The 576,716-nt window shown below is 43.0% G+C and overlaps 5 protein-coding genes, 1 long non-coding RNA gene and 2 other non-coding genes across 15 annotated transcripts; 3 read left to right on the top strand and 5 right to left on the bottom strand.

The window, feature by feature from the left end:
• Positions 1 to 6,253: 6,253 nt before the first annotated feature.
• BST1 (bone marrow stromal cell antigen 1) lies at positions 6,254 to 36,412 on the bottom strand. Its single transcript, XM_061145478.1, has 9 exons — positions 36,219 to 36,412; positions 34,895 to 35,021; positions 32,034 to 32,169; positions 26,516 to 26,598; positions 22,234 to 22,310; positions 21,609 to 21,701; positions 19,804 to 19,890; positions 15,665 to 15,724; positions 6,254 to 7,403 (listed from the first exon to the last, which is right to left on the bottom strand). The coding sequence occupies exons 1-9, from the start codon at positions 36,410 to 36,412 to the stop codon at positions 7,304 to 7,306; spliced, it is 957 nt and encodes a 318-aa protein (XP_061001461.1). The 3' UTR covers positions 6,254 to 7,303.
• Positions 36,413 to 48,823: 12,411 nt separating this feature from the next.
• FAM200B (family with sequence similarity 200 member B) lies at positions 48,824 to 56,440 on the bottom strand. The gene is given in 2 exon segments (XM_061145479.1): positions 48,824 to 51,614; positions 54,681 to 56,440. A coding segment is annotated over 1 exon segment (1,977 nt). The 5' UTR covers positions 50,882 to 51,614; positions 54,681 to 56,440; the 3' UTR covers positions 48,824 to 48,904.
• On the top strand, positions 56,220 to 64,466 carry LOC133058644 (uncharacterized). Of its 2 annotated transcripts, XR_009693363.1 has the most exons (4): positions 56,220 to 56,343; positions 62,701 to 63,119; positions 63,328 to 63,431; positions 63,990 to 64,466. It is a non-coding gene; the product is annotated as an uncharacterized LOC133058644 (long non-coding RNA). The 2 variants fall into 2 exon arrangements; XR_009693364.1 differs by having other exon boundaries at positions 62,701 to 63,431.
• A 3,206-nt stretch (positions 64,467 to 67,672) lies between these two features.
• LOC133058913 (small nucleolar RNA SNORD113/SNORD114 family) lies at positions 67,673 to 67,744 on the bottom strand. The gene has a single exon (XR_009693425.1). It is a non-coding gene; the product is annotated as a small nucleolar RNA SNORD113/SNORD114 family (small nucleolar RNA).
• A 16,010-nt stretch (positions 67,745 to 83,754) lies between these two features.
• Positions 83,755 to 145,736, top strand: FBXL5 (F-box and leucine rich repeat protein 5). Of its 3 annotated transcripts, none has more exons than XM_061145488.1 (11): positions 83,755 to 83,847; positions 102,810 to 103,025; positions 105,766 to 105,861; positions 107,162 to 107,348; positions 109,486 to 109,668; positions 112,378 to 112,503; positions 116,450 to 116,598; positions 117,305 to 117,387; positions 118,147 to 118,872; positions 137,945 to 138,093; positions 144,945 to 145,736. In XM_061145488.1, exons 2-11 carry the CDS (start codon positions 102,891 to 102,893, stop codon positions 145,019 to 145,021), a joined length of 1,911 nt encoding a protein of 636 aa, XP_061001471.1. In that variant the 5' UTR covers positions 83,755 to 83,847; positions 102,810 to 102,890; the 3' UTR covers positions 145,022 to 145,736. The 3 variants fall into 3 exon arrangements, with proteins under 3 accessions (XP_061001471.1, XP_061001469.1, XP_061001470.1); XM_061145486.1 differs by lacking the exon at positions 83,755 to 83,847 and adding an exon at positions 94,420 to 94,587; XM_061145487.1 differs by lacking the exon at positions 83,755 to 83,847 and adding an exon at positions 94,420 to 94,587 and having other exon boundaries at positions 116,453 to 116,598.
• A 3,774-nt stretch (positions 145,737 to 149,510) lies between these two features.
• On the bottom strand, positions 149,511 to 275,551 carry CC2D2A (coiled-coil and C2 domain containing 2A). 3 transcript variants are annotated; one of them, XM_061145480.1, is made up of 37 exons: positions 275,408 to 275,551; positions 267,937 to 267,996; positions 265,472 to 265,555; positions 262,706 to 262,829; positions 244,812 to 244,900; positions 244,380 to 244,481; positions 238,648 to 238,749; positions 237,765 to 237,929; positions 235,078 to 235,240; positions 233,293 to 233,429; positions 231,301 to 231,432; positions 223,037 to 223,246; positions 221,851 to 221,957; positions 218,781 to 218,921; positions 218,503 to 218,659; positions 217,100 to 217,341; positions 215,068 to 215,245; positions 203,669 to 203,825; positions 199,307 to 199,454; positions 196,104 to 196,242; positions 192,929 to 193,132; positions 189,583 to 189,675; positions 187,359 to 187,450; positions 183,734 to 183,901; positions 180,786 to 180,891; positions 180,324 to 180,433; positions 179,305 to 179,401; positions 177,738 to 177,836; positions 173,069 to 173,245; positions 168,366 to 168,569; positions 166,158 to 166,247; positions 164,475 to 164,588; positions 162,023 to 162,157; positions 157,169 to 157,291; positions 155,631 to 155,689; positions 154,649 to 154,823; positions 149,511 to 153,136 (listed from the first exon to the last, which is right to left on the bottom strand). In XM_061145480.1, the coding sequence occupies exons 2-37, from the start codon at positions 267,973 to 267,975 to the stop codon at positions 152,948 to 152,950; spliced, it is 4,851 nt and encodes a 1,616-aa protein (XP_061001463.1). In that variant the 5' UTR covers positions 267,976 to 267,996; positions 275,408 to 275,551; the 3' UTR covers positions 149,511 to 152,947. The 3 variants fall into 3 exon arrangements, with proteins under 3 accessions (XP_061001463.1, XP_061001467.1, XP_061001468.1); XM_061145484.1 differs by lacking the exon at positions 157,169 to 157,291; XM_061145485.1 differs by lacking the exons at positions 265,472 to 265,555; positions 267,937 to 267,996; positions 275,408 to 275,551 and adding an exon at positions 264,448 to 264,545.
• Positions 275,552 to 303,068: 27,517 nt separating this feature from the next.
• Positions 303,069 to 421,990, bottom strand: C1QTNF7 (C1q and TNF related 7). Of its 3 annotated transcripts, none has more exons than XM_061145489.1 (3): positions 421,606 to 421,990; positions 311,211 to 311,456; positions 303,069 to 304,509 (listed from the first exon to the last, which is right to left on the bottom strand). In XM_061145489.1, exons 1-3 carry the CDS (start codon positions 421,625 to 421,627, stop codon positions 303,878 to 303,880), a joined length of 900 nt encoding a protein of 299 aa, XP_061001472.1. In that variant the 5' UTR covers positions 421,628 to 421,990; the 3' UTR covers positions 303,069 to 303,877. The 3 variants fall into 3 exon arrangements, with proteins under 3 accessions (XP_061001472.1, XP_061001474.1, XP_061001473.1); XM_061145491.1 differs by lacking the exon at positions 421,606 to 421,990 and adding an exon at positions 376,685 to 376,940; XM_061145490.1 differs by lacking the exon at positions 421,606 to 421,990 and adding an exon at positions 319,377 to 319,705.
• Positions 421,991 to 526,528: 104,538 nt separating this feature from the next.
• TRNAC-ACA (transfer RNA cysteine (anticodon ACA)) lies at positions 526,529 to 526,600 on the top strand. Its single transcript has one exon. It is a non-coding gene; the product is annotated as a tRNA-Cys (tRNA).
• Positions 526,601 to 576,716: the final 50,116 nt, after the last annotated feature.

Raw genomic sequence — 576,716 nt, forward strand, 5'->3', positions numbered from 1 at the left:
AGGATGGGGGCGACTCTTCCCCGCAGTGCACAGGCTTCTCGTTGTGCTGGCTTCTTTGGTTGTGGAGCACAGGCTATAAGCTCCTGGGCTTCAGTAGTTGCAGTATTTGGGCTCAGTAGTTGAACACAGATTGAACTCATCATGTCCCTGCATTGGCAGGCTGTTCTTATCCACTGTTCAGTTCAGTTCAGTCACTCAGTCGTGTCCGACTCTTTGCGACCCCATGAACCGCAGCACGCCAGGCCTCCCTGTCCATCACCAACTCCCAGGGTTCACCCAAACCCATGTCCATCGAGTCGGTGATGCCATCCAACCATCTCATCTTCTGTTGTCCCCTTCTCCTCCTGCCCTCAATCTTCCCCAGCATCAGGGTCTTTTCAAGTGAGTCAGTTCTTCACATCAGGTGGCCAAAGTATTGGAGTTTCAGCTTCAGCTCAGTCCTTCCAATGAACACCCAGGACTGATCTCCTTTAGGATGGACTGGTTGGATCTCCTTGCAGTCCAAGGGACTCTCAAGAGTCTTCTCCAACACCACAGTTCAAAAGCATCAGTTTTTTGGCGCTCAGCATTCTTCACAGTCCAACTCTCACATCCATACATGACTACTGGAAAAACCATAGCCTTGACTAGAGGGACCTTTGTTGGCAAAGTAATGTCTCTGCTTTTTTATATGCTGTCTAGGTTGGTCATAACTTTCCTTCCAAGGAGTAAGCATCTTTTAATTTCATGGCTGCAATCCACTGTACCACCAGGGAAATCATTCTGAGCAACTTTTAGGTGTCAAGCACTGGGCCAGAGGCTGAAGATACAATGAGCAGAGTTAACCCCATCCCTGAATGGCTGCTGCTGCTAATGCTAGTGACTTTCCTGATTAGGACATCTGGTGTCTGTTCTGATTGGTCAGGCCGTGTGACACAGTGATGGTTAATTATTTTTCATGCCACCTCTAGTCCCTGTTGGCTCAGCTAGTAAAGAATCCGCCTGCAATGTGGGAGACCTGGATTCTATTTCTGGGCAGGGAAGATTCCCTGGAGGAGGGCATGGCAACCCACTCTAATAGTCTTGCCTGGAGAATCCCCATGGACAGAGGAAGCTGGTGAGCTACAGTCCACGGGGTCGCAAAGAGTCGGACACGACTCAGCGACTAAGCACAGCACAGGTCCCTGGGCTTTTGAGAGGACAGATACAGATGTTAATCAATATTGATATTGACAAATGTATAATTACAAAGTAAAATAAGGAAAAGAACTTGGAACTTGACCTAGACGGGGAACGGAGGTCAGGGAAAGCTTCGGGGAGGAAGCGAGCCTTGAGCTGAGATCCAAACGGTGGGCAGGAGATAAACGGCAAAGACGTAGGTGAGGAGCAGAGGGTCAGAGCATTGTGAGCACAGAGGGACAGCCAGACTGCTTTGTGGGTGGAGTTGACTCTTCTAAGGAGAAGGGGTAAAATGCAGGATTGGTGAGCTGTGACGTGTTCTGAGTGGACTTGGGCATTAGTGCCTGCTGTGTTCTAAATGTTTGTGTCCCCCCACCCCCAGACTCATTCCCAAAACATTAAAATCCTAACGCCTGAAGTGATGGTTTGGGGACATGTAAGCCTTGAAGGTGGAGCCCCAACACACGGGATTAGTGTCTTAGAGGCTCCAGAGAGAGCCCTAGCTCCCCCTTCCATGTGAGGAGACAGCAGGAATGCTCTGGCTTATCTACCAGGTTGAGGACCCTCACCAGAACACTTTTCTGCTACCTTGATCTTGGGCTGCTCAGCCTCCAGCACTATGAGAAATAAATTTCTGCAGTTTTTAAGTTACCTGGTGCGGTGCCTGTGGTAAAGAACCCACCTGCCAATGCAGGAGACCTAAGAGATGTAGCTTCAATCCCTGGGTCAGGAAGATCCACTGGAGGAGGAAATGGCAGCCCACTCCAGTATTCTTGCCTGGAGAATCCCACGGAGGGAGAATCCCTCCTCCCACGGAGGAGCCTGGCGGGCTACAGTCCATAGGGTCTCAAAGAGTTGGACACGACTGAAGCGACTTGGTGTGTACCCAGTCTATAATATTTAGCTATAGCAGCAGCCCAAATGGACTAAGGCAGTAATCTTTATTTTCGATGGGGGAAGGATGGGACAGTTAGTGAGATTCATTTAAGAAGAGATGGTGGTTCAAAGCACGAGCAGCTGAAGTGTAAAGTGATGGATTTACCACTGCGGTCCACCACCGCAGGTTAGAAAGAAAGCGTACAGCAAGAGGCAGCAGGAAGTTGCCTAGGCCAGACAATCCAGTCCATCTAACTCTGTCCATGTTGCCGAGAGCTGCCGTTTCACATAAGAACGCCCTCCTTCATCACTGAGATACCTCATCAGCAACGGGAGGGGATTCTAGAGGAGCAAGGATACAGGTATATGAATGGCTAAGTCCCTTCACTATTTACCTGAAACTGTCATAACGCTGTTAACCAGCTGTACCCCAATTCAAAATAAAAAGTTAAAAAATAACAACAATAACAACCTCATAAGCTTCCCAAATGTGCAGACGTGGTGAGCCAAGGCATCCCTCCCCTTCGCCTTTGGCTGGGGAGGGCTTCAGTTAGAGTTGGGAGCTTGTCAGTCAGGATTCTCAGCTGCAAACAACAGAATCCACTCCAGCTTAAGCAGAAAGCACTCATATTAATAGTCTCCAGGAAAGCCAGGGAATGGAGCTTCCAGACTATGCCACCCTGGTGGTGGTGTTGGTTTGGCTGCTAAGTAGTGTCCAACTCTTTGAGACTCCAAGGACTGTAGCCTGCCGGGCTCCTCTGTCCATGGGATTCTCCAGGCAAGAATACTGGAGTGGGTTGCCAATTCCTTCTCCAGGGGATCTTCCCGACCCAGGAATCAAATCCAGGTCTCCTGCATTGCAGGCAGATTCTTTCCCAACTGAACTACCATGGAAGCAACCTGGAGCCACATCCAAATTAGCAATGTCCATCCACCCAGCAGAGCCATTGAGCTCAGTCACAGCAACCTGCATCACCCGAGACACCAGTAGCGCCCCACCCTTGATGCCTTTCCCTTCTAATGAGGCTAAATCTCCAGCCACATCTCCACATCCACCTCTCTTTCCCCTGAAGAAAAGTCTCATGCATGAGTACCTGGCCAGTGAGTACAAGTCACGTGTCTGCACCCTGGCTTCAAGGGAGACTGGGAAACCCTGCTACTAGCTTCTTGCTTGGGGACGTGGGACTTAGAAGGTAAAAAATTTCCCAGGCACGTGAAATATGATCAGGAGGTGCCAACAGGGGTGTTTTCAGCTCCCATTAAACACTGGAATGTATATGTTCAGTCACTCAGTCGTGTCTGACTCTTTGCAACCTTATGGACTGTAGCCTGCCAGGCTCCTCTGTCTATGGATTCTCCAGGCAAGAATGCTGCAGTGGGTTGCCATTTTCTACTCCAAGCACTGGAAGCCTGTAGCCAAGTCTGCTTTGTTTTCCAAGACTGAATACAGTCAGAGCCTCTATCACCTGTTTCTTACATATTAACAGGGCCACCTTAGACAGACCAAGATGCACTCTGTCTCAGAATGCTTTCCTTCCACTCAGGACCAGCTACATAATCTGCAGGTCCCAGTGAAAAATTAAAGTGCTGAGTTCCTTATCCAAAAATTAAGGATTTAAAGACAGAGCCGTTAGACCAAGCATGGGCCTCTCTGAGCATGCGTCCTTGTGTAACTGCATGGATCGCAATGTCTGTCTTTCCTTCTGGTTGACTAGATTTATGTTGTTTGGACACTTGTCTAACCTACTGTTTCTGGACACAGTGAGAAGAGGTGGTAACTCAAGTGATAATCCTCAGTAATAAGATGCCTGGTAAGGTCTGGACCCATCTGGAAACCTACCAAAGTTCATTGGGTAGGGAAGGGAGGTATCATAAAATTCTGGGACCTACACAAAGAAGGACAAAGGGCGAATGCCGAAGCTGAACTAGGAACAAAAGTCGCTTTGGCAAGCTTGCTCTCTTCATAATGCTGTTACTTCTTGTCACGGGATGTGGGTTGTTATGGTGAGTGAACTGGGACAGAAGTGTGAAACACTACACAGAAGGTTTTCTTTCTTTCTTCTTTCTTTCTTTCCTTTTGTCTCTTTCTTCTATAAAACTTTGGTCAGATGTATTCTCCAGAGCTAAAGTAAGACATCCATAACCTGGTATTTCATGACAAAGGATACATGCATTCAACATTTCTATAAAAAGAAAAAAACACCTCAAGATTCAACCATCCATACCAGGCTTCTCCAAAACCCATGGGGCCTCAGCTATGGAAAGTAAAAAAACACCTTGACGCTGGTAATACCTCATGCTCATCTGCACACGTGGAAGGATTCGAGCTATAAGTCTAATTCCCACCTACAGGGCTCAGGTGGTCTGAATAGGAGTCCAATAATGTCCGCTCTGGGAAGGAGTGATAGAAGGCATGTTACCCTGACAAGTGTCCTTAAGTGTGCTGAGGTGAGGAGGAGAGATGCAAGTGGAGAAAAAAGGGGAGCCCAGTTTGAGACAAGAGAGATTATTTCTCGTGTCAAAGTATAAGCAAAAACATAAACAGTAGGTGGAGTGTAGGGCTGGAGATCTAAGAAGACTGAGAAAGTGGAAACAGGAAGCGGGAGTGAGTTCAGAGGTTTCTAGAACAGAATCCAAGCTTTTTGGTTTGTTTTGTTAACATTCCTGGGGACTCATTTAGTGCAGCAGATGGGAAGGCACGCCAACTCGAGTCAATCCACCCAGCTGTAACACTTCCCCTCCATGACTAACTGGGCGACCTTGAAAAAAGTGATTTAACCTTATCAAGCCTTGATTTTTTTCATCTGCAAAGATTAGATAGTAATGGGGATGAGATACTATGAGAGAGTAATGAGGAGAGTAATGAGAATTATATGAATTATTAAAGTAGATAACAATGACTGGTTTTTGGTAAGAATTCAAGAAATACTAGGTATGGTGATGGTGATGATATTGAAGCTTACGAAGACGGTGATGATGATGGTGATAAAGCTGACTGATATTGATGGTCAAGGAACCTGGCCTCTCCTGAACCCTGGAGTGAGCACGATGGGGAGGGGTGGATGAGGGTGTGGACCCCACGAGAGAGGGGTAGTGGTGGGCGATGAGGAGGAGCCAGGGAAGAAAGAGACGGGCAGCACAGGGAGCTGACTAGGAGACCTGTGATCACTGCCAGTGAGACAGGCCCGGGGCAGCATCTCAGCTGCTCTCTAGAGACGCACGACGTTGAACTGTAAACACATGTTATACACCATGACCGTCAGACTCTGGGCAAGGGTTTACAAAAAATGGAGTGGAGTCAGGAGGAAGACAGAGCCCTGCTCTCAGGTGAGCACATTCGAGGACCAGCTCTGCCTGCGATGGGCAGTTCTTTTTCTCTCCGCAGAAATGACAGAAAATGAAAGCTCCCATTACCACTTGTGGGCACCGGGGCATCAGATTACGCTGGTTCTCACATCTGAACCTCCCACACCCGATCTCTGCGAAAAAAATAAGGAGCAAGAATGGAGAAGTGTTCGTGACAACTTCTGGTTTTGTTTTCCTCTTCTAGAAATGTTGTGTTTTGCGTTAAATGACCAGACACAGAGGCAGGTTTATTTTTCTTTTCCTGATTAGAAAAGGGATGTGAGCTTATTAGAGAAAATTTGGAAAACACAAAAGGTCAAAGGTCAAGAATAGGAATCACTGAAAAGACCATTCTGCAGTGGTTACTGCTCTGCATTTGTGCTTCTTTTCGATCCTTGGGTCAGGAAGATCCTCTGGAGAAGGAAATGGCAACCCACTCCAGTGTTCTTGCCTGGAGAATTCCACAGACAGAGGAGCCTGACAGGCTATAATCCATGGGGTTGCAAAGAGTCAGACATGACTGAGTGACTAACATTTCCTTTCATTCATTTTGTTGTTCAGTTCCTAAGTCGTGCCTATTTGTGACCGTGGACTGCAGACACCAGGCTTCCCTGTCTTTCACCATCTCCCGGAGTTTGCTCAAATTCATGTCGAGGCGGTGACACCATCCAACCATCTCATCCTCTGTCGTCCCCTTCTCCTCCTGCCTTCAATCTTTCCCAGCATCAGTGTCTTTTCCAATGAGTCAACTCTTCGCGTCAGGTGGGCAAAGTATTGGAGCTTCAGCTTCTGCATCAGTCCTTCTAGTGAATATTCAGGATTGATTGGTCTGATTCATTCATTTAAGTATGTATAGGTAATACACACACACTGATGTGTTACATTTGTATTTTATTTGACAAATGGATCATATGAGAAACAATTTTATGCCCTACGTCTTATACTTATCATTGACATTTTTTATATGGCATGAAATGTTCTTTGAAAATAGTTTATATACAATGAAATGACTCCTTTGCAGGCAATTCTGAAAAAAACTGGAAGGAGAGTTGACAAACACATAGATTCCTGTTACCACCACCACAGGCAAGACCCAGAACCATCTGTCACGCCCATGAAAGCCCCTGCAGGGCTCCTTTTTAGTTACTGCCTTCTCCTGTCTTAACGCTGAGGCTGAAAAGTACTCCATTCCTATAATTTTGCTTTTTTCAGAATGTCCTGTAAATAGAATTATATAGTACGTAGCCTTTTGGTCTGGCTTCTTTCACTTGGCACAATGCAATTGAGACTGACTCACACAGCTTCATTTATCCATAGCTGGTCACTTTTTATTGCTGTGTAGTATTCCACTGTACAAGGTTAGCACCTCCATTCACTGGATGAAGGACAGCTGGACTGATAAGCATGACTTTTCCTATTTGAATGATATCCCATCCTACAGATATACTAAACCATATGCAAAGAGTTCCCTATTATTAGAATTTTTAGTTCCCCCTCATTATAAATAACCATTAAATGGACATCTTCATACATAGCTCTTTGCCTGCCAAACATCTTTGAATATGAAGATTCAACAAACAGGCAGTATGCCCTGCTGGTGGTATAAGAATATATGAAAATATATACACAGTTGTACTAAAATTTTCTTAAAATGTTTGCTTACGTAAAAGTCTGTGTCTCGGTGCGTTGTATTATGAAAACAAGAAAATAATAACTAACTTTGCTCTAATGCAGTTGCTTTTAACCAGCTAAATAGAACTAGATATTGCCGAAATCCTGTATATCACTCACAATCATTTCAGAACATTGCTCTCCCAGCAGGAAGCTTCTTTAGACAACGGAACCACTTGGTGTATACAGAACAAGGATGACTGGGCAAGGGCAGGTCTGCGGGCCACTTAGGGCAGCAAAACTGAGTTTCTAGTTACATCTGAGCAACTGAAGTGAAAGCTGCTAAGAGAGGAAAGATGAAGTAGGCACCTTGTTCTGCAAAAAAGGCTTCCCTTTGAGTAGATGCTGCTGCCCTGCAAATTAAAAAGAAAACAGAAAAAAAAAAAAGTCAGTATTGATGGGTGACACCTACTTTTGAAAATACACATGCACCCTGCAGGAAACTCTAAATAGTACAGAAAGGGACTTCCCCAGTGGTCCAGTGGTTAAGAATCCGCCTGCCAACGCAGGGGACACAGGTTGGATCCCTGCTCCGGGAAGATCCCACATGCCGTGGGGCAGCTATGACCGTGAGCCACAACCACTGAAGCCTAAGAGCCACAACTGGAGAGTGATCCCCCTTCTCCACAACTAGGGAAAGCCCACGCACAGCAGGAAGACCCAGCAGAGCCAAAAATAAGAAACAAATTCAAGATAAATAAATAGCACAGAAATTCACAAAGTGAAAAGTAAAAGCTCCTTTGTTGTTCAGTCCCTAAGTCATGTCCGACTCTTTGCGACCCCATGGACTGGGGCCCGCCAGGCGGATTCTCCAGGCAAGAATCCTGGAGTGGTTTGCCATGCCCTCCTCCAGGGGATCTTCCCCACCCAGGCCTCCCTATTCCCACTTTGCATAGAGATAATTCTTGATAGTTTGAGCTGTCCTCTCAGGACACTCCCACATGCATGCACATATATTAACACATCCTTTCATCTAAGCACAAATGGAATCTACAGTTTGCTTCTTCACCCAACATGACATCTTGGACATGCTTCTATACTGGTACCTATGGAAGTACTCATCCTTCCTCCTGGGTGAATTCTGATTGTAAGGATGCACCATAAAGTTACCCAAGTTCAGTAATATCTACTGATGGGTATTACACCATTAGAGTTTAACTGGTGATGAAAAACCAGTTATGACATAAAGACATTGAGAGAGGCTCTGGCCAAAATCGGGATTGTGGCCATAGTGATTAGGATCTGACCTCCAGATTTTTAAAAACAGAACTAATGAATTCCTTGAAAGCAATCAAAGGTAATGTTTTTAAAATCATGAGACAATCTGACGTCTTTATTCCCTGGCTCTACTACTAGTGGCTTACTGTTGCTTACTCCACGTGAGGGCTGACCACCCCTTTTTCCGCTGAAGGAATCTCCAGCAGTCCACAAAAGTGTACTATGGCTCTGCCTGCTGGACATTTTCTATAACTGCAACCTGATTCAGATCCTCTTCTAGACTTCGTTCATTCAAAACTGATTAGTTTTTGCTTTTAAATAATTAACCTATTAAGACAGAGATAAACTTATTCTTACTTTTTAAGAAAGTAAAATAATACAGAACTAAGCACAGTAGTAATGGGTCTCCCGTCACCTTTTCCCAGTTCTCACTCCCTCCCCTAGAAGGAATAATCACTGTTAGTTTATCGTCTCAGATCCATTTCTACCATTTACATTCAATATCATGCACAAACAGAAATATGGTTTTGTTTTCTTTCACTTTACATGTTTGGGTCCACTTTCTCCGCACTGACTTGTCACACGTTTAGCTTAAGCTTTTCAGGCCAATGTGGGGTTGTGCTTGAGGACAGCATTTATGCAGAGGGAAAAACACATTACTTGCAGTTACTTTGGTTTTAAAAATTAATTCTAGCTATTAAGTTAATAAATTCAAAATCTTGACTTTCCCATACACTTTTTCTATTTAATTTATGAATAGTCTTGTTCTAATTTAAAAGCCAAATGAACTCTGATAATAACTTCTAAGGGGACTTCAAAATTATTCTAATTCCCAGGACATTTTAAGCTCAAGTTATTTTAGGTTAGATTATTTTAAACTTACATTTTAAAATATTACATTTTCTTTATAAAATATTGTTAAGTGACTTCGAGTGAGCATAATCTTCTCAAATACTTGATGCTAGTAAATTTAACAAATGTATAAACTTTAATCTTAATTCTCTTAAACATTCCAGTACTGATTTAAAGAACGGGGGAGCCTGGCATGCTGCAGTCCATGGGGCCACAAAGAGTCAGAGACAACTTAGCAAATGAAAAGAAACAACGACTGATTTAAAAAAGTAAAAGTCTCTTATAACTTTCAACTAAAAATCCTAAGTCTACAGCCCAGGTTGGATGCATGAGACAAGTGCTCAGGGCTGGTGCACTGGGAAGACCCAGAGGGATGGGATGGAGAGGGAGGTGGGAGGGGGGATCGGGATGGGGAACACATGTAAATCCATGGCTGATTCATGTCAGTGTATGGCAAAAACCACTACAATATTGTAAAGTAATTAGCCTCCAACTAATCAAAATAAATGAAAAAAAAAGGAAAAAAAATCAGTTATTTAAAAGTTAAATTTATATTGATATCGCAGGGCTATTCCAAGAGTTATTCTTACATGCCAAATCCTCTAAAATGTTATAAATAAGTTAAATATCAGAAAAATACAGATTGTTACTAAACTTACCACAAAAGTAATATAAGTTGGCTTTATATCAACAACTGCTCGTTTGATTCTGAATTTCTTCAGATGAAAAGTCCTTTTCTCCACTATTCCTAAGCAAGTGAAATTTGCTCTCCTACCTCTGTGACCTAGGGCCAGGCTGGAGTAGGGGAATACATTTTGAACATTAAACTGGGGCCAAGATGAGAAATCTGATTTTCTCCTTTGAACCCTGCCTGACACAGCACGCCCTTATGTCAGTAACACGAATATGTCTGCTTCCTCGTAGCCTCACCAATCCTGCAGATTATCCATTATCCACTGAATTTTTGGCCATTAACTTATAAGTCAATAAGATTGTTTACTCCACATTTCTTACTTTAGTTGTTTGTGAGAATTTTTCCGCATTGTTACACGGTTTTGCACCACCCCCAGCTTTATGGAGGTATAACCGACATACACCGTCTACTCTTTCCCTAACTTGTTTTTTAAACAGATGCCCGTGTGTGTTACAGACTTTGCTGCAGCACATCTACCGCGCCCATGCGCCCAGGGCGCGTGCTCCTCAGCAAGAAGAGGCCCCCACAGCAAGTCCTGCTCGCCGCAACCAGAGCAGCCCAGGTGCAGTGACAAAGACCCAGTGCAGCAAAGAAGCTGGTTAATTAATTTAAAATATATTTTTAAAGTGCACCACTGGGAAGATCCCCTGGAGAAGGAAATGGTAACCCACTCCAGCACTCTTGCCTGGGAAATCCCAAGGACAGAGAAGCCTGGTGGGCTACAGTCCATGGGGCTGAGGACAGCTGGACACGGCTCAGCACACATGCTGGGCTGTCTGTCTGCTAGGCTTCCAGTCTCTGCTTCCGTGACCACAGGGCCTTCTGCTCCTCTTGAACCAAGCCTCCTCTGACTCCCTCTTGTCAGGACACTTACATTACACACAAGGCCCACCGGGACAGTCCAGAACTACCTCCCCATCTCAAGATCCTTACGTTCTTACATCTGCAAAGCCTTTTTTGTAACATAAAGTAAAATCCACTCATTCCAGGGATTAGGACCCGCACATCTTTAGATGCATGACTCGGCCCAACACAGAGCGTAGATTCAGGAGTCCCGTTTGGGATGTGCTGCCTTTGAGATATCTATTCAGCAGAGAAAGGAGGCTGGATTTCATTCTCAGGAGAGGAAAGTGAAGACCCAGGCCCTCGTTTATGCTTTCCCTTCCTGTGAGAGGCCTCAAAAACACGCATGCCTAATTCACAGGGAGTAACGAGCAGAGCACTGCAGGGAGGGCCTTAACCTCGCCAGCCACTCCACGGACACATGCAGGTACTGGTCATGTGAAACTCTTTGTTTCCTTCATTGCCATTCCATTAACGGTAGTGTGTATACAAGCCAATCCCAATTTCCCAATTCATTACCCCCGCCTTCCCCCACCATGTCCACACACGTCCATTCTCTGCATCTGTGTCTCTATTCCTGCCCTGCAAACGGGTTCATCTGTACTGTTTTTCTAGATTCCACAATATATGCATCAAAATACGATATTTGTTTTTCTCTTTTTGACTTATGGTCAAGAAGTACATGAAAACATGCTCAACATCACTGATTGTTAGAGAAATGCAGATCAAAACTACAATGAGGTATCACTTCACACCAGTCAGAAGGGCCATCCTCAAAAACTCTACAAGCAATAAATGCTGGAGAGGGTGTGGAGAAAAGGGAACCCTCTTGCACTGTTGGTGGGAATGCAAACGAGTACAGCCACTATGGAAGACGGTATGAAGATTCCTTTAAAAACTAGGAATAAAACTACCAGACGATCCAGCACTCCCACTACTGGGCACATACCACAATTCTAAAAGACACATGCAACCCAGTGGTCACCACAGCACTATTTACAATAGCTAGGCCATGGAAGCAACCTAGACGTCCATTGACAGATGAATGGATAAAGAAGTTGTGTTACATATATACAATAGAATATTACTCAGCCATGAAAAAGAAGGCATTTGAGTCAGTTCTAATGAGGTGGATGAACCTAGAGCCTGTTACACAGAGTGAAGTAAGTCAGAAAGAGAAAAACGACTATCATATATTAACACATATGTATGAAATTTAGAAAGATGGTACCGAGGAACCTATTTTCAGGACAGCATGGATATGCAGACACAGTGAAGAGACTTGTGGACACGGCAGGGAAGGGGAGGGGGGACGAACCGGGAGAGTGGCACGGAAACAGATGCATCAGCAGAGGTAAAACAGACAGCCAGCAGGAACTTACTATGTGAGGAGCTCACATCCGGGGCTCTGTGACCACCTGGAGGTGTGCGAGGGGGTGGGAGGTGGGACGGAGGCTCAAGAGGGCGGGGACATACGTATATCTATGGCTGATTCACACTGACGTACGGCAGGAATCAACGCAATATTGTAAAGCAATTATCTTCCAATTAAAAATAAGTAACTTTTCTGAAAAGGCAAGTAAATAAATGAAAATAAGACCGAATAAAAAACAAACAGATGAACAAACTCACATCTGTGTCTGGTAACATAGGTGTGTACTGAGATGTTTGGGCAAAAATGGACCAAAATGCTGACAGAAATTACTTAGAGGAAATGGGAGTAGAGGAAAAGAAATCATCTTGTCCATTAGCAGACGAATGGATAAGGAAGTTGTGGTACATATACACAATGGAATATTACTCAGCTATAAAAAAAGAATGCATTTGAGTCAGTTCCAGTGAGGTGGATGAAACTGGAGCCTATTATACAGAGTGAAGTAAGTCAGAAAGAGAAACACCAATACAATATATTAATGCATATATATGGAATTTAGAAAGACGGCAACGACAACCCTGTATTCAAGACAGCAAGAGACACAGATGTAAAGAACAGACTTTTGGACTCTGGGAGAAGGCGAGGGTGGGACAATATGGGAGAAGAGCATTGAAACATGTGTATTACCATATGTAAAACAGATGCCCAGTGCAAGTTCATGGCATGAAGGAGGGCACTCAAAGCTGGTGCTCTGGGACAACCCAGAGGGATGGGGTGCGGAGGGAGGGGGAAGGGGGGTCAGGACACCTGTACACCCACGGCTGATTCATGTTGATGTATGGCAAAATGACCACAATATTGTAATTAGCCTCCAATTAAAATAAATTGTGAGAGCTGGACTGTGAAGAAAGCTGAGCGCTGAAGAATTGATGCTTTTGAACTGTGGTGTTGAAGAAGACTCTTGGGAGTCCCTTGGACTGCAAGGAGATCCAACCAGTCCATCCTAAAGGAGATCAGTCCTGGGTGTTCATTGGAAGGACTGATGCTGAAGCTGAAACTCCAATACTTTGGCCACCTCATGTGAAGAGTTGAGTCATTGGAAAAGACCCTCATGCTGGGAGGGATTGGGGGCAGGAGGAGAAGGGGATGACAGAGGATGAGATGGCTGGATGGCATCACCGACTCGATGGACATGAGTTTGAGTAAACTCTGGGAGTTGGTGATGGACAGGGAGGCCCTGTCCCTGGCAATCATGAGGTTGCCAAGAGTCAGACATGACTGAGCAACTGAACTGAACTGAAAATAAATTAATTTAAAAAAAAGAAATCATCATATTCACTGTTAATAATAGACTTCCCTGGTGGCTCAGACGGTAAAGTGGGAGACCTGGGTTCGATCCCTGGGTCGGGAAGATCTCCTGGAGGAGGAAATAGCAACCCTCTCCAGTATTCTTGCCTGGGAAATCCCATGGACAGAGGAGCCTCTCAGACTGCAATCCATGGGGTCGCAGAGTCAGACACAACTGAGCAACTTCACTTTCACGTTTGGAAGCAGTCTACATGGCCACCCATGGGTAATGGGCTAAATCATGATATGTGCCACTGCTATATTTAAAGTGGAACCAAAAAAATAAACAAATAAAATAAAAAATAATAATAAAGTGGAACTAACAAGGACCTACCGAACAGCACATGGAACTCTGCTGGTGCTATGTGGCAGCTGGGATGGGAGGGGGGCTTGGGGGAGAAAGGATACATTCATCTGTGAGGCCGAGTCCCTTTGGTGTCCCCCCGAAAATATCACAACATTGTTAACAGGCTATACTCCAAACAAAAAGAGAGTATCTCCCATGTTAAAAAGAGAAAAAAGAATCATGACATACATACAATAGAATACTACAGGAAGGGGATGACATTAAGATACCAATATGTGAAAACAGCAAGCTGCAGAGTCCTGTGTCTGCTATCATTTGTATGAAATGAAAAAGAGAAACGTGTCTGTATCTGTGTGGTTGTGTGTTCTAACAAAGAATAGTCTAGAAGGGCACAAAAGAAACTAGAAACAGTAGTTGCCTCTGGGTAAGGGAATCGGGCTTCCCGGGTGGTGCAGTGGTAAAGAATCCGGCTGCCAATGCAAGAGACGCAAACAATGCGGGTTCCATGCCTAGGTCAGGAAGATCCCCTGGAGAAGGAAACAGCAACCCACTCCAGTATTCTTGCCTGGGAAATCCCATGGACAGAGGAGCCTGGCGGGCTACATGGGGTCGTGGAGTCGGACCCAACTGAACACACCCACACACAGAAACTGAGTAACTAGAAACAGAGGAAGAAAGAGTTTTCACTTTTTCTGCCCTTTTGTAATTTTGAATTTCATTCTATGCACATGCAATATCATTTCAAAAAGTCTAATATGATTTTTTGTGTGTGTGTATTTTTTTTAATTTTTTCATTATTTTTATTAGCTGAAGGCTAATTACTTTACAATATTGTAGTGGTTTTTGCCATACATTGACATGAATCAATATGATTGTAAAATATATCAGGATTAAGAAACGTGAAACTTCGTCAAGGGAAACCTCACCCCTAAAATGGAGTCAGGAGGCCAGAAGGGGGCGCTCTCAGGCAGGGCCAGGCACAACAATTACAGAAGATTTGTCAACTACAGACCTCAAAAGAACCATGGACAGGAACAAAACAGTTAGAGGCCACAGCAGGAAACACGTGCACACCGTCTTCTGTAAGGAACTGACTACCCCAGCAACTCAGCCAAAGAGAAACTGTCATCACCTTTTCTCTGACGGACTTACATTCAAAACACCCCTTCCCAACTTCCTCCTTCTCTATAAAATAACACCCCTCTCCTTCATTTGCTGGGCCTCCCTTGCGGCTCAGCTGGTAAAGAATCCACCTGCAATGTGGGAGACCTGGGTTCGATCCCTGGGTTGGGAAGATCCCCTGGAGAAGGGAAAGGCTACCGCTCTAGTATTGCCTGTAGTTTTTGCTATAGCTTGCTTGTCCCAAACTGCAATTCTTCTACTAGTCCCAAATAAATGAACTTTCTTTAAAAAAAAAAAAAAAAAAAAAAGGCTTTTTTGGTGTGGACCATTTTTCAAGTCTTTATTGAATTTGTTATAATATTGCTTCGGTTGCACGTTTTGGTTTTTAAGCCACGAAGCAAGGGGGGACTCTTAACCCCCCAGCCAAGGATCAAACCCACACCTTTTGCATCGGAAGCCAAGGTCTTAACCACTGGACCACCAGGGAGGTCCCCCCAAATAAACCCACTTTTGCTGGTAAAATAGCTTTCATTTCTGAGGTCCACAGAAGTAAATTTTAAAAGGTGATCCTGCCACCCCAGGCCCAGCCTTTGTGCTGCAGCTGGTGCAGCCGGACTGGACTTGCTCCCATGGGACACGTGGGGGTCAGCTGAGCTGCACGGATGCTCAGCAAACCTTCACTGACCCAGCAGCGCAGAGATGGAGAGCAGGGCAGTGCACAAGTTCCAACCTTACTCTGCAGCCGGGCATTTCATGGAGTGGGCATAAAATGACACTGTGATCCACCAGCGTCCTTTAAATAGTAAGGGCTGGCTGTCTTCAGGAAGCAAGGAAGTTAGGTTAAACATTTACTTACGAACTTAAGGCACAGTCAGGATGAGTGCTGTGTTCCAGACACTGTAGGAGCTTCACTGGTCTGCAAAATGAAAAGAAGTAATATTTAAGGGATGAGGCAAGTGACTTTCCCTCATCATACGTTTATGGGGAACCTGCAACATCCTGGAGACACAAAGTCTCTGACCTTGAAGGACACAGTTTCTTTTCAAAAATATTAGTTGGCATTTGTTGAGCACTTACTATGTACCAGAAAATCTGATTATGTATTAAATATCTCACATAGATGATGTCATTCCCTCCTTACAACAACTGACCAAAGCAGGTACTAAGGAGATCAAACCAATCAATCCTAAAGCAAATTAATCCTGAATATTCACTGGAAGGACTGATGCTAAAGCTGAAGCTCCAATGCTTTGACCACCTGATGCGAAGAGCCAACTCATTGGAAAAGACCCTGATGCTGGGAAAGACTGCAGGCAGGAGGAGAAGAGGGTGGCAGAGGATGAGATAGTTAGACAGCATCACAGACTCAGGGGATATGAATTTGTGCAAACTTTGGGAGATGGTGATGGACAGGGAAGCCTGGCATGGTGCAGTCCATAGGGTTGCAAAGAGTCCAACACACCTGAGCAGCTGAACTGCAACAAATTATCATCTGCTATCTACAGCCGAGAAGGCCGTCCAGAGGAACTTGCCTAAGTTCTTCTCACAGTGTGAGTTGAGGAGCTGAACTTGAACCTCCCCTCCAAAGCCTGGGCATGGAACCACTTCTGTAAAGACGTACAACTTTGCTTGGAAAATCTGTAGACAAGAACTTTGGGCAGAAGGCTGAACTTGAAGCATGTGGGTGATGGCTCGTGCCTCGGCTTCAGGGAAGAAAGCCAACTGCTTGCGCTTGAAAGCAGGACTCCATCCCGGGCCGGGCAGCGGACTTTGAGCTCTATGCTCTGAATCTATGGAAACTACAGACCAACTGGAAAACCAGGCCCCCAGAAGGAAGAGCCCCAGGGCTCTCCATCACCTAGAAGAATACCCTGATTGTCTGCCTAACGGAATAGAACCATACATTCTATTATGCTTATTGGGTATGACCACAGGCCTATAGATAATTGTCCACTGCTAACTAACTAGACTTAAGGCATATGAATCAGGGTTAACTTTGATTGTATCTTTCTTTTCCTTTGTTCAGACTAGTTTCAGGGAATTTGGGGAGGTGGGTCTGTGCATGTACTCTTAGGGTGTATAAGGTTTTCACAGAACTGGTCGGGGTCCCTGGCTGAGAGGAGACCCTGCCTGGGGCCCGCGGTGTAATAACTGCACTCCACTGTCTGCACCGTCCTCCTGAGTGAGTTTGTTTCCGGGAACGCGCGGCTACCACCAGGCGGGAGGATGTGGGTTCCAGGAGAGCCAGGAGGAAGGGAAGAGTAGCGGTGAAGACGGGAGCCTGGTGGCGGTGAGAGGCGGCGCGGAGAGGCTGTCAGCCATCACAGGGCGCCTGGACGGCACTTGGGAAGAACAGGAACGCATTCTGTCTATGGCATGCTACGTGACCCACCCCAGGACTCTCTAGGCCTCAGTGGACACCGTTCAGATACATTTTTTTTTTTTTTTTAAACAAGAGTAGTCTGTTATTGGATTTCCCTGGCAGGCCACTGGTTGCAAATCTGCCTGCCAACGCAGGGGGCACAGATTCGATCCCTGGTCTCGGAAGATTCCACACGGTGCAGGGCTACTAAGCCCGAGCACCCCAACTGCTGAGCCTGCGCTCTGGAGCCCGTGTTTGACAAAGGAAGCCCCAACACTGCAACTAGAGAGCAATGCCCTGCTGGCTGCAATGAGAGAAAGCCGCCTCACAGCAGCAAAGATCCAGCACTGCCAAAAAATAATTAATAATTTTTAAAAAGTAGCTTGGTATTGCTGTCATGCCTCCCCGCTTCTCCCACCAGAATGCACTGAGTTTCACGGAGTGTGGGTCAATACAGTGCAAAGCAGAAAACAGGACACGAGAGGCTTTGAACAAAGACCTTGCCGAAATCTGCAAGACTTGGGGAGAAAGTTCGACCACCGTGGCACAGAGGTCAGTGTCCCCTGAAATTTGATGGGCAGGGGATTCTCACTTACATCTGGGCTTGAGTCTGATCTGTTAACCCTGGTTGTTCACCCTGTGTTAAGCCTGTTGTTATCTCCTCTGATCTCCCAGGAGCAATAAAACCCCAAAACACAGACAGCCCACGGGTGGTACAGAAATGCTAAGCCAGGCATGCAAGGGCGGAGCCTGGGGCCAGCTTAGGTGGGGCAACGTGACTCAGGAAAAGCAGGTTGAGACCTTGAGGCTCACAGCTGTGAGTAGGAAGGCAACCCTGGGCCCCCACTTGACCTGATGACTTGTAAAAAGACAGCCTCCTCGGGGAAGTCCCTGGGCCAAAGCAAAGTGGTCATAACTGTGGGATTTTTAGCCATGCTTTTTATTTCCCCCTATCCCTGAGCTATTTTAGAATCAGAATTGCCTTTTATTTAATTTACAAAAAGCTGATGCTGTAAGAAAGGAGGAATCTTAGAGTAGAAAGAAAAAGGGGAAGCTTCAGGGTCACACAGTGATGGGTTCAAAACTCAGCTGTGTCAGCGAGTGGTGACCTTGGGAAACTTGCTTAACCTCTCTGATCTTTCATTTACCCATTCATGAAAAGGGGATATTTATAGAAAGCAGATATGTATTTATATAAAACAGACAAAACGAATCTATGCTCTTACAAGTCCAGAGAGGGGGATGGGGAGCCTGAAAGGGAGACCAAGGAGAGACCGGAGATGCTGGTTACGCTCTGCCTCTTAATCCCGGTACCCGTATACAGTGACCTGGGGAAAATTCATCCAACTGGATCCTTACAGTTTCTGCTTTTTTCTGAACACAGATTATATTTCCAAAACAAGAGTATGTGCTTTGCATTGTGTTTAAAACAGGGTGATGACAACACCTAATTAACTTCAGAGTCTTCTGAGAGCGTTAGCAATAATAGACGAGGAAAACAGTCCAGCTTCAAGCTGTGGGAAAAGAATAGGCCTATTCTCCTGGGGGGAGGCCTGAGGAGGGGGAGACCCACACTTCTGGGGGCTTTGCTCAGGTGGGAAGGTCACCAGGTCCCTTTTGAGAAGGCCAGAGGGCGGCAGGGCCAGCTGGACAGTCACCGGAGCTGGTAAAGGCTGCAGATGTAACGTGCACCCTGCCGCACTCACAAACCTTCGGAAAAGCCCCTGAGTCACTGAAGTGTTGGACTCCAACCCCTGGGGAAACAAACAGGACTGCAAACACAGGTGCCAATACATAGGAGAAGCAGGAAGCGATAGGTAAGGAATTCCCAGGCCGGGTGAGGGCTTTCAATCGTCCCAGAATTTGAGCCAAACTTACTTACATTTCCAAGAATCAGGAGTACCTTGAAATGATCTCTGACTACATGTATATGAAGTACCTGGCCCATAAAGTCCGTGATAAATGGTAGCTATGATGACTTTTCAGTTGGTCCACAGCCACCAAGTAAGTATCTCAAACTCCCCTTAACACAAATCACGGGTAGTGTGGCATCCAGAGAAGCAAGGGTCACAGTCCCGGGGGGAGGTGACTCCCCATGCAGGGAAGCAAGTGAGGAGGAAACCAGACACTCACAAATGATAAAGGGCTGCAGTCCATCCTGTAAGCTTCCTTAAAAAGGGCTGTGGACAGTGGGTGGGGGCGGGGGGTCCGGGGGAGCTCTAGCCGGAAAGCACCACCAGCGCCCAGATCCAGCGACAACAGGAAGGCACAGTTCCGTGGCCTCTGGGGCTGACCTCTGAAACACTTTTCCAACAGCCCCCTGCTCCTTCTTTGAATCTACGCACTGATAACTGTTGCCGAAGCTGAAGCTCCAATACTTTGGCCACCTGATGTGAAGAGCCGACTCTTTGGAAAAGACCCTGATGCTGGGAAAGATGGAAGGCAAACAGAGAAGGGTGCAGCAGAGGATGAGAGGGCTAGACAGTGCCACAGACTCGAGGGGCATGCATCTGAACAAGCTCCAGGAGACAGTGAAGGACACGGAAGCCTGGCCTGCTGCAGTCAGTCCATGGGGCTGCAAAGCGTCGGACACGACTGAGCGACCGAACAACGGATTACAATCTGCCACCTACAGGTAGTCATTGATACAGCTGTACTGGAAACCCATCTTGTCCAGCCTGTCTTCCAGGAGCTTCACGCTGCCTTCTCCACAGGATTCCCTGAAACGCAAACAGACACACACACATAAAAGAAGCTGTTTCCGTGTTAATGAAAAGTTATCCTGGCCACGCGCTACTGAGATCTACTCCTCCCTGGAGAAATACGTGGCAGATTCTCTGAACCCAGCAGTGTTGCGAGCACTCGAGCCACCGCTCCCACGTGGAGATGCTCTGAAACTTAAGTTCAGTTCAGTTCAGTTCAGTCGCTCAGTCGTGTCCGATTCTTTGCGATCCCATGAATCACAGCACGCCAGACCTCCCTGTCCATCACAAACTCCCGGCGTTTACTCAAACTCATGCCCATCGAGTTGGTGATGCCATCCAGCCATCTCATCCTCTGTCATCCCCTTCTCCTCCTGCCCCCAATCCCTCCTAGCATAAGGGTATTTTCCAGTGTGTCAACTCTTCGCATGAGGTGGCCAAAGTATTGGAGTTCCAGCTTCAGCATCAGCCCTTCCAATGGACACCAGGTCCTTCAGGATGGACTGGTTGGATCTCCTTGCAGTCCAAGGGACTCTCAAGAGTCTTCTCCAACACCACAGTTCAAAAGCATCAATTTTTCGGTGCTCAGCTTTCTTCCAAAGCCTGCGACTCACGCATATCCATCCCCAGGCCCGCGCCAGCTCATGCAGCAGTGGACCGCAGGGCGCAGCCCAGCCGCAGCGCACACGCCGCGCTGGGCTCGGGCTCCGAGCAAGCTGACTGCCCCCTTATCCAACCCACAGTTAATTAAGTCAATTTTCAGATGGAAATAGAAAATACATACAAAGTCAAAAAATATTAGAAAACTCAAATAAACAAAAGGGGGGCCTAAATCTCACATCACTGGCGATAACTGCTGCTAACATGATGATGTACATCACTTTAGACTTTTTAAACCTATTTATTCCGATGAGACTGAAAACGGAACAACCCATTTCTGCTGCTCAATGCGTGTTTAATCTGCGTTTGCCCAGGTCTGTGTGTCCACGTATGTACCTCTTTGCCATTATTTTTTAAAATTCCTGCTTGGGCTCCTTTTTACAGTCGGACCATAATTCATAAAAAGCAGTCCCCTGTTGTTAAAGGTTCAGCCCTACATTTCAGTGTCATTGACACTACATGGATACATATACATGTATGGCTGAGCCCCTTCGCTGTTCAGCTGAAATTATCACAACACGTAATCGGCTACGTACCCCAATACAAAATAAAAAGTTTAAAAAAAAAAGGATGACTTCAAGCTTGCATTGATATCTGAGCTGATGCAACCATTGAGCTAGTGGTTTCCCAGAAAAGTATGGATCTTAAAAGCTTTCTCAGCCAGTTATCTGAGACCCAGTTATGAAATTGGTTGTTCTGTGAAAAGAATGTCTTCATTACATAGTCCATGAGTCCATTCTGAGAACTCCTGGTGAAGTTTTCGGACTTCCAATGACAGAGAGAAAAAACTGGCTTTGCCTCACACCAATGCATGAGGCCCTCTCCTATCCGACGCTGCCCTGGTCACTCAGAAAGCCTAAGAGAAGTCTTTGGATACAGGAGGCTTTCTCTCTGGGCTCGGGACTGACTCGTGGCATTTCCAGAAAGTCAAGCCTTTGCCTTTCTCTGCCCACCACACTATAAACAGAGAAGACAGTGGCTTCCCCAGAAACATACATGTAACTCAGACCAGATCATATCACATCCAAGAAAAGCATGTTTGTACCATGACCATCACCAGTAGCACTATAACTTACACCTTGGGTCCTCTGATTTCATGCATCACCCAGATCTCAATTCGTGTGATTTTATCCTTCTGTAGGTAGGGAATTTCAAAATCTGCAAAAAAACTGAGAAACATGTTTTGTCAAGTCCTAAAGCAATATGACACTGTTCCTATATCATTGTTAGTTGATTTACACATTACTTTTAACACTCTTGGGGGTTGTTGCTGGTGGTGATTTTGTTGCTAAGTCTTGCGACCTCATGCACTGTAGCCCACCAGGCTCCTGTGTCCATGGGATTCTCCAGGCAAGAATACTGGAGTGGATTGCCATTTCCTTCTCCAGGGGATCTTCCTGACTCAAGGATCAAACCTGCATCTCCTTCATTGGCAGGTGGATTTTTTACCACAGAGCCACTAAGGAAGCCCTTTGGTGGTTACTTTTTAGCTTTAATTTTTGGGTTACTTATTGCATTCATGCATTCAGCTGTTAGTGGTATAAAGGTATGGACATGGCTCTGACGTCCAGGTCATTCAATGGTTGTGCTCCAGCTGAACTTACAAAAGCACTAGGTTGGAATATGGGGATGATCGTCTTAAGCCTCAATTAAAAGACATCTTGGCATCTTTGTCATATATGCTAGGGCTCGAATTCTTACCCTTTTACAGGATAGGCTCCTGCTGGCTCTGAGCCATTTAGCATGATGTTGATCACCCCAGAACTATCTCTTGCATACTGCAAAAAAGAAACACATTTTGAGTTAGCCAAGACACCATTTTTCACCTATGAAATAGTCAACCGTTTTTTTTTCAATTGACAGTCCTCAATACTGACAAGGGTGTGATAAATATGGTATTCCACAGAGCTAGAAGGGATGTAAATGGGCATATCTCGGGAAGCAAATTGCTTTGAAATGTGCAAACCTCATGCCTGTCATCTACCATCATAAAACAATACAGGACTTCCCTGCTGGTCCAGTGGTTAAGAATCTGCCTGCAGATACAGGGGACATGGGTTTGATCCCTGGTCTGGGAAGATCCCACAGGCCACTGAGCAACTAAGTCTGTGAGCCCCAACTACTGAACCCGCGCTTTAGAGCCTGGGCTCTGCAGTAAGAGAAACCACTGCAAAGAGAACTCCCACACCGCCACTAGAGAAAAGCCCCTTCAAGCAGCAACAAAGACCCAGCAGAGTCAAAATAAATAAAGAACTATTTTTAAAAAAATAAAATAATGCAAAAACACTATCAGATTCCAACCCTGGATCAACCAGTGTACACTGTCTTATGCTGCTGCCATTACAAACAGCCTCAAAAATCCCAGTGGCTTTAAACAAGAAAGGTTTATTTCATGCATATGCTACATGTGTATCACTGGTTTTCAGATTTGGGGTTTGGGTTTTCCTACATATGCTCCTGCTCTGGGACCCAACTTGAAGTCTCCACATCTGCAGATGTGGATAGTTTATCAGTGAAGGGAGAGAAAAAGTGGCAAGCCACAGACCAGTTCTTCAAGCCTTGCCCAGCAGCTCAGTGATAAAGAACCTGCCTGCAATGGGGGAGCCACAGAAGATTCATGTTTGATCCTGGAGGCGGGAAGATCCCCTGGAGGAGGAAATGGCAACCCATTCCAGTATCCTTGCCTGGAGAATCCCATGGACAGAGGAGCCTGGAGGGCTACAGTCCATGGGGTTGCAAAGAGTCGGACACGACTGAAGAGACTTGGCACGCACCCAGGCACCCAGAAGTCACGCAGTCACTCCTACTCACATCCTATTAGCCAGTGCAAGTCTCACAGAAGTAACTTCAAGAGACAGAATGAATGCAAAACACATGCCCGGAAGATGAGCCAGAAATACTCGGGAAACATCACGAAGGATCCCCTGGTGCACAGAGAGTTATTCCACAGCACAGTTTGTAACCAATCTAAAACAGTCAGCCACAGGGAAGGGTAAGTTCATCATGGCGCTCACACGTCTGAAATACGACCCAGCCACCAGTAAAAGCCTACAGAAGGTTGGCCATAGCCCCAGAAGCGCTTACACCCGGAGCAAAGTGTGAGACGAGATGGACAGGGCATGGCTTGCGCTCAACTCTGTTCAAAATGAATGGGCAGGGATTTCCCTGGTGGTCCAGCGGCTAAGCCTCTTGTGCCGTCAGTGCAGGGGGCCAGGGTTCGATCCCGGGTCAGGGACCTGGCTCCCGTGTGCTGCAACTTGAAAATATCCTGCCTGTCACAACTGAGACTCGGAGGAGTCAAATAAATAAAGAAAAACACAAAGATGAATGGGCAGAAGTGTGGGAATTAGTCAACCCCCGAAATTCCGAAGGCAGAGACAGGGCCAGAGAAATTCCCCAATCTGCTGCTCAGCACACTACTGGAGCATATGATTTTCCTGATAACATGCTTCTTCCAGATGAAGGTGGAGCAGGGCGGGGCTGTCGCGCAGATCTGAGACACGCAAGGCTGGGCTTGTTCTCTGGCAGTGTTAAGTTTTAAGCGCTGGTTTTGCTCAGCCGTGTCAACTCTGTGATTCCATGGACTGTAGCCTGCCCGGCTGCTCTGTCCATGGAACTCTCCAGGCAAGAACACTGGAGTGGGTTGCCATTTCCTTCTCCAGGGGATCTTCCTGACTCGGGGATCGAACCCTGGTCTCCTGCATCACAGGTGGATTCTTTACCATCTGTGCCACCAGGAGAGCCTGGCCGCCCAATACCGGCCGCAACACTGCTCCATGCCACCACGCCTGTCTCAGACTGCTTCCAAATATGGGAACATTCGAGGTTAAACCTGCAAATGCCAAGGTCTGACGACCAATGATTTGCTCTTAGGTAGCAGGAATGTAAATGATTAGTTTTTTTCTTTATATCTTTTATAATTTGTCATTCTTTATCATGAGCAGCTATTAAACTAGTGATAATTTTTTTTTTCATTAAAACAAAGCATGCCAGGACTTCCTTGGTGGTCCAGGGGTTAAGACAGCATTCTTCCATTGCAGGGGGCACAGGTTCAATACCTGGTCAGGGAACTAGGGTCCTGAATGCCGCATGACACAGTCAAAAAAAAAGAAAAAGGCAGATACAGTGAGGCTGTATGAAGTCATGGTCTCCGGTTGCTGCACTTATTAGCTCAGTAATTAGTCTGATTAAGTTTCTTGGCCTCGTTTCCCTATCTGTAAAACAAGGGTAGTAAGAGTCTCTACTCATAGGAGTGCTGTGATGATCAAATTATTTAAAATGATATTACTATTTATGGCATATTTCTCTGCCACGGTTCAGACCCTCTCCTCATCAGTATATCAATGCTATACTATCTCTCTTCACGTTCAGACTCCCCAGCATATTCTGAGCGTTGGTGTGCGTTAGTCACTCAGTCGTGTCCCACTCTTTGCAACCCCATGGATGGCAGCCCACCAGGCTCCTCTGTCCATGGGATTCTCCACGCAAGAACACTGGAGTGGGTTGCCAATTCCTTCTCCAGTCGTAAAGGGTGAGCATGGTTATGAGACTCCCATTTTAAATCAGAAGTGGCTTGGAGCACACTTTGAAATGGGGAAGGTCCACTGGGTAGCACGTGGGTTTCTCTGCATACGATGCTGACGTCACCCCTGCGTGGTCATTAGGACCCCACGTTCAGGTGATGATGTGGCCACACGCAGTCCCCCACTCCTCAACGGGGGGCTCGGGCAGCCACCCCTGCGTGGTCATTAGGACCCCACGTTCAGGTGATGATGTGGCCACACGCAGTCCCCCACTCCTCAACGAGGGGCTTGGGCAGCCCACCCCTTGGAGTCTGCACTCCAGGCAGAAACTGTGGGGAGCGGGCACAGACCAAGGGCTCCCCGGAGCTGGCAGGGGAGAGAGGAAGAACACCTTTGTCGGGAGCCACCCTCCGCTTAGTTCCAAACTGCCCCTGTAGCGGAAGATTTGATCGAAGTGCCTCTTGCCCTGATTAACAGTGGCCCTGGTGGACACCTGGTGATCCAGGGCAGGAAATGAGACCAAAAGGGACATAGATAACCCTGAAAGGGGCTCGGTGGCAGGACCGGACATCACCAGACCCCTAGCCAATGCAGCTAACAGTTGACTGATCTTTGTCGGGCATTGATCTAAAAATGTCACCCTCTTATTTGGAATCTTTGGTCTAATGCTGGTGACAGCAAATGTAAGCTGCAGTCACTGGTGTTTTCTAGCTATTGATCACTATCGAATCTGCTTATGATATTCTCCAAGAAACAGACTGGCCTTTAGGGGACCATGGGACTTCCCTGGTGATTCAGACGGTAAAGTGTCTGCCTACAATGTGGGAGACCTGGGTTCGATCCCTGGGTCGGGAAGATCTGCTGCAGAAGGAAATGGCAACCCACTCCAGTACTCTTGCCTGGAAAATCCCATGGATGGAGGAGCCCATGGGGTTCCTGTAGCCATAGGCTACAGTCCATGGGGTCGCAAAGAGTCGGACATGACTGAGCGACTTCACTTTCACTTTCTGCGCCTCGAGTTTATCTCTGGTCTCCTATCATCTCCTTCCCCAAGAATATCAGCCTTCTGGATGCTTCTGACCCCACATATAAATCTCAGGCATCCCAGGTTCTCCCATAAAGCGGGGGTTACACCACTTCACATCACAACCAACATCACATTGGTTTGAAATACTAACAACAACCGTGACACAACAGTAATAATAACGACTGTTTAAGATCCCCATCTGAAGCTGCCACTCAGAATAGTTTCTCTGCCCCAGGCACTGCAATAAGCATTTCAGCTTCTTAAATCCTTACGCCTTTATGGAGCAGGGAGGCTGAATCAGAACGTGGCAGAAAGTGAGACTCGTGGAAATTAAGGAATGAGGCGATGGCCCAGTGATGCCTGTGAACACTCCGGCCCCCTCTTCCCAGGTTCCACACCTGCTCTGCCACCCAGCCGCGCATCCTAGGATTACCTGGATGGATGCGCTTCTCCAGAAAGAATCCACAGGGTTGTTTTCACAATCTTCTGATGTTGGACAGGATTGGTAGTCGAGTCCTACAGGGAAAACAGACAGACACATTTCATTTCAAGGATTATAACAGGAAGGGGAAAAAAAAAAAAAAAGGGATTTATTGAAAATATTTGCTGGGTCCACTATAGGTACACATATAAAGATTTTTTTTAATGTGGATTTTTTTTTTAATCTTTATTGAATTTGTTACAATATTGCTTCTGGTTTACATTTTGGCTTTATGGCCAAAAGGCACGTGGGATCTTGAGCCTTCCCCAGCCAGGGCTCAAGCCCACATCCCCTGCACTGGAAGGTAAAATCTTAACCACTGGGCCACCAAGGAAGTCCCTCCACAAAATATATTGAACTGCTTTCTATAGAATGTGTATGGGCTTACAATTCATAGCTCTGTCTACCTAGACCACAAGAAGCCTGGTGAGGAACATCCAACCCCTGATAAGAAGATATTTGTCATTCTGCTCCACACAAATGTGAAGAAGGTGGAGAATTGAACAGATGGGGTATTTCTCTGCTGGAGCTCTAGTCAGTGGTGCATATACTGATGTGGGTGTGTGTGCTCAGTCACTCAGTGGTGTCTGACTCTTTGAGACCCCATGGATTGTAGCCTGCCAGGCTCCTTTGTCCATGGAATTTTCCAGGCAAGAATACTAGAGTGTGTTACCATTTCCTACTCCAACATATATATATATATCCAAAAGTTATATAATATTATATTATAAATTATACACATATTAAAATTATAAATATTTTAAATGTATATGCATAACATGTATATATATATATATATATATATATATATTTTTTTTTTTTTTGCTTTATTGGGAGAAATGTCTTCTGCAAGTAGCACAAGTCTTGAAAGTAAATACAAGAAAAACAGACCAAGAAAATAACAGTCCTTAGCCAGAAAGCAGAAATTTTATAACATTTAAAATATTCAAAATGTTAAAATGTACCACATTTAAAAATTTTAAGGGTGAAATTCAGCAGCTATAAAATGGGATTTGTCCCCCATTTACTCTATTAAAAAAAAAAAAAAGGAGAAAGTGCTCACTGACAATTCATTCCAGGGAGAACCAAGCAGGGCACCGTGTGAACGTCTTGAAGGGAAAGGCACGGCGCTTCCTCATCCCCTCTGGGTGCACCAGCATCTTAAGGTGCTCACCAATTTGGAGGCTTCCCGAACCCCATCAGACAGGGGTCTTTATGGAGATTTCATGATGTAGGTGTCACTGAGTCAATTGTGGGTGATTAGCCCAATCTCCAGTCCTGCTCCCCTTCCCAGAGGACAGAGGATGGGGTTGAAAGTTCCAGCTTTCTAATGATGCCTCTGTGTTTTTGGCAAGCAGCCCCCATCAAAAGTTACTTAGCAGCTCCCAACCACTGTCATCGCATTACCATACAAGACACTCATCACTCCTGAAGCCAAGCTTTTCAAGAGCCTTGCCAGAAACCAGGGGACCAAGACCAAATATTCATTTCTATTATACCACAGTCTTCCTCTCTTCCATCTAGTCAAAGCTATAGCTTTTCCAGTCGTCATGTACGGATAAGAGAGTTAGACCATAAAGAAGGCTGAGTGCCGAAGAATTGATGCTTTCAAACTGTGGTGCTGGAGAAGACTCTTGAGAGTCCCTTGGACTGCAAGGAGATCACACCAGTCAATCCTAAAGAAAATTAACCCCAAATATTCATTGGAAGGACCGATGCTGAAGCTGAAGCTCCAATACCTTAGCCACCTGATGCAAAGAGCCAACTCATTAGAAAAGAACCTGATGCTGGGAAAGATGGAAGGCAGAAGGAGAAGAGAGCAGCAGAGGATGAGATGGCTGGATGGCATCACTGACTCAATGGACATGAACTTGAGCAAACTCCGGGAGATGGTGAAGGACAGGGAAGCCTGACGTGCTGCAGTCCATGGGGTCGAAAAGAATAGTACACGACTGAGTGACTCAGTAACACCTCCCTCTCTTCAGTGTTTCCATCACGATTCCCCTTCAGCCTCCCCCACCCTCTGCAGGATAATCAAACTGCAGCCTCCTGATCACAGTCCACTGGAAGAATGGCCACAGCCATTTGATCTGTACCCTGCCGTGCTTCCCATTTCACTCAAAGTGAAAGCCAGCGTCCTGAGCCATCATGCCCTTTATTCCCCTAGCCTCGTAGCCGAGGACTTGCCTCTTCACTCACTGCCTGCCTTTTTGTTCCTTGAATCTGCCAGACAGACTCCCATCTCAGGGCCTTTGCACTTGCAGTTCCCTGCATCAGGAAATGTTCTTCATCTCCTTCAGTCCTCTACTCAAATACCAGCCTCTCAGTGAGGCCTTTTCTGGGCCCAAGTAAAACTGCATGGCCCTTTCCCTACCAGCCAGCACTCCCTACCCACTCCTCCCTGTTTCATTTCTCTCCATAACCTTCAATCGTATGGCAGGCTATAAATGATCACTTGCCTATTTATGATCTTATCTTCACCCCTGTAAGGATGAGGTGTTATTTTGCTGGTTTTATTCTCTCTTGTTTTCCTAGTGCCTAGAAGAGCAAACGTTGGTGTGGAGCAAGTACTCTACGAACTTTATGGATGGATGAATGAATAGAGGACAAACAGAACTGGGCTTAGGTAAACATTTCTTTTAAACTTTCTTGAGAAATTTTATTGGCGTATAGTTTCCTTAACAATGTTGTGTTAGTTTCTGCAGCAAAGTGAACCAGCTATGTGTGTGTGAGTGGCTCAGTCGCGTCTGACTCTTTGTGACCCCAAGGACTGTAGGAAGTCAGGCTCCTCTGTCCATGGGATTTCCCAGGCAAGAATACTGGAGTGGGTTGCTGTTTCCTTCTCTAGGGAATGTTCCCAACCCAGGAATTGAACCTGGGCCTCCTACATTGCAGGTGAATTCTTTACTAAATCAGCTATATGTATACATATGTCTACACTCTTGGATTTCGTTCCCATTTAGGTCACCAGAGAGCACTGAGCAGAGGTCCCTGAGCTATACAGTATGTTCCCATTAGTTGTCTATTTTATACACAGTAAGCTAACGCTTATATATAGTAAGTTAACCCATAAGTTATACACAGTAAGTTAACCCATCAGTAAGGACTGATGCTGAAGCTGAAACTCCAATACTTTGGCCACCTGATGTGAAGAACTGACTCCTTGGAAAAGACCCTGATGCTGGGAAAGACTAAAGGCAAGAGGAGAAGGGGACGACAGAGGATGAGATGGTTGGATGGCATCCCCAACTCGATGGACATGAGTTTGAGCAAGCTCCGGGAGCTGGTGACAGACAGGGAGGCCTGGGGTGATGCAGTCCATGGGGTCGTGAAGAGTCACGCATGACTAAGCAACTGAACTGAACTGAAGTTAACTTTTAAAGTGACTCCAATACCCAAGGAGGAAGAATCTCCAGTCTTCACGAAGGGACCACCTCCCTGCACCCACTTCCTTGCTGGCCTTGGTCCTGCTCAGTGTATAAGATTCACAGAGAGCTAAGAGCCTCTGGGAAGCTTCTAGAGTCTCTGATCCATGCTGGTGTCTCTCTCTGCTTACTCCTGAGTGGCCAGTCCTTCCTGCCTCAGAGCACATCTCTCTGGACTAAATGCCCCGCCCCTGCATACCACCAAGGCTACAAGCTCCCTGAGGGCAGAGACCACTGTATTGCCAGCAGGAGTCAATGAATAAGAAGTATCTGCATTACCATCAGGTCGGCTTCTGTGACTTTAACTTTCATTGTGATTTCTCCAACAAGTTGGCACTTGCCATCCACCTCTACAAGGATAAATCATGAACCACTGCAGTTGCTGCCCTTCAACACCTCTTGAAAAGAGTTTAGGGTGGAGATCAAAAATGAGGCACTCTGTGCTCTGGGAAAAACTGGCAGAACAGGTCTTCAGGTAGATATTTTCAAGAGATTTTACGAACCCAATTCTTGCATCTCCTCGTACCTAGAAAAGCACTAAAATCCTTCGTGGTGATGTCTGCTCCTTGTGACTAGCAGCCAGTCTTTGCCAAAGTGAGTGCCTGACTGTACACACCCCCTTCACTAAAGTCATACGTAACACTGACCTTCCCCACTGCCTCTTTAGAGCAGTTTCTCAGAGCTATTTGAAATGCTGTCTCCCAGACTATAGTCTTCATGCTGCCCTAAAGGAAACTGACTCGCAGCTCTAACATCGTGCATTTTCTTTTTCAGTTGACAATTTGAATCTCAAAATATCTGCTAGTGGTCTGGAGTGGTTTCAGAACCAGTGGGAAGAGGGTGAATCTTGGCCCCAGTTCCTCAAGTCATTTAACTGCCTTCAGCCTCAGTTTACCTCTCTGAGGATAGTGAGATAGAGTCACGCAGGACTGAAATCAGACGGTCTAACTTTGCTGCTAATATTGCTGCACACTCCTAAGCTAGTGTCTCAGCCTTGCTGTGCCTCAGTTTCCTTGTTTGTCAGAACAGTAATCAGGAGAGGACTATCCCATGGGGCCATTGCAGGGATTCAATGAGTTAATATAGTAACTCCCCTACTACAAAGCTTCAAGTTGCGAACTTTCAAAGATGTGAGTATGCATCTGGTTCCAGCAAGGAACCAGAACCTGTACCATCAACAACGGGCGTGAGTGAATCACAGCTTGCCCTCTGTCTCCAATTGTTGACAATCTTTCAGCTCTACCATCTCCCACTTCCTCCCCCTCCTCTGGTCAATAACTCTTCTTGCCTGTTCACTGGATGCCAGCCCTTGTATGCCAGCTGTTGTCCTGTACTTTTCAAGGTACTGTAGTATAAGGTTAAAAATGTTTTCTTTATTCTTGTGTTTGTTTTTTATGTATTGTTTGTGTGAAAAGTACAGTGCTATGTAGCTGATTGTGTTAGTCGGTTACCTAGCTTACCTTATTGGACTTAACGAACACACTCTTGAAATGCAACTCGTTCATATGTAGGGAACATACTGCATATGTAAAGTGCTTAGAACAGCACCTAGCAAAGATGGATGCTCTCTATTACTGTTATTAATTATTATTATGATGACGACCACTTTACCTGGGAGGGAGGATTTGAGGGCAATCAGATGAGATAAATGCATATGAAAGCATTTAACAAAAATGGCAAATGCACTGAAAGTGACTCAGTCATGTCCGACTCTTTGCAATCCCATGGATTATACAGTCCATGGAATTCTCCAGGCCAGAATACTGGAGTGGGTAGCCTTTCTCTTCTCCAGGGGATCTTCCCAACCCAGGGATCAAACCCAGGTCTCCCGCACGAAAGGTGCATTCTTTACCAGCTGAGCCACCAGGGAAGCCCAAGAATACTGGAGTGGGCAGCCTGTCCCTTCTCCAGCGGATCTTCCCAACCCAGGAATAGAACTGGGGTCCCCTGCATTACAGGCAGTTTCTTTACCAGCTGAGCCACCAGGGAAGCCCCATAGTATATAGGAACACTGACTTTTCCTGTGATACATGCAGAAGTCTTACCTGAGGCGTTTGTCTGTCGACACCAGGTCAAGAAATCTCCGAGCCTGCCGTACAGAACGTTGCAGAGCGGCACAACGCGGTGGCCGTTCTCTGCATAGCTGGTGACGAGGAGGTGGTTGTTTTCCCAGAACAGGGACTGAGGAAAAATCAACACAAAATGAAAACATTTAAAAAATCGCAACAGATTCCTTCAGGCACAGCATCATGAAGACAACTCAGGACAATCAGTTCTCATTCAACTGAGACTTGCCTTGTGACAGGCAAATATTGTCTTTGTCTTTACTGACCCCCTGGGGAGGGCTGCCCACTCTCTTCTGTTTGTTGCAGGTGCGTGTTAGTTGCTTGGTCATGTCTGACTCTTTGCCACCCCATGGGCTGGAGCCCGCCAGGCTCCTCTGTCCATGGGACTCTCCAGGCAAGAATGCTGGAGTGGGTTGCCATTTCCTTCTCCAGGGGAACTTCCCAATCCAGGAATTGAACCCAGGTCTCCCACACTGCAGGCAGATACTTTACTCTATGAGTTACATGGGAACCCCAACCCAGGGATCAAAGCTGGGTCTTCCGCATGGCAGGCAGATTCTTTACCATCTGAGCCACCAGCAAACCTCTTTATTGCAAGGGTATCATGCAAATGCTAATGAAATATTTTCCAAGCAGTGAAAAAAAGTAGATAGGTATTCCCTGATGGCTTAGATGGTGGCTTAGATGGTGGCTCAGACGGTGGTAACGCAGGAGATCTGGGTTCAATCCCTAGGTCGGGAAGATCCCCTGGAGAAGGGATTGGCTACCTACTCTAGTATTCTTGGCTGGAGAACCCGTGGGCAGAGGAGCCTGGTGGGCTATAGTCCATGGGGTCGCAAAGAGTTGGACATGGCTGAGTGATTAATGCACACCAGCTCTCTTCCCTTTATTGCAAGGGTAACATGTAAATGTTAATGAAGTATTTTCCCAGCAGTAAAAACAAAGTAGATATATACATATATATAGGCTTCCCTGGGGGGCCAGTGGTAAAGAATCTGCCAATGCAAAAGACCCAGTTCAATCCCTGGGTCGGGAAGATTCCCCTGGAGGAGAAAATGGTAACCCACTCCAATATTCTTGCCTGGGAAATCCCATGGACAGAAGAGCCTGGTGGGCTACAGTCCATGGGGTCACAAAGATTTGGACATGACTTAGTGACTAAGCACACACACACATATACTTACATTTTCTAGTACTTAAAAAATGATAGATTTTTTTTTTTAATCAAGGGACCTGGTTTCGAATCTTGGGTCTGTCACACCCTAAATGTGTGATCATGAACACAGCAAGTCATCTCCCTGTGTCTCAGTTTCCACACATGGAAAATGGGGAGTATGAACCCTTTCTCTTTTCTCACAGCTGTGACTAAGATGGCGTATAATCACAGGTGGATTCCTAAAGGGTAAGGTGCCTCAAAAACACATTGCTTTTAGATTATACTTTATAGTTTTCTCCTATAAAGTTACAGTGTTTTCAGACACTAATAACACAAATGACAATATTCCCCTCATCACACCATCATATTCTCAGTATCCCAACCAGGGTCTCAGTCTAGACTGGATGGGACCCAAGGGCAGACTGTGTTCCCTATTGCATCTGAAACCTTGAGAACAATGCCTGGTACATAAGAGTAGCTCAGTGTTCATGAGTCTATCAATCAAAGTCTATGAGAAAGGAGAACAAATATAGCTGCTCCCAGGCACTCCCCTGAGCCTTCCCAGGTGATGCTAGTGGTAAAGAACCCAGCTGCCAATGCACCTAAGAGATGCAGATTCCATCCCTGGCTCAGGAAGATCCCCTAGAGGAGGGCATGACAACCCACTCCAGTGTTCTTGCCTGGAGAATCCCACGGACAGAGGAAGCTGGCGGGCTACAGTCCATGGGGTCACAAAGAGTCAGCCATGACCGAAGGGACTTAGCACGCATGCATGCAGGCACTTTTCTGGCCGTCCCATGGCTACGACGCTGCACTTCCATTGCAGGGGTTGCAGGTTTGATTCCTAGTCTGGGAACTGAGACCCTTCATGCTGCACAGTGCAGCCAAAAAGAAAGAAAAAACAGTAACAGCTCCTCTTTTCACTGACAGAATGACTGCAAGATTCAAATGGCAGCATATATTCAAAAAGCATGTTTTCAGCCTATTATACATTTGAACCTCCCAGTTCCATTCACCTGACTCTACCTAAAAAAAAAAAAAAAAAACAGTCAGATGTTTTCATTTGTAAACACCAGTGCTACATGACTTTACAATGAAAAAAATCAAGTTTTTATGTCAAAAATAAATATGCCCTTCATTAAGAAAAAAAGAATTTATGTCAGAGAAATAAAAATGGTATCTAGCATTCTCTAAATTCAAGGAGTTGTTCTAAACAAGCAGTTTACAAGGATGTTTTCATTTACTTCCACTATATTAGGGATTCAAGTGCAGACAGGATACACACATGTAAACCACTTGTGTACATGTTAACCAGTTTCTTAAAGAAACTGGTCCTGAATGGACATCATCTTAAGGCCTGATGAGAGGAGGGACTGGTCTCCTGGAAGAATATTGAGAGGGGGTGTTTCTGAAGTCTTCAAGGTTCAAGCCTCTGGGGTAGATTAGGATGGAGACTATTCAGAACTGGCCAGGTGCAGCGGTCCCACAGGAAATGTGTGGTGACACCCTGATGTTCTAGTGGTTCCTACACTGAATTCTTGACTTAAGAAAGCTCCTTCTGCCCACGACAGGGAGGGGACGCAGGGGCACGAGTGAAGACAGAGTCACCTTCCCACCAGCCGACTGGCACTCCTTGGGAGTTGGCTGCTTGATGAAGCAGAGCAGAGTCCGAAGGCAGGGTTACCTTGTCTCTGGGAATGGAGTGTCTGGAGAGGTTAATAAAAAGGTCATAATCCGAGGGGCGCACAGAACAGGGATCCTTATCCAGCACCACTTTAAAGGCTTCCCAGATGGCTGTGCAGTTCTTGTCCCTGCAGAAAAGCACATGTTTGTTTGGGGTTTTTTTGGTTTTTGTTTTTTTTTTTTAAAGACTACATTCCAGTGTGATACATTTCCTCTTCTCTCTCCAAGTTTTTTTATGAGCGATTTTGTCAAATATCAGCACTGCAGAAGTGGGCATACAAAAAAGACAGGAAATTGCCATGACTCATGCGTTGACCCAGTTCAGAAGAGGAAGAAAAGTAACTTTGGTGATGGATTTAGAAATCTGACAGTGGAAGCGTCTTTCAGAGGTGCCACATACATCTCGTGGAACTTAGAACAGGCTCACAGAGATGGCAGAAAATGCAGGGAGCTAGAAGGAGACAATTCTGATAAATCACATGGGCTCCTGGCTTCAGGTGCCCCTTCACTTAGACACAGGTCCATCTTGCGCTTGGAGGCCAGGTGAGATCAGGCGGACAGGCAGGACCTCGTGTTAATAAAATCAGGAGTGAGGACCAAGTGTGGAAAAATTCCACCTCCCACTAAGGCAGGAAGCATGACCTACAGAGCCTGCAGCAACTCCTAAGTCCCGCCTGGCTTTCCAAAAACACTTTCCACCCTTTTCCTACCTTGGTATTTCTCACGCTGGGCAGTGAATAACATGGGTGTTCCCTGTGTTACTCTCTGTTCTTTTTTATTTGCCTAAAATGCGTCTCAATAAAAACAAATGGCACAAGAAAGGGGCCTTGTGAAAACTGAAAAGGTGTCTTCCAAGAAGGAACAAATATTACTAAGAACCACAGTGCTGGCAAGAGAGACTCAGACTTTTAAAAGGCCTGTAAATGAGGAGATGTGAAATGTGAACTCCCAAAGGAGTTGGGCTCCGGGAATTCCGGCTGGAGACCACGTTCCTGGGTCTGAGCATTCTGCTTAAATTTTAAGCTGGTTGTGATCCAAACACACCGCTGCCGCATCCTCATCCACCAGCCCCCAAACACACCCTCCTCTTCATCTTTACACACACACACACACACACACACACACACACACGACTCACCTCCAGACCCCAACAGCGCACTCAGGCACCCAGTAGATTCCCCACCTCCTCCCTCTTTACCCCACACCCCTCCCCATTTGTCTCACCCCTCTCCCCCTTTATCCCACCCCTCCCCACTTTGTCCCACCCCCTCCCCCTTTCCCCTACTCCCCTCCCCCTCCGGCTCCCTAGCCCCTGCCGCGCTCACCGCAGCTCCGGGTTCTGCAGCACGATCTGCTCGGCGCAGCGGCCCAGGAAGATGCTCTGCAGGTGCGGGGTGGTGCCCGGCCCGCTCCAGCGCGCGCCCGCAGCGCCGGCGACCGGGGGCCACCACAGATGCAGCAGCAGCAGCAGCAGCGCCGGCCGCGGGCGGCCCCCGCGTGCGCGCCCCGGGCCAGCCATCACTGGCTCTTCGGGCGACTCTGCTCCGGGACCCGCCCCTCCCCTCCCAGCCCGGGTGAGCGGCCCCCGCGCCGCGCTCTTAGCCCAATCGGCACCCGCGCTCACTTCCTGTCCCCCCCTTTCTGCTTCAGCTCCGGGACCGAGTTGGGACATCACCCCGGGCAGGACTACTGCCCTCAGCTAACCGTGGCCGGAGTCCACCGGGAGGGAGCTCCCAGGAAGCAAGCAGGTTGGAGAAGGGGTGGGACGAGTTCAGTCCCCCAAAGGAAGATTTTTCCAAGTTTCACACCGACAGCTTTCAAAGACGTCCTCTTTCTCAACGGCCCAATAATAAGTGAATGATGTTTGCTTTCAGGAAATAATAACCACAAAAGTTATTATTTATTACAAAGTTCTGAGTGCATATTTTTCATTGCCTTATCACAATGCCTTTCTGGGCTATATTTATCACTCCCGTTTACAGGTGAGTAGCTTCAGGGAAATTAAGTAACTTGTCCAATGTTACAGACTCCTTTCCAGATAGATGCAGAATTCCTGAGATATCGGTGCAGGGAGCTAAGATTAGCAGAACTCCACGTGGAGGGCCAAGTCCTCAGTCCCTCGGTGATGATAGCTTTGAACTGAGTGTCTGGCAGACATGTGATAAATGTGGGAGGTCTGTGAGAGGTAGGGTGGGAGGATTCTATAATTTACATTATTAAATTTAGACTTAATAAATTTAACTTTTAATGTAAATAATTTACATTATTAAATTTACATTTAATAATTTACAGCATTTACATTATTAAAGTTTTATTTTAATCTCTTTTTTTTTTTGTTTTTGAAGTTTTAATCAAAACCCTCATTCTCCTGTCCAGTCCCTTCCTAACTGAACTCCACTTTCCAGAAATAAGCATTTAAAATTTTTTCAGCAGGTTTTTTTTTATTCCCCTGGTATTGACTTCCACATTTCCAAATAATAAACCTATATGTTGTTCTTGATGTTTCCGTCTTGGATAGTATCTTTGACTTCCCACTGTGGAAAAGGAAATTTGAACTTTAACTCCACATATCCTCAAAAGGCAGCCTTAGGACTTCCCTGGAGGTTCAGCAGCTAAGACTTCATGCTCCCAATGCAGGGAACCTGAGTTTGATCCCTGGTCAGGGAACTAGATCCCACAAGCTGCAACTAAAAGTTTGCATGCCACAGCTAAAGATCTCCCACGCTGCAACTAAAGATCTCTCATGATGCAATAAAGACCTACTGCAGCCAAATACACTGGGGGGGAAAAATAAAGCCTTCTGTATCTTTCTTTAGGCAAGTCTTTTTTTTTTTTTTTTTTTTTTAAGATTTATTTATTTTTATTATGGCTTCCCTTGTAGCTCAGTCGGTAAAGAATCTGCCTGCAGTGCAGGAGACCCAGGTTCAATCCTTGGAGAAGGAAATGGCAACCCACTCCAGCATCCTTGCCTAGAAAATCTCATGGACACAGGAGCCTGGTGGGCTGTAGTCCATGGGGTCGCAAAGAGTCGGGCACGACTGAGCGACTAACATGTACTTACTGTTACGGCTGCACTGGGTCTTGGTTGCTGCCTGCAGTCTTTCTCCCACCATTCCCCACCACTGGCATATTTGTTTACTTGGTGTAATATGTACACTTATGATTATGGTCAAATTCTCTACCAGACTTTTAAATCCCTCAATGCATTTTAAAGCATCAGTCAATATTTCAGGTGTCTCATGCTCTCTTTCTTTTTGCTTCTTGGAAACATCCTTTCTTGTCCAGTTTACTGTCCCAATCTGAGCTCACTGCTCTCAAGTTGCTGCGTAGTTGTCTTGCAGTGGTCCAGGAAGATGCTGGTTCTCCTCTGTCTTGAGTTGATGTCCTGTTTCCTAGATCTCCTGTCTTCTTTCTTGTTTTTTAGATCACATCTTCCAATAGCATCTTCAGAAGATGCCATAGGGGCTAAATTTTTTGACTTTTGCATAATAATGTAAAATGGCATTATTCTACCCTCACACTTCACTGAGAGTTTGGTTGGAGAGAATTTTAAGTTGAAAATCATTTTCCCTCAAAATTTTGAAGGTAGTGCGCCATTGTTTTCTAATGTCTATATTATTGTTGAAAGAGCCAAGGCCATTTTCCTAATCCTGTTTATTTGACTTTCTCTCTGGAAGTCTTTAGGATAAATCTCAAGAGTATGAAATTTCAGAGATGAACTTGAGAGCAAGCCATTTCCATTCATTGTGCTGACAGCTCTAGGAAGGATGTTTCCAAGAAAAAAAAAAAAAAACAAAAACAAAAACAGAGAAAACGACAGACAGAGGGAAAGAAATCACCTGAAGTATTGACTAATGCTTCTGAATGCATTGAGAGATTTATACATCTTGCAGATAATTTAACCATGATTACAAATGTATGTGTTAACAGAATACGAACCAAATAAACTTGGGAGAAGGGAGACAATTATCTCTCAGTTAAGTAAGTTTACAAGAAAAAAACATAATCACAGAATACTCTAAGCTCAGCTATGAATAATATTCATGAGACACAATAATGTAAATGCTGACTACTGCTTTAACACTTACATCCAAAAATTAGAAAGAATTCAACAACTCAAAAATAAGAAAAACCACCCAAATTTTTAAATGGTATCTGCTTTTAAAATATGAGCAGACAGATCACCAAGGAAGATATTCTACTACTAGGTATTTGCCAAAGAAAAAAATGAAAATATGTCTGGAGTAACAGGCAAATCTGGCCGTGGATTACAAAGTGAAGCAGGGCAAAGGCTAACAGGGTTTTACCAAGAGAAGGCACTGGTCACAGCAAACACCCTCTTCCAACAACACAAGAGAAGACTCTGCACATGGACACCACCAGATGTCAAAATCAGATTGATTGTATTCTTTGCAGCCAAAGATGGAGAAACTCTATAAAGTCAGGAAAAACAAGACCAGGAGCTGACTGTGGCTCAGATTATGAGCTCCTTATTCCAAAATTCAGACTTAAGTTGAAGAAAGCAGGGAAAACCACTAGACCATTCAGGTATGACCTAAATCAAATCCCTTATGATTATACAGTGGAAGTGACAAAGAGATTCAAAGGATTAGATCTGATAGGCAGAGTGCCCGATGAACTATGGATGGAAGTTCCTGACATGATACATGAGGCAGTGATCAAGACCAGCCCCAAGAAAAAGAAATGTAAAAAGGAAAAATAGTTGCCTGAGGAGGCCTTACAAATAGTTGAGAAAAGAAGAGAAGCTAAAGGCAAGGGAGATAAGGAAATATATACCCGTTTGAATGCAGAGTTCCAAAGAATAGCAAGGAGAGATAAGAAAGCCTTACTCAGTGATCAATGCAAAGAAATAAAAGAAAACACTAGAATGAGAAAAACTAGAGATCTCATCAAGAAAATTAGAGATACCAAGGGAACATTTCATGCAAAGATGGGCTCAATAAAGGACAGAAATGGTATGGACATAAAAGAAGCAGAAGATATAAAGAAGAGGTGGCAAGAATACACAGAAGAACTATGCAAAAAAGATCTTCATGAGCCAGAAAACCACAATGGTGTGATCACTCACCTAGAACCAGACATCCTGGAATGTGAAGTCAAGTGGGCCTAAGGAAGAATCACTATGAACAAAGCTAATGGAGGTGATAGAATTCCAGCTGAGCTATTTCAAATCCTAAAAGATGATAATGTGCAAGTGCTGCACTCAATATGTCAGCAAATTTGGAAAAGACAGCAGTGGCCACAGGACTGGAAAAGGTCAGTGTTCATTCCAATCCCAAAGAAAGGCAATGCCAAAGAATGTTCAAACTAACACACAATTGCACTCATCTCACATGCTAGCAAAGTAACGCTCAAAACTCTCCAAGCCAGGTTTCAACAGTACGTGAACCATGAACTTCCAGATGTTCAAGCTGGTTTCAGAAAAGGCAGAGGAACCAGAGATCAAATTGCCAACATGCACTAGATCATCAAAAAAGCAAGAGGGTTCCAGAAAAACATTTATTTCTGCTTTATTGACTACGCCAAAGCCTTTGACTGTGTGGATCACAATAAACTGTGGAAAATTCTTCAAGACATGGGAATACCAGACCACGTGATCTGCCGCCTGAGAAATCTGTATGCAGGTTAAGAAGCAACAGTTAGAACTGGACATGTAACAAGAGACTGGTTCCAAATCGGGAAAGGAGTATATCAAGGCTGTATATTGTCACCCTGCTTATTTAACTTATATGTAGAGTACATCAGAAGCATAAGCTGGAATCAAGATTGCCAGGAGAAATATCAATAACCTCAGATATGCAGACGACACCACCCTTATGGCAGAAAGTGAAGAGGAACTAAAAAACCTCTTGATGAAAGTGAAGGAGGAGAGTGAAAAAGTTGGCTTAAAGCTCAACATTCAGAAAACTAAGAGCATGGCATCTGGTCCCATCACTTCATGGCAAATAGATGGGGAAAGAGTGGAAACAGTGTCAGACTTTGGGCTCCAAAATCACTGCAGATGGTGATTGCAGCCATGAAAATAAAAGATGTTTGCTCCTTGGAAGGAAAGTTATGACCAACCTAGACAGCATATTAAAAAGCAGAGACATTATTTTGGCAACAAAAGTCCATCTAGTCAAAGCTATGGTTTTTCCAATAGTCATGTATGGATGTGAGAGTTGGACTATAAAGAAAGTTGAGCACCGAAGAACTGATGCTTTTGAACTGTGGTGTTAGAGAAGACACTTGTGAGTACCTTGGACAACAAGGAGATCCAACCAGTCCATCCTAAAGGAGATCAGTCCTGGCTGTTCATTGGAAAGACTGATGTTGAAGCTGAAACTTCAATACTTTGGCCACCTGATGCGAAGAGCTAAATCATTGGAAAAGACCCTGATGCTGGGAGGGATTGAGGGCAGGAAGAGAAGGGGATGACAGAGGATGAGATGGTTGGATGGCATCACCGACTCAATGAACATGAGTTTGAGTAGGTTCCAGGAGTTGGTGATGGATAGGGAAGACTGGTTTGCCACAGCCATGGGGTCGCAGAGTCAGACACGACTGAGCAACTGAACTGAACTGAAAGATTTATACATGAAATATGCATAGCAGCTTAATTCATAGTAGTCCCTAAACAACACAGATACCCAACGAGAAAAGAACAAGCAATTGTGATGTAGTCTACAATAAAATACAACTAAATGACACAAAGGAGCAAACAATGAAGAATCTAAAAATATACATATGCTTAATGAAAGAAGCTAAACATAACAGAATACATACTTTATCATTCTCCTTATATGAAGTTCTAGAAGAAAGAAGAGAATGCTGATATACAGAATTGGGAGAAAAGAGATTTCAGATGGAACCAATTGCCTGAGCAAAGGCAGAACAATGGGAAAGCATGGGGCTTCTCTAGAAAAAGGTGTGATTTTATTTTCACTGATAAGTAGTGTGCAGGTTGAGATCTGACTAAAAAAGTTAGGGTCATATCTTTTTTTTTTTTTGCCCTACCTCGAGGTTTGCAGAATCTATTTCCCTGACCAGGAATTGGACCCATGCCCTTAGAAGTGAAAGCATGGAGTCCTAACCACTGGACCACCAGGGACTTTCCAGGGTCACATTTCACATCTTAAAGACCTTGGACACAGTACTAATTTGAACTTTGTCCTCTTGAACAACAAATGCTTTCAATAATTCCTGAACTTCCCTATTGAAAATTTTGTCTTCTTTGCTGGTTGGAATTTTTGGTTGCTGGAGGATGAATCAAGAGAGAGAATGAATTTGAAGGTTTGAATGTTTCATAATGTCCTCTCAATGAATTTTTTTTTCAATGAATGTTTTAAATACTTGTCCTCAATCATTCAGTCACATCCAGCTCTTTTGTGACCCCATAAACTGTAGCCTGCCAGGCCCCTCTGTCCATGGAATTTCCCAGGCAAGAATACTGAAGCTGGTTGCCATTTCCTACTCCAGGGGATCTTCCTGATCCAAGAGTTGGGATGGAAGTCATGTCTCTTCTGTCTCCTCCATTGGCCAGCAGATTCTCTACCACCAGTGCCACCTGGGAAGCTCCTTTAAATGCTTATCATTGTCTTATTTGTTCCTTGTGTTTATTTTCAGTTGTGGTCAACTGAGTAATGGTCCCACAGAGATGTCCCTGTCTTAGTCCTGTGGAACCTATGACTACATCAGCTTACATGGTAAAAGGGACTTTGCAGATGTGGTTAAATTAGGGATCCTGAGATGGAGGGATTATAATGGATCATCTGGATGGGTCCAATAGATTCATAAGTGAAGACAATCGTAGAGAGAAGGCAATGTGGTGATGGAAGCAGAGAGATATTTGAAGGTGCTTTGCTGCTGGCTTTGAAGATGCAGGAAGGTGCTGTGAGACGGCAAATGAAGGAAGACCCTAAAAGCTTGAAAACTCAAGGAAACAGATTCTTCCCTGGGGTCTCCAGAAGGAACAAACTCTGCTGACACCTTGACTTTAGTCCAATGAGATGATCATTGGACTTCTGTCTCCAAAAGATAATAAATCCATGTCGTTTTAAGCCATTCAGATGGTGGTCATTTGTTACCGCAGCAAGAGGAAGTGAGTAGAGGTTTTGGTCTCTGAAAGTGTCTGTCTTTCTGCCTCCCTTTGTCTTCAGATCCAAGACTAAGCTTGGGAGGGACATCATGAGCATTTACCTCTGGCTAATCTTGGCCAGAGTCTGCCAGGAGCATTCCCCAAAGAAGAAGTGGAATTGGAGAAGGAGTATGGTGAGTTCAATCATTGGAAGAAAGATTTTTTTTCTGGCTCCAAACTCTGCCAACTCTACTGTAACAAATGCTAGAAATATGAAAGTGGTTCGGAAGTGGGTAACGGGTAGAAGGTGGAAGAAGTTTGAGGAACATGATAGAAAATCCTAGATTGCCGTTAACACACAGTTAGTAGGAATGTGGGTTTGGGGAACTTCCCTGGTGGTCCAGTGGTTAAGACCTCAAGCTGCCACTGCAGAGGCATGAGTTTGAACCTTGCTCAGGGAACTAAGATCCCGTATGCCATGTGGCACAGCCAAAAAAAAAAGAAATATCAGTGTCTGCTGATAAAGTCTCAGGAGGAAAAGAGGAATATGTTTTTGGAAATTGGAAGCAAGGGGGTTCTGTTATATAATAGTAATACTGTGTCCTATAAATTATACAGAAAACAGAACTTGTAAGCAACAAATTTGGGTATTTGGTTGAGATTTCCCAGAGAAGTTTTGAAGGTGTGACCTGGTTTCTCCTTGTTGCTTTTGGTAAAATGTGAAAGAAAAAGGTGGATAGAACTGTTACAAAAAGTTAGCAGAATTTTATTTGGAAAAGTCTTAGACTACGCAGACTGCAAATAATGCTGGAGTTAAGAGATTCACTGTTAGGAAAGGATGCTCTGGAGAGTTAGCCAATGATGTGGTTGGTGAGGTATTGTTGTCTTTTTTTTTTTTTTTTTTAATTCAAAATTTAACTGTGGTAAAATACACATTAAAGTTATCATCTTAACCATTTTAAGTGTGGATAGACTTTTGCTAGTGCTTGGGAAGTACATTGTACAGGAGACAGGGATCAAGACCATCCCCATGGAAAAGAAATGCAAAAAGGCAAAATGGTTGTCTGAGGAGGCCTTACAAATACCTGTGAAAAGAAGAGAAGGGAAAAGCAAAGGAGAAAAGGAAAGATTTTCCCATTTGAATGCAGAGTTCTAAAGAATAGCCAGGAGAGATAAGAAAGCCTTCCTCAGAGATCAATGCAAAGAAACAGAGGAAAACAACAGAATGGGAAAGACTAGAGATCTCTTCAAGAAAATTAGAGATACCAAGGGAATATTTCATGCAAAGATGGGCTCAATAAAGGACAGAAATGGTATGGACCTAACAGAAGCAGAAGATATTAAGAAGAGGTGGCAAGAATACACAGAAGAACTGTAAAAAAATATCTTCACGACCCAGATAATCACGATGGTGTGATCACTCACCTAGAAGCCAGACATCCTGGAATGTGAAGTCAAGTGGGCCTTAGAAAGCATCACTATGAACAAAGCTAGTAGAGGTGATGGAATTCCAGTTGAGCTATTTCAAATCCTGAAAGATGATGCTGTGAAAGTGCTGCACTCAATATGCCAGCAAATTTGGAAAAGTCAGCAGTGGCCACAGGACTGGAAAATGTCAGTGTTCATTCCAATTCCAAAGAAAGGCAATGCCAAAGAATACTCAAACTAACACACAATTGCACTCATCTCACATGCTAGTAAAGTAATGCTCAAAATTCTCCAAGCCAGGCCTCAGCAATACATGAACCGTGAACTTCCAGATATTCAAGCTGGTTTTAGAAAAGGCAGAGGAACCAGAGATCAAATTGCCAACATCTGCTGGATCATTGAAAAAGCAAGAGGGTTCCAGAAAAACATCTATTTCTGCTTTATTAACTATGCCAAAGCCTTTGACTGTGTGGATCACAATAAACTGTGGAAAATTCTGAAAGAGATGGGAATACCAGACCACCTTACCTGCCTCTTGAGAAACCTATATGCAGGTCAGGAAGCAACAGTTAGAACTTGACATGGACCAACAGACTAGTTCCAATAGAAAAGGAGTATATCAAGGCTGTATATTGTCACCCTGCTTATTTAACTTATATGCAGAGTACACCATGAGAAATGCTGGGCTGGAAGAAGCACAAGCTGGAATCAAGATTGCCAGGAGAAATATCAATAACCTCAGATATGCGGATGACACCACCCTTATAGCAGAGAGTGAAGAGGAACTAAAAAGCCTCTTGCTGAAAGTGAAAGAGGAGAGTGAAAAAGTTGGCTTTAAGCTCAACATTCAGAAAACTAAGATCATGGCATCTGGTCCCATCACTTCATGGGAAATAGGTGGGGAAACGTGGAAACAGTGACAGACTTTATTTTTTTGGGCTCCAAAATCACTGCAGATGGTGATTGCAGCCATGAAATTAAAAGACGCTTACTCCTTAGAAGGAAAGTTATGACCAACCTAGATAGCATATTAAAAAGCTGAGACATTACTTTGGCAACAAAAGTCCATCTAGTCAAGGCTATGGTTTTTCCAGTGGTCATGTATGGATGTGAAAGTTGGAATGTGAAGAAAGTTGAGTGCTGAAAAATTGATGCTTTTGAACTGTGGTGTTGGAAAAGACTCTTGAGAGTCCCTTGGACTGCAAGGAGATCCAACCAGTCCATCCTAAAGGAGATCAGTCCTGGGTGTTCATTGGAAGGACTGATGTTGAAGCTGAAACTCCAGTACTTTGGTCACCTCATGCGAAGAGTTGACTCATTGGAAAAGCCCCTCATGCTGGGAGGGGTTGGGGGCAGGAGAAGATGGGGACGACAGAGGATGAGATGGCTGGATGGCATCACCGACTCGATGGACATGAGTTTGAGTAAACTCCGGGAGTTGGTGATGGACAGGGAGGCCTGGTGTGCTGCGATTCATGGGGTCGCAAAGAGTCGGACACGACTGAGCGACTGAACTGAACTGAACTGGGAAGTACAGAAGGTTAGCAGATTCAAGTCCATAGAGGGTTCTTTGAAGGGTTCTATGACTCAGATGCCAGAAACAAAAATGAAGTGGTTCAGGAAATATCTGTGGAGTAGCCTCTTCTGACAGAGTGAGTTTATCACCCACAACGTTTATGAGACTGCTGTACCAACAGAAATATAGTCAGGTTGGATGAAAAGGGCCAAGGGACAAAGTTGTAAATGCTGCCAGAGTCCCAAAATTCTACAGACAGAAAACAGGCAGTGGACAACAGAGCTGTATTACTCTTCATAAGATGATTTCAAGGGTGGAGAGCTCCAGAGAGTGGAATTAGGAGTCCAGGGGGCAGAGGCGTGAGCCATGAAGTGATTTCTATGCGTCTAATGGAGTTTGCCTAGGTGGACTTTACAGGTGATCAACTGACTCTTTTCTTTCATTCTCTCCCTTATTGAATGAGGAAGCATCTGTTACCCTATGCCTGTCCCAACATTCTATTTTTGGAACACAAACTTACTTTCTAATTTCACACGTCCACAGATTTTGCTCCAGGATAGGTTATACCCAGAAGTGCACCCATACATAATTTAGATGATGAGATATGAGATGTGAGTTGATGCTGTAATGGGCTGAGATTTTGGGAAGCCCCTGTAATAGGTGAATGTATTTTTCATGTGGGACGTATAAGAGTCTGTGAGGACTGGGGGTGGACTGTGATAGGCTGAATAATGGTTCCCACTAAAGATGGCCAAGTCTTAATCCTTGAAACCTGTGAGTATGTTGTCACACACGGTAAAAGGGATTTTGTAGAAGTGACATTGTTGTTCCATCACTAAGTTGTGTCTGGCTCTTTGTGACCCCGTGAACTACAGAAGTGACATAATGTTGGCCATAAAGATAAAAGACCTTTGGGTCAGAGATACAACTTATTACTTATAGCAAGAAAAAAAGGGGGGGGGGGTAGCCAGATCAGCGCTGTGGGGTCGCTGCCTATGCTCCAGTTCCCGCAGGTGTTAGCTTTTCATGCAGTGCGTGCACCACAGGAAACAGGTTTGAAGGGGCTACTGGTACATCTTCCTACCCTTCTCCACAAAGAGATTACTCATTATTACTCTTGGAAGGCAAGCAAATGTCTCCAGGGAAGTAAGAAGACTTGACCTTTACTTTCCAGGGATGTTCCTTGGGAAGAAGGATGTTTCTAGTCTCACCATCCTGAAATATTCTCTTACACGCATATTCTTAATTTAAATCCAAAAACTTTCATTCAGAGGATTCAGATTGTGCAGAAATGTGAACTATTCATGGAGAATTGTCTTCCAACTTAAAGCACCCAAAAGGGAGATAAGTCTATTACTTTTAACAGAATAGAAAAATCTAAAAAAATCCCCAAAGATTACAATAATGCTAGGAGAGGCTGCAAAGAAACATGTGGGGAGGGGAGTCAGGAAATACGAGAGGCAGAAGTTGAAAGCAGTTTGAGGAAGACCTGTTAAGCAATTAAGTTGCTTTATTTTCAGCAATAATGTGAGGAAGCAACATCTAATCAGTGCTGCTTGGGAAAACCTCTAATCTGACAAAGATCAGATTTTACAAAAAATTTTGGTCACACCTTGCGGCATTTGGGACCTTAGTCCCCTGAAGTGAAGTGAAAGTCACTCAGTTGTGTCTGACTCTTTGTGACCCCATGGAATATACAGTCCATGGAATTCTCCAGGCCAGAATACTAGAGTGGGTAGCCTTCCCCTTCTCCAGGGGATCTTCCCAACCCAGGGATTGAACCCAGGTCTCCCACATTGCAGGAGGATTCTTTACCAGCTGAACCACAAGATTAGTCCCTTGACCAGGGGTTGAACCTGAACCCCCTGCACTGGAAGGTGAAGTCTTAACCACTGGATCACCAGGTAAGTCTCCCCAAATCAGATATTTAAATGTAAAAAAGGGCAAAGAAATTTGCCATACATTAGTTATTCCAGGGAATATGACCTCAGGTTACAAGTGATAGGTATCACGGATTCATTTGTGCCTCAGCAAATGTTAATGGAATATCCACTTACTATGTATCATGTAAGATGGGACATAATTTCTGCTCCTATGGAGCATGCATTCCAAGGTGGCAGACTGACAGAACCAGTAATCAAATAAATACAAATATTAGAAATTACCTACCACCAAGAAAGCAAAGAAATAGAAGGAAGAATAATAAAAAATGTTCCAAACTAAGGTGATTAGGAAGGACTTCTTTAAAGAGGCAACCTTTAAATTCAATCTATTCTCAAAACAGAAGTCAGAGGGAGTTTTTGAAAACCTAATTCACACCACATCTCTCCTGCACAGAACCCTTCAATTGCTCTCCATGTCACTGACAAAACCCAGAGGCCTATAATGGTCCAGTCCTTCATGATTTGCTTCTCAAATACTTCCCTGACCTTTCTTATTACTTTCTATAGCACTTGTTGCATTGCATGTGTGCTCAGTCATGTCCCAACTCTTTGTGACCCCAGGGACTGTAGCCCATCAGTTTCTCTGTCCATGTAATTCTCTAGGCAAGAATACTGGAGTGGATTGCCATGCCCTCCTCCAGGGCATCTTCCCACCCCAGGGATCAAACCCATGTCTCTTGTCTCCTGCATTGCAGCAGGATTTTTTTTTACCATTGAGCCACTGGGGAAGTCCATTCCTATAGCACTTATTATCTTCTAAATATTATAAAAGTTGTATTTATTACATTTATCGTCTTTCCTTGCCAGAACTAAAGCTCCACTAGAGAATGATCTTTTGTTTTCTTCATTTCATATCCCAAATGCCTCTACAAGAGTGCATGTCCGCTAATCAAAATTCATTAGATTTCTGTTCAATGGACATAAAATTATGATTAGTATTTAAATACAACAAAAATAAAACATAGGTTACCACATACACTGCTATATTAACATTTAAATACAACACAGGAAAGGATCACAATATATGAAACGCAAACAAATACCGGGTCAAAACGATTTAACGTGGGGAGTGTCCTGCCTGCTCATGAGCTCGTTCCAGTCTGGAACACAGGAGGAAAGTGCTACCCGCATTTCTGCTGCACCACTGAATCCATTCCTTTCCTTTGTTTTTAACTGGGTTAAGACCAAAAACCCCAGTTCACACAAACTAGTTGTCGTGAATGCTAACAGTAGCAGGATGCTCTTCCGACTTAGCAAAGGAAAGTCTTCCTTTATCTTAATCCAAAATGCTGATAAACTTAATGCTTCATAATCATTCTTCATTGTGAATGAAGAACTGAGCTGCAATAATTCATTCTCTTCTTCAGGCACCAGGTCTAACTCAGTTATTGATTCTGGGTTTCGAAAAGCAAATGGATCTTTTACCCAACAATTTTGTCTTAGTGTTTCGAATTTCTCTTCTGGGAAGAAATGGTTAAAAGTTTGAGAGAGAGACGTGAGATGCAACAGTATCTCTAGTTTTATTTCCTCCAAAATGTTCTCATTAATAACATTCTCTTCGATGTGCTGCAAAAATCTTGGAAACATGTAATAGCTAGGATGGTTGCTTTTCAGTCTCGCTTGCCACAACAATAATGTCTTTCGGAATCCTTGAATCCGTTCCATCTGTTGGAATACATCATTGTTTTTCCCCTGTAGTTTTAAACTGAGTTCATTAAGGATGCCAAAAATATCTGTTAAATATGCCAGTTTCATTACCCAAATATCATCCTCAAAAATAGTTGCCAAATGAGATTTCTTTTCGGTAAGAAAAATGTGGATCTCATTCCTGAGTTCATAAACCCTGCTTAGTACTTTCCCTTGAGACAACCAGCGGACTTTGGTGTGATACAGTAAGTGGGTATAGTTAGCTCCAATCTCTGAACAGAAGGTTTCAAGCAGTCGGCTGTTTAGTGAGCTTCCTTTAATAAAATTAACAACTTTCACCGCATTTTTCAATACTTCCATGAGATTTTGTAGGATCTCTCTGGACACTAATGCTTCACGATGTATAAAATAGTGATTCCACGTGGCACTAGTCACCTCGAGCAACTTTTTAATTACTCTGCTCTATTTCCCAGTTATGTTTGCTGTTCCGTCACTTGTGATTCCTTTGCAGTTTTTCCAGTTTAAGTTATAGTGACCAACAATGCACTTTTCCAATTCTGTGAAAATATCTAATTCACTTAGGCATCAGGTTAAGTTTAAACACCACAAAAAATCCTCCATGAAATCACCTTGCCACGTGTATCTCACATAGACTAAAAGTGCTGTGCGGCTTCCAATATCAGTGCTTTCATCAAAATGAACTGCAAAGTCTATTCCTGACTGTACTCGAGTAGTAAGCGTGGCCTCTAAATGCTCGGCAATTGTACAAATGCGAAGAGCTATCGTGCTATGGTTAGGAATAGTTTTTAATTTATCTGCAGATTTATCATCAAAAATTGTACACACCATATCCAAGCATGCTGGAAGAATAATTTTTTCCGCAGCTGTGTAAGCCATTTTCTCTTTTGCTACACGATATGCAACCAAATACAATGATAATAAGGCTTTCTCACTGACAGCAGAATAGCTACGAAATGGTGTTGGTGACTTTACATCTTTTTTCTTCTTTTGAAAATATTCAAGAGGCTTATCAATAAGTTCAGCATGCTGTGTTTCTAAGTGCCTTTTTAATTTTGAAGGTTTTAAGCTTTCGTTTGCAAGAATATTATTGCAAATAACACACTGAGGTCTGTCACTTTCAAAGGGTTTTTCACATTTGATAAAACCATATTTTAAATAATCTTCATTATAACATCTTACACTGACTTTTTTCTTTTTGAAATGTGGTTCAAATGCAGTTGATATTTGCAGATTAGAGTCAATATTTTTCTCATAATTGTCACTAGTCACACTTCCAGATCCAGAGGTAGAACTTGAACATGCTTTTGCATATTTTGCTTCATTATTCCTCTTTCTTTTAAAAAAGAAATGATCCATTTTAAAAGCAATTTTGAATGTTACAATTGCCACTAACTCAAATATGTATGTGTGTATACATATTTATAGCCTAGATAACATCTTTCCAAAACATTTAATTCACAACTGAATCTCAGTTGAACATCTCAGATTTTATATCCAGTTGCAAGTTATAATATACAACTACACTGCACATCGGCCGTTTTGTTATGAAAACCAAACATCAGTGGACAAATTATTGAAAAACGGTTTCTTAAGCAATCAATGGACACTATATTCATCATATCCCCTCCAACAAATATCTTTTCACATATTGAAACTGACCTTAGTATTCCCTGCAAGGTGCACAATTCTGGCAAAAGGATTTATGCAAAGCACTCTGATATTTCATTTTTTTTAAAAATGTTCATCATGACTCACAAAATTGATTTCCTTGGGTCCCACACATAACATGAAAAATACTGATACAGAGACATTTTCTTCTGTTGTGTTGGCAGCCTGACTACGTCTGCTTGATGATCAAAGAAACTAGCTGATCTGCTAAACTGTTGGCTGACACTGGAACTTCCTTGAAGTGGTGGGTATATATCTCAGATTTTTATTCCTGATACTTTCTGATGGGAAGCATATTTTTTAGGATGGCAAATTATGTTTTAATCTAGTAAGGTTCCAACAAGGTTTTCCATGGCTAGGTCAACTATATGGCTGGAGCTGGTGATATATCTTTAGAGCTTTCTTGGAATGCATCCTTGACCTGAGAATAAGACCAGAAATATGACATTAAACATTGCAAGACAGAGGAGTACTGTTCTCAGCTACAGTGACTTTTACAGGATCGAAGGTCATGAATGTTGAAGCAAAAAGCTATAGTTCTCCTCACCACCATGCTATACAGGTTTAGGCCCATTTCTAAAAGGCAGAACACTTCAACCAAGACTGGGAGAGAGAAAAAATGATGTAAGACCTGGGGGTCAGTACCAGCAGATGCAGAGTACACTGCCAAAGCCGAACACAGCAGACCATGGAGAAGCACAGCTCATTCACTAACTGTTATTTCCTCTTGGCTCACTTTGACTGTGCCCATCTAGAAAGTACTTACTGCATTGCTTTCTTGAACTTGGGATATTTGGGTCTTATCAGCATAATACAGCACTTCCTTACAAACCTCTCCATTAAGTGATGCCACTTTGTGTGTGTGTTTAGGGTGGGGGTAAGAATGGAATGGAAGAAGGGTAAAGTCTTCTATTTGTGCTCAGTCACATCTGACTCTTTGCAATCCCAGGACTGTAGCCCATCAATTCCTCTGTCAATGGCATTTTCCAGGCAAGAACACTGGAGTGGGTTGCCATTTCCTCCTCCAGGGGATCTTCCGAACCCAGGGTTTGAACCGAGGTCTTCTGAATTGGCAGGTGGATTCTTTACTGCTGAGCCATCAGGGAAGCCCACGAATGATCTGCATGCCATCAGTTTTCATCAGCCTGTCACCACTGCATTTATTCCGGTCTAATCTTTTAAAAATCATGCCATATTTGAAAGAGGCATCATGTTTTGACCTTGAAACAAGAAAGATGCTGCCAGAGGGAGGCGGCCTTGGCGACAGTCTTCTGTAAGACTTCATTAAATTGTATTTAACAGTAAACTTGAAGGGGACTTATAGTATATCATGTATAATACATTTTTTTAAATGTAATAAACTTAGCAACTTTAGGTTCACAGCAAAACTGAGCAAAAGGTAGAGATTTTTTCCCACATAGCCCTGCCCCCACATCCACAGTCTTCCCCATTATCAACATCCCTCACCAGAGTAGTGGTACATGTTATAGGTGATAAAGCCACACCAACACATCGCCATCACCCAAAGTCCATCACTTACATTAAGGCTCACTCTTGGGGTTGTACATCCTATGAGTTATGACAAATGAATAATGGCATGTATTCACCACATGGCATCACACAGAGTATTTTCACTGCCCTAAAAACCCTGTGTCTCTGTCTATTTATCCTTCCCTTCCTTCCTACCCCCACTGATCTCTAGTAGTCACTGATTTTTTTAACCAGCTCAGCTTCACAGTTTTGCTTTTTCCAGGATGCCATAACTGTTGGAATTACACGTATACAGACTTCTCAGGTTGGCTTCTTTCACTTGGCAATATTCATTTAAAGGTCCTCCAGGTAGTTTCATGACTTAATAGCTCATGTCTTCTTAGCACTGAAAAATATTTGGTTATAAGTTTATTTATACATTCACCTACTGAGAGACAGCTTAGTTGCTCCCAATTTTTGGCAATTTGTGAATAAAGCTGCTATAAACATGGGCTGCCAGTTTTTTTGTGTACAACAGTTTTCCACTCCTTTGGGTAAACACTAAGGAACCTGACTGCTGCACTGTTTGTAAACATGCATTTTTAACAAGGATGCTCATTTTTAAAAAGTCAGCCATTGGAAAAGGCCCTGATGTTGGAAAAGACTGAGGGCAGGAGAAGAGGGCAGGAGAGGATGAGATGGTTGGATGGCACTACTGACTCAATGGACATGAGTTTGAGCAAACTCAGGGAGATAGTGAAGGACAGGGAAGACTGGTGTGCTGCAGTCCATGGGGTTGCAGTGTCCGACACGACTTAGCAACCTACGGGAGAGAGAATTCAGGGTCTGGTAGATGCTTCTGACTTAGTCTTCCTTAGATGTTTCCCCAAAGATGACATGTTCAAAATATCTTACCCTCCTCTGAGAAAGAGGCAAAGCTTTTCTTTGGAGGTCTCTGTCCTGTCTGCCAAGGTAGTTAGCAGGAGGAATGAGTTTCTGGCAGATGCTTCCCAGATGGAGGCAAAGTATGGGGGACAGCATCACCATATTAAACCAGAACTAAACTGCTGGAAAAGCAACTGCATCTGGATCTCTTTGATGAATAAGAAGAGCAAAAATGCTCTTTAATCGGCTGTGCATTTAGCTTAGCCATTCTTTAGGAGAGGCTTTCAAGAGTTAAGGTGACCAAATACTTGTAGCTGAAAGTATCTTATATACCACAGTGTACTAATAGAGGCATGGGATACAGTTTCAGGTTAGTGACTTTCCACTAATGAATCTTTTTATCTACCTGTTCCTAGAACAGTGTTTGTCACATGGTAGGTTCTCAATAAATGCATTTGAAAGATTAAATCAGAGAATGAATGACACCTGTAGTAAACTGTACCATGGACATTCTATTTTTATTAGTCAGTGAAAAATAAGTTACCAAACCATATTTGAAAAATTTGGTGATATGTAAGACAAAGATTAGTGAGACCTTTAAAACTGGATTGACAATATTCTATTTCAAAATAAATTGCTTATAAAAACATAAATGTAAACTATATTTAGATTCATCTTAAAAAGTCAAACACGTCACTCTACCTGAAAATAAGAAACAGATTTTTAAAAAACGAATCTCTCATTTATATTATTATGGGTATGAGTAATTCTTTCAGACAAAAACTACTGTCTTAAAATCTGATTTAAAATCATTCTGTTCTTTTATATTTTTACTATTCTCATTTCAACCCAATCCTCTTTGAAAATCAAAGTGTTAGTTGCTTGGTTGTGTACAACTCTTTGTGACTCTCATGGATTGTAGCCCACCAGGCTCCTCTGTTCATGGAATTCTCCAGGCAAGATTTCTGGAGTGAGCTGTCATTCCCTCCTCCAGAGGATCTTCCCGACCCAGAGATTGAACCTGGGTCTCCTGCCTTGCAGGCGGATTCTTTACTGTCTGAACCACCAGGGAAGACCCAAAGAGATTACAGAATGATATGAGCTTCAGTCGACCCCATGGACAGTAGCCCACCTGCTAGGCTCCTCCGTCCATGGGATTCTCCAGACATGAATACTGCAGTGAAGTGCCATACCCTCCTCCAGAGGATCTTCCCTACACAGTGGTCAAACCCACTTCTCTTGCATCGGCAGGAGGGTTCTTTACCACTAGTGCCACCTGGAAAGCCTCTTTAGGAGTCCATTCGGCTGTGCTTCAGAGCAACAGTGTATACTGCTGTATTCAAAAAGTATTCTTAGAGGGCTTACCCACTCTCTTCAGACAATTCACCTACAGTAACAGTAGACATAGTATATTAGTATACAGACCTGATAAATGTGAGGAAGAAAGCATGTGGAAGTCCTTTGTTAACCGAAAGAGGATACAAGGTAACAACTAAATGGGAGTCTGAAGTAGAAAATGTTGCAAGCTTGACAGAAGGTATGAAATAACCCTCTACAAAGTGCTGTGAATGGACCAGGAGAATGTTCTAAGGTTTTAAGCAGGTCTGCATGATTGCCTTACACGCTTAACGCAATGATCATTATGATGATGCCTGACAGGTGTGGTCTTTAATGACCTGCCATGAATTTTTACCTATTAGACATATGTCCATAGTGCTCTGAGTACTATCTTCTAAAAATACAGCTCTGATCAGATTGCTCCTAATTCAAAAACCTCTACTGGCTATGAACCAGTGCAATCTCTTCAGGATAACGTCATTTAAACAGGTATCTCCATACAATCCTACAGGGCCTGCCGTGAGTTCCTGAAATACCTCGGGCACTTTCACACTTCTGCTTTCATACTGACTGGTATTCCCTGTGCCTGGAATACTTCTCTTGCCTTAAGTCATTTAAAGTCCTATTTGTTCTTTTTTTTTTTTCTTTCTATTTGTTCTTTATGATTTAGCTCAAATGCCACAGCATTTATCCACTCAACTAACATGTAAGGATTTACAATGTGCCAGGCGCTGGGAATACAAAGCAAGAAAATGGATAGTGTATATATTCATACAAGGGAACACACCTGTTCAGATGTTAACAATGAATAAGCTAGAGTTACACAACACTGTCAAATCTTACATTAAGTTAAAGAAACCTGCCAAAGGATATACACATTTCTGACTGTGAAAACTATGCAAAACAACACTATACATGTAATTAAAAAATAAAACATAAAGGTGCTTTAAAGGGGAGGGACCTTGGTCAAGAGACAACAGAATGGAATTGGATGGAGCAGACCAAGGGCTTCAAATATATAATAATAATTTTTCCACTTGGGTGTTGAGTACACACGTATTGGTTATAGTTTTACTTCTACTCTGTGTCAGTCAAAAAACATCCTATTTTTAAAAAGGATGGTTAAGGCGTGATTCTTTCCTGAAGGCACTGCCTGCTTGTCTCATAACCAGTAACTTAAAATTACCCTCTGTCTCTGTCTGATAGTCTCCTTTTGTTTCCTGTATTGTTGTCGTGCACTCATTAGCAATTTCACCTTAAGAGGAGGACTTTGCAGGTACGAGCTTTAAGTAGATTAGAATGTAATCCTCTTCCCAGGACACTCCCGTTTCCTCCAGATCTCAAGGGAGCTAACTAGGTCTACGAACCCCAGTCTGACCCCTTCAGCCGACAGGAGAGCAACTGCCCCCGGATCCCGGATCGCAGCTCCCTACCTCCGGTGGACGTCCATCCGTCCTGTGAGTAAAACCGAAACGTGCCCCCCGCCAACGAACCCCGCAATATCTCCCTTCAGCCGAATCCGGATCACTCCCACCAGAGTTCGCCTTTCTTCCTTCTCACCTCCAACCCAGCGCCGCGAGCCTCCCGCCGAACCTGCCGACCGCCAGTGTACCTCGCCCCCCATTCCCTACTAAACACCACTTCCGGCCTCGCCTCTGCATCCAGAGAAACCCAACCCGCAACCAGCAGAGGACCGGCTCGGCCCTCTGCGCACGCGCGAAGCCAAGAGGCGGCCCTGTTCTCGCGGTTGTCTCGCGGTGGTCCTTTTCTCGCGGGAGATATTTGAAGGCTCCGGCGGTAACCGAACGGTCGGCTGTCTGCCGCTGACTGACCAGAGTCGGGAGCGTCTAATGAGACGCCGATGGTGGTCAGTCTCTGGCTGTTGTCAAGCGCGGACGGGCTTCGCCTCGACCCGGTCCGGCGCCATGGGAGCGGAGAAGAGGCTGGTACCAATCAAGCAGACCTTCCAGCTGGCCCAGCAGCCGCTCCGGAACCGAGATTGATGTTGATGATGCTGGTGATTGATGATGTTGGTGACTGGTGATGCTGAACCGCCGCCTCCTGCCGGGTCGCCCCACTCGGCCACACGCGAGCATGCTAATTTTGTCAGTCTCTGTAAGAGAATTATAGAGATTTTCTAAATTGCCGAGTCATTGGGAAAGACCCTGATGCTGGGAAAGATTGAAGGCAGGAGAAGGGGACGACAGAGGATGAGATGGCTGAATGGCATCACCGACTCGATGGACATGAGTTTGAGCAAACTCTGGGAGTTGGTGATGGACAGGGAAGCCTGGCGTGCTGCAGTCCATGGGGTCGCAAAGAGTCAGACAGGTCTGAGCGACCGAACAGCAACAGCTATCATTTACTTTGTTTACTTATTTCAGTTCAGTTCAGTCGCTCAGTCGTGTCCGAGTCTTTGCAACCCCATGAATCGCAGCACGCCAGGCCTCCCTGTCTACCACCAACGCCCGGAGTCTACCCAAACTCATGTCCATTGAGTCGGTGATGCTATCCAGCCATCTCATCCTCTGTCATCCACTTCTCCTCCTGCCCCCAATCCCTCCCAGCATCAGGGTCTTTTCCAATGAGTCACTCTTTGCATGAAGTGGCCAAAGTATTGGTTTCAGCTTCAACATCAGTCCTTCCAATGAACACCCAGGACTGATCTCCTTTAGGATGGACTGGTTGGATCTCCTTGCAGTCCAAGGGACTCTCAAGAGTCTTCTCCAACGCCACAGTTCAAAAGCATCAATTCTTTGGGGCTCAGCTTTCTTCACAGTCCAACTCTCACATCAATACATGACCACTGGAAAAACCATAGCCTTGACTAGACGGCCCTTTGTTGGCAAAGTAATGTCTCTGCTTTTTAATATGCTATCTAGGTTGGTCCTTTCCTTCCAAGGAGTTTACTTATTTAGGAAGACTTATTTTAATAATCATTTTAGGTTTGTGTCTCTAGGTTAGCAGTTCACTGATTTTTAAGATAAATCTGCATTTCATCAAATAGATATAAAATGTATACAAATAAATATATATATTTTTCATTTCTGTCCTGTGAATAGTTTAACAGAACACATTTTTAGGCACAAAAAAAGTCAGTGCAAAGAAAAGTTCATTTTGTTACCAGACAACTATTTTTCAGGTTGATAATACAGGTCTCCCCCACTTTTAAAAGTTTGCTTTAGGCCACTTCGCTTTTAGGAAAGACCTGTATTGTATTAGTACCTGTTTGTTTGTTGTTTTTTTTTTTTTTATTGGAGGATAATTGTTTTTATAATATAGTGTGGTTTCTGCCATACATCAACATGAATCAGTGGTAGGTGTTCCCTCCCTCTTGAACCTCCTTCCCATACCCCACACCATCTTGCCCCTCTAGGTTGCCACAGAGCACCAGGGTTGATAGTTGAAGGACATCTAGAAGGGTTTTCACCTTTACCAAAAAAAAAAAAAAAAAAGCAAAGAGCAACAATAGTTGGTATGCTTAGCCTTCAGAGTCTGTTTCATGTGGAGCCTTTACAGGGGCAGTGGCCCTGCCAAGCTCCTCTCCCTGCAACTACACTGGGCACCTCAGGTTCAGGGCCCCATAGCTTGGGACTATGTGAGCATCTAGGCTGCATCTCCGTTTATTTCATGAATCAGCAAGTGTGTTCTAAAGTATCCCAAAAGCTTAGTGTGAAACCAGATGCAATTTTAAGTGTTTTGATCAGGGTGAATGAAATGCCCAGTGTGCGAGTTGAATTTGCTTGGGTCCAGTATTTCCATGTGGAGAGAAAGAATCTTGAAAGCTGCCAAAGTTAGTATCGCTTCTGTTGGTAACATAGTGGTCTCAGTTGGCCTCCAATGATCAGTGAACATCTAACTAATAAATAGAATACCAAGGTAATCTTGGGCTTCCCTGGTGGCTCAGCAGTAAAAAATCCACCTGCATTGCAGGCAACGTGGGTTCAGTCCCTGAGTCGGGAAGATCCCCTGGACAAGGGAATGGCTACCCACTCCAGTATTGCCTGCAGAATTCCATGGACAGCAGAGCCTGGTGGACTACAGTCCATGGAGTTGCAAAGAGTCAGGCATGACTGAGCGACTAACACACACACACATCTCTTTCTTAATGTGCTCCCCCTCCTTCCTTCCCAGAGGAAACCACTATCCTGAATTTTCTGTTATTACTTTGCTTTTCTTTAGAGTTTATTATAAGGTTACCTACTGTATCCCCCAGATATGCAATGTGTCTTTGCTTTTTTTAACCTTATTATAAATGTAGCTATTTTGCACGTATTCTTTTGTGATGAATTTTTTTTCCATTTAACACTGTTTCTAAGAATGATCCAGATTTATGCATGTTGCTATGTGTGCTCAGTCACTCAGTTGTGTCTGACTCTTCGTGCCCCCATGGACTGTAGCCCGCCAGGCTTCTCTCTGTCCATGGAATTTTCCAGGCAAGAATACGGGAGTGGGTTGCTATTTCCTCTCTCAGGGGATCTTCCTGACTCAAGGGTCTAACCTGCATCTCCTGCTGCTCCTGCATTGATAGGGAGATTCTTTACCACTGAACCACCTGGGAAGCCCCTTAATTATTATGGCTTTATAACAAATCTTAATATCTTGTAGTAATTGGATTTCTTGTTTCAAATTATATATATATATATATATATTTGGGATTCTCTGGTGGCTCCGTTGGTAAAGAATCTGGCTGCAGTGTGGGAGACCCAGGTTCAATCCCTGGGTAGGGAAGATCCCCCAGAGAAGGAAATGGCAATCCACTCCAGTATTCTTGCCTGAGAATCCCATGGACAGAGGAAACTGGTGGGCCATAGCCCATGGGGTTGCAGAGTCTAACAGAACTGAGCAACTAACACACACACACATAAGTGGATTTTTTGTTTTAAATTATGTATATATATAAGATAGTAAATATATATATATATATATTTTATATATATTATATATATTATATATATATAAAATAAAATTGGCTTTCCTGGTGGCTCAGATGGTAGAGAATCTGCCTGTAATGCAGGAGACCTGGATTCAATCCCTGGGTTGGGAAGATCCCCTGGAATAAGTGAGTGGTTACCCATTCCAGTGTTCTTGCCTGGAGAATTCCATGGACGGGGGAGACTGGCAAGCTATAGTCCATGGGGCCGCAAAGAGTCAGACACGACTGAGTGACTTTCACTCTCCCACTCACCCATAATTAAATTGTTTAACAACTGATATGTGTATGTTCTTAAAGTTGTCAAATGTGGAGAATTGAGCTAGGTGTGTTTAAGCATAGGAAATGGTTTTTGCCCCAAAGACTTAAAAAAATTCTTTTGAAAGCAACTCAAACTAATGAACCTTTTAAAAAGCCATTTCTAATATGAGACCAGGGATTTGGGGGTATTATGGATGGAGTTTAGGTGAAAAAAGATGGTCCATGGGTTGATCATTCTTGAGGCTAATTAGGTGTATTAATTTTGTAGGTATCAGTGCCTTATTTTCTTAACATTTATAGAATTATCACTTGTTAGCTAGTTCAATTGGGTTTTTAAAAAGATTTATTTGACTGTTCCAGGTCTTAGCTGTGGCATGCAGGATCTTTATTCAAGACATGTGAACTTTTAGTGGCAGCATGTGGGATCTAATTCCCTGACCAGGGATCGAACCCAGGCACCCTGCACTGGAAGTGAGGCGTCTCTGTCACTGAACCACCAGGGAAGTCCCTCAGTTGGGTTTTTAATGACTACTTTTTTTGGTCTTTTTGTGTTCTTAGGATTTTTCACTTAGTTCAGAGCATTCCATACCTTCAATAAGGCCTAGTGATGTATTAGGTAAATAAACATAAAGTTGATAGATGTGAAAATCATATGTATTTTTACTATTATGAAAATTTTCAAAGAGAATAGTGAAATGAGCCTAACAACCCAACACCTAGCTTTAACCACTGTTAGTATGAGACCAGTTTTGTTTCTCTTCCTTCTCTCTTCCCACAACCCAGGCCACATGAACACATTTCACATATCCCGCCCCACTCAGATTTAGTTTAAAGCAAATCTTAGCTCTCATTTCATCTATGCTCCAGTGTTCAGATTTTTCTAATTTTCTAAAATAAAATTATCTTTCACACCAGTTTCTTTGAATTATGATCTAAACTATCTGTATATTTCATTTGCTACTTCTTATGTCTCTTTTAATACATAACAGGCTCTCTTCCCCTCTCTTTCATTGACATTTATTTGTGGTAGAGATTGGGTCATTTGTCTAGGTGAATTTCCCATATTCTGGATTTGGCTGATTGCCGGGAGCCGTCTCACGAAATCCCACCCATGACAAGGTCATGAGGGAGAAAACCTGACGGGTAAGGCGGATCAGGTTTTCAGGGATTCCGAAAAGCTGCCCCCGGTGCTCACCTTAAAGATGATATCTGTCTTTCTGATGCTTGCTTCAATAGACTACTCCCTAATTTCTGTGACACAGGCAGAAGGCCTTCCCCAATCTCTTTCCAAATAAGAATCAATTTAGAACTTTAATCAATAAGTTTCCCAGGTGGTGGTATTTTATGAGATTATCCAGGGTGAAAGGAGTGTTTTAATTTAAACTCCTTTGCTGGTATTTTAGTTTGTTTGGCAAATGCGTTTATGCCCTTGGTACTAATATGCATGATTGCTTATAATACCCTAATCATAAAACAGCATAAAGAACCTGATTACATAAAGGCCCTAATAAGGCACAGAGCCCTTTGGGGGTGAGGAAGCCCTATTAGAGAACATAAAAATATTATTCTAAAAGTGGTTATAGTTAAAGATTTAGAAAAATAAGAGTTTAGAATTGTTCATCTTAACCAGGAATGCTAAACAGGGGCTGCCTCACAGGAGCTGCAGAGTCTTTCTGTGGTAAACCTTTTAGATAAATTTAACTGATAACTTCTGCAAAAGGACTGACCTTTGTGTTCATTAAAGAATAGATTACAGAAAACAGCTTTGCTTTCACCTAGGTCACAAAATGTCAATAGGCCCCAAGGCCAGAAGATAATGTATAAGACTCTCACAAAGAAGTATGCAGAAAACACCCTGGTTTTGTGAAGAACAAGCTGATGTAATGTTAAACTATCTTCCCCTTAGAAATGTACTAATTTAGGGTATAAAAGCCACGGTAAAAAATAGAGCATTGCCAGACTCTGCCAGACCCTGCAAACACCCCCGTCTGGTCATTTCTCTCTCTCTCTCTCTCTCCCTCCCTCCCTCCCTCTCGCAGACTTGGCCCTATCAAGGCTAGTCTCATGTGTCTTCTCTCTCTCGCCGACGCGCCGTTCATCCTGAGGGTATCCCCTGGATCCTGCCGAGGCTGGACCCTGGCAGCTGATTTCATCCTCATAGTATCACGCAGCCTGTATATTTCAAGTATATTTCCCATGAACTGCTATTTAAGGGTAGATGATTGACTAGAATAAAGTTGTTTTTTTTTTTTTCAGGAATCGGGGTAAAATACTTATGTGGTGTTTTATAAACATTTTATTGGGGTTTCTTAGGTGGTGCTAGTGGTAAAGAATCTGTCTGCCAATGCAAGAGTCATAAGAGATGTGAGTTTGATCCCTGGATTGCGAAGATCTCCTGGAGAAGGGAATGGCACCCCCCACTCCATTATTCTTGCCTGGGAAATTCTATGGGCTGAGGAGCCTGGCGGGCTACAAGTGGTCAGACATGACTGAGCACAACACATAAACATTCTATTGCATTCATATCAGGAGGTGAAAATAGTGTCCTAATGTATATGATTAAGGATTATAAATGTGTTCCTCTGTAGTCTTTTCATTTCTAATATTCCTGTTTTTACAGGTGGGGAAACTAAGGCCAACCTAGACAGGATATTAAAAAGCAGAGACATTACTTTGCCAACAAAGGTCCATCTAGTCAAAGCTATGGTTTTTCCAGTAGTCACGTATGGATGTGAGAGTTGGACTATAAAGAAAGCTGAGCCCCGAAGAATTGATGTTTCTGAACTGTGGTGTTGGAGAAGACTCTTTTGAGAGTCCCTTGGACTGCAAGGAGATCCAACCAGTCCATCCTAAAGGAAATCAGTCCTGAATATTCATTGGAAGGACTGATGCTGAAGCTGAAACTCCAATACTTTGGCCACCTGATGCGAAGAGCTGACTCATTGGAAAAGACCCTGATGCTGGGAAAGATTGAAGGCGGCAGGAGAAGGGGACGACAGAGAATGATGGCATCACCAACTCAATGGACATGAGTTTTGAGTAAGCTCCGGGAGTTGGTGATGGACAGGGGAGCCTGGCTTGCTGCAGTCCATGCGGTCACAAAGAGTTGGACACGACTGAGTGACTGAACTGAACCGAACTGAAACTAAATCCTAGAGAGTTAAATATTTGCTAAAGGCCAAACAACTAACTTAATAGAAGTCCAGTTTTTTTCCACTTAATACTCCCTTTCACATGTTCGCCTCAGGTATGCAGACCTTCATCTGAAGATTTTCATGCATCAGAAAAAAGTCAGAAGTGGTCAGGATGGCGTTTCTGCCTGTTCCAAATAGAGATTTTGTGACTAAGAAGGTAAGTCACAGTACATGTCTAACTGTATAAAGTATACACAGTAGTAAACTTTCAACTCTTGTGAGTGGTTCTGTTTTTTTTCGCTGCCAGTGTGATAGCTAAGACTTGAGAGTGAAAGCAATAGTCAGAGGGGCCTTAAACAGGAACCTAAGCCTGAAAACCTGGTAAACCCAAGATAGGAAGAACGCAAGAAAATCTTTATAGCCTAAAATGTGTGCCTGTGTGTTTGTGTGCGTACACAGTCACTCAGTCACATCCAACTCTTTGCGACCCTATGGACTATAGCCTGCCAGGCTGCTCTTTCCATGGGATTCTCCAGGCAAGATTACTGGAACAGGTTGCCATTTCCTACCAGGGGATCTTCCCAGCCCAGAGATCAAACTCCTGTCTCTTACCTTTCCTGCATTGGCAGGTAGAGTCTTTACCATTGCACCACCTGGGAAGCCCATAGCCTAAAATAGTCACTGGTTATTTAGTCCTAAATAATTTGTGTGTGTTCACTTTATTTCTTTTTGTACTGATATACTTTGTTTTCCATTTTTGTTTTTACTTGTCTAGTAAATATCTGCAAGTTCACCCCAATTTGAAGAAAATGAGTTACGTAACAAAATACAGGAAGTGAAAACTAGAGGGAAGTTACATTCCTCTAAAGCTTACATAACCGAACAGATGCTGTGAAGTTAGTGATGTGAAAAATCTTCTACAAGCCTGGTTACACTTCACTGAAATATCTTGAGTTGCTTCATCTTTCTGATGAGTAGAAGTGGATGATAGTGGCAAGCTCACTGCTTTCTTTTTCAATAACTCTCAGTGAACTGACGGGAATTTGCAAAAACAATGACTTTAGGTACATGACAAATTTATCATTTAAAGCCATTACTTTGATCATTTTCTAATATAGTAGAAATGAGCTGATAAAGAGGAAGGAAGATTTATGAGTAAAAGTTTCATGAAATGATGCCTTTACTTTGTAGGGGAGAAATGTTATGATTAAATATAATTTCACTAATATTTAAATGCAGCATAGAAAAATAATCCCAAATAAACACAATACAGATAAAAATCAGGAATATTTTATTTAATGTGATTAGTACACTGTCTGTTCTTATGTTCATTCCAGTCTGAGATGCAGAAGAACAATTCCACATATCTGGTTAACTCTGCCTGCTTTGTTTTGATTGAATTAAATATTGAAAGTGAATAGTATTACAGTAATTCTGCTTTTCAATGAACAGTCATTTTTTAAAATTTATTTGTTTTTTGGTTGTGCTGGGTCTTTGTTGCTGCTCACGGACTTTCTCCACTTGCAGTGAGCAGGGTTTTCTCTCGTGGGGCACCGGCTCGGTTGCAGCACAAGGCCTCGGTAGGTACGGCTCCTGGGCTCTGGAGCACAGGCTCAGCAGTTACTGGGCACAGGTTACTTGCTCCGAGGCATCTGAATCTTCCCAGACTAGGGATTGAACCTGCATCCCCTGCATTGGCAGGTGGATTCTTCACCACTGTACCACCAGGGAAGTCTGTGGACAGTCTTATTTCATCAAAAAGAATCATACATTTAATGTCTCCTAATCTTTTGTGTCTGTGAAAAGTAAGCTGTAACATTTCATGTTCTTTAATTACCAAGTATATACAACTCAATTTCTGATCCAGAGTTTTAGAAGGCAAATGAATCTAACCGGATAGTTTTCTTGAATGCATCAAATTTTTTTTTTTTTCTGGGATACAATGGTTAAAAGTTTCAACCATGCCAGAAACAGTAAAAAAGAAAAAAAATAGGCAACATATATCAAAAAATGTTGTTAAACACACTGGACATCAGGCAATGAAGAACAGGCAATAAAGGATGTGAACCCTGAGTGAGAGGAAATGAACAAGGTGAGTTCTATGGTTGCTCCCTCTTACTGCCTTGAGAGAATCTCCAGGCTCAGCACGGCTGTGGGGAACAGAGGAAGAGTTTGGTGGGACCCTAGGTTGCATGAGAGAGAGCTGAGAGTCTGGTGAAACCACAGTGGCTAGAGTTTGCAGCACAGACAAATAGGAGTCAGCAGCACAGAAACATAACTCTAGAAATCTGGAAAGATGCTTGCTCCCTTGAGTTTTCAGATGAGTACTGATCAGTGCACAAAGGTGAGGAACTTACCTGAGGCTAAGAAAAGGGCCACCTGAAGGTATTACAAGCAATAGACCCCAGCTCAAAGAGGGCTGGGAATAATGGCTGTTCCCACAAGACACAATGGAAAAACCTCACTCACAGAGCAATGGATGGAGTACATAGAAGGGTCTTGCCAAGTTATAGGGAATTATTAGCCCTAGGCTGAGCACTGTTCAGCCTTGTATTTAAAACAAGACCTGAAAATACCAAATGGTTTCCAAGTTAATGTGCCAGAGCAAAAGGAATGCAAAAATATCTAGCATCTAGAAAGGTAAATCTTTCATTGCTTGGCATCCACTCAAAAATTACCAAAGATGCAAATAAGTGGGAAAATAGGACCCACAGTAAGGAGACAAATCGATTGAAACTGATATAGATGTTAAAATTTGCAGACATTATACTGTAACCTCTCAAGTGGTGCAGAGGTAAAGAATCTGCCTGCCCAAGTAGGAGACTCAGAGACACGTTCCATCCCTCGGTCGGGAAGATCCCCTGGAGAAGGAAATGGCAACCCACTCCAGGATTTGTGCCTGGAAATTCCTATGGACAGGACAGAGGACCCTGGCAGGCTACAGTCCATGGGGTCACAAAGAGTCAGACACGACTGAGCAACTGAGTACACACTTTGCCTCTATTTTGGGGGGGCTTTCCTGGTGGCTCAGATGGTAAACAATCTACCTGCAGTGCAGGAGACCTCGCTTCGATCCCTGGGTTGGCAAGATCCCCTGGAGAAGGAAATGGCAACCCAATCCAGTATTCTTGCCTGTAGAAGCTTGGTAGGGTACAGTCCATGGGGTCGCAAAGGAAATGGCAACCCACTCTGGTATTCTTGCCTGGAGAATCCCCATGGACAGAAGAGCCTGGAGGGCTACAGTCAATGGGTCAAAAAGAGTCAGACACAACGAATGACTAAGCACAGCATACTGTAACTATTCCCTATGTTAAAAAAGTTAAGTAGAGACATGTGAGATAGACCAAACGTCTCGAAATGAAAACTATAGTGTGTGGGATATAAAACACTGGGTGGATTAATGGCAGGTTTGACACTATAGAAAAGATTTATGAGTCTGAAGATGCTACAATAAAAACTATCCAAAATAAAGCCCAGAAGCAGAAGACCAACAAGTGAGCTGTGAACCACTGCCTAATATGCCTGTAATAGGAGACGAAGAGATGCGGAAGAAACCTGAAGGATTTATTTACAGAAATAACTAAACATTTTTTTTTAATGACAGAAATTATAAAACCACAGATCTAAGGCGATTGATGAATCCCAAGTATGTGAAGCAGGAAAACAACTACCCCAAGGCACATCATAATCAAATTGCCTAAAACCAATGATTAAGATAAAATCTTTAAAAAAAGAGAAAAAAAATGGGAAAAAGGGCACTGTTTCCAATATGAGAGTGAGATCAGATTTCTTTTAGAAAATAATTCAGTTGAGAAGTCAGTAGACAAACTTGTTTAATGCACTAGAAAGAAACCTGTCAATCTAAAATTCTATGCCCAGAGAAAATACTTCAGAAACAAGCAAAATAGTTTTTTCCAGCAAAAGCTGAAAGAAGTCATCACTAGCAGATCTGTGAGTAATGCAAGAAACGTCAAAGCAAATCCAGTCTTTCAGGCAAAAGAAAACACACTAGACTGGCAAACTGATCTGCAGCCTTGTTAGTTTACCGCCTGAAATCTAATAACGGCGTTTACATTTTTTTTTTTTTTACACTGAAGCATTTTTATTTTTTTTAATAATGTCAAAATTGTAACTGACTCAGCCAGTAACTAATATGTCATTGTCTATATCACCCTAAGCCAAAGAGGTAATACCCTCATAACATATCTTTCCTATTGATTATCAATGTCTTTTCAATATATACATAATAGTAATTTTTGCCTAACCACATATTTTATAATTGAAAAGGCTACATATTCATCATTTTTTATTTTATACATTTGCATATTGATTATTTCATTGATCCACTTATAAAAAAAAATGCATGGTGATAATAACCAAAACAAAGATCTTTGTATATTCCTAACCACTGCCTAAAAGGTCACTTCACACAGGTCACTGGACTTGATTTCATTTGCATCAAACCTCAGAGTTCCAGACTCATATTCATTGCACACAACTCATACGCCTCAGGGAGTCACCATCAAGCTAATACTGTCCATCTTATTCAAATACATTTCTGTTTAATTTATGAATCACAAATTCACTAATAATTTTATCAGCACAATTTTAAAAAAGATGATATATACAGAATTATTCTTACTTTAACACTTTAATACAAGAATATGATCTCTTTATATTCCTGAAGTCTCACAAAATAATAAACAGTTTCTCATCAGAGGGAAAATAGTATCATGGCGTTTACATTTTAAAAATGTTATTTATTATTTTTTTCACAAGTCATCAATTAGCTTTATTTCCAAATAGTTCATATTTTCCTTTCACAGCAGATAACTGTTTTAGTTCATAGTCACTAAGCTGCTTTACTGTTTCACTCCCCATTGTGGAGTACATAGATCATCCAGCAACAGTAATGAGATACGAAAGAATTTCCCATTGTTGGGTGGAGTTAGAAGGTTTAGTTTTATTTTTTATTTTTATTTATTTTTTTATTTACTTTTTTTACTTTACAACATTGTATTGGTTCTGCCATACATTGACTTGAATCCGCCATGGGTGTACATGTGTTCCCCATCCTGAACTCCCCCTCCCACTTTCCTCCTCATCCCATCCCTCTGGGTCATCCCAGTGCACCAGCCCTGAGCACCCTGTCTTATGCATCGAACCTGGACTGGTGATTCGTTTCACATATGATAATTTCCATGTTTCAATGCCATTCTCCCATATCATCCTGCCCTCGCCCTCTCCCACAGAGTCCAAAAGACTGTTCTATACATCCGTGTCTCTTTTGCTGTCTCACATACAGGGTTATCGTTACCGTCTTTCTAAATTCCATATATATGTGTTAGTGTACTATATTAAAAAAATATTTCCAGAGATCGTCAAATTCTTCTGGGGCTGCAAAACTGCCTCCGGCTGGCAACCACTGGCTCTATACCTTTGTTGTAATGCAGAGATTGTTGGATTGGATAAAAGAGCAAGACCTAATTATATGCTGCTTATATGACACATGTAGGTTAAAAAGGAGGCAAAAAGAGATGTGATAGTGTTTGCATGCATGCTAAGTCGCTTCAGTCATGTCTGACTCTTTGCAACTCTTTGGACTGTAACCTGCCAGTTTCCTCTGTCCATGGGATTTTCCAGCAAGAATGCTGGACTTGGTTGCAATGCCCTTCTGCAGAAGATATGATGGTAACACTAATTAAAAGAAATTTAAAATATCTATTGTTACTAGACAAAGTAGATTTCAGAACAAAGAATATTGCCAGGAGTAAAGCATGTAAAAGCAGTGACAGATTTTCTTTTATGGGGGCTCCAAAATCACTGCAGATGGTGACTGCAGCTATGAAATTCCAACATGCTCTGCCTTGGAAGAAAAGCTATGACAAACCTAGACAGCATATTAAAAAGTAGAGACATCACTTTGCCGACAAATGTCCGTATAGTCAAAGCTATGGTTTTTCCAGTTGTCATTCAGATGTGAGAGTTGGACCACAAAGAAGGCTGAGCATGGAAGAATTGATGTTTTCAAACTGTGGTGCTGGAGAAGACTCTTGGGAGTCCCTTGGACAGCAAGAAGATCAAACAAGTCAATCCTAAAGGAACTCAACCCCGAATATTCATTGGAAGGACTGTTGCTGAAACTGAAGTTCCAATCCTTTGGCCATCTGATGTGAGGAAAATACCGATGCTGGGAAAGACTGAAGACAAAAGGAGAAGGGGCCAGCAGAGGATTAGATTGTTAAATAGCATCACTGACTCAATAGACGAAATAAGCAAATTCCAGGAGATAGTGGAGGACAGAAGAATCTGGCATGCTACAGTCTACGGGATCGCAAAGAGTCAGACACGACTTAGTGACTGAACAACACAACAACAAGAAAGAATGTAAAATGGTACAACCGCTTTGGAAAAATACTTTGGCAGTTTCTTGTCAAGTGAAGCATCTCCCAAATGATCTAGCCATTCTGCTCTTAGATATTTACCCAAAAGAAAATATTTGTCCATGCAAAAACTTGTATAGAAATGTTCACAGTAGCTTCATCATTTTATAATAACAAAACTTGGAAATAACCAAAGTGTCCATAACAGGTGAATAAACTGGTATCCAATAGAAAACATACAATGGAATACTAGCCAGCAATAAAAAGGAATCACCTGTTGAAGCAAATCACGACACAGATGGGTTTAAAAAATAATTATGCTGAGTGAAAGAAGTCAGACAAGTGATTCCATTTATATAAAATTCTCAGAAATGCAAACTAAAGAGATAGAGACAAAAAGAGCATTAATTGCCTGGGGTGAGGGGACAGGAGTGGAGGGGCAGGGGAAAGAGCAGGAAGGAGGGCTTACCCAAGATACCATGAGACTTGGGGATGGGGAAGATTTTCATTATTTTTATTCAGGTGACAGTTTCTTGTGTTTATACTTCTGCCAAGACCTCAAACTGTACATTTTAAATATGTGTGGTTTACTGAATGTCAGTGATACCTCCATAAACCTGTTACAAAAGCTTGTGCCAGAAACATTAGCTATACAATATCTTTCCTTCATGTATTTGCCTGGTTGTCCAGTGGCTAAGACTCCACACTCCCAATTCTGGCAGTGATGTTTCAGTCTCTAGATGGGGAAGTAGATTCCCACATGCCAACTAAAGACTCCACATGCTGCAACTAAGACCCAGCACAGTCAAATACACAAATATTTTTTTTAAATATCTTTTTTTTTCAATTTCAGCAGCTGAGAAGCTGGGCAGATGGCCTGGAGAAGGATATTGGATCTCATCTTCCCAGCCTTTTGACCGTTCCCCTAAAGTCCCACAATAAAATAGTTTGATTCCCCCCAGCAAATATATCTTTCTTTCAACATATCTTATTGTTTTCCATATGTTGTGAAAAACTGGGGTGTACTAATAGCTTGTGTGATTACTGCCATGACAGAAATGCCTTTTGGAACCTTTAAATACATTTATGTGTTGAAATAAATCCCTGTAGTTGTAAAGAAAGTTCATTGAGAATGCTGAAAATATCATTTATGTGTGTCATGTTATTACTTAGTCTTCAGAAATGTTTGCAAAATCACAATTATTTTTCAACTAGAAAAAAATAGTCAACCAAATAGTACTAAATATTTAATCAAAATAACTATCCCTGTGTTCTTTAACACCTCAATGAAATTACCAGAATCATATTCAGATAATAGAATTTTGTTATATTGTATGTTAGCCGATAATTATTGAAGCTAATAATTATTGGTGCCTGACAATGTTCATTATACCACTGTTTCTATTCTTGTTTTCATTTGAAATTTTCCATCAAAAATATTTTTTTAAACTTATATTACCAGTAATATATTATCTAAAATAAATATATCTAATTCAATTTTGTGTGATGTTATAGTTTAACAACATAACATATCCTGTTTGAACTGATCTTGCTGCATATATCCAACAAACTAAAAATGTTATGCAGCTTATTTTCATCAAATTGGATTTTGAAATTTCTATGGACTTGTGGTAAGTATTGCTTCTAAGTGTTTCACAGTAGTAAAACAAATGAGCTACTGTGTTAGCACTCTGCATTTTTTATTACATTTTAATTTATACACACCATATCCAAACATTCTGTAAGAAAACATGTGAATTAGTTTCTGTCTCTCAATGTGCCTTAATGACAGTCGTAAGGCTTAATCACTGACAATGCTTAGACTGGGATCTTGATGTATTTTTCCCTTTCCTTATCAATAAATTCAGCAGGTTGCATCCAAGGAGATTTTTAGTTTTGAAGATTTTAAGCTTCTATTTTAAAAATATCTTTGACAATTTAATAAACCTACATATTAAATTATCTTCATTATGGGAGTTCCCTAGTGGTTCAATGGTTAGGACCCCATACTTTCACTGCCAAGGGCCAAGTTCAATTCCTGGTTAAGGAACTAAGACCCCACAAGCCACATGGAGTAGCCAAAAAGAGAAAAAAAACTTTATTATAATCTTTTGTATTATGCTTTTTTTCTGCTTTAGAAAGTGTCGTGAATGAGGTCAAAATTTGCTGTTTAAAATAACTAGTTTTTTCCTTATTGTTTTTACACCCCAGATCCAGTAGTTGAACAGTTTTCACTTTATCATTCTTTATTCTTATTGCTTAAAAAAATATGACGTAAGTTCAATTTGTATTCATTTGATTAAAATATTGCAAGTTACAAATTCAAAAATACCATACTATATATTTTCTGACAAATGTGTATTTAAGTTGACCATCTTATACCAGGAATTAATGAGAAGACAGCAATCAAAATATCCTGACCAATTCATGTTTTATTTATCACATCCTCTTCATTAATTTTTTTTCTCATAACAGTGGCACTGTTGGGTATGGTACTTGTGGCAATAGGTATATTCCTTGCTCAGACTTTGAGTAAATTTCTCTGGCATCTTCTATGAAAAAGATTTGCTGGTTTCAGTCCACAATTAGCTTGTGACCTGTTGTTTTTTAAAGCACTATATTATGACTTTTGACTTGTATTTAGAGGCAATATGAGACTTTGCTTAGTCTCATATGAATGTAATGATGAGTCTTTCCACATCTACATGTCAAATGTGCTTAGTCGCTTAGTCATGTCTGACTCTTTGCGATCCCATGGACTGTAGCCTGCCAGGCTCCTCTGTCCAGGTGGATTCTCCAGGCAAGAATACTGGAGTGGGTTGCCATTTCCTTCTCCAGGAGATCTTCCCAACCCAGGGATCAAACCCAGGTCTCCCACGTTGCAGGTGGATTCTTTACCATCTGAGCCACCAGGGAAGTCCAAGAATACTGGAGTGGGTAGACTATCCCTTCTCCAGGGGATCTTCCCAACCCAGGAGTCGAACCAGGGTCTTCTGCATTCCAGGTGAATTCTTTACCAGCTGAGCTACCAGGGAAAGCTCTACATGTCAAATAGGAGGGTCAAATATATACTTAGTGCGTAATTTATGAAGACTAAGTTGTTTAGTGTCTGTTAAACCTTTCACTTTAATAGATATTGAATGCCTATGCAATATGCCAAGTGTTATGCTAGGCACTTTTACATTGTTTTCTCATAGATTGTCATAAAAGTTATTGAGTTTGTCCATGATCATTGTAGTTGTTTAGTGAAAGAGACAAAGAACTATGAAATGTAGTCAAGTGCCCTTTGCATAACATCATGATTCTAACCACTAAGGCTAAGATGAGATTTTCACGATCAGTAGTTGCAATTTGTAACGGTACTAATATTGTTGAAATGTTCACATTAAAATGTTCAGCTTTAATAAGCTGAAAACACTACCAATGTTTAAAATCCTAATCTAGTTATGAACTGGGTGAATTTTCTCCATTAATACCACGTTGCCTAACAGTGTCATCAGAGCAACAACAACAAATCTCATACATTTAAAATCTGAAAAGTCAAATCAACCAAAGCGATTTGCAATACAGAAACAAGATAGTTAAATGGTTTCTTTCTTTTTTTTTTTTTTTTTTTGAAGAAAAGAGTGTGTCAACAGGAAATTGATGCAATTCTGACTGCAATTGGCCATAAGGAAAGTGAGTCAACTTCTTTCTTCAGACCAAAGGGTGTGGCATGTGGTTGTGAACAATTAATTCACTTGTGACCCAGATTTCTTCAGAAGATTCCTCTGGAGAACATAGATGCATGTATACTGATGACTATAGTCTTAGCAACAGCTAAATTCATCTCAGCTGAGAGCCCGTGGTTTTTGTTTTCGTTTTTGTTTTGTCTTTTCCCCCTTAAATATCAGGATTTCTGTGTCATTTTGAGTGAAGTTCAGATAGTTTTTCATTCTAGTTTTTGTTCCTTTCCTCAGATAAACTTGAGTTCTCCTTAAGTGGCATAAAATTTCAAATATTATTCCATGTCTTAAAATACTGACTGAGGCTCTGGTATGAACAAAGCTCCATTCTAGGCAGTGGAGTTGGTGAGGGGCATGGGAAGGGGTGAGACAAATATACCTTGGAGTGCATACCTTGGGCATCGCCTATGGGTATTCTGGGATTCAGATCACTTTAGGTACCTCTGGCATACTGGTAGGAAGTTTTACCTAATTTACGGAGGTAACTTATGCAAGACAGATCACCTTAAGGGAAAAATAATTGAGCTGGACCAAGACTGATACCATGCCGGGCCCCATGAGGCTCCTGGGCACAAGGACTTTCTGTGTCCCCCACTTCTTTGATTGCAGGAGACAGCCTTCACTCAGCCTCCAGGACCTTCCCTGACTTCCAACAGGTAGATTCAAGCAGTTGTCAATTAGGGAAAGGAGGGGATTCAAGACCAGGGAGAAATAAACCATCAAAAGCAGCCTTGGGGCAAAGTCCTATTTCCCCATCAGTGGATACACACAACAATATATTTGAGCTAGTTGGCAGATACCCAACCCTCTTCCCCCATGATTAATGATGCTTTGCTGCCGACAAGCTTGTAGACCCCAGAACAGTTAGACCTGAAGGCTGATGATGTTGAATCCTACTTCAGTTCAGTTCAGTTCAGTCGCTCTGTTGTGTCCGACTCTTTGTGACCCCATGGACCGCAGCATGCCAGGCTTCCCTGTGCATCACCAACTCCCGGAGCTTGCTCAAACTCATGTCTGTCAAGTGGGTGATGCCATCCAACCATCTTATCCTCTGTCATCCCGCTCTCCTGCCTTCAATCTTTCCCAGCATCAGATTCCTACTTACCTCACCACCAACCTATTAGAAGAATGACCACAGGCTGACCATGTTGATAGCTTAACAGTGAACGATGTCAGATTCGTGATCTCCGAAGATTTAGCTTCGGAACCAGGGACCAGGCTTGATCACTCAAGAGCTTTTGTGTAGCAGAGCTTTATTAAAGTAAGAAAAGAGACAGAGAAAGCTTCTGACACAGACATCAGAAGGGGGATGGAGAAAAAAAAAAAAAGAAGGGGATTGGAGAATCCCCCCTTAGCTAGTCTTATCAAGGACTTACAGACCCAGTCCCATAACTTACATCTTAAATTAACAAGATTAAAATGAACAATAGAAAGACCTTACCAGACCTACTCCCATAATACATATTTTAAGATGACAGGATTAGTCAGAAGATTCTTGTTAAGGAGAAACATGTCCTCTAGCAAGATACATTCATATGTTGACTAAGACAAAGCAATGTAGAAACGAACCTCTGTCCTTTACTCCTAGAGAGCCCTAGACCCCTTTCTCCTTCTTGAGGGCTCCAGACCCCTTTCTCCTCCTTGGGGACCCTGGACTTCTTATCAACCTACCTAGAAATTGGCTCTCTCAATGTCCAACCTATACAGTATATTAAAAAGCAGAGGCATTACTTTGCCAACAAAGGTCCATCTAGTCAAAGCTATGGTTTTTCCAGTAGTCATGTATGGATATGAGAGTTGGACTATAAAGAAAGCTGAGCACCGAAGAACTGATGCTTTATGAACTGTGGTGTTAGAGAAGACTCTTGAGAGTCCCTTGGACTGCAAGGAGATCCAACCAGTCCATCCTAAAGGAGATCAGTCCTGGGCGTTCATTGGAAGGACTGATGTGGAAGCTGAAACTCCAATACTTTGGCCACCTGATGAGAAGAACTGACTCATTGGAAAAGACCCTGGTGCTGGGAAAGAGAGAAGGCTAGAGGAGAAGGGGACGACAGAGATGAGATGGTTGGATGGCATCACCGACTCAGTGGACATGAGTTTGAGTAAACTCCAGGAGTTGGTGATGGGCAGGGAGGCCTGGCGTGCTGCAGGGTCGCAAAGAGTCGGACACGACTGAGCGACTGAACTGAACGGAACTGAACTGAGTGTCCTCTTTGAACAATTACTATAAAACTTCTCACTATGTTCCCCAAGTTGGGACCCACAGTTTTGAGGGCAGTAGCCCGCTTTGTCCCCCTTTGGCTGGCAAAGCAATCAGCTACTCTTTTCTACTTCACCCAGCACTCTGTCTCTGAGATTCCATTTGGCACCTGTGTACAGAGAAGCTGAGCTCTGAACATCAACACTAAAGCCACTGTGGGAGTGAAGTGGGGATTCTGAATATGACAGTGTGTCTGAACCTCAAATTTTCCCTGATTCAGACCCCTGAGAGCAAATATGGTGCCCAGGCAGCTGGAGGGCTGTAACTGGATACAGTTGAAAGCTATTTCACTAAAGACACAGTGCTGAAATAAGCCTCCTTTGGGATCACTTTAACAATATGTCACAAAGAAGAAAGCTATTCTTTACAACCTGGCACCTAAGCTCATGATATGAGAATACAGGACTCAGGGGAAGAAAGGCAGAGACACAATGGCTCTCTTGTTATCTGAGGTAGTGGCATACTATAAAGAGAGTGAATTTGTTACAGAGTCTGTGAGAAGTCACGTATGGATGTGAGAGTTGGAATATAAAGAAAGCTGAGTGCCGAAGAATTGATGCTTTTGAACTGTGGTGTTGGAGAAGACTCTTGAGAGTCCCTTGGACTGCAAGGAGATCCAACCAGTCCATCCTAAAGGAAATCAGTCCTGAATATTCATTGGAAGGACTGATGCTGAAGCTGAAACTCCGATACTTTGGCCACCTGATGCAAAGAACTGACTCATTGGAAAAGACCCTGATCCTGGGAAACAATGAAGGCAGGAGGAGAAGGGGACGACAGAGATGAGATGGTTGGATGGCATCACCAACTCGATGGCCATGAGTTTGAGCAAGCTCCGGGAGTTGGTGATGGACACGGAAGCCTGGGGTGCTGCAGTCCATGGGGTTGCAAAGAGTAGGAAATGACTGAGCGACTGAACTGAACTGTGAGAAACACACCTAGGGGCTCAAAAGCACTTCTTAGTAATGGTGACAGGTTCTCCTGAAGCTACAGATTCTGCACTTACTGGTTGTTGTTCAGTCAGTAAGTCGTTCAGTCACTGACTCTTTGCAACCCCGTGGACAGTAGCACTCCTGGCTTCCCTGTCCTTGATTATCTATCTCACTTAGTTTTCTCAAACTCATGTCCATGAGTCAGTGACACCAGCTATCCATCTCATCCTCTGCTGCCCACTTCTCCTCTTGCCTCCTATCTTTCCCAGCAACAGGGTCTTTTCCAATGAGCTGGTTCCTTAGCATCATGTGGCCAAACTATTGGGGCTTCAGCTTCAGCATCAGTCCTTCCAATCATTATTCAGGGTTGATTTCCTTTAGGATTGACTAGTTTGATCTCCTTGCTGTCAAAGGGACTCGCAAGAGTCTTCTCCAGTACCACAATCAGAAAGCATCAATTCTTTTGCACTCAGCCTTCTTGATGGTCCAACTCTCACATGCTGGTGGGGCAATGAATCATTGGGATTCACATATTAGCAGTATTGTGACTTCATCCATATCTATGGTTCTGCTGGGACCTGGGGATTTATGGGTTAAATAAAGATGAACAAAACAGTGTCCTTACCTTCAAAAAGGGCCCACTTTAGTGGGGAAAAAGACATGGTCATATGGATAAAAGTAAAATGTAACACACTCAATATTGTTTGTGAGGTCCTACACCAGGTACCTCATTGAATGACACGTGTATTTGCATCCTATTTGGCAAAAACTGGGGTGGCAGTCAAAGTTTTTAATCAAGGGAGAGTTATTTATCAGATTTACCTTAGAAGCCTTTTGACTGGTTGGTTTAGCAGGATCGAATGAGAGGAAGCTAAAACCAGAGAGACTGGTCATTCAAGCAGAAGGTACTAGAACCTAAACTAGGTCTATGTCAGTGTGTGTAGAGAAGGGGATGGATTGGGGGTGTTTAGGAAGGCTGTGTAATTTATTAGATATTCAAGTGATGCAGAGTTAAACCTTTAAAAATAACTCAAAAATCTCTAGAGGCCGTATCATGTATGTTAAAACAACAGGTTTAGGAGGTTTCCTTGAAATACGCATGATTAAGACTCTGTATTTTCCCTGTAGAGGGCCCAGTGGGAGAACTTAGATCCCGCAAGCCTTGAGGTGTGGCAAAAAAAAATAAAAATAAGTAAAAAATAAAATAACCGTTTTGGGGGCTAGACTGGCTATGTTAAAATCTTGATTCTGTGTTAGTGGGATAACCCTGGACAAATTTTGCATCTCTTCCATTTCAGTTTTTGTATCTGTAAAGTTGTTGTTTTTGTTTAGTCACTAAGTCTTATGACCTCATGGACTGCAGCGTGCCAGGCTTCCCTGTCCTTCACTATTTCCCAGAGTTTGCTCAAACTCCTGTCCATTGAGTCGGTGATGCTATCCAACCATCTCATCCTCTGTTGCCTCCTTCTCTTCTTGCCCTCAATCTTTCCCAGCATCAGTGTCTTTTCCAATGAGTCGTTTCTTTGCAGCAGTAATATAGGGATGATAATAGTGCCTACACTCCAGTCATTCTGAGAAAAGATAAAATTTTATACTGAAAGTCCTTAGAATAGGGTCTTGTACTCAAGTTTGTTTGCTGTCATTGTTCTAGCTGGGGTGACTAGATGAACAGTGACAAAAGCCAGGGTGATAAGAATGCAGAGACTTGGCGCCCTCACAGGACAGAGAAAACGGTGAGTCTGAAACAATGCACCTCAGGTTGGGACTTGAACCCAGCCAAAACCCTGACTGGGCTTTGAATCTGGAATAACCTGAGGTCTTTTAACTGAGGTCACACATCTGGTCTCAGGACTCAATGAAGTTCAGGCTCTTGGTGTCTCATCTTAGAAAAAATTCAGAGGGAGACAAAGTGATAGGTAATAAGTGGATTTATTTAGAAAGAAACACACTCTGCAGACAGAATGTGGGCCATCTCATAAGGTGAGTTTGGGTAACCCCAGGGTATGGGGTTATCTGATCTTATAGGAGTGGGTAATTTCATAGAATAATGAGTGGGAGACATACTTCAGCTATTTTGGGGAGTATTAGTTTCTCAGTCATATCCAACTCTTTGTGACCCCAATGGACTGTAGCTGGCCAAGCTCCTCTGTCCATGGAGCTTGTCTTGCATGGAATTCTCCAGGCAAGAATACTGGAGAGGGTAGCCATTCTCTTCTTCAGGGGATTTTTCCAACCTGGGGATCAAACCTGGGTCTCCTGCATTGCAGGCAGATTCTTTACCATCTGAGCCACCAGGAAAGCCCTTTATGAGGAAGGGGTGAATATTTCTAGAAATTGGGCCACAAGGCACTTTTGATCTTTGATGGTCGGCCTCAGAAGTGTCATGGAACTGGTAAGTGTATCACTTAGCTTGTTTCTGTGTTACAATGAGCATCTACTGAGGTTCAAGGTCTAGTGGAAGTTGAATTTCTGCCATCCTGGGCCTATTTGATTCTAATCAGTTTGTGTGTGTCCTCGGGCTATGTCATTCTTTTAAAATTTATGCCCTACCCCCTGCCCCTGTCTTTCAAGTTTACTTTTGGCTATGTTGAATCTGGAGTTTCTGACGCACAGTGTTTGTTGGATAACAACAGAAATGAACAAGGTCTTCCTTTTTAAGCTCTTTGGTTATATTCCAGGCATTGTTATAAAGTCCTTGCCTATATAATCCCACTTAATTCTCACATTTAATTTAATTCTCTGGTTCCAAATCGGGAAAGGAGTACATCAGGGCTATATATTGTCACCCTGCTTATTTAATTTATATGCAGAGTACATCATGAGAAATGCTGGGCTGGATGAAACACAGGCTGGAATCAAGATTGCTGGGAGAAATATCAATAACCTCGGGTATGCAGATGACAGCACCCTTATGGCAGAAAGCGGAGAAGAACTAAAGAGCCTCTTGATGAAAGTGAAAGAGGAGAGTGAAAAAGTTGGCTTAAAACTCAACATTCAGGAAACTAAGATCATGGCATATGGTCCCATCACTTCATGGCAAATAGGTGAGGAAACAGTGGAAACAGTGACAGACTTAATTTGTGGGGGCTCCAAAATCACTGCAGATGGTGACTGCAGCCATGAAATTAAAAGACGCTTGCTCCTTGGAAGAAAAGTTATGACCAACCTACACAGCATATTAAAAAGCAGAGGCATTACTTTGCCAACAAAGGTCCATCTAGTCAAAGCTATGGTTTTTTCCAGTAATCATGTGTGGATGTGAGAGTTGGACTATAAAGAAAGCTGAGCCCCGAAGAATTGATGCTTTTGAACTGTGGTGTTGGAGAAGACTCTTGAGTGTCCAAGGGACTCTCTGCAAGGAGATCCAACCAGTCCATCCTAAAGGAAATCAGTCCTGAATGTTCACTGGAAGGACTGATGTTGAAGCTGAAACTCTAATACTTTGGCCACCTGATGCGGAGAACTGACTCATTGGAAAAGACCCTGATGCTGGGAAAGAGAAGGCTGGAGGAGAAGGGGATGACAGAGATGAGATGCTTGGATGGCATCACTGACTCAATGGACATGAGTTTGAGTAAACTCCGGGAGCTGGTGATGGACAGGGAGGCCTGGCATGTTGCAGTCCATGAGGTCGCAAAGAGTCGGACACTATTGAGCAACTTTTACTCACACTCACTGGTATATGTCAAGCATTATATGTTCATTATCTTCAGTCTCCACAATAACCCATCAAGACATTATAATCAATATTTTACAGAAGTGACAACCTAGACTCAGAAGTGTTCAGGAACTTGCCATAGTTACATAACTATGAAGAGATTTGAGCTCAGCTCTGTTTACTCATGAATAAACAGTCTGTATCATTTCTCTAGTAATCGATCATGCAAATTTAGCTATATTACATTTTGGGTATCATGTCAATGTGTTTTGCAAATGATACCATGAGTTACATGAATTCTACAATCACCTTATCAAGTCTGAGAACAGTTTTAACTACAGACACAGTTTTAATTATGGACACATAGTAAGTGAAAGTTGCTCAGTCGTGTCCAACTCTTTGCGACCCCTTGGACTATACAGCTTGTGGGATTCTCCAGGCCGGAATACTGGAGTGGGTAGCCTTTCCCTTCTCCAGGGGATCTTCCCAACCTAGGGATAGAACCCAGGTCTCCCACATTGCAGGTGGATTCTTTACCATCTAAGTCACAAGGGAAGCCCAGGAACACTGGAGTGGGTAGCCTATCCCTTCTCCAGCGGATCTTCCCACCCCAGGAATCGAACCGGGGTCTTCTAATAACTGGAATAGTATTTTTGAAACTTTAGTTACATAGGAATCATATGTAACTAAATCATATGGTCTGAGACCTTGACCCAAATATGCTAACTCAACATTTCAAAGGTGAGTCTCAGAAATCAGATCTTCAAAAGAATGGGGTATGATATTAATTGAGTTCCAAAAGGACCATATTTTGAGAAACATCATCAGGAATAGGGCTAGTTAGGGACTCTTGGCACCACAGCCCTCTGGTTGAAGTGTTACTGTACTTGCATTGTCAGCACCATACCATTAACTCTTAATTATTATTTCAGATCTTCTCTCATTAATTTAGCTAACAGTAAGCTGACACTTAGCTTAAGAATCTCAAGGCAGTATGCACTCTGTCTCTTGTTCTGTCATATATTATTCCCCACTGTCTGCACTTCTTCTAATTAAGCTCTCAGCAGACTACATGGTAGGACTTGTGTTTAACAGGAAATAAAGTACAGGGGGAAAGAGTCTCATGGTGCCCTGAAAATGAGAGATATGACTTCAAATCCTACTTGCACCTCTGAGCTTTGGTTCCCTCCTGTGTAAAATTGGGTTGGTAGAGCCTACTTCACAATGTTGTCAGATAAGGTGGTGGCTAGTATATAGTCAGTCTTTCCCTGATTGATGGCTGTCATCAGTACATGATTTACCCCTACATTTGAAGAGGAAGATCATAGAAATAGTAAAACTGTGTGTAAAAAAGGGGGGAAATCTCATTTTCCGGGAATGTTCAGTTAGAGACATGCAAGATTAAACATGTTTAAATCTGTGATTCTTCATGAATGATAGCATTCCTTTTATTTCGACCCATCCTAAAGGTGACTCAACTTGGGCATTTATATTTGGTAAGTATTTCACAACCTTCTCTTCCTTATTCATTATTTCCTGGCAGACTCGGTCAGTATGCCTTACTGTTTTATTTTATGTGACTAGATTGTCAGTTTAATTGTATTCTCATGAGAGAACCTGAGCTAGATTGACCTAGCTAAGCCACTATGGAACTCTTAATCCCCTGAAACTGTGAAACAAAGGTTTTATTTTATTTTATTTTGAAACAAAAGTTTTAAACCACTAAGTTTTGGGTAATGTGTCATACAGCAATAGATAGCTAATACCATGAGACAAAGAGAATACCTCTATCTTGTTTCAACCACTGACTGACATTTTGTGCTTTATGTCACTGAACATCGGAATCTAACTCTGAGTCCCTTTCTTCTATTAAATTAATCTGTAGAATTAACCTGAAGAAATATCTTTCAAGATACTATTTTTGGGTCCCAGAAACTGAGAACTGCAGGAGACCAAAGAGAGCATCTTATCCAATCCCTTCATTTTATAGGCAAAAGTGACAGCTAATATTTAGTGTTTCTATGCTGGGCTCTCTGTTCCACACAACATGTAATTCTCAGGATATCCTGGGAGGTATAGACTCTCACCGCATTTTACAGGTGAGGAAACTGGCTCCACATTACTACCCACTTTGCCTTTACACTTTCTCTATTGTTAAAGAATACTTTCAGTTCAGTTATAAGCATATGTCAGTGTTTTATTACAGTCTTGCACATACGGGGAAAATTCTGTAGTCATCCAAAGAATCATCCTAGCAGAGACGTTTTAGAAAAGTGGATGGAACAAATCACAGGTAAACTAGTTATAAAGAAAATAGTGATTGATTAAAGGTCAGTTAACTATTTTTTAAAACATTTATCTATTTGGCTGCATCTGCGCTTAGTGGCAGCACGTGGAATCTTTGTTGCATCCTGTGAGATTTTTGTTTCAGCATACAGGACTCTGTATTATGTTGTGGCACACAGGCTCTGGAGTTTATGGGTTCAGTAGTGTGGCACAAGAGATGGAATTAGATCTCAGGACAATGTTTTATGAATTAACCAAGTTGTTCCCTCTAAACCCAATCAATTAATGAGAATCAGGCTTGTATGTTTTGTTAAGTCACTCAGTTGCATTCAACTCTTTGCGACCCCATGGACTGCAACATGCCAGGTTTCCCTGTCCTTTTAACTCCAGAGTTTGCTCAAATTCATGTCCATTGAGTTGATGATGCCATCCAACCATCTCATCCTCTGTCTCTGTCACTCCTTCTCCTGCCTTCAATCTTTCCCAGCATCAGAGTCTTCCAATGAGTCAGATCTTCACATTGGGTGGCCAGCATACTAGAGCTTCAGCATCAATCCTTCCAGTGGCTATTCAGGGTTGATTTCCTTTAGGATTGACTGGTTTGATCTCCTTGCTGTCCAAGGGATTCTCAAGAGTCTTCTCCAGCCCCACAGTTTGAAAGCACCAATTCTTCAGTGTTCAGCCTTCTTTATGGTCCAAGTCTCACATCCGTCCATGACTACTGGAAAGGACGTATATATGACAGGCCTGTTTCCTTCTGCTGATATAACTCTTGCCATCCATATGGGCTTCCCTGGTGGATCAGATGGTAAAGAATCTGCCTGCAACACAGGAGACCCAGGTTCAATCCCTGGGTCAAGAAGTTCCCTGGAGAAGGGAATGGCTACCCATTCCAGTTTTCTTGCCTGGAGAATTCCATGTACAGAAGAGCCTGGCAGGCTACCATCCATGGGGGTCACAAAGAGTCGGACACGACTGAGTGGCTAACACTTTCAGGACTTTCATGTACCTCTTAGCATTTAAATTTCTGAGAGTTGTCTTATACACCTGGTAATATTTTTTGTACTGTGTTTTAGGTTATGAGGAAGGAAACCGAACTGATACTTCTCTAAACACTCACCTCCGCCTGCTTAGGCAGAGATTAAGCAATCACCTGCCAGATGTCATCATTACAATGAATGCAAACCTGACAATTTACAAGAAGCTTATCATTCCTTTCCATTCCAGAAACTGGTTATACTTTCCCTCATTACATGTTGAAAACAGCTGAAGCAAGTTGCCCATGATACTAGTCACCACCTTTCCCTCGGGCCATACACACTGCACCATCCTGCAAGTCAGCTCATAATAGAGGAGTTGGTGTTGACTTGGCAATATTAAGAATGGGTAAGTGACACACAGGTATGTCTAGGAAATGGAAGGCTCTTATTTCTCTGGAAATTTTGCAAAGAAACTTTATGGACCACTGTGCACATCTTATCTCCATACTCCTACTGATGCCAAAAGCTCGGCTTCTCTGTGCACTGGCGCTGAATTGAATCTTGGAGACAGAGTTCTGAGTGAAGTAGAAAAGTAGCTTTATTGCTTTGCCAGGTAAAGGGGGACACAGTAGGCTAATGCCCTCAAAACTGTGTGGCCCAACTTGGGGAACATAGTGAGAAGTTTTATAGTAATTGTTCAAAGTGGGCATGATCAGCTTGTGCACATCTTTCTAATGAGTTGGTAGCGAGGTTAGTAGGAGTCAACATCATCAACCTTCAGGTCCAACTGGGGTCTACATGCTCATGGCAGCATTCCATTGTCAATTGTTACCTTCTCCCACCTGGAAGGGGTTATAGTATTTGCAAAATAGCTCAAAGGTATTCTTGTGCATGAGGCTTCTCTAGTGGCTCAGTGATAAAGAACACTCCTGCCAATGCAGGAGACATACGTCCCATCCCTGGGTTGGGAAGATTCCCTGGAGAGGGAAATGACAACCCACTCCAATAATCTTGCCTGGGAAATCCCATGGACAGAGGAGCCTATCAGACTACAGGCCATGGAGTCGCAAAAGAGTCGGCTGTGACTTAGCACCTAAACAAAAACAACATTTCATCCCTTGGTGGGGAAATAGGACCTTGCCCCAAGGCTGCTCCTGATTGTTAGTTTCTCCTGGTCTCACATCCTCTCCCTTCCCCAATTAACAACTGTTTGAATCTGCTCTTTGGAACTCAGGGAAGGTCATGGTGGCTGAATGAAGGCTATTTCCTATCAATGAAGAAATAGAAGACATGAAAGGCCTTGTGCCCAGAAGCCCCTTGGGGCCCAGCAGTATCCCTACTGGAGCAAACTATAGTCTTAGCGTTATCTAAACTGTGTCTTTTCCAAAGATAATCTAAGGAACTGAATTACTCTGTATTTAGACACTTACGTAGTTTGTGGTGTGGCCTATATTCTTCCTTGTCACCTTTGGCTCCTGTTCAAAGGTTAATAGCACATGTTAGGTGTTTAGTGTGTTGATGTAAACTGATGACAGAGAACTGTTTTTCAGTGTAAGGTTAAGTACAGGTTCTAGGGTGCGGAAGACAGAGATTAAATTCCTGATTTCCCACTCACTACCTCTATGACCTTGGACAAATAATAACTCTAAACGGTATTTTCTTTTTCCCATCAAGTGGGAAAAATGGTAGAACCTTCCACATGTAGTAGTTGTGAGGATTACACATGACAATTCTCATGTGAAGCACTTAAGTACCTGGGACATGTTAAGACCTCAATGCATTTTAAAAAAATTTATTTATTTATTTGTCTCTACCAGTTCTTAGTTCCGGCACTCAGGATTTAGTTGCAGTGCAGGAACTCAGAGTAGTGGCTTGTGGGATCTAGTTCCCTGACTAGGGATCGAACCTGGGCCCCCTGCATTGGGAGCACAGAGTCTTAGCCAGTGGACCACCAGGGAAGTCCTGACCACAGTGCATCTTTTGTTTTTTGGTTTTTTTTTTAATTGAAGGATAATTGCTTTACAGAATTTTGTTGTTTTCTGTCAAACCTCAACACGAATCAGCCATAGGGATACATATATCCGCTCCCTTTTGAAACTCCTTCCCGTCTCCGTCCCCATCCCACCCCTCTAGGTTGATACAGAGCCCCCGTTTGAGTTTTCTGAGCCAGACAGCAAATTCCCATCAATGCATCTTGATTATTGTTTCCTTCTGTTTACATCCACCTATATCTTTTACCTTTCTTTAATCCTTCCCCCACTCTGAGCTTCCTCATCTTTTAATGTCTGTCCTATCTTTTATGCCTCTTCTCCTCAGCTCTTCTGTTCTCCTGTGCCTTTGTATATGTCCCAGCATTTCTTTTTCTCACTTGTGAGTAAACCTCCTCTAGGGGAGAGAGCTCCACAACTTGAAAAAAAGGCTAAAGAAAGTAGCACCAGCATTCCGATCTGTTGCCTCCTTCTTTGAGTCAAGAATGTGCTCCAGAAATGCAAACTTCAAGTTCCTGAAATGGACACAGACTCACTGTGAGCACAGAGGGCCACCAGACAGGAAAATGCCCAATGTGGGGGCTAACCCCCAACTTTGTAGCAACTAGCTGCACTTTATTACTTGCTTTTTTATTGATTTGTGGCTGCGCTGGGTCTTGGTTGAGGGGCAGGGGCTTTCTCTAGTTGCGGCGAGTGGGGGCTACACTCCAGTTGCGGTGCGGGGGCTTCTCATTGTGGTGGCTGCTCTTCTTGCAGAGCATGGGCTTCAGTGGTTGGGGCTCGAGAGCTTGGTTATGCCATGGTATGTGGGATCTTCCCCTACCAGGATCAAACCCTTGTTCCCTGTACTGGCAGGTAAATTGTTAACCACTCGGGCTTCAGTAGTTGGGGCTCGAGGACTTACTTGCGCCATGGTATGTGGGATCTTCCCCTACCAGGGATCAAACCCTTGTCCCCTGTATTGGCTGGTAGATTCCTAACTAGTGTACCACCAGGGAAGTCCAGGGCAGCCTAGCCTTGGTGAAGAGGGTCCTAAGTCTATGTCCTGTAGGAAGTGCCACAATGGCTTGGTGGTCTAAGGATGAGAACTCAGCTAGAACTCACTGGAATGGTTCCCTAGTGACAGACTGGGAGAGACCCACTCCAGAAGATGGGACCGTGTGGCAGGAGATGCACTCACAGGCCTCCAGCAGAGGTACAGGAAGCATCTATATGTCTGGGTGGTAGAGCAGGACTTCCAAGAAATTGATATACAGCTCTACAATGGTGGATCTAAAGATGATCGATATTAATTAAACTGAAATCTTAAAAAATACCAAACCTTAATTTTGTTTTTCAAATACAAAATTTGGAAACAAATTGGTTGCTAAAATTTCGAGGAAAAAAAGTAGCTCTCCTCTCCTCCAATCAGTCATAGTCCCACCAGCAAAAGCCAGTGCCAACATTTTGATACACAGCATTTCCTTTTATCACCTTTCAAAGTGTAGTGAAGTCGCTCAGTTGTGTCCGACTCTTTGCAACCCCATGGACTTAGCCTCCCAGGTTTCTCCATCCATGGGATTTTTCAGGCAAGAATACTGGAGTGGGTTGCCGTTTCCTTCTCCAATCCCCTTTCAAAAGTATTTTAAAATATAGTTGCTGTAAGATTGTTTGTAATATTGTCATTTCTGTACTCTGACATCAAAAGTAAACATTCTCATTCAAAACACTGGAAAGAACAGAAACATATAGAGGAGGGAGGGAATCATCTGTAACTGTGTCTCTCAGAGGAGACTTAATAAGACTCTGTGCCACTTATTTGCAATCGTTTCTATGCATTTTTAAAAGCCTGGTGTGGATCACGTGCAATTTTGATCATGTTGCTTTCAGTTAACCTTTTATCATACCTATTTCTACAAGGTCATAAAAAACCCGTCCCTTCCCTCAAGGAGGCTTCCATTCTTATTGGAAAAATAGATGTGGACCCAAGGGCAGTGTAATCAGAGTAGTCAGAGGCAGGGCAGATTAGAATATAGTTTTGGGGTAAGCATAAATAGAAGGCGAAAAAGTGGAAGCAGTGATGGGTTTTATTTTCTTGGGCTCCAAAATCACTTTGGTGATGCAGCCATGAAATTAAAAGTCACTTGCTCCTTGGAAGGAAAGCTATGACAAACCTAGACCACATATTAAAAAATAGAGATATCACTTTGCCGACAAAGGTCCATATAGTCAGACCTATGATTTTTCCAATAGTCATGTATGAATGTGAGAGTTGGACCATAAAGGAGGCTGAGTGCCAAAGAATTAATGCCTTCAAACTGTGGTGCTAAAGAAGGCTCTTGAGAGTCCCTTGGACAGTAAGGAGATCAAACCAGTTGACTCTAAAGGATATCAACCCTGAATATTCACTAGAAGCACTGATGCTGAGGTTGAAACTCTTAATACTTTGGTGACCTGACATGAAGAACTGATTCATTGGAAAAGACCTTGATGCTGGGAAAGGATGAGGGCAGGAGAAGAGGGAGATAGAGGATGAGACAGTTAGATAGCATCACCAACTCAATGGACAAGAATCTGAGAATACTCTGGGAGATAGAGGAGAGAGGAGTCTAGCATGACACAGTCCATGGGGGTGCAAAGAGCTGGACACAACTTGGCAACTGACACAACATGAAATGGCTCTACCTGAAACTAGAACTGTTGCTACTGATTATATACAACCAAACATGTTAGTATTTTTATTCATTTAAAATTCTCTTAAAATGCATTATTATTGACAGATTTTTATAACTATAAGGAAAATAGGTGAACATAGCAAAATATTAAAACTGTACCAAAGGGTATGGATATATTTAAAAAACATTTAACTGTTTCTCATCCTAGGAGCCCTGCTTACAACTTTTTCCTGTTTTATTCTAGAAATACATACTATATTAAAAAAAAAACAAAGGAGAACATACTTAACAAAATGTTCTCTCCGTTGTTTTTTCCCTCTTAACTTGGAACACCTTGGTTTCATTCCATAGCAGCAAATATAGATCTATCTTGTACTTTTTAGCAGGTGCATATTTATTTATCTATTGAATCAATGTACCATAATTTATCAACTATCCAGTATTCTATTGAGAGACATCCAGTTGTTTCCCATTATTTTTCTTATTGTGAAAAAGCCTTTACTGTACCTTTTATGACAAGCTTTTCTTTCTGTAGAGTTAGAGGCTGAATTGTGCTCCCTTCAAATTCATATATTGAAGTCCTAACCCTCAGTATCTTGGTGACTGTATTCTGAGATAGGGGCTTTAAAGGGGTGATTAAGTTAAAATGCGGTGGTTAGGGTGGACCTTGGTGCAATCTTACTGGTGTCCTTATTTGAGAAGGAGATTAGGACACAGACGCCAGACACGCACAGGCACAGAGCAAAAGCCACATGAGGACACCACGAGAAAGTGGCCATTTGCAAGCCAAGGAGAGAGGCCTCAGATCAAAGCTGCTGACACCTCCATGTTGGACTTCCAGAACTGTGAGAAAGTTTCTGGTGTTAAGTCTGTGATATTTACTTTTGACCACCCCAGCAAAAGAATACACACAACCACTCATCTCTGTTTAGTGAAAACCAATGGGAAAATAACAATAGCACTTGCTATTTAAGTTAAAAGACAGAAAGTAAAAGCATGCAGCAAAGTGCAGACCTATGTATATTTCATATTCTGGGCTTCATGCGCAAATACAGCATTTGAAAGGAAAATAAAAAGAAAAAAGAAAAAACATAGCATTGGGCCTCACATTTCAACTCAGTGTCTATCTTTTCTTTTAAAAATGCCATCATCCCTGCTAAGAGCTTTACTCCTAAATCAATGAACCTAGCCTGCCATGTGTGTGCGTGTGTGTGTATGTGTGTGTGCACACGCGTGCTTAGTTGCTTATTTTGACTGACAGTAAGGATCAGCTCTGGTACTGAGTTAGGTCTGGGATTCCAACTGTTGGGGGTTGCTGCTGCTGCTGCTAAGTCGCTTCAGTCGTGTCCAACTCTGTGCGACCCCATAGACTCCCCCGTCCCTGGGATTCTCCAGGCAAGAACACTGGAGTGGGTTGCCATTTCCTTCTTTTTTTTTTTTTTGCCATTTCCTTCTCCAATGCATTCACGCACACTAAGTCGCTTTAGTCGTGTTCGACTCTGTGCGACCCCATGGACAGCAGCCCACCAGGCTCCTCTGTCCACAGGATTCTCTAGGCAAGAATACTGGAGTAGGTTGCCATTTCCTTCTCCGTTGGGGTTAGCAAAGGCCTTTCATTGCTTACTTTCACAACGCACGCGCTGCTTGGCGGGAAAAGTGCTGTCATAAACTCAGTTAAACACAGTTAAATATAAATGCCTTTGTATGGACTTTCCCTGACTCGTAATCCTCTCCAGGGCCCTCAAAACCAGGGCTGGAAAACAGTGTTGCTGCCAAACTTGGCTTTCTCTGCCCACCAAATATGAATTTAAAAAAAAATGGAGACAGAGTTTGGAGGAAATAGAAAGGTGGCTTTCTATTTCTAATCTTCAGCTGGTGGAGTGGTTGGGGGCAGGATGGGGTGAGGGGGACACCCTGTGGGCTCCTGCCTAAAGAACTGTGTGTGCCCATGGCCCTTCCACAAGGAGTCCAGAGGCTTATATAAGATTAGGGGGGAGGAACAAAGGTGTCAGGATCTTGTCTTCTTCTTCCTCTTGCATTGTTTCAACAACAGTCACAGGCTGGTGTCAGGTAACCCAGTAATTGAGTCTGGCAGCCTGGTAACCCTGTGGCCCTTTCTATAATGCAAAAAGAGAAAAAATAGGAGAGGTAGTTTGTAAAGGTGAGCCTCAGAAACAGGATGTAATTAGCATAGAATCAAATGGTAACAGGTGTGAAATGTAGCTTCTGCAGACTTAGGGGGCAGAAAAGCAAATTTAGTCACAGATTCCAGATTGTTGTTCAGTCACTAAGTCCTGTCCGATTCTTTACAGCATGCCAGGCTTCCCTGTCCATCACCAACTGTCATTTAACCAACTCATCATCTACCGCCCTCTTCTCCTTGGCCTTCAGTCTTTTCCTAGCATCAGGGTCTTTTCCAGTATGTCGGCTCTCCGAATCAGATGGTCAACGTAACAAAGTAAAAACTAGGAGTGATCAGCCCTGCTTGCTATCTTCTTTGTTCTTAGGAAAGAGGAAAAAAAAAAAAAAAAAAAAACAACCAAAACCAACTCATTCCTCTTTTTTCCTTTTCACTGCAACAATACCAGTAAAGAGGCCTCATGTCATCAGACATTTAGGTCACCGGGGAATGATTTGGCATTTTTTTCCCCCATAGCATGCTGTTCTCAGAGAGAATGAGAAAAGGAAAGGCGTTCCCAGTCCACTGGGCACTTTGCACCGCGCATTTTTGCTGCTCTGTTTTTATGCCTTATCTAGTCCCTTGTTACCTGTGACTTCTCTCTGCCTGTTTCCTCATGTGTAAAATGGAGTTAATACAGCCATAAACTCACTGCTTGAGCCCTCATCAAATTCAGATGTTGAAATCTCCTCACGTGATGTTATGAGGAGATGGTTGTTAGAATTCCTTCACTTTCATATGTCAGAAGAAATCATAAAGGCATGATTAAGCCAATAACCTTGACCTTCATAGCAGTTCCTGATCTGCTGTAGTTGCAGGAACCCATAAAAATGATTCTAGGCTGATCAATGTCTTCTTTCTAGGGCTAAAGTTTAATGTAAATCAATCATGTATTCTGGATATATCTGGTGATTAATTATTACCTTACTCAGCACACGGTGCAAAAGTTAATAGCTTCTTCTGAAAGGAAGAATGACCCACGGGACTTATTACTTTTTTTTTTTTTTATTACTTTCTTTCATTTTATCATCTTAAATTCCCTGAAATGATCAGTCCAATATGGCTGTTACTACTGTTCAGCTAACCACACTGCTTCAGGGTCTAGGTTACAGTGAAACTGTGTGGAATGCCTTTTTTTGTTTGTTTGTTAAACACCTATTCAATGTGCCTGGTTCTAGGCGTATACTGGTGAACAACAGACACAAATTGGTATTTTGAAACAAAATATGGTGAGAATCTGCCTGCAATGCAGGAGACCAGAGTCCGATCTCTGGGTTGGGAAGAGCTGGAGAAGGAAATGTCAATCTACTCCAGTATTCTTTTCTGGAGCATCCCATGGACAGAGGAACCTGGTGGGCTACAGTCCATGGGGTTGCAAAGAGCTGGACACAACTGAGTGACTAACACACAAAATGGGGAAATTACAGAATGCCATGAATTTCCTTCATTCCTTCTTTCTTTATTCAACAAAGATTGAGTACTCAGTGTATGTATGACAGGCATTGTTCTAAGTGCTGAGGATAAAACCATTTGCCTAGTATCATGGAGCTCATTGCTCTGTGTAACTGGTTGACCTGAGGTCTGCGTCCACATTTCGAAACAACTTGAGTGACAGATCAGAATAGGGTAAAGAAACAGAAGGAAAATAAGAAAATGTCTTCTGGGGGATATCAGAAAATATAGACGCAAAGCTGTAGTGAAATAGTAGAGTTTAAAAAAAATGAAGACAGGGGAGAGGATGAGAGAAAGTGAAATAGCTATCAAGGACCTTCTCTATATTCTATTATACAAGAATTGTTCTCATTTCTAAGACAGACTATGTATAAGCCATCATCTCATGTCTTCACATGCAAATGAGGACAGAAGGGTGGTGAGCTCCTTAGGGACTCAGTATTAGGGTTTTACTTTCATGACTTCATCTAATCCTATTACCTCCCAACTGCCCACCTCATAACATCACATGAGGAGTAGGGTTTCAACATTTGAATTTGAGGGGGGCACAAGCATAGAGTTCATGGCTGTGTTAACCCCATTACATATATGAGGAACCTGAGGCACAGAGAAGGTAGGGATGCTTGCTCAAGGTCACACATGCAGTATCCCTCAAACCAGGAATCCAGCTTCAGCGCCAATCTGTGCTCTCAAACACTGCTCATACTGCCTTTCAGTAAGTGGCACATAGTAAGATTAGAAATAAACGAAAGCGTTCTTATGCAAAGTTCTTATATTCTTCTACTCCATCATTTATTGAATATTCATCAAACCCCTATATTGTCTTGGAACTCTGATAGTATGGATGTAAGGGTTGAACAGAACACACCTGGTTCTTGCTCTCCTGGATTTTATAGTCATTAAGCAAATTACAGAACAGGGCTTCCGAGATGGCTCAATGGTAAAGAATCTACCTGCCAATTCAGGAGATGCAGGAGACATGGGTTCAATCCCTGGGTCAGAAAGATCCCTTGTAGGAGGAAATGCTGCCAACCCATTCCAATAATTGCGCCTGAGAAATCCCATGGACAAAGAAGCCCGATGGGCTACAGTCCATGGGGGTCACCAAGAGTTGGAGGTGACTGAACACACACCCCCACACCCCATAACCCCAGGTTTTCAACCTTTCCTGTTTTCACTCCCATTTCTCTGTATGTTCATGAACCCTCCAACCAACCAGCTGTCGACTAAAAAATACAGTCACAACCTGAAAGTAGAGAGTTATTTTATTTGATGGGAGCAGTTAGGACCCAAGCCCAGGAGACAGCATCTCAGTAGCTCAGACAAAACCGCTCCAAGGAGGCAGGAGGGGGGGAGTCAGCCTATATACAAGTTTGCAACAAAGGGAGCAGGCAGTCTGAACATGAAAGATTATTGTGAGATAAGAAAACTCAACTATCAAGTTAGGGAATTTAGCATGCTATGTACGGAAGATGCCAGCCTTTGGGCTCACTGAATTCACCCCTCAGCTATCTGGGGCCAATTCTATTTCCTAGATCATCTTAATGAGTGGCAGCTGCTTCTTGCATCCACCACCCTATTCCATTTTGAGCGCCCTCATTCACGTTGGGATGCCAGAAATCGCTGATGGCCATAAAACATTTCTTATTTATTGACATGGCAGGCAGTATTTTAATTTCACACAGTCCAGGTCTGATCTGGACCCATACCTGGGTCTTCCTAGGTCTCCTGGAGGACTGAGGCCAGGTTGAGTCGACCTGTCCGGAAAAGACTGACCTTTTTCTTGCCAGTGACCTGGTTGCAGTCTCCTTTCTCTCTGAGTCTCAGCTTAAAATAGAGGGATGTGTCCTGCGGTTCTTTCCCCGCAACCGACTTTCTGGGATTATTTACCCTCGAGACTCCCCAGCACCCAGGACCCTTACTGACAACCCTGACCGGGTATCTCTGAGCTTCAAGCGTCTTCCCGCCTTTGATTCCCAGGAGACATTTTCCCTCCCAGGAGTCTTCCTCCACGATTCTGCTCGGCCTTCCGCTCCTGCCTGTCCCTGAGGCGAAGCGTGGTCCCCGCCCAGCCCCCAGCCCCGGGGTTCCCCGCCCGCCCGCCCTCAAGCCCAGGGGCTGCCATTGTCTGGCCTCGGCCTGCTCTCGGTTTTCCCTGAGAGGCGCAAGTTCTGGAACCCCCCAGGCCCGGTTCCCCTCATCGCTGGGGACCCCTGACCGGCGGGCAGGGAGGTCAGCGCTCCGGCCGGGGGGCCGAGCAGGCACCGGGAAAGGCGGGAGGCGAAGAGCGGTTCGTTGGGGGCCGGGGCGCGCCCAGCGCAGGCGCTCAGGCGAACTGGGCGGCCGGGCCGACCGACCGCGGCCCTTTGTACTCGGCGCCTCGGCCTCAAGGCCTGGTGGGCGCAGCGGCCAAGAGGAGCGCCGACAACGCCTCTAAGACGACACTCTCTCCCCTCAGATCGTGTCTTTTCTGTTGCGAAACGTTAACAGGGAAACAAACAGGGGGAAAGACACGGTTTCTTTCTCGGGCAGACGAGGAACGAAAGTGGAGCTCGGAGGTGGAAGCGCGAGCCTCCGCCGCGCGTCGGGTCACGTGGTGCAGCAGGGACCGCATGGCGGCGGCAGCCCGCGCGCGCCCCCGCGCCTCCGCCGGCTGGGCAGCTCGGGCGCGCGCGCCGACGGGGCGGGCGCATGCGCAGGGGGGCGCGCCGCCTCTACCCCGCGGCGAGGGTGTCTATGGAGAGGCGGCGGCCGCGGCTGCTGAGGCGGCGGCGGCTGAGGTGGTGGCGATGGCGCCCTTCCCCGAAGAAGTGGACGTCTTCACCGCCCCGCACTGGCGGATGAAGCAGCTGGTGGGGCTCTACTGCGACAAGGTACCGCGCTGCGGGGCCTCGGGCTCCGGGCAGCGCGCGGGCGGAGGGGAGGCGCGGGCCGGGTCTCCGGGCGGGCCGGGCCTGCGCGGCGCCCTGAGCGTCCAGGGGCCGCGCGCCGCGCGAACCGCCGCCTGCGCAGCTGTCAGCACGGCGCTTTCCCCGGGAGCCCGCGCCCCGCCGGGCTGGCCGCCTCGGACGTGGTCCCGGGAGCTCGCGGCGCGGCCCCCTCCGGGCCGAGGGCCTGGCCACCCGCCGCCCTCGGGGGCGCGCTCCCGCGGCCGCGTCGGGCCTCCCGCCGGGTCCCCCGGGGGAGCGGGGCCCTTTCGCCCCCTGCCGACTCCTGGGGACCCAGGCCGGCCACCTGCGGGCCTCCCCCGCCCGGCGCAGGCCGTCCTCGCAGCTGCACCCCCTCCCCTTTCAGCCTTGTCCCCTCCGCCCTGCCCCGACCGGCTTTGGGGGGGGTCTCCCCGTGCCTCCTTAACTATCACCCATCCATCCTTCTTCTGAACCCCTGACCTGCGTCCTGGCCCCGCAGGCATCTTCTTCCCAACTCGGTCTGCCCATTTTTTTTTTTCCCCCTCTCAGCTTTGCAGGGGCTTGATTTGGGAGAAAGGTTTCTTGGCTTACGAAGCAGAGAACATTCACTCTTTTATTTGCGGTCATTTTTTTTTTCCCCCTTGCAACTTTGATTGTCCAGAGCGTTTACTGGAGGTCGGTTTTGTTATGAGACAGCTATTCTCTGCTGGAATTCTTTACGTGGGCTCAAATAAAAGGGCCTGGGAACAAGTTGGTGGAACTGCGAGAGCCGTTTTGTACTCTCAATAGGTGCAGCCTAAAGCTCAAAAATCATATTTGTGGAGCTATCCCAGGGCTTTTTGCCTATAATTTTCAAACGGTGTTAGGAGTCCGCATTTTTGTCAAACATTTGTGTTGGGGAGAGTCCACCTACGGGTATTCTGAGACGACCTGGCAATCATGCTTTGTGTAGCAGTGAATCAAACAAAAAAGCACTTAAAGACCTCTAATGCTTCAGCGTAGAAGTCAACTTTGATGAACTTTCAGAAATTACAGCACGGTTGAGAGAAGAGAGGTGTTCTTACAGCCCAGTGAGTTGGTTGGAGGATGCCTTCAGTGTTCAGTGCCAGGCCACACTTAAAAAAAGCATCCACAACCATCTTTTTCCTCCCTCCATTTTGAAAATTAAAAATAAACGATTCAGATATAGGTTTAAATACCAGGGTAGTCTAGGATAGTGGTTCTCAACCTTCTTTGCTCGTTAGAATCACCCTGAAGGCTGTTAGAAGTCCCGATGCCCTAACCGCTACAATCAGCATCTCTGAGGGTGGGACCTGGCATCAGGTATTATTTAAAGTCCAGCGTGCAGCCAAGGGTAAGAGTCACTTATCCAGGAGAAACATAATAAGTGGGTAAGTAGTCAGTTAAGTCTATAACTTCGGATTTTTGAGTTAGCCTACTGTAGTGTTTTTACCTGTTTACCTGCTCTGACCTTTGAACTTAGTTATTCTGACAGTATCCTTCAGTTGCAGGAAAGAAAAAAATTGGGGAGGATTTTTAACTTTCTCAAAATTGAAAAGATAAAGTTAATGAGGAAGTAATAAAATTTGAAGTCTTCTATTATAGATTGGGGAGAGGTAGTTCAGGACCACCTGGAATTGTTTTGAAAATTTTGGTGCATTTTTCTGAGGGCTTAATGGCTTTCATCAGATTTCCAAATGATGGTGACCCTCCCTAAATAGTTAAGGATCACAACTTTATTTAGTTACGTGCTAGACTGACCAGCCCTGTGTAAAAAATTTGAAGCAGTCAGTCACTAATATTGTGTGTCATTACCTGGTGATTTGAGAACGTTAGAACAAATTTTGAAAATACAGTGCCCTTTTTAAAAGCACTATTTTAGTCAAATAAGATTCTTGGTAGTTCGATGTCCCTTCTTGAAAGCAGTTTCAATTTGATATAGCAGAAATTAAAATTATCACTAATTTTGAATTGATTAGATTGTTGTATATATTCATCAGGAAGATTAAAAATTCCAATTTTTATGAGCTATGGATCAGAGAACAAGGTGATTTAGGGGGAAAAATGCATAAGAATTCTACATCTGGATTTCTTTTTGATGCAAATAGTTAATTGAAATTTCTCCTAGTATGCCCTTGGGAGCTAGAGGGGAAAAAAGTATTTTACGATGGCTGAATTGTCTCAAAGGACTATACGTTTTTATTCATTTATCACCTGAACTTTTGCCTTTACCATGTTTTGGTTGGATAGACCAGGGGTATCCAACCCAAACAGCATATAGTAAAACCTCACAAAATGAGAACTAGTTTTTGTACTTAATACAAGATATGTTAATTCATGGTATTCTTTATGTTGTCTCTGAATGCTCAGTAATTATAAAGAAGTCAGTTTTATTTTGAATATTGACTTTTCAAGTGTGGTGTATTTTAGAAGCATTCGTTTGTTTATTAGTAACACCCATTATTTATATGTTTAAGCTAGTTGACTTAGAATAATTTATTCTGAAGTTATGAGCCATTTTAAATAGTGCTGCATAGTACCTAATTTAATACTTTGCTCATGAGTTTTCTTTTACATTTATAGAAGGTTTTATGGAAAAGTTTTTCACTCTTGTTATCCAGATAGCAGTCTTTTTAGTTAGGTAAAAGCAGAAATATTTTTGTTCTATAGCTGGGGATGTGTAGGCTTAGATTAGTTAGACCAAGTTTGCATAAGTAGTCAGTGATGGATCCAAATGGAAGCCAAGTCAGGATACTGAGTCCTAGTTTAATTTTCTTTGTATGAAACCAGAATAGTTTCTGAAAAATTTTTTTGTGACAATCTATTATGAAATCTTGCTAATTCGCTCACCTTCCAAATCGGGATGATTTTAGGCAATATTTATATTGGGTCACATCCTTTTTCCAGTTTATTCTAATGCCTCAGGTTTTCCTTAATCCTCAAAACTTAACAGCATTAATTCTGCCAGTGAGCGTGGAGTTTTTCCTGTCAGTTGGGCCTGTAGTAGCTTGTATTGGCCGTTTGAGAAGTTGTTCCTTTTCTTCAGATGGTAGTCTATGGTTTGTGCTTTGTGGAAACCCAGATGACCTATGGTGGGAGCAAAGGGGGCAATATTTGGTCAGCTTTACATTAAAGGGTCAGAAGTGGGCTAACAGCCTGTTTGAATTGATTTCTGAGAGCAAAGTAGGTGGTGGTTGTAAGGATGTGCATGGTACAGAGATTTCCAGACTTATACATTGACCAGCTATAAAAAGTTCAGTTGGCGGAGGCTCTAAGGAGTGCCCAGGTTTTTCAGATAAGAATCTTATGCCATCTATTTTATCATTTTATAAAGATAGGACATCTTAAGACCAAAACCTTAGGGAGAAAACAAGCTCAGAATAATTTGAATAGATTATTTTTTTAAAAAATTGAATGAGTATAGCTTTATGAAGAATATATTTAGTTTTCCTTGTTTTTCTATTTCTCTGCATACCTGTAAAAACTGTTATTGACTGACATTGGGAAGATTGATTTATTGGAGAGAATATTGAATTGAGAGCTAAGGAGGGGAAATAAAAGGGAATTCAACACATTCTTATTATGTGCTTCCTTACTTTTAATCCTCACAAGAGCCCTGTGAGACAAGTATTGACCTTATTTAAAGATGAGGAAACAGACTTAGTGGTTAAGTATTAATAACTTACCAAACTAACTCACTCAGCTGGTAATTAGGGGAGGCTGAATTTTCGTCTTTAGGACTTTTTTTTCCTTTCTGAAGCCCATGGTTTTTTTTTTTTGCGTTAACCCTACTCGTTCTGCTCCTTATTACTAACTACATGATTTTATGCAGAACATTTCATCGGTGGATCATAGGTTTTTCTGTCATTTTGAGCAGATAATTACTAAGGTTTCTTCATTCAGTGTAAATCTGTCTTGATCAAATGAAAGGATTATCTGGCTGAGGAACGAAAAAGTAAAAACTTATTTGGGGTAATGTTATTTGAGTTTTTGTTATTCTGTTTTTCATATCTGTTTTTGAACTTATTACATAGTTTTTTTTAAGTGACACACAACTTCAAATCAGTTTAAAGCCAGTCTGTAAGTATGATTTTACATTGTAGAGTGTCTGAGACAGAAAGTCAGTTATAAATTCTTTGAAAATATAGGAGATACTATGTGCCTGAATGTTGTTATTTTTTCATTTTGTGTATCCTGGTCCTGTGTTAAGTTTGCCATGCATCAGAGGATACAAGCTTACAGGTCACTTTGGAACTTTTATAATCCTACAGTGTTTTTCAGAGTGAGTTCTGTGACCCATTTGTAGGTCCTGGAATCAGTTTTGTGGATGAGAAATAGCATTAAAAACATGAAAGAGAAAAGTAAATGATGAGAGTACATCACAGGTTAGGGAGGGAAGTATTGATTCCTGAAATTTGGTAGAAGTGTATGTGTCTAGATTGGACTGTATTTCGTACTAAGCTCAGTTCAGTCGCTCAGTCGTGTCCGACTCTTTGTGACCCCATGAACTGCAGCATGCCAGGCCTCCTTGTCCATCACCAACTCCCGGAGTCCACCCAAACCCATGTCCATCGAGTCGATGATGCCATCCAACCATCTCATCCTCTGTGGTCCCCTTCTCCTCCTGCCCTCTGGTTAAACATGGTGAAAAAACACTTACTTGGAGCCGTACTTCTCAGCTGCAGCACTGTCACGTTTTGGCCAGATGATGCTTTGTTGTGGAGGCTGTCCTGTGCGTGGTAGGCTGTTTAGTCCTTTCCTGCCATACCCACTAAGATGCAGTAGAGACCTTGTCCATCAGTTCCTTGGGGGCAAAATCAACCCCTTAGTGAGAAGGAGTCCTTTAGACCAAGCATTCTGACAGTTTAATCTGTTGGATCTGAAAAGATGGCTGTATGATGGAGACTAAAATGGTATCTTGTGGGAAGTAAGCAGGTCTCACAAACCCAGAGACTTGGTCTCTGTTTTGTGTCTGCGAGTTGTATGGTTTGGGATAAGTTATTTTCTCTGAGCTTCAGGTTTTTAACCTATAAAATGGTAAATGTAACATCAATTTACTAGGATTGTTCTTAAGAATTAAGTAATACATGAAATTATTTAGTATAGTACCTACCACGTTGTAGGCCTCAGTATGTCCCAGATGTTGTTAGTGTCTGTGTTTATTGTTTTGTTTCAATCAAGTCTCTATGACTGAATAACTTTGCAGAGGCAAGCAATTTTAAAAAATGATTCATATAAATAAATTTTTAAAAAGTTAATTTGTATATGCTCAGGTTATTCTTTTCACTGCACTGACTTTAGATACCTGGTTAAAGACAGTTGCTCTTTTCAAGTGGAGAAAAACTGTTCGGTAGGATAAGGACTTCTAACTTTATTTGGGCTAAATAGCTCAGTTGGTAAAGAATCTCTCTGCAATGCAGGAGACCCGGGTTCAGTTCCTGGGTTGGGAAGATCCCCCTGGAGAAAGAAATGGCAACCCACTACAGTATTCTTTGCCTGGAGAACTCATGGGCAGAGGATCCTGGTGGGCTACAGTCCATGGAGTCACAAGAGTTGGACACAGCTGAGTGACTAACACTTTCACTTTCATTTTTTCATAGGAATAAGGAATAAGAGAAAAACCTAAGTAGGATTATGTATGTTATATTCCTTGTTCTTTAAATATATTAACTTACCTAATTGTCACAAGAGCCTTATTAGGTAGTTAATGTCATCAGGCCTATTTTACTGAGGAAGAAATCGAGTGAGGTACAAAGCTGGCAGAGACGAGTTCACACCTGAGCAGTCTAGCTGCAGTCAGCATCTTTAACCACTCTGCAGGACTGACTCTGTACCACGTAGAGTCCTTTCCTCTAATTTGGCTTCTCAGTCTGTAGCATGACATGGTCTTTACCTGAGCTTGTTACTAAATATGAAAGACTTTCTCAGAGTTCATTGAGGATATATGCGAAGTTTCCTGCATGTCTTTTTTTAAGATGTTATTTTCCATAACTCACATGAGATCATTATTTAGTTTTCTGCTATCCTTTTGTTTTTTAAAAAATTTTTAGTTATCATTAATGCTTTCATTTGTTATACCTCTTATCAATATCTCTACTCACTCATTTTTAATTTCTTTTAATATAATGACACATGATAGTATTTGCTGAGGTTAGCCACTAGTGAATTTTCTTGTAATTTTGTGTGACATTTCTTAGGAGAAAATTTACAACCTTGGATTAACCAACTCTATCCCATTATTTTTGTGTGGCTAAGAAGCTAAGAATGGTTTTTACATTTTTAAGTCGTTGGAAAAAATAAGAATAATATTTTATGACATGCAAAAATTATGTGAAATTTAAATTTTAGTGCCCATAAATATCAATAAAACTTCATTGGAATATGGCTACGGATTCATGTGACTACTTGTGAGCTACAAAAACTGAATTAAATAGTTGCGCTACAAAAACTGAATTAAATAGTTGCTCAGATGGTATGCCCCACAAAACTTAAAATATCTGGCCCTTTACAGAAAAAGTTGCCAGCACCTGTTATAAGTAATTTATTTATTGTGGTTAGTTTGTTATTTTATTTCCCATCACTAGAATGTAAACTTCATAAAGGCAGAGATGTCTGTTTTGTTCACTGAGCTATCCCGACTACCAGAAACAGTGACTGGCTTATAATAGCTACTCATTAAATATTTGAATAAGGTTAAAAAAACGCACATGAATTTTTATAAAAATGAATAATTTTCAAAGTAATGATAGCTAATTATTAAGCACCAATTTAATCTCACAGCAGCTATGTGAAGTACAGGTAGTTTTATTATTCCCATTTAACACCGAGAAGAAACTAAGACATTGGCGAAAAATAGCTTGCCCAGAGTTACTGAGCTTAATAGACAAGTAGAAGGGAACCACCCCTAGAGAATCTGATGCTAACATCTGTTTTTTTGTAAATGACCCTTATGCCTCATTCCTCTGCCTTTCACAGAAAATCCTTGGTTAAATTATATAGTGGAATAGTCTTACTTTAGGAGTCTTGTCATCTTTCTGATGCTGCGTCATGAGCCTGGTCTTCTTGCCCAAAACAGGCAATTAAGACACCATGGATTCTTCTCTATTTTCAGAATACTAGATCAGACTTGGCAGAACAAGTCTAGGAAGTATGGTGTTTGTAGCTTCTTCTTCATTTACTCTGTGTTGTTTTTAAGCTAATCAGATTTTCACTTTTAAAATGGGTTTTGAAATTGGAATTGACATCATAGAAGATGCATTGAATGTGACAGTGGAGATAACAGAAGGTTTGAATATTACTTTGAACTTCAGCTTGAATCAAGTTTCTTGATAATATGTATGCTTTCAACATGAGAATTTAACTTGACATTAAATGCAGAAAAATAAAATTATATCAGGATCGTCATTTTCTCTTGTTGAATAGAATTAGAGAAAATGACAGTGTATATATTTATGTATATTTTCATTGATTTTAGCCTTTCCTTCAAGAGCATGTACTTTCTTTTGCCCTGATGTACAAGGTTTTCACACTGTACTGCTCAAGTGCTTCCACTCTAGAAAAGTACATGGTTCCTTATATAAACTGCTAAGTGTTGACCGTGGTTTTCTTTAAAAAAAAAAAAAAAAATTAGTTCTCCTAAAATTACCTAATAATGTTCTAATAGCTCAGTACTTTATTTTCTGAACAAATCAGACTCATCGTGATATTAAAGTTAAAACAATTTATAATAGAAAGTTTTTGAATTTCTTATATTGTAAAAGTAGTATAATAGCATATAGGGCATTTGAACAAAGAAAAAAGTGTGTCACTTTATCCTAACACAGCTCCTTTAATGTTTACATATAACTCTGTGAAGTATCTGTGTTTACTATATGGAATTTAGTATATGGAATATAGAGTAATGGAATTTTAGGTTTTGAGGAAGTGTGGTTTAATCTCATATTTAAAGAAACTGTGTGATTTGTTGGTGTATATATGCTTTCCTTCAGAAATCAACATCTTCCCTACCTGGGGCACTTTTTATTATACCATTAAAACTTATAATTTAGGAATTTCCTTTTCTACTTTAACAAAGTGTAAGGGAGGTGTTTTGCTCTGTACAAAACTAAATAGGAATGCATTTGAATATTTCCTTTTGATGCATATTTGTATGTACTTATTATGCCTTCTTTTTAAATTTTTTCCAGCTTTCTAAAACCAACTTTTCCAACAACAATGATTTCCGTGCTCTTCTGCAGTCTCTGTATGCTACTTTTAAGGAGTTCAAAATGCACGAGCAGATTGAAAATGAATACATTATTGGTTTGCTTCAACAACGCAGCCAGACCATTTATAATGTACATTCTGACAATAAACTCTCTGAGATGCTTAGCCTCTTTGAAAAGGGTCTGAAGAATGTTAAGGTGAGTTGTACAAATGGATATTTATCACAGCTTGTGCCATCTTCTGATATATCATTGGCAAAACTTGTTAGTGTTTCATAGCAAATAATGTTGTGTTAAAAAAACATGACACTTGTTAAAGACAGTAAGGAAGACTCTTTTCAGGGGATTACTGCAGTGGAGTTTTGCAGTCAGGGAGAGAGATTGGACTGAACTCAGAATATGACAAGGACCAGTGGGGAAAGCCAGAGAACCGGCTAAGGGTCAGGAAAATTACTAAGAGGAAGCATCAAGGTTGGGAGATTCCTGCTAGACTGACCTTTGTTGCCTTTTGCTGAGAATAGACCAAAGTGGCAAGATATTGAGGATGCATAGATACTTGAGGGTTATCAAATGCTGAAGGTGGTGGGAGTAGGGTGGATAAACTGATTCTGGATGATTTTTGCTAAAACTGAAATAACTGGGCCAAGGACAGACCTCAAGGTCAGAGCCTAGTTGAGAAGACTCGGTGGAGCCTGAGAAGACTCTGGTTTAGTGAGCATCTTTGTCACACTTCTTTGTTGTTGGTTAGTCGCTGTTTTGCTACCCTATGGCCAGTAGCCTGCCAGGCTCAGTCCATGGAATTCTCCAGACAAGAGTACTGGAGTGGGTTGCCATACCCTCCTCCAGGGGCTCTTTCTGACCCAGAGATCAAACCTGGGCCTCCTGCTTTACAGGCAGAGTCTTTATCACTGAGCCACTAGGAAAGCCCGGATAGATGCAGTTACTGGTGACAAAAGGTGAGATGGGCTTCTCTTAGAGCTCAGCTGGTAAAGAGTCCACCTGCAGTGCAGGAGACCTGGGTTCCATTCCTGGGTCCTAAAGATCCCCTGGAGGAGGAAATGGCAACCCACTCCAGTATTCTTGCCTGGGAAATCCCATGGACAGAGGAATCTGACAGGCCATGGGGTTGTACACCACTTAGTGACTAAACCGCCACCAAAGGTAAGATTCTTACTTAGAATGAACAGGGCCATGGGGCTGATTACAAAGAATAATTTTTAATTGTGTAACATAAGATTAAAGATATATTTGGGTATCGTTTAGGATAATTGTGTAGAGAAATTTCTCTATTAATTATATTTATTTATTATAGGGTATTTGAAATTTGATCTTCCTCTGTCCCTCTTTTGGCTTGGTGAAATATGGACTTCAGTTGCAGCTCTGTCAGACCACCACGCACCTTTCATTGATAAGTTTGTATTCTAGGAAGAGTGTTGTGCATCAGGGAAGAGGACGGATTGAAGGGAAAGAAAAGGCTCAAGCAGGATGGTTGTTATAAAAAGAGGATCATAATAGTCTGTAGGAGATTACATAGTAGCCACTTGTAGGGAGGTGGGAGATTGCCTGGGGAGAGGTACTGGGAAGGAAGGTGGTATTTATTAAATGCTTCATTATACTCTGCATTCATATTATGTTCATGTATTGCCTATGCAATGAAATGATTAAGATCAGAACTAAAGTAGTGACTCGCAAAGAGAGAGGGGAGGGAACAGACTTGAGAACAATGTAGGACATGAGGTTGATAAAGGTAGTGCTTGCAAACAGCTTCCCTGCTGGCTCAGTGGTAGAGAATCTGCCTACCTGTACAGGAGGAGCAGGTTCGATCCCTGGGTCAGGAAAACATCCTGGAGGAGGAAATGGCAACCCACTCGAGTATTCTTGCCTGGGAGATCCCATGGACAGAGGGGCCTGGCGGGCTATGTCCACGGCGTCCCGAGAGTTGTTCCCGACTTAGCGACTACTACCATCAGTGCTTGCACATAAAGGGAGGAAAGGAGAGAGAAACAAAATGAAACTGAGAACTGAGCTTGGCTTTCTAGGGAATGTAGATGAGACTTGGGGAATGAAGAGATCCATTATGGACAAGTCGAGTGTGACTTGTTTGTGCAGTCCAGGTGGATGTTGATTAGCAGGAGGAAGCGTTAGTTGGGCTTCATGCTTGGAAGAGTAATTTGGTTTGGAAAAGCAAATTTGAGTATGCTTAGGGAAAATGTGTAAAATCCTGAGAGAATAGGACATTGGGTAGACTGTTAGGAAGCAGTTGACTGTAAATTAGTTCAGAAAGGAGGAGACTAGAGAGGACTCAGCAGGGAATAAAATGTTCCCACATTTTATCAGTTTCACTATTTTGTAAATTCTCCACAGGTAGTGATGGATAAGTTACAGGGAAATGCGATCTTAGTTCATATGGGGAGGAACAGTTTAGCTGTTGTGCAGGATTACAGTGCTTTACTTCAGGCTGGAGCGAGAGCCTTGCCTTCAGAAGTGTTTATGGTGTTCTGCAGGGTCATGGAACAGCTATTCTGGATTGTTTAGTGAAGGATACACTAGGCGACCTTAAAGGGATTTTGTAGTGAATATAGTCCAGTAGACTCTTGTGGACTGCTTAGAGGTATATTAGGAAAATGAGCATATTGAAATGGTATAAATCTATGCATTAGAAATCAGTAGAAGTTTTGAGCAAGTGCTTGCTATTTCTAGACTTTCTATGACTTTTTAAAAAGAAGTAGGAGATCACATTAGTAAAAGATTTCAAGATTCTTTAAAGAGATGTTTTGAGGCCATCTTTTGTACTTAGAAAAGTACAGAGCTCACTTTGGTATTTGTTAGTCTAATTTTTTTTCTGAAGTTTCAAGTAACATTTTAAACTGACTATAGGATCAGATATAATATAAATTAGGAGGCAAAATTTTTATAGAATACAATTTTTTATTTCTAGAATGAGTATGAGCAGTTAAATTATGCAAAACAACTGAAAGAGAGACTGGAGGCTTTTACAAGAGACTTTCTTCCTCACATGAAAGAGGAAGAGGAGGTAAGTATAATTTTTCCTCCCTGTGATTTTGGTCTATAAAATTAAAAAGTGTTATTTTGATTCTTCAAAATAATACATAGGAAGATGAACCTCTAGAACATTTTAGAAAACAAAGAAAAACCCAAGGGAAAAAAGCGTTAATTTTGTCTCCTTAGAGAGCTCATTGCTTTTCATTGAATGAAGGATGAATTCATTTACTCAAAACATATTTATTGTCTTACTGTGTGGATGAACCTACCATGTTGAATGTTAACTTTTTATGCCTCTAATGTCTTTTCTGAACCGTTAGAAGATTTTCATATTTTTTTTTAATGTTTTCTGTGTTCATCCCAAGTTTAAACATTTTTAGTGTCTTATTTTTAGTAATGGATTTTAGTAATTAAATGGTGGTGTTGAACTTAGCAGCCTTATGCCTAGTTCATTCCTGTTAGGATGTCACTGAATGGATGAGCAAAACACTTCCTCATTCTCTCTTTTCTCTAAAGTGGGGTGAGTATCAGGAAAGGAATAGAGCGAATATTTTGTGAGGTACTGGATTTTTATTTAGCTGTAAATCAGGTATTATAGTGGTTCTCACTGTAATAAGGCTTTACTTTATAATCAGATGGCTATTAAAAAAAATCTACTTTTAAGCCCTTTCTAGATCAGTTAAATCATATGGAAAGTAGATATTAACATGGGTATATTTTAAAGGCTCCCCAAATCACTGTAAAATGCAAATATGCAACCAGTTCTAAAACCACCGAGTTACTAAAGCAGTGTTTATTAACCTGTGACGCACACCAAAATTATCTACGGAACAAAGGGAAAAAAATCTCGCTTTACTCCACCTCTGAAGATTCTGATTCTTTCAGTTGGAGGTTGGGGCCCAGCATCTGTTTTGAAGAGAGAATCTCCTATGATACTGAATGGGTGAAGGTGTCATCGAGCTCTGGTTTTTCTGGTTCCAGCCCACCGGGTACCATTCTCATATGATTCAGAGGCCCCTGCTTGGGTAGAGGTCAGTTGCTGTAGAGGCAGGAGACAGTTAACTGACTTAAATGTCTCACCAGAAGAGGATGATTAAGAATGTATGATACAGTGTATGCAGGGAGACCTTCTGGGTCGAATACTTTTAAATCGACTGAAAAAGCCATAGAAAGAAGGATCTTGATGGTGGTATTCTAGTGTTAACAGCAACTTTTATGCCTTCCAAATATGTGGTCATACTACTACACTTGAACTATTAATACTTGAAAAGAGGTAGGTTAAAACAAAACTAATTAAACATATTTCCTTATGAGTACTGTATTTCCTTTAGGTTTTTCAGCCCATGTTAATGGAATATTTTACCTATGAAGAGCTTAAGGATATTAAAAAGAAAGTGATTGCACAGCACTGCTCTCAGAAGGATACTGCAGAACTCCTTAGAGGTCTTAGCCTCTGGAATCAAGCTGAGGAACGGCAGAAGTTTTTTAAATACTCTGTGGATGAAAAGTCAGATAAAGGTGAGACATATGTTTAGATAGCTGGTGATTTATTCATCCCAAGGCCATTTACTTCTTGTTGTTATGAACTTAATATTTTGTTTGACAAATAATTGAAGCCATTTCTTTTCAAGTATAGTAAATTTAATTGAGGACAATAGTTTCTTAGGATTTATTGTTGTCTGTGATAATTTATGGGCTTCCTTGGTGGCTCAGTGGTAAAGAATCCGCCTGCCAATACAGGAGACATGAGTTTGATCACTGGGTGGGGAAGATCCCGTGGAGAAGGAAATGGCAACCCATTCCTGTATTCTTGCCTCGGAAATCCCATGGACAGAGGAGCCTGGTGAGCTACAGTCCATGGAGCTGCAGAATTGGACAAGACTTAGCGAGTATACACCAGTGATAATTTATACAGCTCATTTATTTGGGCCACGTGCAATATAGTGTTTCTTAAAGTAGTTTATATATAATAATAATAATAATATTGATTAGCAATAATAACTATCATTACTACTTATATATAATATTTTAATAATACTTCAATAATACTAGGTATTATTATTATTGCCAATCAAAATTATTGGAAACTACCATATATAGAGCACTTTTGCAGGGTCATCCAATTTTCTGAGCTCCACTGACCACAGTGGCTGTTTATATCTGTCCCTGTTTTTTTTAAATCAGTTTTCAAAACCATTTGATGCTTATAGTTTCTTCTTTACCCTTTCTCATAGCTTATATGCAGAAATACACAGGGGAGTGAGTATGAGAGGCATAGTTTTTCTGTGTATAGTCACTTTGAGAAAATAAATGACAAATGGAAATAAAATATGCCTGCTTTCTTAACAGACTGTTTCCTCATTTTTATTCTTTCTTTTCTTCAATAACTGTTTTAAAAAATCATTAAATAAAATTATTGGTATCCTTAGGCTAGTAAAGATTCCTTTGCTTTTGCTAGATGAGCATAGCAATGACATTCCTTAAATTGCTTCAAAGTCTTTGAAATTGGTCCTTTTCTCTTATTTTTGGCACAAAGTAGGTGAGATGCATGTTGAACATGTTGAAACTAAATTGTTTTTATAGCTTAAGCTGTAATTAAACCCATAAAGCTTATGTGCTTCACTCTGAAGTACAGCTTCTGCCTTACACACCAAGCCAAGACCTGTTGTGTCTGGTTTAGTTGTAATTATAACATAGGATTTAAAAACACCATACTTGTTACATTGAATTTTCCCATTCCTTCAAAGTAAATTATAGTTGTGCTGTGTTTGAAATATTTGCCATTTAAAAAGGGTTAGTTTAAAGTAATTTGATGATAGCATTTCTTTATTTAAGTTGCTCTGTGAAAGACAAGTGTGTAAGATATTCAAATTCTTCTCACTACTTTAATGATGAAACTTTTTATTTTTTGTTGAAACTTTTTAATTTTATATTCTTTATTGTATATCTCATTTTCAGTTTCCTTTGATATATTGCTACTGAAATAATACGTTATAGGTGATTGGATATCCAGTGACTGTTTTTTGTAATAGTTGCTGACAAAAGATCCTTGGTAAAATGTATACCAGCATTAGAAATATTTACATTATATTGTCTCAACTGGCTCTTAAATAGGATAAGTAGATTAGGGCACCTAAAGGTTAAAGAGGTCAGGTTTCACGAGCTCTTAGAAGAAATGTGAAAATCAAAGAGGAAACACAAGGGAGATACTTGTCATGCATGAACGGAAAACATGGTGAGGTTGGTATGTCATTATAAATGCCTTGGAGATGTCATAATCTGGCTGACTCTATACTTGCTGACTTAAAGCTGTGTAACCTGTTGGATTCCTTTTTCAAATGATGCTTCTTACACTATAAAGTGAGCATTGTTTTTTTTTGGTGACGCCTTTGTAAAAGGAAGTCAATTCTGTGTTCATTACTGTAGCTCCCACTGATGCAGTATGATTTGGGCCATGATAGTTTAACCCTGCAGATCCTTAGCAAGTTTAACATCTCCATGTTACCTCTAATCCATGTTATTTCCTTTTCACATCTTGCAAGCAGGAAGGAGTGGACTTTAGGCACTGGATTTTACTTATAGAAATGTGATTGTAATTTCTTATTGCATTTGCTCTTGTAGCCTTTAATGTTAAACTTTTCCTTTTTTATTTCAGAAGCAGAGGTGTCAGAACAATCCACAGGTATAACTCATCTTCCTCCTGAGGTAATGGTGTCAATTTTCAGTTATCTTAATCCTCAAGAATTATGTCGCTGCAGTCAAGTGAGCACTAAATGGTCTCAGCTGGCAAAGACTGGATCACTCTGGAAGCATCTTTACCCTGTTCATTGGGCCAGAGGTAGGTAAAGAGATGCTTAGTTTGTTTTAAAAATATTTTAGTCTTTTTTTTTTTTTTTTTTTTTAGGTGAATACATATAGGCATTAATAAGCAAGGCCAGAGAGGGAAACTCTGAAAGGTTGACTAAAAGCTAGGTTTTATAGTTGGATTACAGGTCTTTCTTTGTGTACGGTTTGTAAAAGCTAACAATGCTTAAGTATTCATGGGTGAATTGTGTGATGTGTGCAATTTCCTTTAAAATAATTAGGAAAAAATAATTGGGGATGGAATGAAAAATAATTGGCAAAACATTGATAATTGTTGAAGATAGGTGATAGGTACATAGGTGTTTGTTATCCTACTTGTTTAATGCTACTTATTCCTACTTTTGACTACGTTTGGAATTTTCCGTAACAGAAAGTTAAAACTAAAATTAATAGGTTGTCAGAGCAGTTTTAAATAGTTAGATGAGTATTTTAATAAATTAATCTGATAAAATTTAAAAATGAGGCAGTATTGTTTCCATTTTGAAAGTGGCTCAAGATAACTGAATCTGTTTTTGTCTATAGCATATTTTTTTGTGATTAGTAATGCCTCATGCTATAACTTAACCATTTTGAATTAGTTAATTTCATTGTGCTAAGGTAGTTTTATATAAAGAAAGAAAATTTTGTTTACATGAGTATATGATGCAGTCATGGTATAAATGTAACTAATATGGCATTTATTCTTCTGTCACTGAATTAAAACAATTTTTCTAGGTGAGTATTTACCTCAAATTTACATTGATTTTTAAAAAAAAATTTTTCTGTAATTTGTCCCTTTGACATGGAAATATATATTATTTTATATAAGCTATAAACCTAATTTTAAAAGTTTTATTTTTTATATTAATATGTAGCACTTTTAAAATAGGCTTTTGCTGGGTATTTAATTTTTTTCATTAAGCTATTTGGAATATTGGGTAGACTTATATAATCCAAATGATTAGAATTATTATTTTAATGTGGAATAACTTTTCCTATTGAGGATAATAATAAGTGAAAAGTCAAATAAAGCAACTTTGGATATATCAAATATTCTTTTTTAAATTGTATCTTTGATTATGAAAAATTACTTATTAATACATAATTAGGTACTGTTTGATATAAAGATCAAATATAAACAATGATAGGCTAGATTTCTGTGATGTTAACTATATCTTGTATATGCTGTATGTTGCTTTTTTCTGTTTTTAATATACTTAAAAAGTTCGATCCAATAAAAATGATGTTAATTTAATTTATTTACGGTATTTGTTTCCTGTTGTTCTTGATCACAATTGATTTTACGCCTTCCAAGGGATGTTTTGAAATGTCCCCTGTTTTGAAATGGAGGCGTTCTTGTTTGTCCCAGCTTGGAGTATTATACTACATCCATTGAGTGGAGGCCAGAATTGCTGCTCAACACTGCCCAGTGCATGGGAGGGCCCTCTGCAAGGAAGAATTAGCCAGTCCAGAATATCATTTCAGTCCACTTCGGTCGCTCAGTTGTGTCTGACTCTTTGCGACCCCATGGCTCATCCTCTATTGTCCCATTCAGAATATCATTGGTGCTAAGGTTGAGATCCTTAACCTTAGAATCCAGTCAGTCCTAAAGGAAATTAGTCCTGAAAATTCATTGGAAGGACTGATGCTGAAGCTGGAAACTCTAGTACTTTGACCACCTTATGCAAAGAATGGACTTATTGGAAAAGACCCTGATGCTGGGAAAGATTGAGGGCGGGAGGAGAAGGGGACAACAGAGGATGAGATGGTTGGATGGCATCACCAACTTGATGGACCTGAGTTTGAGCAAGCTCTGGGAGTTGGTGATGGACAGGGAGGCCTGGTGTGCTGCAGTCCATGGGGTTGCAAAGAGTTGGACATGACTGAGTGACTGAACTGAACTGAAGATTGAGGAGCACTAAGTTACTGATAGGTGTACTAATGTTAGGAGCTCAGAAATTTAATTGTGCATAGTCTCTTCACAGTCAAATAATTTCAGTGCATTCTGCGGGATCTTTAAATGTATGGTTTACCTTACTCTTTTCCTTTGACTTCTGTTCCCACCTACTTCTGAGTTGCTGACTAATTCACTGCTGAATAGAAAGTCTTGCGTCCTTTTGTTTATTAGCTGTTGTAATGGAGGTATTGCTGGAGCCAGTGTTGAAGCCACAGCAAGGGAAAAAGGTTTGGTTGTTTTCAGTGATTTCTGAAATTGCATGTTAAGACTATTGATAATTATTTGAAATAGTTCTTTTGGTGTGTCTGAAATTGAATTTTGTGCTTATTTAAGTGTACTTTTTAAAATCGCAATTGAGTATTTCTAACAATAGCTAGCTCATTGCCTAGAGCTCATGTATTTTTTTGTGCAGAGGTTTTTATTATAAATAAGTTACTTTAGGAGAAGAAGAAAAAAAAAGTTTGTTTTTTTTTTTTTCTTTTTTAATGATAGCCAGTCTAATCTTGGGCTTCCCTGCTGTCTTAGACAGTAAAGAATGCGCCTGCAATGCCGGAGACCTGGGTTTGATCCCTGGGTTGGGAAGATCCCCTGGAGGAGGGCATGGTAACCCACTCTTCTTGCCTGAAGAATCCCCATGGACCAAGGAACCTGGTGGGCTACAGTCCATGGGGTTGCAAAGAGTCGGACACAGTTGAGAGACTAAGCACACAGTCTGATCTTACTTTGTTCCTTTTGTTTGTTGAGTAGGTGACTGGTACAGTGGTCCTGCAGCTGAACTTGATACTGAACCTGATGAGGAGTGGGTGAAGAATAGACAAGATGAAAGTCGTGCTTTTCAGGAGTGGGATGAAGATGCCGATATAGATGAATCTGGTAAGCTATGTTTAGAATTAAAACTGTTACATAGTGCTTTAATAATTAATGTTACATTTAACAAGTATTTAGGTGCTAGGATTTATGTAGTTTGTGTTTTCTAAAGAAACTGGTGTTTTTAATCCTATTGCTTTTAAAACTTTGACAGAATAGTAAGTGTACTTAAAATTCTGTTTAATTTTTAATTGTGTATAGGCTTGATTCCCACATGCTTTTATATTTATGCAAACACCTAAAAAATCAGAAAATGATGGCTTTTTTCCTTATTGAAATAATATACATTCATTATAGTGCTCTGCAGTTTACTGTGTGTTTTTAGGGCCACTTCATTTGATCAGTTCAGTAGTATTTATGAGTTGTCTGTGGCCCACAGGAAGCACCATGAAGCTGTTGAACCTGTTTATCCATTTGTAAACAGTCATGCCACTTGCCTCATGCGGTGGCTGTAGAATTAAGAGATAATACATATGGGAACTCATTGTAAATGGTAGAGGATTTTATAAACTAGTGTAGGCATTCATTAAGCACCGTGGGAGAATTCAGAGGTGACTAAGACTTGACCTTGCACTCAGAGAACTCACAGACCGGAGAATTGAGAATATAAATTTCTTAATCATGGTGCATATTGGAGAGTGCTGTGGTAGAGGTGCAGAAAGATGCTCTTTGGGAATATGGAGGAGAAAGACGCAAATTCTGTCTTGATATTATCTTAGCTAATGATCATTAAAAGATGATGAAGTAGTAAAAAGAAAGAATTGATGAATAAGATATTCTTATACGTCATAAAATTGAACCTGTAGGAATTTTTTATTTGTAAGCTGCCCACTTATAGTCAGCTGGTCTGGCAAAAGAACTAAACTTGTGGAAAGTAAGGACTATAAATACAGAGAAGACTCTTTCAGTATCAGGTTTATTTTTATGAAATAAACAATATGGCATAGTTTTAAATGTTTTGAAGGTGTCATATAAGGAAGAGGTCTATTCTAGTGGTATTTGGTGATTTGCTTACCCTGTGGCAGCCACTTTTTTGGCATGAGGTTAATAGGTAACAAAATGGAAAAAAATCATTGGCTTTGTTTAGCTTAAAATTTAGAGGAGGCTGCTGACAGTAAACACAGGCAAAATATGTATTTTATTAGATAGTATCAAGTGCTGTGGAGAAAAAGAATGGAGATGTGTGCCAGGAAGAGAGGAAAGAAGTTATCATTTCCCATAGAGTGGGTAGTAAGGTCTCTTGTGAAATTTGAGCGAAGACCTCAAGGAGTTACAGTCTTTAGTCTTAAGTCACCTTAGGGAAGTGAAAGTCGTTCAGTCGTGTCCGAGTGTTTGTGACCACATGTACTGTACAGTCCTTGGAATTCTCCAGGCCGGAATACTGGAGTGGATAGCCGTTCCCTTCTCCAGGGGATCTTCCCAACCCAGGGATGGAACCCAGGGCTCCCGCGTAGCACACGGGTTCTTTATCAGGTGAGCCCCACGGGAAGCCCAAGAATGCTGGAGGGTATCCAGTCCCTTCTCCAGGGGATCTTCCCGACTCAGGAGTTGAACCGGGATATCTTGCATTGCAGGCGGATTCTTTACCAACTGAACTATTAGGAAGACTTGATTTACCCATTCTAAAAAAATCAATTTATAATATCCGTGTTGAGTTTTAAAGATCTTATCAAACTTAATGTGTTTATCTCAGCTCTTAAAGATAGACAAAGAGACAACTGTTGTTTTCTTTCACGGTGAAAGGGAAGGGTTAAGGTTATAATGGTGGAGCCTTTCTAAGGTAATATATCTGTTTAGCTGTGTAGTACATCTAAGACTAAACTTGGATCTGCCATCTATGTTAGTACTTTTTCAGCTTAGCTGTCTTTACTAGTCTTGATTACTCTTCATAGGATGTTTTGTTTTCTTTTTCTTAGGATTTCATAGTAAACAGTACATATTTAGAGACAACCACAGAAACAAAAGAATCATTTGGAAATAAAATTATAGTAGAATAAATAGGGTTCACTAAAAGTTATTTTTGTCCCTATATTTCACATTTATGTTTGGCTAAAGGAAGAATTTAGAATAATATCTGTAATATGGAAACATTAGTCACAAATTCAGAGTTACTCTTTCTACTTAAGTTCCTTTTGTCTGCTGCACTCAGTTTTGTGTTAAAAGAGACTTCCTCGGTTTCTCTGAACTGTTTTATGTTTAGAGACATTCCAGTTAGATTGCAAGAAAGCAATAGGATAAGATTATTAATTCATTGTTTTTAGTATAGTGTGTTTTTTTTCCGTATATCAAATTGGGTTTTTTGTTTGTTGTTTGGTTTTGGTACTTGTTGTTACAGTATTGCATCCTTTTTTAAACATCTAAGCCTTACAGAAGTTATTAAGTGAAAAGCAAAAGCTTTGCTCAGTTTTAAATTCTTAAAAATTCTAAGATATTTTTCCTTCCTTGATTCATTATGCCCAGCCTAACTTAACTTGTTTCAAATCTCTTCTAGGTCCATGTCCCTTTTATTTATGTAAGATAATGAATGATAGTTTTTATTATTTTTACTGTGGTTCATTTTCTTCTTCATATCCTGTATTCTTTTGAAGAACTTGCACTGTTCTTTAGGTAGTCAAAATGTTTTTTCCAAAATTTTTTTGGTACCTGAAACTGGGGTTATTTATTTATTTATTTTTTCCATTTATTTTTATTAGTTGGAAGCTAATTACTTTACAGTGTTGTAGTGGTTTTTGTCATACATTGACATGAGTCAGCCATGGATTTACATGTATTCCCCATCCCGATTCCCCCCTTCCACCTCCCTCTCCACCTGATTCCTCTGGGTCTTCCCAGTGCACCAGGCCCGAGCACTTGTCTTATGCATCCAGCCTGGGCTGGTGATCTGTTTCACCCTAGATAATATACATTTCGATGCTGTTCTCTCGAAACATCCCACCCTCACCTTCTCCCACAGAGTCCAAAAGTCTGTTCTGTACATCTGTGTCTCTTTTTCTGTTTTGCATATAGGGTTATCGTTGACCATCTTTCTAAATTCCATATATATGCGTTAGTATACTGTATTGGTATTTATCTTTCTGGCTTACTTCACTCTGTATAATGGGCTCCAGTTTCATCCATCTCACTAGAACTGATTCAAATGAATTCTTTTTAACGGCTGAGTAATATTCCATGGTGTATATGTACCACAGCTTCCTTATCCATTCATCTGCTGATGGGCATCTAGGTTGCTTCCATGTCCTGGCTATTATAAACAGTGCTGCGATGAACATTGGGGTGCACGTGTCTCTTTCAGATCTGGTTTCCTCAGTGTGTATGCCCAGGAGTGGGATTGCTGGGTCATATGGCAGTTCTATTTCCAGTTTTTTACGGAAACTCCACACTGTTCTCCATAGCGGCTGTACTAGTTTGCATTGCCACCAACAGTGTAAGAGGGTTCCCTTTTCTCCACACCCTCTCCAGCATTTATTGCTTGTAGACTTTTGGATAGCAGCCATCCTGACTGGCATGTAATGGTACCTCATTGTGGTTTTGATTTGCATTTCTCTGATAATGAGTGATGTTGAGCATCTTTTCATGTGTTTGTTAGCCATCTGTATGTCTTCTTTGGAGAAATGTCTGTTTAGTTGTTTGACCCATTTTTTGGTTATTTTTAACCTTCCCTCCGTTAATTAGCTTGAGAAGAAAATTACCTTCAACCTTGAATCATGTAAAAAATTTCTGCCTTCCCTCCCATTTAAACTTTTTTTCCCCCTTTGTCTCTTTTCAGTTGATATCAGAACTGTTAAATGTTAAGTGCTGGCTAATGAGAACTTGTCCATTAAATTTGCTTTGCATATATAAGGGAGTTTAAGGAGAGCAAAAAGTATTTCATATTTAATAATATAGTGATTCCTTGAGTAGCCTGATTATAAGTGGTGTATCATCTTCTTAGACTTTTGAATTCATTTTCTAGAAGAGTCTGGAGAGGAATCGATTGCTATCAGCATTGCACAAATGGAGAAACGTTTACTCCACGGCTTAATTCATAATGTTCTACCATATGTTGGCACTTCTGTAAAAACTTTAGTATTAGCCTACAGCTCTGCAGTTTCCAGCAAAATGGTAGGTATAACTTTGCACTAGCTTGGGTGTTAAGAAAAAGTAGCAATGATCTCCATTTGATTTGCTTATTGCTAAGCTTGAGAAAAATAACTTTACCCACGAGTGTGCCTTCCTATAGGTAGGCATACACTGCCCATTTTCTTCTTTTTTCATTTCAGTTCTCATAGTAATCTTTGTACGTAGATATCATTGCTACACATTATAGAAAAGGAAACAGAGACCAAGAGAGGTTAAATAATTTACTTAGTTTCACAGATGTTAAATGACGAAGCCCAGGTTTTTTGTTTTAAAATTTTTTTTTTGCCGCGGCATGTGGAATCTTAGTTCCCTGACCAGGGATTGAACCCAGGCCTCTTGGCTTGGAGGCATGGATTCTTAACCCCTGGACTATCAGGGGAAGTCGTACATGACTCTATAATATATAAGGCATGGTAAGATGGGCAGATGAGATTAAATCACGGTTTTACAAAAGATGATCTTGTGACATCCTACATCAGAATCTTGTTGGGTATTCCTTAAAAATGTAAATTAATAAAACAGATTTTCTGGGGTTTCATCACAATATATATTTGTAATGCAGAATTGAAGTGATTTTTACATGCAGAAAAGTTTGAGAACTCCTGGATATATTGTTCACTAAAAGTTACATCTCTAACCCTAACTAAACTTCTGCAGATCTTTACAGTGATTTTTTTCCCCCTTTTAGGTTAGGCAGATTTTAGAGCTTTGTCCTAATTTGGAGCATTTGGATCTCACCCAAACTGACATTTCAGATTCTGCGTTTGACAGGTTGGTTATTTTTGAGTATTTAAATTTGATGATTTCTAACTATGAATTGATAGAATTGTTCTGTAGTTTTTCATTTGCATCATTGCCACTGAATCATACTATCATTTTTTGCTATCAGATTTTGGTCATGTTATGGCAATAACTTGATGGCACCCTGCAATTCTTCATTCTTGTCTTTAGGTCCCGAAACTTACTTTTGTATCGTCCTGTCATCGTTGTAACCTCCTCCCGTGTCTAGGCTCTTGAGCTGTGCTGCAGTGGTGTAGACTGGGGCTGTTCTAAAGATGCTTTCGTTTTCAGTGTGGCTCGCAGTGCCCTTTGGCAGAGCTCGCTCTTACTCTTCGTACTTATTCTGAAGTTCTGACACTTATTTTCAAGCTGTATTCAGACTTTATTTCCTTGGATGCTGCTACTTTCCTCCTCCTCCTGCCTCACCCTGCACTTTCCCACCCTAGTATTTCTGTCAGTACCTGTCTTCCTGTTGCAGAGAGGGCAGTGTATGCTTCCCTGGCTAAGGCTAATTCTCTACTAGTTCCTGGAGCTTGTTCTTCTGAAACAATTAGTTCCCAGTTACTCCTGTTATCTTTGCATGTTTCCGGCATCTAAAAAAATTCTTGACAATAGATATTCAGTAAATATTTGATTGATTATATAAGATTTAAACTCTTTCCTGTAGTTTCTATTTATTTACGTATAAATAAATGCTTTTGAAGAATTTAATGATATTCACGGATAGTCTTGTTACCTCTTAATTAACAGTTGGTCTTGGCTTGGTTGCTGCCAGAGTCTTCGGCATCTTGATCTATCTGGATGTGAAAAAATCACAGATGTGGCTCTAGAGAAGATCTCTAGAGCTCTTGGAATTTTGACAACTCATGAGAGTGGCCTTTTAAAAACTTCTACAAGCAAAGTTACTTCGACTACATGGAAAAATAAAGACATTACCATGCAGTCCTCCAAGCAGTCTGCCTGTTTGCATGATGTAACTAACAAGGATATTGGAGAAGAAGTAGATAATGAACACCCCTGGACTAAGCCTATTTCTTCTGACGATTTCACTTCACCTTATGTGTGGATGTTAGATGCTGAAGATTTGGCTGATATTGAAGATGCTGTAGAATGGAGACATAGAAATGTTGAAAGTCTTTGTGTAATGGAAACAGCATCCAACTTCAGTTGTTCCTCCTCTGCTTGTTACAGTAAGGACATTGTTGGACTAAGGACTAGTGTCTGCTGGCAACAGCAGTGTGCTTCTCCGGCCTTTGCGTTTTGTGGTCATTCATACTGTTGTACAGGAACAGTTTTAAGAACTATGTCAGCTCTCCCAGAGTCTTCCACTCTGTGTAGAAAAGCACCAAGGACTAGACTGCTTCGGGAAAAAGACTTAATTTACTCTGGGAGTGAAAAATCCGACCAAGAGACTGGGCGTGTGCTTCTGTTTCTCAGTCTGTCTGGGTGTTACCAGATCACAGACCATGGGCTCAGGTGAGTAATCAGTTGCAGAGTGTTAGGAAACGGACGTGTTCTCCTCAGTGGAGTGTAAAATTTTGAATTTAAGTCATTCCTTTCAGCTGGTTTGTTTAACTGAAAGAGTTAACTGCTTCTGCTGTATCGCACTGTTGGAATGGTATAACTTCAGCATGACGTTTCAGTCAGTTCAGTTCGTTTGTGATGAGGAAGAACTTAAAAGTTTAATACTTAGCAAATACCTCCAACACATTTGCTCAGGTGCTTTAGTGGATGTGAAGCTGAATAAGATAGTTTTTACCCTCCAAGACTTGTAACAGAGAGGGAATACACATCTTCTGTGTATTATGTGTGTACATTCTCTAAGGGATGTTGGATTACAGATTCTCTGAGGCTGAGAGAGAGAGGCCTCTCATCCAGTTGCAGCAAATGATCAGAAAATGTAATGAAAAGAGGACCCTGACTTGAGCTTTGAAGAAAGACGAGGGATATTGATGGATGACAGAAGGAGAAGAGACCATTCCAAGCAGTAGCGGTCATTTGAGCCCACAGTAAAGTGCCTGCCAAGCAGGAGACGCGGGTTTGATCCATGGGTCAGGACGATCCCCTGGAGAAAGGCATGGCAACGCACTCCGGTATTCTTGCCTGGAGAATCCCATGGACAGAGGAGCCTGATGGGCTGCAGTCCATGGGGTCACAAAGAGTCAGACACGTCTTATTGACTAAACAGCAACAAAAACGCTGTGTATCTGTTGTTAGGTTATTTTGTTGTTACAGTTGTTCTCAGCATTAATAGTGTGCAGTATTTGTTTGATTATCTGACATGAGCCTTCAGAAATTGATTTCATGTTTTCTCTTTTACCCTATCATAAACTTGAATTTTACTCAGGCTCTTTAATAATGGGTGTCAGGCATGTTAAACAGCAAAAATTCATCCAGGATAAAGCCTAATAATCCCTCTTGTCTTTTAAGTGTGGTCTTTAGCAGATTAAGTTGGACTCCGGGGAATATTCAAAGGAGATTTGGTTTTCTGGTTTGGTTGTAGTGAAGGATATATATTGGGGAATAGTGGGCAATAAGGCTATGACAGAGTTTAAATTCAGGGAAGAATTCATTGGGGGAAGGGGAAAACAGGAACTACCTTAGGAACTGCGGTTTGAGTGCAGCTCAGATTTTAAAAAAGTGCAGCTGTTTTGATTAGATTATCTTGGTAATGATTATCTACTATGTGACTTGCCCTCTTCCAACTGATAGGGGTCCAGAGTAAATGAGACAAAGTCCTTGCTTTCATAGAGTTTACAATTTAATGGTAGAAGTAGGATAAGAAAAGTAGACTATCAGACAGAATAGTCAATCTTTTAAAATTTAGTAAACCTTTTAAAATCTTTTTTGTGGCCAAACATGGTCTAAGTATTCCTTGTGCACTTGAGAAGAATGAGTGTTCTGCTGTTGACTGGAATGTTCTCTATATGTTTGTTAGGGCTATCAGTTTATTGTGTAGTTCAAGTTCTCTATTTCACTCTTGGTCTTCTTCCATTGTTCTATCCATTATTGAAAATGGAGTATTGAAATCTCTTTTTGGAGGACTGTTTGTTTTTCCCCTTAGTTCTCTCACTTTTGTATATTTTGGAGCTCTGTTAAATGTGTGTTTGTTCATAATTTTTTTAATCTTCTGAGTGGAGTTGTGAGCCTTTTGCTAATATATCATATCCTTTGCTTTTTAAAGGTTACCTTTTTAAAATTTAAAATGTCTTTCATTTCACAGTGTTATAGCTCTCCTGGCTCTCTTTGGTTACTTTGTTTTGGCCATGCTTTGCGGCAGGTTGGACCTAATTCCCCAACCAGAGATTCAGCCAGTGTACCCTGCAGTGCAGCCGTGGCATCTTAACCACAGGACTGCCAGGGAAGTCCTCTCTTTCGGTTGCTTTTTGCGTGGAAGTTTCTTCTCATGCTTTCCTTTTTAACCTCTTTGTGTTTTTGCATCAAAAGTGAGGTCTGTAATACAGAGTGTATAGATGGATCGATGTTTTTATTTTTATTTATTTATTTATTTAATTTTTATTTTTTGATTAAAATTTTAAAAAATCTGTTTTCTGCTAATTACTACCTTTTGGTAGGAGAATCTGATGGATTCGTATTTAAAGTGATTACTGATGAGGGGGACTTTATGCCATATAGCTATTTCTTTTCCTTATGACTTTCATGCTTTTGTTCCTTATTTTCTCAGTGATGTCCTCTTTTTATGTTTCGTTTGTTGTAGTATACCATTTGATTCCCTTTCCCCCCATTTTCTTTATTTTTCAAAGTTTTTTTTTTTTTTTAGTTATCTTAACGGATAAAATTAACACCTTGAAACTTAAAAACAATGTAGTTTGATAATCAGCTTAGTTTCAATCATGTACAAATACCCTACTCTTGACATCTCTGTCTCATCTCCCTTTATATAGTTATAGGTACAGGTTACATCTTTTTTTTTTAAAGCTCACCATGAATTAGCCATAGCATACAAATATCCCCTCCCTTCTGAACCTCCCTCCCGTCTCCCTCCCCACCCCACCCCTTGGGTTGGTACAGAGCCCCCGTTTGAGTTTCCTGAGCCACACAGCAAATTCCCGTTGGCTCTCTATTTTACATACGGTAATGTAAGTTTCCATGTTACTCTTTCCATACATCTCACCCTCTCCTGCCTTCTCCCCATGTCTGTAAGTCTATTCTCTATGTCTGTTTCTCCATTGTTGCCCTGTTTATACACAGTACAAAATGAAAGTCTCTCAGTCATGTCCAACTCTTTGCGACCCCATGGACTATATACAGTCCATGGAATTCTCGAGGCCAGAATACTGGAGTGGGCACCCCTTCCCTTCTCCAGGGGATCTTCCCAACCCAGGGATCAAACCTAGGTCTCTTGTATTGCAGGCAGATTCTTTTACCAGCTGAACTACAAAGGGAAGCCCAAGAATACTGGAGTGGGTAGCCTATCCCTTCTCCAGCAGATCTCCCTGACCCAGGAATTGAACCAGGGTCTCCTGCATTGCAGGAGGATTCTTTACCAACTATCAAGGAAGCTCTTTATACTTTGTGTACCCTTTAACATAGATTTATAATGAACGTTTTATGCTTTTATATGTGCATTTTTAACTAATCACTTTCTGCTTTCAAACGGTATTATACGACTTCACAAAGAATGTAAGAATCTTCAAAGAGTAAGCTCTTGTTTCCCTCCCCATTCTTTGTGCTGTTTTTGTTATATATTTTATTTCTATATAAGTTTTAAACTCTTTAATAACATTGTTAATATTTTTTCTTTGAACAATTGTATTTTAGAAAAAAAAATTAACAAATCTTGTTTCACCTTTTTTGGCATTCTTCTTTTGTAAAGTTTCATGTTTCCATTTGGTATTATTTTTCTTTTCCCTGCCAAGTCCTCTGTAGTTTTTCGCACTGTAAATCCTTTGACAGTAAAAACTCTATCAACTCTTGTCTGGAGAGCTCTTTATTTCACTTTGATTTTATAAAGATTTTCACTGTGTATAGAAATCTAGGTTGGTAGTTTTGTTTTAGCGCTTTTAAGATGTTCCATTGTCTTTGAGTTTGCATAATTTATGAGAATTGTATTCAGTTTTTATCTTCATTCTTCTGTATGTAATGCATGTTTTTTCCTTAAACTGCCTTAAAAACTTCATTTCTGTTTTGAAAGCAGTTAGCACATGGTATGCCTTGGTGTAGATATGTATAGCTTCATCATTATCTTGCTTGGGATATCTTATTGAGATTCTTGGATCTGTTGTTTCTAGCTTTCATGAAATTGAAAAACAAGATTCAGCCATGATTTTCTCTCATTATTCTGTAACCCTTGCTTCCTGCTGGGAATTCATATATGTCAGATTTCTTGATGCTGTCCATAGGTCACTTGATTGTAATAGTTCCCTGACTGTCATAACAAAGTACCACAAACTGGGTGGTTAAAATGACAGGAATTTATTCCCTCACAGTTCTGGAGACTAGAGTTCTATAATCAAGGTGTTGGCCAAACCATGCTCCCTTTGAAAACTTTTAAGGGAGCGTCTTTTCTTAAGTTTTCCTACCTCTTATGTAACTAGGTGTTGCTTGGGCTGTGGCACAGTAGCCCCGGTCTCTGCCTCGGTGTTCTTCACACGGCCGTCCCATTTTTGCGTCTGTGTATTTATGCATCTTCACATGGCATTATCTGTGTGTGTGTGTGTGTGTGTGTGTGTGGACATCAGTCTTGCTGGATTAAGGCCCACCCTAATGACCTAATCTTAACTTGATTAATTCTGCAGAGATCATATTTCCCACTGGAGTCACCCTTATGATACTGAGGGTTAAGGCTTCAACATACTTTTTGAAGACAGAGGGGAAGGGGCACAGTTCAACTCATAACACTTTGCTTTTTCCTTATTTTTCTTCCTTACTGTTTTTGTTTTTCTCTTGGTGCTTCATTTTGGTTCATCTGGTTGTTCTTCAAGTCCACGAATTGGATTTACAGTGTTTAGTCACTGCTGATGTCGTTCGGCGTACTTTTTGTTTCAGATACTGTATTTTTTGTGTCTTGAAGTTTCATTTGGTGTACTTGTGTTCGCCCCCATATACCTACACACGTACACCTAAATACACAATGTATGTAAATGTATTAAAACATACCAAAATAGTAAAAATACATAAGATATTTTTCTGTTTCATTATGTTTGTATTTTCTTTTAAATCCTTGAGCATATTTAACATAAAATCTATTTTAAAGTCATTATGTATTAATTTCATCATCTTTATCATTTATTGGTCTGTTTATTGTTTGATTTGTTTTTTTATTCTTTGTATGTTTAATAGGTTTTGATTGGATACCAGATAATGTGAATTGTACAAAATCAATGAATTGTGGATTTTGTTCTGTTCTTTTAAAGATTACTGCTCTGAATCACTCCCTGATCTTCTTTTTTTTTTTTCTTTTTTTTTTATTAGTTGGAGGCCAATCACTTCACAACATTTCAGTGGGTTTTGTCATACATTGATATGAATCAGCCATGGATTTACATGTATTCCCCATCCCAATTCCCGCTCCCACCTCCCTCTCCACCCGATTCCTCTGGGTCTTCCCAGTGCACCAGGCCGGAGCACTTGTCTCATGCATCCCGCCTGGGCTGGTGATCTGTTTCACCATAGATAGTATACATGCTGTTCTTTTGAAATATCCCACCCTCACATTCTCCCACAGAGTTCAAAAGTCTGTTCTGTATTTCTCTGTCTCTTTTTCTGTTTTGCATATAGGGTTATCGTTACCATCTTTCTAAATTCCATATATATGTGTTAGTATGCTGTAATGTTCTTTATCTTTCTGGCTTACTTCACTCTGTATAAGGGGCTCCAGTTTCATCCATCTCATTAGGACTGGTTCAAATGAATTCTTTTTAATGGCTGAGTAATATTCCATGGTGTATATGTACCACAGCTTCCTTATCCATTCATCTGCTGATGGGCATCTAGGTTGCTTCCATGTCCTGGCTATTATAAACAGTGCTGCGATGAACATTGGGGTGCACGTGTCTCTTTCAGATCTGGTTTCCTCAGTGTGTATGCCCAGGAGTGGGATTGCTGGGTCATATGGCAGTTCTATTTCCAGTTTTTTAAGAAATCTCCACACTGTTCTCCATAGCGGCTGTACTAGTTTGCATTGCCACCAACAGTGTAAGAGGGTTCCCTTTTCTCCACACCCTCTCCAGCATTTATTGCTTGTAGACTTTTGGATAGCAGCCATCCTGACTGGCATGTAATGGTACCTCATTGTGGTTTTGATTTGCATTTCTCTGATAATGAGTGATGTTGAGCATCTTTTCATGTGTTTGTTAGCCATCTGTATGTCTTCTTTGGAGAAATGTCTGTTTAGTTCTTTGGCCCATTTTTTGATTGGGTCATTTATTTTTCTGGAATTGAGCTGCAGGAGTTGCTTGTATATTTTTGAGATTAATCCTTTGTCTGTTTCTTCATTTGCTATTATTTTCTCCCAATCTGAGGGCTGTCTTTTCACCTTACTTATAGTTTCCTTTGTAGTGCAAAAGCTTTTAAGTTTCATTAGGTCCCATTTGTTTAGTTTTGCTTTTATTTCCAATATTCTGGGAGGTGGGTCATAGAGGATCTTGCTGTGATTTATGTCGGAGAGTGTTTTGCCTATGTTCTCCTCTAGGAGTTTTATAGTTTCTGGTCTTACATTTAGATCTTTAATCCATTTTGAGTTTATTTTTGTGTATGGTGTTAGAAAGTGTTCTAGTTTCATTCTTTTACAAGTGGTTGACCAGTTTTCCCAGCACCACTTGTTAAAGAGGTTGTCTTTTTTCCATTGTATATCCTTGCCTCCTTTGTCAAAGATAAGGTGTACATAGGTTCGTGGATTTATCTCTGGGCTTTCTATTCTGTTCCATTGATCTATATTTCTGTCTTTGTGCCAGTACCATACTGTCTTGATGACTGTGGCTTTGTAGTATAGTCTGAAGTCAGGCAGGTTGATTCCTCCAGTTCCATTCTTCTTTCTCAAGATTACTTTGGCTATTCGAGGTTTTTTGTATTTCCATACAAATTGTGAAATTATTTGTTCTAGTTCTGTGAAAAATACCGTTGGTAGCTTGATAGGGATTGCATTGAATCTATAGACTGCTTTGGGTAGAATAGCCATTTTGACAATATTGATTCTTCCAATCCATGAACACGATATGTTTCTCCATCTGTTTGTGTCCTCTTTGATTTCTTTCATCAGTGTTTTATAGTTTTCTATGTATAGGTCTTTTGTTTCTTTAGGTAGATATACTCCTAAGTATTTTATTCTTTTTCTTGCAATGGTGAATGGTATTGTTTCCTTAATTTCTCTTTCTGTTTTTTCATTGCTAGTATATAGGAATGCAAGGGATTTCTGTGTGTTAATTTTATATCCTGCAACTTTACTATATTCATTGATTAGCTCCAGTAATTTTCTGGAAGAGTCTTTAGGGTTTTCTATGTAGAGGATCATGTCATCTGCAAACAGCGAGAGTTTCACTTCTTCTTTTCCTATCTGGATTCCTTTTACTTCTTTTTCTGCTCTGATTGCTGTGGCCAGAACTTCCAACACTATGTTGAATAGTAGTGGTGAGAGTGGGCACCCTTGTCTTGTTCCTGATTTCAGGGGAAATGCTTTCAATTTTTCACCATTGAGGGTGATGCTTGCTGTGGGTTTGTCATATATAGCTTTTATTATGTTGAGGTATGTTCCTTCTATTCCTGCTTTCTGGAGAGTTTTAATCATAAATGAGTGTTGAATTTTGTCAAAGGCTTTCTCTGCATCTATTGAGATAATCATATGGTTTTTATCTTTCAATTTGTTAATGTGGTGTATTACATTGATTGATTTGCGGATATTAAAGAATCCTTGCATTCCTGGGATAAAGCCCACTTGGTCATGGTGTATGACTTTTTTAATATGTTGTTGGATTCTGTTTGCTAGAATTTTGTTAAGGATTTTTGCATCTATGTTCATCAGTGATATTGGCCTGTAGTTTTCTTTTTTTGTGGCATCTTTGTCTGGTTTTGGAATTAGGGTGATGGTGGCCTCATAGAATGAGATTGGAAGCTTACCTACATCTGCAATTTTCTGGAAGAGTTTGAGTAAGATAGGTGTTAGCTCTTCTCTAAATTTTTGGTAGAATTCAGCTGTGAAGCCATCTGGTCCTGGGCTTTTGTTTGCTGGAAGATTTTTGATTACAGTTTCGATTTCCTTGCTTGTGATGGGTCTGTTAAGATCTTCTAATTCTTCCTGGTTCAGTTTTGGAAAGTTGTACTTTTCTAAGAATTTGTCCATTTCATCCAAGTTGTCCATTTTATTGGCATAGAGCTGCTGGTAGTAGTCTCTTATGATCCTTTGTATTTCAGTGTTGTCTGTTGTGATCTCTCCATTTTCATTTCTAATTTTGTTAATTTGGTTCTTCTCTCTTTGTTTCTTAATGAGTCTTGCTAATGGTTTGTCAATTTTGTTTATTTTTTCAAAAAACCAGCTTTTAGCTTTGTTGATTTTTGCTATGGTCTCTTTAGTTTCTTTTGCATTTATTTCTGCCCTGATTTTTAAGATTTCTTTCCTTCTGCTGACCCTGGGGTTCTTCATTTCTTCCTTCTCTAATTGCTTTAGGTGTAGAGTTAGGTTATTTATTTGGTTTTTTTCTTGTTTCTTGATGTAAGCCTGTAATGCTATGAACCTTCCCCTTAGCACTGCTTTTACAGTGTCCCATAGGTTTTGGGTTGTTGTGTTTTCATTTTCATTCATTTCTATACATATTTTGATTTCTTTTTTGATTTCTTCTATGATTTGTTGGTTATTCAGAAGCGTGTTATTTAGCCTCCATATGTTTGAAGTTTTAACAATTTTTTTCCTGTAATTGAGATCTAATCTTACTGCACTGTGGTCAGAAAAGATGACTGGAATGATTTCAATTTTTTTGAATTTTCCAAGACCAGATTTATGGCCCAGGATGTGATCTATTCTGGAGAAGGTTCCGTGTGCACTTGAGAAAAAGGTGAAGTTGATTGTTTTGGGGTGAAATGTCCTATAGATATCAATTAGGTCTAGCTGGTCCATTGTGTCATTTAAGGTTTGTGTTTCCTTGTTAATTTTCTGTTTAGTTGATCTATCCATAGTTGTGAGTAGGGTATTAAAGTCTCCCACTATTATTGTGTTACTATTAATTTCCTCTTTCATACTCGTTAGTGTTTGCCGCACATATTGCGGTGCTCCTATGTTGGGTGCATATATATTTATAATTGTTATATCTTCTTCTTTGATTGATCCTTTGATCATTATGTAGTGTCCATCTTTGTCTCTTTTCACATCCTTTATTTGAAAGTCTATTTTATCTGATATGAGTATTGCGACTCCTGCTTTCTTTTGGTCTCCGTTTGCATGAAATATTTTTTTCCAGCCCTTCACTTTTAGTCTGTATGTGTCTCTTGTTTTGAGGTGGGTCTCTTGTAGACAGCATATATAGGGGTCTTGTTTTTGTATCCATTCAGCCAATCTTTGTCTTTTGGTTGGGGCATTCAACCCATTTACATTTAGGGTAATTATTGATAGGTGTGGTCCCGTTGCCATTTACTTTGTTGTTTTGGGTTCACATTTATAAACCTTTCTGCATTTCCTGTCTAGAGAAGATCCTTTAGCATTTGTTGAACAGCTGGTTTGGTGGTGCTGAATTCTCTCAGCTTTTGCTTATCTGTAAAGCTTTTGAATTCTCCTTCATATCTGAATGAGATCCTTGCTGGATACAGTAATCTAGGTTGTAGGTTATTCTCTTTCATTACTTTCAGTACGTCCTGCCATTCCCTTCTGGCCTGGAGGGTTTCTATTGATAGATCAGCTGTTATCCTTATGGGAATCCCTTTGTGTGTTATTTGTTGTTTTTCCCTTGCTGCTTTTAATATTTGTTCTTTGTGTTTGATCTTTGTTAATTTGATTAATATGTGTCTTGGGGTGTTTCGCCTTGGGTTTATCCTGTTTGGGACTCTCTGGGTTTCTTGGACTTGGGTGGCTATTTCCTTCCCCATTTTAGGGAAGTTTTCAGCTATTATCTCCTCGAGTATTTTCTCATGGCCTTTCTTTTTGTCGTCTTCTTCTGGAACTCCTATGATTCGAATGTTGGGGCGTTTCACAGTGTCCCAGAGGTCCCTGAGGTTGTCCTCATTTCTTTTGATCCTTTTTTCTTTTTTCCTCTCTGCTTCATTTATTTCCACCATTTTATCCTCTACCTCACTTATCCTATGTTCTGCCTCCGTTATTCTACTCTTGGTTCCCTCCAAAGTGTTTTTGATCTCATTCATTGCATTATTCATTTTTAATTGACTCTTTTTTATTTCTTCTAGGTCTTTATTAAACATTTCTTGTATCTTTTCAATCTTTGTTTCCAGGCTATTTATCTGTAACTCCATTTTGTTTTCAAGATTTTGGATCATTTTTATTATCATTATTCTAAATTCTTTTTCAGGTAGATTCCCTATCTGCTCCTCTTTTGTTTGACTTGGTGGGCATTTTTCATGTTCCTTTATCTGTTGGGTATTTCTTTGCCTTTTCATCTTGTTTAGATTGCTGTATCTGGAGTGGGCTTTCTGTATTCTGGAGGTCTGTGGTTCCTTTTTATTGTGGAGGATTTACCCAGTGGGTGGGGTTAGACGATTGGCTTGTCAAGGTTTCCTGGTTAGGGAAGCTTGCGTCAGTGTTCTGGTGCGTGGAACTTGATTTCTTCTCTTTGGAGAGCAATGGAATGCCCAGTAATGAGTTTTGAGATGGGTCTATGTGTTAGGTGTGACCTTGGGCAGCCTGTATGTTGATGTTCAGGGCTATGTTCCTGCGTTGCTGGAGAATTTGCGTGGTATGTCTTGCTCTAAAACTTATTGGCTCTTGGGAGGTGGTTGGTTTCAGTGTAGGTATGAAGGCTTTTGGACAGTCACTTATTACTTCAAGTTGCATGTAGTCAGGAGTTTTCTGGTGTTCTCAGGTTTTGGGCTTAAGTCTCCTGCCTCTGGATTTCAGTTTTATTCTTCCTGTAGTCTCAGGACTTCTCCAACTATACAGCCGTGATAAGAAAACTTCTAGGTTAATGGCTAAAAGATTCTCCCCCGTTAGGGACACCCAGAGAGGTTCACAGAGTTACATGAAGAAGAGGAGAGGGAGGAGGGAGATAGAGATGAGCAGGAGGAGAAAAAGGGGGACTCGAGAGGAGAGAGACAGATCTACGCAGCTGTCTGTTCCCAGAGTGTTCTCCGTAGCCCAGACACCTACAAAGATTCACAGAATCGGATTGGGAAGAGAAGGGGAAAGGAGGAAATAGAGGTGTTCTGAGGTAGAAAACAGAGAGTCAAGATTGGGAGGGAATAATCTTCGGTTTAAAAATAGGGCTTCTCTTCTTTTTTTTTTTTTTTTTTTGTAAGGTTATAGTGTATTGAAAATAAAGAAATAAGAGAAAAAGAAAAATAGAAAATAGAAAAGAAAAAGGAAAGAAAAAAAAGAAGAAAAAAGGAAAAAAAAAAATTTTTTTTCCCCTAATTAAAAAAATCGTAAAAATCTATGGAAATGAAAGTTAAGGAGTAATGGAGGAGTAATAGGGGATTTTAAAGGAAAATAAAAGAGAAAAAATAAAAAAGAAAAAAAAAAAGAGAAAAAAAGTAAAATTATATCTAGGAGTTTCTCTGGAGCTGTTGCGGTCAGTGTGGGTTCGGCTCAGTTTCAGATAGCTCCTCGTTCCAGCTTACACTTCTCGATATCTACAGGCCCCTTCTGGTGTAGTCGGTGTTTTCTACAGGGATTTTAATCTGTTGCACCAGTCCCTTCTGAAGCGGTTCCCTTTGTTTATTTGGCTTCTGTTTGCCGGTCTCTTCAGGGCCTCATTTCCGCCCTGACACAGGCGGGCGGAGGTGGACTCTTATTCAGGTAGCTAGTTCCGTCGCTCTGCGGGGACGGGCTGGCGCCGCGGGGAGGGGCCGGCGCCGCCGGGAGGGGCCGACCCTGCCCTCTCCGTCTGCGCTGCTCAGGCTCCTGGCCGCTCCATATGGAGCGTGCCCCGCAGTGCGCGAGGTTCCAGCCCTCGGGTGTTCCACAAAAGCGCGGAACGAAAAGCTGCGCCTGCTCTTTGTGCTTTCCCCGACAGAGCGGTCCAGGCAGCCAGGGGCTTGCCCACTCCCTTCCACGGACCCAGTCTCAGTTTCCGCTGGCGCCAGTCGGGTGCGCGCGCCTTCTGCCCTCCGCGTCCCCAGCCCCAGTCCCCGCCCGCGCCGGTCGGGTGCCTGCGCCCTGTGTCTCGCCGCGACCTTCCCCTCCCCCCTGCCTCCTGCCTCCGGCGGGGCTGGGCCGGTCCGCAGCCTGCGAGCTCTTCTCTGGACTTTCTCGGTCTCTTTGTTCTGCGAACGGCCGGCAGTGTGTTCGGCCGGTTAATTTTCTCTCTCTCTTTTGCTCTCCCACAGTTCAAGTTGGCAACTCACAGAAGCTCCCTCCGATTGTCCTCAGGACACTCAGGCCCGGACCCTACCCCGAGCAATGCCGCCTAAGACTTCCCGGGACGGATCTCTGTCCTTAGCTCTTTGGTCTCACTTTTTATCTTTTATATTTTGTCCTACCTCCTTTCGAAGACAAAGGGCTGCTTTTCTGGGCGCCTGATGACCTCAGCTAGCGATCAGAAGTTGTTTTGCGAAGTTTGCTCTGCATTCAGTTATTCTTTTGATGAATTTGTAGGAGAGAAAGTGGTCTCCCCGTCCTACTCCTCCGCCATCTTGGCTCCTCCCCTCACTCCCTGATCTGTATTATCTCCTTAACTTGATATATTTCTAAAATTTTTTTTTCTAATCATATGTATTATTAATACTTTGTTTAAATGTTTCTGTCTTTGGTTTAGGGCAGAGATTGTATTTTGTATTTTACTGTATAGGCCTGTGCCTGGCATACTTGGACATTGGTGATAAAAAGTAGGCTAGAGTTGTCTTTGTAGAATGCATTTCTTATTACTTGTTTGTACTCCTTTATCTAAGTCTTTCAGTGAGTCTAACTGCCCTTTGATTAAAGTTCACATTCTTGGCCCTTGATTGCCCCTGTAGTTTATCTCTTGTTACCTTCTTTAAGTATCTTTTACTTCCTCCCATCTTCACCTTTCACAAATAAAAGACATCAAATAGGTAAATATAAACATGACACACACACGAGAACCTTCCTTTCTTTAACTATACTTATCTATTTCCTTTTCCTCCAGTATATAGGCATATCTTGTTTTATTGTACTTTGCTTCATCATGCTTTGCAGATAATTGCATTTCACACAAATTGGAGGTGTGTGGCAACCCTGCATTGAGCAGGTCTATCAGTGCCATTTTTCTAACAGTATTTGCTCACGTCACATCTCTGTGTTACACTTTAATTCTTCCAACTTTCATTATTATTATATTTGTTATGATGGTCTGTGACCAGTGATCTTTCATGGTACTATTGTTTTGGGGTGCCACAAACCATATAAGATGGAAGACTTAATTGATTAATGTTGTCTGTGTGTGTTCTGACTGCTTCACCAACTGACTGTTTCCCTGTCTCTCTCTATCCCGAGACACAAAAGTATTGAAATTAGGCCAGTAAATAGCCCTATAAGTGACCTCTAATTGTTCAAGCAAAGGGAAGAGTCGCACATCTCTCACCTTAAATCAAAAGCTAGAAATGATTAAGCCTAGTTAAGAAGGCATGCCAGAAGTCAAGGCAGGCTGAAAACTAGGTCCTTTGCACCAGTTAGCCAAGTTGTAAAAGCAAAGGAAAATTTCTTGAAGGAATTAAAAATGCAGCTTCATTGAACCAGTGAATGATAAGAAAGCAAAACAACCTTGTTGGTAAGGAGAAAGGTACAGAGGTCTGGATAGAAGGTACTATACTAGCCACTGTATTCTTTGAAGCCAAAGTCTTAACTCAGAATAAAACCCTAATCTCCAACTCTGTGACGGCTGAGAGAGGTGAGGAAGCTGCAGATGGAAAGTTGGAAGCCAGCAGAGGTTGGATCATGAGGTTTAAGGAAAGAAGCCATAATGTGTTAAAGTGCAAGGTGTTAGAAATTGCAGCAAATTACTCAGAAGATCTAGCTAAGGTAAATAATGAAAGTAGCTACACTAAACAACAGATGAAACCACCTCATATTGAAAGAAGATGCCATCTAGGACTTGCACAGCTACAGAGGCGAAATCGGTGCCTGGCTTCAAAGGACAGCTGACTCTCTTGTTAGGAGTTAATGCAGCTGATGATTTCAAGTTGAAGCTAGTGCTTATTTACCATTCTGAAAATCTTAGGGCCCTTAAGAAAGATGCTAAATCTACTCTGCTTGTGCTCTGTAAATTGAGTGACAAAGCCTGGAAGACAGTGCATCTGTTTACAACGTGAATTATTTAAGCCCACTGTTGAGCTCTACTGCTCAGGAAAAAAAAAGGTTTCTTTCAAAATATTGCTCAGAGACAATGTACCTGGTCACCCAAGAGTGATGGAAGTTTACAGTGAGATTAATGTTGTTTTCATGCCTGCTAACACCGCATCCATTCTGTAGCCTGTGGATCAAGGCAAAACTTCTAGCCCTATTCAACTTTTTGAAGTTGTTGGTTATGCGATGCGCAGTCGGTCACTGTCATGGAAGAGAATTGGGCCCTCTTTCTGTTGGCCAATGCCGGCTGTAGGCACTGCAGTTTTCGTTGCATCTCATCGATTTGCTGAGCATACTTTAAAGATGTAATGGTTTTGCTGGGATTCCGAAAGCTGTAGTGGATCAGACAGGCAGCAGACCACCAAACAATGACCATGATCTTTTTTCTGTGCAAGTTTGCCTTTGGGAAGTGCTTTGGGGCTTCTCAGTCCAACCACTGAGTTGGTCATCGCTGGTTGTTGTATAAAGTCCACTTTTCATTGCGCATCACAATCTGATGAAGAAAAGGTTTGTTATTGTATAGATTAAGAGAAAAAGACACTTCAGAAGGACAGTTCTTTAGATTTGTGGTCAGCTCATGCTGCTGCTGCTAAGTTGCTTCAGTTGTGTCCAACTCTGCGGACCCCATAGACAGCAGCCCACCAGGCTCCGCCATCCCTGGGATTCTCCAGGCAAGAACACTGGAGTGGGTTGCCATTACCTTCTCCAATGCATGAAAGTGAAAAGTGAAAGTGAAGTCGCTCAGTCGCATCTGACTGTTTGAGACCCCATGGACTGCTGCCTACCAGGCTCTTCTGTCCATGAGATTTTCCAGGCAAGAGTACTGGAGTGGGTTGCCATTGCCTTCTCCAGGTCAGCTCATGAGGGACCCATTTATCAAGCTTTTTCACTTTTCCAATTTGCTGCAAATGCTGAGTGACCGCAGAACAGTTGAGCACCTTCAGCAGCGTCACGTGTAGTTGTAAGAGGATCAGCATTGGTGATTGCTCTCCGTTGGTTGTCAACTTCCCAGGGCCGTCCTCCGTGCTCCTTATCAGGGCTCTTGTCTCCTTTGCAAAACTTCTTGAACCACCACTATTGTACGTTAATTAGCATTTCCTGGGCCAAATGTGTTGCTGATGTTGCGAGTTGTCTCCACTGCTTTATGATATTTTGAACTCAAATAAGAAAATCACTCGAATTTACTTTTTGTCTAACATCATTTCCCTAGTCAAAAATAAAATACGGTAAAGAACCCACCTGCCAATGCTGAAGGCTCAAGAGTTGCGGGTTCAGCCCGTGGGTTGGGAACATCCACTGGAGAAAGAAATGGTAACCCGCTTCAGTATTCTTGCCTGCAGAATCCTCCAGACAGAGGAGCCTGACAGGTTGTGGTCCCTATGGTTGCAAAGAATCGGATTCGACTGAAGTGACTTAACATGCACACAATAAGTGATTAGCAAAAAGACAAAGCAAGATATGTGCATTGAAATGATGTATAAGTTAACCACCTTTATTTAAGAAAGTATTCCAGTGTCAAATGGCAGATTTCAACAATGCAAAATCTGCAGGTACTTTTACAGCAGCCTGTTGCTGTTCCTTCACCCAGTCACAGCCAGCTCTTTGCGACCCCATGGACTGCCAGCACCCCAGGCTCCCCTGTCCCTCACCATCTCCCAAAGTTTGCCCAAGTTCATGTCCATTGCATCGGTGATGCCATTTCATCATCCTCTGATGCCTCTTCTCCTTCTGCCCTCAGTCTTTCCCAGCATCAGGGACTTTTCCAGTGAATTGGCTGTTCACATCAGATGACCAGAATACTGGAGTTCATCTTCAGCATCAGTCCTTCCAACAAGTATTCAGGGTTGATTTCCCTTAAGATTGACTGATTTGATCTCCTTGCTGTCTGAGGGACTTTCAGGAGTCTTCTCCAGCACCACAGTTGGAAGGCATCAGTTCTTTGGTGTTCTGCCTTCTTTACGGTCCAGCTCTCACAACTGTACGTGACTGCTGGGAAGACCATAGCTCTGATGATACAGACCTTTGTTGACAGAGTAATGTCTCTGGTTTCCACCACACTGTCTAGATTTGTCATAGCTTTCCTTCTAAGAAGCAGTCGTCTTCTGATTTCATGACTAAAGTCACCATCCGCAGTGATTTTAGAGCCAAGAAGAGGAAATCTGTCATTATTTCCACCTTTTCCACTTCTATTTGCCATGAAATAATAGGGCCAGATGCCATGGTCTTTTTTTTTTTTTTAATCTGGCTCTTTAACTCTTCTCCTTCACCCTCATCAAGAGGCTCTTTAGTTTCTCTTTGCTTTCTGCCATTAGAGTGGTATCATCTGCATGTCTAAGGTTGTTGATACTTCTCCATCCTATCTTGACTCCAGCTTGTAGCTCATCCACCCGGGCGTTTCTCATGATGTGCTCAGCGTGTAGGTTAAACAGACAGGGTGACGGCAGACAGCCCTGTCTACTCCTTTCTCAGTCTTGAACCAGTCAGTTGTTCCATACAGGGTTCTACCAGTTGCTTCTTGACCTGCATACAGGTTTCTCAGGAGACAGGTAAGATGGTCTGGTACTCCCATCTCCGTAAGAGCTTTCCACAGTTTATGATGATCCACACAGTCAAAGGCTTTGGTGTAGTCAGTGAAACAGAGGTGGATGTTTTTCTGGAATTAACCTAGCTTTCTCTGTGATCCAGCGAATGTTGGCAATTTGATCTCTGGTTCCTCTTCCTTCTCTAAACCCAACTTGGACATCTGGAAGTTCTTGGTTTGCATAATGCTGAAGCTTAGCATGCAAGATTTTAAGCATGACCTTACTAATGTGGGAGGTGGATGCAGTTGTCTGACAGTTAGCACATTCTTTAGTACTACCGTTCTTGGGAATTGGGATGAAGATTGACCTTTTCCATTCCCATGGCCATTGGAATCTGCAGTTACTTTTGCAACAACCTAAATAAAATGTTTTTTATTAAGGTATGCATATAATTATTTAGACATTGCTGTTGTAAACTTAATAGACTCTAAGTATGATGTGAACGTAACTTTTTTGCATGCACTAGAAAAACAAATTTGTATGACTTGCTTTATTGTGATAGCTGCTTTGTTGCAGTGGTCTGGAACTTGACCTGCAATCGTCTCTGAGGTCTGCCTGTACTGTATTTCTCTTGTCTTTATCCTTTTGCTGTCTCTGTAACATGCGTGTGTTGGCTGACTTCTGCTTGTTTCTATTTCCATTCCAGTTAAAATGTCACTTTGTGTGCGACCCCCTCTCCCTCAGGCCACCACCACCCTTAACTATATTCCCGGAAGAGCATTCATCATATAATTGTTTACTTTTGTCTCTTTGTTATCCCACTAGAATCGGTGAGGCGAGTGAATGCAAATGTAGCTCACTCAAGTGTGTTTGTGATACGAAGTTTTATATTCCATGCAGTCTGCCTCAATGTCCTGAAAGTTTTTAAGTTTTAGAACATGAGGTAGTCTGTGCATTGAGGTACCTTCTGAGATCTTTTAGGTCACTTTTTAGAAGCTGTTTTATTTTTTAATTATGAGCTATTCAACTTTACAGGAAAAAAAGATTCAATAAACTGTAAATCTTACATTGTCTTCCTTTAAAGATGTCTGTCTGTAATTACTTGGCCCAGTGAAGACACAGAGGTTCTGACCTGCTGCTGTTGTTAAACTCCGGTAGGGATCAGGGAATCTGTGATTTAAGAAAAAGAATCAGTCTTTTTCAGTTAAAATATCAGGAGAAGTGTGCATTTAAATCTCTTATGTATATTGGGGTCTTGATAAACCCTTTTTGATTGACCAGTTTTTTCTTTTAAACATGCGGTGACAAAACATTAAAATGTATATACTGACATTTGTCCATTAGTGTTTCTCACTGAGTTTATAAATATTTCCCTCGTTTATTCTGACTTCAATAGTTTACATACTTTTACTTACCTTTATTTCCTAATTTCCATGTGCCTGTGTAATGATGCTAATTGTCTTTTTTTTTTTTTTTTTACTGAATTTATTGTATTATAGGCTTTTTGATATCTCTGTCCAGATGGATTGTTGGCTAGTTTTCCCAGTTTTTGCTGTTGCATACTGAAAATTGATGTTCTCAATTTTGCTCTTGATATTTTTCAGCTCTGCCATTGTCATTTTAGTCAATTTCTCATTTTACCGTTGTTGTATAAATAGTGTTTTAAAAACTTCTTTTAAGGTATGCCATGAAACCTGATGTTTTGATTTTTAGTGAAATGGAATTCATATTAAATCTATTTTTAAAGGGTACAAATCGGTGGTTTTAATATATTTACAAGGTTGGCAGCCACTGCCACCATCAAATTAGAAACATCTTCATTAAACCAAAAAGAAGCCATATACTCATTAGGAGTCATTCCTCATTCCTCTTTGTCCCCAGCCCCTGGCAACCAGTAATCCACTTTATCTGTCTTTTCTGCCTATTTTGGACATTTTGTATAAATGAAATTACCTAATATATGGTCTTTTGTGTCTGACTTTTTCATTTAGCACTGTGTTTTCAAGGTTCATCCCTGCTGTAGCGTTTATCAGTACTTTGTAGCTGCGTCCTATTTATACTAAATTTTGTTTATCCAGTCATTCATTGGTGAACATTTGGATTGTTTCCACTTTGGGGGTATTATGAGTAATGCTGCTGTGAACATTTGTTTGCAAGTTTTTCTATGAGCATGTGTTTTCACTTCCCTTGGATATGCACCTAGGAGAGTAATTTTGGGTTATAAGCTGACTCTAACTCTTCGAGGAACTACCAAACTGTTCAGTAATTTTCTTGATAATTTTTACTTAGACAATTTGGTAGGATAATGAAGGTTACAGTTCTAATATTCAGTATTTCCTTCCTGTAAGAATTGACTTACTATTATGTTCTTATAAAGAAAATTTTAAAGACTTGTTTATTGAATGTCCTTGTAAGTGTCTCTGTTAAGTGAACAGTGTCCTACCTAAGGATTAAGTTAGTTGTCATGTTTTATAGAAATTCTTTAGTTTTCCTCATTTTCAGACTGAAGGATCTGTTCATATTCCAGTGGACCATACACATGCGTAAGTTTTCATAGAGTCTGTCTTTTAATTATTAATCTGCTCTCTTTGTTGGATTGCTTCTCTTGCAGGGTTTTGACTCTGGGAGGAGGGCTGCCTTATTTGGAGCACCTTAATCTCTCTGGTTGTCTTACTGTAACTGGTGCAGGCCTGCAGGACTTGGTTTCAGCATGTCCTTCTCTAAATGATGAATACTTTTACTACTGTGACAACATTAACGGTAATGCCTTTTTTAACAATGAGATAATTTTGGAGGAGTTGATTTAACACTTTCTAACAGTTCTTATAATACTTAGGATTTCTGTTGTGTTTTCTTTTTTTGTTGTTGTTGTGTTTTCTAGATTTCAAATTACCACACATTTTTGTAATTTGAGATTTAGTCCTTTTCTAAACGTGAGCTTTTCTTATGGAGAGAGATTTCAGCTATCCATTCTACCAGATTTTAGAAATATGTAATAGTTTAATCAATCCAGAGGGGCAAGTTTTTGTAGAATTACTAAAGTTCTTATAAAATTTTGGGAGTTTCTTCTAGTGAAAGAGCACTCATTAACGGTAGAGAGGTACTGATGTTCTAGATAACACCCAGTTCTTAGGAATGATAGTCAGTTTTCTTGTAGGGCAAGAAAGCTTCATAGTATAGTAGAAAAAGGAGGACTTGGGTGATGTGAGCTTCTCAGGGACCCTGAGTCTGGTTCCAGATAAACCTCTTGGAAGATGGAGGAGGATGGTGAGTGTGGTAATGGGAAGAGACTGAGGTGCTTTAAATGTGACTAAAATCCCTATAGTATTTTGGAGATTGAGTCCTGCACTTTCTTTAACAGCATCAGGTAAATATTTCTTGATGTTTTGTTTTGTTTTGTTTTTTTAAGCCTATTCCTACCCTGCAGAGGGACTGTTTAATGTGCTTTTTCAAAGTACATTCACTGCCCTGTTGGTCATCTGGTAATCGCTGGTGGACACTGCAATTCAGAAGTCCTGAAGCATAAGCAAATCAACCTCCTATATTTCTAACTGGGAAAAGTTTACATGGTTCAGATTCTGCTGTGTCTTTTTACATCATATATTGTTATTTTTGAGAGTCCAGTTTCATCTTAAGATCATGGGAAGGTCAACTTAGTTTCTCTCAGGCAGAGAACTGGACAGAGGCCAGGAAGACTTAGAGGAATGGTATCTTCTTGAATGGCAGCCTAGTAGGCAGAGAAGTTAGCAAATCTACTGTTTCTCAGATGAGGTTTTTCTTAAAATATATAGGAAGAGATGAGATGGCAGCTCTTTTGTTTCTGGAATCACATTGGTGATGCAGGAGATGACCTCCTGTGTTCTGGAAATAGCAGCTCTAAGTTGGAGCATTTCTTTGCTCTTCATTGCCTGTGGTATATGAGAAGAATGGTGAAAGTGAATGTCACATTGGCTGCAGCCTGCTAAGTGTATGAAAGAAAGTGTGAGTGCTGTGGTGGCGCGTTTGGGTCTTCGGGAGTTTGGGAAGAGTTTTACTTATTCATTTTTTTGTATAGTTATGTCATTGTAGTTTCACCGTTGTATTTACTAAGGCTTATATATTATGAGAAGTAATCAATAAGCAATTATTTTTTGTAGGAAAAATATCTTAATTGGTAGTGTAATACATTTGATTTGTCTACGTTGATTTCACCATAGGTTATACTTATGGGAATAAATCTTCGAACCTAATTTGTTATATTTATTTTGGGGTATGTAGATATTATTGGCTTGGTGGGGGGATTGGGTTTCACTTCATTTTTATGACCTGCCTGCTTCTTTTGCATGTATATTTTAAAAAACTTGTTAGTATGTTAGAAATTCTTTCATTTTGACCTATTTTGAATATATAAATATTAAAGTGTTCCAGAGGAGGTGCTATATTCCTTTTGTTGAATGTTTGTTGAATTCTTTTGTTAAGATTTTTTTTTTTTAATAAAATGAGTGGTAATTTTCAATAAGCCAATTTTAATGAACATATCTGTCTTTAAAGGGTTTGAAACAAAATAGACAGTGCTTGTATAATCGAATACCAAGTCTCCTTTTACAGCTTCTTAAAGCATGATTTGGGGGAAATGGAAATCCTTTAAAATTTACAGGGTGACTTGTCATATGAATTTATAATATGTTCCAGAGTTCCAGCCAGTTGCTCTTAAAGCAGTACTCCGGTAACAGTCTTTTCCTTAAAGGATATTTTGACAACCTAGAAAGTGTTAAATAAAGTTGCCTTGTTTCCAGTTTTGCAAGATGACATGGGATTGATCCAGTATCTTTCATTACAGTTCAGCTTGTATAGTAAATATTTAGTGACTGTGTAATGGCTCCCTTTTTATTATTATTGTTATTAGTTTTGAAAGTAGCCAATATTTTTATACATGTTCTTAGACTAATAGGGGGCATATTCAGGTGACACAATTTATTTTAATATTTGAGAATAACACAGTGAAAATTCATTTTGTCAAGAGTTTATTTCCATAGTTAACTACCAGGTTACTACTAAAAGAAGTAAATACTGATAAATAATGTTCATTAAATAAATGATAAATGAAGCAAAATTTTCTGTTTCCTAAGCCTTAGCAGAGATTTTGGAGAAGATTAATTATCAAGCATTGTCTCCTGTGAGCAAGACACTATACTAAGCATTGACATAAAATGACATTTTTGTTCTTCTGAATGATTCTTCATGACATTTAAATTTGTTTTTTGATTGACAAAAAAGTTAAGATTTAAGTGTAAAGAAGACTTCTTAGCCTTGACATTTAAAAAATTCTTTGTCGTTTAAGAAGCAGTAGATGGAATTGCATAATTTTAGAGCTCTGAAGAACATCTGAACAATGATGGCACATAAGCTTTTTGTACTGATTTGCATTTCAGTGTATGTTTATGAATTAAGAGAGGTTAGCTCATAGTAGGTGACACAGTCTCAGATGATTTGCTCTCTTATGTTTCTAATTTAAGTTAAAAGGAACTTTAAAGGTAAGTGAAGGTAAGTGCAGATACACAGCATAAATAATGTGCTTAAAATCTAAGAAAAACAAATAATTCAGTAATAAAAATTTGGGAAGATAATGATAGCTAACATTATAGCTCTTCTTTTCTAATATTTTAAAGAACGTTTTCTTATGAAATTTATTTTTACCATGCATTTAAAGATTTTATTTGATGATTATGCAGATGTTATTTTTCTGTTTATTATCCTCTACTGTAACTTAGCCCTCATATATTATAACCATTGGGTTGTTTTTTAAATCTCACATCAAGATCGGTATTTACTGGTGATAAGTCCAGTGTTTACCTTTTGAACTCCATGTCTGTGTAAGTGCATCTAGAGATCCTTGGCAACCCAGCATATCTTAGTCCTATTTCTTTCTAATTCTACCTCACTTTTTCTGTGGCCTGTTTATTCTCCTGTCCATTTATTCCCTTTTCTGAACAGCCCTCTGATACTGAAGCATCTTAAGTGTTTACATTGCTTATGACTTATATGCTTTGGAAATTGCTGTTCACCCCTGTTTCCAATAGTATGAAACTAACTTAAAAACAGTGGTTGTCTTTACCTTTGCTTTGCTGTAGGCTTTCAACAAAATAAAATCCATTCATGGATGAATCGACTTTTATGGATTATTAGGATCAGTCACCTGGAATTATCATTGACCTTTCAATGGAGTTGTAGTTTTGAGGTAGTGTTATAGTTATTGGCTAAGTACAGTTATGCCCTTAGACTTCCACTGAAACTCAGACAGATATCCTAGTGCGTGTTTGAGAAAGGGAGCCCATTTTATATCAGAATGAGCAATAACTTTGTGACAAATAAGGAGAGACTGACAGGTATCAGGACAGGGTTATTTTCTACCTAATAATGTAGGGGACGTATTTTAATTTCTGCATTTTCCTTCCTCTATTAGCCCTACTGCCATCCCTGAGACTTTGAGAGCAAAGCGACTCAGGTCTCCAGGGTGAACACTGAGGATACTGGGCCTCTGTGTTTTGGCGAGAACAATGAAAAACTGTGTGGTATAGGCTTTCCTCGAAGATATTGGAAGTTTGGTTCCAGAACACCATAATAAAGGAACATTGCAATAAAGTGAGCCACATGAATATTTTGGTTTCCCAGTGTATGTAAAAGTTATGTTTGCACTATACTGTAGTCTATTAAGTGCAATAGCTTTATGTCTAAAAAAAGCAATGTACATAATTTAAAAAATGCTAGCCATCATCTCAGCCTTCAGAAGAATAGTCATGGTAGTACATCAAAGATCACTGACTATAACAAATGTCATGATAATGAAAAAGCTTGAAATATTGTGAGAGTTACCAAAATGTGACACAGAGACAGTTCAGTTCAGTTCAGTTGCTCAGTCGTGTCCGACTCTTTGCGACCCCATGAACTGCAGCACGCCAGGCCTCCCTGTCCATCACCAACTTCCGGAGTCCACCCAAACCCATGTCCATCGAATTGGTGATGCCATGCAACCATCTCATCCTCTGTCGTCCCTTTCTCCTCCTGCCTTTAATCTTTCCCAGCATCAGGGTCTTTTCCAATGAGTCAGCTGTTGCTTCAACATGAGACAAGGAGGGAGCAAATGCTGTTGGAAATAGTGTCAGTAGACGAGCTCAGTGCAGGGTGGCCACAGACTTTTAGTTTGTGAAAAATGCAGTATCTGCTAAGTACAGTAAAGCAGATCACAGTTAGATGGAATATACCTGTGTTTGGAAAAGAACAGATCTTTTGAGTGGCATCCTTGATCCACTTGGCTCCTACGAGGCTCCCTTTTATTGTCTCTCTTACAAACCAGTAGGTACTTTATTTCATTGCTTTCAGCCATTGCTTAGGACTTTTTCCTAGGCCACTTTTGATTTCAGTATAAAATTTCTTCTTTAGCTTTCTGTCCTTTTAAAGAAAATAGGAGTATAGGCATTTTAAAGTATTATAGGGAGTTTAATTTTGGAGTACTGCACCGAAGTCTCCATGTCTTTCCTCATATTTCTCCCTTTCAGAAAAGTTAGAATTACACACTGAGAAAATGATAGTTAGATGTGTTTTTGTAAAAGCTGCCAGTATAAGCATTCCGTCACAGGGACTGTGTCAGGGCGGGGCAGCGGTAGTGAGGCAGGGCCTTGGGTCTCTGAGAAAGGTGCCCCTCAGCGACTGGCGGGCTGAGCAGTGACCAGAGTAGGGGGGAAGGGAAGCGGACTCAGAAAGGAAGGTGGGGAGTATCAGTTAAAGCTGAAAAGTGTTCAAAGGGAATACCTGGTCAAATGTTGTCAGTGTGAGAAGATTTTCAAGCCAGAGGATTCCTTCCTAGGGCGTTTCAAATATCTGATAACACGCACTAAGAGATTTCATTTTGACTCTGTGATTAAGATTGCTAGATTGTGTCTTACTTTAAGAGAAAATAATGTTAACAAAAGTGCTGCTTTGTGAATTTTAAATTTTGGCACATTCATCTTTTTATTTTAAAAGAACACATTTTAATTTTGATTAAGTAAAAAATAGGCTTTGTGGTAATTCAGTTTTATATTTAAAATGATTTGAGACTTAAAGTTACGGAAAATTTTAAACATATAAACATAATACAGTGAAGCCTATGTATCATTGGCTTCAGTAATTATACACCTGAGGCCAGTCCTCTTTGATAGACCATTGTGCATTCCCTTATTTGCTCCCCATATCCAGACATAATATTACTTTCAAAATTAAATATAAGTATTTGGAGATAAATGAAATCATAAGCTATTGTAGTTCCACTGTGGTTGGAAAGCCCATTTGTTTCTTTTCCTAAAGATACATTATTATTTTCATAGTGAGCTATATGAATGCTGTACTTTTTTGTATATCCTAAGAAATTAATCTTTCTTATTTTGTATATTGCCATTTCAAGAATACAAAGAATAGTTAAATTCTGGGAAATAGGTGTGTTCTGGGTGTTGATTTACAAATTGTTACTTTCTTATGTTACTATTAGCATAATCACTTTCTTTTGCAATTGGTTTGGTACTTCAAAAAACAAAATGAAACTAATTTAGCCTGTTTTTCTGAGTTAAAGTCTTGGTATCATCCCAGAGTACTATGATTTTTCAGGTTTAATCCTTTTTATAAAATGTTATTTTCTACAATAAAATTATATTTCTTGTATTATGTATTTTTATGGTCCTTAGTACTACAAATGCAAGTATTTTGGTTCTAATTGATGAGTAAAGAACTAATTAACTTTGTTCATGGGGCAGACATACTGAAAAGCTTCAATATAGTTAAAATGTCTTTTTCCACATTTGCTTGCCTTTATAAAAACTATGATTCATTCAGAGTACTTAACATTTGAATATATGCCATGCTCTCTCTTTGACACTTTCTAATTCTCAGCTGCGTTCCCTAATGCATCTTTTAGTCTAGTGTCTTGAATTGCATAATGTGATTGGAATAAAATATCAGTTATTCCACAGATGTTTTATTGCTTTCTTTGTAATTGAATCACAATCTTTATTATGTTTTAGATGTGTTTTTAATTATTTATTCATTGCATACTTAATTCTGGAAAGTAATTTAACCATAGCACATGATTTATTTTGGGGAACAGATGTTAAATAACAATATGGCAAACATGTTAAGGCTAGGTCTACATAGTTTATTTTTAACATAAATTTTGAATGTAGTATTTATTGTAATTCCTGAATAGTGGATTCTTTAGCTTATCTGTTACAGATGAGGTTGTTTTTGCCTTAATACTATTTCTGGGAAGGATGTTCATGGTGTAAGAGGTCCATTGTTCACTTAGCCTGGCAGTCTTGCTTCTGTGAGTTATCTCGTCTTGGATTTTTTTGTTTGTAGGATTGTTGCCAACAAAATTATTTCTTTTCCTTCTTCTTTTTCATTTACCTGTATTACTTAAAGTTAAACTGCTTTTGGTGACTTTTGTGCTGAAAAAATTTTTATACACTCATGGTGGGATTTCATTTCTATGCTATAAATGTATTACCAGTAAAAATAATCAGTGTTTTACAGTTCTTTCACTAGCAGGCTTACTTTTATGTGACGAGAATTTCCTCCTTTCACACTTCTCTGTTTTCACGCAGGTCCACATGCTGACACCGCCAGCGGATGCCAGAACCTGCAGTGTGGTTTTCGAGCCTGCTGCCGCTCTGGCGAATGACCCTTGACTTCTGACCCTTGTCTACTTCATTTAGCTGAGCAGGCTTCCTTTCATGCACTTTACTTATAGCACATTTCTTGTGTTAACCATCCCTTTTTTGAGTGTGACTTGTTTTGGCCCCATTTCTTACAGCCTCAGAAATCTTAATTTACCAGTGAATTGTACAGTGTTGTTTCTCTTTGCAAATCGTATTTTTGTTTTAGAGAGGGATTAGATCTTTTCATAGGGTGAGAACAGTTTTATCAGATTTCTTTTAAATTGAATACTTTGAAAAAAATTGTCACTAATACCATGCCATTTAAAGTCTTTTTTACATTATTTTGAGTTTTGAAGTCAATGGGTAATTGGTTCTCTTTATAGATAAACACTGTACCAAGCTTTGCAGATCTTTTCAGACATACATTTCTGAAGTTTTACTTTCAGAGACTGCACGTTTTGAAAACTGGTCTCTTTTCCATATGTTTCCTTTAATTTGAACAGTTCCCAGAGGGCCAATTCAAACATACCCACATGTAAGATTCTCTTAAGATGGTGAAATAAATTGGCTTCCTGGTGTTGGCTCCTTGAGCCGGCACAGCACCAGTGTCTTTGTACTTCCTTTCTTCAGAGACCCCAGTCCCCACCACTGTCCGAAAACGTGTCATGTTTGGGAGGGGTTTTTAAAAGTCCCACAGTCATTTGAAGAAATACATAAATAAAATCTTTGAGGACTTTACCAAGTAATCTCTTTTGTGTTTTGATTGTGTTACAAATCTTGGTCCAGAGTTACTTTACTGTGAAATGGGTCTTTTGAACCCCCGTGAAATCAGTGACCCTGACAAATAAGTAGTTTTAGACAGATACCTGATTTTGTTGAGCTGAACTGTCTCTTTGAAATTAATCATGCAGTAGTCAAAATTCAGATTCGTAGGCTTATCTTCTTTGCTGCGTGAAATGACAGTTGGCATGGAGACCTGTTACTCAGAAAGGCACATACTGACTAAAGTTTACGTAATGCTATGTATAGTATTCTATCAGCAGCATACCGTCCTATTTTTATAAATACCTAAAGGCTATAGAAGAGGAGGTAATCTTGCAGTCATGTTTCTTGTGGTCCCAAGTATTTTTTTTGTTTGTTTGTTTCATTGAGGAAGAGAAGGAGTAGGAAAGATACCAACTAGAGGTGGGCAGCTTCCAGTTCAGGCTAAGGGGAAACTACTTTACACAGAGTTGTCTAAATGAAGGAAGAATCAACTGATGAGAATATAAATCAGGAGACGTCACTCTGCTTTTCAGTTTAACTAACGTTTGAACTAAACACTCTTGAGAGAAGATCCCCTGTAAGGATGTCTAATGACTCTGAAGTTTCACTTTCCTCTAAGGATTCTGTCATTTTGATTCCATTGCTGCTAACATTTGTGAAACGTTAACATGGAACCCCTGTAGTTTCTTGTATGTAGGGTGGGGTAGCTGAATGATCAGACCATCTTATCCTTTGAGTGTGTGTCTCTTAGCTTATTAAGTCCTCACGCCTCTTGTGGCAACACTGCACCTAGCTGCCTCCTTTAAAAGTCTGATTCTCTTAGAGAACTTGAGAGGACATCTGAGTTTTAGTGAGCAGTTACAGGGTCAGAAGTTTTATTTTGTAGGTTGACTGTTGTGTGGTTACTGTATTTTTATTTCCTTAAGTGTTTAATAAAGTTTGTTTGAAAAGTTGACATTAGGGACTATTTTAAGAAAAGAAACTGAAATAAGTCTTCTGGGGTGAGTCCCATCAAACTGCATGGTAAAATTAGTCATCTATAACTATAGTCGTGAGTCATCACAGGAGGACTTAAGGATATACCCCATGTAATCGGAAACCTGTCCTATTCGGGGAGTAAAAGTTTTGATAATACTTAGGGGAAAAATCATGATTAAATGGTATTTGGGGACTTGGCTTAAATGTTATTCTTTATAAAGTAACTAATTTGAGCAGCTGGTTTTCCAGGAGTTTGAGGTAATTGAGGAGTTTCCCCTTTTGCTTTGTCCTGTGCTACGTGATGTTTAGAAAACCATTGAACAGGACTTGGCAGTCTTGAGCCAGACTGACTTCAGTATATGAACACATTGTCATATGGAAACTCACTGTTTCTCTGTCATCACCTGACCTGTTTCATGGGAAGATAGCATAACTTGCATTTAGTTTTTAAATAGCACTGCTGTTTCATTATTGAGGATAATTGATGCTTTAAAATTTCTTCTTAAGTTTTTTTAATCAAAATACAGTTGTCGTACAGTCTTGTTTCAAGTGTACTGCATGATGACTTGACACCTGTTTATTACATAACAGGGTTTGTACCTCTTAATCCGCTTTCCCTATTACCCCCCACTCCCTTCCCATAGCCACTGGTTTGTTTGCTGTATTTATGGGAGACTGCTTTTGTTTTGTTTTTTAGATTGCACATTTAAATGAAATGATGTCATGTTTGTCTTTCTCTCTCTGACATATTTTACTTAATATCCTCTAGATCCATCCATGTTGTTTCAAGTGGCAAGATTTTTTTATGGCTAAGGAGTATTCCATACACACAAACACACACACGTATGCACGCACATCATATCTTCTTTATCCATAGATCTTTCCATCGACTCAGGTGGTTTTGATACCATGGCTATTATAAATAATGTAGCCGTGAACACTGAGTGCATTTAACTTTTCAAATTAGTGTTTTTCTTTTCTCTGGGTAAATACTCAGAAGTGAAATGGCTATTTTTTTTTTTTTTTTAATTTGAGAATCCTCTATACTGTTTTCCATAGGGGCTACATTAATGTACAGTCCCACTGACAGTGCATGAGGGTTCTCTTCCCTCCACCTTTTCACCAACACTTGTTATTTATTGTCTTTTTGTTAGTACTATTCTGGCTAGTTTGAAGTAGTATCTGATTGTGGTTTCGATTTGCATTTTCCTAGTCATGATGTTGAGCATGTTTTCATGTATCTGTTGGCTGGCTGTATGTCTCTGAAAAAATATCTATTCAGGTCCATTGACCATTTTTATTTAAATATTTTTTTTCTTGACGTGGACCATTTTTAAAGTTTTTATTGAATTTGTTATAGTATTACTTCAGTTTTATGTTTCATTTTTTTTTGGCCACAAGGTATGTGAGATCACCTCCCTGACCAGGGATCAAACAAGCACGATCAAACAAGCACTCTGCGTTAGAAGGCAAGATCTTAACCACTGGACTGTCAGGGAAGTCATCTACTGACCATTTTTTAATTTGGTGGTTTGTTTTTTTGATGCGGAGTTGTGTGAGCGCTTTTTATGTTTTGGATATTAACCCTTTGTCAAGTACATTATTTTGCAAATATCTTCTCCCATTCAGTAGGCTGCCTTTTTGTTTTGTTGAGAGTTTTTTTTCTCCATGTAAAAGCTCATTAGTTTGATGCAGCCCCATTTGCTTGTTTTTGCTTTTATTGCCCTTGCCTGAGGAGACATATCCAAGCTATTGGTAAGACCAGTATCAAAGAGCATACTGCCTATCTTTTCTTCTGAGAGTTTTATGGTTTTGGGTCTTAGGTTTAAGTCTTTAATCCATTTTGAGTTTATTTTGTATTTGTTGTGAGAAACTAGTCCAGTTTGATTATTTTTATAATATAGCTGTCCAGTTTTCAAAATATTGTTTATTGAAGAGGCTGTCCTTTCCCCATTTGTATTCTTGCCACCTTGGTCATAGATTGATTAATCATCTTAGTGTGAATTTACTTCTGGACTCTACTCTGTTCCATTGATCTGTGTGTCTGTTTATTATTAGGAAGCTGATGCCCCCAGTTCTTTTGTTCTTTCTCAAGATTGTTTTGGCTGCTCAGGGTCTTTTGTGTTTACATTCAATTTTAGAATTATTTGTTCTAGTTTTGTGACGGTTCTTTTGGTATTTTGATAGAGATAGTGTTGAATCTGTAGATTGCCTTTAGTAGTACGGCCACTTTAACAATGTTAATTCCTCCAATTCACAGGTAAGTGTGTCTTTTCATCTGTGTTGTCTGCAGTTTCTTTCATCAGTGTCTTATAGCTTGTACTTGGAAAAGTACAAGCTTTTTACCTCTTTGGCTAGGTTTATTCGTAGGTTTTGTATTCTTTTTGATCAGTTATAAATGGGATTGTTTTCTTAATTTCTCTTTCTGATAGTTTTTTATTACCATATAGAAGTGCAACGGATTTATGTCCAGTTGGCCCTCCACATCTGTGGTTTCTGCACCTGCGGATACAACCAAACACGGTTGGAGAAGAGTTCACAATCTGCGGTTGATTGGATCCGTGGGTATAGAACCTGCAAATGCATATAACCAACTGTAAAGAACTTGAACATCTGAAAATTTTGGTGTCCAAAAGAGGGTCCTGGAACCAATCTCCTGTGGATACTAAGGAGTGACATATATTAATTTTGAATCCTGCAACTGTGTGGAATTAATTTATTTGAATAGTATTTTAGTGATGCCTTAAGGACTTTCTATATACAGTATCATGTCATCTACAAGCACACTTTTGCCTTTTCCTTTCCAATTCGGATGCTTGCTTTTTTTGTTTTTTTGTCTTAATATTGTGACCAGGAGTTCCAATAGTATGTTGAATAAAAGTGGCAAGAGTGGGCATCCTTGTCTTGTTTTTTCTTTTTTTTTTTTCATTTTTAAATTATGGAAGAATGATAACATTACTTTGCCAACAAAGGTCCGTCTAGTCAAGGCTATGGTTTTTTCCAGTGGTCATGTATGGATGTGAGAGTTGGACTATAAAGAAAGCTGAGCACCCAAGAATTGAACTGTGGTGTTGGAGGAGACTCTTGAGAGTCCCTTGGACTGCAAGGAGATGTAACCAGTCCATCCTAAAGATCAGTCCTGGGTGTTCATGGGAAGGACTAATGCTGAAGCTGCAACTCCAACACTTTGGCCACTTGATGTGAAGAGCTGACTCATTTGAAAAGACCCTGATGCTGGGAAAGATTGAGGGCAGGAGGAGAAGGGGATGACAGAGGATGAGATGGTTGGATGGCATCACCGACTCAATGGACATGAGTTTGAGTAAACTCTTGAGAGTTGGTGATGGACAGGGAGGCCTGGTGTGTTGCAGTCCATGGGGCTGGAAAGAGTCGGACAAAACTGAGCGACTGAACTGAACTGGACTGAACTGGAAAGTATGGGACAAAATTGCATATAGGTCTGCTGTAACAATTATTTTTAAAGTAGATAAATTAAGATTTTTAGTTGGATTTTCAGTATCAAACTCCCCAAAATGAATACAATGATTAGATAGAAAAGTAGAACAATATGGTAGACCTGAAAAGCACTATGAACCAACTCAACATAGTTAAGATTTAAACAGTTTTCACACAACAGCAGGATACAAATTCTATTCAAGTTCCCATAGGCTATGAACCAGGAGACCATGGAACATACCTAGGGATGAAAACAAGGAGCAAAAATTTCATGGTCTAAAGGTTTTGAAGTCTTCTCACTTTAGAAATCAGTATCAAAAGATATTTGAAAATAACCCACATATTTTCAAGTGCAATGTGTCATTTGCCAAGAGAGAGATTTGACTTAGCTGTTGAAAGCCTCAGGAAGGTTAAAAGACTGAAAAAACAGGGTGATTGCAGAGAAGAAAGCATAGAAGAAAAATTGCATAGAAGAAAGCAAAGTCAATAGTGCTGCTGTTGAGAAATCCTGTTTTACATGTTTCTATTTTGTGTACCACTTTCCATGTCAGTACATACATTTAGTTTCTTTTAATATTACCCAGCTGGCTTAGTTGATTTGGGCTGTTAAAACAGAATGCCATAATCTGGGTGGCTTAAATAATGTGTATTCCTGACACTTCTAGAGGCTGGGAAGTCCAGAGTCAAGATTTTGGCAGATCTGGTGTCTCATGGAGACTCTTTCTGGTTTGTTATGACAGACATCTCATTGTATCCATGCATGGTGTAGAGGTGAAGTAAAGTCTCCTGTCTGTTCTTAGAGCACTAAATCCCAATTTGAGGGCTCTATCCTGAGTGCTGTATGACATAATTACCCTCCCTGGATACCTCTTTTTCTTAAATTGAAGTATAATTGATTTACAGTATTAATTTCAGATGAATAGTATATTTTAGGTTTTTACAAGATAACATAGTTCTTTGTGCTGTACAGTAGGTCTTTGTTCTTCATCTGTTTTATATATAGTAGGGTGTATCTGTTAATCTTGTATTCCTAATTTATCCCTCTCTCCCTTCCCCTCTCGTAACCATAAGTTTGGTTTCTGTATCTGTCAGTCTGTTCTGTAAATAAGTTCATTTGTTTTATTTTTTAGATTCTACATATAAGTGATATTTGTTTGACTGACTTAATATGGTAATCTCAAGGTGTATCCATGTTGCCACAAATGGCAGCATTTCATCCTTTTTCATGACTGAGTAATAGTCCGTTGTATGTATGGACCACGTCTTTTTATCCATTCATATGTTGGTGGGTGTTTAGGCTGTTGCCATGTCATGACTATTGTGAATACTGCTGCTGTGAACATAAGTGGGCATGTGTCTTTTCAAATTAGAGTTTTCATCTCTTCTGGGGATTGCTGGATTATATGATAACTTTACTTTTATTTTTTTTTTAAGACCCTCTATAGTAGCTTCACCAATTTGTATCTCACAGTGTAGGAGGGTTCCATTTTCTCCACACCCTCTCCAGCATTAATTTATTGGCTTTTTGATGATGGCCATTCTGACCTGTGTGAGGTAATCCCTCATTGTTATTTTGATTTACCTTTTTCTTACCACTAGTGATATTGAGCATCTCATCATGTGCTTATTTGTCATCTGTATGTCTTCTTTGAAGACATGCCTTATTTTAGGTCTTTGGCCCAGTTTTTTAGTAGATTGGTTTTTTGATATTGAGTTGTATGAGCTATTTTGTAGATTTTAGAAATTAAGCCCTTGTCGTTTACGCCATTTGCAAGTGTTTTCTTCCAGTCCATAGTCCAAAAATGTCTTTGTGTTGTTAATGGTTTCCTTTGTTGTGCTTTGATTAGGTCCCATTTGTTTATTTTTTTATTTCTTTTGTCTTGGGCAACTGATCTAAGAGAAAATTGCTATGATTTAAATCAGAGACTGTTTTACCTTGTTTTCTTATAGGAGTTTTATGGTGTCATGTCTTAGATTGAGTCTTTAAGCCATTTTGAGTTTATTTTTGTTTATGGTGTGGGTATGTGTGCAAAATTCATTGACTTCCATGCTGCTAACCAGCTTTCCCACCACCACTGTCTTTGTCCATTGTACATCCTGGCCTTCTTTGTTGAAGATCAGCTGTCCATAGGTCTGTGGGTTTATTTCTGGGCTCTATTCTGTTCTATTGATCTGTTTGTGTGGTTTTGTGCCAGTACCATGCTGTTTTGATTACTGTAGTTTTCCAGTGTTGTCTGAAGTCTGGGAGGGCTGCTAATCCTGCTTTGTTTTTGTCCTCAGGATTACTTTGGCAGTCCTGGATCTTTTGAGGTTTCATATTAATTTTAGGATTATTTGTTCCAGTTCTGTGAAAACTGTCAAGGGTAATTTGATAGTGAACACCTTAAATATATAGATTGTTTTGGGTAGTATGGCTATTGTAACAGTATTAATTCTTTCTATCTAAAAGCACAGGATATCTTACTGGCAAAGAAGATCATTCTCAGTAGAAGGTGAGCAGGTGTAAAAGCATAGAGCAATAAAGGTCATAGGAACTCTGAGCTGTCACAGTTGAATTTAGGGTCAGAGTGGCAGAGACAAGGCAGAAAAACTAAATAAAATTTGCACATTTTGAAAATCATGATAATTTTATTTCATTATTTGCAAGTATTTTCTTTCCTCTGACAGATCAAGAGCACTTAAAAAAATATTCTCTTAATTATAAATTTTACATGATATAAAACATACAGGGGAAAAAAAACAGGGAAGTATTATCTGTTGCGTATAAGGGAGGCAACATAGATCCAGACAGACAAAACATTTTTGGGGTATGGGTGGACATACACAGCTAAAGCAAATTCAACATTAGGAGCGTCAATATTATGTACTCCAGTGCTGTAGACAGCTTCAATCAAAGGCTTCACCTCGGAGTATGGCATGTGAAGGGGGAATCCAGAGAACTGCAGGAAAACAAAACAACCAACATTTTAATCATTGCTGAATGTGAAGTTTTCACTGTATTTTCCCCCTAATTAAATACGCGCAGTTCTAAATAGGAAGTCTTCCTTTTGGGTCTTAAAGTCATTTATTTAGCTTTGTTTTTCTATTCAGCTGTATATTAGCATTACAAAAAATGGATAGAGGCTAAGTGTTTTAATTGCTAACATACTGACTTTATGTTTAAGATACCTGTTAGTCACCCAGCCACCCTCCACCATTCCCTTCCTTCTTCCTCATAGCCCCGAGTTTGCACAGAAAGAAACCCATGCAATACCAGGAACCTAGGGTAGATTAATGCATTCCACCCTGGCCTCAGTGTTGATCTATAGGAAAGAGGGTATGTAATCTAGGAATAATGGCATATGGATGCCCGCTGCTGCTCAGAGCAATGTGTGTCCATGTGTGAGTGCTCCCATGAGGAAAACCACTCTGTGGGTGATGCCATCACACGGAGGAGGGCAGAGTGGGAAGATGTGCAGACATGTGGTGTAGCCCCAATAGCTACTCGCCCCTAATTTTTACCCTAATAAGCCCATAGGTTGTTAATGCTCATGCTTGTTTGAAATAAGTTTTCTGTTACTTGAAAGCATCCCAGCTGAAACCTAGCCTTAGAAGTTTAAAGGGTGAGTTTTAGTCACTGAGTAGAATTAAATGTCTGACTTGGGACCTTCCTGGTGGTCCAGTGGTTAAGAATCCGCCAGCCAATGCAGAGGATGTGAGTTTGGTCCCCGGTCCGGGAGGATTCCACATGCTGTGGGGAACTATGCCCGTGTGCCACAGCGACTGAGCCTGCGTGCCCACAGCCTGCGCTCTACAGCCAGAGAGACCACTGCGATGAGAAGTCCGTGCGTCGCAGCGAGAGTAGCCCTTGTTTGCTGCAGCTAGAGAAGGCTTGTGTGCAGCAACAGAGACCCAGTGCAGCCAGAAATGAAATGAAATGAATTTTTAAAATGTCCAGCTTGATTTCATACTGTTTGACCAACGAGGCTTACTGTTTCAGTTTGCCACTGCGTTCTAGGTTTTAGTATCTGGCTATAGGGTATGAACACACGGCACTACTGACAGTAGAGAACATATATTGCCTAGTAAGGAGAATTTTTTTTTTTTTTTTTAGCAACAAAAAGCAACCACAATAAAATCATATCCTTAAAGTCTGCTCGAGAATGGTTGGCTTCACCTTGATGTTCAGTTGAGTCTAACATGATTTAGCCAAATATTTTCACTTTATGTAATACTCTTGCGATTTTATAAAAGATATTTTTCACAGGATCCTCCTACCAAAAAATGGTGATATTTCCATTTTATAGAGACATTTTGCTGTTTAGTGGTGGGTTCATTCTTGAGCTTTGAACTTTTAATCCCATTTTTTTAGTCTCTGCTGCTTCATCTATATAGTGTGGGAAGTAACGTAGGCGTTTTGATTTCAAAGCCCATTGTACTGAGCAGTTTCCAATTGGAAATGTTCTGCTTACCCTGTAGTCTCCTAACTGTTTGAGCAGTTCTGCTCTGTGGTCTTCCTCCACGTCTTCTTGGTTCCTTTCTAACAGAGGCAAGAGGTGACGCAGCGTGGAGGTGCAGTATCTGTTCCACCGAGTCAGATGGCGCGGCCGCCAGTCCATGATTTTTTCTTTTAGTATCTTTTCAATCCTGTTTATAAAAAAAATATGCTCCATTTTTTTGGGTGACTTAACTTTTTCCTTGTAAACAAAAGTACAAAGCATAGCATTTTGAAACTTTTAGAAGAAACAAGATTCTTTTTTTTTTTCTTCCAGGAATTAGTTGTTCTCAGGATCTCACAGCTTTATTTTAAATTTGGAGTTGAGAGTAAATTGGTGTTTTTTGGTAATAATACCATAAAAAGGCTCACTGTGATCTTGTACACTTTGACATGCACGTCTTCCCGTGGCCTGAGACAGCAGAAAGGACACATAGGCTTTGAAACTAGAGAGGTCTGGCTGGGCTCAGAAGCCCCTTAAGCCCCCAACAAGTACGTGGACCTCTCTGAGCCTTGTGAAACTGGGGAAATAAAAGTTCTGTTTTTCAGGGTTCATGATAAGGATTATGGGGCTCAAACAGGCTCTTACCAGCCTTCTATTAATCCCATGTGCTAGATTCAGAAAGTAGTTGAAGTTCACTGAACCACTGATTGGACAAAATGGGCCTGTTTAAGCCAAGGATTGTGAGATTACCAAATGGGACCCACGCGTAGCATGCCGTGAACTCTAGTCTGGGGGGAGGTTTCTGGAGAACTAGCTATCGGTGCCGGACTTCACTGCTCTGTGGCTCACACCATGCTGATGCCAGAGCCTCGGGATTTACAGATCACATCTGAACTTTGTAAACACGAATTAAAGTTTAATTGCTGTTCACATTGATCCAGGCTGAGAACTGTATAGTTTGATATTAACACTCCTAGTGACAGATTGCATGTGGATTTATGGGTTATCATGTCACCTGTCTTGTAGTTCAGCTGTAGCCACCTTGTCTGTGTGCTGGTAAATAAGCTCTTCTGGCTATAAAAGAAAAAAAAAAACAGCTGACAAATTTTTAGGAATCAGTTAACAGTTTATTTTAATAGCTGTACATCCTTCTCTAAATCTTTTTTTAATTCTGACTCTTCATTGAGTTAGGATAATATCACAGATGCTAATGTAGCCAAGATCTACTTTTAAGCAAAGCTTCACAAATAAATTACAGTGCCGTGTAGTTCTTTCTCAGTTTTATTACCCTTTCTCTCTCAGATCTGAATTTGTTTTTTCAGCACTCTTTCATTCAACATATTTTGAAGACCTACTGTGTGTCAGGCACTTATACAGGTGAAGAGGATGTAGCCCGTATGAGCAGAATCCCTGCCCTTGAGGCGTTTACGTTGTAGTCAGTGGAGACAGGCAAAGTAGTGAAATGTGTTCATGACTTAACTACAGATATACACATCCCTAAACAATATGTTGTGTTGCTTTTCATTTTTCTAAACTTTAGTGATTTTATCCTGTGAACATATTTTCCCCTTTAACATTACATTTAGAGAAGATAGCAAATACATACTTTCACTGTGCTTACTAAGATTCATGAATATTGATTCATTTGTGTAACTACTATAAAATATTCCAGTGTATACCATAATTTACCCCTTCTGTCCTTCTAATCCTTAGGCTTCTGCAAACAGTTTTTCCTATGAAGACTCATGTTACCTTGTATCCATGAAGAATTTCTCTTAAAGTGATTTTTCTTAAAACATCTTTTGGAAAGATTTGATCCACAGCAAAAAAAATACATTTTATATTACACACACAGTTTGTATGTATCTATAGCTATCAAATTTAAAGTTTTAGTAAGTAAGTCTCAGGCTTGCTATTTATAATCTACTAATGTCCAGTACCCTCTAAATTAATGAGTCCCTCCTGGACCATGCCGTGAACTTTGATTTCATATTTCAACATGAAACATGTGATGAAATTAATTTAGTGAATTGAGACCATTGTAGCATCTGAAAAATATATTTTGTGGGTTTTTTTTTTTAGATCATAGGACTCTATCAAATTTATTCTTTTATGTATGTGTATAGTGGTTCATCATATGATGGTCTGTTTCTTATTGGGAATTGGGCTTAACTAAGTTTGAAAATGAAGTATTATCCTAGACTAAATACCTAGGAGTGGAATTAAGGATCAAAAAATATCTGGCTACCCAGTATAACAATGGCAAATTCCTCCCTTTCTTTGCATTTGAAAGTGAAAGTATTAGTTGCTCAGTCGTGTCTGACTCTTTTGCAACCCCATGGACTGTAGCCCACCAGCCTTCTCTGTCCGTGGGATTCCCCAGGCAAGAACACTGGATTGGATTGCTATTTCCTTCTCCAGGGGATCTTCCCAAACCAGGGATCAAACCCGCATCTCCTCCATTGCCAGCAGATTCTTAACCATCTGAACCACCAGGGAAGACCTGTCTGTCTACATTTAATTGTTATATAAAAAATATATATATATATATACCTGAACACTGGAAAGGCCAGGATATGGAAGACTTCTTGAAAAGAAAGATTTCCATAGCTTGGGCTTGCTGACATCAAAATTTATCCGTAGTGGGGAATCATATTGTTGAATATTAAACCAAATCTAAAAAAGACAAGACTACATTAGTGTATATGGTGGCAGATGTATGTGTGTACATGTGTGAGTGTTTAGAGAGAGGCAGCAGAGAGCAAGACGACGTACAGCTTGCCCACTTTTTGTCATATTTTGATTCTCTTGTTTTTTTCATATTTTAATTCTTAACACTGACAAGCGTTTTACAGTCAGTGGCATCATGTAGTAGCCATGGGCCAGTTTTTTACATTTTTGTATATCCGCAGTCGAGGTGCACCTTACTATTGAATGTAGATTGCTGAAATAAGGTAGTTCCTGGTGATTAGAAACGTACCTCCTCTATAAAAGTGGGATAATAGTACTTACCTCATAAGATTAAGTGAGTTAATTTATTTATACCTCTTTAGAACAATGCCTGGTACATACTGAGTACTCAGTAGCTGTTAGCTATTTTATTACTGCTGTTCGTATTGATCGTTGTTTGTCTCACTAGACTGAGATGTTTCCCTGAGGACTTCTGTCACATGCCTTACTCACCACTGTGTCATTAGCGTCTGGCACAGCTCCTGGTTGGCATATGATAGGCCTAACTACCTACCTGTAACTGTGCATGAGTGGTGAATTTGTCCCATTCACCATAATCGTCAAGTGTCTTACATTTAGTTGTAATGCAGTCGTGGATAAAGTTGTAAATGAAACAGAGTTTCTACCGGCACGTAGCAGCTAATGAGAAGACAGTGCAGACAAACAAGTACATGGGCTATCAGACGATACGTGACGTGGGAGAGGGTATCACTGGCCCCAGTTCTGCACCCCTGCCTGTACCCGCAGCCTTCGCCCTGTTACTTGGCAGTTGTTTAGTTGCTAAGTTGTGCCTGACTCTTTTGTGACCCCATGAACTGTAGCCCTCAAGGTACCTCTGTCCGTGGGATTTTCCAGGCAAGAATACTGGAATGGGTTGCCATTTCCTTCTCCAGGGGATCTTTCCGACCCAGGGACTGAACCTGCATATCCTGCATTAGCAGGTGGATTCTTTACCACTGAGCCACCCAGGAAGCCCTCCACTAAAAGGGTAGAAATGTATTTCCTTGGCTCTTGACTTCTGGTGAGTAGAGAGGGATAGCAGTGTCACTGTTGTGTGTCCCAGCCTCCAAAGAAGCTCTGCATGTTCCTGCTCAGCCTCTCATGCCCCTGCTCACTGTCACTGCCCCAAGTCCCAGAATTAAAACTCATTCTGAAGCAGGGCGCTCCCAGCCTTGTCAGCAGAACCATCCCAGCTGACTCACAGGTCCATGAGACTGACTGTCTGAAGCCGTTTAGTTTGCAGATGAGTTTTTAGTATGTTGTGCCAAGTTAAACTTACACAGGTTGTAGAGAAAGCTATGCAGTAAGAGGTGAGATTGGAGGCGAGACAGGAATGGCAACCTACTCCAATATTCTTGCCTGGAGAATCCCTGGACGGGGTCGCAGAGTCGGATGGACATAACTGACTACACACACACACACACACACACGGATGTTTTCATTGGAAAGAACATGAAGTAAGGGAAGAATTAGTGAAGCTGTCTGGTAAGGGTAAGGGTCATCTATGCAGAGGAAATAGCAAATGCAAAGAGCGTTTGAGGGACAGCAAAGAGAACAAAGTGACTTCAGAGGAATGAGCACATAGAAGCAAGAAAGATCAGTGAAGATGGTGGGGCCAGGCAGCTGTCAGATCGTAGAAGCCTCGTGGGCCATTTTAAAGGTTGAGGCTTTGACTTTGGAGTGAGCCAAGAAGTCACTGGAGTATTTTAAGCAGAGGAATGAAAATCTATCTTCTATTTTAACAGGAATATTATTTGCTCTTTGGAGATTAGACAGGGATAGGAGCAAGTAGTTTTAGGAGGGCAAGGTTTTTAAGAATTACAGTCTGGCTGTAGGGTAGGGGAAGTGCAGAAAAGTTGTCGGAAATAGCACTGGGAAGAGAGTTGAAGGCAGATTAGAATCCAAGGTGAGATGTTTATTCTTAAATTTACATACAGTGAGGTGTCTTCAGTACTTTCTAAGCATGAGGAAAGCTGAACATTCGGAAAGAACCAGGCATCAATGGACTAAATCATGGGCTGAACTGGAGACAGATTATTTAGTTGGTTATTTATAGTCATGCAGGGTGAAATAATAATGACATGACCTGGAAAACAGAAGGAGTGGTATCTATATCACTTGGTACTAATATCTGTTAATAGGATTGAAGTAGGAGGAAGTAGGGGAGGGACAATTATGGGGTTTGAATCTGAGTGACTGACCTCCTTAGAAGTGAGAGGGCCAGGTGGAGGGGCTGTTTTCAGAGATAAAGGAAAAATGAGTTATGGGTGTCCTGAGTTTGAGACTTTGATCAGCACCTCGAAGTCTAGCAAACAGTTGAAAATTCAGGTTTTCTGGGCTAGTGATTTATTGGGCTAGGAAAGATTCCTGGGCTAGTGAATTATAACTAGATAGAGTTATAATTAATAATAAGTGTGTTCTGCAAGAAGTCTTGAGTATAGAATTTTCAGGAAAATCTACTTCAAAGTGTGGAAAGAAGAGTTAGTGGCAGAAACATGAGAAGGTATTGCAGAGAAATAAAAACCAATAGCCCTTTACTAGTAAACCAAGCCTGGGCAAGTTCCCCCCCCCCCCCCCCCCACCCCATGAAGAGGTGAGTGAGGAGAGTAAACCATTGGACTTATTTATCCATTAGCAAGACAGTGGTACTTCTCAGAGTTTATTTCTGTAGACTGATCAGGGAAGAGGACTAGATTATAAAGGATTAAAGTCTGAGAAGGAGAAAAGGGCTCAGGATGAAATGGCTGGATGGCATCACTAATGCAGTGGACATGAACTTGGGCAAACTCTGGGAGATGGTGATGGACAGTGAGGCCTGGTGTGCTGCGGTCCATGGGGTCTCAAAGAGTCAGACACGACCGGACGACTTAACAACAGCAATGAAGTCTGAGAAAGTGGAAGCAGGGCATATAAATAGAATTTAAAGAATTTTGGAAGGAAGACAAGGAGGGGCAGTGGTAGTTTAGGGTATAGCATATTTTAGGACTGTTGGACTTCCGAGCCTATCGACAGAGAACGATACGAGAAAACGTAACAGAAGCAAGTGTTGGAGCAGGAGTGGAAACACAAACATGGATGGACAGGACTGACTTCTTGGCAAAGGCGGGAGGAGGAGAAAGGCTGGCAGTCTGTAACGAGGTAGTGGAGCAGAGGCAGCTGAGGGTTCAGAGGGCCGGACCCAGAGAGTGAAGTGCGGGCGGGTCCTCTCTGGAGGGCGACCGAGGCTTTGAGCAGGTTTCCTCCCAGCTGCTGCCGGCACTGTGGGCCACTGCTGTTTGTCTTGACAGAAGAGGAGGGAAGGCTTCTTTCTTGCTCACAGCACTTGGGCTTTATGTGAATTGGTCAGCCATACGGTAATTGTTTTGAGAACTAATAATTCTGACAGAGAATGGGATTCTTCGAAGGCTTTTCAGTACCCACTGACTCTGCCTGACTACTAATATGACCTTAGAGTGCTTCTCTGCATGTAGATGGAGCTTAGCAGATCATCTGTGATTATCTTAATGCTTTTAATTAAAAATAGTAACATGCACACGGGATGCTGCACTTGGCTTTTCACACCTGTAGTTAATAATAGTTACCATTTGCTGAATTATCTATGGCAGACAGGTACTTGGCTGGGTGCTCCGTGTATCTTATCTCTAATTTTTATAGTAACCCATAGACCAGAGGTCTTCAAAGTAGGGTGCATATCACAGTGACACAGGAAGAAATATTAGATCCTCTAATTATTTCTCTTTAAGAAAGATATAATTCTTCTGTGTGTAATGTAAATAATTTATCAATACATAAGTAAGTACATAATTCTCAAATAAGAATACATATATTGGGGATATGTGTTCAAATGATTCTTCTGACATTAAGTTCAGAGATTACTAAGGTAGATGATGATTATAAAAACAGTCACAGGAGCCAACATGGGGTTGCTACTGTGTGTTAGCTGCTTTGTATTGATTATCTTATTTACTTCTCACAATTACTTTGTATTTACTAGCAAATACCTTCATTTAACCAGGGAAGAAACTGATGCTGTCTAAGATTAAGAAACTTTCCTAAGCATACACAACTGGTAAACATTGATATTGGAGTTTAAACTCAGGCAGTGAGATCTAATAACTTATGTTTTTAACCAGTGCCTTATAGAGTACCTTTGCTTGACACTGTTTCTTTAATTACCAATACCAACTCAATAATTAATTGAGTGTGAAAGGTGAAAGTGATAGTTGCTCAGTCATGTCTGACTCTTTGCGACCCCATGGACTGTAGCTCGCCAGACTCCTCACGCCATGGAATTCTCCAGGCACGAATACTGGAGTGGTTTGCTGTGCCTTTCTCCAGGGGATCTGCCCAACCCAGAAATCGAAACTGGGTCTCCTACATTGCAAGCAGATTCTTTACTGTCTGAGCCACCAGGTCCAGTACAACTCAATGGACATGAATTTGAGCAAAGTCCAGGAGATAGTGGAGGACAGAGGCGCCTGACATGCTGCAGTACATGGGGTCGCAGAGTCAGACGTGACTTAGTGACTCAACAGCAACAATTTTATATATATATATATACAAATACATATACATATATATGCAAATTTTCTGGTACATAAATATTATTAAAATTAATACATCTGTTAAAAAAAAATAGTCAACCAACCATATTTCAGAGGAAATGGTAATACTTACATTTTCAGGACCTATTAAACAGCCCACACTTTTTAAGGGGCAGAAGGTATCAAACTGTCCATAAAAATGTCCACTGCAGGGGTTCCATATTAAATAGTAACTTTGTTCCCGAGTTAGCACATAGGCAGTTGGACCCTGAAAGAAAACAGCCATTAAACCAGTTTCCAATTAATTATGCAAGTAGGGCCAAGAGGAGTTTGCACAGACAGTTCATTATTTTAGTTGGACACCTAATTTCTAAACCCCACGGCTAATGGTGAAAATTAGTTTGAAGTTCTAGATTATGTTGCATAAGTAAAATCAAAAGTTTACTCTTGCAAAATTCTTGCACCTGCAACTACTTCAGTATGGTGACCAAATAGGAATAGGGGTCATGTTACTGAACTAACATATCTTTTTTTAAAAGTTAAATGGGATACATATGTTTTCAATTTTATTGATAATAAGTGGCATACAGCATTGTGTAAGTCTAAGGAGTACAACATAACTTGATTTACATACATCATGAAATGATGACCACAATACATTTAGTGAACATCCATCATCTCATATAGATATAACTTTAAATAAACAAATTTTTTTTTCTTGTGATGAGAACCCTTAACATTTACTGTATTAACAGTTTTCATTTATAATGTACAGCAGTGTGAATTATCTTTAGCATATTGTACATTACATCCTGAGAACTTCTCTTATAACTGGAGGTTTGTATCTTTTGATTACCTTATCTAATTCCAACCCACTCCCCAATCCCCTGCCTCTGGTAGCCACAAATCTGATCTCTTTCCTATGAGTTTCTTTGTTTTGGAGTATAATTGACCTACGACACTATGTTAGTTCCTGGTAGACAATATAGTGATTTGCTATTTCTGTACATTTCAAAATGATCATCGTGATGTCTGGTCATCATCTGTTACCATATGAAGACATTACATAATTGTTAACTATATTTCCCACACTATACATTTCATAATGAGTAGCTGTGACTCATTTATTTTGTAACTAGAAGTTTGTACTTAACCCTCCTCACATATTTCTCTCCTCGCCACTGTCCCCCCACCCGACCCCCCCCCCGCCACTGGCAATCACCTGCGTTTTTTGCTGTATCTATGTCTCTGTTTCTGTTTCATTATTTTGTTAATTTACTTTGGCTTTTAGATTCCACATTACAGTGTTTGTTTTTCTCTGACTTATTCCACTTAGCATAGTGCCCTTGAGGTCCATCCATGGTGTTGAAAATGGCAAGATATCTTAAGATTGGCTGAAGCATGATTATTGATGGAAATAAATAGTAACTGGGTGTTCTTTTCAGAGTCAGCAAGTTTGCCTTTTAAGTATTCAGAAGGCTGATTATATCTGAATAGTACTTCTAATTCCTGTTTAGAAGGAAAATTCTAAACAGAATTAGAAAATTCCTGTTTCAAAAAAAAAAAAGAAAATTCCTGTTTCTAATACAGGAAATTATATTTGATACACTTTTATAATTACATAAATGAATAGAAAGTACTGTGAAAGGATACTTATGAACTCTTGACGGTTGAGTATACCCAAGGAGGGGTGGGCTTGGGAGTGAAAACCTGAAGAGGGATGTTATCACCCCTACTTTCTTTATGAGGCTTAGAGTCACATAGCTCGTGAGGAGTGGGCAGAGCCTTGAACCCGGGCCTTGGGACTTCCTAGTCCTGTCCTCTTTTCCTGGTACCAGGCTCTCTGGAAGACAGTGACTGAGAATGACTTAGGATTCAGCTGTGACATTGCCTGTCTAGCAGCAGCCTGTGCTGTCTAGTCACCAAGGATTCCCAGAGCCTGGGAGCCCGTTTTCTGAAACACTTTTTAGATAAGCTGCTTCAATCCATGTGACTTTTTAAGATTTGTACCCCCAAATTACCCCCAACCTGCCCCCAATTTAGGGATATTTGCAGTGGGCTGGGGAAACAGATTTTTCGTAGTTTCTATTTCTGGTCTAATAAAGATAACCAGTGATACCAGTATATGGCGTAAACGTTCTTTCCTTTGCCCCTGTGGTTATCTGCCTTGTTCTGCTTCGCCTGCCAGCTTAACAGTGGCTGCTTGTGGACGAAGCAGGGGTGAAAGGGTCTCTACCTCTGCCACACTTCTTCAGATCCCATTATTCCTTGGCATGAATAACACTCGATCACGGAGGGAGTTAGAGCTCTTCGTAAGATGGGCGGGAGGACAGAGCCAGGTGGGGGTGATGGGTGGAAAAGGGCTCAGATTTGCCCAGAACATCCTCAAACGTATAGGGCTCAAGTACCCCGAAAACCCTGGCATGTCTCATCACTGGTTGTCACACCCTACTGTGGCATCTCTGGGCTACTTTCTTTGCAGCTGCAGGAACTGTTATGAAAATAAGTCCTGCCCATGACCTGGAACATGACAGCACCATGTTAAACAATGACCTTCTTGGTGAGCACCAGCCTAATGGTTTTACCTCGGGAATAGCATTGCCCACCACCAGCCAGGCCTTCTTTCCCATGGAGAGGAAGTAATTGCATAGTAAAACTGCGTGTTCTTCTTCGTCTCCTGCCAGGAGATCGAGAAATTGCTGAACAAAAGGAAAGAAAAATCATGTTCATTGGCTGCTTCACTCTAGACGGGCTGTATAACTCTTAAAATGAGTGGTTTAAAGGATAAGAGATATTGGTAAAAAAAAAACACCCAATTTTAGTTGGACATGTTATTTTCTCTGACATTTCAATGACATGAATGTCTAGAATCGATTATGGGGTGGGGTCAGGGAGATAAATTTCAAAGTTTCAGTTTTCATGTTGAACTTATATATGATAGCTCCCTCTGTGCTAACACTTTCTTTTTAAAGACTTTATTTTCTAGAGCAGTTTTAGCTTCACAGCAATGCTGGAAAGAAGCTACAGATATTTCCCATGTTTTCTTGTTCCCACACATGCACACCATCAACGTCCTCCCCCACCATCAACATCCCCAACCAGAGCGGGACACGTGTTGTGGCTTATAAACCTACACGGACACGCCATAGTCACCTAAAGTCCATAGTTTACATACAGGGCTCCCTCTTGGTGGTGTGCATTCTGTGGGTTTGACAATCGGTCATTGTAGTATCATGTGCTATATTTTCGTTGCCCTGGAAATCCTCTGTGCTCTGCCTGCTCATATCCTGTCCTCCCATCCCAGCCGCCACACTGTTTTTTAAGCACACTGCATGAGTCAGTCCATTGGATCCTGGAATAAACCTTTGATGGTCATACTCTCATCTTCCCATTTTACAGATGAGGAAGTGGAGGCACAGAGAGATGAAGCAATGCCTAGGAAGTGGAAAGCCAGTCTGGCTCTAGAGCACATAGCTCTTCTATTCATTGTATGTCTTCTTTTAAGTATCTTAAGGTTGTGAAATTTTATCTCTAAAATTGTCAACAGTGGGCTTCCAAAACATATTGGAGAACAAAGAATTTAAAGTGTGCTTCAGTTTCTTCCTTTTAGAGCCATCCTTCAAAGGGAGTTGTATATCACAGTTCAACTTTATGCCAACACAGTACCTGAGATCCAGAAGCCAAATGAATACCAGTGATAATGCATGTTTATACCGTTGAAGACTCATTTGGAAGTTTATGTAGCTAGCATCCATTGATTGTAAGTTCCAAGATGTCAGAGGCCATGTTTATTTTGCTCATAGCCTGAACTCTGTACAGTGTCTGACATGTGACAGGGGGTCAAGAAATACTTAATGAACAATGACATGCCTTAAGAAGCCCCTGTAAATTAAGGAATATGCAATTTCCAAATGTAATATAAAATGTGATTTTGATTATTTTATGAATAAAAGTGGGGTGTTGTTAAGATAACTTTGGGGGGACAAATCAGCATTAAGACATTTGAAGTAGGTGGGTGTGTGTGTGTGTGTGTGTGTGTGTGTGTATGCACAAATAATTAGTTAATTTGCTTAACTAATTTGTTTGGGTAGATTGAACCAGGAAGAAAAAAAGTACTTCAGAATGAATTTAGTTCATTCTGTTAAACAGATGGCCGTGTAGACTTTTATAATGACTAACGGGTGTTGCAATTTAAAATTAAGCAAGCCATTTACTGATATTCCATGAAGTCAGCTTAAGCCAGCACGTCTATGAGGAAGAATACTTACATCAGAAGTGCTCCACAGGTCACAGACACCAGCAAAGGAGACGGTGTCGGGCAAGAAAGGAATCAGAGACACGTATCGGGCCACCAGTTCCTGTTTAAACAAAATTAGCTGTAACTGATTTTCCAATAAAATAGAAAGCTGGATCCTCTACCTCATTTCTTGCAAGAAAATTTCATGTATCACAGACATTTATATGAACAAAATGAATCCTCACAAGTGCTAACTAAGTGTTGTGTTAATATTATCTCGTTTAATCCTCTCCAAACAACCCAAGGAAGACTATCATTATTATCCATCTTTTACAGACGAAGAAAGCCTTTTACAGAAGGCTCTTGTGAGTCTTTGAAATGTCCTCATCTTCTTTTTCCTTTCCCCTTACTGTTAGAACTCTCCAGGATCGTCTTTTATTTTCCTGAGCACCCATTTCTCTATAAGTTCTGGTTCCCTTTAGATAGCTGTTGTCCAGTTGCTAAGTCGTATCCAACTCTTTGCGTTTAAATAGAGGACAGTGGTATTTAGAAGCCAAGACTGGTGCATTGCTGTGGTCGTCGTTCCTATTTCTGTAATTACTAAGGAGGACGATCGTCTTTTTATATGCTTATTGGCCCTTCATGTTTCCACTTCTGTGACTTTGTATTTAAGTATGTTGTACACTTTAAAGTTGATTTGTAGTTTTTCATGTATATTATCTAGGGTGAAACAGATCACCAGCCCACGCTGGATGCATGAGACAAGTGCTCGGGCCTGGTGGTACACTGGGAAGACCCAGAGGGATCGGGTGGAGAGGGAGGTGGGAGGGGGGATGGGGATGGGGAACACATGTGGATCCATGGCTGATTCATGTCAATGTATGACAAAAACCACTACAATATTGTAAAGTAATTAGCCTCCAACTAATAAAAATAAATGGAAAAAAATAAAGTTGATTTGTAGTTTTTAAAAAATATATTTTAGTTACTATTCCTTTGTCTGTTACATAAGCTGTAAATATCCTCTCCCAATTGTGGCTTGTCTTTTCATTTCCTTTGTGCTGTTGTTTTTTTTTGTTGTTGTTAAAGTCAGGTTCTCAGTTTTAATGTGGTCAAATTTATTCTTTCTCTTTGTAGTCAGTGTTTTTTTCTGGCTTGTTAAAGGCAGTGGGTTGCCATTTCCTTCTCCAGGGGATCTTCCCGACCCGGGGATTGAACCTGGGTCTCCCACATTGCAGGCAGATGCTTTAACCTCTGAGCCACCATGGAAGCTTTCCTCTATCAGGTCTTATGGATAAAAATGCCTTTCATATTTAAGTTCTCAGTCTATCTGAGTGGTGTGTCTATTGAGTGGTGTGAAGCAGGAATGGATTTTTATCTTTTTTTTCCATACGTAAAATCAGTGATCCCAGTACTATTTATGTAATAGTCAGTTTTTCCTTCACTGATTTCCAGTGCCAGCTTTGCCATACATCAGGTTTGAGTGGGTCATATTTGTGTAGCCCTATTCTGGATTTTTAAATTCTCTTCCATTTTTCTCTTCATTTGGGTGTCGGTGCGATTTTACCTTAGTGACTGTGTGACATGGTGGATCTTCCCACTGAGCTCTTCTGACTCTGCAGGATTATTTTGCTATTTTTGGCTCTTTGTGTTGCTGTATAAATGTTAGAATCTGTGTCAAATTCCACTACAAACTCTTTTAAAAATCTCGCTTTACAGTCTTTGTGTTTTAACTGGAAACTTTAATCCCTTCACTTTGATTGTGATTACTGGTAAATATTTAGACTATTTCTCCTACCTTATCCTGTGCTTTTTATTTTTCACACTTTTTCTGTGTTTTTATCCCCTCCTCACTCTCTTTACCCTGTTTTGTTATTTTATATTCTGCTAGTTTGGAAGTTATACCCAATGTTTAAGATTCTTTTAAGTTGTTAGTCTAGAAATTTCAATATAAATATTTAACTTAAACTCTGAAGTTGGGCTTTCCTGGTGGCTCAGACTATAAAGGGTCTGCAATGCGAGAGACCGGGGTTTGATCCCTGGCTTGGGAAGATCCCCTGGAGAAGAGAAGGGCTACCCACTCCAGTATTCTGGCCTGGAGAATTCCATGGACAGGGGAGCCTGGCAGGCTACATATAGTACATGGGGTCACAAAGCATCAGACACAACTGAGCGACTTTCACATACTGAATTTTAAAACCTTTTAAGCGCGGACACTGATTTGCAATGAAACGCTTACCGCTGTTGCCTGGGGGTTGTCGGGGTGAGCATTAAGGAGCTCCTGAGGAGGGTTTAAAGGCTTGAGATAACGAGTGACGAAGACGGTCTTTCCGCTAACATCGACCACTGTGGTAAGGCACTGCCGGTTGGGAAACCTCAAGGCACACTCAGCTCGAAACTTCTCTGTTGCTTGAAGCAGTTTCTCATCTTCCTGAGAATCAAACTTCAAAAGTAAAGACGTGTATGATTATAGGAGGTACGGTGGAACCTGTTGGGATCTCGTGGTCCACGTGGACTCAATGTGTGCTTCAGGGTGTGATTCGGTGACCCCCTTACAACACTGTCATGCCCTGGTGTTCCTAAAGCCTTATTTAATTATATTTATAACTTAAAAATCAGATGGGCTCATTAAATACTTAAAATATATTCAATGGCATTGAAAGGAGATCAAACCAGTCAATCCTAAAAGCAATCAACCCTGGATATTCATCGGAAGGACTGATGCTGAAGCTGAAGCTCCAATACTTTGGCCACCAGATGTGAAGAACTGACTCATTGGAAAAGACCCTGATGCTGAGAAAGATGGAAGGCAGGAGGAGGAGGAGGCAGCAGAGGATGAGATGGTCAGAGAGCATGACCGACTCAATGGACATGCGTTTGAGCAAACCCTGGGAGATAGTGAAGGACAGGGAAGCCTAGCATTCTGCAGTCCAGGGTGTTGCAAAGAGTCAAACACAACTTAGTGACTGAACAACAAGAAAGTAGTCACTAGGCATACAGCCATATGGAAAGTATTAGATTAATAAAGCAACACATAAAAATTAAGCTATGATGTACTAATTCTGATGGTACATCAGAATTGTACTAATTCTGACTCCAAGCAATAGTTTTATACGTATTTTGATGTTGGTATTAGAGGGACTCAGAAACCTTACATTTCAAGTGCAAAGCTAAAGCAGCTCGTGTTAAAAGGACAACAGATTTATAAGTATATAGACATGCATCTGTGCCCAATTGCGTCCAACTCTTTGTGACCCCATGGACAGTAGCCCACCAGGCTCCTCTGTCCATGCGATTTCCCAGGCAAGAATATTGGAATGGGTTGCCATTTCTTTCTCCAGGGGATCTTCCCGACCTGGGATCGAACCCGCATCTCCTGCATTGGCAGGCAGCTTCTTTACTGCTTAGCCGCTGGGAAGCAACAAGTATATATGGATGTGTTAAAAGGTTTTAATCCATAGCCAATGTAATGAATAACAGTAATGAGCCTGAAGTAAAAGGGAGCAGAACTAGAAATGTGAAATATATAATACTTAAACATTTATAAAATGCTTTTAAAAGTGGTTCTCTGATCCAAGATGAGCCAAATCTCAGACTTTTTAAAGTAACTCAAGCAGAAGAAACAGAAGATTTCACTTGTCTCTGGACATATGGTGTCATTTTTCCTTAAAGGCATTGCTAAAAAGTAGCATGAATAAAGCAGATATTTAAGTGTTCTTACAAGATTTTTGTTGTTTAGTAAAAAAATTTATGTATGGTTGATTACTTACTTTGACAAACACAAAATTTTACTAGAAAGTCAACTTCTAAGTAAGGTTTACATTCCAGGCAGTGCTTGAAAGTTGTTGTTGTTGTTTTTTTTTTTTTTTTGAGTAGGGAAATACCTCCAGACATGCCCTTCATACTCTTTATTTATTTTAGCATTTAAAGCTGCCGATATATTTGATTATGCTGTCTCCCTCACAGAATAGGACTCTTGAAGTCAGGGATTTTTGTTTTGATCTAGTTTTTTTTTTTTTTTTTTTTAATCTTCAGTATCGCGGATACTAGCCAGCCCATAGTAAAGTGTTCAATAAGTGTTACCGAATGAATGAATGAGAGCACAAAAAATATCCCATTACTATTTTATGACTTTTAATAGGACCTAGAATATAAAATTGTTCCTTTTTTATTCCATAAGTTATGGATTTTTAAAAAAACTTTTAATTGGAGGATAACTGCTTTACAATATTGTGTTGGCTTCTGCTCTACAGCATGAATCGGCCATAGGTATACATATATCCCCTCCCTCATGAGCTTGGACTGTTCTTGACTTCTCTCATATTGGAGCTGGACTGTGGTTCCCATTTCTAATTTGATGGCTGTACTCTAAGAAATTGGGGGGAGGTAGGATGGAGGCATCTCCAAAAACGTCCTGGGTATTCTCATGGGGCGTCCACTTCCACCTGAATCTTAACATTGTCATTACACCATCGTCATTATGACCATGTATTCAGCACAGTGCCAAGACTCGGCAGCTACCAAACAGGTGTCATGATGAGTTTATAAGTCAATGAAAAAAAGTGAGCTTATAAAACTTCAGTATGAGTGTGTCATAGACACTTAGGGTAGAAGTAATCATAACCTTAAAAAGAGCAAGAATTATGAAACAAGGGTGATGTGAAAAAAAGCACCCTTTTGAATTCATCCCTGCTTCCTTTATACTCATTAATTTATATATTTATCCATTTATCCAATTATTTGAAAATATTTGCTGAAAGTCTAAAAGGGTTTGAGGCCATCTGGGTAAATGTATATAAGGCAGACTCCTCAAGAGACTTCTGATCTAGAGGAGACCATTAATAAGGAATCAGGGGCTTAAAATATTAATACTTGACCAGAGATCCTATAGGGATAGACGCCGTGTGCCAGGGAGGCATTAGAGAGAGGCACCTATAGGCACTGTCCAGAGAGAACAGTGAAAATCTGGAGTCAGCACGGACTGCTGGCCTTCCAAGCTGAAACAAGTATGTACTGGGTTGGCCAAAAGGTTCATTTGGGTTTGCTGTAAGCTGTTACGGAAAAACATGAACGAATATTTTGGCCAACCCAATATAAAACTTCTTCTGCCACCTGGACCTGAATATCTGCTGTGCATTTTGACTCCATAGCCAGTGCTTCTTGGAAGCAGGGCCCATGTCTGAGTCGTTTTGCATTCTTCTCTGCACCAAGCATGCGTAAGGTGAACGTTTAACCGGTATCTCATAATGGTCGTTAATACCTGTTCAGATTACCAGGATTACCATTTAATGGGCTGAAGCAGTAATTTAAGGAGTAGTATGCTAAACTGGTGAGGCCTTCCCTGGTTTCTCAGTGGTAAAGAATCTGCTTGCTAGTGGAGTAGATACAGGTTCGATCCCTGGGTCAGAAAGATGCCCTGGAGAAGAAAAGGGCAACCCACCCCAGTATTCTTGCTGGAGAATTCCATGGACAGAGGAGTCTGGCTGGCTACAGTCCATGGAGTTGTGAAAGAGTCGGACATGACTGAGCAACTAAACAACAAGAAATGCTAAGTTGGTAATCTAAGAAGTGCCAAGCGAAAGCTAAATACTAAAAGGATTGGGGCTATTTATTATAAAACAAATAAAGGTAGAACCAACAAATTCACAATTGATTCAACATGAAATCTGGAAGATTCTTAACTGACTCAATTCCTTAACTTTTGGTTAATGTGAATATTTACAGAAAATTAAATGTTTTCTTTTTTTTTCCCCCCTCTCCTTGACTACCTATACTATGGCAGCTCCACTGGCCAGAAATAACGGTCACAGCCACACTGCTTCTGTAAGAAGCAGCTCATGGGTTCTATGGGCTTGGAAACGGTGGAAGTGGCTCCCCGTATGCAGGTGACATTCTGACACGTGACTTCCAGATTCAGAGCTAAGTAAGAACCTTTCTGACAAGATTAAATGGGCCCGGAGACACAACTAGGCATGAACTGCAGACGTCTGTAGTTCTTGGCCAAGGGATGACACATACATTAGGACCCAGCAGCTTCCATAACGAGGCAGAGGACAGAAGCAGGTGATTAAAGCCCAATAACCATTGACTGATGAACAGCAAAACAAAATACATGGTACCTTTTTAAGCATGTCACCCATCTATCAGAAGCAAGAAAGAAAAAAAAGGAAATAAGAGGAAGACTTCAGTAACAGAAATAATCTACTTTAAAACACTTTGGTTTTTACCAAGACAAAGTAGGGATGTTAAAATAAGAGTTTCAGGAGTTACTATTGATTTTTTTAGACAATTCCATGAGTAAATCCCTTTTAAAAAAATCATGTGGTATGGCTCAGCATGGGATAATGGTGGAGGGAAGACTAATCTGCTAATCCTGGCAGTTACTGTTGAGCAGAAAATCAATTCCAGGTTATGGTCCCTACTATTTAGGGCAAGAACCTCTCTCCTGAAAAACCTGCAGGGGGCTCCCTGAATGGTGGCTTCTGCTGCTGTGTGTTTAGGACGCCAGGGTCCTGTCAGTGCACAGAGAGGCTGAGTTTGCATTTCAGAGGGATTTTTAAGCCTGCATCTTGGAGGTCTAAGAGAAATGCCAGCTACAGCCACAGTGGGGCAGTGAAAAGCCACTGACGGCAGCCGCTGACAGCTTCGCCATCTCATTTCAAGGAAGGAAGGCCACAGGGCTCTTAAAACTCCTGCAGCAGGAGGTCAGTGCCCGGGAAGAATGCCCAGCGCAAAGGCCCCTCTGGTTTTCGGCCTGTCGGCCCCAGTCACGACCTGGTCTCTCACGGTTTGGAAGCTCCCCTCTGAATGTAATAATAGATGTTCAAGTAAGATGCTCAAGATGCTTATCTGTTCAGTCCAATTTTACGAAAGCATAGCCTAGCAGGCCTGTCTCACATTTTGTCCACGTCTCATATAGGATTCCAGAGAGTACACAGTTACCTTTTCTCGAACTGACTCCCCAGGAACCAGCTGAGGCTCCAAGGTGATGAATAGGGTGATATAAGAGCCTTCACTCAGGCTTCGGACAGAGTCAAAACCCCGCTCCATCATCACGCTTCGCTCCTTGCTGTAGCCCAGGAGCACTGGGGGAATACTGATCTTAAACGTTCCATCGATCTGTGAAGAAAATACAACTCAGTAAGCATCCTGGTAAGAGTGAGAGAGAGTAATCATGTATGGGTGTGAAAGCTGGACCATAAAGAAGGCTGAGTGCCGAAGAATTGATGCTTTTGAACTGTGGTGTTGGAGAAGACTCTTGACAGTCCCTTGGACTGCAAGGAGATCCAACCAGTCCATCCTAAAGGAAATCAGTCCTGAATATTCATTGGATGGACTGACGCTGAAGCTGAAACTCCAACACTTTGACCACCTGATGTGACGAGCTGACTCATTTGAAAAGACCCTGATGCTGGGAAAGATTGAAGGCAGGAGGAGAAGGGGACGACAGAGGATGAGATGGTTGGATGGCATCGACTCGATGGACTTGAATTTGAGCAAGCTCTGGAGGTTGGTGATGGACAGAGAGGCCTGGCGTGCTGCAGTCCATAAGGTCACAAAGAGCGGGGTCAGACACGTGCTACAGTCCATAGGGTCAGACACGACTGAGCAACTGAGCTGAACTGAAGCATCCTGGTGATTTTTCCAATAGAAGTTCAAGGCAAGCGTCAGCTCCCCATCATCTGATGAACTCAGTAGAAGCTGCTCAGACTGGTATTCCGGGCCCACCCGTCTCTCCAGGCTTGTCTCCTTACGCCCCTCAGCAAGGCTGTCTCTCCTTGCCTGCTTTGCTTGGCTCGGCAGAGCGTGTACTAGTTGTGCAAGTTGAAACCAGCACTAGGTGGTGGTGGTTCCTCAGTGGCTCGGTCGTTTCCGCCTCTTTGCGACCCCATGGACTGCAGCACGCCAGGCTTCCCTGTCCTTCGCCATCTCCCGGAGTTTGCTCAAACTCATGTCCATGGAGTCAGTGATGCCAGCCAACCATCCCATCCTCTGCCGTCCCCTTCTCCTCCTGCCTTCAGTCTTTCCCACACTAGGTTGCCTGGGTTCAAATACTGGATTAAACCCCAAGTGACTCAACTTGTGCATTTGTGAAAAGGAAACAATAATAGTACCTGCTTTGTAGGGTAATCATGTGTGGACTAGTAGATGTAAAACACTAAAATGACTGTCCCTTGACAAGCGTTAGCTGGCAGCCAGTCCCCTTTGCTAGGATGCCCAGCTCCCGGTCTCCACATTTTAGAATTTGAATCATTTTTCAGGCTCAGGTCAGATATCATCTCCTTTGTTGTTTGTTTTGTCATCTCCACCAGCCTCACATGTAGCTTGCTTCTTTCATTTATCGCATTGACACTTCTGCCAGACTTTGTTGTGTGCATATTGAGCATATACTTATAGATTATTGTTCTCTGCACATAGAACCTGTATTGTGTTACTGTTTGTATCACCCTTCTCCAATATATAGCAGTGTTTTGTGTATATACACAGGAGGTGCTCAATAAATGCAGGTTGAATGAATTATAAGCCACTTACATAAAATGACCTAACTTACATAGAGGTTCAAAAAGGCAGAATTTTTACACCTTTGTAGTCAAAACAATCAAGTTTATGAAAGACTGGTGCCACAGAACTACTCAGGGCTAGAATTTGAAACTCACAGATTTTCAAAGAATCCAATTTTTAATTTCAGTCTTTTGCGACATTTATTTCTTAGAAGAAAGAAAGAACCGAAACTTTCAGTGACTGTGCTCTCTAGAGAGGAATGAAATAAGCTCTTGTTTATTTTCCTCTTGCATTGGTGGGTCTTCTCTGGTGGTTCAGTTGGTAAAGAGTCTGCCTGCAGTGTGGGAGACCCAGGTTCAATCTCTGGGTGGGGAAGATCCCCTGGAGAAGGAAACAGCAACCCACTCCAGTATTCTTGCCTGGAGAATCCCACGGACAGAAGAGCCTGGTGGGCCACAGTCCATGAGGTCACAAGGAGTCGGATACAGCTGAGTGACTAATGTTTACATTGCTGGAGTGTCCATAAAGCCTGCACCAGGCGGATGAGAGGATGCAGGGGGAAGAAGAGTGTAAACACAGCACCGTACAAACTTCAGCTGAAATAACAGATGAGCCAGGAGGCAATGGGCACCGTCTCCAAATGGTTGAGGTGTAAGAACTTAAGACAGAGTTTCTCACCCTGGGTACTGTCGGTGTTGGGACCGGATAGCTCTGTTTTGGAGGCAGGCCTATGCGTTGTAGGGCATTTGCAGCTTTCCTGGCCTCAACACACTAGATACCAGTTGTGTCCGTACTAGTGCATGAGTGCATGCTCAGTAGCTCAGTCATGTCTGACTCTGCGACCCCATGGACTGTCGCCCACCAGGCTTCTTTGTCCGTGGAATTTTCCAGGCAAGAATACTGGAGTGGGTTGCCAGTTCCTACACCAGGGAATCTTCCGGACCCAGGGATGGAACCTGCATTTCCTGCATTGGCAGGTGTATTCTTTACCACTGAGCCACCCAGGAAGCCCAAGTTCCTCCCTGGAACCCATCATTCATCAGTCTTGGTTTGGAGCCACACAAAATGAACAGAATTCTGATTCAGTAATAATAATAGAAATAAGTGGGCCACCAGGGAAGCCCAATCATAATAGAAATAACTGTATTTTTCAGGCACATATCATATAGCATTTCCGACTAGTTTATTTGTCACCTTAATTAAACCTCACAACTCAATAGACAAAACAACTCTGTGGCAAAGAATCTGCCTGCCAATGCAGAAGGTGCGGGTTCGATCCCTGGGTCGGGAAGATCCCCTGGAGAAAGAAATGGCAACTCACTCCAGGATTCTTGCCTGGAGAATCCCACAGACAGAGAACCCTGGCAGCTACAGAACACAGGGTCGCCAAGAGTCAGACTTAGCGACTGGGCAGCAGCACCAACAACAGGGAGGAGCTTGGCTTATGGCGCAGTTTAAAGAAGAAATTGATGACAGAGCTACTGGAAAGGGAGCAAGCTAGGGGACTCAACCAGAGTGTGGCTGTTACCAAAATATAGTGAAGAAGTTACATGCAAAACAGAAAAAGAGACACAGATGTACAGAACAGACTTTTGGACTCTGTGGGAGAAGGCGAGGGTGGGGTGTTCTGAGAGAACAGCATCGAAACAAGTATACTATCAAGGGTGAAACAGATCACCGGCCCAGGCTGGATGCATGAGACAAGTGCTCAGGGCTGGTGCACTGGGAAGACCCAGAGGGATGGGATGGGGAGGGAGGCGGGAGGGGGGATCGGGATGGGGAACACATGTAAATCCATGGCTGATTCATGTCAATGTATGGCAAAAACCACTACAATATTGTAAAGTAATTAGCCTCCAACTAATAAAAATAAATGAAAAAAAATAAAGCGCACACACACACAAAAAGAAGTTTATTCCTTTATCGAGAAGGGATTTGGAGTAACTACTTCTGAGTACCCTTCCTAGGGTGATGCCAAGTAACATGGGCAGTAGGATTTGCAAAATGATGTGCTCTTTAAATTCTATTTTTCATTTCAAATTTAGTCCAAGAGGAACGTGTAGAGTTTCTGGCAAGCATATAGCTGCAGCATTACCTGTAGACGGTCCCTTTGGTTTAGGGAAGATTGCAATGCCAAATGATTCCTGATATTCCAACCAATTCAAGTCTCTCAGACTGGAGTTTTGCTCTGGGTCTTGCCTGAGGCTGTGACCGAGGCAGCATTTGTTCCATGTGGTCATCACGTATGGAATTAAACTCTCTCCTCTGTAGCTGTGTGAGATTAGCACGACTTGGCTTCAAAGCTTCCTGTTGCTATGGATTCAATACTGGGATGTTAAAGCCATTTCAAAACCTGTAACTGTCCCAGGTTAGAGCTACTCTGCCGTTCAAGAACTGTTAGCCTGATGCATCCTCTTACACAAAGTGGTTAAACTCTGAAGAACGGCACTTAGTGGAGCGAGTCAACTGTTGTTCATTTCTGAAATAGCGAGGACTCTGGAAGCATGAATGCACATGATTAAAGGGGCCATCAGCTGGCCTGATTGTTTTCTTCAAGTTATTCTGAGGCATCTATCCACTCCTGTCATTTTTGACAAGTTTCTACTTTGTCCTACCTTCTTCACATCTGTTTAAGTGTTAAAAAAACTATCACATTACAAAAGTAGTACCTGAACTACTAAATGGCAGGAAGATTGTTTTAGTAAGTCATGCAAATATGACAGAAGATAACTGGCTTTATATAGTGACTTTTATCTTTCCAATAATGACCTTGCACATCAGTTCTCTCAGGGTTAAGGGTGCTTCAGCTCATTTGCTAAGTTGTATCCAATTGACTCTTGCGGCCCCAAGGACTGTAGCCCACCAGGCTCCTCTGTCCATGGGATTTCCCAGGCAAGGGTACTGGAGTGGGTTGCCATTTCCTTCTCCAGGGGATCTTCCCGACTCAGGGATTGAGCCCCCATCTCCTGCATTGGCAGGTGGATTCTTTACTACTAAGCCACCAAGGAAGCCCCAGTGTTAAGGGTATACCTCTACAAAGTAAGCTGTAACAGGAAAACTGGATCGATCAGTTTCCCATTGCCATGGAAGTCTGACTTCAGACGCTTACCTTTGCTTGGAAATATATTGTGCTGAATGGAATTTTCACACACCCCAGCCAGTGTCTTTCAATACGAGTGTGGACTCCACTTCCTCTTTCACGGTCGTCCTAAAGGAGGGGTGGGAAGTCATAATTGTTTAACAACTGCAGACAGTCATTTAATAAGTAACTCGGCAGCAGAAAAGCAGCAGGACTTTAGCTGAAAGCACGGTAGGCTTAGGTTAAACAGATCTAAGTCACATTCTGGTTGAGACACTTAATAGTTATGTGAAAACTAGAAACGTCATTTAAACTCTCTGGACCTCAGTTTCCTCATCAATAAATTGGGAGTTTAACAGTCTACTTTGGGGATTTCCCTGGTGGTCCAGTGGCTGAGAATCTGCACTTCCAATACAGGGGGCCCAGGTTCAATCCCTGGTCAGGGGACCAACTCCCACATGGCACAACTAAGACCCAGTGCAGCCAAATGAATAAATAAATATTTTTAAAAAAAGAAAAAAACAATACAACAACAAAAACAATAATCTGTTTCATAGGGTTATTTTAGAATAAAGACAATGTGCTTATAAAGAACTAAGGCGATGTGCTAATAATTAGTACAATTCCTGGATCATAGCAGACACTCAAATTGGAAATAAAATGGCTGGTTCTCAGGCTTCCCTGGGGGTGCAGTGGTTAAGAATCCGCCTGCCAATGCAGGAGCCACGGGTTTGATCTCTGATCCTGGAAGATCCCACATGCCGTGGAGCAACTAAGTCCATGCGCCCTAGAGCCAGTGAACTGCAACAAGAGAAGCCACGGCAGTAAGACCTCGCAGAGTAGCTAGAGAAAGCCCTCAGAGAAATAAAGGCCCAGCAAAGCCAAAGATAAATAAATACAACTTTTTTTTTTTAAAAAAAAAGCTGTTCCTCTTCCTCGCTCCTCCCGTTCCTCATTCATACATGTCAGGTTTCAAACATCCTGAATTTGGGGACCAATGGTACTCAGGGCGGGCTGCCCCCAGGTCTGCCAAAGTGGCATATTGATTATTTTGAATTCAAGTTACTTGAAAAACAGCTGGTACAAGAACACCCGGACCCGTCTTTGTCTGCAGTCTCCAGAAAGCAGGAAATAACAGCCCCCCCCCTACCCTGGGGAAAGGTACCCTCCCTGCATCTTGTGTAGAGAGACACCTTTTCACCAGAGACAGGAACTCCAGGGCCGAGGAGGCTGCAGAAACACGCCTCGTTAGCCTTTACTAATTTACCACACTGAATCCAAACATCCTTGTCCTGTCAACTCTTCACATATGTATCATTTCTTTGTCCAAAAGGTATAAAAGCTGTCTGCCTTGGTCACTTCCTAGATCCTGTATCTATGAGACTTCTGTACGTGCAATTAAAGGTTGTACGTTAAATTAAATTAAAGGTTGGCTTCTTTCCCCCCTGTTAATCTGTCTTGTGTCAGCTTAATTATCAGGCCAGCCAACAGAGCCCATAACAATAAGGGGAAAATTTCTCCTCCCTGACAGGACCCGCATGGCAGGTAGAGGATATGAAAACAAGTCCAGACATCTTCCTCAAAAACGTGAGCTCACCTCTAAGACGTCGTAGAGCACTTCATCAAAGATGTTGATGAACACATCATCTTTCACTGACTGCAGGCTGGTGGTGCTGTAATCCCCGTTGGGGGCCCTGCAAATGCGTACCACGATCAGAGGACACGAAAGGAGCAAAAGAGAAATAATGAGCACTCAAATGTCCAAGCAGGACCAACACCTGAATATAAGCAAAGAAATGAGGGCTAAGGGCAGTGCTTTCAGTTAAAGGATTTCTCCAGCATGGGGACCCTGTTGTTGTTTAGTTGCTAAGTCGTGTCCAACTCTCTGTGACCTCATGGACTGTAGCCTGCCTGGCTCCTCTGTCCATGGGATTTCCCAGGCAAGAATACTGGAGTGGGTTGCCCATGCCTCCTCCAGGGGATCTTCCCCACCCAAGGATTGAACCCGTGTCTCCTGCATTGGTTGGCAAGTTCTTTACCACTGAGCCACCAGGGAAGCTCCCCTACTCACTTTCCCCACCGATAAACCAAGGCTGAGGGGAGGTTCATCTGCTACAACATCAACTGCTCTGAGTTCCGCCGGGCCTGGCCAGAGCAGGCCTCTCCACGGCATGGCTCCAGACCAGGCCACTGCACCTGCTTGGTTGAGCACTGGCCTTGAACTTGGCTCATTCTTTTTGCTTATACTATGTAGAAAAGTGGTATCTGTTTCTCTCTCTCTCTTTTTTTCCCCCCTGTTTGTCTTCTGACTTAACTAGTTCTGTTTCCCTGGTGGCTCAGTTGGTAAAGAAACAACCCAAAATGCAGGAGACCTGCAATGAAGGAGATCTGGGTTTGAAATTACTTAAGGCCCAGAGCTGGGGAGAGAGGGAAGAAAAGAAAATCAGTGTAGGGCCTGTGGGGTCAAGGGAGTGGAAAGCTTGGACTCTAAGGAACCAGAGCCTGGAGCGGAGTTGGGTATCCTAGCAATGAAACCACATTTCAAAAGCTGGACATTTTCCCATTTTTCCCCCCCCTTGATTGGAATCACTTGTGGTATGAGGAAAATATGCCTACCTAAATGGAAGTTCAAGTTCTTCATTCCAGCTGGGGTTTGGTCCTTCTGCAGTAGTTGTATGGCAGATTGTTCGCTGAAATGAAACTTCTACAAAAGGACGTACTAAAACCTTAAAAAAAAAAAAAGAACATGTACAGTTTTTGTGTAGCTGGATTTTTTTGTTATTGGTTTGTTTCAGTTTAGGATTGAAACACTTTTCAGCTCACTAAATCCTGAGCAGAAACTGGAAGTTTATGCATATACTTTTAATAAATTTCTATACTACTTTTTTTTTAGTCAAGAGAAAACAGTCTGTAACAGTTTAGTAGAATTATTTTGTTCTGAGCAGAGGAAAAACATGAGTCTAGATAATATATTTCCAAGGAAAATGAGACAGAAAATGGATTATGAACTTTCTAGGCAATTCTTAAAAACACAAGAGGCAAGATGCTAAGCAGAGATCCAGCACTTGGGTGTCTCACCTGCCCGAGGGGGTAGTCGGCGTTGTGGACTGGGCTGTGTGTTGTCGGAGAAGCCGCGTGCTTTTCACTGTAGGTCCTTGACGATCTTGATGTCTGGTGGAATTTACTGGGAGGGGAAAATGAACAGAAGAAATAAATGACGGGGAAAGTCTAATTATGTTACTGAGCAGATGGTTTCTCCAAAGATGTTTGGTGCTGAATAGTTATCCCGGCAGACATTCTTGCAAAGCTTGTTGATGCTTTAGAAGCCTTCTCATATGCTCTGGTCCTCCCTCCTCACCTGGTGACTACTAGAACCTTTCCAACGTCCGTCCTCAGGTTTGCATGCCTGGCTGGAATAGAAGAAAGGGACCTCTTCTCTCTACGCTCTCATAGGTGCCTTTCCCCCATGACTGAGAGCAGCAGTCCCTCTCAAGTAGCAGAATCCTGAGCCGCCTAACCAGCCTGCCCTGGCTCCATCCAATTCAGGTCCTCTCTCACTGTATCTTCTCTGAACCTTCATGCTCCAGGAAGCTTGGGCTACACGTCCCAGGTAAGACATCTCTCTCTGGGCCTGCCAAGCATCACTGGCAAAAGGTGGTCAGTGATTCCTGGCTCGAGTTAGGATCTACGAGTCTTGTCCTCTTTCCCTTTTGAACTGCCATTCGTGAAGGAAGAAGTGAAGGTCATGTCCAGAGATCCTCTCCCAGACCCCTTCCCCCTCATCCCAACAACCCACTTGCGTATTTGTTTTGAATTTTCTGGTGTATCTAGTATTTCACATTCATTGGCAAAGTACACCTTGTCTCTTTCCACCAGGCTGTCTTACCTGTTCACAGAAAGGGTTTCAGACAAACTATGAGACAAGGAAAGTGGAACATTCAACTCGACAGCTACCAGAGAAAACCTTTTCCTGTTTGGAACACTGTCAATTATAGTATTACACAAACATCTGTTAAGTACCTGCTATATTTTAGCAATCTGTTAGACTCTGGGGCTGCAAAGGCAAATGAGATACACTTGAGCTCAGACTAGATGAACAAATAGTCATAATATAGTGGGGTATGTGTTAGACTAGAGGGCATGGCATATAAGAGAGCAGAGGGAGTACTGAAAATCCTATTTAGTTTAGTTGTAAGGGGAGAGGGCTAAGATCTGGGTGGGTTTAGTGCAAGAGTTGGTATCTGAGCTGACTTGATGAGTCTACACTGAATGTAAAACAATAGGATCAATTATGCTTCTTTGTAATGATTTTTATGAAATTGTTTAAATCTTAAAAAACTTCATAGAAACAAAAAAATAATACCTATTGCCTATTCTTTAAAAAAAAAAAAAAACAGCTTTTCACCCCACATTTGAGCTTTAATGGGATCAAGATGAAAAGGCTGGGATGTGACTTAGGGAAGCAATGCTATGGCACAGATTCAAGAGCTTAGACAGACATTTACTAAACAAAATGTGACAAAACATTGGGAATAGTTGGTGATGATCAGGTGTTCTGTGATGGGTAGAAGAGTTAGCAGAAGAAAAAAATAGGGCAAAATAATAGGGGGGTGGGAGTGGATAGATCATTTAAAGGCAAGAACCTAGGGAGGAAAGAGGCCCAGGCTAGAACAGGGCAGTTCCGTAGTCAGACAGCTGGAGGCCCTTGGGCAAGCCATGACATGCTCTTCACTTCCATTCGCCCTTTTGTAGAATGGAGACAGTAATAGTAGTGAGAAATAAGTGAAATTATAGATATGAAAGTGACTAGCATAGTGCCTAGAACACGGTGAATGTACAATAAAGTATAGCCTCCCTCCTCACACTGGTAAGGGCACCAGCAAAGAGAAGTAATTCTTGGTCCTTCTGTGTCTGTTCTCCAAAGAGCTAAGAAATTTAGGCTCACCTTACTTATAGTTGGGTTTCCCTGGTGGCTCAGACAGTAAAAGAATCTGCCTGCAATGCAGGGGACCCGGGTTTGAGCCCTGGGTAGGGAAGATCCCCTGAAGAAGGGAATGGTAACCCACCCCAGTATTCTAGTCTGGAGAATCCCATGGACAGAGGAGCCTGGTGGGCTACAGTCCATGGGGTCGTAAGGAGTCGGATACAACTAATCGATTATACAACACTTCCCTATGGTTGAGGAGTCCCCATTGCCCCAGTGTATGAAATACAGTAGGTATAATTCCTTTCTCTGAGCAGATAACAAAGAAGTCGCAGTTTTGTGCTCACAGAATCTAGAATATGCACCTTTGGGGTATCTACCCAGCTCTCACCCACTTCTCTGAGGACTGTCCCCCGTCTTCAGGATGGTCCCTGAGAACCCACTCCTGACTGTAGGTAACTAGGTGTGGATCAACTCCTGACCTGGGTTAGGACCTTTTGGGGAACCGATGGCTGGGGGTGGAACTGGCGAGGATGAATCACTTCCATCACACAAAGAATGGAGCAAATTCACAGAAGGAAGAGAGCAAGAGAGACAAAGGGCCTTTGAAGACGCCAGCTTAACCTTTACAGTCTCCCATGTGGTTCCACCATATCTGATGTCCTCTTGTTCTGTGAGATATGGCCAACAAAACCCCTCTTTACCCTAAAGACTGATTTGGTTCTGCCGTGCTGTTCTGTGCTGAGTCATGTCTGACTCTCTGTAGCCCCATGGACTGCAGCCCTCCAGGCTCTAGTCCATGGGATTCTCCAGGCAAGAAGAAAGGGGTGGGTTGCCATGCCCTCCTCCAGGGCATCTTCCAGAGCCAGGGATCGAACCCACATCTCCTGCATCGGCAGGCGGGTTCTTTACCTCTAGTGCCATCTTGGTTCCATTGCTTGGAACCAACGGGGCCCTGACATCATCAAGAACGCCCTCCCTCACCCCCATCCCTTCCCTCTGCCCCCACAGAGCGACAACGGGGTTAATGATGAAAGTGAACACACTGTGAAGAGGCGGGATCCTGCCCCTCCCATCCCAGGCCGGCGCGCGGGGCGCTCACCTTGCCGTCGGCTTCCTCACCGGGATGTCGTAGGCCCGGATGATGTTCACCAGCAGCTTTATGTCTCCGTCCGACAGGTTCTGGGCTGTCACCTTCTTCCGGCCTTTTCTCCTTGGCCTCAGTGGTCGCTTTTGTTCTGCCAGCTTGAAAAGGCTCAGGCCCAAAATGCTAATGATTACAGAACAGAGTTAGGACTCCAGGGAAAAGAAAGATTGGGAAACTTCACAAGACACCTTCCCACACTCTGCCCCAAGGTCCCTCACGGGCCCCTGAAAAACTCTTCGTCTTCTTGAGGAGGGGTGGGAATTGTCAAGACATTCTCCCAAGATGGGGAAGACCTACTGCACAGATGATGAATATATTATTTTAGCAGCTCCTGATCCGAGGCAGATAACTGGGGTTCTGGGCCCCACCCTGCACCTCGTGCTTGGCCTCTGCCTTGCTCATCCCCCAGCCCCTCAGACGTGGCCTGAGCTTGCCAAGTGTCCGCTTTTGCTCCTGCCAGTCCTGCAACACCGAATGCCTCCTTCCACCTTCCTCACTGACCTACTTCATTGCAGTTCTACCACTTTTCGGGGCCCATATTTCCAGGCCAGTGTGTCCCGCTCACCTTGGGCAAATCATTTCACCTCTTGCCATCTCTGTTTCATCATCTGTAAAATGGAATATTAATACCTACCTCTCGGGGTTGTTGAGAGGACTAAGCCAGGAGTGTACACAAAGCCCCTGAGTACGGGTCTAGCATTAGCAGGTGCCCTAACACAGTGACTGTTGGGATGATGACAGTGGTCACGATGCCAGTGATTATGCTGGAGAAAGGAGGGGATGGACACAGGAGGAAGGTGGGGGGTGAGGGGCAGGGGGGTCTCTCGACCTCTCTATGTCTCTGCCTCTCACTGAGATGACACCCATGAACACTTCCTGGAAGGTGAAAGCAATGCAGTCTGTGAATCAGAAGGGCCAGAGAACAGAGTTTAATTCTGCCCCAGAGACTAAGGAGAGCACCGTGGCGACTTCGTATCGGGAAGCTGATGTGAATGGCTAAGCCCGACAGCCACCGAGCAAGGCCGGCTGCACAGAGCTGGCCTCAGGCTGGCAACGCTCAAGCCGCTCTTCTCTGTGAGTGCAGAAGAGCAGGCTGCCCTGGGGCCCTCCTTCCGAGAGGCGTGTGCCAGCCCAGGGAGACGACACCCCAAAGGACTCCCGGGGTGTGGTTCCGTGAGCCCCCAGGGCCTTCTAAGGGAGCACAGAGGAGCTACCGGTTACCAGCACCGCTACGGCTCAAGCAGAGTGCTAGGGGCCTTACGTATACTCTTTCTAAGCCTTACGAGGGTATTACCCCATTTTTCATATGAAGAAACTGGAGGCTCTGAGAGGTGATAGAATTTACTAGAGGCTCCTAAATAGGAGGAGAGGGAGCTGGGGTTCAAGCTCAGATCACCCTGACTTGACAGCCCAACTTCTTCTTTGAAAATCTGCGTATATCTTTCCATTAACTCATTTGGGACAAGAATAAGCACGTTATATAACAACGTGATGTAAAATTGTGAAAAATAACCATCTTTTCCAAAACCAAGAGTGTGAGGAGAGTGACACTGTTTTACATTTTTGCAAATGCCTTTTTTTGATTTGCTGCACATTTTAATTTTAGAATTTTAATGAGATGTAGTTGACATATAACACTGTTTAAGTTCAAGGTGTATGGTAGATTGGTTTGATACATTTATATATGGCAATATGGTTACCAGCATAGGTAGCATTAGCCAACACCTCTATCTATCACTTCAGGTAATTATTCTTCTTTTTTTTGTGGTGTGAACAATTAAGATCCAGTCTCTTAGCACCCTTGAAGTTTATATTGTTGATGATAATCACTACGCTGTGCATTAGATCTCCAGGACTTATTTATCTACTGGTTGCAGGCTTATATCCTTCTACCCTTAAATATCCCCCCAATCCCCCCCTGCCCCCAGCCTCTTGTGACCAACAGTCTCGTCTCCGTTTTTATTAGTTTGACTCTTTTAGATTCCACATATAAGTGAGAATCCCAGAGATCTTATCTTTCTCTGACTCATCCCATTTAACAGAATGCCCTCAAAAGTTCATCTATGCTGTCACAAATTATAGCCCATCTTTTTAATCACTCTGCCAGGACGCCTGCTAACCCAGACTTGGGAACCTCAGGGAAGAAACTTTGCCAGGAGGTTGTAACAAAGCACATCCCTTCTTTCCTCAGCACTTTCTTCCTCCCCAAGGGATGTCTCCTGTCACGAGACTTAGCCGGCCCCTTAGTCAGCATGAGAACGTCTTGGTGGCTGGGACCATTACATACAGAAATATCTTAATCTAAAGCCAAGAACAAACCAAAATGAAAAGAAGAAAGAACATACCCCGAGCCTTCAGAACTTAATGCAGAAAAGTAAAGCAGAAAAAAGAAAAAGAAAGAAAAGAAATGGAAAAACAGCATGAAAAGTCACCATCTATTCTAAAACGTAATTTTCATGATTGAAAAAGAAAACATTCAATGACTGGACTCTGGGCCTGGAATAGAGAGAGGGTTTACATGACTCTTCTGTGGGCACAGCCTCCCTTCTGTGTGAGGATGGAGGCAAAGCCAGCAAAAGGGGCGACCATGGATCGCACCAGCATTTTGTCTTCTTGCCAACTGGGTGGTAGAGAGGAGGTCCATGTGTAGGAAATAGCCTTTTCAGGAGACCATCAGTCATGTCCAACGACTTTGCAACATATGTCCAAAGACTTTTTGTGACTTTGCGCAAAAACTCTTTGCGACCCCATGGATTATACAGTCTACAGAATTCTTCAGGCCAGAACACTGGAGTGGGTAGCCTTTCCCTTCTCCAGGGGATCTTCCCAACCCAGATATTGAACCCAGGTCTCCCACATTGCAGGCGGATTCTTTACCAGCTGAGCCACCAGGGAAGCCCTTTCAGGAGACCAAGAGATTTAACCACAGGAAGGGTCACGAAGTTAACGGACTGCACAAGCCCACCAATATAGAAAGTTCTCTCATCTTTCATGCGTCTGCTTCGACTTGAGACCATTTGAGGATTATTCTAAATGATAGGGAGATGATCTAGCAAACAAATAGAGTCAATTCCCAACTTCTATGTAAATGTCCCTTTTCCCCGGCTGCCCACCCGCCACCAAACGCAGGGCAGCTCTGTGCCTCCTGGTGGTGGTGCTGGAACCTGGCCTCTCCCTGCCGCTCAGAATCTCAGCGGGATAATTCTGGCCACCCCACTGCCCTGTGTCGGAGGAGTGGGGGAGACCCTGGCCCCGGGAGGTGATGAAGGCAGGAGGACGACGTGCTGGAAAGGATGCCGTCACAATTCACGTGTGGAATGCAAAGTGGCCAAGGCTGGAGAAGTGCCCTTGGGGTGGTGGGAGGGGGGGTGGGGTCCACTGGAGTGTGATGGAGAGGGTCTCGTGAGACACGTGCTAATGGAAGCCCCCGAGAATCTGACATCAGGCATTCATCAGGCTTCACCAGTTTCTAGTACTGTTAGGGGGCCAAATGCATATCATTCACTGATAAAAATCTTACATTTACAGGGAATATTTAATATAACACAAGAAATAACAAAAATATATATATATTTTTTACCTGATATTGGGAACTTCTTCTTCTACTATCAAATCCGAAAGAAGAAAATGGTGTTTCGCAATGAGGAAACGATTTATCACTGATTCTCTAACCTGAGGGAGAGAAAGACGTTTTATTTAAATGTTCTTGTTTGCCGAACCGCACCATTCTCTGCTCGAATGTCACGGTGGTGCGGTGTCACTTTCACATTCCATCACAGCTCTGACCCCTTCCTACAGTAAATCAACCAGCTCTCCTTGCTAATGTAAGCTCCCTAAGGCAGGGGCATTCTATTTTGTTCACTGCTATATTCTCAGGATCTGGACACATTCCTGGCAGAAAATTTAGCTGAATGAATGAATGACTCTTTGGAAAAGACCCTGATGCTGGAAAAGACCCTGATGCTGGGAAAGACTGAAGGCAGAAGGAGAAGAGGGTGACAGAGGATGAGATAGTTGGATGGCATCACCGATTCAGTGGACAGGAACTTGGGCAAATTCCGGGAGATGGTGAGGGACAGGGAGGCCTGGCGTACTGCAGTCCATGGTATCGCAAAAAGTCAGACACAACTTGGCAACTGAACAACAACAAAAATGAATGAACAAATTAAAAAAATAGGACCTGTCTTGAAACACACAAGGGCTTCCCTGGTGGCTCAGATGGTAAAGAATCTGCCTGCAATGCAGGAGACCTGGGTTTAACCCCTGGGTCAGGAAGATCCCCCTGAAGAAAGGAATGGATAGTCACTCCAGTATTCTTGCCTTGAAAGTTCCATAGACAGAGGAGCCTGGTGGGCCACAGTTCATGGGGTCACAAAGAGTGGGACACGACTGAGGGACTGGAACTTCCACTTTTGGGCTTCCCTGGTGCGTCAGACAGTCAAGAATCTGCCTGCAATGCAGAAGACCTGGGTTTGACCCCTGGGTCAGGAAGATCCCCTGGAGAGTGGAATGGATACCCACTCCAATATTCTTGCCTGGAAAATTCCACGGACAGAGGAACTTGGCGGGCTAGAGTTCATGGGGTCACAATGAGTTGGACACAACTGAGTGACTAACAGACTTCGAAGCACACACATTCAGAACTGATTAAGTTCTTCCCCTATTTAGACTGATTAAGTTCTTAATTATTTTTTAAATGGAGGCTCTCTTAAATGTCATAAATTTTTTTTATATAAGAGCTACAGGGTAGATTAACTGGCTAGGGAAAATGTACTGTAGTCATTGCAGCATTTCTTACAAGTTAAATTAATTAAAAGGAAGGACAAAAGAATATTTTGATTTTCTAGTGCAGAAGGGCAGTGAGGATGTGGTTTATAACACTTTTTTATTACAAAGGTAATAAGATGCACACATTCATGTGGTAATTCTATATTTAGTTAGTCTTCCAAGGCAATAGAAATAAAAACAAAAATAAGCAAATGGGATCTAATCAAATTTGCAAGTTTTGCCACAGCAAACATTCAAATATTTTTTAAAAAATCTTGATTTAGAAAGTAAGTGCCTTGTAATCACACCCCTCTTAAGAGAACCACTGATAATGAACTGAGACATGCCCTAGTGTTTTCAGCATTTCATCAGTGAATACATTCCCTTCGGTGCCTGAGCTAGTTCAAATTGGACTTTTTATCACTTATAATCATGAATCCGAGCTAATACAAAGGAGAACCAAGTAACTCTGTTACAAAGATGAAGATAGTTGCTAATCAATTTTATATCTGTCATTATGAGAAGGGCTTCCCTGGTGGCTCAGTGGTAAGGAACCCACCTGCCAATGCAGATGTGGGTTTGATCCCTGGCCGGAAAGATCCCTTAGAGAAGGAAATGGCAACCCACTCCAGGATTCTTGCCTGAAAAATCCCATGGACAGAGGATCCTGGCAAGCCATAAAGGATTACCGACTACTATAGGATAAGTGACTTTATGTCTAGTCTTAAAAGGAAGAGAGAGGTTATTCATGTTGCCATTGTGACCCTAGAATTTTGCACTCTCGAATATTCTTTGAGGGACTCCCTAACAAGGAAATGGCAACCCACTCCAGTATTCTTGCCTGGGAAATCCCATGGACAGAGGAGCCTGGTGGGCTACAGTCTATAGGGTCGCAGTAGAGTCAAACACGACTGAGCAAGTAAACCACAATTATGAGAAAATAAGCCGACGAGGTTGAGGATAGAGATGTCCCTTCTCCAACATCAGGATGCTGCCTGTTTGCCCCTACAGGGACTGTTTAAAATGATTTTCCTTACCTGCTGGAGGTACTTGGCTACTGTGGCCCTGTGGGTATCCAGGTGGTCCTTGGTTTCGATTACATTTCTGTCTCGTAACCGTTTCTCATAGTCCTAAAATTAAAAGGAAGCAATACTTCTATGATTTTAAAATACTGGTACTCTCTCGTGCCTTGAGATTGGGCTTTCCTGGTGGCTCAGACAGTAGAGAATCCATCTACAATGCAGGAGACCAGGGTTCATTTCCCAGGTCGGGAAGATCCCCTGGAGAGAGGCATGGCAACCCACTCCAGTGTTCTTGCCTGGAAAATTCCATGGACAGAGGAGCCTGGCGGGCTACAGTCCAGACTAGAGAATTATTTGTCCTGTGTGGTTTAAGTCACAAATGATGGTTCTAAATCTTCCTTCTACTTCCCTCTGAACTTCAGGTTCAGAGTTGATCTCTGATGCAGCATCCAGGATTTGGAAACAGATGATTGAACTGCTTTACAAGTAGTTACAAGTTACAATGCTTTTTCAAAATTATTTTAAAAATTGGAGTACAATTGCTTTACCATTTGTGTTGGTTTCTGCTGTACAACAGTGTGAATCAGCTGTATGTATGCATACATCCCCTCCCGTTTGAGCATTCCCCTCACCCCGCATCTCACTCTTCCAGGTCGTCACAGAGCGTCACACTGAGTTTCCTGTTCTTTATAGCAGCTTCCCACTAGTTATCTACTCTCTCAATCTGCCCCACCGTCTCCTTCCCTCTCTGTGTCCAAAGTCCGTTCTCTAGGTCTGTGTCTCTATTCCTGCCCTGCAAGTAGGTTCGTCAGTACCATTTTTCTAAATTCCTTGTATAATATGCGTTATTTGTTTTTACACATTACAGAGTTCACGCAGAAAGAAAGAGAGGCCATAGAGATAATCAAGTCACTGTAGATCCAGATACTAAGCTCACCCAAATGACTTAGCCAAAGCCCCTGCTTAATTTTTGTCTTTCTATTTCAAGTAAAGCAATTACAAAAAGAGGAACTAAGATCTGGTTGCAGTCGACCTGGGTCACCAACTTGGAGAGCAGTGGGTGCCTTTGGCTTTCTCTTCTTAGGCAGCAGTACTTTCCTGTCTGTTTTCTATCAAGAAAATTCCCTGTGGGCCCCAGGGAGCTGCCACGTTCTCCTTTAGTCCTTCTCTGGTCATAGCTGATGCCCAGGGTGGCTCCTAACCCAGCCTGGGTGGCTCAAGAGCTGTCTTCAAGATGGTTGTTTTCTTTTTTAATTATTTCCTATTTGACTGCATAAAAAATATTTCTTTATTATCAGGTCTTAGTTGCAAAACATGGGGTCTTTGTTGTGGCATGTGAGATCTCAGTTCCCTGACCAGGGATCAAACCCTCATCCTCTGCCTTGCAAAGGAGATTCTTACCCACTGGACACCAGGGAAGACCCTGTCCCCAAGATTGTTAGACTCGGGACAAGAGGACCCACCTCTCTCTCCTGGCTGGGGCTCCTAGGTGTGAACTTGGGTGATACTGGTGACCAAGTGATCAAGCAGAGAAATCTGTCTGCAGTGGGGGAAAATGAAGCCACCATACCATGTGAAGCCTCCGCAGGAAGGAGAAGGAGCCTGGCACTCCTTCGGTGGCTCTGACGGGCAGATGAGCTCCTGTCATTCAGATGTCTCAGACGCTTAGCTCGATTTTGTGATTTCATCATCTAATAAACTCCCCCGGTACAGGAGCTGGTTCAAATTGGGTTTTTATCACTTATAATCACAAGTCCAAACTGATACAAAGAAGAACCAAGTAACCAAAGACATCTCTCCATAACTTCTGCATGAAAAATCATACTGCATTTGATCAAAGACTGAAATGTAAGGCCACGCGCTATAAAACTCTTAGAGGAAAATGTAAGGCAGGATACTCTTTGATATAAATTGCAGCAATATCTTTTCGGACCCACCTCCTAGACTAATGACAGTGAAAACAAACAAACAAAAGAAGTCATACTGATCGAATGGATAAGGAAGCTGTGGTACATATACACCATGGAATATTACTCAGCCGTTAAAAAGAATTCATTTGAATCAGTTCTAATGAGATGGATGAAACTGGAGCCCATTATACAGAGTGAGGTAAGCCAGAAAGATAAAGACCAATAAAGTATACTAACGCATATATATGGAATTTAGAAAGATGGTAATGATAACCCTATATGTAAAACAGAAAAAGAGACACTGATGTACAGAACAGAATTTTGGACTCTGTGGGAGAAAGCGAGTGTGGGATGTTTCGAGAGAACAGCATCGAAACATGTATATTATCTAGGGTGAAACAGATCACCAGCCCAGGTTGGATACATGGGACAAGTGCTTGGGCCTGGTGCACTGGGAAGACCCAGAGGAATCGGGTGGAGAGGGAGGTGGGAGGGGGGATCGGGATGGGGAACACATGTAAATCCATGGCTGATTCATGTCAATGTATGACAAAAAACCACTACAATATTGTAAAGTAATTAGCCTCCAACTAATAAAAATAAATGGAAAAAAAAAAAGTCATACTGATATTAAATTCTAGTGGCTATTTCTTTACCTCATCAAACATAAACTTGTCCAGCTTTCCCTGGCCCGCCCCCTACCCAGGCCTGCTCCCTGTAACTCCTCAAAGGCTCCCTGCCCCACCCCATCCTCCCCCAAGGCTTTCTGCTTCCAGCTGCCTGCCCCATCCTGACCAGACCTGTTCCCCACTTCCTACCCCCTCACCTAGGCTGTTCAAATCCTACCCATCTATCTTCCAAGTGGCACTTAGCACCATGTTTTGTGCTTAGTAAATACTTATTGAATTAAAATGACATTGAAAGACTTCCCTGGTGGTTCAGTAGTTAAGGATCTGCCTTGCAATGAAGGGGACATGGGTTTGAATCCTGATCAAGGGAACTAAGATCCCACATGTTTTGGAGCAACTAAGTCCTCAAGCCACAACTAGAGAGTTTGTGCAGTGCAATGAAAGGTATCTCATGATGCAATGAAGATCCTGTGAGCTGCAACGAAGACCCAAAGCAGCCATATAAGTAAATAAATTAATTTGAAAAAAATGGCATCGAATTCCTGACTAAGGCAGGACCGTTTGCCACTCTAACACTTAAGAGATTCTTCAGCCCTACAACCCCGATTTTTCCTAGTTTAGATGTAATTAGACTGAGACAAAGAGATTATTTAAACATTGGATTCAAGAAAAATAATGAAAAGACTATGTAAAGTGCGATAAAGAAGAAACCAATATTGCTACTGAGAACACTGTAAAGACAACTACATATATTTAATAGTATACAAAATGGCACAGTAAGTATTTGATTATTTTATTAACCCCTCTAAGGCAATCTCTTACCTGAAATACCTTTTCCATAATTTCTCGGTCATACAGTGGAATTTGCTTATAATGTCGGAACTCTGGCACCTCTTGGCTTCTAAGAAGAAGAAGCCTGAATCGTTTGGATCTATTTAATTCCTCATCCGAAACAAAGTTAAATTCCTGTTGGAGCTGCTCGAGTCGGAAGAAATCAGGGATGTAGGATTCACCACTGGTAGCAACCTATGAAAACCAGGAAATACAAAGCTCTAGGTGACAGGCAGATTTCACCCAAGGAAACTTGGCCCTGAGCTTTTGGGAATGATGTTGAATGCTGAACAGTTTTAGATGGAGAGACTTGAAACATCCACTATTTCATTTAAAGAGAAAACACAGTCAAATATAATGGCAATGAGGGAGATGCTATTATGTTCATTGAATAGTTATAAAAAGTACCATAAATCATTTTTCCAGAGAAATAAAAAGCAAATGGTTCATTTCTGGTACGCATGCTCCCCTAATAGGTGTTACGAAAATATAACAGACTGATAAATGAGTTAGTTATATCAGTGTGTTAACAAACGCCTACTGCAAAAAATACACAGGAGACTTGGGTTTGATTCCTGGGTCAGAAAGATTCCTCTGGTGAAGGAAATGGCAACCCACTCAGTATTCTTGCCTGGAGAATCCCAAGGACAGAGGAGCCTGGCAGGCTACAGTCCATTGGGTCTCAAGAGTCAGACATGACTTAGCAACTAAACTACTACTACTTAAAATATTTTATTACACTTCAACATTTTAAATATATTTCAAAACATTTTAAAAATATAATCTTTAGACTATATTTGTGCACATAAATGGACTTCTCTTGTGGCCCAGCTGGTAAAGAATCTGCCTGCAATGCGAGAGACCTGGGTTTGATCCCTGGGTTGGGAAGATCCCTGGAGAAGGGAAAGGCTGCCCACTCCAGTATTCTGGCCTGGAGAATCCCATGGATTCATGGGGTTGCAAAGAGTCGGACACGACTGAGTGACTTTCACTTTCACTTTCTTCCACTCTGCCCGTAAACAAGGGCCCCAGAGTCAGTCCGTCAGCTTCACTTGGCTCCACGGCCATGCTGCCTTGTTCTTGGACACCACTTGGTGGCCTTGGTCGTTAGGAAAAGTGAACCGGAGACGGACCCAGGCACCAGCATAAAAAAGCACAGCTTCAGCAAGCCAGAGGGGACGAGCAGATCTGGGCTGCCCTCTGCCCAGGCGTCCACTCCTCTGCTGGGAGCTGTGTCAGCTGCAGCCTTGACCTGCAGAGACAGAGACTCCGAGAGCAGAGATCCGCTGGGGCTTTGCAATGGGAAAGGTGATCCTGCGGTGACAATCCTGGTTCATAAAAGAGGCTAGTCAGGAAGGCAAGGATGAGGTGGTGGGATGGCCTCACCGACGCAATGGACATGAGCTTGAGCAAACTCCAGGAGATGGTGAAGGACAGAGAAGCCTGGCATGCTGCAGTCTGTGGGGTCGCAAAGAGCTGGACACGACTGAGCGACTGAACAGCAACAGGAAGGCAAACCCTGTGTTTTGTCCTTCTCTGGGAAGCAAATAGTTAAAAAGAAGAAACCTGAAGGGGAGCAAGCATTTAGTCACTCAGCTGTGTCCGACTTTTCGTGATCCCATGGACTGTAGCCCTCCATGGGATTCTCCAGGCAAGAATGCTGGAGTGGGTAGCCATTTCCTTCTCCAGGGCATCTTCCCAACCCAGGGTCTCCTGTATTGTAGGCAGGAGTCTGCCCTGAGTCTGCCCAAATTGGGTCCGAACTTGGGTCTCCTGTGTTGTAGGCAGATTCTTTACCATCTGAGTCATCAGGAAAGCTAATGAAGGGGACATATGCACTCTATTATTGTCAGTTTAGGGCAAGTCACTGAAACAAAATTTGAGACTTTTACATGGAATAGGCTACACTTCAGGTAATATGGCCTGTTCTTTCTAGTAATGCTCTGTCTGCACTAAGTATCATGTTGGAAGGAGATTTTATAAAGATAAAAATCAGAATAAGCTGAAGCTTGCTTTGGGACTTCTCTTAGAATCACTAGAGGAACATGAAAGTTTTCATCCTGGTTAGAGTTAACCCGATGAACTAAGAAATGTGATCACAGAATGTGCTGCTATGGACACTTTCTGGATCAAATACTTATTTATTAGGTTTCAGTGGAAACTATGAACTTGGGAGCAAAAGCAACTGTCTTTGATACCAAGAGAAATCATTTACTAACTAATGTGCCATTTTATGCATAAATTCACCAAAGAATGAATTTTGAGTGTTATGATAGATACAAGCTATTTATCTCAAAAATATTTAAGTGAAACCTAAATGGTAATCTAATTAATCACCCAACAAGAAAATGAACAAAACCACCATTTCTGAAGATGCCCCATCAGCCCTTCAAGGTGACGTGGAAAGAGCAAATGCCCTGAAATCGCATCTACTGGGAGCCGCGACCTTACCAGTTACGTGCCCTGGAGCAAGGAATCCCGAGAGTCTGATTTCAGTGTCTCTCCATGGAAGGGGCAAAGCGAAACTTTTCCTTAGGGATTTTATGGAGGTTAGAAGTAAGAGTAACCACAACGTGCGTGCATGCATGCTCAGTCACTTCAGTCGTGTCTGACTCTTCGGGACTCCATGGACTGTAGCCCACCAGGCTCCTCTGTCCATGAGATTCTTCGGGCAAGAATATTGGAGTGGGTTGCCATGCCCTCCTCCAGGGGATCTTCCCAACCCAGGGATCAAACCTGCATTGCTTATTTCTCCTGCAATGGGGTGTCTTCAGAAATGGTGGTTTTGCTATTGGATGATTATTTAGATTACCATTTAGGGTTCTTTACCACTAGCGCCACCTGGGAAGCCCCGTAACCTCAGCAGTACCTGGTGCTTCCTGCATGCTGCATGTGGACAGCTAGGGGCTGACACCCAGCAGCTCATTTCCTCCCGACAACACTGTGAGGGCATCACGGGCTTCGGGCCACGTTTGTCTTGCTCCCACAGTCAGTAGGTACACAGCTAGAATTTAAACCTGTCATTCAACCCAGCCCTCACGTTCTTACACACTCTGGCATAGGAGAATGTAGTGCGAAAGGGGACCTGTGTAAAAAGCCCTGCCCTTTCTGTGGTTACCACACCGAGTGGAGAAGTGGTGTGCGCCCATGTCTCCTGCCACGTTACCGAGATCAGCTGCATCAGGGGGCCATTGCTGGGGTCGTTGGGGTCGAGCTTGGACTCTGCCGCCCACTTGGCCAACTTCTTCATGTCTGTCAGTCCTGACGTGCCGATAGAGGAGATGGCATCTGCTCTCTTCAAAGCGCTGAAAACAGAAGTTGATTCCTTGAGACAGACTTCATCACAGAGCAGTCTGCATCAGGACCACAGACCGCAGGGTCAGCCCTGCTCTGTGAAGGAAAATCTGATGGTAGGAAGGACTTCTGCCATTTGTCCTTACCTGATGGTTGCTATTAAATATGTTATAAGGGTAATAAAAAAGCATGAATGGTGGCAGAAAATATTTTCAAAGCATGTATCTAATAAAGCATAAAAACATCCAAAAAATATGAGGAACTCATTCAACTCAATGGTGACAAAACAAACAATCTGATTAACAAATGGGTAAAGGATCTGAATGAACCTTTTCCCAAAGACATACAAATGGCCAATGGACACATGAAAAGATGCCCAGTCATCAGGGAAATGCAAATCAAAACCACAACGAAATGTCACCTCACACTTGTCAGAATGGCTGTCATAAAAGTCAAGTAATAACAAGTGCTGGCAAGGATGTGAAAGGGGAATTCCTTGTGCACTGTTGGTGGGAATGTAAGTTGGTGCAGCTACTGTGAAAAACAGCATGGAGGCTCAAGAAGTTAAAAGTAGAGCAATCACATGCTTCTGTGATCTGACTTCTGGGGATACATCCAAAGTAAACAAAGTCAATGTCCTGGAGAGGTCTCTGCACCCCCATGCTTACTGCAGTATCAGTTATAATAGCCAAGACATGGAAACCACTGAAGTGTCCATCAATGGACACATGGATAAGTAAAATGTGATATGTGTATATATATATATAAAATTCAGTCATAAAACAAGGAAATCCTGCCATTTGTAACATGGATGGATGTTGAGGCATTATGCTAAGTGAGATGATCTCACTTTTACGTGGAATCTAAAATAACCAAACATGTAGAAACAGAGAAAAGATTGGTGGAGCCAGAGGTCAGGGGGGTGGATAATGGATGAAGCCACTCCCGAGTACAAACTTCCAGTTGTAAGATGGATAAGTCCTGGGACTCTAATGTACAGTGTGGTGTCTATAGCTACTGCTGTTCAGTCGCTCAGTCGTGTCCGTCTCTTTGCAACCCCATGGACTGCAGCACCCCAGGCTTCCCTGTCCTTCACCACCTCCCGGAGTTTGCTCACATTCATGTCCAGTGAGTTTGGTGGTGCTATCTAACCATCTCATCCTCTGCCACCCTCTTCTCCTCCTGCCTTCAATCTGTGTATGACTATATGAGTGTAGCTACTAATACTCTATTGTACACTTGGGGATTGCTAAGAGAGTAGATCTTAAAATTTCTCAGCCCAAAGAGGGATAAAAAATCTCTAATCATGTGTGTCAATGGATGTTACCCAAACTTATTGTGAGAGTCATTTTGCAATATCTAGAAATATCAAATCATTTTGTTGTATACCTTAAACTTATACAATGTTACATGTCAATTAAATCTCAGTACAACTGGGGGAAAAAGATGCATAATTAGAAGGAATGCAAATGTGACCCTGCATCTCTGCAACAGTCTCCTGAGTCACTGGATCCAGACCAGGGTACCTGGTGTAGGATGCCCCAAAGGCCCCACCTCCCAGGTACCTGGGGACCACTTGGGCCTGAGGCTAAAATCAAAGAGAAGAAACATCTATGCAACTAACTTAAGCCCCAACTTTGGACACGACTGAATTCCAAAGGGGCTAGGTGGTCATCATGGTTGAGCTGGGCCTTTATTAACAGGGCTGTGTCTCCCGTCCCTCACACTGTTTTTCCTTCTGTCCTGAGGAGCTGGAGCTTTAACCTCGGCAGGAAACTCAATGAGACAAAGTACAGGAGGTTTGTACGTAAAGGCGTAAACAAGCCTCCCCTGGAAATGCTGCCAGGCTCCTGGCTGAGAAAGACCTCATTGTTATTATCACATGGATCCAGGTGTTTACATTGGAAGGAGAGGGCATAAAGGGAACAAAACCGGCCCTATTCCTCTGTTTTTCCATGTGTTGGAAATGACAGTGTGTGACTTGTAATGTATCTTCTTGACGATCAAGATAAGTCCTTTTGGGACTTCCCTGGTGGTCCAGTGGTTAAGACTCCCTGCTCCCAAGGCAAGAGGCCTGGGTTCGATCCCTGGTCAGGGGATTAGATCCCATCACAACTAAGATCTTGCACACTGCAACGAGGACTTGGTGCAGCCAAATAAATAAATTAAAAAAAAGAAAAGAAACATCCTTTCATTTTATGGAGGCTACTGAGGCCACGACAGTAAGATGATCCACTCAAGACACATCCATTGGGGAACGACAGAAGCAAGCCTGGAACCCAGGCACCTGGCTCCAGAGTCCAGGCTGCCTGGATGGACATCAACCACTAAGAGGGGTGGCCCGTCCGTCTGGAGTGAGTCCCTTCCTGCTGTTCTGAGGGAAACCGACAGCTAGCAATCAGGGAAGGGGACTGAGAATAGGGCCTTTCATACACCCAGAAGTTTTGACATCAGTCATATTTTACAGTGATCTCTGACTGAGGGCCAAATATATATAACTGTACGCCATGCCAACATTCACTGGAAGGACTGATGCTGAAGCTCCAATACTTTGGCCACCTGATGCGAAGAGCTGGCTCATTGGAAAAGACCCTGATGCTGGGAAATATTGAAGTCAGGAGGGCAGCAGAGGATGAGATGGTTGGATGGCATCACCGACTCAACGGACATGAACGTGAGCAAACTCCCGGAGATAGTGCAGGACAGGGAAGCCTGGTGAGCTGCCGTCCATGGGGTCACAGAGAGTGGGACACGACTGAGCGACTGAACAGCAGCAACAACACACACCGTGTACTCTGCCCGTCTGTAAAACTGCGAAAATACTTCACAGACGTACTGGCGAAGACTAGACACGGGAAAGTGCTTTTCAGTGTACCTGATGCTGACAAACATCCGGGATTTGTTAGGGTGTTAGCATTTTACTTTTTATCATAAGAACACACACACACAAAACCTTGAAAATACTGGCACATGATAATAAAAGGAAAGACTGTGAGACTGCAAAGCCTTCTCCCCACTGAATCGTGCTAACGCCAATGCTGTCCTTGTTCACCAGCTGTTCTAGCCACACGTTACCTTCTGAATCCAATATTCTGCTGCGACAACGGAGGAATTAAAGGAATCCCATTTTCTCCAATGGCCCACGCCACGCTGTTGGATACTTTCCCCGAGGTCATTAGAATCAGTTGATTACTACCGTCAGCTTCAAATGAGAAGGGCACTCCTGAGGAAGCAGCGGATGAAAAAGGATGCTGTTTAGAAAGAGGGAGTGAGCCCCATGCTAGTGAGAAGGCAAATCAGAGAGCAGACAAATGGGGGTGGGGGGATGGAACACATCATTCAAATCAACAACCTTGAACTTCAGGTGATGACACAGTAGGCCCCTCGGCTGTATCTCTGATAGCAGAGTGTAGCATTATGATAAGTGATGTGCTCCGCACTGGGACCAACTGCATATGTATTCTGCCACTTAACAGCTGTGTGACCATGGACAAATCGCTTAACTTCTCTGAACCTTAGTTTCGCTATGTATAAAATGGAGTTAATAATAATGAAAGTGAAAGTTGCTCAGTCGTGTCCTACTCTTTGTGACCCCCCCCATGGAGTATGCAGTCCATGGAATTCTCCAGGCCAGCATACTGGAGTGGATAGCCTTTCCTTTTTCCAGTGTATCTTTCCGACTCAGGAATCGAACTGGGGTCTCCTGCATTGCAGGTGGATTCTTTCCTGAGCTATCAGGGAAGCCCATACTATAATAATAATGATAGTACCCCCTTTTAAGGATTACTGTGAAGACACTCCTTCATTAGTTCAGGAGATATCTATTTGAGCCCCTACTTCATGCCAGGCACTATTCTAGTTACCAAGACAGCAGCAAAGAAAACTGATAGGAATCCCTGACCTCACGGAATTTACATTCAAGTAGGAAACACAGGTCAGGAAGCAGCAGTTAGAACTGGACATGGACCAACAGACTGGTTCCAAATAGGAAAAGGAGTACGTCACGGCTGTATCGTCACCCTGCTTACTTAACTTCTATGCAGAGTACATCATGAGAAACGCTGGGCTGGAGGAAGCACAAGCTGGAATCAAGATTGCCAGGATAAATATCAACAACCTCAGATATGCAGATGACACCACCCTTATGGCAGAAAGTGAAGAACTAAAGAGCCTCTTGATGAAAGTGAAAGAGGAGAGTGAAAAAGTTGGCTTAAAGCTCAACATTCAGAAAACTAAGATCATGGCATCTGGTCCCGTCACTTCATGGGAAATAGTTGGGGAGACAGTGGAAACAGCGTCAGACTTTATTTTTCTGGGCTCCAAAATCACTGCAGATGGTGATTGCAGCCATGAAATTAAAAGACGCTTACCCCTTGGAAGGAAAGTTATGACCAACCTAGATAGCATATTAAAAAGTGGAGACATTACTTTGCCAACAAAGGTCCGTCTAGTCAAGGGTCATGTATGGATGTGAGAGTTGGACTATAAAGAAAGCTGAGCACAGAAGAATTGATGCTTCTGAACTGTGGTGTTGGGGAAGACTCTTGAGAGTCCCTTGGACTACAAAGAGATCCAACCAGTCCATCCTAAAGGAGATCAGTCCTGAGTGTTCACTGGAAGGAATGATGTTGAAGCTGAAACTCCAATACTTTGGCCACCTGATGCAAAGAGCTGACTCATTGGAAAAGACCCTGATGCTGGGAAAGATTGAGGGCAGGAGGAGAAGGGGACAACAGAGGATGAGATGGTTGGATGGCATCACCGACTTGATGGACATGGGTTTGGGTGGACTCCGGGAGTTGGTGATGGACAGGGAGGCCTGCCGTGCTGTGGTTCATGGGGTCACAAAGAGTTGGACATGACTGAGCGACTGAACTGAACTGAACTGAACTGAAGAAAGACAGATTATAGATGTGATAAATAAGAGATGAGGCTGGCATGTTAGAGAGTGGTGGTGGTGATGATTTAGTTACTAAATTGTGTCCACCTCTTGTGACCCCATGGACTGTAGGCCACCAGGCTCCTTTGTCCATGGGATTCTCCAAGCAAGAATACTGGAGTGGGTTGCCATTTCCTTCTTCAGGGGATCTTCCCCACCCAGGGATCCAACCCGAGTCTCCTGCACTGCAGGCAGATTTTTAACCACTGAGCCACCAGGGAAACCCCATGTTGGAGAGTAGTAAGTGCAAAAGAGAAAAAAGTATGAAAAGTGTTAGAAAATATATGTTTTAGGAGGAGTCAGGGGTTGAACTTTCCAATGTTAAGTGGCAAAGGAAGGCTCCATGAGAAGTCCCTTCTGAATAACGAAAGGCCTGAAGAAAGCGGAAGGGAGGCATGTAGGTATCTTGGGAAAGAGCCTTCTTGGCAGAAGGAACGATGCAAAGGCCCTCAGGTGAGAGCGTGCCTGGAATGAGAAATAGCATGTCAAGTGAGGAAAAACCTGCAAAGCCTCAGACAGACCTGGCAGGCACTGACCACTCCTCACATGCTGTCGCTCAGCTATGCTAGAGACTTCAAAGCCTCACTGACTGGGCTCCCACTGATTCAACATTAATGACAAAAAGTCTCCAGACAGGACATTAATCATGTAAAAGAAGAAAAGATTTTTAAGCATGAAACATAGGCTTTCCTGGTGGCTCAGCTGGTAAAGAACCCGCCAGCAATGCAGGAGACCTGGGTTCAATCCCTGGGCTTGGACGGTCCCCTGGAGAAGGGAAAGGCTACTCACTCCATTATTCTGGCCTGGAGAATTCTATGGACTGTATAGTCCACGGGGTTGCAAAGAGTCGGACACGACTGAGCGACTTTCACTTTCATAGGAACTACTTGTTCTGGAGTCCCAGTTAATATTATTGATATTAACACAAAACAACACCACTGTTAACCCTATAATAGCATCTTTGTGTTTTCCAAACAGCTTTCCTCCAGGGGCTTCCCTGGTGGTCCAGTGGTTAAGAATCTGCCTTCCAATACAGGGGACATGGGTTTGACTCCCGGTCAGGGAATTAAGATCCCACATACCACAGGGTAAGTAGGCCTGTGTGTTGCAATGAAGAGCTGGAATGCTGCAATGAAGACCCAGTGCAGCCAAAACAAAAATAAATAAAGTGTACTTATTTTATTTTATGACTTAAAAAAAAATCTTTCCTTCATACTGAACACTGCATCTTGATCTTCAAAATAAGCCCACAAGACATTTAAGGGAGGTATTATTAGACCCTTCTTATGAATGAGGAAGATGATAGTCAAAGAGGTTCCATGATTACTAGGGTCACACAGTTTGTCAGTAACAGAGTTGGAACTAAAAGCTTAGATCTCCAGACTTTTAGACTGGTGATCAGATTTGGGACTCAAGGAATTCTTGCATCCAGATATGCACTCACAATAAAAAATCACCAGGCATGCGAGGAAACAGAATCAGACCAATAAGCAGAAAGGTGTTGGAATGCCAGATACAGAATACTGAAAAATCTTCTTGCCTGGGAAATGCCATGGACAGAGGAGCCTGGCCAGTTACAGTCCAAGGGGTCGCAAAGAGTTGGACACAACTGAGCGACTCACACACACAGAGAATGAAGGAATGAATGAATGAATAAAATAAGTGATTGAGAGTACCAGAAAATGACCCAAGGTTGTCAGAACTGATTGTAAAAAAAACTAAATAGGATTTCCAGAGGTGAAAAATACAGTCATTGAAATGAGGAACTCAGTGATGAGTTTCGATGACTGGACATAGCCAGAAAGTGAATTCATGATTTGGAAGACTGATTTAAAGAAATTACACAGAATATAGAAGTGGAAGAAAGAGATGTCAAGTATATTAAAGAGAGGTTAAAAAAAACATGGTTGACAGAGTGAAAAAGTCCATGAGAGAATGAGAGATGAGAGAATATTATTTAATAATATCCCCATTACCATTATTTTATTTCAAACTTTTCCACCTTACAGATAACACTATGATGTACTTTTTTTTTTTTTAATGCACAAAGCTTTATCTTCATTTTAAATTATTTTTTCAGGAAAGATTCCTAGAAGTTGAATTAAGGTGTCAAAGGCAATCTGCTGCTACTGCTGCTGCTAAGTCGCTTCAGTTGTGTCTGACTGTGCAACCCCATAGACGGCAGCCCACCAGGCTCCCCCGTCCCTGGGATTTTCCAGGCAAGCGTACTGGAGTGGGTTGCCATTTCCTTCTCCACAAAGGAAATCTAAAGGCCCTTAATTCACGTGGCCAAACTACTTTACACTTGTACAGTTACATGAATTTACTGGCCGCCCATGGTGTGTAAAAATTACTTTGCGAAAAATCATATGCGATTATTGCTTTCATTTGAACTTCTGATAGCAATGTTGGAATTATCTGGTTGTCTGATAAGGGAAGAAAAAAAAGAGATGTTCAAATCTGACAGTGATTCCGTGAGCCGCTGAGGCCTTTCGTACCACTTCCGACTCCCTCGTGGTCCAGGGTCACGTGCTGGTTACTGCTAAACTCCACTTCCTCAATGGGAGCCCTTCCGCTGACAACGGTGGTTTCGGGGATGGGCAGAAACACTTCCGCCAGCAAGGTGGTACCACTGTGTCCAGCGGTCTCATAGACCTGGAATCGGGGAAGAGAAAGCCAAGTAAAAACAGCAACACAGGGTGCTCACTCCCAGATAACCAGCCCCTTTGTCTCTGCTGATCACTGTTCCAGTCCAGAGCATCCACTGTCAGAGTGGAGGGTTGAGTCGTGCTGCTCTGGTCTCCACCAGATCATACCCTATTTGGCAAGTTATCGGCATCCTGTCTTCTTGCCTGACCTAATCGTCTGTGGGAGAGAGGCTGATGACAAAGCATCAGGGTACTGCAAGTGCTTCTATTTCAAACTAATACAGGTTAGTTTTGGAGAATAGGCTTCCTCTTCTTCCTGGTTCAAGTTATTTCAGAGAGCAACAGCATCAGGTAGAAAGGTGAGATAATTTGGACAAACCACCAGATGGCTTATTATCTGCATCAACTTCAAAGTCAGTAGGAAAAGCATTATACCCCGAAGTACTCTAGGGTATCGGGTCAAATCTATTACTTGGTGAATCGCTCAAAGGCTTTCTTTTAGGACCTTCATTTTTTTTTTTTTTTGTTAGTTGCTGAGCCCTATCTATCTCCTTCACAGACCTTCTCCCAAAATGGGGTCAACAGGACCACCTATAGTTCTGAAGCTGATTACTGTGGTGTGTCTCATTATCATGCCATCACCGTGAGATGAAGGCCCCGTTGCCAGGGCATCCATAGATTACGAATACACAATACGGTCTCAGTCAAACCCTCTGCTCCAAGTGATCGAGCTTCCCCTGTATTCCTGGGTCACTTCACTTTTGTGCTAAGATAAAATATTTCTCAGCTCTGCTGCCTTCCTTCCACGTTCCATTGTCTCTCTCCATGAAGCCTCTCCGGCTGGTACACATTTTTCTAAAATGCAGATCTCACTCTTTTATTTCTACTAATTAAACATTTCTATTTTTTAATTGGAGGATAACTGCTTTATAATGCTGTGTTAGTTTCTGCTGAACAACAGCGTGAATCAGCTCTAAGTATACATATATCTGCTCCCTCTTTTATGATTTTAAATTTATTTTTAATTGGAGGATGACTGGTTTCCAGTGTTGCGTTGGTTTCTGCCATATATCCATGTGAATCAGCCACAGGTGTACGTAAGTCCACACCCTCTTGAACCTCCCTTACCCCTACCCCCTGCCTACCCCCTAAGTCATCACAGCACCGAGCTGCGTCCCCCGTGTTGTAGAGCAGCTTTTCCCACTAGCTGTTTCACACATGATGGTGTATGTATCATGCTCTCTCAGTTCGTCCCACTCTCCCCTCCCCTGTACTGTGTCCACAAGTCCATTCTCTGCATCTCACCTCTATCCCTGCCATGCAGATAGGTTCACCAGTACCATTTTTCTAGATTCCATATGTGTACGCTAATACAGAACGTTTGTTTTTCTCTTTCTGACTTACGGCACTCTGTATAACGGGCTCTAGGTTCATCCGCCTCACTGGAGCTGGCTCAGTTTCGTTCCTTTTTATGGCGGAGTACTATTCCACTGTATGTATGTACCACAACTTCTTTATCCATTCATCTCTCAATGAAATGTTCCTGTTTTTCTTCTGATGTAATCGATCCCCCTCTGATTATCTGATTATTGTACCACCTCTGATTATTATACCACCTGAATGTGCAAAGATGACACTGTGGAGTCTCTCTGCCCGCCCTCCCTAACACAGCGTGTGTTGTGCTGTGGATTCTTTTCCAAGGATGAGAAGGAAGGATTCGTGTGGCCTGTGATCCTGGCCTCATCTACCTGGTATTCACCAGCTCACATTTGCAATGTGGCCGATTAAGTTTGGAAGGGCCACTGGGACAGAGACAAAGGCAGAGACTCCATAGGAAAGGAACTCAAGATCCCAGACTGAGGACCACTGTGAGCTACTCTAACGGGCTGGTGCACCAAGAGGCCTGTGAGTGCTCAGGGCACACCCCTGCTTGATTCAAGGGCTCAGTGGGCAGCCCATGAGTTGCACATTTAAGCCACGCTCTCCAACTTCATCTTTATCGGGAGATAGGTGGTATTTTTATCTATATTAAAAAGATATTTTAAGGAAAGTTTCAAATATGAGTAATATTAGAAGAATAATATACCATGAACCCATCACCCACCTAGCTTCAATTACCATTAAGTTATTGTCAATCTGGTTTTGTCTATGTTCTCAACTATTTGCCTCTTCATTAGTATTCTGAGCTTAGACATCATTTCATCTGTAAATATTTCAGTATGTATTTCTAAAAGAGGATATAAAAAGGCATAATTACCATACAATTATCACAGCAATTCCTGAATAATGCCAAATATCAGTAAATTTCAAATGTCCTTCAGAATCTCAAAAAATTAGTATAATATTTTGAATTAGATGACAGTTATTTCATACATTGCAATTGATTGGTATGTCCCTCAAGCCTCTATTAATTTATAAATGACCCCTCTCTCTTTGTATCTTTTTTACACATTTTCTCTATACTTTTATTGGTTTAGAACTCTAATGGAAAAAGAAAGGTCAATTTTTTTGGCTTATCCCAACTTCTCATAGGAGCCTGCGGTTTTATAATATCACAGACTATGAAGAACATGGAGCAAGCTGCTGCTCACTGCACAAGAGACCTTGGTTTGACCCATTGAGTTATGGACTCTCTGGCATAAAGTTTCAGCCTGAGAGAATAGCGCATTTTTCTTTCTTTAAAATTCTTTTTGTACTTCTCCTTGAATTTTTATTCATCCAGACAGGCCTTTCTGTGAAGCCATTAAGAGCTTTAGGTCTGATACCGTGCTTAATCTTAACCACAGTCCTATAAAGGATGGTTTCTGGTAAAGATTAAGCAAGATATCAGAACCCGCAATCCTAGATGATGGATGTGGGGCTCAGCGAAGAGGAGAAATTTCTCCTGGTCCCTCATCTCATGAGTCACAAAGCTGGGATGTGAATCTAACACTGTCTCATTTCAGGATGCATTCACTTTTTGTTATGTTTTCCTCTCCGGTCAAGGAAAATCAGAAAGGTGAATAAAAGTTAAGAAATCTTTTAAAGCCATAACCATAATCCATGACTTATAAAGTAAATATAATTACTTTAGACAGACCGGTGAGAAATAATGATTGAAAGAGAATTTAAAATCTAAATGAAAGAACCACAAAACGTGGATATGCTGTATAAACAATGGCTAAAACCAAAGGTTGGGCTTCCCGGGTGTCTCAGTGTTAAAGAAATGACCTGCTAATGCAGGAGACATGGGTTCAATTCCTGGGTTGGAAAGATGCCCTGGAGAAGGAAATGGCAACCCACTCCAGTGTTCCTGCCTGGGAAATCCCATGGACAGAGGAGCCTGGTGGGATATAGTCCATGGTGTTGCAAAACAGTCGGACACGACTTAGTGGCTAAACAACAACAACGACAGGAACAAAAGGTTAAAGGACAGCCTTTAGCATGGGCAGTTGTAATGAAAAGCCCTCCGAGATCCTCCTGTCTCTGACTCTCTGGTTGCTCAGGTTCTCAAGGGACTGGCTCTCCTGGCCAGGGGAGGGTGCACTGTCCACTTTGAGAGGGTGTTTGAACTCGCTGGAAGGTGCTCTGCTGTATCGGACCCTGGGTGAGGACTGCACGAAGTTGTCACGTGCCCACCCACACTTACTTCTATGCCCCCACCAATCCCTGGGCTTTCCCTGCAGGAATGCTTATCCCCTCTACTGAAATTCCTTGTTTATCATCTGTCTCACTGAAGGGTGAGCTTCCTGAGGGTAGGGACCTTGTTTGATTTCCCTTTGATCGCTCAGCACCTCTCCTCTGTGAACTGATATATTTACAAAGGAGCACATTAATTCTTACTGGAAGCGAGGTGTTAGATGATAAATCCATGGGATGGAATTGTTCTCTTCTCTGAACCGCTGGTAGACCTGGGAGTTGCCTGGCTCTCAGATTTGTTCACCTGATTTGTTTCACTCCCTACTGGACTGTCAGCTCCTTTCTCTGCCTGCAGAGGGCTGTGTGGTGGACAGGATGTGGCCTCCTTGTGGTCCGATTGGTCTGGATCTGAACCCTGACACTGCAACTTGATCTTGGGCGTGACATCCCCCGACTTTTGCTCTCATTGTAAAATGAGGATGTTACCCAAAGTTCATCAGGAAGGCAGTGGTGCAGCTTAGCTGAGATGGATGAAAAACCTCTTTCCTTCTGTATAAATGCCATTTCTTCTTCATCTGGGCATACAGTTGGCAACAAGCATGTGCATTTTTCTAATACCTTGCAGTTCACAAAAGTTTCTCATAAACATGATTACATTTCCCAAATATCTAATTAAATCCTGTTGGCCAATTGATTTTATCCAGTTTTATGAAATAGGCATTTCTTTTATTTAAATTAAATTTTAACTTGTAAGAATGTCTTTTTGAGACACCCTAGTTTTTTATCAAGGAAGACATTAAGCTTCTGAGAATCTATAGGAATGTTATGGCACAGTCCATATTTAGAGTTAAATCATCTATATTTCCGGGTACCCAAAAATAAGGAGGTAAAAAACAAACTACATTGTTTCAAATGCTTAAAAACATGAGGGACTAATACAAGTTTGCTATTATTTCAAGTTAAGGGGATAGAAACCATACCAACAGTCAGAAAATACCATTTATGCTGGTAAAATGCTTCAGAAGGTGACATAAATGCAGTATTAAGCATTTAGTTAAACCTTTCCTGACTTTCTATCTCTAACTACTCTTGGGCTTCCCTGCTTGCTCTGACAGTAACGAATCTACCTGCAATGCAGGAGATCCAGGTTGGGTCCTTGGGTCAGGAAGATCCCCTAGAAAATGGAATGGCTTCTCAAGCCAGTATTCTTGCCTGGAGAATTCCATGGACAGAGGATCTAGGCTACAGTCCATGGGGTCTCAAAAGAGTCAGACACAACTTACTGACTAAACAACAACAACAACAAAAGCTTTGTAAAATAAGACTTTCTTTTATTTACATTAAACTTTAATATGTAAGATCTGTCTTTTCAAGACTCCCTATATTTTTAAAATCGCAGTCTTTTTCTGCGCAGTCTATTTTCTATTTAATGCTAGAATAGAATGCTATTTTTAAAAATCAGAGAGTGGACACTTTGGGCTTCTTCAGTGCAGTTCAGTCGTTCAGTTGTGTCTGACTCTTTGCGACCCCATGGACACCAGCATGCCTGGCTTCCCTGTCCATCACTAACTCCCAGAGTTTGCTTAAACTCATGTCTATTGAGTCATTGGGCTTTATAAATATTTGTAAGTTGCTTTCTGTATAATTCAGTTGAAATTTTGTTTTCTTTCTACGTCAGGGGTTCTCAGCTTCAGCACGACTGACTTTGCGGCTGGACAGCTCTTTGCTGTGGTGTGTGTGCATTGTATGGTGTTCACCAGCATCGCTGGCTTCTGCTTATTGAGGTGCCAGCAGCTCCTCACCACCTGTAATAATTAAAATGTCACCAGGCATTGCCAGATGTCCCCCGGGGGCGCAATGTTATCTTCACTGAGAAGCACTGCTCTAAGCAAAATGAGTGTTTGTGTGTGTCTGCTTGAAGGTGAAATGTTAATGAAGAAACAAGACAGGAAATATAATTTGCTTTACATTCAATGGTTCAAAAATTCCTGTTGTATTAAAAAAAAAAAAAAAGGCAGCAGTGAATTCAGAATAGCAATTAGATCAACTGCTACCAAATTGGGACTCTGTGAGATTATTATTAAGTTCTGCTGCATTTGGAATGAGGTTGGCTTTAAGTCAACATTCTGGTGCAAATTTACCTGCTAACAACAGTGCTTAGGATAGTGTCAACAAGCCAAATCTTAGAAAAATGTAGGGGCATTAAGACAGATGAAAGAAGAGTCCATCGTGAAGTAGTTTATATTGCATGGTCTTAAGTCGTGATTCTCTGGTCTTAAAACCTAAGCAAAGCAAAACAAAACACGGCACGGCTTAGCTTTCACGTGGTAGGGGTGGATTTGGTACAGGGGGCCGCCCTGAGATCTCAGCCCCGGGGACGCCGTGGTTCAGTCTGTTAGGCTGATGTCCCCACTTCCCCTCAGTGTTGGATCAAACATTGTTTACTCCTGCGCCCAGAGACTCCCCTCCTTCCCTGAAAAGACTCTGGGCAACCGAGGCCTGCCCTCCTGTCTGTCATCACTCCCAACTCAAAGGAGCTTCCTATTCTGTATTATTTTTTAAAGAGTTTTTTTGATGTGGATCATTTTTGAATTTGTTACAATCTTGTTTCTGTTTTCTGGTTTTTTTTTTTTTTTTTTGGATGTAAGGCATGTGGGACCTTAGCTCCCCGACCAGGGTTCGAACCCCCAGCCCCTGCAGTGGAAGGCGAAATCTTAACCACTGAGCCACCAGGAACATCCCGTTATTCTGTCTTGATTCACCTCTCATGAACCTACAGGTTCATTAATATCCTAGTTTCTCTGGCTTTTCTGTTAGAACCGCACTCTTGGGGTGGGGACAACTGTCCATTTGGAGATGTGCCCTGGATGACCCTCCTCTGTCTCCCTGGGATGAGGGGGAGAGGGAATGGAGATACCCAGAGGAGGCTTCCTTCCAGAAGCTCAGCAGGGAAGGGAAGGAGGGGAACAGATCGGGGGTTGACAGGGGACCGTGGTTTACTTTAGGGTGTGGTTGATTGGCGCACTTGTGATTGATGGGATGGAGTATCCCATCCCATCATCTCTCAACACTCCCACTCTCTTTCCCTCCCCTCTCCCACCCGCTCCTTCCAGTTTTCCCTTTTATTTTCCAAGTCATCAATCTTTTCTGGGCTGGCCGCTTTTCTCACAGCTGACAAACGTGCTCCAATCAACCACACCCTAAAGTAAACCATGGTCCCCTGTCCACCCCCGATCCCTTCCCTGCTGAGCTTCTGGGAGGAAGCCTCCTCTGGGTATTTCACCCTCTCTCCCCCTTGTCCCAGGGAGATGAAGGAAGGTCATCCAGGACACATCTCCAAATAGGACTGGTGTCCCCACCCCGAGAGTGTGGTTCTAACAGAAAAGCCAGAGAAACCAGGAGAGACTCTGGAAGGGAGAGTCAAGTGACTGTCAGCTGAGTTAAAAGGAAAGTTCCCTATCTCAGTCCACGTGCCAGGAACATAAAAGCTCAACAGGACTGATTCATAAGGAAAAAAACAATAACGCTAAGATGCATAAAAGTCACCCAGCAATATTTCACAACTGTTGTTAGTTTTGGGGAGTCAGGTTGATGAATATGGGGTGGCATGACAGGTGTGCATGATAAAGGAGTGAAGGTCATTATCACAAAGCTTTATCTATTTCTAAGTCAAACTTCATTTTTGTGAAAGACCAGGAGAGTGGGATATGACTGAGCAGCTGAACAACAATAAGCAGCATTTATTTTGGAAAGACTTCAGAATCCAGAAGTTTCGAGACCTTTCTGGAAGGACTCTGGTCCCGCTTCAGCTTCCATCCTGTGAGGTCTCATCTCACTCTTCACTTGGGACCAACTCTGACGCTCTTTCTTTTTACTCTCTCTAGTCAAACCATCACAGGCTTCCCAGGTGGCTCAGTGGTACAGAATCCGCCTGTCAGTGAAGGAAAGGCGGGTTCAATCCCTGGTCTAGGAAGATATCCTGGAGAAGGAAATGGCAACCCACTCCAGTATTCTTGCCTGAAAAACCCCATGAACAAAGGACCCTGGTGGGTTACAGTCTATGGGGTTGCAAAGAGTCAGACTCAACTTAATGAATGAACAATGACAACAAATCAAGCCATCATCAAGTCCCGCCAATCCCTTCTTTCAAGACTTTGTGTGTGCCTGCTGAGCCACTTCAGTCATGTCTGACTCTGTTACCTGTGGACTGTAGCCCGCCAGACTCCTCGGTCCATGGGCTTCTCCAGGCAAGAATAACTGGAATAGGTTTCCACGCCTCTTCCAGGGGGTCGTTCCAATCCAGGGATTGAACCCGCATCTCTTACGTCTCCTGCATTGTCAGGAGTATTCTTTACCACTAGCGCCGCCTGGGAAACCCTCAAGCTGCAGTGCTGCTTTAATTAATTCCTTCCTCCCATTTCCTCTGTGGGTCCCCAGCCTCATCCCCTCCCTCCTGGGCTTTCCGGGTGGACTGATCTTCTGCTTTGTAGGGTTGCCCTGGCAGTCGATCTCAAGACTGGCTAGGAAACACTGAGTCCTGTGGTTCGAAACATGCACAAAAAAAAAAATCAAACATCACCGTGGACACAGTTCCCTTCCATACCCTGTGGATCCATACTCTGCTTGGTGTTATTTCTTTGAACTGGGTTGATCAAAAGTTTCGTTTGGGTTTTTTGTAACATCGTATGGAAAAACCTGAATGAACATGACCTGTTTGGCCACCCCAATAGTTGTCTCTCTCATCTCCCAGCTGGATTTAAAGCTCCCGCAGGCAGGGCCATACACACCACTCTTTATACACGGCTTCCAACGTTCCCCTAAACTCCTGGCTCAGCATCAGACCCTCAGCTGGCTCTCCACGATCAAGCAATTTGGTGTTGAGTCATCAAGGGATACATGATCATTCTGAAGAGTCTCGGAACATTTTCTGAAGCACGTTACCCTCTAAAGTTAAGCATTTGATAGCACTGGCATAAACAGATGCTTTTAAGGTGATTTTTTTTACCCTCCTGAAGTTGCTGGGAATTGTTGAACCTTCCCTTATATAAAACTTGCAATCATATGGAAAATTTCCGAATGGTACAATATTATTTCTAGGCAGTCAAAATACAATATTCTCTCAATTAATTATATCTGTAACCGGTACTCAATCATTAAGTAGAGAAATACAAAAATATTTTAATAACTGCACAGCTGTAATTGTATTTGTGGACTTAATGTCAATTACAATGATAAATATTGGCTGCCTGGAGTACCATGTTGAGGAGGAGTCTGAAGTTATATCCAGGCTCAGTGGGGGAAAATAAGCATGTTCAGCTGTCATTTCTGGCAAGGGTGGTGGACAAGAATGAGAAATTTCTGAGTCAGTTGTAGTGAGGTGGATGAACCTAGGTCTGTTGCAGAGAGTAGTAAGTCAGAAAGAGAAAAACTAATATTGTATATTAACACATGTATATAAAATTTAGAAAAATGGTATTGATGAACCTATTTACAGGGCAGAAAGAGAGACACAGGCGTAGACAACCGACTTGGGGACACAGTGGGGGAAGGAGAGGGTGGGATGAAGGGACAAATTCAGAGAGTTGTATCGACAGACACATATTACCATATGTAAAACAGATAGCTTGGGGGAATAGCTATGCTGCATAATCCAGGGGGCTCAGCCCAGTGCTACGTGATAACGAAGATGGGTGGGATGAGGGGCTGGGAGGAAGGCTCAAGAAGGAGGGGATATGTGTATACAAAGAGCTGATTCACGTTGATGTACAGCAGAAACTAACATAACATTGTAAATTACCCTCCAATTTAAAAAAAAAAAAAGAAATTTCTGAACAAGTGATGGATAAAGATTAGTGATTTCTGCATGGGTGGTAGATGGCAGACAACAGTACATGGGCCGTGTATTTGCAAGCCTAATTAACATGCTTATTAGTGTCATGAAACAGACTCTGTCAGCAACATGAGAGGCTTTGCCAGAAGACCAGCAAGCCTCAGACATTGAAGTGGGTTGAATTTGTCTTGTTTTTCATTGCTGTTGTTTCATCACTAAATTGTGTCCCACTCTTTGCAACCGCCTGGACTGTGGCTCATGAGGCTTCTCTGTCCATGGGATTCCTGAGGCAAGACTACTGGAGTGGGTTGCCATCTCCTCCTCCAGGGGATCTTCCTGACCCAGGGGTTGAACCTGCCTTTCGTGCACTGCAGGTAGATTCCACTGACCTACTAGGGAAGCCCAGTGGGTTGAATAGTGTCCTGTAAAAATTTATGTCTATCTGGGATCACAGAATGTGACGTTAGTTGGAAAACAATAGTCTTTCCGGGTATAATTAGTTAAAGATCCAGATAAACTCATACTGGATTAGGGTGAGTCCTAAATCCGACAGGAGTGTCCTTGTAAGAGACAAAAGAGGACACACAGACAGGAGGAGGCCGCGTGGAGATGGAGGCATCGTTTGGAGGGATGCTGCCACAAGCCAAGGAACACCTGGGGCCACCAGGAGCCGCAGAGGCAGGAAAGCTTCTTCTCTAGAGCTTCTGGAGAGAGCATGGACCCACGGACACCTGGATCTCAGACTTCAGGGCCTTCAGAACTGCGAGAGAGTAAACGTCTGTTGTCTTAAGTCACCAGATTTGTGGTGCTTAGTTATGGCAGCTTTAGAAAATGATAACAGACACAAATAAATATATTGCTAACGCTGGCCTTTAGGCTAGCTGGGAGTTTGATTTATTTTGGGGGGATCCTAGCATCTGTACCACCACCCCTATTAAAATGATCTGTGATGACAGAAATTGATTTCTCTGGTATATTATGCCAGAATCTTGGTACGGCATGAGGTTGAAGTTCTCTGGTGAATGAGCCAGAGACCTCTCTACTCTCCCCGCTCCCTTATCCCCGCATCTTGTCCTGAGACACACACTTGAGCACTGTGGTCAGTTACTCTGCCAACATTTTTGGGAGCCAAGCAGTGTAACAGATCTTTTCTGCCAAGACCTTAAGATGTGCCTCGACCTTCTATTGCCTTTGAGAATCTATCAGGACACTAGTGTAACCAATGGACAATTTAAAACCATCTTGCACCTGTGATGAGCAAAAGTTCTTGGGACAGCGACTATAATTAAAATATGGGGTGGGAAAAATTGGAGATTGGGACTGACATATTACACTTTTGAGGCATGCGTGCACAGTCACTTCAGTTGTCTGACTCTTTGCGACCCCGTGGACTGTAGCCCACCAGGCTCCTCTGTCCACGGGGCTTCCCAGGCAGGAATACTGGTGTGGGTTGCCACACCCTCCTCCAGCAGATCTTCTTGACCCAGGGATCGAACCTACATCTCTTATGTATCCTGCTTTGGCAAGTGGCTCTTTACCCACTGAGCCACCTGGGAAGCCCATATACTATTGCTACTATGTATAAGATAGACAGCTAATGAGAACCTACTGTGTAGCACAGGAAACTCTACTCAGTGTTCTGCGGTGACCTAAAGGGGAAGGAAATCCGAAAAAGGGGCTACATGTATACGTAGAGCTGATTCACTTTTCTATACAGTAGAAACTAACACGACATTGTAAAGCAACCAAAGTCTAATAAAAATTAATTTTAAAAACTGGAGAGAAAATTTTAAAAAGGTACCTGCAACGTTAAACTCTCCGGCCAGTTGAATATTTGCAAATTGAAAATCTGTCCAAAGTGAACTCGGAAGTCCGCCCCGAGTGGCCGGCTCTCTGTCCTGGACACCTCCTTGTTGTTGAAGGTCACCTTTAGGAACAGCGAGCGTCTCTTGACGTCTTCCCTTCGCAAGACCTCCACCCTGCAGAGTGAGACCATCCGCGGGCGGGTCAGTATTCGTGTACTAAGTGTAAGCAGAGTGGCTGACACAAGGGTGTGAGCAGAGGAGGATACCCTGGAGGTGATGCTCCAGTTGCTTCAGTCTTCACTGAGCCAAGGCAGCCACAGGTCTTGCAGGGCTTGATATAATAGTACATGTGATGTGAAATAAGAGGTACTGGAAAGCCTACAGGTGACTTAGAACTGTGGTCCAAGCATTGCTGTGCTACAGTCTTTTAAATTTTTTTCCAAGTAAGCCTTATGTTTGCATCCAGCAGTTTAAATAAAAAGAATCACATTATTTGTCAAATGGACTGAATTCAGACCATAAAAGCTACTAGTGGTTTATGTTTGGATGTGATGTTTTATCCTAAAAAAATATCAGAGCATATTGTAGCAGTTGGGTCAAGTCAGCTTTTCCAAAATCCAAAGTTTTTCTTAACAGTTTCCGACAGTGAGTCACTGCTCTTTGGCTGTAGGGAACTAAGAAAAGTTCCTTATTTTTAAAGGTCGTTTGAATCTCAGTAGAAGACAGGAGATATCCTAGCAAGCATATCATTCTTATAGCCAGGAAGTTAAAAAAATAAAAGTCAACACCTTCAAGAGTGTTCTTTAAGTCTACTTATTTATTTGTAGAGATGCTCACTCCAAATGCCACTTATTGCTTAAGTCAATAGTAACTCACTCTGTTAAGGATTCAAAAAGGTGAGAGCAGAAAAATCCAAAACATACTCAGGGTTTTTTGAGTGTTATTTTTTAATATTATGGCTATATATATACACACAGCATAATACTTACCATGTTAACATTATTTAAGCAAACCATTTGGGGACCTTAAGTACATTTGCAATGTGATGTGACCAATACCACTATCCTTCTCTAGAATGTTCTCATCATCCCAAATAGAAATTCTGTACTCATTAAACTGGGAGAGTAGGTTTAACTTTTTACATCTCTATAATGTAGGCCTCGATGGACATGAGTTTTGAGCAAGCTCTGGGAGTTGGTGATGGACAGGGAAGCCTGGTGCACTGCAGTCCATGGGGTCAAAAAGAGGCGGACACGACTGAATGACTGAACTGAACTGAATTTAGGCCCATTCCAGGTGTGAAACTGCTCAATTATTTTTCCTATAAAAAACATTTGACACCATCTCAAGAAGTATCCAAGACCCCCAAAGACTTCACTCTGAGTTTTTTAAAAAGCTTATTTCCAATAACCTCATGCCAGTGACAGACCTGAAACACCTCCTTCTTCTGCACGGCCCCCTCAGCTGATGGCCTGATGAAGGGGGTGGATTATAATCACTGACTCAAGGAAACCTGGTTTATAGTCCCCAAACCCAGTGAAAACTCAGAAACCAGATGGAGATATACATTTTTGGTCAAAATGGGACTCATCATCAAAAACTGTAAAATCAAACCTAAGTTTTCCCTTTAAAAGACATACCATGGGGACTTCCCTGGTGGTACAGTGGGTAGGAATCCACTTTGCCAGGGAGAGGACATGTGCTAGCAGTGATCAGAAAGGATGGATAAAGGCTCCAAAGCAGAAGCCGTGCGGGCAGGCACTGTGCAGATCATTCCTCACGGGCAGCTTCAGGTAGTGAGCTCCCGTGGGGCCAGTGGGGATGCACCGGGTGGGTGAATCATAGGGAATCGCCAAAATCTGGACAAACACCTGCAGTTGCTTATGGTCCAAGCTACTATATGGCTATAGAGAGTTTAGGATTCTCCTGGTCATTCCATGTTGGCCAGGTGACGCATACTCCACATGGTGCATATGTGTGTGTGCGCGTCACATGTCCGCCTCATTCATGGTTGGGGCATCTGCTCACCTGGGACACTGGTCGTTGGGCGTCACGCTCCCTGCCAGGCTCAACTCCGGGACCAGCGTGGGCTCCCCCGGCCTCCTCCGGCTCTGGGCTGCTCTCTCTCTCACCTGCTGCTCTATCACTGCCCTGTCCACGGGCTCTGGAGGGACGGGTTTCTCAGGCTCCTCCCCGGGACCTGGCTCCTCCCTCTCCTCATCGGCGGGATGTTCTTCGACTTCCTGTTTCTTTTTCTTCTTTCTGGCCCTCTGTTGGGTAAGAGGCAAAGTTATCTCAAGTAGAAATTTTGGAATTTCTTTGAAAAGCAGTCTTCAGGATCAGATAGGCCTGGGATGCAAACCCAGCTTCACCCCAATCAGTTGTGTGCACTTGGGCAGCTCACAAAGCCATCTGACCTCCCTGTGCCTCAGTTTTCTCATCTACAAAATGGGAACAATCATAGGAGATTTTTTTTTCCCCAGAGCTGTTGAAATCAGATCACGCCTGGAAAGCACTTATCACAGTGCTTGGTCCCTACAGAGAGCTTAAAGAAGTTGGTTATTCATGTGATCAGTTCTAAAGACCAAGGAAGCATCTTGAAATTAAAGTAAGGCTTGTGAGCAGAACTGGCCCTGCACGTCCTCCTGATCTTTTTTTAACTTTTATTTTTAATTGGAGGACAATTGTTTTACAATTTGGTTTTGGTTTCTGCCACATAACAATGCAAATCAATTGTAAGGATATATATATCTCCATATATCCCCTTCCTCTTGGGCCTCCTTCCTACCCCTCATGTACCCTAATGTTCACTGCATCACTATTTACAATAGCCAGGACATGAAAGCAACCTAAATGACCATCAACAGAGGAATAGATAAAGATGTTGTGGTACATGTATACAAAGGACTATTACTTAGCCACGAAAAGGAAGAAATGTGAGTCAGTTGAACTGAGGTGGATGAACTTATGCCTGTTACACACCGTGGTCTTTTACTTATTGTCTCTGGATTCAGTTTTGCAGGGACATGTGTACAAAGTTACACAATTTTCTGACAGAAACCCAGAAGCACCAATACCCTACATTCAATGGTATAATGTGTGTACAAGGCTTAGCACAGCGCTCGACACATTCATGAGCGATTACTATGTTTTACTCATTTGCTCACTCAGGTAGCCACAGCCTGATACAGAGACCTGTTTTTGGAAAAAGCTTGCTCTGGTATCCACTGGCTGGGTGACATTTTCAACAACTGCATCAACCAGTTCGCCCTCTCATCCTTTTTGCCCTAGTGAGAGGGCCAGGGGGAGGCAGAGAAGAGCGAGCAGGGGACCTCAGTCTGCCTGCCCAGTTTCCCTCCCCCTGTCCCAAGCTGCCTCCTCCCAGACGCCCCTGTCCTCCAGGGCAGTTCTGTTCAAGGCTGTTCACAGACCTGGGCTTTCTTCCAGGCTTTCCACTGCTGCTGTGTGGCTCTGTACGCTTCCATCTTCTGTTCATACTCTTCCATGTCCTCCTCCAGCAATTCACTTATCTCAGCCTGAATTTCTGCTTCATATGCTTCTTCATCGGCTTTCTGGTCCACTTTTTCCCTTAAAATAATTTACAACACCCTAGGTGTTTCTTGAAATTAAGTGACAGAGTAATAATAACAGCAAATACATTTTCTGTGCATGCTATAACCCAATAAAACAATGTTTGAAAAAAGCTTACTTTCTCAAAACAAGTTTCAAGGGAGTATTTGTAAACCTCTGGAACTCTCGGAGGGACTTCATCTCCTTCCAGACTTTTATGATGGTCTTAAGCAACATTCGATCTTTTTCTTGTTCAGCATCACGCAGTTTTCTTGTTTGCCTAGGAGATATAATACATGGATATGTATTTAAAAGTTATTTAGGTGTGTTTGCAAATTAAAAATAGAAACTAATAACACTGCAGTGATTGTATAATTAATTTCATAACTATGACATTTCTTACATACTAGAAAACCAAAAATATGAATGCAAATTTGAAGACTCCATCATCTGAGTCTTCAGTGATCCTTTACTCAGGGTTTTTGTTTGTTTGCAATGTTTAGAGTTACGTTAGAAGACCTCTCCATTCATCCCCTTCTTTCCCTCCCTGGAGGAAACTGGCCTGTGTGTCTTTTCTATCCCTATGTGACACAGATGTGTGTGTACCTGGAAGACATGAGTGTCATTCCACGTGGTCTTTAGGTTTCAGTAGGATGCTGGTCTGTTTTGAGAGGTTATTTAATTTTGCTTTCTCTAGGAGAATCTGACTTCAATTAGACTAAATTACCACTTAAAATTCTCATTCATACTGTGCAGTCTTAAACAAACAGCCAGCTTTGAAGTTGGGAAAATAAAGGGTCCAGTAAATATAGTTCTCAAGGACTAAATTATTGTAAATAGGAAAGTATGTTGCTGAACCAGTTAACAACTGGTATATTAAAGTCTGTCTGTGTTAGTACAAATCACAAGTTCTACATTTAGGAGATGAAGTAATGTTACTACATGCCTTGGCGAGTTTTTGGTGCTGACTAGATTAGCAAAATTTTGGCTTGATTTGTAGAGGCATCATTTGAAAATGCTTTCATTCTTATTGAATGAAAATAATACTTTATGTATTTGGGAATTATTTAATGCCTAATTTTGCCCCCTCTACAAATAATAGCCCAATACAGAACCCAAATGTGCTTCATTATGCTATTACTTAGTTAGTAGATAAATTAATTCAATTTTTTTTCCTCTTGAGCAAGCACCCGATGTCATTCCAGGGGATTCAGAAGCATGTAGGAGATAGGAGGTGTCTGTTCTCAAGGGGCTTCCCTGGTGGTTCAGACGGTAAAGAATCTGCCTGCAATGCTGCAGACCCAGGTTTGAACCCTGGGTCAGAAAGATTCCCCTGGAGAAGGAAATGGTAACCCATTCCAGTATTCTTGTCTGCAGAATCCCATGGACCGAGGAGCCTAGAGGGCTACAGTCCATGGGGTCGCAAAGAGTTGGACATGACTAAGTAACTAACACTTTTACTTTCTGTCCTCGAGGAGTTTATAGTTCAGCTCAAGAGACAGACACACAGATAAAGGACTGAAGCTCATTCAATCGGTATCATGGAAAAGGAAGATGGTGGAAGATAATAGCCAGTTAGTTATTGGGTAGCCAGGACTGAGGACTCTTGAAGACCTTAGAAAAGCTAGAAGGCCATGAACTAGAATAAGACTCCTTTTGGACAGCTAGGGAGTTCGGGATGGACATGCACACACCGCTGTATTTAAAATGGATAACCAACAAGATCCTACTGCAGAGGGAACTCTGCTCAACGTGATGCGGCAGCCTGGATGGGAGGAGGGTTTGGGGGAGGGCGGGAGCATGTGTGTGCACGGCTGAGCCCCTCTGCTGTGCGTCTGAAACTGTCTCAGCCTTGTTGATCAGCTACGCGTGCGTCCTTGCTCCGTTGCTCAGCTGTGTCTGACTCTTTGCGACCCCATGGACTGTAGCCCTCCAGGCCACTCTGTCCATGGGATTTCCCAGGCAAGAGTACTGGAGTGGGTTGCCATTTCCTCCTCTAGGGGATCTTCCCAACCCAGTGACTGCATACGTGTCTCCTTCACGGCTCCTGGGTTGGCAGATTCTTTACTTGAGAGGCCTTTACTCTAATATAAAACAAAAAGTTAAAAAGTTAAAAAATAAATAAATAAATAAAGGTACTTCAAGAAGTAACTTAAAAGCCTGAAAAAAAAAGCACTTCATTTCTGAAAAATTCCATCATCTGAGTCTTCAGTGATCCTTTACTCAGGGTTTTTGTTTGTTTGCAATGTTTAGAGTTACGTTAGAAGACCTCTCCATTCATCCCCTTCTTTCCCTCCCTGGAGGAAACTGGCCTGTGTGTCTTTTCTATCCCTATGTGACACAGATGTGTGTGTACCTGGAAGACATGAGTGTCATTCCACGTGGTCTTTAGGTTTCATGACCCGTATCACACAGCGAGTACCCTCTTCCAACTGGATTTTTTCATTCCACACTAGTTTACCCATGATACACGCAGGTCTAATTCAGTCACCCTAACTGTAGTATGGATGTTCATTGTTAAGACTGAAGCTGATGGGTTCACTCTGGTGTGGGGTTATTTCTAGCTTCTTGCTCTTGTGAGTGATACTGTGGAACCTTTGCACACGTCTCCAGCATACAGGTACCCACAGCTCTTTGGAGTGTCTTAAGCAGAATTGCAGGGTTCTAACTCATGGGCATTTTTCAACTCTTTGTTCATTTCCGGACAAGACACTCTCTCAGAAGTGGTGGCTGTAGTAATATTGGTTTACACCAACAGAGGGTGCAGGTTATCATATTCTGCTCCCCCCAGCCACCTTCCCCTGTCCTCCATGCCCCCACCTTCATCCTCATTCTTTTATTGGGCTTCAAATTTCGTGTTAATATGATGGACATATCTCATTATTTCATTTGACAGTGAAAGTGCTCATTGCTCAGTTGTGTCCAACTCTCTGCGACTCCATGGACCATAGCCCACCAGGCTCCACTGTCCATGGAATTCTCCAGGCAAGAATACTGGAGTGGGTAGCTATTTCCTTCTCCGGGAGATCTTCCCCATCCAGGCATCAAACCTGGGTCTCCTGCGTGGCAGGCAGATTCTTTACCACTAGCGTCACCTGGGAAGCCCATCTGGCTGTAATGTATTCAGTGCATTCAGGAAAAACTGAAAAAATAAACTCTTAACAAGTACAGGGAAAAAAGCTGCGGTTATAATCATAGACTTTACTCACCGAATCTCAGATTTATATTCATTGATGGTTTTGGGGGTTGCTTCAAGAGTCTTAGGAGTTTTTGCTGGATTAAGGCCCATCTGAACAGCATTTCTTAGAGCGTGGAGCTTAAAGAAATGTGGATTGAAGTTTTGAGTTAGAAGCTCTACTCCTCACCACAACTGATGTGCTTGGACCCACCCATTTCTCCAGGGTAAGATGATGCCTGCAACCTCAGACAGGCATCATTTAGGATGACACAATGGATGTGCAAGCACTCAGACATCTCCACGCTTCCACCGAAGTGAACTTTGACAGAAATATTGCCTCTAGTCTTTACTTGTGTAGTTTATTTATTTTTAATTGGAGAATAATTGCTTTACAATATTGCACTGATTTCTGCCATCCATCAATATGAATCAGCCACAGATACACATATGTCCCCTCCCTCTTGGACTGTGTGTGTCCATTCTTGTTCTGTGGTCCAGACCCATCTGCTCATGACAGGTACTTCTTTACTCTAGTGTCTCAGAAACAAATTTTCTTTCAAGGGAGAAGGAGTCTCTTTTGAAGTCTGGACACAGAATGATAATTCTTGCGATACAGAACATAAAATTACATTCTCAGAAGAGCAGGCATTCTGGCGATATCTCTTATTTGGGCAGTAAGTTTTTAAGAACAGGGCCTAAGACTAAAATTATCTATAATCAAGACTATCCATGAATATTCCATGGGACAGTGTCACATTAGAAGTAAATCCAATATGGATAGCCATTTCCTTGAGCATCAGTTGAGACAACTGACTTTTGTTTAGGTGTCGTACTGGGGGAGATTAACATGCAATGATGAGAATGTCTCTGAGGACCAAGAGATCCTCAAACTATGAACGATCTCAGCCTCTGAGATCACACAGGCAAGACGCAGCCTCACATCTTCCATCTAATACCCATTCGAGGTGAGTGAGATCATTTGCTCGGTTTGCACAAATGGTTCTCTAAGCCAAGCATGTGCCACTGAATTTGCACACATTAAACGTACATTGTCCTAGACTTTCTTGTGCCTCTAGGTAGGACAACACATCACATCCTAGACAGAGGGAACATGAAGGAGGCATGTGAGCCTTTGCTCCTGATAGGTATTTGTGTTGTTTGGGCTTCTCGGGAGAACCAACCCCATCAACAATTGGCACGCAAGAGATCACAGGTACCTTATCAGTGAGAAATTTTGCCTTGTTCCTCTGGCGTCTTGCAAGGTACTGGTCATACAACTGGGCCAGCTTGGCTGCCAACACATGCTCTCGGCTAAAACAGGGGTGATGCGTGAAGATTAACCCCGAAATATCAATGTCCAGTTGGAAATTCCCAGGAGAGTCCCCAGATCCAATGAGATGCTGACTTCTGTGGATATATTTTACTGCCTGCCAAAGAGAGCAGAGTGTAGGGGAAATAGGGTCAGGCACTTCCTAGTTCCTGATCTAATGTGCAGTGGGAAAGCCAGGCGCAAAGTCCCTTCTACCCTGATCAAGCCAGGAGGACCACGCTCCAGTCCCTGTTCCCTGGAGCTTTCGGGGCCTGCCCTTTTCTGAACACCACTTCAATCTTGCTTTCCTAGGTCTTTGAGCGTTTATCTCCACTGAGTCATAGCCCTAATCTTTGTCATTCGACTATCTCATTTCCTGGAACTCTTGGTTTTTGCAGCTGGTGACCTTGAAATTCTTTTAATGAGAAGAGCATAGATTCTAGTCCAAACGGATCATACTTGGATCGTAGAAACTCTCTCCATGTGGACAAGTTTTTAGTTTGCAGACAACAGCCAGAGACTAACTTACTGAACCGAGCTTCTTGCTGGCTCTTGTTTTCCTGGGAAGAAGAAAATTAGTCTGCAAAATAACAGAGCACGAGGGATACGGGGCAGCTGAGTGTGTAGAAAACAGGAGTGGAAATTTCCACTGGAACTTTCCTGGCTCACTCGGTATACAGTGTGTTATATCAACCTCTGGGTTTCTTCATTGAACTCACTAAGACACTCTATGTCGATCACTGCTGCTCTTGGGGAAATCTAGTTTTGGAGGTTGGTAGTTCCAAAACGGGGAGGTGACCTTTTTGATTTTGTGTCTTCATGTTCTCTCCTTGTCATGGACACTGACTAGAGTCAGGATGTGGGGTTTCACACTTCACTCGAGCCTCCCCTTTGTGGAGAGGAACTTCTGGAAGCTATTTATGTTATCTGGAAAAGATTCAGCCAGTTCACTTCAGTTCAGTCGCTCAGTTGTGTCCAACTCTTTGTGACCCCATGGACTGCAGCACGCCAGGCCTCCCTGTCCATCACCAACTCCCAGAGTTTACTCAGACTCATGTCCATTGAGTCGGTGATGCCATCCAACCACCTCACTCTCTGTTGTCCCTTTCTCCTCCCACCTTCAATCTTTTTCAGCATCAGGGTCTTTTCAAATGACTGAGTTCTTCGCATCAGGTGGCCAAAGTATTGGAGTTTCAGCTTCAGCATCCGTCCTTCCAATGAACACTCAGGACTGATCTTCCATCCAAGTACCAACCAGACCCGACCCTGCTTAGCTTCCGAGATCAGATGAGATCAGGTGTGTTCTGGGTGGTATGGCTGTAGACAGGACTGATCTCCTTTAGGATGGACTGGTTGGATCTCCTTGCAGTCCAAGGGACTCTCAAGAGTCTTCTCCAACACCACAGTTCAAAAGCATCAGTTCTTCAGCACTCAGCTTTCTTTTTTTTTTTCATTTATTTTTATTAGTTGGAGGCTAATTACTTTACAATATTGTAGTCAGTTTTGTCATACATTGACATGAATCAGCCATGGAGTTACATGTATTCCCCTCAGCTTTCTTTATATTCCAACTCTCACACCCATACATGACTACTGGAAAAACCATAGCTTTGACTAGATGGACCTTTGTTGGCAAAGTAACGTCTCTGCTTTTTAGTATACTGTCTAGGTTGAAAAGATTATGTGGCCCGAATGTTTTATTTACAAGTTATGAGGTTAAATGGCAGCAACAGCTACTCTACTCAGAAGTGAAGCTTTCGTCCTTTTTCAGCTGTAGGTAACGTGTTCAGGAGTCTCTTCATTTAACCTTCTTCATGGTATCATGTAAAGATGCTGAACTAGGGACAGAAGCCCTGGATTCCAGCTCTGGCTCCACCTCTGAGGATGAAGATTCAGCTGGCATTTTGTATGTCACTAGACATTGTATAAGGCTTCCTGGTGGCTCAGATGTTAAAGAATCCACCTGCAATGCAGGAGACCCAGGTTCAATCCCACGGTTGGGAAGATCCCATGGAGAAGGGAATAGCAACCTACTCCAGTATTCTTGCCTGGAGAATTCCATGAACAGAGGAGCCTGGTAGGCTACAGTCCATGGGGTTGCAAAGAGTCGGACACAAATGAGCAACTGAACAACAACAGCGCATTGTATAAAGTACTTCATGTATATCACCTCACTCATTCTGTTAGGGGACCATGGACTGCTACACAAGATCCTACTCGTGCAATAACTCCAGGAGATGAGTGGTTGCCTACATGTAGTGGGACCTGTTTGTGAGCAGCCGTAGATTGAGAGGGGGAAACTGGGACATGAGCTTTATAGCCTGGGGCAGGAAGGATGAAGCCTGAGATGTGCAGAGGGAGGGATGGAAAGCAGGAGAGGGGACTCCAGAGTTAGAATCTTAGCTCACAAGATCCTATTGTTACACCGTGTGTATGTGTGTGGATGTGCATGTATGCATGGACAAAAAGGCATTCACAGTTGTTATACAGTGTGATCTGCTTTTCAGTTACTATTAGTCATTGAAATTGTACCAATATTTGACAGTAATACATACACATATGAGTCTTCACTTACCAGTAAATTTGTTGTTGGGTTTTGTGTTACCACCGTCTTTGTATCGATATTCATGTGTAAGGATATATGAGTGTATTTCTTTTTAGTCTTTCAATTTCATACTTATTTCCCCCCTAAAAGATTAGTAGACTCTTAATGTATATTTAGGATTTGTGATTTCCTACAGGCCTCCAATAAGGTATACCCTCCATTTTCATAAAACAATACGTTTTCTTTCTTAGAAAATAAGTCAGTCTATCTTTGATGAGAAGACCTACACACAGATATTTTTATTTTTAAAAAATGTTCTTGTAAAACTGAGATGTGCTTACAAATATGGTAGGCTTGAAAAAAAATGGATCAACTATAACTCAGTTGTTGTTGTTCAGTGGCTAAGTCATGTCTGACTCTTTGTGACCCCACAGACTGCAGCCCACTAGGCTACTCTATCCTTCACTATCTCCTGAAGTTTGCTCAGATTCACGTCCCTTGAGTAGGTGATGCTATCTAACCATCTCATCCTCTGCCACCCTCTTCTCCTTTTGCCTTCAATCTTTCTCATCCTCAGAGTCTTTTCCAGTGAGTCAGCTCTTTGCATCAGATGGCCAAAGTATTGTAGCTCCAAAATATGCTGAGTCAAATCTCCCTTTGGATTTACAAGGAGGGAAACCCATCCCCACAGGGGTCACATTCCACCAATATTTCGTACCTTCTGAAAGCCCTATTTCTGACATTAATATCCTCACCCATCATGCTGCCACAACAAAGGTCCATCTCTTTTCTCTTTCTTTTGGGTAAAAGGATTCAATTATAACCTGCCATCGTGGTAAGGGTTTTGAACCTGCAGGTGGTGATTACGTGTCTTATGATCCCTCTGGCCACCTGGATTAACTAAAATATTTCCACCTCGCAAAGACTTGTGCCCCTGAGCAACAATCCAGAGACTTAATGGAAACATTCCTCTGCAACTGCTTGGTTCCTGCTGGTTCTTGCCTTGCCGTTCCTCTTACCGCAGGTTCCAGAGTTCTGGGCTCACTCAGAGTGTGGCCCTCAGGTTCTGTCTTGTACTCTGCTCGGTATGAGTAAGTAATGTCGGTAGCATGGTCCTATGTGTGTGCTGTGTGCTCAGTCCAACTCTTTGCGACCTTATGGACTGTAGCCCGCCAGGTTCCTCTCTCCATGGGGTTTCCCAGGCAAGGATACTGGAGTGGGTTGCCACTTCCTACTCCAGGGAATCGTCTCGACCCAGGGATCAAACCTGTGTCTCTTGCATCTCCTGCACTGGCAGGCGGATTCTTTATCACTAGCCCCACCCACCTGGGAAGCCCACCATGGTCCTGCTTACTTACAATGTTATCATGTGTCTCTTCCTCCAAAACTGCTCTAGCCCATGTTTAAATGATTGGTAGTGGTGTCTACCTTCATCTCAGCTCAACCAAGTGAAAAAGCTTCCAGGACTCCTGGTCGGCATCAAGTGAGATTGCTCAAAAGACTCCAACTCTATTCCTATTAGGGAGAAAAAGATCCCTCCTTCCTTGTCTTTCTCTTATATCGGTTTTCTTGCAGACTGAAAACCATCAGGAAATAAGTACCAACAATTCCTCGTAAGAATATTTTTCAGTTTCTAAGTTGTGTCTGACTCTTTGTGACCCCATGAATTTTAGCCCACCAGGCTCCTCTGTCCATGGGATTTTCCAGGCAAGAGTACTGGAGTGGGTTGCTATTTCCTCCTCCAGGGGATCTTCCCGACCCAGGGATTGAACCTGAGTCTCCTGCAGCTCCTGCACTGCAGGGGGATTCTTTACTGCTGAGCCAATAATATTTCTAAGGTGTATTGTTTTCATTTTGAAATTGTTTTATTCTTCAGTCTTTGGTGGAAAACTGAAAACCTAAACTATCAGAGGCAATGCATGTGGATTATCTGTTGATGTTCTCAGTGCATGCCGGGTTGCATGCTGATGAAAGAAAAATTTTAAGGTTGTACAGAGAAAGAACAATCATTGGTGGAATTAAAGTAAAATGTATGTATTTGCCCTCCCTCAGAAAATGATAGCAACAGAACCTGAATCCAGCCCAGAGCCAGCAGTAGATTCTACAGCTGTTGTTCTGGTCTTCCCTGGGAAGTTTTCTCATTCTCCATCTTCTGGGTGTGTCTCCAGGACATCAGGTTGGGGAGTGTATGTTCCTCTTAAAACTGACTAGTTTGTCCCTTGGTGTTGATAATGGGAATCTTGCTACAAGATATGATCTTTTTCCTCTGGCATCTCTGAGCTTACAGTATCAATGTCCTCACCCATGGAAAATTCTGGACTGCCTACAACAGGAGAGAAGTTTCTCCATTCCACAGGAGAGAAGGTTCTCCATTCAAGGAGAACCACAGGAAAGAGAAGCAGAGAGAGAGAGACTGCCAGCACTGAGTCCCTGGCCCCGGTGTCCTGGCTCCTAAAGCCCCGCCTTCATTTTGTGATTTCTCTCCAGGTCCTTCCAGCTTTCTGAGTCACTAAGTTCTCTCCTGGCTTAAGCTAGTTTGCAGTGGGTTTCTGTCATTTGCAACTCAAAGAGTGCTGACTATTACAGTTCTTCTAATTTAGTAGAGGACAGAGGGCTCCCCAGCTGGTGCTAGTGGTAAAGACTCTGCCTGCCAATGCAGAAGGCACAAGGGATGCAGCTCCATCCCTGAGTCAGGAAGATCCCCTGGTGTAGGAAATGGCAACCCACTCCAGTATTCTTTCCTGGAAAATCCCATGGACAGAGGAGCCTGGTGGGCTATGGTTCATGGGTCTGCAAAAGAGCTGGACATGACTTAACAACTAAACAGAACAACTCCTTTAATATAACCTTTGCTTCTTTCGTAGGAAGAAGCCTGGCCTGTTCTCCACGCTTTGCTATGTTTGCAGCCTAACCCTCTAGGAAATGATCTCGGAAGACTTCAGCCCCTTCAGATCTCTCTCTTCTCTAACTTCTTTGCTCTGTGAAGCAAGATGACCAGCCCCTCTTAGTGGAAATCTTATCTTCCTCTACTTTCCTGTTTCTGCCCAAAGCTAGGAAGCTCCCCCTCTCAAAAGGACTGGAATGAAGGACTGTCCTCTCCCCACTGGCTCCTTCCCCAAAGAGAAGGAAGACGGTGTCTGAGTGGAGATTTAGTTGAGCCCAAGATCCACTAGTCCAAGTTCTTGGCTGGACAGAGTCACTGGTGGCATCTAGCTGTCCTCACTCAGCGGTCTCCTAAGGGCCAGCTCACTGGCCCCATGGGTTCCCTGCAGGCACGCCACATGGTAAACTCTCTACACGTGGGACATAATTCATGGGAGAGGGAGCAGGGAGCCCAATCCGCCTTGGGTCCAAGCTGCATTCTCCTATCCAGCCTCGCCCTTAGCTGTAACTGAGATCTGCATCCTTCTCTGAATCCTGTGCATTTCCCAATTAGCTCAGAACTTCTGAAGGAGACAGATAAGATTAACGGCCTCCCTTAAGATCCTACTCTCCATAGTAATAACTCTTCTATCTTCTAATTTTAGCCCATAAATTTGTGCTTCATTGTATCAGTGTTTCATGCTGAAGTAGATGGATGGATGGAGATGGATGGATTATTAGGTACAAGTTGATACTGTCTAGATCACTAATTATATCATGTATCTTTGTCATAAAGCAAGTAGATGGTAAATCTCTCTTGGCCTGGGGCTTGGGTTTATGCTTGCTTTGTAAATCCACTCCTAGGGTCCACATTTCTGTCCAGAGTGGCCACTCATTAATATTTGTCTCTGATAACAATATTTTATAGAATTTCACAATTTAATAAAAGGGCAAACACATACATCATCTCAAAACTCATAATGGTCATATGAGGTAGAGATGATGGTGATTTTTTAATTAAGGAAACAGCTTCAGAGCAGTCAAGGGAACTGCCCAAAGCCACAACTTAGTAGACACCCAGACTCTGCTCAGACTCTCTGATTTGGGCCCAGGTCTTCTCTGTTCACCCCCTAACTCTATAGTCCTATAGCTTTATAGGATGATCTTATATCCTCTTATTCTGTGTGGCTTTAGTAGTGTCAAAATGTTACACATCTCTAATTACACAAGTTTCTGAAGGAGGCGATCCTTGCTACACTTCAGGAGAGCAAGAGCAATATAATTCAACATGAAGGAAGAAAATAAAAAACCGAGAAAAAACAAGACAGGTCTTTCTTAATACACAAGAATTTAAGGAATAAGTACAACTGGATTGTGTGTGTGGGTGTGGGTTGCTAAGTCGTGTCTGACTCTTTGCAACACCACGGACTGTAGCCGGCCTGGCTCCTCTGTCCATGGAATTCTTCAGGCCAGTGGAGTGGGTTACCATTCTCTTCTCCAAGGAATCTTCCTGACCCAGGGATTGAACCCAGGTCTCCTGCATTGCAGGCAGATTCTCTAATGTCTGAGCAACCAGGGAAGCCCAAGTACATATGGATATAAGTTAGGAAAACAAGGAAACAACAGAAGCTCCAAGACATAGAAACAAAATATTTGTCAGCTAAAAAATTAAGAAAAACAAAATCCTTGAGGAACAGAAAGATTGTAAAAGAGCATAAATTGCATCATTAAATTCACATAAGTACAAAACTAAAGCAAAAGAATATTGGAAATTGTGGTCCTGGACAAGATGTGTAAGTTGTAAGCTTTGATAATAATGTTGTAATGATAATATAGCAAACAAAAACCATGATATGTTTAAGGGACATAGATTGAAAGTTTAGAAGTGATTTCATAGTAAAAAGTCATTCTATGTTGACCCAAATTGGAAGCATTTAAAAAATAATTATTCTAATCTCTAATGTCACTACATGTTCATAGATTTATCTGAACTTTTAGTAAGAATGTATCTGATATTAAAGAAATATGTAACCAAAGCCTAGCAATTCTTTTAATTTTAATACAGCTTCTTTCCCCCAGAATATATTTATTTGATAATTTAAAAAAAAGGATAACTAATAAATGTAATCATTTATCGTTGAGGGGAAGAAAAAAGTGAAGGCAGGCAACTGCCTGTTCAATACCAGCGGTCAGCCCTCACTGAGCCCTGTTCCAATCTCAGTCATCTGCACAACAATCCTAGTAGGAGGATGCCATGATTAAGCTCATTTTACAAAGGAAGAAACACCAGCGCAGAGAGAGGGAGGGTCCAGTGAGCCAAACAAGAGGCAGGGCCAGGACTCAAGCCAGGCAGCGTGGTAAGAGCCGAGAAAAATACCAAAGAAAGGATTTGGGAGGATGGACAATCTCCGGTGATATAACACAGAGACAGTGGGGGAGATAACCCTGCCGTATGTGTGAGATGACAGAGAGAAAAGAAAAACTATCGGGGCAGCTAACCTGGACATGGGAATAAAGACACTGACCCAACCCTTCCTACCTGGGAAGCTCGTTGCTGATGAAAGAAAGGGTTTAAGAAAGGATTCGGTGTGGGCAGGAGACTCAGTCTTATGTAACAGGCTTGCTGTTTGCTCTTTATGTGCAAGACAGTGAATTAGCTAAGAAAAGTCAAAATAGAATGTTGCACATTCATCACTCCAAGCCCTTCAGAAAGCAAAGCACTTTCAAGCAAATTCATGTATTAAAAACGGGAGGGGGAGGTTTACCTTCTTATACAGTGTTTCCAGTTCTGCCTTAATGTCCTGCGCCTGTGTCAACATGGGGGGGCGCGAAGGAACCGGCTTGATGGGGTTTGGCAGAGCCAGGATCCTGCCGTCATCTCCGAACCATCTCCTCCCCTGGGATCAAGCAGAAGGACAGAAAATGGTTTACAAAAATAAACAGCGTTTGTGGGGAAATCCTCTGTCACCACGCATATTTCATGCACCTTCCCCTTGCCCTGCAGATCTTTTATTTAAAAAAAATTATTTTAAATTAAAGATAATTGCTTTACAATAGTGCTTTGGTTTCTGCCATATATCAACATGAATTAGCCATAGGTATACATGTGTCCACTCCCTCTTGAACCTCTCTCCCACCTCCCACTCCCTAGACATTTTAAAGTCCCTATTTCTATCAGAAATTGAGTCTTCACTAAGCCAGACACAGAGACTGATAACATATGATATTGCTTATATGTGGAATCTAAAAAAAAGGGTACAAATGAACTTATTACAAAACAGAAATATAGTCGTGGCTGTAGAAAATAAACTTATGGTTTCCAGGGGATACACACTACTATATATAAAATAAATAACTAATAAAGATCTACTATATAGCATGAGCTTCCCTTGTAGCTCAGCTGGTGAGGAATCTGTCTGCAATGCAGAAGACCAGGGTTTGATCCCCGGGTTGGGAAGATCCCCTGGATAAGGAAATGGCAACCCTCTACAGGATTCTTGCCTGGAGAATCTCATGGACAGAGGAGCCTGGTGGGCTACAGTCCATGGGGTCACAAGAGTCGGACATGACTTAAAGACTACACCACCAGCACCGTATAGCACAGGGAACTATACTCAGTATTCGGCAATGGCCTATATGGGAAAAGAATCTAAAAGAAAAAAAAAGAGTGGCTATATGTATATCCACCTGCCACTAACACAATTGTAAATCAACTGTATTCCGATAAAAAATTTAAAATATTGAGTCTTCACTAATGCTCCCCAGAATTAAGATATAGTTTTCAGCGCCCTCCTGATTAAAAAAAAAAGTTTAAGAAAAAGCTAAAGGAGTGCTTGGGCTTCCCTTGTGGCTCAGCTGGTAAAGAATCCGCCTGCAATGCGGGAGACCTGTGTTTGATCTGTGGACTGGGAAGATCCCCTGCAGAAGGGAAAGGCTACTCACTCGAGTATTCCGGCCTGGAGAATTCCATGGACTACAGTCCATGGGGGTCACAGAGAGTTGGACACAACTGAGCGACTTTCACTTTCACAGGAGCGCTTAAGAAAAACATTTTCTATTAAACAATTTTTAAAAATTAATTTTTATTTTTAAGTTTTTTGGCTGCACTGGTATCTCTGTTGCTATGCAGGGGCTCCCGCTAGCTGGGGTGAGCAGGGGCTACTCTCTAGCTGCAGTGCTGGGCCTTCCCTTCTAGTTGCAGTAGCGTCTCTTTTGCAGAGCACGGGGTCCGGGCGCGCGGACTTCAGCAGCTGTGGCTCCCAGGCTCTAGAGCAGGGGCTCAGTAGTTGCGGTGTGCTGGCTTAGTTGCCCCGTGGCCTGTGGGGTCTTCTTGGACCAGGGATTGAATCCGTGTCCCTGCATTGGCAGGCGGATTCTTAATCACTGGACCACCAGGGAAATTGTATTCGTGAAAATTTCAAGACAGACGACCATGGAGAAAAACAATTGAGAACATTCTATCTTGGGACAATTAAAAATTTCTGTGAATTGGGAAATGGTTTGCCAATATCTGATTTAGTAGGAAGAGCCTGAATCCAGCTTGGGAAACATGGGATTGAGCGGAGAGGGGTGATGTTTGAGGGTCACTAAAGGTATGGAGGACAAATTAAAATAACAACAGAACAGCGACAGAATGAACCAGTCTGCAGACACCCTCAGAAGGAAATGAGCCCCACACCCCAGTGATGGCCCCTCAGATTAAAGACCCTCTGTGAATCCTTCCTTGTCTACACTTGGGAACAGGGCTGAGAGCTCACCGGTTCCTGGGTCAGCAGCCTGTTCTCCATGATGTTCTGGTTGGTTCGCGGCACCTCCGGTCTTGCCCCGATGTAAAGGCCTTCGTCTTCCAGGTACCTGGGCTGCACATTCTCAGGAAGTTTTTTATACGTAGGCACTAGACAGTTCATACATAAACACGAGCCACATCAATGCCAACCTAAACATTTCAAGCTGCAGTTTGGTGAATTAAAGACACCACCAGAGATTTTACTTTGGTTCTTGGAAAGTGCAAATGCCCCAAACCGATGTCTAGAAGCAGGACCAAGGGGAAGGTGAACGTGTTTCCCTGCAGCACTGTGTTGGAGAATCATGAAATAATTCGACACCTAACTGGCCCGCGTGGCTTCACACACCGAGAGGAGTGTGGTACCCAGATCAGAGGGGAGGCTGCGGGCCTCATCAGTGGAGTGAATCTGGGCCAGCCTCTTCTCTGAACTCTGTTCATAAGGGATGAACATATCTATCTTTTTGGGCTCCTGGGAGAATTAAATGGGGTGAAGGATGAGGAAGTGCTCTGTAAATTACAAAGTTTGCTGGCGTCCACGTGACTTCATTTACTTCCTCACACTTTGATCTGTTCATAGAACAGATCTTTGCTGACGGTCTGCGGGGTCCATGGGAGCGACAGGCAGCAACAGCCCGCCAAGGACTGTTGGAGGATAATTGATTTATAATATTGTGTTGGCTTTTGCCACACATCAACATGAATCAGTTATAGGTATACATATGTCCCCCCTTTCCTGAACCCCCCTCCCACCCCTCACCCCATCGAACGCGTCTAGGTTGTGACATAGCACCAGATTTGAGCTCCTTGTGTCATATAGCAAATTCCCACTGGCTATCTATTTTACCAACCTAGAGAGCATATTAAAAAGCAGAGACATTACTTTGCCAAGAGAGGTCTGTCTTAGTCAAAGCTATGGTTTTTCCAGTAGTCATGTATGGATGTGAGAGTCAGACTATAAAGAAAGCTGAGTGCCAAAGAACAGATGCTTTTGAACTGTGGTGTTGGAGAAGACTCTTGAGAGTCCCTAGTACTGCAAGGAGATTCAACCAATCCAACCAATTTCCTAAAGGAAATCAGTCCTGAATATTCATTTAAGGACTGACGCTGAAGCTGAAACTCCAATATGTTGGCCACCTGATGTGAAGAACTGACCCTTTGAAAAAGACCCTGATGCTGGGAAAGACTGAAAGCAGGAGAAGGGGACGACAGAGGATGAGATGGTTGGACGGCATCACCAATGCAATGGACATGAATTTGAGTAAGCTCCGGGAGTTGGGGACGGACAGGGAAGCCTGCCGTGCTGCAGTCCATGGGGTCGCAGAGTCAGACATGACTGAGCAACTCAACTGAACTGAACTGACCTATTTTACACGTGGTAATGAGTATGTTTCCATGCTACTCTCTCAAATTGATGCAGACATAGGGAACAGACTTGTGGACACAGTGGGGGAAGGAATGAGTACAATGATTTGAACCTGTTTCTTGATTATTAAGTCAGATTAGAAATTGGGTTCGGTTGTGGAAATTGGGCATTTTTATACACCTGGAGAAGGAAATGTCTACCCACTCCAGTATTCTTGCCTAGAAAATCCCACAGACAGAGAGGAGCCAGGTGGGTTATCGTCCATGGGGTCGCAAAGAGTCAGACATGACTGAGTGACTAACATTTTCACTTTAACTTTACACACCAGCTCTATTTCGTCTAAAGGAAAATGAGGATGCTGAAGCTGGGCAGGAAGACCAAGAGAAAAAGTACCTGTCCGTCTGCTGGGTATGAATAGGAGCTCTTTCTCCTTCTGCAGCCGAACGTGGACACTTTCATAATCGGCAGGTCTGATTGCCACAAAGTCTTCAGCCGCATGATCTAAGCCCAGGAGAAGATCCTCAGCATCTTTGCCATCCAACCACTCTTCCTCATCCTGCGTCACATTAAAGAACATCAAGGAACAATCCCGAAAAGATACTTAGTGACGGTGAATGCATTAGTTGCTCAGTCGGCTCTGACTCTTTGTGACCCTATGGACTATAGCCCACCAGACTCCTCTGTCCATGGAATTCTCCAGGCAAGAATATTGGAGCGGGATGCCATGCTCTCCTCCAGGGCATCTTCCCAACCCAGGGTTCGAATCCAGGTCTCTCACATTGCAGCCAGATTTTTTACCATCTGAGCCACCAGGGAAGCAAGCTCTGGGAGTTGGTGAAGGACAGGGAGGCCTGGTGTGCTGCAGTCCATGGAGTTGCAAAGAGTTGGACAGGACTGAGCGACTGAACTGACTGAGCCACCAGGGAAGTCCCAAAGACAATTAATGTATTTGGAAAAACAGTCCATGATATTAAATGCACCAAACAACATATCCTAAGATCAAGTTACCTTTTCCTTTTATCTTTTCTGAAAGAAAGCATAAAATGACATTGACTTTCCTATTTAATATGCTTTTTTTTTTTCACTATTTCACATACTTGGAAAATGCCAAAATCAGAAGGGTCAGAAGAGATGTGCTAAGCAAAGCAAGTGAAATCTCAATGCGGGTGTCCTCCTTTTAGAGTGTCTATTCTTCGACAATGACTTAGAGAACTTGGGTTCATGAGTTATGCGTATTTTAACCTTCCACCTGGCACTAACCTCGTGGGAAAGGCACCAAGTGTGGGGTCCATACCCTGCTCAGATTGCCTGGGCTTGACTCCCAGCTTCACCTTGTACTGAGCTGAAGGCAGAGAATGTCACAAACTTCAAAAGGTGAAAAGAGAAAATATCCTGTGGTATCAGTGTGTGATCTTTTTTGTTCCTGCCTTTGTTCCAGTACTACTTTGAGCAAAGACAGGCTGAGAAAACTTCAGAGAAGATCGCAGAGGAAGCCAGGACCTGTAGTTGGTCCACCAGAAAGACTGCATCCACCGTGAGTGTGAAAATATTCACACAAGGTTTGTCTTTTTATAACTGGCTTATTTCACTTAGCATAATGTCTTTATGATTCATCCCTGTTTAGCATATGTTAGAATTTCCTTCCTTGATGCTGAATAATATTCTCTTGTATATACCACATTTTATTCATCCATTCTTCTCTTGATGGGCAGTTAGATTGCTTTCACTTTTGGCTACTGCAAACAATGCTTCTATCAACAGGAGTGTACAGTGATCTGAGTGCCTGCTTTCAATTCTTTGGGGTATATACCCAGGATTGGGGTTGCTGGATCACATGTTAATTCTATGTTTAAATTTTTGAAGAACCACTAGACTTTTTCACAGCAGCTACACCACCTTGCATCACCACAAGCAATGCACCAGTTTCTCTGCACCCTTGCCAACACTTGTCTGCCCTCCCTTCCTTCTTTCCTTTCTATCTATATCTCCTATCTATTTTTAATAGTCATTCTGATATGTGTAAGGCGGTATCTCATTGTGATTTTGATTTGCATTTCCCTAATGATTAGTGCTGCTCAGCATCTTTTAATGTACTTATTGGCCATTTGTATATCTTCCTTGGAGAAATGGCTATTCAAGTCTGCCCATTTTTCATGGTGTGTTTTCTGTGGTCTCACATATCCCACCCACAATTACAGAGTCTGAGTTGTAGCTTGGGTGTGGTATGGGGCACAAAAACTGTTCACCTGTAAGGCTGAGCGGAGAGAGTACTAGCTTCCATTTGCCTTGGAGAGGCAGACATTTTCGTACATGAAATGAATCCTAATCCTTGTGTGGAGTCTAGCAAGAAAAAACTTCAAACTGTATTGCTCCAATCTTTTTCTTTTTTCCGTCAAGGGAAAGGTGAACATACTTAATCAAGGCCCCCACTCCCCAAATTATGAGGAGAAATCCAGGGCTACAGAAAGTCATGTGAATGTAGTATCCACAACGCTTTCAGTTAGGACGTGTGTTTGATATTGTCCCAGAGATCTCTGAAACTATCCTCAGTTCTCTTCATTCTTTTTACTTTATTCTGCTCTTCAGAAATTATTTCCACCATTTTATCTTCCAGCTCACTGATTCGTTCTTCTGCTTCAGATATTCTGCTATTGATTCCTTCTAGAGTATTTTGCCTGGAGAATCCCAGGGACGGCGGAGCCTGGTGGTCTGCCATCTATGGGGTCGCAAAGAGTCAGACACGACTGAAGCGACTTAGCAGCAGCAGCAGCGGCAGAGTATTTTTAATTTCAGTAATAGTGCTGTTTATCTCTGAATGTCTATTCTTTAATTCTTCTAGGTCTTTGTTAATCACTTCATGCATTTTCTCCATTTTCTTTAGCACTATCACAAGCATCATCACCACCACCATCATCATCATCTCACCATCACCATCATCACCATCACCACCATCACCACCATCATCATCTCACCGTCACCATCAGCCTCATCACCACCATCACCGCCAACACGATCACCATCACGGTTAACATCTTCCCTCTCCGCGTCACTGTTTTTACACTAAATACTGTTTTGCTTACTCCTTCCTGCACAGGCGGCTCTTCCTCCTCTCCTTCCTTTTCCTCTTGGTTAGCTCCATGTCTATGTTTGGCTTTTGGTTTCTCCTCTGACTCCTCTGGTTCGGGATCAAAGTTGAAAGTAAAGAAGTTATACGCTTCCTCAGCAGAAGGGAAGCCAGGTGGAACCTACAGAGAGGAAGCAAGCAGTAGAATTTCAGATTATCTGGGCTGAGATAAGCTCTGTGCAGTTCACTGACAGCTGGCTGGATGCTAAGAGCATTCCAGGCTTCCTAAACACATTACCTGTTGATGGTAATGAACTTTAACAGATACGACAGGCCTCCTTAGTTAAGTAACTTTAATGAGTTACTTTTTAAAAAATATAAATCAGCAATTATTTACCTTCCTACAAACACAAAAATGTATTATTTACAGCAGATAAAAGCTTTAGAAAAGATGATTAAAATGCCAAAAAGTGATTTATAGGCCAGTGCTGAGATACTTTCAATTATGAGCAATACAGAGTTTGTTAAACTTTGAAAAAATACCATTGCTGGTTTGTTTTAATTCTTGAATTAGTATCTCCCTTTTTCCCATAATAAAAGCTGGTAACAACTTCACAGCTGAACAAATCAGTTTATCAAGAACATTTCCTGCCCTTCCAGGCATTTTTCTTTCCCCACAATAGGCAGCTTTCTAAGCTCTCCATAAGAGTCTAGGATTTGAAAGTAGGAATCATTCCTCATATTTTTTTCTTGCATATTTCATGCAGTAGGAGTCAGCTTATGTGTATAGTTATCTCTCATTGAACATTTTCAAAACACAGAAACAAATCAATAAAATACATGATTTAAAGCCTGCATAATTTAAAGCTAGCATGATTTTAAAAGACAGGATTTCTCACCGGGGGTTTAGACTTGATTTTTCGTACAGAATCGTGGAACTTTACTCTTGAATAACCTTGGGAGTCATTTTCTTCTTGAGTCCTTTGTACCTCTCTATCCAGCTATACAAGTGGAAAAAAATAACAGATACATCGTTTAAATCAAGAAACTGAGGATGTTTAAAAAAAAAAAGGGTTAACCCTCAAAAGGCTTATCTTCTTACCATTGATGCATCTCACCATTTCTAGGGAATGAAATGTTTACAAATATATTTGAATGGTAAAGTGGCTGATTGTTTTCTTCCTCAGCTCTGTCTCTCTCATGACTAGATGAATACAAAATTTTACAATCAATAAACCCCCAAATGGAAATGCTATTTCACCCTAAAGATCAATAAATTATCCAGCTCACAGAGGATCATCTCCAAACAGTCTATGATGAAGAGTGTCAACCACATCTGATTGTCATTAAGTCCAAGTGGATGAGGGTTGCCCCAGGCCCTGCCCTTTCAGTTTTGTGTGAATCTCAGAATGGCTGAGTGGGCCCCCTCAGGCATTTATCCAGAGACATTCTGTGATGAAAGCTAGAAATATTTGGAGCAGCAAGCTAAAGGCACTATGAAATTCCACGTAAGTGCAGCTGAATGTCCAGCAATGGGAAGAAGAAAAATGAGGGCATCAGTTGGGTGCAATCTATCATGATATCAAGAGAATACATACAATTCCGATTTATGTAAGATTCAATGCTTTTCCTCCATTTTCTCATTTTGCAGTAGTAGGTTAAATAGATAACTGTGTGTGTGTATTAAGTTGCTTCAGTTGTGTCCGACTCTCTGCAACCCTTGGACTGTAGCCCACCAGGCTCCTCTGTCTATGGGGTTCTCCAGGCAAAAATACTGGACTGAGTTGCTATGCCCTCCTCCAGGGGATCTTCCCAACCCAGGGATCGAACCCAGGTCTTGAGTTGCAGATGGATTCTTTACCGTCTGAGCCGCCAGGGAAGCCCAAGCATCCTGGAGTGGGTAGCCTATTCCTTCTCCAGGGCATTGTCTTGACCCAGGAATCAAAGTGGGGTCTCCTGCATTGCAGGCAGATTCTTTACCAGCTGAGCTACCAGGGAAGCCCAAATAGTTAACTACTAGCATTCAATTATACAAAAGTTGAAGCAGTGCTAATGAATAAATTTCACAGTGCAATGCAGGGTTAATATTTGTCTTGGTAAATTCCAGAATTTTAAGTGGCTGTTTTGAAGACAAGGAAAGAAGCAGATGAGTATTATGTAATGTAAGGATAAACATTAAAAATTGGTGGTGGTGGTTTAGTCACTAAGTTGTGTCCAACTCTTTAGTGACTGCATGGACCGTAGCCCACAAGACTCCTCTGTCCATGGGATTTCCCAGGCAAGAATACTGGAGTGCGTTGCCATTTCCTTCTCCAGGGGAATCTTCTCGACTCAGGGATCGAACCCATATTTCCTGCTTGCAGGCGGATCCTTTACTACTGAGCCGCCAGGGAAGGTCAGGAAGGCTTTCTAAGGGTCTGCTAAGTTCAGTCTTTCTCATAAAACAAGGCTACACCTTGCTCGCCCGCTGTTAAAGATGCCATTCTGCTCCTGTCGGCCTCAGAGTCCCCTACCTCCCAGAGCCCAAGACAGACTGATTTATGTTTGAAAACACAAATAAGCCAAGGAGTCAGCCGATCAGAGAGACGAGAGGCTTAGCTCCGTGTAGGCAAGCCTTCCCTGGTGGCTCAGAGGTTAAAGCATCTGCCTGCAGTGCAGGAGACCTGGGTTCAATCCCTGGGTCGGGAAGATTCCCCTGGAGAAGGAAATGGCAACCCACTCCAGTATTCTTGCCTGGAGAATCCCATGGTTGGGGGAGCCTGGGGGGCTACAGTCCATGGGATTGCAAAGAGTCGGACACAATTGAGCGACTTCACTTTCACTTTCAAAGACTGATAATAAAACAGAAGATGACTAGGCAGAAAGTCTAACATTAGCAGTTTAAAAAATAAAATAAGTAGGTAAAATTCCACTTGGCAAACATGTGTAGGTGGAGATCAGTATTTTATTCTTTCTGTTTCTTTCCATCTCTTTCTGTATTTGCTTGACAGAAAGGACAGTAGGTTTGGACAATAATTTCTTTGGTATCTTTTAAAATTATAAGATTGACAGTTTTACTATGATATGTATGGACTTGATCAAAGTGGTGGTAATTTAATTTTTATCAAAATCTCAACATATTTAAAAGTAAATTATATTAGCATAAGCAAAGCCATTAAATATATTTCAAATGATTGTCTGCAGAATTAAATTTTAAAGAACTATCATCTATAATATCTTCATAAAAGCTTAAAGTAATAATATTCAATTTCAAGTGAATGCCTATGATGACGTGTGCTTGTGTCCAGCTAGGAATTCTTTCTCATCCTTGAATTTGTTGTAACCTCCAAGAAGGCTCTATGATCCTTTTCTAGCTTGAGCTAGACAATCTCAAGTCTCATTACTTTTACCAAAGCATAATCACAAAATATAATAGCTCCAGCCCTGACCTCTCTTCTAACTACTAGTCAGTATTTTTAATTCCCTAAAGACATCCTAATCTGGAAAGTCTTTCAGATAGCTCTGACTTTTCATATGCTCTCAGTATCAGGCATGATACTAATCAGGATATGTGACTTGCAAATAAGTTCTCCCATTCTGTGTGTTTGTTGTCGTTTCCCTTTCTTCTTGGTTTCCTTTGAAATGGAAACGTGTTTAATTCTGATGAAGTCCAGTGTATTGATTTATACTTTTGCCATTTGTGTTTTTGAGTCACTGATAAGAAAACAATGCCTTAGGCAAGAAACTATTGCCTAAGCCAAGACACTTCATAGTTTACATAACCTGACTCCAAGGGAAGTGCCCTTTCGAAGGCTTCCTCAAGGCACCCACTGTGGATCTTAACCACCCTGCACTCCCACTGTCTGATCACCTGTCTGTCATCCCCACTGGGGGTCCTTGAGAGTGGGCCGTGACTGTCACGGCTGTGTGTTCAGAGCCCGTTGGACACCCAGCAGGAAGGAGCCTCCTAGAGATGCTGGCAACAGGTAGAGTGTGTCCAGGGGTCAGAACCTGGGGCACTTGGGACGATGAACTAGGTCCACAGAACAGAGACATTTTGGTCAAACCTAGTGCAGACCAAGGAGTCAAATGTTCTGTGTTATTCCCACCTCTTTGTTGATATGTTCTTAGAGATGAGTATTTGGCTCTGTTCTTTTATCACAAATCTGCTGAGGATAAAGCGAAATGGAAACAAGAGTTTAGCATAGGTTTGTGCTGATGGATTTAGATTCCTGACCCAAGTATTCCCAAGTGGCTTCTTCTTTTTGCTCTGACCCTACAGCCTCTGACACTAGCTACTAACTATGGAGGGAGGGCTTCCCATGAACCAGGCACTGTGTGAAACCCTGTGACGTGTATGCACTCCTTTAATCCTCAAAACAATACCAAGGAGCAGGTTCTGGGTTGTATCCCTATTTTAAAGAGGCGAGGGGACTTCCCTGGTGGTCCAATGGTTATGAATCTGCTTTGCAACGCAGAGGACGCAGGTTCGATCCTTGGTCAGGGAATGAAGATCCCACTTGCTGTGGAGCAACTCAGCCTGCACGTTACTACTAGAGAGTCCATGTGCTGCAACAAAAGATCCTCCATGCTTCAAATAAGACCCAACGCAGCAAAAAAAAAAAAAAAAAAAAAGAGGTGGGAAGTGGGGAAGGGGGTTATATTTACCACTCAGAGAATGAACAAGTTATGCACCCAAGGTCATGCAGCTAGTGAGTGAGATTGCCGGAAGTTAGTGCTGGGCAGCTGAGGTCGAGCACCTGCATTTTCATGTGCTCTCTGCCCCGCAGGACCAACATCGGCTGCTTTTTATATTCTTCTTCTGGGCCAAGCTATGTACATGAATAAGTGTGCTTGTGAGTGATACGTTCCATTGGAAACCTGAGATCAGGTCTGAGGGCAAGGCAGGTGGTGTTTGCCTCACTGTCAGAGAATGGCTCTTAGGGGATATGCACTCGGTTAGACAAAAGGTCAAGTTCCTGCTCACAAAGAGAAATAAACACCTCTGTGAGCCAAGGGAGTATATTTTCACTTCTAAAACTTCCAACTTGATTTGGATATCGCATTCATGGCCTATTGGACAAGGGTGAACTACCATGATTGTGTGAAAGGATTATCCATCAAGAAGGTGCAGACAACCCAGGCATGGGAGACCACACCCTCCTATCGCTTACTCACACACCCACCAAAACAACCAAAGTGTTTGTGTCATAATGATGGGATTTTAGGGACTTTCTCCTTTAAAATAATATTTTTTTGATGTGAACTATTTTAAAGTCTTTATTGAATTTACTGAATTTATTACAATATTCTTCTGTTTTTATGTTTTGGGTTTTTTGGACCAAGAGGCATGTGGGATCCTAGCTCCCCAACCAGGGGTCAAACCCTCACCCTCTGCATTGGAAGATGAAGTTTCAACCACTGGCTCACCAAGAAAGTCTTGGTACTTTTTCTTTATTTTCCAATACTTTAGAACTATGGCTCTTACAATTATGGCTCTCATGGAAGAAAATAAATTGGAAATAAAGAAAAAGAAATGTGTCCCCTGTAGAATGGAGTAGCCAGTTGTCATGAAGCCATTTTAGGGGGGCGACTGAGTGTTCTGAAAACCCATGAGCAAGACTGCAACCTTCCCTGTAATCACGCAATCTCTGGCTTGTTGGGGATGAATATAGGTAAATGAAAATCTGTAACATCTCATCATAGAAAAAGAAAAGGCATCATCTAAGAAATCTGTGACTGTGCTCCAGAAATATCCCTAATGCTTAGACTTTAAAAACAACCAAAACCATCATCATTAACACACCACTAGATTAAACTTGCAAACACTTCACTGAACCATGTGCCCTGTTGTTCTTTCTGCTCCTTCTTCCACCCTAGATGTGTTGGTCCTTCAGCCACATCGCTGATACAGCTTTCTGACTTTAACCGGCTTCCTCTTTGCCTCGTTGGGCTTTATTGTCAGCTTTTCTCCAAGTGTAGGACCATCGTCATTCACACCCTCAAAACTTCAAAACTCACCACAGTAGAAATGCTTCCTAAATCTGTGTCTCCAGGCCGGGTCCCTTCCTCTCTGTGTATCTTTAGAGGAACACAGAGATGCCTCACCAGCATCTCAGATTCACACAGGTCACCCCGGTGCATTCAAACCACCACCCGCTCCTATTCTCCATTGCTTTCCATGGCTTAGAAAAAACCATCGGGGCACCTTGGTGTAATGCTCAAAGTCCCCGCAATTGGATTCTATTCTTATCTCTTTCTCTGTTTCCCAGCAAGATCCATGGACCCAGCAACGCTGACCCATGAGACACACGGGGAATGAGACAGAGCTGGAATCCAATACTGACTGGTCCACATACATGCTCTGTGACCTGGGGATGGCTTGGCAGGCCCTCTGAACCTCGTATGGCAAATGTGAGGGAAAATCATGGTACCCACCTCATAGAGGTGTTGGGATAAGGGCCTCTGATAACATGGGGAAAAGACTTGGCAAAATGCCTAGCACCCAGTAGCACCTATAAATAGCAGCTATTATTATTAATGAGTGTTTAACGGCCCCTCTGTGCATAGCTCTGTTCTAGAACTTTTGCTGGAACATTTCTATTTGGCGTCACTGTCTTTGGTCACAAAGTAGGGATGGCCCATTTCTCACCTCCGTGCCAAATTCCGTCTCTGATTCTTTCTCGGTGGGACTTCGGAAGCGCCTGGGCCGAGGGGTGGGGATTTCCTGCAGCAGCGCACTTTCTGCTTTGGACTAAAAAGTCAAACAGAAAATTACTGCTAAGTAATGTCAGTGATGCTATGAAAACCTCAGTCACCATCTAGGGAGGAAATCAATCAGTAAAATACGCATGTTATACTTCTTTAAGAGGTAAAAACAATGGCTTAGAAAAAGGACATTACATTGTTCTTAAGTTTAATTTGCATCTGTGCTCCTAGTTAAATGCTGCATTAACCTTTAGAGCATGAAAAACAAATTTAACAGTATTCAAATCCACGCCGTTCTGAGCAAACGAATCAAGCTAGACAAGACTGGAAGCAAGGTAATTGGCGCCGAGAAAAATATCCCTGCGGTTTCTCTCACCCTTGCAGCCTGTAATTTCTCCCTCATGCGTTCTCTCATGGAAAATTCTGCAAAGCCTGTTCTGGAAGTTGAAGGGATTGGAGGCAAGCCTAAAACAATACAAGAAAATTACTTTAAAACAACATCTTTTTCTTCCAAAGGGGAGATTAGATTAAAAAATAACAAGAGAATGTCATTTTATTTTGCAAATTTAGAACTTCACATAAGCCATCATGGGATAAAGCTGAACAACCTCCCCCATCTGATGTAATAAGGACGTGTCTTGGCTTCTTTAAGACAGATAGTGACAAGTTCGGTCCTACCAGGGCTGACACATGGACTTAACTAAGAATTGAACAAATGACACTTGATTTTTCGAGGCGCAAGCACACCAGTTCAATTACCATTGGGAAGAGGCTCTCGAATTTATTGATTTGACAATAGGCTCCTTGGATGAATGAATGACTATTGATTAAATTTTGGGGTTTGACTTTCAACAGCACTGATAGCTTCAATCAGAGAAAGTTTTTCTACAGGCTCAAGCCATAGCCTTGGGCTATATCGAACAGACAACATTTATTTTGTACATAGTATCAAACCTGTACATAAACTCCTGGTGGCTCAGCGGTAAAGAATCCGCCTGCAATGCGGGAGCCACAGGAGACCTGGGTTCGATCCCTGGGTTGGGAAGATCCCCTGAAGCAGGGCGTGGCAACCCAACTCCACTATTCTTGCCTGGAGAATCCCATGGACAGAGGAGCCTGGTGGGATACAGGCCATGGGGTTGCAAAGAGTTGGACATGACTGAAGCAACTTGGCACGAACCTATACCTAAATATCATGAACTGTCGTTTAGCTATTATGTCCCAGGCTCTGTGATAATGTGTTGACTGAATGCATCTTCTCATCAACTTTATGCCATTCCTGCCAGGAGGGATCACTCACCGGGCATCTTGAAGATGAAGACCCTGGAGTAACTGGCAAGTAAGGGAAGTCTTTGTGGTTCACTGGCTAAGACTCCTTGCTCTCAGAGCAGGGGACCTGGGTTTGACCCCTTTTCAGGGAACTGGATCCCACATGCTGCAACTGAAAGGTCTCGTGTATCGCAACTAAGAGCCAACAAGACCAAATGAATAAATAAAAATAAATATTTTTTAAAAATCTTCAAAAAGGTGACCGGAACGACAATTGTGTACTCAGGAGGTACAATGCTTAGGATTTGATCCCCCAATGCTCTACACCATTATGAAAGGGGTAGGAATACAACACAAGGCTTGGGGAACAGAATGTTATGATACTTAAAGGAGAGGGGGCTCTACTGGGAGGAAGCAGAAGAAAAGATTGCAGAAGGAGTTTGGGGTCAAGTCATGGGGAGCCTCTGATGTCACATGAAGGAAACTGGAATATATTCTCTATGTGGTGGGGTGCCTTGAAGGACGTGGAGAGCAGAGGAGGAGCAGCAGCATTTTCTGGCCTGCACCAGGGCTGCAGGCACAGGACGGTTGGGGTGGAGATGCAGAGACCCCGGCTGGGATAATAAAGAGGAAGTCAGTGGGCATGGTTGCAAAGAGGCCGCAAGAAGATGATACGGTGGTTCCCAGTGATGATGGGGAGTGAAAGTCGCTCAGTTGTGTCCAACTCTTTGCAACCCCATGGACTATACAGTCCACAAAATTCTCCAGGCCAGAATACTGGAGTGGGTAGCCTTTCCCTTCTCCAGGAGATCTTCCCAACCCAGGGATCGAATCCAGGTCTCCCACGTGGCCGGCAGATTCTTTACCAGCTGAGCCACAAGGGAAGCCCGAGGCAAGCATTAATTCCCCCAGTAGCAGCACCTTCTGGGCACTTGGTGGACCAGCAAACACTCAGGCCAGACCCCAGACAGATCCACTGAATCAGAACCTGTAGGTGGAGCTGCCATCTGGGTGATTTTAAGACGGACTCAAGTTGGAGGACCCCCAGTTTAGAGAAGGCAAAGGTGTCTGAGGTTTTGGCCGAGGTAAGTATGGATTTGGGGCTCCTGAGAGAGAAAAAAGTGGAGGCATGCCAGCCTGGGAGGTACTGGTGAGGAGGGGGATTGGTTGACTTCTGTAAATCGGAGCTGGGACAAGTCTGAGATGCCGGCAGGATATGGGGACGTGTACTGGTCCTGCATGTTGAGCTCCAGGAAGGGGTCCAGCGCCCGAGATGGAGACCGAGGAAGTGTGTCTACCCTGGTGATGCTGACATTTGAGAAAAACCTTTCCTGAGCGAGAGAGTGTGGAGAGAGGAGTTTTCTGACCCTGTAGCCATCTGCCCTGTTAAAGGAGGAAGGCTAACAAGTGAAAGAAGAAGAGAGAAGGCAAGATGCTTTATTAGCAGGTGCTAATAAAGATGCTTTATTAGTGGGGAGCGAGGAAGCCATGCCGGGCAGAGCCCACCGCGCTGACCCCTCGCCTCTGCTTGTGCGGAAGAGGGAGCTATTTCTGCAGCCGGTCACTCGGTGCCGAGGCCAAGTGTGCTTCCTTTCGTGTGACAGAAGGATGTAAAATCTTACTTCATCGGGTGCCAACCACCTGCCTGAGGCTTCCTCCATGCCTGGTGGAAGGCCTGAAATAATCATCTTAAAGGTCACGTCTTGCATGTGCAGGCTGAGGTTCAAGTTCTTTACAAGAATCTCCTTTAGTTCCATGAACAGGCCTTTGGCATTTTTTAAGCCAACTTTAAAAATCAAGTCATCATTTCCCATTTTAAAGGCCATCTACCCATGGTGGATCATATCCCCATGTTAGAGTCCTAAGACTTTTCCTGTCTCACATCTGTCACGTTTTGAATTTATGTATTTGTGTGGTTATTGCATTAATACCTTCTTCCTCCCCCCAGTTCTGCGGTCCCCAGCCACACAGGGTGGGCACAGGTTAAGTGTCACTAAGTGTGAATGGACCACCTAGGCAGATAAAGGATTTCTAGACTGGACCCCTGCTCTCTGGCTGATCACCACCGCCCCGCACCGCCCCCCACCGGCCTTCTGCTCCCAGAAAGAAGCAATGTCTTTGAACATGAAAAAAAAAAATACTCTTGCTTATTTACTATCCCTCCTCTTTTATTTTTAAAAGAGATCTAGTTTTTCAAGTTGACTTAAAATAGCTGCTGCCTACATGGAGATTGTTAGAATAATTTTATGAATTATTCTTTAAAAGAGACAAGATATCATTCATAAAGTTATTCTAATGAACTCCATGGGGCTTCCCTGATGGCTCAGTGGTAAAGAATCCACCCGACAATGCAGGAGATGCAGGTTTGATCCTTGGATCAGAAAGATCCTCTGGAGCAGGAAATGGCAACCCACTCCAGTAGTCTTGCCTGGAGAATCCCACGGACAGAAGATCCTGGTAGGCTACAGTCCATGGGGGTTGCACAAAGAGTTGGACATGACTTAGCTCTAAGCAACAACAAAACGACAAACATGGAGTTCATTAGAATAATTTTATATTATTTAAAAGAGACAAGATATTTTATTTAAAAACCATCTGCTCTGAATAACGAAACTGAAGGGGCTTCTTTAGCAAGTATTAGTTTAAAAAGTCTTGGAAAATGTTGAGGGGGTAAAAAGTAGTCCTTTCTCAATTTTTAAAAATAAACTTGGTGTTAGTGAAAGACATTTGGAGGGTACAGAGATTTCTAAATTCGATCTGTACAACTAGGTGGTGAGATGTTGTTTTCCCAGCTAGAATGTGACCTGCTTGATGGCAAGGACTCTGATGGCGACTTTTGTACCTGGCACCTTGTAGCAGTAAATCAATGAAAAGGAAAATGCGTGGAGAAATGTGAAGGTGTGAGAGATGTCAGGCTGAAAGAGTGCGATGAAAATAATTCTTCGAATTTTGAAAGATTTGATTTGAGCATGTGCAAGAGCTTATGGGCAGTGAGAGAATTTCAAGACATTCCGTTAAACGTATATACATAATATATATACATAATGTCCATTGGTATGAAATAAGGATGCTTCAGCCAAGGGATGTTTTTCATCAGGGGCAGCAGGGGTTGTATTAATAGATTAGACAGCACTTCCCTGGCTGCCCAGCAGACCTGTGAGCCTCAGAGCCTCATCATCCTCATGTTTGCGAGTGGCTCCCAGATCTTCTCTGTGTCACCTTCTCCTGTCACCCACACTCACTGCACCCCACGTCTCTCTCTTTACAGACTTCGTCAAACGATCAACACTGTCCATTTTTCTCTAAACCACTTCCATGATACTTTACTCTTCAGAAAACACACACCCCCTTCTAATAAAAAAGGCGTTGCCCTTTGAAATAATTTTCCAATCTTCTCATCTACTGCCTCTGAGTTGATGTGACCTTGTTTCTATGGACAGGTGGGCAGGCTTCTAAGGTCTTCCCTCCACAATCTTGGACGTGCTCCCAGCACCCTGATTTGGGCTCCCAGCACCCTGACTTGGAAGTGCTCCCAGCACCCTGACTTGGGAGTGCTCCCAGCACCGACTTGGGAGTGCTCCCAGCACCCTGATTTGGGCTCCCAGCCTCTTGAACAGTGAGAACTCAATGTCTGCTGTTCAAGTCATCCATCTGCAATATTTCACTATAGCAGCATCAGCCAGCAGATACAGGGACCATCTGTCTGGGCAAGACCAGCCCCACCAGCTTTGCCATTTGTGCCTGTGTTCCAGCATCATCGTGGTGATTTCACAGGACAATGGGGCTTCCAACAGGCCTGAGTGAGACTCTGAAAAGTGGTAAAGAACATCATAGATACACTTTGACCCGACCATTTTGCCTTGGGTTGAGCCTTCCACTTTGCCTTGGCCAGAGTGGAAAAGACAACAGAAGCATCAGGAGGGCCAGATGCTGTGTGGGAGACACCAGGGTGACCATCTCAAACAAGCTTCTCAAATTTCTAAAAGGAAAACAGTAGGTAAAGCTTCTGAGCTTGAAATGTTTTTGTGGCAGTTAATCTCTGGCAGGGTATGAATACACATTCTACCCAACCCACTCAGGAGCTCTGGCTTAGAGAATTCAGTTCAAGCATCAGCTATGAAATCTTTCTCCCTGGGGCCTCCCAGGTGTCATGAGTGGTAAAGAACCCGCCTGCCAATGCAGGAGACATGAGGGACATGGGTTTGATCCCTGGCTTGGGAAGATCCCCTGGAGGCGGGCATGGCAACCCACACCAGTCCACTCCAATCCTGCCCTGGTGGCCTCAGATGGTAAAGATTCTGTCTGCAATGCAGGAGATCCAGGCTTGATCCCTGGGTTGGGAAGATACCCTGGAGAAGGGAACAGCTACCCACTCTAGTATTCTTGCTTGGAGAATCCCAAGGACCGAAGAACCTGGAGGGCTACAGTCCATGGGGCTGCAAAGAGTTGGATGTGCAACTGAATGATTAGCAACAACAGAAAAGATGAAATGTCTTCTCTAGTGAGATGGAGATGACCAGGATTTTCCCACCCTCATGATCAGCTTTAACAAGTTCAGAGACTTCCAAGCAGAGAAATAGGAGGTAAAGCTTCTGAAACTGCAAGAATTTTGTAGGAGAAACAGGTCAGGGTTGGAAGAAGGAGATCAGAAGCTCAGTTTTAGCCGAGTAAAATTTGGGTTGTCTCAAAACAGTTCATGGACCTAAGTAAATGGAAGAGCTGAAAAGAGGAAACTTCCGAAAGAAAACATAGAAGAAAATGTCCATGACCTTGGGTTTGACAAAGAATTTTTAGATACAATCCACACTAGAAAAGAAGTGATAAATTTGACTTCATCATGATTAACAACTTCTGTTTTGGAAAAGGGGGACTTCCCTGGTGGCTCAGTGGCAAAGAATCTGCCTGCCAGCGCAGGAGACACGGGTTCGATCCCTGGTCCGGGAAGATCCCACATACTGTGGAGCAAATTAGCCTGTGCTTTAGAGCCTGGGGCCTGCACCTGCTGAGCCCGTGAGCCACAACTACTGAAGCTTGTGCACCCTGGGGCCTGTGCTCTGCAATAAAAGAAGCCGCCGCAATGAGAAGCCTTCACACCACAACTAGAGCGTATCCCCGCTCAACGCAACTAGAGAAAAGCCCACGCAGCAAAAAGACCCCGGCACAGCCGAAAATAAACAACTAAACACGATTATAAAACAAAGAAGGTGAAAAGGTTAGACATTTGCTTGGAGACAATATTTGCTAACTATAGACCGGATGAAGTACTTGTATCCAGAGTGTACAGAGAACTCTTACAATTTCTCAGTAAGATGAAGCATCTAATTAATAACGTGTAAAAATTAAATAGGCAGTTTACTAAGATAACATACAAGTGGCTAATAAGCATCTGAAAAATACCCCATATCATTAACCACTAGGAAAATACAAGTTAAAAGCACAATGAAATAGCACCGTACATGCATTATAAAGGCTACAATGGAAGACAGATAAAATCAGTTGTTTTTAGGCAGTGAAGAAACAGAAACTCTTACAAACTGTTGGTGGGAAAGTGAAATGATACAGCCACTTTGTGAAACAGATTAGCAGTTTCCTATACAGTTAAATATATACATTCATCATATGACCCGGTTCACAGAAGCATGATTCATAATGGCCCCAAACTAGAAATAATCCAAATATCCATCACCAGGTGAATGTAAATAAAATGTATGCACACATATCCAGATGATGGAATAGAATTTAGTAATAAGAAGTAACACAGTGTGGATATATGCTACCACGTTTATTATCTTGAAAAACATTTTGCTAAGGGAAAGAAGTCAAACACAAAGTGCTACATATTGTACGATTCTGTTTACATGAAATGTCCAGAAAAGGCATATTTGCAGGAATATATTTAAAACAAACCAGTGTTTGTCTAGGGCTGGGGGTGGCAGTGGTTGCAAATGGGCATCAAGGATTTTTGGAGTGATGAAAATGTCCTGAAACCGGATCGTAGTGATGGTTACACAGACCTAGACATTTACTAAACGTCATTGAATTGTACACTTACAATGGGTGAATTTTATGATATGCAAGTTATACTTCCACAAGTCTATTAAAATGCGAGCTGTCTTATGCGATATGCAAACGTGGCTTTGAGTAGGTAGTTCACATTTAGTCTGAAAGAGTCCCAGACTGGAGACAAAAATCGGGGACTGATCAGTTATACCTACAGTATCTAGAAGCTGAAATTGAAAGTATCGAGATGACAGAGAGAATGAATGTTGATTAAGGAAAGGGGGCTGAGCACCCAGCTTAGGGGCTCCAACTATTAGAGGCTGGGGTGTAGGAACCCGCGAGGAGGTGGGGAGGTCCAGCCAGGGAGGGAGAAGGAAGACCCAGGAGAGTGGTGTCCAGGAGCTAAGTGCAGAGGAGGGGAAGTGTGGCTGAAGGTCAAGGAAGGTAGATGAAGCGCTGACCCTAGGATTGAGTGAACGCGTGGTTCATGGGCACCTCGACAAGGATGGGGTCGACAGGGAGTGGGGATCTCAGTTAGAGGAGAAAGTTCAAGACTGCAGAAAGAATGGGAGTAGATGACCCTGGAGAAATTTTGCTATGACGGAGTTTTTGGGAAGATGCCTTTCTTGATAACTCATGACAAAGATGTGTGTGTGATAAGTCCCTTCGGTCGTGTCTGACTTTATGCAGCCCTGTGGACTGTAGCTTGCCAGTCTCCCCTGTCCATGGGATTCTCCAGGCAAGACTACTGGAAGGGGTTGCCATGCCTTCCTCCAGGGGATCTTCCCAATCCAGGGATCGAACCCGCATCTTGTATGTCTCCTGCACTGGTAGGTGGGTTCTTAACCACTAACACCATCTGGGAAGCCCAATGATAAAGATGGGTCTGTTTAATATTCTTTGAGTCCTTTTAAGAGATGGGCAGTCAGGTGTGGCCACAAGCAGAGACAGAGGAGAGGCTCTGTAGGCAGGGGGCAGGGCGTAACATGCAGGGCACATGGAAGGGCACTGAGGTGGTCAGGAGGAGAAGACAGAAGTGGGTGAGGGCTTCGACCATGGCTTTTGTGGGATTTCTGAGGGAAAGAGAAGGCAGGGCAGGGTAAGCAGGTTCAGTTCAGTTCAGTTCGGTTGCTCAGTCGTGTCCGACTCTTTGCAACCCCATGAACTGCAGCACGCCAGGCCTCCCTGTCCATCACCAACTCCCAGAGTCCACCCAAACCCATGTCCATTGAGTTGGTGATGCCATCCAACCATCTCATCCTCTGTCACCCCTTCTCCTCCTGCCCTCAATCTTTCCCAGCATCAGAGTCTTTTCAAACAAGTCAGCTCTTCACATCAGGTACCCAAAGTATTGGAGTTTCAGCTTCAACATCAGTCCTTCTAATGAATATTCAGGACTGATTTCCTTTAGGATGGACTGGTTGCATCTCCTTGCAGTCCAAAGGACTCTCAAGAGTCTTCTCCAACACCACAGTTCAAAAGCATCAATTCTTCGGCGCTCAGCTTTCTTTATAGTCCAACTCTCACATCCATACATGACCACTGGAAAAACCATAGCCTTGACTAGACAGCCCTTTGTTGACAAAGTAATGTAAACAGGTTAGGACGGGCCAGTTTGAGCTGTTCTGATGGGCTCTAAGGTACGGGGTGGTCTCTTGTTGCCGGGTACCTGGCCCTGCAGTGATCCAGGCAGAGGACTCTTGCTTCCTGGGATTCGACTGGCCAGACCGAAGGGGTAAGGCTCTGGGTTGGTTAGTTAGCATTTCAGGCATGCTCCAGTCTGGGGTCTTTGCTGTCTCTAAAGTTCTAAACAATTGGCTAGTGTCTCCCCAACCAGAAAGTTTTCTTTTTCTTTTAAGATGTCAAACATAATATTCAGAAAAAAAATGTTATCAAATATAGCATACTATTTATTTTTACTTATATAAATATTTTACTTAATACAATAATTCACCACCCCTCCCAGTACCCTGTAAGGTCATGAACTCCAAAGTGGATGAACTTTTGACATTTCCTGCATCAGTGTGCATCCTCTTATTAGAATCTTCTTTCCTTTTCCAGCTGCTGGGCTCCAAGGCAACTCCCAAGAGTAGCTCCTCTGGGTGGTTCTCTTTGTCTTGTACTGAACTTTATAACATTTGTTTCCTGGGTCAGTCTTTCCATCTCTTGGTGACTTTTAAAAAGTATGCCTATAACAAATGATCTGTTTTTCTTTCATTTGCATCAAGTTTCACTGGATTCTGAACTTTATTTGCAATCAATACTGAAAAATTGGCTCGGAAATGATGCTTTAATCAGAGAAACCAACACGAATGAATGGAAAACAGATGTCAGTAATGAAGAAATTTATGTTCATAAGAAACTACTTAGCATTTGATAGCTCCTCCCTTAAGAGATGGTGCAAGTTGGAATTGTGGCAGAAATGTGTACTTTTTTCCTAAATGTTTATTTGATTTGGAACAAGCGCCCGTTCAGCGCAATGCTATCTTTATTTGGAATGTCATTGACTATGTCGTTGATTATGTGTATGTTTGAATAGCAGTTAGAAGCCGAACGTTTCAATGTGTGTGTTTATACTGCTGTTCATCAGGGAGGTGGCCCCTCTGGGCATGTGCCTGGAGCAGAGGGGGATGCCAGATCATCAAGGATGCTTGTACCTAAGTATCTGAAGACAATCTGGACTTGACAACACTTGGAGTGCTGTAGCCTGTAGGGATGCTGCAGTATAGAGAAGGTCATAGGTTCAAGGTCAGGAGCTGGGGTCATAGAATTGAGCAACAGGCCAGACCTATAAGAGGAAGTCAAGAATTTGGACCTAAGCGAGCATGTCCAAGCTATGGTTTTTCCAGTAGTCATGTATGGATGTGAAAGTTGGACCATAAATAAGGCTGAGTGCTGAAGAACTGACGCTTTTGAACTGTGGTGTTGGAGAAGACTCTTGAGAGTCCCCTGGGCAGCAAGGAGATGCAACCAGTCCATCCTAAAGGAGATCAGTCCTGAATAGTCATTGGAAGGACTGATGCTGAAGCTGAAGCTTCAATACTTTGGCCACCTGAGGCAAAGAGCTGACTCGTCCTGAGGCTGGAAAAGATTGAGGGCAGGGGAGAAGGGGACAACAGAGGATGAGATGGTTGGGTGGCGTCACCAGCTCAATGGACAGGAGTTTGAACAAACTCTGGGAGATGGTGAAGGACAGGGAAGCCTGGCGTGCTGCAGTCCGTGGGGTCGCAGAGTCAGACACGACTTAGAGCGTGAACAACAGCAAGAGAGCCGGGACACTTGGCTGGCAGGAGGCGGTGGGCGGGTGGCTGTGGTCACTGGGTGGTGAGTGAGCGCAGGGAAACCAGAGCACAACCACGAGCAAAGTACAGACGGCATTGCAGTTTCCCGGGGCAACTGTAGACCATTATCTTTAAAGACCAGAGTTAAGATTTGTGCGTGTAGAATGAGGCTGCAGTGCAGCAATTATTAACACAAATTCATTTAGTATCAATGCAATAATTTGTGGGAACTATATTCAATATCCCGTGATAAACCATAATGGAAAATATGAAAAGGAATGTATATATATGTACGATTGAATCACTTTGCCGTAGACCAGAAATTAACACAACATTGTAAATCAATGACACTTCAACAACAACAGCAATGGCAAAACCAAAAAGAACGGATTTTCCTGACGTGTGTAGACTGGAGTTTCAGTTCTGGCTCTACCATCTACAGCGGCTGGTTCTCCTTGAACCTGAATTTCCGAAACTATAAAACAACGCCTGATGACGGGGCTGATCGGAGTTAACGTAATGCATATAAAGACAGTGCCTGCGTATGATCACCCTCACCCTCAGAAGAGGGAAATATTTGTGTTGGTTACTTAGCATGAAGTTCTTCTTCCAGTTGGAGAAGGTGACCATGTAGGTGCCAGACCCTTGGCGGGGCGCTTGCTGTTTATCATCTGATTTCATTGTCATGATGGCTGCACGAAGCCAAGGCTTTTATGATCTCCGTTTTACAAACGAGGCTCCTGCAGCTGAGGGAGTCTAGGTTGTTGCTCCAGGTCCCATGACCAAAAGTAGTGACAAGCAGTAGTGAGCCTGATTTCAGTGTCTCTGCTGTCGGGGAATGTTTGTGGACTTGAAATGTTTATTTCTCTTAATCTTGTGCAACATAATGGAGTAAGCGTAAGAAAAGAGAATGAGGAATCTTGATGGGAATCTCATCAGAAAGCTTACTGCCTGGCTTAGCACACTCTGAGAACATTAAGTTCTCAGAGTTCAAGGTTGTCAGGTTTATCATCTGTTTGTCTGCCCTCTTTCTTTCTCTCTCTCGAGTTGAAGAGATTTATGATCTGTTTGTCTTTCTTTCTTTCATTCTTCCTTCCTTTCTTTCCTCTTTCACTCTCAGAGTTCAAGGATGCCAGATTTATCATTTGTTTGTCTCTTCCCTCTGTCCTTCCTTTCCTCCCCTTTCCCTCTGTCTCTTTTTCTCTCTCTGGGGGAGAGGAGGACGGTTCAGGTGAACAAGTAAGTGTCTAAGGAAGAAAAATACAATGAAATCATAAGAGCTTAAAACAGTTCCACAACTTCCTTAGCATAAATCTTTTTGGAAGAGAGAAACCACTAAATCTGAGGTTTTGCCTAGAAAAAAGGTAGGTAAGTAGTGTTTATAAATCAGTCATGAGAAACAGCCTCTTGAACCTTTTATTAGTCCCAGCCCAGGTTGGGGAGGGGTGCCAGAAGGGCTCAATATATGAAAATCAATCAATGTAACACACCTCGTTAACAGAACAAAGGCCAGAAACCACCCGATCACCTAAATGGATACAGAAAAAGCATCTGACAAAATGCAACGTCCTTTTATGATAAAAACATTCAACACACTCAGAATAGAAGGAAATTACTTCAACACGGCAAAGGTCATACATGAAAAGCCCACAACTGACATTATACTCAGTTGTGAAAAGCTGAAAGCACCTCCTCCAAGATGAGGAACAAGGCGAGGAAGCCCCCCCGCCCCCAACTTCTACTCAACACAGGGCTACAAACCCAGACCCGAGCATCCGGCAAGAGCCGTAGGCTGTGTCCTCCCGCCTCATCCCCAGTGCGATGGTATTTGGAGGTGGGGCCTTTGGGAGGTGATTAGGTCATGAGAGGGTAGAGCTGTCACGAATGGGATTACTGCCCTTAGGAAAAAGACCCCAGAGAGCTCCCTTGTCCCTTCTGCCATGTGAGAGCACAAGAAGAAGACAGCCACTTATGAACCAAAAATGAGACCCTCCTTACCAGACACCATATCTGCTGGTGCTTTTATTTTGGATTTCTCAGGCTTCAGAACTGTGAGAAATAAATTTCTGCTGCTAATAAGCTCCCCAGTCTAGAGTACTAACAGAGCCAATAGACTAAGAGAGAATAAGTTACAAAAGGCATTCAAATTGGAAAGAAAGAAGTAAAATTATCTCTGTGTGCAGATGACATGGCCTTTTAAAAAATATTTATTTAGTTATTTTAATTGGAGGATGATTACATTATAATATCGTGATGGTTTTTGTCATACATCAACGTGAATCGGCCACAGGCATACTGTGTCCTCCTGAGCGCTTCCCCTACCTCCCTCCCCACCCTATCCCTCTAGGATGTCACAGAGCACTGGCTTTGGGTTCCCTGCATCATGGATCAAACCCCCACTGGCTATCTATTTTACATACAGTAATGTGTATGTTTCAATGCTCTTCTCTCAAATCACCCCATCCTCTCCTTCCCCTAACGTGTCCAAAAGTCTCTTCTTTACATCTGTGTCTCCTTTGCTGCTCTGCATGTAGGATCATCCGTACTATCTTTCTAGATCCCATATATAAGTATTAATATGCGGTATTTGTATTTCTCCCTCTGACTTAACTTCGATCTGTATAATAGGCTCTAGGTTCACCCACCTCATTAGAAGTGACTCATGTGTATTCCTTTTTATAGTTGAGTAATATTCCATTGTGCATATGTACCACAACTTTCTTATCCATTCATCTACGGATGGACATCCAGGTTGCTTCCATGTCCTAGTTATTGTAAATAATACTGCAATGAACATTGGGGGAACATATGTCTTTTTCAATTCTGGTTTCCTCGGGGTATAAGATGACATGGTCTTATATAGAGAAAATCCTAAAGATTCCACACAAATACACACACACATACACACACACACACACACAGAAGTATGCATGCACAAACTGTGGAAACAAATAAGCAAATTCAGCAAAGTTGCAGCATAGAAAATGCATATGCAAAAATCAGTTGTGTTTCTATACACTAACAATGAAACATCTAAAAAAGGAAACTAAGAAAACGGTTGCATTTACAATAGCATGAAAACAATGAACACTTAGGAATGGATTTAACCAAAGAGGGGAAACACTTGCACACTGTAAACTGTAAAACACTGCTGAGAGAAATTAAAGAAGACACAAATAAATGGAAAATCATCTCATATTCATGGACTGGAAAGCTTAATACTTTAAATACTTTACATTAAAATGTCAGTACTATGAAGGCAATCAATAGATTTAATGCAATACCTATCACAATCTCAATGGTATTTTTCTCATTAAAAATTTATCCTAAAATTCATCTGGAATATTGAGGGACCCTGAAATAGCCAAATCAATTTTGAAAAAGAAGAACAAAATTGTAGGCTCAGACTTCATGATTTCAAAGCATTATAAAGCTACAGCAAATAAAACAGTGTGGTACTGGCATAAAGACAGACGTATAGACCAATAAAATAGAACAGAGAACTTGCAAATAAAACCTGGCAGATATGATCAAATAATCTTCAACAAGGATGTGAAGATCACTCAATGGGGAAAAGACAGTATCTTCAACAAATGGTGATGGGAAACTTGCTATCCACATGGAAAAGAATGAAGTTGACCCTTACCTTACACAATAAACTCAAGATGGATTGAAGACATAATTTTAAGACCTAAAATTATAAAATTTCTAGAAAGACACAGAGGAAGTCTTCTGACATTGAGATTGGTAAGGATTTCTTGGACGTGACACCAAAATCACAGGCAATGCAGACTAAAATAGACAAAGGCTAAAGTAGACAAAGGCTAAAATACTTCAAACTTCTGTGCCTTGAAGGACACAATCAACAAAGTGAGAAGACGAAGTATGGAGTGGAAGAGAACATTTACAAATGATATACCTGACAAGGGAGTATTGCCCAGAATATGTAAACAACTCCTACAATGCAACAATGATAACAAGAAAGCAAGTAATTTGATCAGAAAATGGGTAAAGGAAAGGCCTTTCTGCAATGGTGATAAACAAATGGTCAAACAAGCTTGTGAAAAGATGGTCAACATCACTACTCATTAGAAAAACGCAAAGTAAATCCATGGTGAGATACCATCTCACACCAATGAGGGCGGCTAATATTAAAAAACAAAAAAACGACAAACAGAAAACAACCAGTTTTGGTGAAGATACGGACAAATTGGAAGCTTTGTGCATTATTGGTGGACATGTAAAATTTTGACGCACCCAGGATGGAAAACAGTAATGATGGTTTCCTCAAAAAAATTCAAAATAGAAATGCCATATTTGTTCTTGCTCATGTTTAGTCATGTCCAAGTCTTTGTGACCCTATAGACCGTAGCCCACCAGGCTCCTCTATCGATGGGATTTTCCAGGCAAGAATAATGGAGTGGGTTGCCATTTCCTTCTCCAGGGGATCTTCCCGACCCAGGGGTCAAACTCACATCTTTTGCATTGGCAGGCGAATTCTTTGCCACTGAGACACCTGGGAGGCCCAGAGATACCATAGGAACCAGCAATTTCACTTCTTGGTATACATCCAAAAAAAAATTAAAAGTAGGATCTTGAAGAGGTATTTGCATGTTCATATTGAAAATAGCATTATTAGCAATAGTCAAGAGGGAGAAGCAACCCAAAGTCCATGAAGGATAAATGGATAAGCCAAGGGTAATCTATACATGGGATATTATTCAGCCTTAAAAGGGGTCCCTGTCACAAGCTACAATGTGGATGAACCTTGAAGACATGATGCTAAGTGAAGTGAGCCAGTCACAAAGACAAATACTGCATGATTCCACTTACACTAGGTATCTGTGTGTGTGCGTGCTCAGGTGCTTCAGTTGGGTCTGACTCTTTGCAACCCTATGGAATGGAGTCCACCAGGCTCCTCTGTCCATGGGATTCTCCAGGCAAGAATACTGGAGTGGGTTGCCATTTCCTCCTCCAGGGGATCTTCCCAACCCTGGGACCAAACCCAGGTCTCTTACATCTCCTGCACTGCAAGTGGATTCCTTACCACTGAGCCACCAGGGAAGCCCAAGACATATCTAAAGTCATCAAATTCACTGAAGCAGAGAGCAGAATGGTGGCTTCCAGGGCCCCGGGGTGGCGAAAGGGGGAGTTACTCTTTAACAGGGATAGCATTTCAATTTTACAAAATGAACTAGTTCTGGAGATCTATCGCACAACAGCGTGAATATAGGTAATTCTACTGAACTGTATCTTGAAAAACGATTGAGATGGAAAATTTTATGTTTTTTTAAAATAATTAAAAATACTCTGGCAAATACAAGAAAGAAAAAAAAATGTGGCAAAATCTTGTTAATCCTTGGATAAGATACGCTTCACTATACTTTTTACTTCTGTGTAGCTTTGAATCTTCATAATGAAGAATAGGGTTCCCCAAGGGTACTATGTTTAGGATTCTCGGCAGTTGCCTTGGTGACATCAGATTTACTTTGAGAATATCCAAGTTCCTTTGATAACCATACACATACAACCTAACAGATGAGCTGAAATGTTGTTAGTATAGGAAGTAAGGTCATGTTTCCAGTTTCACTGGGGAAAAGTAAGAACAGGGGTCGAGTAGAAAACATGCTTGCATGATGGAAATCCCTTTCGCTAAAAAATCATGCCGTTTGCAGAGACATGGGTGGGAAATCCCATGGACAGAGGAGTCTGGTGGACTACTGACCAAAGGGTCACAGAGAGTTAGCCATGACTGAAGCAACTTAAAATAGGCGACTAATGAGAACTTACTCTGTAGCACAGGTGTGCGCGTGTTGAGCTGCTCGGTCGTGTCCGGCTCTTTGCGACACCATGGGCTGCAGCCTGCCAGGCTCCCCTGTCCCTGGGATGCTCCAGGCAAGGATCCTGGAGTGGGTTGCCATGCCCTCCTCCAGGGTATAGCACAGGGAACTCTACTTAATGCTCTGTGGTCACGTGAATGGGAAGGGACATTTAAAAAGAGGGGATATACATATATATGGATATATGTATACATTCTGGAGTGGGTTGCCATTTCAATCTCCAATTTAGAATGCTAATGCATATTATTTAAACCTTCAAGGCAGCACACACTATTTAAAATGCTTGTACATCTTCTTTTTGATTTGATCCTTACAATCACCCCCATGGTGACACGGAAACATTATCTCCCCTATTTTAGAAAGAAGGAAAGAATTCACTTTTCACAGAGCCTTTATTCCTGGACACACTCTGACATTTTTTTCCCCCCTTGAACTTAAAAATATTTAAAACAATTAAATATTCCATAGTTGTGCTATGGACTGAACTGTCCCCACAACATTTATAAGTTGAAGCCCTGACCCTCAGGGTGACTGTATTTGGGGATAGGGCCTCTAAAGAGGTCATGAAGAGGTCATATGGTGGGGCCCTGATGCAAAAGGGTTAGTGTCCTTCTAGGAGGAGACACCAGAGGGAATACACAGTGAGATGGCAGCCACATACAAGACAAGGGAGGCCTCAGTGGAAACTGACCCCGTGGGCACCTTGGTCAGGGACTTCCAGCCTTCAGGATTTGTGAGAAAATAAAAGTTTGGTGCTTTTGAACCGTCCAGTCTACGGTATAGTATATTAGGGCAGCCTGCGCACACTAAGATAAACTGTAACCTTCGGTAATGAATAATTCTGTGCATTTAGGAACAGAAGCAGCTGCATGGGCTAAAGCGTGGTTCTGTTATAGTCGTTTGTACCAGTCCTATTGCGTCATTGCTCTCGGAAGCGAACCGCATTTTTCTTAGGGTCAGACTTCAGATGAGCTTGCTTCCAAAAGCTCTCTAATTTCCAATAGGTATTTTACTCCCTAGCTTAGCTACAGGGAAGTAGGGTAACAGCTGAGTAATAACAGTTACAGTTAAGAAGTGTAACACACTTTCTTCTCTGGTCTCATCCACTGATCAAAAACAGCAACAGGGACTTCCCTGGTGGTCCAGTGGCTAAGATTCCCCAATGCAGGGAGCCCAGTTCAATCCCTGGTCAGGGAACTAGATCCCACATGCCACAACCAGAGATCCTGCATGCTGCAATGAAGATCTAAGATCCCACATGTCACAATTAAGACCCGAAGCAGCCAAATAATTAAGCAAATAGATTTTTTTTTTTAAAAGCAACAAGTGAGGGGTAATAATTTTCCCTACAATGAGCCGATAATGAACGACGGCCACTGTGATGAGCAAGAGAAATCCTGCGGTAAAATACAGGCCATGGTTCCTGGGTGGGGGGCGGGATGGAAATTATGTGTGTTTGTGTTGTGGGAGGGGTTGGGGGAGGGGTAAGAGAAGGGGTCCTCAAGCGGCAAGGTCTCCAAGAGCCTCAGAGACATCCTCAGATTTTCCAACATCCGATTCCAGTCCCATCATTGACAAATATGCCTTGCTATTTCACCTGCCTTTGAATTTCTACCTATCTGATTATTTGCACCATTTCTATTTCACTGAGCGCTTCCAAAATTCTGTAGCTATATAACTATGTCCTGTGGTTGTATCCTGTCTCCCAGACAGATGCTAACCTAGAAATTTACTCTCAGAGCTGGGGTGAAGTGTTGTGCAGGGTGGTGGACACGTACCAAAATAAAAAACAATTCCCCTGACAAGTCCCCGTGTTGCTCCGTGCTGATCACAGGAGGCAGCAGATAAATACTGAATGAACTGAACGCAGAGACACTTACTCCGGGCGCCCCGCCGGCTTGTCATGCCCAGGAGGCGGGTGTCAGAGCCCTCTTGCACTGGCTCCTGCTGGTCGTCCACAGGGGATTTTTCTGACACCATTTCCTCGCGGCCGGCAGCTGGCAGCTGTGGGCAGAGGGTCAGAGGTTGTGGCTCCCAGGGCTTTGGTTGACTCAGATCCTATCTCGGGATGAGGTGGGTCACTTAGCAAAAGGACAGGACTCGATCCTACTCAGATCTAGATAATCATGGTCTCTGCCACCTGGGTCGCTGTGGTCAGCCCCCCCTCACCCCACAGGAAGCGGTGGTGATCCTGACTTTCTCTAAGAGGTTTCTTGTTGGAGAGAGCGACCCAGGCACCCTAAAATAAAATGAGTGTTTTCACTTTTTCTAGGTACAATGCATAGCACTCTGTAGAAATTTGGAGGAAAGGGAACTAGAAAAATAATTATCGAACTACTTGATCCCAGCTTCAACTCATTTGGTGAGAGAGTATGCTTGGGTGTGTCTGACTCTTTGCGACCCCATGAACTGCAGCCCACCAGACTCCCCTGTCCTTGGGGTTCTCCAGGCAAGAACACTGGAGTGGGTTGCCATTTCCTGCTCCAGGGGATCTTCCTGGCCCAGGGATCGAACCTGCTTCTGCTGTATTGGCAGGCGGATACTTTACCACTGAACCACCAGGGAAACCCATTTGAAAGAAGCAGTCAAAATGTCCTGGGTTAACCTAAGGCGAAGACCAGCTTCTGACTCCTCCCCCAGACTTTTAGAGGAGGGTGGGCAGGTGAGCAGAAGGAGCAATGAAGGCCACAGGTGAGGTGAGTGAGTGATGGCCTCTGGACCAGCCAAAGGCTGGCCTCTGAACCCCGATGTACAGCGGGACTCGGGGTGAGTTAGTGAACTGCCTACCTTCCTTCCTCACTGTAAACGAAGGGAAACAAAAAGCCCATTCACCGAGATGCTGCTACCTATCAGGCACTTGGTACACCATTGACATTCTGACTTAAATGAATGTCCTGGAGTAGACCTGAGATATGATTAAAAAAAAAAAAAAATCCCCTAATGATTCTGACGTGCCACTGGGGTTAGAAACCCTCCCCCAGACTTCTCACAAAGCCCGGAAGACTGCACGTGGTCTGTGATCGGGGCTCCTGCGCAGTGGAGGAATGAGACCTGTCTCTAGAAAGCGCACGCCTGGGACTGCCTTCTCTCCATCCCCACGCCTTCCTCCGGCTCAGTCTAAGCTGCGCATCCACCCTGGTCACCCCTGCTCACTGTGAGCGTGGCCTTGGAGCTGGGGACTTGAGCTCTTTGCTTCTGCACTGGCTCATCTGCTGCCTCCGTGGGGCTCCCTGGCCCCGGGCTGGCCCTGCCAGGAAGGGTTAAACCTCCCTGACTGGCCAGGGGACCAGCCTTCCGGCCGGGTACCGCTTCCCTCCCCTCGCCTCCCCCACCGGCCCGCTCCATGCACCAGCAGAGAAGGAGGCGCCTCGGCCCGGTTTATCCCAATGGGATGGTGCTGGGTGAGGGGGGGAGGCTGAAAAGGGGGTCTCTCTCCAGAGTTCAGCTCTCACACTGCCCTCCCCACCTCCAGGCAGCCCCGTCACGTGACTGCTGGCTCAAAATGGCGTTCCCTCCTCCTCCCTTGCTGGCATCTGGATTTTCCCGAGCAAACCGCCCCTCCACGAGATCTTTCCTGCCTCCCTCCGCAGGGGACGACTCCTTTGCAAGGGCATCTATTTACCTTGAGAAGGTGGACCTTGCTCCGGGATGCTCCAAGCCAGGGAGGGTAATTTCTGAAGCAGAGCAGGGCCAGGGGTGGGACCACCAGCCAGCACTCCACCCGGGGAGAAGGGGGTTGGCCTCTGGTTTAAACCAAGGCGGAATTTGGGCTTGGAGTTGGAGAAGGTGGGAGTTCCCAGGATTTGTTATCCTGCACTGCCATCTATTGCACATCTTAGTTTATGGCCTTTGATGATGTCGACTTAAAAAAAAAAAAAGATGCACAATTTGGGAGCTGCCAGTTAAGTTTTATTTGGGCCAAAATGAGGACTGCAGCCTGGGAGACAGCACCTCTGAGAAGCTGCTCCAAAGAGAGAGGGGGGAAAAGATGGTATATTCTTGATTTTGGTAAAGGGTGGATACACGCAATCAAGCACATATTTTTTTTTTTTTTTTTTTTGTAGAAAGTTTCTGCTGGTCTCGTAAAGCTTCTGCTAGTCATGAGAAACAATCGTCACCATGAAGGAGTTTACTGCTTTTCTAGATACGAGGAGATATAAGAAGTGGGCTCATAAAATCAGCTCCTGAGAACATCTGACTATCTAAAGACCTAGCCTGCCAGTTTCCCGGAGCACAGAGCACCTCACGTCTGCTCTCCACCTTGACCTCCTCTAGGGGATGTTGGAGGTCAGTGGCTACAGCAGCACATGCTTTAATCCTGGTAGAGGCAGATGGCAAGCAGCCACGGCAAGTGCCGATTTGTGGTTGACAATGACGGTACTGAAGGGCCTCTTTCCAGCATTTCTAAACTTCTCTCCAGGGATGCGAGAAACCTTAGGGGAAAGATGCTCCAAACACTGCCCATGGCTTCATGGTGAGGGTCACCCATGAAGCCCCACACAGGGTCCTTCACCTGGACCACCCACCCGCATCCCTGTCTCCTCCAGAGAAACCCAAGTGCTGGTACCCGCGGGAGGCCACGTGGCCCCTCCGTATGCGGTGGGCTCTTAACCAACAGCCCAGCAGGCAAGTTCTGCCAACCCTACCTGCTTCTTTCTTTTTTGTCTTGGAACCTTCGAGGGCTTCTTCTGTCTTTCCTCTTCTGCATCCTCACCGTCATCAACAAACTCCTTTGTGAAAATGCAAATGGAAATGTGGTCACTTAGTGTGTACATGTAAATTGGGAAAAAATGGTAAGAAAGAAAGAGGGGTGGGATTCTTGGGTGTTCCAATGACCGCCTTGGTCTGGACCCTACACCCACTAATGCTGAATGTGGTGAAGGGGCAGTTGACGGAGCTACACAGCCACCATCTGCTTTGCTGCAAAGAGACACGTTCTTGAAAAGTTGTATCCAAACAGAAAGATGGTCAATGGGATGGTGTTGGAGATTCCATGGCCCCAGGTGCTCATTCAGGCCTGGGGCATTAACTGGGTGCTTACTATGTTCTAGGGGGCTTTCCTTGTGGCTCAGATGGTAAAAGAATCCACCTGCAATGCGGGAGACCTGGGTTCGATCCCTGGGTTGGGAAGATGCCCTGGAGAAGGAAAAGGCTCCCTACTCCTGTATTCTGGCCTGGAGAATTTCATGGACATATATAGTCCATGGGGTTGCAGAGTCAGACACGACTGAGCGACTTTTTAACTTTTACTGTGTTCCAGGCCTTGTGGGCACAGAGATGCCTGGTGACTTCCCCCAAAAGTCACAATGTCATGAAGGCCACCAGCAAGTGGATCTGCCAGGACTGATGTTCTGACCCAGATGGAGGCCCCTAGCCCAAGAAGACAGAATCACCCTGAGGGTCTCCATGGTTGGTCTTCTCTGCTCCCAGCCTTATAATCAGGTAGAGGGTAATGAAGATATGTGTGAAATCACCATGAATGTTTAGACTTAATAGAAATTTTTGCAGGTCTTTTTGAAAAGGGAGACATCCTGTAACAGCTCCAGTTTGGTTTCTTTTTCCACGTGATGCTTTCTAAATTTGTGGTCAAAAGTTTTTAAAGCTGAAGCTTCTCTAGTTTCCAGCTTTAAAGTTTTCTAGTCTGAGTTTTTCACACCAGGGCACAAGCACCTCTGGGTATAAAAGAGGTTGCAGGATGAATCTAGAACCTCTCCTGGTATACCAGATTTGACAGTTTTGTCCTAAAATTGGAAAATTTCTGTTCTTCTACTGGAATTTGGAACACAAAGCATGGATTTGAATCATGTAAGGTTTCTAAGAAATGGCATGCAGTTTGCTGGGCTAGGTGCTAACCACACATCAGTGTCCTTGGCTGTCAGGTTAGAGGAGACCTGAACCTTAACTGCAGAGGGGGGAACTTAGGTTCCAGCCAGGGAAGGTGCATGGCTTGGGCTTGTCCTTTGTCTACAGGACCTGATCGAGCTGACATCCACTGGGTGCAAGCCCCACCCTCTTTTAAGCCTTCTTCTTCAGGGCCTACCAGGAATTCACCAACTTGGATTATAAGACATTCATATTGAGTGTGCAACTGTGGCTCTTAATTCAAGTCAAAGTTTTATTGACTTAGAATGGACTTGTGAGAAATCCTTGTAATTTTTTTTTTTTTTTTTGGCTTTCCAATCAAGTTTTGATCCTCCATCAATGGAAAGCTGTGCAGTAGGACCTCAGATTAGACCGAATGTCAATTCCAAGAGGACTCAGGGTTTTGTTCAGTGTTGTAGGACCAGGAACCAGAGGCACAATCCGTCTTTGTTGCATGAATGAATGAACACAGGTAGATGTAGGTAAGTTGTTAGTACTTATCTTGCTTAAAGTGTATCTTCCTGGTCTGATCTGGATTCCTTCAGGCATGTTGAAGTACCTATTGAAAACAGCATATTGTCCTGTTTCTGCCTCCATGGTCTCAAGTTACTGAGCTCTGGAGCCAAGAGAGAAGCGAAGACTGAGAGGAATACTTTCTTTCCTGATTGGTGGTCTCTAATCTCCAAACTGGGGCTGGCCTTCCTCCTCTGCTCCAGATGGTGTTTAATGATGTTTTGCACAAAAAGAGTTAGAAATTGCAGGACTCTGTGGGGATTTTATCAGTGGTTAAAATCTATAATTGTTACCCTCGTGTTGAATTTCTTTAGAGAGCAGGTGCTTCAGCAGAACTGGGCCCTGTCGTAGGTGGTAACTCAGAACTGCATTCTGTTGGAATTCAGGAAATGATGACAAAGCATGCTCAGTCAAGTCCGACTCTTTGTGACCCCGTGGACTATAGCCCACCAGGCTCCTCCGCTCCATGGGATTCTCCAGACAAGCATACTGGAGTGGGTTGTCATGCCCTCCTCTAGGGGATCTTCCTGACCCAAGGATCGAACCCGCATCTCCTGTATCTCCTGCATTGCAGGTGGATTCTTTACCTCTGAGCCATTGCAGAAGCCCTACACACGCAGTAGGTGTGCAAGAAATGCTTGTCGTTGGCCTAACTTCCTCATTCACCAACACGTGTGACACACCTGTGCATACACACACTCAGACATCCATCAGGTGCATCTAAACCACCACTCACCTCTGTAATTATTTTCACTTTTTCTTCCTTGGACCTCATTTCCCCGGTGGTGGCTCCTCCCTGACAGGCAAAGAACAAAGAGAAGTCAGGCGCTTTGAACTCAGCGAAACATCTTTGTTCTTACTATTGACAATGCTGAAGCTGACCTTGATGGCGAGAGAAGTGTTTGAGCTGAGTAGATGGTCCAGCCCCAAGGAATGCATTCTTAGGCCCCAGGCCTGATGGACATGAACCCCAGAGGAGAAGGAAGGAGGCTGGTCCCTCCGTCCCCAAGACCTTGGGAAGGAAGCTGGCTTTCCCGTGCAGGAGGCGGGTCTCAGGAGAGGGTTCTGCCCTTGGTGTCTGACGACCCTGGTGGAAATCTAGCTCCAGAAGGATTATTTCATAGCCTCTCCTCTCCCTTCCCTGGTGGCTTAGATGGTAAAGAATCTGCCTGCAAGGCAGGAGACCTGGGTTGGGAAGATCCCTTCCAGAAGGGAACAGCTACTCACTCCAGTATTCTTGCCTGGAGAATCCCATGGACTCAGGAGCCTGGCGGGCTACAGTCCATGGGGTCACAAAGAGTCGGACACACCTGAGTGACTTTCACTTTCCTCTCCCTTCAAATGTCCACCATCCTGTCCCTCCTCACTCTCTGCTCTTGGCCTTGGTTCTCATTTCAAGGGCAAAGAGGTGAGGCCAGAGAGGCCCTTTCCCCTCCCCTGCCCCACCCCAATGAGTCATGGCATCCCCTCCGCTTCCGCTAGCTCCCGCGGCCTGTCCTGCTCCCATCTGGACAAGGGCCTCTGCCTGGGTACTGCTTCTGCCCTCTCCCCGTCTGGGACCTTGATTCAGACGGTCTCCCCCCTTTACCTGCATAATCCATTCTTCCTGCTTTTTGGGTTCATTCCCGTCCGTTTACAAAGGCTGCTTCCTTAAAAAAAGCTCTCTCTGGGTTTCATGTCTCTTTCTACCCATCACTCAATTGTTCAGCCCTCTACGAGGAACTCCTCAGACCCTCTCTTTCCAAATCAGTGTTTTGGGCCCAGCAGTCCCTGACGGCGCTCTTGCCAGCATCTCTGAGTGTTGCAAAAATCAGCCTTTGAGAAACCAAACACCACACTCGGAGAGTTGGAGGACTCAGGTTTATTACACCGGCGGGCTCAGAGGAGTTAACACTCCAAGCTCTGAGCCCCGAACAAAGGGGTTACAGAGTTTTTATAGACAGAGTTTTTATAGACTACAGTGGGCAACACTAGCTGTTAATAGGCTGATTTAAACTAAGGGGTTTTGCGCGTGCGTGGGAACAGCAGTCAAGATGGGGAGAGGGGTACCTGACCTTTACACGGACAGGTGTGATTAAACAAGTTTGCAGGGGCTGGGCAGTTGCAAAGAGCAGGACAAGGGCGGCTGAGATAAGCTCCAGTTCCTAGCATGGTGAGTCCCCACTTTCTGAGACTATGTGACCTATGTGATCTACTTTGCAAGGGGCAAGCTGAGTTACAGAGGCAGGAGGAGAAGGAGGTTATGTGACATTTTAGCTTTTCCTCTTCATGAGGACCCCTTCATCGCCTCGCCATGTCTCATGTTCAGCCCTCAGCTCTCAGCTTAGTTGCCCCATCAGAGGCGGTGAGTAAGGAAAGTGACCCATTGCCTTCTTTTTCTTGCAATACCTTCTTTTCTTGCGGAGGAGGCAATGGCAGCCCACTCCAGTACTCTTGCCTGGAAAATCCCACGGACGGAGAAACCTGGTAGGCTGCAGTCCATGGGGTCGCACAGGGTTGGACACGACTGAAGTGACTTAGCAGCAGCTTCTTTCCTTGGCTTCTCAGGCACACTCTTTCCTGGTTTGCCTCCTGCCCACCATTTCTCCCGCTCAAACTTGCTGGTCTGGTGAGCCACACGCGACAGTGTCTGGGGAAGAGCCTCCCTCAACTCCCTCCCTTGGTGAGCTTGTCTCGTCTCTCTGCTCTAAATACCGTCTGTCTACTGACACTCCCACATTTAGACCAAGGCCCACACATGTCCCCAGAACTCCAGACTCAAGTATGCACATGCTCGACAGACACCTGCGTTTAGCTTGTGTGTGTGCTCCATCCCTTAGTCGTGTCCAACTCTCTGTGACCCTGCCAGGCTCCTCTGTTCCTGGAATGCTCCAGGCAAGAATACTGGCTGGGTTGCCATTTCCCTCTCTAAGGGGTCTTCCTGAGCCAGGGATCGAACTCACTTCCTTCACATTGGCAGGCGGATTCTTTACCACTCTACTACCTGGGGAGACGGTCTCTTGGCTTAACAAAATGCCCCAAACAAGCCCCTTGTCATCACCCTGAATCTGCATGTCCTGCAGCCTTCCTTGCTATAATGCACAGTTCAGTTCAGTCGCTCAGTCGTGTCCGACTTTTTGCGAACTCATAGACTGCAGCACGCCAGGCCTCCCTGTCCATCACCAACTCCTGGGGTTTACTCAAACTCATGTCCATCGAGTTGGTGATGCCATCCAACCATCTCTTCCTCTGTCATCCCCTTCTTCTCCTGTCTTCAATCTTTCCCAGCATCAGGGTCTTTTCAAATGAGTCAGTTCTTCTCATCAGGTACCCAAAGTATTGGAGTTTCAGCTTCAACATCAGTCCTTCCAATGAACACCCAGAACTGATTTCCTTTAGGATGGACTGGTTGGATCTCCTTGCAGTCCAAGGGACTCTCAAGAGTCCTCCAAAACCACAGTTCAAAAGCATCAATTCTTTGGCGCTCAGCCTTCTTTATGGTCCAACTCTCACATCCACGCATGACCACTGGAAAAACCATAGCCTTGACAAGACGGACATTTGTTGGCAAAGTAATGTCTCTGCTTTATAATATGCTGTCTAGGTTGGTCATAACTTTCCTTCCAAGGAGTAAGCGTCTTTTTATTTCATGGCTGCAATCACCATCTGCAGTGATTTTGGAGCCCCCCAAAATAAAGTCTGCCACTGTTTCCACTGTTTCTCCATCCATTTGCCATAAAGTGACGGGACCAGATGCCATGATCTTAGTTTTCTGAATGTTGAACTTTAAGCCAACTTTTTCACTCTCCTCTTTCACTTTCATCAAGAGGCTCTTTAGTTCTTCTTCACTTTCTGCCATAAGGGTGGTGTCATCTGCATGCTATAATGCATAGAACTCCATCTTTTCCCCCTTCAGGCCAGGAACTTTGGAGTCATCCTTCAGTCCCCTGTGGCTCTCACACGACACATCAATCCATCAGAAACCTTGCCTGCTTCACCTTCACATTATACTGAGAGTCCAGCCAGCTCTAAACGGCTCACTGTTGCCACCCTGGTTCGGCACTGTTGTCTCTCAGGGCATTTTTGTAAGTCTCCTGACCTCAGCTTCCCTCGTAGCTCAGCTGGTAAAGAATCCGCCTGCAATGTGGGAGACCTGGGTTTGATCCCTTGGTTGGGAAGATCCCTTGGAGATGGGAAAGGCTACCCACTTCAGTATTCTTGCCTGGAGAATTCCATGGACTATGGTTCATGGGGTCACAAAGAGTTGGACACGACTGACACTCTCCTGACCTCTCTGCTTCCAGCCTCACTTACCTACAATCCATTCTCTGTATTGAAGCCAGGGTGAATTGTTTAGTGTGTAAGTGAGGTCATGTCATTCCTCGACTCAAAATACTCCAGTGACCTCCCTCTCTTAGAGTTAAGCTCAAAATCCTTCAATGGTCTACAAGGCCTTGTAAGATCTGTACTTGAATCTTCTTGGCTCCGAGCTGTCTCACTGGCTCTGCTTAGAACTTGCCTTCCCAAGCATTTTCAGACTCTCTCTCTTTCATGTCTCTCAAGGCTCTGCTCACATTTCATTTTATCAGAGGCATCTTCCCTGAATGCTTACAATAGCCGTCCACCCCCGACCCCCTTGGAGCTCCCCAACCACCTTATAGTGATTTCTTTCTCCATGGTATTTATCACCAGTTGACATATATATTTATTTGTTATCATCTGCCCATTCTCACTAGAACACAAGTTGCAGGAGGGCAGGAATGTTTGCTCATTGTTTAGCCCCAGAGCCTAGGACTGTTGTACCCAGTAGAGAAGATAAACATCTGTTGAATGAATGACTCAATCATTCTTTACTGGCCGTGTCTTCCTTGGCCACATTCTGGAGCCCTTCGGCGCGTCATTGTCATCCTTGAGCTGCTGAGAAGATTAAAGGAGAGAACACAGGGGAAGTGGCAGGGCTGACATATTACAAGCCCTTCTTAATAGCTGTGGAATTGGAATCTTAACTGGTCTTGGTCACGTAAGCAGCTCATCTGAAGCACTCAAGCTTTCTTTGACCCTAACGCGGAGTTAGAAAGTTCAAGGGAAATAAAGCATCTGAAATTCTATAAAAGAAAAATAAAAGGGTGAGGAGGTAATCTAGAGAGAACCAGAGGGCAGACAATCAGCATAAAATGCTATAGGACATGGGAACTCTCTGAACTGCAACTCTGGTAATTATGAAGTGGAAACAAAAGAAATGTGCAGTATTTTAGTAGCTAAAAAAAGATCCTCCATAAGTTAAAAATGTTACATATGAAAGAAATAGAAGCAGAACATGAAAAATGTAATGGGGTTGACTTTTTTTCCTCATCGTGCATTCCTGATCATTACCTTTGAATGAGTTCCCAAGGAAATCAAACGACATCAAAATTTATCTTGTTATGAACACTGTTGCTGAGAAAACAAATCAATACTCCCTAACTTTAATACGCAGCTTGTCATCATCATGCGTATTGAGTGTGTGTCATTAATAATATATTCCTCCTGCAACATCAAAATGAGAGCTGTGGTTCACTGGAGCCTTATTTGTGCTCTGTCTAGATGTACCTTATCACTAGGGCTCGCAGGAGCACTTCCAGCCAGCAGTAGAGGCCTCTGTGCACAGGAGGCAATGAAGGGATGCCCTGAGGTGAAGCTCGGACGGCTCCACGATTCGCCGTTATGGTTATTATACGTCATATTCAGAACTTGACCCCTACAGTGCTCCCCCATGGCCCCCTACCTGTCTGTTTCAACATTCACTCTTGTTTTGCAATGTCAGTAACTCGTCTCCCTTAGTCCACTATTCTGAAAATATTTACAACTGAAAAGCACAGAGCACTACCCCCTTGTGAAAGGACTTTGGCTACTTTAGGTCACTGATTTATTTAGTTTAACTCAATGCAGGAAACCAAAGATATTCTTCAAGGAACGTACTGACACCTTCACCCAAACAATTGGACCCTCTCCGAGGGCCATCAAGTGATCAGTCCTACCCAGACTGTCTTGTGGTAGATTATATAGGACGCAGGGAAAAAGGACTGGAAGTAACGCAAAGGGTGGCGCTGTATGCTAGGCATTTCAACTTTGGCTGCTTAAAAGGTCACATAAGAGGTTCGATCTTCTAACGTCTCCATGAAAAACAGAAAGAAAGAAAGAAAGATAATATAATATATGCACCCTACTCCAGAACACTGAAGACATGGTTTTATAGAAAGAGTGAGGCCTTTGTCAACAGTTGTATGGACTTGGATTCAAATTCCAGCTCTCATTCAGTTAGGTGATCTGGGAGCAAAACCTTCAGCCCTCTGAGATACATTTCTGTATCTGTAAACTGTGATTATAATTCCTACCTAGATAAGTAATTGTTTTATTAGGGTTAAATGATAGAATCTCCATGGCTCAGGGCTTCCCTGATAGCTCGGTTGGTAAATGCAGGAGACCCTTGTTTGATTCCTGGGTCAGGAAAATCCACTGGAGGAGGGATAGGCTACCCACTACAGTATTCTTGGGTTTCCCTTGTGGCTCAGCTGGTAGAGAATTAGCCTGCAATGCGGAAGACCTGGGTTCGATCCCTGGGTTGGGAAGATCCCCTGGAGAAGGGAAAGGCTACCCATTCCGGTATTCTGGCCTGGAGAATTCCATGGACTGTATAGTCTGTGGGGTTGCAAAGTGTTGGACACAACTGAGCAACTTTCACTTTCACTTTCTTTCAAATGATAGAATATATGTAGCAAATTGCCCATCATGGACCAGGCTCTCAATACTGAAAAGTGTTATTTTTAAGCAAAGGTGATCCTAGAGGGGGAAAGTAGAAGAAAGTTATAGGGAAGGTAAAAAAAAAAGAAAGGGGAATGGAATCATAAGAAAGACCTTAGGTGACATCAAATCTCCCATGACCACCTTTGGTTCTCAACGTTGAGTCACTGGAATGAATAACGCTTCTCACCTGTACCTCAGCTGGGCCCAGGGCAGCTTCCTTTCTGTTTCCTTTTAGGGTGTTTCTGAAACCTTCCTCTGTCTTTAAGCCCATGAGCCTTTTCAACCCATGGACAGCACTTAGCTTTTTCTGTCTTATCTTGTTAAAGCCTGGACCTCTGGTCCAAACATACCCTGTTTGATTTCTTTACCTAATTCTCCAAGTTCTTCCAGCCACTGCTTCCTAGAGTAAAAGGTAAGTGATAAGCAGCTTTATAGAATCATTTTATCAGCTCAATATAGTGAATATGGTCTCCAAAGAGTACATATAAACACTGCATCTGAGCTGTGGGATGTGATATAGGCCCAGTGCATTCACTGGATGAACGAAGTGCTCCCAGGCGCTCCCTGGGGGTCATCCTGCCGTGCTTTGAGCACTCAAAGCCTTTCATAAGTCTCCTATGGCAGTTATCACGCTGTGCTGTTATTATCTGTTTATAGGTCTACCTCTCCAGCAAACTCTGAGCTCCTGACCCAGTCTGGCTCACTTTTGCACATTCTAAACTTTAGCACCTTGCTGAAACCTGGTGCCCTGGCGCTGTTCAATGCGTGTTTGGTTGAATGACTCCTTAAATAAGCTCGAGGAGATCCATTTGCCAGAGATTTCTTTCTGGTACTGGATTTACTTGCAGAAAAGGTTATATGAACATCCAGTAACATCCACGGATTTCCCCTTAGACTTTAATAGCCTTTCAGAGCCCCTCTTTGCAACAAAAGGAAAGGATCAGCTTAATTCGCAGCTGATAGAACTCTTTGTCTCTTGGCGAGAGCAGTCAGCCTTTGTTTGTAGCGGTCCTTCCTGTCTAATGCTGAGGAAAGTGAAGCTTGCAGTAACTAGTACTTCACTCCTTGAACCGATTGGCATGAAAAGACCCAGCAATGCAGCCTGCAACCAGTGCTTCCGGGAGACGGGAATGCAACAGGGTGACGTGCATGTCCCAGGAAGGAAGCAGAGGGAGATTTTTGAAGGCATTCTCCCCCGGGGCTGTCATGAGCTGGACTTACATTTCCTGCAAGCTAGGCACCAGGCGGTGGCTCTAATCAAAGCAGCCCGAGTCACGCTCCATGTTTCATCTCAGAAAGTAAAGCGTAAATAATAACAAGGACTCCTACATTTACAATTCATTAAATCGGCTCAGGGTGTCCCTGGGAGAGGCTGAGCTCCAAGCCTGCTAGCTGTCAGCAGGACCCCACTGCTCCAGCACTGCTCCCGGGAAGAACTGATTTACCTTAAGGAACTTTTCAGGGCACTTTGCAGATCCCGCTTTCTGGGTTGAACGTGGAGCGAGACGGCTCTCCCTGATGATGCCTCTAAAAAATTCCGGAGGGCAAAGGCTGAGTGTTGGGGCGGTTCCTGGGCTGCTCCCTGGGAAGCTGCAGCCACGTCTCAGCAAAAACACCCGCTTAGCAACCCGTTCCTAAGGAAGGTCACGCCGCAGCTTTTTTTTTTCTTTTAAAGCGACAGGTTACTTCCAGCAGAGAGGCACATACCCAGGGTGAGCAGAGGCACACAGCTTACCGGAGAAGCACAAAGAGAATGAGCCTGGGGGCTCTGGGCAGAAAAGAGGCCAAGTTTTCAGAGCAGCCCCCTCCCTCACATTATCGGTCACCGGGCATTTCTGATCAATGACAGGCGATGCTCAGAGGTGGGTGGCTTAGAATCAGGAAAGGTCCTGTTACAGGGTGAGGATGTCTGACTTATCTGCATGCTCCCTGAGGTTGCTGTGGACTGTTCTCTGGTTAAACACAGAAAATTGAACATGCGAGATGACCCTGCTTATTCTCTGAATCACCCTGAACTTACTGAAAAAGGAGATCACTGTTAAGGCTCAAAAAGCAAAGGAAATGGGAAAAGAGGCAAAGGCAATGATTGAGGACTGGAATGAACAGACCAAAGAAAGCCACACGCCAAGTATACTAGGCCGTGTGTATGTGTATCTGGGTCCTTCTGTGTGTGTTCGTGTCTGTGTATCTGTGTCTGTGTGGGTTTGCGTGTGTCTCTGGGTCTGTCTCTGTGTGTGTATATATATCTGTGTGTGTCTGTGTATGTATTTCTGTGCGTGCATCTTTGTATGTGCATGTGGGTGCATCTGTGTGTCTGTGTGTGTCTCCGTATATGTGTATGTGTGTCTGTCCGAGTGTCTGTGTGTGTGTGTACATGTGTGTGTCTGGGTGTATGTATCTGTATGTGTGTATTTATGCGTGTGTGTGTGTATCTGTGTGTGTGTCTGTCTGAGTCTGTGTCTGTGTGTCTGTGTATGTGACTGTGCATGTATGTGTACCTGGGTGTATATATCTGTGTGTGTGTGTGTGCATCTGTGTGTGTGTGCATCTGTGTGTGTGTGGGGGGAGGGGTGGGGTGGGTCGGGTAGGCACCAGAATGAGGACATTAGCTGGTCTGCTCAGCAGCACTTCAGAGAGACTCAGGGTTTTGCCCTATAGTGTGCTGGGCTGAATTGTGTCTCCCAGGAAGATATGTTCAGGTCTTAATCCCCAGAACCTCAGAATGTGACGTTGTTTGGAGACAAGGTCTTTATAGAGGTAATCAGTTTAAAGTAAGGTCATTAAGCTGGGCCCTAATCAAGTAGGGGGCTTTCCTGGTGGCTCAGCTGGTAAAGAATCTGCCTGCAATGTGGGAAACCCGGGTTGGATTTCTGGGTCAGGAAGATCTGCTGGAGAAGGGATAGGCTACCCACTCCAGTATTCTTGGACTTCTCGGTGGCTTAGCTGGTAAAGAATCCACCTGCAATGCAGGAGATCTGGGTTCGATCCCTGGTTGGGAAGATCATCTGGAGAAGGGAAAGGCTACCCATTTCAGTATTCTGGCCTGGAGAATTCCATGGATTATATAGTCCCACCTTCACTGGCATCGAATTGGAAAACACAAGACATTATTTTCTTGAGGAACTGAATAGTCACAAATAACAGGTCCCAGGTACAGGCATGTCTGGCTCCTTCAATGAAAGAAGCAGTATTTTGCCTTTCAGTTCAGTTCAGTTGCTCAGTTGTGTCCGACTCTTTGAGACCCCATGAATCGCAGCACGCCAGGCCTCCCTGTCCATCACCGCCTCCCAGAGTTTACTCAAACTCATGTCCATCGAGTCGGTGATGCCATCCAGCCATCTCATCCTCTGTCGTCCCCTTCTCCTCCCGCCCTCAATCTTTCCCAGCATCAGGGTCTTTTCGAATGAGTCAGTTCGTCTCATCAGGTGGCCAAAGTATTGGAGTTTCAGCTTCAGCATCAGTCCTTCCAATGAACACCCAGGACTGATTCCCTTTAGGATGGACTGGTTGGATCTCCTTGCAGTCCAAGGGACTCCCAAGAGTCTTCTTCAACACCACAGTTCAAAAGCATCAATACTTCTGCGCTCAACTTTCTTTATAATCCAACTCTCACATCCATATATGACCACTGGAAAAACCACAGCCTTGACTAGACGGACCTTTGTTGACAAAGTAACGCCTGTGGTTTTCAATATGCTGTCTAGGTAGGCAATACAGAGAAACAGAGAGGGTCACAGGTTAAGAAATGCAACTTGCAGTTATATAGAAAGAGTCAAGAAAACAAAAAAGTACAATGTGTCAAAGAAGTAACGTAAAGAAGACCCTCAGAATTGAAAGACATCTTTCAATTGAAAGGGCCTGTGACCCAGCGCGGGTGCCGGGACTCCAGGAGAAAACTGCTCTGTCTGGGTTCACCAACTCTGCATGTGGCAGGGGAAATATTCTCTGGGGAATTCATAACCACTGGCCTGCACCAGGTTCCTGAATTGCCTTACTTATGCTACCTACATCATTTAAGAACTCCCCAGGGGACACATTTAAAAAATGGGCTCAGGCTACTGTATCCCTGTCAGGTGCCCAAGGGCAGATAGAAAACTTCTCTGGAGAGATGCACCTTCAAGCAGTCCAGGCGGAATTGCTGCAGGTAAACCTGACCCATGCTGCCGTCCACGGGGTCGCCAAGAGTCGGACGTGACTGCATGACGATGAAAAAACCTTCTAAAGGTGAACTCACAATCCAAAATTAGACACACAGGAGGAAACAGTCAGGAGTCTACCGACAGTCAGAGGGTGCAATAGATACCCAAGAGCTTCTGATGATACAGTGATCATATGGAGAATCAGAGAAAACAAGGACCATTAAAGAACTTAAAAGGAGGCTTTGAAACTATGAAAGAAGAGGGCAATACTGTCAAAAAGAGCAGGAAAAAGTGAAAAAGAACCAGCTAGAGCTTTTAGAAGTGAATAATAAAGTCTTGAATTTAAAAAATTATTGGGATATAGTTGATTTGCAATGCGGTATATGTATGAGTCATATTCATATATATATATTAATTTTTTAATTTAAGGCAAAGGATGGGTTAACATATGGATGAGAGAGCTGGACAGAAAATGAGTGATGTAAAAGATAGATTTAAAAATTCAAAGGTGGCACAGAGAGGTGGAAGCTAGGAAAAGTTTGGATGAAAGACATGAAGGAGAAATTATTGAGATCTACCATATCCAGTGCAGGTCAAGAGCAGAGAAGAGAGAGAATCTGGATGCTGGATCTCAGAGCTGAGGGATCGTGGTCAAATTCCTTAACTTCTCAAAGTTTCAGTGTCCTCATTTGTAAAATGAGGTTAATAATAGTACTTACTCCAGAGGGCCATGATAAGGCTTCTCTTAATGTTGTTATCACAATGACAATGTCAAACTCTTCTTTCATTCCTAGGATACACTAAACTTGGTAAAGATGTTTTAAAAATTAACTGTTGGGATATTGTTACTCATATTTAGATTTTTTTGGCCTTAATATTCCTTACTGAGTTTGGCCTATTATTTTTCCTGTATTGTTCTTGAGAATAAAGGATATTCTAACATTAAAAAGGAAGACAAATATGTTTTCTTTTTCTCTCTCCCTGTCTTTCTCTGTCTCTCTGCTTCTGTCTGTCTCTCTCTTTATCACACACACACACATACATTATCTGTTTTATGAACTTGTTCATAAAACTGCTTGTACCTGGTGAGACATTTTTGTTATGAATATATATATGACATTAAGTTTGCTATTTTAGCCATTTTTAAGTGTACAAGTGAGTGGCATCAGTTACATTCACAATGTTGCACAACCATTGTCACTATCTAAGACTTCATGACCCCAAACAGAAACTCTTTACTCCTTAGTGGCATTCACATATACATACCCTTCCATGTGTGAATCAGGTGGCTAGTGGGAAGCTGTGGTATCACACGGGGAGCTCAGCTCGTGCTGTGATGACTTAAAGAGGTGCCATGCGGGTGGGTGGAAGGAAGGCTCCAGGGGGACAGGATATGTGTAGACATACAGCTGATTCACGCTGGGTACAGCAGAAACTAAGGCAATTGTAAAGCAATTATCCTCCCGTTTAAAAAAAGAATCTATAATCAAATAATTAATATATTAATTATACTATTTGACTACAAATTCTTTTTATTTAAAGGAAACAAAGCTTATTTTGGACCAGCCAGAATAACAAAAGATGATAGCCCATACACAACAAAAAGAAACTCTTTACATTTTAAACAATAAATCCCCATTTCTGCCCCACCCCAGCCCCAAGTAGCCTTAATCTGTTTTCCGTCTCTATGAACTCGCCTATTCTAGATATTTCGTCTGAGTGAAATCACACAACGTGTGTTCCTTTGTGTCTGGCTTTCCTTCTAGCATAAGGCTCCCGAGTTTCATCCACGTCGCAGCACGCACCAGCACAGCATTCCTTCTGAAGGCTGAGTAATATTCCACGTTTTCCTTATCCGTTCATCTGCGGATGAACGCTTGGCTGTTTCTACCTTTTGGCTAGTGTGAATAATGCTACAATAAATAGTCACATACAAGACTGTTTGAAGCCCTATTTTCAGTGCTTTTGGGTATACATACCCAGCAGTGGATTTCTGGGTTGCATCATAATCCTATATTTAACTTTTTGTGGAACTGCCAAATTGTTTTCCAAAGCGGCTGAGCCATTTTACATTTCCAGTCTTAGTCTTTGAGTCACCCTAGTCAAGGCTCCAGACATGCACCTGAACAAGTCTTTAGATGATTCCAGCCCCTAAATTTGACTGACCTCCCAGGGTTCAAGTTTTCTCAGTTGAGGCCCCAGATATTATGGAGTGGAGATTAGTCAACCAGTTCTTTGTTCACATTTCTGTTTCATGGAATCCATGTGCATAATAAAATTACTCTTTTAAGTCACTGCATTTTGGGGCTCAATAGTAACCGTAGTGGTCGTATCTTTAAATAAATACATAAATGAATGAATGAATTGATGAATGAAATTTAGTCATTATTTTTTTACATGGGACTCTGAGACACATGATTTCTACATGTATACCTAAAAGAAACTAGAATAATGCATTCAGTGCCTTCAAGGGTAATGTCACTAAAGCATGATGCACTAGAAACCCCTTTGGGAGATGAGAACACCAGAATAAACATGGAAAAATGATAGTACCTGAGATGAAAGCATAATGCTGCACAGGAGAGGGCACGGATAAAAGCTGCAATGGTGCATTGTTTCAGTCAATAAATGGCTAAAGTATGCCTTGTACACCTGGACGTGTCAAACACAATTTCAACTTCAGACGAATGTGTCATTCTTACTCGGGTCTTGGAGTTCTAAAATATTTTTGATTGTAGCTGATTTATTCTCCATGAAAGAAAAATGTTTCACAAGGGAACATGCATCACTGAAATAAGGTTCAACTTGGAAGCTGAAGAATCACCTTTGAATCATAAATTTTATAAAACTGCATTCTGCAACATTTGATTTATATTTTCCAATTTACTGAATTATATACATCTCTCCTTGAAATATAACTCGAACTCCAGTAAATTTGAGCCTGTTGTTTCTATAGCAAATGGAGAGAAACATTTACTGACTCAGATATATTGGTTATGTGGCTTATTTTTATTTTATAGATATTAAAGCATTTAATTTTGTTCCTCCGGGGCTATGATTTCCAACCTTTGTTGAATTGCAACACTTTTTTTTTTTTTTCCTCATTTGCTTCATTTCACAACATTCCCACTTCCTAAGAGAGCTGTCTGAGCTATTGAGAATAAAATGCGGTAAGATTAAATTTATTTAGAGACTCATGTCATAATGTGAAATGACTGGAGATGCTCTTACATAGAGAAAACTAGGGCTCTAGTCTGAGTATTTTTCTCTTTGAAAATGTTGCATGCTTGAGCGCTAAGTTGCTTCACTTGTGTCTGACTCTTTGCGACCCTATCAATTGTAGCCCTCCAGGCTCCTCTGTCCAAGAGATTCTCCAAGCAAGAATTCTGGAGTGGGCTGCTATGCCCTCCTCCAGGGGATCTTCCCAACCCAGGGATGGAAACCACATCTCTTGTGTCTCCTGCATTGGCAGGTGGTTTCTTTACCATTGGGGCTTCCTTTGTGGCTCTGCTGGTAAAGAATCCGTCTGCAATGTGGGAGACCTGGGTTCGATCCCTGGGTTGGGAAGATCCCCTGGCGAAGGGAAAAAAGGGGAAAAAAGGGAAAAAAAGGGAAAAAAAGGGGAAAAAAGGGAAAAAAAGGGAAAAAAAATACTGCCCACTGCAGTATTCTGGCCTGGAGAATTCCCTGGACTGTATAGACCATGAGGTTGCAAAGAGCTGGATACGACTTTTGCTTCATTTCACTTCTTTACCACTAGAGACACCTGGGAAGCCTCAAAAAGTTTCCTTTCCTACAATTTTTACATCCTCTTCTCTAGCTACTTCCCTTAAGTGCATCTCACTGGTCTTACCTGTGAGCTTAGGGCACAAATATCAGGGCAGTCTCAGTTCTTGTTTTAAATTTTATTTATTTTTTCTGGGCTGGGTCTTTTCTCTAGTTGTGTCAAGCAGGGGCTCCTCTTTGTTGGGGTGCAGGAGCTTCTCGTTGCAGTGGCTTCTTCTGTTGTGAGCACAGGCTCCATGGCATGCAGGCTTCAGAAGCTGTGGCTCACAGGCTCAGCTGTCCTGCGGCGTGTGGGAACTTCCCAGACCAGAGATCGAACCTGTGTCCCCTGCACTGGCGGGAGATTCTTATCCACTGCGCCTTGAAGGAAGTCCCATGAGAGTCTCATTTTCTTAATAGTGGCTTTAGAATGCTTGTTTTTATCAGAAGGACTTCCTTGAAACCCCATTTTCACTTGGAGTTGTCCTTAAATTCTGAGGACAAATTCTGACAAAGTCCTTAAATTCTGACTTGAATCAAATGGTAGTCCTGTGTCCAGGAGGCAGTGGATGGGGGAGGGCAGAGGCATCTAGGTTACCAAGGAGAAGGGTCCCAGGAAGTTGGAGCAGTTTTGCCTTCAACATCATTGATGTGTATGATGGTCCAAACATTCTGCCTAGATTCCTCACCTTTCAGCTTCCAAGTTGCCTTCTGCTCCAAATGGTGCATTTCAACCAGTGCTGGCTTTCCCATCCCAGGGGACCTTTGACAAAGTTTGGGGACACTGTTGGTTGTCACAACTTGGGGAAGGTGCTACTGACATCGAGTGGGTAGACGCCAGTGTGTGTGTGTGTGTGTGTGTGTGTGTGAGTTGCTCAGTCGTGTCTGACTCTAGGGATGTGGTTGAACATCCTCCAACTACAATGCACTAGATGGCCCCTCCCCCACAGCCAACTCCCCGCTGGAAAAATGATCTGTGGCGAAATGTTAATAGTGCTGGGGGTGCAGAGAGCTCCGGTCTCTCCAATATGGTTTACACCAACACGGTGCAGCCTCTGGGGAGATTTTAGCGCTCAGTCACAGCTATGCCTAAATCAGCAACTACACCGCTTCCTCCGCCCTGCCCCTCCCCGCACCCGCAGCCATCTGCGTTATGATTGGAACCCACATCAGCAGTCCAGCCCACAGCCTCCTCTCCTCCTGTTGCCTTCCTCCTCAGGGTACCAAATATCCCCTCTGCCTCATCAACCCAATCAAGGCCATCTCGTCCATCAGAGAGGTTGTTTTTTTATTTGTTGTTTTTCAATTTTTACAATGTCTTGTTGGTTTCTGCCATACAACAATGTGAATCAGCCATAATTACATGTGTATCTCCCCTCCTCCTGAGCCTGCCCTCTCCCTTCCCACCCCTGTAGGACATCACAGAGCGCCAGACTGGGCCCCCTGTGTTACACTGTAATGTCTTACCACCTATCCACCTTACCTGATAGTGTATGTATGTTGATGTTCCTTTCTCCATTCGTCCCACCCTCTCCCTCCCCTACTGGGTCCACAAGTCCATTCTCTACATCTGTGTTTCCGCTGCTTCCCTGCAAATAGGTTCATAAATACCATTTTTCTAGATTCCATGTACATGCATTAATACACAATATTTGTTTTCCTCTTTCTGACTTACTTCACTCTGTATAATAGGCTCTAGATTCAGCCATCTCAGTAGAACTGATTCAAGTTTGTCCTTTTTTTAATGGCTGAGTCATATTTCATCACGTACATGTACCACATCTTCTTTATCCATTCATCTCTTGATAGACATCTCGGTGGCTTCCACGTTCTGGCTTTTGTAAAAAGTGCTGCAATGAACTTCGCGGTACAATTGTCTTTTAGAACTGTGGTTTTCTCAGGGTGTATGCCCAATAGTGGTGTTGCTGGGTCATATGGTAGATTTATTCCTAGTTTTTAAAGGAATCTTTATACTGTTCTCCATAATGGCTGTATCAGTTTACACTCCCACCAACAGTGTAGGAAAGTTCCCTTTTCTCCAGTCCTCTCCAGCATTTATTGTTTGTAGATTTTTTGATGCTGCTTGTACTGAGTGGTGTGAGGTGATACCACATTGTAGTTTTGATTTGCATTTGCCTCATTATTAATGATGTTGAGAATCTTTCCATGTGTTTATTGGCCCCCTGTATGCTTTCTTCGGAGAAATACCTGTTTAGGTCTTCTGTCAGAGAGGTTTAAGTGCTGTCTAAATTTAGCAGGAAAGTCAGCGTCTAAATCTCTTTTGTCCCCAGGATATTTTGCAGATTTATTCACTGATGTGAAGGATGCAAGGGGCATTTGGAAAGGACAGCATCCGTCATGTCACAGAAAATCCTGTGATGTCCCCTTTTCCCAGGGCAGTGGGTGTCCCCTTGTCTTTAGTTGCATAATCAAGAAAAGGTGCTCAAATGATCCTTCAATGAAACAAGGTCTTGTCCAAGGAGAGTTGCTGGGATCACTAGATAGAAGAGCGGCTGACAGTATCTCTTGATAAAAAACACTATATTCGGTTTCACTCTGCACTCTGATCTGTCTATTATTTTCTCATGTCCTACGGTGCCACGAATTGTACTGCATTTCCTTCAAATTCCCCAAATGCTAAAGATACTCAGGAAACAGAGGGAGTTTACTGGACTCAATTTAGGAATGACTACTCTATTGATTCCAGGTCAAGAATTTTCTTGTCTCTGCAACCGCAGTTCCCTGGCAACTACGCTTTCTCTCCTGATGCAGGAGATTTGGTAGGGGCTCTGGGTCCTTATATTGGTACAAATGATATATGGATACAGAGAGTGCTTAGGAGCATCTATGGGCTTCCCAGGTGGTAACAGTGGTAAAGAAACTGCCTGCCAGTGCAGGAAATGTAGGAGACACAGGTTCAGTCCCTGGGTAGGGAAGATCCCCTGGAGGAGGGCATGGCAACCCCCTCCAGTATTCCTGCCTGGAGAATCCCGTGGGTGGGGAGACTGGCGGGCTACAATCCATAGCGTTGCAAAGAGTCAGGCATGACAGAAGCGACTTAGCAAGCACACATGCAGGAGCATCTAGGTTCGCTTCCTGATTTCTGCCAAATTGGAGAGCTGCATTTCCAACATCCTTAGCTGGTCCATTATATCCTTGGATGGGCCAGGATATAAATAGCACTTTTTGGGACTTGCCTCTGATTTGAATAACTGTTGATGTTTTTGGAAATGCATGGCTGATTCCAAAAAACTGTCTAGCGAATAGATTTCTGGAGTAGAAGCCATCTGTAAATAGGAAGCTGCTGGTGTTCTCACGAGGGGAGAGGTGGAATTTGGGGGAAAGGGAAAGGAGACTCTTGTCATCATGCACCACTCTGCTGTCTTGGGCTGGGACTCTGAGGGGCTTTGGCACACTTGAGGAATTTCTTGGGGTGGTAGGGAAGTTTAGATCTGGCCATATGCCACCTAACCACGGCTAGACAGGAAAGCAACCCTACAGGAGTCTGGCCAACCTCTGGAGGGTGCCCACAGGTCTCAGGTGCCACCATGTATAGCTGCTACCTTTTAAAAACACTGTTGTGGTTCCTCTTTTTTTTTCCTGAGACTTCAGTAAAATCTTGTAATGATTCCAACATGGCCTCATCTGGGCTGTGGGAAATTAAAGAAAGGGTTTATACCCATGTTTGGGATGGAAGGGTAAGGAGATGAAGAATAATTGCAGAAGCAAGTATGATGGTGTTGGTAGACTTTGCTAGATCTTCAAAAACCAAATGAATTCTAAGAATGATGGTTGGGGAAAAGAAACACAAGTTTTGCCCCTTACCATCTGAAGATTCTCTCTCTTCACCACCAACCTGGGTTATTTTATCAAGGGATGTTGAGGTTTATTCATAAATTCTTCAAAATTTCAATCTATGCTTGCAAGCTTCAGGGCTGAGTCCTAATTGACGTCTCCACTAACCCTGGGGAAAGCTCTGTCATCAGTATCAAGACTGCCTTCTTTCTTTATTCTCCCAGGGCTTACTCCTAGCATGGTGGCTGGGACATCATTTAGTCTTTCCCAGTGGGTTCTCATTACTGAGGGAAATTCCCAGCACATAGTAAACACTCAAAAAATATATGTCGAATGATTGAAGGAATGAACCAACATATGAAGGACGGTTTTTATTGGGTCATTATTCAAGGGCAAAAACTTTTGCCTGAGCATCTGAAAAATACTGTCTCCTCTTGAATCAGCTGCGTTGATTCAGAGAGTCAGAAAGGTTGCTTCTGTGAAATTTAGGAAGGCCATCCTCAGTGGCAGGGGGCTCTAGGGCAAGGTGTTGGGATGGTGGATTTTAGTGTAAAACTGAACTGCTGGTCTCAAGTTTTAGATCTGCCACGTGCTAATGGGAGAACCAGGCAAGGGACTTTTGGTTTTGGTTGATGTCTAATTTCAAATTAAAATCAAACTGTTCATCTATCTATATCTATTAAATATATGCCATGTGACAAGTAAGGTGAAAAGTACTAGAGATTTAAAGATAATTAAAAAAAATTCTTAACTTCTAGCTGTTTACCACTTATAAGGGGGTTGAAATATCTAACCACTTTTATCCAATTAGATTTATGGCAAGTCATAGAAAGGTTGCCTGAAATAAGAGTTTGTTGTTGTTTTATTTATTTAATTTATTTTTTAAAAGAAGTATAGTTGATTTATAATGCTTCAAGTTTATGGCAAAGTGATTCAGTGACACACATATATATATAACACACATATATATATATAAGTGTTAGTCACTCAGTCATGTCTGACTGTTTGTGACCCATGGACTATAACCTGCCAGGCCCATCAGTCCATGAAATTCTTCAGGCAAAAATACTGAAGTGGGTTGCCATTCCCTTCTCCAGGGGATCTTCCCAACTTAGGGATGGAACCTGGGTCTTCTGCCTTGCAGGCAGATTCTTTACCATCTGAGCTACCAGGGAGGCTTAACATATATGTATATATGTATACATATATATGTATTCTTTTTCAGATTATTTTCCACTACAGGTTATTGTAAGATATTGAATATAGTTCCCTGTGCTGTACAATAACCATTTCCCTGGTGGCTCAGATGGTAAAGAATCTGCCTGCAATGCAGGAGACCCGGCTTCGATCCCTGGGTCAGGAAGATCCCCTGGAGAAGGAAATGAAACCCACTCCAGTATCCTTGCCTGGGAAATCCCTTGGACAGAAGAGCCTGGAGGGCTGCAGTCCATAAGGTCACAGGGAGTTAGACATGACTGAAGCAACTTAGCAAGCACTTGCTGTATAATAGGCTCTTGCTGTTTATCTATTTTATATGTGTTAGTGTGTATGTGTTAATCCCAAACTCCTAATTTATCTCTCCCCACCCTTTCCTTTTGGTAACCATAATTTTGTTTTCTATGTCAGTGAGTTTATTTCTGTTTTGTAAATAAGTTCATTTGTATCATTGTTTATATTCAACATATAAGTGATAGCAGTATTTGTCTTTCTCTAATTTACTTCACCTAGTGTGAGAATCTCTAGGTCCATTCATGTTGCAGCAAATGGCATTATTTCATCCTTTTTTTAATGGATGAGTAATATTCATATATATATATATATGCCATATTTTCTTTATCCATTCATCTGTTGATGGACATTGAGGTTGCTTCATGCCTTGGCTACTATAAATAGTGCTGTTATGAACACTGGGGTGTGTGTATCTTTTTGAACTAGCGCTTTTATCTTTTCCAGATATATGCCCAGGAGTGGGATTGCTGGATCATACGGTAACTCTATTTTTAGTTTTTTGAAAGAGTGTTATTTGTCTATTAATTGCAGAATATATGGAAGGGTAGCTTTTAAATATGTGCTGGGCAACGGGAGGAGATGAACCAAATGAAATATAGAAGATTTTGCCTCCAGTCCGGCCTTAGCAACCACTGACAAGTTCCTGATCTTTCATGAATAGCTGTTTCCTCTTCTGTAACTGAGAAAAGAACTGGAGAGAGAAAGATGATCTTCAAAGTCTCTCCAAGCTCACTCTTGGATTTTGTCAGAAAATTTGTTTTCTAGTAGAGGAGTTATCATTGCTGGCCACTAGAGGTCAGTCCCTTAAAAGTAAGCTGGCCATTTTCCATTCTCCTGCCATCAAAGTCAGCCTTGAAGCAAAAGTAGAAGTGTATTTTCTCCCCGTTTTGGGAAAGAAGAAACATTTCCAAAGAAATAGCTTTATTTTTGACATATTCGAGCCTCGGTCTTGACATCCTCAAACTCCTGTGCTAAACGCTGACTGCAGAGTTTCCTAACAGCACTAGTGTGAGAGATGGAATGAACAGAAGATGCATTCTAGCTATAGATTGGTGGTTTCTGTACAGACCTAAACACACTGATGTGTAACAGGACGAAAGAGAAATTGAAAAAGACTCTTCTGTAGAGCAATTCCCTCTGCATATCCAATGGCGGGCTTGTTCCCGTCCATTGACTGAGAGTTAAAGAGGAAACAGGTTTTCAGATCAGCTCTTTTGATAGGACATAAATTTTCAGCCCTTAGATGCATGGGGAAGGCATCAGTTTTCTCCCTCTCCCTAAGTTCCTGCCATTTTGGAAACACAAGAACTTTGAGTCTCTTACTGGCTTGAAATCGCCCATCTCTATCTCTCAATGACTCCAAACGGCGGAGGGAGAGAACATCTCTGTCTGGTGAGATGACAAGAGTCTACGAGCCACTGGCCTCTGTGTCATTCTTGGGAGTGGGCTGTGTGTAAAGGGCCACTTGCCGGTATGGACAATGTGGGGCTCGATGAACTTGACCCAGGGTGAAGCTGACCTTGGTCCTTTCTGAGGACCAGAGAAGTTTCTGATCCTCTGGGGCAAATGCTCCCCAAGGTCTGGACCCTGGGGTGACCATTGGAGAGTTAGTTTCAGCCTCACATCCAAGCTGCACTCTTTGATTTTGTGCCACTGGTGGGAAAGCCCATTTGTCCCATTTGTGACTAGTGAGTATATTTTACAAGCGGGTTAGTGGTGTCCAAGGAGGGAAGCAGGATTGCCTGGAAACACCTCCACTATCAGTGGAGGCGGGTTCGTTCTGTCCCCTCACACTCACTGCTGCCGTCTTGTTTGCCACTTGGTTGGGTTGGGGGTTAATCAAGAGGAGGACTCCAGGTTGTTCTTGGGAATGCAGGACTGAGAAAGGAAGACAAATATGCCCCTCCTCCCTTGATCATCATTGTATTCAGCTGAAAATAAAACTGAAATGAATACAAAGGACAGATTACAGAAAAGAAGTCATTAAAATACAACGTGAAGCGTATATAGGAGGAAGATATTTCTTCTGCTTTGTCCGAGTCGAAGATATTTCTTCTGCTTTGTCCGAGTCCTGGTAGTGATGGAAGAGGAGCTGGTATGAAAAGCCAGCCCTTTTCTGGTACCAGCTGCTGGTCCATTGTCCCTGGTTAACACTCCCTTTACCCATCTCCAACCCTATTAATCCCTTCAGTGGCTATGTGTGATGTGAAAGTCTCTAAGTCGTGTCCATCTCTTTGCGACCCCATGGACTATACATACAGTCCATGGAATTCTCCAGGCCAAAACTCTAGTGTGGGTATCCTTTCCCTTCTCCAGGGGATCTCCCCAACCCAGGGATCAGACTGAGGTCTCCTGCATTGCAGGAAGATTCTTTATCAGCTGAGCCACAAGGGAAGCCCTCATTGACTCAGTTCAGTTCAGTCGCTCAGTCGTGTCTGACTCTGTGACCCCATGGACTGCAGCATGCCAGGCCTCCCTGTCCATCACTGCCTCCCAGAGTTTACTCAAACTCATGCCCATTGAGTCGGTGATGCCATCCAACCATCTCATCCTCTATCGTCCCCTTCTCCGCCCGCCTTCAATCTTTCCCAGCATCAGGGACTTTTCAAATGACTCAGTTCTTCTCAGCAAGTGGCCAAAGTATTGGAGTTTCAGCTTCAGCATCAGTCCTTCCAATGAACACCCAGGACTGATCTCCTTTAGGATGGACTGGTTGGATCTCCTTGAAGTCGAAGTTACTCTCAAGAATCTTCTCCAACACCACAGTTCAAAAGCATCAATTCTTTGGCACTCAGCTTTCTTTATAGTCTAACTCTCACATCCATACATGACTACTGGAAAAACCACAGCTTTGACTAGATAGACCTTTGTTAGCAAAGTAATGTCTCTGCTTTTTAATATGCTATCTAGGTTGGTCATAACTTTTCTTCCAAGGAGCATAGAAGGCAAACAAACAAGAAGGATCCACAACAATAGCCCCGATAATAATTACATTCATTTATATAGAAGTTTCTATCATTCTTTCACTTATCCCTTAAATATGTATTGAGCATCTATTATGTGCCAGACACTGTTTCCCCACCCTCATGGAGGTGACATTGATTTGAAAGTTGACAGAGGGCTGCAGCAGGTGATATCAGTGCCTCTCCTCTACTCCTTAGACCTTAAGGAGCTCAGGAAGCTTGTTCATTTGTCTTATCTCCCTCTCTGTGCCTGGGGGGCCTCTTCCCAGAACCTTGAAAGTGAAAGTGTTAGTCGCTCAGTCTTGTCTGACTCTTTGTGACCCCATGGACTGTAGCCCGCCAGGCTCCTCTGTCCATGGGATTCTCCAGGCAAGAATACTGGAGTGGGTTGCCATTCCCTTCTCCAGGGAATCTTCCTGACCCAGGGATCAAACCCAGGTCTCCTGCATTGCAGGCAGTTTCTTGACCATTTGAGCAATTGGAGGAGGCTTGGCAGAACCTCAGGAATCCACTGTGCTGCAGCACCACCAAGGCACGTCCAAAGTGCTGGGAAAGCAACGCCCACCAAGGACTCCTGGGAGTTGGTCTTTAGACCCTGCAGCTTCCACGCTGTTGGGGGTGAGCTCATTCTGGGCTGTGTGTTTTCTCTCATTTCCCCAGCTTCCCTCTGGAACAAGCTTCTCTCAGCTACTGTGGTCATTGCCTAGTAACACACACATATGAGCTATTTTCCTTTCTCTCCATCGCTTCCTCACTACCTTATTGGTGTTTTCAGCACCCCCCACATAAGCTACTTACATTCAGGTCCCTGCCTCTGGGCCTGCTTTTGGAAGAAACCAGTTAGAACAGTCACTTTTCACATACATGGTCAACTCAGGTCTTCAAGAAATCCTATGATGTTATGTACATCATGGTGTCTGCCCTTCAGACCTTTTTGAAAAGAAAGAAAGAAAAACAGACAAACAAAGGCACTAACAGATGCTGATGGGTTTCGCCCAGGCAGTCATGCTTTATTCCAGGTCTTTCCAGTCCTGGCTGGCTGGACCAGGGGAGGGCTCTGACTCAGAACATAGCCAATCCCCAGACTGGCCCCTTGGCAAGCAGGGACCAGCTAAGCCGTGAGACCCTCCCTCTGGGGCATTTGAACTGGGAAATGGGGAGAGAATCAGGCAGCGATTGGGCACTGAAGCAAGAAAGATACCATGACCTCGCCCAAGACCGGGAATGGCCAGAAGAGGCTGAAATGATGAGAAAGAAGAATCTGCAACATAGAAAAGACACACAGAGGTGATGAAGCCAGGGGTCATATGAGAAGCCTGTGGGTATAGAAGGAAACAGATGTGAAGGGGAGAGGGATCAAAGTCAACGCAGAGGGAGGGAAGAAAAATCAAGGGCAATGTTGAGGAGGGAATCTGGACATGCCACATCCTCCACTGAGGTCTCAAGGACAGTTCCTACAAGGTCTGATCAAGGCAGGATTCCTTGACCATTTCTTCTACTCTGAATTAAGAAAAATCTACTTTATTGGACAGAGAAGAAGAAATATTGTATGACATTCCTTATAGGTGGAATCTAAAAAGAAATAATACAAATGAACTTACAAAACAGGAGCAGATTCACAGGCTTAGAGAACAAACTTATGGTTACCAGGGGGCAGGATGGAGGTAAAGGATAGCCAGGGAGCTGGGATGGATATGTACACACTGTTATATTTAAAATGGATAACGAACAAGGACCTATGGTACAGCACACAGAACTCTGCTCAACGTTCTGTTGAGCCTGGATGGGAGGCGAGTTTGGCGGTGAATGGATTCATGTATACGTAGGGCTAAGACCTTTCGCTCCATCTGAAACTATCACAACATTGTTAATTGGACATACCCTAATACGAAATAAAAAGTTTACCAAAAAAATACATAAATAAGGCAAAAAAAAAAAATCTACATCAGAAGGTAGTTGTCAAGTTTTGCTTCTAATTAATCGTATGAAGCTAGGTATGATCTTGCCCTTTAGGGTTGAATTTGGAACACAAAGGATTCCGAATTTTCACTGGAGCTGGCTCATTTATTTCAAGGAAGGCAAGTGGATTTCTTGTCAAGGGTGTAGTCTTGTCCATGGATGGTGGCCTCCTGGAGATTTTGCCAAGCAGTATTCTGTGGCTGCCCCTGGACACAGTGGGAAGGAATGCTGTGATTGATTAGCAATGTCTGCTGTGAGTTCAGAGAAAGGACGGTAATCACTTATTTTCTGCTTTGGGTGTACTATGGAAACAGGCTTACAGGGTTTAGGGGGCTTGTCTCAAAGTCATGCAAAGCTGGTTATTGGAATTGCCAATACTGAGGGAGTCCGAGCACAGGTTGGAAAAGCATTTCCAGATATAGAGCATTTCAGAAGGGAGCAGGTTTATTAAGAAGAAAAAGCAGAGACGATGCGAGCACTATGAGTGCTGTGGGCTGACCTCCCAACAGACCGGAGAGAGTTGACAGTTCTCGTGGGTTAATGGCCAATTTTTATAGCCTCAAGACAAAGTAAATTCCTGGAGGCTTGGCATTAGGTGATTGGTTAAGACACTATAGTGTATTTATTGAGCGGGTATCTTTTCTTAATTGGGAGACCAGAAACTTGTTAGTGATGATCAGGGGGCTTTTAATAATGGGGCTCAGTTTATAAAGGGGCTCAGTCAGCTTCGAAGGTGACCTTGGTTCTGGGCTCCACTTCTGAGGCCTTGGTGTAAGGTCTCAGATCTGTGGCCTGGGGAGCAAGACTCAACAGTTGGGACTAGAGCTTCTGTCTTCTGACTTTCCATCCAACTTTTCTTACATCTTTCTGATTCAGTTAAATCTGACTCTTTGATGATGTTCAGGAATCTAAGAATCCCTTCTCATAAGGAAAGCTGCTTCTTATTATAGGAGAAATTAATGCATAGCCCTTCTGAAGGTCACTTGGATTCATGTCATGCCTTTGCAGGAGAATTCTAGTGGGGTCGAGTTGCCAGATTTAGCGCAATAAGAATACAGGGCACCCAGGTAAATGTTTGGTTTATTCTTAAACAGTTATTTGTTGCACTAGATGAAATTCAGATTTGATTGGACATCCTGAATTTAATCTGAATTTTATGCCTAGGAGGAGTCAAGCAGATAAGGACTTCTTGGGTATGTATTTAACTTTATATACTGATGTATATGTATTCTGGTTTGGGCTTTCCCATGTGGCTCAGTGATAAAGAATCCACCTGCCAATGCAGGTTCGATCCCTGGGTCCAGAAATTCCCTGGGGAAGGAAATGGCAACCCATTCCAGTATTTTTGCTTGGGAAATCCCATGGACAGAGGAGCCTGGCGGGCTACAGTCTGTGGGGTCACAAAGACTAGAACATGACCGAGCGATTAAACAGCATGTGTATCTGGGGTTTTGACCACCTCACCTTCCAACTGTCTGATTATGATCTGCCAATAATCTGACCATGGGAACACTTCAGGCAGCTGTGCTTTAATTTTAGTTCTGAATCCAGTTGTTCCTCAGTATAGTGAGGGGTTGTTTCCAGATGCCCTGCAGATGCCCAAATCCCTGGATGCTTGAGCCCCTTCCGACCAGCCCCCAGTATCAGCTGAAGCGGATTGGACATGGCAAGAACCAACTGTGCAGTTAAACCTGGGGGTTTTCTGCAGAAAATCCTTGCAACGCCCTTGTTTCAGAGTAATTTCAGTAATAATAGAGATGCACTGCCATGCTAAGAATGTTGTCTGAAGCTGTGGCAGGAAGAGATTATAGAGACAGCTTTTTCCCGTTGTTTATTTCATCAGGGGCAGTATCTCACAAGCAATCTTGTAAAAGATAGTGCTGTAATTTAAGAGAATGGCTGCAACATCTTAGAATTTATGATTTTTCTGCATTCAGTGATTTCAGATCATTGCTTGGAATTCTGACCAGATTGAGTAAGGCTTAAGTTCCATAAATCCTGCCACCGCCATGATGGTCCTGGAGCTGAGCCACAATCCAGGCTTCTTCATATGGCTGCTCATAAACGCCTTTGCCAGCCAGGAAACGCTTTGGTTCTAAATGACTTCACACTGTGGGTAACCCTTCGGATTTATAGTTCCTGACTAATAAAAACACAATAAAATGATGTCAATTCAAGACTCATTTCCTTCCCTGTTTAAGTTAGGGTGGGATAATTCAAAATATACATAAACTAGGATCGTTTTGCTTTATTTTTGCTTTAAAGAATCCTCTGGATTGGACAGGCAGCTGTGTCACCAGAAAACTTCAGAGATGGTGTTCATGCATACTTCAGCCTATACTGTCGAGATCTTTTTCCTTAGACTTTTTTCTCTGCAATCCTTTGGAAGTGTAATCATGTGTGATGACCCTGACTATCTAAGAACTTATATAAAAATTTTATGTAAAATATATTTATTATAAAAATTGAAGTTCAAGATCAAATGGGTAGAAATTAAAAAAAAAAAAAACTCTGTTAGTAACTACTTTCGATGCAGACTTTTTCTATGCACATGCAAACAGACTGTAAAAATGGGATAATCACTGAGAAGAGTTTAAAAATGGGATGACCACTGAAAAGAGTCTCTAGTAACCTACTTTGTTCTGTTAATATTTCTTGAACATCTTATGGTGCCCAGGCATTTCCATTCTCATCACTTTTAATGACACTGTATATATTCTACTGGATGAATGTATCACAGCTCATTTAACCACGATTCTATCATCAGACACTTAGGCTGTTTCCCAATTTTCCATATTATAAACCTTGCTGCAGGCTCTTTCTTATAATTAAATCTTTGTACACACGATCAATTATTTTCTTAGAATATGTGCTTCAAAGTTGGAAACTCTGTGAGTTTTGTATCCTAGACAAAACAAAAAAGAAATATGTTGGCTAAGGTGAGAGGGAATGGGGATGAGGGCATAGTCTCTGGCTGCTTCTTGCGTGCTTTCAAGACAGGATACAGTTCAGCTAGGGGTTCTCAGAAGGGAGCCAGTATCTTACCTGAAATAGTAACCACCCACGTGTTTATGTCTGTGAAAAAAAAGATCATTTGGAAAATGGTTGTTGGCAAACAGATTGTGGGGACTGAATAGACTGTCACTGTGAACGTACTGTACAGAAGTTCTCAGCTGGGACGATTTTGCCCCAGGGACATTGGGCAGTGTCTGGAGATATTATTGACTGTTTGCTACTGAAGGCAGCTGGGTACTCCTACTACCCCAGGGTAGAGGCCAGGGATGCTGCTACATGTCCAAGGATGTTCAAGACAGACCGCAGAACGAAGATACTCTGTCTTCAAATGTCAGTATTGCTGATGTAGAAAAGAAAGAAGAGACGTGTGTCTTTTGGAAACCATGGCACAGAATTGAAGCAATCCTCATGGCAAATTTCATTTTTTTAAAAAATTTTCTTCTCCAGAAAACTCTTTGGTCACCTAACATATTTGGTACATCTTACCCTTGATCTTGGTCCCAAATTGAGGGACGCATGAAGCCCATGGAAAGTGTGGTCCTGCGTGCTCTTGGCTCCGTGTGTGTGTGTGTGTCTGCACATGCGTGTGCGCACGTGTGTGTGAGCAGGTATATACTGCAGAGACCGTCTGGTGAAGAAAGCCAAGAGGCGTTCAGGCTGCCTGGTTTTTCTAAGCCTGCGATACAATGATGATGGTAAAAGATTGCCTGGGTTCTCCTCGGCAGAACTAAACCAAACCCACGGACCCGGCACCAGTCTCTTAGGGCCAGTCTTTGTCCCGTGTGCGGAGCAAGGGTGGTGGGTGCAGCTTTTGCTAATTGAAATTTGCACGGTCTAGCCACAGTGAATATTTTGGTCACGCTTGAGCATGTCCTAATGGTGACAGGCTTAGTTACCAGTTGAAGTAGGAAGTATATTAACCAGCATGAAAGGAAGACAGTTGAGGAATGGAGCTTTTCCCTCATAGCACAATGATCTGTCTATGAAACAGGGTCTCCGTGACGTTTTCTTGAGAGGCAGGGAGTAAGGTGTTTGTGCTCATGACAGAGCAGGGGTGAAGTGGGCAGGAATTCCAACCCCACGTGTATTATCCTGTGCTGTTTAATTTCCACTTGCTCCCACCCCAATTCTTGACTCCTCTTCAATTGTCTATCCTTCCTAGCACAGTTCTTTTCCCGAGAAGCCCCTCTCTGCACACAGCCTTGCCCAGCCTCCCTTACTTCCTGGAGCTGTTGGATTTGGCTGGGGAAGGAGAGAGAGAGGAGACTGGAGGGTGGAGGAGAGCAGGGTCAGAGTTTCCTGCCTTGGCTCCCTCCCCACTTCTGCCTGGTTCAAGTCATGGCCAGGTGCTACTCCAGGCGTGCTTCCTGGAGGAGGGTCTTCTTCCGAGTCTCCCACTCTCTGCTGCATTCAGCGTCTACTGTCACACCCCTCCCCTCCAGACCTCGGGTGGTGATTGTTCCCGCCCTGGCAAGTGCTTGGACCTTAACGCTTCTGCTTGCTTCTTTTCACCTTGCCTGCCTTTCTGAATCCACTTGTTCCACTGACCTCTCTATAGTGAAATCCCTTTTAGTTTGGGTGCTGAGTGGCGCATTCAATGGAGAGAAGAACCCATAGAGACTGTGGTAGGTGGCCTTCACTTTGATCTCCTCTCTTGTCATTCTTAAGCAACATCCCAGCATTGAGGGTCCCGACATGTCCATCCTATGCTGCTCTTTCTAGGGGGAGATGGAAGTGGGAGAAGCACTGCTTTTCCTGAGAAGGAAATAAGGTTCAATGTTAAAAGGACCCAGAATGGTACCGGTTACAAAGAAGACACAGAGCAAATGGCAGCTGCTTGTGCCTTTAGGCATCAATTGATGATCTCTCAAGAAGCAAGAAGGAAAACATGATGAAAGTGATGCAACCAGTTTGTGAACTAGGATAACATTTCAGCGCCCCATAGCAGTGCTATTATTATGCCGGCCAAGGAAGGCATTGGGTTTACTGGCTCTTCTTTTTGATTCTACAAAGAGACTAATCTCCAAGGATACTTTCCTCCTTCTTTTTTATAATTATCAAAGATAATTGCATAGATTTTTGTACATATTAGGCTATTGGTGTAAAAAATCAGAAGATTGGAGGGGAAGAAGAAGATTTCAATTGAGGACAATCCATTCTTTCACTGAAAGTCACCTGGGAGCTAGCATGAAGACAGCCTGTACTGAGTGATCATCTCAGAGGCCAGGTTTGTAGAGGGCACAATATTGAGCAAGTCTGACAAAATACTAGTCTTCCTTGGTGGCTCAGAGTAAAGAATCTGCCTGCAATGCCAGAGACCCGGCTTTGACCCCTGGATCAGAAGGATCCCCTGGAGAAAGGAGTGGCTACCCACTCCAGTATTCTTGTCTGGAGAATTCCATGGACAAAGGAGCAAAGTTAGATTATCTCAGAGAAAAGCCATTCTGGCAACAGATTGATTTTGTATAATGCAGACAAAATAAATATGGTTTTGATTTTATCTGAAATCAGCCTAAAGAGGCCACCTGTTGCTTTTGACTGACCATCAATAAGCTCTCTTTCTCTAGACCTGGAGCCTTTATTTTCCATATGACTTAGGTGGGGCTGATTCTGTCCTTCGCTCTAGGAATGGACCTGTGACATGGACTAGCCAATGGGAACGCCACCTTTCCTTAGCCAATCATTGATCAAGGGGCTTACTCATGACTCAAGCAGGACCAACCAGAGCTAAAGGGCTGTCATCCTTAGATCTTTTGCTAGGAGCACTGAGAAAAAGAAAGAGAAAATGTATATATTCCTTCTGTTGAGACTGCAAAATGCAAACCTGGAGCTGTTGGTGGCTGTCTTTGTCACAATGGCAGGTGTTGGCCTGATAGTGAAATCTACACTGGGGAGAACCCATCTGTGAGACGGGGAGACATGAACTCCTGGTGACAATGAATGAGAACCCAGAGATGGCTCAATAATTTAATGTTACTTCATTGAGTTCCCTGTTGTTGAGCCAGTTTGAACTGGATTCTGTCTGTTATAATCTTAAGAGTCTTGATTAACACATAGGATGGTCATAGGGATTTTTTGGTGTACTATTTCTCCCTCCACCTGCAAGAATTTGGGATAAATTGGGAAACTGGGCTTGACATATATACACCACTATGTATAAAATAGATAGTTAATGAGAACTCACTGTATAGCAGAGGGAAAAAAAGAAGGTACAATTTGTTTGTAGGACATATATTAAGTGAACCTTAAAATGCATTCCAATATACAGCAGGTACAGAAAATAGTGTTTGATTTCACTTATATGAGGTATAAGGCTTCCTTGATAGCTCAGCTGGTAAAGAATCCACCTGCAATGCAGGAGACCCCAGTTCGATTCCTGGGTCAGGACAATCCCCTGGAGAAGGGATAGACTACCCACTCCAGTATTTTTGGGCTTCCCTGGTGGCTCAGCTGGTAAAGAATCCGCCTACAATGCCGGAGACCTGGGTTCGATCCCTGGGTTGGGAAGATCCCCTGGAGAAGGGAATAGCTACCTACTCTAGTGTTTTGGCCTGGAGAATTCCATGGTCTGTACAGTCCATGGGGTTGCAAAGACTTGGACATGACTGAGTGACTTTCACTTTCACCTAGAAGTTATCTAGAATAGTCAGATTTATAGAATTTGAAGGCACATTGGTAGATGTCAGGGGCATAGAAGGTGGGATGGGGAGATGGAACAGGGACTCAGTGCTTAATGGAGACAGAGTTTCAGTTTAGGAAGGTGAAAAATTCAGGAGATGGATGATGGTTAAGAGTTGCACAAAAATGTGTATGCACTTGATGCCACCAAGTTGTACAGTTAAATGTGATTAAGATAGTATTTTTTATATATGTGACTTTTATCACAATAAGAAGCATTAAAAAAGGAAATTAAAAACACATTTATATCATATGATATAATCTATTGGTTGAGATGAAAACGTGAATTGCCCCATAATAAGTGACTAAATTTTAAATATTCAGGAAAAAGTAGGCAGAGGCTAGATCCCAAAGAGTCTAATGCCTAACTAAAGGATGTTTGCAATAATATTAGGAAGGATAACATCTTTTTCAAATGACTGAATACGCTCCTCAAAAAGACTCAAGTGAAATGGCATTTAATGGCAGCCATAACTGAAAAGTCCACAGGAAGAGTTGGATATTATAGACATGTCTGGATCAAGACCCAGTTGATCTTAAATCTCTCCCTTTATCTCTGTGTTCTGACACCATCTGTGCATGGTTCTGTTCTCATGTGGTTTATTCTTTGTGACTGGAATATGGTCTCACAGGGTCAAGTCCAATGGGAAAGAAAGAGAGTCTCTTTTATAGACATACCAGTAAAGTCTCACAGTTCTGTTTGAGTTACCTGAATGAATTATTTTGGTGAGCAGAATGCTATGCTTCGATTGATCAGGCCCGAGATTTACAAACCGCAAAAGTTGATTCTACCTAGAAGCTCAAAGATGTGAAGGAAGGTGGTCCTTTAGGAGGACACTGGGTATAAATACCAGAAAAATGATATACATGTCAGGTAGCAAATAAATAAATTCAAATTGTTGTTCAGTCACTAAGTTGTGTCTGACTGTGAACCCATGAGCTGCAGCACTCCAGGCTTCCCTGTCCTTCACTATCTCCCGAAGTTTTCTCAAACTCATGTCCATTGAGTTGGTGATGCTATCTAACCATCTCATCCTCTGCTGTCCCCTTCTCCTCCTGCCCTCAATTTTTTCCCAGCATCAGGGTCTTTTCCAATGAGTTGGCTCTTCCCATCAGGTGACCAAAGTAACAGATCTTCAGCTTCAGTGTCAGTCCTTCCAATGAAGATTCAGGGTTGCTTTTCTTTAGGATTGACTGGTTTGATTTCTTTGCTGTCCAAGGGGCTCTCAAGAGCTTCTCCAGAACCCAGTTTGAAAGTATCAATTCTTTGGTGCTCAGCCTTCTTTATGGTTGAACTCTCACATCCATACATGACTACTGGAAAAACCATAGCTCTGACTATACAGATCTTTGTTGGCAAAGTGATTTCTCTGCTTTTTAATATGATGTCTAGGTTTCAAGAAACAGTTTATTTTGTAGAGATTGAAGGGCCATTGATGGCTTTCAGGCTGTGGAGTGACCTGACTATGTATGTTATATAGAAGGACAGATCAAGCTTAATACGGAGAATGGATTGGAGGATTGTGGCCAGGGGCCAAGATTCAATCAAAAGTTTTTTTTTTTGTTTGTTTTTTGTTTTTTTTTTACTAGTTCAGAGGAGAGATGGTAAACGTATGAATGAAACCTTGGCATTGGCAAAGGAAAGCTACAATGATTCAGAAATGTACTCTTAGGGGCTAGAACCATAAACACTTATGGTGAATGAAATTTACCCGGGAAAGGAAGGAAGACATCCAGGATGTCCCTTAGGTTTTGGCTTTGGTGACAGGGTGAGTAGTGATGTCATCTACTGATAGTGGAACTACAGAAGGAGAGAGAAAGGAAGGTATAAACTAAAAATAGTGTTAGTCACTCAGTTTTGTCCGACTCTTTGCGATCCCATGGACTGTAGCCCGCCAGTCTCCTTTGTCCATGGAATTCTCCAGGCTGGAATACTGGAGAATCTCTTCTCCAAAGCAACAATGACTAATATTTAAAATGTATTTTACATACAAAACGTCCATGATCTTTTTCATTGAGTGGCTGGGAAAAAGTATATTTAAAGTTCATGGAATCTTTTTTTTTTTCCCATTACAAACAACATCATTCACAATGATGAATGACCTGGGAATGCTCTTCTGTATACTCCCATACAAGGAAACACACGTGTTCTGTAAATGTATAATGGAGGTACATGCATGTTCATGCAGACAGTTTTGTATTAATCTCATCCTTTCATTTTTGTTTATTTGTTTTGCCCTTTTGTTCTCATGTTCTTTTGACCCATGTGTCCTTTCTGTATTTTATCAATTTTTCCAAGTGGCTTTAAATCCTTATGGAAAGAGACAGTACATTGTCAACTAACATTTCTTGATACATATTCATTACAAGTCAGCTCTTACGAAGAATGACTGGAATGGGACTTGGAGTTTTTTAAACTGAAATCATTCTTTCTTTACACAAATATCAGTAAAAGTGAATATATTGTATCTGTCACTTTTTTTAGGAGTAAAAGACACCTGCTTTTGCTTAAAAGTTTATCCTTTTAAAACCAAAATAGCCTTTCCTTTTCCACTTTAGCTCTCTGATCCCCATCACAATCCTGCCAGATATTTCAAAATAAAATTCATTCCTTGGCCTAGAACCAAGACTCCAGCTAAAGAAACTTCAGTTTAAAAACTCAAAATAGGCTTTGCAAGAAACATGTAAGAGATAAGTAAATAAAACGGAGTCCAAAAAATGAATGCATTAAAGGATCATGATGAGAAGAAAATTTAAATTAGATAATACTCTTCTGGGTCGTGACTGTCTTCCGTGACTTCTCCCTCTTCAGTTTCTTCCGCAAATCCTATAGTCTTCAAAGGGCCTGTATTTTGTTCTTCAGCAAATCCCATAGTCTCCAAAGGGTCTGTATTTTGTTCTTCTCCAGATAAACTTTTTCTGTTGGCTGGTTGTTGTTTTTTTCTTTAAAGAAAAACAAAACACAACTTTATAGCTTGGAATTCCAGGTTCAGCTGCTATTTAGAGACAGATGACTATCTCAAACCACCTCTTATCTCTCTTCTCTAATCTTTATTGCCCTTGGCCTCCCAGACCAGAAGGAGAACCGTGAGTGGAAAATGCATGGCAGGCAGAGGCAAAGGATGAAAGCAAGATAGATCTGCAAGATGAGAGAAGGAAGTATTGCCCACAGGTACAGCTGCATGATCATTGTAAACTTCACCCTTGATAATAGTAGTGTCCAGCTCCGAAACACACAGGGCTTCACGCTTTCCTATGAAGAAAGGCTCCAGTTCTCAGGCTGCCATTCCAGACTCTTGCAGATACGGCCTATAGATCCCTCTTTTGGTCTCTGCCCTCACTCTCACACCTTCTCCCCATTGTTTCCTCTGTTGGAAGTGCCCTCCGTCCGCTTTGGCCATTCCAAGTCCCATCTGTCACTTCAGGCCAAGGGCGCAGAGATTTCCCTAGTTGTTTTTTCTCTCACATCCCAATTTTGGAGTTAACATTTTGCCTTCAGCACTCCTTCCAAAGTATTTTATCTCCAGTTTAGTGCTTATCATCTTTTAGGATGTCTATTTCCAGAATTCTAGGGCTTTTGTGTCTGCGTGTGCCTCATTTCCTTTATTTCCTTAGAAAGTCGATGGCGGGGGTTGCACCAAATTCATCTTGGTGTTGTATTATCGTCACAGAACTCAGTGCAATGATTCACACATAGAGACATTGAATGATATTTATTATATGAATGAGCAAAGAACATAGAGGATGGACAGGATGCCAAAAAAAGAGGGAGCTGGGGAATACCATTACTATTGGCCAGGGGAGTAGGCGTGAGGGTATTATGGGCGAGACTGTCTGAGGAATTGCAGGTCAGTGGGGAACGATGTTGACATTGAGAAACAGTGGAACTAAAGGGTGAGTGAGACTTAGACGGGACAGTTATTTGCTCAGATGTTTGCTCATGCCCTCCCTTCCTCCTGTTCGCTCCTTCCATTAACTCATTTGTAAATCAGTGGTCATATGCTTTGCTTTATTAGAATTCATTACCTGGGAAACCCATGAGAAACAATATTTTATTACGATGTAAAGCCGTGCCCTTACTTGTGTTAAAACTAAAACGACAAATGTTTGTCCTGAGACACTATCATGATAAAGAATTTAAGAAAATGACCTACTGACTAATCTCTGAAACCTGTTTCTCTTCACTTCCATTACCACTCCCAGGGTATCTCTAAATTTTTTTTACCCCTTCCTGATTGCAAATACCACTGGCATTTTGAAGATGAGATGGGAGAGACGATAGCTGTTGAATTCCTTGTTTTATTTGCATATCTCTCTCCTATTTAAAAATACACATCTTAGCACACACAGTTTTCTTCCAGGTGTAAAATCTTCTCTGGTTTCAACCCCCAGGAAGAGCAAGTCACGTGTGCCTCCAGCACTGAGTCAACCTATTTGCCATGGCACTTATCATACTGAACTGTGACAGCATGCTCAATACACATTAGCCTAGGAATTTTGTCTTAACTCATTATTAAATCTGACCCAGCAATATAGTGTCTGGATCCTACAGTCCCATTAAAGAATTGTTGAGTGAATATATAGAAGCATGAAGGAAAAAATAATACAGCAAAATAATCACTTTATTTTGTTTGAAATTACTTGGCATCTCTCACCTTTGTGTTTTTACTTATTACAGTCTTTTGAGAATTGTCAAGGACTTTGGGATGTTTTGATTTTCTTAAATAACAGGCAAAAATGCAATTTTATGAAGATTTAATGAGACAATACCATTGCCAGCTGGTTTTAGCACTCAGGAAATTTAATAGAAAATTTGTAACATTGTCTTTAATTTGTTTAAATATTTATGAACATCACTTTTGAGAGAACATATCTGGGGTTTTTGTTTTATATAATTCATTTTGGTGTGGTTTCAATGGTTTGGTGGTTCAACTTGTTTTAACAGATTCTGCTAGAACTGTCTGTAAATGCTCTGGAATCTGAGTGGGAGTCTTTTTGGATCTCATTTCCACTCCTTCCAACTTCCAGGGCCCCAGACTAAATCAAAGTGTCTGCCATAAGGATCTTGGGACATTCAGGCCAGCAGTCCTCATCAGAGCTCATCATCTTCTGATATGGAGTCCAGATAATCTGTGTCAACATACAAGAGAAATCCAGAGAACAAGCTGTCAGCCCAACCTGGGTCTGAGAAGAGCCCATTCTGGTCAGTGAAGAATATCTCCAGCCAGACTTCATCTTCTGGCTGCAGATAGATGACTGTGGACCCTGAAGCCACGTCATGGTTTCCTGTGTTGGCATCAAAGGTCTTTATCCGATACTGCCCATTGTGTACCAGCCCGATGGCCAGGTGCTTATTTGCCAATGTGATATCGTAAGAAAAATAATAGATCCCTGGGAAGGCACAGATGAACTTTCCCGTTGCTGGGTTGTAGTGCTCTCCCTCGTTGAAGAGGACCTTGTTAAATATAATTGGCAGCCTTTCTTCTGGGTAGCTGGTTGTGATGCCAACAGAAAAGGCAGATTTGAGCACGATGCTTCCACATCTACACACTCCAGGCAGCCCCGGGTCCCCTTGCTCTCCTCTGTCCCCCTTTGGTCCGGGAGGCCCAGGAGGACCCACTTCTCCTTTTTCTCCCTCAGGTCCCATGGGTCCCTTTTTCCCAGTCTCTCCTTGGTCCCCTTTCTCTCCAGCAAGGCCCAAGGGTCCAGTCTTACCTCTCAAACCTTCAAAAAGAGTTTAAAGTTTAGTTAATAGTTCCTGTAAATATAGAGTCACAAACAACATGCCCACATACCCTAAGTTTGTCTTCTCAACTTTCAACAGGATACTACTAAATAATTCACATATATATATATTTTTTAAATCACTGATGTCCTGCAAGGAAGACAGAAAAGATTTCATCAAAATATCAAGAAAATTTTCCTGAATATATGAGAAATCATCTAAAACTCGATTAATTAAAAAAAATTAACCATCATTTTGATGATGAACCACCTGCTGCTAAATTAGACACACACAGACACTCATCATTACTGGAGGAATTCAAGAGCATGATGATATTATTCCCCAGAGTGGGGTCATGGGAGTAGGCAGGACAAGATGAATCCTAGAAGCTACTTAGTTGCATGCCCCATTCAGCTTTTATCAGTATTATTAACAAAAAGTTAATTCAAGTTAGATTAGCTCATATTTATTAAACATTTACAATGTCCTAGCTGCAATGCCTTATGTGCATGCATCTTCTGCTTTAAGTCTTGCAACAACTTTTTTAACTAGGAATTATTATTGCTTCTAACTGTAGGTGAAAAAACTGATTGATGGAGAAGTTAGTTTGTTTGAAGGAACAGAGTTAGTGAAGGATGGAGAGGTGATCTGAACTCCAGCCTGCCTGACTCTGGCACCTGAACATCTCTTGAGAGATGTGTAAATTGTGAAGTGTACCCCAGAGAGGGCTCTTCAATATGTCATGATAACCAAGCAACTGTGACTGCTACCCCTGTGTGGGAGTTCTTCTTGGAGGAGAAAACTGAGCCCCAGACAGGTGAAGAAACTTGCTTCAGTAGCAAGGCTAGGACTGGATGTCAAGCTTAATGATGTTCTCCCTTCATCAAAATGCCTTTTACCTTTGGGGCTGAACTTAAAAAAAAAAAACTTTTTTTTTGACTCTACAGCTAAGTGCATGTACTACTTTAGGCAAGTCCTTTAATTTCTCTGGGTCTCCATGTATGTAGGAAAGACATAAGGGCTGTGAAAAATAACAATGACCTAAAAGTATAAAAAATGTCATTCAGTGTTATGGCCAAATCCATTTCATAAATAGCTTCTTGAAAAATATCCAGATTATTGGTAATTTGTAATACACTTTTATAGCCAGAGAAATTATATTGTTGTTATACTGTGTAATTTCATCTGTTCTCAGGATTTTATTAAGCTAAGTCTTTTATCTTGATAGTACTTTTATATCACTTATTTGGCTATTACACATACATCAATTTATGAGTTTTGATTATTTTTTCAGTTGTTTGGCAAATTTAGCAATGAAGTGTTCTGGATAATACAAGTTTCAGGAGAATTAAAGCTATACCCTTAAAACATCAAGTGTTTTGTCTCAATGGTTTGACAAAGAAGTTGTTTAGAACTTTATGATGCATGGAAAAATGCTAATAATGAATGCATCCCTTTTTTGGCAACATGGGATTGCAAAGAGTCGGACGCGACTTAGTGACTTGATGACAGCGACAATAGCACAGTCAGCATGGTCACTGATCGTAGGGCTGTTCTCCGGCTCTCGATGACCTTTGCGGTTAAGTTTAAATTCTGTTGCAGGGAAAAGCCAGTTCTGACTCCATGTTGGAACTGTTTCTCTGACTTGTTTTTTATTACTTTTATTACTATAATCATACATAATGGCCCATCTCAGAGAAACCTGCCCCTCTGCCTGAACATTAAAGTGCCTTGTTTAGCACCCTGTCCATCTGTAGATGGCAGGGAGAAAGAAATTAACACATCCCCTGCCTGAGGCCTGCCATTCCAGGAGATATTTGCAAGATTAATGGCCTTTTTACTTGGTTTCCTCACCTTCCCTCATCTCTGATCTACAAAAGAACCTAAAATCCAGACCCCATAAATAGTTATTTTGAGACATTAGTCTAACATCTCCTCAATCAGCTGGCCTCCAAATAAAGTTGTATTTCTTGCCTCAACACCTCGTCTCGGATTCCTTGGCCTGTTGTACGGTAAGCAGAGCAAGCTTGGACTTGGTAACAATTTCACTAGCCCCAGCCAGAACAAACTAGTATTTATTTCTTGAAATAAGGCTGTGATAGTCTGATCTTTTGATGTTTGTTTCCGTTTGGTAGAAATGGAATATGAATACTATTTTACTGTGAAATTAACTTTTGAATCAAGGACTGCAACTTACACACTGCTATTTTATTTTCAATAGGAACTGTCTTTATACATGACTTTGATGTATCAATAAAAAAACATTTTGGCATCAGTAACAATTTCTACCATTAAATTTCATTATGTACTAAAATTCCTCTGGCCCTATAACTTTGGACAAGTCAACTCTTGTCTGAATTTCACATGCCACTTTTGTACTATGAAAATATTGGATCTAAATCCACTCTAAACCCGGCGGGGAAAGTCGTAAACAGTGATTCAGCAGACCCGATAAGTTCTGGTTCAACTGTGGATTAGTTGGGTGAGTGTGAAGAAGGGACTTTATCTCTCCAACTTTAGTGTCTCGGTCCTTGAAATGCAGGTTTTGGACTAGATTGCTTGAGGTCTTATTCTTTTGAAAATTCTTAGAGACCAGACCATAAATACTAAGATACAGTTTTACAATGCCATGAAAAGGTCTTTATAATCTCAACACTTGGATCTCTATAGCTATTGAATATTTTGAACTGCTGGGAGTTAGATAACCAGGGACTAACTGTAATAATTTATAGTAACTCTTCCTGTGTGCTTGAAGGATTTGCCCTGTGATAAGGGCCAATTAATGAAGAATGGAATGAAGGGATAAATCACTCTCCCCTCCCTATTCAGTCAGACATATGCTGGGTAGAGAGGAGAATTATGGAGTGTTAGTCTATGCCTAGAAACTGAAACTTGGAGAGAATGGAATTCTTCTTGGTTCTCCATGAAATGAGCTTATAAGGATTTTTTTCTTTAGTGCTATTTCTTTTTTTCGATCCATCCATACATCCACCCATGCACTCATCATACATGTATGTGCACATGTATATATCCATCTAAACCATCTAATACTGATTGATCATCCACTACATGCTTCGTGCTGTGCTGGGGCTGAGTGCCCTTGATGTGAATGACAGCTGCCTTATCCCCAAGTTAGCTGTTATGGCGTGTTACATTGCGATCTGCAAATATGGGTTAGAACTAAGTTCATAAGCGTTCAAAGCCGTATAATAAAATAGAATGATCTCTTCACAAGGTGCGTTTAGTGTTTCCTCTGCCCTTGGAACTTTGCAGGCAAGAATACCGGAGTATGTTGCCATTTTCTCCTCCAGGGGATGTGATTTCACGTTATATTAATTAAAAAAAAATGCTACCACAATAACTGCTATACATCAGTGAGGGAGATGGGCTTCCCTGGTGACTCAGATAGCCGATAATCTGCCTACAATGCAGGAGACCTGTCCTTTGTCAGGAAGGTCCCCCCTGGAGGAGGAAATGGCTACCCACTCCAGTATTCCTGCTTGGAGAATTTCATGGACAGAAGAGTCTGCTGGGCTATAGTCCATGGGGTCACCAAGAATCAGACATGACTGAACACTTTCAGTTCATGGCAAGGGAGACATATTTTTATGGAAAGTTAATAATTCAAACTCTGTAACTTAGAGTAGGGAAGTTGGACAAAGCATATACTTGACCTTGCCAGGGGGTTGAGGTGGATGTGGTGGGGATAAATGAGAAGACATACACAGTATTAAAGGGGAAAGAGAAAGCAGAAGCTCCCAGCCTAGTTGTGTCCAGTTCCAGACATATTAAAAGCTAATCCTCAAAGCCCCAGGGCTCTGTTCTTATTGTTTGTAAATGAGATGTGCCTTCACTGACCACACAGACATTCTTGCTTTCCTTAGCTGGTGTGTATCCTTACCTATGTGTATGTATACATTGGATTTAAATAAAATTGGGGAAGTCTTTTTACTTTTGAATATCAATTTTGTCTTTTGTAACATTATTATTGATTATGATTTTTGCTAATAAGGTTACGGTTGAAATTAAGTACTTAATGTAAAAATCACTGGTACAGTAAATTCTTAATTAATAGTGATGATGATGATGATGACATATGATAATCATGTCCTTCCATACTGGCCTCCCCCACCCAATGTTTGCTTATCAAGATGGCTGCAATGTTGTGTTCATGTTCCCATTCCCTACAACGGGGTTCTCAACCAGTTGCAATTCAGCACCAAGGGAAAACTGGCAATACCAGGAGACATTTTTGGTTGTCACAACTGGTGGGGGGTGCCCTGGCATCAAATGAAATGTGGCTAAATGTCATTCAATGCATGAGATAGCTATCCCATGGAAACAGTTATTTGGATCCAAATATTATTAGTGTGGAGGTTGAGGAACCTTGGTTTAGAATAACATTGGAGAGCAAGAGGTGTACAAAAAGTTTGTTGAATGAAAAATGCATGAATAGATGGATGAGTGAATGGACTGATGAATATGGGGGTTACCTGATCTCATATATGGTTAAAATTGTAGCAATTGTTGTTGTTATTCAGTTGCTAAATTGTGTTTGACTCTTTGGGACCCCATGGACTGCAGCACACCAGACTCCCCTGTCCACTATCTTCCAGAGTTTGCTCAAAATCATGTTCACTGAGTCGGTGATGTTATCTAACCATCTCATCCTTTGCTGCCTTCTTTGCCTTATGCCTTCAATCTTTCCCAGCATCATGGTCTCCTCAGTCACTCAGTCATGCCCAACTCTTTGCAACCCTCTGGACTGTAACCTGCCAAGCTTTTCTGTCCATGGAATTTTCCAGGCAAGACTACTGGAGTAGGTTGCCACTTCCTACTTCAGGGGGTCTTCCCGATCCAGTCATGGAACTCACATCTCTTGCATCTCCTGCACTGCAGGCAGATTCTTTACCACTATGCCACCTGGGATGTCCCCAGGATCTAAATACTAACATTCAATTTCAGCACCAGGGTCAATTACTAACATTCAATTTACTCTGAATGCATATGCATATCCATATTTTTAAATAGCACTACAATTACCTCCTGAAACAGATAGGCCATTTCTAGTTTATTATATGGCTTTGGATATTCACAAACATAGCTATAACTAATATTCACAGATCACAATGTAATAGATAATAACAGCAAACATTTACATTCATAGCAATGTATGACAAAACCCACTGGAAAAAAAAAAAATAATAAAAATTTAAAAAAAATAAAAAAATAAAAAATAAAATAAAAAAAAAAAAAAAAAAAAAAAAACATTTACAGAATGCTTATCACATGGCACTTATTCTTGAGCATTTTATATGTTTTATTTTTCTTAATCTTCACAATCACACTTACTAACTCCAATTTACCAAGAGGAAACTGAGATTCAAATGCCTTTTCCCCCAGCAAGGATGCCAAGTTAGTAATTGAAGGAATCATATCTTTCTGACTCTAACGCATTTTTGTGTGACCACTACATTACCGCTTCCAGACACAGTAAATTAAAAAAGCCAGTAATATCTAACTATGATCATAGTGTTATTATAAAATTTCAAGCATATTCATGATCATGACACAGTAGTGTGTTCACAGGTGTTACCAAATAGAAGGCATTGAAAGATGAGATGAGAGCTCCGAACGAAAGTTGATCTCATGTTGAAACTTCACCTAAAGATACTTTATCTAGTGTTGATTAAGGGCCACAGATTCGGTAGCTGCTGATTTGCCAAATGTTTTCTGCATAAGAAATTCAGCAATGAATTATTATCTAATCACTTGAATATATATATTATGATATTATTTCCCATAACATCAGTAAATCACATGCAGTGATGAGAGACATATTTCTTAGATCTATTGATTTTTTTCTTCCTATCTTTGTCCCACATTTTACACTCAGAAACTTGTTTTCAAAGATTGATTCCATCCAAAACTTCTTCTTTTATCATTAACACAGCCTCACTAGAATTTTAATCTGGTTTACTTTGAAGCATTGCAGAATCCAGCAAGCTTCATAAGCCAACTTATTTGTGGGGGGGGAAAGTGACAATTATTGAAAGAGTAGGGGACAATTGTCTTGCTATATAGAGCTGTAAGAAATCTAGATTTTTAGCTGCTATAGGACAGGTGGGAAAGTGTTGAACTAAGAAAGATCAACAAAGGTTATACAGTACTACTGTCATTTCACCTGTTTGAGAAGAAAAATCTAGAAGCCTTTTGTGTCTTTTTGAGGATGTGAGTGCAGAGAGGATGGCCCCTGTGCTTCTGGCTCCTAATTCCTGCCCCCTGCTTCATCTGTCCGTCTCCTCCCCACCCATCTGTCTGTCTATCCATCCATGCCCCCTCTCACAGGCAGCCACTGTACCAGCCCAGAGGTCGTGGGCATCAGATGTTCCAGGTGAATTCAGCTCTGCCAGGCATGAGCCTGCCCTTTCATCATCCTTAACTTACTGACTCATCTACCGCTGTGCCCTCATCTATGAACGGGACCACGTCCCCTTGGAAGAGCTGTCGTTAGGAATGCAGTGAGACTGCAGTTAGAGGGTTTAGAGCAGCAGCAAGGACTCACTAAATGGTTCTGATTCATGGAGGTGAGGTCGGGACAGGACCGAAAGGGCGCTTCTCGTTCGAAAAAGCAGCAAAGCAAGGGGGTCATCCTAAGGTGGGGGTGGCGGAGGGGTGTTTACGGAGCTTCGTTCATTACCTGCAGCCCCCTTTTCACCTTTCTCTCCTTTCCTGCCGTCTCTACCGTCTCGTCCTGGAAGGCCGATCCGACCGTGGGGCCCGGGGGAACCGTTCGCTCCGGGGGGGCCTGGAGGCCCGGGCAGGCCAGGAATGCTACAGATATACCTTGGGGAGTAGCTCTCTCCTTTGAACTGATTACCCCGCGGCTGTCCACTGGCGCAAATGGCAAAACTTGTAACATAGAGCAAGACAAACATCTTTGGCTCTGAAAGAGAAACACATGGACATCAATGCACCCTCTGAGGTGGGGGTTTCAGGATAAAGGAACAGGGGAGTGGGCGTTTTCAGCAATTCACCCCAGGGACCACTTCGCCACGGATGTCTAAATGCCGTGTTTGCCCTCATAATTCCACTTGAGGTTAGTAGCACATTATTCTTTGTTATAGTTAAATTTATTTTTCTTTAATTGAAGGATAATTGCTTTACTTTATTGTGCTGGTTTCTGCCAAACATCAACATGAATCAGCCAAAGGGATACCTATGTTCCTTCCTTCTTGAACCTCCCTCCCACCTCCCTCCCCATCCCACCCCTCTAGGTTGTTACAGACCCCAGTTTAAGTTCTCTGCGTCATATAGCAAATTCCCCTTGGCTATCTATTTCACATATGGTACATATTACTCTTTTATTAATAAGCTTTATTGTAAAAGCACAATATTATCTTAAATCAGAAGGAAGAAAAATGTATTTATTGAACAAAATTACTTTGGTGGAATGCTTTTGTAAAATTCCTGGTGACTCAGAAAACATTGTCTGAATTAGCACGTTACTGATAGTTCTCATTTGGTGGAGATGAAGCACTGATTTTTAAAATTCCAAAATAAATCACTTTGTTGCATTTTTTTCCCTGCAGGAATTAATGATGGACTTTGAAAAATAATGTTATCTTTTTGTGAAAGTATGCATTTTTTTGGCTTCCCTGGTGGTTCTGTGGTAGAGTCTCCCTGCCAAGCAGGAGACTTGGGTTCAATCCCTGTGGTCCCTATGTTGGAAAGATCCCCTGGAGAAGGAAATAGCAACCCACTTCAGTCTTCTTGCCTGGGAAATTCCATGGACCGAGGAGCCTGGTGGGTTACAATCCATGGTGTTGCAAAAGAGTTAGACACGACTGAGTGACTGAACAACAACATGCATTTTAAAAAAGAAAAAGAAATGCAAATGAATAAGATAAATATCAACATTATTCTCGCCATCCGGAGATAATTGCTGTTTATACTTAGATGTATATGTTCTTCTGGTCTTTTTTTTTTTTTTCCTGTACTATGAAGAAAAGTGATATTATGACATTCCTGCAAGTCTTTAACTTTTTTCGCACTGAACAATATGTAAGGAATATCTCCCCATGTCAAAAATGTTCATAACATTAAAAACATTTTTGCATTTGTCTCTATGGTCCTTTATGTACACCATTTCCCCTTATAGATCTTTGTTTCCAGTTGTTTTCTTTTTTTTTTTTTTGCCAGGATAAGCACCATGCTAGATAGACATCTTTATGTCTAATCTTTGTATGCATCCATGGTCATTTTCTTAGAATTTATAGACTTTTTAAAGTAAGTGAAGGGAAGTGACATTTTCAGGAAGATCATGTTTTCCACTTGCTAATCATGTGTAATGCCAATTAGTGTTAATTGGAGTTTTTTGCATGTCCTGAGTGGGAGATGTCTCAAACTTTAATTTAAAACCTGTAGGATGGAATACTGTAGTGTCCCATTAAGCTGTTAGTCTTGGGGCTCAATTAAATAGCTGAGTGAAATTAAGCCATGCAAGTTGCCATGTGCCCTGAGTGAAATAGGCAACAGGTCTCATCAGCTCTGATCGAATAGGATTTTTTGTTCTCCACAGAGCTTGGACGCTGACAGTGATGGATCCTCTATTAGCACTACATTTGGCATTTAGATGGAGTGGTGGGGAGTTAGGCTGGGGACAGTTGATTTTCTAGGCTTAGGGCTGTCAGCCTCTTGGGTGGGGGAAGTATACATGTGGTTTTGGAATGGTGTAAATGAGCTGTTTTTGCGTGGTTGGACCTGTGCTTTAATAAGAGATCTGTACAATGCTTGATGTCTGTGCCTGGAATATCCTTGTCCAAAGGAAATAATTATAACTTGTGAGAAAAGCAATTGGATAGAGTTTCTTTATTTTTTGACAACCACATCAGAAAATTAACCAGCACGTTGTACCACTTTTAATGGCACCCATGGGGAAATTGCAACATCTTGGAATCAGATCCAGAAATTTGCCAGAGCCTAGGAATGACAAACTGAGAAAAACAGAGTGTACATGTGGTTCGAAATAAGTCTGATTCCTAGAAATCGTATTTAGTGAAAAACTGAAGCAACTTATCCAAATATAGGCTCTGAATCCTTGACCAAATCTCCATGTTCCCAGTGCTCCTGCCCTTCATAAAAAGAAAGAAACCCCAAAATAATGAAAGCGAATATTTTTGCTATGCTTTGTTTAGAGCACAAACTCAAAATTATTTATCCTATTAATTTACTGGAATTAAGGCACTTTCTGAAAACCCCAACAGATCAGATAAACATATCAGTCTTTCCAAAGGTGACTCAGATGAGAGAAAATGGAAAGAATCTTTTCATCCAAACCCTTGTCAGTTAAAACAAGACATGGTTATTAAATTGCTACTTTCTTCCCCTTTGTAGAAAACTGATTAGAGGAAGCTTTGAGAAGGGATTTGAAAGAGAAGAACAGGTACTTATAAGGAAGCTTTTAATCAGACCAAGAATGGATTGTTGTAGCTGAGCCCAGGAGCTGGTCCTAGGAGGGATCTGAAATGATCTGGAGGAAAGATGCTTTGGGCAATGGCATCTCAGACACTGGTGGAGATACTGAAACACACATGCCAATCATTGGGGATCAGTCTATGGAGGAGCATGTGGTCAAAGTTGAGGTTATGATGGATAGAAGGTGTGGAAATTTTAAAGATGTGCTCAGAACAAAGGATATTAATATTTCCTCAATGGTGAAGAATCCTCTTGCCAGTGCAGGAGACCAAGCAGATGTGAGTTTGATCCCTGGGTCAGGAAGGACCTCTGGAGAAGATAATGGCAACCCTATCCAGTATTCTTGCTTGAAAAATCCCATGGACAGAGGAGACTGGGGGGCTACAGTCCGTGGGGGTCACAAAGAGTCAGACACGACTGAGTGACTAAACAACAGCAAAAACAACAAGCCAGACCATGGTGCTCAAAGGAATGATAAATTAAAACCAAAACTGATGTAATCATTGAATAAATGATGGCCACTTATTGGCAAATGCACTGGAATACTGTTTGCACAATAGTCTGAATGCCTAAAGCATTCCCAGTTAGAATATTTTGAAAGGCCCTCAGAATGGTTATCCATTAAAATTCCTCATCAGAATTGAGGGATGAGGTGTTGTGGTACCTGATGAATGATAACACGATGATAAGTGACTATTCAAGGCTTGGGACTCGAGTCATCAGGGTAACAAGGGAATGTGGGTTATGATAGAAAACTACAGGGGCTTTCCTGGTGGCTCAGATGGTGAAGAATTTACCTGCAGTGCAGGAGACCCGGCTTCAATCCCTAGGTCAGGAAGATCCCCCTGAAGAAGGGACTTACTGACTCCAGTCAGTAATTCTCTCTGGAGAATTCCGGAGACAAAGGAACCTGGCAGGCTACGGTTGCAAAGAGTCAGACACCACTGAGTGACTCACACACACACACACACACACACACACACTGTGGGATCACCTTGTAATTGTCCTTCATTTAAAAGTCAAAAGCCTCCTGGTACATGATCTACAAGGTCTTACCTTGTCCACTTCCCTCACCTCCCTGACCTTATCTTCTACTCTCCTTCCCACTTCCCCAGCTTCAACCGCAAACTGTACTGCTTGATGTCTCTTGAAGACACCAGGTATGCTCTGCCATAGGACCTTCACACTATCTCTTCCCTCTGTTTGGATCTCTCTTCTCCAGGATGCCTACACGTCTCATCTCCTCATCTGCTGTCTTGGCTCAGATGTTTCCCTTTCATTAAAGACAACTCTATCTCCTTATCTAACATCACAATATCTCCTACTCCCTGACCTGTCTCATGCTGCTCTAATATTTCTCTTGTCCATTGTTCTCATCCTCCTCTAATTTATTAGATTATCCTTATTTAAATACTCATTTTATTTATTATTAGCAATGGGTTATTATATGAAATATTTTATTAAAATTTTTATTTTTATTTATCAAACTATTTTTAATATCTTTTTCTGATAGAATGCAAGCTCCATGAGTGCAAGGATCTTTGCCTTAGCCACTGATTTCTAGAATAGTGCTTGGCACAAAAAAAATCAGGTTGGGGCAGAGGAGATTGTTTTGGGAGGGAGGTGTGATTTTTTTGGGGGAAAAAAGACTAGAGAGGAATTATAGAATATGAAAATATTACAAAAGGAAGAGGAAAGAGAGGACTTAAAGAAATATTCCTGGAGTCTATGGGTTCCTTTCGCAGTGTTTGAGAAATACAGATAAAGGACTTAAGCTGTTTTAAGTGTGTATAATCTAGAGTTTTTAAAATGTTTATTTTTTGTATAGCTAAAACATGCACATTCATTAAATTTTAAAAAAGAGATGTGCAATAAAAAGGAAATCTCTTCTCCTTCCCCACTGTCTCCCAGACATCCAGGTTCCCTCTCTAGGGGCAATTCCTGTTGCTTGTGACTTCAGTGTCCTTCCCCCTATAAAAAGCACTGTATGCAAATTCTTGCACCTTTTTTTTTCACCTAGCTTGGAGATCTTTCCATATCAGTATATAGATAAAGCTGCCTCATTCTTTTTTTAATGGTTATAGAATATCCATCATAAAGGTGTATTATATTTAACAGGTCACCTATTGATGAATATTTGGGATATTTTTATCCTTGTGCTACTCCAAACAATAGTGCAATGGAGATATATATATATATATATATATATATATATTCTTTGCATGTGGTTTATAACATGAGCAGCAATAGCATTTCCTAGTTTGTTTTTTCACTTCGTTTGTGTATTTTTTAAAGTCTTTTTATTGTGAAAGTATTTTTTTGAGGTTCAATTTCTTGTGCTTAGAAGGTCATTCCCATTTCAAGATAACAAGAATAATTCTACTTTTCTTTTAGCTTTTTGTTTCATTTCTATATTTAAAAATGTTAGTTGCTCAGTTGTGTCCAACTCTTTGCAACCTCGTGCACTGTAGCCCACCAGGCTCCCACCAGGATTTCCCAGGCGAGGACACTGGAGTGGGTGTCCATTTCCCTCTCTCTGTTTCATTTTTCATGTTTAAAATTTGAGTTACTGGAAATTTTTCTAGTAAAAAGTGTGAGGTAGGGATGCACCATTATATTTTCAACACTTTGTATTAAAAGATCCATCCTTCACCCATTGGTTTGCAATAAATCTGGTTATTTTGGATGAGAATAAACTATGTGAGTCATGAGTCTGTACACATTACAATATTTTAAAAGTTTTTTGAGGTTTAATGTGAACATCATAAAACTGACCAATTTAAAATATACAACTCAATGTACACCACAATCTAACTTTGGAACAGTTTCAAAATTATAAAAGGAAATCTTATACACATTAGCACTCACTCCTCATACAAAATACCCTGAAAGATTGCATTGAATTATGTAAATTTATGTAGAATTTGTGTTAAAATGTATTTTTCCCCACTATTGTGCTCCTTTGGAGTTATAAAATTAAAAGTCTGGAACTATTGTTAATTTGAACAGATCTGTCCTGGATATTAATTGTAAATGACTCTCTATGCAATTTTTCTGTAAGGATTACAAAGTAACAGAACTTTAATTCTTTTAAGTACATATTTTTAAAATTACTCTGTGGTACTGTAGACTTCAAAACCTTCATGTTAATGTGTATTTTGAATCTGTAATGTAGGAATATAGTATACAGTGTTTTACAAATCTTGGTCATAGAGCCCTTTGTTTTTGTTAAATTAGCTATGTAAAATACTTGGAAAAACACTGGATAAATTAATGCAAAGGTTCAACTTTTAGAACATCTGTCCACAGTTTGAGATCTTTCTGTAAATAGTATGGTTTTCCTTTATTGTGAAATAAAATAAACGCATGCATATATGGTCATCTAATACTTGACAAGGGAGCCAAGAATACTCACAAGGCAAAATATAGTCTCTTCAATAAATAAATGGTGTTGGAAAAACTAGACATTCACACGCAAAAAAAAAAAAAGAAAAAAACAATGAAACTGGAATCCTATCTCACACCACTCAGAAAAAAACTCAAAATAGGTTAAAGACTTAAATGTAAGGCTGAAAATCATAAAATCTCTGGAAGAACAGATAGGAAAAAAGCACAGTAACACTGGTCTTGGCAACAGTTTTGGAGATATAACACCAAAAGCATAAGCAACAACAGCCAAAATAAACAAATGGGACTACATCAAATTAAAAAGTTTCCGCACAGCAAAAGAAATGATAAACAGAACGAAAAGGCAAATATGGGAGAGAAAATATTTGCCAATCATGTATCTGATAAGGGGTTAATATCCAAAATACACAATGAGCTCATATAACTCAATAGTAAAACCCAAATAATCAAATTAAAAATGGGCAAGCAATCTGAATAGGCAGTTTTTTTCCCAAAGAAGACGTATGAATAGACAGTGGGTGCATGAAATATGCTCAACATCACCAATCATCAGGAAAATGCAGATCAGAAACACATCGAGCTATCACATCTATGAGAGTGATTGTCATTGAAAAGAGAAAACAAGTGTTGGTGAGAATGTGGAGAAAAAGAATACGGTACACCCTTGATGAGAATATGAACGTGTATAGCCATTAGAAGAGACAGTATGGAGAATCCTCAAGAAATTAAAATTAGAACTACCATATGACTCAGCAATCCCGCTTTTGGGGTATATATCTGAAGGAAATGAAAATCATTACCTTGAAGAGATATCTGAATTCCTACCAAAAAAGCTAATTCAAAAAGTATATCCACCCCAACATTCATAGCAGTATCATTCACACTAGTCAAGATGTGGAAGCCACCTAAATTTCCTTTGACAGATGAATGGATAAGGGAAATATATGAATGAGTAAAGGAAATATATAAAATATACGGTGGAATATTACTCAGCCACAAAAAAGGAAACTCTTCCATTTGCGACAACAAGCAGAGCCTGAGGGCTCAAGTGCACACGGCCCTAAAAACAGCCCAGATAGGCAGGATTTGAACCGAGCTCTTTTGTCTCGAAACACTTGGGTTTTTTTCCCGACATCATGTGAGAGAAACTGGAGCATGACTTCATGGCAAAGGGCTCGATTACTAATTCAATCTGAAAATGTGTTTTGCCTGGAAGTCATTAGAAGGATAGGTAAGCATGGCTGCCAAAGTGAGATACATCCTTGGCTTACAGGGGAAAGGATTTCACAACAGTGGGCTGTGTCCTCCCCTGGGCTGTGAGCAGGACAGGACGAGAACTGAGGTGCTCACACCCCAGAGCCTTCTGTCTGTGCTTCCTCAGCTCTGCCTTGGGGGGCCCGGGTTTTCCTTCTCAGACCGCCTTCTTCTGCTGACCATGAGGCCCCTCCCGCTCTGGTCCCTACTCCACCCTCCATGACGGAGCAGCCACGTGGTGTGATGGCTGACTCTTCCTTTCCTGCACCAGAATGTAAACTCCATCACTGACACTTAGGACAAAGACTGATCTACCGCAGAGGCTCGACAAGGGTTGAGTGAAGGAAAAGAGTTAATCGATACTTATTCTTATCAACAGCTCTTGATTTATAAAGCTCTGGTTGCTTTATATCAAAGGCAACGATGGTACAGCGATAATCAGTGCTGACATTTGTCAAACAGTTTGTTGTCTGTTTGACACGTGAAGCCCTGTCTTCCCAAAGACCCTCTCCTGGTAGGTCAGACAGGGAACCCATGTGCAGAGAAGTCAGGCGACTTGTCTGCAGTCACAAAGCTAGCGCTACACCAGGCATTTGAATCCAGGTCTTCAGCTTCATGGATTCTTCTTCCAGAGCTATTTGCTTCCTAAATGTAAAAGCTACCATAATGTAACAGGATGTTGCAGCTGCCATCTGCCAAGATGCTGAAAAAAGAGTAAACACCATACCTTGCTCTGGGGTGGGGGTTGCTCCAGAATTCTAAATCCGCAATAGACTGAGGATCTTTCATGAGAGCTCAGAGAAAATCTTGCTTTGGTACCAGACAGAAAAACAGATCCAAGTTCTCAGAGATTTCCAAATAGTTGTGCTAAAAATAATTCTCTCCTTTGGTCCCTAAGAGCCAGAGGCACTGGAAGTCATTCATCGGGTGAGGCTCAGTCAGCGCCAGTTGAAACCTTGCTTTTGTTTAAGATAAACCTGGGAGCGCTGTCTTCTCTCTGCCGTTAAGTGTAGAGGCGCCTCCATCTCTTGTGTGTCGTGGCCTCGTTTTCAGATTTGTTTACTTAATTTTTTCCCCTCTTCATTTGTTTTCCGCTGAGTGGATGTTTCAGGGAAAAAAAATTACTCACTGACTGGAAATTAGTTGTTAACTTAGAGAGAACAGTTATGTCCTATTTGAGCATTTTCAATGTAGAATCTTCAGATTCTGGACTTGGGCTTGTGTCTCCTGGGATAGCAAGGGGAGTGGTCCCTGTCCTGGGTAGTTACGGCAGGAAAATGGTCCCTCATTCTATGTGCTGCAAAGTGAAAGAGGGGGACGAATCCTGTACTTCTGTTTTCTTTGTTCTCTGCTGAATGGATAAATGATTGGGTGTTTTTAGAAGATTAATAGGTCTTTGTTCCTGTAGAGAACTGATCACAACAACTCAAAAAGCAGATGGTTCTCCAAACCCTATGACGATTCATCATCAGTGCAATTAGTTCCCTTTTGTCCTTTGGTACGAACTTCACGTATCTCCTTAGCAAAAGTAGTAAGTAATTTATGATGGCAGTTATGGAAACTAAGTCACCGAAAAATTTTGTTTTTTATCTTGCTTTCCCCACCATACTTTTCAAGCTACCGAGAATGCAAATTGGAAGAAATACTTCCCGTTGGGGAAGTGGGCACAAGTCACAAATTTGATCAAGAAGACTGGTGGACTCCTTACTCTGAAAAGGTTTATTTTGTCTTGGCTATCTGTCCTCCCATACTTGGGTTAATTGCTCAGTGGGTAAAGAATCTGCCTGCAATGCAGGAGACACAGGAGATATGGGTTCAATCCCCAGGTTGGAAAGATACCCTGGAGAAGGAAATGGCAACTTGCTCCAGTATTCTTGCCTGGAGAATCCCATGGACAGAGGAGCCTGACAGGCTAAGGTCTTTGAGGTGGCAAAGAGTCAGATATGACTGAGTGACTAAGCAAACACGCACATCCACCATCAGCCCCCAATCTGAAGAAAATAGTTTTTTGAATTTTTTGACTGTGCACAATCTGAGTGCCAACACAGGGTCACAAAACCAATGCCTTGAGCAGAGACATGAGGCAGAGTTTTTGTTAATCAGAGAGAATCCCTGGGTTTATTTTTCTCATCCTCAAAATAAGATGTTGTGTTTGATTATTCCTAAGTCTTCTCATAGTTTTTAAAATTGTTTCATCTCATGATTAATGAGGTGGAACTTAAAAACTAATGTCAGCTCCTGCATATATGCAGGTAGAGATACAGGTCACTTGGAAGGAGATACTTGTTATTGAGAGAAGTCCCTCAGGTGACCCTGTTAGTGCATAAAGGGTGCACTTGATAGTGGCTTGATGAAGACTTGCCTCTCAGGGACCCTTGGAAGGAGAGGGGTTGAGATTGTTTACTTAAAGCCTCCAAGGCCTTCCGGAAAGGAAGGAATCAAGGGCCCAGCTCCTTCTCTCCATATGCAAGTTTAAAGAGTAGCCATGGATGACAGGATTGGCCTGATCCAAAGTCTGCTGTGAAGAAAGGACACCATGGACCAGAGGATGGAACTGAGCTGGTGGTATGTGGGAATCTGGGCCAAAAAGCCTCAAGGATTTGTGGTTGGCTGGTTATGGTAGAATACATTGATGAGGCTGACTGTTCATCTGTCTTCAGTCATTCTGTCATGGCGGCTCTCCTTTGGGAAACAGTGGTTGAACACACCATGGTGAATTAAGAGGGTCATCATATTGAAGCTGGTGAGTGAGTGATAATGAGGTCAGCGAGAACATCTCCTGCAAATGGACAAGCATCTATTGGACTCTGCACAGAGTGAGGCAGTTTGGTAGAAGTTAAAACAACAAGGCAAGTGGACCATCAGAGGTTTTGTTTTTCACTTTCTGCCTGAGTTAGAGGTAGAAAGGACCCCATTCCAACCAAGAAAGCCCTTAGTATTCTTAAATTGTTCATGGAGAGAAAGGACTTAGATCTTGACTAATGTGTATGTGATCTTAGTCACTCAGTCGTGTCCCATTCTTTGCGAACCCATGGACTGTAGTCCACTGTTTTCCACCAGGATCCTCTGTCCATGGGGATTCTCCAGGCAAGAATACTGGAGTGGATTGCCATGTCTTTCTCCAGGGGATCATCCTGACCCAAGGATCAAACTGGGGTCTCATGCATTTTAGGCAGATTCTGTATCAGCTGAGAAACCTGGGAAGTCACTTGACTAGTCTACCTACTAATAAAAGCAAATGGGAACCTGAAAAGCAATTGGAAGAAAAAAATGGCATGGCTATATTTGAACTTGAATTAGCACACAGATCATAGAGGCTGAATGTTTTCATTAGTTCACTCCTAGGGTTGCACCATGAAACAACTCACTGTCATGTGTAAGAAAATCCTGACTATCTCACTTACAAGAATCTCCCCACACTCCCCTCTGAGGTCTTCTAAAAGCCTGGACTGGAATTGCAGTCCTTATAATCTTAATTACCAGAATGCCAGCCTGTGGATATGTGTTATATATATTTGTATACAAGTGATGACTTTATTTCTATTGAAATATGGCTGATTTACAATATTGTATTAACTTCTGGTATACAGCAAATTGACTCGGTTATATATATATTTTCCTTTATAGTTTCTTATAAGATGTTGAACATAGTTCCCTGTGCTATATACAGTAGGATCTTGTTGTCCATCTATTAAAGCATTTTATATGAAGTAGTTGTTGTTGTTTTTCAGTTGCTAAGTCATGTCTGACTCTTTGTGACCCCATGTACTACAGCACACCAGGCTCCTTCGTCCTCCATTATCTCCTGGAGTTTCCTCAAACTCATGTCCATTGAGTTGGTGATGCTATCCAACCATCTCATCCAACCATCTCTGCCGCCTCCTCCCCCCACCTTTTATTTTAAACTTTCCTATGAGTTTTTTTTCAAACTCTCCCAATGAGTCAGTTCTTCACATCAGGTGGCCAAAGTACTGGAGTTTCAGTTTCAGCATCAGTCTTTCCAATGAATATTCAGAGTTGATTTCCTTTAGGATTGACTGATCTGATCTCATTGCAGTCCAAGGGACTCTCAAGAGTCTTTTCCAGCACCACAATTTGAAAGAATCAATTCTTTGGCACTCAGCCTTTTTTATGGTCCAACTCTCATATCTGTACCTGACCACTGGGAAAACCATAGCTTTGACTATAAGGACTTCTGTTGGCAAAGTGATGTTTCTGCTTTTTAATACGCTATCTAGATTTTTCACAGCCTTCCTGCCAAGGAGAAAGCATCCTTCAATTTCATAGCTTCAGTCACCATCCACAGTGATTTTGGAGCCCAAAAAAAGAAAATCTGTCACTGCTTCCACTTTTTCCCCTTCTATTTGCCATGAAGTGATGGGACTGGATGCCATGATCTTTTATGGGTATTGAGTTTCAAGCTAGCTTTCACTCTCCTCTTTCACCCTCATCAAGAGGCTAAGTTCCTCTTTACTTTCTGCCATTAGAGTGGTATTATCTGCATATCTGAGGTTGTTGATATTTCTCCTGGCAATCTTGATTCCAGCTTGTGATTCATCCAGCAAGGAACTTCACATGATGTACTCTGCATATAAATGAGTACATGTCTCTTATGTCTCCTGCATTGGCAGTTGGGTTCTTTACCATTCAGACCACCTAGGAAGCCTCATATAAAAGAGTATGTATCTGTTAGTCCCAAACTCAAGCTGGGAAAGATTGAGGGCGGGAGGAGAAGGGGATGACAGAGGATGAGATGGTTGGATGGCATCCTCGACTCGATGGACATGGGTTTGGGTGGAATCCGGGAGTTAATGATGGACAAGGAGGCCTGGCGTGCTGTGGTTCATGGAGTCGCAAAGAGTCAGATACGACTGAGTGACTGAACTGAACTGAACTGAATCCCAAACTCCTAATTATTCCCTCCCCTCCCTTTCCCCTTTGATAACTGTAAGTTTATTTTCTATATCTGTGAGTTTGTTTCTATTTTTTGCCTGTTTCTGTTTTGTAAAGAAGTTCATTTGTATATTTTTTTAAAAATTAAAAAAAAATTTTATATTTTAACCAAGTGCTATCCTATGATATTTGTCTTTCTCTAATTTACTTAATATGATAATTTCTAGGTCCATCCATATTGCTACAAATGGCATTATTTCCTCTGTTTTTAATGGCTAAGTAACAGTCTATTGTATATATGCACCACATCTTCTTTGTCTATTCATCAGTTGACAGGCACTTGGGTTGCTTCCATGTTTTGGGTATTATAAACAGTGTTGCTATGAACATTGGGGTGTGTGTAAGTGATGATTTCTTAAAGGGCTTTTCTCATCCACTTCTCTTTGTGTTGGCACCGCCTCTGCCAAAGAGCTTAGAAATGGATGAATTTGTTGACTACCAGAGAGATAGACGTATTCTTATTTTTCTGTTTTAACTTGGCCAAGTTTTAATACTATTTATGGATGTTCATATTTGCTTTTTCTGTATCATTCATAACTTCCTTAAATTCCCTATAGTGTTTGATGGCAAGGTTTCTTATATTATTAAAATCACAGTATTTTTTTCATTCTGCAATATTTGATTTTTTTTCCATTATTTTTCATCTCAGATAACTTTTTATAATCTATGTTTTCCTGGACTTACGTTTCTTCACAGAGAGAACAATTCTTTGAAATAATCTCCTAGTGTTCAGACCTTGACGGAATTAAAGTTTTTTATTGCCTATTTCACTCAGCTGTTTTCACAGTAATTTTAGAGACAGTGGCAAAAAAAATGATGGGTAGAAAAATATGCTGAGGAGAGTATGGCTGTTGTTTAGTCGCTAAGTTGTGTTTGACTGTTTGCAACCCCATGGAAAATAGCCCGCCTGGCTCCTCTGTCCATGGGATTTTCCTGGCAAGAATACTGGAGTGAGTTGCCATTTCCTTCTCCAGGGGATCTTCTCGACCCAGGGATTGAACTCAGGTTTCCTGCAGGTCTCCTGCATTGACAGGCGGGTTCTTCACTGATGAGCCACGGAGGACAGAGTGACTGAGAGTAAGGAGTGGGGTTCTGTTTTCACCTGCCACTCATACTCAGGCCAAGGTCTTATTCTGTCTTTCCTAAGGCAGATTTTTTTTTTTCCTTTCTTCTCGTGATTTTTTTTTTTTTTTTTTTCTGTAGGCTTAACTCACTTTTCAACAGAATTCAGTTCAATCTAGATCAGTGCAATCAATGTTCACGCAGCATTTCATAGTGTGCTGGTGAAACAGCTCTCAAGAAAATGGCTCAGATTGGTAGCTTTGTCAATTTCCTTGGTGTAAATACTCCCATCAGAGCCAGTTTCAAGCTACCAACCTGATTTACTGAAAGCAAAGCTGTGAAGAATTGCCCGTTGCTTGCTGGTCTCAGCTAATTCAGCACAACACTGAGAATACATACATATACACATACATATATATATATATGTCAATTCTAGGTACTAGAGTTATTTTAAAAAGAAGATCCTAGCTTATGTGCTAGGGCTTCACTTGTGGCTCAGCAGGTGAAGAATCTGCCTGCAGTGTGGGAGATCTGGGTTCAATCCCTGGGTTGGGAAGATCCCCTGCAGAAGAGAAGGGCTACCCACTCCAGTGTTCTGGCCTGGAGGATTCCATGGACTGTATAGTCCATGGGGTTGCAAAGAGTCAGACACGGTGGAGTGACTTTCACTTTCTCAGCTTATGTGCAAAGACATTACATCATTTTCTCCTTTAATCCTCACCCTAACCTCTTTTTAAAAATTATTCATTTATTTTTGGCTGTACTGGATCTCTGGGGCCCTGTGTGGGCTTTTTTCTAGCTGTGGTGCACAGGCGTCTCACTGCAGTGTCTTCTCTTGTTGCTTCTGCAGTCGTGATGCAAGGGTTTAGTTACCCCACAACACGTGGGATCTTCTGGGACCAGAGATTGAACAGGTGTCCCCTGCATTGGCTGACAGATTCTTAACCACCAGACAACCAGGGAAGTTCACTGTAACCTCTTAAGGTGACTAATTTTATCATCCTTCTTTTGAAGATGAGGAATTTAGGCAGGGTGACCCACAGTGGGCCCACGTAACCCTTCTGCCACCTGCCATAAGGGCTTGCTGACTTTATACGACCAGGTTCCTGCATCTGCATTCAGAGCTGGCAGTCGGTGGCTTACACACCTGACTCTCCTGACCCCCTCTTCTCCTCCCCACAGCTCTGGGTTCGGGTGGGAATCTTGTCTTTCTAGCCTCAGGGCCTTGCTTACATCACCTTCTCTGGCTTGCACGTCCCTGCTAGCCATGTCTGTCCCACGTCCTTTTCTTCACCCCCTCGCTTTTGTCCTCCGTACACGTCACGTTCTCCAGAAAGTCTGCCTGATGCTCTCAGCAGGGGCAGCCTTTCTTTCCCTTGAAGCCTCTTAACAGATTGTTTAGATTTCTCTTATGCGTCTTAACTCATGGGTTCTTAACTAGATCTATTGCATCCGCACACCAGTGGATTGGGTGCAGGTACTTAACTTCTTTCAAAGGCTGTATGGGCAATTCTGAAAGCCTCAGCGGCCAGGCATTGGGAATCTTTCCCTAATCTACTTCTGCTCAACTGATGCCTCCTCTGTTAGTCTCTCCAAGCCAGGGAGTGTTAGTGATATAAATCTGATCTGGTCTTCTCACTCTTTCTTCCTGTTTTTTTTTTTTTTTTAATTCATCAACTTATCACATATTTATTGAGCTCCTATCATATGCCAGATACTGAGTGTTTGATCTTGGTATTCAACATGGAGCCCTTGGAGAGAAAAAGTCTAGTGGGGGGTGATAGACATTCATCAAATAATCACAAGACTGTGTTGAACAGATGTTAACTGGGACTTTCCATCCTCTTGGAGTCTCAGTTGAGGACTCAAGGCAGAGAATAATGGGCAATCCGTGCCCACACATTCATTTAAGACTTGCCAAAACCCAGCTGGATCTGATACTAGCCATTGCCCACTTTTACCACTTTTTATAAGAGAAAACTGGAAATTCAAACCCAACGAATAGTTAGTTGAGGCAAGTCATCAAGGTAGAGAGCTATTAGTGGATAAGGGAATGCCTTCTACCTTCCCTTTGTATGTGGGAGGGGAGAGAGGAATAATACTGTCCAGCTCCTAACCTAGTGGCATGTTCCCCAAGAAATCATGAGAGCATTAGAGGTGATTGCAAGAAGGAAACCATCTTGTTCTCCAGGCGGGTGTGTCACTGAGCTATGAACCTGAAAGCTGCCCAGCTCTTATGGGATCAGAGAAATGTGGGAGAACTTGACCCACCCCCAATGTTTGGTATCTTATGTGAACACAGAAACTAGGGAATTCTGAAGGCAGAAGGCTATTTGGACAAGAGAGAGCAGTGTAGAAGCAGCTATTGAAGAGGCAAGGAGGTATGCGTTTCCCTAGAGACCCATGGTACTGTGGATGGCAGCTGGAGCTGGACCACTTTAGTGGGACCTCTTGAGCCAGGACGGTATCCTCCTGGGATGAGAAAGCCAAGAAGAAGCCGTGTAGTGTATCACCAAGTGCAGAAGCTGAGGCTGGTGTGGGGACAACTCAGGGCATCCTTCCAGAAATTTATCACCCATGGTTGTTGCTCAGTCCCAAGTCTTGTCTGACTCTTTGCGACCCCAGCAAAGAGTCTAGACTGCAGCACGCCAGGCTCCTCTATCCTTATCTGTCTCCCGGAGGTTGCTCAGATTCATGTCCACCTAGTCCGTGATGCTATCACCCATATCAGAAACCTATACGCTACTGATACTACGTATAAAATAGATAACTAATGAGAACCTATTGGATAGCACAGGGATCTCTACTCAAGCTCTGTGGTGACGTAAGTGGGAAGGAAATCCAAAAAAGAGGGGGTGGACGTGTATGTATATGTACGGCTGAGTCATTGTCTTGTACAGCAGAAGCTAACACATTGTAAAGCAGTTATATGCCAAGAAAGTTAATTAAAAAATAAAAAGAAACCTGTGCAGCACGAAGCTGCCTCAGAAAACCTCTGATGGCCCTGAGAAATGTTCAACCAGAGAAAGACAGCATTTTAATACCTGGGCCCTGAGTAGGTATTGGCAGCCAGGATAAAATCATACAAGTAGCATCCATTAAGTAAAAATAATTTGGTCACATTTTTCTAATTCCCTCTCTGCTCTGACTCTAGACACGCCCAAAGTGGAAGGAGAGGTATAAGATGCGGGGTTGGGGGGGGGGATTGAAAAGCATAACATATTATCAGCTGATGCCTTAGAGGGGACAAGCTTTGTACTGGATATGATATTGGGGTATTGATTTTGATTTGTCTTTTTAATGTTGGAAAATGAGTCACAACTGACTTAACAAGAGGGTTCGTGTCATTCAAAGTGGCTAGAAAGCTAAGGAATTTGCTTGAGTTGTCATGAAAGTGGAGAGGTAAAGATCCAGCAGGATTTGATTGGAAGAAGTGACAGAAGAAAAATGAAGCTATTTCTTATTTATATCTTGTTTAGGACATAGACAATCATTTGATAAATTCATGAAACTCTGGAGAGTGTTCTGAAGGGAAACCAAAGAGTGTTATGGGAATATTTAGCAAAGCAACCTCCATGAGACCTTGAGCTTATCTGAAAAAATGATGTGTGATCTGAAATACAAAAAGGGAACAGTCACTAACCAGGAAGGGCAGTGGGAAAGCACATCTAGGCTGAGGGAATGCCACCTTCAAAGGCCCTGGGGTAGAAGAGAATGGTTTTGAAAGAAGTCCACTGAAAGGGGCAAAGGAGAGCATATGTCTGGAGGGAGGATGTGTCTGGAACAGGCAGGGCTCTGCTGGCCTTTGAAGGCTCTGATCTTTATCCTGAAGGGCTGCAAAGGGGATTTTATGGGGCAGGCTGTCAACTGTCCGTCAAGCCCTGTTACAATATGAAGTTGTTGCAAATAGAGGTGATGCTGACAGTCACTTTCCTGGCTCTTGCAGGTGACATCAATAAACTAAGGAGACTTTATTTGGCATCTGAATTGAATCTGCTTTCATTACTAAAAGATGTAAGTTCATTTTTAAAAAATATTTCTTTATTTATTTGGCTGTGCAGGTCTTAGCTGTGGCATGGAGGATCTAGTTCCCCGATCAGGGATGGAACCTGAACCTCTTGCACTGAAAGTGCAGAATCTGAGCCACTGGACCACCAGGGGCGCCTCCAAAAGTTGTGAGAAAAGCGGTCTGTATATTTAATAAAAGACAATTCGTGTATGCACCGAATGAACAAATGACGTTGAACTCTGCTAATGTGCCAGGGACTATTTCAGGAGATGAGGGGCTGAAAGAGGAAGACAGGCTTCTAATGCTGCCAAGCTCACTCTAGTGGGGATTTCAAGTTATTAGGAAAGAGAGGTGCCTCCAAGGCCATCTGCCTGACTTTCCCAATTTATAGATGAGAAAACAGCTTCAGTGAAAAGTGACACTTCCAAAGGTTACATTTATACATAAGACCAGAATTAGAACTCAGGTCCCCTGTATATCATTTCCAAGATCCTCTCTCCTGCAAGCTGGCTTAAAACTCAACATTCGAAAATCTAAGATCATGGCATCCAGTCCCATCACTTCATGGCCAATAGAAGGGGAAAAGTAGAAGCAGTGACAGATTTTCTTGGACTCTAAAATCACTGATGGTGACTGCAGTCATGAAATTAGAAGACGCTTGCTTCTTGAAAGGAAAGCTATGACGTACCTACCTAGCGTATTAAAAAGCAAAGACATCACTTTGCCGACAAAATCCGTCTACTCAAAGCTATGGTTTTTCCAGTAGTCATGTATGGATGTGAAATTTGGACTACAAAAAAAGTTGAGTGCTGAAGAACTGATGCTTTTGAACTGTGGCGTTGGAGAAGACTCTTGAGAGTTCCTTGAACTGCAAGGATATCAAACCAGTTAATCCTAAAGGAAATCAACCCTAAATATTCATTGAAAGGACTGATGGTAAAGTGGAAGCTCCAATACTTTGGCCACATTATGAGAATTGATTCATTGGAAAAGACCCTGATGATGGGAAAGACTGAAGGTAAAAGGAGAAGAGGGTGGCAGAGGATGAGATGGTTCGATAGCATCACTGATTCAACGAACATGAACTTGAGCAAACTCTGGGAGATAGTGAAGGACAGGGAAGGCTGGCATGCTACAGTCCATGGGGTAACAAACAGTCGGACATGACTTAGCAACTGAACAACAATAATTCCTCTGCATAGACAGCATATCTGATCACTAGGACCTGATTCCTGGGTTCACGTGGAGAAGACACAGCAGTATTTTTCATACACATAAATACCTATTATTATGGATAACTGAGAATTAACATAATGATATTATCCCAGATCATAATACTTGATTCTCACCTTTCTGCCCCAAACATCGCTTCTTATATTTTAAGTATAAGAAAATTCATAAAAATTACAGAAAATATTGAACATACAGAAAAGTAAGAGCTCGAATGGAAAATGACTTGCAGTGCACCCACTACTCCAGCTCAACAGTTCCCACGGGGAATATTATTTCATCAACACCCCTAACTCACTGGTCCCCCACCCCTGCATTTGGTATGTTTGGAAGAAAATGCCACATATCATATTATCTATTTCACAACTATTTCAGGAAAACCTAGGAATTTTTATCATCTTGGATAATAGCAGAGCGATTGACACCATGCAGCCTCATCGGCCCTGGAGACCTTTTAACCAAAAAAAAAAAAAAAAAAAAAGGGCATTCTTTAGGCAAGTCAAAAATGTCTTAAAAGCACTTTACGCACAAACTGTTAGACTGTGCACTAAAAGTTCTGAAATGTAATTTTATGCAGCTGTCAGGCTTTCTCAGTGAAGCTTTCAGAGTTCACGGGGAGCTCTCTGATGACTTGTTACAGAAATTCCAAGAAGGTTTGAGCTCTTTAAAGGCCTGTCTGTGGGCTTGTGGGTTCCGGGAAAGAACACAGTGCAGGGCTGGACTTTGGTCCTGCTGCACATGCAGGAGAGATGAGGCTGCTGCCAGCTGCTCTGGGTCTTGGCTTTTGCTAATGTAACCTGTCATGCCGTCTGAAGATTGTTTAGGAAACACAAGAGAACTAGCGCCATCTTTAAAATGTTAGGGAGTCCTGGAATCTTGGGATGCGAAGGCCAACAGAATGATGTGCGTTGCCTCGGAAATTTAATCAGAGTTGGCAGGCACAGAATGGAGCCTGTCAGCCCTGGGGAAGGATCTCAGCGGAGCTGGACAGGCCTCCTCCGTCCCTGCAGTGGTGCAGACAGAAAAGAGAGACCGGGGAAATGCTGACCTGGAAGGCAGACCACAGGAACCAGAACTCCGCGTGTTTGCATAACCACGTTTGTGCTTCCTGTAGCACTGACTTCAATTTGCACATCTCCCTGAGAAAGATTTGGCATATGAGAGATTCTGCATCTTTTGTTTTTTTTAAATTGTTATATTCTGATGTGTGTGTGTTCTTTTTTAAATTGACATGTAGCTGTCATATGACATTTTATTAGTTCCAGATGTACCAAATAATGGTTTCATACATGCAATATTGCAAAATGATCACCACAAGTCTGGTTAACATCTAGCACCACATGTAGTTACAAACTTTTTTTTTTTTTCTTGTGATGAGAACTTTTAAGATTTACTCTCTTCAGTTCAGTTCAGTCACTTGGTCGTGTCCAACTCTTTGTGAGTCCATGGACTGCAACACGCCAGGCCTCCCCGTCCATCAACTACTCCTGGAGTTTACCCAAACTCATGTCCATCGAGTCAGTGATGCCATCCGACCATCCCATCCTCTGTCGTCCCCTTCTCCTCCTGCCCTCAATCTTTTTACTCTCTTAGCAACTGTCAAATATACAATACAGTATGATTCATCATGGTTGCCATGGTATATATTATATCCTGGGACCCATTTCTCTTATAACTGGAAGTTTGTGCCTTTTGACTGTCTTCACTCATTTCACCTGCCTCCCACCCCCACCTCTGGCCACCAACAATCTGATCTCTGTGTCTATGATCTCACCCCTTTTTTTTTTTTTTAATATTCCACATAGACATGAGGTCATAAGGTGTTTGTTTTTCTCTGTCTTGCCTATTTAATTTAGCACAGTGTCCTCAAGTTTCATTCATAATATGGCAAACCGTACAATTTCCTTCATTTTTACATGTCTAAATAATATTCCATTGTATAAATGCATGTATATACACTAGATTTTCTTTATCCATTCATCCATTGATGAACACTCAAAGTTGTTTCTGAGATGCCATATATTTGAGCAATAGACAATAAAATAAAGTTACCGTTCATCAAGAGTTTATTATGGCAAGGCACTGTCCTAAGTGCTTTCTATGCATTTCTTATTTATTCTTTACTAAGAGCACATGAAGTAGCAACTATGATTTCCCCATGATAAGGGAGGAGGGCTGAGGTTAGGGACAGGTGGGCAAGGCTGGTAAGGGGCAGAGCTGGACTCCAAAACCCTCGCCTTCACTAGTGATCACCTTATCCATATGGGTAAAATCCAAGGATTGCTCAAATTTTGGATTAGGAGTCTTTCATGACATTCAACACACTCAACAGCAATGAGAATGGAAAACGTGTATTAAAATGTGCTACTTCAAAGTTAAACACACAAGGGAGGTGGGATGATGGTGGAGGAGACAGCCTTGCCCCTGCTCCTTTTGTCTTTGGGAGGAGGGATTCCCCAAAAACACTCCACCCCTTCATTTGTTCTACCCCACAGAAGGGGTATAGATGGATTTGGGACTTTTGGGAAAAACTAGGTTGTGCTCTGCTCAGTTGACTGGGGATGAAAATCTGCTCAATTTCAGGGAATCTTGATTAAGAATCTCCTTTGCCATCACACCTAAACAATATTTCTAAAAGGTATAAGTTATAAAGAGTATAAGTCACTCTTTTTCTGTGTACTGTCCAATGAGTTTTGAACAATGTATACAGTTGTGTAAGTCACAAACTAAAGATAGAGCATTTCCATCCCTTTCTAAATGTTTCTTCATGTCCCCCTGTAGTAAGAACTCTCTCCCATTCGAGCCACTGGCAGCCATTGATCTTATTTCTGGCCCTACAATTTTGCCTTTTCCAGGATGTCATAGAAATGGAGTCATACAACATGTGGGCTCTCGAGTCTGTATCCTCTCTTTCACTGAGCATAAGCTTTTGAGAGTCATTCACGTTCCTTTCCCTGCAGAGGACTATTCTGCTCTATGGGGGTACCATGGTTGGTTTGTCTATGTACCAGCTAAGGAACGTTAGACTTTCCTCCAGTGATTGGCTCTTCTAAATTAAAGCTGCAATAAACATTTATGCACTGATCTTTGTATGGTCTTTCCACTTCTCTTTCACTGGTCTTTGTGTGGACACATATTTCCATTTCTCTTGGCTAAATACCTAGATAGGTGGTGAATACCTTAAGTGCATTAAGTGTATTGAGAGTTGGATCACAAAGAAAGGTGAGTGCCGAAGAACTGATGCTTTTGAACTGTGGTGTTGGAGAAGACTCTTGAGAGTCCCTGGGACTGCAAGGAGATCCAACAAGTCTATTCTAAAGGAGATCAGTCCTGATTATTCATTGGAAGGACTGATGCTGAAGCTGAAAGTCCAATACTTTGGTTACCTGATGTGAAGAACTAACTCCTTGGAAAAGACCCTGATGCTGGGAAAGACTGAAGGCGGGAGGAGAAGGGGATGACAGAGGATGAGATGGCTGGATGGCATCACCGACTCGATGGACATGAGTTTGAGTAAGCTCCAGGAGTTGGTGATGGACAGGGAGGCCTGGCGTGCTGCAGTCCATGGGGTCTCAAAGAGTCAGACATGACTGAGTGACTGAACTGAACTGAGCCTTAAGTGTATATTTAACTTCATAGGAAACTGCTGAACTGTTTTCCAAAGAGCTTATGCTATTTTGTATTCTCAGCAGCAATGGATGTAAGTTCTTATCTCCACATCCTTGCCAGCACTTGGTATTACTAGTTTTGCATTCAAAGTTGAGCCGTTCTAATTTGTATGACGGCATTGCAGTGGGCTTGCCCAGTGGCTCAGTGGTAGATAATCCCCCTGCAATGCAGAAGTCACAGCAGACACAGATTGGATCCCTGGGTCGAGAAGATCCCGTGGTGGAGGGCATGGGAACCCACTCCAGTGTTCGGGCCTGGAGAATCCCATGGACAGAGGACCCTGGAGGGCTATAGTCCATAGGGTCGCAAAGAGTTGGACACGACTGAAGTGACTTAGCACATATGTCCGAACAGCATTGTGCTGCGGTTTTAATTTGCATTTCCCTAATGATGTTGAACATCTCTTCATGTACTTATTTGCCATCTGTATATCTTCCTTGTTGAAGAATCATTTAAAATATTTTGTTCATTTTGGGTTATCTGTTTATCATTGGTTGTAAAAATTTATATATCTAGATATAAATCAGATGTGTGTTTTACAGATAGTTTCCCTAGTCCATGATTTGCTTTTATCAACTACGTCTTTTGAAGAGAAACATTTCAAATAGAGTTTATTAACTTTTTTCTTTTATAGTTAGTGTTTATATATCCTGTTTAAGAAATCTTTGCCCAAATCAAGGTCACAAATGTATCCTCCTAGAAATTTTATAGTTTTAGCTTTTACATTTAGGTTTATGATCCCTTTTAATTTTTTTTTTAATATGGGTTGAGGCAAGGGCCAAGTTTTTATTTTTTTGCACATTAAGGGTCAAGCTTTTATTTTGCTGTGAATATACAGACAATGGCCAGACCATATTTACAGTGGACTTTGACCCACAACCTGAGGGAACCTGCCTAGGAAACCAACCCTCTTACCTATGATGACAGCCAAGAAAGTCAGTCTGTTACATGCTAGATTCGTGGGAAGTCAGACTGCTATTTCTAGTAACAATCCAGGAAGTCAAACAATAACCTCTGCAACAGTCAGCCTCAAATGTCCAGAACCTGATTAACAACTGACAGCTTCCCTAGTTATTGTCTCTACTTCTAACTCAAGTCCAACCAGAGAAAGCCAAACATATGCTCCAACCAGTCACCTAGGATGCCCCGCTTCTGATTACCCTACCTACAACTCTCTGATGACGGTTTGCCCCAATCATGGCATGCCTGAAGCCCCCTCTGTCTTCCACAATAAACTTTTCCACTTCTCTGTCAGCCTTTGAATCTCTGCCAAAATTCAAGTGTTGGTGGCTGACTCCCTTGCTAGAGCAAGCTCTGAATAAATAACCTGTCCTTCTTCCCATTTAGTTGGTCTTCATTTGTTTCCACAATGTGGATGACAACAATGCTTTGTTTATTTCTCAATTTCCATAAAGCTCTGGCTGGGAGCGTGGGTACTATTTATTAGGTTCCTCAATAAATGTGGACGCTTTTGAACTGTGGTGTTGGAGAAGACTCTTAAGAGTCCCTTGGACAGCAAGGAGATCAAACCAGTCAATCCTAAAGGAAATGAACCCTGAATATTTACTGGAAGTACTGATGCTGAAGCCCCAATACTTTGGCCACCTGATGCAGAGAGCCAACCGATTGGAAAAGACTCTATTGCTGGAAAAGACTGAAGGCAAATGGGAAGGGGGCAGCAGAGGATGAGATGGTCAGATAGCATCACTTACTCAATGGACATGAGTCTGAGCAAACTATGGGAGATGGTGAAAGACAGGGAAGCCTGGTGTGCTGTAGCCCATGGGGTCGCAGAGTCAGACATGACTTAGCGACTTAACAACAACAAAATGCACTCAAGTTCATCCAACTTGAGTTCCATCCATGTTGTCTCAAATGGCAAGATTTTCTTCTTTCTAATGACTGAATAATATTTCATTATGTATACCATTTCTTCCTTATCCATTCAACCTTTGATGGGCACTTAGGTTGTTTGCATATTTTGGCTGTTGTGAATAATGCTGCAATGAACATACAAAGGCAGATCTCTCTTTGAGACCCTGTTTTCCTTTCCTTTGGATAAATACCCAGAAGTGGGATTGCTGGGTCATCTACTTGTTTTTCCTTTAACCCAATATTCTATCATAAGCATTTCTCCTCTGTTATTCTTTGGCACCGTTAACAGCCAAACAATATCCATTAAGAAATTGTACCATCATTTAATCTCTGTCCCCTTTTATTTAGACAATTAAACTGTTTACATTTTTTCCCATTATAAATGAGATTATATTGAAAATTTTTGTGCAAAAGTCTTCATCCCTATTTAGGATTATTTCCTTAGGATAGATTCCCAGAAATGGAATTACTGGGTCAAAAAAAATTTGGATGTTTTATGTCTCTCTTGGTACATGCTGACAAACTGCCTTCCAAAAGGCAGTGTGAATTTATACTGCCCCATCCCTTTATGAAAACAAAGGCACGGGAATGTAAGGCCCTTCACAGTCAGGCACTGGTAGTCCCTGGAACACAGACAGAGCCAAGAATCTCTCATTTGGAAGTAACGCTAAAGCTCAGCAAACCTGACCTCCACTGAGACTCCATCATAGAGGTATGTTTTGTGGAGAGAAAGTCAAAGTTTGTTTCACAGCGCTGTTAATAATTGTACCCTCTCTGGGCTGGGTAGCCCCAGAGTCTTTACACAACCTCAGCCCAGGGCTAAGCCCTGGTCTTTAATTTTGTAGAACTAGTCCCATGATCGCAAAGAATTGGACACAACTGAGCGACTGGACTGAACTGAACTGAACGGAACTGAGTCCCGTGATGGGCACACAGCAGGCACTCCATCCATCTGGGCAGATCAGATATAGACGATGAGGCTCACGGGCTGATTGAAGCCCTCTCACTAGCCCCCTGGTTAGATAGCACCGGCAAGACACCAGTGGCAGCTTTGTGTTGGGACTGAACAGTTGTCCCTGGTATGGCCAGAGCTCAAGGGCACCAGATACCTTCAGTCCCCAAGACTCCTGTTCTAAGGGGTCTTGGTAGTGTGGGGCGCTCTTAAAAAGCTTTCTAGGGATCCTTGCTCAAAGAGTCACATGAGCAGGGAGGAATCACATGACCAGGGATGGAAACTCCATTTCTATGTCTTCTGCACTCAAGGTGTCAGGCCTTCCTGGCCCTCACCTCAAGGTACTATCCTGACTTGGACCTACCCATGACTTTCACCCTGGTCAGACTTTTCAACCTGGCCTTCTGTCAGCCTACAGGCTATCTAGAACCTATCACTTTTCCAGATTCTGCTGGAAGCTGCTCTGCCAAGTCCAGGCTGTTGACTCTTTCCATGGAGATCTATTCAGCACCCCCAGGACCAGCCACGGGCCATGTGCTCAGGGTGGCAGGTAGACAAGCCCCCTCTAGTCCTTGCACACACTTGATTCTCTTTGAGCTCCGTGACTTTGCACATTGCTCCTCTCTTTCAACCTGCGAGATCTTTCTCTCTGTTTCCTTACCTGATTCACCCCCACATTCATTCAAAACATCTTCATTAATATTTAACTCTGTGCCCAGGCACTGGTCAACACTCGGTCACTCCCTCTTCTTACAACCTTGGAAGATAGTTACTGCTACCACTATTTTCATTTTATACAGGGAAAAGCTGCAAGAGGTGAGTCTCTCATCTGAGGCTGAATAGTCTTAGACTCTTAGCCACTATAATTTACTGCCCCTTTTTAGCAGCTACATATGCTGAAGACAGCAAGAGCTACAAAGCAGAAGAAGAGAGGCTGGTGATAGAGATGAAACACAGGGAAACTCCTTTAGTTCGAGGGATCAAGGCAGACAACTCTAACATTTAAGAGGATTTCTAGGGTTGACTTCACTAGGTAAAGACAGGAAAAGAGCCTTCCAGGAAGGGAGACCAGCATGTGTAAAGGTCCTGTGGCAGGGGAGGGCTTTGGGAACTCTAGGAAATAAAAGGACAGTGGGTTGGAGCTTTTAGGATAAGATAGCCTACAAGAGAGAAGGTCAGAGAAATAGGCAAGGTGATGTCATTTCAGAGCTTGGAAAGCTTGACTTTTATTATAGGAGCAATGGGAGCCTTTAGTCAGGGGGAGACCGTAATCTCTATCATGCTGCAAATGATGCTCTAGTTGTGTGGGGAGTGGGTCCAAGGGGGCTGGGCAGGGGAGATATCTGATCAAATAAGTGGGCAAGAGATGGTCATGTTGGTCACTGTGGTGGTAGGAGACAGAGAAAAGGAGAGATTTTTGAAAAGCAGAGATTTTTGAACATATGCTTAAGTCCTGGAGGATCAAACAGGATGTCTTGGGGGAAGCCCCTTCTGCACTCCTCAACACCAGCTGGCTCCAGCACTGTCTCTCTGCTCCCACAGGACCTCATTCTCTAATCAGCCTCTTGTCACAGGGGTGAAGATCTGCATCTTATCTCCTCTGCTTCCTCTCTGGACTGTGAACTATCTAGTGTTTATTGTTCTGTTTGCTGCTGTACCCCTACTCTAGAGCATGGTAGATGGTTGACAAATGTTTTTAAAGTATGCTCAATGGGTCATTCATGCGTCATCCCTGAGCAAAGATTTATGTGCATCATCTTGTGTACTAGGCTCAGCAAGCCCATATGAGGTGGTTACTATTTCATCCCATTTTACAGATGAGGAAGCAAAGGCGTACAGCACCAACTGCCTTTCCCACACTCATGTAACTGTGAGGTGTAGAGCCAAGGCTGGAATCCAGGGGTGCTGGTGGCAAAGACCCTGTGTGGTTCACACAGCTGTGCTTCCTGCTTGCCCCTCCCAGCAGGTGTACCCATCAGGAAAGCAGGGTCCCTTCTTGGACCGTCATCACATTAGACATCCTGGCCCGGGGCAAGAGGCGCCAAGCAGGTGTGCATGGACCTCAGTGCATGTGCCATGTCTGACTCTGTGACCCCCAGGACTGTAGCCCTCCAGGATCCTCTGTCCTTGGAATTTTCCAGGCAAGATTACTGGAGTGGGTTGCCATTTCCTTCTCAGGGGATCTTTCTGACCCAGGATCAAACCTGTGTCTCCTATGTCTGCTGCACTGCAGATGAATTCTTTATCAGCTGAACCACTGGGGGAAGCATGGTACTCAACCAAACCTATTTAGACAGTGTCAACATTCAATGGAACATTGTTCAGCCATTAAAAGGGATGGAGTACTGACACTTCTTACAACATGGATGAACCTTGAAAACATTGTTCTGATTGAATGAAGCTAGACACAAAAGGCCCTGTATTATATGAGTCCATTTGTATGAAATATCTAGAATAGACAAACTCATAGAGATAGAAAGCAGATTGGGAATTGCCAAGGGCTGGAGTCGGGAGTGAGAAATGGGGAATGACTACTTACTGGGTTCAAGAGTTCTTTGGGGATGATGAAAATGTTTTATCAGATCTTGATAGAAGTGGTGGCTGTAAACATTGTTAACACAGTAGATGCCATTGAATCAAGATGGTGAATTTTAAGTTATGTTAAGTTTCACCTCGATAAAATATTCATTGGGATGAAATGTACTAGCTTCCAGTTAGTAGTTAACCAAGGATCAAGAAAAGGATCAAAAATGAGATTTTAGCTAAACCTATCATTTTTTATTTCTTTATAAATAATCTTTAAATTTCTTTATAAAAGATCTGAAGCAAAAAAAGTAGTATGCCATTACTTGCGTGGTTGCTGGAAATTCTTTCATATAGAGAAAAGGAGATAAAAGACAGTGCAGTAGCCGAGTGAGAAGCAGAGTTGGCCACGTTTCAGCCCAGTTCTCTTTCTGTCAAAGCCTCTGACTTCAGTGTAAAAGGAGGGACTTCACGCTGTGTGTTGTGGCCACGGTTCCTGTTGCTGGATGAATGCAGGCTTGAGGTGAGACCTAACCAACAGCAGAGATCAGCTTCCCACCACTAGTCTCTCTTCTTTCCAGTGGAAGAGGAGTTGTTGAGGCACCCAGGCACGTGAGTGGAGGGCTGAGTCTCCCCAGCTGAAGCCAAATCCAACGTTGTGGAACGAGCTGGTGCTGCTCAGGCTTGGAGGGAAGCGGGGTTCAGGCACCAACACTTACTGAGAGCCCGCAGGACCCCTCCTGGACCCCACCACTGAACACGCGCCAACATGGCTAACTTTCAGAGCCACCTCTTGGGTAGGTTGCATTTGCCTCCATTCTGTAGCTGAGAAGATGGAGGCTCAGATGAGAACCATTCTCAGGGTCACAGGGAAACAAGACAGGGATGGGATTCAAAGCCCATCTACCTGGTGTGAGAGCCTGTGCTCACCTCAGTGCCTCCAGCCTGAGAAAACCCCTGGCATGTAGAAGGTGCTGGGTCAGCATTTGTTCAATGACTAAATGAATGGCAGCAAAACAAGATACATTTTTTAATGGTCCAATGGCTTGGTAAAGATGCAAAGAATCCAAACCTGCCAGGAGGCAGGGTTGCTCATAGGTTGTTTGTGCAAATATGAAGTGATATACTTAGTGGTACCATATTTATATTGACAAATACATACAAAGAGTCTGAAATTTTACAACATTTGTCTCATCATTTCCACTCTTAAGACTTAATTAAAAAAAAATTGTAGGCAAAGCTATACATACAATGATGATGATCATAGAATGAGACACCTTTCTTTATCCTCATTATAAATTACTTGTTTTGTAAGTATAGATTGGTTAAGTCAATGGCACATCAACAAAAGGACCACCTTGTAGCCATTAAAATCTATGTTCTGTAAGAACATTTAATGACAAAGGCAAATATTCACAGTCTATTACTTGAAAAAAAGAGGAGTGTAGTGTTGCTTGCTCAGTTGTGTCTGACTCCTTGCAACTCCATGGACTGTAGCCCACCAGAATCCTCTGTCCATGGGATTCTCCAGGTGAGAACATAGGAGCAGGTTGCTATTCTTTACTGTCTGAGCTACAGGGAACTCCTTTATTTAAAAGAAAAAAAGAGTAGGCTACCAAATACTGTACCTAGTGTTAGAACATTCATTTTCATTTGCAAAATAAAATATGTATCAAAACCACGAGATGCTTCAATTTTGAAATGCTAATGTACCCTGTGAAGGGGTTATGGATGATTTGTATTTTCTACTTTTATTGCTAGTGTGTTTTTCAGGCTTTCCATGAGGGGCAATAAGCATGTTCCTTTTGGTTTTTACAAAGTCAATAAACACTACATGGAAACAAAACAAACTCAATTTGCCCACACAATGGCCAGTATCCTGTGTAGATGATAAGAAAGTCTGAAAGTCCTTTTTCTTAAAGAAATAGAAAGTTGATAATATAAAAGATTATTTGCAGATATTTACCTCAGGGTATTTTCTCTTCTTCCTCTTTTTTTTTTTTGGCTACTTAATGTATAATTTTAACTTTTTTTCCTCTTGATACCAGATTTCAACATTTGATTAAAGTCCCAAATTCTCTTCTACACTTCTTCATTGATGAATTTGAGAGCAAAGGGTCTTGAATTTTAGGCATCTGGGAATGGCCACGATTTTGGATTTGTTTTGTGAAATGATGTATTTGTTCAGTTGAGCAAGTGTGAAGCAAATGCTTTCAGCGTGTCTATTAATCTTAGGGGCCTGAGTGATGTAAGGGTACTCTCACTCATGTTTTATATTGTTTGGTTTCATAAAAATATGTTTGGTTTCAAGGCATTGGCCCCTGTTCTCTGTTTACTAGGAACAAATTTGGAGTATGGACGGCATCTTGAATTTTTTCCCAAATCTAGTTTGTTTTTTAATCATCGACTGGAACTTTGTGATGGTTATGACTAACACATTTTGTGAGTTCATGAAAACATTTATTTTTAATAGGAAAAACCTCAATAGAATAGCACTAGAACCGGAAGTGCCCAACACCGTGTTTTACCAAAAAACTCCTGCTGGAAGGTTTTAGGGATAGATTTGAATGGCTGTTCCTGCTCACCACACCCAGAAAACAGGACAGCATCTTCATTTGGGTCATGGATTCTGAAAGGTAGAGGAGGAGGGACAAAGGGATTTTTCCGGAGAGCTGAAGATCTGAAGCCTGATTTATAATAGTTGGAATGCAGGTGAAATTCTCTTTGGATTGCACCAGAATTGCAGTTAATAATGTGCTCAGTGACATTAAATTATTTTGTGCCTTCAGGAAACTTGTTAGACTATTCTTTATCTTCATCAGGGTTCAGAAGTATGAGATGGCATGTGGCAATGCTTATGTTGTAATGTTTAGTAAGAAAGTCCCAACACAGAAATGCATGCATAGGATTTTATAGGAAGAAAATAGAAAGAAAAAAAAAGCATTCTATATTTTAAGAAAGATCAGAGAGAAATATAAGATTTTTTTTTTATGATCTGAAACTGTATTTGTTGCTCTCTACCTTTCTCTATTTTCTGACATTCCTAATGATCAGTCTTTTTTTTTTTTTTTTTAATAATAAGAGACTCATCCATTTAGCCAACAGACCAATGCCGATCACTAAGATTAGAGATTCAAGGATAACTAAGTCATGGATCTGTCATGAATAAGTTTGTAGCACCCTCAGGGAAAGAGACAAATAGAAAAGAAATGAATAGCTGCTATGAAAGATGTATATTTGAGGTCAAAGTGTGAATTATGAAAGCAGTGGCCATTATACTTGCGTGCAGAATCAAAATTTTAAAATAAATGAATGCACATGACTTGACTATAAGATATAGTTCTCTATGTGTGAAAGAATATAATCTCTTTGAGTCTGGGTCATCCTAGTTGTGTGTATTTGAGAGCAAGCAATCTCATGTCTGAGGTGGTCCATTGTGCAGGGGGCTGAGCGAGTCACACAAATGTTGGAGCTGAAGCTTGGCAACTTGTCAGGTTGAGGAAAATGTCTTGAATTAGTCTCTCAGATCTGTGTCTCCATCAACAGAGGCTGTAAGTTTAATGGTGTGTCTCTTGAACATTAGAACATCGAAGTGCAGTTACCTTGCTCCTTTGGCTCCTGTGTTTTAGATGGATAACCTTCCTTTACTATTTTAACTATAACGAAGTGCATCCTTTTAAGCAGGAAGTAGAGTGATAAAGAGCTCAACAAATTGGTGAGAAATCACTCTTCAGAAGGAGAGCACAGGCTCTGCATTAGGTCTCCAGGGGTTTCCCAAAGAGGTAGAGCATTAACTTGGATTGAGAGCTGTTTATTTTGGCAGTTGAGAACTCTTTTGGGGGGGGGGCGGTTTGGTTAATTTTTAGCATCCCATCTGTGTTGTGAGTGGTTGAGTTTGCTCACGTTGGTTGTCTCTGCGTCAAAAGACTGTTATTAATTTATCACAGAAATATTTCTTTAGTGTTGCTCTGTCCCTGGCCTGTCACAGAGCTGAGGGGACAGCAATCAGAAACGACAAGATCCTTACCTTCGTGGAGCAATAGATAATAAAGACACAGACAAACAAATAAATAAGAAAATGGGTGATGGAGGGGTGGTGCACAGACGGCTGCCCTTGTTAGATCCTCGTTGCTGGTGATGCTCATTTTGATAAATTTTGGTGTCAACTGATAGGGCAGAGTGGACAACACCTGGGCTTTGGGGTCAGAGACACCTGAGTCCTAATCACAGGCCTGGTGCCCAACACCGTTGCTAGCTGGTGTGATCTCAGGAGAGTTACTTAACTACTCTGAGCCTCAGTTTTTTTCACTTCTATTTTGGGGACAAGGATACTCCCTGTCAGTGTTGTTGTGAAGATGAGATATGTTAAGGGACGTGAAGTACGTAGATCATAGTGGGTGCTCCAAACTGAGATGCCTGCTCGTTTTGATTTAAAAAGTTTTTGGAAATTAATTTTTGTTGGATACAGTTGATTTACAATGTTGTGTTAGTTTCTGCCATACAGCAAAGTAAATAGTTATACACATGGCCACTCGTTTTTAGATTCTGTTCCCATATAGGTCATTAGCGGGTACTGAGAAGAGTCCCCTGTGCCACACAGTAGGTTTCATATACAGTGATGCTCTTTTTACACTCGCTCCATCTCCTATTGTTGGTTCTTTGGGGGCCACTGAATCCTACATCGGACAGCTTTCCCTTGTTGTGTCATCTCCTGAAAAATAACTCTGCAGGTACACTTGTGACTTTTCCAGCTGTCATTTAGCTTTCATTACCGGTCATAAGCTGAATAATGTCCCCCAAGATGTTCATGTCCTCACCCCCTGCACCTGTGAATACAGAGAAGCGGCTTAGCAGATGTGAAGTTCAGGGTCTTGAGAGAGGGAAGAGTATCCTCGATTGATCATATCGGCCACTGAGTCATTCATTGCAAGGGTCCTGAGAAGAAGGAGGCGGGGGGCGGGGGGGGGGCGGTCAGAGATGTAGAGAGAAGGCGATGTGAAGACAGAGGCAGAGGGAAGTATAATTGGAGGGAGAAGATGCTTCGATGGCTTTGAAGATGGAGGAGGGGACCGGGAGAGGAGAAATGGAGGCGACCTCGAGGAGACAGAAAAGGCAAGGAAACAGCTTCTCCTCTAGAGCCTCTGAAAGGAACACAGGCCATGAACCCATTTCAGAATTCTGGCCTCCAGACTGTAGGATTGATAACCGGTTGTATTAAGCCACTGAGTTTGTGACAATTTGTTACAGCGGCAACAGAAAATGAACACGAGTGACACCAGCAGGCCAGGCCTGAGCCCCAGACAACAGCAAGAGTAGGGGTCTCTGGGGCTGGGCTTCTTAACATGGTTTTTGAAGCTAGAATGTATGATTTGAATTTCAACCCTACCACCCACTAACAGTGTGGTCTTGAGACTGTGACAGTCTCTCTGAGCCTCAGTGTGCCTTCTATAAAATGGGATGAAAGTTAGCACTCATTTAGAAAATATACTAGCCCATTTGTACATGGTGAGTGCTCAATCAACAAAAATGGTTAGAATAAATGAGTTCTTACTGAAATGAATGACTGTCTCCCTGGAATAGTGGAGGATGAATGAACTCTTGTTTTCAAGATGCTAGTTGAAACTCTCCAGCTGTTTGAATGGTATGAAAAATGATTTTAGTTAGTATATATGTTCATTGGGCTTCCCAGGTGGCTTAGCAGTTAAGGATCCTCCTACCAATGCAGGAGCCACAGGAGACCTGAGTTCAATTTCTGGGTCTGGAAGATCCATTTCTTCTGGGGGAAGAAATGGCAACCTGCTCCAGTATTCTTGCCTGGAAAATTTCATGGACAGAGGAGCCTGGTGGGCTATAGTCCATGGGTTCACGGAGAGTCGGATACAACTTAGCAACCGAGCACGTGCACATATGTTCATTTCCTTAGCAAGTTTCTTTCCACAGGGGCCAATGGCAGTGTCTTTCCCTTCTTGTTCACATATGGAAAGAGTTGCAAACTGGATGAAGTGCTGATGCTTCTCAAAACCCTGCTTTGTCTCTTGCTTAAATTCAGAATTGATGTTGAAGATATAGCAACCAAATAAAATGTTGCCCTTTGAACTGTTTGCAATTCCGTTTGTCTCTGGTAGATCACAGGCTGCCACGTTTCTGCTCTGCAAAAATTAATTTCCCTGATTACTCTGAAAACCAGGGAGAAAGCACGTTCACATGAAATGGCTGTAATTTCTCTAGGTTTATCTAGTTAGACTCATACTGTTCTTTAATGTAGTTTTATTTTTGAAAAACAGAAGGCACCATTTGTGTGAAATTAGCTGAAGGAAATAGTTCTTGATTCAATAAAAATATCTACATAGAAAGATGTTCATTGCAGCATTAAAAACAACCAAAAAAATCAGAATAAACTATAATGTAACACAAAAGAATTGTTAAATGTGTTATGGGATAGTCACTCAGGGGAATACCAGGCAGTTAGTTGAAAGTATGGTTATAATAAGGAAAATATTTGGAATACACTGTTAAAAGAAAAATCAGAAGATGAGGTTTGTTTGGTGTGGATATAACACTTTTTATGATTATAACTCACACATTAGCAGCCCAGCAGGAAATATACCAAAATATTGTCAACAATTGTGTTAAGGTGGCAAAATTTTGAATTGTTTTTTTCCCCTCTTCTCTTTATTTTCCAAATATCTAATAAAAGTTATTTACATATCTAAGGGAAAGAATTAGTTTAAAAAAGTAATAAGCCAAAGCTTCAAAACGGTATGGAGGAAGTCCAAGAAAATTATAAAAACTCATGTTCATCTGAATGAAAATGCCTCAAGAGCTCTGATTTCTTAGATCAGTGCTGATGACAAGAAAACTGGGGTGAGAAATCTCGGCCATTCGCACAATGCAGGGCAGGTGGAGACCTTTTTTTTGGCATATACACTAGATCTCTAGCTTAAAGTCAACTGATTTGGTTTCATGAAACCAAGAAGAGTTTTCTTTCCAAAATAATTCAGTTCTGATCTTATTAGTAATCCCCATTCCAGCGTGGGAGTTGTGGAGAAAAGAAAGAGAAAGACTAGCTATTATTTGCTGTGGTCTGGCTATGTGCCAGGCTCCGTGCTGAGCACTTCATATCTGTTGCATTCACTCATTCTCACAGGTGTGTTAGGTGGGTCCGCCTACATGGATTTTACAGACGAGATGCTCAGAACAGAGATTGCTCATTGGGTCAGAGGCAGGTTCAGACCTGGGCTGTCGGACTCCTAAGCTCATTAGCTCAACCGAGGACTTGACCACACTAGGCTGCCCAAGACCCTTAAGCTGATTTTGCATAATGGCCTATTTTTAACTTTTTAAAGTTGGAGTATAATTGCTTTACAATGTTGTTTTAATTTCTGCTGTACAATGAAGTGAATCAGCTATATGTATGCACATATTCCCTCCTCTTGAGCCTCTCTCCCACCCCCCATCACACCCCTCTAGGTCATCACCCAGCACTGAACTGAGCTTCCTGTGCTATATAGCAGCTTCCCACCAGTCAGATGTTTTATACACGGTAATGTGTGCTAGTTAATGCTACCCTCTCATTCGTCCCCCCCTCCGCTTCCCCTCCTGTGTCCACAAGTTCATTTTCTATGTCTGCTCTAGTTTTAAGAGAGGCAATCCTGTCTCACTAGATCTGTAGTTCCCTACTGTGGCTATGCAAGGGGAATTTTTAAGTTTAATTTCAGATAGGCAACATGCAACGGTGTTTGAAAAATTCATACAATAAAAGCATATATAATGACAATGTCTCCTTTCCACATTCATCCCTCATTCTCCAGCTTGCCTTTTCTGAGAAAATCATTGCAAATGGGGAGCACTAAATAAATACAGGTATCAGGGGCCCATTTTTAAGTTTTAATGATGTAAAATCTAGGTTTGCCCAGGAACCTGGATTTTTAGCACGCTTTCCAGATAATTTGGATGCAGGGCCTGGGCTAAGGATTATTGTTCCATTGATGCAGTGATGCCTAATCAAATAAAAAAAAGCTAATAGCAAATTCACGTTGTTTGTGTCAATAATATTTCACTTGCATACAGACTTTTGGGAATATAGATGTTTGATAAAATGAGTTCAACTTTTCTTGGATTTGTGCAATCCAGCAATTTTAGAGAGTGGTACATTTTAGTTGGAAATGTTTCAGAGCAGAAGTGGAATTGAAAATGATCTCAGGATTCCATGTGTCCTCAGACCCCAGCTGGTGTCCTGGAAGGAGCACTCACCTGGGGAGACTGGTTGTCTCGGTCAGCTCAAGCTGCTGTGTAACAAAATACCACACATTGGGTGGTTTAAAGAACAGATGTTTATCTCTCACAGTTCTTAAGACTGGGAAGCCCCTAGTCAAGATCCCAGACAGTTTGTTCCTGGTGAGAGCCTCTCCCTGGCTTACAGGTGACACCTTCCTGTTGTGTCCTCATATGATGGAGAGCGCGAGCTCTGGTCTCTCTTCCTTTTCTTATAGGGACATTAATCCTAGCAAGGGGGTCCCATCCACAAGACTGCATCTAAACTTAATTACTTCCCAGATGCCCCACCTCCAAATGCTATCACATTGAGAATTAGGGCTTCAGCATATGAATTTTGAAGGACATAAACATTCAGTCCAGCACACTAGGCTTCCAGTCCACTCTGCCAATGGCTAGGCGAGGGCTCTTAACCAAGTTACTCTGGCTGTCGGGCTTGTTTCCTCATTTATAAGGTAGGCTGATTGGACCAGCTCAAGGGTTTCCAAAGTGGTCTGGAGGGAGACCTGGAGCTCTCTTTGAGTCTGAGATGGAGGGAAATGGTGGTAATTGAGTAGGTAGATTTCTACCTTATTAGATTAGCCCCCTCTTCATCCTCATCATTCCTCAAGAGAATTGCCCTCTTTATCTATCTGCCTACTTATCCATTTATCTATCTATCATCTATCCACTTATCTATTATCTACCTATCTACCTAAATATCTGTCTAATCATTTATCTATCACCTATCTAATCTATCATCTATCAATCTATTGGTCTTTCCAGCTGGTGCTAGTGCTAAAGAGCCTGCCTGCCAACGCAGGAGACACAAGAGATGCTTGTTTGATCCCTGGGTTGGGAAGATCCCCTGGAGGAGAAAATGGCAACACACTCCAGTATTGTTGCCTGGAAGATCCCATAGACGGAGGAGCCTGGAAGACTGCGGTCCCTAGGGTCGCAAAGAGTCAGACACGACTGAAGTGACTTAGCACATCATCGATTATCTATCTAATCATTTATCTATCATCTAGCTAGCTAGCTAATCATCTATCCATTTATCTTTTTTCTATCTATCTATCTATCTATCATCTTTTTGAAAAGTGAAAAGTGAAAGTCATACAGTCATGTCCGACTATGCATTCTCATTGGTGGTAGCCTGCCTGGCTCCTCTGTCCATGGAATTCTCCAGGCAAGAATATTGGAGTGGGTTGCCATTTTCTTCTCCAGGGGATCTTCCTGGTCCAGGGATTGAAACTGGGTCTCCTGCATTGTAGGCAGGTTCTTTACTGACTGAGCCACTAGGGAAGCTAGTTTAAGTTAAACTCTGGGCTTCCCTCATAGCTCAGTTGGTAAAGCATCTGCCTACAACGCGGGAGACCCAGGTTCAGTCCCTGAGTTGGGAAGATCTCCTGGAGAAGGAAATGCCAACCCACTCCAGTATTCTTGCCTGGAAAATCCCATGGACGGAGAAGCCTGTTAGGCTACAGTCCACGGGGTCACAAAGAGTTGGACACAACTGAGCGACTTCACTTTCACTTTCAACCCAGGATACCACATTGAAGTTATCGTTTGATTTGATTTTGTCTCTGATTAGATTTGATTCAAACTAAGAGTTACAGAATAGCAACATGAAATATTTGATCTCCACTGGATAACCTGCTCACTAGGTGTCTTCCACTTGTTTGGGGTTGAGGTTGACACGTATGAAGATGAACTGATGCGTAGAAATAAGCAAGGTCTTTGGAATCAGTCTAGCTTTTACTCTTGGAAGATATTGAACATTTCGCTGAGCTCCAGAATTCTCATCTATAAACTGGGTAACACCTAAGCTGCACATTCTGAAGATAAAGTGAGTCTGGCACAAGATGCAACTCTAAGTGACATTTTGACTCTCGGGGCTATTTCCCAAGGCCAAATATTGCCATCTATTTTAGTGATGCAAGGCCACCTCCTGGCTATACCACTGGTGATGGCCTCCTGACACTCTTGCCCCATGTCAGCCAAGCCTTTTAAATGTGTGCATGTGCTTGGAAGAATATTTAACAGCAGGCTGTTCTCCTGCTCCAAGGAAAGGCCTTCTGATATTGAGTGCTTCTTCACACTGTTAAGATGGACTTTAAAGCATGCATCCTGATTTGGTTATTTGAAAGTAGGAAGAAATTGCACAATTAATATCTATTCATCATGGGAAAATTAGACTATACAGATAAACAACAACAAAAAAGAAAATAGAAATCAGCTGTTAATCAGACCACCCAGAAATAATCCTGTTATCATTTTGGCATCTCCATCTGGAAAAATACCTTTTCTTTCTCTCTTTTAAATTACCATTACTCTACGCATTATTTTTTTGGGGGGGAATCTTTGTGTCACATATTCTATATTTACTCATATTTGCATATAATAGAATATAATTCTGCAATGTAATTTAAAATTATAAGTATGTATGGAAATTGTCTTAATTTGCCCCCCATTGTTGGATGGTTTGGTTGTTTTTAACTTTGGCTTTTGCCAGTAGCATTGCAATACATCAATCTGGTGAGACCTTTGTGCACCATTCTCCAGTCTGGAAATTTGAAGTTGGTGGCTGTCATACTCGGCCCACACCCTCCTTTCTTCTTGCTTCCCTCTGCAGAGTCCCCTGGATGGTTTGTTATGCATGCAGTGGATGTTTGCTCCTTTGAGGGCAGTGAGCACGTTATTCATCTTCTTCTTTTCTTCTTTATGGCACCATTATGGGCTCTCCCTGTGTTCCTACCGTATCTGCTACCCTGAATGCATGTCCCTGTTGCTGGTTTTGCCTGGATAATGTCAACTACAAATTGGCACTTGCCATGGGCACCTGGCATCTACTGCTAGAAGATTAAATCATGTACTGCTGTAGCTGCTGATTTTCAGCCCTCCCCAAAAGAAGTTCAGGGTGGAGAAGCAGAGATGAGGCATTTTGTGCTCTGGGAAAAACTGGCAGAAGAGATCTTCAGATAGTTATATATTTTCAGGAGCAGATTATATGAGCCTGATTCTTGCATCCCGTCGTATCTAGAAAAGCACCAAAATCCTTCACAGTGACAACTGCTCCTCGTTACTAGCAAAGCTTCACAAGACTAGTAGAAACTTTCTGGAAAAATATGTGCTTGATTGCATGTATTCACCTATCACCAAAATCATGTCTATACTGACCTTCCCTTCTGCCCTTTGAGGCAGTTTCTCAGAGCTATCTGAGAGGCTGTCTCCCAGACTATAGTCCTCATTGCCCCCAATAAAACTTAACTCACAAAATGGATAACCAACAAGGACTTATTGTAGAGTACATGAAACTCTGCTCAAAGTAATGTGCCAGCCTGGATGGGCGGGGACTTTGGGGAGAATGGATGCATGTATATGTATGGCTGAGTCCCTCTGCTGTCCCCCTGATACCACCAGAATGTTGTTAATTGGCTATATTCCAATACAAAATAAAAAGTTTAAAGTTTTAAAAACAAAAACTTAACTCTCAACTCTGACGTTGTGTATTTTTTATAAATTGGCAATATTGTTGTCTGGACTCTTAACTCTGGTCCCTCCTTTTACTCATTCAATAGAGATCAATTGAGAACCTAAGATGTACAAAGCAGGGATCCAGACACTGGGGAAACAGGGCCAATACGACAGAAAATGGTCTGGCTCTCAGGGGGTGGTCCGGTAGAGTGGCAGGCAGACATCAGTTGATGGAACAAATCCAGTGATAACCTCAACTAGCGGGAATTGCTGGGAAGACTAGAACACACTTAGGAGGATGGCACGTCTTGGGGAGGAGATCAAGCAGGCTTCCCTGAGGAGGCAGTGACAGACTAGAGGTCTAAATGCAGCAAAGATGAGACCTACGAATCTGGGTGGATGAGCAACCCTGCAGAGGATTAGCCATTATCAGGACACTGAAGCAGGAGGGACACAAGATGACCGGAAGTGAGAACAAGAACGAGGGTGCTGAAGATGAGCTGCATTTTGCCGGACTACATCATGCTGGGTCTTGGAGGTCACGGGGAGGAGTTAAATCATACATGAAGTTCAATGGCAAGATCTTGAAGGAAACAGGAGAGGAACATTTTCAGAGGTTTTCATTTTCAGAAGATCGCTCTGTTCAAAATGTATCCAACACCAATTTTGTCATTACCCAGATGACAAAACCCTCGGCAGGGAGAATGAGAACTCTTCAGCAGATACTAGGTAGGAGAAAGGAACAGGGATTTCTGAATTTTCAGTTTCCCGAGCTTTCCACGTTTCTTTTTGTGGCTGATGCTGTTGTGAAATCAGTATTTGTTCCCCATCTACGTTTGCTGCCAGAATTCCAATTTTGTCAGATGGCAATATAAGCCCATTACATAGCCTCATTTGCAGCTGGCCTTGGGAGACATGCGATGTGATTTTAACCAATCAGGTATAAGAAAACATTGAATGGAGAATTCTGGAAATGTTTGCTTTCCTGATGAAAGCTCCAGACACAATTGGTGCCTCCTCACTTTCTCCTCTGCCTGTCCTGTGAGGAGCACAGAGGTGATGTCTCAAGTGCAGAGTCATCTTGATGACAAGCTTGGGGATGAAAGATAACATGTTAAGGGTGCAATGGTGGGAAAAGAGAAGCAGCCTGGGTCTCAGTGACTTTAATGAGCCGCTGAACCCATGCCAGCGACCCTCTGACTTTTTGTTATGTGAAAAAATAAAAACCCTTACTCGTTTAAGCTGCTGGTTCCTCGGATATTCTGTTGGTTGCAGCCAACACATTCCTAACTGATGCATTTATCACTGAGAAAAAGTGGGCGCTGACTCCATTAGTAATTCCCCAGAATAATATGCAAATCATTAAAATTCCAAATAACTCAATGCGTATTAAATTGAGACGATTACTGAACCCAGCTTGGGAAGCCTGCGTGCTGTGGATTGGAGTCCATGATCGCCACACTAAACTTAATGTCTACTTGAAATGACCTGAAGAAAAGTAAACTAGGATCGAATTGAAGGAATGTCGAACTTCTGATAACCATTTGTTCGTAACGACAGAGATTAATTCCTAAAAGATGTTTCTAAGGTTCAAAGACAGTTTTGAGAAAATATAAAGAGTTTAATATTATTTTGCTTAAAAGAAAAAAACTGTTGTGTGTTCCCGCTTTATATAATAGACACTTACTTTCTGCCACAAAGGGGGAGGATTTTATGTACTTCCTGCTCCCTTCTATCTCCAGTCTCCTGTTTTTGGTTAGTTTCATTATTATTTTTGGATTGCCTGGAGTTATCATGTTTATATTCTGCTCTGCCAGCGGACTCCCACTGTTCCTTAGCCTCAGTTCCGTGATTAAACGCATCCAGTGCTTACTGTTGTCCTTTTCTCCACGGCTGGGTGTTTAACTTTGAATCAAGCCTTGTACTCTGGATTTCATCATCAGCTATTTCTCAAGAACCGCTTTGTTACCATAGTCCTTGAACTCCTGAATGCTTAAGAACATTTGCCTGTTTCTTTTATAGTCACAGCAGAATTTGGCTGAGTGCAAAGCTTGTGGGTCATCCCTCTCCCCTTAGAACGGGTAGATGCTATTCGGTTTTCTTGGGTCGAGTGTTGTATGGGACTGAGAAAAATCGTGTGATTTCTGTTACTTGCGTGATGCAGATGGAACACTTCCCCTTGAAAGTCAGTGTCTTCACAGTGCGTATCTCTACATTGCCAATTCTACATTTTTCCCCCTAGCATACGGTATATGCTTTAAATCTAGAGATGTAGTTTTTTTTTTTTTAATTTCAAGAGTCTTTTAAGTTTTTTCCTGTTCCTTTTTATCCCCTCTGTTCAGAACACCGATTTGTGTCTGTCAGTTTTGTATTGTCTCGTCTGTCGTCTGTCATCATTTTTATCTCATTGTTCTATTTCGTTTTGTGTGATTTCTTTCACTTGGCCTGTGCTTTCAACAGTATTTATCTATTTTCTGTCACTTCTAAGCTGTTTCATCTCTCTAATTGCTTTATTTTTCATCTTCCATTTATTTCCTGAGCTCTGCCAGCTCACTTTTCAAGTGGTTTCCTTATTTCTTGTTTGATCATTCCTATTGCTTCTTTGAACTTTCTTTCTGAAAAACTGTACTGTCTGTTCCTTTAATACAGAAGAGGACTAATCTGTGTTCTCTGGAACAGATCATCTGTGTTGTATATATTTGTCATCTGCCTTCTGTATTTGTGTTTTCCTCCTTCTTGCTATACCCATGCTGGGGTCCTTGCTGCCTGGTTTATTTCTTGGTGTTACTCAAATTGGAGTAGGTGCACCTAGCTTTTTGATCGACAGTAGTGTGGGAGGGGGACAGGGGGCATGGGTAACTGGGCTCAAAATTTGGTTATGGTCTCTACCCTCCTACCCAGCAGGCCCTGGTGAGTTGTCTCCTTCAGGCTTTGGTCTCCAGAGGGTCAGTGTAGCTCATAATGAAAGACTTACAGTTATGACTCCAGGGCTGTCTCTCCTCTGTCCTGCTTACCCCTTTGCAGGCCAACCAGGATTTCCTAACCAGAGACTTCTCCTAAACAGCAAACATGGTGCGTCTTCCTGGTTCCTTTTCACTGATTTGCCATTCCCTTCCCCTGCAGCTGTCTGCAATGTGGAGATAGATTTCACGATGTGTATTTTCACAGATGCTCTGACTTCTCCTTTGTGAGGCACACGGCACTGGTGCCCACGAGCATCTCCATGTCTATCCTCTTCGGAGACACGTTCTTCCTCCATTTTCAAAGCTAGCCACAGCCAGATGGATTGCTTAGCCAGTAAAATGTGAGTGGAAGTGACATGAATCAAGTCTACATGCTCTCCTCCCCTTCCACAGAGAGCTGTGAAGACTCATGACATGATGGTGATACCGGAGGATGGTGGAGATGGGCAGGTCCCTGCATGCCTACTCTGTAATCTCTAGGGAGCTCGCAGCTGTTACAGTATTGTGGCAACAACAAAATGTAGCAATAATAACAACAGCAATAAACAATGTATAAACTTTGCTGTCTTAAGCCACTGAGATTTGACATTTGTTACTCCTGCATAACCTAGCCTCTTTGACTAATAAAGGGAGAGAAAAGCCAGCACTTTCTGCAAGGAATGTTAGGAAGTGCAGGCACTGAAGAGGTTGGAAGGGCTGGTTGGAAAGGTGTGTATCACAGCACACCATTCATCACCCGTCCTGAACTCTGACCAGCTTCATGGTTTCCCTGAGAGTCGGAGGGGGAATTTTGTAGACTCTTCAGAAGAACCTCTCTTGTTGCAGAGGGTTTCAGATTTCCCGTGTTCACCAGGAAACGAAACAATAGAATCTAGCCCTTTTCTGTTTCTCTCTGGTTACTTTCATATATCTTCTTGTGCGCTGAATTTAGTGTCGTTGACAGCAATATTTACTACCTCTGAACAAACTCAGCTGATTTCTGATGGGCTCCCCGATCATCTAACCCTGTAAGGGCCATGGGAGCTGTTGTTTTCCCGTCTTCCTGCCATCTGCTGTCTGTAAATACTTTCTTCTTCTTTTTAAAATAAAGTATTTCTCCTTGCCACAACTAAAAAAATGAGTGTGCAATCCTAGACATTCTCTAAGAAGAGAGCATTACCTCTTTGATTTACTATTGTGCCTAGAGATGATGATCTTGGCCCAGTCTCATTTCCCTAAACTCCAGCATGCATGTTAGACCACAGTCATATCTGGTCTCTGGAGTCAGACAATCTGGGCTCAAACCCCTGCCTTGCCATTCTTTAATGGCACAGCCCTGGAAAAATCGCATAAACTTTCTGGGCTTATTTCTCTCCTCTGTAAAAGTATGATCATAGCAGTGGACTGTTTCATCCAACTATTGAGAAGAGCAGATGAGCTGATACCTGGGAAAACCCCTGGAGCCGTGCCTGATCCCAAGTGGGTACTCAGGACAGATGACTTGAAAGCATCTTTCAAGTTTTGCAAGTGGTGTATCAATTCATTCCTTTATGTACTCAACACCTATATAATTATTTATAGTAACATAAGGAGGTGACGGGGCTTCTCAGGTGGTCAAGAATATGCCTGCCAGTGCACGAGATACTTGAGACATGGGTTCAATCCCTGGGTGAGGAAGATCTCCTGGAATGGGCAATGGCAACCCACTCCAGTAATCTTGCCTGGGAAATTTCATGGACAGAGGAGTCTGACAGGCTACAGTCATGGAGTTGCAGTCCATGGGCTACAGTCATGGAGTTGCAGTCCATGGAGTTGCAGAGTTGGACTCAGCAACTGAGCATGCATGCATGCAAGAAGGTGATAGTCAAATTAAGGTACCAGTTAAAGTCAAGGGTATGTATTCTGAGATTCCAGGAGCTAACGTTTGAGTGATTACTCTGTGTTCAAGCTCCAGGGTAAATCTTTATGTGGACCATTTCATTCAATCCATATGACAACTCTACACGTAGTGCTATCATAAATCTTCATTCTTTTTTTTTGTTTTGTAGTCTCTAAGTCATGTCCAACTCTTTGCGACCCCATGAACTATAGCCTGCCAGGCTCCTCTGTCCATGGGATTCTCCAGGCAAGAATACTGGAGTGGATTGCCATTTCCTTCACCAGGGGATCTTCCCAACAAAGGAAGTCACCATATGGGTGCGGCTTTTTTAGGTGGGCTGTTTGGTGCCCTGTGACAATCTAGGATCTAGAGGGAAGCTGATTTCAAAGAATGCTACTTGTTTTCATTTCTCAGGAAGCACGTTTCTCAGCCTATGAAGCCGTCACGACTCTTGGGCGTGTTTGTGGCCTGGAGGGCGGAGACTGTTTCCCTCTCATGAATGTGAGCCCCTTGAAGGTAAGGGCCATGCCGTGGTGTCCTCAAGCCCATTGTGGCTCACAGCACGTGTGTTTGACCACTATCTGTGGAGCCTCTAGTGACGCCCGGAGGAACTGGGAGCAGACTCTCACCTGAGCAGGGATGGTCGCCAGAGGCTTTCTGGAGAAAGGGATGCCTGAGATCAGCCCTGAAGGGTGACGAGCGAATTCCCAATCAGATGGGGGCCCGGGTGCCGAGCCGTTGTGCCAGGTAATTGCATTCACCTCTCTTCCTGTTTTCTCTCCCCCTACATTTTCACTGAAATTCCTCTTGAAAATACTCTTAATGCTTTGTTTTTTTAAGAATGAGAATTATTGCAGTTTCTTGCTAGGAGATGGAGAAAGGACATATGTTGACAAGGAGACAGAGCAACTTCATAAGGAATTCCTGGCTCAGGTGTCTCTCCCATTATCTTGTCTAATCTCCCCTCCCTGGGAGCCTCCTGGTCTCAATTCACAGTCCAGGAAGGAGCCTGCCTCTATGGGAGGTCCCGCAGGACTCTTGGAGTGTGCAAGGCAGTGCTCACACCCCTGGGCTTGGCGGCGCCCTGGGTCAAATGCCTGTAACAGAGCTGAAGGGGCAGTGGGCTTGGGAGAGAAGGTTCAGTTCACCTACAGGGCCTGCCCCTCCATCCTTTTTGGCCCTGTGGGGCTGACATGGAGGTTGTGTCCATGCTGGGCCATTGTGGTGAGGAGTGAAAGAGACGAGGTTAGGTAAGTGCCTCTAGATACACAGACAATGGCATGGACCGCGATGGGATGAACGTGCAATTTCAGTCTCCTGGGAGAAAATGGAGCCGGGTTTCTCCATCTCTGCAGTGGAGTCTAGGGATTTTGATAAGAATAGCATTTAAATGCCATGTGGATGAGACAGAGGATGAGATGGTTGGATGGCATCACAGACTCAATGGACATGAGTTTGAGTAAACTCTGGGAGTTGGTGATGGACAGGGAGGTCTGGCGTGCTGCGGTCTCTGGGGTCGCAAAGAGTCGGACACGACTGAGCAACTGAATTGAACTGAACTGAAAACTTTCTCTAACAAAGCCGTTCAAACACTATCATTCAATCCAGGGCTAAAGAAATATTCTAGAAGACCTCGTTTACTCCTGCTTAAAGTAAGTCCAGGTAGTAACCTAGACATCATGAATACTCTCTCCCATCCCTCCTTCCCTCTGTGGTCTCTTGCCTCTCTCCCTACCCACCTGTTTGTGGGGCCTGGTGGCGCCTGGTGAAGTTGAGTTGAAGTCTGTAAGATCAGGGTTCAAATCTTACCTCATCTACTTAATTTCTTTATGCATCAGCTTCTTAATCCAGAAAAAAAAAAGAGAATTAAAATACCTACTAAGCCAGATGATTTTGAGGGCCAGTAACAATTGTTGATATTTATAAGACACTTAGTATATGCCCCCTGGAGAAGGAAATGGCAACTCACTCCAGTATTTTTGCCTGAAAAAATCCCATGGACATAGGAACCTGTCGGGCTACAGTTCATGGGGTTGCAAAGAGTCGGGCATGATTTAGCAATTGAGCATGAGTATATGCCGAGTGCTTTACCTGTATTAACACATTCAGTCTTTATAGTTATCCTATGAGGCAGGTACTACTATGATCCCATTTTGCAGATGAGAAGACTGAGAGAGTGAGAGATTAAAAAACTTGCCCAAAGTCATATAGCTAGTAAGGAACAAATCTACAATTCTCACTAGCGTGTGTGCTCAGTAGTGTCCGACCTTTTACAACTCCATGGCCTGTAGCCCACCAGGCTCCTCTGACCATGGAATTTCCCAGGCAAGAATATAACAGCGGATGGCCATTTCCTCCTCCTGGGGACTGTTCTGACTTAGGGATTGAACCTGTGTCTCCTGCATTGGCAGGCAGATGCCTTACCACTGAGCTACCTGGGAAGTCCAACTCTCACTATTTCGTTTTCTCAGATGAAAATTCTGAATGTAAAGGGTAACCTGCATTGACTATGTTAGTAGAAGAGAACAAGTCTCTCAACCTGTGAGTAATTTTGCCCAGATAGTGATACTTTTTCCTGCTAGCTTTTTTTCTTCCTGCTTCCTTTTTGCAATACAAACTTAAGCCCCACCACATGGATAAAGCTCTCTCCATATCTTATTTTCAAATGACTTATGATTTATAAGGCATATTTGCATACATTGCACTTGAGTTTTAATAACACTTGTAGCCATGAGACACAGTAAGTGTTGTTATGAGCCCATATTTGGAGATGAGGAAATAGAGCCTCGAAGGGCAGGACACCCAGTGGGATTCTCAGCTCTCTTCTGACTGGCACTGGTTTCTGGACTGTGAGTTGTAATGTTCCTATAGAGAGCCCTGCTTTTTACTGTCTACCCACTATCTGTTCCTGCTTCTGGAAGGGCCTCTTGATTTTCCCCTGGGGACCTTTTGCTCTCTCCACCCATGTTCCAGCCTTTCCAGGTTATTACATGGCTCTGGTCACAGTGATTCATTCTTGGGGGTGGGGAAGGGCTAATGACTTACACGAGTCCAGGGAAACTCAATGCTGGGATGACTTTAAGATGTGAGCCTGGAGCTGTTGGTGACCCTTTCTGCCTCTTTCAGGAGAGACCTGATCAACCACAAAACCACCTCAGAAAAAAGCAGAGCTAAGACATGCAGAAAGGACAGGGATTCAGACTGTGTTCCTTAGAGGACCTGGTTCCAACCGAACCTGAAGTTGAACTTCTACTCCAGACTTATGCATTAATGAATTCCTCCTCCCCCACCTTTTTTTTTTGCTTTGAAGCATCTGAATTGGGTCTTTTCTCACTTTAAGTTGAGAGAGTGCTAGCTAATAGCCTTTGCAGAGAAATTGCTTCTCAGGGCATTATTTAATTTTATGATTTAATTATTTTTTCCCTATTTTAATTAGAATGCCTGATACTGATTAGGTGCCCATAAATATTCGTCAGTTCATTAATCATAAGTTTAGTAGAAGATGGGAATTTTGAACTATTGCTTAAAATTCTTTGCACACTGGGCAAATATGAACTTTCTTGAAATATCCAGAGAAATTTGGAATAACTTTTCTTTGGGGTTCTTTCCAACATGCTTTATTTCCCTCTGAGATCAACCATAATTCACATGGGTTTACTCTGGAGAAACTCATATTTTATTTTTAGTACTGTGTGCTCAAATTCCTTCTGAAGAATTTTTATCACTTAAGCCCAAAGATCTGATTTTTCTGAAGTACAAGGTGGACCATCTTGCTCCTCTTCTTATTATGCTCCATGGATTCTTGTTTACAGAAGGAACTCCCAAAATGGATCTATAGATTTTAAGGGATACACTGATGTCATGCTCAGTTTGATATATCAGTTTGGTTACACTTCGGTTCCCAGTTTCTCACCAAACATTCATCTAGCTTTTGCACAGAGGGTATTTTGTAGATGTGATTAGAATCTGTGACTGGTTGACTTTAAGTAAGGGAGAGTTTCCTAGATAATCTGGGTGGACACGATTCAATCAGTTCAAAGGTCTTAAGCACAGAGCTGGGCTTCTCTGAGAAAGAAGAAATTCCACCTACAGACCTTAGCATCAGCTCATCCCTGACAATTTTAGTCTGCCTTTCCTGGAGGTCTCCCTGACAGATTTCAGACTCTCCAGACAATCTTCCCAACCACATAATCCAGTGTTTCACAATACATCTCTTAATGTATATATATTACCTTCAACTGATTCTGTTTCTCTGGTTGAACATTGACATATACAACCCCTCACTCCCCGAAGAGTTAGGTGGGAGGGGAAATAAAAGCATCATGTTCATAAGGACCCTTGTCCCATCACAAAGACCAAGTCTGTGGGATAAAGGCTGAAGTTTTCAACATGATGCACAGTTCTCCATAACCTGCCTCTGCTGACCCTATCCTTTCACATCTCAAGTAGGATTACCAATGCACCTGGACCTCTCTAGAGGGTTCAGGAAAGTCTATGTTGGGAGCAAGGAAGGCATCTCAGGACTCCCTGGGTGCTTCAGGTAAGGCTTCCCACTCTCTCAGCTCCAAGCCTCTGTGGATCTGTCAAGGTTTTTGCTTTTCTTCTCCTTTCCTCGTCAGCCTCACTCACCACCACTCTGCCTTGAGACCCTCAGGGAAGCCTCATCACATCCTTTATGCAATTCATGCCCTTCACGCTCCCAGGTCATCACTCATCCCATGGACTCTCATTCTGATGGCCCCTTCTCCAGCCCAGCTCCCACCCCTTCCAGGGGTAGCCCAGATGTCCTTCCCTAGTTTCCCTTGGAACTCAAGTTCCACTCATACCAGCAAAGTCCTCTGTATCCTCCTCCTCCTTTGTGGATGTTCTTTCACTTCCTTGCTCTGACCAAAGCCTGGGTCTCCACTGAGGTCATTGCTGTCCCTGCAGCCCACTCAAGTGGTAGCTGCTTCCTACTTTACTCCTCATTCCACTGGGCCTGGAGGCGAAGTAGGTCACCTCTTTGCTCCTTCCTGCTCTTTCCAGATCATTCATTCTCCTGCCTTCTTGTATCCCTCCAGCACTCAGTCTCATGTTGTTAGTCCATGCCATCCACCAGTCATCTCCTAATCTGTACTGAGTGCCTCAGTTTTAGATATGTTGGCTGCTGGCCCCATCAGTCTCTCCAACATCACTGTCATAATTCTCAGTGACTTCTGTATCTACTTAGAAAACCCATCACCTATCCTGGCTTCACAGTTTCTGTGGGAGTGTAATAAACAACATACATTGTATAGAAATAGAAATTATCTGGGTGATTAGAATGTGATTAGAATGTATATATGTTATACATACATATATAGTCATACCATAGTGTATAGAAATAAAGTAAATTTTACATATATAGTAATATATATTACTCTATATACTAGGTACATTACTCATATGTTACCTTCTTTAGACATTTCCCCTCCAGTCACTGCCCCATTTCACTGGTCTTCTTTATTGTAAACACCTTGAATAACTGATCTCTATGCTCAACTCCTTGAATAAATGATATCTACAATTTCATCCCTCCCATTCTCTCCCAAACCTACCCCATCTGGCTTCAGCCCACCACTCCTCTGAAATCACCTTTGTCAAGGTCATCAACAGTCCCACGTGTCTACATCAGTGGTCTCTTCTCAGTCCTCATGGCACTGACTTACAGCTCTTCCTTTCTTTCCTTCACTCATCCTGAGGAACCACTGTCTCTTGGTTTTCCTCTTGTCCTTTGTTTTTCATTGTCTCCCTTCCTAGGTCTGCTACTCCTCCTAACCCATAAATGTTGGAAACCCAAGGCTCAGTCCTCAGATCCCCTCTCTTCTCTATCGACATTCTCTCGCTTGGTGAGCCCATCCAGTCACATGACTTGAGAAGTTTATTTCCAATTTAGAGCTTCCTCCTGAGCTCTGGACTCACATCCAATCACCCCTAGATATCTCCACGTGTGTGTCTAATAGATTCCATGACCCTAACGTGTTCAACAAGGAGCTCCTGAGGTCTGCTTCCTCAGTTGCTGCTGCTTCTTCAGATCCCTAGTTGATAACAAACTCAGATGTCCAGGCCAAATAACTTGGAGAACCCTTGATGCTCTTCTTCCCATGAATCCTTCTGACTTTCCTTAAATGTTATCTCAAGCATCTCACCATTGCTCAGCATCTCTATGGCTGCCACCTTTGCCCTTATCAATGGAATCTCCTGCCTGAATTAGTGCAATCACATCGATTTGGACTTCTTGCTCCTGCTCTTGGGGAAGCCACTCAACAGAGAAATATTGTTATGATCCCCAGATTGATCCTTCATGGGCGGTCCATATGACCCTTCTTAGGGTGAAAATGAAAGGCTTAGAATGAGCCACAGGTCTGCCCTTCTCCACCACATTACCTCATGGTCTACTTCTCTCTCCTTCACTCATTGCTGCTCCAAACATACTGTCTCTGTGCTGCTCCTGAAGCATATCCCTGTCACTGAAAGATTGCTTACATTCTTCTTTCTGCCTGGAAAGATTTCCCTCAGATGCGTGTCTCTGTCTCTATCTCTATTGCATTTCTATTTCTATGTCATTGTGATATTGTGATGTATGTATATTTGGTCTTCCACTAGCTTCTGACACAGAGCTTCTGAAACTCTTGGAATTTCCTAAGTGATGAGACCCATAAAGGTATCTTCTACTATGTTACTGTTGTTGTTTAGCAGCTAAGGGTTTATTCGGGATCAGCAGAGAATTGCAATTTGTGCTCTGCAAAACCACACTGAGCTGTGTGCAGGGGAAGAACTTTTTTCTTCTTTTTTAAGAATTTTATTGGAGTATGGTTGCTTTATAACGTAATGTTAGTTTCTACTGTATGGCAAAGTGAGTCAGCTACTTTTATACATATATCCCCTCTTTCTAAAAATTTCTCTCCCATTTAGGTCAGCCCAGGGCATTGAGTAGGTTCTCATTAGCTGTCTATTTTATACATGGTAGGATACATATGTCAGTCCCAATCCCCCAACTCATCCCACCTCCTCTCCCTCCTTGACGCCCAAATGTTTGTTCTCTACATCTGTGTCTCTATTCCTGCTCTGTGAATAGGTTCATCTGTACCATTTTTCTAGATTCCACATATATGTCTTAATATACGATATTTGCTTTTCTCTTTCTGACTTCCTTTTGTATGTCTGCAGGTCAGAGGAAGAGGAAGTTGGGAGGGCTCTGGTAAAGAGTCGGTGGCTTTTAACTGGCTGAGCCCTTGCCAGGAAGGAAGAGGAGTCTTTGGTCGCAGGGCATGAGAGCTTCCCCTTTTAGTCTCCTAATTTTACTTAATTGAGGTTTCTATTTATTAATTTTTTACATTTATCCTCTATTCTCATTTATCATCTGTACTTAACCTGTAACTCCATCTAGACTGATACCTACACCAACACTTACATTGACATCTACAGCTGTATCTGCACGTGTATCATCATTTTCTACCACTTTTTAAAGATTTGCTCTCAAGCTGCAGTTGGTCAATGAAGCCTCTCTGGACCATTACTCTTAAAACTGCAAATCCAACCATTCCACCCCCTTTTAAACTTTATTTTCTCCATCACATGTGTCATCATCTAACATGCTATTGTGAACAAAAAATGTGGCCTGCCACTTCAGTAAACAAAGAAGGTTGCCTGCCATTCCTGTAAACAGGATGTTGTGGTCAACAAGCTCTCTGCCACTGCAGCCACCCCAGATGGCACGCCCTGAGGGGATTCAGCATGGAGAAAAACAGGCCGCTGGCCCTAGACAGTTAAGATGCATAGCTCAGAAATGGTTTCAATGAGGACAGACACTTGCATCTTCCCGTACATGGAAAAGCAGCAAAATCATTAACGTGAGTTGTTTGTTTGTTTATGATTAGCAGTAATTTTTTGATTACAGCAAAAACTCCTACATATCCTGGCTCCTTTTTCCCCTCTTTGAACAGTTCCTCAGAATTATCTGAGAGTTTGTCTCTTGGGCAAACTTGTCCTTAGCAAGTTCTCCAAATAAAATGTAACTTGCAACTCTTAGATTGTGCATTTTTTTCATTGACACTGCGTGTTTACTTATTTATTTTTGTATCACCTTTTCTCCTCATAAGATGTAAGATGCTTGAGGGTAGGTATTTTCATTCATGCTTTTGGTTTCCGAGTACAGAGCATTTAGAACAACATCTGGTGAGTATTAGGGATGTGTATCGGTTGATGAAATAATTAAAGCTAGCACTATTGAATCTATGCATAAAATAGATAATTAACAAGAACCTACTGTACAACACAGGGAACCCTACAGAATGCCCTGTAGGAAAGGAATGGAAAGGAATCTAAAAAGAGGGGCTATATGTCTACACAGAGCTGATTCACTTTGCTGTATAGAAGAAGTTAACACAACACCGTAAAGCAACCACTGCCGTTCAGTCGCTAAATTCTGTCTGGCTCTTTATGATCCCATGGACTGCAGCATGCCAGGCTTCCCTGTCCTTCATTACCTTCCATAGTTTGCTCAAATTCATGTCCACTGAGTCAGTGATGCTATCTAACCATCTCATCCTCTGCCACCCTCTTCTCCTTTTGGCGTCAATCTTTCCCAGCATCAGGGTCTTTTCCAGTGAATCAGTTCTTTGCATCAGGTGGGCAAAGTATTGGAGCTTCAGCTTCAGCATGAGTCTTTCCAATGAAAGTTAATTTAAAAAAAGCTAACAATGTTGATAAACACTATTTTTGGGGACCCATGAGTGCTCACACACATCTAAGTCTTTAATTATACAGTTTCTGTAGTCGGCCTCCCTCCATGGGGGCCCTGGAGGAGTCTCACTCGAAAGAGACAGGCCAAGCAAAGGAACGTTTTGTTAGAGCTGGTGCTTGGGTCACAAACACGGAAGAAAGACCCCAGAACCCTGGTGGTTTGGGCTGGGACTCGGGCATGGTTCGTGCTCTCTGCGGATGTTACTCCCATTGCCAGCAAAGGCAGGTCCAGGAAAAACAAAAACAAACAGACAGCTTTTTCCTTTGGCTTCTAGGTCTGGTTTTGAACATAACAGTCTGGTATTTAAGCTTTTTGGCTGGTGAAATAAAATGCCACAAATAGAATGTCCTTAGTCAACTTCATTACATTTTATGATTGGGCTTACGATGGGGTCTGTCTGTCCTTAAGGCAGAATGATTTAATGTAAGATGTAATCTGTAAGGTGAAGATTGTCAGACTTTCAATATATGTCCACTTTATTGTGAATTGTTTGTCAAGGGTGCCTGCAATTGGCGTTGAAACCACAAGCGTCCTGGCAAGTCTACTGAGCACCAGAGCAGGGATGACGTCATCTCTCTAGCCTGGCCACCCGACAGTCCATTTTCGGAACAATGGTCCTAGTGGTCTTGGAGAATTTAAGTCCGAACCTGTCAGCACTCTCCTGTTCACAACCCGGGAAGAGCTTCGAACATCCCTCAGGATGAAGCTCAAAGCCCTAGGTCTGGGATGCTCTGGACTGCCACTCCCTTCTGACCTCACGTGTCCACTTCATGTGCTTCTTTCCAGTCACCTGGTGTCCTCCTGTTCCTGCAACAAGCCAAGCATCATCAGTCCTGCCTCCTCTCCTGCTCGTTACAGCCCAGCCCAGGTGCTGGTGTGGCTCATTCCTCTGCCTTCAAGTCTCAGCTCAGATGATGGCTCTCCATGGCCCCAGCTTCTCTGACCCATCTGTCTAAACAACACATCTGCCCTCTTTTTCTTCACTTTCTTATCATGGTCCTCATCACTTGTGGTGCAATGTGTGTGGCAGACATATGAGTGCACGTGTGCGTGCACACACACACATACACACACACGTGTGTTTTCTTTGTCTGTCTATCCCTCAAACGAGCTCTGCCAGGAGTGAGTTTGCTTTCATCCCAGCTCTGTCCCAAGTGCCCAGGATAGTGCCAGACTTTTGTGGATTCTTGATCCTGTTTCCCTATGACTGTAGTGGTTTTGTGGTAACCAGAAATCCTAACAGGCAAGCCAAGTATCAATTGCTCAGTTTTGTCTGACTCTTTGCAACCCCATGGACTACAGCCCACCAGACTCCTTTGTCCATGGGATTTCCCAGGCAAGAATGCTGGAGTGGGTTGCCATTGCCTTTTGCAGTGGATCTTCCTGACCCACGGATAGAACCCGGGTCTCCTGCATTGCAGGCAGATTCTTTATCATCTGAGCTACCACAGGAGCTAACAGGCAAGCCAAAGAGACTAGTAATTACTCAGTTACATGAGATGAAAGAGGGGCTTCCCTGGTGGAGTGAGGGTGCAGAGGGTGCAGAGTCCACTTGCCAATGCAGGGGAAACGGGTTCAAACTCTGATTCAGGAAGATTCCACGGGCCACAGAGCGACTAAGCCCAAGCCTCACAACTACTGAGCCTGTGCTCTAGAGCCTGGGGGAACGCAACTACTGAGCCTGTGAGCCTCAGCTCCTGAAGCCCGAGGGCCCTAGAGCCCGTGGTTCCGCCATAACGAGACGCACGCGCACTGCAACTAGAGAGTAGCCCCGCTCACCGCGCCCGGAGGGAGCCATCACGGCAACAGTGGCCCAGCACGGCCAAAAACAAATTAAACAGACATTCTAAAAAGAGATGACAGAGAGGGGAATAGAGAAAGGGAAAAAGAGACAGGGAGGGAGAGAGAGAAGGAGACTGAGATGGATGGACAGACAGACAGCGAGAGACCAAAGACAGGGAGAGGTTGAGAAAATTACTGCTCAAGAAACCCGAGACTCCTTCCCTTGTTCTCACGAGTGATTTCTCCTGGGATTTCTGAAAGCCCAGCTGAATCTAGACCTGGTCCACTCCTGTCTGTGCTCTTCCCATCATAACGTGGGCGAGGGGAGGGCGGGCCAGGAAAGGCGAAGCCAGAGCTCCCACCAGAAGCCACCGCCTCCTCCCTTTCTTCCACCAGCTGCCCCTCAGGTCTGAGCACAAACCTTCCCCTAACTGACCCTATGAGTTTAAATAATCCAAGGGAGACTGTCTAAATCTGAAACGTTTGGGAGCGAAGAACCTGATCCGGCTCGGGAAAGCTGATGCTTATTAAGATCTTCAAAGGCCGAACAGGCGAACAGCCCGTGTTTTAAATTATCTTCCTCTCGTTTGTCATGTCGGCAGCAATTTCAACAGCACTAAAATCCAGAGCTCCAAGAGAGCACTTCTCTTCCTGCACGCACCTCTTTGCTGGAGAAGTTCCAGAACATTCTCCAGACTCATGGGTCACGGAGAGAGAATATGTGTGGTCACAGGGGCCTCTCTGACACAGGCTGCACCTGGGCCAAGTTATTTCCAAAACTGAGATGAGTTTAGAGAGGTCTTTATGATTCAGGGTTTAAAATAAAAGTTTCGGGAAGGCTCATGTGTTTCACTTAAAATGCAAAATGTATGGGTGGTGTCCTGATGGCTATTTTTATACGAGGCCTTTTGGAGACAAACATTTGCTATCAATTTCAACCTGCCAAGCGGAAAGAAGGGAATATAATTTTTTTCTAGTGCTTACTTACTCTCTTACAATAACTTGTCTGGATGCTTGCAATACACACTTAACCAGCTCACTGTCCTGATCTTAAGCTATGGTCCCAGTTACAACCTTCTAGAGAAGAACAAAGAGCATCGTCATGATTCCTTCAATTTCCCTCTTATCCTTAATTTGGGCTTCCCTGGTGGCTCAGTGGTAAAGAGTCTACCTGCAGTGTAGGAGACCCAGATTTGATCCCTGAGTCAGGAAGATCCCCTGGAGAAGGGCATGGCAACCCACTCCAGTATTCTTGCTGGGAAAATCCCATGCACAGAGAAGCCTGGTGGTCTACAGTCCATGGGGTTGCAAAGAGTCAGACATGACTGAAGTGACTAAGCATACACACACACGCAGGACCATCCTTAATTTACTCACGTTCCCATCCATTCTCTCTCGCATCCTGCCTGTCTCAGTGGACACAGGTGTGAGTCAGGACTCATGATTTCTCAAGCCCAAGCCTTTCCCAGTCCATCCTAAAGGAAATCAACCCTGAATATTCATTGGAAGGACTGATGCTGAAGCTGAAGCTCCAGTACTTTGGCCACCTGATGTAAAGAGCTGACTCATTGGAGAAGACCCTGATGTTGGGAAAGATTGAAGGCAGGGGGAGAAGGGGGTGGCAGAGGATGAGATGGTTGGATGGCATCACCAACTCAGAGGACATAAATCTGAGCAAACTCCTGGACATAGTGAAGGACAGGGAAGCCTACCACACTATAGTCCATAGAGTGGCAAAGAGTGAGACACAACTTAGTGACTGAACAACAACCACAAAGCCTTTCAGGAGTGCTTGTTTGAACCCATGTCTCACTTCACCTGGATGACCTTCTCTCCTTCCTTATGTCTTCAACCTCCACCACTGGCTGGTTGCTCTCAGCCTGTACTAAGGCACAGGTCTCTTTCTACCCTTGAAATAACCTTGACCTGGCTCCCTTGACCCACCTCTAACCACCATGTCTCTCTGTTCTTCCAAGGAAAATAAAATTTGTTGGTTAATGGCATATTGTAGACTCCAAAAGGAGATGACTTAGCGACTGAACAATACCAGAAGGGGTGAAGGAGGCAAATCTACTCTTCAGAGGTTACTCCCTAAAAACATCTATGTATGTCCAGGCATCCTGTGCTTGGGAGTAGGTGGTGATGACTGTTTCCTAACTACACCAAAATGAAGGCCCAAACCTTGTGTAAAATTTCCCAAATCTCCTTGGTTTCTAGAGTGTTCTAGCCAAGACCAGCTAGAAATTAGAGACTGACCATTAAGGGTGAGAGGCTTGGGGGAGGTGTCTGCAGAAGTGTCTAAATAGGGCAAGGAACATATAAGGACAATGGAGGGTCGCCATGGTTTCTGTTCTGGTTTTGAGGCTTTATGGACAGAGTAATCAGTGTCAGGACAGTTTGAAAGGAGTGTTTCCAGGAAAACTTTTCAGGAGGATGTTTCCAGTAAAGACTTGAGTCTTTGAGTACAAGCACAGCTACTTTGGGGCCAGGTGACTCAACGTGTGGACATGGTTCTCTCTCTGGTGAGTCAGATGGTAAAGAATCTGCCTGCGATGCAGGAGACGTGGGTTTGATCCCTGAGTCAGGAAGACCGCCTGGAGAAGGAAATGGCAACCCACTCCAGTACTTTCACCTGGGAAATTCCATGGACAGAGGAGCCTGGTGGTCTACAGTCCATGAGGTCGCAGAGTAGGACACGATTGAGCGACTAAATAACAGTAGCTAGCACATTGCCTCAATGATCTTCCCATCAACCAGGTGAGATAGGAGGGGCAGGCATGGTCACTTTTTTTTTTTTTCCCAGCTAAGGATCCAAAGAATACATTTAAATAGGTTGTTAAAAGTCACAGAATTCATATGTGAAGGAGAACCCGTGGCTTTGAACTGCATTCTCTCATTTTCCCCTACCTTAAAATAGTGCAGAAATCAGATTTTGGCTGCTGGCTAGATTTTGGCTCTGCAAATCTGTGAGCTCTTTTCAGTTTGTTTTGTTTCCTCCTTTTAATTTCACAGTGGTGACTATGAGGTGATAAGCTCTAATCATCCATCTTTGACTGGAAAGGTCGGAGTGACATGGGGAGATAATTAAAATGGAAAGAAAGTCAATTTAAAACCTGGCTTCCTGGGGTAAGATGAAGATAATGTATTGAAACAGCTGAATGTCTCTGTGAAGGTTTTAGCTCACATCTCGACAACACAGAACAAATTGCACAAATTCTAGGAACCACATCCCTTGGTAACAAACACTGAAGTCACTTTTTAAAAGGTCACCAAATGGCTCTATTGACTTGGTTTGTAAAATGTCACAAGCAGATGGCACTTTGAAGCAAACGAAGCAGCTTGAAAAACAAAATTGCTTAGACATTTTTGTCTGGTTTGCTAAGATAATGTGATGAAGCCCAAAATGAAAGAATCTTGGCGTGTGTTGATCGAGAAAGCCTACAGACCATTCAGCGGCTTTGTTCTAATTTCTTGCAATCAAAGGGTTGAGACTTCAACTGTCAGCTCTTGGCTGAGTTGGGTTTTATAAAGGTTTTTGCACTTGCAGAATAAAAGATGCAAAGCAAAAGAGAAGAGAACGACTATTTCTTGAATGTCTATTACCTGTCAGACTCTTTATATATTATTTAATTTAATTCTAAAGCTATCCTATGGGTAACTATTATTACTCTTATTTTGAATAAAAGAAACTGAGGTCCAGAGACATTCCACACCTAATTATTTATTGAGCTGGGATTCACACTTTGATCTGACATCCGATACACTTCTTTCCATTACTTTGTAGTACTTCTGATAGAATGCTGTCCCCACCTACTTCTTATCACTTTTTTTCAAAAACTATTTTCATGCTTCCAATCAGGTACTAAAATAGATGCAGCTAAAATTTTTTATGTAATGTAGTATCAAATTACAAACATAGTTATAGCATATATTTTGACAAATACTGTAGGTTGGCTCACTTGCAACCCATCCCAATCCACTTCTCCCCTGCCTTTTTTCTACATGGAAGACTGGAAACAGTACAAACTTCCAGATCCCTTGCAGCTAACGGTGGCAGTTTGACACAGTTTGGCCAATAAGAGGCATATGAAAAGTCCCAGGAAAGGATTTTCCTTCTCAAATAAAAGCCAAAGTTTGACAAGAAGGTTTTTGCTTTCTTGTCTGGGATATGCACTCAATGCCTGGAGGTGCAGCAGCCATCTTGCTCTCATGAGGATGAAAGCCACATGATAACACTGTTGAAACAGGAATATAAAAGGATCCTGGTTTCTCGGTGATGTGTGAATGTTCCACCATCTTTTGATCCCCTACTTCTCAGCTTCTTCTTATGTGAGAAAAACAAACTTCTTCCATGTGAAAGAAACTGGGCTTTTTAATACTCACAAATGTAATCCTAGCTGATACACATAATGGCTAGAATTTTAAAAGACATTCTTGCTTTCCAACAATGTTCCATTTTTATGCAACTTTGGTCCTGATTTGTAGCTCTGAAGCATTGGAAGTACAGGCTCAAATTAGGTAATAGATTCATTGGAATGGTGTTCATGTAGTTGGGCACAAAGTAGGGGAGAGCTGAGACCCGTTCCTAACTGTGGGAAAAGGACTAGCAGTGACTGAGTGGCTACAGTTCTTCCAGAAAGTCTAGCCATCCCTTCAGCCAAAGCAATCAGCGTGGAGCAGGAGAGGGAGAGTAGGAAGTGGGGACTAAACCCATCACCCCCGTTTCTGCCTTGCAGCGATAGAGTTCATCTTCGGACGGGAAAACTAGAAGGAAACTAGGGGAATCATTTTGTTATCTTTTCACCTTGGGAAAGGACCACACTAGAGTCATACTAGATGTATATGATAACTGATCTGGTTTTAATAGACCTCCAAAGAAGACAAATCCTCTGCCTCTTCCCTCAGGAGGCCATTTCAACATTTAAAAACTTGCAGTAAATTCTGTTTTTTAACTTAAATAGGATGTGTAGTGCATGTGGGAATTAAACAGCCCTTTATCTTTCTGAAGCAGAGTAGTCAAATGGCATGCTGATTGGCTTCGAACTAAGGCAGCCCTAGATTCAAGTTGTAGTTCTGCCATTTATTGGCTGATGAACTTAACTACTGTTACTCAACTACACTGCATCTCAGAGTCTCATCTGTAAAATAAACAGAGACAATGCCACACTACAGGAGGATCGTGGCAAGGAGCTAATGTATGTAAAAGGTTGAAACATCGTTTGCATTAAACATAAGTGCACAAGGAGGTGAAAGGAGGGTGGGATGAACTGGGAGATTGGGGTTGACATATATACACTACTGTGTGTGTGTGTGTGTGTGTTTGTGTGTGTGTGTGTGCGTGTATTCAGTCACTCAGTTGTCTGACTCTTTGCAACCCCATGGACTTTAGTCTGCTAGGCTCCTCTGCCCATGTAATTTTCCAGGCAAGAGTACTGAGTGGGATGCCATTTTCTACTCCAGAGGATCTTCCCGACCCAGGGATCAAACCTTCATCTCTTGCATCTCCGGCATTGGCAGGTGGATTCTTTATCACTAGCACCACCTGGGAAGCCCCACATACACTATTGATATTTTTAAAATTCATAAAATAGGGCTTCCCTGGTGGCTCAGTGGTAAAGAGCCCATCTGCCAATGTAGGAGACGCTGGTTCAGTCCCTGTGTCAGGAAGACCCCCTAGAGAAGGAAATGGCAACCCACTCCAGTATTCCTGCCTGGGAAACCCCATGGACAGAGGAGCCTGGCGGGCTATAGGTCATAGGGTCACAGAAGAGTCGGGTAAGACTTAGTGACTAAACAACAACCATGTAAAATAGATGAATAATGAGAACCTACTGTATAGCTCAGGGAACTCAGTGCTTCATGGTGACCTAAATGAGAAGGAAACCAAAAAAGAGGGGATATATGTGCATGTATAGCTGATTCACGTTGCTATGCAGCAGAAATTAACACAACATTGTAAAATAGTTATACTCCAATAAAAATTAATTTTAAAAAATGTAAGTGCACAATAGTAGTTCCCTACCCCATTGCTCTCCCTCCTGGACAACAGTTCACTGCTTACAATTGTTTTAGAGCTTCAAGGAACATCACAGAATTGCCCACAACTCTCTCTGCTACAAGGGCTTCCCTGGTGGCTCAGCTGGTAAAGAATCTGCCTGCAACGTGGGAGACCTGGGTTCGATCCCTGGGTTGGGAAGATCCCTTGGAGAAGACAAAGGCTACCCACTCCACTATTCTGACCTGGAGAATTCCATGGACTGTATAGTCCATGGGGTCGCAAAGAGTCGGACACGACTGAGCGACTTTCTCTCTACTACCGGTTAATTAACTCCAATGTCCCAGTCTCATCCTCTTTGCTCTAACTCTTCAGCCTTTCGATTCTAACTTTGAATTTTCTAACATTGGACCGTGTCTTCAAAACAACTTTTAAAAATGTGTTTGCAATTTGGAGAGATCACAATTTTATAAATTAAGCGCCAAATATCAGCGTTTGAGAATCGAAAATATTGACCTGTACATTTTAGGTTGCCATGCACACAAAGCTCTCATTCTAAGCTGTTGACCCATGATTGGGGTTTACCCCACGGTGCTCACAGCAAAGTGGAGTAATTAGACAGTCATCTGGATCATTACAGCCAAGAATACTCTGGCCACAAATATTTGGCGAATTTAGAGACAAAGACTCCTCGGGTACAGGTTATCTGCACTGTGACCTTCACTTTGGATGGATGCCGTCTCAGCCCCACAGGAGGTCTGCTGCACCGTTTTAAGAAAGGAAATGTTTCAGACCAGGCATTGTTTTTTAAAGCCATGCACATGACTCTTGGCTAGTAGAGCGTTGGATCAGCCAACTTCTGGCAGCTTCGCATCTTGGCTGCACTGACATATGTGCGATTTCAGACTTGAAGCCACACATGAAGTCATTGGGAAGCTACACAATTCATCCCTAAAAATCTGCCATACGGTGGGTCTTGTCTTTTCCAGCAATGTAATCCCTAGGAATTGTGATGATTTGAGCTTTGTGAAAAGAATCATTAATTAATCTTCATTCATTGAGGACCTACTCATTTATCTATGTTAGGAAAAACTTTTTGAAAAAATCCCCAGGAGATGGAATGAAAGAATGAAATAACTGTAGTATAGTTTAGTTCAAGGACTTTTTTTTTTTCATATAATTACTCATGGCATAGGATCCCAAGACAGGGAAAGGAAATGACGAAACACACTTTCAGGACTAACAGAAGCCCCGTCGGTTTCCTCCCGCTCTGAAGTTTGTAGGTCACGAAGCCCAGACCTAAGAAGTTTCAGTGCCCTGTCTAGTGTGACATGGCGAGTCAGTGGTTTAACCACGGCTTTGGTGTTTTCCTTATGATTCCAGACTGTGTTGCCACCTCCTCAGTGAAGCAATGCCTGACCACCCGAGGTGAAGAAACATCCCCTTTTCTGCCCTTGCTACTCACTCTGTCTCATGATCAGATTTTATTTTTTTCATAGCACTTTTCAGTTTCCCGGATTACATTATGATTTGTAATTCTGTTGTCTCCTCGTCTAAAGATACAAAGGCATAGGCTTTGGCTCTTGTTTACTGTTCTATCTACAATAATACTTGGCACATAGTAAGTGCTCAGTAGAAGATCCAACCAGTCCATCCTAAAGGAGATCAGTCCTGGGTGTTCATTGGAAGGACTGATGTTGAAGCTGAAACTGTAATACTTGGGCCACCTGATGCGAAGAGCTGACTCATTGGAAAAGACCCTGATGCTGGGAAAGATTGAAGGCAGGAGGAGAAGGGGACGACAGAGGATGAGATGGTTGGGTCGCATCACCAACTCAATGGACATGAGTTTTGGTAAACTCCGGGAGTTGGTGATGAACAGGGAGGCCTGGCATGCTGCAGTCCATGGGGTCGCAAAAAGAGTTGGACATGACTGAGCAACTGAACTGAACTGAACTGAAGTGCTCAATAAATATTTATGGCTTGAATGGACCACAATGGAGAGGAAAGGAACCCCTGTTCATTGAGCACCTGCTGTGCTGGGTTCTATGCTGAGATGTTTATGTCTGTTACACATACTTGAGAGGTGACACACGAGAGTCTTGGAGGTAGAAAGTGGTGAAGCCAGAATACAAAGCCAGGGATATGTCCCTTCACACCCTGAAGTTTGCCGTCACCAGAAATTATTTTCAACATTCAGCGATTCCTGTTCTCCCACGCCCTCTGCGGCCTCCTTCTGAGGTATCTGAAGCTCCCAGACTGGGTTATGACATCCCCCTGTTGTTGGCTTGTATCTTTCTGTCCTGCCTTAGTCTCCAGAGGAATCAATCTGATGATACTTTATTCAGCACAGTAAACATTCTATGTTGTTGATTTTCTGTGTAAAGCTGATTGAGTCATTTTCTCATATTAGGGACACAGCTCATGCTATTTGAATAAGGTGGTGAATTCCACCAAGTTGTACTGACTTGTGACAAAAAGCTTCCAAAGGGAAAGAAACGTATCTTCTGCTGATCATCGGAGACTGATGCAATCAGAGGGGTTGGTGATAAGCAGTTCAGATGGTCACGGCTTAGAAGGTGATGTGTGCCAAGAGATGAGGAAAACACTGGGATAGAAACAAGATAGTAAATACTCTGAAATAACATTGATTCAGACCACAGGGTGATCCATGAATTTGAATGGGGAAAAGAGCCCTCTTGTCCTTAACAGAACTTTTCACCTTCTTCAAGTGAAGTTTGTATGAGATGTCGCGATTCATTTTTGCCCAGTTTACAAAACATGTTGAGAATAGCAACTCCTCAGCTTTCATCCAAACCCTCTGAAGAACTATTAACACAGGGGCCTGGGGACCTGCTTTAGTTAATAGGCATAGAGAGAGGGCCTCCTGGAGGATAACCATCACCATCCTTCACTGGGCTTCCCCGGTGGCTCAGCTGGTAAAGAATCCACCTACAATGTGGGAGACCTGGGTTCGATCCCTGGCTTGGGAAGATCCCCTGGAGAAGGGAATGGCTACCCACTCCAGTATTCTTGCCTGGGAAATCCCATGGACAGAGGAGCCTGGAGGGCTATAGTCACGGGGTCACAAAGATTTGGACACAACTGAGCAACTGAGTAGCTCATGTATGACAGAGACGAACACGATACTTCCATTAATTCTCAAGCTTCACATGAACGCTGCTAATTAATTAATTAATTAAGGTAGTTGCTCAATCATGTCCGACTCTTTGGGACCCCATGGACCATTGCCCACCGGGCTCCTCTGTCCATGGAATTCTCCAAGCAAGAATACTGGGGTGGGTTACCATTCCCTTCTCTGGGGGATCTTCCTTTGATCCAATAATCAAACTTGGGTTTCCCACTGTCATTACCTTTATTTTATGGACAGGACATTGAAGCACAGAGGAGTTAAATAACTGACACTGGGTCACACAGAGGCTAAGTGGGGCCAAGTTGCCAAGTGCTCTGGTTTCAAACACACCGCTTTTCACCAGAGCCACCTGTTCCACAGACCACGAGACACATGGCAAGCAGCATGCCAAACACATGGCAAAGACTCAGTACGTGGTTCCCCAGACTTGAAGAATTTCCTTTCACATTCCAAGCCTGCATCCTTCCATCTCATAACTCTCTGCACCACATGTGTTCCTGCAGCCATGGGGTTCTTGATGAGGGACCCTGGAAAAGGGCACGGGGTCCTGGGGAAAGCCATGGGGATTCATGGAACAGAGGTCCATCAGAACAGAGCTATTTCTTTTAAAAGAACTACATTCCGGCAATGATTTCCCAGCCCTTAACCACAGTCTGATTGAAAATACTCATAAAAGACACATGATCCAGAGCCATGTGTTATTTATGAAACTGTGCGATCCATTCATGCAATTACCATTTACACAAACCCATAGTTTTACTAACACCGCCTAGATATTTACATTTGTATATTGCAATGAATGTATTGTCTCCCCTACAGCCACATGCAGGGACAGGCACATTTATTTAATAAAATAAATAATAATGTATTTATTATTTATTTTAGTAATAAAATAAAAGTAATAAATGTAAATACATGAATAAAAGTAAATAAATCAGCACCCTTAGCCCAAAATAAATTGAGGGGGGTATAGCTCAGTGGTAGAGCATTTGGCTGCAAAAATAAATTGAGTACACAGTTTATACTGCTGCAAGGCAGTTCTCCACAGGAGAACAAAAGTGCTAATGTTTTCTTTCTCTTGTACTCAAAAGCCTACAACACAAAGGGAACACCTTTCACCTGAATTATTTAGGCTCAGACGCGATGACAATTTTGTGTTTGGGGGGAGGTGATGGAGCCCCTTCCATTTGCTCCACAAGTGCGCACATGCACGTCACACTCCTCTTGTTTATGGATCTATAACCATGAAGGGAGGGTGTCTACCCAGTCCAGGGCTTTTTGCAAAATGAACCCAGCAAAGCCGCTTCTGACGACTTTTGCTTGCTTTCTTCTGTTCCACAGGAGCAGCCCTCAGAGGAGATGTGTCATTGAGTAAGTCCGGGTCAGTAAACACCCCCTCACCCTCAGAGTAGGTCAGAGAAAGAGGAATACCCGCGCGAGCCAAAAAAGACTCATCTCTGGGAGAAAAAAGCCTGCAGTTGTTCATTTCAATCGCGAGAGGGGACGCTGTACTTACATCCCTCGCAAGACCTTCCGGCAGCCGGCGTCTTTGAACTCTACTGCACACAGATGCGGAGCTTTCCCGTGAAATCCTCTTCCCGTTGGCAGTGAGGAGGACACATAGCTCTTTGGGGCTTTAGATTGATAAGTAATTTCCTGGTTTATTTCCAAAGCATCTTCCCAGACTTTGAGCAGAGGCAGCGGGGGAGAGAGGCCAGCCAGCCCCACGCAACTCGGAGATGTGCGGCCTACACAGACCTCCCAACGGTTTGATCGAGCCTGAAAGAAGGGTTTGTGAACTTCACAAACAAAAACAAATCTCCTCCTCTCTCTGTTGGCTCACTCCCCGAATCGCACTTGAGAAACAGCACAAAGAGTCTGGAGGATATTTGCTCTACAAGTGTAAAATTCAAGTGAAATGGTGTCACATGTTTTTTGCTGGGGGAAAACCAGGGGCATCTTTGACAGGTCTTCAGGGCGGGTCGTGAGTGTTTTCTCAAGAACCTCTTTAGAGATTGTTCTTGGAGACCAGGCCACCCAGCCCCTTCAGTTTACAGAGGCAGGAGATCAAGTCGAGGGGTGACAAGTCTAAACTAGGACCACACGGGTGGTGAGGGGATGGATTGGAACCAAACGACTTCCTGGTGATCAGACCAGAGCTCTATCCCCTGTTTGGAGGTGAAGACAGACACAAGGGTTTGAAATCTGGCTCTTGGTCTTTCCCATGAGACCCCATGGACCTCTGTCCATGGAATCCTCCAGGCAAGAATACTGGAGTGATTAGCCATTCACTTCTCCAGGGGATCTTCCCAACACAGGGATCAAACCTGGGTCTCCCGCATTGCAAGCAGATTCTTGACCTTCGAAGCCACCATGTAGACTGGAGAATCTGCCTGGAGAATTCCATGGACAGGAGAGCCTGGCAGGCTACAGTCCACAGGGTCTTGAAGAGTCGGACACCCTGATGACCGGCATTTTCACTTTTTTTCACTTTCTTGATGTTGAACAATCGTCACTGGATACTTCTGTCCTTAGTTCGTCTGTGTCTCAGTTTTCCCAGCTACAAAATGGGGATCCTAATAAAAGCTCTCCCTGCTTGGTCATATGTTGGGCTGGCCAAAAGTTTTGTTCGGGTTTTTCTATAACATCTTACAGAAAAATTGGAATGAACTTTTTGGTCAACCCAGTAGTATGGTGATTGCTGTGAATAAGTTTCATCAAGGAAGAAAGCAATTGCACTATATGATGGATTTTTATAAACCTGGCCCACATTACACTCTTCTCTTCTTGTGATGCTCATGTTCCACCAATATTACTTTCTGTGCTAGAAGAAGCCATCAGGTGACTTGGAAGGAGGAGAATATAGGTTGGAAAATGGGATGGAGCATGGAGAAAACTTTTGATTTGGAAAATCAGGTCAAGATCAGATGACAAGATGGAGCAAAGTTTAACATTTGCCATGGAAAGGACACTGGTTCTGAAATCAGAAAAGCAGGGCTTGGCCACTGCCTCTCACACTTGCCAGCCATGGTTGGTGGTGGTGGTTTAGTTGCTAAATTGTGTCTGACTCTTTGAGACCCCATGGATTGTAGCCTGCCAGGCTCCTCTGTCCATGGAATTTCCCAGGCAAGAATACTGGGAGTGGGTTGCCATTTCCTTCTTGGGGGGATCTTCCCAACCCAGGGATCCAATCCATACATCCTGCTTGGCAGGCAGATTCTTTACCACCAAGCCACCCTGGAAGCCTTACTAGCCATGGGAACCTCATTTAACTATTTGAAACCATACTTCCATCCCTGAGGACACAATCCCTCTTCACTGTGCTCCCCTCCGTAGGCTGCGGTGAGATTCAAATGAGGTCTTCACTGAGCTGCTACATATCAGCCTGTCTAGGCTTTGAAATCGGAAAGCAGTGTTTGCCAGTGTCCAACACAGCACTTCACAGAGAATACATTGACAATGGTGTGGTCCCATAGTCACATCCCATTCATCTATGGGATCAGTTCACACTCCTTACCGCCTGGGACCCCGGGCCCTTGACTTTTTGTTTTTCTCCTTTTCAGGAGTATATTTCTCCTTTCCCCCCATCGTCCCATCTCTTGACGCTTGTCTCCCCGTGCTGGCCACTACTTGTTTTCTTAGAGTCTAAGTGTCTCCATTTCACATGCAACAGTAAGAATAAAAACAAGGAGAAAACATTTCTGCTCAACCACATAGGAAAGCATCATCTGTAGTCTTGACCCAGATTGGATCTTTATTTTGGAAGTCATCACAGCCAAACACCAAATGAATTGAGGCTTCCCTTGTGGCTCAGCTGGTAAAGAAACTGCCTGCAATGTGGGAGACCTAGGTTTGATCCCTGGGTTTGGAAGATCCCCTGGAGACAGGAAAGGCTACCCACTCCAGTATTCTGGCCTGGAGAATTCCATGAACATATGGTCATGGGGTCGCAAAGAGGGGACATGACTGAGCAACCTTCACTTTCATGTCTGCCTTTGAAAATGCTCAAGCCTGAAACCAGCTCAAGTTTAATGATTACACTCACTGCTTTTGCCCTTTCATAAATCCATTCGTTGGATGTCACTGTAGTTATGATTTATACTCGATGATCTGTTAAGAGCAAGTTTCTAATGGAGACTTGTTTTAGTTGGCTTTGGCTGCCATAACAAAATTTCATAGGCTAGTGGCTTCAACAACAGAATATTTAAAAAATTTTCTTTATTAATTTGTTTTTGGCTCTACTGGGTTTTTGTTGCTGTGTGCTAGCTTTCTCTAGTTGTGACAAGCGGGGCATACTCTCTAGTTGCAATGCATGAGCTTCTCATTTAGGTAGCTTCTCTTGTTACAGAGCATGGGTGCTAAGGGCTGGCTTCAGCAGCTGTGGTGCTCAAGCTTAGTTGCTCTGAGGCACTGGGGGTCTTTCCACTCTAGAGTTTGAACCTATGTCCCCTGCATTGGCAGGTGGACTCTTAGCCTCTGGACTACAAGGGAAGTCCAACAATTGACAATGTAAATTGACAACTGACATTCCAGCTCAAGAGGCTGGAAACTTGAGATCAAGGTACCCGCATGGTCGGGGTCTCATGGGAACCCAGCTGTAGTTGCAGATGGCTGCCTCTTCCTGTGTCTGCTCACAAAAGGGGAGAGGGAGAGGCCTTGCTCTCTCTCTCTCCTCTTATAAGGCTGCAGTACTTTTGGATCAGCTCCCCCATCCAGCCCTTATGACCTCATTTAACCTTAATTACCTCCTAAAGACCTATCTCCAGATACGCCAGATACAGCCACATTGGAGGTTAGGGCTTCAGGGTGTAAATTGCGGGAGGGGTGGTGGTGGGTATATTCAGTGCCTATGGAACCTGGAGAAAGTGAGAGAAGAGAGCGAACATTTATTGAGTCCTTACTGGTGAGAAGTGGAATATTTCAAGAAATAAAATATTTCTTGCAGTATCAGTTAACAAAGATGTCAGTCATCAGGGTAAGCTGGTGAGCCCTGCGGGAAATCAGAAAGGAGAAGAATACCTGCTATCTGGCAACCATCAGATGCAGCCACTCCCAATGGTGAGCCCTGAGGAAACTCAGGATGCGAAAATACAGGATACTGGCCCCAGATAACTGAGGTGAATATCCAAGGAATGATTTCAGTGAGCCCAGACTCCTGCCCATCTTCCCATGAATAGATAAGCACTAAATTCTTTAACTTGACATATCTGGTTTCAGATTAATTAATGGTAATCTTTCGATGTTCCCAACTATTTACACTTTGAGGCAAAACTCTAATATATCCTAACTCCTCCCCTCACCTCCTCAGAGCAGTTTCTCAGAGCTGCCTGAAACACTGGCTTCAGTTCTCATTTTATCTCATGAAACTTAACTTGCAACTCTCATGTTGTACAAATTTTTTCAACACTGGATGCAATGTCCTGCTTGTTTCTAGTCTCAGCCAATCCTCACAACAACTATGAGATGTCATAGCACCTTTTCCAAGGTCACAAAGCTAAGAAGTTGGCTGTGTCCAAGTGTGAACTCGTAACCAAAGCCTTGCCTTTTCCATGACACATTCTGCCTCCATCTCTTTTTCTCTCCTTGAATCAGAGCCATGAACCTCCATTTCTTCTTCCTGCAAGTTCCCAGCTCAGTTGCCTGGAAAGACGACATTGTCACCCACAGCATTCTGAGAAGGACAGCAGTGTAGAGGCAGCTCTGAGGATTCTCTCGGGGTCCCTGTGGAGTTTAAACTGACAGCTCTGGAAAGCCTGCCCAGAAGGTTCTTTCTCTTTCTTCTCAGCCTCCTTTATGTTGATACTTAAAAAAAATAAATAAATAAATTGGCTGCACCAGGTCTTAGCTGGTGGATGCAGGATCTAGTTCCCTGACCAGGGATTGAACCTGGCTCCTCTGCATTGGCAGTGTAGAGTCTTAAATACTAGACCACCAGGGAAGTCCCTAGATTGATACATTTTTTTCCTCATCATTTCAAACTCAACTTGTGTTCCTCCCTCCAGGATGCTTTCTTTGACTTGCCCTTCACCTGTCTTAGCTCTCCCTTACTGTCTCTTATATATTATCCTAAATTGCCCTTTCATGATTTTTTTCCTTTTGTAAAACTTCATAAATGTTGCTTCATAGATGTAGTAGTTCTAAGATAACATTTGTAGTTCTAAGTAGCTCTAAGATGATCTGCATAACGTTTGTCCTCCTACTGGCTTGTAAACTCCCTGAGAGCAGCAGGGTTTTGCCCCCTGAAGTATCTGTAGCCATTAGAACTCTGACATGAAGACCAACACGGTAGGAAAAGGTGACTAAAGGAAAGTTACTGGTAGAAAGAAGCTACCAGATTCATTTACGGCTGTGTGACTGGCATGTATATGCCTGAGACAGAGCTCCTACTAATTGAGACCTTTATTAAGTCCTCTGCCTACCACCAACTTTATTCTTCTCCTTTTTATTTTGCATGGGGGTGCTAGATTTGGCTGACCAAGGGTTAAGTCCTGAGAGTTGGGAGAGGTGGCTGAGGAACAGGTCTTGGTGTGCTGGTCAACTCTGGACTCTTCCCAGGGGCAGCACATCTGGGGATGCCTGTTTATATCTTATTAGACTCAGTCTCTTTCAGGAAAAAGAGGAAGCAACATCTTGGTGGAACAGAGTATGAAGAGGCACAGAGCCCTCCAGGAGAAATTTATACCAGCTAAAGAAGGCACATACACAAAGACATGAAAAGATGGTGCTTTTTCTTTAGAGAACTACAAAGCGCACACTTTTACTGGTGAGTTGCATGGAAATGTGATCATGTAAATAAAAGAGTTAGATGAATATTCAGTGTTTTCATTATTATCTGTTTCTATTTCAGCATGGTTTGGTGGGTGAGTAAAGGCGTTCTTGTGGAATTGTTTTATAAACTGGAAAAATCCTATGAAAACTTGCTTATTATAATTTCTTTTGGGTGAAGATAGCTTAGAGAAGAAACCAAGAAACTATACTGGGAACTTGACTTATTTATGAATTTATTTTATTTATAAACTGAAAATTTTGTCTAATTTTTTTTTCTAATCCCCTTTTCAAAGACTAGATTATCAATCTATGGATCTATGGCATCTGTTGTTATAAATATCAGTGGTCTGGGATGTGTGCTCTCAGCTTGGCATCATCCACCCCTGGACCTTTCTACTCATACATCAGTGTGGCTTCTTAGCAATCCTGCCCTTCTGGGTTTCCAGCAAAACAGCATGTTCTTTCTCCAAGCTGGTTCCACAGCCCCCTTGTAAAAAAAACGTTTTTTATTTATAAATAATTATACACAAATCAGTGTATATACTATACTAACATACTATGCAATAATCAATGTTATTATAAGTAACTAATGTAAAGCAATCACTTACAATGATGATTTTAATTCAGAGGAAGTTAGAGAAAGCTGCATAAAAACCCAAATAAAACAAAAACTAGTCTCCCTTAATAGGGACATCTTGCATGTATATGTGCTCAACTGCTCAGTCGTGTCCGACCCTTTGCGACCCTGTAGCCCACCAGGCTCCTCTGTCCATGGGATTATCCAGGCAAGAATCCTGGAGTGGTTTGGCATGCCCTCCTCCATGGGAACTTCCCAATCCAGGGACTGAACCTACGTCTCCTGCATCTCCTGCATTGCAGGTGGATTCTTTACCCACTGAGCCACTTGGGAAGCCCAAGGACATCATATATCACTGTAATAGGATATCACAACTGAAAATTGGCATCAGTGCAACAATATTAACTAGACTAAAGAACTTATGCAGAGCATAGCTTTTCTCATGGATTCGTTTGCATATTGTATAGTCCAGTGAAATTTGACCCTACATATAGATTCTCTACAGTTCTTTCAATGATTGTTTAAGACTAGGATTTCTCATCCTAAATTCCTACCTGGAGTGATTTTTCCCAATTGGTTGTGATTGGTTTGATGGATAATTTTCTAGTTTTATTTCATAGTTAAAGCCTTGTGGTTAAGTTTTATTTCTTACATTCCATTATGTTCATTCATATACTCAACTAAAATGTTTTTCATTGGGGTACCACCTCACACTGGTCAGAATGGCCATAATTAAAAAGTCTACAAATAACAAACACTGGATAGAGTGTGGAAAAAGGAAAAGCTCCTACACTGTTAGTGGGAATGTAAATTAGTGCAGCCACTGTGGAAAACTGTACAGAGGTTCCTCAGAAAACTGAAAATATGATCCAGCAACACCACTTCTTGCATATATCCATACAAAACTATAAATCTAAAAGATACATGCACCCCTATATTCATAGCATCTCTGTTCACTGTATATATGTGAACCTGAACCACTTTACTATACAGCAGAAATTAACACATTTTTTAATTGATTAATGTTTAAACTGGAGGATAATTGCTGTACAATGTAGTATTTGTTTTCATTTTACAACAATGCGAGTCAGTTACATACATATAATTATATCCCCTCCCTCTTGAACCTCTCTCCCACCCCACCATTTCACCCCTCTCGGTCATCACAGAGCACCAGGCTTGGCTCCCTGTAACACAACCTTGCAAATTAACCATACTTCAGGAAAAAATACTGCTCAATGGTAGTTTTTTTCTGCCTGTTTTTCTATCCATTGTCTTTGCCCAGGGCATTGTCACATTACATCATTTACTGCAATGAACTTTCAGCTATCAAATAGCTGAGAAAAGAAGAGAAGTGAAAGGCAAAGGAGAAAAGAACAGATATGCCCATCTGAATGCAGAGTTCCAAAGAAGAGCAAGGAGAGATAAGAAAGCCTTCTTAAGTGGATGCTACTATGCATGAGCCCTAATGAACTGCATTGGCTATATCATCTTGGTCTAACTAATTAGAAAAGTAAAGTTGTAGGAAAATTTTTTGTAAACAAATGGTACGAGTGGTACTACATAATGACAAAAATTGTGAAAGTACTGTGATGGCTGTTATTTGGAAAATCCAAATGTAGTGGAAGTCCCAAGGCTGTGATCCTGATCTGTAGGTGGAAGCCCTGTCATGAGGGACCATTTGGATTTGCTTCCAAAATTGGAGTTAATTCTTTAGAACTTCAGCACTTTAATAAGGACAACAAAACTCTCATTCCTTGCCAAAGTTTAATTGAGAAGGCTCTGTTTTCCCCAATGATAGCTCTCCTTCAAAGACTAGACATTGCTTTCTTCTTAAGCTTACTTTTAAGGTTTTGATTGAAGACATTCAAATGCAGGCCTGGCTTCAAAGCATAGTTTGTAACCAAGAAGGATTTCCTGGTTTACATTGCTTAATTAATGATAATATTGATTTGAAAGAAGAAAGAGTTCCCAAATCTCAGCAGTTTCCATTAGTGGTAGATGTAACCCCTGTGTAAACAGATAAACCAAAATGTCCCTTGAAAGAATTCAGTCTCAAGCTCCTTATTTCACAAGCGTCACCCTCTTCTTTGCTTTGCTTCCCCCACCCCTGGTTTTTTCATTCTTCACATTCAGCATCATGACCATGATAGCTAAGCCAGTCCATGGTAATTGCACATGTACTGCTTGTCCTAACCAACAGTGAAGTTTCCACTTACTTAGTGGATTAACCACGATAAATGTATTTACTGAGGTTGGCATGTTTTAGTCAAACAACACATAGCAGCTCCTTTGAAGATCAGAAGCAAAATCTAAATCACATGTTATTTGAAAGGTGACTATATTGCCAAACAAGAAAGGAAAAGAAAAAGAAGAAAATAAGAGATAGAAGGGAGGAAGATCAGAAAGAAGGAAGGTGGGAACAAAGGAAAGAAAGAAAGGGAAGAGGAAAGGGGGAAAGGAAAACACTAAAGAAAATGAAGAAAGCAGAAAGGGAACACAAAGAAAAGGGGGCAGACCCTGTAACTTTAAATAAAATTTAAAGTTGCATTTTCCATGGGACTATTTACCTACAATTTCAATGGGTTTGGATGTACCACGCACATCATTCTTCTATTGATGCAAGAACTAATAAACTGACTTAACAGGGCTTCCCTGGTGGCTCAGATGGTAAAGAATTTGCCTGCAATGCAGGAGACCATCTGCAATGCAAGAGACTCAGGTTCGAGCCCTGGGTTGGGAAGATACCCTGGAGTAGGGCATGGCAACTCAGTCCAGTATTCTTGCTTGGAAAATTCCACGGACAGAGAAACCTGGTGGGCTACAGTCCATGGGGCTCCAAAGAGTTGGACACGATTGAGTGATTGAGCATGCATGCACACAAGAAATATTCCACTGTGTATGTACCAACAAGACCTCAACCGCAGCTAAGATTTACACTTTACAAGTGCCATCTTGGAATAGGGTGACCAGCTGTCCGGGCTTTCCTGGGACCGTGGAGATTCCCCAGATGTGGGAGTTTCCATTTTAAACCAAGGATAGTCCAGATGAACTGAGATGTTTTGCTTGGGCCTGAGGAATTTTCCAGGGTGTGAAATTTAGAGTGTTAATACCAAGAAAGTCCTGGGCAAATTGAGAAAAGTTGATCACTTTGTCTTACATCTCTGATTACAGTGTAGGAAACTCTCCAGTTAATTTTAGTGCATCTTCTGGTTGCCAGCGTCTGTACTAAGTGTTGTATATACTGTAGTGGACCTTTTCCCCCTGCCTGCCTAGCACTTTGGGATGCTTTGGGAGCTGCTTCCCTATCTTCTGTGGCTATAATCAGGCTTTGTGCATCGGTCCCTTTGCTCCCATCATCTCTCTGGAAGTGAGAAAGTCAACCAGATGGACCAAGCCTAGTAGTTGGCACCTCACACTATGGAAATGGCAATTAGTTGAGGATTGAACATGTCACACAAGAAAGACAGCCTTTGGGACAGAACAGTTCCTTTTGCTTTTGGTGAAGACTGTCTTTGGTCATCCTGCCCATCATGTATGACAAAGTCAACAGATGTGAAAGAAGTGGAGCAGCAGAGAGAATGGGGATACAGAGCATCCTTTGTGCCCCTGGATCCTGCCATGCCTGAAGCCGACACCATTCCTAGATTGTCCAATTTTATGAGCTAATGCATTCTCTCCCCCTTTAAAGACATTCTAGCTTTATTGATGTATAATTGACCAATAAAATCAAAAGACATTTACAGTGTACACTACGGTGATTTGGTATATATTCCGTTTTCTAAAGCTAGTCTGAGGTGGGTGCCTGTCGCATATAACAACAGAGCTGTGACTCATAAACTTACATGGACTTAGTCTTCTATTCTGGATTCGGTCCTGTGACACAGGTATAAGATGAACCGTATGAGATCATGAATATTTGATTTCTCTTGACTTCAAATATGGCAATTTCTCTTGGTTCAATTTAAGTATTTTCATTTTACAGATAAGGAAAAAACTCAGTGGTGGTTAGTATGCCTCCTGTTGCACATTTATTCTATAGCAGACCTGGAATCAAATCCAAGTCTGTTTGGTTCTAAAGTACATGAATACATTTTCAGTTGTTTATGCTGCCAGACAAAGAGAAATCTCTTGAGAGTTGCCCTTTGCTACCTAACAGATGCCTTGAAAAGACGCTTATGTTGTGACTCATGCCCTGTGTGTATGAAGCTGTATGTGGTGCCAAACACCTACTTTCTGAGTCCCAAGTTTGTTTCACTGAATATATTGGAAAGAGAGGTCAGATACCTAAAGGTATCAAGAAAGATAGAAATCCCATTCTACACTGGTGTGAATTTACATTCTGGTATGGATAAAGCTCCAGGAGACCACATATCAGATTTCCTCCAGCTTTGGTTTTCACTGACAATCAAGAGACGCAATTTTTGACAAAGGAAAAATTCTTTACCCATTCTACAGAGGTTGCCTAATTGCTTCCCATAACTCAAAGCTAATGCATTTGTCATGCACTCGTCAGTGAGATAAGCATTCTGGTTATTTTCTTTTATCGTAGGCACCCTGTGTGTTTGCCTGCTGGTACAACAGAACGATGCTTGCCCGGAAAACATTTCTTTCCATGGTGGTGTTCTGCCTGATCTAAAAACCTCCAAGCAGGATTTGGAGAAGCCCCTGTGTCACTTTTTATTATATGTGAGGTTATCACAATTCAGGATTGTCTGTTAATTTTAACAAATTCTGAAAACAAACCTTGTTAGAGCATGGATGCTATTCTATAGTAACTGCCTTTGACATTATCTGCTGATCGTCTCTTTTGCATGAATTTCCCTCCCTCACTACCTGGGGCTTCCCACGTGGCACTAGTGATAAAGAATCTGCCTGCCATTGCAAGAGATGCGGCTTGGATTCCTGGGCCAGGAGGATCTCCTGGAGGAGGGAACGCCCACCCGCTCCAATATTTTTGCCTGGAAAATTTTCCACTGATTGACGAACCTGGCAGGTTACAGTCCATGGGGCCGCAAAGAGCCAGACACAACGGAGTGATGGTACACACTACCTGGCCGTGGGCTGTAGTCATCAGCTACTGCAGCTCTAATGCTGAAGCCTGATAAGCAACCTCAGAACAAGCCTTTCTCTTTTCTCATCACGGCAGGTTTGAAACGCCCAAGCTTACAGAGCTGGCAGACGATGAAACAGATTCACTCGTTCAACAGACAACACTGAGCTCCTACTAAGTGCCAGTCAGGAGAAGATGCTGATTAAAAACCCAACCCAAAGCTATTTATGTCATAGCTGATGAAGTTACAAGTGAAAACAATATCATGATGGCTCTGGAGAGAAAATTCAAAAGAGAGACTATATCAAGCAGGAAAAGATCTGACATGATCTAATAAAGTCAGCAGTACTGTGTTTGCCAGAAGTTGGGGATATGGAAACACTGGCCAGAACAGCAGCCTGAGTTAGATCATAGCAAGAACAATTAGACAAATGCAAATATTAAAGCACTCCAAGAGGAAGCTGGTACTGCATTTCTAATTTCATTTGCAAGAGCGGACAAAGAGAAGGGAAATATTTGAAATCATTTTTGAATGTCTCTTCTGTGCCAGGCATTGTCACATGAGAAAAAGTCACGTGGAGATCTTCTGATAAAAATGCGCGTCATTTCACATTTTACATCTCTCTGGATATCATTTTCTTTAGGTCTAATGTAAGAATATCGTTCTTTCCTTCTTAGCATTGTGTTGCTGTTGTTCAGTTGCTATATCGTGTCTGACTCTTTGTGACCCCATGGACTGCAGCACACCAGGCTTTCCTGTCCTTCACTATCTCCCGGAGTTTGCTCAAATTCATGTCCATTGAGTCAGTGATGCTATGCAATCATCTCCTCCTGTCGCCCCTTCTCCTCTTGCCTTCAGTCTTTCCCAGCATCAGGGTCTTTTCCAATGAGTTGGGTCTTTGCATCAGGTAGCCAAAGTATTGGAACTTCAGCATCAGCATTGTCTTAGTTTGTGTCTAACACATTGCAGATCTCTGATAAATGGTAGTCCTCTTGGCAAACTCTTAGTTGATTCCCAATGTTGATTTTGCTATTCTTTTTTTTACTAACAGTGCCCTTGTCTGCTTGGGGGAGGCAATGGCACCCAGTGATACCCATCTTCCCAGACTCCCTGTGACCAGGGAAGGTCATGTGACCCACCCAGGAGGAACAATGGTGCATACGCAGGGGTTGATGGAAGAGGTTGCCAGGAAACCTCCTGAAGGAGAAAGACAGCTGGTGCCACCTGTTCAGATTTTGCTCTTTGTATTTTGCCTTCACGCAGAAGGCAGTCATGACGTTGATGTAGATTTGACCTTTTGTGATCGTGAGAAGGTGTTCCATGGGCCAAGATGGAAGAGCGGAAAGGCAGTAGGAACCTGGGTCTCTGATGACCTTGTGAAACCATTGTACCAACCCTTGACTGCATATCTCCAAACTCACTTCGGTTTGAAAAGAGGAGAAGCATAAGCAAGCCACTGTTGAGTCAGGTCACTGAAGTTGCGTTTCTGTTCCATGAAATCAAACATTTTCTAATGGCGCAGCTTTTCTGCCCCTCCTTGTCCTGTTCTGCATATGGATGACCTTCACATTTGTGTATTGTACTTCATAGTTGCAAAAGATGTTGCCTCTCTTTGAACAAACTTTCTGGAATAGCTCATTTTTCCTTCTAGATGAGGCATTATTTGGCTGCAATATAACAGAATTCTGCTTGAAAGAAAACAGCAATTAAACATGACTTTTTTTTAAAACCAGCCATCCAATACACAATCACGATAGCCTACAAAAACGGCTCCAACCTGGCTAAATGACTGGGCTGGGCTTGGTTTTGCCAACCATGGCAACATCAGAGAAAACATAAAAAAAAATCAGAATTTAAAATAAAATAGGACATCCAATGGAACTGATATAAGCCAAGAATTTGTGAGGCTTCTTTTGAGACTTGCACTCCTGTAGCTTCAGCAGTGAAATTTGATAGAAGAAAAGCAAAGACTTTCAGGGCAGAGAATCCAGGTTCAAATCCCCACCAAGTTACTTACCAGCTGTAGAATTTGACAGAAGCTTTTTCCTTGTGGCTCAGCTGGTAAAGAATCTATCTGCGATGCGGGAGATTTGGGTTTGATCCCTGGTTTGGGAAGATTCCCCTGGAGAAGGGAACGGCTACCCACTCCAGTATTCTGGCTTGGAGGTCGCAAAGAGTCGGACACGACTGAGCGACTTTCACATTCACATTTCATCTGTTTAGACTTTAGTTTTTCCCATTGCAAAATTGCGATGATACTGATGACAAGAGCAACAATGAAAATACCTCCGTAAAGAGTTGATAGAAAAGTAAGGGGAAGTATGTGAAAGGTATCTGTATGTACTAAAATATGACGCCAGCTTTCATTGCTACTGAGAGGTGAAAAGATATATTAAGTGTGGAATAGCACCAAAATTGTCTCGTTGCCTTCTGGCATGGATGCAAGGTCTAGAGGGGGTGAAGCTGAGATGCTGAAGGATATATGGAGTGCAGATTCTCTGTTGAAAGTGAGCAGGGCAGGCAGGTCTTGCATGGTTATAATTAAATGTTTCTTGCAAACATAGGCATCAATCATTAATGTCAGTAGGGAAAGGAAGGAAGAAAACGATCATCTTTGAGCACTTATTATGGCACTTTGGTGGGGCTTCCCTGATGGCTCAAGCTATAAGGCGTCTGGTTGCCAATGCAAGAGACCCAGGAAACTTGGGTTCGATCCCTGGGTTGGAAAGATTCCCTGGAGGAGGCAATGGCAACCCACTTCAGTATTCTTTTTTAAAAAATTAATTTATTTTAATTGGAGGTTAATTACAATATGGTAGTGGTTTTTGTCATACATTGACATGAATCAGCCACTGGTGTAGTGTGTCCCCCATTCTGAAACCCCCTCCCACCTCCCTCCCCAACCCATCCCTCAAGGTTGTCCCAGTGTACTGGCCCTGAGTGCCCTGTCTCAGGCGTCGCACCTGGACTGACGATTCATTTCACATATGGTAATGTACATGTTTCAATGCTATTCTCTCAAATCATCCCACCCCCGCCTTCTCCCACAGAGTCCAAAAGTCTGTTCTTTATATCTGTGTCTCTTTTGCTGTCTTGCATATAGGGTCATCGTTACCATCTTTCTAAATTATATATATATGTGTTAATATAGTTTATTGGTATTTTTCTTTCTGACTTACTTCACTCTGTATAATAGGCTCCAGTTTCATCCACCTCATTAGAACTGATTCAAACGTGTTCTTTTCAATAGCTGAGTAATATTCCATTGTGTATATGTACCACAGCTTTCTTATCCATTGGTCTGCCGATGGACATCTAGGTTGCTTCCATGTCCTGGCTATTATAAACAGTGCTGCGATGAACATTGGGGTGCACGTGTCTCTTTCAGATCTGGTTTCCTCGGTGTGTATGCCCAGCAATGGGATTGCTGGGTCATATGGCAGTTCTAATTCCAGTTTTTTAAGGAATCTCCACACTGTTCTCCATAGTGGCTGTACTAGTTTGCATTCCCACCAACAGTGTAAGAGGGTTCCCTTTTCGCTGCACCCTCTCCAGCATTTATTGTTTGACTTTTTGATAGCAGCCATTCTAACTGGCGTGAGATGATACTTCATTGTGGTTTTGGTTTGCATTTCTCTGATAATGAGTGATGTTGAGGATCTTTTCATGTGTTTATTAGCCATCTGTATGTCTTCTTTGGAGAAATGTCTGTTTAGTTCTTTGGCCCATCTTTTGACTGGGTCGTTTATTTTCCTGGTATTGAGCTGCATGAGTTGCTTGTATATTTTTGAGATTAATTCTTTGTCAGTTGCTTCATTTGCTATTATTTTCTCCCATTATGAAGGCTGTCTTTTCACCTTGCTTATAGTTTCCTTCGTTGTGAGAAAGCTTTTAAGTTTAATTCGGTCCCATTTGTTTATTTTTGCTTTTATTTCCATCACTCTGGGAGGTGGGCTATAGAGGCTCCTGCTGTGATTCATGTCAGAGCCACTCCAGTTTTCTCGCCTGGAGAATCGCATGGACAGTGGGGCCCGGCCGGCCGTGGTCCGTGGTGTTGCAGAGTCAACGTGACTGAAGTGGTTGAGTACACAGTGACACACACACCGCCCTTTGGTGTTTTACGTATATGATCTCCATAATTAATTGGAGATGTGAAGCTGCATCTACAAATCCTCTGAGGACAGAGTTTTTTTTTTTTATTAATCTTTATTGGCATACAGTTGCTTTACAATGCTGTTAGTTTCCGTTCTACAGTGAAGTGAATTAGTTATGCATCTGTCCCCTTTGTTTCAGACTGCCTTCCCCTGTAGGTCATCACAGAGCATTGACTAGCGTCCCCCGTGCTCCATGCTAGGTTCTCATTAGTACAGAGCTCTCACGTTTACAAAAATGGAGTTATTCTGGATGCAAAGTTGGTGGGATAGCTTGACTAAGACATAGGGTTCAAGAATGTGGACATAAGGAAGGAGGTCTTGGTCTGGACCAGGCTTAGGTGAAAGGTCTGGGATCTGAAGTTGGCTTATTAGTCACTCACGGAAAGATGAGAGCCTCCTTAACCTTGGATTAAGCCCTGTTCATCTGGAGAGAAAGAAGGGAAAATAATTTCTAGCCAAAGAGACCTGTTCCATCAGCTTGCCATACACCTCTAGGTAATAATGGGTGCAAACATTTGCTCTGTGGCTGACACTTTGCTGAATACTTTAAAGTCACTTCTCTCTTCAACAATCCTGTGAGGTAGGTATGATGAGTATCCCCATTTTTCAGATGAGAAAACTGAGGAACAGAGAGGTTAAATGACTTGCCCCAAATTACCCAGTTAGATTGGAATCAAGGCAGCCTGACTCTGGGCGCCCCGCCTTTCATGATGATGTTATTTTACCTCTTCAGGGGAGAAATAAAGTAAACATAAGTCAGACAGCTGTGCTGTGACTCTTGAGGACTCTGCTCCTTCAGAAAGTCCAAAAAGTTCGTGTGTTTTCTTGGTGAAATAAAGGCTGAAGAATTGCTCAGCGATTCTTTCAGCATTTCAGTGAATTAAAATGTAACCCACTACGGACATACAGCAAAGTTTCTCCTTATTCTAATGGGAGATTTAGGGATTTGAGAAGGCATCTGGAATTTATTTATGCTGTTTGGGTTTTGAAATTTAATATTAACTTCTTATAATGAAAAGAAACAAAGAAGTCAGAATGGGCCAGATTAGTGAAATCTGACACACACGGCATAGATTTGAGAACTAGACTTCAATGTCTGGGTAAAATATAGCTCCAAATACCCTGGACCATTTGTCTTTAAAAGGAAAAAGTTCACATTTTAAAAATCATTTTAACTCTCTGTATATATGTCAATGGAATGGACTGTATGTTAGGGTTTTCTTTCTCTTCCGGATAACATTGTAGATGCTCAAGTATCAATAATTCACTTGCCAATGCTGAGATTAAATATGGCACCAAAATAATTAGAAAAATATTACTTTGACTGTCTCAGTTTTTCATTCTGATCCAGAGGAGGCAATGTGGGCTTCAGAGTCAGGCAGCCAGGACTGGTTTGGCCAGTAATAAAATATTTGGGTAATCTCACCAAAGAAAGAAAGCTCAAGTGTTAGTCGCTCAGTCGTGTCTGACTCTTTGAGCCCCCATGGACTGTAGCCTGCCTGGCTCCTCTGTCCATGAGGATTCTCCAGGCAAAAATACTGGCATGGGTAGCCTTTCTCTTCTCCAAGGGATCTTCCTGACCCAGGGATCAAACCCAGGTCTCCTTGCAGGCAGATTCTTTACCATCTGAGCCACCAGGGAAGCCCCATCACCCCAAACCAGTTGGGGAGATGGGGGATAGAGGATATGTCAAAGCAGAAGGTATAAGGTGGAAAGTAGGCATAAAAACTGGGCATAATTTAAGTGGTTCATTATAGTCAATGTGGAAAGTATCAATACTTATAAGGCCAGGTAGTTGATGGAACCTGAAAGGTAAGATCATAAGAAGTCTTATTTCCCGAGCCAGATGTTTGGACCTTTTTCTGAAAGCAACAGGGAACTACCAAAGTGTTGTTTTAATTGCAGTCTTTTGGAACACTGAACATAACTATTTTTCCTTATTATGAATGTAATAACATATTGTAGGAAGAAATAAAGAAGAAGGGAAATACTTTGAATTTCAAGAGCTTTTGCTAAATTCCTGGGAATGTTTTCCTTTCTTATAGATGGATGTTTTAATAACATGTAACCGGATTATAACCATTCTTTTACAATCTTTTGTATTATAATTATATAAATACCTATGTAAGTCAAAGTAGATTTATTCATATTGTCATTTTAATGGTTGTATGGATACGCCATAATTTCTTTAATATTGTTCTATTCTTGGATGTTTCCATATGTTGGGATAATAAAGGTTCCTGTAATGAGCATCTTTTCATAACTAAGTTTTACCTTATTTTTAATTTTTTTTGTGTATGTTTGTTTATGGTCCCACTGCCTGGCTTGTGGGATTTTAGTTCACTAATTAGGGATTGAACCCGTGCCCTTGGCAGTGAAAGCGCAGAGTCCTAACTACTGGACTGCAGGGAATCCCCTATAATTTAGTTTTAGCACACGTCCATAATAATTTCTTTAGAGTCCCAAGGTGGCTCAGTGGTAAAGAACCTGCCTGTCAATGCAAGAGACGCAAGAGACCTGGATACGATCTCTGGGTTGGGAAGATTCCCTGGAGTAGGAAATGGCAACCCACTCCAGTATTCTTGCCTGGAAAATCCCATGGACGGAGGATCCTGGCAGGCTACAGTCCATGAGGTTGCGAAAGGGTCAAACCCAACTTAGTGACTGAGCATACACATTTCCTTACTATACATTTCAAGACGTGGAATAGTGTGCTTATTTTGAAAAGTTTCACATAGACTGCCATGGTACTCATCAGTGAAGCTGTGTAAATTAACAACTTTAGCAGCAGAATTTAGGCAACTCATTTCACTCTAGAGTCTAAGTAGGACATGGCGGTTAATTTCCGATAGATTAGACACATTGTTCTAAGAAAACAACAGAGAGGGTGAGATTGGAGTAACTGGGAGAAATGGAGATGTCAACAGTGGGAAAGAGCGTCTTGAAAGAGGGAATTGGTTGTATATTCAGATACTCGAGACACCATCGTGTAGAAGGAGACTTGGCCCCATCCTATGTAGTTCTCAAGGACAGAACTAGGGAAAGTGAAAGTGTTAGTCGTTCAGTCTTGTCTGACTCGGTGACCCCATGAACTGTAGCCCGCCAGCCTCCTCTGTCCATAGAATTCTCCAGGCAAGAATACTAGAGTGGGTTGCCATTTACTTCTCCAGGGTGTCTTCCCAACCCAGGGATCAAACCTGGGTCTCCTGCATTACAGGCAGATTCTTTACCTTCGGAGCTATCAAAACTAGGATCGATTTGTAGAAGTTCCAGGGAGAGAGTCTGCCTTAATAGGAAGAAGGTTTTTTTTGTTTTTTTTTTTTTAATCAATTTCAAGTTAAAATAAACAAGGGGTTGATGTAGTATCTTGCTAAGATGCCACAGGGATAATTTCGTTTGGTGTCTGTGTCCTTTCAAGGAAAACAATGACAACAAAAACCAATTCTACAATGCAAACATTTCATCTTTTACAACATCCATGATGTCCTTCAGACTACTTAGTACTTATAGGTCTTAAAAATAAATTGAGTTGTTAGAAATTGACCAGAGTCTTGCCAGGCTGAGTTTAAATGCAAATGGTAAGTGTGTGAATAACATTTAGATACAGTCAACACTCATTATCTATGAATTCCTTGTTTGCAAATTCACATACTTGCTGAAATGTGTTTGCAACCCACCAATCAACACCCAGAGTGCTTTCGTGGTCATTTTCGGACACGCACAAAACTGCAAAATATCTAAGTCACCTGACGTGCGTGTTCCCAGCTGAGGTCAGCTCTATACTGTAAATGAGTATCTGTTTTATAGTCTGTGTGCTGCCACGCTTTTTGCACTTTTTGGGTTTTGTTGGTGATTTTGCTGTTTAAAATTGCCCCCGAGCAGAAGAGTGCTGTCTGGTGGTTCCTAAATGCAGGAAGGCTGTGATATGCCTTATGGGGAAAATATGTGTGTTAGGTAATCATCTTTCAGGCATGAGTTACAGTTCTGTGGCTGTGCATCCAATGCTAATGAATCAACAATATGTACTAAATAAAGTGTCTTTAAACAGAAACACATGTCACACCAGGATATGTGTAGGTCAATTACTGAAAATGCTGTGACCAGGGGCTTGCAAGAACCGAACTCTGTTTTTCCCCAAGGAGCAATGAACTTGCTAATTCAGCCTTTGGAATGACCTTAAATATAACACAGCTACTGTGAACAGCAAGAATTGACTATACTGTGTTCATAAAAGATTGATGGATTGCTTTTGTTCATAGAACCCAACTCTCAGATGCCTCGTCACCCACTTCAGCCCCAAAGCCCTGATTATTCAGAGGAGAGCTGGCTGTCCAAGTGGAATACCTGAGGCTTTTCAGAGGGTCCAGACCACCCTCCTATATCTGCCAGACCTTGAGAAAGGAGGCCAAACTCAACCAGGTCAGGGCTCAGGGACAGACCAAGTCTAGCGACCTTGCTCTTTACTGTGATGGAGGGCTTTGAGATGGCACAGTGGTAAAGAATCCGCCTGCCAATGCAGGAGATGCAAAAGATGCGGATTTGATCCCTGGGTCAAGAAGATTCCCTGGAGAAGAGAATGGCAACCCTCTTCAGTATTCCTGCCTGGAGAATCCCATGGACAGAGGAGCCTGACAGGCAACAGTCCATAAGGTCGCAAAAAGCTGGACATTTAAATACTGTCTGTCCTCTAGTAGTCACGGTCTGTGTTTTCCTCATATTTTATCCCCCCTTAACACAGAGCACAGTTTTGAGTGATACGAAAATCTTTCTGGATGGGGAGCAGAGTGACCCTTAATGGAACCTTAAAAACAACTGCTCTGAAAAGACCAAAACTTTAATTTGAAAAGATGCATGCCCCCCAGTGTTCGTAGCAGCACTATTTACAATACCTAAGACATGAAGCAACCTAAGTGTCCATCAACAGATGATGGATAAAGAAGATAGGATACATATACAAAATGGAATATTACCCAGCCATAAAAAATCATATAATAATGCTGTTGGCAACCACATGGATGGACCTAGAGATTATCATGTTAAGTGAATGTCAGACAGAGGAAGACAAATATCATATACTATTACTTATTTGTGGAATCTAAAAAAAATTGATACGAATGAATTTATTTATGGAACAGAAACAGACCTACAGACAGAGGAAACAAACTTATGATCACCAAAGGGGAAAGGGGGTGAAGGATAAATTAGGAGTTTAGGATTAACAGATACACGCTACTATGTATAAAATAGATAAACAACAAGGACCTGCTCTATGGAACAGGGAACTATATCTTGTGATAGCCTGTGATGGAAAAGAATCTGAAAAAGAACACTGAATCACTTTGCTATACCCCTGAAACGAACACAACATTGTAAATCAGCTATACTTCAGTTATTAAAAATAACTGTGGTCACTTGTTGAACATTAAAGAGACTGAACACTGGACGATGGGCTTTGGTGAAAGCTGTGCTGCCACCCTCTCACCCACTAGACCTCCTTGCAGACCTGTAACTAAAGCGTTAATGTCTGGCGCAGCAGGGGGCTTCCATACCCAGGTCCAACCTGCTGCTTTGCGATTTGTTGCGATTTGCGGAGCCCTGTGCACCATCTCGGTTAATCTCCACCACTACTGTCTGCGCTGCCCTTCTTATCTACGTTTCTTCGATGAGAAAAGTAAGATTTAGAGAAGGTGCGAAAGGTGTCTAAACACACATAACTAGCATGTGGCAGAGCTGGGATTTGCGCTTAACATTTTGCAATCAGCTGATCCGTGTCTGCAAACTGGCAGCCAAGTTTGATCCATGGCTTTGTTTGGGGTTTTGCAGATGATCTGAATTAGTTATTATTATTCATACATTTGGGAGCAAATTGAGTGTGACCGAGAAGTTGGTACCCTCTTTGGGCTGGGCATGGGAGCTCTGGTTCTCAGGTCTTCACACAGCCCACTGTATTCATTTGCATTCCCTGCCTGGCCTTGGAGGGAGGCGCGTGCTGACCTCTGTAGTCAGCCCTTCTGTATAATGCTGTCGTCTGTATTAATTCATCTGTGCTTCATGCTTTTATGACGGTTCTGCAGCCAAATGAATTTGTCCCAGATCAGATGTCTAAGTGAGCTGAGAGGCAATCTTCTCCAGGCTTTTCTCCCACACCGTTTTCTTGTATTTTTACAACCTGTAAGATGCATAGATCCACTCAGCCCCCCAAAGCAAGGCTTAGTTAGGATGTTCCTAGTACAGGGGTCTTTGCAGATAGCTCTGAGAAAAGCAAGGATTCAGTGGTGCAGGGGTGCGGTGAAGCAAGTGTCTCTAAGGAAAAGAATTCGTTCCCTAGTAGTCCAGTGGCTGAGACTCTGAGCTCCCAAGACAGGGGCCCCGGGTTGGGTCCCTGGTCAGAGAATTAGACCCCACATGCCACAACTAAGAATGTGCATGCCACAGCTGAGAAAGATCCCATGTGCTGCAATGAAGACCGAGTGCCGCCAAATAAACAAATGAAAATAAATATTTTACAAAAAGAAAAAAAAAAGCAAGCACTTTTTTTCCCCCCAAGCAGTTTGCTTCTCATCACCATCTCCTTGCTTCCTAAGGTTAACATGCCGGTCACGGGGTCCTCTCTCTCTAGTGGGTGATCTCTGCTGGAAGAGTTCCTGGAATCCACTCACTGTCAGGATGACATTTCCACATCAAAGGTCTGGGTAACGAGACCTTTCCACGGGAGCATATTGGAGCACAAACAGCCTAAAGCTGCGTGCCGGGACCAAACAGCACACAGCCCAGCCAGCTGGGCACGCAGAGCCTCCCAATGACCGCGGCCTTGAGTGTCACAGAATTCTTCTCAGGAAAGTCCCCGAGCTGGCCTCCCCACTTCCAGTCCCTCTATGTGGCCAGCTTGAAGTGCTAGCGTTAGGCACTCACCCGTGTCTGACTCTCTGCGACCTGGTGGGCTGCAGCCCTCCAGGCTCCCCTGTCCCTGGGATTTTCCAGGCAAGAATACTGGAGTGGGTAGCAATTTCCTTCTCCAGGGGATCTTCTCAATTCAAGGATGGAACCTGGGTCTCCTGCATTGCAGGCAGATTCTTTACTGTCTGAGCAACCAGGGAAGCCCCATATGGCCAGCTTAATTCTTCTCAAACTCTGTTCCCCACGTGCCTCCCTCACTCAAAAGCCTTTGATGGGTTCTCAGATCTTTCAGATCTGAGATATTTCAGACTTTGAAAATAAAGTCAAAATCACCTCTCCCATACAGTAAGTTCCCTACATGCGAACTTTCAAGTCATGAACTTTCAAACACGAATTTCAGCAGCGTCAGGCATGAGTGAAATCGCAGCTTATCCTCTGTCTCCTGTTGCTGACTATCCTTCAGCTCTGCCATCTCCCGTCTCCTCTCCCTCCTCCGGTCAGTAATTCTTCTTGCCTGATCACTGGATGCCAGCCCCTGTATGCCAGCTGTTGTCCTGTATTACTGAATTTTTCAAGGTACTGTACTATAAGATTAAAAATGTTTTCTTTATTTTTTGTGTTTTTATGTATTATTTGTGTGACAAGTATTTTAGACTTATTATAGTACAGTACTCTGTAGCTGATTGCGTTAGTTGGGTACCTGGGCTCACTTGGTTGGACTTAAGAACAAATAGGATTTTAAAAACATGCTTTCAGAATGAAACTTTTTAGTATGTAGGGGGCTTACTATATTCTGAGTCCTTCACGGTTTGAACCCTATACAGCCCTTGTCCAACTTGCATCTCACTACTTTCCTTTTGGAACATTCTCTGATCAAACAGGGCTACTTGACCATGGCTAAGGGATTCCATCTGCAAATCTTTTTTTTTCTCCTGTTCTCCACTGGGTGTGTGGGTCCTCATCATTTCAAGACCTCATCCAATCTTCTCTCTTCTGATGTTTAAGGCTTCTGACGCTCATTGTCCCTAGTTTCAAAGTGCATTGTGATGAGGATTAAGCTCCCTTAACTAGTTGACCACAAAACAGTTGTGGGGAAAGAAGAGCTGGCGGCTCTTCTTCAGGGAGATCCATGAATATCGGGATATGCCTTGACCGAAGGTTTAGATTCACAGGAGACATCAGCTTCCAGTTTCCAAGGGTTGAAATGGATACAGGGCTTATTGACTCCTTGCATATTTTTCTCTCTCCCTCTTTTTTTTTTTTTGGTTACTTTGTGAGGTTCATTCATTTATTGATTCAGACACATTTTGAATAAATAGTAGTTTCAATCTCATTCTTCAACTCAGATCTTGCCCATACACTAGCCACATTTTTACTTATTTTTCTCTCTTGATAAATGGAGCTAATGGGGCTTCCCAGGTAGCTCAGTGGTATAGAATCCACCTGCCAAGGCAGGAGACACAGAAGATGTGGGTTCGATTCCTGGGTTGGGAAGATCACCTGGAGAAGGAAATGGCAACCCACTCCAGTGATCTTACCTGGATAATCTCATAGACAGAGGAGCCTGGCAGGCTACAGTCCATGGGGCTGCCAAGTCAGACACGAGCGAGAGGCTGAACTGAGCTCCCACTCACACAAATGGGACTAATAACATTCTGAAGGTGAAATTGTGAGGACTGAATGGTATAATGCTTTTCCAGTACCTGTCAGGATGCTGGGCACACTCTAGACACACAGTGGACACCCAGCAAATGCCCCATCTTTCCTTTCAGTGAATTTTGTAATCAACCTGGTACCTCACAGACAGGAATCTCATCCAAATTAGCACAAATTCCCTAGACTGATTTGTTCTGAGATACAAGTTCTATTTGAAGTGTTTGTTTTCATGGGTGTATTGCATGGCTTCTCTTCAATTTTTGTCAGACTAACTTTTGAAGAAAATCTGAGAAAAAAGAGCCAAAAGAAAATATTCAGCCAACCCTTCCTTTTATGGGCATGTTGGCAATTTGTCTATCCAAACTAAACAGTCTGTAATGGTCTTGCCCAACTTGATTCTCAAAGAGTCTAAAATGTGTCCTTGAACGACCTTCCTGGCCAGTTTCCTTTAAAACACAATATTAAAATATGTTTTAAAAAAGCAGCACAAAATGTTGCTGGCTCTTTCCTGCTGGACATTGCATCAGCAATTTCCAGGCCTTTGGATTGGAAGGAAAAACAATGTTTTGCTCACTCCCCCATCTGAGCGTAAGGATAACTGGTAATAATATCTACAGATGGCAGCCCAAATGGAAAGCATCTCTTTGACACAGATGATGCAGCTATTTGGAACTCATATTATACTTTTTATTACATTTCATTCCCCTCTAAGCTAAGATCCCAGAAAGCAAAGCAGTCCTCTGGACCCCATATATCTGGATGTACTGTTGTTGTTTACTTGCTCAGTGCGACTCTTTGCGACCCCACGGACTGTAGCCCTCCAGGCTCCTCTGTCCATGGGATTCTCCAGGCAAGAATACTGGAGTGGGTTGCCATGCCCTCCTCCAGGGGATCTTCTTGATTCAAGGGTAGAACCTGAGTCTCCTGCACTGGCAGGTGAATTCTTTACCCCTGAGCCATCTGGAAAGCCCCTGGATGTACTAGGAGGAAAATATTGCTTGCAAATGCAAGCTAATCAGTTTCCAGGGATAATCAGGGGATGTGGAGATTCAGTTTCAGCAAGAGGAGGTGGCCAAATGAGTGGGCGCAAGTTGGATGGTTGGGGAGGCAGAAATTAGCAAGGATGACAAGTCCAGGGGAGGAGGAAGGCGTGGACAGATGGTGGAGGAAAACGATGCTGACAGTGGCTGTTCCTGCCCAAACTCTGCTGCACTTGAGCACAGGGCCCAAGGCCCAGTGTTTGCAGGTTAGTATCAGTTGTGGGCAACCCCACTTCTGGCTGCCCCTCAGCTATCTTCCTGGGCACCTGTGTCAGTGACGACACAGACCTCATGCCCACCTCTCTCTGAAAATGCTTTGTACCTTGCTCAAGTGCTTCTGCAGCCTCTGATACATTTTCCATTTTTCATTGATTTCTTCCAGAGGCCCTGGTGCTTGGACACAACCCTTCAGGGTATGGTTGTTGTTCAGTCACTAAGTCCTGTTTGACTCTTTGCAACCCCATGGACTGCAGCACGCCAGGCTTCCCTGTCCTTCACCATCTCCCAGAGTTTTCTCAAACTCACGTCCATTGAGTTGGTGATGCCATCCAACCATCTCATCCTCTGTTGTCCCCTTCTCCTCCTGCCCTCAATCTTTCCAGCATCAGGGTCTTTTCAAATGAGTCAGTTCTTCCCATCAGGTGGCCAAAGTACTGGGGCTTCAGCTTCAGCATCAGCCCTCCCAATAAACATTCAGGTTGATTTCCTTTAGGACTGACCAGTTTGATCTCCTTGTTGTCCAAGGGACTCTCAAGAGTCTTCTCCAGACTCTTCACAAGAGTCTTTTAGGGCATAGTTTTTGTCATTTTGCAGGTTTCAAAGGAAGCACACAGTTCTCCAAGGATTGAATTTGTACAGAAGCAATGTACAAAGGCTGTGTGCTTTGGGGTCACTCAGATTCAGGTGTGGATCTCACTTTGTCACTTATTGACTCTGGACCAACCAGGGGCCCTCTCTGAATCTCATTTCCTCATCTGGAAAGCTTCCTCATCTGGAAAGTGGGAGGCAGCCTCTTTATGGGATCTTGTGAGGATTAAGAGAGGCCAACAAGTGACATGTTTGACCAGAAAGCAGAAAGTTGAACAAATGACAATGAAAGGAGTTACGAGGCATAAAAATGAATGGAGTTAGGAGGCATAGAGCAGAAGGTATGCTTGGTCACGAGCCTGCGATGTATCTGAAATCATCAAAATCAAATCTACTGGGTCAATGTAAGCATTTTTCCACTATTTCCCCAAATTTACACTTCATTTTTAAAAACTGTATGTATTTATTTTTTAATTGGAGCATAATTGCTTTACAATGTTGTGTTCATTTTTGCAGCTGTTGATATTGTTGTTTAGTCACTCAGTCACATCCAACTCTTTGCAGCACCATGGACTGTAGCCCACCAGGCTCTTCTGTTCGTGGAATTTTCCGGGCAAGGTTTCTGGAGTGGGTTGTACAGTTTTTGCTGAACCACAACGTGCATCAGCTATCAGTATACATACATTCCCTCCCTCTCAGGCCTCCATCCCACACCCCCCCTCCATCCCACCTCTCTAGGTCATCACAGAACACCAAGCTGACCTCCATGTGCTCTACAGAAGCTCACCACTAGCTATCTATTTTACACATGTGAAGTGAGTGAAGTCGCTCAGTCGTGTCCGACTCTTTGCAACCCCATGGACTGTAGCCCACCAGGCTCCTCTGTCCATGGAATTTTCCAGGCAAGAGTACTAGAGTGGATTGCTATTTCCTTCTCCAGGGGATCTTCCTGACCCAGGGATCGAACCCAGGTCTCCTGCATTGCAGGCAGACGCTTTACCGTCTGAACCACCAGGGAAGCATGGGAGTGTATAAACGTCAGTGCTACTCTCTCTGTTTATCCCGCCCTCTCCTCCCGGGGTCAACAGTCTGTTTTCTATGTCTGTATCTCAGACTCTGGGTTCACTCACATCTCCACAAATGACTGGATTTCATTCCTTTCTGTGGCTGAGTAATATTCCAATACTCCATTCTATTGTGTGTATGTGTGTGTGTGTGTGTACACACACATGCATCTTCTTCATCCATTCCTCTATCAACGGACATCTAAGATGCTTCCTGGTTATTGTAAATAGTGCTGAAATGAACATTGGAGTACATGTATCTTTAACTTATGATTGTCTCAGGGTATACACCCAGGAGCGGGATTGCTGGCTCATATAGTGGTTTTATTCTCAATTTCTTAAAGATATCCCCAAACTTAAATAGTAAATGTATAAGATGTGGCAGACTCATCTTTGATTGAAACTTGTTTACGTCTCCCCTACTCTGGAAATAACTTGTTTTGCTGTTGCTCACTCCTCAAGCCATCTTCCTCACTCTTCCTTTCTGGGTTCCACCACATTTGCTGAAGGATTAAGCTGCGCCTGCTGTGTACTCTTCCTGGCCACTCAGTCCTTCCTTTCAAGCCTGATTTCTGATCCCAGGGCTTTCCTGAAAGGTCTTGCTAGAGTCTAGGATGTCATTTATGTGCTCACACCTTGCGTACACACCCAGTCTTATCATTCTGCCACTTTCTACACCACTGGCTACTACCTTTCTCTAAAATAGCAGTTCTCTACCTTGGCTGCATATTAGAATCAACTGATAATTGTGCCTGAAGTCCAGCATCAGGGGTTCTGAGGTAATGGTCTGGGTTGCAGTCTGCATGTTGGGATTTTTCGAAGCTCCCTTGTGGATGACTAAGGTGCAGCAAATGTTGAGAACCACAGCTAAGATTCTTTCCCTCTCTCTTTTATTTACATAATTTTTCAAAGCTCTGTTTCATATCTTCTGAATATCTCTTGGGGTCTCATTCAAATCCTGTTCTTAGAGTATGGCTTTAGGTAATAGAGGATGCAAGTACTGTAATTAAGGCAATTTATAGCTGGAGCTGTTGCTTTGGCATCACTAAAGGAAATCTGTCACTCCTGGTTAATCAGAAAGCTTACTGAATGGAAATTCAAGGTATGACTGAATATGGATATGATGCATAAAGAACGAGGGAAGGAAAAAAGGAAAGAAAATCTTTGGATCTTATGATCCAAACAACAACCCTCTCTATCTAATGCTTTCTCTTCTATTGTATTTCAACAAAAGTACTAGGAATATTCATCTTAGCTATGATTGATTGAGCACCATGTTATGTGACAACCTCAGCCAGATGTATGCTATTATCATAACTGTTCACATCAAAAAAGTGGAGATGGGCAGAGTTCATTCCCCAAGGACACAAGCCTAGAAAAATTACAGAACTGTTATTTTAACTCAGGTCAAACCCTCTTTGGATTAGAAACCAAAGAAATTGATGCCAAATCTTGGAGAATTGCTTCCAAAATCCTACTAGAAGGAGACTGACAAATACCTGAAATCATTCTCACATCTCCCATCAGTTTTCTCATCTCCACGGTGAGACCTTTTATCCTTGTCTGTGCGCTTTGGTTTAATTCTTCTCATCCTCTGGTCAGTCATGCCACCTCCATTTCAGCTTGACAATGACCCCACTGACATGTGCTGTCCAGAGTCTAGAGTAACAGTGATAGTCCTAGTCACTGACCAGTTATCACCCATGTCCTTGGGTCATGGCTGAGTTAGCAACAACACAGAAACTTTATGATGATGGTAGATGGGCTCAATAAAGGACAGAAATGGTATGGACCTAACAGAAGAAGAAGATATTAAGAAGAGGTGACAAGAATACGCAGAAGAACTGTACAAAAAAGATTTTCACGACCCAGATAATCACAAAGGTGTGATCACTCACTTACAGCCAGGCATCCTGGAATGTGAAGTCAAGTCGGCCTTAGGAATCATCACTACAAACAAAGCTAGTAGAGGTGATGGAATTCCAGTTGAGCTATTTCAAATCCTGAAAGATGATGCTGTGAAAGTGCTGCACTCAATATGCCAACAATTTGGAAAACTCAGCAGTGGCCACAGGACTGGAAAAGGTCAGTTTTCATTCCAATCCCTAAGAAAGGCAATCCCAAAGAATGCTCAAACTACCACACAATTCCACTCATCTCACATGCTAGAAAAGCAATTCTTGAAATTCTCCAAGCCAGGCTTCAGCAATACATGAACCATGAACTTCCAGATGTTCAAGTTGGTTTTAGAAAAGGCAGAGGAACCAGAGATCAAATTGCCAACATTCACTGCATCATCAAAAAAGCAAGAGGTTTCCAGAAAGACATCTATTTCTGATTTATTGACTATTCCAAAGCCTTTGGCTGTGTGGATCACAATAAACTGTGGAAAATTCTTCAAGAGATGGGAATACCAGACCACCTGACCTGCCTTCTGTGAGAAATCTGTATGCAGGTCAGGAAGCAACAGTTAGAACTGGACATGGGACAAGAGACTGGTTCCAAATAGGACAAGGAGTACGTCAAGGCTGTATATTTTCACCCTGCTTATTTAACTTATACGCAGAGCACATCATGAGAAACGCTGGGCTGGATGAAGCACAAGCTGGAATCAAGATTGCCAGGAGAAATATCAATAACCTCAGATATGCAGATGACAGCACCCTTATGGCAGAAAGTGAAGAAGAACTAAAGAGCCTCTTGATGAAAGTGAAAGAGGAGAGTGAAAAAGTTGGCTTAAAGCTCAACATTCAGAAAACTAAGATCATGGCATCCGGTCCCATCACTTCATGGCAAATAGATGGAGAAACAGTGGAAACAGTGGCAGACTTTATTTTTTGGGGCTCCAAAATCACTGCAGATGGTAATCGCAGCCATGAAATAAAGATACTTACCCTCGGAAGAAAAGTTATGACCAACCTAGACAGCATATTAAAAAGACATTAAAACAAATTAAAAAGAGACATTACATTGCCAACGAAGGTCCATCTAGTCAAGGCTATGGTTTTTCCAGTGGTCCTGTATGGAAGTGAGAGTTGGACTATAAAGAAAGCTGAGCACTGCAGAATTGATGCTTTTGAACTGTGGTGTTGGAGGAGACTCTTGAGAGTCCCTTGAGCTGCAAGGAGATCCAACCAGTCCATCCTAAAGGAAATCAGTCTGGAATAATCATTGGAAGGACTGATGTTGAAGCTGAAACTCCAATCCTTTGGCCACCTGATGTGAAGAGCTGACTCATTGGAAAAGACCCTGATGCTGGGAAAGATTGAGGGCAGGAGGAGAAGGGGATGACAGAGGATGAGATGGTTGGATGGCATCACCGACTCAATGGACATGAGTTTGGGTGTACTCCATGAGTTGGTGATGGACAGGGAGGCCTAGCATGCTGCAGTCCATGGGGTCACAAAAAGCTGGACATGACTGAGTGATTGAACTGAACTGAACTTACATACTATGTTCAGGAGAAAGCGCTAGAAATAAAGGACTAGGTTTTCATGGCGGGGAGTGGGGGGGTGGGAGGTTAGTCCGAGATGGAAATAAAGGTTTCTCTGTCGGCATTAGAGTGAAAGTGACAGTCACAGAAAAGGGGAAGGAGTGCAATGTAAGGGAAGATGTGGAAACTGAATAGCTTTAGAAGAAAGTAGAAAAGGATTCAGAGACGGAAGCTTCCCTGGTAATCCGATGCTTAAGAATCCGCCTTGCAATGCAAGGGACACTGGTTTCATCCACAATCTGGGAAGATCCCACATGCCCTGGAGCAACAAAGCCCTTGTTTCGCAACTACTGAAGCCTGAGTTCCAGAGTCCATGCTGGACAACAAGAGAAACCACTGCAGTGAGAAGCCTGTACATAGCCAACTAGAGAGTAGCCCCCTCTCGGCCCAACTAGAGAAAAGCTAGCATGCAGCAGTGAAGACCCAGAACAACCAAAAGCCAAAAATAAATAAATAAATCTTTTCAAAAGAGGATTTGGAGAACCCTTTCCTCCCTCCCTTCTCCCCTCCCTTCTTTCCTTTATCTGATATTTTTCTTCTGTGAACCACACAGCTGTTGCTTGAACCCTCATTCAGTAAGCTTTCTGGTCAACCCAAGATTGCAGCTTTCCTTTAGGAACCTCCTAGCAACCACTTCAACTCCAAACTGCCTTCATTATCAGGTTTGCATTCTTTACGACAAAAAACAACATTCTAAAAAGGATTGGAGTGAGTTTTTAACACCATAAGGGGCTGGATAGTCAGTGCAAGATGAATGGAATGTTGAAAGGAAAGCTGAGATATAGAGAAAACAGTTGTTCCAGGGCAGGACACGGGTCAGGGCAAGAGGGACGAAATTCATTTCCTTTCCTCAGAGAACACATGGGTCACTTTAAGTCTGAAAGGATGCTGGGTTTGGCTGCCAGGAAGTGAAATTTCATGCTCAATCACAATAACCAGATTGGGACTTATGGTTCACATAGTTTGTTTCTCTTTTGTCGCATGGCTTTGATTTTTTAATTTCTACTAAGACTGCTTCATTTTGCACAATTCTTTTAACTTGCTTCAAATCCTGTATAGCTGGGGCATTCTGACATTTACAGGGTTTCTGCTACATTCCAGACACTGCTCAGGGTGTTGCAGAGAAGAACCAATTCTGATTCCATGCTGGAACTGTTTCTTTGACTTGCTTTGTGTTGCTTGTGTTATTATTGTCATTGTTGTTGTTCAGTCGCTGAGTCATGTCTGACTCTTTGTGACCCCATGGACTGCAGCAGGTCAGGCTTCCCTGTCCTTCACTCTCTCCTGGAGTTTGCTCAAACTCATGTCCTTTGAATCCATGATACCATCCAACCATTTCATCTTCTGTCACTCCCTTCTTTTCCTGCCCCCAGTCTTTTCCAGAATCAAGGTCTTTTCCGATGAATCAGTTCTTCTCATCAGATGGCCAAAGTTTTAGAGCTTTGTTGTTATAATCATATATAATGGCCTGCCTCAGAGGACCCTGTCCCTCTGCCTGACTGTTCCAGTGCCTTTGTTCAGCTCACAGAGATAATCTGACCCTGCCCACCTGTGAATGGCTGCAAGAAAGAGGAGATAAACACATCCCTTGCCAGATGCTGGCCATTCCTGGAGATGTTTTGCAAGACAGATGGGTCTTTTTACTTCATTTCCTCATTGCCTCTCCCTCTTTATTCTGTCTTTTGACTTGAGTTGCTCACTGCTCCTCTTTCTGGTTCTGTAAAAGACCTGGCATACAGACCCTGATAAGATAGTTATTTTGAGACATTATCTGCCATGTTCTCCGTCAGCTGGCTTTCTGCATGAAGTCTCTATTCTTTGCCTCTGCACCTCATCTCTTATTCATTAGCCTTTTGTGTGGTGAGCAGATCAAGTTTGGTCTCAGTAACAAGGGCAATCCACTTATGGGGGTGTATATCCTGCAGGGTATGAAGTGTGGAGGCAAACAAGCAAAAACACAGAATTTAGACTTGGGGGGTTGTTGTGGAGAAGAAGAGAAGAAAACGAAGAGGGAGGAGGACATTGGAGAAGGCGATAGTTGGGATGAAAGAGAAAGGCTGAGAAAGAAGAGAGAAATAAGTGGAGAATGCATGAGGACTTCCCTGGTCATCCAGTGGTTAAGACTGCACTTCCAATGCAGGGAATATGGTCTGGTTGGGGAACAGATCCCACATGCTGTTGGGCCAAAAAAAAAAAAAAAAGAGAGAGAGAATGAGTGAAGAGGGGTTAAGAAAGTGAGAAGCTGTGTTGAATAATGAATTGCAGGACTCAAAGAATAGGGTTGAAAGGGGGAAGTGGCTGAATGATGTAGGCTGGGTGGGAAGAGGGTTGGGGGTGAGGGCAGAAAAGAGAAAAAGGCAGGAAAGGCTGATTATCCATAGAAAAAGTTTGAGTGTTAAGGATTTAGTTGTGTCCCCACCCCCAAATTCATAGGTTGAAACCTCAAATCTTCAGTGTGACTGTAATTGGAGGCAAGACATTTAAGAAGGTCATTATGGTTAAACGAAGTCATAAAGGTGGGGCCCTGATCCAAAAGAACTTGTGTCCTCACAAGAAGAGGAAGAGACATCACAGTAGATCTCTCTCTCTCTCTCTCTGCACCACATGAAAATACTGCAGGAAGGTGATTATCTGCAAGCCAGAAAGAGAGTTTTGGACTTCCTTCCTCCAGAACCACAAGGAAATACATTTCTGTTGTTTAAGCCCTCAGTTGATGGTGTTACCTTGTTATGACTGCCTGAGTGGACTCCCATGAGGCATATGGAACTTTAAAGTACCAGAAGAGGCCAGGGGAATCATTGTTCACCCCAACATGGCCATCTCTGGGCATGGCCCAGTAACACACACTTTAAATTTCTTCCTGAAATTCAAGAGACAGAGGACTTCGACTCTGCTGGCAAGGGAATTGTGTATTCATGTACATATGTGTCACTGCTAACTGATGGTGAGGCTTTGGGTCTCATTTGTAAATCAGTCGTGTCTGACTCTACAACCCTATAGACTATAGCCCTGTAGGCTCCTCTGTCCACAGAATTCTCCAGGCAAGAATGGCGGAGTGGATAGCCATTCCTTTCCCCGGGGGAGCTTCCTTACCTGGGTCTCCTGCTTTGCAGGCAGATTCTTTACTGTCCAAGCCTCTAGGGCAGCCACATGTGGGTCACTGCTAACCGATGGGGAGGCTTTGGGTCTCATTTGTGAAATAGGGTTAAACATAGTACCAGCCTGACTGGTGTGTTGGGAAGATTCAATGAGGGTTGGCTTAGAAGCATACCTCTGTGTAGGAAACGCTCTCTGTTAGCTGCATTACTAGAGCACGTGTGCATGTTAATTTAGAAAATTTTTTTGGAGAGTGAGGGCTCTTGAAATTTATCACATAGAAAGAAAATGGGAACTCGTTTTATGTCTCTAGATTGTATTAGATTGAACAATATGACATTATCTTTTCTATAGGTCCAAGACACAGCAAGTATTTTTTTTTCACTTGTACACATTCTTCTTTTTAAGGTTCTTTTCCATTATAGCTTATCACAGGATATTGAATACAGTTCCCTGTGCTATCAATTAAAACCTTGTTTATCCATTCTTGATGTAATAGTTCACAGCAATTGTTTTTAAAAATGGAAACATGCCACATAAAACCCCAGGTACATGGATTTTCCTGGAAAAAAAAAAGAAAATCTGGTCTCTTAGAGCTACATTAACCCTGGAGATCCCTACGGGAGTGGGTGATGACCGCCCATGTTGTTTGGAGAGTGTGGTTTCAGGCCTCCTGGGTCTCGGCCACATTGTAGATTTCGGGTGTGGCCCCTGATGGAGTGTATGGTACAGAGCTATGATAACGTGTTGCTGACAAAATCCAGAGAGATGGGCATATTTTCTTTTCAGGCAAAAGCATTAGGTCATCAGTGTTGATTTGTGTAAGCAGATGGCAATTGCAAATCATCCCAAACCAAACATCTTTGACCTTGAATAATCAAAACAACCAGGGAAAGGCACTCTGGATTTCACTTTTGACAGCCCGGTGGAAACACTTCGGTCTCGGCCAAGATTCTTTCCCTTGACAAGTTCATATTCTCGTGCAAGTCCATTCACTGAGTACCCAGTGTGTGTCCAGGCCTCTTGCTTGTACTTCTGCTTTTAATCCCCAAGCGTCGACTCATTGGAAAAGACCCTGATGCTGGGAAAGATTGGAGGCTACAGGAGAAGGGGAGGCAGAGGATGAGGTAGTTGGATGGCATCACCTGCACACTGGATATGAATCTGAGCAAAATCCAAGAGATAGTGAAGGACAGAGGAACCTGGCGTGCTGCTGTCCATGGGGTCGCAAAGAGTCAGACACGACTGGGTGAACAACAACAAGAGAAGGTGTCAGTTTGTCCATTGAGAAGAAACCCCCTCAAACAAAGAGGCTGAGGTTAAACATGAGCTGGCTGGCCAAAACTAACAGCTCCTGACACGGACTAGTATATGTGTTTCATCTTCTGACTTACAAACGTTTTCTCATATAATATTTTACTTAAGATACCAGTGGATCCGCTGGAGTAGATACTTATTGTTCTCATTTTCAATGATGAATGGAGGCTCTGAGTGTTCAGATAACTTGCCTACAATCACACAGCCAGGAAGGATTAGGACTGAGCACGTCATACCCGGAGGTCACAATTCCCGATTCCTCATTCTTTTTAGTTAACTAGAAAGAAAAGCAGAACTGCAGCATGGATGAATATTGGCTTTGCTACAACCAAATTGAAAGAATAATCTGGTGCTTCTCTGGTGGCTCAGTGGTAAAGAATCTGCCTGCCAACGCGGGAGACATGGATTCGATCCCTGATCGGGAAGATCTCATAAGCCTCAGAGCAACTAAACCCAAGCACCACATTTACTGAGTCTGTGCTCCAGAGCCCAGGAACTGTAACTAATGAAACCCACACCCTAGAGCCCGTGCTCCACAGCAAGAGACAGCGCTGAAAAGAAATAATCTGAGCAACATACTTGATCTTTTTTTCCGACATGGGCTGACTAGAAAAGCTGATGCAAATTTAGCATTAAGGAAAACAGAGTATTTAAATCACAGAGAGTAATAGCTCCCCTGTGACCTGGACTGTCAGACAGCATCCAGTGTAGTATTAATAGTTAAAGCAGTTCTGGAGAGCATCTGATCTTCCTTAAGTTATCGCTAATTGAATTTTACATTCTTTCCTGTGAATCCTAGATTGGGTTCAGATTATTTCTCCATACAGGTCTTTGCCTAGCTGCTACCCATCCCAGGAAACTGATGCGGAGTTAGTACTGACTGTGAAAGTCATCTGGAATCTGGTGTTGAGGTCTGGATGTCATTTCAAGACGGGCATGGGTATGTCTGGTAAACTACATAGTGTCAGGGAAATTTCTCCCTGCAAGTCCAGGGAGACCCTGGCGAGGGTTAGGTAGGCAGATTGTGACCGTGTTTAAATGTTTAAGAAGCTAGAGGAAAGTGGTGGCATTCTTGCTACTTCTAAAAATAGAACAAGACCAGTGAGAAACATTTAAAAGGGTCAGATTCTGGCATAAGAAAGAATTTTCTGGTGACCGGTGGTATTTTAATGTAAAGTGAAAGTAGCAAAGAGTGTCCAACTCTTTGTGACCCCAAGGACTATATGGTCCATGGAATTTTCCAGGCCAGAATACTGGAGTGGGTAACTTTTCCCTTCTCCAGGGGATCTTCCCAACCCAGGGATCGAACCTAGGTCTCCCGCATTACAGGTGGATTCTTTACCAGCTGAGCCACAAGGGAAGCTGGGGCTGCTTTACTAAGAATGAACATTTTGCTATGATTGGTGTTGAAGCTGAAGATGGAGTTTGCAGTGTGGATAAATTCTCAAAGTTTGTCTGGGACCATTTCATCTCAGACTCAAGAACAGACAGGAGGATGGAAATATGACAACTTCTGTAATATTATAAGGACTTTGTACCTAAATTGTTTTCAGAATATGAGAGTTTTTAAGTCTCTAGACTATACTGGAGTTAAATAAAATTGCCATTTTGCGTAGGTAATAGAATGGTTAAGGTTTCCCAGCTGGCACTAGTGGTACAGAACGTGCCAATCCAGGTTTGATCCCTGAATTGGGATGATCCCTTAGGGGAGGGCATGGCAGCTCACTCCAGTATCCTTGCCCGGGAATCCCATGGACTGAGGAGTCTGGTGGACTACTGTCCAAAAGGTTGCAAAGAATCAGACACTATTGAGCACTTAGCACACAGCACACACGCAATAGAATGGTTGAAGGTCAGCCGTTGTGTATGGTTCAACATAATTCATGCGAAGGGAACAGACTTGATCCTTCAGACCTGGGTCACCTGGAGAGAAGGAAGGACTGAGAGGCTATGATGACTTCACTGTGCATAGCTCTTGGGGTGTTCTGCACTGAATTGGGCTTCTCTGAAAGTCACCTGTTGAAGTACCTCACCAGGTGACTGTACTTGCAGATAAGGCCTTTAAAGGGGCGAGCAAGTTAAAACGAGGGCCTGAGGATGGGCCCTGATCCGGTCTGACCAGTGTCCTTGTAAGAAGGGAAACTTGGCCACATGCTTTCTACAGAAAAATAACCACATGAGAATACAGTGAGAAAGTGGCTGTCTGCAAGCCAAGGAGAGAGGCCTCAGAAGGAATCAAACTTATGGCACCTTGGTCTTGAACTTCTAGCTTCCAGAACTGTGAGAAAATAAATTTCTTTTGTTTAAACCACCCAGTCTCTGGTCTTTGGTATATGCAGGTATATGGAGATATGGAGGCCGGTAGTAGGGGTGAAGGGGACGAGGAAGCGGGCAAGAGACCGACTTTCAAACTGTCCACGCCATGATCATACCAAGGAATGTGGTCTTTATTGGCAAGGAAAAGAGTTCAGGCTAAGGATCTTAGGAATGGATATGAACACCCGTGATAAAATAAAATGGGTTGGTAATTCAAAGACTCCTTACACTGAGATGATACTGATTTCAAATTAGATTTTACGGTGGCCTGGGGTCAAAATTACTTAAAGAAGTCTTTTTCCAAAAAAAATTAAAGGTGCAAGAAAGAAACTGAAAAAAAAATAACTTACTAGTTTAAGAAAGTAACCTGGTTTGAGGATGCTGGCAATTGGCAAGGCCACCAACTGAAGTTTTAACAACACCTTTCAAATATCATTCGTGTACATCTAGCAGGATGCGTTTTAAGGCAACAAGGTCAGCTATGGTTTCCTTTTATTGGCGGTATGAGCAGGCACTAAACGTGCAAATATTTAACGCTGTCTTCTAGTTAACTTTTGATTAATTAGGACTAACTCCTGCCCCTTGCTGAGGAGACAGACTGACAAATGCTTGTGGGACTTTGATCTCCCTTCTAGTCCTTTGGCCATGGACAAGTCACTTTGCCTTGCTCTCATCTTTCAAATAGGATTAAATCTCCATCCCTGCTGCCTCACAGATGACTGATGAGATGGGGGTAAAAAACCATTCCATGAGACTGTCAGTATTTCAAACAGAGTCAGAGTATGTTCATGGTGAAAAAAATCTCTACTTAAAACAAATGTTACAGAGAACAGATCTATAGGTTGCCAAGGGAGAGGAAGTTGGGGAGGGATGGATTGGGAGTTTGGGGTGAGCAGAGGCAAACTATTATATAGAGAATGGATAAACAACAAGGTTTATCCATGTTGTGCCATAAAGCACAGGGAACTAGATTCAATACCTTGTGATAAATCACCATGGAGAAGAATATGAAAAGTGTGTATATGTGTGTGTGTGTGTGTGTGTGTGTGCGCATAACCGAATCACTTTGCTCTACAGCAGAAATCAGCAAAACATTGTAAATCAACTATACTTTACCAAAATGAGCTTAAAAAATGTTAATTGGAAATGTCTACTCTAGGATGAGTCAATACCAGGGCTCTGAACTGCTAGTTAGAGAATTAGAAATCGTTGCCAGAAGTCCATGTGGCAGGGCGGGAAGGGTGTGGGTTTTGGAGATGGGTTCAACTGGAGTTTAAATGCCTATGTCACCCCGACAGTGCTCACAGGAAGTTAAGTAAGTGATCCACCTCTCCTATATGGAAAATGGGGCCATGTAGACAGTATATGCAAGGCACTGGCGTATAGTAGGTTTTTAATAAAAAGCCTGATGAGCTCTGTTGATCAATTGAGCAACTCTGAAGATGCCATTTCATCAATTATCAGAAGATGTATTCTACTAGCCACTACTGAATACCTGTTGGGTAATGTGACAAAATAACTTAGGGAAATATTTATTCATGTGTATTCTCTACTCCCAACTTATCGCAAGAAGGTTGCCTGGCTCCTTGGGCTTCTTTGTTTCAAGGTTATACAGGCAGAGCAGGAAGCAGACATTTCTTGAAAATAATATTTCTTCCTTTCTTTCCTAAAGCCCAAATCCAAGAGTAGATGCTGGGAAAGAGAAGAATGCAGGGCCTCTGATGGGCGACTTCCCCAGACCCGGGGGGCCTGGGGTCGGGGACCGGGGCATCCGTAAGAAGTGGAAGGAAACACTGTGTGGCCAGACAGCAGAGGACAGGACAGCTGAGGATCACTCAGACCCCAGCTTCCTGGCTGGACAGTGACCATCACTTCCTAAGCAGGGCTGGAAAGCCTAGTCCACAGACATCAAAGGGACAGGCAACTTATAAGAGAGGGCACAGTGATCTGAAGGAAGACCTCCCCAGTTCTGGTGATGGTGGGGGGTAGGAGCCTGATCACTTCTGAAACTAAACTTCCTGCTGCCACAAACTCTTGGAATCAGATTTAAGTTGTATGAAATAAAATGGAAAAATGTGAGATTTCTTGCAGACCTGTGTTTGTAGATTGATTCAGATCTACTACAGTTGTAAGGCATTGGAAAATCTAAAGATGACTTCATTCCTGCTCTCTGAAGCTCACCCTCTGCGGGAGCTGAGTGCTGAGTGAGAAGTCACTTCAGTCATGTTCAACTCTTTGCGACCCCGTGGACCCCACCCTCCAGGCTTCCCTGTCCATGGGATTCTTCAGGCAAGAGTACTGGAGTGGGCTGCCATTTCTAATGTGGGCGCTGCTGGCAGTCATAGGACCCCGGCGCAAAGAACTATTATTCAAAGTACCACAAGGGGGCTTCCCTGGCGGCTCGGTGGTAAAGAATCCGCCTGCCCTCTGGGCAGATCCCACATGCTATGGAGCAAGTCAGCCTGTGAACCACAACTATTGAGACTGAGCTCTACAGCTCATGAATCACAACTACTGAACCCACATGCCAACCACTGAAACCCAAGCACCCTAGAGCCTGTGCTCCTCAATAAGAGAACCCTGGTCTCCTGCACTGTGGGCAGATTCTTTACCGTCTGAGCCATCAGAAGCTCACAGTAAGAGAAGCCACTGCAATGAGAAGCCTGTGTCCTGCAGCTGAAGTGTAGCCCCTGCTCACTGCAACTAGAGAAAAGCCCACACGGCAACAAAGACTCGTCACAGCCGAAAAAAAAAAACATCCAAACCCCACAAGATCCTGGGGTGGTTTTGCACCGCTGTAAGTGTTCTCAGACACAAGGGGAGGACAGCTGAATTTTTGCAAAAGGCAGACAGCCAAGAGGATGGATGAAAATTTCTCCTGAAGGAATATATGAAAATATGCCCTCCCGTAATCCCTGCATGCCAATCTCATTATTACGCAATCACTATAGCTGTAAACTCATAAAAGTTTTGTAGACTCTCAAGTTCTTTTGGAAACAGGCCTGTTTTATAGGAACAAGTCTGGAAACTGGTGATCGAATGGCGAAATGTGTGGGTAATGGTGTTCGTAAAAGCGCTCAGAGTTTGTAGCTCCGTGGAGTCTGAAAGCTGAGAAAGTCCTCAGAGGTCCGCCAGCCCCTCTTGCCCCTTCCATTCCACCCCTCTGTCGTTTTAAGGGTTAAATCTGGATGTAGTGAGGCCTCACGGTCGTTGCTTGGAAAGATCATTGTGGTGGTCAAGGCTTTGGGGTAGCAGGTTTAGGAGCCTGGGTCTGACGAGCATCCACATCCCTTAGGGATTATGGGAGCAAACAACTGCTGTCTCCCACCTGGACAAATATGACTTCCTAGTAACTGGAGGTTTCCTCTTTGCCCCTGCTGCACACACTGATTAATCATCTTCAATTATTGCTCTAAACCACTGCCAGGCTGTTACTTTCTTGTTTACAAAGTTTTAATGATTCCTCTATTAAAAAAATCCAAACTTTGTGGTTTGGCATTCAAGGCTTTCTATGATCTGATTCCAACCACATTTTTTTTCTCCAACCAAGTCTTCTTTTTTTCCCCCAGAAAATAACATAAATTTTTATTAATTACATATTTCTATAACAGCATTCGCCTACATTTTCATAATGTCTTTTTGGGCATTTTCTAGCTAACTACTCTTTTTTTTCTTTTTTAGAATTTTCTTTTTTTTCTGTTTTTTAATTCAGATAACAATTAACAAAGAACATTCTATTAGCTTTAGGTGTACAACATCTTGACTCAACATTTGTATATATTGTGAAATATCACAGTCAGTCTAGTTAACACCCATCATCAAACATCAATTTTTGTCCTTGTAGGTGCCAAAATGGTAAAGAATCCACCTGCCAATGCAGGAGACTCAAGACGTGAGGGTTTGGTCCCTCGGTCAGGAAGATCAGGAAGAGAAGGAAATGGCAACCCACTCCAGTATTCTTGCCTGGAGAATCCCATGGACAGAGGAACTTGGTGGGCTACAGTCTATGGGGTTGCAAAGAATCAAACACGACTGGCCACACAGACAACGAAAACTTTTAAGATCTAACCAAGCCTTTAGAGCTCATTTCCCTCTTCTTTCTATGCACACCCTTTGTTTCACCAGGTGGATTTTCTGACACTCCCCATCCTGGTCTTGTTCATGACTTTGTTAGTTTTCTTCTCACTGCCTGAAATTCCCCTCCCATTAATCTGTATCCATCCTTCAAGGCCAAGTGACACATTATCTCCTCTGAAGAGTCTTTCCTGGGTGAGGGATACAGAGAATCAGATGGACCTGAGTTTGAGAACATACTCTATTTCCTGGAAGACTTCAGGCAGGTTACTGCATTTCTCTAGGGCTCAGTTTGTTCATCTGTGAAATGGGGAAGTCAACACCCACCTTGTAGCCTTATAAGGTACACATGAGTCATCACTGCAAAATACTTAGCACAGTTCTTCACACTTGGTAAATGTCAAAGAAAGTTACCTATTGCTCTGATCATTCCAGAGACTTGAGGCCTCCCTTTCGCAGAATTCACTTTGAGTCCCTCCTACATTCTTCCTTGTAAACTTAATTTTGCATTTTTGAAATGAGGACACACACTTTATTTTCTCTACCTTATTGCTAGAGTCTCTGAATCAATGGTCATGAGTTTGAGCAAACTCCAGGAGATGGTAAAGTCTGATGTGCTGCAGTCCATGGGGTCGCAGAGTCGGACACAACTTAGAGACTGAACAACAATCTGACTGATGACTCCTTGAAGATGGGATCATGTTTTATTCTAGCTTATGCCCTTGCCTTTGCCCACCAAATACAGGCCCTCAAACCAGAGGCAGAGGTTGGCCTTTAAGGTGTGAAAGTCAGAATGGACAAGAATTTGCTTTGCTCTTATTTTTCTCTTCCTTATAAAAATTGACTATAGTTTTAAGGAAAATAACTCAATTTCTTTTGATAGGAGAACCCCAGTTTGGGGGTTTCTGTTTCATAGAAATAGGGAAGATTGTTCATGCAGCAGCTGGTGAAGACTGATAAATTTCAATTAAATCTTGGAAAACTTCATGGGCTTGCAGGCCATGGTAGCCTCAACTCACTGGGCCAACCCAACCATATTCTAGCATGCATTCCAAGTTCCCCATGTGTGACACTCTTTCGGGGAAGAAAAAAGTGGTTTCATATTCTAATGAGTTAGAAAACAGTAGACTTTAATGACCCACTCATGGAGAGATAGAGGACAAATCAAGGAACTAAAATGTAAGAATTTCTGCAGCAAAGAAAGTAGCATCTAATAACTAGTCAGAATAACTAACATTCATGGGGCCAGACACTTTGGCCCCATGACACTTAGCCAGACACTTTGATAGTAGGCCTTTTTCATTAATTCTCTAATTAAATCCTCCAAGTGTCCTCATAAGAATGCAGATAATGGGCCTTACTTGACAGATGGAGTGACCTGGGTCCAAGTTCACAATGCAATTAAGGGGTGGAGTTGGGATTTGAAGTCACATGTTTGTGACCCTACAGCCTGAGTTCTGGTCCTCTGTGGTGTACAGTTTTATGCTTTCCCAAATTTGCCTGACCAGGAGGTACTTTTGGTTATCCTCTTATTAATGACCCATGAAACTGACCTGAAATAGACTTGAGGAAACAGAGCCTCACCACCTCCCTTCGGAGCAGCCATGACCTTTAATCTCTCTTTGCTCCTTGGCTTCTGCCTAGATGCTCTTGACCCTGTGATCTCTCCCGTGATATTTCACACCTCCGCCAAGGTCTAGTTCAAATGCAACCAGAAGCTCTCTTTGATTTCATCTGGCTGATTTACAAAGCCCTCTTCAGTTTTCCATAAACCTTCCAGGCTGTTCCCACTTGGGGTCTCCATCATGGGCCAAGTTCAAAGAGCCTTGGCAAAGCTTCTGGCGCTCCGTGGACACATAATTAAGGTCTATTGAGTTGCAATAGTGTCTCCTCCCCAGGCGCCCGAGGGGCTGATTCCCGAGTCTGGGGCTTCCCAGGTCCGGATCCACGGACTCGGGGTGTGCGGCTGTAGCTGGCAACCTGGGCTAAGTCTGGTTCCAACGCTTTTCAAGATTCGGACAGCGTGGCGCTGGCACTCCGGCAGTTCATTGGTTAACGCTCTCGTCCCTCACGGATGTGGCCTCTGTCCCAGCCTCGGTGAGGTGAGGAGGCGTGATTAGCTCACACTGGGCCGCACCGCAGCATCCTTTTCGGGGACAACCCTGACCCGTCTTTTCCAGGTTTCATCGCAAAGCCCCACACCCCGCCTCCCGCCCCCTGTGGCTGCGCCCCAGATGAGTCATCTGGCTTGGGGCTTCATTAGCAACTCTAATTGCCTTTTTGTTTTGGTCCTCTCTGGGGCCTCCTCGGGGCCCAGAGGCGGGGCCTGGGGGCTCTGGCTTCCAGAAATGCCGCCAGCCTCCGTGGGAGCCCGAGATGGGAAGTGCGCGCTGCATCCCGGGGCGAGTCCCTCACGCCACGCCGCGCGCGCGTGGCCGCACCCATCCCCGGGGTGCACTCAGGCGCCACGCAACCCCTGGCCATCCCAGCTCTCCGGCTGCCTGCGATGAGGTCACGGGGTGGGGTCCTGGAGACCCCCTCCAAATAGGGCGGGGGCTTCCCCAACTGGTCTGGGAATGGCTGGAGAGGACGAGAAGGAGGAGATGCTAGCCTGTCTGTCCAACCCACTGTTCCCCCTCTGGAGGTTGCGTGGCTGGCGTGGATCATACAGGAGGGGGAGAGGGAAGCAGAGAAAAGTCCGGGAAGGAACCGGACAGTGAAGGGGCAAGGCTGGGGTCCGACTTCCTCCACTCACAAACGTGGATAGAGAAAAAGACTAAGCTCTCTCCCCACCGCCTTGCCAGTGAGCTGATGGAGCTGGCTGCTCAGTTTTCTACAATCCCTGTCCTTCCGTCTGATCTTAATCTATCTCCCATCCCCAAGAACCCCCAAAGGCAGGGGAAGATGCTGTAATCCACTTCATGTCATTAGAATTTGACGCAGAAGGAAAAGCTTTCCAGAAACAGCGTCAACCACTGGTACCCAAAGAGCCCTTTGGACGCCGAGAGCCAGGGCTCCTGGGTAGCACCCCACTTTCTCACCCAGGCCTGACCGACCTGTGATCAGTTTCTGCCAGCAGTGGGTTTCATAGATCCAGGTCGCCTTGGTATCCCAAACGATTCAGACTCCAGCAAACGCACAGAGTTTTCTAACTTCCGCCTGCAAGTTCATGTGTGTGCGTGAGGAATGACTGTGAGCTCTGATAAAATCTCAACCTGCCGGTGGGGGGAAATTTGCAAATCTCTTTTTTTCTGTATCTAGATTTTTTGCACCTGGAATTCTCTCTTGAAATGATGGCAAGACTGATATCACAGGCTTTCTCAAGGAAACAGAAACACACGTTACTTACGTTCCCCTTCATCTAAAACCACAAGATGCTTCTCCTACGATCCCGGCACAGAAAACCAGGACTGTCATAACCTCTCTGCCTCCTGCCTGCTTCTGAGGCACAGCCAGGAGGACCCAGCCACCCGATTCAGTCCATAGCATTGCCTGTCAACCGCGACTTCACAGATTTTGAGTTGAACTCTTTCTCCCTACCCAGGACATAATAGCTGTAACAGTCCTTTTGTGTGACTCCAAAAGAGAAGTCAAAAGATTTATTTAACTTTTAAAAAACGTAGGCTGCAGAACAAGCTCATAAGAATTCAGAGTAAGTACACTTCAGAGAATTTCTGGACTAATGTTACAGTCTTCCATGGGAAAGATTTCTGAGTTAATAGCAAGATCACAGTTTTGGAAGTTAAATTGCCTATAACGGGACAAGAAAACATAGACATTCTGACATTGGCAATACATGAGCCTGACAGCACACTGGCAAATGCTAGGCACATCAGATTGGAGATTTTGAAGACCTGCACACAATTTCTGAGAGAAATGGCATTTTTCGTGTACTCAAAAATGGTTCACAGAGGTTCCTGTGACAAGCGGAATAGAAAGTAGAAAACACTACAGCTGAGGATTTCCGACCTCTGACTTATCATTTGTTGACATACTTTCTACAAGTTCCCCATTTCCCTACAAGTAGCTGTCTTAAATCCTTTCAGTAAATATTGCTGATGAAAGCCAACAGGAGGGGGGTGGAAAAAAAAAAGAGAAAACATGCAGTGAAAAGGGAAGCTTACCTTTTCTAGGCATTGCTGACATCAAACCTTCCACCAAATCATGAGGCTTTCTTGCTTCTCTTGTCCCATGAATTCAGAAACCATTAAACAATGTTTCCAGCAGAAATATGTGTTTATTATTTGAAGCGGCTTCAAAACAACTCAAAAAATAGCTTGATGAAAAATAAAGTGCTGGTCTGCGCATGAGAATACTTTTGAAGCTTGGAGCTCATACTGTTGTACAAAGTTTTGCAACTGTCTTTCTCGGTTTAAACAACCTCCTGCTCCTCCCAGGCACTTGCCAACTTCTATAATTTAAAGCAACTGCGATCCTTCCCATAATACTCACATTTCAAAGAGCTTAATATATACTCTTGTTAGGAATGAGTGGGAGTGGGTGACGTCCTGCAAACCCCAGGCTGAGGCAAATGAAAAGCGAGGGTTTCGGATATCTAAACGGTTCTATTTCTCTCTTTTATCCATTGCTCGCCTCACCATGTTCCTTCAAGTGGCTTTTGCCTTTAAAAGTGATGCCTTAAGACCAAGTGGTATCACTTCATTGGAAGCAAATAGCACACAGGAAAGTTTAGGTCCCCATTTATGGAACAGTGATGTTAGTGAAATTGTGTTTAAACATCACTTTTACTGACAATTATTTCCATACAATTTCTCCCTAATGCAGCTGTTTGAAAATTTAAATTAGTGTACACTGTGTTTTACTAAGAGGGGAAAATATCTAAAATGATGTTATTTGCATTCTGCAAGAAAATTATCATCTCTGGGAAGGAAATTTGTTTTGCAGTCTATCCATGTAGCTGAATAAGTCTTCTGACATTAGACTTGTAATCGATGTTAGCAATTTTTACTATTTTCACCACTCTTCCCCAACTGCCATTAAACACACATGCGCGCACATGCACACACACACATTTGTGAGTTGAAATTTCAGCCAGCTTCAAGTGTGGTCAGCTGAAATTGGTGATTTAAAAATATTTATAGTCTATCTTAAAGCCTGTCTTGCTTAGCACCCGATATATGGCAAATACTTAATAAACATTTACTGAATGGATAAAATATTGCATGGGTTCAGATCAAGTAACGATTGTGACAATTTTGGTTTGCATTTATGTTCCCGTAGGGAAAGTTAATATGTGGAAGCTTGTACAGAGAGTAAACATTGGACACTGTGTACCTTTGCCAGATTTAATGAACGTTTATGACATAAAAAAATTCCCTAAATTAATACAGAAAACATTCATTAAATAAATAAACCATTCGGCGGAGGATAGAAATATTGACAGAGGCATGATCTATTAAGTAAGCTCACTGTGTAAACTTATGCAAACAAATTTCAAGACAAGAACCTCATTCACCATCTCAAAAACTACAGATTATTTTTCCACTGTGTTTTTGAGTTGTCTTTTATTATATAATAATAACTTTTATTATTCTATGGATAGAGGGTAATGCCTCTGGAATAGAGCAAAGAGAGAAAGGATTTACAACTTCAGGGAGTGCTTCGGTTTCTGATTTCCTTTGCTATAGAAGCAGAGTTCATGGTGGAACATATTTTTGTTTTGGCTTATACTGTAGAGCCGTCCAGAGACACAAGCATAGGTGGTGTCATAGACTTGGATCAATTATCCCAGATATGTGAACTCTGATGTGTTACTTACTTTCTTTCTTCTCTGCCCCTTCAGTCATATCTGACTCTTTGTGACTCTATAGACTGTAGCCCACCAGGCTCCTCCGTCCGTGGGATTCTCCAGGCAGGAATACTGGAATGGGTTGCCATGCCCTCCTACAGGGGATCTTCCTGACCCAAGGATCAAACTTGCAGCTTCTGCAGCTCCTGTATTGCAGACAGATTACCCCTGAGACACCAGGGAAGCCCAATTTATTGAGTGTTGGTTTCTTTAATTAATAAAGGTTAAGCACAAATATGTTCAAATAACTGATTTGCATATAACACCCCTAATACTGCATTTTCAGTAATACTAATAAGCATCTTAAAGAAGGCTATGTGGCAAAGAATTGATGCTTTCGCATCGTGGTACTGGAGAAGACTCTTGAGAGTCCCTTGGATTGCAAGAAGATCAAGCCAGTCAGTCCTAAAGGAAATCAACTCTGAATGCTCACTGGAAGGACTGATGCTGAAGCCAAAGCTCCAATACTTTGGCCACCTGATGTGAAGAGCCAACTCTTTGGAAAAGACCTTGGTGCTGGGAAAGACTGAAGGCAAAAGGAGATGAAGGCAACAGAGGTTGGATGGCATCACTGACTCAATGGACATGAATTTGAGCAAATTCCGAGGAGACAGTGGAGGACAGGGGAGCCTGGTGTGCTGCAGTCCATGGGGTTGCAAAGTAGGACATGACCTGGCAACTGGACAGCACGTATAAGGTACTTAGCAAGACCTGTTTATGGGATCATTGTGATTTATCACAGTGCCTAGAGTTATTTCCCCTGACAACTACCAAAATCAGTAACGCACAAGGGATACTGCTAACAAAATCTTAAACTTGGTGGCATTGGCCTAATAGTCAGGAAGTAGGTGTTAATTTGATACCAAGTGTTGGAAAGATGAGATGCTGGGTTTTGCAGTGACAACATATTTGGTGAAATTAACACCTGTCACAACTTGGAAGGTCATGTGTGCCAAGTAACCTTGTAGCTCTAGAAGGAGAAAATGGGGGAAACATCATTAGTTGTGTGCGTTGGCCACTATTGACTGCATTTGGCAAATGTTTCAAGAGTGACATGAACCCAGGAGTGACATAGCTAAGTTACAAAGGAAAATAAAAGGGAATACAGAGACAGTACATAGATTTGATGGCTTGCAAGAGCCTGACGATTTTTTGAGGGACTTACATTGCTAAAATAACCATAACCCTATACGGAAAATGTCAATGAAGAATGAAAACAACTTCTTCCACAAATAAGAGGTGGACTGCCTGGAGGCTGGCTCCTAAACACACATCTTAGAGGTGGAGGAACAGCTGGCCATTGAGAAAAACAGACAAAGGAGTTCCCCCAAAGAGCAGATCCAAGGCTGTGTCCAGAATCTTCTCTGTCCACGAGGTAGAAGGTGGGTATATCAGCCTGGCCATGTGTAGCATCAGTAACTGCTGTGATTTCTGCCATTTTTTCTTTCCTGGATGGGGATTTTTATTATAGTTGTTCTGTTGCTGTTATACCATTTGTATTGTGTGTATGTGAGAGAGAGAGAACCCACTTGGCCTTTTGGTTTCTCCATCACTTTCCTTTTCATTCATAGGACACTGAATAAAGAGATGCCGCATCCATGGGGCTTCCTTGATGGACTAGTGGCTAAGACTCCATGCTCCCAATACAGGGGACCAGGGTTTGATCACGTTCCGCAGTGAAGACTAGAAGATCCTGCCTGCCACAACTAAGACTCAGCACAGTCAAATAGATAGATATTAAGAAAGATGCCGTATCTGGACTTAACAACAAGAAATTCACAGAACCCAGAAGACCTGGACTCTCAGCTGGTTGTAGTGACCAGATGGAAGTTGAGATTGCTTCCTTTGAGGAGGGGTAAGTGTGCTCTGTGTTTGAAGAGAGGGAAGGAAATATACTCGCTGACCACAGGCTAAGTTGCATGGCAGATACTTTTAGTATTTACAGGGGTCTACATTTTCCTCACCATTTCCCAGCCTCCCTTGCAGTACAGTTGACCATGTGACTGATTGCTGACCAATGGGGTATAAGCAGAAGTAATATAGATTAATTATGGGCTGCAGTATTTAGAAACTGATATTCTCTGATAGCTCAGTTGGTAGAGAATCTGCCTGCAATGCAGGAGACCCCAGTGCAATTCCTGGGTCAGGAAGGACTGCTGGAGAAGGGATAGGCTACCCACTTCAGTATTCTTGGGCTTCCCTTGTGGCTCAGCTGGTGAAGAATCTGCCTGCAGTGCAGGAGACCTGGGTTTGATCCCTGAGTTGGGAAGATCCCCTGGGGAAGGGAAAGGCTACCCACTCCAGTATTCTCGCCTGGAGAATTCCACGGACTGTATAGTCCATGGGGTGGCAAAGAGTCGGACATGACTGAGCGACTTGCATTTGCACTTGCTTGCACTATACTTACTCCACATTCTTCCTCTCTCCCCTGTCTATAGGGCAAGAAGCAAAAGACTCAGAGGTGCTGGAACCCCATAATAGAAGGAACCCCACACTGCAAGGCATCCCTTAGAAGAGTGCTACCCAGGAGAGTCACCTGGCCTGCATCAGACATTATTTAGTGACATGCAAATGTATACTGGGGGGCTTCCCAGGTGGCCCTAGGGGTGAAGAACCCAGCTGCCAATGCAGGAGATGTTAAGAGACACTGGTTTGACCCCTGGGTCAGGAAGAGACCCTGGAGGAGGGCATGGCAACTCATTCCAGTACTCTTGCCTGGAGAATTCCCATGGACAGTGGAGCCTGGCGGGTTACAGTCCATGGGTCACAAAGAGTCGGACACGGCTGAAGCGACTTACCATGCACTCAAATCTATACTGAGTTCCCCCACTGAGTTTGGGGATTAATTTGTAAGGATTTAGCTAGCATCAGTTACTCTAATACACATTGTTATCTTGAAAGATTCTTAGAATACTGATTGAGATAATAGATGTAAAAATGCAGAAAGGGCCTAACACAATAATAAGTGCTCAACAAATGATAGTTATTTTTATATTAGCCATTATTTCCTACTTTCTTGCTCTTGCAAAATGAATCTAGCTAAACGCCAGTTGTATTTCTATTAATTTAGGTTTTCTGCACTGTGTGCTGATGGGCAAAATAAATTGGAGACCATAATAAGATTAGAGGCCAAAATATATGCTGAAAACAAAATTTATTCCCTGTCTTCTAAAATATATGCATTTATTAAGAAAGTTGTCAATATTGTCTTGTCAGATTTTACAAGCAACCCTCAAAGCAGGGGATAAAGAAAGTTATAAATTCCAAGTTACAAGTTAAGTACTCTCCTTAGCTTCTAACCGGTATAAACTCCATTACCCAAACACTTGTTTTACTGTGTGTACACAAACAAAGTCATCCTTCTGACATTGACTGTTCCAGGCTGCTCCTCTGTAAAAATGAGTGAGTATCTCATTAATGCTAGTCGAGAGCTAATTTTTCTGAAAATTGCCCTCTACTCAGGCCATGTTTTTTGTTTTTTGTTTTTTTCTTTGTACCAGTTTTGAACTGCTCCAGATAGAGGTTCAGAAGGACCTAGTGGATACATTTTATTTCTACCTCAGGTATTTTGAGTAATTCTCAGTAGATATGTGGCTTTCTTCATTCCACAAACTCTTTCAAAAAAAAAAAAGTCAGACCTTTTTCTCTTCTACTATTTAAAAGCAACAGCAATTATCATTACAAACATTCATTGAGCACCAACTATGTACTAGGAATTGTTTTATTGCTCTGTAAATGGATTAAGTCATTTCATTCTTTCAACAATTCTATAAGGTAGATGCTAACTTTATTCTCATTTTATGGTTGGGAACCTAGAGTTCAGAGAGGTTACATGACTAATTCCACGTCACACAGCCAGTAAGTAGAAAAACTGGGATTTGAACTTAGATTGCCTGGTTGCAGTACCTGAAGTTTTAAATGCTGGTTAAAGCACATTTTTCACGCCAAATAAAGAGAATATGCATACATCATGTATTTTCCTTAGTATCCATTGCCCTGGAGATGAGTACTGATTACCTCTGAAAGACACTCTAATCTTTTAGAGGCAGCAGATTGTTTTCCTTGGAAAACATTCACTTTCCTATCTGAATATAACGTTTGAACATTTTTCATTTATTAAGCTTTGTGTTCTTGTAGTTGACTTGGTTTCTTTTCTTTTGTGTGAGTAAAGCAGCCAAGTTTCAAATTATATCCTGAAACCCAGGTGGCTTCATCTGGATTTTATAATCAAGCCTTTGCTAAGTTTTATCAAATATGTGAAGATGCTGAGGAAGAGGCCAAAGGAGAAATGAACCTTGTTGGGAAACTTTGGTGTCTTCCTCTTGGAAGAGGTTATTAAAGTTTGGAGATTGGACACCAAATAAAATGTAATTTATTGAGAGTGATAGGAAACACAGTCATCCCTCAGTATCTATGGGGACCGGTTCCAGGACCTTGGTATGTTAGTTGTTCAGTCTTTGTGACCCCACGGACTATAGCCAGTCAGACTCTTCTGTCCGTGGAAGTCTCCAGGCAAGAATACTGGAGTGGGTTGCCATTTCCTTCTCCAGGGGATCTTCCCAACACAGGGATTAAACCCAGGTGTCCTGCATTGCAGGTGGATTCTTTACCATCTCAGCAACTGGGAAAGTTCACTCCAGGACCCTGGCAGATGCCAAAATATGAGCATGCCCAAGTCTCTTACATAAAATGACATAGTATTAAAATTTGCATATAACCTGTCCACATTTTTCCTGTATGCTTTATATCATCTCCAGAATATCTAACACAATGTAAATACTATGTAAATAGTTGTATAGTGAAGATGTTATGTAAACATTTGCTAGTGTGCAGCAAATTCAAATTTTGCTTTTGGGAACTTTCTGAAATTTAAAAAAAAAAATTTGTTTTTTCTATTTGTGGTTGATTGAATCTGCAGATGTGGAACGTGTGGATATGGAGGGCTGACTGTATGTAATTCAATCCTGACTTCAAGGTACAGTCACATAGGAGATACTGCTTTTCTCCAATTTGTCAGGTGGTACACAGATGTGTACTGTCTGCTCGTCACTGTTGGGTATGAGAGGTGTGGATGGAGCAGAAGACACTTCTTTGAGTCTGAGGTCTCCAGCTCACCTTTTATGGGTTTTGGTCATGGGGACCCAATCTGAAGGCCCTTGTTTTGCTTTCTTGGTGATATAAGGTTGCAGATCCTCCTGGAGAAAGTCTAAATTAGAAAAGGAGACAGCGTATTTGTATTAATAGATGCAGGATCTCAGATTTGGAAGAAGCCCTGAGGGTATTTTCACTCACTCCCATACTGATCCATCTGCAGAATCTTGGCAGATGGCTCTTCCACTCCAACTGATGATTCCCCGGGGAAGGAGCCACGCCTTCACAGGGCACAGAAGAATCCTCTGAGGAGCAGCCACTCTTCCTGCTCTGCTTTCCTCCCATAAAAGCCTTTACAGGAACTGAAAGCAATGCCCAGCCTTCCCCCCGCCCCCATATCTCCCTCTTCCTTTTTTCCAAGTTCAAGGATTCTGGCTCTTTCGACTGTTCTTCAGGCAACATAATTGCAATTAGGTCACCATCTTGGTTGGTTGCCCTTCTGTGAATCAATATTCAATTAATGGCTAAATGACTCATGAACACTGTTGTCAGGTTACCAGGAAATCAACAGTTGGAGGTATATGTAGTCTTGAATCTGCCTCAAAATGTACCTCAAGTGAGAAGTGGTCTTGTTTGCCCGCCCTGGCCTCTATATGTCTGGCTCACCTGTATCACGGCATCTGGAGATGCCTCACTCAGTTCCTGAATTTCTTCCCTCGGCAGGGTCTTCTTTCATGAGTCGATCGTTCACCACTTAGAATCTGTAGAACCAGTCCGATCTCTCCCCTGGCATTGTTCTTGTTTTTTCTGACGCCTGCTAAATCTCATTTACTAGAGATAGTACATTGCCATCAGGTTTACTCTCTCTAAAGCAAATCTGTTGTTATTGTTCAGTCTCTGAGTCATGCCTGACTCTTGGCGACCCCATGGACTGCAGCACGCCCGGTTTCCCTGTCCTTCAATATTTTCCCTCAAACCCACTTCTCCTGAGTTGCTTGGTTCTGTCTTCAAGTCCACAGTCTACTCAGGTTCTCTGGCTTTTAAACATATGTTGTTTTTACTCCTTCTTTTACTCTTCCAGAACACTCCATCATTAAATCTTGATTGTCCTTTCTTTATTATGTCTCTAAAATATGACATTCCAGGGCACTTATTTATTGCAATTTATTCATCCCAATGTCTCCTTGGACTGTTGTCTCTGAAATCATATTCTGAAATGTTTCATGGAGAGGGACAAAATGGTAAAATAAATCTGTGAAAGTGTTAGTCGCTTAGCCGTGTCCAACTGTTTGCAGTCCCATGGACTGTAGCCTGCTAGGCTTCTCTGTCCATGGAATTCTCCGGGCGAGAATACTGGAGTGAGTAGTCATTTCCTTCTCCAGGGGATCTTCCCAAGCCAGAGATCGAACCTGGGTCTCCTGAATTGCAGGCAATTTCTTTACCACTGAGCCACCAGGGAAGCCCAAAATCAGTCTGCGTGACATTAATTATATATGATACCCCCTCAGCCTGCTTGGGCCGCCGTAACAAAGTGGTGGTTCAAACAATAGATATTTCCTTTCTCACAGTTCTGGAAGCTGGAGGGCGGCTCAGCGTGCCAGCATGGTCAGGTTCTGGTGTGGTCTCTTCCCATCTTGCGGCGGGTGCTTTCATGCTGGGTCATCCCATGGTAAAAAGAGATAGGTCTGGAGTCTCTCCTTTTCCTTTTTCTTTTTTAAAAAATTAAAAAAAAAATGGTTTGGCTATGATGTGAGGCATATGGGGTCTCAGTTTCCCAACCCGGGATCAAACCTATGCCCCCTTGCAGTGGAAGCACAGAGTCTTAACCACTGGACCACCAGGGAAGTCCCTCTTCTTTTTCTTATAGGGCACTAAATCATGATAGCCCTCTTCTCATGATGGCAAAACCCAATTACCTCCCAAAGGCCTCATCTCTGAATATTGGGTTGTTCAAAGTATTCATTCAGGTTCTGGAAAAATCTGAACAAATGTTTTGGCCAACCCAATGTCATCAAATTGAATGTAAGGATTTTGACATATGAATATTTGAAGAACGCAATTCAGTCCACAACATTCTGCCCCTGACCTCCCCCCAGTTCATGTTGTTTTTACATGCAGAATATATTCACCTCATCCCAACAGCCCCCACCATCTTAACTCATTCAGGACCGACTAAAGACTCAACTACAAATTCTCATCTCATATCATTAAATCAAATATGGGTGAACCTTGAGGTATGACTCATCATAATGCAAGATTCCTCTCCTGCTGTGAACCTGTGAAACCAGATGGGTTACATGCTTCCAAGATACAATAGTGGAAGACTGCATAAAATAGGCAGTCTCATTCCAAAAGGGAGAACTAGGGAGGAAAGATGAGGTGATTGACTTGGGCAAGCCCAAAACACATTGTCAGTCTGCGTTAGATTTAAGACTCTGGAATAATTCTCTTCAGACTTTGGTTCGATGCTCTGCCCTTCAGAGTCACTGCGGGGGTTGTCATCCCCATGTCTCCGTGGGGTGACCCCACCCCTGTGGCTGTGCAGCCAGTGGGCCCACCCTGTCACACTGAGGTGGCAGCAGCTTTGACTCCTGTCCTTGTGCCTACTGCAGTGGGAACGGTGACCTTGATGGTATCTGAATTGCCTTGGACGTTCTACTGTCTTCTTGAAAGATAGCACACATTTACAGACATCTAGTTCTGTGAGCAGGCTTCCCCCATGGCTCAACTGGTAAAGAAACTGCCTGCCAACACAGGAGATGCAAGAAATGTGAGTTTGATCCCTGGGTTGGGAAGATTCCCTGGAGAAGGAAATAGCAACCCACTCCAGTATTCTAGTCTGGAAAATTCCATGGACAGAGGAGCCTGGCAGGCTACAGTCCATGGGGTTGCAAAGAGTCAGACACAACTGAGCATGCACAAACATACACAGCTCTATAGACCTAACTTGCAATAGTGAAGATGTCTGACAGTTTCCTTAATTTATTTTGATATTTTCTACCCCAAACTGGAAATATCTCTGCTAACATCATCTCATGTCTATTCATGGCTTACTGATTAAGTTCATGCATTTCACCTAAGATGCTTTTTCAAACTTTTGTTATACCCTTAATATTTTTAGAATAGACTTTAAAATTTTTTTTACAATATGGATCAGCTGAGAATTTTCTAAATCTTTGAGTTCTGGCCCATTTTTGCTTAATAATTTCTCTTCATTTCTCTCTTTTAGTGTTTTACTCCAAGCATTCAGGAGGAACCAAGCCACTTCTTCAGCACTTTACTTAGACTTCCCCTTAAGTAAATACTTAATTTTATTCCTCATGAGTTCTACATTCCACGCAATAGTAAATCTAATTCAACCAAATTTTCTGACAGTTTATAACAAGGGTCATCTTTCCTTCAATTTGCAATGTCACGTTCCTCATTTCTGTCTGAAAGCTCACGGGAATTGTTTTTATTGTCCATATTCCTCACGTATCTCAAAACTCTTCCAGCCTCTACCCTTTACCCAGCTCCAAAGTTGCTTGCACATATTTAGATGTTTGTTATAGCAACGCACTACAGCTTGGTACCAAATCTGTCTTAGTCTGCTGAGCTGTCATAACAAAATACCATAAACAGGTGGCTTAAACAACAGACAGTTATTTTCTCACCGTTCTGGAGGCTAAAGTTGAGATCAAGGTGCCAGTGTGCTTGAATTCTGGTGAGGGTGTTTTCCTGACTTTTAGATGTCCCTCCCAAGGCAGAGAGAGAGACAGGGGTCTCGTGTCTCTTCCTCTTCTTATAGGGCACTACTCCTGTCATGAGGGCCTAACCCCTCATGTCCTCTTCTAAGCCTAATTGTCTCAGAAAGACTCTGTCTCCAAATATCATCACATCAGGGGTTATAACTTCAACCTCTGAATTCTGTTGTTGTTGTTCTTCAGTCAATAAGTCACGTTTGATTTTGTGACCCCATGGACTGCAGCATGCCAGGCTCCTCTGTCCTCCACTGTCTCTCAGAGTTTGCTCAAATTCATGTTCACTGAGTCAGTGATGCTACCTAACCATCTCATCCTCTCTGGTCCCCTTCTCCTTTTGCCTTCAGTCTTTCCCAGCATCAGGGTCTGTTCCAATGTGTTGGCTCTTTTCCAATGTGTTGGCTCTTTTCCAGTGTGTTGGCTCTTTTCCAATCAGGTGATAAAAGTATTGGAGCTTCCGCATCAGTCCTTCCAATGAATATTCAGAGTTTATTTCCTTTAGGATTGATGGTTTATTCTCCTTGCATACAAACTCTGGGGTGACACAATTCGGTCCATTGCAATCTTCAAGAAGGGTACATCACTTAGCTACTTCTGTGTTAAAACAACAACAACAAAAAAAACACAGCAAACATTTATTATTCCTCATGAATCTGTGGGTTGACCAGGCAGTTCCATTGATCTTGGCTATGCTTGGCTAGGCAGCTCTGGTCTTGGCTTGTTTACATGTCTTGTGGCCTGCTGGCTGTGGGCTGATCCTGGATGTTCTTGGCTATGCGAGTGATTCCTTTCCATGGTTCTCATTCTCTAGAAGGATAGTCTGGACATGTCTTCAGATAATTAGAAGAGTCCAAGGGAAGAAGTTGAAATTTGCAACTCATTTTTCAAGTTTTCGCTTGTATCAAGTTTGGTTTTGACTCACTGGCCAAAGCAAGTTGCGTGTTTAAGACCAGGGTCAGCATTAGAGTCACGAATCTCTGTCCATAGTTCATCAGGCACTCTGGCTATCAGATATAGTCCTTTAAATCTATTTCTTACTTCCACTGTATAATCATAAGGGATTTGATTTAGGTCATACCTGAATGGTCTAGTGGTTTTCCCTACTTTCTTCAATTTAAGTCTGAATTTGGCAATAAGGAGTTCATGATCTGAGCCACAGTCAGCTCCCGGTCTTGTTTTTGAAGCTGAAACTCGAATACTTTGGCCACCTGATGTGAAGAACTGACTCATTTGAAAAGACCCTGATGCTGGGAAGGATTGAGGGCAGGAGGAGAAGGGGGCAACAGAGGATGAGTTGGTTGGGTGGCATCACCGACTCAATGGACCTGAGTTTGGGTAAACTCCGGGAGTTGGTGATGGACAGGGAGGCCTGGCGTGCTGTGGTTCGTGGGGTCGCAAAGAGTCAGACACGACTGAGTGACTGAACTGAACTTAACAGCATTAGAGTCTACCAATTCAGATATAGATACAAGAATGTGCAAAAGTTTGTGTCAGGGGCGCAATCAATCTTTTGCTAGGAGGTTAAATATTCCATTTTCTTCCAAAGAAATACTTGATGCAAAGATTGCTTATTTTGAGGCACACATTATGTTACAAATATTGTGCAAGGTGGGCGTTTAGGAAAAGTCTGTTCTAAGGTAATGGCACTCATGAGGAGAAAGGGAATACTTATTTTCTATTTTTTAACTTATAAAATTTATGTATTTTTTTATTGAAGTATACTTGTTTTATAATATCATGTTAGTTGCAGATATACAGTACAGCAGTTCAGATCTATCTGTATTTTGTTTGTTGTTTAGTTGCTAAGTCATGTCCAACTTTTTGTGACCCCATGGACTGTAGCCTGCCACGTTGCTTTGTCCATGGGATTTCCCAAGCAAGTATACTGGATCAGGTTGCCATTTCTTTCTTCAGGGGAATCTTCCCAACCCAGGGATTGGACCCACATATCCTGTATCAGCAGGCAGATTCTTTACCACTGAGTCACTAGTGAAGCCCATCTATCTATCCATATGTTTCTTTTTCAGATTCTTTTTGAAAAGGACTACTTCTATCCCCCTGCTCACATCTCATCTCCAGCCGATAGGAGAGAAAGAGATAATGCTACTGCTTTCTGTTTCCATAATCTTCTTTTCTTTGTCTGCTGCTGCTACTGCTAAGTCACTTCAGTCGTGTCCAACTCTATGCGACTCCATAGATGGCAGCCCACCAGGCTCCCCCGTCCCTGGGTTTCTCCAGGCAAGAACACTGGAGTGGGTTGCCATTTCCTTCTCCAATGCATGAAAGTGAAAAGTGAAAGTGAAGTCGCTCAGTCGTGTCCGACTCTTAGCGACCCCATGGACCACAGCCTATCAGGCTCCTCCATCCATGGGATTTCCCAGGCAAGAGTACTGGAGTGGGGTGCCATTGCCTTCTCCATCTTTTCCTTGTCTAGTGTCCCTCTAATGGAGAAAAGTTGGTCCAGGACTCAGTCTGAATGGTCCAAAACTGAAATTTGCTGGCCACAGTGGAGTAGTAGGTGGAAGCATTGCCTTGACAGACTGGGGCTTTCTGGTCTGAGCTCCCTTCTGATTCTGTGATAGATCAGGGACTGACTTCTGTCCTCAGAGCTGGACAGAGGCTCTTCTCTGGTTTTACCCTTTCACTTCCCCTGCTCCCAGTGAGGGGTGTGGTTCTCAATTTCCTATTTCCAGGTGATAACAGAAAAGTCATCTGCCCAGAGGTGGGTCCGCCATTCCTTCACTTTGTTAAACTTTTGTCCCATGCAATTGCTTAAGTAAGTGGGTTCAGCTTTGGCTTTGTGGATTAGGGGGTGGAAGGAGGAATGTGTAAGAGCTCATTAGGAATTTGAAACAAACCCTTGGGCTTCAGTACCCCACATGAGAAAAGATCAACTTTGCTTCTCCTTGACCAGGGTATGCATGGACATTTGCAAAGCTATTAAACAGCTTTACTTTAATTCCCTACGTGGTGTGTGCATAGTTTTCTCATCCCAGCAAAGCCCTGCCTCTAGTGACACTCAATGCTTTCAAGTTGCAGTCATTTATCTCACTCACAGGGTACTTATCACTCTCTGTTTCATGTCATATTTCTTTATATGAGTGCCTTTTTTTCACATTAAAGTATAGGTTTCTCGAAGGCTGGGATTATGTCTTAGCCTCCATTGTAACTTTTTATTATTTCCATGGTGACTCACATAATACCTTGTATTTATGTGCATACAAAAAAAAAAAAAAAAAAAAAAAAACTCTGCCAAATGAAAACACATAAGGGTAAAACCAATTGGAAGAGTGTGTTGTGAGAATGTGTTCAGAGATATGAAGCAAGTTTGAGGTGAGCATATGTGCTTTCACCCATTTTCAAAGAATTGTGAAGTACTACCAGATATAGTGCTTGAGACTGGATGTTATCATATTGTGAAACCTAAGAGGAGAGAGAGAGACTATGTGAAGTTGAAATCATTTCATTCTGATGGTAGTTCATGGCCAGGATGAAAGAGGAAAATGGGAAAGGAGTCAAGAAAACATTCTTGCTTGGGTTTGGTTTTGAGGTGGACAGAATCCCAGGCTCAACTTTTTATTTTGCTTTTATGGATAAACTTGAACCTGATTGTGGAGGGTGATTCTTTCAGTTCGCAAAAGGTCGAGATAAAATGTTTAGGATAAATCTTCAGATTTAGTTCAGAGTTGACCATAACTTGAAACAATATATTTTCATTGATAATAGTGGTTCTTTAAACTTGCTGTGCACTTTATGGCTTTGCTCTTCAAAAGAAAATACTAGACTGGAAGAAAGCTAAAAGTTCAGTGATATAACACATATAGTGTTGTGTATTTTTTAATGTTAGAGCTTCCCTGGTGGGTCAGTGGTAAAGAACCTGCCTGCCAACTCGGGAGACCTGGGTTTGATCCCTGGGACAGGAAGATCCCCTGGAGAAGGAATAGCAACCCACTCCAGAATTCTTGCCTGGGAAATCCCATGGACAGAGGAACCTGGCGGGCTGCAGTCCATGGGTTCAGAAAAGAGTTGGACACGACTTAGCAACTAAACAACAATAGCTTTTTAATTCTATCAAGGTTTATAATAATTGTCGTATGAATGTGATGGGGTCTTAATGAGTAATTCATTCTCTTGGCACCTGACTTACAAGCACAGCTATAACCTCAAATGTATTGGTGAGAAATATATATTTGCTGAAGGTTTTGTGAGGATAGAGGAGATTGCATCAGACATTTAACAGCAAAACTTAACCCAAAATACAGGGCTGTTATGGCATGACCTCCTCTCTCAAATCACTGGTTTTTCAGATGGTAAAGTGTCTGCCTGCAATGTGGGAGACCCAGGTTTGATCTCTGGGTCAGGAAAATCCCCTGGAGAAGGAAATGGCAACCCTCTCCAGTATTCTTGCCTGGAGAATCCCATAGACAGAGGAGCCTGGTAGGCTACAGTTCATGGGGTCGCAAAGAGTCAGACATGACTGAGCGACTTCACTTTCTCTGTCCTCTCTCAAATTCATATGCTGAAACCCTAATCCCACAGTGTTAGTGTTTGGAGATGAGAGGTAGTTGGATCTAGTTGAGGTCAGGAAGATGGGATGCTCACAATGGGATTAGAGAGCTTGCTTCCTGTGTCTCTTTCTCTCCATCATATGAAAACACAGACAGAAGGTTGTGATCTGCAAGCCAGGAAGAGAGGCTTCACTGGGAAAGCAAAGTGATCACAACCTTGATCTTGGATTTCCAGGTTTTCAGAGGTGTGAGAAGTAAAGTCCTGTTGTTTAAGCCACCCAGGCCATGGTATTCTGTTTCGGCAACCTGAGTTAATACAGATGTGCTGTTGGTAATTATACACCAGGACACTTGGAATAAACCACGACTATCCTAGGCACACTGGAAAATATGGTAACTCTACTCATGAGCTTCTTTCTTTGCACTTGAGTCCAGGTAGTCTCTCTTCCTATCTTGAAAAGTCTTAAAAGCTCATGTCACCAGAGGTAACACTACATACCCTCATCACGCCGAGCGTGTCGAGGATGCAGGATGCCGAGAGCTGACAGGCGTGTGGAGCTGTTGTGTAGTGTTGTGCCCATGTGTTCAGTCGTGTTTAACTCTTTTGTGACCTCATGAACTGGGGCTGCCAGGCTCCTCCATCCATGAAATTGTTCAGGCCAGAATCCTGGAGCGGGTTGCCATTTGCTTCTCCAGGGGATCTTCCTGACCCAGGGATTGATGGAACCAAAGTCTCCTGCTGGGCAGGTGGATTCTTTACCACTGTCCACCTGGGAAGCCCAAACAAACCCTTCAGAGAACTAGTTGGCGGCTTCATATAAAGAGTGAACTATAGGTTTATAATAAAACAGCAATTCCGTTGCTAGGTTATTTGCCCAAGATAAGTGAAAAAATATACCTACAGGTAGTAAATACAGGAATATTCATAGCAACCTAGTTTATGATAGCCAAAATCTGGAAACAAAATATCCACCTATAAGGGAGTGGATAAACAATACAGAGTATGTCCATAACGTAGAATACTACTCAACAATAAAACTGGAAACATTTCAAATGCCCATCAACACGTGAATGAATAAACCAGTAGTATTAAATTTATACAATGGAAGGATTTCGCAGGTGGTGCTAGTGGTCAAGAATCTGCCTGTCAATGCAGGAGATGCAGGAGACGCGGGTTTGATCCCTGGGTTGGGAAGATCCCCTGGAATAGGAAATGAGACCCCACTCCAGTATTCTTGCCTGGAAAATTCCATGGGCAGAGGAACTTAGCAGTCTGCAGTTTATGGGGTCACAAAGAGTCAGACATGACTGAGAGAATGAGCACATATAATGGACTACTACTACACTGTAGAAAAAGAATAAAAGACAGAGATATGTCACAACATGGATGAAACTCAAAGACACTAGGCTCAACCAAAGAAGCCACATACAAAAGAGAATATACTATATGATTCCATTTATAAGATATTCTAGAATAGCAAATCAACTATTGTCACAAAGATTAGTAGATGCTTGAAAACCCAGGGTGGAAAATTCTGGGAGTAACAGGAACATTTTGTGTCTTGACTGTGAAGGGGACTACAATGGTAGACAATCATCATGGCTTATCAAACCATACACATAGATGGTTGCCATGTGAATTATAGATAAATGAAGTTGATTAAAAAAAATCTGCAATTGTTTTGAGGATTCTGATTCTTCAGCTTCTGTGTCTGCTTCAGAAAATTGAATGCTGTAGTAGTAAGGCAAAAGTTATTTATTTATTGATTGATATTTATGACTATTTATTCATATTCTCACATGCTTTGTGTTGTCTTCAGTTCTTTGTACCAAGGCTGTATGCTTGATAAACTTTAGAAAGTTTTGAAATGTACTGTAATTTGGTACTTGTTTTGAATAGTTATCTGTAATCCAGCCTTATTTTTGTATATTTTTTCTCATTTGTTTATTTACCCAGGCATACTATCCTAAGCCAAAAATTCTTAAAACTTACGTTGGCTCCAGACATCCTACCCTTGGGACTATTTTCCTGACCCACTTTTGTCCTCTTTTCATTAAGCCTTCCTTAGTCTTGGATTTAAATGCCAGGTGATAATAAAAGTCCAGCTTGGAAGTAACTATGCACCAACTTAAGTGAGATTGGTCATTAAATCATCCCAAATATCAGCTGCCAACACAACTCAAGGGTTGCAGACTGGCATCTGGTGGCCAGCTGTTCAGGCTCTTCAGAGAACGCAGACTTTAAGAAACTTCCAGATGAAACAAAGCATGCAGGTGGCATCATTTAACTTGATGACATGGCTCACCATGCTTCCCAACTGGGTCCCTAAGAGTTTTCCACTTGGGCTGTTAAAATGTCAAAGGAGAAAGTGGCCGGTGGTGGGCACTGAGGGGTCTGGCTTGGTGTTTTCAGCAGGACTTAAGTCCCAGAACCAGTAGAGATCCACACCACCACTGACCCCAGTCACCCTCCAGGTCCGAGGTGGGGCCACGTAGAAAGCCGTCAACAAAAAGCTTCCTCCAGACCACCTCTTTTTGGCCCACTCTAATGCTACTAGCTTTCTTGGCTTCTGCTCAATAACTTAGCCTCAGCTCTCTACCCAGGCAGGCAGACTAAGAGCAGAGCCAATGGCCACCAGGGCTGGGATGGTTTCCAAGATATGGTTTCCGGGTATTTGCTCCCCTCCTTCCATCACCTCTTTTTATACACCTTACTGCTGTCTCCAGGGGAGAATTCTTGAACAGAAGGATCATAAAGTTAATTTACCAACCAGGGTTTTCCAAAACCTGAGACTCAGAGGTAGCACATGACATTGCCCTTGACAAATGCAGATGCCCAGTTGAAAACCTGATTTCTAGATTCTAAACTTTCCTTGAAGGCAAGTGTTCTTTTCTTTATGCACAGACTCATGGTATGTCTACCTAAATCCCAGGGTACGCTGTGAAGGATTTAAGAGGCAAGTTCCTACATCCAAAAATATCTCCTCAAAATTGCTATTGGAGTGCCTTGTCTTTAAATTGACTCCCATAAATCGAAAGTCATTCTGGAAGGATTTTCTGAGTTTCCAAGACTAGGTTAGAATCCCTCACTATAGCCTCAAGCCATAAAGAACCCATCTACAATGCAGGAGATGAGGCAGGAGCCATGGGTTCAATACCTGGGTCAGGAAGATCCCCTGGAGAAGGAAATAGCTCACTCCAGTGTTCTTGCCTGGGAAATCCCATGGACAGAGGAGCCTGGCGGACTACAGTCCGTGGGGTAGCAAAAGAGTCGTACTTGACTTAGCAACTAAACAATAGCAGTTAGCTCCTGTAGTGCCCTGTCTGCTGACTGTTGACATCCCACTTCAGTGGGGACAGAGATGAGAGTCTGTCTTGTTCACCAGAGCAAGTCACTCACCAAACACTGGATCATTTAATTACTCTATTAGTCTTTTACATGTCACACATTAACACACACACAAAAAAACAATACCAGAGTTTCTTTTCTAATAATCCAGGAAAACCAGACTCCCTAAGTGTATCAGTTCAGTTCAGTCACTCTTTGCAACCCTATGGACCACAGCACCCCAGGCCTCCCTGTCCACCACCAACTCCCGGAGATTACCCAAACTCATGTCTATTGAGTCAGTGATGCCATCCAACCATCTCATCCTCTGTTGTCCCCTTCTCCTCTCAGCTTCGATCTTCCCCAGCATCAGGGTCTTTTCAAATGAGTCAGCTCTTCGCATCAGGTGGCCAAAGTATTGGAGTTTCAGCTTCAACATCAGTCCTTCCAATGAACACCCAGGACTGATCTCCTTTAGGATGGACTGGTTGGATCTCCTTGCAGTCCAAGGGACTCTCAAGAGTCTTCTCCAACACCACAGTTCAAAAGCATCAATTCTTCGGTGCTCAGCTTTCTTTATAGTCCAACCCTCACATCCATACATGACTACTGGAAAAACCATAGCCTTGACTAGATGGATCTTTGTTGGCAAAGTAATGACTGTTTTTTAATATACTATCTAGATTGGTCATAACTTGTCTTCCAAGGAGTAAGCATCTTTTTATTTCATGGCTGCAGTCACCATCTGCAGTGATTTTAGAGCCCCCCAAAATAAAGTCTGCCACTGTTTCCATTGTTTCTCTATCTATTTGCCATGAAGTGATGGGACCGGATGCCATGATCTTTGTTTTTTGAATGTTGAGCTTTAAGCCAACTTTTTCACTCTCCTCTTTCACTTTCATCAAGAGGCTCTTTAGTTCTTCTTCACTTTCTGCCATAAGGGTGCTGTCATCTGCATATCTGAGGTTATTGATATTTCTCCTGGCAATCTTGATTCCAGCTTGTGCTTCATCCAGCCCAGTGTTTCTTATGATGTATTCTGCATATAAGTAAAATAAGCAGGATGACAATATACAGCCTTGACGTACTCCTTTTCCTATTTGGAACCAATTAGTTGTTCCATGTCCAGTTTTAACTGTTGCTTCCTGACCTGCATACAGGTTTCTCAAGAGGCAGGTCAGGTGGTCTGGTATTCCCATCTCTTGAAGAATTTTCCACAGTTTATTGTAGTCCACACAGTCAAAGGCTTTGGCATAGTCAATAAAGCAGAAATAGATGTTTTTCTGAACTCTCTTGCTTTTTTGATGATGCAGTGAATGTTGGCAATTTGATCTCTGGTTCCTCTGCCTTTTCTAAAACCAGCTTGAATATCTGGAAGTTCATGGTTCATGTATTGCTGAAGCCTGGCTTGGAGAATTTTGAGCATTACTTTACTAGTGTGTGAGATGAGTGCAATTGTGTGGTAGTTTGAGCATTTTCTGGCATTGCCTTTCTTTGGGATTGGAATGAAAACTGACCTTTTCCAGTCCTGTGGTCACTGCTGAATTTTCCAAATTTGCTGGCATATTGAGTGCAGCACTTTCACAGCATCATCTTTCAGGATTTGAAATAGCTCAACTGGAATTCCATCATCTCTACTAGCTTTGTTCATAGTGATGCTTCCTAAGGCCCACTTGACTTCACATTCTAGGATGTCTGGCTCTAGGTGAGTGACCACATCATCGTGATTATCTGGGTCATGAAGATCTTATTTGTATAGTTCTTCTGTGTATTCTTGCCACTTCTTCATAATATCTTCTGCTTCTGTTAGGTCCATACAATTTCTGTCCTTTATTGAACCCATCTTTGCATGAAATGTTCCCTTGGTATCTCTAATTTTCTTGAAGAGATCTCTAGTCTTTCCCATTCTATTGTTTTCCTCCTTTTCTTTACATTGATCTCTGAGGAAGGCTTTCTTATATCTCCTTGCTATTCTTTGGAACTCTGCATTCATATGGGTATATCTTTCCTTTTCTCCTTTGTTTTTGGCTTCTCTTCTTTTCACAGCTATTTGTAAGGCTTCCTACAAGACCTTCTAGGATTAGCACCCAAAAAAGATGTCTTTTCATTATAGAGGACTGGAATGCAAAAGTAGGAAGTCAAGAAATACCTGGAGTAACAGGCAAATTTGGCCTTGGAGGACAGAATGAAGCAGGGCAAAGGCTAATAGAGTTCTGCCAAGAGAATGCACTGGTCATAGCAAACATTCTCTTCCAACAACACAAGAGAAGACTCTACACATGGACATCACCAGATGGTCAACACTGAAATCAGACTGATTATATTCTTTGCAGCCAAAGATGGAGAAGCCCTATACAGTCAGCGAAAACAAGACCGGGAGCTGACTGTGGCTCAGATCATGAACTCCTCATTGCCAAATTCAGACTTAAATAGAAGAAAGTGGGGAAAACCACTTGACCATTCAGGTATGACTTAAACCAAATCCCTTATGATTATACAGTGGAAGTAAGAAATAGATTTAAGGGACTAGATCTGATAGACAGAGTACCTGATGAAGTATGGACGGAGGTTTGTAACATTGTACAGGAGACAGGGATCAAGACCATCCCCAAGAAAAAGAAATGCAAAAGGCAAAATGGCTGTGTATACATGTGTCCCCTCTTTTTTGGGTTTCCCTCTCATTGAGGTCACTACAGAGCACGGAGTAGAATCTCCTGTGGTATACAGTAGGTGCTCATGAGTCACCTATTTTGTCCATAGTATCAATAGTGTACATGTCAATCCCAGTCTCCCAGTTCACCCCACTCCCCGTTCCTCCTTTCCCCTCTTAGTGTCCACATGTTTGTTCTCTGCATCTGTGACTCTATTTCTGCTTTGCAAATGGTTTCATCTGTACCATTTTTCTAGATTCCACATACATTCATTAATATACAATATTTGTTTTCTCTTTCTGACTTATTTCACTCTGTATAGACAGTCTATACAAACAGCTCTTGCAGCTCAATATTAAAAAAGAACATAAAGAAATGGACAGAATACCTAAATAGACATTTCTCCAAAGAAAATGTATGAATGGCCAAGAAACATGTGAAAAGATATGCAGCACCACTAATTATTAGAGAAATGCACATCAAAACTATCAGGAGATATCACCCCACACCAGTCAGAATGGCCACCATCAAAAAATCTATAAACAATAAATGCTGGAGAGGGTGTGGAGGAAAGGGAACCCTCTTGCACAGTTGGTGGGAATGTGGATTGGTGCAGCCACTATGGAGAACAGTGTGGAGGTTCCTTACAAAACTAAAAATAGAATTACCACACGACCCAGCAATCCCACTCCTAGGCTTATACCCTGAGAAGATGATAATTCCAAAAGCTACATGCCCCGCAATGTTCATTTCAGCACTATGTACAATAGCCAGTACGTGGAAGCACCCAAAATGTCCACCCACAGAGGAATGGATAAAGATGTGGCGCTTATAAACAATAGAACATTATTCAACCCGGAAGAAGAATGAACGTGTGCCATGTGTATGCATGGCTTTTAATCAGGGGTTCAGGTTCCAATGTCAGCTGTTCTGTGCACTTGACCTGTAACCTTGGCAAGAATGGTGAGATGCTCTGAGTCTTAGTTTCTTCTTCTTCAGAAGGCGTGTATCCATGACCACATGTAAGTTGTCTGAAGAATGAAATGAGGTAATGCAAGTGCAATCTAAAATCAGCTGTGTTAACTCATAGTTTGCCCTATGCATTTCTCACATCTGGCTGTTCCAGAGTTATACCCCTTCATAATAAACTGGTCATGTATTTAGTAGTAAACAACAACAAAAATTTTTTTTTTTTAATCTGAGCTCTGTGAGCTGCTCTAAAAAATGAACTGAACTTGGGGAGAAACTCCCATTTGAAGCCAGTTGTTCAGAAGCACAGCCTGGACTTGTGATTGGTGTCTGAAGGGTGGAGGGGCAGCCATGTAACCTGTGGTATCTGATACGTCTCCAGGGAGATAGCAGCAGAAATGAGTTAAAATATGGAGTGCCTGGTCAGTTTTCACTGAGAATTGGAGAAACCTTTGAGGTGTTGGGAAAAAACACATATCATACAGGCTAATCCCTGGATTTGAAAAGACCCTGATGCTGGGAAGGATTGAGGGCAGGAGGAGAAGGGGGCAACAGAGGATGAGATGGTTGGATGGCATCACCAACTCAATGGACATGGGTTTGGGTGAACTCCGGGAGTTGGTGATGGACAGGGAGGCCTGGCGTACTGTGGTTCATGGGGTTGCAAAGAGTCAGATGCAACTGAGCGACTGAACTGAACTGAACTGAATCCCTGGAACCCGTGAATGGGAGGAAATCTCTGGTGACTGTGTTTTAAGATGTGGCACAGTTAACCTGAGGAGAGGGGGGTTTTCGGGGGAGTGGGGGGCTTATCTGATCACTTTGTTGTTGCTTGGTTGCTAAGTTGTGACTGACTCTTTGTGACCCCATGGACTGTAGCCCGCCAGGCTCCTCTGTCCATGGGATTTTCCAGGCAAGAACACTGGAGTGGGTTGCTATTTCCTTCTCCAGGGGATTCTTCCCAACCCAGGGATTGAACCTGTGTCTCCTGCATTGCAGGCGGGTTCTTTGCCTCTGAACCACCAGGTAAGCCTTCTTCTCATCACAGAAGCCCCTGAATGCAGATGGCATCCTTGGGCTGGTTGGTGGCAATAGGCATGTCAGAGAGATTCCAAGGGTGGGAAGGATTTAATGTGCTGCTGCTGCTGCTTTGAATTTGGAGGAGGCCAGCCGGGGGAGAAGTGCAAATGCTGAGAGTAGACCCCGGGTTAGAGCCAGCAGGGAAGAGAAAATCTCAGTCCTGCGACTGCAAGAAAATGAATTCTGCCAACAATCTGAATGGGCTTGAAGCACACTCTCCCTCAGCACCTTCAGATAGGAGTGGCCTGGCCAGTACCTTGATTTGGGGCTTAGAAGACTCTGAGCATGAAACTCAGCTGACCCTGTACCCCAGTTTTTGACCTGAAGGACTGGGAGTTGATAAACGGGTCTCCTTTTCACTCACTAAGATACATGTATATGTTATAACTGAATCACTTTGTTATACACATGAAACTAGCACAGCATTGTAAATCAACTCTACTCCAATTTTTAAAAATTAAGAAAGAAAAGTAAAGAAATAAATTTAAAAAATTAAGAAAGAAAGAAAATTATGATTTTCTTAATTTTATAAAAAATAAGAAAAATGTTTATGATAGTTTGCTATGTAAAAATAGAAAACAAATACATCCAAGACTCTTGGTAAAATGATTCTTCTGAAGCTGCAGGTCTGGCATGGAGCCTGAGATTTTGCATTTCTAATGAGCTCCCAAGTGATGCTGCTGGTCTGGAGATTAAACTGGGTAGCAAGAGGCTAAAGAACACAAACATTACAGCAACCCTGGTCAAACTCTTTTTTCCACCAATATACCATTTAGGAAATAAATTGTTATTATTAGCCATACTTTTTCCCTAGGATCATTCTTGTAGTTTGCTTATTCTGCAAGTTCATTTGTCTCTCTGTATTGTAATGTGCTGGAGTAGAGAGAGGGGGCTCATCAAGGGTCAAGCTCTATCCCCCCTTTCATTAGTGATGTGACCTTGGATACATGATCTAACGCCCAGGGCTTCAGTTTCCTCACCCTAATGGGCCTAGTATAGCCATCCTTACAGACCTGGTGTTCGGTCTTGTCTCGACTTGGCTATGGTGCTAACTGTTTGGTTGAACACCAGTCTAGATGTTGCTAGAAAGGCGATTGATTATAGATAGGATTACCATCTATAAACAATTGATTTTTAGCACTGTTTATAATAGCCAGGACATGAAAGCAACCTAGATGCCCATCAGCAGATGAATGGATAAGGAAGCTGTGGCACATATACACCATGGAATATTACTCAGCCCTTAAAAAGAATTCATTTGAATCAGTTCTAATGAGATGGATGAAACTGGAGCCCCTTATACAGAGTGAAGTAAGCCAGAAAGATAAAGAACATTACAGCATACTAACACATATATATGGAATTTAGAAAGACGGTAACGATAACCCTATATGCAAAACAGAAAAAGAGACACAGAAGTACAGAACAGACTTTTGAACTCTGTGGGAGAAGGTGAGGGTGGGATGTTGCGAAAGAACAGCATGTATATTATCTATGGTGAAACAGATCACCAGCCCGGGTGGGATGCATGAGACAAGTGCTCGGGCCTGGTGCACTGGGAAGACCCAGAGGAATCGGGTGGAGAGGGAGGTGGGAGGGGGGATCGGGATGGGGAATATGTGTAACTCTATGGCTGATTCATCTCAATGTATGACAAAACCCACTGAAATGTTGTGAAGTAATTAGCCTCCAACTAATAAAAAAAATTAAAAAAACAAACAAAAAAAAAATGATTTTTAAGTAAGGGAGATTAACCTCAGTATTATGGGTGGTCCTCATCCAAACCAAGGAAAGCCTTGAGAGCAAAAACTGAGGTGTCTTTGAGAAGAAGGAATTCTGCCTCAAGAGTGTAGCATAGAAATCTTCATGGAATTTCCAGCTTGCCAGGTTGCCCTACAGATAAAGAACTTAGCAGCCTCCAATCACATGAGCTGATTCTTTAAGTGTATATATATATATACACACATATGCACATATACAGGGCTTCCCTGGTGGCTCAGATGGTAAAAGAATCTGCCTGCAATGCAGAAGACCCGGGTTCAATTGCTGGGTCAGGAAGATCCCCTGGAGAATGGCTAACTACTCCAGTGCTCTTGCCTGGAGAATTCCATGGACAGAGTTGGGTCTGGTGGGCTACAGTCCTTGGGTCACAAAGAGTTGGACATGACTGAGCAACTAACACTTTCACTTTCACAAGCATATATATGTAGAAGGGAATGGCAACTCACTCCAATATTCCTGCCTGAAGAATTCCATAGACAGAGGATCCTGGCAGGCTACAGTCCATGGGGTTGCAGAGAGTCAGACACGACTGAGTGACTAGCACACACATACACGTAGAGATAATGTTTATATATTATATAATAATATATATGTAGGAGATCCAACCAGTCCATCCTAAAGGAGGTCAGTCCTGGGTGTTCATTGGAAGGACTGATGTTGAAGCTGAAACTCCAATACTTTGGCCATCTCATGCAAAGAGTTGACTCATTGGAAAAGACCCTGATGCTGGGAAGGATTGGGGGCAGGAGGAGAAGGGGACAATGGAGGATGAGATGGCTAGATGGCATCACCAACTTGATGGACATGAGTTTAGGTGAACTTCGGGAGTTGGTGATGGAAAGGGAGGCCTGGCGTGCTGTGATTCATGTGGTTGCAAAGAGTCAGACATGACTGAGTGACTGAACTGAACTGAATATATACTTCTATGGACTTCTCTATATCTATCTATCTGTCTCGTTGAGTTTTGTTTTTCTAGAGAATCCTGGCTGATAACACAGGGGTTAAGAAAAATAGTGTTATATTGGAGGCATTAATAAATGTTCATCATTATTTTTAATTTGTATCTCTCCACATTACAGTAAAGTAGGTGGAGGAATGTAGAGAGGAAGCGTTCACTGATGGTTCCCATATTTTCTCCCTCTTGTTTGGTCACATGTGTTGGCGATATGCTTAGTTTTTTTTCCTATTCCAAGAGTGGGTGGTGGTGGGAGATTCAGCAGGTTTCAATATATTACAGATGACAGAGATGGTTATTACTGACACGAGCAGCCAAATTGGGGATCAAGTTATAATCATTCTGTGAAGGGAACCTGAAAGCAATCGCTGGGGCCTTATGGGCAGGAAGGAAGCACGTCTCCTGAAATCATACCAGGACCATAATGATGACAGCACTAGTGTTTTCCCTTTGAAGTCATGCCTCTGATCATCCCCATCTGTCTTCTAATTGACTTATCTGCAGCTTTCGCAAACTGAAGAGGTCAAGGGTTGGTTAGTGGTTCTGATTGTGGATAGAAGAATCACACTGTGTAGGAGAAGCTGGAAGTGCATGGATTGAAAAAGAGCAACAATCTTGTGTTTTTGTATAGCTGTTGTACCATAAGAAGTGATTTGACTTCCATCGCCTCATTTAACTTTTAAAAGTAGAGTGTTGCTGCCTTCATTTAGGTATGAAACCATGGAGGCACTGGGACTTCAGGCATCTCTGTGCACGTTTTCTTAGCAAGCCAAATGCAGAGCCTGGCTGTGTCTGGTTTTAGGATTGTCCCTTTATCTCCTCAGTAGCCATCTCACTATCCTATCAGTGCGATCCAGCAAGTTAGGAAAATCACTGGCATCAAGGGGTCACAGACTCTTCTTTGATCTTCCTTCCTGTGGTGAGGACAGAAGCCTAAACTAGAGAGAAGCCCCTGGGGCATGGAGCCCTTCGGTGCTGGAACCACTGTGAAGTGACTCAGGACAGGAAGGAGGGGGTGGAGCTGGCAGGGAGGATGGGGACCAACTAATGCACAACATGGCTGAGGCTATTAGTGCTTAAGAAAAGAGGTCAGTTACACAAGGAGCAGGATTATAAATTTTTAATGCAGTCCAGACAAGACTTTTCAGAAGAAATGAATCCTCTAGCGGTAAGGCACATTAAGTTTTATACATCCCAAAGAGGCCCAAACTCTAGCTTTTGGGGGCCAGAAGGTAAGCGACTGAGCTGGCTGTGTACGGGATGGTGGAGAGTCAAGGCTGCTCTGGAGAATCCAACCAAACACGACATCTGCAGGTCAGGTTCTTGAGGACACGACATTCCTGTCTCTATCTCTAGGACCAAACAATCCCATCCTTCCTGATCATAAGGGAAGAGCTCGTGTTTATTCTCCTGGGAAACTGGAAACCCACCAGCTGGAACCCAGCTCTCTCCTCCAAGTGGGAAAGGGAGAGAAGCCTGTGACATCGAGTGGAGCATGGTGTCTGGGGTCCCTCTCAAATGGGAAGAAATTCAGGATCTAAGTGATGGATGAGGTCACCAGGATACTTGGGGAGGATGTGACATTTTGAAGGATTTGCAAAGGACGTGGCAGGAAATAAAAACCAGAAGTCAGAGCTATCTTCAAACAGGGAGGGAATCCACATGACTGGCTAGAGATTCACAGTTCAGGTTTGCAGTGGAGCCCATGTCCAGAGAAGGCTGAATTCCTAAGCAGGCCGTGGACGGTAACATCATAAAGTGAGTCTCCTATGTTACCTGACCTGGCTGGCTCTCCAGCCGGCCAATTGTGCTTTGGCCAGTTTTGGTTTTCATGGAATAATCTCTTTGATTTCAAAAGTATTATTCACTGGATTTGAATATTTGGGTTTTCAGCTCTTTGTTTTCTATGAATAATTTCCCTTGACTTATTTAAAGTCACATCAGTTCAGTTCAGTCTCTCAGTTGTGTCCGACTCTTTGAGACCCCATAGACTGCAGCACACCAGGCTTCCCTGTCCATCACCAACTCCTGGAGCTTGCTCAAACTCATGGTCATTGAGTTGCTGATGCCATCCAACCATCTCATCCTCTGTTGTCCCCTTCTCCTCCTGCCTTCAGTCTTTTTCAGCCTCAGGGTCTTTTCCAATGAGTCAGCTCTTTGCATCAAGTGGTGAAAGTATTGGAGCTTCAGCTTCAGCATCAGTCCTTCCAATGAATATTCAGGACTGATTTCTTTTAGGATGGACTGGTTGGATCTCCTTGCAGACCAAGGGACTCTCAAGAGTTTTCTCCAACACCACAGCTCAAAACATCAGTTCTTCAGCATTCAACTTTCTTTAGGGTGCAACTCTCACATCTATACATGACAATTGGAAAAACCATAGCTTCAACTAGACGGACCTTTGTCGACAAAGTAATGTCTCTGCTTTTTAATATACTGTCTAGGTTTGTCACAGTTTTTCTTCCAAGGAGCAAACACCTTTTAATTTCATGGCTGCAGTCACCATCTGCAGTGATTTTGGAGCCCCCCAAAATAAAGTCTGTCACTGTTTCCATTGTATCACCATCTATTTGCCATGAAGTGATGAGACCTGTTGCCATGATCTTCGTTTTTTGAATGTTGTGTTTTAAGCCAGCTTTTTCATGCTCCTCTTTGACTTTCATCAGAGGCTCTTTAGTTCCTCTTCACTTTCTGCCATAAGGGTGGTGTCATCTGTGTATCTGAGGTTATTGATATTTCTCCTGGCAATCTTGATTCCAGCTTGTGATTCATCCAGTCCAGCATTTTGCATGATGTACTCTGAATATAAATTAAGTAAACAGGGTGACAATATACAGCCTTGACGTACTCCTTCCCCAATTTGCAACCAGTCCATTGTTCCATGTCTGGTTCTAACTGTTGTTTCTTGACCTGTAGATGGATTTCTCAGGAGGCAGATAAGGTGCTCTGGTATTCCCATCTCTTTAAGATTTTTCCACAGTTTGTTGTGATCCACACAACCAAGACTTTGGTGTAGTCAATAAAACTAAAGACATGTTGATGTTAATTAAGGGCTGATGGCTGTGCATGTAAGTGCTGGTAGGAGTAATAATGTGCTGATCCAAAATGGGGAAAGGCTCAAATTCATTCTTTGAGAATTTCTGGAAGAAATCCCATTTTCATAATTAAAGGCCTAATACATGGAGCTGGAGATTTGGCAGTGATCACAACAGGCCCTTGCACCTAGTTTCCCCAGCACTGGTGGGGAGAGAGGTTGGGAGACACCAGTCTGAGCTTAGAAGACTGAATTCATGTGACATTCTATTTATACTCCTGGAGAGAGCAGTCTGTTAAACTCACATTTGGCTAGAAGCTTAGGATTCTTTGGTAGGCTTATCTTGATATATATAACTATAATGAATCAGGGAACCCTTTGAACTTTGAAGTGAGAATTATTAGTCACTTATTTGTCTTTTCATTTATTTGGCAAATGGTTATCAACTACCCATCTAATGGCAGGCTTTATTCTAATTAAATCGATTCACGAAGTAAGCAAAGTTCTCCTTTTCCAGAATGAATGTTCCAAAGGGCTGGGGCAGACGACAAAGGCCAAGTGAACAAAGATTGCATTCCACCAGTTCTTAGATGTGCATTTTTAAAGTTGCAGTAATATGAACAGGAAAAAAATGAATGTATACTTACATATATACACACTCATTATATCCTAGTACATATTTCTCAACCAGATTCACAAACAAACATATAAGACTTTGCATTTTAGTGATTATTGATTTCAGTGCTAAAAATATTCCCACTGCAGCCAATTTTAAGCTACCAATGTGATGTTTGCACTGAATGTGGAGTTGGGAAGAGATTAACAATAAATGTAAGTAACATCAAAGTCACAGAGTAAAATGTAGTAAAATAATGAAGGTTTTAGGAGTTTCCCATGTTTGCTACCTTTCCTTTTAATGTAATTAGTTTAATTTGAAGCTTATATAATTTGATTTTAATAGCAGTTGTTCTAGCAATGGGCTCACAGGCTGTCTGGAAATTTAAAAATGAGATCTCATGAGCGACACACAGGCATACACATACATGTGTACAGTCACGCATACACACACATACACGCACACACATGTTCATTTGGGGACTGATAGCGTGCACTGACTACGACCTCTGAGTCCAATCCGGGTGGTGGCTTTTGCTTTTTCTCTTTCCATATTGACTTATTTATTGCATTTTTAAAAGTGGAAATATAATTGATTTACAGTATTATTTAGTTTCAGATATACTGTGTAGTGATTCATTTTTTTAGCAGATTATATCCCATTATGGGATATGATCAGATATTGGGTGTCTTCTCTGTACTATACAGTAATATTTCATTGCTTATTTATTTTATATTTGTTAGTTTATGTCTGTTAATCTCGGATTCCTAATTTGTCTCTCCTCTCTTCCTCTCCCCTTTGGTTACCATAAGTTTGTTTTCTATGTCTGTGAGTCTATTTCTGCTTTGTATATAAATTGATTCCTATTACTTTTTAGGTTCCACATACAAGGGATATCATACAGTATTTGTCTTTCTCTGTCTGATTTATTTCGATTAGTATGATGTTCTCCAGGTCTGTCCATGTTGCTGCAAATGACAAGATTTCATTCTTTTTTATGGCAGAATAATATTCTATTGTATATGTATATCATATCTGCTTCAGCCAATCCCTGTTCCATATTTAAATTTCCTTTCTTCCCTAGTGAGAACCCTGATACTAACAACCTCAATGACATGGTAGACATTGGCTCAATCCTATTACACATCCTAAAAGTAGTTTTAAAATTGTTTTACTCACACCACTGAGCAAAGCAAACCTAAGAACAGAAATTCAGTTGTTCCCCTATCTTCAAGCCCATTCAAAACTGTGACATACTGTGTCATAGTTATTCAAATTAGTTATCTACCTCCTTCGTCATGTTAAATATATGTGGCTTTATTTATTTCACTTTATTTTCTGTTTTAGGTTTTCTTCCCTCCATCCCATCCTCCTTGATTTAAGATTATTTTTAAAATATGTGGAAAGTGAACTTAACTGTGAAAGTCAAATCTATGCAGAGAGTGGACTCAGAGGAATGTCTCTTACTCCTGCATTTCCTTCACCCTATTCTCCCACACCCAATATCAGTATATCCTGCTTTATCCTTCCTGGGTTTCTTTTTGTAAAGATAAACAGACATATGTTTCTTAATTCCTTTTCCTTTTTACACAAAGGATACATATTTTTTGCATGTTCCTTTCATCATTTAACACTATTTCCTGGAAGTCATTTCATATCAGTTCATAGAGCTCCTCCTCATTCTTTTTTCCAGCTGTATAGTACTCCATTGGCTATGTCTTACAGTTTGTTCAACCAACATCCTATATTTGGACATTTAAGTGGTTTCCAGTATTTTTAATTATAAATAAAGCAATGAAATTGCATGTTTTTATATGTTTTTATACTGTTTAAAGAGTATGTGAAGTCACTCAGTTGTGTCCGACTCTCCGCAACCCCATGGACTGTAGCCCACCATGCTCCTCCATTATATTTGGGGTAAATTCCTAAATGTGGGATTTTTTACGTTGATGGACACATGCTTTATGCTTAGGTTATCTTGTTAACTATTACCTAATTTCTCTCTCTAGGAGTTGTATCACTTTGTATTTTCTCCAGCAGTGAATGAGTGCATGTTCTTTCAAAGCCTATTGTATTTCTATACTTAAAGTGAAAAATAAAATTAAATATGGACTGGATTTGAAGTCTGAGAGTCCTGGATTTGAGCCAAACCTCTGATTGTTACCACCTGTTTGAGTTTAGGAACTCCCCAGGTACAAGTTTCAGTTTCCTTATCTAGAAAACAGAGATGGTAGTTGCAGGATTGAAGAGATGGTGTGACGTATCAGACAAAGCTTTGGAACCAGAGAAGACGTGTACAAAGACTGCTTGCTTATACTGTGCTTTTGCTTGCTTTATATTAATCTTGATTAAGATAAGTTTCAAAAGCAAGAATTCTGGCAACTCAAGTTTCCAAGTACATAGGAATATCCTGATTTATGATTTTATTGACTGTGGACCAGGGGGCTTCCAGATAAAATATAAGACTCACAGTTAAATTTGAATTTCAGATAAATAATGAATGGTTTTTAGTATGTCTCAAATAGTGTATAGGGCATACTTACACTCAAAATGTACGTGTATTTTTTTTTAAACTGAAATTCAACTAAACATTTTTATGTGTTAAATCTAGCAATCCTATGAAGAAGATGGAAGAACAAAGATTTCTAAGTGAAATGTCATGTCCTTGGTCCAAGAAGTTTAAGAATCCGAAGTCAATGCCAACTGATGAATGACTGAATAAACAAAATGTGATATATACATGTATGCAATGAAATGCTATTCAGCTTTACAAACAGAATTTGCATACATGTCACAACATGGATGAATCTTAAAGATATTATGCTAAGTGAAAGAAGCCAGACAGAAAAGGTTACATATTGTATGACTCCATTTACACATGATACTTAAAATAGGCAAATTCACAGAGACGGAAAGCAGAAAGAGTGGTCACTAGGGGCTGAGGCATTGGGGTCACTGTGCTCAGTCATGTCTGACTCTTTGTGACCTCACTGACTGTAGCTCACCAAGCTGCTTTGTCCATGAAATTATCAGGCAAGAATGCTGAAGTGGGTTGCCATTTCCTTCTCCAGGGGATCTTCCCAACCCAGAGGCTAAACCCACATCCCTTGCCTCTCCTGCATTGGCAGGCAGATTCTTTACCACTAACCACCTGGGAAGCCCCAGGCATGGGAATTATTGTTGAATGGCTATGGAGATGATGAAATGTTATGGAGATGATGAAATGTTATGGAGATGATGAATGTTATGGAGATGGATGGCAGTAATGGTTGTACTACAGAGTGAATGAACTAAATTTGCCATGGAACTGCATACTTAGACAGGGATAAATGGTGAATTTTACATATATCTGACCATAAAAAATTTAGGGTGAGTTACTTGTCTTTTCTGGTTCTCAGCTTTCCCATCCACAGAACAGGCTACTAGACCGGTAAAGAAAGAATGAAACAGAGTGCAGTTCCCTGCTTCAGAGTCACCTGTGGTCTTGTAAAAAATTCGACCTCCTCCCTCACCCCTACCCCTGCACCTGGACTTCTGATTCAGTTGGTTCAGATACGGTCAGGAAATCGATAGTTATAATACGCTTCTCAGGTACATTCTAAGCAGGAGGAGAGCCTCATTTCCCAGAAGAACCTGGACACTCTAACAAGGACTTCAGGAACTGAAATAATTAATGGATCTCACTGAATTCCTATATTCACACCAAGCATCTCCTTCTGGAAGAAATATCTCTAGATATTTTTGAAGACGTCCAAAGCCGTTAGAATTCAACCCAAACAAGCTCAAAGGCTTAAATAAAATATGTCTAGGTTGATTTTCTACCCTGGCCTAGATTTTATGAATCCATTTTTCCCTTCATCTTTCAACTTTCCTCTCATATATTTTGCATATTTTCCCTCCTGAAGTTTTCAGCTTTAACTTTGAACTTCACTCTTTGTGAAACATCACCACACAAAAGATATTGATCATTGTCTTATTTGTCCCTTTATCAGAGAGAGTAATTTTCAACATTGTGTTAATCTATAGCTTAAAGGGGATTTCAAATTGTCTTTAGAGAAAAGGTCTTTACTATTCATTACTGGGAGAAAGAAAGGACAACAGATTTTCAGACTCCTAAATGTCACTTTTCAAAAGAAAACCCCCAAAAACAAAAACAAAACCATATCCCTGCCTGCACTTTGGAACTCCAAAGCTGTCTCACTGGTTCATATTAAAACACTTAATAAAATCACTACTGTACAGGCTTCTGTGGTCCAAAATGGGTAATCAAAGCAAGCTGCCCTATCCTATATGACCTTCTTTGCTTGTTTTACAGGATCTAACATTGTCTGCCTAATCCATAAACGGGGCTAATGAGGTCAGCCTGGGAGTAAAAATTCCAAAGGCTCTGCTAATTCAAAGAGATCTAACCAGTCAGTGCTAAAGGAAATCAACATGAGTATTCACTGTAAGGACCAACACTGAAGCTGAAGCTATAATTTTTGGCCACCTGATGCGAATAATTGATTCATTGGAAAAGACCCTGATGCCGGAAAAAATGAGGGCAAGAGGGTAAGAGGGGGGCAGAGGATGAGATGGTTGGGTGGTATCACTCACTCACTGCACATGAGTTTGAACAAACTCCGAGAGATAGTGAAGGACAGGGAAGCCTGGCATGCTGCACCTCACAGGGTCATAGAGTCAGACACGACTTAGCGACTAAATAGCAACTGCTAATGATATCATTCATCTCTGAAAAAAAATCAGGAAAACCCACTTATTAAGAACTTAAATGACTTTGGAAAAGGAACTATGATATAGTTGTCTATACTAATCAAAGTATATAAAATAAATTTTTTCTCAAGGGCAGGTGGAGAAGGAGCCAAGAATGTTTATAGTGGGTAAAATTTTAATATATCAATTCTGGAGACAGATTTTGCTCAAATTTTGGCTCTGCCTTTAGAAATTGTGTCATTTTAATAAAACTATTTAACCTCCTTGTAAAAGAGAGATGACAGTCCTGACAGCTCTGTAGCTGGTGCTAGTGTTATAGAAGGTAGATAATAATAATAATAGCAACAGCTATTATTTAGGAGGCAAATCCTTACGTAGCCCCTATTCTGTGCCAGATATTGTTTGAAGCACTTCATATTTAAAAACTGAATTTCCCTTACAACCCTGGGAGGAAAGTTCAGTCCTTGTTGCTACGTCACGGATGAGGAAACTGAGGCATATTTTGAAGATAAACAGTGTCACTGTAATAGAAGCTTCCTGAAGGTAAGGAGTTTTGCTCCTACGGTGTTTTCTTCACTGCTGTGACCCCAGTTTTCAGAACAGTGCCTTGTTCCTAGAAAAGGCATACTAAGTCTCACTAAATAGGGCTTCTCTGGTGGCTAAGCAGCAAAGAATCTGCCTGCAATGCAGGAGACATGAGTTCGATCCCTGGGTCGGGAAGATCCCCTGGAGGAGCATTTGGCAATCCACTCCAGTATTCCTGGCTGGAGAAAATCCCATGGACTAGCGGGCTACAGTCCATGGGGTTGCAAAGAGTCGGACATGATTAAGCACAGGCACACGCACAAATTTCATTGAGTAAATGGGTGCTTGAGCACCCAGTGGAGAGCTTGTCATACACTAGGTGCTCAATAACTGGCTGACCCCTCCACCCCATGTCTACAGTCCCCCAGTTGGCAGGTGTTTATTAAGCATTTGCTCTATGCCATGCACAGACCAACATCCTTCACATTTGTTACTTCATCAAATTATGAAGGACATTATTGCTCCCATTTTGCAGATGTGAACACTGAGGCCCAGAGAGAATCTTAATTGCCCAATTTCATACTCTTAATCAGAAGCACAGCCGGGACTCAGGATCGGGTCCTTTTGACCTCAGAATTCATGTTATCCATACCATGCAGTAATGGTAGAGAATAGCATAGACCCTTTACAGAAAAGGTCTGTACTATTCATTACAGAAAAAAAGAACAACAGGTTTTCAGACTTTTAAAGTCACCTTTCCAAAAATAAAGCAGCAAAATGTCATCTCTGTCGTTGGTCCAAGAAATTTAAAAATCCAGAGTCAAAGTCCCTCTCCTCTTTGGTTATCATAAGTTTGCTTTCTATGTCTGTGAATTTATCTCTGTTTTGCATATAAATTCATTCCTATTATTTTTTAGGAATAAACTTGTCACAGGCTTGTCTCCGTTTCCCACTTGGCGGGGAGAGCTGGGCTCCAGCTGGTGTTTTTCCAGTTTCCTCAGGTCCATCCCTGCCATGCTCTTAGTCAGAGATTTAGAAAATCAGATCAAATAGAACTTGGTAGAGATGATGGAGATGCACACAGCTCAGCATTTGTGAGATGAAAGGTTTAGGTGCTTTTCAATTGAACAGCAACACATCCTCACCCTTTTCTTCCTGCATCTCAGCTCTGATTTTAACACAAAGCCCATCAATGACCACATGTGACTCCTGACTCTTCACAAAGTCGCCAGCACTTGCTGGCATGTAGTCGGTGGTCAATAGACGTTTGCTGTGCAGATGGACCTATTCAATGACTTCTCAGTTTCTCTGCACGCAGCCCATGTGTAGTTATGCTGGCCTCGAGAGGCTCATGTGTCTCCCTCAGGGTGAGCAGAACAGGACCTGGAGGACATCAGGCTTTTTAAAATCAGCATTTGTTAAAAGAATGACAAGTTTATAAACTCTCGATTTTTAAATGTGTACTGAGCGCAATTAAGTTCATTCATTCATTCATTATTTATTGACAAATAATATATTTCAGATCTTCTATGCTTTATAGTAGAAATGCAGAAATGAATAAAATATTATCCTTGTAATCTACTTACTTAGAACTGTTGTGAGAAACAGTTAAACAATCAACTTTAAAGAAAGCCACAAAATTGAACTGAAAAGAAAAAAAAAAAGCCCTAAAATGATGCTTGTATATACTTGGACTGTAGCCCATCAGGGTCCTCTGTCCGTGGGATTCTCCAAGCAAGAATACTGGAGTGGTAGTCGTTCCCTTTTCCAGGGGTTCTTCCCAACCCGGGGATCAAACCTGAGTCTCCTGCATTGCAGGCAGAACCACCAGGGAAGCCCATGCATTGTAATGGAGTCTAGCAATTCACTCTTTATTTCTTCATGAAATTTCCTCCAAATTTTATTTTTAAAGCACTTTCTAGGCAATAACTCACTACTTCCAATTATGGTTGGATCAAGATCATCTTAGAGGCATTTCCAACTCTTTACTCTGTTGATTGTGCTTACTATTATTCACACAAAAGTGGGAGGATTGCAATCAGATTCAAAACTTTGGTAAAAAAAAACCCAAAAACTTTCTAGCTAGTAAGATATATTTTTCCCTATCTGAGCATCCAGCTATCCATCCAAATATCTGTCCATCCATCCATCCATCCACCCATCCACCCATCCATTCACATATCCCTTTCTATGTAACTCTTTATCCATCCAGCCACTATAAAGCAGGAGCCTGAGGCCAGCAAGGATGAAGTGGAGTGCTTGACGTGTAGTAAACTTGCAACTGGGTGTGAGTACTCAGTCGTGTCCAACTTTTCCGACCCCATGGACTGTAGCCCACCAGGCTCCTCTGTCCATGGAATTTTCCAAGCAAGAATACTGGAGTGGGTAGCCATTTCTTTCTCCAGGGGATCTGCCCAATTCAGGGATCGAACCTGTGTCTCTTGCATCTCCTGCATTGGCAGGTGGATTCTTTTACCACTGAGCCACCTGGGAAGTCCAAACTTGCAATAACCACTGGATATTACTATTATTCACTTATTCAGTCAGCCTTTACTGAATGCTATTGATTACTATGCCAAACCCTGGGAATAAAAAATTTCCCTCAGACCTGGGAGGAAGATATGCAAAAATGTATCGATAGTGGAATAAATTCAATAAGAAGAGGCATCTGTGCTCAATGAAGGGTCTTCAGAAGACTTAAGGGCTTCAGCTTCTTTAAGACAACTTATTTTTCAACAAACTCTCCGGAGAAGTAAAGTTGAATAGAAGAACTCAGGTGTTGGTGCTAGGAAGATCTACCCTCATCCTTCGTTGCCCACCTGGTCTTTGGCCTCGGTTTCTTCATCTCTGCATTCTGTCCAGAGGCTCTAGCTGTTGTTGTTCAGTTGCTAAGTCATATCCAACTCCTTGTGACCCCATGAACTGCAGCATGCCAGAGTTCCCTGTCCTTCACTATCTCCTGGAGCTTGCTCAAGTTCATATCTATCAAGTCGGTGATGCTATCCAACCATCTCGTCCTCTATTGCCCCCTTCTCCTCCTGCCTTCAATCTTTCCCTGCATCAGGGTCTTTTCCAATGAGTTGACTCTTCACATCAGGGGCCAAAGTATTGGAGCTTCAATTTGATTATTGTTGAATCATAATAACCTTCCAATGATTATTCAGGGTTGATTTCCTTTAGGATTGACTGGTTTGATCTCCTTGCAGTCCAAGGAACTCTCAAAAGTCTTCTCCAGCTTCACACCTCAAAAGGATCAATTCTTTGGCACTCAGCCTCCTTTATGGTCTAATTCTTCCATCCACATGTGACTGCTGGAAAAACCCTAGCTTTGACTATATGGACCTTTGTCGGCCAAGTGATGTCCTTGTTCTTTAATATGCTGTCTAGGTTTGTCATAGCTTTTCTTTGAAGGAGGAAGCATCTATTAATTTCATGGTTGCAGTCACCATCTGCAGTGATTTTGGAGCTCAAGAAAATAGGGAACTCATTTCTTGGTCTTTTCTACTTTCTAGAAGCTGATCTGATTTCTTGGCTTATCCCCTGTTTTCCGTCTAGAGTGTCAGTGGCGACATCTTGAGTCTTTACATTGCATCACGCTCTTTCCTGCCTCTCTCTTCCATTTGTAAGGACCATTGTGATTACCTTAGGGTTGCTCAGAAAACCCAAGGTAATCTTCTCATATCAAGGTCCTTAATTTAACGATATCTGCAGGGTCCCTCTTCACCTTGTAAGGTAACATATTCCCAGGTAATGGGGGATTAGGTTGTGAACATCTTTGAGTGACCATCATTCAGTCAATCTCATCGAGTGGCTACACATGAAATATCAGTAATTCACAAGGGACAATTGGGAGGAAATGGTAAAGACCCAGGTGTGAGAGGAAACAGTGACAGCTGGATTTGAAAGAAGTGCAGAGCCTTGGATGTTCATGGCTAGGATGTAAGATATTGGGGTTGCAATTATCCCAAAGCAAGAGAGACAGCCAGGGTGAGGTGGGGAATCTCTGCACCGCAGGGCAAGAGCCCGGATTGGCTGAAGATGGATAGAGGGAGGGCAGAGGATGCTTGAGGGAAAAACAGTCAGAGACAGGATGAGAAATGGTTGCAGGTGTGAGAAAGAGAAAGCCTCAGGGGAGAGACATAACTGCATTTGGCTCAGTAACGGGGTTTTAATGGACTCCTTCAAGAAGACAGGTCACCCCTCCGCTCACCATCTACAGGGAACCCCAACCAGTAAATCATCGTATCACCCCAGTGCAGAAGGAGAGAGGAGATTTTGGCCAAGGAGGTTTCTGGGGTCACTTTCCAATTGAAAGCCAATGACAGAGATAGAGGTTGGAACTCGAAAGAAGAGAATGTGGAAATAAAATTCACTTTGACCTGAAATTGCAGATGGGAGGCTAACCAAACACAGATTTCTATATGAACAGCTAGGAGAGGAAGAGCTTGTCTAAATTCAGTCCATGTGGAGCTGCTCAGGGCCACGCCTCCTGCTAGGCAGACTGGAGGCATTCTGCTATTGTCTTCCAGGTGTCAGAGAATGACAGTGGACTTGAGCCTCCCTTCCGTCTCTCAGCAGCTTTGCAATCTTGTTCAAATGATTAAATCTCCAAGGGCCTCAGTTCTCAACTGGAAAATAGGGGTAATGGTATCTAACTCACATGGCTATTGTGAGGATTAATTAAGCTAAATGAGAGAACATATATAAAAGACTTATCACATTATTGGACATACAACACATACCAGCCAGCCGACACGTAGTCATGAGCATGACTACCCATCCTTACACTGTGTGGCTATTCTTCCATGTTTTCTGGGTCCCTTCATCTCTTGCTTGCTCTGCTCACACTTTCATTTATTCAGCATCATGTAATTTAAATCATGGCTTCTGAGGTGGCTCAGTGGTAAAGAATCTACCTGCCAATGCAGGAGATGTGGATTCAATCCCTGGGTCAGGAAGATCCCCTGGAGAAAGAAATGGCAACCCCCTCTAATAATCTTACCTGGGAAATCCCGTGGGCAGAGAAGCCTGGTGGACTCGGTCCATGAGATCGCAAAAGAGCTACATGACTCGGTGACTAAAACAACAAATTATACCAGTGCAGTGTATGACTCCCCTCCGCCTTCACACGATATAACACAAGATCGTTTGGTGAAAAGTCTTCCGAAATTCTCTGTTGCCTTCAGGATAGAAGTACAAACTTCTCAGCCTATTATTTAAGGTCCACCAGTGTCTGACCATAGCCTTTTCTCCCCCCGGCTTTACTGCTCCCCAGACAAGAAGGAACCTCTGATGCTAGTTCAACAAATACATCCCTACTGTGATCCCCTCTCACTCTGACCCCCAACCTGCCCCTAAGTCCTCCTTGTTCTCATCTTCAGCCGCACCTTGACCTCCGCCTGGAATGTCTTTCTTGCCTATAAGTCATTCCATTTGTAATGTGGGCTGATAGAAGAGCAGAGCTGAAGGGGGTTATTAGTGATGAGGCCAATAATGATGGGAGAAACGGTGTGCAAGGTATGGGGGGATGCACTGGTGGACATGTGGAGAGAGGGAGGTTTGGGGGTGAAAACTGCATACATCCTGAAGTTTGGTCTATAAAGTCAGGTAGGATAGGGACTAATGGTTTTCATCCATACAGAACTACTGCCAAGGGAAGCAGATGCCAACTCTGGGTTTTCCTGGGTCACCCAACACTCTGAAGCTGAGTTTACCAAAGAACCAGTGAGGGGATGTACAGACCAGTGCACAAACAAACAAAACTCTTATGTGAATGCACACTAAGACATCTTTTTATCTAAACAGGGGCATGCTTAAAGCTGAGACAAGGACAGCAGAGGGGCATTCAGCATTCTTGCCTTGGTCATTATTTTCATCTTCCTACCCATGTTTTCTTGAATTTGTCCACTGCTTCCCTGAAATACCCTGGTGAAGGAAATGGCAATCCACTTCAGTGTTCTTGCCTGGAAAATTCCATAGACAGAGGAGCCTGGCAGGCTACAGTCCATGGGGTCTCAAAGAGTCTGGCATGACAGCAACTATCACTCCCTTGAAATACACAAGCTTGTGCCCCATTGGCCCCTCCAAATCCGCTTCCCCATGTGACTCTTACTTTACAGCTTCAGTGGCTAGGAGTCTGGGGGTGACTCGGCTTTCTGGGGTCTTTTGTTGCAGAAGATTTAATTTCTGTCTTTAAAGGTGTCCTTTGCATGTTGAACATTAGCCCCCTGTGGTGTGTGTCTGCGGAATGTAATTGCGCTTGGCATTGTAGCCTGTCCGCAGGATTCTCCTGGGCCTGGAGAGAAGCTGCCAGAATTTTCAACGTTGTTAATTTCTTAACTGAGGGGTGGGCTGACCTTCTCACACTGTGTCTCCTCGCTGTACTAATTTTGATCTTCTGAGGAGGAGCATGGAGGGATATAGTCTAACTCAGTTTTGAACCACTCAAGATGGGCTTTGCCAAGCTGGCTCTATTTCATGTCAAATTTCACATCAAATGCAGATAGCAAGGGATGATGATACTCCAGGGACAGACCTCCTCTTTGGATTCCAGTGTCCCAAACAAATCTGGGAGATTTGGCTCAGCCGTGGAAGCTAGACTGGTCCCTCATGGGCAATTAGCTCAAGCTCAAGTTTTTCAGCTTCAAGATTCTACTTCCTTTGACCTGAACCAGGCAGGAGAGCAGTTTTATACTGCAGGTGTCCCTTGGTGACAGAACTCTGCCAAAAACTCTATCTGCATAGTATTCTGGATCTCGTGATTTCTCTGCTTGGAGTGTTCTTGGAGGCCATATCTAGTCAGCCCTGGCTGGCTTTTTGACAGTCACCCCAAGGACCCCCTCCTCCAGAAAGCCTTGCTGTTACCTCCTCCCAGTCTGTCTGAGTTGGGTGGTCCTCCTCTGGGCTGCTACAGCCCCTGAGGTCTGCTGCCTTCATGGCATTCCCCACCCTTTGCTTTAAGTACCCAGAAGGAGCTGCTAGGGTCTCCTTAGACTGTGTCCTGGGCCAGGTCTTCATGCATCACATCTAATCCAAAATTCAAGGCCAATGCCATTGGCTTCTTTGTCTTGCAGATGAGGAAATGGAAGGTGGCAGGGATTAAGGAACACGCTCAAGGTCACATACATGGTTAGCAACTGGCACTTTGGATTTATATCAAGGCAGCCCAAGTCCACATGGACTTCCCCCCAACTCCCCCAACTCTACAGAGTCAGGGACCACGTGTGTCCCTCTTTATGTCCTGAGCACCCAACAGAGCGCTCAGCACATGGACAGAGCTCTGGAAGTGACGTGCAGACGGATCACAAACAGAAGCTATGTGTAGGTCTGTCTTCTGAGGCTGTGAGTTCTGTCACTTAGGGGCCATACTACTTATAACTGCTGGCTGGACATCAGCAAAGACTCTGGAGCAGAGCAGCGAAATAAAAAAGAACTGCATGCACGACAGTGAGCCCATTTCCTGTACGCCAGGCACTGGAAGCATTTCACACGCATAACATTTGAAATCTTGACAACAACCCTATGAGGCAAGTTCTCTTGTCATTTTTCTTTTACAGATGAATGCTGAGGTCCAGAGAAGCCAGGTAACTTGCTCAAAGTTGAAGAAGGTTGGGGTTCTGATCTGGGGTCCTTGTCAGTCTCTAGAAAGTAATGCATGCATGTCATGAAATATGGATGAAATAATGAGGAGGTGACTTTCTGCAGTTGATTTGGGTTGATACCAGTGTAGCTTCTTCCTTATCTTCGAGGGTCCTTGGACTAAAGGGTTACCGAGGTGAAGCTGAAGTTCAGGACCCCTTTCTCACAGTTTCACCTGAGGTGCCTGTGTGAGCAGACAGTGAAGAAGTGACACTAGGGTGTTCCTTCCTTGTGCCTTTCAGGCAACGTAGGCAGCATTGTGGCCACAGGCAATAGAAAACCAGTGCTTCCCAGGTATCTCAGTGGTAAAGAATCTGCCTGCCAATGCAGGAGACACAGGTTCTTCCCTGGGTTGGGAAGAACCCCTGGAGGAGGAAATAGCAACCTATTCCAGTATTGTTGCCTGGGAAATCCCAAGGACAGAGAAGCTACAGTCCACGGGGTCTCAAAGAGTTGGACAGGATTGGGTACACACACACATATACACACACACCACACCTCACGTGTAGAGGCATAAGAATAAAACTGGGAGGGAGCAGAAACTGTTGTGCACTTCCCTTGGGAGACATCTTCTCTGAGCAGGTCACAACAGCACAATCCACAGAAATCCTAAGTACCACCAGATTTCATCCTCTGTTGATAAAGAAGGAAAATAAGGCCCAGAGAGGTGCTGACTCGCTTTTATTACACAGCAGCAAGGGAGTGTTATCAGAAGCTCATCTTTCCCCAGACCAGGTCAGGGGAAAAAGAATTCAGTTGTATTTGGAAGAGAAAGGCCACCAACTTCTTAGACACCTCGTATGTTCTCTAGGGCCTGTGAAAGAAATTTCCACAGTTTGTTGTGATCCACACAGTCAAAGGCTTTGGAATAGTCAGTAAAGCAGAAATAGATGTTTTTCTGGAACTCTCTTGCTTTTTCGATGATCCAGCAGATGTTGGCAATTTGATCTCTGGTTCCTCTGCCTTTTCTAAATCCAGCTTGAACATCTGGAAGTTCACGGTTCATGTATTGCTGAAGCCTGGCTTAGAGAATTTTGCGCATTACTTTGCTAGCGTGTGAGATGAGTGCAATTGTGCAGTAGTTTGAGCATTTTTTAGCATTGCCTTTCTTTGGGATTGGAATGAAAACTGACCTTTTCCAGTCCTGTGGCCACTGCTAAGTTTTCCAAATTTGCTGGCATATTGAGTGCAGCACTTTCAAAGCATCATCTTTCAGGATTTGAAATAGCTCAACTGGAATTCCATCACCTCCACTAGCTTTGATCATAGTGATGCTTTCTAAGGCCCACTTGACTTCGCATTCCAAGATGTTTGGCTCTAGATGAGTGATCACACCATTGTGGTTATCTGGATTGTGAAGATCTTTTTTGTACTGTTCTTCTGTGTATTCTTGCCACCTCTTCTTAATATCTTCTGCTTCTGTTAGGTCCATACCATTTCTGTCCTTTATTGAGCCCATCTTTGCATGAAATGTTCCCTTGGTATCTCTAATTTTCTTGAAGAGATCTCTAGTCTTTCCCATTCTATTATTTGCCTCTATTTCTTTGCACTGATCACCAAGGAAGGCTTTCTTATCTCTCCTTGCTTTTCTGTGGAACTCTGCATTCAAATGGGAATATCTTTCCTTTTCTCCTTTGCTTTTGGATTCTCTTCTTTTCAAAGCTATTTGTAAGGCCTCCTCAGACAGCCATTTTGCCTTTTTGCATTTCTTTATGGTCTTGCTCCCTGTCTCCTGTACAAGGTCACGTATCTCCATCCATAGTTCATCAGGCACTCTGTCTATCAGATCTAGTCCCTTAAATCTATTTCTCACTTTCACTGTATAATCATAAGGGATTTGATTTAGGTCATAGCTGAATGGTCTAGTGGTTTTCCCCACTTTCTTCAATGTCTAGTGCATGTCAAATAAAGATGATGGAGAGTAACTTGTTTAACCTCACAAAACATACAATCCAAGAAAACCAGTATGATGATAGGATAACCAGCCCCTCCCTAGAGGTGCTGTCTGTGATTCTGGAGATGCCTCGGGTTCTGGGTGAACTGGGCACACTTGCGGCATGGTTCTGGCCCTGGTACAAGGCTTCCCCCCTCTGCAGACCCCTTTTGCTCATCTGCAGAAGGTGGGGAAGGACAGGTGTGGGCTGAGGTCACACCCATCTTCTCAGGGCATCTGGATTTTTCTCAGGTCCTCTCTGGCTCTATTGTCCAGGTTGGGACAAGTCTGGATCCGGGTCCAGAGGGAGGTGGATGCTCCTGGACTGGGCTGAGGCATTTTCCCAGAGGAGCTGGCTGATGCAAGCATCCACTCTAAGTTGACAGTTTAGTATGAACTCTTATCAGGAGTGCAATGATCTTCAAAGAAGGTAAGGGAGACAATTCAAGTTTATGAGAAGAGAGGAAGGACATTTCTCTTGGCATCATCCTTAAAGGGACTGAGAGACAGATCCGCTCTGGATCACATCTCAAAAAATCAAATTTCTTACACATATTGTTGTACCATAGAGTGTCTCTAAGCAGCAAGTTGATAGAAACGGTGAAAGAATCAGAATATTCTCTGGAGGCGAAGCAGAAAGTTGGAGATATGGTTTCCGTCCACCTCGTCTGGGATTTATTAAGTGTTATCTTCAAATCACTTAGCTTCATCTTATCTCAGATTCCTCAGCTCTCGAGAGGAAAGGAATTCATAGGCCAATTAGCTTAAACTTGAAAATATTTGTGATTCTGGGACACTGTAGGATAGAAAAGAAAAGAGATCAGTATCCCCTCATTTGGACTTCCTTGATGGCTCAGAGGTAAAGAATCTGCCTGCCAATGAAGGTCAGACATAGATTTGATCCCTGGTACGGGAAGATCCCTTGAGGAAGGAAATGACAATCCACTCCAGTATTCTTGCTCAGAGAGCACCATGGAGCATGTCGGGCTACAGTCCATGGGGTTGCAAGGAGTCAGACACGACTGAGTAGACACACACACATTCACAAACTACCTACCAGATACAAGGACTTTTTCTAGGCACTGAATCATTACTCATATGCTACTTTATGTATTTAAGTTATCTTGAGATCTTCATACATGTCTAACTCAACCTATCGTCTGGCACTCACTTGCTGGAGGGATTTCAGGTCCCAGATGACGTCATTTCCGCCTCTCCCTTTTATCCAATTACGGTGGTAACCTGGATGACACAGAATCCCTTCTAAGCCATCAGTCATAGCTGACAGCCCGGGGCTGATTTCTACAAGCCTCTTTTTCCATTTCAGAGACATTAGACTCATGCCAAAAAGCTGCCGGTGCACAAAAGCATCATGAAAAAATTAATCTGCGACTTGTCATCGGTAACAAAGCTACAGACAACATGAGACACACACCTTCTCCTCCTTGTCCCATCCTAGTCTCAGGGCTCCATCTTCACATGCATCCCAGGTGATGAGATGTGTAATCACTCCTATTGTCACAGCGTCCCCCTCCCACACAGCACACGTGTGTGTGTGTGCTCCTGAATGACGCACTCCAGAGACCGAAAGCGGGTGTAGTCAGTCTTCATTTTCAGCCCAGACCTGCTGTAAACAGATGATGTTATTCAAGCTCTCTGGAACACCAGCTATCATCCCTATGGACGCTTTTTTCCCATTAACGTCATCAACCATTACCCACCATGGAAGATCCATGGGGCTCAAGGAGTCACAGTGTTTTTCCAATTGGTTACATAAATTTGTTGTTGTTCAGTCACTAAGTCTGTCCATTGCTTTGTAACTCCATGGACTGCAGCACACCAGGCTTCCCTGTCCATCACCAACTCCTGGAGCTTGCTGAAACTCATGTCCATCAAGTCAATGAAGCCATCCAACCATCTCATCCCCTTCTCCTCCTGCCCTCAATAGTTCCCAGCATCAGGCTCTTTTCCAGTGAGCTGGCTCCTCACCTCAGGTGGCCAATGGAGATTCAGCTTCAGCATCAGTCCTTCTAGTAAATATTCAGGGTAGGTTTCCTTTAGGATTGACTGGTTTGATCTCCTTGAAGTTCAAGAGACCCTCAAGAGTCTTCTCCAGCACCACAGTTCAAAAGCATCAATTCTTTGGTGCTCAGCCTTCTTAATTGGAAATCTCTTTGTCCACTCAGCTATAATTTTGCTTTTACCCGTGGTCTGGGTTGAAGATTAAGGGGACTTACTTTTTTCTATAAAGGTTTGCATCAGAGACTTAATGTAAGTCTTTACAGTGGATCTGAGCAGACAACATTCTAAGATTGCAGTCCTGGCTCCAAGACACTTTTCACTTAGATTCTCCAGAAGGCAGCAGGGGTGCAATCAGTCATTCACTTAAGTCTGTCAGGAAAGAAATTGCTTATGAGAGGAAGGGAGCTGTTATGTGAATTTCCATGAGATTGTGAGCCAAGACAATTACGTGTCACTACTTTTCAAATATTGGGGGGAAAAAAACCCTACCAACACTCTGATCATTTCTCTGGCTAAACACAACCTGCTCTTCTATTTACTCAATTCACTGAAGAAATTGTATTGAGCTGCTTAGAAAATTGCAAGATAACATCCCAGAAATCAGGTACTGGGTATTATGTTTGTTGTGTGGGTTTTGGCTCGAGCTCCACACACTTGCTTTAGCTCACTCTGCCAATTGGGGTTTGAGCTGTCCAGGGAGAAGGCAGGGTGAGGAGGAAGACATTCTCCATTAGTGGTTTCATTCACCTGTTTAGGGAAGAGATGGTGTCCTAAATATTTGCTGCTGTGCACTGATTCTCCTTTTCAGGTATCAGCATCCCGTACCATGGGAAATTGCTCTTCCTCACTCCATGGTCTGGGTAACCTGCCCTCTAGTCAGAGATGCTAATCAGTTTCACCCTGGCTGCAGTGATTGGCTCAGAGATGGACCTACGAGCAAAGCAGAGCCAATCAGGGTCTTCATTTGGATTCATATATGGCCATCAGGAAAAGAAGTCCTTCCACTAGCATTGGTAAATCGGGGCTGTGAGTCCAGGGAGCTGTGTGGCTATCTTGTCAACCATGTGAAGAGGATATGTGTGGTAATTAAGCCAAGCAGAAGCAAGTAGAGCTGAAGGATGAAGAGGAGGCACATCATTGATCATCTCCCTTCAGTACTGACTTTATCAGTCAAGACAGGCTCTAAGCCATCCAGAGAATCCACCCTTGGACCGATGGTTGGTTATGAGAGCCATACAGTCAACTTCAACTCCAGCTTATATCAACATGGTTGGAATTTGATTTCTGTCCCTTGCATTTAAAAGAGACACACCTCGAAACATTACTTATTGCCCAGCAAATGCCTAGACACCTTTCTCTCTAGATCTCCCTTAATCCTCACAACATCCACAGGCACAAGAGAATACGGTTCCTGTTTTAGAGGTGGGGAATATTATTCCCATTTTACAGTGGTTCAGAGAAGAGTGAGAACTCACCCCTGTCACTGAGACTAGGAGAGTACATCCAGTTTCATATCCAGGCTTCTTAAGCTTTCTCCACCCTTCAGAATGACTCTCTGAGTCATTTATCCTCACTATTTTTCAACATCATCTCCGGAAATCTAACTAAATGGGGACATGGAAATATGAGAAAGCCACAAGGAAATGGGAATGAGGCTGCCAAAGCAGAGACACACCTTGGAATAGGAGCTGCTCCGAAGGGAAACCAGCTTTATTTCTGAATATTGTTGATATTAACTTTCTCCTGGGATTTCTTTCTATGTTTTACATGATGTTAATGAAACATTTCACATTCTCTTTCTGAATAGATTGGGTCAGCCTCACAAAAATCTGTCCTAAGGGGTTATTATCAGATGAGAAAGAAAAACCATTTGGCACAATAGCCACTCCTGATTTTCCTTCAGTAACTGGATTAGGACAGGTTAGGATAAGATTAGATTGGGAAAGAGTTTTCACAGCAGGAGCATAAATCACAGCTCACTGATAGCTCTTGGAGAGCCTGTCTGTATCTTTTTGCTCTTACCTGACACCATTTTTCCAGTATCTGGCCAGTAAACATTCATCTGGAAATAAATGCTAAAATGGATGTGTTAAGCAAACATAGCAACCAGCTTATTCCCAAGCCTTATGTTCAACAAGGCCACAGGAAAAGAAGCTTCTATCATACTTCTTAAAGTGCTCAGTGTGCTAATTAGCAGGCTATATTAGGAACTTAGCATCTTAAAAAACAGAGACATCACTTTGCTGACAAAGGTCCATATAGTGAAAGCTATGGTTTTTCTGGTTGTTATGTACAGATGTGAGAGTTGGACCTTAGAGAAATCAGAATGCCAAAGAATTGATGCTTTCCAACTGTGGAACTGAAGAAGACTCTCGAGAGTCCCTTGGACTGAAAGAAGATCAAACCAGTCAATCCTAAAGGAAATCAACCCAGAATATTCACTGGAAGGACTGATGCTGAAGCTGAAGCTCCATTACTCTGGCCACCTGATGCAAAGAACTGACTCATTGGAAAAGACTCTGACACTGGGAAAGACTGAGGTAAAAGGAGAAGGGGACGACAGAGGAAGAGATGGTTGGATGGCATCACCAACTCTATGGACATGAGTTTGAGCAAATTTTAGGAGATAGTGGAGAACAGGGGAACCTGGCATGCTGTAGTCTGTATCACAAAGAGTCAGACATGGCTTAGCAACTGAACAAAAACATTGAAAGTGTGAAGCTGTTAGTCACTCAGTCGTGTCCGACTCTTTGCAACCCTGTATTTCGTGGATTAGGATATTAAAGTTCAAAGAGGGTAAGGATTTTTCTTGAACTCCCCCAAATGAGGAAGGCAGGCGTCAGTCCTAGAGCTCTCTGATTTCAATGACTGAGGTCTTCCTGTTTTGTCCTCTGACCTCTCTGACCGAGTTCTGGACTCTGATTCACCACGTTCATTACTGAAAGCATGATTTCCACCTCCACTGTATGTACTCTGTGTGTGTCTGCTCAGTTGTGTCCAATTCTTTTTGACCTCATGGACTATAGCCTGCCAAGCTCCTCTATCCATGGAATTTTCCAGTCAAGAATATTGGAGTGGGTTGCCATTACCTACTCCAGGGGCTCTTCCTGACCCAGGGATCGGACCCATGTCTCTTGTGTCTCCTGCATTGGTAGGCAGGTTCTTTACCACTGCGCCACCTGGGAAGCCCCCAGTGTATGTACGGACAAGGATGTAAATTGATGGTGTGAGGGTGCCTGGTGTCAGGCTGGTTTAGGTTGCTCTGGCTATCTGGCTAAAGCCAAAGCCAAGGCATTTGTTGTTAGCTGCTGCTGCTGCTAAGTCACTTCAGTCGTGTCCGACTCTGTGTGATCCCATAGACGGCAGCCCACCAGGCTCCCCCGTCCCTGGGATTCTCCAGGCAAGAACACTGGAGTGGGTTGCCATTTCCTTCTCCAATGTGTGAAAGTGAAAAGTGAAAGTGAAGTCGCTCAGTCGTGTCCGACTCTTAGCGACCCCATGGACCGCAGCCTACCAGGCTCCTCCATCCATGGGATTTTCCAGGCAAGAGCGTTTGTTAGACATCAGTACAAATCCTGGCTAGCTGTTTGACCTGGGGATGTGTCTGGCCCTCTTTGGACACTGATTTTCTCATCTGTGAGATTGGGCTAATCAGCTGTTTCATGGAGTTGAGGAATGAATCCAGTGAGTTGACATATCAGCTCTTTAGCACAGGACCTGCCTCGGTGTAATAAACAGTCTGAACCCATTTTTGATATTTGGTTGCTGACAGCTCTTAAGCTTCACCCCCCTTTCTCCCCTTCTGCCTCACATCTGGGCAAGCTAAGTAAAAAGCCAGGGTGGTCCCTCCTCTGGAACTGATGGAAGATTCAAACCATATAAGCTTCTGAAATCCACACCCAGCCCCACCCCTTAACCACAATAGAAACTTCAAGCCAGTCTCCTTGCCTCACTGTTGCAAACCAGTTTCAGACCAGCCTGAGCGGTTTGCTCTGCTTTCCCTGGAAAGCCTTATGTGTAAATAATAAACCTTTTCATGCTTCCTTGGTTTGTATGCATTGTCAGTCTTGACATCTCAACCATATTTGGGGTGAGTGGGGGCCTTCCTGTTTCTGTTGGGTGTCCACAGCACACTGAGGATATTGGCTAGCATCATTATTATTGTTATTAAAAAGTGGAATTTAGGGGTTTTATATTTCATGCAGGAGCCTCATCGTTGGTACTATTAACTTGAACTTATGCATTTAATTGACCATAGTCACTGAGAAAGGAATGGGCAGTTGAGGGTTTAGTAGGGTTGGGTTTTCAGAAAGGCTGGTATGAAGGTCACTTAGGTTTGCACAGCTGTGGATCCAGGGTGCTTAGTGGGAGGTGGATGTTCCTGGGCTGGACCGGGGGCTCTGGCATTTTCCCAGAGTGGCCAGAAGTTGACTCAGGCAAGAATTCACCCTAAGTTGCTGATTTAGTAGAAAAAATGAAGGTCAAGACGGAAGAGGTTTCCATTGTCACATCTGAGAAGAAGATGGGATGTACGAAGGAATAAGATCAATAATCATATGGCAGCTGAGTTCACAGCCATCAGAGGCAGTGTTTGATTCATAGACCTTTTTTTTTTTTTTTTTTTTTTTTATGGAAGTATATTTGTTTCCATAAAGAAAGCTGAGCGCCGAAGAATTGAGGCTTTTGAACTGTGGTGTTGGAGAAGACTCTTGAAAGTCCCTTGGACTGCAAGGAGATCCAACCAGTCCATCCTAAAGGAAATCAGTCCTATCCAGGACTCATTGGAAGGACTGATGTTGAAGCTGAAACTCCAATACTTTAGCCACCTGATGCGAAGCACTGATTCATTGGAAAAGATCCTGATGTTGAGAAAGATTGAAGGCAGGAGGAGAAGGGGATGACAGAGGATGAGATGGTTGGATGGTGTCACCGACTCAGTGGACGTGAGTTTGGGTAAACTCCGGGAGTTGGTGATGGACAGGGAGGCCTGGAGTGCTGCATTCCATGGGGTCACAAAGAGTCACACACACAACTGAGCAACCGAACTGAACTGAACTGAGCCACTGATTTGCTTTACAGTGTTGTGTTAATTTCTGCCGCACAACAAAGTGAATCAGCTATTTGCATACATATATCCATATACCCCTTTCTCTTTACCTCCCTCCCAACACCCCCACCTCTCTAGTTATCACAAAGCACCCAGGAGAGCTCACTGTTCTGTGCAGTGAGTTCCCACTAACAATCTATTTTACAGGCTTCCCTGACGGCTTAGACGGGTAAAGAATCTGCTTGCAATGCAGAAGACCTGGGTTCAGTCTCCGAGTTGGGAGGATCCCCTGGAGAAAGGAATGGCTACCCGCTCCAGTATTCTTGCCTGGAGAATTCCATGGACAAAGGAATCTGTGGGCTACAGTCCATGGGGTCACAAAGAGTCGGACACGATGGTACTGTGTATATGTAAATCCCAACCTCCCAATCCATCCCACCCTCTCCTTCCCCCACTGTGTACCCAAGTCTGTTCTCCCCATTTGCATCTCTATTCCCACCCTGCAAATAGGTTCATCAGTAGCATTTTTATAGATTCCAAATACATGCGTTAATATGGATGAACCTAGCCTGTCATACAGAGTAAAGTAAATTAGAAAGAGAAAAACAAATATCATACATTAACGCATAGACTCTTATGGAGGTAAGCTGGTTGGTTCCTCTTTAACACCCCCCACGAAGCTGTCTCCTTACTGCATACCAGACCGGCTTAAAGCAAAAGCAACCGAATTAATAATTTGCCTGCTATTTCTTCAGGCAACTGATCAGTGACTAGCTGTCTATTGACAACTTAACACATCAGTCACCTGGAGGGAATTTGGCCTGAGCTCATCAGTTCGTACAAAGCTGCTGGGACCTTAGGCCTGACTAATTTTCCTTCACCCGGAGTTAGACACTGAAACGTCCTGAGATGATTTCAATCTGCTCCAAATCACCTGGCCAAACAGTGAATACGAGCTGTCCACTGGACAATGTTTTCCTAATTTGAAAGTTGTTGAAACGTGAGGCAGATAATTTATGTTTTTAGCCTAGTCAACACAGTAACATGAGCCGGTTATATAAGCTCCGTATAAACAAAGGTATTAGGTATTGGACCCAGAGTGAAAGAGGCAAAAATATGGAACTTGGATGCTGTGTGCTATTGGGTGTGTGCAAAGCCTCATATTTCTCAAAACAATGAAATAAAGGGCACACGTTCATAACCGGGCAAGCACTCTCGAATGGGTTCTTTCAGGACGAGTCAGCTTCCTCTGTATACAGATGACTCTCTGTTACTCAGATGGATCAGGAGACAAGTAAGTGCTCAGGAGAAATCCTGAGGGAGCAGGGAAGTACCATGTCTTGTGGAAACCAACCTCCCCAGGACACCAGCAACACGCCTCAGTAATAGACATAAATTGCCTTAGCACCTTTTTAAGAACTTGGCTTCTATGCAACATTCTTTCTGACTGCCTGAAGTGATTTTTGAAAGGCTGGCCCACCCCAAATTGGTTTTGCAAAATTTATTTTATATGGTATGATCGTAAAAATAGTTACGCATTAAAACATTAGCCTGGGAGTATTTTTTCCCCCCAAGGACTTCTTTTTTCTCACCAGGGTGGAGGAAGCTGTTGGGAAGGGAGTGTGAGTTAAAAGCTTTATGCCTTTAGTTGCTTAGATGTTTCTTTTCCACAATTGACTCTCACCGTTTCCTCACCTTCCAGAATAAAGATATTATTTATTTGCTTATTATTGAGGTATGGTTGATTTACAATGTTGTGTTAGTTACTGCTGTAATTTACTCAGTTTACTGTTGAGTAGCCAGAAGACAAGGGAAACCCAACCAAGACAAGTTAGAATCCCTTCATTGTCTTAAGAGGCGGAGGTGAAGTCATGAAGTGATCAAGTTCATGGCCATTGTTATTGGCCCCCCTCCACCTACGGTCCTGTGATATCCATCATCCTCAGACCAGTCATCTATAATTTTCATTTTGATTTCCTGATTGGCCACTTTAATCTGACTTGGATAATCATTTCCAGAAGGGTTCTTGCTACTTGCTACCAATGGCTTCCAAGTGGCTAGATTCAAAGGATCTTTTTCAATTATAATCTCACTTGATGTCAGAAGAATTTCATGTTTTTGCAGCACGCTCTTCCTTTTGTTTTCAGTGATACAATACATTCCTTGTTTTTGATAGTCTTTGCAGGCTTGACCTGCTCTTTCTCTTCGTTACAAATTGGAACTCATTGAACTCCACCATAGATCATTTTCTTAGATCATTTCCTTAGTCTCTCCCACAACGTCTTCATCTTCATGGCTTCAGTTTCATCACCTGTATGTTAGTGACTTACGTCTTTACGTCAGTTAAGGCCTCCCTTTCATCTCTCCACTCAGCTTCTGCACCGGGGAAATTCAAAGGCACCTGTGTTCACCAAGTCCAAAGCCAAACTCACAATTTCTTTTATGCTTTCCGACCCAAGCCCCTTCCACTCTCTTATTCTCATTGAATGGCCACAGAATCTTTCCAGTTCAGTCAGAAATCTAGGGCCACCCTTGACAGTCCTATATTAGTCATTGGAAGGGCAAATATATTTCTTGCTGGCCAAAATCTTAAGCTTTTTCTGCCCATCAACACATGTGAAATAAAAATGTCTCCTGCCATATTCTCTGATAGCTCAGTTGGTAAAGAATCTGCCTGCAATGCAGGAGACACGGTTCAATTCCCGGGTCAGGAAGATCCCCTGGAGAAGGGATAGGCTACCCACTCCAGTATTATTGGGCTTCCCTTGTGGCTCAGCTCGTAAAGAATCACCTGCAACTCAGGAGATCTGGGTACGATCCCTGGGTTGGGAAGATCCCCTGGAGAAGGGAACGGATACCCACTCCATTATTTTGACCTGGAGAATTCCATGGACTGTATCGTCAATGGAATGCAAAGAGTCGGACTCAACTGAGCGATTTTCACTTCACTTCACTTCCTGCCGTTTTAATAAACAAGAAAGGTCATAGCCATCAGCGATTTCTGGCCTCCAAATGTGAATGAAGGCTTCCAAAACTGCAATCCAGTGGATGCTGCCACCCCGCACAGTGATTGCTGAGGAGCTGGGGGAATGCAAGAAGCAAGGTGAACAAGGAAACAGGATTGGCCCCAGAGAGCTGAGGTGCATATGAAAGGAATGGATTCAGTGAGCCCAGAGGCTTGCATCTTCCCATAGAGAGAATGCTAAGTGCCTTAACTTGATACCTGATCTTTGATGTTCAGACTGCCTGCTCCCTTTGTTGCAAACTTGCATATAGCCTGACTTCCCCTCCTGGCTCCTTGGAGCAGTTTTCTCAGAGCTACTGGGATGCTGGCCTCCTGGGCTCAGAGTCCTAAATATTCCTACCAAATAAAACAGCTCTCTGCTTTCAGGTTGTGAGCATATTTTTTAGTGAACAGCAGAATAAAAAATGCGGAGATAGAGTTTGGAGGAAATAGAAAGTTGGCTTTAATTCTCAGTCAGCAAAGAGGGGAACAGAGTAGGCTTGTGCCTCAAGAACTGTGCCCACCTTCCATGAGGAGTCTAGGGGCTTAGATGAGGGATCATAGTCAGGAGTCGGTGATGAAGAACAAAGGTGATGGGATCCTGTCTTCTTCCTCTTGCATTGCTTTGAAAACAGTCATAGGCTGGAATCAGTAATCCAGTAATTCAGTCTGGTAGTTCCTGGCTCTGTGAACTTCTTTCTGATATGCAAAAAGAAGAACTAAAAGGGGAAGACATAATAGGTGTGGAATGAAGCTCCTACAGAGTGAGGGGCAGAAAAGCAAACTTAGTTACAGACGGGCAGAGTTGGGGCAGTTAAGTAAAAAAACTAGGAATGTTCAGGCCTGCTCACTGTTCTCTTTATTTTCTTTGTTTTCAGGAGAGAAGAAAAGAAACTCATTCCTCTTTTTCTCCTTTCACTTTGCACCATATTTAAAATTGTCTTTAAAATACGTCATAGGAAACTGGATTTGGGGGTCACGGTGCTCCGTCGCTCAGTTGTGTTCAACTCCTTGTGACCCCGTGGACCGTAGACTGCCAGGCTCCTCTGTCCAGTGGGATTCTCCAGGCAAGGATACTGGAGTGGGTGGCCATGACCTCCTTCTGGGGATCGTCTCAACCCAGGGATCGTCTTGACCCAGGGATCGAACCTGTGTCTCTTGTGTCTCCTGCTTGGCAGGCGGCTCCTTTACCCCTGCGCCACTTGGGAAGCCCAGGGGCTCATGGGCCACCAAACAAATTCAGAGCAAGCACCACCCAGACACAAGGCCAATGAGGATGGTGGCTTCAGAAGCAAGGTTCAGGGATCCTGAGTCCTACTGGTGTTCAAGTACCTAAGAATAAGTGAGATTTCCTCCCTAACTAACTAGTTTTTGCAGAAAACCTTCAGGGATACTTGGAGGTCACCACTGCACCTCTTAATAGGCAAGCATTCTTCCTGGAGTCCAACAACAGTCGGGAAGATGGGAGAACATGGACTCTTGCCCCTCAACCAGAGCCTAGTGAGAACAGCAGACTCTTGTATCATGTATGGTATCAGTGTTGTGGAATCTGGAGTCGCAAAACACACCCCGGAGGACACTCAAGACTGGGGTAGTTTATCACGCCAGAGGGTCCCAGGGGAATCTGTTCCCAACAAGGACCCTGAGGTTTCTGAGAGGTCCAGTTTTATGACCCCCACTATGTGACTGGCTACATGTTAGCAACCTCTTTGTTGTATATGATTGAGCTGTATGTAATAAGTAGGTGTTAGGAGAACAAACAATGAAGGTTGGGGCGGGGGGAACAATGATTGTACATGAAGGGGGGATGGCTCCATGGTTAATCTAACAGGGGCAGCCTGACCTCAACTACAATCTCCATTTGTTGTCTGTAGATGTTGCAGAAACCAGTCTTTGAGAAAATAAGCACCACACTTGGAGATTTGGAGAACTCAGGTTTAATACGCCAGCGGGCCCAGAGGAGTTAACACTCCAAGCTCTGAGCTCTGAACAAGGGGGTTACAGAGTTTTTATAAGCCTACTATAGAATTAGCTGATAATAGGCTGGTTTGAACTAAGGGGTTTTGCATGTACACGCGGGAACAGTGGTCAAGACTGGGAGGGGGATGTCTGACCTTTACACGGATATTCATGATTAAGTAGGTTTGCAGGGGCTGGGCAGTTGCAAAGAGCAGGACCAGGGTGAGTGAGATAAGCCCCAGTTCCTAGTATCCTGAGTCCCCACTTTCTGAGACTACGTGACCTATGTGATCCATCTTGCAAGGGGCAAGCTGAGTTACAGAGGCAGGAGCAGGAGGTTATGTTAAAAATTGAGCTTTCCCTCTTCATAGGGAGGGAAGTCTCCAGGAGACCTGGTTTTCACTAACAACGATCTCCTCACTCTTGGGCAGGGCTCAGGCCCAGTGCACATCGTGTCTTTAAGATGAATGACAGGTTTCAAGATGGAGTTGCTCCTGTTTTCCTCACACTGGCCTCAACATTAGCACCCCCATGCGGAAGTGGGATGCTGTCCCTCCAACCAGGAATGTGCTGTGATTCCTCCTGCTTTGAGGATTTATGCCATGCAGAAATTTTTTACCTCTGTTGGCACAGGACAAACGTGTCGCCTCTGACTGTTGTGTTGGGCTCTTCTGATTGTGTTATGAGGTGTAGTCTGCAGAGATGGGTGGGATTAGAACCTCCACATTGCAGGACCAGTCATTCCAGGTGGGAGGGACTGTCTGCAAGCACAAACGCACAAAGGCAGCAAGGTAAAAATGTATTGAATGAAAGATGGCCATCCTTGGCATCAGTAGTGACACATTCATGAAGGGGATGAAAGGGAAAAAGTGTTAGTTGCTCAGTCATGTCTGACTCATTTCAACCCCCTGGACTTTAGCCTGTCAGGCTCCTCTGTCTGTGGAATTTTCCAGGCGAGAATACTAGAGAAGGTTGCCATTTCCTTCTCCAGGAAATCTTCCCAACCCTGGGATCAAACTGGGGTCTCCTGCATTGCAGGCAGATTCTTTATCATCTGAACCACCAGGGGGATACATGAAGCTAAATCAGGGAAGAAAATTTGGCACGAGATCAGGAGGGGTCCTGAATTTCTCTGTGGAGGAGCATTTTTTATCTATTGACTTACCTGTCTATCTTCTGCAGGCCATACAGAGTCATTGGAGACTTTTAAGCAGATGACCGTCAAAATGGCTTATGTTTAACAAGATGGCATCACTATAACAGAATGGTTAAAAAAAGCACCCATATTTTGGAATTAGACTACCTAGGTTCAAAAGCCAGCTCTACAGCTTACTTGCTGGAAGATTGGGGCCATGCCCTTCTACTTACTATGCCTCAGTTTTTTCATCTGTAAAATGGAAGTAATAGTTGTACGTATCTCACAGAATCCTCTTCAAGATCAAAAGAAAGAATAAAGTGCTCAGAAGGGTAGCTGCTCAGGAACTATATCTATGATGGTAGACACTGAAGCTTCTTGGAAAGAAGAGATCCTTATTGAAAAATAAAAGAAGAAAAGACAAATTTTACGGAAAGTGCAGGTGATTTCAGCTTGGGAATTGTTGAACTTGTGTTCCTTTGCCATAAGCAGATGGGAACATAATTCTAGCACTTGGGAGCAAGTTTGGGGCTAGAACTAGAGATGTGCAGAAAGTATCAGCAAAATAATTATATGTCAAGTTTTAGGCCTTTTACCTAGTATGGTCCATTAACTTTATAAGCGCTCGATCGTAGAGATAGCTCATCTCCAGATAATTATGAAATCCATATTTGCAGGGGAGTCCAGATTGGCGCTGGTTTCCCCATGGTTCAGTGGGTAAAGAATTCGACTGCAATGCAGGAGATGCAGGAGACATGAGTTCGATCCCTGGGTCGGGAAGATCCCTTGGAGGAGGGCATGGCAACCCACTCCAGTATCCTTGCTTGGAGAAGCCCATGGACAGAGGAGCCTGGCGGGCTCCAGTCCATGGGGTCTCAGAGACTCAGACCAAACTGCAGCCGCTGAGTACATTCACAGCACACACCCCAGGTGCTGCCCGTGGTAGAGTCCATCTGCCAATGTGGAGACCAGGGTCCAATCCTTGGGTGCGGAAGATCCCTTGGAGAAGGGAATGGCGACCCACTCTAGTGTTCTTGCCTGGAAAATTTCATGGACAGAGGAGCCTGAAGGTGTATAGTACATGGGGTCACAAAAAGTCGAACACGACAGAGCATCCACGCACCATATTTGAAAATATGTCTACTTGCTGAATTTACTTGTAACTCCCAAATGATGACATTTTCCATGTTATTTGCAGATATGCACAGAGCAGTGAAAAATTCGAGTTTCCTGACACACATTGCCAGCTGAGGCTGGATCAAGGGTTGCTTTGCCTTCTTGTTTTGACTCTCCTTCTGTAAACACACTGTTCTTTCCATGGTCTGTTTAGAGCCATGCTTTCTGCATTTTTGTGCCTTTTGTGGTGACTTTGCTCTTAAAAATGGCCTCTAGCCATAGTGCTAATGTGCAGTCTAGTGTTCCTGAGTACAAGAACACTTAGGATGTGGTGTGCTTTTTGGAGAAAACACTTGTGTTAGATAAGCTTTATTCAAATATGAGTCACAATGCTGTTGGTCAGTCGTGTATGACTCTTTGTGACCCCATGGACTGTAGCCTGCCAGGCTCCTCTGCCCATGGGATTCTCCAGGCAAGAATACTGGAGTGGGTTTCTATGCCCTCCCCCAGGGGATCTTCCCGACCCAAGAATGGAACCCATGTCTCCTGTGGCTCCAGCACTGCAGGTGGATTCTTTACTGCTAAGCCACTGGCAGTTTGGTGTTAATAGATCAACCAAATAATATATTGCATAGGGTGTTCTAGACAGAAATGTGCATGAATTAAGGTTATGTATTGATCAGTTGACAAGAGTGTTGTGACCAGAGGTTTGCAGAAACCTAAATGCATTTTCCTTAGAAGCAAGAATTCAGTGCTTAGCAAATGAGTTTTAATGGTGACCTGATAGAAAATAACTCCTGGAAATTATGATGCAAGAATATAGCTTGCAATAGAAACAGAGAACAAAAAAGGGATCCATTTTCTTTGCAAAGGTTAAATGTTATTAAGGAGGGGGCACTTCCTAAAAGGCATCTGGAAGTTCATTAGGAAAATGATGTTCAATCAGCTCAGGGCAGTTGGAGGGGGAGAGGTGATCGATAGCCCCACATTCCATCTTTAAATTGAGCTCTTTGCCACACACTAGATTTTTCCAGTCACAGCACAAAGTTTCATGACATTGAAAACACATGTGTTACCCAACTGCATGGGGAGGGCTAGCCTTTTAGGTAGTTGAGAAGTTGTGAGGCTTGGAAGGTCTGCTGCTGCCCTGCTGACAGCTCAACCCAAGGGAGAGACTCAGAGCATCACTCCAATCAGCCTCTTCAGTCCCATTTCTCTTGAATCCTGTTTGGTCCAAGTTGCTGAATTTTCACAAAGCTTCCCTGAGTCTCTAAGATACCATCTCTAACATGGCATCCCTTGATCATTTTCATAGGAAGCTATGGTCTTATTAATGATAAAATACCACCTTATTTATACTAATCAAAACTATGACAAATCTAGACAGCATATTAAAAAGCAGAGTCATCACCTTGCCAGTAAAGGTCTGTCTAGTCAAAGCTGTGATTTTTCCAGTTGTCATGGTGAGAGTTGGATCATCAGGAAGGCTGAGAGCTGAAGAATTGATGCTTTTGATCTGTGATGTTGGAGAAGACTCTTGAGAGTCCCTTCGACAGCAAGGAGATCAAACCAGTCAATCCTAAAAGAAATCAACCCTGAATATTCTTTGGAAGGACTGATGCTGAAGCTGAAGCTCCAGTACTTTGGCCACCTGATGTGAAGAGCCAACTCATTGGAAAAGATCCTGATGCTGGGAAAGACTGAGGGCAGGAGGAGAAGGGGGTGATGGAGGGTGAGATGGTTGGATGGCATCATTGACTTGATGGACATGAAAGTGAAAGTGTTAGTCGCTAAGTCATGTCTGACTCTTAGCAACCCCATGGACTATAGACCACCAAACTCCTCTGTCCATGAAATTCTCTAGGCAAGAACACTGGAGTGGGTTGCCATTCCCTTCTCCAAGGGATCGTCCTGACCCAGGGATTGAACCCGGGTCTCCTACACTGCAGGCAGATTCTTTACCATCTAAGCCACCAGGGAAGTCATGAGTTTGAGCAAACTCTGGGTGATACTGAAGGACATAGAAATGTGGCATGCAGCAGTCCATGGGGTCAAAAAGAGTGGGACAAGCCTTAATGACTGAATATTTGCTACTAATGACTCATGTTTGTACTGTTTGACATTTTCCAAAACAGTTTGCATCCTAGCGACCTTGAAAATAGACTCTTAATTTATAGATGACAATTGGAGACTCAGAAATGTTAATGATTTGTCTGGGGTGAACAGCTCATAAATGTAATAGCTTACACTGGAACCCAGGCCTTCTGGCCCCAAAGTTCATGTTTTTCCTGTCACTTGAGTGAATTTCTAGTTGGATTTTGGGGTGCTCCAGGTTTGCGCTGAGCTCTCTCAATGTGTTGAGAGGTTTGTGTTGACCAGAAATGTTTGACTACACCTTCTCAACTGACACTTTAACCTGACCAGCTCTGCTTTTGTTTTTAAAAATTATTAATCTATAAGTTTAGGTTTATACCTGTCATTACAATGAAAGGTGAGAAACTTAATTTCCTCTGCTTTCAGAGCTTTAGAATCTGTGGAACCATAGCACCGAAGATACACTGAACTGAAAGAAAGTCTTTGATCTGGGAGGGACTTTCTTGGTGTTTAGTTCAAGCTTTTGATTTTGCTGATATCAAAACCAAGAGCAAGAGGGGGAGGTTAGCTCCCCAGACTGTGTTATAAAAAGAAGACTGTTAAGTTAACTCAGCTGGAGCATCTGCTTTCTGGAATGGCAGCTTAGCACAAGCGTGGGCCATTGGCTTTGAAGCCAGAAGGACTGGGTTCAATTCCACCTTTATGACCCGCTGTCTCAACAGCCCTGGGCGAGTGACTTAATTTCACTCAGCTCCAGATTCTTCATATATTAAAATGGGGATGGAAGTACTTGCTTTGGGGGGCTTAAAGGAAGCATTAAATACCATCCCTGTCACTTCCACCATGTCTGGAGCCCCTCGAAAGACAGCTACAAGAAGCACACAGGTGAAGCTCGAAGCCTCAGTTTTATTAGCATCAAGACTGACATGAAGAAGTGGGGTGTGACTCTATACCCAGATGGGTTCTCTAAAATGTCCTCTCTGAATCCTATCTCCTTTGCTAGTCTCAAGTGGAGTCCAAGAATCACTTAAATGTCTCAAGAAGGGGCAGAGTGGTCCCCTGGAAGCTTGTCAAATCCAAGATCAGAGAATATGTGTGTCCACAAATTTGGGTAGGCCCCAGGGGTTGTGGCTAAATTCCTTCTCAGAAGCACACGTTAGGGAAGGCTTTCTTTCTTTCTTTCTCTTTCCCCTTGGGGAGGGGACAGGAGGAGAGGAGAAAAGCTCTGCATGCTCAGATCATTGTCCTTTAGGGGCCTTTAAATGAGGTGCTATATGTAACATTCTCCTTTGATGCTGTTGGCACTCTATGTTCTTGGTATAAGGATAATATGTGGTGCTGGCAGAAGCAAGCCCACAAACCCAGACCCTTAGTGCCTTATTCTTTCTTCTATGATTAAACACATGAGTACATTACACAGGTTTGGGGGGTCTTCCGTGTGGTTTAGATCTACGTTTCTAACCTTTTTCTGTAGCACAGTACCTGGTGGTCACACAGAATCAACATAATACACACACCACGGGACTCCCTTGGGGTTTCAGTGGTTAAGAATCTGCCTTGCAGTGCAGGGAACGTGGGTTTGATCCTTGGTCGGGGAACTAAGATCCCACGGGCTGCAGAGCAGCTAAGCCCAAGCAACGCAACTACTGAGCCCACCTGTGTGCTGCAACTAGAGAATGTGCTACAGTGAAGAATCTGCATGCCACAGCTGAGACCCAAGATAAATATATAAATAAAGATAAATAAATAAATAAACCCATCACACACACACACACACACACACACACACACACACACACACACGGCTTCCCTGAAAGCTCAGTTGGTAAAGAATCCGCCTATAGTGCAGGAGACCCTGGTTCAATTCCTAGGTCGGGAAGATCCCCTGGAGAAGGGATAGGCTACCCGCTCCAGTATTTTTGGGCTTCCCTGATGGCTTAACTGGTAAAGAATCGGCCCTCAATGTGTGAGACCTGGGTTCGATCCCTGAGTTGGGAAGATCCCCTGGAGAAGGGAAAGGCTACCCACTCCAGTGTTCTGACCTAGAGAATTCCATGGACTGTATAATCCATGGAGTTGCAAAGAGTCAGACATGACTGAGTGACTTTCAGTTTCAACACACACACTCACACACACACACACACACACACACACACAGAGTATTTCCCTAGTTTGTCCACCCAATGGGATTTGGAGATTCAGGGTGTGTGTGTGTGTGAAGATGTTGGAGTTACAGGAAACAGTCCAGTCCAGTAAAATTAGACACCAGAATACACAGGGGTCATTTATTCAGAACCTGGTCCATGTGAGCACATCTTGAGAACGCGGCATGCATTATCTCTAGTCCTCATAATAACTGCAGTCCTCACAATAACTCGGCAGGATGGATAGGTATTATCCTTGAGAATGAAGAAACTCTCAGAAAATAGGTTTCCAAGTCAGGCCCAGCTGGTTTCCCAGTCTCCGCTGCGTCCTGCTGTAATAGCTCATCTCTTCCCCGCGTGGAAGGCGGTGTGCGTGGAAAGAGGGCGACAGCTCTGTGGATTTCACGGAAAAGCAGCAGCACGTGCTGCGGGAACAGAAAGACAGCAGCGCCCACAGCCCCTGCATGCAAAACCCCCTTTGAGGGAGATGGGATTCTGGACGCTATGACAGAAACCCGGATTCCCACCGCGGGATGACTTGCACTGAGAAAACTCGAGTCTGGCATCCGGGGCCACAGGATATCTCCCTGTCTAATGACCTGGTGAGAAAAACAGGGCCGATTGGAAAATGACCTAGGCCCAGTTTATCAAAGGAGCGGCTACAGAAACTGCTCTTCTGGGGTTTGCCGGGATGGCCGGTGCCCAGGAGGCGGCCTGGGTGGGCCCCTGCCCCCCACCTCCCCACGCTCTGTCTTTGCTGTGGGTTTCTTTCTTTTGTCAGTACATTGTCATCCACATCTTGGTATGACTGGCCTTCAAATAGATCAGCCCTAAAGATGGTAAAGCGTTTGCCTACAATGCGGTAGACCTGGGTTCAATCCCTGGGTCGGGAAGATCCCCTGGAGAAGGAAATGGCAACCCACTCCAGTACTCTTGCCTGGAGAATCCCATGGACAGAGGAGCCTGGCGAACTACAGTCCATGGGGTTGCAGAGAGTCGGACATGACCGAGCGGCTTCACTTTTACTTTCAGGTAGGATGTAGTCCTTCTTTTCTCCCTTCCAAGTTTCCTTTAAAATGTCCTTCTCTGGTGGGGCCAGAATTAGGTCACCAGAGCCATGGACGGCACTGTCCGTGAGAATGGCATGGAGAACACTGGGGCGGAGACAGAGAAGGGGTTTGAGCCAGGCCTGGTCTCAATCAAGGACCTCGAGACATTTTTCCTCTTGGAAGGAGATGTTTCAGCCTCTTTTCTTTTAGAATCAGACTTTAAAAATGCTTTTTAATTGAAATATAGTTGATTTGCAATGTTGTGCCAGTCTCTGACGTACAGCAAAGTGACACAGTTATACACATATAGACATTCTTTTTTTTTTATTATATATCCATTTGCACTATGGTTTGTCACAGAACATTGGATATAGTTCCTTGTGCTACACAGTAGGATCTTGTCGATTTATCCATTATATATATATATTAGTTTCTGTGCTCAATTGGTTCAGTTGTGTCTGACTCTTTGCGACCTCATGGACCAAAGCCTGCCAGACTCGTCTGTCCATGGGATTTCCCAGGCAAGAATACCGAGTGGGTCGCCATTTCCTTTGCCAGGGGATCTTCCAGGCCCTGGGATTGAACCCTCGTCTCCTGTGTCTTTTGCATTGCAGCCAGATTCTTTACCTGCTGAGCTATTGGAGAAGCCCATACTCACTAGTTTACGTCTGCTAATCCCAAACTTCCCGCCCTCTTCTCCCCAGCCCCTCCTTCTTGGCAACCACAAGTCAGCTCTCTAAGTCTGTGTGTCTGTGTCTGTTTTATAGATAGGTACATTTGTGTCATATGTTAGAAAATCAGACTTAATACTGCTAAGAGAGTAATAATTACATATTGTGGTTGTATTACATATTACATATTAAGTTGTATCTGACTCTTTTGCGATCCCATGGACTCTAGCCTGCCAGGCTACTATGTCCATGGGATTTCCCAGGCAAGAATACTGGAGTGGGTGGTCATTTCTTCTCCAGGGAATCTTCCCAACCCAGGGATCGAATCCACGTCTTTTGCATGGGCAGGCAGATTCTTTGCCACTGAACCACCAGGGAGGCACGTCACATGTTGATAAATTGTGACCCTGTAGCTCTGTCCTTGGGTCCCCATGTGTATCAGCAGCCAGTAGGTATACATACATATACATATATATATATATATATATATATATATATATGTATGTGTGTATATATTTCTTTTTTTTTTTTTTTTTGAGCAAGGCTTTATTGGGCCCCCTGCTGCAGCAAACAGGCCCCTTGGCTTGTTTGCTCTGTGAGGGGCAGTGAGCTTGCTCCTTATATGATGAGGGTAGGAGTGTGTCCAGGGTTGGGCTGGAGGGGTGGCTTAAGTGGTTTGTCCACTCCTCTGGTGGTGTTGAGTACAGGTGTATATATTTTTGAATGAATTTCCGAAGAGTCCTTAAAAGTAAAACCCAATCGTCAGTTGCAGCCCCTTTACTCTTTTTTTTTTTTTTTTTCATTTATTTTTATTAGTTGGAGGCTAATTACTTTACAATATTGTAGCAGTTTTTGCCATACATTGACATGAATCAGCCATGGATTAAATGTGTTCCCCATCCCGATCCCCCCTCCCGCCTCCCTCTCCATCCCATCCCTCTGGGTCTTCCCAGTGCACCAGCCCTGAGCACTTGTCTCATGCATCCAGCCTGTGCTGGTGATCTGTTTCACCCTTGATAGTATACTTGTTTCAATGCATGGGAATGCAAACTAGTACATTCACTATGGAGAACAGTGTGGAGATTCCTTAAAAAACTGGAAATAGACCTGCCATATGACCCAGCAATCCCACTCCTGGGCATACACTCCGAGGAAACCAGATCTGAAAGAGACACGTGCACCCCAATGTTCATCGCAGCACTGTTTATAATTTCTTGTTTACTCTTGAATGAAGCCTGACCACATTCCACAGTTTCTCAGCAACGCAGAGAAGAATGGTGTCAAACTCCAGCCATCTGGCCAAAGGGTACCCTGTCTTCCAGCCCAGTGGCTGGTTCCTTCTTATCTTGCTGTCTGAAGACTGCCGTGCTGCTAACACATCACAGAAAAATTTTATGCAGGAGTGGGAGGGAGGGTTCCTCTGCCTACTGATAATTAAGAACCTTGGTTCTATTGGGAATGAATTTTGATTTGGTGGGGAGAGAGATTTGAGAAGAAACCACTTTTCCAGCTGTTGTGTGAGGCAGACCATGGTATCACAGGGAGCATTCTGTTCCCCTTTGTACACCTTCTTTCTGGCCATCATAGCTTCTTTTAAAATTTTTTTTTCTTTTGATGTGGACCAATTTTTAAAGTCTTTATTGAATTTATTACAGTATTGCCTCTGTTTTCTGTTTTTGTTTTTTAGCCAAGAGACATATGGGATCTTAGTTCCTCAGTGATAGTGAATGTCTCTCAGTCGTGTCCAACTCTTTGCAACCCCATGGACTGTATAGTCCATGGAATTCTCCAGGCCAGAATACTGGAGTGGGTAGCCTATCCCTTCTCCAGGGTATCTTCCCAACCCAGGAATTGAACCGGGGTCTCCTGCGTTGCAGGCGGATTCTTTACCAACTGAGCTATCAGGGAAGCAACCAGGGATCAAATCTGCACTTCCTGCATTGGAAGGCAAAGTCTTAACCACTAGACCACCAGGGAAGTCTGTATCATATCTTTCTTCAGATTGCAACCTTTGATCAGTTCTAATGAGATGGATGAAACTGGAGCCCATTATACAGAGTGAAGTAAGCCAGAAAGATAAAGACCAATACAGTATACTAACACATATATATGGAATTTAGAAAGATGGTAACGATAACCTTATATGCAAAACAGAAAAAGAGACACAGATGTACAGAACAGACTTTTGGACTCTGTGGGAGAGGGCGAGGGTGGGATGTTTTGAGAGAACAGCATCAAAACATGCATATTATCTAGGGTGAAACAGATCACCAGCCCAGGCTGGATGCATGAGACAAGTGCTCGGGCCTGGTGCACTGGGAAGACCCAGAGAGATCGGGTGGAGAGGGAGGTGGGAGGGGGGATCGGGATGGGGAACACATGTAAATCCATGGCTGATTCATGTCAATGTATGACAAAAACCACTACAATATTGTAAAGTAATTAGCCTCCAACTAATAAAAATAAATGGAAAAAAACAAAACAAAACAAAACAAAAACCTTTGAGATATTATGAAAATAAATGTCTTGCTTTATTTTCTTGTTAAGTTAGGATGTTTCTATTATTTAAAAAATAAATTTCTTTCTTACATTCCTCTCTTTCCTGTTCGGTTCAAATCCCTTGAATTTAAATGGGACTGACACAGATTGACTCACCTAAGCTCCAAAGTCAGCCCCATTTTCCATAATTGCCTCCATTACAGGGGTTATGAGAGTGAAGTAATTGATTTTCCAGTCTTCCTTGTAGCTCCAAAAATAGTTTTACTCAGTTCTGACCAGTGAGAAATAAGTGAAAATTTGCAGTGTCCATTTTGACCTTTTCCTCTTTATTCTTGTCTTGAATGGAGGTCTGATGTCTAAGCCTGAAGCTACAGTCTTAATCTCAGGAAGATGACTTCTGGTATTGTATCAGATTTTAGTTATTTTTTACTTTCTATTTACCTAAGTGTTCATCTACACTATTTGCTTCACACACACACACACACACGCACACACAGCATTTACCATGGCCAGCCACTACTCTAGTAATTGGAGATTCATTAGTAAACAGAGTAGACAAGAGTCTTGTGCTCAATCTCCTTTCTCTTCTCAACTTTTGGGAACTTGCATTAGATACCTGTTCAATCCTGTCCTTTTCTCCTTCCTCTCTCTTAACTTCACTTTCATATTTTTTATCTCCTTGTCTCCTTAATTACTTTCTGGTAGAATCTTCAGTTCTCTTCTTGTTGTTCAGTCCCTCAGTAGTGTCCGACTCTTCGTGACCCCGTGGAAAAAAGCACACCACACTTCCTTGTCCTTCACCATTTCTCGGAGCTTTTTCAAACTCATGTCCCTTGGGTTGGTGATGCCATCCAACCATCTTGTCTTCTGTCGTTCCCTTCTCCTCCAGCCTTCCATCTTTCCCAGCATCAGAGTCTTTTCCAGTGAGTCAGTTTTTCCCAACAGGTGGCCAAAGTATTGGAGCTTCAACCTCAGCACCGGTCCCTCCAATGAACATTCAGGATTGATTTCCTTTAGGATTGACTGGTTTGATCTCTTTGCAGTCCAAGGGACTCTCAAGAGTCTTCTCCAACACCATAGTTTGAAAGCATCAATTCTTTGGCGCTCAGCTTTCTTTATGGTCCAACTCTCACATTAACACATTGACTGCTGGAAAAGCCATACCTTTGATTGGACGTCCTTTGTCGGCAAAGTAGTGTCTGCTTTTTAATATGCTGTCTCTGTTTGTCATAGCTTTTCTTCCAAGGAGTAAGCGTCTTTTAATTTCATGGCTGCAGTCACCATCTGCAGTGATTTTGGAGCCAAGAAAATAAAGTCTCTCACTGTTTCCATCATTTCTCCATCTATTTGCCTGAAGTGATGGGCCCAGAGGCCATGATCTTAGTTTTTGGAATGTTGAGTTTTAAGCCAGTTTTTTTCACTCTCCTCTTTCACCTTTATCAAGAGGCTCTTTAGTTCCTTTTCACTTTCTGCCAAAAGGGTGGTGTTGCAGGCATCCAAGGTTATTGATATTTCTCCTGCCAATCTTGATTCCAGCTTGAGCTTCATTCAGCCCGGCATTTTGCATGATGTACTCTGCATGTAAGTTAAATAAGCAGGGTGACAATATACAGCCTTGACGTACCCCTTTCCCAATTTGAACCAGTCTATTTTTCCATGTCCGTTTCTAACTGTTGCTTCTTTACCTGCATGCAGATTTCTCAGGAGGTAGGTCAGGTGGTCTGGTATTCCCATCTCTTTAAGAATTTTCCACAGTTTGTTGTGATCCATACAGTCAAAGGCTTTGGCATAACCAATAAAGCAGAAATAGATGTTTTTCTCGAGCTCTCTTGCTTTTTCAATGAGCTAACAGATGTTGGCAATTTGATCTCTGGTTCCTCTGCCTTTTCTAAATCCAGCTTGACCATCTGGAAGTTCACAGTTCACGTACTGTTGAAGCCTGGCTTAGAGAATTTTGAGCATTATTTTGTTAGAGTGTGAGAAGAGTGCAATTGTGTGGTAGTTTGAGCATTCTTTGGCATTGCCTTTCTTTGGGATTGGAACGAAAACTGATCTTTTCCAGTCCTGTGGCCACTGCTGAGTTTTCCAAACTTGCTGACATATTGAGTGCAGCACTTTCACAGCATCATCTTTTAGTATCTGAAATAGATCAGCTAGAATTTCATCACCTCCACTAGCTTTGTTTATAGTGATGCTTCCTAAGACCTACTTGACTTTGAACTCCAAGATATGCTGTCTTCAACTGTGTTTAGTTGAATGTCATTATTTATTTCATCTACTATAATTTTTCATTTCTAGTTTTCTTTTAGGGTTCATTTTGAAATCTGCAGTTGTCCTCAGTATCCATGATGATCCTGAAACTAATACTATTTGATCAAAGGTCGGTTGATGCAGGGATGAAACTCACAGATATGGGGCACTGATTATACCTCTTGTTTTATTCAAAAAGTTCTGCTTTATATTATCCCCTTATTTCTTAACTTGACTATTTAACATGCTTTACTTATTTTTAGTTTCCTTTTATGTGACTCTATGATCGCTTATTGTTTAGATGGGAATCATACCACTTACTGACTCTACTGGCTCTTTCCTTTAGCAGCTGTGATCTTTGGGTGCTTTGTAAATTTAAAAATATGAGTTTGTTTTTAATAGGAGTTGTCTTCCATAGGAGTCTCTCTTGTACCTGGGATTGAATGAACCCTTAACAGGTTGCTTTACTTATTTCTCTGCATAGGTCCAAAAGAAGATGAAATATATATAAATGAATTAAAATATTAAGTCCTAATTGAGGGCCACACTGAAAGAAATGTGTATGCCTTTAAAATTTATATACATAATATATAAATATATATAATGTGCATACAAATATAGCATAAATATATGTATACATGTATGACATACAACCAGGCATAATACAATGAGGGTTTTTTTTTAAGATAAACTGTCAGAAGTATCACTAATAGCTGGCTTAAGGAATTTGGAAGAGAGCATTAGTGAAGAGTTGAACTCCACAGGTGATGTATTCTGCCATCAATGTATCTTAAGAGTGAAACTTTTATTATGAACAGACACTTTTCAAGAACGTTTTCAAAGATGTCAAACAATTGTGTAGATTTAGTGGAAGAACTGAAGCAAATGTGGGAATTGAGGCTCATGAAAGTGTTATCATTTATCATGTCAGCATGTGGGATGTTTCTAATATGGAAAAAGCTTTTAGACTCTGAGAAGTCAGGGGACTCTGAGGAGGTTTCCAAGGTTAGCTTTTTAAACCCATCTTGCAAACCAGTGATATAACATATTGACTAATACCCTTATTGTCTTGAAGAGCTGCAATCCAGTTACCCTAAGAAAAAATTTAAAATACACTAACAGCATCATCCTTGCGTTTACAGCATAGAAAGCATAGCCAGCATTAATTCAGAATTCTGCATTTAATACCTGCATTTGCTTTTAATTGTGCGCTGCTAAGATTTCCATGTCAGCTTGATTACTTACCAGTTGCGTTTCCTTTGCCAAGTTATCATCTGAGACTCAGTTTCCTTATTTATAAAACCAGGATATTAATTGCAGCTCCTGTTAGGGTGGTTGGAGGATTAACTGAGATGTGTTTCACAGCGTGCTAGCATGGCATCTGGTCCCCAGAGAGAGTAATTATTATTATTTTGATTTTCAATGTTCCAAGCCAGCCCAATTGTACAAGGTTTTTCCTTTCTTCTAAATTTCACATCAAAGACGCAATCCAAACTGTCAAAGTCCCAAGAAGATTTATTTCCCACAAGAGCCACAGCAAAGGTTCATCCCATTCATTCAGTATCTCTTATATTATCATCGGCAGCAGCGCACAATTTAATAATTCTGTTCTGGGCATGGCGCACGTTTTCTAGTACAGAGAAAACATCCTGAGAAGAGAACCAATGAGGCTGCAAGTCCTCTCGCCCCAGGCCTGCAATCCATCTGCACCATGAAAGGATATGGCTTTCGAGCATTTGAAAATCTTCTGAGGAATGTAGACATAGGCAGAGAGCAGACTATTTTTTAAGCTTGCTGACAACCCAGAGTGGAGAGTAGCTGTTGGTGGAGAGTAGCTGTTGCCAAAGGCCCACAGAGAGAAAAACTGAAAAACTGAAAATGTCTGGGCTTCACACTGTCTGCAGTCAGATGCTACAGATGCAGCGCTGGCAGTTTTAGAGAAGGCCCTTGAACACTCTCTGCAGAGGAGTGCAGTCCAAGCGTCTCTAGGTTTGGGCTCAGATGACTTAGACCAGTTAAGATCAACTCTGTGAATACCAAGTTGGGATCAGTGAAGTGAGGACAATGATAATCTATTTCGCAGAGCCATTGTGAGAGTGAATTCCCGTGGACCAACTCCATTCATTCACTATTTGCTCAGACATCAGTAGAGGCCTTGACCAAGTGCCTCTGTAGGGGTTGCTCGTGTGCCTGCAGACTCAGTCATGTCCGACTCTTGGGACCCCGTGGACAGTAGCCCACCAGGCTCCTCTGTCCATGGGATTTCCCAGGCAAGAATACTGGAGCGGGTTGCCATTTCCTCCTCTAAGGGATCTTCCAGACCCAGGGATCGAACCCCTGTCTCTTGTGTCTCCTGCACTGACAGGCAGATTCTTAACCAGCTGAGCCACTGGGGGAGGCTCTGTAGGGAGGTTCTGTGTTAGGGAAGGTGGGAAATGGAGATGCAGGAGCATTGGACTCATTGGATCCCTTTGCAAATTAGACTGGAAAATTCTGTAAGTGTTCTGCTCTTTTAACAAACACTCCTACTAATGATTCCAGGGTATGAAATAGTCAGTGGACAGCCACTCTGGTTGACGTGCTGTTGATGTCTGGAACTGACTTCCTCTTGACTCCCAAGGATGCTCCTGAGTCCATTCCCTGGGAACTGCTGAGCAGCCTGGAAGAACTGGAAATCCACCTCCCCACAGTGGGAGCTGCCTCGATGTGTGACTCAATGATGCTTCTCATGTTCCGTGTTTTCCAAGCATAGGCCTTCAGAGTTTAGAGAATCAGAGGCAAATACTAGCAAGAGTGGCCTGCCATGAGGGCCATGAGAATATGCCTCAGACTCCCCGACCACTGACAGCTGAGTCCTACAGGGGCTTCGAAATCCACTGCTGTGTTTGTGTTCAGGCTGTGTTTTCCACGAGTGCTCCTGCCTAGGTCTGACCATGACGCTGGAGATGCTAAGGAGACTCGGGGCTTCTCCGATGGGCAACTTTATCTCATGGACTCACTGATACCTTGGCCAAATTCTCTTTTGATTTAATGGCAGATCATTCATGATGCCTCTATATAGCCTCCTCTTCCTTTCCCCTTCACTTAATCAGACTCTCATCATGTTCGAATGGCCTCTCAGTTTTTCCCAGCTCCTTCCTTGTTCCGCTTGACTGGCATCTTCCCAATAAAACCCTGGGACATTTAATCCCAACTTGTCGTCTGCTTCTCAGAAAACCTAGACTAACACACCTGCCAATTGCCTCATCCTGCTTTCCTCCGGGAATTCAGACAGAATGATCCAGCTGCCGCTCGCGGATCCCGTGAGAACCAGCTCAGGACAGTGAGCACCAGGGAGGCTGGCCTGGAGAGGGGGGGCTGTGGGGTTGAGTCAGTGGGGGACAGTGGTCCCCCCCAGGATGGCGAGTGGAACAAGCCCACCTCTGAAAGGAGAGAGAAGCGCAGAAACTGGTGAAGGACTGAGTCAAGTTGGTAGCAAGGAGAGATAGCATAGAATAGAATCAGAAGAGAATATTCTGCAGAATAGAATAGAATAAGGAGGAATAAATGGACCAAGGAGGGCAGTTCAACACGAAGAACCTCAAGTACTCAGGGAAGATTACTTTTTGGGGGTGCCTGATGTCAGATATGCAGATGACACCACCCATATGGCAGAAAGTGAAGAAGAACTAAAGAGCCTCTTGATGAAAGTGAAAGAGGAGAGTGAAACTGTTGGCTTAAAGCTCAACATTCAGAAAACTAAGATCATGGCATCTGGTCCCGTCACTTCATGGCAAATAGATGGGGAAACAGTGGAAACAGTGGCTGACTTTATTTTTGGGGACTCCAAAATCACTGCAGATGGTGACTGCAGCCAAGAAATTAAAAGACGCTTACTCCTTGGAAGGAAAGTTATGACCAACCTAGACAGCATATTAAAAACAGAGACATCACTTTGTCAACAAAGGTCCCTCTCGTCAAGGCTATGGTTTTTCCAGTAGTCATGTATGGATGTGAGAGTTGGACTATAAGGAAAGCTGAGTGCCGAAGAATTGATGCTTCTGAACTGTGGTGTTGGAGAAGACTCTTGAGAGTCCCTTGGACTTCGAGGAGATCCAGCCAGTCCATCCTAAAGGAGATCAGTCCTGGGTGTTCACTGGAAGGACTGATGCTGAAGCTGAAACTCCAATACTTTGGCCATCTCATGCGAAGAGTTGAGTCATTGGAAAAGACCCTGATGCTGGGAGGGATTGGGGGCAGGAGGAGAAAGGGGCGACAGAGGATGATATGGCTGGATGGCATCACCAACTCGATGGACACGGGTTTGAGTAAAGTCTGGGAGTTGGTGATGGACAGGGAGGCCTGGTGTGCTGAAGTTCATGGGGTCACAAAGAGTCAGACATGACTAAGCGACTTTACTGACTGAACTGAATACAGTATTTGGTATATAATGGGTGCTCAAAATATGGTGCTTATTATTAATATCAGAAACCAGAAAGTCTGTGTTAGTGGGGATATGTCAGACCAGGTAGCAAGCGAAAAGCCCCCAAATTCTGTAATTAGAAGAGTGAGTTATTCTGGATCCCAAGCAGTTTTTCTATACGTCATATTTGACGGAATTCACTCCTAGAATAAGACTTATTCTATTAATCAGGAATTTCTCATTTGCAAGGCTTTCCATCCAACTTTCAAAACCAAGTAAAATGACTTTCATCAAAAAAGAAAATTTGTATGTTATGCAGTTGAGAAGTTCAGAGGATGCTCTTCTGAACTAGGGAGCTGGACCAAGGGCTCAAATGATGCTCTGACGCCTGTCCCTCTCTTCCTGAGTCCGAGTGTTGCTTCACTTTCTTGAGGAGGCTTAGATGGCTCAAGGCAGCTCTACGACTGGAGTGTTTTCCTAGATCATGGTCCCAGAGGAAAGAGGGCATCTCTTTCCAGATTATTCCAGCAAATGACCTGAGGAGTAACTGGTCTGACTGGTTCATATGTCCATCCTTAACCTGTCACTGCGGCCAGAAAGTGGATGGACCTTTGATTGTCCAGGCCTGGCCTGCTGGTCGTCTCTGGAGGCAGGGGTGAGAATGGGTGAGGAAAGTTACCAGAAATGGTTGTTTGGATAAAATCACGTGCCCAACACATCTGCTCATTAGAGGGCTTTCTTTCTTTCTTTCTTTTTTTTTAATATTCTACTTTTTTTCTTCATTATAAAAAATTCCCTAGGGGGCCGTATCCCTCTGCAGAATCAGAGATTTCTCACAATTAGCAATTGGTTCTCTTCGGTCTCACAGATGAGGGACCTACCCAGAGAGACCTTTAGAAGTTCAGACAGAAGAAAAATTCAGACCCTGATCCTTAGAGATGTACACTGGGGTGGAAGCTCTAGATTATTTCAGATCAAGGACTTAAAAAGGGATTCTCCTTTCTGGCTGAGGGAATAAAATGTGCCTTCTCAAATATTCTGGGACTTAAATGTATAAAATGACTGTCATGAGTGCTGAGTCGTGTCCAACTCTTTGTGATCCCGTGGACTGTAGCCCACCAGGCTCCTCTGTTCATGGAATTTCCCAGGCAGTAATACCGGAGTGAGTTGCCATTCCCTTCTCCAGGGGATCTTCTCAAGTAAGGGGTCGAACCCGGGTTTTCTGCATTTACTATCTGAGCCACAACTCAGACCAGTTCCTAACTTTTTGGCTCTGACAAAGCCAAAAAGCAGTGGGTGGTGGTTTTGTCTTTTCCCCTCCCGCCCCCTCTCTTGCTCCTGCCCACGTTCAATGACGTGTGTCGTGAAGGGCCTGTCCCCTCTGAAGCCAGCTTCTGGGGGAGAGGAGAGTCGCCCAGTGAGGACGCCGGGCACATCTGTGCTGCGTCAAGCCGCCATGACACCCTGGCTCGAGGAAATGTCTCAGACGTGCAGACGCTGCTGGCCTCAGCCGTCTACTGCCTCTGGCACTAGCTGTATCTTAAAAACAGATTATGTAACACTTCATTTATTTATTTACAGCCAGTTAATACAAACTTTAAAGAACTAGAAAAAAATATAAGCATAAAGAAGAAAATACAAGCTACTCATTTTATCCTGTCCCCAAGAGCCTACCACATTTAATATTTTGGTGCATATCATCCCAGCTTTAATCTATATAATCCCACTTCATTTGAGGGATGGGTTTCTGAAGAGCTCACCTAGCTTAAAAACAGTAAACCTTGCAAATTCCCTGGCGGTCCAGTGGTTAAGACTCTGTGCTTCCAACACAGAGGGGTACAGGTTCAGTCCCTAGTCCAGGAACTAAGATGCCACATGGCACTGACATAAGGAAAAAAAAAAAAGATAAAAATAAAAATAGCAAAGCTTTGAAAGAATCTAATTCTTTCATAGGAATTAAATATAAAGTACCAGGGGCTGTGCTCTTGGGTCACATGAATCTATAACCCTTATGTTAAGGGACACTTTTACCACATACATCTTGTAACAAAGTAATCAGCTTTTTTTTGTATGGTCTTTCATTATTCTTTCCTGGTTACATGAAGACCTTGGTAAACCATTGTCTCATTTCAGACTTGTCTCACTCCAAAGTTCATATTGCAGCATCTCATTTCAGGCCCTCTTTATGACCTTCTTTGTAACACTTAATTGCACCTAATAAAAGTTGCTGATTATAAATAATCAAAAGGTTTTCCCATTAAAGTAGCACTGTCTAATGAGTTTGATCAACAATTATTTGAGGATATCAAATCACATCAATTATGAGCAATGAGGCCCTACTGTATAGCACAGGGAATTATTTTCAATATCCTGGGATAAACTTTAACAGAAAAGAATATCGCAAAGAATGTGTATATGTGTAATCCAGTCACTTAGTGTACAGCAGAAATTAACACAACATTATAAGTCAACTATACTTTTTTATACTTAAAAAAAAAAAGAGTGTATCTTAGACTAACAATGTGATGCTCCGACACCGACAGTCAGGATGGTGAAGATTCCTAGTTAGCAGCAAAGAGGGTCCTCTCCACGGCACAGTCATCGATGAACATTTCTTCAGACCTCTAGACTTCAAGTTCTTTGAATCTTGACAGTTTTTAAAAGTCTTGAGGGATTTATTGTATTTTGATTTTATACCGAGACTCTGAACATATTTTATATCGATTTTATAGTCTCGACTTCGTTACGAGACTCTAAATTTCTCTAATCCCACAGCTGTAGATCCACAAAAGCTGTACCGCCTCATGTGTGTGTCTGTGTGGATAAGCCTTTTCTCACACAAACAGGGTTCACAGCCTACACTGTTTAGAAACCTGCTCTTTCTACTTAACAACAATTCTTTGTTTACAATGTGTGACACACAGAAAATAATTCATAATCATCCAGAACATAGACTACGCTTTCTATCACACCTTTTAAAGTGCCCTTGGGCTTCCCTAATGGTAAAGAATCCGCCTGCCAACGCAGGAGACGGACGAGACTCCCGGTTCAATCCCTGAGTCGGGAAGGAGCAAGCCGTGACAACCCACTCTAGGATTCTTGCCTGGAGAAGCCCATGGACAGAGGAGCCTGGCGGGCTACTGTCCATGGGGTTACAAAGAGACAACATGAATGAGTGACTTAGCAGGCACACACGCCAAGTGGAGACAGATATCTAAAGGCACCCAATGCTGGGACAGGTCATTTTTTAAAGCTCTGTAGTAAGGTTTTCCTAGGTCTCACTCCAGGTTTGTGGACTCCAAAATTCTTAGTGAAGCCCAGGTCTTCTTGAAATCCCTCAGGCCAGAGGCAATTAACCAAGTGTCCCTTCCTTCTGCTCTAGGTGCTAGGTTAGAGCAGTCCACGTGGTCTGGGCTCCCCCTGAGCGTGAGTTTGGAGGGGACACAAGTGATGGAGCAAAGGCAGGGGACAGCTGCTCAGCCTGGATGACAGGAGAGCATCCAGCTGAACGTGGTGTCGAAAGTCTGCCCTGCGAGGAGACGTCTGCCCCACGAGGAGACGCTGCAGCTGAGACCCAAAGTACACTCTTGGGAGGGAGAAGCTGGGAGCTTTCTGGAGAGGAAGAGAGCAGTGTTCCAGGATGACAGAATGGAGAGTTTGAGAATCTGGAGGGGAGAGGGAAGAACATGGTCAATAGTTTCTGAAGGGCATCCAATTCCATAGGACTGGAGGCAGAAGGACGGGGAGTTAGATGGGACATCCTGGAGACACATGCCATTGGTACAAGGGGACATCCCGAGAAGCCAGGGTTGACTGGTGACATTGTAGCCTTTCTCGGAGCTTTTCCCTGCCGTGTGTCAGCTGGGTAGTGTTGCTAGAGGGCAAATCGGGCTTTGGGAGGGGGTCAGAGAGATGACCCAGATACTTTCTGATCCTGTGACACACACTCTTCCTAAAAACCACAAACGCAGCTTGAGCTTCTTTCCTTAGTTTTACAATGAGCTGGTGCTCTTCCTTTGGCCAAACACCAAAGAATATTATTTAATCCCTGTAGAACTGTGCATAGAACTCAGCTTGGGCTCAGCACGGCTCTCATTCAACTGCCATTCATCTGCCAAGCTAAAGGAAATTTAACTTGCTCTTGGGCATTCACGTGGCAGAAAACAGAATTTTGAAAAGTGTTGAAAAGCATCTTTAAAAAGATAAATAAAGTCTATGACCCACACTGGATTTTAGAAATGAAAGGGACTCAGGGCCAGCAAGCATATATTTCACTTTTCAGATAAAAAATGGAGGCAAAGAGAGGCCCAGTGATGTCAGCCTCATCTCCTGGACAATGAGGGCCAGACCCAGGGCTGCTGGAGCAGGCTTCCTGACTCCCAGGCCACCGTCTGTCCATCTGATCTGGGCACTTCTGGGAGCAACTGCTAAGAAATAATAGCCATGTATTTCATGCAAATTCACTTTTAGTTCAAGCAATCAGGGCTTCCCTGGTGGCTCAGATGGTAAAGAATCTGCCTGCCAATATAGGAGACCAGGGTTCAATCCCTGGGTTGGGAAGATCTCCTAGAGAAGGAAATGGCAACCCACTACAGTATTCTTGCCTGGAGAATCCCATGGACAGAGGAGCCTGGTGGGCTACAATCCATAGGGTTACAAAGAGTTGTACATAACTGAGCGATTAACACTTTATTTTTTTCTCCAGCAATCAAGTACCTGAAGAGCTGTATGCGTTGGAGGCCTTTGTTCATGCTCTGCTGCTCTCTGGGAGGCTGATTTTGCATTATCCACTTGGCTGGCTCAGCTGAAATGGTATATCCACAGAAAGACCTTTGGATGTCCAATCTAAAGTTAATCCCTTGGGACCTTCCTGGTGGTCCAGTGATTAAGACTTCACCTTCCAATGGGGTGCAGGTTCGATCCCTGGTCTGGGAGGTAAGATCCCACATGCCTTGAGGCTCCCCCCCCCAAAAATACACAAAAACCCTAAAACATAAAACAAAAGCAAAATTGTAGCAAATTCAATAAAGAGATTAAAAATGGTTCACATCAAGAAAAGAATCTTAAAAAAAGTTGATCCCTTATTGTTACATCCTATGGAGCCCACTCTTTCGTTCAAGTGTTTAGACAAGTTCATCGGTGCATGCACTGGTTTATTTCCTCTTTCCCTCACTGACCTGTAAATTCTGTGAAGTCATGGACCAAGACTTTCCCCCCAACTCCTCCACCTTCAAGGATGTGCTGGGTGCTCAGTCGTGACTCTTTGCGATCCCAAGGACCCTAGCCCACCAGGCTCCCCTGTCCACAGAATTATCCAGACAAGAATACTGGAGCGGGTTGCCGTTTCCTTCTCCAACATTCAAGGATAGTGCCTGGCTTGGCATTCTCCATCTGCCCCTCTGCACCCACCCCCTCTTCTTCATGCTCTTCTGGAACAGAGACGTTGACATTCATTGTAGTTGTCGATTAGCTTCTCAGTCATGTCTGACTCTTGGTGACCCCACGGACTGCAGCCCTCCAGGCTCCTCTGTCCACGGGATTTCCCAGGCAAGGACACTGGAGTGGGTTGCCATTTCCTTCCCCAGGGGATCTTCCCCACCCAGGGATTGAACCTGTGCCTCTTGCCTTGGCAGGCGGATTCTTTACCACTGCGCTACTGGGGACACCTGTTACCTGCATCAGTAAGACTCTGATTTCTGGTCAGGTTCTGACAATGGGAGGGGCAGGCAGGAGAAGGGGGAGGTTTGCTTTCCTTCCACTGCCCCTTCTCGGGTAGGTCCAGGAGTGCTGGCTGAATCTTTCTATCCCAAACCACAGGTTCAGTCTTTGGCTCCCTCCTGGAGCTAACCACTTTCTATCCCAGCCACTCCTGGGCGCTGATCATGGTACTGGCTCTCCTCTGTGGCCAACGCTGGTTAGGGCATCATGGCATTGCTTCATTTTAATCCTATCCAGGTCTTTGAGGGGGCTTCTCTGCTGGCTCTGCTGGTAAATGTGGGAGGTCTGGGGTCAGTCCCTGAGTTGGGAAGATCCCCTGCAGAAGGGAATGGCAACTCCAGTGTTCTAGCCTGGAGAATTCCGTGGATAGGGGAGCCTGGTGGGTACAGTCCATGGGACTGCAAAGATGAGGACACGACTGAGTGACTAAGTACTTTTATAAATTTTTCTCAGTGGCTCCATCTGAATGTGCTCTCTCTGACTTGCTAAAATTCCTAGTGGATGCAGCAGTTTTTTAAATATGATTTAATCACATGTATGAAAATGGAAGAAAGATCAGATATGTTCTGTAGAGCTCCAGGAAGGAGAACCAAGACCACTGGGGGGCAACTTAAGTGAAAGATCGCATCAGGTTTAAAGAAAAAGACACGAGAGAGATGAGAAGGGCGATCACCAAGGTGAGTGAGGGGGTCTCATAGGCAGGAGTTCAATAGATACTTGTGAAGTGAAACAGTTTTAATCATTTCCATGCCATGTAGATCACATATCAAGGGAACAGGGCTGCACAAGATCTTGGTGTAAAAATGTGAGTCTTTGGGGCTGGTCTACCCATGGTCCCATGGGAACTGCTATATCAAAGACTTCTTTTCCTCTGCTGAAAACAAAAAAGTCCAGACTCAATGATTTATAAGAGCTCTTTCAACTCTTAAATTTCCCAATTCAGCATTTCCACAATGTGGGCTGGCCCTGGGGTGGCTTTAGAACTCATAGGAAGGATGGAAATAACCGCAGAAGAAGGGACTTTCCCTTGAAAGCATCTTAGCACCTGTTAAAGCTGTCCTTTTCTCAGATCTCCTCATGAAGAGCTCTGCCTCTGCTCTTGACCTTGAACTTGAGGTCAGACTTGCTCACCCAAGTACCACATTGCCAGTGTCCACCCAAAGAGAATGATGGGTTGCTACAGGCGGAGACTGGCTTCTCCCACTTGAAAACTGGCACATACAAGGGGCTTAAGGAACATTAACAGACTGCAGGAAATAAATGTTTGTGGCAGAATTTCCTGGCTCCTCGTGGCCTCTGCCTTCAATCCCATGCTGATTCTGTATTTTCCTGGCTCTCAACCTCTTTTGACTAAATTTTCTGTTTCCGGCCCCATGTTTTCTCCTTGGAACCAGTGATGGATTTGACTGCTCTGAACTGGCCCTTGATAATGGCCATCTGTGTAGTCCACATTCACCCATTGTCTCTGCATGCTGCAGGAGGCTCCAGCCCAAACTCAACCTTTCTGATGCCACCCAGGAAGCAAATGATACGAACGGATCTCCCTCTTTCAGCCTCATCTGATTTCTGACCTTTACTTCCTCCCTAACTCCCATTTTCTTAACTTCTACAGGAAAGGTTAAGGGTTTGCTGAACAATTAAAGTGCTTGTGTGCATGCGTGCTAAGTCGCTTCAGTCATGCCTGACTCTTTGCCACCCCATAGACTGTAGCCCGCCAGGCTCCTCTGTCCATGGGATTCTCCATGCAAGAATCTGGAGTGGGTTGTCATTCCCTCCTCCAGGGGATCTTCCCAACCCAAGGATTGACCCTGCATCTCTTAGACTCCAGCATCAACAGCAGGGTTCTTTACCACTCATGCCACGTGGGAAACACCAATTAAAATACTTAGATTACTTAAATGTCTTTGGTAACAAAAAAGCCATAATTAATCTCTCCTGAGAAACTGTCACACCCTGTCATAATAGCTGCTTAATACATTTGGCAATAAAGAAACTGCTATGCATTCATCAGGGCTGCCCTGGCATCTCAGGGGTGAAGAATCCACCTGCCAATGCAGGAGACATGGGTTGGGAAAATCCCCTGAAGAAGGATATGGCAACCCACTCCAGTATTCTTGCCTGGGAAATTCCATGGACAGTGGAGCCTGATGGGCTACAGTCCATGGGGTTGTAAACAGTCAGACATAACTGAAAGACTTAACACACATACACACAATGTTGTATGTGTTGTTACAACTAAAATGACCCAAATAGAAAAATAACATCTTAAGGGGATAAAAGAAGCTATCTCCATCACCTCTGGTGGCCAGTGATTACTATGGCAAAATTATGGTCTGTTCTTCCAGCCTGTGCTGTTTTTGGCAGAAGCTCCAATTTATGACCTTTCTAAATTAAAGTTTTCCCTTGGAGAAGGATTTTAAGAGGAGAATTTAACAATGAGGAAAGAACAGATAGGTTTCTGCCCTGTAGAACATGCCAGCTACATCACATCCAAATCCTCGGATAGGGAATGCTCCCCCTAATTAACCAGCAACCTTATGCATCTCAGCAATTTGGTTCTCCATCAGCTGCTGCCCAGGGCATGTGAAGTGAGGAAAACATCTAGTGGTTTCCTAGTTGTTTTGATCATTTCTCTAAGAGATAGCATCAAAAATATAATAGGGGAAAAACCAGGGCAAGAACCACTTCATTTTGTCCTCTGTGGTTTTTTGCTCCAATTGATATCTGCCTTTTCTTCTGCCACGTGCAGGATGCAATGAACTGGCCAATGTTAGGACAGCTGAGATGATCAGCCAAAATATGGGAATCTCCAAACCCTTGTATCTGGGAGAATTCCAAAGGCTACTTGGGATTGTTTACCATGAAGTTTGTTGTTAGATCTAAATGATCTATTATTCTATAGGACCAGCATGGCTAAATTAACTTGTAGATCAGTCCACTGCCAAAAGTATGAGCGTTCATATGGGAGTTGGAAAAACCAGTATTAGAAATAGCAGGACTTGGTGTCAGTCCTTCATAGAACAAAGGCCCCTGACCTTTACAGAAGAGGAATTTTCACTTCTCCAACTTGAGACTGTCCGGGGGCAGGGGTGGCTGAGAAAGAGGTAGGTGTGGAGGTTCTGCTCCCCTCAGTTCCTGTGACTTTCTGACCACGCTCTTCTAGTCTGTTTCCTCTTTCATAGTCTAGTGATAGCAGAACCCACACCAAGGGTTTTGTTGTGGTTGTTCAGTGGCTAAATTGTGTCTGATTCTTTGTGACCCAATGGGCTGCAAAAAGCAAGGCTCCTCTGTCCTCCACTATCTCCTGGAATTTGCTCAAGTTCATGCCTATTGAGTTGATGATGCCATCCAACCTTCTCATCCTCTGCCACCCTCTTCTCCCTTTTGCCTTCAATCTTCCCCAGCATCACAGTCTTTTTCCATTAAGTCAGTTCTTGGCATCAGTGGCCAAAGTATTGGAGCTTCAGCTTCAGCATCAGTCCTTCCAATGAATATTCATGGTTGATTTCCTTTAGGATTGACTGGTTTGATGTCCTGGCAGTCGAAGGGACTCTCGAGAGTCTTTCCTATCACCACAGTTCAAAATCAATTCTTCTGTGCTCAGTCTTTTCCATGGTCCAACTCTCACATCCATACATGACTAGTGGAAAAACCACAGCTTCGACTATATGGACCTTTGTTGGCAAAGTGATGTCTCTACTTTTTAATATGATGTCTAGGTTGGCCATAACCCTTGTCAAGGGTTACAGACAGATGTAAGTGGGTTCACAAAGACACAGTATCTGGATTAATGGCTGCCACTTAGCAGATGTTCAATAAATACTATCTTCCTCCCAGAGATCAACAGTGGAGACCCCAGAAGATCTCCATCTTCAGGACTGACCCCTCTGAGAACTTTAGAAAGCCAGTGTAGGTGTGCCGGAGATAGGTGGTCATCTGGCAGGAGATCACAGTGGTCAGAGACCCAGGAGAACGTGATATTTCAGTCTCCTCCCTTCCCGGGGGAGGAGGAACTCAAGCCTGCAAGAAGGGAGTGACGTGTCTACTGCCCCTGCCTAGCAGGCGGTGGAGCAGACCCCCAGGTCTGCTCTTTTGTTGCCTTTTCCACCACTGACTGAGCATATCCTAAATGCCAAATGACGCAGTGATTAAGAATTCACCTGTCAATGCGGGAGACCACTTGATCAAAACCAGTTTGATCCCTGGGTGGGGAAGATCCCCTGGAGGAGGAAATGGCAACCCACTTCAGTATTCTTGCCTGGGAAATCCCATGGACCAAGGAGCCTGGTGGGCTACAGTCCAAAATATTGCCAACACTCAGACACGACTTAGCAACTAAATAACAACAACAAAAAATGTCAGATATTTACACCAGCCCCATGAGAAGGGCTTTGTTTTGACTCAGCTGAGGCCACTGAGGCTCAGACAGGTGAAGTCGCTTGCCCACACTGATTCACTTAGAGCATCCTGGTCCATTGGACTATGAAGCTTTAGTTCATCACATTATTTTTCACCATCAGAAAGAGGCTCTGTGAGTCACCAGTACCTTCTAGTTCTAGGGCTCAAATCTGTGGCTAGACATCCAGCAATGAACTAAAGTATAGAACGAGTAAGCCAAGCCTTTTCTGTTCATTTATTTCAAACCAGATGCAAAAGTTCAATCAGCAAGAACACCTCCAGCCAGTGCAAGGTCTGCTTCCTGTCTGTCTTTTTTAGACCATGTTTCTTCTGATGAGTTTCAAAGGGGCTCCGAGCCCAGAATCATTGGACAGAATAACTGAGCGAACCAGCTTCATTCCCACAAACATCATGTCCAAGTCTCTATGAGGTGACCACAGTTCACCATCCAGTTGAGCCTGGAATGACCAAGCTCTGGGGAGCACCGCCCCCCCATGCCCACAGCAGAGCTGGCATCTGGATGCCCAGATGGAGGGGTGGGCAGAGAGACAGTCCAGCACATCCTTTGGCCAGTTAATGCAGTCTTTGAAAGAGTTCTCTGGGAGAACTGTGCTATCAGGGAAGATCTTGGCAGACGACAGCAAATCAGAAGATGTGGTTGGCAGCCTGGGCAGGTTTGCCTCCTCCTCCTCTCTTCTGCCCAGCTTCAGACCTACAATTTTCTAATGAGAGGATTCTGGCCCAAATTTGCACCCTAATTAGGCACCACAGTGGGGTCAGATGGTACCAGTGTGGCCCACTATTGCCAGCCCCTATTTTCTGCCAGATGGCAGAGTGTGGGAATAAAACACGTGGTGGCTTTGCCATTTCAAAGCAGAGCGGCCTTGGACAAGCTTCTTATCTTGCCTAGACCTCTGGGCCCACATCTCTGATAGCGATAACAGCTGTGCTTACTTCCGAAATGCTGGAGGGAATTAAATGAGCTCTAAGCACGGACCCCTTGGGACAACCCCAAGTCCACTCGAAGCGCCACGTGGCTACAACGTACACCATTATTACAGCTTCTCATCAGTAAAATGGGGATGATGGCAGTATGTATGTAGCGTTGTGAGAAACACATGGCTAGCAGTTTCTGAAGGATCTGACACAATGCAGGTGCTGGGGGGGTGAGGGTTGGGTCTCGAGCAGAGAGTTTGACCAGGGAAGCGCCTGAGAGCACTGGTTTGGGGAATCTGGAAGCAGACACCCAAGTCTTTTCTCAGTCAATTACCAAATATGAATAAATGTTATACAGATCAGGTGATTAATGAATGCAGCTTACTGTTCCAGGAGGTGATTTTTAAGGATACTTAAGGAAAATGAAGAGGTCAGGTAGGCAGCAAGGGAAGCAGAGGTCAGGAGTCCTGGCTTGGGATGGACTCAACCATTCAAGATCGATGCAGCCTTGGGCGAACCTCTCCTCCACTCAGACTTCACTTCTCCCTTCTGCCAAAGGAGCTGACGCCCCCACGTCCTTTCAAATGTGCATGTCAAATAGCCTTCCATCTGGGTACTGCTCCCATCCACAGCTGGCGGCAATGAAAAATGAAAACAGTTTGTGAAAATGAAAGTAAAGTCGCTCGGTCGTGCCCATCTCTTTGCAACCCCATGGTCTATACAGTCCACGGAATCCTCCAGGGCCAGAACACTGGAGTGGGTAGCCTTTCCCATCTTCCCAATCCAGAGACTGAACCCAGGTCTCCCGCATTGCGGGTGGATTTTTTATCAGCTGAGCCACAAGGGAAGCCCAAGAATACTGGAGTGGGTAGCCTATCCCTTCGCCAGGGGATCTTTGCCACCCAAGAATCGAACCTGGATCTCCTGCGTTACAGGAGGATTCTTTGGTTTAGCAACATCTAGTTCACGCTAGGAGGATGCACACGCCCATCTCCACGGCAGCCGGTGTCCCTAATGTGGTGTTTTTGTTCATTTCGCAAATGGTTTTTGAGTCCTCGTTATGTGCCAGGCACCGTTCTAGGAGACCCTGATGAACAGAACGAATAAAGCGTCAGCTCTTAAGGGGCGGGGGAGACAAACAAAAAATTAGATAGAATAAGCAAGTGAATAAGACTTAAGAGGAGCTGAAGAACAGGGAGGGTTGCGATTTTTAGACGACGTGGCTGGGAAAGCCCCCCGGCGGGTAGTGCGGCCGTGAGTAATACCTGGCCCTCGGTAGTTCTGGGCACAGGCTAGATGAATACATAACAGAATGAGCAGAGCCTGAATCCTGAAAAGACTGATGTGGAGGCAAATGCGGATAGTCAGTATATTTTGTCTGAAATGAATTAGCTCTGACAGTTTCCAGAGCAAGACTGAAGTGGTTGCATTACCATTATTTAAAACCTGAGATGCTCACGGGGAAATAAGGGCCAGGCTCTCCTCCCAAACCAGGCCAAGTGACGGAGACCAGGAGCAGTTCGAGGCGTTATTTGCACATTGCTGCCCCCTCGTGGTTGTATAAAGTATAACCACACCTCTGCATTGTTTTGGAGAAGGAAATGGCAACCCACTCGTCCTCTTGCCTGGGAAAGTCCCATGGACGGAGGAGTCTGGTGGGCTACAGTCCAGGGGGTCGCAAAGAGTCGGACCCAACTGAGCGACTTCACTTTCACTTTCTACATTGTTTAGTTCTAGGGAAAAATACGGTGGCTCAGATGGTAAAAATATCTGCTTGCCATGCAGGAGAGCCGGGTTCCATCCCTGGGTCGGGGAGATCCCCTGGAGAAGGGAATAACAACCCACTCCAGTATTCTTGCCTGAGAGTTCCAAGGACAGAGGAGCCTGGCAGGCTACAGTCCATGGGGTCCCAAAGAGTCCAACACAACCGAGCATGCGTGCCTAATTTACTTACTGTATTATAACTTTGTGTACTATGCATAATTGTTATATAAAATGCATATAATGAGATTTATTAAAGAAGTAATAAACTACTGACGTTTTCTTTTATTGGTTACTCTGAGCTTTATGATATGTTTTTATGACTTAAAAAATCCGTATAAATAATTGTCCTTATCATATTCCAGTCCATATAAGGATGATAAAACTCTTTAACTACACTTACCTATTCTACCTATACCTGACAAACCTGTTATAGAACAAACCTCATAAGAAATTTTATATTTATTTATCCATTTATTCATTTAGAGTTATATGCATAATTAGTTTCTGTTCCATACAGCTTCTATTTATGACCATTTTCCTTCTTTTTGGCATTTCTTTTAGTCTATTGGTGACAAATTCTATTTTTGTCTAAAAGTGTTCTCATTTTAATCTTTTTTATTTTTGAAGGGTATATTCCCTTGGTACAAGAGTTTGGGTTGGCAGAAATTTTATCTGCCACTTTGAAGACATCATACTGTTTTTCTTTTTCTTTTTTTGTCTCCTATTATTCTGGTGAGAGTCAGGTGAAGATAATTTTATTTTATATCCATCTCCCTTTTTGATATTTTCTCTTTTATTTGGTTTTTATCAGCTTTATAATGGTATTATGATTGGGATTTATAGTGTCTTTTGAATCTGTGGTGAAGTATCTTTCTATAGTTCTAAAATATATATCTTAGCTATCATTTATCTTCAGATTTTCTTCTGCCCTATTTTTTTTCCCACTGATGTTTTAAAATGGGTCTGTGCTACACTTAATATGGCCCAAATGTTTACTTTGACTTAACTTGTTAACAAGTCTTTATAAAGAATTACCCCAGTTCTTATGGGAAAAAAATTATGGGGCTTCTATTTTCCTGTTCTCTACATTTTTTACTGTTGCTGTAACTGATTACAACAAAATTAGTGGCTTGAAACAACATACATTTATTGTCTTCCAATTCTGATTAGAAGTCCAGCACGTTGGGATAAAATGTGTCTCATTGGGGTAAAATCAAATAGAGCTGTGATACTTTCTGGCAGGTCTAGGGGAGAGTATGTCCCTTGACTGTCAACTTTCCTTGCCTTATCACCCCTCTCCTCCATCTTTAAAGCCAAAAATGTTAGGTATACGCCTCTTTTTAAAAAAAATTGATTTATTTATTTTAATTGGAGGCTAATTACAATTTGCAGTGGTTTTTTCCATACATTCACATGAATCAGCCACGGGTGTACATGTGTTCCCCATCTGGAAGCCCCCGCCCACCTCCCCCCCGCCATGCCATCCCTTAGGGTCATCCCAGTGCACCAGTCCCGAGCACTCTGTCTCATGCATCGAACCTGGTCTGGCGATTCGTTTCACATATGATAATATACATGTTTCAATGCTATTCTCTCAAATCATCCCACCCTTGCCTTCTCCCACAGAGTCCAAAAGTCTGTTCTTTATATCTGTGTCTCTTCTCTGTCTCTCATATAGGGTCATCCTTACTATCTTTCTAAAGTCTATATATATGCGTTAATATACTGTATTGGTGTTTTTCTCTCTGGCTTACTTCACTCTGTATAATGGGCTCCAGTTTCATCCACCTCATTAGAACTGATTCAAATGAATTCTTTTTGATGGCTGAGTAATATTCCATGGTGTATATGTACCACAGCTTCCTTATCCATTCGTCTGCTGATGGGCATCTAGGTTGCTTCCATGTCCTGGCTATTATAAACAGTGCTGTGATGAACACTGGGGTGCACGTGTCTCTTTCAGATCTGGTTTCCTCAGTGTGTATGCCCAGGAGTGGGATTGCTGGGTCATATGGCAGTTCTATTTCCAGTTTTTTAAGAAATCTCCACACTGTTCTCCATAGTGGCTGTACTAGTTTGCATTCCCACTAACAGTGTAAGAGCGTTCCCTTCTCTCCATACCCTCTCCAGCATTTATTGCTTGTAGACTTTTGGATAGCACCCATTCTGACCGGCATGTGTTGCCGTCTCTCTGGAATTCTTGTTTCTGATGGCCACTTCCACTTTTGAGGACCCCTGCAATTTCATTGGGTCCGCTGGGTAATCCAGGATAGTCTGCTTATATTATTAACCTCATAAATCCATCTACAATCTTACCTCTCCTTTGCTTTATAATCTAGCATTTTTATAGGTGTGGGGATTAAGGTGAGCACATCTTTGGGGAGCCATTATTCTGCAGGACTCATTCTTGCTCTACTTGGATTTACATTATATTAAGGAAATCTTGTAATTTTTGGTGTAAACCAGGTTTGGGAGCTGTTAATAGCTGAATGTTTGTGTTCAAATCATGCCTTTCCCGAACCACCAAATTTGTGTGTTGAAGGCCTAACCCCTAGTGTGTCTTTTTTTTTTTTTTTAATTATTTTCTGGGGTGTAATTGCTTTACAATGTTGTGTTAGTTTCCTGATGTTGTGTAGTTCCACAACAGAGTGAATCAGCTGTCCGTATCCACATACCCCTTCTCTCTTGGATCTCGCTCCCCGCCACCAATTCCGCCCCGCTAGGTCACCACAGGGCGCCAAGCTGCGCTCCCTGTGTTACACAGCAGGTTCACACTTATCTGTTTTACACGTGGCTGTGTACACATGTCAGTCCCAATCTCCCAGCTCATCCCGTGTCCACGCCACCACGTCCACAAGGTCCATCCTCTGCATCTGCGTCTCTATTCCTGCCCTGGAAACAGGTTCATCAGCACCGTTTTTCTAGATTCCACATGTAAGCATTAATATGAAAGCAAAAATAAACAAACGGGACCTAATGAAACTGCAAAGCTTTTGCACAGCAAGGAAAACCATAAATGAGATGAAAAGACAACCCTCAGAAAGGGAGAAAATATTTGCAAATGATGCAGCTCAATGTCAAACAAAACCAAACAAAACAAAAGTACGTCTCTACTTGTAGAGAGGACCTCTACAAAAGTGATTAAGGTTAAATGGCTTTCCAGATGGCGCTAGTGGTAAAGACTCCACCTGCCAATGCAGGTAGACATAAGAGATGCGGGCTCAGTCCCTGGGTTGGGAAGATCCCCTGGAGGAGGGCATAAAAAACCCACTCCAGTATTCTTGCCTGGAGAATCCCATGGACAGAGGAGCCTGGTGGAGTACAGTCCATAGGGTTGCACAGAGTTGGACATGACCGAAGCAACTTAGCACGCATGCATGAGATCATGAGGGTGGGGACCTGATCTGAGAGGTTAGTGTCCTCGCAAGAAGAGACACCGAGAGCCTGAGTGCCGGCTTGCTCTCTCTCCCCCTCCTCTCTCCCTCTCTGTCCTCACTGCCTGCAAAGACGGGGTCACGTGAGTACACAGCAAGACTGTGGCTGCCTACACGCCAGGAGAAGGGACCTCACCAGAGACTGAATTGCCTGGATCTTGTAACTTCTAATCTCCAGCACTTCAAGAAAATACATTTCTGTTGTTTAAACCATCTCAGTCTATCATATTTTGTATGACAGCCAGAGCTAAGACAGGAGCAAACACTTCGGATCCTTGGTCAGTGAGACCCTAAGTGACGGGAACAGAAATATACATAGAGAGTTGTCCATATTTAGATAAGGAATACAGGGAATATAGATACCTCAGTCTCAGCTGGATCTTTTAAAAAGGAAACGAAGGACAGTATTTAAGCTGGTGAGTTGGTGAAGAGAAGGTTAGATGAGAGAGCTTCTGTTGTGAATGTATTTTTCACTCTTCCATAAAACTTTTGTTAAACTTCCCTTAAATATTTGAAATCCTAAATCTACACTTAGAATTAAATTGCAAACAAATGGATCGTATGAATATGGGCTTTTTCCTTGTGAGAGTGTCTATGGCTTTCATTACATCGGAAAAAGGGTTTTGATCCAGAAAAGATTGATCCTTGCCGTGGCCCACCCTCTGTTTTTGTTATTTAGGAACAGCCCGCTTCCACTATTACATTCCATATCCTTGAGACACAGCAGGAGTTTATGTCTGATAGATTTTTCAGCCAACTCATAGCACTTTCCACAATGCCTGGTACATATTTTGTGCTCAATAAATATTAACCCACTTTTAAGTTTTAAATTAATTTAGACCATTGCTTTTGAGAGTTGCACAGTTGCAGACTTAATAATTTAGCCAGATTGTTTTAGTTTCCATTACTTTACTCTCCAAATGGTAAATACGTTTATAATAACATAATGCTCACAGAGCTACTTGGCAAATGGCAGCACATCATCCTTTAAGGGGAAAAAACCTCTAATTCCTTTTTTTTTTAAAGCTTGTTTTGGAATTTTTAAGAGATGTTCCAGGGCTTTGTGGTCAGTTTGTACTCATGTCTCCAACCGCAATGCTACACTCTAGATCCAGAGTTGGCACTGACGCGTCATTGAAAACATTGTCAGTGGTAAGGGACCTGCTATTGAGAACTTTATTTACCCAAATGAGGGCCTCTAGGACGAACTCTGGATAGGAAGTTTATTGATTACAAGCCTCCTCTGTCTAGAAATTTAAATAGCCTGGCCGTTTAGATTCATTAGATTTGGGATTAAAACACTGAAATAATACTTTCCTGTTACAACAATAATGGAAGAGTTGCTGGGTTTTGCTTCTCCTGCAACTTCCCACTGGAGCTGATGAACGTGGCCAGGCAATGTGCTCGCAATTACTATATGGTCGGTGGCTTGCTTCTCATGTGTGTGTTGGAGCAATGCGGGATGACACATCATCTCCTTGATCTCAGAAGAACCTCACACTTTTGCTTCCTTGGTGCTGAGAATTCCAGAATTATTGCCCAAGAATTAGATCATTACCAAGAACTTAGGGGTTATCTCATTCAAACTCCTACCTACTATGGGAATTTCTTCTACAACTGTGTTTCAAAGATTCTTAAACTGCAAATCATAAAAGGAATAAATTTTGCATGGCAACCAGAGATGTTCATAAACATGTACACACACACATATTACTGAAAAAACTTTTCAGGAAACAATACTTATCCCTTCCCATATATACCAATCAATTCAACCTTATTCTAATTTCTTCTATTGTATTCTGATCATACATGATATAAAATGTATAATATAAAATAAATGTCAATGCTGGTTGGGTAACCACTAAATGGATTACTTGTTTCACTAATGTGTTGCAACTGCAGTTTAAAAACACAGGATTACAGAATTGCTGGCAGATGTTTGGTCATCCTGTCTTCATTTGAACAGTTCTAGCATCAGTTCAGTTCAGTCACTCAGTCATGTCCGACTCTTTGTGACCCCATGGACTGCAGCACGCCAAGCCTCCCTGTCCATCACCAACTCTCGGAGTTTACTCAAACTCATGTCCATTGAGTTGGTGATGCCATCCAACCATCTCATCCTATGTCATTCCCTTCTCCTCCCGCCTTCAATCTTTCCCAGCATCAGGGTCTTTTCAAATGAGTCAGTTTTTTGCATAAGGTAGCCAAAGTACTGGAGTTTCAGCTTCAGCATCAGTCCTTCCCTTGATTATTCTGGACTGATTTCTTTAGGATGGACTGGTTGGATCTCCTTGCAGTCCAAGGGACTCTCAAGAGTCTTCTCCAACACCACAGTTCAAAAGCATCAATTCTTCAGCACTCAGCTTTCTTTATAGTCCAACTCTCACATCTACTGGAAAAACCATAGCTTTTACTAGATGGACCTTTGTTGGCAAAACAATGTCTCTGCTTTTTATTATGTTGTCTATGTTGGTCATAACTTTTCTTCCAAGGAGTGTCTTTTGATGTCATGACTGCAGTCACCATCTGCAGTGACTTTGGAGCCCCCCAAAATAAAGTCTCTCACTGTTTCCATTGTTTCCCCATCTACTTGCCATGAAGTGATGGGATCAGATGCCATGATCTTAGTTTTCTGAATGCTGAGTTTTAAGCCAACTTTTCCCCTCTCCTCTTTCACTTTCATCAAGAGGCTCTTTAGTTCTTCTTCATTTTCTGCCGTAAGGGTTGTGTCATCTGCATATCTGAGGTTATTGATATTTCTCCCAGCAATCTTGATTCTAGCTTGTGCTTCATCCAGCCCAGCAATTCTCATGATGTACTCTGCACATAAGTTAAATAAGCAGGGTGACAATATACTTGACGTACTCCTTTCCAGATTTGGAACCAATTTGTTGTTCCATGTTCAATTCTAACTATTGTTTCCTGACTTGCATACAGATTTCTCAAGAGGCAGGTCAGGTGGTCTGGTATTCCCATCTCTTGAAGAATTTTCCACAGTTTGTCGTGGTCCACATAGTCAAAGGCTTTGGCATAGTCAATAAAGCAGAAATAGATGTTTTTCTGGAACTCTCTTGCTTTTGCAATAATCCAGCAGATGTTGACAATTTGATCTCTGGTTCCTCTGCCTTTTCTAAATCCAGCTTGAACATCTGGAAGTTCACGGTTCACATATTGCTGAAGCCTGACTCGGAGAATTTTGAGCATTACTTTACTAGCATGTGAGATGAGTGCAATTGTGTGGTAGTTTGAGCATTCTTTGGCATTGCCTTTCTTTAGGATTGAAATGAAAACTGACCTTTTCCAGTCCCGTGGCCACTGCTGAGGTTTCCAAACTTGCTGGCATATTGAGTGCAGCACTTTCATAGCATCATCTTTTAGGATTTGAAATAGCTCAACTGGAATTCCATCACCTCCACTAGCTTTGTTTATAGTGATGCTTCCTAAGGCCCACTTGATTTCACATTCTAGGATGTCTGGCTCTAGGTGACTGACCACATCATCGTGATTATCTGGGTCATGAAGATCTTTTTTGTATTGTTCTTCTGTGTATTTTTGCCACTTCTTCTTAATATCTTCTGCTTCTGTTGGGTCCATACCATTTCTTTCAAGGGGTTTAATACTTTGAAAGCAGAATTCACAGGTGTATTACTTTTTTACCTTTTAATAGTGCCTAACTTAGTCTAGGCAGTCTGTGCTTTCAAGAAATATTCCCTCTAATTAGGATTGAACCTGGACATGGCCTACATCTCATGATGTGTAGAACGGAGTGGCCAATAAGACAGGGAGGATTCTCCAGTACAAGTAGGGCTCTTCCTTGTTCTATGGAATGTCAGGATACTAAATACCACTAATCTCAGTTGAAACTCTATTTTTCCAGTACAAAGATTCCCTTCAGTTATGTGGCCAATTGGATAAATAAATATTAAGGATATTGATGATGTGGTCAAGTGTCTAGTTACACCATTATTAATTTAGTTACTGTATTTAGTTATAAAGCACATGAATGTACAAATAATATAGCATGATATGAAGAACAGTACATAAAATGATACATTAGTTAAACATTTTTGTCTTCTCTGATCTTTCATGAAACAGTTTTATTCAGTTCTCCATATGCCTCTGTGGAATAGCTTTTTGGCCATCTCTAGACCCACTTTGTGAGTTCTCTAAGAAGGATTTGCAGAGCACATCAATTCCATTCCCACCCAAGTTATTTGGGACTCAAAGCTTTTTGGATCCATGATGCTGTTACTATAAATTTTATTCCAAGCAATTAGTATCCATTTGCATTGGGTTTCTCTCATTCTTCATGTGTAATATTTACAGGGTAACCACTTACCAGGTTGTTTTTACAATAACTTTAATGGAGTCATAATTCACAAACCATACAATTCATCCATTTAAAATGCACAATTCAATGGTCTGAGTATATTAGAAGAGTTGTGAAACCATTGTTGTTCAGTTGCTAAGTTCTGTCTGACTCTTTGTGACCCCATGAACTGCAGGATACCAGGCTTTCTTGTCCTCCCCTATCTCCCAGAGTCTGCTCAGACTCGTGCGCATTGAGTCAGTGATTCTATCCAACCACCTCATCCTCTGTTGCCCCTTTTCCTCCTGCCCTCAATCTTTTGAGCTTCAGGGTCTTTTCCAATGAGTTGGCTCTTTGCATCAGGTGGCCAAATATTGGAGTTTCAGCTTCAGCATCAGTCCTTCCAATGAATATTCAGGACTGATTTCTTTTAAGATTGGCTGGTTTGATCTCTTTGCTCCAAGGGACTCTCTGGCACCACAATTTGAAATCATCAGTACTTCAGTGCCCAGCCTTCTTTTATGGCCCAATTCTCTTTTTTTTCATGCAAAAGGAAGCTCTGCACCCATTATCAGTCACTTCACAATTCTTCCCAACCTTACTTCTGCAGCCCAGGGAAGGACCAATCTATTTTCTATCTCCATGGACTTTATCCTGGATCAGTTCAGTTCAGTCACTCAGTTGTGTCCGACTCCTTACAACCCCATGGACTGCAGCACACTAGGCTTCCCTGTCTATCACCAGCTCCCAGAGCTTGCTCAAACTCATGTCCATCAAGATGGTGATGCCATCCAACCATCTCATCCGCTGCCGTCCCCTTCTCCTCCTGCCTTCAATCTTTCCCAGCATCAGGGTCTTTTCCAATGAATCAGCTCTTCACATCAGGTGGCCAAAGTATTGGAGCTTCAGCATCAGTCCTTCCAGTGAATATTCAGGACTGATTCTGGATACTTCATATAAATATAATTATACAATATATTTCTTTGTGATTGGCTTCTTTCACTTCTATTATGTTCCATTATGTTCTCAACGTTCATCCATGTTACAGCATGTATCAGTTTTTATTTTCTTTTCATTTAAATTTGTTTTTAAAGTCACTTTCAAATGGTTTGTTTAAAATGATAACTTGTGCTGCAATTTGGAAAATCACACCCGATCCCCAGAAATAACAACTAAATCTGCGTCAAATTCTTTTTCCTCCTTTCAAAAATGTAATGCTCTCAGGTGACCTCCATCACTTTTAAATTCAGTGTTAATTGAGTCCATTTCAGGCTAATGTATCTTGACAAAGAGTTCTGCTTTGTTCCAAACACTGTCATAAGACGGTCTCGCGTAATATGAGAGTCCTTGTAAGCCCTTGAAAACAGAGCTTCCTTTGTTCTGAGGAAAACTCCTGTATCTTTAGATAAGTGTTGTAAATGGTGGAAATCAAAGGGGTTGTATGATCTTGAAGTCAGCTCAGTGCCGGAAAGTGGTATTTCTTGGACACTAAACAAAAGCCAGGTACTGTGCTTGGCACTCTCTCTATTTTAGCTGACTTCATCTTCACAACATCCTACAAAGCAGAAAGTACTTTCTTCATTGGATAAATAACGAAGCTGAGTGTTCAGTTTGAGAACCAGGTCGAGGTGCCTCTGGTTCCTCTCGCCTTTCTCCTGCACATTAACTCTGATCTCCTCTCCCACCTGCCTCACTTCTTGCAGAGTGCACTCCATCTGCCGTGAGCTCCAGTCCAGAGTTCCATGTCTCCCTCCCTGAATGAGCAATGAACTTGGGTTCACAGTTGCACTAGGAAAGATGCTTTACCTCCCGGGAGTGTTACTTTTTCTTCTAACGAGAGACTTACTTTGCAGTCTGCCTGCAATGCAGGAGACGTGGGTTCCATCCTTGAGTCGGGAAGATCCCTTGGAGAAGGAAATAGCGACCCACTCCAGTATTCTTGCCTGGGAAATCCCATGGACAGAGGAGCCTGGTGGGCTACGGTCCATGGGGTGGCAAAGAGTCGGACACGACTGGGCAGCTCACACACACACACTGGTAAGTGTGGTGCCTAACACCAGCACTAGAATTTTTTTTTTAGCCTCATCATTGTTTTTAGTTAACTGCTGCTTTCATTGAAATAAAAATAAACCTTATTTTATTTTTGTGTAATTAACCTGATTATTTTTTATCATTTTTCTTTCATATTTCCAACTTCGAGATATGACTGACACATAAAAATTATATACATTTAAGTTGTACCTGTGATTTTTTTAAGTATACAGTGTGATGATTTGACACACATATATATTGTGAAGTGATGACCAGAATCAAGCTAATCCATGTATCCATCATTGCAAAGAGAAAAAGAGTTCCTTGTCTCCAATATTGTGTCTTATGATGTTCAAGGGCCCTGAGGCAGAGACAGAAGGGCTTACTGAGTAGGCCTTGTGCTCTCTGACATTTCCCAGCCTTCCTTGTAGCTAAAAGAGAGCCATATTACTTGTTTGGTTCAAATGGTTGTGAATGAAAACGTCGTTTCCAGTTGGAAGCAGTAAAGGATGGTATAAGCTCCCAAATACTCCTTTACTGCTAAGAGGATCCTGAAGTCACCCAGCTAAGACAGTGCAATCATAACATGATGGTGATTCCATGAGATCAGATTCTTGAGAGTGTCTGGGGAACAGAGTCTCCCCCACCAAGCTATATTGGATGTATGGCGTGCAAGAAATAAACGTGTGTATGAATTTCATGGTAAATTAACAAATTAGTTACCACAGCATGACCTTGATTCATACCCGTATTAGACTTCATTTCCTTTGAGTTTAACCAACTTTCATTGAGAACCGAGTGGATGGGCTAATAACACTGAAGAGTTTGTTAAGTGCTGTGGTCTTTGAGTGGGTATACAGTAGTCTCCATGTCTCCATGCTGAATTCTCATCCAAATTAAAAATAATTGTATCATGTTGATATATGGCAGAAACCAGCACAATGTTATAAATCAACTATCCACCAATTAAAAATTAAAAAAAGAACAACATAAAAAAAGAAATAATTATAAAAGGGTCATTAGGGACCAATATAACACTTAAGAAAAGCTAAACTGATAAAGCTGATATGGAAAAACAGAAATTGGGATCCATAGAACACCCCCTACCCCATTCCCAGAATTGGAAAGACTGATCCCTCTAGTCACAGAGCATTTTTGGCACAGAAGAACAAAGCTCATTGCAGATACCTCACTCTTACGAGGAACCAAAGAAGATCTGAAGTACTCCATATGGCAAATTTTGCCTTCTAACCTCTCCAATTAGAAGACTCAATTCATTTTTCCTGAGGAGGAAAGGACACAACTGCTCTATTAATAGTTCCCTCCGTATGGAAAGAAGCATCAATTTATGGAGAAACTGCATTGGTCACAGGTAAAGGTGAGTATTAAGGTTAGAAAAATCAGACTCTGTTGAAAGATGATGCTTGGGGAATGAGGCAGGGGCCAGATCTTGAAGATCTGATATATTTCAAATAAGGGTGTGATATGGTTGAATTTCTCCTCTGGCATACTAAGAACAAAACAGATTCAAGAAGAGATGTCATTTGATAGGAGTTAATGTAGATCTACCAAGAAGAGAAGCTAAATCTTGAGGCAGAATTTAAAGTTCAGAATTGTGTAGCTTGGGTTTAAAGCCATTGGGCTGGGTGTGATCTTAGAAGGAGAGCATAGATTGAGAAGGCAAGGGACTTTGGAAATGCCCTGGAGCATTTCAAACCACTGGGAAGAAATTAACAAAGAAATCTGAAAAGGCACTGCTAGTTAGATGGTAGGAAGATCTGGAGAAGGTGGGATCATGGACCCCAGTAGAAGCCGATGTTATATGACAAGGGAGGATCAACTCGCCTGGATGCCATTTCAGGGTCAAGTACCACAAAGAAAGAGAAGTGACCAGTGAGCTTAGCAATACAGAGGTCGCTGCCAGCTTTCCAAAGACAGTCCGAGTGATGATGGGGAAGGAAGCCTGGTGGGAATGTGCTGAAAAGACATGGTGGCAAGAAGATAGCAACTAAAGATACCTCTTTGGGGAAGTTTTGCTGTAAAGAGGACCCGATAAATAGGCAGTCCAGAAAGATTATTTTATCTTTAAAACTGGTAGCAGTTTGGGAGACCTGTGTTCTGATAAGGATGCCCCATAGAAACTCTCCAAAGATGTTTGTTGAGCAATTGAGTTAAAATGGAATTTTAAAAATTAAATGAGGAGGGGGCATATATACACACACAAACACAGCAGAACTGTTCAGGGTAAAATACGAGAGGAAAAAAAAATCATCTGATTTCCCCATCTCAAACCCCCCTACTGTAAATAAAACATGACTGTAGATTCCGAGACTCTGATAATAAAGTTAGGGATGTGCACTGGGGCAAAAATGCGATATACCTAAAGATGGTGGAGAATAACAGTAATGAAGAAGAAAATGATGATGATGTGATGATGGTGGTGATGACGATGACAATACTCACAGACGTTTATTGTTATTCAGTTGCTAAGTCATGTCCAACTCTTTGTGACCCCACAGACTGCAGCACACCAGGCTTCCATGTCCTTCACTATCTCCCAGAGTTTGCTCAAATTCACGTCCATTGAGTCAGTCGTGATATCTAACCAACTCATCCTCCGCTGCCCCTTCTCCTCCCGCCTTCACTCTTTCCCAGCATCAGGGTCTTTTCCAATGAGTCAGCTTTTTGCATCAGGTGGCCAAAGTATTGGAGCTTCAGCTTCAGCTTCAGTCCTTCCAATGCGATGGTGGAGATAGCAATGAAGAAGAAGATGACAGGGATGTGCTGATCGGGGTGGTGATGATGACAATACTCGTGTTTATCGAGCACATACTGAATGCCAAGTCATCATGTCAGAACCTAACTTGCCTAATTTCACCTGTTCCTCAAAACAAGACTTGTGAGTTAGGTACCACTGTGGCTTCTGTTTACAGGTGAGTTTATTGAGACTGAGACATGAGAAACAGCCTGCTCCAAACCACGTCACTAACAATAACTGGTGGAGCTAGGGTTCAATCCCCGTTTGTCTAATTCCAGATCCTCTTGCTCCTAATTCATGGGGGAAAAGTGAGTGTTAGGCGCTCCATCGTGTCTGACTCCTTGCCACCCCATGGACCATAGCCCACCGGGCTCCTCTGTCCATGGGATTTTCCAGGCAAGAATACTAGAGTGGGTAACCATTCTCTTTTCCAGGGGATCTTCCTGACCCAGGGATTGAACCCAGGTCTCCTGCATTGCAGGCAGATTCTTTTCTTGTCTGAGCCAGCAGGGAAGCCCAGGAGATACATTATTGTAAGGAACTGGCCAAAGAGGACCACCCTCAAGCTAGTCATTTTTCACAAGATGGCTAAACAGGAGATCCCACAAGGTAAGCAAGCAGATCTTTGAGAAGCCGCTTTGGTAAATTGACTTCCATCTTCCCAGGCCAGCAATCTCTTATATATATATATATATATATATATATATATATATATATATATTTTTTTTTTTTTTTTTTTTTACAGTAAAAGAACATCTACCACTTGGCATTACTCTTCTTGACAGCAGGAGATTACATGCTGGACTTGACTGAGTTTCTGTTAAGGAGAATTTATTGCAATTTCATAGAAGGTTCTTAAGTGAGGTGGCTGTTTTGCATTTATTATACAGGCCCTAAAAATATGTCAGGTTTGATCTTCTACAAAATCACCTTGTATAAGCTTCCTGCTTCTCTTCCTCCTCTCCTGATTCCCACCTTCTTCCTGCCTGTGCATGAAATGAATGCGGCCAAATCTCCCCCCAGACCATGCAGGTTCCAGGGGCCTTGACCCACCTTTTGTAGAGCCTCTTTCACTCTGCAAAGTTGAAACCCTACTGTTCTGAAAATAAAACACTGAACCCTCCTCCTCTACAAATCCTTGTTAAGAGCCTGTCCGGGGATCCCCAAATAGCTTTGAAGCCACCATGACCTGTCGCCCTGGGGCAATGGAAGCCGAAATGCACAGAGTGTCACAATGCAACAGTGAAAATGACAGGAGGTCCTGTGTATTGAGTAGTTATTGCTCACTTGTGTGTGTGTGTGTGTGTGTGATTGTGTATATGCTTAGTTGCTTAGTCATTTCTGACTCTTTGCAACCCTGTGGACTGTAGCCCACCATGGGATTTCCCATGGCCCACCATCTTTGTCCATGGGATCTCCCAGGCAAGAATATTGGAGTCATTGCCATTTCTTACTCCAGAGGATCTTCCTTAAGATCCAGGTATCGCACCTGCATCTCTTGCATCAGCAGGTGAATTCTTTAGCCCTGCACCACCTGGGAAGCCCCAGAGAGCTGGCAAATGGGCTCGGCATTTTGGATATGTTGCCTGTGATTTCAAAATAACACCTCATTTACCTTAATTCTCAAATTAAGACAGTTTGAGTCCCACTTGATTTCTGGGAAGTAGCCCTTCTCAAAGTGTCCCTGACCATTTCCAAGAGGTCCAGGTGATATACAGTTGCTCAGGGACAAGACCTTGACTTTTTCCACCACAGGTTTCCTGTGATACCTCCATGCTGATTTCTTTGCTTCTAGCGGCCTGTGGGATTGTTTCTCTTCTGAGGAGAGTGGTTACTGGTAATTATTCATCTCTTTCTCATTTTGGGATTGTTCTTCCTTTTGTTACACTTTCTGAATCACAGAGCGGGACCGTGGATGATATCCAACCAGCAACTGGCATCAGGCTGTGGGACAGCATGGACTGAAGTTTTAGGGGTAGCAGAAGCACTGTGCAAGTCTGGTTATAACTTATAATTCCTCCCAACTGGCTCTTTCTCATCCTAGTGTTTTTTCTTAGATCATCTCCTTGCCCCTCTGGGGGCAGGCCCATCCTCCACAAGCCTTGCCCTGCAGTGAGCTTCCTATCACCACAAATGCTCCAGGCATCTTCAACTTAAGGCTCTGAGCCAAGCTCATCCTCGCCTAGCCTAAGACTTGTGCCTGGATGACCTTGGCTCTCTTCTCAGCATTATCAGCTTCCCAGATGACAGACAGTGAGGACCTCAGTTCTCCATAGATGTAGAGTCTGGCCTGATGGCCCCGAAGGGGTGATCCCACAAGAGATTATGGCTGAAAGGTGTAGTTCTTTGGTGGAAAATGACGGCAGTGATGGGGACAGCACGGTCCTGTCCTCTGCCTTCATGTTTCTCTGTGGAGGAGCTCCATCACGGTGACCCGGCTGCCTCTCCTCCCACTCCCTGTCCAGGGTCAGAACTGTGACCCATCTGATCAGCACTGCGGGAGAAGGAGCCCAGTCTGCCTCTCCTGTCCCTGCTGATTTGCCCAAGAGCCCATTCAGGAACTAGTCTTCACAGGGAGAGTCCTGAGATGGGTCAGCTCAGCCATTGTCTCTGAATTTGTCTGATTCCGGGTGAAGTATGAACAATAATGATCATATTTTTATTTCTATTCACTTTTCTTATTCAGTCACTGAGTTGTGTTTGCAACCCCATGGACTGCAGCACATCAGGCTTCCCTGTCCTTCACTGTCTCCTGGAGTTTGTTCAAACTCATGTCCATTGAGTCGGTGATGTCATCCAACCATCACATCCTCTGTTGCCCCCTTCTCTTTTTCTAGGATTTTCTAACAGTCAGCTGCCAAACTCAAAAGAGGGAAAGAGTATATTTCATACAGCTCCCTAAACTTAAACCCATGTGTTGGAGGATAGTAGCCCAAGATTGCTGGATTCCACCTCAGTTCAAACCCTGTTGAGTTTCCTGGGGTCCAGCTGCTTCCCCGATTGTGTACCATTATATCAATCAATCTCTGTAGGTTTGGAGATGAACTCCAAACCCAGTGTGGTCCTGGGCTCAAAAGTACGGTACTCAACTTGAGACGGCCCTCAATGATGTTTCTCAGGCATAAGCAAAATACATCACCTCCATTCCATAGCATGGACCAAGGCTGTGTCAGGGTGAGACACACATGTTAAGGCCCCTGCTTAGAACATCTCAATGGCTCATCATCTTCTACTTTGAGGGTCATCAAGGCCTGGATGTGTGGTCTCTATAGCAACAGCTTAACTCTGCCATCGTCATGCAACAAGAGCCATAGACAATAAATCAACAGTTGTGGCCATGTTCCAGTAAAATTTTGTTGACGAAGCAAGCAGAGGATCAGATTTGCCTCCCAATTATGGTTTGCCAGTCCTTGTCCTATGTTTCTGGCTCCAAGCTCCTCAGCTTGAGATTCAGGGCCCCTCAATTAGCCCCTACTCACCTCTTTAGCTTCAAATACTGTCCCTGCTCACTTTTCTCCTTCCCATCCCTCTGCTTAAAATCCAGAAGTACCCAACTGGTTATTAGAATTCTGTTCCCCAGCCCTTACACACACACACACATGCACCCTCATACACAGGAATGCTCTGCTCTTTTGTGATTCTCTGATTTTGCCCTCACTGTTTCCACCGCTTGAAAAGACTTTCTTCCTTCTTCACCTGGTCAAATTCGACTCACCCTTCAGGACTGGATTCTAGGAAAACTCTCTGCCCTGGAAGACTTCTCTGAGCTACCCATGGCTGAGCTGATTATCTCTTTTTGTTTCCATGTAGGGAATGAATTGAGACATGTTCTATTTCTGAGCCTGTCTTCAATGGCCCAGCCCCGCTCCTGAGGCTGGGGACTCAATTCCATAACTTCTTGGGGCACTTCCCCAGGTGGCGCTAGAGTTTAAGAATCTGCCTGCCAATGCAGGAGGCGGTAGAGAGGCAGGTTTGCTCCCTTGGTTCCGGACCAGTGTTCTTGCCTGGAAAATTCCATGGACACAGGAGCATGGTGGGGTACAGTCCATGGGGCTGCAAAGAGTTGGACACAAGTGAACACACACATTGTTGGGGGCTTCAGAGAGTATCCAACATGGATCAACCACTGAATTTGTGCAGAACTGAACCGTGAAGCCAGCAAGATCCAGATAAAAGTGCAGGCTTTCCTGCAGATGCTATAGAATGGAAGTTTATGGGTAAGGAGAACTGACAGGTTTACAAACAAATGGGACAAATATAGCACAAACCAGGAGGACTACAGTATGGCATGGGAATATTGACCCACCAAGTATGGGATCTGAACAACAGGTTGGCAGATTTGACATTTTTACTTTGTGCCTGAGGATAGAGATAAAAAACACAGCTTCCACGTATTAGAATTCACAATGCAGTGGACATTGCAATATTAAAGAAAATAAAATAATTAGAAAACTGTGAAAAAATAGCATGTTGTCAAGTGCTGGGTTGTATGAGACAGAGAGGATGGTCAACAGAAGCATAGTTTTAAAAAGCTTCCGATGGTATTAGGGAAAGAATATTAAAAAAATCTGAAAATTACAACTTTTTTGCTAAAAAACCTTTTTAATTGGTGTATCATACACCAATATGTCCAAAGTCACAATACAAATAACTACACAGTTCAATAAATTTTACAAACTGAACAAATTTCTGTAATTAATACCCGGATTAAAAAACAGAATGTTACCAACATCTCAGAAGCCCCTTCATGTCCCCATGTCCAGTCATCACCTTCTTCCAAGGGAAACTGCTATCTTGACTTCTAACAGCAGAGGCAGCTTCACGTATTAGTGAACTTTATGTATATAAAATGGGAGGGTTTCCCCGGTGGCTCAGATGGTAATGTATCTGCCTGTAATGCCGGAGATTCAGGTTCAATCCCTGGATTGGGACGATCCCCTGGAGAAGAGAATGGCTCCCCACTCCAGTATTCTTGCCTGGAGAATTCCATGGACAGAGAAGCCTGGCGGGCTACAGTCCACGGGGTCGCAAAGAGCCGGACAGAATTAAGTGACGAAGCACATGTACATAAAATAATATAGCATGCGCTCTTTTGTGTCTCTTTCCTTATATTCTTCATTATATTACGAAAGTCTTCCCAGTTGTTGTGTTTAGATGTGTTTTGTTCATCCTCATTACGGCTCAGGCTTCCACTGTAAACATATACCACCTTTATCTATTCATTCTTCGACTGATGGAAGTTTGGTAGGTTTCCGATTTTTAGCTACTTAGTAATAGAGCTGATCTCTAGCATAAGTCTTTTGAGAGATATGTGTGTGAACTTCTGTTGAGTGTATACCTATGAAGTGAAATTGGTGGTGGCTTAGTCGCTAAGTCATGTCCGACTCCTGTGACCCCATGGATTGTAGCCCACAAGGCTCCTTTTGTCCACGGGGTTTCCCAGGCAGGAATCCTGGACTGGGCTGCTGTTTCCTTCTCCAGGGGGTCTTCCCACCTCAGGGATCAAACCCTGGGCTCCTGCACTGCAGGCAGATTCTTTACGGAGTAAGCCACCAGGGAAGTCCGCAAAGTGAATTTACTGGGCTACAAATAATATACTTGTTTAGCTTCATAGATAATTCCAAACCATTTTCCAAAATGGTTGTATCATTTTATACTCCCACCTGCAGTGCATGGAATCCCAATTACCCCACACTTTCTTTAATTCTTGGCCTCATCAATCTTTTCAAATGTTAGCTCTTGTTGTGTGTGTAAGGTGTCTCTGTGGTTTTAATTTGTATTTCCTTGATAACCAATGAAATTGAGTACCTTTTATCAAATTTATGGGCTATTTCTATATCCCTTTCGGTTGAAACACTTAATGCTTTAGGGGAGGTAGGAATTATCTGCCCTTTTGCCCGTTGGTGTATTGGTGTTCTTTATATATGTTGGGTCTTCCCTGGTGGCTTAGATGGTTAAGTGTCTGCCTACAAAGCAGGAGACCCAGGTTCGATCCCTGGGTCGGGAAGATCTCCTGGAGAAGGAACCGGCAACCCACTCCAGTATTCTTGCCTGGAGAATTCCATGGATGGAGGAGCCTGTTAGGCTACAGTCCATGGGGTCGCAAAGAGTCGGACACGACTGAGCAACTTCACTTTTCTTTCTTTCTTATATATGTTGGGTATACATCCTTTGTCTGATTCATGAATTACAATCTATGTTGCCTCTTTATTCTCTTTATCGTGTGTTTAATGAACAAAGCCAATTCTCATAATTTCTAGTTCCCCCTTAGACCTTTGAATTCTTTCTATTTTCTAGTGCATAGACTCAGAGAATGAGGAGAAAGGATTTCTGTTAGGTATGCTGCAGCTGCTGCTGCTAAGTCATTTCAGTCGTGTCCAACTCTGTGCGGAGGCAGCCCACCAGGCTCCCCCGTCCCTGGGATTCTCAAGGCAAGAACACTGTTTGGTATAGAGAGCTTGAAAACAATAACGGAAAGAATTTAGCGATCACCTGATTCAAATCCATTGCTTTTTCTCTCAGGGAATTACAGATCAGAGAGAATGGGTAACTTGCTCTGAGTCGCCGACTCAGCTAACAGAGTTAGGGCCCAGGGCCCTTGTCTCCTAGCTTTGTGCTCTTACACCGCCACATTCACTCTTTCATTGGAGTGGTGGGAACCAAGTGAGCATCTATAGTAAGTCACGGCACAGCCGTTAAGCCATGTCTACATGGATGAGAATTTCATCAGCCCTGAGGCCAGAAGACTGAAAAGCAGACCCTTCTGGACACAGTTCCCTCTATGCCTCTGAACAGGAGCTTCTGTACATTTAAGAAACTTCTGATATGCATGGCTAAGCCATGCTAGGCTGTGCATACCCTGATAGCAACATTCCAGTTCCAAAAATAACAAGGAGCTGTTGACGTTGGCAAAATGCTTGGGACAATAAAGAGAGACAGCGGGTTTAACTCTACCACAGTTTTACTCCAGTAAGAGATTGTGCTCTAGCCCAAATCCTGATTACCCAGAGAGGTTGGGAAATTATAAGGTCAAAGTAACAATTCATCTCATCTTAAGGAGCCGACGAAACAGCTTGCCAAGGCCACATCCCTCACTCGCCAAAGCCAAGTGTACCTGTTGAGTCAGCACTCTGCCCCTGGGGAGGGCCAGGCGGAAAGGCTAGCTACGGCTGCTGCTGGAGTCCTACAGAAAACAGGACATCTCTCTCAAGCAGAGTGGATGTTAGTGATGATCTCAGTGTCCATGTGCTCCACTCATAACTCTGTTACCCACTGGGAAAATTTGACCCCTCCTTTGCTTGTCAGATTAAGCTAAAAAAGCCATAACCTGATTTGATCAAGACTTCACTCCTAGGGCTTCCCTGGTAGCTCAGCTGGTAAGGGATCTGCCTGTAATGTGGGAGACCTGGGTTCCACCCCTGGGTTGGGAGGATCCCCTGGAGAAGGGAAAGGCAACCCACTCCAGTATTCTTGCCTGGAAAATCCCATAGACAGAGGAACCAGGCTACGGCCATGGGGTCACGAGAGTCAGACATCACTTAGTGACTAAATCACCACCATAGGGAAATGTGCTAGCTCTGTAGGTCAAAACTGGTTGAATGCTAGCAATTTCCAAGTGGTTTGACCTTACGTAACAAGCAAGTATTATTGTGGAATTTTAAAAATAAAAAAGGGTTTTTATTGATTATTGATTTCTATAGTAGAATAAAAATAACGCTAATCACTTCCCAACCCAGGGATTGAACCCGGGTCTTCTGCATGGCAGGCGGATTCTTTACTATCTGAGACACCAGGGAAGCCCAAAAACCTACCACTTAAGTTCTTTTTATTGCTAAACTCTCTACCGTGCACCCAACTTACTGTTTACAAACCTGCCTAACCATGCTAGAGGGGAAAGGGAGGCTGTTATTAACCTTATTTTATAGATGAGAAAACTGAGGCTCAGAGAGGCCCAGTGACCCCATCACTCCATGAGCAAGGGCAGGGCTGTGAGTCAGAGTTCAAAGCCCCTGCTTTGAATCATTACGCCATCCAGTGTGGATCTGTGCTCTCTGATTCCAAATGAAACTCTAAGTCAGAAAGGAAAGGCAAGCTTCCTAAGGGTGAGACCCAGCGTTTGTGGGCAGGGCTTTATCTTATTCATGTGGGATCATGCCGTCTCCCCACAGCAGATACCCAGAAAGAATGTGCTCAGCAAATATAATAATTAGGGCTTAAAAAAGGAAAAATGAGAGAAACAAAGGAAGAGACACACGTCCCTGTCTTTAGCTTTTCCAGTCTGTTCCCTGGCTCCAGGGAAGTAGCCCACAGGCCCTCTAACTCCTCATCTCCCACCTCAGTTCCCATTGCCTTCCCAAGGACCACGCCCACACCCAGGGCAATCAAAACCAAGGCTGCAAGTTGACCGCGGGCCAGCAGGGGGAGAACCTGCCCTAGGCTCCTCCATGGTTGAACGTAAACTTCTTTTCCCTAGGAAACTGAAATCTCTGTTTTAAGCTGTCCGGGTGTTTTCTTGAACGTTTCCTGGGACTGAAAAATGTTTCTGGAGATGCTGTGTTATTTTAATGATACAGCTGTTACTTGTTGAACATTTACTGTGGGCCAGGCTCATTGTTAAAATATTTTACAATCAGCATTTAAAACTTGATCTATCTGATATCAGAGATCCATGTTTCACCTCAGACCTGCACCCACAGTCCTGGTGTTTGTGAGGATCCGTGAATCCCCCCAGAACTGTACCTGGTTTGTGAATGTGTGTACATCTGTGTGCCTGTGTGCACATGTGTGTGTACATAAGGTGTGTGCTTTTATTTTTATTTCTCCCTGAAGAGAGAAGCCTTAGCCCTCATGAGAGTCTCAGAGAGGTAAAAAGCCCAGTAAAACTTAGGGACCACTTTAGGAGGAGAGGGTTAAGAGAAAGCTTCCCAGCTGATATGAGAGAGAGATGAAACCAGTCATTGTTCTTAAGCCTTTGACACTATGACTGAATGGGATGGAGTTCAGGCAAGCATGTAACAGCCAAGAACACTGATCAATGAAGAATGGATTACAAACTCTTAAATCTGTGTTATCTAGACTAGGTTGGAATAGAATGAAACAACCTGTCCTGGTGAGATTGTGAAACCAGTTTTGTAATCAGAGGAAGCGCCTAGAACACAGTGGGGGTGGGTGCAGGGAAGGACAGACAAGACAAAGTATGCAGAAATGGCAGAGAGCAGGGAAGTAGGAAGAAAGGTCAAGATTATTCCAGGAGCATAATCCATTTCTTGGATAGCACTTTACAGTTTACAAAGTTCCTTCAGATGCATAATGTGCGTGCTCAGTCATGTCTGACTCTTTGCAACCCCGTGGACTGTAGCCTGCCAGGCTCCTCTGTCCCTGGGATTTCCCAGGCAAGAATACTGGAGTGGGTTGCCGTTTTCTCCAAGGGATCTTCCCGACCCAGGAACTGAAGCTGAGTCTCCCGTGTCTCCTGCACTGTCAGGTAGATTCTTTACCAACTGCACCACCTCAGGCATGTCCTCGAAATGGTTCTGTGGAGTTGGAAGATGGGTTATCTGCTTTTGATCTATGAAGAAACGGAAGCCCAGAGGGCTTAAGTCATCTTCCCAAGGTCACACAGCTAGCAAGCACTCATGGTCTTGTAACAGTTGCTAGCTGGATAGATTTTCCACCCTGTCCATATGAGATATTGTAGTAAGAAAGGTGTTCACTGCCAAAGTGTTTCTAATTTGTGACCAAATAAAAGTAACCCTTGGACATCCGGTTGGTTTCAAAGTCAAGCTTTTAGATGTTATAACACACTGGGGGGGCATAGCTTAGTGATGAAGAGCTTGGGCTCTGGAGTGGACTGCCTGGCCCCATCTAGCCACCTGGAGAGGCAGAACAGGCTTCAGGATGTACTACCTGCAAAACGATGAATTTCCTGAGTAACCCCAAGGCAGGGGAAGGAGAAACAGGTGAGAATTCTGAGCTGAGCTGCATGATTTCTCAGAAGGTACCCGTTAGGGCTAAGCCTCTGGTGGACCACCACGGTCGCCAAGGCAACACCCTCCATCAGCTTTCCTTCCTCCCCTTTCTCTGCCCCCTCCCTCAGTCTATCTGGGATAGCCATGGAGTTCAGACCTTCAGTTCAGACACTAGTTCAGACACTAGCCAAGCAAGTGTCCAGATAAGTTCAAATGTGCAAGAAACTCTGGGCGAGAAACGCCTGTTTTGGGAACAGAGGAGGAGCAGAAGCAGGCAGAGAACCTTGAAATGGAGACGCAGACCTGACCCTGGGAAGGAGAAGGGAAGCATGGAGGGCTGGCTAGGAAGATTCCAGGTCTGCAGGGCAGCCTTACACAGCTCTGATCAGGCAGATGGGGAGTCCACGAGCCAAAGTCACTCGACTTAGGAGTCTTGGGCCACAGAGTAAAGGGCTTTTAGAGGATGCCGCTGTGTTCATCCTCTCGCTGGTGAAAGTGTGGCCTCACCATGGACGCAGAGGTGGATCCTGAAGCTTGGGGCTGGGGCTGCCAATCCATCAATTGCCTCTCCCGAGGAGATCCGAGTGGTCCTTTTCTTAGACTTCCGTATTTCTGGGTCTCCTTCTGAAGACTCACACTGAGATATAGCTCACTAATTCATTGACGTGCAGAGGAATCAAAATAGAGTTTAGTGTCAACCCCCAGAGAACGAGAATAACTCCTGTGCGTGGCCCCTTCCAGTACCTGTGAACTTACCCTCCCAGAGGGCCCAGGCACTCACCACATCACATGGGAGTCTTGTGGAAAAGACCAAGACTAAGATGAGACGGAGCGGAAAATGGAGAGAGGCTGACTCTGCTGAGTGACCTGTGTCCCTGGGAGCAGCAGGGAACAGCAGAGAGAGGTCTTCCTAAGAGCTGCAAAGGCAGGTTCTGCCACCAGCTCTGCTCTTGGCCTCTGCATGGGTAAGATTGAGATCGACTATTTGGCCAGGTCAGGGTCACAGAAAGGGAAAATCCAGCTCCAGACGAGGGATAGAACTCTGGAAATATGCCAGGAGGAGGCAAAACCATGGATCCAATTTTCAGGCGCTGTCAGTAATAATAAAATGCTCATTGAAGGCAAGGTACGCAACTGGTAGAAGGTGCCAGAGAACCTGGAATAAGAAATTCTAAGACTGTGTGAGTGGGTGGTTGCTTCTACTGGAAAGGCGTAGCTTAAAGACAAGACAGCCCTCCCTAAGTATCTCTCTTTCTTTTTAGTCGCTAAGTCCTGTCTGACTCTTGTGACCCCATGGACTGTAGCCTGCCAGGGTCTTCTGTCCATGGGATTCTCCAGGCAAGAATACTGGAGTGAGTTGCCACTTCCTTCCCCAGGGGATCTTCCTGACCCAGGAATCGATCCTGGGTCTCCTGCATCTCAGGCAGATTCTTTACCAGCTGAGCTATGAGGGGGGTTGGTACCAGTCTTCCCTCCCACATACCAAAATCCAAGGGTGCTTAAGTCCGTTATATAAAATGGTGTGGTATTTGCCTATGATAGATGGGCAGCCTCCCATATAGTATACTTTAAATCATCTCTCGGTTACTTGTGATACTTACAATACCTAATGCAATGCAAATGCTATGTAAATAATTTGTAAATATAATGCAAATAGTATGTAAGTAGCTGCCAGTGGGTATGTAGCAAATACAAGTCTTTGGAACTTTCTGGAGTTTTTTCATTTTTCCAATTATTTTTGATCTGTAGTTGGTTGAAACTGGGGGTGCAGAACCTTTGGATTCAGAGGCCCAACTATATTCAGTACATGATTCTAAATTCCTGGCTCAACATAAAAACCTAAAATCATCAGTCGGGCTAAAGACTCTGTTATCTTTTGGGGTTGCAGGCTGGAAGCAGCCATAAACCAAGCCCAGGCCTAGTCTTGCTAAATGGTTAAGGGCAGGCCTGTCTTCTCCAGACCCAGAGATTTTGATGACATGCTTCCAGCGGTACTTCAGTGGGTTGCCGTTTATGGTGACTTGAGGAATCCCACGGGTAGTTACCCAAAGCTCTCTGCAGTTAAGACCACTTTGACTGGTGTTATGGTGGTGAGGGTTGCTGTGGCTGGCTAGCTTAAGCTCCCAGATTGTATGAAGAAGAGGAGGGTGCTTGTCCCCCATCATTGCCTGTACCTTCCCAACACGCATCCCTTCCATCGTCTGGGCCAGCGCCAAAGTCACATGATCACAGATGCCATGGCTGAATGCCTTCCTCTTAGTAACAGAAATCTGCTTCCTACACACAGTTCCGAAAAGATAAGGCAAAGAAATGTCACATTCTGAGGAAGACAGTACAGAAAACAAAGGCACCAAGCTAGCCTCAATCTACACTGCATCTCTCAAAAAATATTAAAGAAAATCTCATCTATGTGTGACCACAGTATTGTAAATTATTTCCTTCCATTCCTCTTGTTCCTAAAACTGTCTCGAGTGTTCATTTCCATCTCCTCCAGCACAATCCGTGTCCTCCAAATTATCTTTTCCTTCTTCTCCCTCTTTCTTTTTGCCCCTCTCTCCCTGTCCCAGAGTTAATCTTGGCTCTTCTTGGGATAGATAATTCACTTCTACTTTTCTGCTTCTCCCACAACTTAACTATAAAATAACTGCTTCTCCTACTTAACCATAAAATAACTCAACTATAAAGTAGAGCTGAAGACTACGGAGAGATTGGTGGCTGGAGGGAGGGGGAAAATTCCCCTAGGCATTGCCATATTTTCCTGAGTGGAGAATGCAGTGGGAAAATGAGAATCATAATTAGGGCGCCTTTTACACACCGCTTGAAAAAACATGGTTTAACAAAGGTGAATTCTGTCCTGACATTCAGCTTTGCTGAGTCTTGTCTCCTCATTAAAACAGGGATCCTCAAACTTCCCTTTCATTTGGTTTGAACATTAAATGAGATAACATTCACCTGTCAGGTATGCAGTGTGATACTTGGCACGTAGTCAACAGATGGGAACTGTTATGGAAAGCTGACCACCTCCTTTGGAGCTGTACCTCATACAAGTGTTGATCACATGGGTATTCGCTCTCTTCCAAACGTTTTATCTAAATTTAAAACAAGACATCAAGAAAAGTTTTAAAATTATAGTGAATACCTGCTGTATACATATCACCGATATTCTACAATTAACATTTTACTAAACTTATTTTACCATGTATCTGTCTATCCCTCTGTGCAACCATCAATTCAGTTTATTTTGGATACATTTCGAAGTGAGTTGTGGACATCAGAACTCTTCTCCCTAGATACCTTACTGTGCGTGTTTCTAAAAGCCTTCTAAGGAAAATACTGTAAAATAATCTTTTGCTTTTGCTGGGAGTGCTGGTGGGTCACCTTTTCTCCCAAAGTATAGGTCAGGCTCTCTCACACTTTCTCCAGCTTCAAAGTAGCATTTCTCAAAGTGTGTTTTGTAGAAGCCTCATGCAGAACTATCCGAAAAAACCTTAGTATCTGTGGTCAAAGAGCTTGAAAAACTCTGGATTAAATAAAATTTGCAAAGTACTCTACTGCAGGACTTCTTAGAGCCTTTGCTAGTCTAATATGATATATTAGGTGCTATATCCAATTTATTTGACCATAAAACCTGAAGCAGAGTGGGTTCCACAGAGTACACCTGGGGAAAGGATACATTTACCTAAGTCCTACCTTCTTCCCTCTCTCCCCAAAGTTTACACAATTTGCAAGATTTCTAGTTCTTGGTCCTATCCATGGTTTTCTGGAAAGTTCCTCCAAGTCTCCTAGATCATTTCTGTCTCTAGTTATTCTGTTGATCTCAAATGAGTATGTCTCTGAAATACATTCTCTTTGTTAGTAGTGAAATTGCAATCATTAATAACTATGGACTACTGTTTGCAAGTATAAAAGGGCAAGTTTAGTACAAATGAAAAAAATTTATAGTATGTTGGGGGAAATGACAAATTTTAAAAGCTTTTTTCCATAGTAGAAAAAAAGATGAAAATTTAAATAGCTTTAAATATTTTATAAGCAAATAAAAATAATAGATTATATAGGAATAATAGGATATTCTTGGCATGTACCTAAATTTCAAGTTTATAAACATGGAGATTGACTTTGCTGTCCATGAAACCATCTTTTGGTATCAAATCCAGAATGATGGATTAAAAAATGTTCCATATATCACATCTCCCACTTAAAATATCATTTAACTATGAGGTCTGTTTGGGAGCATTTTTGGTCCTCCAAGTTCACCTTCCCCATCAGCTATTCAGGGAAGATCATAGATGAATGAGTTCTGAAAATGTGTAAGTCATGAAAAAAGGTGCTATTTTTATTATCATTATCATTTCACAAGAAGAATAATAGCATCTGAAATGACCTTGACAGTATGTCCTGCCTTAATTCTTGTCTTCTGACAAGACCATGAAAGGTGGCAATGACCTGGTTTTCTAATTTGTTTCACGAAGGATATTGTTTTCAAGGCCTCTTAGCCTTCTGCCACCATATCTCACATATAGCATCTTGCAACCCTCAGAAGTCACGAAGTACTTTGTAAATGCTGGAGTTCTTTTAGAGCTTGAAGAACTGTGTTTAATATGAAATATTTAGGAGAAAGGCATTATAACCAGCCATCAGAGTTTGTGTCTGTTCTGAGAGAGGAACCAGAGACTCTCACTTGTAAAACCACACTGCAGACAACTGAGCAAGTGAATGTCTGATTCTCTAGTGAAGACACATGTCAGAAGGAGCCCAGATGGTGGTGGGACGACGAGAAAGAAAGTACTTTGAAAGAGAAAGCAAAGCATGACCTTAAATGTGCAGTCCCATGGATGACCTTCTCTAAAAGTAAGGAGAGAAAGGGCAGTTTTAGCATGTCTAGTAGGCCCATGGCATTCAGAGCTCATCCTTCTGGTCTACCTTCAGTTTACTTGTCCAACTGCGCCTTCTGCCACTCCCCAATAAACTAGTCAAGACTCCGCACAATCTGTCGCTTCTCTGAGCTTTTCAACACACTTCTGCCTTGACCTGTGATACCCCGCCTAGCCTGTCCACCTAGCTATTTCCTCCTTACCCTTCAGAGACTTTCCTGACATCACTATTTCTATGAAACCTCTCCCTAATGACATGGGAACCGCCTGTCTGGATCCTGTATCTCATACATAATCTCTAGCATAAAACTTGCCATGTTATTTTATGACTGTATATTTATTTTTCTTCTGACTGTGAGACTGTAAGTATCTTGAGAACAAAGCCTTAGCATCTTGACCCTAAAACCTAGGAGGTATTCAGTAAGTGTTTGGTGAATTCATATACAATTGAATCCAAGAAGGATCAGCTTTGTGTATAAATCTGTCAAGAATTGTATTTAGTTAAGATTACTCAGGCCTAAAGGCAGTGAGCAATGAGCTCAATTTATTTTTGAAATAAATTCATTAAGAAAAAAGCATTGCACAGGAAACTATGTTAAGCATTCTGAAATAAACTATGGTGGGAAAGAATATAGAAGAAAATATATATGTATAACTGAATCACTTTACTGTACAGCAGAAATTAACACAAGATTGTAAATCAACTATATCTCAATAAAAATAAATAAAGCAAAGAGCATGACATAGCTTTCACAGCAAAATACTGTAATATCCTATGTTGCAATATTCATATTTAATGATGTTTACAAATTAATAGTATCCGTAAATGAGCAGGCTCAAATCTCCTCAAATCTCATCACCTCCCGGACACATTCTTAAAATTGATTGTTACTTCACATTAGTTTTATTCAGTATTTATGGGTGAGATTGACTGCATTATTTGTGTGTATATGGCCTGTTTTATCTTCTTAGGCCATTTCTTAAAAACTCTATGACTGGATTGCATATTTGGTGATATCAGCTTTGTCATTGTTTAGTCATTAAGTTGTGTTTGACTCTTTGGGACCCCATGGACTGTAACCCACCAGGCTCATCTGTCCATGGGGTTTCCTAGGCAAGAATGCTGGAGTGGGTTGCCACTTCCTTCTCCAAGGGATCTTCCTGACCGAGGTGTTGAGCCCGCATCTCCTGCATTGGCGTGTATATTCTTTAGAACTGAGCCAGCAGGGAAGCCCTGATAGTAACTTATTGCTGTGAATTCTCAAGCCAGGATAAACTTGATTTTTTTTCTGTCCTTCACAGCTATATGACCTTGGGTAAGTCCCTTAAACTTTGGTGTCTTATTCTGTAGACGCTACAAGAAAGGATTCCTTTATCACTGGGTTGTCTTGATGATTATATAATAAAGAGCATGTGGTAGATAGAACATGCTAAATACGCGTAACTCTTTTCCTTTCCCTTCTCTTCTCTACATAAACATGATGCTGTGTCAGTGACTCTTCCCTGCAACAGTGGACTTGCTGGGGACTTCCCTAGCAGTCCAGTGGTTAGGACTCGGCCCTTCTAATGCTGGGGCATGGGTTGAATCCCTGGTAGGTGAACTAAGATCTCACATGCCATGTTTGGTGGAGCCAAACTCCACCCCCAAAACTAAACAAACAAACAAATAAAACAATGGAATTTTAGGGTGGAAATCTCTACAGGGGACAAAGGGTAGTATTTTCTCAACCAAAACAAATCTAACCCCAAACTAGTTAAACTTAAAAAAAAAAAAATGAAAACTCAAAGTTGTCACTGTCTCCTTCCTGCTTGGCCCTTCTGTCCATCTGCACTGTCTCGCAGGATCAGAATCATAGTGTTCAGAAGAGATTCAACTTGGTACAAACAGGCGGAACAGCTGGATGGCTTTTTTATTTCTAGCAGCAGTGATGAAAAGGACACTTAAAGCTTGAAATCTATGTGTGCTCTATATTTAAAAATAATAAAAAGAGTTGCTCAAACAAGCTTTAAAAAGATGTGGACCCAGAAAGTACCTTTCCTAGATTTCAGGTAGAACAAGAACCAATAAGTCAGGTGGTACAAAGTACTGAAATTGCCACTTTCATTTCAGCTTTCACTTTGCAGGATTTTTTTCTAAGTGACCTGGTTTCAAGGCACATTATATCCCCAGTGTGTCCTTCTTGGCCCTGACATCCAAAGCCAACCATTTTATTTCCATGTATCCGTAGTACTAGGAGCAAAGTCTGTCGACATTTCTCCCTGAGCAAGGCCTAGATGGAATAGAATCGAAAAGCTCATCAGATCATCTTATCTTCAACCTTGTTCAGAGTCTGAGACCAGGCCAGGATGGACAGACTCCGGATGTTCTGTCTTCCCTCCTCCCTCCCTCACCCCTCCAATAATCTTGGATCTTCTCTGCCTACCTTAATCCCAGGAGGCCAGTGCTTAAAAATGGAAACTGTCCGTGGAGGTCTGAGCTTGAGGGGGTTTGATAAGCTGGCCCCATACCCATCAGACTGTGAGGGCACGGCCTGCTGCTTATTTTCAATATCGCATAATACTGCTTACATGTGGAATCTAGAAAAGGTACAGATGAACTTATTTGCAAAGCAGAAATAGGGTCACAGACATAGAGAACAAAAGTGCACACCAAGGGGGAAGGGGAAGTGGGATGAATTGGGAGATTGGGATTAACATATCTATGCTTCCCTGGTGGCTCAGATGATAAAGCATCTGCCTGCAATGTGAGAGACCTGGGTTCAATCCCTGGGTCAGGAAGATCCCTGGAGAAGGAAATGACAACCCACTCCAGTACTCTTGCCTGGAAAATTCCATGGACTATTGACGACTATGTATAAAATAGATGACTAATGAGAACCTGCTATATAGCCCAGGTAACTCTACTCAGAGCTCTGCAGTGACCTAAACGAGGAGGAAATCTAAAAAAGAGTGGATATATGTATAACTGGGGGCTTCCCTGGTGGCTTAGATGGTGAAAAATATGCCTGCAATGAAGGAGACCTGGGTTTGATCCCTGGATTGGGAAGATCCCCTGTAGAAGGGAATGGCTACGTACTCCAATATTCTTGCCTGGAGAATCCCATGGACAGAGGAGCCTCATGGGCTACAGTCTATGGGGTCACAGAGAGTCAGACATGACTGAGCAACTAACACACACACACACACACATGCATGTGCACACACAAGTATAACTGATTCACTTTGTTGTACAGGCAGAAACTAATGCAAAGTTGTAAAGTAACTATACTCCAATAAAAATTTATAAAAAAGGATATCAAAATTGGGAGGGGGTAAGGTTGGGTGTTCTCTGCTGCACACAGTCACTGTGGATCAGTGTCCTCTCTTTACCAATGTTTGTCTTCTCTGAGACTCTTGGGGTCCTCCTCTGAATCCTGCCAAGTGACGAAGGAGGAGCAAGGGTATAGAGACAGCCCATGCACTTTAAGCCCTTCAGACTGGAGGTAAAACATTGCTTCCCCTACCTTCCATTGGTTAGAACTATTCGTGTGAGCCTGTTACCAAAAGATGTGGAGTCTGGCTGCTTGCTGCTCAAAAGCCGATAAACAGGCCAGGTTGGTGGAGAGGAAAGTTTGCTTTATTTCAGATGCCAGCAACTGGAGGGTGGGGCTTGCTGGGGAGGGGAGGGCAGACATCTCCCATGACGAGCAGGGGATCAGAGCTTTTATAGAAAGGGGGAGGGCGTTACATGATGAAACAGCACAGTCAGCTCTGCCAGTCATCTTCAGATTGATCGCTGATGGTCTGACCAGTGTCATCTTAGTGGTTTTAGGTACAGTTAATCTTCAGTTCCAGGGTTGCCTTGTTTCCATTTCCTTGAGGCCACTTCTCAGGATTGTAGCAGTTTATGTCATGACTGCAGCCTGGCCATCTTGCAGCTAACTTCTTCTACCTGGTGGGGGTTTCAGCATCTATAAGATGGCTCAGAATTTTATCTACAGCCATTGAGAAGGAATGAAACGTCCTCGACTATGCTCGATGACTACATTATGACTCTCTGGTCTCCTTTGACTATTCTCCTTTGTTTCTGCATTTTCTCATTTCTCTGATTAAACTTATTCTTCGACTGAAGTTTTCCACAGACCAAAGGCAGGCAGAGGACAGGGGGGAAAGTACCATACGGCCCTGCTCTATTTCATGCCCACCGAGGTGCAAGTAGGCTGAGCAAGGTCAAGCCATCCAGTAGGGATGAGGAGCAGGTGACCCTAGGCTAGATTCTGTCTTCTCCATCTGCTGGGCTGGCTGACTGCCTGTTGAGGACTTGGTCAAATCTTTGCCATGTGACATAGTTTTCATTTACATGACTAGCCTGAGTTGGAATAAAAATGAAGGAAAGATAAAACACAGGGAAAGAAGAAAGAGAGAAAATGAGACAAAAAGGAGAGAAGGTGTAGTCAACAAAGGTGTTGGTGGCACAGACTGTCTTCAGCCTGTCGTTCCCAAAGCCTGATCTCAGATGAGGTTTCGGGGTGACAAGGACCTGTTGTTATTCAGAAACTTCCATCATGAGTCACAAACTAGGCGGAGGCAACAATCATGTTGGTGCTCGTGTCCTCTGCGGGTAATTAAATGAGAGACCAAGCTGGGAACAGGCATCAGACCTAAGGAAGACAGTCATACTATTAAATTTTTTTTTAAAATAAGAACAGTAACACACAGATCGCCATTAATCCTTGCCTTCATCAGAAACTGCTGTGACCCAGTTTCCCACATGAATCACTCTCTTTGAGGCCGACCCAACCCACTGCAGACACTCAGAACCTGCTCCCCGTCCCTCCCCACCTTTCATCTCTCACCACATTTTATCTTCTCAGCGTAATGATTCCCTGTTTTTATGCCTTGCAAAGATAAGGTCCTCAAGCCTCCATAGGTTTGCAGACACTGTTCCCTGTGCCTATGAAGCCACAACACGATCACAAGGTACCATGTAGTTATTCCTATCCTGCCTACTTTGGGACTTCTTGTTCTGTAGTAAAAGCAATAAAAGTATCAGTTACATATCTTTTTAAAATTTTTAATTGGAAGATAATTGCTTTACAGTGTTGTGCTGGTTTCTGCTCTATAACCACGTGATCAGCTATAAGTGTATATATGTCCCTTCCCTCTTGAACTTCCCTCCACTCCCCTCACATCCCACCCTTCTAGGTCATCACAGAGCACCCAGCTGAGCTCCCTGTGTTATATAGCAACGTCCCACTAGCAATCTATTTTACACATGGTAATGTATTTATGTTGAAACCTTTGTTTTCGGCTTTGGATTTTTGTTGAAAGTGAAAGTCGCTCAGTCGTGTCTGACTCTCTGCGACCCCATTAACTTTACAGTTCATGGAATTCTCCAGGCCAGAATGCTGGAGTGGGTAGCCTTTCTGCTCTCCTGGGGATCTTCCCAACCCAGGGATCGAACTCACGTCTCCCTCATTGCAAGCAGATTCTTAACTAGCTGAGCCACTTTGTACAAGCCACCAAATATTATTCCCCTTGGTCCAAAACACTAAACAAATACTTATGTAAATGATGCATTTATTGATATTGTAATGGAATGGGAATGAGCTTATTCAATGAGAAAGCGTAATAGGATATGATGATGGTTAGGCAAAATTTCCCTGGGGTTGTGGGTGGGGTGTCTCTTGAAGTTGGAAGCAGTTGAGTGCTTTCTAGAACTAAAATAAGTCAGTTGCCACTTTGGAGCAAAGAGGTAGGTTGCGTGTAAGTGGAGTGCAAAACTAGGCAGATCTTCAGAATTTTGAAGAGTTGCCCCTAGGTTCCCTCTCCAGCCTTCTTCACCCTGCTCTCTGCCTTGGGAAGGCATCCTATATGAACTACACCAAAGTGGAGAGTTCACGTGTGATCAGACAGAAGAAGCGAAGGACACTGGGGTATGTATTATCCAGTTCCCTCCTGGTGGCCTTTCCCTGGGCTGGCTGTATGGATGTGTGTCCCTCTGCCAAAGGCCACTGCTCTTTCCAACGTGGCCTCTGCATTATTTTTTCCTTCTGGGTTCCCGTAGCCAAGGGGTTGTTAGTCTGGGGCCTGTGGATTGAGTTCAGAAGGTCTGTAAATGCTAATGGAGAAAATAAAAACACACCTTTATTTATTTGGAAGAATTTTGGTTTAATACAACATGTCTTTATTTTGGGGCTTCTTCAGTGGCTCAGACGGTAAAGAATCCACCTGCAATGCGGAAGACATGATCCCTGAGTTGGGAGGATTCCCTGGAGAAGGGATTGGCTACCCACTCTAGTATTCTGGCCTGGAGAATTCCATGGACTGCAAAGAGTTGGACACGACTGAATGACTTTCATTCACTCATCACAAACATATTTTATTTGAATATGTTATGCATCATTTTTTAATAGAATTGGTTTCTTTGGCAATTCTAAGTATTTTATCAAATTCATTTAAAAACAGTATTCTTGAGTTGGGGTCTTCTGGATCCCCCAGGCTGACAAAAGTTTAGGAACCCATGCAGTAATCACCTCCCCTCCTTGTTGCACTGAGCCTAGTGGTGGGGACCGCTCTCTCTCACTGGCTTGGCAGCCTGCATCGATCATTTTTCTACTCCCTGCCCCACCATTTGCATGTGTTGTACTCAATCATGTCTGACTCTTCGCAGCCGCACGGACGGTAGCATGTCAGGCTCCTCTGCCCATGGAGTTTTACAGTGAAGAATACTGAGTGGGTTGCCATTTCCTTCTCCATTGCACCGTTTAAGTAATCCCTTTACTGTGTGTGTGCATGATAAGTCACTACAGTCATGTCTGACCCTTTGTGACTCTATGGACTGTAGCCCATCAGGATCCTCTGTCCATGGGATTCTCCAGGAAAGAATCCTAGGGTGGGTTGCCATGCGCTCCTCCAGGGGATCTTCGTGACCCAGGTAACAGTGAAGTTTCCTTCATTGGCAAGTGGATTTTTTACCACTAACATCACCTGGGAAGTCCAAACCCTTGACTAAACCATCTTGAACTCTCCTAAGTTCAGCATGTCATCTGTGTCCTGCTGGGATGCTAACTGATACACCTTGTAAAAGACGTTGGTTTCCTAGTCAAGAGTAGTTGGGGACCTCAAGCAGGTCACTTGACTTCACTGAGCCTCTGGTTTTCTCATTTGTAAAATGGAGGTTAATACCCAACTCTCTGACATCAAGGCATCTAGGTTATTGTCAGGACAAGTCAATGTAATGTGTTTGAATGTTAGTTGGCATGCTGAAAATATTATGTAAGCCCTATCATTTATTGGTCAGCTTTCTTTCCCTCCCTTCTACCTGTTCTGCTTGGCCAGGAGATTGGCAGGACCAAAATATATTGCTTCAACCAGAAGGTAGGGGTCATTACAGAGGACATGAACAATTGTGTTGCTTCTGTTGTTAAGGCTTTACGGCTGAGGCAGGGGAAGTATTGCTTTTAGTGTTTCCCTCAGCAATTTTTCAATCAACTCTAGATGAAGTAAGTTCTCAAGAACCCAGACTATATTTCTCCAACAGGAATAATATATAGGCATCATTTCCAAGAATATTCTAATGCATAGTGATTTCCTTGTGTTGTTCAATTATTTTAATTGCAATATTATTTAAATGTGCACAAATAAATTGGATATATATCCTTATGCTTATAGTTCTTGTACAGCTATTAATCAAAAACAAATTTGCAAATTAAACCCAGAAGATGCTATTAAGATGATAAACTGAGCGTATGCTATAATGTCCTTTTCCTCCTCTAAATATATAGGAGAAAATTGTCTATAACAGTACTATAAGACAAAAGGGATTATTCTCCTTAGACCAGAAATGATAAGGAATTTCTGAAAGGCTGGAGGCAGATGGGATATGAATAATTGATGAGGCTGTGGCCCTAACCCCACCCTGGGGAGCTTGTTCCCAGCAGGGAGTGGTTTCAGATACTCTGTCTAAAGGCTGAGGATTGGATACTGGAGCATGAGAGAGCTCTAAGGAGCTCTTAGCAGTCAAAGTGCTTCTACAATGTCGTGATAGGAGAGTCCAGACGGCTTGGTCCCTGCCCTCCCCACTGCCATCACACCATACCCTTGAGGGTGGTACAGGAGGGTCTGTCTCTAGACTGAAGCAGTAAGTGGAGGCATTGGACCTGAGAGGCAAAAGGCCCCTGGGTGGCTGGTCACCCTCAAGGGAAATAAGGCGTCCCTAGGACAGTCAACTCATTGGAAAAGACTTTGATGCTGGGAAAGATTGAAGGCAAGAGGAGAAGAGGGCAATCGAGGATGAGATGGTTAGATAGCATCACTGACTCACTGGATAAGAATTTGAGCAAACCCTGAGAGAGAGTGGAGGACAGAGGAGGCTGGTGTGCCGCAGTCATGAGGGTCTCAAAGAGCTGGACACCACTTACCTACTAAACAACAAAAATGACTAGAAGACCAGCTAGTGACCTCCTAGCTGATAGTACCTCCACTTTTAGTTTATCATCACTGGTAACAGGTAGTATTATCCAGCTCTCAAATTGGCAACTGATCAAAGACATGAAGACAAGCAGAAAACCAAGACTTAGGCAACATTTAAGAAAGTCAGTCTAAAAAAAAAAAAAAGAAAGTCAGTCTAACAATCAAGTCAGCAAACTCAACCAACACTAGTTGTGAGAACTAAGGATATCAAATTAATGTAGCAACTACAGAGAGATGGGAAAGGACACTGAATTCAAATAAAGAGACTCAATTGGAGACTTTGGCTATAGAAAGTTGTTGAAATAAAAGGAGAACTTAGTAGATGTGCTCAATAGCAGACTGTACAGAACTGAGAAGAGAACTCATAGTTGGAAAATTGCTAATGACAAATTTTCTTAAAAGGCAAAGTTAATTAGCAAAAATGAATACGTTAAAGAACGATTAAAAATAGGAAGTTCTAAGAGGGGTTCTGGAAGAAAAGAATGCAGAGGATAGATAGAGTCAACAAATAATGAAAGATACATATTCTATTTCAGGAATACATGAGTTAAATTAAAAAGGACTACTGGGTATTGGGCAGGAGGGATATAAAATGACCACATCCAGAAATATTGTAGAATAATTATGGGCCACCAAAAAAGAGGAAGTCCAGAAGCCTTTTAGACAAGGGGGGAGAAAAGCTTCTCTACAGAATAATGAATCATATTAACATAAGTCTTCTCATCCATATCATTGAATGGGAGAGGAAAATAATAACTGTTTAATCAACATTCTATACACAGTCAAAATATGGTTCAATTCAAAAATGAGAGGATAAAATAAGCACATTTCAGTGACTGGGATGTTTCGCCATTCCTTAAATGTGACTGAAACAATTGCTAGAAATTGCACTTGATGAAACAAACCGAAATAAATCTAAAAAGAAGATATGGGGTAAAAAACGAAAAGAGAGAACAAAAAACAATAAAATGTATTTCAAAGAATAAAAGTGTTTTGATTATCAAAATATATGATAAATAAATCTCAGATTTGGTAACTGAAAGCAGACCAAAGGAATGTGAGAATTTAAAATTTGATTAGATTTCATCCTATTTAGGAAGAAGTTATAGACTCCAATTAACCCTAGATATTGATAAAATAAAAAAGCAAAACACCTTAAGTACAGTTGAAAACTATGAACTCCCACATGGCACAAAGGACTTAACTGAACACTGTGCTAGGAGATTTGATCACACGTTTGTCTGGTTTCTACCTGCAGTAGGCGGTGTCCTTACAGGTCACCCCTGGGCTGAGCCTTTACTCAGGAAAACACAATATTGCCGAAGGGCAGAATGTGCCATATTGCCAAGCCAGTTTCAGTAGTTCTCCACTTACTCCCCTCCTGCAATTTTCCATTTTTCTGTGATCTCCCTTTAAGCTCCCTTAACACCCTTCTTATATTCCCTTGCTGTCTCCCTTAAATCCTCAGCCACCTATGCCTTAGTTGCAGTGGAGCTCAGTCTACGCTGGAGACTGCCTTACAGCAGTCATGGGAATAAATCTGTCTTGTTGCCTTTAACAAGAGTCCAGTCCTCTCTATATTTTAGTCCTGTGTTCCTTGGTCCCTATAGTCAAAGCTATGGTGTTTCCAGTAGTCATGTATGGATGTGAGAGTTGGACTATAGAGAAGTCTGAGCACTGAAGAATCGATGCGTTCGAACTGTGGTATTGAAGAGGACTCTTGAGAGTCCCTTGGACTGCAAGGGGATCAAATCAGACAATCCTAAAGGAAATCAATCCTGAATATTCATTGGAAGGACTGATGCTAAAGCTGAAGCTCCAATACTCTGGTTACCTGATACAAAGTGCTGACTCATTGGAAAAGACTATGATGCTGGGAAAGATTGAGGGTAGGAGGAGAAAGGGGCAGAGGATGAGCTGGTTGGATGACATCACTGAGTCAATGGGCATGAGTTTGAGCAAGCTCCGGGAGACACTGAAGGTCAGGGAAGACAGGAGTGCTGCAGTCCATGGGACTGCAAAGAGTCGGTCTTGACTTAGTGACTAAACAACAACAACAGTATTCGTAGAAAAATTGTTTTTGTTTTTTTTACAAAACAAACAAACAATCAAAAGCTATTGTTTTGTTTACAATAGCTGTAATGTGGACACAATTTAAATGTTAATCAACAGATGAACAGATAAAGAATACGATCTATACATACAGTGGAATACCGCTCAGCCCTTAAAAAGAAGGGAATTTTGCAGTATGCGACAATACAGATGAACCTTGAGGACAAGCCAAACAAAATAAACCAGGCACAGGAAAACAACCACTGTATGCTTTTATCCATTTGAGGGATCTAAAACAGCCAAATTCATAGAAGCCAAGAATGGAATGTTGATTGCCAGGGGCTGGAGAAAGGGAGAAAGCAGGAGTTACAAATGAATTGCCAAAATATTTCAGTTAAAAGTCCAGCCCTTTTGTTTTTTTCACCGTGTTAAAAGTTTCAAAGAGGAATTAAAATGGTAAAAGTAAAACCTGTAGCTTCTGAGTTGGAGGAGACTTCAAAGAAAGTCTCCTCAAGGAAGAGACAAACAAGCTGAAGGACGAAATGGGGCAGACTTTGCAAAACCTGGGGAAAATGTATTTTCCTACGGAGGCCACAACAAGTGCAAACGCCTGGAGTAGGGAAAGTGCCTCGCGATTTGGAGCAACAAGTACGAAATAAAGGTGCCGAGAGAGAAAGCTGGGGGAGTGCGAGGGGAGGTTGGGGAAGAAGGCAGGGTGGCTCGTAGGTCACTGGGCTGCTTGATTTGGGGGCAGCTGCATTCCTGCCTAGGTGTCTGCAAGGATGCTGAGTGCTTTAAAATCCAGCTGTGTCCTTGTCTCTCTCTCTCCCTGGGCAGGGAGCTCGAAGAAGTCAAGGACTGGGGGATCTTCCCTGGTAGTCCAACCACTAAGATTCTATGCTCCCAATGTAGGGAGCCCAGCTTTGACCTCTGGTCAGGTAACTAGATTCCCACAGGCCACAACTAAGAATTTGCATGCCGCAAGAGAATATCCGGTGTGCCGCAACCAAGACCGGTGCAGCCAAATTAAAAAAAAAAAATTTAGAAAAGTTTGTGCTAATCTATTATTAAAAAAAGTAGGCAGGGACTGTTCTCATGTATTTCCCCAGCAGTTCAAAGAGGAGTCAGCTCACCGTAAGTGCCCAATGAGTGGATGGTTGTCAGCTCCAGAGGTTTTCTTTTCTCTCCCGCCCATGAAGTCTGTAAACCCTGCCAGATTTGAGATTGAAAAGGAGAAAAGAAGATAACTCATCTCTGATCCTTCTTACTATCCCCACGCCCCCATAACCTTGACCTGAGGCAGCTTGGACCTGGAGAAGTTGAAAAACAGGTCCCTGAGTTTAAAATCCAAAGCGTTTTCCTGGGATATGTGCCCACATGTTGCCAATCATCCGACTGCGGCCATCCTGCAAAACCAGAAGATTGATGCATGAAGCTCCAGAGCTTTTCATCAGGTACAGTTGGGTGTCACTGGGAGGGGTGGCTGATGGGACTCAGCTGGCCTTTGCACCCAAGAGAGGTTTCTCAGGAGATTCCCTGCTTACATTGTTCAAGTGAAGCAGAATGAACTAGTGACCAACTCAATGGGTTTATATTTTCCTGGAAGAAGGAAAGCACTGGGAAAAGTGACTTTCTGTTTCCCTGAGAGTGCTCAGACAGTACTTTTGACTCGACTCACCTTACAGGGGGCTGGGGAAGTAGTCCTGTCTCCCCACTTCCCACCTCCGTAGAGCTCATGAACTTATTCTTTGAGAACTGAAACCTTCCATGTCTTACTTTGAGTAGAAATACTCAAAGCTATTTTGACTGACACGCCTTTACAGTCTAAAAGGGAGAATTCTAATTCCGTAGAGAGAAGTCTTCCATGCCTTGGGGAAATCTAGAGTGATAGACAGGGGTCCTTTAGTCTAATTCTCTCTGCATCAGAGAGCAAGGTTGTGTAAACCTTGATGTCAGTGATTGCGTGATACAAGATTGTTAACAGAGAGGTCTCTGGCTTGGGCGTTTTGAAGATTGAAAAGTTCTTCAGATGATTCTGATAAGCTCCCGTAGTTAAAACAATCACTTTAAAATAAGAACAGAATATATTCAATTTCTCTTGAGTTTTGCATTTAAGTGTGTGTGTGTGTTTCTGTGTTCGAGGAGGGAAGGTGTGGAGGTAGCTCCAACTTGTGTTTCTGACTGTTTGGGGAAGGCAATTTTGAGAGGCACTGATTCCTGGAACAAGCTGAGTTTATAAAGGTCCTTACTCATCCTCTTAAGAAGTGGTTTAGACATACCCTTCATGAAATCTTTTCTGATTCACCCGAGCAGACTTAATCCTTCTTCTCCTTTGACCCTACTCTACCAGGAACAAACATGTATTCAGGTCCTTATAACCCTGAATGCTAATTTATACTTATTTGTCCCCACCGCCCCCCCCCCCCCCCCCAGCCCCATCCATAAAGACCTTCTTCATGGCTGGGGTACAGTTCTTCCTCTCTCTAACCCTACTACTACTATTAAGTCGCTTCAGCTGTGTCCAACTCTGTGCGACCCCATAGACAGCAGCCCACCAGGCTCCACCGTCCCTGGGATTCTCCAGGCAAGAACACTGGAGTGGGTTGCCATTTCCTTCTCCAATGCAAGAAAGTGAAAAGTGAAAGTGAAGTTGCTCAGTCGTGTCCGACTCTTAGCGACCCCATGGACTGCAGCCCACCAGGCTCCTCTGTCCATGGGATTTTCCAGGCAAGAGTACTGGAGTGGCTTGCCATTGCCTTCTCCGCTCTGTAACCCTAGTTGCCTGTAAATGTTTGCTGTCTAAATGAGATTTAATGGACAGGGCAATAATCCCAACCTAGAGACTGCATGTATAAAGGCAACAGCTAACACTCACAAGTGATTTTCAATGTTAAATAGTTCTAACGAATACTGAACATTCACCATTAAATGTTTAGCTTTGGCTGCATGAAGTGTCTGTGTGCTTGATGGTTACCTGATCAACTCCACTAATACTGGTTTCAGACAGGATGTTGTTGGCTATAGTGAATCAATGAAGAAATTATTACTTAGGCAATAGGATTTTCTTTCTCGGTAGACAAAATCATTGAAAACTTTGCATCTTTGTGGGGAAGTTGAAAACAACAAGAAGAAACGGGTGGCTGGAGCTTTGGAACATATTGTCGACCCAAAGCAGTAACTGAGTGAGGCTTAGAGCTGAGAAGTGTGGCTTTGCTGACTGTCTCTGAAACCAGGCAGAGGAGGCTTCTGTGTAACAGAACAGTGGAGGCTTCCCAACAGGAAACACATAGAAACAACCAGGAGAGCAAACAAAGCTACACAGGATCATGATGTTACTAGGAGACAGAGATACCGTGACCTTTCATTTACCTGCAAGTAGAGGAGAGGATGAATTCCAACAGAAAGGGTGTGAGTTTAACAGGAGGCTTAAGAGAAGGGTGGAAGATAGCAGAGAACCTTGATAAAACACAAATGAAATAACCCTGGAAATAGAAAGTCAGCTTTAAATGAGAAAGTACAAAACACAGGCTGCAACTGGAAGTTCACAGCACAGGAGACAGGGAAGGGTTTTGTGTGTGGGAATGGAAAGGCAGAATTTGAGAAGCATTACTTCTGGGGGAGTTACAGATACATAGAGAGAAGGTGATACCCCTTGGAGACAAATCAATGAAAAAATGAAAGAAATAAGTAGGAATGATTAAGGACTCTCAGAAAAATAAACCTCCTTTCCCCAGGCCGTCATAACCCAAATTACCCATAAAAGAAATGGTACAAAAGGGGGAAGAACCAAGGAGTTCTTAAACTAGGGACCCTGTTTGTGAAAGAAATAAAAGCACAGAAAAGCAGATCACATCCATATAAAACTATTGCAAAACATTTGAAAATGAGAATCAAAGCATTTCTCCTGATGAAAAGCCTTACCGGAAAATTCAAAGAAGCAGAAGAAAACTCAAAACTACTGGAAAGAAACACACCAAGGTAAATTCATTTAGGAATAGGAAATAATACCTAAAATCAGAAATATAAAAGCTAAGACCAGAAATAGACTCCCCTCGACCCCCCTTCCTTCAAAAAAGCTACTTAGACTTGGGAGAGACATGGAGAAAAAATATATCAGTAATGAAGATTCTGCAATGCAGGAGACCCAGGTTCCATCCCTGGGCCAGGAAGATCCCCTGGAGAAGGAAGTGGCAATCCACGAAAGTATTCTTGCCTGGAGAATCCCATGAAGAGAGGAATCTTGTGGGCTACAGTCTATGGGGTTGCAAAGAGTTGGAGACGACTGAGCAACTAACACACACAATGAAGACTACATTACAAAGTACTGATAGAGTAAAAAATTTAATAAGGAGTATGGAAGAAAAAATTTTCAGAGGGAAAGTGGGTGAAATGCAAAGTAATTGGCAAAGGTGGCCCAGCCTACCTATGACTGGAGAAGAGAATCAAAACAATGGACCAGAACGAGTGTTTAAAACTCTAAGTCCAGAAAAGTCCCATAATCTACATGTTGCTGTTGAGTGCATGCTCAGTCATGTCCGACTCTTTGTGACCCCATGGACTGTAGCCTGCCAGGCTCCTCTGTCCATGGGATTCTCCAAGAATACTGGAGTGGGTTTCCATTTCCTCCTTTAGGGGATCTTCCTGACCCAGAGATTGAAACTGAGTCACCTGTATCTCCTGCATTGGCAGGTAGATTATTTACCACTGGGCCACCTGGGAAGCCCTAATCTACAAGTTGATAGAGTTAAAGGATACTAGGAAAAATTTATCGGGAACAATCAACTGTGAACAATCAACTAGCTAAATGAATGAAGTTCAAAGAAGAAATCTTCAAGTCTTTCAGGTAAAGAAAAGGATTGGATTCTGGAAGGTGACTATACTATAGTTCATTTAACCAACTCTATAACTGGACAATTAGGTCATTTCTCTTTTAGTTTTTAGTTTTATTGGGGTAGAGTTGATTTACAATGTTGTGTTAGTTTCAGGTGTACACAAAGCAAAACAGTTATGTACATGCATGTATCCACTCTTTTTTAGATTCTTTCCCCATATAGGCCATTACGGAGTATTGAGTAGAGGTCCCTGTGCTATATGGTAGGTCCTTATTAGTTATCTATTTTACACGTAGCAGTGTGTATATGACAATTCTAATCTCCCAATTTATCCCTCCACCCCTTACCTCCTGGCACTCATCAATCTGTTTTCTATATCTGTAACTCTATTTCTGTCTTGTAGATAAGTTCCTTGGTGCCCCCTTTTTTAGATTCCACATATAAGTGATATCATACGGTATTTGTCTTTCTCTGACTGGCTTCGCTCAGTATGACAGACTCTAGGCCCATCCATGTTGCTGCAAATGGTATTATTTCATTCCATTCTATGTGCATCACATTTTCTTTATCCATTCCTCTGTCAATGGGCATCTAGACTGCTTCCATGTCCTGGCTATTGTAAATAGTGCTGCAGTGAATTTTGGGGTGCATATACCTTTTGGAATTATGATTTTCTCCAGATATATGTGCATTAATGGGATTGCTGGATCATATGGTAGCTCTATTTTCTAAGAAACCTCCATACCATTCTCCATAGTGGCTGCAACAGTTTACATTTCTACCAACAGTCGGGGAGGGGGGTTCCCTTTTTTTCCACACCCCCTCCAGCATTTCTTGTTTGTAGATTTTTTTGATAATGGCCATTCTGACAGGTATGAGGTGATACCTCATTGTGGTTTTGATTTGCATTTCTCTCCTAATTATTGATATCGAGTATCTTCTCATGTGCCTTTTTAGGCATCTGCATGTCTTCTGTGGAGAAATTTCTATTTAGATCTTCCACCCATTTTTTGCTCCTTAGAAGAAAAGCTATCACCAGCCTAGACAGCATATTAAAAAGCAGAGACATTACTTTGCCAACAAAAGTCCGTCTAGTCAGAGCTATGGTTTTTCCAGTGGTCATGTATGGATGTGAGAGTTGGACTATAAAGAAAGCTGAGCGCCAAAGAATTGATGCTTTTGAACTGTGGTGTTGGAGAAGACTCTTGAGAGTCCCTTAGACTGCAAGGAGATCCAACCAGTCCATCCTCAAGGAAATCAGTCCTGAGTGTTCATTGGACGGACTGATGTTGAAGCTGAAACTCCAATACTTTGGCCAGAGTATTTGGCCAGATTCGAAGATCTGACTCATTGGAAAAGACCCTGATGCTGGGAAAGACTGAAGGCAGAAGGAGAAGGGGGCAACAGACGATGAGATGGTTGCATGGCTTCACCGACTTGATGGACCGGAGTTTGAGTAAACTCCAGGAGTCGCTGATGGACAGGGAGGCCTGGCGTGCTGCAGTCCATGGGGTTGCAAAGAGTCGGACATGACTGAGCTACTGAGCTGACTGACTAATCCATTTTTTGATTGGGTGCTATTGTTGTCATTACTGTTGTAGCCAATATCATGATTATAAGGAGACTGATCCTCAGCTGAGCTCCCCAATCCCCCCAGAATAGGACTGAGTGGGGAGCAGGTGGGGCCTGGGGCAGAGCCCTCTAGAGGAATCGCTGATCCCACGAGATGTCACGTGTGGGTCTTGCCTCTTGGTTTTAGTTTGTCCTTTGATTTGAAACTTGAGAAGGTTCCCTGGCTTCAGAACGAGGAGGCCCATGCCCTTGATTTTATCGCCCAGGTAAGTACTTCATTTCCCGCTCCTGCCTCCTGTTTTGGGTTTCACAGCGCTGCTATCATCTGACCTCTGCAGAGGTTATGTTTCCGTGGGACGTTGGGGACATTCATTTGAGATTGAGGGAAGGAATGATGTGCCTTTTGGGTCAACCCTGCATCCAGCCCACCCCCGCTGGGAGGACCCTGGTAGTCAGTCCTAAGACATGCTCTACGGCCAGGCTGTGTCCTGGGGGACACAGAGGCAGGAAACCCAAGTGAGGCGCTTGTCCAGCCCTCCGACTCAGCCAGCGGCTTCTCACACCACTCTCCGTTTTATCTCAAGAAAAAGAAAGCATGACCACATCTTCCTGTCAGCACTGCTCTGTCCTTCAGTTCTCACCGCCCCCACACAAACATTTTACAGGATTCTTGCTCAGAAATGTGCTCCGGGTGGGTCTGGGTTGTGTGAGCATTTTTTTTTTTTTTAATCTGGGGAAGAATTGGTCATTGTTGAGAAGCAGGTGAGGGTGGTGCTCATGCACCCTGACCCATCATACTTGCAGAACAGGCACCATCCTGTTACGCTGGGGTGGCGGGGCGGGGTTGTCACCCAGCACCTGTTGACATTTATCTTTCTAGAACATTCAGGTCCATGGTGAGTGTTTACTTCACTGAGCTAATCCCAAGGGCGTTGCTTCCTTTTATGCATGGTTCAGTCCCTAAGTTGTGTCCGACTCTTGAGACCCCATGGACTGTAGCCTGCCAGGCTCCTCTGTCCATAGGGATTCTCCAGGCAAGAATACTGGAGTGGGTTGCCATTTCCTTCTCCAGGGGATCTGCCTGATTCAGGAATTGAACCCAGGTCTCCTGCATTGCAGGCAGATTCTTTACCGACTGAGCTACAAGAGAAGCCCCATCTTTGTGCAAGGAAGGCAGCTCTGACTTCTGTACTGTGCACACAGATGGGTGATGCGTTTTAGCATCAGACTCTGAAGCATCCTTGAAAGCTGCTCCTTGTCCCATTTCTGCTTTAGGGAATAGAAGTATTGATAAGGCAGATATCTTCTGATGACCATTGCTGTAAGAAGAGGCAGACCTCGAGGAGTACCTTAAAATAGAAACAAAACAAAAAGACATCAGAGAAATGGATGTTCGCTCCTGCTATTACTCCACACTACCAGAAGATGGAGTCATATCTATTTTTCTATATGCCTTCCCAATCAACAGATACTGTAGGGAAAATCTCTGTTGGTAGGTTCATTCTGCAGTGTGTGATTGTAGTCTTGACTTTATTTTTCCTCTCTGCCTCCCGTCCTTCCCCTTTCTTCCCTTCTTCCTTCCATCTTCTTTCTCACTTTTTTTAAAAAAATGAAAACCGCTTTATTCTTTAGAACCTGTTAGAGAAGTCCCTCTCCCTCCACTTAAAACACACACATACACACACACACATAAAGGTTACTCCTCAGGTTTGGAAAAGATTAATCTAGGAGGGGCTTTCTGCTTGGGTGTCAATTCCTTCAGTTTTCTGCTCAGAAAATAGAAGTTCAATAACATCTGCTCCATTTATTTAGTGTATGCGGGCTTCCCAGGCGGCTCAGTGGTAAAGAATCTGCCTACCGATGCAGGAGACCTAAGAGACACAGGTTTGATCCCTGGGTCAGGAAGATCTCCTGGAGGAGGTCATGGCAGCCCACTCCAGTATTCTTGCCTGGAGGATCCCAAGGACAGAGGAGTCTGGCAGGCTACAGTCCATGGGGTCACAAAGAGTCGGACAGGACTGAACGACTGAGCACACATACTTATTTGGCAGGGCCTTAATCTAGGCCATTGAGAGCTTCAGAAGAAAGATAGACCTTTAGTCCTTTAAGGGCTATTATCTGTCCTTAAAAGTCTGGTTTGCGAGTCCTCACCATCCTACAACCTCCACATCAGGAGATGATGTGTCAAAAGGTACCAGAAGCTAAGGCGACTGGGAGTGTTTTGGGAAAAAGGAGGAGGTGCCTCCAAGGATGAGCAGAAGGAGGTGGAAAATGGGTAGAATTTCAGAGAAATGCCATTTCTTTTCTTTAAGCTTTATAATTTACTGTATTTATCTTCTGAAATGCTCTCTTGTGTTTTTTTCTCTGCTAAAGGCCTCATTTCCCCCATTCATTCAATTCCTCTGACCTAGTTTAAAAAAGAAAAATAAGTAAATAAGTGATTGATTGGAATCGAGTACAGCAATAATTTCCATAACAATACCAACAGTTTCAAAATCAGGCTCATGACTTCCCAGCAAAATTAAATTATGGCTCCTGGAACATCGGCTTCATGGAACAACTTTTGCTAAATAGTAATCTAGCTTCCAATCAAGCGGCACCCAGAGCACCCTTGTCAGCAGAGGGGAAAATGGTTTGATGGGCTTGATAGGCAGGTGGGCCAGCCTCTCTCAGACACCTTGGCAGCTCTACTGGGTACGTGGGACTTATAGATTTTAATGTGTGATTTGGTTCCTGGTGAGGGTTCTTAGGCAAATGGTCTGACTGTGGTTAAGTCTTGCTTGTCTTGAAACCACTCTCAGTTGGGAACCAGTTCTCTCTGAATCAAATTGCCAGTTTCCTTTGTCCACATTTTCCATTTAAGATTTCTTAGTGTCTCTGAGCATCGGTAAAGTCTTGGCTTTGCATAGTCATGCATAAGGTATTCACTGGCCAGAAACACCTGCCTTGTGTATCTCGGTTTGTGGGCAAGCTTCCGGAAGGCTCTTTTGGGCTCAATTCAATACCTTGAGTTCTGAGCCATGCTGTGGTTTGCGGTTTGGAGAGGTCAGTACTGCTGCCAGAAATGCTAAACCCTTGGAAGGTCAGGTCTAGTTAAAGCCCTGCAAGCCCAGTTTTCCTCCAGACTTCAACCAACACAGTCAGAGAGAGAAGAATATATGCCAGCCATGGACATCACAGGCATTCCCATCCAAGCTTTCCATTCTTAGAAGAGTTGTAGGTTGACCAGCTGGCTGACCCACCTTGACCAAAAGTTCTGCAGAGGTCATACGCCCTGCTTTATCACTTAGGCTGTCTTCTCATCAAAATGCTGGGGAAGTATGGACATGTTCCAGGTCCTTACCTATCTCTCTGGACAGCCCACAAAAGCCAGGTGCAGTAAGTCCCCTACACATGAACCTCCAAGTTGTGAACTTTCAAAGATGCGAACATGCACTCCATCAACATCAGGCGTGAGTGGAATCACAGCTTGCCCTCCGTCTCCTATTGCTGACCACCCTTCAGCTCTACCATCTCGCGTCTCCTCTCCCCTCTCCAGTCAGTAACTCTTCTGCCTGTTCAGTGGGTGCCAGCCCCTCTATGCCAGCTGTGGTCCTGTATTACTGAACTTCTTAAGATACTGTACTGTAAGACTAAAAATGTTTTCTCTATTTACATGTGTGTTTGTCTTGGATGTATTATTTGTGTGAAAAATATTATAAGCCTATTATAGTACAGTACTATATACCAGATTGTGTTAGTTGGGCACCTATGCTAACTGATGCTGAAGCCTAAGCTCCAAAATTTTGGACACCTGTTGCAAAACAGCTGACTCATTGGCCACCTGGTGTGAACAGCTGACTCATTGGAAAAGACCCTGATGCTGGGGAAGATTGAAGGCAGAAGGAGGAGAGGGCAACAGAGGATGAGATGGTTGGATGGCATCATAGATGGATATGAACTGGGGCAAACTCTGAGAGATGGTGAGGGACAGGGAAGGCTGGCATGCTGCAGTCCATGGGGTTGCAAAGAGTCTGACTTAACGGACTTACAAACAAATTGGACTTATGAATGATGTCTCTCAGATCTGAACTTGTTCATATGTAGGGGACTTACTGTAATAGCTATTGCACTGGGAATTTACATCTTGACTTTGTTCACCACCATGGGGCCTTAATGCAAACCCTCATGTCTCCTATAAAATGGGGTTAATCAGAGTGTCTGCAGTGAGCACAGTGCCCGGCATATAGTAAGACTCAATACATGCATTCCTTTCCTTTATCCTCAGCAACAGGCAAAAGATAAAAAACAAAAAGACTTTAGAAATAATCTATTAGAGTAATTTTAAAATATTTTAAAACCATGAAGAATGCTTTGTAGGAATGAAACATAAACCTATGAAGTAAATTTAAGAAGAGCATCTCTGCAGAAGGAGTCAGGACCTGGAAGAGGTGGCCCCTACCTCTTGGCTTACCTCCTTTTTTACCCTCTCTCCCAGAATACTCTTGAAACGGTCTCTAGAGCTTTAAGAATTCCAAAGTTTATATTCTCACAACCCCTTTGGACGTGGAACAACTGACTGGTTCAAAATTGGGAGAGGAGTACAACAAAGCTGTTCATTGTCACCCTGCTTATTTAACTTATATGCAGAGTACATCATGTGAAATGCTGGGCTGGGTGAATCACAAGCTGGAATTTAGACTGCCAGGAGAGATAGCGACAATCTCAGATATGTACACAGAGAGTGAAGAGGAACTAAAGAATCTCTTTATGAGGGTGAAAGAGGAGAGTGAAAAAGCTGGCTTGAAACTCAACATCCAAAATACGAAGATCATGGCATCTGGTCCCATGACTTCATGACAAATAGAAGGGAAAAAGCGGAAGCAGTGACAGACTTTATTATCCTGGGCTCCAAAATCACTGCAGATGATGACAGAAGCCATGAAATTAAAAGACACTTGCTTCTTAGAAGGAAAGCTATGACAAACCTAGGAGGCATATTAAAAAATAGAGACATCACTTTGCTGCCAAAGTCCTTATAATCAAAGCTATTGTTTTTCCAGTAGTCATGTACGGATGTGAGAGTTGGACCGTAAGGAAGGCTGAGTGCTGAAGAGTTGATGCAAGGAGATAAAAATCTGTCAATCCTAAAGGAAATCAATCCTGAATATTGATTGGAAGGACTGACACTGAAGCTGAAGCTGAAGCTCCAGGACTTTGGCCACCAGATGTGAAGAGCTGACTCATTGGAAAAGACCCTGAAGCTTGGAAAGACAGAAGACAAAAGGAGAAGAGGGTGGTAGAGGATGAGATGGTTAGATAGCATTATTGACTCAGTGGACATGAATTTGAGCAAACTCCGGGAGACAGTGGAGGACAGAGGAACCTGGCATGCTGCAGTCCTTGGGTTCGCAGAGAGTGGGACAGGACTTAGTAACTGAATAACAACAACAACAACCCCTCTTTTAACCCAACTCCACCATTTAAAAATAGCAGGCCAAGAGAACAAAAGAGACATACCTGCTGTCATACGGCTAAAGGAAAACCTAGTCAGACTTGGCCAATTTTTATTATATACTCTTGCATTAAGCACTGGAGATAAAAATGGGGTATATAGATCTTCATCTACTCTACTTTCTGAAGTAAAATCACGGCTTATGATCTTTTAACAAGCACAAATTTTGATTCACTATTGTCCTGGAAAATTAGAGATGTTTGGTTACAGCAAAGATCTATTCTGCGTATGTAAACTAGTAGCTGAGACCAGATAACATCATAAAAGATGACTAAGGCATCCTTGGCTGAGAACCGAATGTGTGGTCCAGAAGCTATTAGAGGAATCAGAAGTGATGAGGATCTGGATAGGCAGGGTGCATGGGGAATGCTCCATGGGGGTGCTGTCCCTGAAGGAACTCTAGAAGACAGGCGATGCACTGGCCAATGGCAATGTGTTGGTGTTAGAGGCTCAGCCGTGTCCGACTCTTTACAACACTGTGGACTGTAGCCCGCCAGGCTCCTCTGTCCCTGGGATTTTCCAGGCAAGAATACTGGAATGGGTAGCCATTCCCTTCTCCAGAAGATCTGTCCAACCCAGGGTTCGTACATAGGTATCCTGCATTGAAGGTGGATTTTCTTTTCTGACCATCTAAACCACCAGAAAAGCCTTGGTGGAGAGAAAGATAAACACCATTAACTCCAGAGGAAACTCTATGGAAATGGGGTAAAAAAAAATATGTTTTTTTCTTTTTCTTGCAAAAAGAAAGCATTACTTTAATCATAGGGAAATATCACATCAGGAAACTGACAGGCATTTTTTAAAACAACCGCTCTGTAGTCTTTTCAAAAGTCATCCATAAAGAAATGGCTGAGGAAGAAATCCAAGTTAAAGAAAATTAAAGATTAGAGATATGACATGGAGTAAGTTTCTTGGCTATTTTGGGTATTAACATTTTTTCTTTTTTCTTTTTTTTTTTTTTTTTACCAGATATACAGTTTGCAATTGTTTTCTCCCAGTTTGTAGGCTGCCTTTTCATTTTGTTGATCATTTCCCATGCTGTGCAGAAGGCTTTTAGTTTTACATAATCCCACTTGTCTATGTTTGCCTTTGTTGCCTGTGATTTCAGTGTCATATCCAAGAAATCATTGCCAAGATGAATGTTCCAGAGCTTTTCTAGGCATCTTACTGCTTCATGTCTTACATTTAAATGTTTGATCCATTTCTGAGTTGATTTTTGTGGATGGGATGCACATCCATTTATCTGGATGTGGATATCAGTTTTCAGAAAAAATTAATCGGTGTCCATGACCACAGGAAGAGAAGCAAGTGTAGCACAATGGTAACCCTTGTTGAACCTGCAAACTGTTCTTGCAGATCTTTAAGTTTCCAATTATTGCATAATACAACATTATTTCAATCTCATTGAAGTATTGAATCACCTCAGTTTGGCCCCAACAATATATGTTGAAAAAAGTTGAAGAAACAACCAGGTTGGTGGGAGATGAAGAATCTACTTGAGAAGTTGAAGGTAGATCATATTGGAGTTGCTGAGTAAGGGGGTGAAGGACATGGACTTTATTAAATGAAGCGCCCTTGCAGAGTGTAAGCATAGAGAAGCCAGTGTGTGCAAAATGACCTTCTGGGAAGATTGATCACATCATCATAAGTACAGATGGAGGGAGGTATCAGGAATACAAATTGGGGAGCAATTATAGTAGTTCAGAGATGATGTCATGAAGGACTGGGCTTGGGGGTGCCAGTGAGACCACAAAGGAAGGGGAGGGTGTGAAGAACCACACAAAGGAGGAAACAGCAGCCTTCAGGGGCTCAGCAGGTGCTGTGGGGGAGGAGAGGGAGGAGCTCAGAATGAGCTGGGTGGACAGCCCGCAGGATGGACCTGAGAGTCTGTAAAGAGAGGTGGGCTTCCCTGGTGGCTCAGAATAAACAACATGCCAGCCAACGCAGCAGATGTGGGTTCAACCCCTGGGCTGGGAAGGTGCCCCAGAGAAGGAAATGGCAACCCACTCCAGTATTCTTGTCTGAAAAATCCCATGGACAGAGGAACCTGGCAGGCTACAGTCCATGGAAATTCAAACAGCTGAAGAGCCGAACATGACTTAGCAACTGAAGTGAAGTGAAGGTCGCTCAGTCGTGTCCGACTCTTTGGGACCCCAATGGACTATAGTCCATGGGATTCTCCAGGCCAGAATACTAGAGTGGGTAGCCTTTCCCTTCTCCAGCGGATCTTCCCAACCCAGGGATCAAACCCTGGTCTCCTGCATTGCAGGCAGATTCTTCACCAGCTGAGCCACAAGGGAAACCCTAGTAACTAAATAGCAAACAGATAAAGAGAGGCACTTAGGAGACCCTGTGAGTTTTGGGCTGACTGAGTTTGTGGAGATGGCAGAATGTTAGATAGACCTCTCTAGGTATTCACTGCAGTGATTAAGAGGCCAACGCCAGGGACCTATCCATTCTACCACTCCTACTGGTGTCCCCTTGGACAGCCAGTTAACCTGACTTGATGGCTGTGAGGATGAACTAATGTGAGGGATATAATGTGAATAGGATAAGACTGGCCCTTGGTAGGTGCATGCTCTCTGTCTCCCTGTCTATAGCTTTAGCTCTAGCTCTTGAGTTGCCTTGGAAGAAAGATGTAGAGCACTCAAATGTAACAAGGAATAAACAGAAATAATGGAGAAGGAAATGGCAACCCACTCCAGTGTTCTTGCCTGGAAACTCCCATGGACAGAGGAGCCTGGCAGGCTACAGTCCTTGGGGTCACCCAGAGTCAGATACGACTGAGCAACTGAGGATGAAAGATAAGTAGAGGGCTGACTCATTGGAAAAAACTGAGGTTGGGAAAGATTGAAGGCAAAAGGAGAAGGGGGCGGCAGAGGATGAGATGGTTAGATAACATCACCAACTCAATGGGCATAATAGTGAAGGACAGGGAAACCTGGAGCGCTGCAGTCCATGGGTCATAAAGAATTGGACATGACTTAGCGATTGAACAACAGCATCACCAGTCAAGACCTGGGCTGGGCAGATTCCAGACTAGAATTCCCAGACATGTTCTGAAGTTACCAGCACCTGTGCTCTGGTTCAGGCCCTAAGAGCATCATCGCTCAGGACCACTCATCACCCGTCAGTTATTAATCTCACGGTGTTCACCATTTTGGCATTGGTCACCATTTGCTATAAGAAATGACAGTCATTATAGCAAATACAACAGAGAGTGACTGTTACAGTTTGGGAGTGATATAGACACGAAAGGCTACTAAGGCTCTTTATAAAACATTTCGCATCTGAATTTTCCTTAATCTGTCTCAAATCTGGCTCCCCAGGTCATAAGATATTAAAACCCCAAGCGTTTTGGAAATTTGGGCCAGAAGGAAGAGTCTTTGGCTGGGAGTCAAAAATCCAGCTTCTGATCCCAGCCATGACTTACTCGCCCTGTGACACTGGCCGGGTGACAACTTCTCTGATCCGCAGTCTTCTCCACAGTAGGCACAGCAGGGGACATGAATTCTGGGTCTTTCCCAGGTTTGTGGTGAGGAGCAAGCGAAAGAAAGAGGTTGGGGGCGTTCAGGATGGGGAACACATGTACACCCACGGCGGATGTATGTGAATGTATGGCAAAAACCACCACAATCTTGTAAAGTAATTAGCCTCCAATTAAAATAAATAAGTTTAAAAAAAGGAAGAGGTTGAGAAAACCCCGGTGCCTAAATGTGCGGATTACAAACACGACAGTTTGACAACTCATAGCCATGAGATTCAACAAGCGAATCTGTAGAAAGCGCTCAGGAAGGAGGCCGCAGGGTGTGGACGAAGGCTCCCAACACCCCAGGCGGGGTTCCTGCCTCTCTGGGCCAGGCCTGGCTGGTTCTGCCAGCTGAAATGTCAACACGGGCGGTTCCTGTCTAAAGTCCCAGGGGACAAAGGATGCTTTGGCCTCGGGACGGGAGCAGAGTCCTTTTCTGTTTGCCTCACAGAGGCCTTCCTCTCCGGGCCTGCGGGGTAGGCGGGCTGTAAGCAAGCAGCAGGCCGTTTTCTGCTGAGTCACCCGGCTCGGCCCCTCCTGGCTAGTGTCGGGGCCCGCAGATTCCTAGCAGGAGGGGCTGGCTCCCCTGAGCTGTTTCTGTTCCGGGGGCACGGTGAATAGCATTTTATTTGGAGGATCAAATAGCCATCCTCAGAAACAATAGAGGTTTTTTTTTTTTTTTTAATGGGGTAAGGTGGGCTGCTTGCCAGGGTGGCCTGCCAAATCATGCCAGCGGAGAAGGCCCCGCGGTCTCTGGGCTCCGTGCCATGAATTTGCATCCGTCGAACAGAGCAGGAAGCAACAGCCCAGAAGGGCTTGGGTTCCGCTGATCTTATTTTTACCACTTAAGACAGATGTGCCCTTGGAGGAGGTCTGCAGGCCCTGTTTCACTTCCACAGCTGCCACGCTGCGTAATAATAGTTGCTGACCTTTCACAAGCACTTTCCTGAGCGAAAAGACCCTGATGCTGGAACATATTGAAGGCAGGAGGAGAAGGAGACAAGAGGATGAGGTGGTTTCGCTGGCATCACTGACTCCCTGGACATGAGTTTGAGCAAACCCTGGGAGTTAGTGAAGAACAGGGAAGCCTGGTGTGAGCTGTAGTCCATGGGGTCGCAAACACGTGGACAGGACTCAGTGACTGAATGACAACGTGAGCGCTTGCCGAGTGCCAAGCTCCTACCTCGCTTTCAAAGCATCTTCTCAGTCAGTCCCAACCATCTTGTGAATTAGGTTCTCTTTCTTGTTCCTGTTTACCTCTTGAGGACACTGACTCTCAGAGAGGTCAAGTCACTTGATAAAGGTCACACAGTAGTCAGGTGGGGGGAACAGGGCACTGAACGCCGGGGCCCATCCTCTGGACAATTACACCAGGCAGCAGGCTATATGATGGGCGGGGACGTGTGAGTCTCAGACAGCGGGTGTGCAAATGGGCGTGTCCTCGGTTGGTGTTACTACTATTATATTATTTCTTTAACACAACCGGAGGATGCCTTTGAAGACAATGAACGACAGCAGAAAAATGACGCTGTGATGTTGTTCTCCAGGCTGGTTTTTGTCCTGTCTCGCCCCACCTCATTATGACTTGGAGGGTTTGTGAGCAGAGACCCCGGGCATGAAGAGGCCACACCCCAGCTGCATGCTCTGGTTATATCTGCTTCTGAACTGTCTCGGGCTGACCTTGTTTTGAAGCAGCGTGACCTTCAGCTGCATGTCCTTCTTTTGTGGTTTCGGACTGAAGTGTGTAGGTTGTAGAAACTGCATGGATTCCAGACAGGCTGACCACACTTCAAACGCCACTGGCAGGTGCGTGACGCCTGCTCGCTTAACTCCATGTGGGTCAGACGCACGTCGTTCCTCAGAGAGCAAGAACTTTCTCAAACCAACTCGGAACTGGGCTATGTGGCTTGCTAGCGAGTGGCCTGATAACCCCAGGGCTTGGCTTTTTTTGTTTGTTTTTAAGAGCTTCAAGAGCTTTAAGAGTTGTTTTAAGAGACATTTGCTTCACTCTCAGCGTCCCCTTCAGTGCCCAGGAACTAGTCCTGGTTGCTGAAGCCAAAAGTACATTCTTCCCTTTGTTGTTCAGCCACTCAGTCCTGTCTGACTCTTTGCGACCCCACGGACTACAGCCGCCAGGCTCTTCCGTCTGTGGGGATTTCCAGGCAAGAACCCTTGGTCACCATCAAAATCAAATTACCGAGCGAGCAGGTGCTGACGAGACCTGTCACCACACACACTTAATTAAAAAAAGAAAAAAAAGTTAAGGGAGCCGGTTTCCTGCAGAGTGACATTTCGGGGCTCCCCCTCCCCCTCCCACTGGGCATTGAAGACGCCGGGATGATGTCACTTTGTGACGGGGTTGGTAGGATCTGCCGCTTGGAGCCTGGGACCTGCCGGCCCTGTGGGCTCCTGTCGGAGTCACTGTCAAAACCATTCATCTTCAGCTTACGGCTGCACCTCCTGGGGGTACTGGGTTTTCTTGTTCTGTTTTGTTCGGCGTGGCGTTCAAGATTCCTTCACAGAAATCTGTGTTGGGGCAAGAAAGTGCTACGTGAGTGATGCCCTTGTGAAGTCACCATCTGGCCGATATTCATCTTGCTTTGCAAAATACCAAGGATATCCTTGGGCACAGATGCTGGGCCGGTGATCGAACGCCAGTGATCGCAGTCGTAAACCCACACGCAATCGAGTGTAATTAATGCACCTGGTGCCCGCTGCCGAGTTCACATTCCTGCCTGGTGCCTGGCTTTTTTAAAAGTCTCATGCATGGAGCTCGGTTTTATTTCCTTCCCTTTTGGCGAGGCGGGCGGCGGTGGCGGGTTGGGGGGAAAGGTGGGGAAAGAAGTTTGCAGCTTGAATCCTTTTCAGCATCTTTGGCGGTAATTAAGTCATTGTCACGGGGCTGGTAAAAAAAAAAAAAGTGGGGGGAGTGTTTGTGTGTGCTCAAGAAGCCGCCTCACATGCAAACAATACAGCACTGAGCAACTTTCTGCGGCCTGAAGAGCCCATTGTCCTGTACGCCTGGAACCCATCCTACTGTTGGCTGATCGCTGGCTTTGGGAGGCCAGAGCCCCAGGCACTGGTCTCCTGGTGGTTTTGTGCCAGACCGAAGAAGTGAGGGATCCCAAGCTTGGAAAAAATAAACGATGAAATTCCCAGCAGCCTGTCATCTTTGGAGAAGCAGGATTTCATGATCATCTTCCTCTCTCTCTGAGCAGGGAGCTCTTAAAGTGATGATGGGGCGGGCGAGGAAGCCTCCTGCTTTGGTGCAATTGACATCCTGGGAAGCGATGGATGCTCTCTTTGGACAGAGACCAGGAAGGGTTCATAGGTGGGACAGGGAGGGTGGAGGTGAGCAGAAGTTTGCAGAAAGGCCAACAGTGATGGTGACTGAGGGTTGTGACCGGGTGAGGGGTCCGAGGGTTCCTGCACACTCCTTCCATCCCAAGAGCCACATAGACTGGGGGGGTGTGAGAGGCTGTGAGAACCTTGATCAGGCTTCAGGTACCCGCAGGGGCAGTGACCCAGGCTCCTTCACAGCCTCCCCCCTCAGCACTTGGGGAAGGGGAGGTGATCTCATGGAGACCTTGCTGTGGGCGGGGCAGCCTGGGAAACGGCAGCTCATCCTCTGGGCCTGGCCCGTCACTTCTGCAAGGAAATAGGAAAATTGCAGGCAGCAATTAAAGGTTTCAAAGGCCCTCGTGTGTCGTTAGGGGCTTGTCACCGCCTTTCCCCGAGCTCGGCAATGAATGGCTCCCCATTGTCTCCCATCAAATTAAAGCTCCTTATCATAGGCTGGAGCATCCTCTGCTAATTGACTCCTGCTTTCCTCACTCATCTTTTATGCCACTGCACCTCGTCCCACTGCCGTCTGCGAAAGCCTTCTAATTGCCAGCTCTCTTCAAATCAATTCTATTCAACAGATGTGCGTTGGATTTCCGCTCCAGAGCTGGGCCCTGATAGCAGGGGTGGCCATGAGGCAGGTGAATCAGATGTCACCATCTTTGGAATAGAAAAGGACTTCCACCTGTCTGACATACTCTTGCCTGGAAAATCCCATGGACAGAGGAGCCTGGTGGGCTGCAGTCCATGGGGTCTCGAAGAGTCGGACACGACTGAGTGACTTCATTTTCACTTTTCACTTTCATGCATTGGAGAAGGAAATGGCCACCCACTCCAGTGTTCTTTTTTTTCTTTTTCACTCCAGTGTTTCGCCTGGAGAATCCCAGGGTGGCGGAGCCTGGTGGGCTGCCGTCTATGGGGTCGCACAGAGTCAGACACGACTGAAGTGACTTAGCAGCAGCAGCAGCAGCCTGTCTGAGAGAGGAAGCGAGAGTTTGAGCCTCAGTCCAAACTCAGATGCTGAATCTTCTCGGGAAAGTTAAAGTCTCTAGCCCTCTGTTCTGGAGGCTCAGCAGTAAAACGGGGCTAATAGCGCAGAGTTGCTCTAAGAATTGAGATTTTTATCTGGCTGTGGCTTCCCAGGTGGCTCAGACAGTTAAGAATCCGCTTGCAATGCAGGAGACCTTGGTTAGATCCCTGGATTGGGAAGATCCCCTGGAGAAGGGGATGGCAACCCTTTACAGTATTCTTGCTTGGAGAACCCCATGGACAGAGAAGCCTCATGGGCTACAGTCCATTGGATGGCAAAGAGCTGGACACCACTAGAGACTAACACTTTATCTGGCTATCTACTGACCTCTATATAGACCACAAGCACGTACATGCACATGTATACAAACACGCACGCGCATGCACACTAAGCCCTCAAGGACCCATTGTTCTTTTCACCACAATTCAAATGGAGCCTAAAGCAGCGGCAGTCATCTCTCTCTATAGAAACTGGCAAAGGCCTCATTGAAGAGGAGAGATGGAGCCAATTTTTCTTCTTCCTGTAGACACGAGAGGAAAGGGGCATTCGAGGGAAGGGAGCTCCGTGTACAGAGTCAGGGAGGCAGGAAAGAGCCCAGCATGGTCCAGCAACAGCAAGTCCAACTGGGGTCCTGGTTTCTGGGAGGGCCCGGAGGTAGAGGATGGGGGGATATGGGGGAGGATGACCCCAGAGAGGCAGTCGGTGGGCAGGTCCACACCCACCAAGACCCTGCCTCTTTCATTTGGCAGCTGCTCCGAATGACGACACCTCCATTTTCTCTGTGCTTGGTGATTGCTGCTCTTAATATTACTCAGACTCACCCTTTCCATTCAGCCTTACCTGCTTCCAGCTTCAGGACAAGCCCTTAGCACCACTCAGGACTGATCAGATGACATCAGTCACTTGTCTGGGCTCAGCTTGTGAGGTCTTCCAGGATGGAGGCCTCCTGGAGGACTCCCCTTGTAACCACGTTTCAGTAGCACCTTGCAAACAGAGGGAGTTTTGTAAATGCAGTTGCCTCACCAGGTAGATTCTTAATTAGCAGCAGAGGAGTAGGGCTGGGAGGAACAGAAACCCAGGAGAGATCCAACACCTTTTTTTCCAGTGACCTCAAATGAGTCATCAGTATCTTTGATCTTGATTTTCTGTATCATCAATACAAGGGCCAGTTGTTTCTGAGGACGTCCTGAGAAGCAGGGAGCAGCCTCAGGGACTTTGGGAGAAGGGTGCAGGCTAAAGGGAGCCTTTGTTTCTCTAACTGAGGCCGGGAAGGGGCCTGTCAGGTTCTTACGGGCTTGTTTGCCTGATGCGCTTGGAGTCTCAGAAGCTGCACCCCTGCCCTCTAGAGAACAGGGCCCAGGATGGGGCTTTCTCACCAGGCCTGGTGTGTGGGTGTCATACTTCACCCCTGTTTATCAGGCGGTGGTGTGGGCAGTGGCAACCCCTGCGCTGTGATGGTGACCTTCACAAACCCTGGCAGGAGGGAGCTCGGGATCAGAAAGATGGACATACACGACATCTCTCTGCCAGTAAGTGCAGGAGCTGGGGTTGAGGTGGAAGGTTTTCTGACACCACCTCCAGGATCTTTTTTGTCATCCCACCCAGTAAAAGATGCTCACTGTGCTGCCCAGCTTGGAGCCCTATACCACCAAAAGGGCAACATTCATAGAACCAAGAGCCCCATGGCAACGGATCACAAACCTTGTAAGTTTCAGACTTGACCAACTGTAGGGAGGAGACAGAATAGGCAACAGGGAGAGGCGTGGGGGCCCCTGGGCGTGGGGGAGGGAATGGCTGGGAGCCAAGTGCAGAGCTGGAGATCTAGTGACAAAGTCTAGACTAGCAGAGAGAGGAAACAGATGATCATGGGCTGGGTGCACAGTTGAGCGTGATCAGTCACGACTCAGTGCCTGATGAGGGAGCCACCTCTGAGGGTGGGTTCAACATTCAGATGGAGCACTGTCTATACACAGGAGACAGAGCCGCGTTCCTGACTTTGCAAAGACGATCTTGCTCTCTGTCTCTCACTTTAATTAATCTCACTGTGAAGAAGGGCATCTGGACACATCAGTCTGATCCCTGCTGGTCACAGGTACACGGGGAGCCTGGATGAAGATACAAAATGTGTCTTCAGCTTCACATCATTTAACCTGTCCTTCTCTGGCAGAATGTACCTGGAAGGGTGACTTAGGAGTCCCATCCTCTCTTGAAACCTCCTTCCTCTCCCCCTCAGTCCTTCTATCTTTGGATTCCAGAGGGACTGCCTCGGAACCTTGAGGCTTCCTGCCTGCTGACTTTCTCCTGCCTGAAAGTAGTGATGCTGGATCTTCCAAGCTTCAGATCCTTAGAGGAGCACCCACAATGCAGAGAGATAACTCCCTCATTTTCCTCTGTCTCACTATATGATGTCACCATGCTATTACACCTGAAGAATTACATAAGAGATGCAGTTCTATGCCTGGGTCGGGAAGGTCCGCTAGAGGAGGGCAAGGCAACCTACTCCAGTATTCTTGCCTGGAGAATCCCATGGACAGAGGAGCCTGGTGGGCTACAGTCTATAGCGTCGCAAAGAGTTGGACACAACTGAAACGACTTAGCAGGCACTTGGTTATTTTAAAGACTTCTGTATGGACCGAAAAGTTATTCAGTTCAGTTCAATTGCTCAGTTGTGTCTGACTATTCGTGACCCCATGGATGGCAGAATGCCAGGCTTCCCTGTCCATCACCAACTCCCAGAGCTTATTATGGACCAAAAGGTTCTATTCCACCACCACCCCCCCCCCCCCCACCAATTCATATGTTGAAGCACTAATCCCCAGTGGGATAGTATTTGGAGACAGGGCCTTGGAGAGTTAATCAGGGCTCAATGAGGTCATGAAGGTAGGCACACAGTGCACTTAGTAAACTTATAAGAAGAGGATGCCTTAGACCAGAGCTTCCTCTCTCTGACATGTGAGGACATGGTGAGAAGGCAGCATTTGCAAGCTGAGAAAAGGGCTCTCACCAGGACCTGACCCTGCTGACACCTTGACCTCAGCCTCCAAAACTGTGAGAAACAAATATCTATTATTTAAGCCACCCAGTCTTTGGTATTTTGTTATGGCACCCCAAGATTATAAAACAAGCTTCTCCCTCCAAAGGGTGAGAGGAGAAGGAAAATGAGATGGAAGTTAAAGGACGATCCAGAAACACTAATTCTTGAGAAGGATGCCAGATGGGAAGACACACGACCACCTCTTCCACGAAGTCCTCCTTGACCTCCCCAGACTGACACTGACCTCACTTGCACACAAGCTCAGCTGCCATGCCTGCAGTGTTGAGTGGCATTGGTTTGGGCTCCTGTGTCCTTTTCTTAACTGGCTCTGAGGTCCTTACAACTGGACCTTGCTTGCTGGTTCTCTCTGCACATGGCTGGCACATACTAGGGCTTCCATGAATGTCTGCAAGCCGAACACACCGTTGGAGGGACTCTAGTTACGTCTCCCAGGATATCATTTTCAGGTGTAGACATCTTAGATCCAGCACCGCAGTTAAGAGTTCCTGCCCTTCATGAGAATGCCTGGGTTGGAATCCTTCCCCTCCCACTTAGCTTCCCGACCTTAGGCTAATAGCTGACTCTTCGTGAGCCTTAGTTTCTACAGCAATAGCATACAGGTAGGAAAGATGCTTAAGTTTGTGGTGTAGTCAGCTAAGATCACCCATGAAAATAGTACTGGGCCTAGAGTCAATACTCAATGCATTTTTGCACACGCTCAGTCGTGTCTGACCCTTTGTGACCCCGTGGACTGTAGCCCACCAGGCTCTCTGTCCATGGGATTCTCTAGGCAAGAATACTGGAGTGGGTTGCCATTTCTTTCTCCAGGGGATCTTCCCAACCCAGGGGTTGAACCCACTTCTCTTGCATCTCTGGCATTGCCAGGTGGATTCTTTACCACTGTATCACCTGGGAAGCCCTCAATACTCAATAAATCTCAACAAATATTATGTTTCCAGGAGGCAGAAGGGAGGGAGATTGCTTTGTGTGATGGCCAGGGATATGTAAGGGCCTGGTCTTGAACTGATCTTAGAGGATGCGTGTTGATAGTATGGCATAATTGGTGTGTGCTAACATGTGGCATACATTTGCTTCACTCTCAACACAAGTCTGCAAGGAAAGGATAATTAGCTCCGTGGTAAAGAATAGACTGAGGCTCAGGGAAGTTGTGCAAACCTGCCCAAGATCACACAGCTAATAAATTACAGAGCGTGGGATTGACCTCAAGTTTACCTGACCCCATCAGTGTACAGGCAACCTCAGGGGCAGGAAAGCCAATGTCATCCACACTCTGGTTACAGGAGAAGGTGCCTGTAAAGACAGGAGGACAGATGATGAAAGAGAAGGCAGTTGGGGTCAAGGGTGCTCTCTAGTGCCAGGCGGGGAACTTGAACTTGTTCCATAGATATTACGATGCCGTTTCAGGGGTGGGAATAGGGAAGAAAGCAGATGAAAGGGTGGAGAGAAGCCTAGATTGTAGTACGTGCTGTGTTCCATCACTCAGTTGGGTCCGACTCTGCGGCCCCATGGACTGTGGCCCGCCAGGCTCCACTGTCCATGGGAATTCCCAGGCAAGAATACTGGAGTCGGTTGCCATTTCCTACTCTAGAAGACCTTCCCAAGCCAGGGACAGAACCTGAGTCTCTTGTGCCTCCTGCATTGCTGGCGATTCTTTACCACTGAGCCACCTGGGAAATCCCCAGATTGCAGTAATGCACGCTCAATTGCTCAATCAGGTCTGACTCTTTGCAACCCCAGGGACTGAGGCCCACCAGTCTCCTCTGTCCAGTGGAATTCTCCGCAAGAATACTGGAATGTGCTGCATTTCCTACTCCAGGGGGTCTCCCTGACCCAGGGAGATTGCTTTATAGTCTTTGTCACTTATCATCACAGATCTCAGCAGTGTCACGTGTGTGGGAGGTGGGGTGATAAAGAGAGGGCTTGGTACCAGCCATGCCTCACCTGGGGACTCCGGAAATGCCCGTCCTTGGCCTTGTGTCCACTGCAGGTGTTTGTAGAATTTCCAACTCAGACCTCAGCATCTGGATGCTCTGCTACCAGTGGCCAGGTCCAGTTGGGAGGGAGAGGATGCCCACGAGAATACAAGTAAAGAAGCTACCGCCTCCTCCGAGAATACCCTGAGCTCTGCGAGGGCCTCTGTCCTAAGAGGCTGTGTCCTGGGCTCTAAGCTACTCTCTCAGCATTTCTACTGCTTAGGAATCAGCCTTGTACAGGTGCCTCAATCCCTACAACTTCAGTTCCCTTTTGCAAAATCGGGGGATGATAGTGCCATCTGCTCAAAAGAACCTGCTGTATCAAGAGAGCCTGTGTTTGTGAAAAAGTGTAAAATCATTGTCCAAGCATTAAATTTGCCACCCGGACACTTTATTCCTTCTGTCTCCACCCCAAGTAAACTCCATCAAATTCAATAATTACGCTCAATCCAAGGGGGGAAAAGAAGTATCAGGTACCAAAATAGTTATTGGACATGCAAAAGTGAATAAGAAAAGTCTGTCCTCAAATCTCTCTCTCGTTAATAGAGGCATTCTAGACCTGAGTAAATAACGCAGTGGGCAACCTGGATGTCATCTGTCAGCTGAGATTCCTCCTGAGTTGTGCCCATTGCTAGTGATGTCACCACGTGAGCATTTTCTATATGCAAGGCATTGACTGCTTATTTCAAGCCCTCATCATTTTTCACAGAGACGATTTCAATAACCCGCACCCTGGTCTCCTTTGCTACTGTCCAATCCCTTCCCCCCACGGCCATTAGAATGAGCCTTCTCAAACACATATAATCATGTCACCGCTATTTAGACTCTGACTCGATTTCTTTGTCCTGAATACAAGGTCTAACTTCCTTGACAGGTCATGGAAAGCCTTTTATTTTTGTAACTTAATTTTTTTTGAAGTATAGTTGGTTTACAGTGTTGCATTAGTTTCAGCTGAACAGCAAAGTGAATCACATATACATATACCTATATTTGGGATTCCTTGATGGCTCAGACAGTAAAGAGTCTGCCTGCAAGGTGGGAGACCCAGGTTCAATACCTGGGTTGGGACGATCTCCAGGTTGGTTTTCTGGCCTGGAGAATCCCATGGACAGAGGAGCCTGGTGAGCTACAGTCCATGGGGTTGCAAAGAGTCAGACGTGACTGAGTGACTAACACACACCCACATACATATATTCACTCTTTTCTAGGTTCTAGTCCCATAAACCATGGGCTTCCCTGGTAGCTCAGATGGTAAAGAATCTGCCTGCAATGTAGAAGACCTGGGTTCAATCCCTGGATCAGGAAGATCCCCTGGAGAAGGAAATGGCAACCCACTCCAGTATTCTTGCCTGGAGAATCCCATGGACAGAGGAGCCTGGTGGGCTACAGTCCATGGGGTTGCAAAGAGTCGGACACGACTAAGCACACATTCGCATATAGGTCATTACAGAGTATGGAGTAGAGTTCCCTGTTCTATACAGGAGGAAACTTATTAGTTTTTAGTTATTATTAGTTATGATAGTTAGTTATCTATTAGTTACCTATCTATTATAGGTTACTTGTCTTTTTAGTTATCTATTTTATATTTAGTAGTATATATATGTCAATCTCAATCATGCAATTTATCCCTTCCCTCCAGTTTCCCTCTCTGTAGCCATAAGCTTGTTTTCAACATCTGTTGACTCTTTCTGTTTTGTAAATAGGTCCATTTGTATCATTTTTTAAAGATCCCACATATAAGTGATATCACACGATACTGGTCTTTCTCTGTCTGGCTTATTTCACTGAGTAGGACAATCTCTAGTTGCATTCATGTGGCTGCAAACAGCACTATTTTGTTCTTTATATGGCTGGCTAATATTCCATTGTGGATCTCTCTATACCACATTTTCTTTATCCGTTCCTTTGTCAGTGAACGTCTAGGTTGCTTCCATGGCCTGGCCGTTGTAAAGCAAAGCTGTTTCTGATTTTAGCTTTGCCACCCGCTTTCTGTTCCCGCTAAATACTCCAGCCAAGAAAATAGGACCACAGTCGTGATTCCACCCACCAAGCCTTCTCCAAGTCTCTCTACTGGAATTCCATCCTCCCCTCATTGATCTAGGAAAGCCCAACTCTTGACTCAGAACTGAGGGCTTTCTCTTACAGGAAGCCTCTCTCTGCCATCACGTGCCCAGTTAACACACCCACTACCGTACTGTCTATAGTAATTGCTACTTCTATTATGAGGAAGGAGATCCGAGGAACAGTGACGGCAGGATGCCCCTAACATGAAGAGAGAACAGAGGAGGAGCATTTATCTACGGTTGGTCCTGGTTTTCGGGAACACATCACGGAAGAGGTAGAATTCCAAAAGCATTTCACAGGAAGAACTGGATGCTGTGAGGTCACCGTGCTCTGAATTCCCAGCCGTCACCAAGGAGAAAGTCAGTATCAAAGGCTGTCGAGTAGGAAGAAGACAGAGTTCATTGAATAAAATCAGGGCAGATAGATGGTGGTAGCTTTTGTTCTCCAGGTCGGTCTGCTGGCTGCTGGCTCCTCTGGCCATGGGCCAGGTGCCCCTGAGCAGGTGACATTTTAAGAGATCCGGCACCAGCAGTGAGTGTGGGTGAATTTGACATTTACGAAGACTCTTTCCCTCCACAAAAGTGAAGTTCCAGCCGTCAGGGAGGGGACCGTGGACTGCAGACATTATCGTTTTACTGGCCGAGACATCTTCTGTTGCCATCGGAAAACAAACATCCACCTTATGAGTTTGCTTCCGGCAGCCCTGGGTCTCTCACTGAACAGCACTTTCTGGGATGTTTTTCTCTGCGGAACCAGAAGCAGGTCCCTTGACCCCTGACTTGACCAGTCAGAGGCAAAGAAAACAAAGAAGCCACCATCCTCATCCGCTTACTCTGTATCTTCTGAGCCTCTGTAAGATTACAGAACCATCTCCTGTTTGTCGTTGTTCAGTTGCTAAGTCGTGTCTGACTCTTTACCACCCCATGGACTGAAGCATGCCAAGATTCCCTGTCTTTCATTATGTCCTGTTTGGTCTTTTCTAACTCCATAAAGAAGGCTGAGCACTGAAGAACTGACGCTTTTGAACTGTGGTGCTGGAGAAGACTCTTGAGAGTCCCTTGGACTGCCAGGAGATCAAATAAGTCAGTTCTGAAGGAAATCAACTCTGAATATTCATTGGAGGGACTATTGCTGAAGCTGAAGGTCCAATACTTTGGCCACCTGATGTGAAGAGCTGACTCACTGGAAAAGACCCTGATGCCGGGAAAGATTGAAGGCAGGAGGAGCAGCAGGTGGAAGAGGGTGAGATGGTTAAAGAGCATCGCTGACTCAATGGACATGAATTTGAGCACACCCCGGGAGACAGTGGAGGACAGAGGAGCCTGGAGTGCCACAGTCCATGGGGACAGAAGGAGTCAGACAGGACTCGGCAGCTGAACAACAGCAATAACTTTAAGCATATCAAATATTTCCTTATTCCCAGGAAGACAATTCTCTGCTTCCACAATTCTTATTTCAATCTTACTGCAACCCATTTTCTCCTCCACTTTTTAAATCTCCACCCCATACCTCTTACTCCAGCCTCTCAATCTAGTTTAAATGAGCACTTACTCTGTTGGGTTTTAGATATTTTGAACATGTATGGATGGAAATTGTATCTTCTGCCCCTAAATGCATCTGTTTAAGACTTCAGTTCAGTTCAGCTCAGTCACTCAGTTGTGTCCTACTCTTTGCGACCCCGTGAACCTCAGAACACCAGGCCTCCCTGCCCATCACCAACTCCTGGAGTTTACCCAAACTCGTGTCCATTGAGTCACTGATGCCATCCAACCATCTCATCCTCTGATGTCCCCTTCTCCTCCTGCCTTCAATCTTTCCCAGCATCAGGGTCTTTTCAAATGAGTTAGGTTTTTGTTAAGGTCAACTCTTCCAGTCTCTCCTTTTACAAAATTCAGTGCTTCTGCCCCTTTTAGAATATGGATCTTGCTCGAAGGGTTATTAATTCCCTGCCGCTGAGGGTGGATTAGGCCACCTGTCCTGAATCCTCACCTGATGGTGATGTTAACAGCAGCTACCACTGACCGTGGGCTCCATACTGGCCGGACACTGGAGGCGGCCCCTGAGCTGAATCCATGATCCTGTTCGTTGTGACGATGAGTCCGAACATTCCTTATCACTGCTGTGTCCCCAGCGTGCAGGTGGGAGAACGAGGCTCAGGGGGGCTCCACAGCACGTGGCAGGTCAGACAGACGCTGAGTTTCCGAACCGACCTGCCTCTGAAGCCAAAGTTCAGACTCCCATGCCGCCTTATATCCTGAGCTTTTGTTGAGGTCTGTTTTAATTTCTCCATCTTAAGAAAATGATGATAAATAAAGACAGAGGATGAGATCTGAGAAACAAACATCCTGGACACCCTGAAATTGTCCTCTCCCCTTATTAAGGGCCTCCCAGCAGGAGTGAAATTCAGTTTCCTTAGCTAACTCCATTTGAATTCATTTCCAGGAGCTAAAATTTGACAAGCGGCTTTAACAACGCACTGCGGTGGAGGCCGGGTCTGTAGCCGCCGGCATGCCTGCCACGGTCTAATTTTGTTTCTCTCCCGTTTGCCTGGTGTGATTTGTCCTTTAGAAACCGGCCTCATCTGGGAATAGTGTGTGTTTGTTAATTACCTTTACAGAGCCAGCAGATGGTACGGGAAGCACTGCATTGTCTGTGGACCCAAGCCAAAACAGAGAGAGAGAGGCATCTGTTTATTTGTTTAATTTCTTTGCAAGGAAATGGTGGGTATAAAAATAAAACCGGTCGTCACTAGGCATTTCAAAACAAGAAACACTTTTGGTGTCGCATAATAATGGTTTAAAATAAAATTCCCTTTTATTTCCCAAAGCCTTTGCAATTCAAAGAAGCCAAGGAACCAGGAACTGGCCGTGCTGGACTCAGAGAGGATCCATTATGTGTGGGTGCTAAATCATTTCAGTCGTGTCCCATTCTTTGCAACCCTATGGCCTGTAGCCTTCCAGACTCCTCTGTCCATGGGATTCTCTAGGCAAGAATATTAGAGTGGGTTGCCATGCCCTCCTCCAGGGGACCTTCCTGACCCAGGGATCAAATCTGCGTCTCTTAGGTCTTCTACATTGGCAGAGGGGTTCTTTGCCATACCTAGGAAGCATTAGCCAATCTTAGATGCTGGCCACACTTACTTGTTGAGGAAAAGAGGTTTCATCTCGCTGCACTCCATAGGATCGTCTCTGCTCAAGGTCATCAATGACCTTGAATTTGTGAAATCCAGTGGTCACTTCATTGGCCTAACCTTTCTCAACACAGCTAACCACTACCTTCTTCTTCAGATGCATTATTTTCTTAGGGGGCAGATGCCGCACTCAAGTGTTCTCCTTCCTTCCTCGGGACCCCGTCTTGGCTCAGCTTCTCTGCCATGTCTCTAAATAGTGGCGACCACAAGCCTCCCTTCCTTGACTTCTTCCTCATCATCCAAATTCTTCCCAGGGCTTCAAACATCATCTTCGAACCATCAGCTTCTGACTGTCTCTCTTAAGCACTGATCTTTGCCTTCACATTTGCATGCATTTATCCAACAACTTACCATTTAAAAACCAAACGGATTTCTGGAGCATGGAGTCAGATAAATGGAAATCCTCCAGTCATGACTCACTGTCAGAGTCAATTCATACAACGAACACCCATGAGCCAAGGGCATCTCCAGAGCTAGAACTTTTCACACAATTATGTGGTTTTCACCTGCTCTTTTCCTGGTCCTTCTCACCCTTAAATAACCATCGTTCTGTGTATTACTTAGTCATTTCCTTGTCATTGTTGTTTTTTTTTTAAGACACAGTTTTATCACATATATATGTATGTATGCCTAAAAGAGATATCTTTTGTTTTCAGTGGTTATTTGAATTGTATTTGAAAAGGTATGCTGCATGTCA

Source organism: Dama dama, chromosome 6 (genome assembly GCF_033118175.1).
Source record: "Dama dama isolate Ldn47 chromosome 6, ASM3311817v1, whole genome shotgun sequence".
In the NCBI taxonomy this organism is placed as follows: Eukaryota; Metazoa; Chordata; class Mammalia; order Artiodactyla; family Cervidae; genus Dama; species Dama dama.

What these genes read in the sequence shown, in the direction of transcription:
- BST1 (XM_061145478.1), bottom strand. Translation starts at nt 36,412, where the DNA reads ATGGCTGGCCCGGGGCGCGCACGCGGGGGCCGCCCGCGGCCGGCGCTG. An exon ending in CTGCAGAACCCGGAGCTGCG is followed by an intron (nt 35,022 to 36,218) that starts GTGAGCGCGGCA and finishes GCTTTTCTGCAG; the next exon opens with GGACAAGAACTGCACAGCCA. An exon ending in GGAGCCTATCCTGTAAAAGG is followed by an intron (nt 21,702 to 22,233) that starts GTAAGAATTCGA and finishes CATGTTTCTCAG; the next exon opens with TTTTTTTGCAGATTTTGAAA.
- FBXL5 (XM_061145486.1), top strand. Translation starts at nt 94,504, where the DNA reads ATGGCGCCCTTCCCCGAAGAAGTGGACGTCTTCACCGCCCCGCACTGG. An exon ending in CCCTGTTCATTGGGCCAGAG is followed by an intron (nt 109,669 to 112,377) that starts GTAGGTAAAGAG and finishes TTTGTTGAGTAG; the next exon opens with GTGACTGGTACAGTGGTCCT. An exon ending in TCAGATTCTGCGTTTGACAG is followed by an intron (nt 117,388 to 118,146) that starts GTTGGTTATTTT and finishes CTTAATTAACAG; the next exon opens with TTGGTCTTGGCTTGGTTGCT.
- CC2D2A (XM_061145480.1), bottom strand. Translation starts at nt 267,975, where the DNA reads ATGAGGTCCAAGGAAGAAAAAGTGAAAATAATTACAGAG. An exon ending in GGCTGCTGACCCAGGAACCG is followed by an intron (nt 231,433 to 233,292) that starts GTGAGCTCTCAG and finishes GCTTGATCCCAG; the next exon opens with GGGAGGAGATGGTTCGGAGA. An exon ending in TTGAAACTTGTTTTGAGAAA is followed by an intron (nt 218,660 to 218,780) that starts GTAAGCTTTTTT and finishes AATTATTTTAAG; the next exon opens with GGAAAAAGTGGACCAGAAAG.
- C1QTNF7 (XM_061145489.1), bottom strand. Translation starts at nt 421,627, where the DNA reads ATGTCAGCAATGCCTAGAAAAG. An exon ending in GTCAGCAATGCCTAGAAAAG is followed by an intron (nt 311,457 to 421,605) that starts GTAAGCTTCCCT and finishes TTTCTCTTTCAG; the next exon opens with AGCCAAAGATGTTTGTCTTG. An exon ending in AGGTGAAAAGGGGGCTGCAG is followed by an intron (nt 304,510 to 311,210) that starts GTAATGAACGAA and finishes CTCTTTTTGAAG; the next exon opens with GTTTGAGAGGTAAGACTGGA.